At 43.6% G+C, this 435272-nt stretch overlaps 2 protein-coding genes and 1 long non-coding RNA gene across 7 annotated transcripts; 1 reads left to right on the top strand and 2 right to left on the bottom strand.

The window, feature by feature from the left end:
- Positions 1 to 29943: 29943 nt before the first annotated feature.
- ACTA1 (actin alpha 1, skeletal muscle) lies at positions 29944 to 37306 on the bottom strand. Its single transcript, XM_029594185.1, has 7 exons — positions 37148 to 37306; positions 35543 to 35683; positions 33814 to 34138; positions 33129 to 33290; positions 31395 to 31586; positions 31106 to 31287; positions 29944 to 30364 (listed from the first exon to the last, which is right to left on the bottom strand). The coding sequence occupies exons 2-7, from the start codon at positions 35669 to 35671 to the stop codon at positions 30221 to 30223; spliced, it is 1134 nt and encodes a 377-aa protein (XP_029450045.1). The 5' UTR covers positions 35672 to 35683; positions 37148 to 37306; the 3' UTR covers positions 29944 to 30220.
- Positions 37307 to 104695: 67389 nt separating this feature from the next.
- Positions 104696 to 326092, top strand: LOC115087249. Of its 5 annotated transcripts, none has more exons than XR_003855473.1 (5): positions 104696 to 105218; positions 105309 to 105380; positions 111205 to 111288; positions 263044 to 263416; positions 325057 to 326092. It is a non-coding gene; the product is annotated as an uncharacterized LOC115087249 (long non-coding RNA). The 5 variants fall into 5 exon arrangements; XR_003855472.1 differs by lacking the exon at positions 325057 to 326092 and adding an exon at positions 289333 to 289545; XR_003855475.1 differs by lacking the exons at positions 263044 to 263416; positions 325057 to 326092 and adding an exon at positions 177146 to 177239 and having other exon boundaries at positions 104702 to 105218.
- On the bottom strand, positions 106677 to 378614 carry NUP133 (nucleoporin 133). Its single transcript, XM_029594184.1, has 26 exons — positions 378320 to 378614; positions 356034 to 356140; positions 337801 to 337904; positions 319097 to 319204; positions 309700 to 309831; positions 294966 to 295136; positions 290142 to 290294; positions 289992 to 290062; positions 283292 to 283439; positions 278945 to 279092; positions 275027 to 275184; positions 273171 to 273262; positions 265609 to 265772; positions 246911 to 247005; positions 246594 to 246818; positions 240492 to 240614; positions 231741 to 231840; positions 216743 to 216994; positions 200840 to 200973; positions 183576 to 183734; positions 165372 to 165507; positions 153342 to 153460; positions 140505 to 140585; positions 139327 to 139394; positions 135772 to 135860; positions 106677 to 106945 (listed from the first exon to the last, which is right to left on the bottom strand). The coding sequence occupies exons 1-26, from the start codon at positions 378472 to 378474 to the stop codon at positions 106809 to 106811; spliced, it is 3429 nt and encodes a 1142-aa protein (XP_029450044.1). The 5' UTR covers positions 378475 to 378614; the 3' UTR covers positions 106677 to 106808.
- Between the last annotated feature and the right edge of the window lie 56658 nt (positions 378615 to 435272).

The following is a 435272-nucleotide window of genomic DNA, read 5'->3' as shown; positions in this document are numbered from 1 at the left end:
TACACACAGCACTTAATTTTAAATGGGACGGGTGGGAATAGGAGAGATGCTTTGGAGGAGGTAAGAAGAGACTGATGGACGGCGAGAGGGAAAATCTAGTAGGAGAGATAGGGACATTCTAGTATGCATAATAATTGTCACCTTAGAGGTTGTTACATGCTCGTTATTTAGGTGTGGTAAAGCCCTAACAGAAAGAGACTCGGCTATACAGACTGAACAGTGGACATCCTTATTGTTTCCCACCTTGCCCCATGACCTTTGCTAACAACTTTATTAAGGTAGCCTTATCTGAATATTATATTCATTGAAGATTTTGGTGGCAAAGTTTAAGATTTTGCAGCAAGGTTTAACAAATTCTGTGGCAAATTTGCATACTTATTAATGTACATTTTTATTTTAGTTATAAAATTAAAGACCTTTTCTGACATTTCTGTGTCCCATTACTTTATTTTCAGAGGGATAGCTTTCTGATGTATGTATTTATTATGTATTTATATTATTTTGAATACCAATATTCTGTACTCAGTCATACCGGTTCACAAATATCTAAAATAAATACAATACAAAAATTCATAATAAAACTTGTTGCGCTGGAAGTGGACCCTTGGCCTGGCGCAGGATTGGTACAGCCCTCTGAGGGATCCCAGAGGGCGCCTGCCACCAGGAGGCAGAGCACACGCAGGTTGAGCCCTTGGATTCGCGGGCAGCCTGGGCTTAGGTGGGCCTCTGGGGGTCTCCCGGAGTGATGGTGGAGAGGTGTGTCCACAAAGAGAGTAGAGATGAGCGGCTGACAGTGAACAGACGAGCTAGACTGGAACAGAGAGTACCGGAGACCACAGGTACGAGGCAGGAACTGAAGGTCCTCCGGGCAGGGTAGGCAGCGCCTTGTGGTCTAGCTCGAGGAATGCCATAGACAGCGTCAATGCAGGTGGGCCTGGTGGTCTCAGGAGAAGCAAAGAGAGTGTCCGAATGGAGCACAAGGGTCAAAGCCAGGGTATCCGTCCGAGGATGGTCAGCCAAGGGAAGGGTTAGTTCCAGGTATCAGTCCAAGCATGGTCAGGGGCAAGCAGAGGTCAGTACCAGGAATTAGTCCAAGTGTGGTCAGAGGCAAGCAGAGGTCAGTTCCAGGTATCAGTCCAAGCGTGGTCAGAGGCAAGCCGAGGTCAGTACCGGGTATCAGTCCAAGAAGGTACAACCTGGGTTGCAGAAAGTGGAACAAGACTCAGGAATGAAGGAACACAGGAACAGGCGCTGGAACACAGGAAGGACCACGGGAATACAGGAGCAAACGCAGGAACACTGGAACGAGCACAGGAACTCAGGAACAGACGCGGGAACACTGGAAGAAGCACGGGAACACTGGAACAAGCACAGGAATGCAGGAATGAGGATGGCAACTAGCTCACACAAGTGTGATGACCCGTTTGCCAAGGCAAGGAATGGAGGGCTGAGCCCTGCCTTTTATGCAGGGCTCAGGTGACATCATCGCTGGGCACCGCAGAGCGGTTTCCCGCCACAGAGCCTTTAAAGGTTGGCCCTGTGCGCGCGCGCGCCTAAGGGCCAACTGCAGGAAGGCGTGGCGCGGGCCTCTCCGCGCGGGACACGGAGCACCGGAACAAGAGGGAACCGAGTCCGGAGTTGAGGAGGCCGAGGAGCTAGGAGCCCGAGGGCGCAGATGGCTAGCTGTGACCGCGGGAGAGACCGGGGGAGCAGTTAAGGCTGGGTCTGGAAGGCGAGCAGGGCTGGTCCAGCCCTAGTGCGGCCGGGGTGCGCAACAAAACTCATATGCAATATAGGAAAAATCTAAAATTAGGATAAAACTTGCTATAAATATTAATAGTTAAACTGAAAATATGAAAACATAATAAGAATAGAAATAAAAGTGTAAAATAAAATAACATTTGATAAAACATAATGAAAATAAAAGCAGTAGTAGTCTCCCCATATATTCATAACACAGCCTGTTGCGGTCTGCACCGCTTCCCCTCGCTTCCCAGTGACCGGCGCCTACCTCCATGTCAGGAAACGCCGCACTCCGCGGTCTCCGGGTCCCAGGGACACGCATAGGCCCATGTGGCATCCGCCATTTCCTTGTCTCTCTCGCAGTGGCCTCGCGCGCGCGCGAGTACGGCCACTTTGTGCGTCCAGAACCCGGAAGTCTGGCTCCGCCCGCGCTGATGACGTCACTCTCCACCCAGATGTAACCGGCGCCCGGACCTCTCCTCATCGCCTTGCAACGAGGTTCACTACAGTCCTGTAGCTCTGAGTTGCGTGTCTACTTGCCGTGTTCCTGCCTGCCTTGACTTCGGTTCATCCTGACTACGCTCTGCCTGCTGCCTGCCTTGACTTCGGTTTGCCCTGACTACGCTCTGCCTGCTGCCTGCCTCGACTTCGGCTCATCTCTGTTCCTGCGTCAGCTTCCAGTCCTGCCTTCTGGTTCCTGTGGACCCCGCTCCAGGTTCTACTTGCATCCACCTACGCCTGCTCTATAGACTCTCTCTCTCGCTGCTACTCAAGTCCCAAGGTGCCAGAACCCTACGGGCCCCTCCTGGGGGGTTCTGGGTACCCGGGTGAAGATCTTGCACTGGACTCTATCCTCTCTGGTCTGCTTAGTTCTCTGTTGCTGGACTCTCTCGCTGGTACTCAAGTCCCAAGGTGCCAGAACCCTACGGGCTCCTCCTGGGGGGTTCTGGGTACCCGGGTGAAGACCTTGCACTGGACTCTATCCTCTCTGGTCTGCTTAGTTCTCTGTCGCTGGACTCTCTCGCTGGTACTCAAGTCCCAAGGTGCCAGAACCCTACGGGCTCCTCCTGGGGGGTCCTGTGTACCCGGGTGAAGACCTTGTACCAGACTCTATTACTATTGGACTTCTTAGCTCTCTGAGTCTTGGCTCCGCCTCCCAACCTACCCCGCCTCTCGTAGTAGGTTGGCCCAAGGGTCCACTATTCTACCGCAGAACCCGGCTGCAACACAGCCTTAGATAAAAGTCTAAAATATAAACACACTCACTTAATCTCTTCTTCAAAAGCCTTTGTAAAGATCCAGGGGTAAGGCCTTTAATTTCAACACTTACCCACGGCCTCTCACGGCACCGACCATGCGGCAGCTCCCGGAAGCAGCCTGAGTCAGACACCGGGGTCCCTCTTCAGGGCCGGGCTCCGTCCTCGTCGGCAGCCAATCGCTGCAGCAGATACTCAGCAGCCAATTGGGGGACAGCCCCGATTGGTCTTTAAATCCCTGCCGAACCTAGGCACCACGCGCCGAAGGAGCGCGACAAAGGGGCAGGCCCCTTAGTGCAGCACCATAGTGCAGCGTTAACCCCTTTCCTAAGTTGAGGCTATTTCCTTCACAAAAACATCTCTTCGTTTTTGCCACGATCAAGTTAGCTAACACGACCGACGGAGGACACTCAACACAGAACAACAGAGGTCGCCTACAGCAAGATCAGGGCTTGGAGCAAAGGACACACAATCGGCGCTTGAGCCCATCGGGGTAAGACCCTTTTAAATCTCCCTCCTACCCCCGAGAGCCCATCTACAGCTCACTACCCCACCGGGCACAGCTCCCTCACCGCAGTCTGTCCCCACCCTCAAGCCTCGACTGTTTCCTCCACCACCCACTCAACAACAGCCCCTTTCCCATCCCCCCACTCTCAATTGCATCTCCTCCACAAAGATGCATACTTTCACTATCCCTATCATTTGCAAACAACGCAGAATTCATAATAAACCTCTTTTACCCCCCAGCATACATCCACAAAGGCTAATTCCAATACTGATCTCTCCTATTACACAATTCTTGGGCCTCTCTCTGTTCTCCTTAACTCTCTTTAACGCTCAATCGCTCTCGAAAAAAACACATATTCTAAATGATTATCTTATTGAAATCAATCCAGATATCTGTGCTATCACAGAAACATGGTTGAAACCCACTGATACTGTTCTAACGAATCAACTTCCCACCCAGCTGTACGACCTTTTCTCAATCCCCAGACCCAAAAAAAGGGGTGGAGGGCTTCTACTAGCAGCAAAAAAAGGACAAGGCCTAACCTTACAACAAGCAAACACAACAGCCAACCTTGAACTCTCCTTCTTCAAATCAGATCACCTACAAATTGGTCTATTATATGCCCCACCAGGAACCCTAGAATCGGACCCCTCCCCCGTCATTGAGTTGGTTGCTAAATACATCAACCCTGATAAATCTGCCATAATCATGGGAGATTTCAACATGCATGTTGACACTTCACCACAATCCCTGAATTGCGTTACTTTACTTTCTTCACTCAGCTACATGGGATTCACTCAAATTATTAATAGCCCAACTCATAAAGCGTGCCACACGCTGGACCTTATTTTCATCAACGAATGCATCTCTAACTCCACCTCACCCATATGCTCACCGGTCCCATGGACGGATCACCAGATCATCAACACGACTCTTGAGATCAAAGAGCACCCTCCCCAGACCTTCCCGGAAACTACTATCCAATTCAGGAAACCATGTTCCACAGACCTACTCAGCAACCAGCTCTCTAAAGAACTAACGCATCTTGATCTTTCTGATGCAATCCGGGAAAATACAGACCAGTTAGCCTTACTTCAGTGCCAGGAAAAATAGTGGAAACTATCCTCAAGATCAAAATTGTAGAGCATATAGAAAGACATGATTTAATGGGACACAGTCAACATGGATTTACCCAAGGGAAGTCTTGCCTAACAAACCTGCTTCATTTTTTTGAAGGGGTTAATAAACATGTGGATAAAGGTGAACCGGTAGATGTAGTGTATTTGGATTTTCAGAAGGCGTTTGACAAAGTCCCTCATGAGAGGCTTCTACGAAAACTAAAAAGTCATGGGATAGGAGGCGATGTCCTTTCGTGGATTACAAACTGGTTAAAAGACAGGAAACAGAGAGTAGGACTAAATGGTCAATTTTCTCAGTGGAAAAGGGTAAACAGTGGAGTGCCTCAGGGATCTGTACTTGGACCGGTGCTTTTCAATATATATATCAATGATCTGGAAAGGAATACAATGAGTGACGTTATCAAATTTGCAGATGATACAAAATTATTCAGAGTAGTTAAATCACAAGCAGACTGTGATAAATTGCAGGAAGACCTTGTGAGACTGGAAAATTGGACATCCAAATGGCAGATGAAATGTAATGTGGATAAGTGCAAGGTGATGCATATAGGGAAAAATAACCCATGCTATAATTACACAATGTTGGGTTCCATATTAGGTGCTACAACCCAAGAAAAAGATCTAGGTGTCATAGTGGATAACACATTGAAATTGTCGGTGCAGTGTGCTGCGGCAGTCAAAAAAGCAAACAGAATGTTGGGAATTATTAGAAAAGGAATGATGAATAAAACGGAAAATGTCATAATGCCTCTGTATCACTCCATGGTGAGACCGCACCTTGAATACTGTGTACAATTCTGGTCGCCGCATCTCAAAAAAGATATAATTGCGATGGAGAAGGTACAGAGAAGGGCTACCAAAATGATAAGGGGAATGGAACAACTCCCCTATGAGGAAAGACTAAAGAGGTTAGGACTTTTCAGCTTGGAGAAGAGACAACTGAGGGGGATATGATAGAGGTGTTTAAAATCATGAGAGGTCTAGAACGGGTAGATGTGAATCGGTTATTTACTCTTTCGGATAGTAGAAAGACTAGGGGGCACTCCATGAAGTTAGCATGGGGCACATTTAAAACTAATCGGAGAAAGTTCTTTTTTACTCAACGCACAATTAAACTCTGGAATTTGTTGCCAGAGAATGTGGTTCGTGCAGTTAGTATACCTGTGTTTAAAAAAGGATTGGATAAGTTCTTGGAGGAGAAGTCCATTACCTGCTATTAAGTTCACTTAGAGAATAGCCACTGCCATTAGCAATGGTTACATGGAATAGACTTAGTTTTTGGGTACTTGCCAGGTTCTTATGGCCTGGATTGGCCATTGTTGGAAACAGGATGCTGGGCTTGATGGACCCTTGGTCTGACCCAGTATGGCATTTTCTTATGTTTTTATGTTCTTATGTTCTTACATGTTTATTAGCCCCTTCAAAAAACTGAAGCAGATTTGTGAGGCAAGACTTGCCTTGGGTAAAGCCATGCTAACTTTGTTCCATTAAACCATGTCTTTCTATATGTTCTGTGAGTTTGATCTTTAGAACACTTTCCACTATTTTTGCTGGCACTGAAGTAAGGCTAACTGGTCTGTATTTTCCCGGATCGCCCCTGGAGCTCTTTTTAAATATTAGGGTTACATTAGCCACCCTCCAGCCTTCAGGTACAATGGATGATTTTTATGATAGGTTACAAATTTGAACTAATAGATCTGAAATTTCATTTTTTAGTTCCTTCAGAACCCTGGGGTGTATACCATCTGGTCCAGGTGATTTACTACTCTTTAGTTTGTCAATCAGGCCCACCACATCGTCTAGGTTGACCGTGATTTGGTTCAGTCCATCTGAATCATTACCCATGAAAACTTTCTCTGGAATGGGTATCTTTCCAACATCATCTTCTGTAAACACCGAAGCAAAGAAATCACTTAATCTTTCCATGATGGCCTTATCTTCTCTAAGTGCCACTTTAACCCCTCAATCATCTGATGGTCCAACTGTCTCCCTCACAGGCTTTCTGCTTTGGATATATTTTAAAAAGTATCTTCTCTTCCCTGCAGGGTGCCTCAAGTAGAAGGGCTGGTGAAGAACACCCCTGCTGCTCTGCCTCTTAAGCTTGAAAACAAGTGCTTGAACTGCATTCCACCCATTGCCCCACAAATTTAAGCCCTGACTACATCAACAAGCAGGGAGGTATGAGATCTTACCTAATGTGTCAAGAGGCAGTCCAGATTTGGTCCTGGGCACTTTCCCATGGGATGGGACTCAATCAATCCGCTATCCCATTCTCTGTACCGGCCAGATACATTGCTTTGAGTTGCTCCTTCAGACCCCATGAATGATCTCTGGACTAGGGTGTAGTGAATCAGATCTTCTGCCTCTGGGGAAGCCTGGGGGTGGATCTGTTCATGGGAGTTACCACCCAGGAAAAAGATCTAGCATCATAGTAGATAATACAATGAAATCGTCACTCAGTGTGCTGTGGAGATCAAAAAAGCAAACAATGTTAGGGATTATTAGGAAGGGAATGGCAAATAAAATGGATGATATCATAATGCCTCTGTATCGCTCCATGGTGAGACCGCACCTTGAATACTGTGTGCAATCCTGGTCACCGCATCTCAAAATGTATATAGTTACGCTCGAGAAAGGGTGACCAAAATAAGGGGCATGGAACGGCTACACTATGAGGAAAGGCTAAAGAAGTTAGGGCTGTTCAGTTTAGAGAAGAGACAACTGAGGGGTGGGGGGGGATATGATTGAAGTCTACAAATTCATGAAACGTCCTGAAAAAGTTAATGATTTTTTACTCTCTCAATAATAGATTATTTACTCTCTCAGATAATAGAAGGACCAGGGGGCACTCCATGAAGTTAGCAAGAGCTCATTTAAAACAAATTGAAGAAAATTCTTTTTCACTCAGAGCATAGTTAAACTCTGGAATTCATTGCCAGAGGATATGGTTACAGCAGTTAGTGTAACTGGATTTAGAAAAGTTTTGGATAAATTCCTAGAGGAAAAATCCATAAACTGCTATTAATTAATAAGCAATAGTAGCTTGAGATTTATTTAATGTTTGGGTACTTGCCAGGTACTTGTAGCCTGGATTGGCCACTGTTGGAAACAGGATACTGAGCTGGATTGACCCTTGGTCTGAATCAATATGGCATATCTTATATTCTTATGCACTGTGAGTTTTTGCCTCTACTTTTCAAATTCTCTCTTAGCCTGTCTTATCGATGCCTTACATTTAATTTGCCAATGCTTATGCTTTATCCTATTTTCTTCTGTTGGATCCTTCCTCCAATTTTTGAATGAAGATCTTTTGGCTAAAATAGTCTCTTTCACCTCAACTTTTAACCATGCCGGTAATTGTTTTGCCTTCCTTCCACCTTTCTAAATGTGTGGAATACATCTGGACTGTGCTTCTAGGATGGTATTTTTTAACAATGTCCATGCCTCTTGCACATTTTTTACCTTTGTAGCTGCTCCTTTCAGTTTTTTTCTAACTATTTTCTCATTTTATCAAAGTTTCTCTTTTGAAAGTTTAGCGCTAGAGCCGTGGATTAGCTTAGTGTCCCCCTTCCAGTCATTAATTCAAATTTGATCATATTATGATTACTATTGCCAAGCAGTCCCACCACCGTTACCTCTCTCACCAAATCCTGTGCTCTACTGAGAATTAGATCTAAAATTGCTCCCTCTCTCGTCAGTTCCTGAATCAATTGCTCCATTCAATCCAGGAACTTTATCTCTCTAGCATGTCCTGATGTTACATTTACCCAGGGTAATTGAAATCTCCCATTATTACCACACTACCAATTTGGTTAGCTTCCCTAATTTCTCTTGGCATTTCAATGTCCATCTCACCATCTTGGCCAGGTGGACGGTAGTATACTCCTATCACTATACTCTTCCCCAATACACAAGGGATTTCTACCCATAAAGATTTGATTGTGCATTTAATCTCATGCAGGATCTTTATCCTGTTGGACTCTATGCCATCCTGGACATAAAGTGCCACCCCACCTCCCAGATACTCCTCTGTCTTTGCAATATAATTTGTACCCCGGTATAGCACTATAGATCTTTCCAGACTGGTGAGTCCATGATTCAACTCTGGCCACCTCCAGGGTATGGTGGTGATCCTAAAGGGTGCAGAGGCTTCCTTAGTGTGTGCAAGATGCAATTTGAGTTACAGCTGGCTCGTTTTCTCTCTGACCATTTCAAGATTATATATATAACCTCCCTGTTGGAAGGTCCTGCTCTCATTTGGGCCTCTCCCTTGTGGGAACAAGATGATTTGCTTTTCAGAAATTTGGACAATTTCTTTCAGCAATTCCGTCTGATCTTTAATCAACCTGAGTGTGGCGCGTCCACTGCCACAGAGCTCCTTCGTATTCATCACGGTAATCATTCTGTAGGCGAATATGTCGTCTTTGCCGGCGTATAGGACGCAGTGGCGTATAAGACGCACCCCCTTTTTTATACATATTTTTAAGGAAAAAAATAATTTTACTTTGGGGCACTAAATCAACAGTGTCCAGTGGGGGGGGGGGGGGTGGAGTGACGAACCGCCCGATTTGGGGAGCGATTCTGCAGGTCCTATATGCTGGTAATCAAAATTACTAATAGTGTCTGGTTGGGGGGGAGTGTCGCGCTGGCGTCGGGGAGCGAAGGCGAGCCGCCCGATTGGTTGGTGCTAGGCAAAAGAGGCTTTCCGAAGCATGACTTCCCCAATCAAAATCAACAGCGTCAGCATCGGCTGCAAGTTCATCTTTTATTCTCTCAGATAAAACCTGCCAAAAATTGGTGGTTTGGCTATCTTTGCCCCAACCAAGTTTGGAAGCAAAGGTATATACCGTATTTGCCGGCATATAGGACGCACTTTTTCTTATTTTTCACCTATTTTCAGGGGGGAAAAGTGGGTTCTCTACGCCAGCAAATACGGTATATACCTTTGCTTCCAAACTTGGTTGGGGCAAAGATACCCAAACCACCAATTTTTGGCAGGTTTTATCTGAGAGAATAAAATATGAGCTTGCAGCTCAGAACGTTCCTCCATCCCTTGAAGCACTCATTGCCTTGGCTATACATATTGACCTGAGATTCCAAGAACAGGCTCATGAAAAAAAGAACTCCCAGTGGACCTTGCTTATGGTTCCCGGACCTCTGAATCTCTTGTAACCCTTCATAGAACCACCAAAGGTGGCTGCCTTAGAAAAATCCATGCAATTGGGTAATACCTGACCAGGGCCGGGTCAAGGGTATTAGGCACCCTAGGCGAATATTCTGCCTTGAACCCGCCCCTCTCCCTCCTCCCCCAGTCCAGGCCCCGGGTCCGGCCCCAACCTCATTTACTCTGATAGGCCTCCTCTCTTACACACAGGTTTCCTTGAGTCATTCACACACGCATCCTTACACAGGCTCCCTCCCTCCCTCTCTCACTAACACCCTTGATCTCTCATACACACACAATCCCTCTCACACACACACACAAACAGAGGTGCCGCTTGTGGCCCACCAAGACTGTTTCTCTCAGCTGCGAGCAGGTTGAACACTGCTCATCCCACATGGCTGCTCTTTGCTGCCCCTAATTGCTAGTGCCCTGGACGCGCCGGGCCTGTACCTGACTCTCACTTGATGAGAAACAAAGGTAGCGATCACAAAACCTCTGTCTCTACTGTGCTGCACAAGATCATTTTGTCCAACAGTGACCCTTGAGACCATAAAATTCCGTAAAGAGAAGTCTTGTTGGAAAGGTAGCCATGCATCATCCTGCTAAGTCTTCAATGCTAATGGTTCCAGTGTGTCTTGCCTACAGAAAACTCTCAGTTCAGACTAAAGCTTTAGTAGACTCCGGAGCCAGGGGCAATTTTATCCAAGAGTCACTGCTATGTCAATGTGGTTGTTCTATCAGCTTAACCACCCCCTGTATATTTCATCCATCTATGGAGAACCCCTACCTGGTCGTGAGACTACAGCTTCCTTGCCCATCATGATTCAGATGCACAAAAGAACCTTCAGTTCTATGTACTATCTAAAGCATCCAGCCCTCTTGTACTTGGACTATCCTGGCTGAGTCTTCATCAACCGTCTATTCACTGGAATTCCTTACAGATTAACCAATGCGGTCCATCCTGTCGAGAACATTGTATTGTTTCACTTTTGTCTCCAGGCACTTCACTTTGAACCACCTTGTCTGAAGTGCCGGCTTTGCCACTTCAATGTACATACTGTTCCTATGTGAATTCTGAACTGTGTTGTCTTCCTGCAAAGAACCTTTGTCTGTCGATCAGGACCATTCTCAGTCCTTGTTTAAGCTGTCAGCCTTGTCTTTAGCCAAGTCTTCTGCTTTGAATGGTTTTTCAGTCCAGTCCCAAAACCAAAGAATCTCTGGATCCTATGTTTGGACCTCTGAGCCCCCAGTTGGTAAAGAGTTACCTTCGTTTCCTCAGAAGATGAAGAGAAGAGGCTTGAGGAGGGGGCTTAGAGGAGGAGGTACTGTTAGGATCACTGCTCTTGGGATGGCCCCGCAAGCAACTCTACTCACCACAGCACCAGCCAGACTTCTGCTCCACAGGGCCAGCGGAAGCACTAAGCAAACTAGGCCTGGGTCTAGGCTACCAACCATGTGGTGTTGCGAGCGGTGGCACCAAAGAGGGTTGGAGATTCGGAAGCCTCCACTCCTCTGTACCTGTTATGAATCGGCTCCTGTAGAGGGAGGAGTTAGCAATCTGTTATGCTCTACTCCTCAAGAAGGGAGGAGTTAGCAATCTATTATGAATCGGCTCCTTTAGAGGGAGGAGTTAGCAATCTGTTATGAATCGGCTCCTTTAGAGGGAGGAGTTAGCAATCTGTTATGAACTGGCTCCTGTGGAAGGAGGAGTTAGCAATCTGATATGCTCAGCTCCTGTAGAGGGAGTAGTTAACAATCTGTTAAGGTACAGCCTGCGGAGTTAGCAATCTGTATGAATCTGTTGCTGAAGACTCCTGATGGGGAAGGAGTAGCAATCTGTTATCAGCGGAGTGCTTGGAGAGGGCACTCAGCTGTAGAGGAATGTAGATAGGTGGATCCTTGGGCCGATGGCAGATGACTGCGCCCCCAGGAGGATATCTTGAGTGGGACCACTGGCTAGGCTTGGGCATGGAGACAGACACAGATAATTCTTTTATTAGACAGGTTGGTAGAACCACCAGAGGAGGCAGTAGTGAGGTGATATGCCCGGCAGGGCTGAAGTCCCTCAGCACTGGAACAGCGATCCCAGGGTTGCTGAGCTGTAGAGAAACTATAGATAGTGAGCAGACAGGGTATGCTGTGTTCATAGCCAGAACTGGATGACAAAAATCACATAAGGTCTTAAGGAAGCTCAGTAGCTGGAAAGGGTTAGGCCCTTGAAGAGCGAGTACCTGGTTCCAGGGAACGCTCTGAGAGAGCGATGGTAATTCACAAATGTCTGTATCTGCAATAGCTTCCAGGCAGTAGAGAATCTTCAGAGTATTCAGTAACATGGGCCCTCGAGGAGCGAGTACCGGTTCCTATCTGCAATCTGAAATAAAGAAAGAGCGAGGCCCCCGAGGAGCGGGTACCCCTGGTAAGTCCGAGGAGGCAGAGTAGCTTGGGAGTAAAGCCAAAGCAATCCCCAGCAATCCCCTTGCTAACTCGATTCGTTAGCGAATACTGAGACCTTTTATATTGGAAGTGGATGACGTCATCCCAGGGGGATGCCCCCGAGGTTCGTGCCCTTGCTGGTACATCAATCAGAGCGCATGGGCGCCCTACGTAATCAGGCAACATGGCGGATCCGCAGCATCGTGCCAGTCTGGGAACGCGGAGGGAGACGGCAAGAAGACGCTATGGCAGCTAACCGTCCATCAGACTCGGAGGGAATCGCCACAGAGGTAATGAGGGCAGAGTGAGGGTGTCCAGCAGTGACGGACGCAACAGTAACATAGAAACATAGAAATGACGGCAGAAGAAGACCAAATGGCCCATCCAGTCTGCCCAGCAAGCTTCACACATTTTTTTTTTCTCATACTTATCTGTTTCTCTTAGCTCTTTGGTTCTAGTTCCCTTCCACCCCCACCATTAATGTAGAGAGCAGTGATGGAGTTGCATCCAAGTGAAATATCAAGCTTGATTAGTTAGGGGTAGTAACCGCCGCAATAAGCAAGCTACACCCATGTTTATTTGTTTTACCCAGACTGTTATTCAGCCCTTATTGGTTGTTTTTCTTCTCCCCTGCCGTTGAAGCAGGGAGCTATGCTGGATATGCGTGAAGTATTAGTTTTTCTTCTCCCCTGCCGTTGAAGCAGAGAGCTATGCTGGATATGCATTGAAAGTGAAGTATCAGGCTTATTTGGTTTGGGGTAGTAACCGCCGTAACAGGCCAGCTACTCCCCGCTTTGTGAGTGCAAATCCTTTTTTCCACATTTCCTCTTGTTGTTGAAGCTTAGAGCGATGTTGGAGTCACAGTAACCAGATGTATGTTTATTGAATAAGGGTATTATCTCCAGGCAGTAGCCGTCATTCTGGTGAGCCACCCCCTCTTCATTGACGGCCTCTTGACTTTATGGATCCACAGTGTTTATCCACAGTGTTTATACCATCGCAGCACTACCCCTTGTGGCCGCACATGGCCCGCGCCACCTAATTGGGGTGATGATGTGACTGGGGGGGATTGGCGCCTCTGATGCTGCTCCTAGGCGCTCACATGATATGATTTCTTTTAAAGAGACCTTGGCGGGAAAAGCTGTAGTGCCCTCAGATGATGTCATTCCTGCCTGCCCTATAAAAAAGCTGTTCTGACACCCCAGCATTGCCTCAGCAAGAAGGTCTCCTGGTCCTGTTCATTCTTGGTTCCTGTCTTGCCTTTTCCGCTGCCTGTTCCAGTCTCCAGCTTGTTCCTGCCTTCCGCCTGCTCCAAGTCTTCAGATACTCTTCAGCTTCAGCCTGGTTCCCGTCTTTAGCTTAGCCTGGTTTCCGTCTTCAACTTTAGCCTGGGTCCTATCTTCAGTCTCCTTCTCCACTGAGGTTTTCACCTTCGGTCTGATTCCTGTCTTCAGTTTTTGGCACTGCTTCAGTCTTCAGCAATGCTTTAATCTTCAGCCTACTTCAGTCTTCAGCTCCATTTCATCCATCAGCCTTGCCTCATGCCATAAGCCTTGTTTCAAGCTGTCAGCCTTGTCTTTGCTTGGTCTTCAGCCTCAGCCTGGTCTTTGTGTAGACTTTTGGACTCAGTCATAGTCTGGCCTATGCCAGGACTCTCTCACCCGCCATTGGCGTGGGTCTTAGGACCCAGCTCTTGAGGTTGCGCCACAGGAAAAAGGGGCTCACACATACATGGTTTGCAACAGGGAAACAGTGTGGAGAATTGCAGCAATGCTAGTGATTTTGTTGTCACTCAGTCTAGGCACCAGTGAGATGACTGTGCAGTGCAGAGAGACTGAAGCAAAGAGTCTGTACCTAGCTGCCAGTCTTTTTGTGTGTGGAGTCTGTCAGCACTAGGTGTCATAGGGTGGAGCCGAGTGATAAGGTTATAAGTGAGAAAAGGGTGGAAGACCACAACAGGAACAGCCCAAATTTCCGAAAAGAATTTGGGTTCCCTGACTACTTAGTGTTATATATAAGTAAGTAGCTATATTATTATTATTTGCAAAAATAGAATATAACAAACCAGTCAATTACAAGAATGACTGTAGGCAGGGCCGGTGCAAGGGTATTAGGCACCCTAGGCGAAACGTCAGCTATGCTGCCCCCCCCCCCCCCCCCGCCTCCACACACAATTAACTTACATTGTGCATTAATGAAAATAACAAAGTCTGTATTTATAACAGAACACTTATTTGACATTTTTATGCCATGTAAACCATTGAGATGATTTGTCTTATCGACGGTATAGAAACTTTTATAAATAAATAAATAAAATAAACATAAACCAAAGCTATACTTGTTGCTCAAACAAAAAAAGCAGACACATCACATAATATTAAATAATTAAAATGGCAGTCAATCAAGGAAAATAAACTTAAAAAGCCATCTTTACTTACCCCCTCCAGCAGCTCTCTTACTCCTCTTCCATGCAGGCTGTAGTACACACCAGAAGCAGCAGTAGTGGCTAAGCTCTATACTCATGGTCCTCTTCCTTAGGGCCCATGTCTCTCACACACACACCATATCAGTCATGCCCCCATGACCAGTTTCTGTCTCTCACACACCAATCATCTCCCAAACAGTCTTTGACAAACACACCAGTCACCTTCCTGAACAGTTTCTCTCATGCCATACACACACACAGGCTTCCCACTCCCGTGTTCCACTTACATATACGGGCTTCTCACTCTCATAATCACTTTCTCTTTCTCACACACACTCACCAGTCTCTCACTCTCATGCTTGTTCTCTCCACATGCACAGGCTTCTCATTCCCATAATCACTTTCTTTCTCTCACACACATACACAAACACACACCAGTCACCTGATCTCTCTCATGCATACACACACACAGGCTTCCCACTCCCATGTTCTCTTTCAGATATACAGGCTTCTCACTCCCATGCTGTATCTCATACACTCCCAGCTTTCTCACTCCCATGCTCACTCTTCACATGCACAGGCTTCTCATTCCCATAATCACTTTCTCTCTGTTACACACACACATACACCAGTCTCTCTCTCATTTCCATGCTCGCTCTCCAGGTGCACAGGCTTCTCATTCCCTGAATCACATTCTCTCTCTCTCACATTCACATACACACCAGTCACACCGTCACCTTACCAGTCTCTCTCTCATACATGCACACACACACACAGGCTTCCCACTCCCATGCTCTCTCTCACATAATCAGGCTTCTCACTCCAATGCTTTCTCACATACCCAGAGTTCTCACTTCCATGCTTTTTCTCTCTTTCACACACACACACACATCAGTCACATCCCTGACTGTCTCACACTCTCACATACACATCAGTCATCTCCTTGTGCAGTCACTTTCATTGTCTCTCCCATATACTCATACATCAGCTCTCTGACCAGTTTCTCTCAATCACACACACATGCTCTCGATCAAATACATTCTCTCACTTACACACAGGCTCTCAATCACACACAGGCAGGCTGGCTGCTTCTCTCTCTTTCTCTCACTCACTTCCTCCCCCCCCCCAGCACAAATGGGAGCTGCTGCAGCCTCCTCCTCCAGCCCCCGCAGGCCAAAAAGGAAGAATCCCATCGGCCGCGGGAGGCTCGTGCTGCTGACTCCTTTCCCGATTACCGGCTGCTTCAATTGCTCGGGGGCCGATGCTGCTGTCGCCGCTATTTTTTTCATGCGGCACCGCTCTCTCTCCTTCCCGCGCATCACTTCCTGTTCCGGGTCAGGGGGGGGGGGGGCGGGAGGAAGAAAAGGGCAGCCGCGGATGCCACAGCTTTTTTTTTTTTGCACTGCTGCCGTTCCCGCTGGGCTTGAACGTGCTGATAGCCCGGCGGCAACGGCAGCGGGAGAGACCGGGAGCACGCGAACCGCTGGGGGAGGTCAGATGGGTCTTTTGGGGCGGGCTGCCGGCAGCGGCTCTTTTATTTTTATCGGGGGGGCGGCGGCTTAATGCAGCTCTTTTAATTTTACCGGGGCAGCGGCTGAGCGCGGCTCTCTTAATTTTACCGGGGCAGTGCCACCCCCGGGAAGCTGGCGCCCTAGGCGACCGCCTAGTTCGCCTAGTGCTTCCGCCGGCCCTGACTGTAGGCACACATAAATTATACAAACAATGCAGTTGAATAAAAGGGACAAAAATATATACAAGTGGCCTAGTAAAAGCTTGTCTGACCCAGAATGACAAGGCTTATTTTGTTATGGTTTGCATCTTTCATGTTTCCTTGGTGTGTTGATACCAATCTTTGTGCTGATTTGTCCCTTTATTATTGCTTTGGGATTTTTCTGCCACTTTTTCTGTGTCATTCCCCCTTCATTTTCCTGTAGGATGCTGATGCCACTCTTGGTGCCACTTTACCTCTCGTGCTGCCTTCAAGGGTTCATGCCACTGATGTTCATGCCCTTTTTTGAAACCTTGTGGTGATCTGGTCACTCTTTGCCCTTCTGATGATGCATTGGAACACTCCTGCCACTGCTGGTAACCCTTTGCCCCTTTACAGCGCCTTAGGCTTTTCATGCCACTTTTGGTGCCACTTTGTCATATGCAAGGTACCTTGGAGTTCTTGTCCCCTTCTGATGATGTCTTTTCCACAAATTTCAAGAGAATGCATGAGAAAACTTCAATTCTGGAGCCCAAAATAGGCTGCAGTTTTTCCCCCATTGACTTTAATGGCAATTGAATGAATAAATAAAATAAATATTTTTTTCCATTTTGAAACTAATGAATCAAAATGAGATGTCCACAAAAGAAATGAACAAACCAAAAGGAATTTTTTTTCCCTCTGCACAGCCTTTTCTAACATACTGAATCCTTGGAAATATTAATTAACCAGTAGCAGGTGGTGATATTATCTTCTATTATTCTGACAAAATGTTGAAATTCCTTTTATAACTGCAGAACTAAACCTGGAAGTGGAAAAATACAATAACATTTTGGGGAGGTTTGCAGTTTGTAGGAAATGCAGTATTTGAAATAATACCCAAAAGGGCAACATGTAATGACTTTTTTTTTATCTGTCAGTAATTAAGATAATAGTGCCATCATCATGTGTGAATTTACAGATGGACTGGTAACACAAGGCCTAAATATGTCATAAAAATCTTTATTCTACAGTAAACCTCTTCATTTTTCTTTCTTTTGTACTGAGATGAAGCTCATCACTTGTGTTGAAGTGCTATCTGAAGGTGAATACTTTCAGTGATTTACTATACTTTATATTGTTTAATTTTAGCTCTGTACGTTATTCCCTCTCTACTGAGCTGTGACATTAGACTGTTCTCCACTCTTTGGAATGCTTATCCACTAAGTCAGATATAGCAAGGCATGACTTTAAAAATAGAGCCATCATTTATGGACACAGCAATGGCATTCAGCAGCCAGTCTATCAGTGAGAAAGGTGTAAAACATTTGCCATAGTATTCAGAAACTAATACCAAACACTAGAAGTCATTATATATACAAAACCAATACCACATGTTAAATAAATGTTATTTATGCTACATTTTCCTCCTAAAATGAACTAAATGCTGTCAGAGTAATGCTGGAAGCATAAACTGCAGTTAGCTTATGCTTTTAGCACTTGTCTTATCAGAACAGCACTGGAAACACTGGGAGCAGGTAAGAAGTTACCTTGCTCCCCGCAGGAGATTTTAGGGTCTGGGGAGATGGGAGTATAGATTATTGAGGCTCCGGGTGGGGAGGGAGGTGATAGAGCGATTTTTTAAAAATAAAATAAAAAAGAACAAGGGAGGGATCACATGATGCACAGCTAGTGAGAGATGCTGGCAGGATAAGATTTCCTGATCTACAAAGTATATCCTGTTTAAACATTGGATTTTGGTGGGGAAAGCTTCAGTATGAACAAGGATGGTCAAAAGAAATCTCTACCAGCCTTTTGGGCTGAGAACACTGCAAAACCACAGCAGAACATTAAAAAAGCAGATGCTGAGAAAGTTGACCAGGAGGAGGATTCTGTTTCGGACGAGGAGTGGCCTACATTGCTGGATTCCTCAAAGATTCTTCAAAGAATATTTGACTCATTCTCCAAGAAGCATACCTCCAATATAAATACCAAATTGTGGGAAATAGTGGAAAAGGTTGCCTCGATGGTATCCTCAGTGCAAGAAAATGTGGCACGCATAGAAGAAATGGCAGGCCACATGGAAGATCTGGAAATATCCTTAGCAGATTCTTGAAGGAGAATTGATTTGCTAGAGCAAAAGCTGGTTTCAACAGAGGCTAAGCTGGATGATATAGAGAACCATGGCCGGCAGAAAAATCTCAGAATAATTGGTTTTCCTGAGTAGGACGAAGGTCTAAAGGCCATGGCCTTTTTTTTTTTTCAAAATGGTTGCCCAATGTGCTTGGCCTGGAGGCAAAGAGAGCGTACCAGGCACTAGCTCCACTGCCTTCTGAGGGAGGCAGGCCTTGAGCTGTAATTTAGTTATTAAGTTTCACAATTACGATGAAAAATAAAGAGTATTAGCTAAGGTGAGACTGATATGGGAAGTGCATTGTAAACACCATTGCTCGTCTTCCTGGACTTTTCTCAAGCCTTGCAAAAAAAAGCGCATGAATTTTGTGGAAATTAAAAAGACTCTGAGACAAAACGTTATAATATATGCCATCCTCTACCTGGGACATTTAAAGATTGTGGTGGATAATAAATCTCATTTCTTTGATACAGTGGAGGAGATGCAGAGGTTTTTATATGACAAAAAAGAAAAATCAAATGTCAGCCCTGTGTACCGGAGGCTGAGCTATAAGGAATGATGATTGAGGATTTGTATTCAGCAATAAAGACTCTTACATAGAAAGCTGCTTGTACTTATATTTGGATCAGGGCAGATCTGTGATCCTGCACTCACCCAGTTCCAGCACATTGAACAGTGATAGGAAGAGACTTCTTCTCTTTTTATTTTTTTACTTTCTTTTTTATTATTCTTAAAACAGTTTTTTTAGGTGGCTATTTTCAGCTTTTTGTCCATGCCCACGTAATTTATTTTGTGGCTTTCCAAAATTGCTATCAGAAAGAAAATGACTGCACTGTTTCGTCTGGCATGAAAGGCACCAAATTTTGTGGACCCAGTATATGGCTGCGAGTGATCAGATACGGGCATGCTCTGCACTTGATTTTAAGATTCTTTTTCTTTTTTAAATACTGCCAGAGCAATTTATTTTATGGCCAAAGAGAGTTTGTATGGTGACTCTAGACAGTATTGCTGGAATTAGATATCAGCATCCAACTATGATTGTCTTTCGTGGGACACAGACTTGTACCAGCCCTGCAGGTTGAGCCCTTGGGTTCCAGGGGCCAGCAGGGCTTAGGCAATAGTCCTTCAGGGCAAACATAAAAAGAGAGTCCGAGGGCAAGATGAGGTCAGGGCAGGCAGGAGTTGAGCAATCTACGGGTTTGGGGTAAGGGTCAGGGGAGATGGAGAGCAAGGCTTATTCCAGGAACATAGCAAGGGTCAGTGGTGGGTGGCAGGTGGAATACAAGAGAGTGATCCAGGTCTGAAGCAAAGATCAGTGTCAGGAAGCAGCCAAAAGAGTGGTCCAGGTCCAAAGCAAAGATCAGATCTGAGAAGGCAAACTGAGCAAGGTGGATAGCAAGGCAAGGTAGGACAGACAGCGCAGGGTGAGGCTGGAGAGGTTGGATGGGGCAATGTGGACTGGACAAGGCAGGGCAGGCTGGACAAGGCAAGATGAAGTGGATGTGGCAGGGCAGGCTGGACATGGTGAGCATGAGGTAAGGCAGGAAGCAAGAATATGAACTGCACGGCAAGGCAGGAGACCCATTGCTGAGGAGTACAGCTGGCGATTAAATACTCAGCCATGTTGACGTCATCAGGGCATTCCAGCTCATGGTTTCTCACTGTGGTGTCTTCTTGAGTTGGCATATGGTGCATGCAAACACCTCGAAGAGCGGGTATCTGAGAGCAAAGAATGGCAGCATCTGAGTGGCGTGCCAGAGTCAGGGTGGTGAGGATGCTTGTGGGACCATCCCACAAGCGACCAAACATTACATACTGCTATTGTTTGTATGGGGTTTCAATGAGGAGGTATTATTTGATATCTCTTCTATGTTGCTATTTTAACACTTCAAACTTTTGAAGTTTGAAGTGTTTGAAGCACTGACTGATAATCAGACTACACAGACATCACAAATAACGAAACTAACTAAACTACCAGACACCATCACCAGACAACTCAACCACTACCCAGACAACCAGACGCCATCACCAGACAACTCAACCACTACCCAGACAACCAGACGCCATCACCAGACAACTCAACCACTACCCAGACAACCAGACGCCATCTCCAGACAACTCAACCACTACCCAGACAACCAGACGCCATCTCCAGACAACTCAACCACTACCCAGACAACCAGACGCCATCACCAGACAACTCAACCACTACCCAGACAACCAGACGCCATCTCCAGACAACTCAACCACTACCCAGACAACCAGACGCCATCACCAGACAACTCAACTAATACCAAGACAACTAAACGTCATCAATTAAACAACTCAGCTACTGATCTGACACCCAGTCGCTTCATCACTGACAACTCAGCTAGCTCCTAACAATGCAAAAAATGTGCCACGGTCTCCCAATACCGATTCTCCATCATCGAACGCTACTCACAGGAAAACCAAACATACTCTACAATCAACGCACCTACAAATCCCTTATCCCTATCATGATTACTCCAATCCCACAACTTCTAGGATTCACTCTTTTTTCACTGATATTATTTAATGCTCAATCACTATCCAAGAAATCTCTGATTTTAAATGACCTTCTCCTAGATGCAAACCCAGACCTCTGTGCTATAACAGAAACATGGTTTAAATCTACAGATATAGCTTTAATTAATCAACTACCAACTCAGACCTACGACTTTTTCTCGATCCCACGACAGAAAAAAAGGGGTGGGGGCATTCTCCTAGCAGCTAAGAAAGAACTCAGATTCTCTAATCACCCAATCAAATCTGACTCGAAATTGGAAACAGGTCTTTTCAAATCAGACTCTCTACAAATCCTTCTAGTATATGCCCCCCCAGGACTTCTAGAAGCGGATCCATCACCCTTCCTAGAAATCTTAGCATCTTATCTAAAACCAGACTTCCCAACGATAATCCTAGGAGATTTCAACTTGCACGTTGATAACACCACACTCTCTACCAGCTGCGAAACCATTCTTACAGCCATGTCTGCAATGGGATTCAAACAAATAATCAATGAACCTACCCACAAGGCAGGTCACATACTGGACCTTATCTTTGTGAACTCAGGTATAACACATTCAGTACAACCCACTTGCAAAAAAGTTCCCTGGTCAGACCACTCTTTAATCTCCACCACCTTCTCAATGACCCAAACGAGCAATAAACCCTCGCCTCAACACTCATTTCTCTACAGAAAAGTATGCGCCTCGGATGAACTCAGCAATCATCTAATCACGGAACTCTCACACATAGACGTCACATCACCTAATGCAGCCATAAATTCCTGGTCTACTATAACAGAAACTGTGGCAAACAAACTTTGTCCGTGGACAACAAAAAAAGTCAAACAAGGCGAGTCAAAAAGACAGCCATGGTTTACTAACGAACTTAAAAACCTCAAACTTAACCTGCATCAAAAAGAAAGTAAATGGCGTAAAGCCCCTTCCCCATTTACACTTTCTACATACAAACTCGCCCTCCAATCATACAAGAGCTCCACTTTCAAAACAAAAAGGGACTTCTACGCACATAAGATTCATGACATTATATTCAACTCCAAAGCGCTATTCACATTTGTCTCCAATCTAACTCAGGCCAACCCTCCTGACATACCACCTAACCAAGCTCAAACAAAAGCTGATGAGCTGGCATTCTTCTTCAGTAAGAAAATCACAAACCTGCTAACACAATTAAAGCCTAATACAGGCACACCAGCCAGCAATTACGCACTCCATAATAAAGACATCTCCCTCCAGTCTCTTGAACTCACCACTTCCTCAGAGATCCAAACACTTCTTAAGAAAATGAAACCCTCATCTCATCCACTAGACCAGATCCCATCTAAATTACTACTGCTAATCCCGGACACCATAACCAAAACCCTAGCGGACATCATAAACTGCTCATTCACCCAGGGTTTCTATCCAGACGACCTCAAACTAGCATCCATTAAACCGCTCCTCAAGAGGCCTAACTTGGACCCCAAAGATCCTAACAACTTCCGTCCAATCTCCAATCTGCCTTTCATTGCCAAGGTGATGGAGAAACTAGTTAACACACAACTATCTGATTACATAGAACACAAAATTCTATTCCCTACTCAATTCGGTTTCAGAAAAGCTTCAAGCACAGAATCCCTTCTAATCTCACTGACTGACTACATTATATTGGGCCTCGACAAAGGACAGGCCTTCCTACTGATTTTATTGGATCTATCGGCAGCTTTCGATACTGTTAACCACGCCATATTACTAAACCAACTGGCGAACATCGGTATTGCAGGATCAGCACTAACATGGTTCAAGACATTCTTAGAAAACAGAGGTTTCAAAGTTAAAATCCACAACAAAGAATCCCCCAGATACCCATCTTCACAAGGAGTTCCTCAGGGTTCCTCTCTCTCACCAACACTTTTCAACTTATACCTTCTCCCGCTTTGCCAACTGCTAAACAAATTGAACCTAAAACACTTCATATTCGCCGACGATGTCCAGATTGTGATCCCCATCAAAGAATCCATCACTAAAGCTCTAGAACTTTGGGAAAACTGTTTTCAAGAAATTAACGATCTCTTATCCAGCTTAAATCTTATTCTAAACCAATCAAAAAGCGAATTCATGCTAATCTCTCCAGATAATTGCAAAATCACTACAAACCCGCCAGCCAACTTGCAAATCTCAAAAGTAAGAGATTTAGGAGTTTCTATAGACAACCGGCTAAATTTAAAATCGTTTATCAACCAAACAACCAAAGACTGCTTCCACAAACTGCACGTATTAAAAAGAATAAAACCACTATTTCATTTCCATGATTATAGAACAGTGCTCCAAGCAATAATATTTGCGAAAATTGATTACTGCAACTCTATCCTACTAGGCCTCCCATCATCCCACACTAAACCTCTCCAAATGATACAGAACACGGCAGCAAGAATTCTAACAAACAAAAGGAGAAGAGATCACATTACACCAGTCCTCAAAGACCTTCACTGGTTACCAATCCACTACAGAATAATTCATAAGTCCCTCACCACAATCTACAAAAATATCCATGGACTGGCTCCACTCCATCTACAAATAGCTCTCAAAAAACACTCCTCCAACAGACCCATCAGAGAAGCATATAGAGAATATCTACAGGTACCTCACAACAATACTACCCAACATATAACATTGAGAGATCGGGCCTTCTCCACAGCAGGTCCCCCACTATGGAACTCAATCCCCTTAGAATTACGACAGGAACCATGTCTTCCAACCTTCAGGAAGAGACTTAAAACATGGCTGTTCATGAAAGCATTTCCGGACCCTTAATGATTCACTTCCATCAAATGCAGCAACACTGAGCATCTTCTATTAAACTGAAACAGACAATACCAACCAATCACTACAATGTTTTACTTCTTGTTAAACTTTTTATCTCTCCTCTAACTCTAATCCCAGTTAGAATAACCCCTGTTCTATTGTAACTTTTTCTTCTATGCACTTGTTATACTTTTGTAATGTATACTCTTACGTTTTAGCTATGTACGTTATAATGTATTGCTCACCCCTTGTTTTATGTAAACCGACATGATACGAACTTCCGTGAATGCCGGTATAGAAAAACACAAATAAATAAAATAAAATAAATAAATAAATGTACAAAGTTGTATGTACCGTGCTGTAAGGGGGCATTTTCTTGGCTATGGTTATGGGGGCATGTATGGGTTTATTGTCATATTAAATAGAACTAGTTCATTACTTGGGTTAAGTTGATTACAGTCTATTCAAAGTTATATTTGTTTTGACTTCCGGTTATGCGCTGATAGAGGAAGTTGCATACACGCTGAGCTCCCACCTGCCTCGTGTATTATTTAATATATAAAGCAGCTTTTTAATGCTTTGTTTAAGAACGGCTTCCCTTAAAGAAACAAATAAAGGTTCTTTGCCATCTCTCTGGGCTGATAAGCCCTGTAAGGGGAAAAAAAACTGGTGATCAACCAATTGTTGACAAGCAGAGCCCTGAGGAGGAGACAGCCTTGGAGCATGAGGAGTCGTTCAGTGCTGTGGAATTGGGTGAGCACTTCGATCAAATACATGCAGTCATGGGAAAATTTGCTGAGTGGAAGCAGAGTGAGCGAGTCTCACGCTGCGCCTATAACTGGAGACAAGCGAGAGGAACTGATGACGGGGTGGGGGGGGGAAGGGGATGGAGGCTGAGTGAGGTGAAGGATAGGTCAACCAATGGAATAGGAGCAATTTAAAAGTTATGGAGATGAGGAATTATGGGATGGGGGAGCTGCGTGACCGTTAGGAATGCAGTGAGAGAGGAGCGGCAGAGGCAGCAAGTTGAGCTTTCCCGCCCGCCCTCCCGTTTTTTGTAATGGACAATGTTATGTTTAATTAATGGATGTGCATTTGTCTCAGTGGGCGGAAAACCCGAGCCCAGAAAATGTTATTGTTTTTGATTGTTTTGTTAAAATCTGAAAAAGGGGGGATCTCGTGCAGCGCGGGGGGGCTGTTGCACGAGATGGACATTGAGCAAGAGGGGGGCCGATGCTCAGAGGTTACGGCACCTGGAGCTCAACCACTGGAAGAGGTGGGGAGCCCGATAGGTGGCAAGATAAGGGGGGGGGGGAATGTTGTATTGTGTTAAATGGTTCAAGGGCTCGGGTCTTATAATTAAAACTGCGGCCTTTATTACTCCAAACAAAGTTGTCTGCGTATTTTTGGGGCTGGTAAAGGCAATGGTAGAGTGATGGGAGAGTGAGAATGAAGGAAGTCAGTGAGCGAGTCTTGCGTCTCTCAGTTATTGAATTTCAGCAAAATTCAATGCACACCTGAGTATTATTGTGGATAAAGTAGATCAAATTGCGCAATCTGTGACTGAGCATGCTGATTGAAGAGAGGAGCAAGATCAGAAGATTTTGGATTTGGAATTAGCTTTGACATTGCTTTCTGCTAAAGTTGAAAAACTGGAAAGGTCTGTTACTTCTGCCTGGGACAAACTCAATGATTTGGAGAACAGATCTCGTTGGTGCAACTTATGTATCTTGGGTGTCCCTGAGAAGGCTGAGGGATTGAATGTTGCAGCCTTTCTCTCAAAATGTCTGCCAGAGGTCCTGCACTTGAATAGAGCTAAGGGCTTTCTAAAACCTAGCCGGCAACCATTATGATTTTTTAATATGAGACGGTCGTCTCGCCTATTAATCTAAAGACAATACAAGGCTCAACGGCAAACATTCACATTCCTTTCATCCACTGCCATACATTTGAGCACAACCGCTACTTATATTTCTTTGCCGGCAACCATTATGCCTTTTCAAAATGAGACGGTCGCCCCACGTATCAATTAATAGACAAGACGGCACGTATACTAAGAGTATTCTTCATGAATGAGCCTCACCCATATGTTTATTGTTCCCATATACTGTCTTTGACAACCATACCCGATGGTGCTCACTACACTATGCCCATGTTTTGTACTGCATTCACATATTTTTCAGAATCATACCCGATACAACTTTGAATACCATATCGAAGGCACTGACTGCACTTTAATCACTAAGGTAATTCACCCTTATCTATCAGCCTGTCAGAAAGTGACATGAGTAGCAGCACTATGCCACCTTGCAGGGTTTATCTCCTCGAATGGATTTTGTTCATACATACTTTTTAGTTTTTACTATTATTTTAGTGTTTGCACTTTACATTTCACTGTAATTTCATTTTTTATTTGTATTATTTTTTATCCATTTTATCTCAGATCATTCTTACTGAGTTTTAATTCTTTTATTTTTTACTTTTTATGTATTACATTGTGTTTTTATAATCCCTTGTTTTATTTATTTATTTTTTATATATGACATTTTTTATATATGATCTTTTCTTGTAATTGATAGTGTGTACATTTTTCATTTAACACCATATTGTCCTTTTTTAGAATCCGCATTAATACTTTGTGATGCTCTCACATTGAAGTGTGACATATGAAAAGTAACCATTGGTACAGGTATTTTCTGTTACAACCTAAGTCTTTCTTCACTGATGTTTGTTCCTTGTTGAATCCACGCCCCCCGGTCTAAACACACATATACACAAAAAAACTGCACATTACTGCTATAAGCTTATTCGCTTTTCTATAGTGCCCATGCATGGATGTCCATATGTCTCGTACTGATTTGATAAATGTTAGGTATTTTCTACACATTGTTTTAATAAGTGCACACAACCGAGTGATTTTGACAAATTATTTTTAATTTTAATATTTGTATTATTTACCTTAAGTTTGTGACATTTTATATGTATTGATATACATCTATGTCCATTTGTTCCATGTATATGTGTGTTTTTCATTTATTATTTTTTATGTGTAATTTTAATTAATATTGTTCTTGTAGCAGCCCCTGAGGCAGCTCCTGCGTGAGCGAAAATCGGCCAGAGTCAGGCAAATTCCAATAAAGAATCCCTTGATACACCGATCACTATCTTTTGTTCTGCTTTCCAGCATTATTGATTGGCTTCTGCTTTACTTTTTGGGTCCTTTTAATATATTTATAAATGACCTGGAAGTGGGAGCAACAAGTGAGGTGATCAAATTTGCTAATAACACAAATTTATTCAAAATTGTCAAATCACAAGAGGATGGTGAGAAATTGCAAGAGGACATTGCAAAACTGGGAGGCTGGGCATGCAAATGGCAAATTAAATTTAATGTAGAAAAGTGCAAAGTGATGCACTTAGAGGTAGATTTTTAAACATGCGTGCGCACATGGACATGTGATTTTATAACATGCGCAAGCTGGCGCACGCATGTTATAAAATCCAGGCCAGCGCGTGCAGGGAGGGTAGATTTTGCCAATTTACGCGTGGCAACGAGATCGGACCTCCCCCAGTTCCCTTCCCTACCTACCCTCCCTCCCTCTTCCCCTCTCCTCCCCGACCCCTTATGAGTTCATACCTTTTTTTTTTTCTTTGTTTCCGAACCTACACCAGCTTCTGAGCACATGGCCGCTGTACCGGCCGCTTCCAGCTCTGCCCCGCCCGCCCCCTGGACTGCCTCTCCCCACCCCCGAATTGCCCCTTTGCCGAGACCCGGCTCTTGTGCATGTAACATGGGTTATGTGTGTGTCCAGGCCCCTTCTAAAATGCACGCGGCGCACTCAAGGCCCAACCAAACATATAACCCCCGTATTTTACACATGCGGGGGAATAAAAATTTGTCCTTTAGAAAAGAGTAACCCAAATTATAGCTACAAAAGGCAAGGTTCCATATTAGGAGTCACCACTCAGAAAAAGGATGTAGATGTCATTGATGAAAATACATTGAAATCTTCTGATCAGTGTGCAGCAGGGTGTGGGTTCATATATTCATGTGATGGTTTTTTAGTGTGACTCAGTTATTCTGGGTATTGGTACAATATCCATACGACTTATTATACAGAGGAATATCGCTTGGATGCCTCAGCTGTTTTTTAGGTGTATGGACAAAATATGTATGTTTACTTGGAATCCACTTAGTATTTAAGATAAGTGAGCTATAAATGTATAAATAAATAATAAATAAATGATCGTGTTGAAACATACTAAGCAGTTGGTTTTTCATCTTCTGCATACCGCCCACTTAACTATTGCAATGCACTGGAAGTCTCTCCACCATTGGTCTTTTGGAAGAGATTGTGATTATGAAACAAATTACCTTTGGGCTTCAAGGAAATTCTGCAAATATAAGATGTGAGATCTTTATTGAAATTGGAGAAATTGAATTGAGGCTGCATGGGGTAGACCGAGCTATTGGTACATATTTGATATATTTTATGTATGTTCCTTTGTTTGTTCATACTCTATTCTCTTAGTTTTGATGTGCAAGTGAATAAAAACAAATAGTTTGTAAAAACAAAAAGGGGTACTAGAGAGCCATTTACAATATTTTATATACATATATATATGTGTTGTGTGTGTGTAAAATAAAGTTAATGAGACAACATACTTTTAAAAATTGTGCTTTTACAGGATTGTTCAGGAAGGAGGGGTGGCGGTATCATGATGATTGTTGATTTTAATTATAAAAACATTAGGGTGAGGGGACTGGTTAACCTATGAACCTTAAAGTTAATTTTTGGGAGTGGAGGGGAATGCAAAGCTGAAGATGTGCCTATGATACCTTGCACAAGCCCAGGTATGAATCTATCATTTATATAATGTTCCCATCTTTCTGCTTTGATGAAGGACTACATCTACCCATGTGTAGTCCTCTAGATGCACACATTTGTCCAGTGAGTGATTGAACAGGAATGTCAGTGGGGCTGTAACCACATCTCTATGCTCCTCTCCTATTTTGTTTGGTTCCACTTTGTTTTGCCAGCTCTGTCTGCTTTCAGAGAATAAATATTTTTCATAGATAATGATTTGTTTCATATGTTATAGATGGAATCTTTGTAAACAGGAATACCTTTTAAAAGGCAATAGATTATTGTACATGAGTTTTCCAGATGACACAGCCCTTTTTCCTGTCTGAACCTAACTGCTATGCTATAGGAGTCCTGGTTTCTGTGAGATGTTTGCTTTTGTTAGTCAAATAAAATTGTTTCCCGTCTATGCCTTATTTGCATCTAAGGGAATGCTATTCTATGAATCTTCTGAGGCCAGGTAAATCAGTGAACTTGCTCAAATCTTTAGTTTTGGATGGGAAGGCAATTTCCATTTTTCTGATGTCCTTATTGAACAGGGTAAACAATGATTGTGAAGGCAGCCAACTTCAATTGTGGATGTAAACAAAATTTGCTACTGCACTTCACTGTCTTGCCTAGTCTCAGCAACCATTAAAAAAGCTTCACACAACTAATTTGGGTAATCTTGCTCTGTTAGATCAGATTAGACCACATTAGATGTGTTAAATTCTGTTGGAAATTTAAGGAAAAATAACCGTAAAAGGATGAAAAGAATGCACATATACCTATTAATCAAAATCCATTCTTTTTTCATTGGTGTTCCGGATTAAACTTTCTCATTTCGTTTAGCCATCAGCTTCCTGCTTCTGCTTTGGACTTCCAGTTCAATCAGAACAAGACCTTTTCTAGGCAATCGTACCATATTCATTCACAACTCCCTCTTTTAATAACCTTTCACCTAACCCAACCTTTCACCTAACCCAACCAATACGTATGCCCATCAAGTGATGACTGAGGCCCTTCCCACCCCAACAGAATATAAGGATGGCTTCTGCAGCACCCCAGTCCTGACTAGCAGAGGCCAAAATATTGAAAGTGAATTTGGATCTTCTGCACAGCACTGCTGTTGAGCCACCAGGCCAGCCCATAGGTTGTTCTTCTGAACTAAGATATTCTGTACCATATAACAAGATAAAGGAGATAAAGAACATAGAATGGGGGGGGAGGTTTTTCTCATTTACTCAGTGTACTTTCAATCATGACAGGACTGACAGTTGTAGGGCAGAAAAGAATGATGGGTGATTTAATGGTTTCATTTTTGAAATTGCAAGATTGTTGTGGGCAGTGTTTTAGAAATAACAAAACAGGGTTTAAATAAATTACAGTTTATGTACATGTTACATACACTTTTAGTTACATGGAGTTTGCAGCATCAGTAACAGAAATTGTTACAAAATGAACAGTTGCATGGCTGCCGCATTTGTTAAACAGCATGCAACTGAGAACATTGTCATCCTGGGAGTAGTTCTTAGTATGGTAATTATGTAAACAAGCTTAGAAGCATTTACGGTGGACAATAGATGGGCCGGCTTCATCATATTCTTGTTTTGTTATCCACATCTGCTGGAAAGTAGATAGGGAGGCCAAGATAGAACCACCAATCCAGACAGAGTATTTACGCTCAGGTGGGGCAATGATCTGAAAGAAGGAAATAATATTTTAAATAAACTATTTCTGAATTGTTCCAAGACAGAAACCTAAGATACTGTATATTTTATTAAGCTTACAAAATACAAATTATGCAATAGGGCTTATCTGAGATATATAAATGTGCCTTCAAACATTCATTGCTGCTATACTGAACAAATATGGAAATCAGAGTTAACAATAGTAGTCAAAAAAGGGGAACTCAAGTTTCCCAATAGTTTTCAGCCCAAAGTACTGCTCCTATGAGGGGCAGTTAGGATGATTGATAATCTTCTCTGTCTGATCAGCACATTGACCAAGACATATAAAAGAATTGGGTTTGAGTTCTGCAGGGTATGTACTTTTTCTACCAATATTCATCAGCATCTCTTATTCATACTTAAATGAAAGGGCCCAAAATCTCATCCATTAGCATAACGTTACTGTGCATGCTAATAGTTGTCCTAAGTTGAAGGAGAGGACATCTAACAGTAGAGCAAGGACAATTATTTGATCATGCCTGCTTCTAGGGGCGCTATCGATATTAGAACATGGAATTTAAAAAAAAAAAAGTCTGAATGATTAAAAAACAAAAGAAAAAAACCCCACCACATTAATGGCAAAACTCAACTGATTTCTTCTGTCTGTTGATGCCTGCTGAATCTGGCCACTGACTGTCCAGTGCTAACATTCTACTTTTGTATATGTATGTTAAATATTAAATTACTAGGCAGACATTCTCTCTAAACATACCTTGATCTTCATTGTGCTGGGAGCCAGAGCGGTGATCTCCTTCTGCATACGATCAGCAATACCAGGGTACATGGTGGTACCTCCAGACATGACATTATTGGCATACAAATCCTTTCTGATGTCAATATCACACTTCATGATGCTGTTGTAAGTTGTTTCATGAATACCAGCAGACTCCATACCTGATGACAAAATGCACAAGAGGAAACAGGTAAAACAAGTAGAACAGCAACAGAGGTTTCAGAAGGGCAACCTGAAAAAATTTTCTTTTCAAGGATGTCTCACTCACCAATGAAGGAAGGCTGGAAGAGGGTCTCTGGGCAACGGAAACGTTCATTGCCAATGGTGATAACCTGCCCATCTGGCAATTCATAGCTCTTCTCTAAGGAGGAAGAGGAAGCAGCAGTCGCCATTTCATTCTCAAAGTCCAGAGCCACGTAGCACAGCTTCTCCTTGATGTCACGGACGATTTCACGTTCAGCTGTAATGAGAAGATTAATGATTCTGAGAAGCTGCAAGAGGCAGTACATGGACATATACATATTTTGTTGTGACACTTAGGGCCTGATTTACTAAGTTTTTCTCCCATAACACAGAATGGGAGGAAAACCTAAGGAGATAATTTTCAAAAGTATTTACATGTTTAAAACTGGGTTTTACACATGAAGATGCACTTTATGCTCGTAAGAGAGCTTTTGAAAATTGCTACGATAGTATGTTAATTTACATGCTTAACTCCTTTGAAACTTTTAACTCCTCAGAACCTGATTTTAAAAAGCATTTACACACATGCCTAAAATTGGGTTTTACCACCTATAAAGTGTACTTTTGAAAATTGCTACAATATATATATAATTGAATTGTCCATAAGATATTCGCGTGTAAATGTACTTTATTGAAGTAATTTTCAAAAGAATTATGCGCAGAAATGTAACATACTATCATACAAATTTTCAAAAACCATTTACTCGAGTAAAGTGTACTTACCTGAGTAAATTCTATGGATAATCAATGGAAATATTTTGTAGCAATTTTCAAAAGCCCACTTACTCAAGTAAAGTGCATTTACTTGATTAAAACCCAATTTTACTTGAGTAAATGCTTTTAAAAATCAGGACCTAGGCGTGTAAATGGCTTTTGAAAATTGCTACAATAGTATGTTGCATTTACATGCGTAACTCCTTTTAAAATTACCCTTTGAATAATGTCCTTAGAATGCTACAAGCATGTAATTTTTTTTTCTGGTAATAAGAGAAAAAGGGCTTTTAATTACATTATGCACTGCTCAGAAAAATCCATCAATGCAGATATTTTTAAAAATAAATTGAAAAACATTTTCCTTTTGGTATAAAAAAAAAATAAAACATGATCTTGCATATATTTAAACAAAAATGTAAGGACATGGAAGAGAAAGGATATAGCACTTCAATGTAATACTTTTATACAATAAGCATAAAAAAATTGTATATAAAAAGTTAGTAACTGCTCTCACTATCTTTGGATGTTGAAAACAAAGTAAACTGAAAGGTTTAAAATTATGCATCTCTCACAGTTTTCCTCAATTTTCTTTGGAATTTTCTTGTTTGCTTACTTTTCTTTTTACTGCACTGCTCGTTTCATGATTTTTTTGGCTGGGGATGAGCAGGAAGGAGGGGTTAGGGATGTGCTGGAGGAAAGACTTCTCCTGTAATGGATAAGGCTCCAGTTTTGCTTTCCTCTATGAAACTAAATACACAATTAGGGATACTAAGACCCTTCAGCTCTGAAGAGACAAAATAACTCTAGCCCATGCCAAAGAAATTTCATTGGAAGTCTATGCACAAGTTGATATAAAAAGATTCTTGCAATTTTTAAAATATATTTTCTACAATTTTCTGCCAGTCCTGTTCCAGTGCATAAGCGATTTAAAACAAACCCTCTTTAAAATGCAGATCTAAAATCCAAGTTTTTATTCATCAGTTCAAACTAGTATCCAGTGATTTCTTATAGGCCCTTCAACATGTGACACAAAGTCTAAGCTCACCAGTAGTGACAAAGGAGTAGCCACGCTCAGTCAGGATCTTCATTAGGTAGTCAGTCAGGTCACGACCAGCCAGGTCCAAGCGCATAATGGCATGTGGCAGAGCATAACCTTCATAGATTGGTACATTGTGTGTGACACCATCGCCAGAGTCCAGAACAATACCTACAGGAACAAACATCAAGTTAAAATGTCTTTATAAATTCCATGAAGAAAATATACACATCATATGTAATTCCATAGGTCTTGATTGATAAATTCAGAAGCATGCAAAAAAAGAATTCAAAGCAGTAAATCTGCAAGACAGAGATGACTATCTCCCAAACCAGGCAGAATATCTCTTTTGCAGAATGAGAACAAAAAGTTCCAGAATTTAGATCATATTGAACTGTCCAAACAGGTAGTTTAAGAATTATCAATGCCAGAAATGGAAAACACTGTAAAAGTGTTAATGTTGGGAAGATTTGTTTTAATTCCAATTTAAGACAGTTATACAGATTTATTGTAAACATACACTTTCAGTTAAAAAGTAACTAAAATATGTTTAATATCATTAGGAATATCTTTAAAATTGTTTATACCTTTATAGTGGTTAAATGCTGATCTGCTTCAAGATAATATTATTGCTAAGTACTTTAATCTGAAAACTATTGGCTTTATGTACAGACAGGCTACTCTGATCACTCACCGGTGGTACGGCCAGAGGCATACAGAGAAAGCACAGCCTGAATGGCAACATACATCGCAGGGACGTTGAAGGTCTCAAACATGATCTGGGTCATCTTCTCACGGTTAGCCTTAGGATTCAAAGGAGCTTCAGTAAGCAGGGTAGGATGTTCCTCAGGGGCTACACGCAGCTCATTGTAGAAGGTGTGATGCCAGATCTTCTCCATATCATCCCAGTTAGTGATGATACCATGTTCAATAGGGTATTTCAGGGTCAGGATACCTCTCTTGCTCTGAGCTTCATCACCTACATAGGAATCTTTTTGACCCATACCAACCATGACACCCTGTAGAATGAAGAGAGAAAAAAAACAACTTAGCTTTAATATTTTAAATGAAGATAACATAAAAATAAGCAATCCTGTCTCAGCCTGGAAAGGCTGTATGTTATGAATTCTGAAGAATTTACAGCAAATAATATATTTAAATATGGACATACACCACTGATATGGACTGTATAATCAGTATAACAGAAGCTACCTGATAAGTAGCATGAACTAATAATAAAGCTAAGTTTAATGATGCTGAAAATCCTTAGCAGGTGTTCATGATTTTTACAGATAATTATGCAAGGAATATTACTAGTTTATCTAAATATCTGGTAATGATCATGAAAAATTAGATTACAAACATGTTCAGATTAAGAGCTGTTCCTTGCAATTGTCCTTAATGCTGAATGGATAGAAGAGGAATGGAGAAGGCAACAAAGATCACTGCTACTAATTACATATTATGGACATACTCTACTATTGCTCAGCATTGTGCAGTGAACAATGACAACAATAAAAGTAATTTTGTACTGAGAAAGGGATGTTTTTCACTGCTGCACTATTGGCTACAGATGTACAGTGTGGGGGGCTTTCACCTTCCTCTGAATTGCCAAGAAGAGTATGGTAAAACTGTGCACTGAAATTCATCATACTTTTAATCCACAAATTGCATCATGAGTTAAAAAAAACACAAGCAAACTTTTCTCAGCCATTTCCATAGACCGAGCATACTTTTTTTTTTTTTTTTGTTGTTTTTAACTCTTGACGGGAAAGAGGAGTCTCTCAGACAGACTCATGATGTATGTGCACAAAAGGCAAGCACTTTTGTATGCATATGATTTGTGTACACAAAAATGCCTTCAGCACAGAAAATGTTTGTGCATATAAATATTTTATGCAAAAAAAAGTGGGTTGCTCAAAGCACATTCTCCCAAATTCTGCCCATAAACTAACATTAGCCCTGGAAACTTTTGTCTAGGAGTTGGTTTCCAACTCTTAAGAAAGCACAAGTTAAGCCAGTGCACCTCCCTGCATTGGGGGACAATAGCTAATGCCATTATTATCATTGGGTGAATGGGGGATAATAGCTATGCCATTATTAGCATGGGATTTGCATGAGAGGGAGCTGTCCTGTAAGCATGCTGCTATGTGTAAAATTTCTTGTTGCATTGGTAGTAAAGGTTGCACACAACTGTGCACAACTGCAGGTTGCACTGTGCACGCTGCAAAATGTACCTTATTACATCGGTTCCAGAGATAGATGTTAGATAAGCAGAAGATGGTCAATGGACTAGCAATATAACTATAATTATGTAATTATAGCGGGGTACTTTTCATGTGCAAAGACACAACTTCTATTCTTCAGCCCAGTTATTGAGCTACGATTGATATTAATGTATTTTGGGGCATAACATTGTGTACCTGGTGGCGAGGGCGACCAACAATGGATGGAAATACTGCTCTTGGGGCATCATCACCAGCGAATCCAGCTTTCACAAGCCCGGAGCCATTGTCGCACACAAGTGCGGTAGTCTCTTCATCATCACACATGATGGTATCTTTCTTTAAAAGAAAATTAAAAAAACAGCCACACATGACATTACCAGCATACCAATATATATGTACAAATTAAGTCAAGTTGTGTTGTGCCTATGTTTTTAATACTGCTGTGGTCCTAATCAATATGCTTCTTCTCACAAAACACATATTAGGAGGGGAAAGTTCACATGAACAGGCACCCCAAGGCAATGGGGTCCTATCATTTTTCTCTATGTTATATTAATTGGATAGTTGGTACAAAAGTGATAATTACTGAAAAGGGACGTTTAGTTTTATAAATATGCTAATTAGTTTCCTATTTTTTTGTTAATGTTCACAATGGACCTTATTCTTCATTTTTATTTTATTTGATCCTAATTTTTACTGCTTTTGAATTAATGGCTATTTATCAAGAAAAATACTCCTCTCTATACCAGCCAAAAGTCTACAAATATACACCACATCCTGTGATAAATCATATGGTCAGTAACATATTTGTCTAGGAATGTAAACTAAATAATATAATTCTGATTATATCAAAGAGCAGGGAATAAATCTCAGAATCTTTTGTGTTCATAATTTTGCAATGTCACAAACTATTTAAGTCATTTAATTGTGACTAGTCAAGCCATAATAATTAGAAACTTATTTCCAAGTGTTTTAATTATAATTTTTTAGAAAGAGTTCCTGTATCAGATTATGCTCTAGTCTTTATCAATATTCCTGCATTGCCAAACAGTGTAACATTAGTTAAAAATCATGTTGTAATTACAATAATACTTAAGTGCAATATGGTGAAGAGGCACTTGACCATAGTGTACTCAAGTTGTATTGAGAGCCATCAGCCATATACAGGTAGTTATGCTCTTTATAGCCCATTTATAAAGTCTGATGAAACAGTAAACATATCCAATTTATTTTCCATGTTGAATATTTTATTTATTCATTCATACTTGATTTCTCACCTTAAAATATAATTAAAGTTTGGAACTGCCATTTAAAAACAAAATATGGTTATAACATTTTGCTTTTAGTTTATTTACATTTTAATTTTCTCCTCCACCCACTTCTAAAACGGAACTACTAATCATACCTACGCCTATGTTATATACATTTTATTTTTCAATAAATCAGGAAAGAGAAAGAAGTCACACGTTTTATCACAATCGGATTTTAAATTTCGATTTAAATTTTGGGTAGAAAAATATATTTTTATGGTTTGTTTGTTTTTTTTTAATTCAAAGTCATATCATTTGCCAAGCCCTTTAAATACTCAGATAACCCAACTTTTTTACTATTTTAAAGACTCTTTTGATTAATCCAGTGATTTAACTAATTAAGGGCCGGGGGGGGGGGGGGGGTAGGAGAAAAGCTTCGCTTTACAAAACATTTTTCTTCCCCCCTCCGGTACTGCTCTCCTTAGCTTTCCTGTCGTAATGCTATCCACGCATTGCTGTAAAGCGCTTTGCCGGTGGGCCTCGCTCTTACCTTAGACGGTCTCTCAGCTCCGGCTCAGGCAGTGCAGAGATGCTTTCGCTCGCTCTCCAGCTGAGCCTGCCTGAGGCCCCGGACGTCTTTTATCTAGCAGCGCGGCCGCCTGCCATGCCTGCCAGCCCCCTGGAATTTCTCCCCTTCTGTCTCCATATTTGGGTGTTGGGCATCGGCGCTGCCCAGTGGAGCCCCCTGACTCTTGTCAGGGTCCGCGGGCTGCCCTTACATGGCTAGCCTGGCCCCGAGCCCGGGTGAGAGAGGCCGGGCCGTATAAGGAGCGTCTGCTGGGCCCTCACATGCCCTCCCATCCCGTCCGGCCGGACTGTGCACCAGCCCGCGCCAAAATATCCCCGCCGGCGCGCGCGCGGCCCGAAAGGATAGCAAAGTACCCGCTGTGGTCCTCAGTCTGCCATTAGGTCCCCTCCACTCCATGGGCCGAGGAGATCCTCTCTCTGGACCAGCGAACACGCGTTATTGTTCCCCCACACCCAGTGCCGGTCCAGCCAGTCGTGGGCTAGAGCTCTTCCGCTATAGCGGGAGCCGCCTCCTCCTCCAAGGCTTCCCGCTCATTTCATTTTCATAGCGGCAGCAGCGCTATGGACTTGCTCCTGGGCGCTGCTATGGTGGCACCCCTTCCCTCCCCAACCATCCCAAAGGCGATGGGATATTTTCACCATCTCCTCGCCCAGTTGCTGCCTCTTCCGGCAGGAGGTAGTCAGTAAACCTCCCCACCGCGTTACAGTCTTAACTGCCGACCCCCTTCATGCTTGGGCCTCGGCAGAACAAGCAGTTAAAAAAAAAAAGTCGAGGAGGGGGGGGGGGGGGGCTTCCAGCCCTCTCTTTCTAACAGCAATGGGCACAACCTGGGAAGCAACAACAGGTGGGAGGGGGTGAAGGTGCGAGGGAACCTGCATGTGAGAGCATGAGTGAAAGAGTGCAAATCATGGAGCCTGTATGAAAGAGCATAAGAGTCAGAGAACATGTTGTTAGTAGCAATGGCCCTTGGGCTGTGGTGTGGTTGGCAAAACCAGACCAGCAAGCCCATACAGCCCGCTTTGCCAGCTGGCAGATATACCCCAAGTGGGATTATCTGGAGCTCCACCTATACCCCCCCTGCCACACACACACACAGGTTGAGCTCTTGGGTTCTGATGGCCGGCAGGTCTTAGAAAGGTCCCTGGGGTAATAGCCAGGTCCAAGCGACAGTCGACGCAGGCAGCAGGCAGCAAGATTCAGTAGTCAGGCCAGAGGTCGGGGCAGGCAGCAGACAGAGGAACGTGCAGGTGTAGGTGAGTCCAAAGCAGGGGTCAAGTCCAGGAGACAATCAGAAAGGTTAGACAACGAGCCAAGGGAAACAAGATGAGACAAGGACAGGGACAACCAGCACAGAGAGGACCAGACCCAGGCATAAGAACATAAGAAAATGCCATACTGGGTCAGACCAAGGGTCCATCAAGCCTAGCATCCTGTTTCCAACAGTGGCCAATCCAGGCCATAGGAACCTGGCAAGTACCCAAAAACTAAGTCTATTCCCTGTTACCATTGCTAATGGCAGTGGCTATTCTCTAAGTGAACTTAATAGCAGGTAATGGACTTCTCCTCCAAGAACTTATCCAATCCTTTTTTAAACACAGCTATACTAACTGCACTAAGAACATAAGAAAATGCCACACTGGGTCAGACCAAGGGTCCATCAAGCCCAGCATCCTGTTTCCAACAGTGGCCAATCCAGGCCATAAGAACCTGGCCTTGGGGAGATACCCTCAATGCGAAAGGACAATGCATCACCTGGAGAGCAGGTCCTTGCTACAGGATCCTTTCCTGCTGCACCTGGTTGGTGCTTTCCCATCATGAGACCCTCTTCCTCCAAGGCAGCACCAGGGCTGCCAGTCTGAAGTTGGGACTTGACTACTATGTCCCTGAAGGTCTCATCTATATACCTCTCTGTCTGCCTCAGCTCCTCCAGGTCTGCCACTCTAGCCTCCAGAGATCGGACTCGTTCTCTGAGAGCCAGGAGCTCTTTGCATCGCATGCACATGTACAACTTCTCACCGATGGGTAAAAAATCATACATGTGACACTCTATGCAAAAGACTGGGAAGCCCCCCTCTTGCTGCTGGACTGCTGCCTTCATCTCAATTTTGATCAGTTCCTAGTTAAGTTTTAGGTTGCTATGGGAGTAGGAATGTGTCTAACGTCCTTTAAATGTATTAGTGAATTCACTATGTGTCTGGTAGTGGCCTACCGGGGTCTGATCGAATTCTCAATAAAGTTTATGTTGGTTTTTTTTTTTTTTTTGTGAAAGTGGCACCTGCCTATAAATTAAGGGATGAGCTAGGGGTGGGTAAGGGTTGGGAAATCCAAACAGTCTAACTTCAGTTACCCAGCCAGTGACTCACTGCTCTCTTGATTAACAAATGTTGGTCCCTATTCAAACCCAATCACACTACCTCAACACCTTTCCAAGGTGAGTAACTGAGCTGAACTATTCAACTTTTTTACTTAGGTATACGCTGCTCCTAGCTTATTTCTAGCTTCTGGCTACTTTTTGTGGGGGTTTGTTTTTTTTGTGTGGGTTTTTTTTTTTCAATACAAACACTCAGTTTGTATTAAATACAAACACTCAGTTCTTTAAAAGTCTGCGGAACACTCAGTTCTGCAGACTTTTAAAAATAAACACACTACCTACTGCTTACTAGCTACCTTATTGACTGACTATTTAAAAATACAAACAGTCTAACTTGTTTATTCACTGCCTTTCTGACTATTAAAGGCACAAACACACTAAATAATATTCCCAAATAGTTAACTTTGCCCCAATACTTTAAAAAAAGACAATGTCCCAAGCAAAAACTTACTGATTCCTTTCAGCCACCAGCAAGGTGATCCTCTCCTCTCAGTGCAACAAATTCCAGAGTTTAATTGTGCGTTGAGTGAAAAAGAACTTTCTCTGATTAGTTTTAAATGTGCCACATGCTAACTTCATGGAGTGTCCCCTAGTCTTTCTGTTATCCGAAAGAGTAAATAACCAATTCACATCTACCCGTTCTAGACCTCTCATGATTTTAAACATCTCTATCATATCCCCCCTTAGCTGTCTCTTCTCCAAGCTGAAAAGTCCTAACCTCTTTAGTCTTTCCTCATAGGGGAGCTGTTCCATTCCCCTTATCATTTTGGTAGCCCTTCTCTGTACCTTCTCCATCGCAATTATATCTTTTTTGAGATGTGGCGACCAGAATTGTACACAGTATTCAAGGTGCGGTCTCACCATGGAGCGATACAGAGGCATTATGATATTTTCTGTTTCATTCACCATTCCCTTTCTAATAATTCCCAACATTCTGTTTGCATTTTTGACTGCCGCAGCACACTGAACTGACGATTTCAATGTGTTATCCACTATGATGCCTAGATCTCTTTCTTGGGCTGTAGCACCTAATATGGAGCCCAACATTATAGCATGGGTTATTTTTCCCTATATCCATCACCTTGCACTTATCCACATTACATTTCATCTGCCATTTGGATGTCCAATTTTCCAGTCTCACAAGTTCTTCCTGCAATTTATCACAATCTGCTTGTGATTTAACTACTCTGCATAATTTTGTGTCATCTGCAAATTTGATTATCTCACTCGTCGTATTTCTTTCCAGATCATTTATAAACATATTGAAAAGTAAGGGTCCCAATACAGATCCCTGAGGCACTCCACTGTCCACTCCCTTCCACTGAGAAAATTGTCCCTTTAATCCTACTCTCTGTTTCCTGTCTTTTAGCCAGTTTGCAGTCCACGAAAGGACATCGCCACCTATCCCATGACTTTTTACTTTTCCTAGAAGCCTCTCATGAGGAACTTTGTCAAACGCCTTCTGAAAATCCAAGTATACTACATCTACCGGTTCACCTTTATCCACATGTTTATTAACTCCTTCAAAAAAGTGAAGCAGATTTGTGAGGCAAGACTTGCCTTGGGTAAAGCCATGCTGACTTTGTTCCATTAAAACATGTCTTTCTATATATGTTCTGTGATTTTGATGTTTAGAACACTTTCCACTATTTTTCCTGGCACTGAAGTCAGGCTAACCGGTCTGTAGTTTCCCGGATTAGCCCTGGAGCCCTTTTTAAATATTGGGGTTACATTTGCTATCCTCCAGTCTTCAGGTACAATGTATGATTTTAATGATAAGTGACAAACTTTTACTAATAGGTCTGAAATTTCGTTTTTAGTTCCTTCAGAACTCTGGGGTGTATACCATCCAGTCCAGGTGATTTACTACTCTTCAGTTTGTCAGTCAGGTCTACCACATCTTCTAGGTTCACCGTGATTTGATTCAGTCCATCTGAATCATTACCCATGAAAACCTTCTCCATTACGGGTACCTCCCCAACATCCTCTTCAGTAAACACCAAAGCAAAGAAATCATTTAATCTTTCCGCGATGGCCTTATCTTCTCTAAGTGCCCCTTTAACCCCTTGATCATCTAGTGGCCCAACTGACTCCCTCACAGGCTTTCTGCTTTGGATATATTTTTAAAAGTTTTTACTGTGAGTTTTTGCCTCTACAGCCAACTTCTTTTCAAATTCTCTCTTAGCCTGTCTTATCAATATCTTACATTTAACTTGCCAACGTTTATGCTTTATCCTATTTTCTTCTATTGGATCCTTCTTCCAATTTTTGAATGAAGATCTTTTGGCTAAAATAGTTTCTTTCACCTCCCCTTTTAACCATGCCGGTAATCGTTTTGCCTTCTTTCCACCTTTCTTAATGTGTGGAATACATCTGGACTGTGCTTCTAGAATGGTATTTTTTAACAATGACCACACCTCTTGGACATTTTTTACTTTTGTAGCTGCTCCTTTCAGTTTTTTTCTAACAATTTTTCTCATTTTATCAAAATTTCCCTTTTGAAAGTTTAGCACGAGAGCCGTGGATTTGCACACTGTTCCTCTTCCAGTCATTAAATCAACTTTGATCATATTATGATCACTATTGCCAAGCGGCCCCACCACCATTACCTCTCTCACCAAGTCCTGTGCTCACCAATTCCTGAGAATTAGATCTAAAATTGCTCCCTCTCTCGTTGGTTCCGGAACCAATTGCTCCATAAAGCTATCATTTATTCCATCCAGGAACATTATCTCTCTAGCATGTCCCGATGATACATTTACCCAGTCAATATTGGGGTAATTGAAGTCTCCCATTATTACTGCACTACCAATTTGGTTAGCTTCCCTAATTTCTCTTAGCATTTCACTGTCCGTCTCACCATCTTGACCAGGTGGATGGTAGTATACAAGGGATTTCTACCCATAAAGATTCAATTTTGTATTTAGTCTCATGCAGGATGTTTATCCTGTTGGACTCTATGCCATCCCAGACATAAAGCGCCACACCTCCTTCCGGGCAAGGAGGGCAGACCAGAACATAGAGGGCAGACCAGAACATAGGAACACAAGCAAGCAGGAACACAGGCAGAAAAAACACAGGGAGAAGCAACATGACTGAGGAGCAGATCACTCAGGAGATCTGTTGCCGAGGCAAGGAATGGAGTGCAGAGCAAGTTTAAATGCCTAGAGGCTAGTGACGATATCCAAGAGTGACTTCTGCATTTTCCCGCCTTGGCGCATATATTATATGTGTACTTGGGCACGCGTACGCCTAAGGCATCCATTGCTAGAACACCGCTGTGTGCACATAATAGAAGCGTTCTGTCACGAAGACGGAGCGGGACACCGGTAAGTCACTCGACGAGGAAAGACATTAAACAGGGAGCCCATGTATGAGAGCATGAGAGAGAGTATGCGACTCAAGGGAGTCTGTATGTCGGTGTGAGAGAGAGCGTGCAAGTCAGAAAGCCTGTGTGTGACAGTATGAGAAGAGCGTGTGAATGAGGGAGCTGAATGTGAGAGAGTATGCGAATCAAAGAGCCTGTATGTCAGTATGAGAGAGAACATGCAAGTCAGGAAGCCTGTGTGTGAGCATGATTGAGTCAGCCTGAATGTGAGGGAGCTTGTGTGTTTGTGAGTCAGGAATTCTGTGTATCAGGGAGGATGTGTAAGTGCACATGTAAGTGAGCATATTAGAGAATGTGTGTGAGAGTAAACATGTGTTAGTATGTGTAATTGAGAGAGAGAGAGAGGAGAAAGTTTGTGAGTACCCCCACCCCTGACTAATCCTTGTCAATTTCAAATGATAAGAATAAAATGTTTCCAGGTATGGAGAGCAAAGGGTTTTTTTTATTTAATAATTGGGTGTTATTTGATGCATCTGCTGTTTTTAAATATTTTATAGGTGTTTTGAGAAATGTTTATACATTTTAATATGTGTTTTTAATTATTAAATGTTCTAGTCAGCTGTTTTGAAATTTTTTATTAGTATGATTTTACTATTTTTAATGTTTTATATTTATTGATTTTATTATTGTTTTATAAAGAATGGTGATGTTTCTGTTTTTCCAGTGTTGCACTGTATACAGAGCCTGACATGTTGAGGTTTCCAGTTCAGTTTTTGTCTGCATGGTTCTATTTATTCTTCTTCACGTTTGAGCAGGTCAAGCCCCAAGAGTGGGTTATGCACCTCTGCCAGCAGATGGAGATGGAGCAAAAGCTGTGTCATGGCAATATAATCCCGCCCCAACATCATCCCGCCTGTATTCTCCGTCTCCAGCAGATGATGAACATGCATTTCTCTTCGAGGGATTGCCTGTGAGTTAAAAAAAAAAAAAAAAGAGAAAAGAAGAAAAGGGAAGGAGATAGTAAAAAGATAAGACATCTATACAGCATCGCTTACCTCCTAAAGTGATACCATGTGGTTCCTCCCTAAGTAAAGTACTCTCAGTCCGGTAGCCTTGAGTGCGTAGACCTAAAATTTTAATTAGCGGTTGCAGGCTGAGAAAGACTCGGCGGTGAAGGCTTTAGCCCTCTCCATTCTGAGCTCAGGTAAAAGTTTTATACTTTACAAAAAAACAGCAAGAAGGAGGAACACCCCCCCCCCCCCCCCCCCCCCAGGAGAAAGGGTCTGTTACCTCATACCTCAGCAAGGAGGTAGTGCAGGCAGGGCAGATTGAGCAGCTGTTTGGCTAGGCCCCAATCCCAGGCTTCTCTCCTTTTGGGTGTGTGGTAGGCTGTGTGGTGATTTCACGCATTTTTCGATGTGGACCGTCAGTGCACACCTGCGCATCCAGTTGTGCGCCCAACTTCAACGTCTTTTTGGTGTCGGTACTGGGAGCCCAGTTTGGATGTGTGGCCTAGGTGTATATATTTGGGTGCACATTTTTTGTGCATCCATTATGGACACGGTTTTTATGCACAGATAATCTAGGAATGAGCTTTTACATTTCTACATACTTACAATCATGGCGCCCATGGAGAAGAAGCCTAAGCGCTTATCCATTTGTGCTGCATGCTACATCAGAGCCATACAGCCGGAGCTTTCTTTAAGCCTGTGTCAGCGCAGCCTGGATGGTTGGGGAGATTTACTTTCTTCTGATTTTACTGACAATGGTCCATCTTTTCAGTCTACGGGGAGTGGGACTAAGGATGGCACAACGGGGGTGTCCCCTCCCTTGGTTGATCCACGGACCAAGTCGTCAGGAGACACTCATTCTCAGGATGTCAGCTTCGGGCCTATGGGGCCTGGAATGGACCTGTCCTCTTTTTCCTAGATAGAATTCTTCCAGGGATTACAGACATTTCTACAGGGGTGGTCTTCTGTGTCGGCAGTGCTTGCTAATGTAGGTCCGTGTGCTCAAAGTGCTCCTCTGCCTGTCTTTACAGTCAAGTGCCATGGCGCAGCGTGGTCTGACAAGCTTCAAATGCAGGTGGATCGAGATGAGACCAATGAGGATGGTAGTGGCTCTCCTGGTGAGGAAGAGGGTTTCCCTCAGATTTGAAGACTTATAGAACTCTTCTCCATTTCTTTTATAGAGATGAGTTCCTGAGCTTGATCTCTCAGACCTTGAAGACCTTCAGAGTGGCTGGGTCTAATTCCTTGGGGATGCAGAAAAAGGATCCCATTTTGGTCACCCTATGCAAGGCTTCTTTTTTCTTTCCTCTCCTGGTTGCAATCCAGGAGTTGATTGATCTGGAATGAAGTACACCAGAGGTGTCCTTTAAAGGAGGACATATCTTGGCGGGTTTATACCCCTTGGATTTGCAGGCCAAAGAGCAGATGGATGCCTTGGTATGTCCTGTCACGAAACATACCACCATCCCAGTAGAGAGAGGTGCAGCATTGAAGGATGCTCAGGATAGAAGGATTGAGGCTATCCTAAAGCAAGCCTTTGAGGCAGTGACAATGAACTTTCAAATTGCTTTGTTTTGCACTTTGGTAATTTGGGCTACCTTGCATCTTTGTCAAGATTCTGCTAGCACTGTGTCCAATCTTGGACCTAAGATAAAACCAGGGGCCGCCTTCTTAGCTGCTTCGGTTATTGCGGCCAGGTGGCAGCTGTGACTGTGCAACTGGTTGGTGGATACTATTTCAAAGGCCAATCTTACCAAGCTGCCTTTTGTTTGGCAGTGAAATAGTAAAACTGGCAAGTAAATGAGGAGAGACCCAGGTCCTTCATTTGCCAGAGGACAAGAAACACGTTACATAGTCTTTTCAGGCAGATGGCTGCTCTTTACCAGTTTTTTTGGCCTTATAGGGGAAGTTCTTCCCAGAGGTTCCATCCTTTCTGCAGGTCTCAATCCTTTGGCCTCTGAGGGCCTCGAAAGGATGCAGGCTCCAGAGGTGGAGCCCCTCGTTCTTCCAAATAAAGGTTTTGTGGGCTCACCTGGTAATGCAGGAGATAGGTGGTTGTCTATCCCATTTCTATCACAGGTGGGTCTAGATTACTTCAGATCAATGGGTACTCGAAGTGATTTGGGATGGGTATGCTTTCGAATTTCTTCACATTCCTCTGTATGTTTTTATGGTCTCTCCTAGCGGAAGCAACGTTACAAAGGCTGTTGACCCTGAACGCAGTGTTTCCCGTTCCTGAATTGCAATGGAATATGGGCCATTATTCCATTTATATTTTTGTGCCCAAGAAGGAAGGGTCATTTCTGCCCATACTGGATCTCAGGGCATCAACCAACATTTACGAGTCATCCGTTTCAGGATGAAAACGGTATGCTCTCTCATAATGGCAGTAGAATGAACCCCAAAACTAACACCTTCCAAATCAAGACAATTACAAAACTATTTTTTAACCCTTGACTAGCCAAATATAATATGCCAAAAATATAAATACTTGTACCTCAAAAATATATATAGAAGAGGTGGTAGGTTTCATATCATTTTAACATCACTACCCAGTGATGATTATACTTTTTTTTTATAATCATTAACCATTCAACCTCCATCCAATAATTATTAATATATTTGAATGTGTTGAAACAATTTTTAATTTTTAAATTTATGTAAGTGCTAAAAAATGTGCACATGATTTAAAGATCTATTCTTAAAAACCCATATCAAATTCTTGAAGCTTCATATCAAAGGAGACAATATTCCATTTGGCTAGTCAAGGGTTAAAAATAGTTTTTAATTGTCTTGATTTGGAAGGAATTAGTTTTGGTGTTCATTGTTGGGATTATACACATTTATTAGTGGTATTTTTGTAATTTTTGATAATGGTGTTGTGAGTGAACTGTTTAGTGGACCCTTGGGACGACCTGTGAGAGACTGGGGAGAGGTGTACTATAGTCTCTAATGAGTGACAGGTCGGGAGGCGGATACCAGGCAGGAGGTGGACGTGAGCTTCACCCTGGAAGCCGGTACTCCCCTGGGAGGAGCCCGTAGGAGCCCAGCCGCTGGGACTTAGGAGATCACGGAAGCTGGAGCAGGCAGGTGGAGATCAGGAGTCAGGCAGGTACTGAAGCAGGCTGGAACTGGAGCAAGCAGAAGCTGCAGCGGGACTGGCTACTGGAACCAGACAGGAGCTGAAGCAGGACTGGCTACTCGAACCAGACAGGAGCTGAAGCAGGACTGGTTACTCGAACCAGACAGGAGCTGAAGCAGGACTGGCTACTGGAACCAGACAGGAGCTGAAGCAGGACTGGCTACTGGAACCAAGCTGGAACTGAAGCAGAACAGGTTATAACAAGCAAGCCAGACAGAAGCAAGACTTGGGCACAGAATGAAACAAGTCTCAAGCAGGAACGGAGTTGCTAACGCAATAGCACACTCCGGGGCACGGCGCAACAGAGAACCGCAAGGAACCCCGTTGCAAGGCAAAGTCCTGGGCTCCGCGGCGGCCTTACATAGGCCGCGGCGTCTGACGTCGCGGATAGGGCGGAGCTTCCAGTGGCGGGAAACGGCCTTCATTAGCGCGGCTTGCGCGAGCGAACGCGCCTGGGGAGAAGGCGTCCAGGCAGGGCTTCTCGGCGGCGTCCCCCCCCCGCGGGGATGCCACAAAACAGGCCGCAGACCCTCGTAGATGGGCTGGGACCAAAGAGGTAAGGGCCCAGTTGCGACTGCCGCAACTGGGACCGCAACAGTACCTCCCCTCTTATGCCCCCTCTTAGCAGGCCCGGGTTTACCTGGGTGGTCTTGATGGAAGGCCTTTAGTAAGTCCTTATCAAGGATGTTGCGAGCTGGCTCCCATGTGTTGTCCTCAGAGCCACAGCCCTCCCAGGCGATGAGGTACTCCCAGCGGCGTTGATGAAATCTGACATCTAGAACCTCCTGGACTTGGTAGGTGGTATCTCATGGCACGGAAGAATCTGCAGCTTCGGGAGCTCGGGGATGGTACCTGGAGAGGATGAGAGGCTTCAAAAGCGACACATGGAAGACATTGTGCACATGCATAGAGGAGGGTAAGCACAAGCGATAGGAAACAGCTTCTACACGCTCGGCAACGCGGAATGGTCCACAGAATCTGGGAGCAAGTCTGCGAGAGGGAATCTGAAGTTGTAAATTCCTTGTACTCAGCCAAACACGGTCCCCCGGGAGGTAGACTGGTGCTGGCTGACGGTGGCTGTCTGCCCACTTTTTGGCAGTGCGGGCGGCTCTTTGCATCTTCTTTTGGATAGACGTCCAAAGGGCAAGTAGCTGGCGGGCAGAGAGTTGCACTGCCGGCAGTGCACTGGGTTCAGGCGAGGGCAAAGGTGGCCGAAGCTGCTTCCCATAGACAGCTAGGAAGGGAGATCGTCCTGTAGCGGAGTTTGTATGATTGTTGTATGAAAATTCCGCCCATGGGAGTAGCTTGGCCCAATCGTCTTGTCTTTCGTTTACAAGGGAACGCAGGAAGGTCTTCAGGGTCCTGTTCGTACGTTCGGTCTGTCCGTTACTCTGAGGGTAGAAGGCTGATGAGAGACTCAACTGGACCTTGAAGCGTTTACATAACGCCTTCCAGTAGCGGGTGGTGAATTTTGGTCCTCGGTCTGATACGATGTCCTGGGGGAGGCCATGCAGTCGGAACACATATTGAACAAACAAGTTAGCCAAGTCGGGCGCTGAAGACAATTTTGACAAGGGAACAAAATGTGCCATTTTGGAGAACCGATCCACAACGACCCAGATGACCGTGTTCCCGTCTGATGCTGGGAGATCTACCACAAAATCAGTGGAGATATGCATCCAGGGCTCCACCGGGATAGGCAAAGGGTGTAACAATCCTCTGGGTTTCCCACCAAGCGGTTTCTGCAATGCGCTGGTGGGACAGGAGTCGACGAAGAGACAAACATCTTGTCTTACCGTGGGCCACCAATAGTACCGGTTGAGGAGGTCTAGGGTCCCGGTACGGCCCGCATGCCCTCCTGTGAGAGATTTGTGGGCCCATGCCAGCATGGCCCTTCGAGAGGGACGTGGGACTACGGTCTTTTCTTCGGAGGACAAGGAGGTGGCGGCAAGAAACACCTTCTTGGGATCTAGAATGTACTGGGGTGTCTCAGGAGTCTCCTCAACCTCAGTGGACCGTGACAGAGCGTCTGCTCGCACATTTTTTTGAGCCAGGGCGATATCGCAGGGTGAAGTCAAACCGGTCAAAGAACAAAGACCACCGGGCTTGTCTCGGGTTCAGGCGCTGGGCTTGGCATAGGAAAGAGAGATTCTTATGATCCGTGTAAATGGTGAAGGGGTGATTGGCTCCCTCCACCCACTGCCTCCATTCTTCCAGAGCGAGTTTCACGGCGAGCAGTTCCTTGTCGCCGACCCCGTAATTACTTTCAGCCGGGGAGAACCTCCTTGAGTAATAGGAACACGGGAGAAGCTGTCCCGTGTCAGAGGGCTGGCTCAGTACTGCTCCAACAGCTACACTCGAGGCATCAACCTCAACCATGAACGGCCAACTGGGATCAGGATGGCGGAGGCAAGTGTCTTGTAGGAAAGATCTTTTCAGATCTTCGAAGGCTTGGCAGGCTTGGGCAGGCCAGTCCACTGCATTGGCTCCCTTCCGGGTAAGCGCAGTCAGGGGAGCCACTATGCGGGAATAGATGGGGATGACGTGCTGGTAAAAGTTAGCAAAGCCGAGGAAACGTTGTAACACCTTGAGACCCCTCGGCCGCGGCCAGTTCCTAATTGCAGCAACTTTCTCCGGATCCATCTGGTAGCCGTCAGCCGAAACAATATACCGTAGGAACGGTAAGAACGTTTTTTCAAAGCTGCATTTCTCAAGCTTGGCATATAAGCTGTGCTCTCTGAGTATTTGGAGCACCTGGTGAACATGCTGGTGGTACGTAGGCAGGTCACGGGAATAGATCAGGTTGTCGTCGAGGTAGACGATCACACAGATGTTGAGTAAATCCCGTAACACCTCGTTCATCAGGTGCTGGAAGACCACTGGGGCGTTACAAAGGCCAAAGGGGATTACGAGGTATTCATAATGCCCATCCCGGGTATTGAACGTGGTCTTCCATTCGTTTCCGGGACGGATTCTAACTAAGTTGTAGGCCCCGCGTAGATCTTAGTGAAGACTCTTTGTGCCTTGGAACCGATCAAGTAGCTCTGGTATCAACGGGAGAGGGTTTCGGTCCTGTTTCGTAATCGCGTTGAGCCCTCGGTAGTCAATACAGGGCCTTAGGGAGCCATCTTTCTTACCGCCGAAAAAGAATCCTGCCCCGGCGGGCGATTTTGATGGGCGAATGAATCCTTTCGCTAAATTCTCAGTGATGTACTCGGACATGGCCTGTGTCTCGGGCAGGGACAAGGGGTACACCCTACCCCGAGGTGGCATAGTTCCAGGCAACAGGTCGATAGCACAATCATATGGTTGATGCTGCGGAAGGACTTCTGCTTTCGTCTTTGAAAAGACATCGGTAAAGTCCTCGTAGGGAGCTGGAGGTCCAAGGGCGGAGTGCAAAAGCAGGAGTGCTGGAGGCTTGGGAACCTTCATGCAATGAGAGAGGCAATGGGGACTCCACTTAGTGATTTGCAGAGTATCCCACTGGATCACACGCGAGTGCTTTTGGAGCCACGGCAGCCCCAGCACCACGGGGTGGACAGCCTTTTCTAGAATTAGGAAGGCTATCTCCTCCGAGTGGATCGCCCCGGTGCGGACTGTGATGGGAGCCGTGGCAGTCAATATGCGACCTGGAAGGAGCGTTCTTTGAATGGAGGTAATTCGAAGCGGAACCTTTCGTTTCTGCGTCGGTATCTGCAGTTGAGAGACCAAGTCTTGCTGGATAAAATTACCTCCGGCTCCGGAATCCAGGAAGGCGAGGGTTTCCAAAGACCCTCCGGGAAACTCCAAGGTAATGGGTATCATACTCTGAGGAGCTGTGGCACAACGTAGGAGGAGCTCCTCCCCACCTCCTAGGTTCTGGAGTTTTCCGCATGCTCCTGGCAGCGTGCCAAGAAATGGCCTTTCTGACCACAGTAAAGGCACAAGCCCATCGAGTGGCGGCGTTGTCTCTCCTCAGGGGAGAGCAGGGCACGTCCCAACTGCATGGGTTCTGAGGCAGAAACATCAGAACGAGCAGGCCTGGGTGAAGACAGCGGGCGTGAGGAACTGCGGGCAGGGCTGTGTTTTGTCGTATGTAATTCCCGTGCTCGCTGCTGTAGGCGGCGGTCGATGCGGGCAGCCATGTCAATGAGGGCGTTAAGGTCTTCCGCGAGCTCTCGGGCGGCCATCTCGTGTTTGATGCGCCCTGACAAGCCCTCCAAAAAGATGGCTTTAAGGCTATTGTCCTGCCAACCTACTTCCTGAGCGAGAGTTCTAAAGTCCATCGCATAGTCCGCCAGGGAACGGGATCCTTGGTGAAGCTGTAGCAACTCTGATGTGGCTGAGGCCTGGCGGGCCGGTTCATCAAAGGCTTGGCGAAAATTGGTGACAAACTGCTGCAAGTCATCCAGGGAGGAGTCGTTACGCTCCCAAAGGGGGGAGGCCCACACCAGGGCCTTCCCATCGAGCAGGGAGAGAATGTACGCTACTTTGACGGAATCCGTGGGAAACTACCGGGGCAATAGAAAGAAGCGCATGAAACACTGGTTTAAAAACCCATGGCAGATCTTAACATCTCCAGCGTAGCGAGCAGGCGGTGGCAGCTGGGTCACGGGTGAGGCTGCATCCTCAGGTCTCAAACCCACAGCAGGCGAAGGATGAGTATCATGGGCATCCATTCGGGCAGCCAGTTGCCCAACGGATCTGGCCAGGACATCCAGGTATTGTTGTTGCTATTGTAGCTGCAGAGCCAACCCAGGAAGATCCTGGGGTCCTGGTACCTTGGCCGAGTCCATGGCCTTGCAATCTGTTGTGAGTGAACTGTTTAGTGGACCCTTGGGCCGACCTGTGAGAGACTGGGGAGAGGTGTACTATAGTCTCTAATGAGTGACAGGTCGGGAGGCGGATACCAGGCAGGAGCTGGACGTGAGCTTCACCCTGGAAGCTGGTACTCCCCCGGGAGGAGCCCATAGGAGCCCGGCCGCTGGGACTTAGGAGATCACGGAAGCTGGAGCAGGCAGGCGGGGATCAGGAGTCAGGCAGGTACTGAAGCAGGCTGGAACTGGAGCAAGCAGAAGCTGCAGCGGGACTGGTTACTGGAACCAGACAGGAGCTGAAGCAGGACTGGCTACTGGAACCAGACAGGAGCTGAAGCAGAACAGGTTATAACAGAAGCAAGACTTGGGCACAGAGTGAAACAAGTCTCAAGCAGGAATGGAGTTGCTAACGCAATAGCACACGCCGGGGCACGGCGCAACAGAGAACCCCAAGGAACCCCATTGCAAGGCAAAGTCCTGGGCTCCACGGTGGCCTTACATAGGCCGCGACGTCTGACGTCGCGGATAGGGCGAAGCTTCCAGTGGCGGGAAACGGCCTTCATAAGCTTGGCTTGTGCGCGCGCACGCGCCTAGGGAGAAGGCGTCCAGGCAGGTCTTCTCGGTGGCGTTCCCCCCCCCCCCCCTGTGGGGATGCCGCGAAACAGGCCGCAGACCCTCGGAGATGAGCCGGGACCAAAGAGGTAAGGGCCCAGTCGTGACTGGGACCGCAACAAATGGCAGTAGAAGCAGGGGAGTACTTCATGTCTCTAGATCTGACGGAGGCATATCTGCATATGGTTCATCCGGTTTGCTATTCTGGATCGCCATTACCAGTTTCAGGCCTTGCCTTTTGGGCTAGCCATGGCACCCAGGATCTTTTCCAAGGTAGCAACAGCCCTCCTCAAGGAGGGCATTCTAGTTCACCCCTATCTGGATGACTGGTTGATTCGAGCCAAGGACGTGGAAAATAGGGGTTTCCTTACTACAGGAGCTAGGCTGGGTTGTGAATCTGACCAAGAGCAATTTGCAGCCATCTCAAACACTGGAGTATCTCCAGGTTCGGTTCGATACAAGGCATAGCAGAGTATATCTGCCGGAGTCTCGGATCCGTGTGTTGATGATGTGAGTTCTATCCCTGAGGAACTCTGTTCGTCCAACCATGTGGTCTTATCTGCCACATTGGAAGTGGCTCCCTGGGTGAAGGCTCATATGCGCCCTCTTCAGCGCACATTGCTCTCCAATAGAGTCAACAATTGCAGAACCATGCGGTGAGGCTGCTGCTTCCATTAGAGGTGAGGTCTGAGTTGGACTGGTTGTTACAGATGGATCATCTCAGGAAGGGAATTTCCCTGAAGATGCCAGATTGGTGGTGCTCATGACAATTGGAAGCCTCTGGGGCTAGGGGGCTCACTGTCAGGAGTTGGTTATTCAAGGGCGCTGGAATGCAGCAGAGCAGCAATGGAACATCAATTGACTGGAGGCACGAGCAGTTCGGTTAGCATGCCTATTGTTCGCCAAGTGGCTAGAAGCTTGGGCAGTCTGGATAATGTCCGACAATGTGACAATGGTAGCTTACATCAGTTATCACGGTAAAACCAAGGGTCAACAGGTATCATAGGAGAGAAATGCACTCATGATGTGTGCAAGAAGCATGCCCTAAGCATATCTGCCTCTCACATTGCTGGAAAGGTCTCTATCAGAGCCGATTTCCTCAGCAGGAGAAACTTGAACCCAGGAGAATGGGAGCTGGTAGATGAGGCCTTTCAGCTCCTGATGAACCACTGGGCCCTACTGGATCTAGACCTGTTGGTGAATTTCAACAACACAAAGGTGTCATGCTTCTTCAGTCTCAGGCAGGACCCAGAAGCGATGGACATAGACGCTCTCGTTCAGAAGTAGCCACATGGTGCCCTGCTGTTGGCATTTTCACCCTGGCCTTTGATAGGCAGGCTGGTACAGAAGATTGCAAATCAAACCAACAGCGTCCTTTTAGTGACTCTGGACTGGGCTCGAAGGCCGTAGTATGCCGATCTCCAGACTTCTGGTGGGCAGTCCCCTCCGGCCATTGTCTCGGATGGATTTGTTACATCAGGAGCCCATTCTGCATGAGGATCCAGGTTGATTCTGTCTTACGGTTTGGCCATTGAAAAGGCTCGATTGTTAAAAAGCGATTATTTACCTACTGTAATTTCCACGCTTCCTCGGGCCTGGAAATTTTCTACTTCTTTAGCTTATGTTAGAGTTTGGCATGTCTTTGAGGCCTGGTGTTCTAGGGAAGGTGCTCAACCATTCAGGGTGGATATTCCTTTGATTTTAGATTTTTTACAGGATAGTTTGCTTAAGGGTTTGACCCTTAACACCTTGAAGGTTCAAGTTGCAGCCCTGACTTGTTATAGGAGAAGAGTTAATGGAAGCCCTTTGTCTTCCCATCTGGACGTGTCCCATTTCTTGCAGGGAGTTAAGCATCTTCGTCCCCCGTTGCAGCTTCTGGTGCCTCTGTGGGATCTTAACTTGGTCCTTGAATTCTTGGTACGTCGGACTTTTCGACCGCTGTGTACTCTTTCCTTGTGGCTGCTTACCTTGAAGACAGTTTTTCTGACAGCAATCTGTTCAGCATGTCTGGTCTCTGAGCTGCAGGCTCTTTCCTACTGTGAGCCTTTTCTCCATATGACTCTGGGTACGGTTCAACTTCGAACTGTGCCCTCTTTTTTTGCCAAAGGTGGTTTCAGAGTTTCTTTTGAATCAGTCCATTTCTCTGCTCACTTTGGACAGGGACAGAGATGAAGCTGAGTACCGTCTTTTGTGCTGAGTTAAGGACGTCATTACTGCACCCTATGTGGCTGCTGATGTTGCCTTGCTGAAACAGGTTAGGCCATATTCCATGATGGTTTGTTTGCTGTCACCTGCTGAAACTTGCCGAGCGGTGACACCTTCTCCAAGCATTATTGCTTGGATGTTAGGGCTAGGGAGGACACCGCATTTGCGTGGGTGGTATTGATTGGACTGCTGGCAGCCTCCCGCCCTTCTTGAGATTAGCTTTAGTGTATCCCACTCGTGGGGATTGACCTATGCTCTAGTAAGGGCAGGTCAATCTCCAACCCACCCTTGGCTGCTGATGTTTTAGTTTCTGGTTAGCCTTTCTTCAGGTGAGCTATGCAGAGTATGATTCCTGCTTTTCATTGAAAACTGGTAAATGACTTCTCTAGCCCTTAGTTTACTAGCTATGTTCCTTCTTTTGGCTGAGCTCAGTGTTCCTGTTGGTTAGGAAACATGAATGGTTGATTGTTAATAGTAATGTTCAAGTATAATCAGTTTTGTCCACAGTTTGGCTTTTCCATATAGTCTCGCCCCCAACATCAGCAGGCTGATGTTGGGGGCGAGACTATATGGCCGTAATGTCAGATTTCGCTCCATCTGCTAGCAGAGGTGCATAACCCACTCATGGGGATTGATCTGCCCTTACTAGAGGAAAGGGAATTATCGGGTAAGTAGCAATTTCTCCGTTTTGATCTCTTTATTCTATATTTAATGAGGGTCAGTTAGTGTTCTGCTAGTGTGTAGTTTCTGTGTAGGGTTCTAAAGCAACTTAGCTTGTTCTGTTTTCTGAATAGGAGGAGTATCGGTGTTTTAGGGATCTGGTGTAATATTTGCAGTGTTGCCTTTTCAATGGTAAGTTTGTTACTGTTTGAGTGCTGGCAGGGTTGTTTTGTTATGGGAGATTTATTAATTGTAATAGAAATTGTTTTTATTCATGGCTTTCAGAGGGCCAAGCCCACACCCAACATGCATTAAAAAAAGGTCTAATTCCATGAGTTCCAAGTGTCATTTTTGCAGAGTGCTCTGGTTGGCACCACAGCAATGTATGTAAACATAATATACATGTTATATGTGATATTTTTACATCAGAAGTGTAACATTTGGCCAGCCGCAGAATGGTCCAGAAATCGGCCACACTTGCCCCAGGATGTCGCAACACAGGGAACACTGCCATGCCTCACTGCCCTCCCACTGATGCTGCCCATAGGTGCATGCACATGCTGTGCACCAGATTATGAAGACCCCAAGACAGGAAATCCAGGAGTGGTGCTTGATGATGACGTCGGTGTAGTGGGGTATTTAAACCCTTACTGCACTTCCAGCCGATGCCTCAACAACAGATCCCCTGCCATCCTGTGCAGTGCATATTTCTCTTTGGATCCTGCCTTGTTCCTGTTCATTATAGCCTGCCTTTGACTTACCTCATTCCAGACTGCCTATGCCTTGCCTGGTGCTCTTCTTGCCTTCTCTCTTCCATGCCTTGCCCAGTCCTTCTTTGCTCCTTCTTGACTTATTCCTATCCTGGCCTGCCCTTCCTTGGACTGATCTCGTGTGCTCTGACCTTTGCCTGGACCATGACTTTTCCTGTTCTCCACCTGCCCTGACCTGTGCCTGTATTTTTCGCTGCTGTCTGCCACTTGTCCTTGCCTTGGCTCACCTCGCCTGATTTTGCCTGCCCACTCCCTGAGACTCGCCTAAGTCTTGCCAGCCCCCAAACTCAAGGGCTCAACCAGCAGGGAACAGGGTTGGTATAGGTGAAGCTGATCCATGTCCCAGCTGTTGGCGTGGGCCTAGCAGATTCACCTGGGAAGCTGCGTTAATCATGTCACAGCCAGAAAGGCTCATATCCCAAGACAAGAGGATTACTTTTTCATGTAAAATCTATTATTATAAAGACAGAATTAATTGTCTATGGGGAGGGCAGGCGGGTGAAAGGCTGTAAGGTTTGCCTAGGGCACCAAATACTCTCGCACCAGCCCTTGTTGTACTAGTCCCATATGCGATAGCAGGTTTTTACCTGGAACTGTGCTACTTTGGCTCAGTGGCTCATGACCCAGTCTTTTGGTCCTCTCTGAAGTAGGTAGGGGAACCTCCATGTAGCTAACGTCAATGGGAGTGCACTGGACTGGCTGGGGGGGGGGGTGATGTGTTTGATGGGTGCCATTGAGAAGTGGAGACAATCTACAATCACAGAAAGGGAGGGAGTAAGGGCCTGTGCAGTGTTGGTGAAGCTTCTGTCTGAGGTGGCTGAGCTCTCTGAGAGGGACAGCTGTCTGTGGAGCCAGTGAGTCTTCTGGAGAGTGGGAGTGCCAAGAAAGGGTGTGGGTGGGAAAGGAAGGGGGTTTTGCTGCAGCTAGAGAAAGGCAGGTGGCAAGCAAGAACTTTTACCTAAGGATGCGGCAATGCTGGAGCAGGGGCACCCGCTGTGAGATTAATGGGGGAGGGGCAATTTCTGCCTTCGCACAGGCATCATTTACCTTTCAGTTGGCCCTGGAAAGTACTATTCTGCAGAATGATGGTTCTGGATACCTTTGCCCTGTTCAGGACGGGTAGTAGAAGTTAGGGAAAAATTCAGCTGGAATATTACCTATAATCCAGTTCAGTTATCTCCAGCACATTCATAAATGTTCTTCCTATTTTGTCCTTTGGCCACAAATCCTTACTGGAGTGATTAGGATTTCTTTTGGCTGTCTTGCAAAGGATGTTGGGTGTAAGGTTGCCAATTCTGGAAAAACCTTTTGACCAACTTTTCCTGAAAACCCAAGGTTTTCTTTACTGACACACCTTTTACAGAGAATACAGCTTTCCAAGAGATATACTGTAACTGAGTGGCCCAAATTAGTGATATACCAAGAAGGAGGGACAAAGGCCCTCAGGCACCAGGCTATAGGGGGTGCTTGGGGGCCTTTGTGTGCAAGCTGAAGAGAACTCAGGCTGCTGGAAGATCCCTTCCTACCTGGCGGCCCAAATGTTGGAGGCACTGTGGCCTCCGAGGGATCCCATCCCAGCCGGTGATCCAACTGGTGAAGGCACTGTGGCCACTGGGGGATCCCATCCCATCTGGAAGCCCTATTAGAAGAGGCTGGGTGATCCCTTCCTGCCTGGTAGTCTAACTGGAGAAGGCACTGCTGACCATAGAGGATCCCATCTCAACTAGCAGCCCAACTGAAGGCCCCATGGTTACCGAGAGATCGTGTCCCACCCAGCAGCCCAACTGGAGAAGAAGGAGCCAGTGTAATGTGTATGTATACTTGAGAGAGAGGGAGCCATGTGTTTGTGAGCCTAAGAGGGACAGAGCTTGTGTGTGTGTGTCCCCTGAGAGAGAGGGAGCCCATGTGTATGTTTGCCTGAAAAATAAATAGCTAGCGTGTGTGTATATGTGTGTCTGAGAGAGAGGAGGCCTGTGTGGTGTGTGTGCCTGAGAAGGAGAGAGGGAGGGAACTAGTGTGTCTTTGTGTGTGCCTGAAAGTGAGGTAGCCAGCATGTATGTGCATCTGAGAAGGAAGAAGGAAACAATGTGTCTGTGTGTGTGCATAAAAATGAGGGAGCCAATGTGTGTGTGTGTGTGCCTGAGAGGGAGGGAACTAACGTGTGTGTGTGTGCCTGAGAAAAGAGGGAGCCGGCGTCTGTATTTGAGAGAGAGGAAGCCATTGCATTTCTGTGTGTATGCCTGAAAGAGGGAGCCAGAGTGTGTATGTGTGAGTTTTGAAAGAGCATTTATGTGTGTGTGTGTGAGCATGAGGATAAACATGTATATGAGAGAAAAGAAAGTTTGTGCACCTTCCTTCCCCTTCCACTTATTCATGACAATCTCAGGGTGATCAAAAGTCAAAATTCCCAGATATGGGGAAACAGTGATTTTTTTTTTAACTTTATTGATTTTAATTAATCAGGTATTGTTTGCTATGTACCACTCCTATAAACATCCATACATACCAAGTTTTATTTATTTTTTATTTATTTAGATTTTTTAAATTCTATCCCATTCATACCTAATAAAAATGTAAAATACTCAAGAAACACCAATCACACTTTTATGAATACAAAATATTCCCACATTGGCGTCTTGTACTGTTTGATTATCCCATATTTGTGAAGTTTTTCTTGCTGGTGCAATTTTGAGTGCTGTTGACAGTCCATGATCATTATAAAACATTTTGGGTGATATTTACATATACAATTCATGGGTGGATTCGCTGTTTGTATACGTTTAACAGCATAAAATTATTGTATATCCCTGAAGAAGCCTGGTTGGGCGAAATGAGAGTCCCTTGTCAGATTTGGGCACAGTTATGAATATAGCTGTAGCTGAGGTTGCCTTCAAGACATCTGATTTTGGATATGGCTGTAGTGGATTTTTTTGTGGATACAGCAGCCAAGACGTCAAGTTTGGTGGTAACGAAAGTAAAACCTGAGTCTCTAAGTCATCGTAATAAATTTTGATTGGGAAAAGAGCGTACATATTACTTTAGTCAGTTGTGAAAATACTTATGGTTATATCAAGTGCAAATATTTTAATACTCATTTAATACAGTCAGGTAATCCACTTTACAGGCTTGTACTATATCTGTAATAGTTTGTATTGAAGTTCTTGATATTTGGCATCTATTGCACATGAAAAAACTACTTCAATGAAATTCACCATATCTTCTGCTATAGCTGAGAGCCAAAGTGTACCCATCCAATATTTTGCTAAAGAGCAGCAGATTTCAGAAGAAGAAAACTGAACAGTTCTAAGTTTGTACCAAAATGATAAAGAATTATTTTTCCTGGTAAACATCTGGAAGATCTCTGCTATAGAGTCTGAAGAAAAAAGTGACATGAGCTTGGACAGTAATTTTCTAATATAATGTCTTTTCTGCAAATATACAAAGACATGTTTCTGAGAAAGAGAATATTACATTTTTAAATGTTGAGATGAAAATAAATGTTGTCCAATAAAACTGAGAAATATTCACTAAACCTTGTATTTGAAGTCCTTTCATGATTTTGTAGATCTCTATCATATCCGCCCCTCAGCCATCTCTTTTCCAAGTTGAACAGCCCTAACCTCTTTAGCCTTTCCTCATAGGGGAGCTATTCCATCCCCTGTATCATTTTCGTCACCCTTCTCTATATTTTCTCCAATGCAACTATATTTTTTTTTAAATGCAGCGACCAGAATTGCATACAGTATTCAAGGTGCAGTTGCACCATGGAGCAAAACAGATGCATTATCATATTCACCATTTTATCTGCCATTCCCTTCCTAATAATTCCTAACATTCTGTTTGCTTTTTTGACTGCCACAGCACACTGAGCGAACAATTTCAATGTATTATCCACTATGACATCTAGATCTCTTTCCTGGGTGTTAACTCCTAATATGGAACCTAACATCGTTTAACTATAGCAAGGGTTATTTTTCTCTATATGCATCACCTTGCACTTGTCCACATTAAATTTTATCTGCCATTTGGACGCCTAATCTTTCAGCCTCACAATGTCTTCCTGCAATTTATCACAATCCGCTTGAGATTTAACTACTCTGCAGAATTTTGTGTCTTCCGCAAATTTGATCACCTCACTCATCGTTCCCCTTTCCAGTTCATTTATAAATGTATTAAAAAGCACCAGTCCAAGCACAGATTTCTGAGGCACTCCACTGTTTAACTTTATCCACTGTGAAAACAGACCATTCAGTCCTACTCTCTGTTTCCTGTCCTTTAACCAGCTTGCAATTCACAAAAGGACATTGCCTCCTATCCCATGACTTTTTAGTTTTCTTAGAAGCCTCTCATGAGGGACTTTGTTGAACGCCTTCTGAAAATCCAAATATACCACATCTATTGGTTCACCTTTGTCCACAATTTTATTCACCCCTTCAAAAAAATGTAGAAGATTTGTGAGACAAGACTTAGCATGGGTAAATCCATGCTGTCTGTGTCCTATTAAACCATGTCTGTCTAAATGTTCTGTGATGTTATTCTTTATATCAGTTTCCACAATTTTTCCTAGCACTGAAATCAAGCTCACAGGTCTATAAGTTTCCCAGATCACTCCTGGAGCCCTTTTTAAATATCGGGGTTATATTGGCCACCTTCCAGTCTTAAGTACAATGGATGATTTTAATGATATACTGCAATTAATTTGTAACCTGTCTGAAATTTCATTTTTGAGTTCTTTCAGAACCCTGGGGTGTATACCATCCAGTCCAGGTGATTTATTACTCTTCAGCCACGTCTTAAGCTTTTTCTTGAACGGCCGATGGCAGAGTTATTGGCGGAGGTCCGGAGGTAGTGCGTTCCATTGTGCAGGACCAGCGGTGGAGAGGGCGCGTTTTCTAAGAGAGGACTAGGCTGGAGGTGCATAAAGGGTACCTTTATATGTTGATCTTATTGGTCTGGAGGACGTGTGAAGTCAGAGAGGGATATTTAAGTCAAGAGAGGTATGCAAGTGGATGGTCTTATGTATCAACATTAAAACTTTATGAAGGATTCTGAATTTAATGGGGAGCCAGTGTAAATTTTTAATATAAATATGATATTTCTCATTTTGTAGAGTCTTTAGTGTACCATAGTCCCCTTTAGGCCTATTACAGGGGAAGGCCTATTATGAGGGAGACGCTGTCAACGCCGCCGAGGCCCGTGGATGACTCCTCCCCCTGCGGGGAACACGCACGCGCGAGGGCCGGGCTTTTGACGGTCCAGCTCCCGGATGTGCTGAACCACCCCCCAGCTGACGTCAGCACCGGCGGGGGATTTGTCGGCTCCAGTCCTTCCTGCTTTGCCTTGCAACGTGGTCGCCTTGTGCTTGCTAGTTGCCGCTGTGTTCCTGTTCCTGCTTGTTTGTTCCTGTCTCCTTGTTCCTGTGTTCCAGCCTGCCTTGATCCTGGTTCGTCTCATCGATTCTGTCTTCAGCCGCTTGCCTTGACCCCGGTTCGTCTCATCGATTCTGTCTTCATCCGCCTGCCTTGACCCCAATTCGTCTCATCGATTCTGTCTTCATCCGCCTGCCTTGACCCCGGTTCATCTCATCGATTCTGTCTTCAGCCGCCTGCCTTGATCCTGGTCAGTCTTCTCGACTCCGCCTCTTGCTGTCCGCTCCGACTCCGGTCCGTTCCTGGTTTCCTGCTGCCGCCGCTCACCTAAGTCCCAGCGGTCAGGGTCCCTACGGGCTCCTCCTGGGGGACCTCGGGCTTCCAGGGCAAAGTCACCTAAGTCCTAGCGACTCGGGCTCCAACAGCTCCTTTGGGGGAGTCTCGAGTTTCCAGGTGAAGTCTCATCGTCGGCTCAGCAGTCTGCCTCCCGTCCGCCTCCCAGGCGGCCGGCCCAGGGATCCACCTCCGGAGCCCAACATGCACACCGACATCACAGGGCTGACCAGAGTTAAATCGCCCAATTCTAGGAGTTGTAAGTGACTTGATTATCATGTTATTGGAGGGATTCAGCTGATTGGGGCAGAGAGCTCAGCCTTCAAGCAGCCATTCCCTCTCGTGATGTAATTTTCTCCCGCCTCATCTGCAAATTTGATCATCTCACTCTTCATTTCCCTTTCCAGATCATTTATATATATATTAAAAAGCATCAGTCCAAGTAGATTCCTGGGGCACTCCACTGTTTACCTTTTTCCACTGAGAAAATTGCCCATTTAATCCTACTCTCTGTTTCCTATCTTTTAACCAGTTTGCAATCCATGAAAGAACATTGCCTCCTATCCCATTTCTTTTTAGTTTTCTTTGAAGCCTCTCATAAGGAAATTTGTCAAAGGCCTTCTGAAAATCCAAATAGACTACATCTACAGGTTCATCTTTATCCACATTTTTAATTAACAGTTCAAAAATGAAGGTACAGGTTTGTGAGGCAAGCCTTCCCTTGGGTCACCTTTTAATAGGTAGGTTTGTAACTGTTTGAGTGCTAGCAGTTAGTGCTGTTTTGGAATAGGAATATTAGAATTGTAATTTAGATTGCTCATGGATTTCTGAGGACCAAGCCCACACCTAACATGAATTACAATAGTCCTAATACCATTTCTGTTCTAAGTGTCTTTTTTGGGTTTTATGTGCGTTTTTTTGGATGACACCACAGCGGTGCATGTAATAGTCCTGGGGGAATTCTGCACTACTGCGGAGCAGTAGGAATTATCATCGCTGCTATCAAACGGCATTGGCACGTTCTTACCCTCCATGACGTGTTCAAAGAACCCCCGTTGTTTGCCACCACACGGGGTAAAAATATCAGGGACAAAATAGTACATGCTCAACTTACTTCAACAGTTCCAGCAGATATAGTAAAGGGACATCAGACATGTGGACATTGTAGATGGTGCACACAGGCACTGACAGGATTACAACTAGTTCCCTGTAACCACTGCCACCTTCACCTCATCACCTTGCAATTAACCCTCACCGCCCTAAGCACTATGTTAATGTGTTAATATGTAAATATCTTTAACCCTTTAGTTTCAATTTTTCAGGCTCACATATAGAGCCCCCTTCTAGCTGCAGCACCTTTGTTGCAACTTGTTACTCTTGTTGCTCCCCGTTCCCCCCTCACTGTTTTTTGTATTTTCCACTTTTTTGTTCAGACGTAAACCGATATGATGTGCCCTCTAATGTCGGTATAAAAAGCTGTTAAATAAATAAATAAATAAATAAATAAATACATAAATGGAAGGATCCAGTCGCAAAGTATGGAGAAGATCTAATACAGATTGTAATTCAAGCAACGTGATTTACATTATCATGTGCCCGTGTCCAAAAATATATATAAGCCGAACGACTCGCCCAATAAGAGTTACTGGGCGAACATAAATCACGTTTTAATACAGCAAAAATGACAGCTCATATGGTTCATCATTTAAAAGATATGGGCCATACTATTGCTGAATTGAGATGGACAATTTTAGAACAAGTTCACATGCCGGTACGGGGCGGGGATATTGGAGCAAAGTTAAATTATCGCGAGGCATTCTGGATCCATACATTAAAATCATCAGCCCCGAGAGGTATGAATGACAAGCTTAATTTGAATACTTTATTGTAATCACTGTGCATTTGCACTCTGTCATTTTAGCGATTCGGCCTATGGATAGGTATATTGTTCCATTAGGTCCGATCTGCTGGTAAAGAACTATAGAGCAAGAAATACATAGTTCCCTGTCAGGTCCGATTAAAGGCCACAGGTCATGTAGAGCGTATTATGACGTAGAGGAACGTGCATTACCTGACACAGGTGAAATAATAGTCCATTAGTTGGTTTACACATCGATAGAGCCTCTGATAGGTGTATTTAAACTTAAAGTTCACTGATTGGCAAACAAGATATGCCAATAAAAAAGGGATCAGCATGGAACAGGTTATAAAGGGAACAGGTTATAAAGGGAACAGCACGGAACAGGTTATAAAGGGAACAGGTTATAAAGGGATCAGCACGGAATGGGTTCAGTTGACATCTATGGCGTCATGTTGGACGGAATGGAGAGTAGAAATCACATCCAAAATTGGCAGCTTGAACATAAAAATATAGCGAGGTAATAATCCTGTCTGTTGGAGCTTTATTTCACAGAGATACTCCCCTGAAGAAAGACATGAAGTCTGAAACACGAGCGTGTCGGGATTGGGATTCGAGTTAAAGTCAGACAGTATACAGGAGTGTGGAAGGTATCTGCTTTACATAAGAACATAAGAAATTGCCATGCTGGGCCAGACCAAGGGTCCATCAAGCCCAGCATCCTGTTTCCAACAGAGGCCAAACCAGGCCACAAGAACCTGGCAATTGAAAACTATCAAGCTACAAGTTAAATACCAACACCCAGTCAATAACAGCATGGATGTCATGAAAAGTTTGGGACTTTAAACCAATGAAATTTAAAAAAAAAATATAGCACAAAATTTCACACAGAGGTGGCAGGAGGTTAATAATTATATTGCATAAATTGTGCAGGGACACCTACACAATTGTATGAAACCTTTTACCTACTCCAAAAATGTTTTTAGATGGGATATAAAAAAAATTGAAGAAAGAATATTTTCCAGTAATTGTGTAGGCATTGAAAACAAATGTAGGAGTAGCTGGCTTGTTACAGCGCTTACTACCCCCGAATCAATTAAGCCTGATATTTCACTTGCAATGCACATCCAACATAGCTCTCTGCTTCAACGGCAGAGAGAATGAAGAAAAGATGATTTAAATCAGCATCAACCAACAAGGAATGAATTACATAGTCTGGGTAAACAAATAAGCATGGGTATAGCTTGCTTGTTATGGTAGCTACTACCCCGAATCAATTAAGCATGATACTTGACTTGGAATAAGTATCCAGCGCAGCTCACTGCTTCAGCAACAGAGGGAATTAAGTAAAGAGGATTTTTATTCAGACAACCAACAACGGCTGAATTGCACATGCAGGATAAACAAACGGGAGTAGCTTGCTTATTACGGCGGTTACTACCCCAAACCAATTAGCTAGATACTTCACTTAGATGCAGCTCCAGCACTGCTGTCTGCATCGATGGTGGGGGTGGAAGGGAATTGGAACCAAAAAGTTACCAATAAGGGCCCTGACCTCAGCGGTCAGAGTAACAGATTATGAAAACAAATAGGTGTGAAAGCTTGCTGGGCAGACTGGATGGGCCGTTTGGTCTTCTTCTGCCATCACTTCTATGTTTCTATATGTTTCTATGTATTAGTCCTTTCTATCCCATAAACTTGACACACATTGTAAGTCATTGGTCTTCATTTTAAGGTATTTCAGTTTCAGAACCATCACAGGTCATTATAAAATGGTCATTATAAAACTGAATCATTCACATTGTCCTTTAAATATCTATAGTATACTAATTGCCTCTACAAGAACTCCCCCTGCAATGACACAGATGAAAAAAGCAGGGAATTATAGGCTATTGGCGTATTCAAATATCCGGTACTCCAGAACAAGGTTCCAGCCAACCTCTCAGCCAGAACCCTTTGCTTATCCAGGTTCTGTATTAATATGTTAGAGTTCTTTTTAAGATTTTTTAATATGCAAATAAGTCTTTGTGAATGACTATCGCAAAGTCAAGTCTTTGTACAATATGTTTTACTCTCTCCAGATCGCACTCACACTAGGCTTAGTGCGCTCAGCAGGACACCTCCACTAGAGATGTCTGAGACACATCGTGTCCCACAAAGATAAGTTTTAGTTAAATAGTTTACCCTGCCTAGCTACGTGGATTGACATATCAAACTTCTCCAAATTTGTATGTCTGCTGTCAAAAAATGGCTGTTTTACAACAAATTGGCCCTTAACCTGGCTAAAACTTATTTTAATTCAGAGACCTCATGCCAAATTGCAACCTTTAGTAATTACTATCGACAATACAACTTTTCTAATCCATTCTTGGAGTTTGGATAGACTCAAGCCTGTTTTTCCATTCTCACATTAAAACTGTTTTATGCATTGGGTTTTTTAAACTAAGAGTTCTGGGTGGTCTGAAACATTTTTTAGATCAATCAGATTTTCGGTTAATTATTCAGGCATGTATTTTGCCACTATTAGTATTAGTATTCTATCATACAGACTTTATACTGCATTTGGTATAGAACAGGAAGCCAGTGGAGGCCTTTTAATGCTGGCATAACATCTCCTGAGGATTTTCAATGGACTTTGAATTAATGTAGCATTAGAAAGATCGCTAGCTCTTCTAAGTCTCTCTCTCTCTCTATGCTTCTGGGTATTTTGGTTATTCCTTTCTGCAGCCACAAGTCTGGAAATATCTGTTTGCTTTTGCTTTGCTTTTCTGCATTAAAGAACCAGTGCGAGTGCGCCTACTGAGAGGTCCTTTTTTTCCCCGACAAATTGTGCCAACCCCTTTTTGAGAGACCCATAGCTTCAGAGTTTTTTTTTGTTTTTTTTAAGATACTAGCAATTTAGGGAAAAATTTTTCAGTTAGAGCTTGGTGGAGTTAGGATTTCTTTTGGCTTTTTTGTTTTGTTTGTATGTGGTGAGCAGCCAGTCTGCACATGAGATAGAAGGGCCCAGACACTTAGTGATGGCTCTTGGAATTGCAACATGTGGGGCTCAAGCAAAAGGATTTTTGGCGGAAGTGGCCATAGGAAAAGTCAGCCTTTCCTTTCTTCACTATTTGGATTATGGCTATACTTGAGGATACGCTTAAAGAACAGCACCAACAAATATAATTTTTAACCCAACAATAACAGTCGCTTCAGGAGCGATAGTCAGAGCTTGCCAAAACATGGAAGCAAATATATCAGCAGTTGGAAAGAGCCTACACCTCATTGAAAGCTGATCTGGGAAAATACTCTCCAGCCTCCAACATGTCACTTCACAAGCGCTTTGAAGAGAACAGGAGACATTCGGGGGTTCCTGCACCAATGTAATTTACACTTCACATTTTTTTCAGATCAGATCTCTTTGTGGTTGATGCAAGGAAGCTGTGTTGGGTAGTTACACTACTGACTGGAGACACCCTGAAATGGGCTACTACATGAATGGAACGAGACCCAAACACCACATGGGGTATTTTCTTCCAAGAATTTAAAAAGATGTTTTCTGATCCCCACCAAAAACACATCAGAAAGGGGGCTAATGCGATTATGGAAGGAAATGGGCTCTCTTTAACTTCAGGCAGACGTGGGATGAGGCGAAGAGCCATTGTGGCACCAATTCTGATTAGGACTAATGAAGGAAATGAAAGATGAACTGGCCTGGATCGAGCCCCCTTCTACCTTAGAGGTGTTAATTAACACATGTATATGCATTAATACCTGTTTGGGAGAGCGGCAAGGGGAAAGGCAGGGAATATTGAGCTGGTTGTGCTTATTCCAAAGAATCCCTCTGTAGAAGTCAATGGACAAGATGCACCAGAGTCGATGAAAGTCTGTACCGCTCCCTCCTGGGATCTGATTGCAGGCGGTGAGACCCAACAGCCACAACCACAGCCCCACTCTCGCGGTCTTGACTGTGGAAACTAGGATGCCTTTCAAAAAAATAATCTGACCACCTGAGTCCTCGAGCATCCAGTGACCTACAGGACAGTACCTATCCTCAAAACAGTGGAATTGGAAATAGGATGGAATGGATCACCTTTGCAGTAGAATCACAGGTGGCACAAATCCAGGCATAAGAGCATTTTAAACAGACTGACAGATGGAGCAGAGTCAAAAGACCTGTATTCAGGAAGTAGGGGAAATAGTGAAGCCACTGATCTCCCAAATGGATAAGATGGGCACAGCAGTCCTCCCTGTCTTAGCCAATCTGAAAGAAACAGCCTTTTTATACAAAAAGATATGTGGACAGTATCCTAAGGCTTGTAAGAGGGGCTGCTATCAGAGCCCGAAGAGGTTATTACAGGAGATTTTCCAAGGGTAAAATAGAAAGTTCATCAACAAGATGCTAGCCATACTAAGAAAAAGATACCAAAATTAATTTCTAGCATAGTCAATGCAAGACCCATCCAAGCAATACGGTAGCAAGAAAGAGTTAAGACACACTGAGATGGGGGTCTGAGGAAGGATTATCAGATTCCATTCCCCTCCAGGTATCAACTGTGCTAGATGGACATCAGGACCACCCTCACACCCGTGTAGGGTGCCATCTGAAGACAAATGAGACTTTGCGATCTTGACTTTTTTTCTTCTTACCCTAAGTTAATAAATGTTGTGGTCCCCTTATCATAGGTGGGCTGGGAGAGGGGAAGGAGGGCTACCCTCTCTTTGCTACAGGTGCAAAGTGAGGGTAGCCTGTAAGAGCTGCTGGGAGGCCCCCCACACCACCACTGAAGGGAAGAATTCTTTGAGGAACAGCAGGGATTTGAACCCCTGGCATTGTACGATGTGGATCTGGAGCCCTGCCTGGGGAGCTATGCTGATTCATGAGGAACTGAGGACTTAGTAGCATCCCAGGTTCTGTGGGCAGGGCTAGGTCCAGCCAAATTTGCATTGGCTGTAATTAAACCCACCCCGGTTACACAGCTGTGCTTAAATAGTAGCTTCAAGGAAGTGTCATTGCTGGCACATCATCTACCAACAAAAGTACAACTCAGAACTCAAACTGCATTTAATCCCGTCAACTGAGAATAAAATGCTTTAATCTACCTTTGTTGCTTATACATTTTATTTTTCTTATTTTTTTGGTCCCCATCTCTTTTGTTATGCTCTCCTGTTATTGGTCTAACTTGTTTTCCAGGGTCTCCTGTTAATTTTTCACTTCCATTTTCCCTAGCGCCTCCTTTTTTGTGCGACCCCTAATTTAAATATTGCATCACGCACCCAAGAGAGGTGGCTGGGCACGCAATAGGAAAATGGGCACACAACACTGAGCGTCCATTTTCTGCACACAAATATTTCATCAGCCCCTGTTCATTACTGAGGCAACAGAGAGTAAAGTGACTTGCCCAAGGTCACAAGGAGGATTTATCTACTTACGCAATAGCAAATATCATCAGCATACACTAATTTTTGTTCTGATCTGTTAAATTTAAAACCATTTATATCTAGTGATTCCCTTATCTTTTGAGCCAGAGGTTCCAAGGCTGGATTGAAAAGCAGAGGCCATAGTGGGCATCCTTGTCTGATGCCTCTTTGTATAGGTGAGGAACGTGATTGCAACTCATTAGCAATAACTAGTGCTCTGGATTTCTATATAACACTCTTACTCAATCTAGAAATTCTTTCAGAAAGTCAAATCATTTAAGCACTAGAAACATAAAATTCCAGGAAATCCTATTGAATGGCTTGTCTGTGTTCAATGATATTAAACCTGGAATCTTAAGCTTTTTGGCTAAACGAAGTGTAGTAGATAGTCTCCATGAGCTGTTTTCTGATGTTCTCCCATTGACATTTTGTGTTTGGTCCCTGTCTGTTAGTATAGGCATAACAAATTCTAGCCTAATTTGAGTATTTCGGCTAGTACTTAAACATCAGCATTGATTAAATATATAGGCCATTTATATGTGCTATTTTCTGTGGGGTCCTTTCCTTTTTTATTTAGTAAAGTTATCAATTCGGCCAATAAATTACCAAAATCTGAGAATGAGGTTGATTTTCCTAGATGGCTGAATAGCTCACATAATAGAGGAGCAAACTCATTCTGTATAAAATTCTAGCTGATAGTCATCTGGTCCTGGACTCTTCCCTAATGACATCATTTTTATTGCCTGACAGACTTCCAGTTCTATAATTGGGGCTGTCAAGTATCTTCTGGCTTCCATTGGAATTTTAGGCAACTATGCTTACTATGACTCATTCGGTTGCATTCCTTTTGGTTGTGTTCTTTTATTTCCTTTTTGTGTTGAGCTATTTATTGATGCTTAAGGTTATCTTATGGGCAAGAAATGTTAGCTTTTATATAAGATACTGTAAGCATGAGAAGACATTTGTTATAGGACACTTTTGGAGTGTACTTCCTGCCTTGCAGAATTCCTTAGGGTAGGAAAGATACAGTCCCTTGGAGATTTTAGAAAGATGGGTTTGTGATTAATCCTTGTCTATGTTTGTTGAGTGAATGTATGTGTGTGTGTGAATGTTGGAAACTCGATGAGTCAATTCTTAAATAGGATTGTGAAGGAGCCTATAGGGACCGGGCACAGCTGTCTCTCCCAGATCTAGACTCACAAGGAATCCTGGGTGAAGGGAGGAACTCCTCACCGGAGACCCTGCTGGGCCTCTGGCACAGCTGCTCCTTCCCGGCCATGTGCTCCTTCCGTGCAGGGCCTCCGCCAGGCCTCAGACGCTGTTGGTGCGCTCCTTCCATGCAGGAACCCCAACAGGCCTCCAATGCTGCTACTCCTTCCCGGCCGCGCACTCCCTCTGTACAGGGCCTATGCCAAGCCTCCGATGCTGCTGCTCCTTCTCGACCTGGAGGCGGTGGTGCCCGGTCCGGTCCAGTCCCACAGGGGTGACCCGTGCTCCTAGGCGCGCGGCCTCTGACATCATTTAAGGGAATCGCTTTGGGAGGTGCTAGGACTCCTCCCTCTTGACCTGGGACTATTTAAGGCAAGGCCTTCCTGCAAGCCTTCTCCTTGGCTACTTGGCTCCTGCTTGTGTTCCTGATAGTCCCGTTCCTGTATTCGTGCTTCTGACCAGCTAGACCTCTGCTTGTTCCTGACCTCCGAGATACGCTGCCTGCCAAGATCTCTGCTTGTCCCTGACTTCTGAGACATGCTGCCTGCCAAGACCTCAGCTTGTAGCCGACCTCCAGCCACGTCATCTGCCTTGCCTCGTCAGCTCCTGCCTTCTACTCATTACTGCCTGCTAAGAGCTACACCTGCACCCAGACTGTCTCTTGAGGTCCCACATAAGTCCAGCTGGCCCCGGTACCCAGGGACTCAACCTGAGAGAAATGTGGGCTGGTAGTGGTGAAGCATCAACGGAGTCTCAGGCTTCCCATTAGCCTCGCCTGCCAATAGTGGAGACCGGTGGGGCTCCTCTCCATAGATGGTACCAACTTCCCCTTGGCCTAAGGATCCACGCTCCTAAACATACTATTCATCAGCTGTTTTGAAATATATATTTTTAGAATGATTTTCCTATTGTGATTGATGTTTTATAGTTCTTGATATTATTGTTTGATGTTTTATGAGAAATGATGGTGTTTTCTGTTTTTCCATTGCATAGAGTCTGACATTATGATTTCCATTTCAGTTTTTGTCTGTGCATTTCTATTTCTATTTTATGGTACCTTTATTCTGTATTTGGTGAGGATCTGTCTGTGTTCTGCATGTGTGTCCGAAGTGAAGTATTCTACTACTACTGTGTAGTTATCTATAGCAGCCTGGCTTAGGACCTGGTGTCATATTTGAAGTGCTTTCTTTTCATAGGTAGCGTTATCACAGTTTGAGTGCTGGCAGTTTGTGCTGTTTTCATATGGGGGATTTACTCATGCTGTTTTGAGGACCACACAAGCCCAACAGGCATTACAATAGGTCTAATACCATATGGGTTCCAACAGTCATTTTTGTTTTTGCAGATTTTCTGGTTGGCACCAAAGCAATGTACATAAATATAATACACATGTTGTTTTAAGAACATAAGAACATAAGAAATTGCCATGCTGGGTCAGACCAAGGGTCCATGAAGCCCAGCATCCTGTTTCCAACAGAGGCCAAACCAGGCCACAAGAACCTGGCAAGTACCCAAACACCAAGAAGATCCTAAGCTACTGATGCAATTAATAGCCGTGACTATTCCCTAACTAAACTTGATTAATAGCAGTTAATGGACTTCTCCAAGAACTTATCCAAACCATTTTTGAACCCAGCTACACTAATTGCACTAACCACATCATCTGGCAACAAATTCCAGAGCTTAATTGGGCATTGAGTGAAAAAGATTTTTCTCCGATTAGTCTTAAATGTGCTACTTGTTAACTTCATGAAGTGCCCCCTAGTCCTTCTATTATACGAAAGTGTAAATAACTGATTCACATCTATTCGTTCAAGACCTCTCATGATTTTAAAGACCTCTATCATATGTTTTTACCTCAGAAGACTATACTTTGAATTTCATGTAAAAATCTGTTATAAATGCATATTTTTAATTGTGTTTGGGGAGGGCAAGTCTTGGGGAAAGAGAGGCATGCAAGGCTGTAAGACTTGCCTTTGGTTCCTAATACTCTTGCACCGGCCCTGGCTTTGCTGGCTTCACATGGAAAGCTGGGTTCCATCTGCAGCTCTGCTGCTGTAGATCACTGACTCTCCCCAATTTCAGCCAGGGCTTAATTTTCTTTCTTTTTTTGTTTTTTTAAGTGCAGGGAACAGCATGGATCACTCCTGGCCATCCCCGCCCCTCTCCTCCTCATAGACTGTGTAGCACACAGTCTATAGGAATATGTTGGTGGCATGGGAGGCAGAGAAGAAGCTATAGGCACAGAAAGGAAGGGAGAGAGTCAGAAGGAAATGCATGTGTAGTGCTGGTGAGTCTTACTGTGAGGTGACTGGGTTGAGCTTTGAGAGGGGCAGCTGGCTGGGGAACCTGTGGGTTTCCTGGAGAGTGAGGGTGCTGAGAAGGGTTGGGAATGGGAAAGGGAGGGAGCAACGTCAGGCTGGGGAAGAGCTGGCAGCAAGCAAGAACTTTACATAGTGATGTGGCAGTGATGGGGCAGGGGGGTTCTCACTGTGTGAGCACATGAGGATCAGTACCACGACAGTTGAGTGTGTGTGTGTATGTGTCTAAGAGAGAGAGAGACTGTGTGTGTGGGTATGTGACATAAAGATGCACATTCTCTTTCTCGCTCTCAGTGTGTGGGTATGTCTTTGTGTCTCAGAGCGTGTATGTCTTTGTGTCTCAGAGCTGACAGTGTGTATGCGCCAATAAAGTTTCCTCAATCTGAAAATATGTATGAGTAAGAGTGTGTGTGTATGGGTATCTGACATTGACTGACAATGTGGTTATCTTATTACTTGGCAACTGGTTTAAGAGCTGATTGGTTGACAAGAGACTTTAACAATGTACCAGGATGGGAGGCCTTTCTCTGACATGAGTGACATGCCAGGCTGAACAGGACTGCCCCTGGAATGCCCCCCAACTTATGCAGCTAAATTCTAGTCACACAAGTCATTATGGAGCTAGAATTTAGCCACATATGGTTTTAAATACAGCTGGCTAGCCATTTAGACAGATACATTTTCAGTTATCCATCTAAATGGCTTTTGAATATCAATGTCAATATATTCAAGCAACTGAAATGCAGTGCCTGGTTCATGGTGGGGATGTGTTTCTACTTGACTAAGTATTTTGCAGATATATCTCTAAAATATTTATACTGTGGTAAAGCTTTTTAGGGGAAACAATGTTGGGATATTTGTTACTCTGTGCTTTTGTCTGCCTGAAATAGGACCTATTTAAATATATATGTATTTCATCTGCTCCCTGGCTAGTGCTACACAGAGGTACAGGGCACCTGATCTCTGGTCTTCTGTCCTGTTCAGCCTGGCATGTCACTCAGATCTTGGAAAGCTGGTAAAAGGGCTGCCAGGCAATCCCCACAAGCCTCTGTATTGGCAGTGACAAGTTTTACCATCTGGAAAGCAAATTGGTCATCAAGGAAAGGCAAAAGGATTTCCACCTCAAAGATTGACTTTCTATCATTTATTTTACTACAAGACTTGGAGTTAGCCACTTAACTTATAGCAGCTAACTCTGGTCATGCCATAGGGCTGTTCTTTGATTCTGCTCTCAGTACTAAAAATTCTGAGCTCTGGAATCTCTGTGGATAGAAGTTCCATGTGTGAACATAAAAGTATATCAGTAGGAGTATCTGTCCATCTAGCTGAGATGAGAAGGGAGAAGGTGAAATGCCATCAGAGATTAGAGAGGCTAATAAAACTGGCAACACAATAATAATGGGAATTTTCAGCTAACTCAATATTGAATGGGTAATGTCTCATCAGGAAATAAAGCTCCTAGATGCTATTGACGACTGCTTCATGTACCAGCTGGAAAAGATGAGAGAGAAAGCTTCTTTAGATCTAGTTCTCAGTAGGACACAGCACCTTGTACAAGGGGTAAAAATGGTGGAGCAGCTTGGCAATAATGAGCATAATGCAATTAAATTTGACAATCATCAGAGGGAGGACAACAAGTAAAATTGCTGCAGTAAAATTTAACTTTAAAAAGGGATAAAATGAGGAAATTAGAAAACAAAAGGAGCAGTTGCAAGGGTTAAAAGTTTGCATGAGGCAGAAAGTAACATCACTGACCCCAACTGAAGCTTTAAGGAGTAGTTCCTACACTGTGATCAGGAAGCAGACCATGAAGTACTAACAGCGATTAGAAAGGCTAATTAGATTGGCAACATAATAATAATGGGAGATTTCAATTACTCCAATACTGATTGGGTAAATAACTCATTGAGGCATGCTAGTAAGGTAGAATTTCTGGTTGCCATAAACGACTTTTTCACAGAGCAGCTGATATTGAAACTGACAAAAGGGGGAGCTATGTTAGATTTGGTGCTCAGTGCATTGCAGAACTGATGCAAGAGGTAACAGTGGTGGGGTACTTGGCAATCATATGTATAATACACTTAGTGCCATGGTGTCTGTCAGTAGCCAATGGTATGTGCATGCGAGGGCCAAGGGTCATGAAAGTATGTGGCTCTAGCAGTTGCACAAGCTGGAAAGCAGGCCTCCAGCCTGCATAGCCGGAAGATGGAGGGGAATTAGTGGTGCAGGTTCAGAGAAGGGACATGGCAGCAATGATAGTAGGGGGAAAATGGGAGAGCAGTGTGGTCAGACTGAGGAAGTAATTTCTGGAGTTGGGAAGGGATAGGGGGTCCCATTATTGCCCGCAAAGGTTTTGTGGGTGTCATCAAAATGTCATCAAATTTGACAATTACCAGAGGGAAAATATTTTAAAAATCTACTAAAGTACCATTTAACTGTAAAAAAGGAAACTATAATAAAATGAGTAATTTAGTTAGAAAAAAATAAAAGGAGCATTTACAAGTGTTAGCATTTTGCATGAGGATTGGAGATTATATTTTTTAAACAATCTTGGAAGCTTAGAAAAAATGTATTTCACAGATTAATAATGATTCTGAGGATCTGAAGTAAATCATAGTGAAACTGGAAGATATATTACAGCAAATTGACATGTTTAATAGCAGCAAATCACCAGGACCAGATGTTATTCAGCCCAAAATGCTGAAAGAATTCAAATATGAAATTTCAGACTTACTACTAGTAGTCTATTACTAAAATCTGGCACCATTCCTAATAACTGGAAGAAGACCAAATGACTGCCATCATAGTTAAATTGTGAGGTAAAGTAGGCTATTTAAAGTCAAAAGGCATATTTAAAAAAATGTAAAGCAAGTCCAAAAGAAAATAGGAAAGAGTATAAATACTAGTAAACTAGATGTAATGCATTACTACAGCAGACCAAGAGAGATTTTGAAAAGAAATGTGCCAAAGTTACAAAAAATAGTAATAAAATCTTTTTTCCCCAAATACATCAGAAATAAGAAACCTGCAAAGGAGTCAGTTGGACTATTAGATGATCAGGGAGTCAAAAGGTTGCTCATATAGGCAAGGAAATAGCAGATAAACTAAATTAATTCTTTGCTTCAGTCTTTACTGAAGAGGATTCTGAGGAACTGAATTAAGTGACAGTGAAACCTGAAGATGTATTAGAGTAAATTGACATGCTTAATAGCTGCAAATAACCAGGACCAGATGGTATTCATCCCAGAATGCTGAAAGAATTCAAATATGAAATTGCAGACAAACTACTGGTAATCTATCTTAGTGTTAATGACTGGAAGGCAACAAATGTAATACCAATTTTTTTAAAAGGGATCTGAGACAGAGGATAACAGAGAAGCCCTCAGAAAACCTTAAAGGGCCAGCCCCAGGGATCTGGTTCTGGTCCACCTTAACACAAGCCATTCTGGATGCAGGGTGGCTCCTCTGATCATAAATATAGCTTAGGCTCAGAGGAGAACAAAGGGACGCCCTGTTAAGGAGGGGAAGGCAGTTCCTAATAATATAACTAATGTACAGATATAATGTTGATAAAGTGCTGTAAGGTAAGCAGTTTGGATTTATTTTATTACTGTGGAGAATAAAAGATTGTACCAGAGAAGCTAGAGTCCAGAATGAATATGCCCTGTAGAAAAGCCACCAACTGCTCGTGCTGTGCAACAGGCTCCAAAGATGATCCAGAAAATTACAGATTAATGAGCATAAACTCAGTGCCAGTCCAAAAGATGGAAACTATTGTTAAGAAAACAATCACTGAACATACAGATACACATGCATTAATGGAGAAGAGCCAATATGGAGTGCTTACCCATTAATTTCCATTTTCTGAAGGTGTAAATAAATATGTCAGTGGTTGATATATTATACTTGGATTATCAAAATGTCCCTCGTGAGAGATTCCTGGAGAATTTAAAAAGGCTTGGGATAGGAGACAACATCTTCTTGTGAAAACTGGTTAAAGGAGAGGATACAGAGTAGGCTTAAATGATCAGTTTTCAAAATGGAGATATGTAAATAGTAGAGTGCAGGAATCTGTGCTGTGATGAGTGTTGTTTACCAAGGTGGTCATATTTGTATATGACATAAAATCATTCAAAGTGGTCAAAATGCAAGCTGACAGAGAGGAATTGCAAGAGGACATTGTCAGACTGAGGAACAGGACTTCTAAATGACAGATGAAATTTAATTTTTAGACAAGTCAAAGGGATGCATATAGCAGAAAAAAATCAAAACTATAGGTGCACAATGCTGGGTTTCATATGAGGAGTTACCTCAGCTTAGTGTGTGCAAGTGGCTAAAAAAGCCAAATAGAAGGCTAGGAATTATTTGGAAAGGAGTAGAGAACAAAAGGATTATAATACCCTGTATAATGAACCATGGTATAATTCTGATCAACACATCTTAAAGATATAACAGAACTAGAAAAGGTGCAGAGAGATGACAAAAATGATTAAGGAGTTGGAATGGACTTGACAAATTAGGGCTCCTTAGCATGGAGACAAGATAACTAAAAGGAGACATGATAGAGGTTTACAAAATCATTAATGCAGTGGAACAAGTTCTGTTTTATTAATTGTAATAAGATGCAATTAATCAAAGAAATGAATAAGCATAAACAAACATATAGAATATTTACTCTTTCCAAAGACCTGGGGGATATACCATGAAACTAATTAGTAGCAGATTTAAAATAAATTATATAAAGTATTTTTTCAGTCAATGCATAATGAAACGGTGGAATTTGTACCTAGAGAATGCGGTGAAGGCTAGCAATTTAGTTGTGTTCTGTCCTCAGCTCCTGATTGTCCTAGTTTAGGAGCCTATACAGATCTTACTTGCTTTACATTTCTAAAGTCAGAGAACTCAAATCTTAATACCAAAACATTTACTGAAAGATAAACAGTTTGACACTCACCATGAATGTTATGGTATTGAAGATAACTGTACAGATGACAAAACTGATACAGCTATGAGAGGAACTCTGAGAGCTCAGTGATAGACAGATGATTGCAGCCGTAAAGTTGTGACTGCCAGAAGAAAGCAGAAACCAGCAGTGATGAGCAAGAAAGTAAGGTGAAAAGAGTGATGTTTCTAGGAACCTGCAGAAGATCCAAGGGAACTGCAAGTTTGTCTAGTGCAGGTTCCAAACTGAACTTTCAGCAGGAGGTAAAGTCTCCAAGGGAGGCAGAACCAATTGAGTTTAAAAAAGGTTATTATTCCAATTTGATTAGTCATCATACCACGACCTTACAATAAAACCAAAAATACAATAATCAAATAAAACAAAATAGAATAAATCAACAAAATATCACACAACATAGACAAAGTAAACAAAATAGATGGAAAAACTAACCACCTGCTTTTTTTGTGGGTACATTCTGAATAGCAAACATGCATACAAGTAAATTTTAAAACGCTGGCGTGCGCCAATACCGGGAGATACATGCATGTCCGTGGGCCCATTAGGTCCTGTCTCACTGAAGCACTCACCAACAGCTGGCGGGAACGCACAACTTACTACTGCTCCGTAGAGCAGGTAAGTTGAAAAAAAGGGTAGTTTAAGTGGTTTTTGGGGTCTGGAAGGAGAGGGGAAAAGATAGGCAGGTTAACTAGGGGGGTTAGGAAGTTCCCTCCCAGTCCGCTCCATTATTGGAGCGGACTGGGAGGGAACTGGGGAAATGGCCTATCACATCACCGTGCATTTCTAAAAAAAAATTTCCCTCCCTTGCGCTCGCAAGTCAGTACTTGGGTGCGCATGTGTGCGCAGATAGCCGATTTTATAACATGCGCACTTCAACGCGTGCCTGCTATAAAATCGGCACATATGACTATGGCCACATGTAGTTTTACCATAATATTTTATAACCAGCGCATATGATATATGTGTGTTTTATAAATACGCATATATCTACCCTGCAGCATTCGTGCATATGTAGGTTTATGCACGAATACATGCAATGCATGAAACCACATATCAATGCATTGAACATGTGTACTGCTCCTACCTATTTTAAAATATAGGTGCATATATTTTTTACAAGCAAAAGTAAAGTAGGATTTATGCACGTAAGCTGGCTAATTTTAACACTTGCACACAAGTGAAATCAGTTACCAATAATCCACCAGTTCACTCAATCCTCCTCCAAGTCATCGAGACCTTCCTGGTTCTTCAGCCTGAACTCCCCCAGGTCACCCGGACCTCCCACCCAGTCAGAACAACACAACAAATGTATTTAATATCACTTACGCCAGATAATTAGGTGTAAATATATGCAAGTTGGAAAATGTACGTGAAAATAGCACCTTATGTGTGTGTTGGCCCCGCCCTGGACTGACCCTAGACTGCCCCTTTTTCACACGCCAATATGGGCATACAAAAGTGAAAATGTGTGTGTATTTTTGACTTTTATAAACTAAAACGTACATGAGTAAAGGCTACTTATGCATGTCTATGCTAATTTTTAAGTGTAATATTTTGAAAAATTCACGCCATAGAGAATAACTTTCAAAACTAATTGTGGTACAGCATTTATGTGCGTAAGTGGATGCATGGTCATTTAACCTAGTATGTTATAAACTGCAGTGGGGGCAGCACAGTTTTATAAAAGACTATTCAGTTCTGCTCTGAAAGTATGCACGTATGTCTTAGTACACTCAATTTCCAATATGAGAAAATGCATACTTTTTCTACCTATTTTATAAATATATGCATATAGGGCTGGATTTTCAAAGCTTTACGCGCGTAACATCTAAGTCAAGGGGCTTTCAAAAAGGGGCAGAGAGGAGGCAGGGCGGGGCGGGGTCAGAGGTTCTCGGCACAGTGGCCATTTGCTGCTTGGCTGGCGTGCTCAACAGGGTAGGACAATTTTTGGGGGGATTTAGCTTAGGGCTGGGGGAGTTAGGGGAAGGGAAGGTGGGGTGGGAGGGAACGGGGAAGGCAGTGCGGCTCAGCGCGGGCTCGGCACGCAAGGTGCACAATTGTGTACCCCCTTGTGTGTGCCGGCCCCTGATTTTATAACATGCGCGCACATGTTATAAAATCACGTCCATATGTACACGCCGGGTAGCATGCGCAGGTCTTAAAATCTACCCCATATTTTGCATGTGAAAAACAATAACATGTATAAAATCCTGATGTGCATGTGAAACCAAATTTATGCACATACTTTCAATGTTTATAAAACAGCATGCATGCGAATACAGGAAACGTATCTGCTTATATGCTAATTTTCCATGAGTAACCCCCTTGAGAATTTACTCAGTAGATTTGAAGATGCAATCTATACATGTTATTTACCTCCTCTGATCAAAACACACCCACAGGAACATCTCCTCTTAATGTGGCTAAAAGCATGCATGTTGTGAGAGCAGTTTTCAGTTGGACACTTTACATGGGTAAAATGCTTTTTACCTGTATAAATGCCTTTGCAAATTGCTTTTTAAGAGAGCTCAGATGTGTTCTGGTGGATTTATTGATCTGTTCAGATGATACAAATGACTCTGCAGGACTGGAGAAAGGCAATGTTATCCCCTCTTCATAAAAGTGGTAATAGAAAACAGGTTGGAAATTATAGTCTTACTGAGAAAGTAGGAGAGAGTCTACTGAAGGAAAAGACTGTAAAGTAGAATATGCTTCAGCAGGCTGTAGGACCTGAGGCAGCATGGTTTTATTTAGAACACTTCTAACCTGCAGGTTCAATGTATTTCTATATTTATATTTTTATTGTACACTGCAATGAGGTTTTTTGATTTTGTGGTCAACAAGTAATAAAAAAAAAAAACAATTTCCCCCTGCAAGGAACAAAAAAAAACATCCATACAAGGAAGATCATGTCAAACAACTCTGACCAATTATTTTATTGAGCGATCAGAGAATTAACTCAAGTGAGCGTGCTGAATGTGGTAGGGATGGAAAAATATATATAGAACTTAGGAAACAAAATTGTGTGTTTGAGAGTTTCTTTTTTGTTTTTTTTTAGGATCCAGGGAAATTCTCTCTTTTTCATTCACTATGGGACAATTTTAAAAGCGTAGCTCACGCAAAATAGCCCATATGCGTGAGTATCTGGGTCATGCGAGAGCAATGCATATTTTAGAAGCTGGAAATTATGCATGCATAAGCAAAACAAAGGGGCTGAAGATCCAGAGGGGTCAGAATGACCTCGAAATGAACTGGGCAAACTGGTGGACTAATTGGTAAAACTGGGAATGTACGTCACATGAGCATTTTTAAAATCCGCTTATCTGCATGTGTTAAAGCCGACAAAGTCCTAAGGAAGATACACAAAGAACATTTGTTCAAGAAACCTCTTAAAATTCGGAGCACACATACGTGCGATGGGTGTACATTAAATCTTGCACACACAATTGTGCACACAATTTAAAATTCCTGCGTTTGGGAACTCACACGTGCTTACACGAATAGGCATGCGCCCGTGTGCTCTTTTTAAAGTTAAAGTCTATATTTCTTGGCTATTTTACTATTCATCACCTCTATTTTCTTTCCTTGCTTTTCCCCTTTGGGTAAGTTTCTAGAGCAGTGGTTCTCAACCAGTGTGTCACCACACTTCCCAGTCCCCCACTGGCCCAGCTGCTTCCTCTGCCCCAGCATGATAAAAACTCTTCCTCTAGCCAGGCATGAAATGCTGATAAACCAGGTGGAAAGTGCGAGAGCTGAAAGATGCTCTCAGTCAGTGGCACTAGCAGCATGGTCTCTTCTTCCCACTCCCATGGCCTGAAAGAGGAAGTGGTGTGCAGCGGCCTTGCGTGCAAGAAGATGAGACCATGTTAAGTTACATGTGTGCAGCATCAACCTGAAGTGAAAAGAGGAGCAACATCAGCCTCCGTGACCAATGGGACTCCTTTCTCAAGGCTGCAAGGAGTGGAAGAGGAGGCGGCTGCTGCTACTGCTGCCAGTTGTTCTTCAGTGGCGGGCGCAAGAGTGAGAGAGCAAGCATGTGTGTTTGAGACCCTGGGTGCATGTGTGTGTGAGAGAGACCGCATGTTTGTAAATATGTGATTGAGAGCCTGTGTGTGAGAGAGCAAGTGTGTGTCATTGAGAACCTGTTTGTGTAAAAGAGAGCATATGTGTGATTGAGAGCCTGTGTGTGTGTGAGAGACACAGCATGTATGCTTGTGATTGAGAGCCTGTATGTGTAAGTGAGAGAGAGAGAGCTTGTGTATGTATGATTAAGAGCCTGTATGTATAAGTTAGAGAGCGAGAGCATGTGTTTCTATGAATTAGATCCTGTGTGGGTGAGAGAGAGCATGTGTGTGTGTGATTGAGAGCCTATGTGTAAGTGTGTGATTGAGAATCTGTGTGAAAGAGCATGTGTGTGTGTGATTCAGAGCTTTTGTGTGAGAGAAAAACACAGCAAGTATGTGTGTGATTGAGAGCCTGTATGTGTGAGAGAGAGCATTTGTATGTATGATTAAGAACCTATGGGGTAGATCTTTTGTTTGCGCAATCGCGCGTATCTTATAAAATCCGGGGCCGAGCCGCGCAGCCTGCCTCCGTTCCCTCCGAGGCCGCTCCGAAATCGGGACCGCCCTCCCGGCCCGCCCCCGAACCATCACCATGCCCCCAGACCCACCTCGGACTGACCCCAGACACGCCCCCGGACTTCCGACATGCCCCCCAGACACGCCCCCTCCCTCCCCTTTTACGAAGGCCCGGGTTTTGCGCGCGTAAATCCAGCAGGATTTATGCGTGCAGGGCTTTTAAAATCTACCCCATATGTATAAGTGTGAAAGAGAGAGCATGTGGCTGTGTGATTGAGAGCCTGTATGGGTGAGAGAACACGTGTGTATGTGTGATTGAAAGCCTGTTGTATGTAAGTGTGAGAAAGATAAACAGCATGTGTGTAATGGGTAATTAAGAGCCTATGTGAGAGGGAGAGAGCATGTGTATAAGTGTGTGACTGAGAGGAGAAAGTTGAAAGCAAACTCCACCCCCCCCCCCTACTAATTTACAACAATCTCGGGGCACCTGGAAATCAAACTTTCCCAGGTATGGAGAGCAGAACTTTTTTTTATCATTATTTTTAATTATTGAGTCTTTGTGTCTGCTGTTTTGAAATATTTTATTGGTGTCTGGAAATTTTTTATATGGGATATTCCATTCATCAGCTGTTTTGAAATAATCTGTTCTTTTTATTATTATGGTTTTACTGCTATTGATTTTATATTTCTTGATTTGTTTTATGAGTACTGGTGATGTTTCTCTTTTTCTTTTCTTCATGTGGCTGTTAAACGCTGCTGTGCCACTGACAATTTGTATCATATCAGTGTCAGGTGTCAAAAAATGCTTAGTGTCAAGGACCATCAAGGGCTGCTACCCTGAATTCATCACCACACTGGGATGACTGGGCTGGGGCAGTAGACCTCTAGCCAGGCACCATACATATATGAGTGAGTTTCCAGCTCCCTCCTGGTTGCACTATCCAGTTGGGATACATACCAGAAGAGAGGAAAAAGGGATTGCTACCTTAATTTTCCACCCACAGCAGGAGGTAAAAGGCTTCCATAAGACTCTTCCTTTGGTGGCTTGTGACCTGGATCCCCTATTGCTGTGGAGCTTCCAGAGCTTGCACTATCACAAGCTCTCTGTTCCCTTGGGGGGGCTATGCACAATCATAGCACAGTTTTCAATCAACCACTGGATCTAAGTAGCTCTTTACCAGTGTAACCGGTCCCCATATAATTAGTTATCCTCAACCAGAAAGCTACAGGTCTAGATCCAATCTCCAGATGGGGAGAAAGAATTATCTTCTGGGACTCCTGATGTCATTGATCACAATCTCTGTAACAAATTCACACTCTAGTCCACACATTTCTAACAAGTGCCAGGTGGTAAAGAATAAGAACAGGGAAGCCCAAATCAACACCACAGGCAGAAATCATGAAGCTAAACAGGGTTCATCCACCCCTTTTACTTCCAGGAAAAAGATATAAAAGTAAAATGGAAAACTGCAGGAGTCCAGAATTGGTGTTCAAATAAAATATTTTCTTTAATGTAATTTCAAGAAGAGGATCCATGCCAAGATCACAAAAGTCAAGAACAGTATACAGCAAATAATCAAAACAAAGCATCTGGTTTGCTTGTCCATTCCTGTTCTTCTTACTCCCCTTCCTGCCTTTGCACCCTTATCCATTAAAAAGATATCCTCACTAGTAAGGGTGGGATAATTAGAGTGTAACGCCAACATGAGCCAACCAAGTGTAAAAATATTCCCGAGTCCAGAAAATATAAAAAATGGGTTCCAAACTTCTCAAAACGTCAACTAGAAATCCAATTATCCAGTCTCTACTTTTCACTTCAACCTTTGCTTCTGTTAGTCGTGGGGCTAAATAGTTGATCTGACTCAGTTCTCTGGGATACTGGGGGCATGCCCTTCCCTTTAAAATGGTCAAAAGAAAAACTCTCCAAAATAGTACACATTCTAGAATCAAAAGTAAGTGTGATGAGAGGTAGCCCACCAAAATAAGTTTCTCCTCTGTTGAGACCTGGGTGAATCTCAAGCTTTCCTCTCTTCTCTTACTTCTTTCTTCCAACTTACCCACTAAAAACTGAGCATGCTCCAGGGGTTATATACCTCTAGCAACCTTTCTCCCAAAAAGATGGGGTTGTGGTAATGGGAGGACTCCAAAATCTGCAATAACCCTGCCACTACTCACTGTTGGAAAAATACCACATGGGAGAAATTCTGGTGACAGCATAGCCCTGATTACAAAAAAGAAAAATAATTAAGCCGGAATGATGGTGCAAATTATTTTTCTTACAATCATATAACCATCACATCAGTGCACTTAAACATTTAACATGTGCAACAAGATATTACAATTTTCCAGGCCCTGGGGTGCGCAACCCAAGGTAGGTACGATGGCCAGCTTGGTACATTTTGGAAAATATGATGCAAAGACATATTAATATAAGCATGAAATACAAATGACAACAGTTATTTATTAATGACCTTCTGGTGGAAGAACAATTTTACCCGAATCAAGTCACTTCACTTTACTACCTCTTGCCTACATTGGAAAAGTGGAAACCATCCCAAAAATATGGACTTCCAACCAGGGACAGCAAGAATCATCCCATATATTTAAAGAATATGACATATGTAAACCGGTATGATTTGCATTTTAATGTAAGAATGTCGGTATATAAAAATTCTAAATAAATAAATAAATAAATATGGCAGCAGTGACCACCATAATAAAAGAACACACTAGTTAATTCCTTTAACAGGAGAATGTGAGATGGCTGGGACCATACCCCTAAAGCAGAAAAATAACCAATGTTAATTTAGCATCACAGTAACTTTTAGGTGATCTCCTGGGAGAAAGATCAGTTAGAAGCAGGCCTATTAAGCTTCTTCCATTACCTTAGAGTGGGGAATAATTGCAACATCCAATACTACTGACTCACACATGGAACACCCACTAATATGGAGGGGAGTGTCCCACCAGAGATGAACCCATGTTAGACTACAGAATGGTCAATACACATAATCCACTGTTAATACTCACATGGCGAACCACTCACTAGCATGAAGGGAAGTGTCCTACTAAAGGCATACCCAAAATAAGTAAAAGATATCTAAGTACACACTTTCCAAACATTGAAGCAGGGACGTACACATTAACTGGCTTCTTTTGCTTATTCTAGGTGATTGTGTATTTGTATGCTGTTTTAGGCATCCTAATATGCAGAAGAAACTGTAGTCCCTCATAAAAGGAATCTAAAGCAAAAGAAAAAAAAAGCTCAGACTTTCTTTAAATAAAAGTTTCTCAAAATAGCTTTTTTTTTTTTTTTTTTAATTAGATTGATGTCGAACCCCTTGATCATCCTGTAACACTGGGATAAAGTAGGAATTTTTGCAGGATTTAACCAATCTTGCCAAGCTTTTCCCCACTTTATTCCCAAAGTGAAAAAAAATCTATGTTTCTGGTACAAAGTATTCATATTTCTCTGATGAATTGGCATATTAACTTGCTCCTGTACTGCAAAAAGATTGTTTCTATTAGCTACAATCATGTCCCTGGCCAACGTTATTTTTGCTTGGTCCAATAGCTTAGTCAATCTAAGGATTTCCTGGTTCATCTGCATCCTCATTTATTTATTTTATTTATTTAAAACATTTCTTTACCATCTTTCACAATGGATATTGATCAAAACGATTCACAATTTACCGAAAAACAACTTTTAAGATAATAAAAATAAAATTATTGAAATTAAAAATCAAAATAATGACATACATCAAATAGTAAAGTAAAAAAAATAATAAACAAAAAGAAATAGAGAGAATTACAATTTATAATTAAGTCCCTATTCTAGTAAGTTTCCATTTATTTCCCTATACTTCAATTACAAAAAACAAAAGATAGTCAGGAAATAAATAAAATAGCATAAAATAAAATTCATTTACGCAAAATAACAGCAAAATTGGTATATGGAAACAAAAAATTATTTTGATTTATTTTCATTTGTTCAATTGGTCAAATCCTGCATATGCCTCTTTAAACAGATGCGTTTTTAATGATTTTTTTTAACTCTTTGTGATGTGTAATTTGTCTTAAAACATTTGGAAGAGAATTCCAAAGTATGGGACCAGCTATGGAAAAAGCTCTCTCTCTTATGATATTTAATCTTGCAAGCCAAACTGTTGGAACTTCGAGCAAGTTTTTACTGGTAGATCCAAGGTTTCTAGTAGGTTTATATAATCTCAGTGCAGTGCATAACCAGATGGAATCTTGGTTATTTATAAAGGGAATGTAGTAGAGATAGTATTTTATACTTGACTCTGGACTTGATTGGAAGCCAGTGTAATTTATAAAGAATGGGTGCAATATGTTGTTTCATTGAGGAACCTGTTAGTAACCGGGCTGCAGCATTTTGAATTAATTGCAATGATTTTATTGTAGAGTCAGGTAGGCCTAAATAAAGGTCATTGCAGTAATCCAATCCTGAAAAAATAAGGGATTGAAGCACTGTTTGAAAATCGGATTTAAATAACAATGGCTTTAGTCTTTTTAAGGTATGTAATTTAAAAAATGAAATTTTTTTTACTGTATTTGAAATGTGCTGTGTTAGTAACAGATTGATGTCTAATTGGATTCCCAGATTACGAACTACTCTTTTGATTTCTATTTGCTCGTTTCCAATTGTAATTAAAGGTGGTGGTCTATTTTCTGGATTTTCAATCACGCTTAACAGTATAATCTCGGTTTTTTTAGTATTTAGTTTAAGTCTACTATGTTTAGTTTAAGTCTACTATGAGTCAAGCATTGTTCAATTGTCTTGATATAAATTTTACTTAACAAGATAGTATCTTAAATTGGATATTTAAGGTGGATAATATTTGGCATAATGGTAATAAGTAAATGTTAAATAATACTGGTAACAAGGAGGACCCTTGTGGGACTCCAGTAGATTGGGTGTAGATTTGAGAGGAGCTGCCTTTGAGATTAACTTGAAAGCAGCGGTTGGTAAGATAACTCTTGAACCAGTCTAATACTGTATTTTGTAGGCCGATGGTTTGAAGCCTGGATATGGCCTTTGCCATCTCCCAATAGAACTGTGGTGAAGCAAGATGTTTAGTATTACAATATGCAAACTCTTCCCATTTATCATATAAAAATTTCTTAAAATTTTCATCCTCCATTAAGTGGGAAAGCATGCGCCATTGATATGCACTTTCCTGCCTCCCAAAGACATATTCCATTATTACAGGAGATGGTAAAATTCCCAATAGTCACTGACTGGACTTGTGAAAATTTGGAATCTGAAATGAAAAGATAATCCAGTCTATTTTGACAGTAATGAGCTCTGGACACATGGGTGTATTCTTTATTACCAGGATGTAGGATATGCCAAGTATCCATTAACCCCAGGGTATTGCACAAAAAGGGAATTCCCTTACCAAGACTTAAATCCCCTTTCTGGGCCAGACTATTCCTGTCTATAGAAGAATTTGCATTGCAACACAGCTTAAATCACCACCTATAATCAAAGAGATATCTTCCACTCCCGTCAGCAGTGTTACTAAATCTGAAAAGAATCTATGAATAGTATGTATTTGGAGCATATCCCCAACCTTTCACCAAACACCTGCCCAACCCAAACAACATACCACCCCATCTTTGTCATCACTCTGTCTTCTACAATCGCAAGTGATTTATGGAACAGAATGGCTACTCCTGCTTTCCTTGAAATTGGGGCCAATGCAGCATTACATGCCCCTGCAATACATTTAAGTTTAGTATGCTCTTCACTAGAAAGGTGGGTTTCCTGCAGCACAGCTATCATTACTCCTTTCTGATGGAATTAAGTTTAAAAAAAGTTTCCATTTAATAGGGGATACAATACAACCCCAGCTACATTTTCCAGCTTAAGCACCCCCCCCCCCAATCCAATACAGATTCCACTGTGTACAGTCACCCTTCCCTTCACCAACCTCCTTACCTCCCTGTCACCCCTTCTCTTTCTCCTCCTCTTACTCCTTCCCCATCCCAGCCCCAAAAACTCTCTTTGTGTCCCCATCAAAGGCTTTGCTTCCATACCCCACACTATCATCACACACACCTAACCACACAACCACTTAGCAGGATGCACTTGGGTGTCACCCCCCCCCCCCCCCCTTTCACATCCTACCATATTAACCTTCACATCCATACTCTCACAATCACCCGGCCCGAAACACTCCACAATCTTTATTCAAAAACAATAGTCACCTTCCATCTAGTGCAAGGTTCACATTTCACAATATAAACTATTAATCATTAAGAGAAACAAAGTTAGTCCCAGATTCTAAACAATTTGCAACTGGTAACATTATAAATCCGGATCCTTGATCTTATCACATCCAGCGAGCACATACGAAGATGGACGCTGCCGACAGAAAATTTTTCTGATCCACATGTTGGTCTCACCCTTTCCACATTTTTCCACAGTCTCATGTGCAGCTGTCTTTTTCCCCCAAACTATGTACAAAAGCAGCTCCTCCCAATCGAAACCAATGCAAGTGAAGCCAACATCAACTTGAAGAAGTTATTGAAAAGAGAAAAGCAATGAATAGGAGCCCAAAATCAGAACTCTCAGCTCGCGGCAGGCATCTTGGCCACCACTCAGCACAGTACAATGTTACACGTCATTTTCAGGGAGCCTTCCATGCCGGATCATTAGTCTCCAGAAACGCTTTGACAGCTGTCGCCGTTTCAAATTTCCATTTTCCTTCTCATTGAAAATGCAAAATAGCTGGAAACGACAGCATGAATTTTACTTTCTTCCTGGCTAAGTGAAAACAAAAAGGCACCATATCCTGGCACTTAGCCGCCACTTTTTAAAAATAGTCCAACAACAAGAAGTGGAAAACGGTCTCGTATTGCAGGGCATCTATATTTGGACTTTGTGTTTTAATAAAAGTTTTCATTATACATGACTGGTCTCATCTTGTCACGGTTACTTTTGTAGAATTGTCATTAAGCAGCAACACTTTTCCACATTCTTAATGCAGCTCAGGCAGGGCTCGATAAGCCTTTAAAATGCGAAGTTTATCTGTAAAGTCCATATGGGACTTGTGATGGGCATTATACTGGGATGTGGCTTATCATTCAGGTCTCCTCCGGGCCCAATCCGGTGCACCCGTTCAAATCTTATGGAAGACACATTTTCAGATAAATGCAGCTCTTTCAACAGCCATATGGTGAAAATCTTTATAAGCTGGGTTTCTGGGCTGTTCTCTGCTACTCCCAGCACTCTTACCAGGCCATTCATCCAAATGTGTTAGGGCCCCAAATGCACATTAAATGGGTGTAACGCACACAATAAATATTGCAATGCAAGTTAGCATGCAAATTTTAAAATTCTCCCTTCCCATCCCCAGCAGTCACTTTTGAGAGTCAGAATGCTGGGGGAAGAAGAGGAGAGGGTGAGCCTCAGTCTCCTTTCCCTTCCCAAGTCCCCCAAATTATCTCTGAGCCAGGAATCACACCCATCCCCGAGTCCCAAACTCAGCAGACACTATGACTATTACTAACCTTCTGCAGTTCAGACTCATACACCAGGAACCCTAACAGACAGCATCTACTGTTGCTCTTGCCTGCCTGCCTCACTTCACTCGCAGGAACAGCAGCCTCGTCCCCCTCTGCTCCGCATGGGTATAGGCATCGCAACTTTCTTAAGGTCCAGCACTCCCAGGTCCTGATGCTTCTGCTGCAGCTTTTTGCACCAAGTAGAAGGCAGGACCTTCTTTCAAGCTGAAGTAAAGTCCTGCCTTCTGCCCCTTGCTGTGTTGTTTCTTCTTGCAATGCTCTGTCTGACTGCATACAATTGAATAAACCTGGGCCACCTTCTACCTCCATGACTGACCCCAGCACAATGAGGTAGTTCCCCTGCTCTGCACATTCTTATTGGCCCCATCGCTGCAATCAGAGTCCAAAGCTGCTGCAGGCTATTGGCCAATGACCACACAGGTAATTGAGAGCACACCCAATAATGATAAAAAAAATAATAATAAATTAGCTTAGGACAGGGGATTCACTGAATACCTGAAGGCCCTGACTGCATGCCACTGTTATATACTTAGGGGTTGTTTTACACAAAGAGCCTGCTCAGACTTATGCAGTTAACAAGAACATAAGAACATGCCATACTAGGTCAGACCAAGGGTCCATCAAGCCCAGCATCCTGTTTCCAACAGTGGCCAATCCAGGCCTTAAGAACCTGGCATGTACTGAAAAACTAAGTCTAATTCCATGCTACTGTTGCTAGTAATAGCAAAAGTTACATTGTAGTACCAAAGTTTTACTGCAGTCATGGGCAGAGTTTCCATTTTCTTTAGTGGGTCAAGTGGGCTTATTTCAAATGATCATATTGCCAAAATGGTTATACATGTTTCAAACAATCTCGGGTTGTTTTGGTTTTTTTTTTTTAAAGAAGGCAGATTTACATATGGGGCTGATGCAGTAACGTGTGCTCAAGCTGCGTGCACTGTTAGCCCCCATTTGGACGCCTGATTTCGACTTGCTATTTTTACCCCTTATACAGTAAGGGGTAATAGCGCATGGAAAATGCTCGTCCAACCCCCCCCGAAACTAATAGCGCCCGCAACATGCAAATGCATGTTGATGGGCCTATTAGTCCCGTGCGATACAGAAATTAACATGTGCAGCCAAGCTACACATTTTACTTTCAGAAATTAACGCCTGCCAAAGGCGTGTAAAGAGAGTGTACAGAAAAGCAGAAAAAACTGCTTTTCTGTACACTCTCTGACTTAATATCATAGCGATATTAAGTCGGATGCCGCGAAGATTAAAAAAAAAATCTGTCAACGGCCCGCGGGTTGGAAAACGGATGCTCAATTTTGCTGGCGTCCATTTTTCGAACCCGTGGCTGTCAGTGGGTTTGACAACCGATGCCGGTAAAATAAAGCGTCGGCTGTCAAATCCGCTGACAGCAGCCGCTTCTGTCAAAAAGGAGGCGCTAGGGATGCGCTAGTGTCCCTAGCACCTCCTTTTTAACACGGCCCTAATTTGCATAACTGGGCTTCCTGAATCTCGCACCCAGGAGAGTGGCCTGGGCGCGCGTCGGGAGAGCGCGTGCTCACCGGCTCTCCCGCGAAGTTTTCTGTATCGGCCCGATAGATTGGATGACTTCATCAGATGATACCTATGAAGGGGGCTAAACCCAGAATTACCCTGACTAAATTGTTTTGTAATAGGGGATGGAGGGTATAAATTTAGTGAATTGGAAATTATGTAATATAGCTTGTAATCTTCACCATATTGGGGATTGATTATTGGAAACTTCTAATTATACACCAATATAAGTCTTGGCTACGTTTTGCATGCCCCACTCTCTGTGTTACCTCTGGCAGTTATAACAGCACATTAGTTGTAACTTTAGTAAAGACTTAGAGATTTCTTTTCTCCTATAATTAAATAATTCTGTTTCACAATTTTTACCTTTGAGGGGTAATAAGAAGTTCCTGCCATGTCTACACGCTCCAATTTTTAAGACATGATCCACTAATGTATTAAAATTTATATTTTCATTTTTCATTTTCATTAAAATTTCTTGATCGCCTTTTACAAAAGGTCAAGGCTATTCACAGTAAAAACATACACAAAATAATTGTAGAACATACCACATAAAAAACATAACATGAATTTCATATAAACAAACACTGACCAATATCTGCAAACATTACTCACATTGTCCTCTTTGATGAGGATGGGCAAATGCTGATTTTTCAAGACTTATTGACTGAATATAATTTAGATCATAAGCATTTTTATGCATACTTAGAGGTTAGGCATTATATACATCCATTCATTGGAGAGAGACGACTGGCAGCAAGAAAATAGAGTTTTATCTTATATTTCTGATCCTAGTCGACACACAGTCTCCTTTCTTTATCATTCTTTGATGGACAAATTAAAGCCTTGTATTTATACTAAATTGTTGAGTGCTTGGGAAAGAGAGATAGACAACATGTTCACATAACATCATTATATGCTAAATGCATATTTTCTATAACCTGTAGTATGGACCTACAGAAACTGCAATATAATTTCTAATGCAATATTACTGATCTCAGCATTTAGCTTTATATTATGAAAATAGCTACTACAGACAACTGATCCAAATGCCACTCAGTTATAGGAACTTTAGGCCATCAGTTTTGGGACTGATTGAAAATTGGTGAATTTTGGAAGAAAGTGGTCTGGTATGTTCATGTTCTGGTAGGTGTGGCTTTTAATGACTAAGTTCTTTTGTTCAACAATGCAGAGTGTACCCTCTTTGGGACAGTTTGTTAAATTATGGGTACGGAAAGTTCTCCTACTTGCAAAGTGATGCTAGTTGACTGAAAATGATGACACATTGGAGAAACCAGATTCATCAAATGTGTTTGTTTGAAAAGTATGTGGAGAAGACTGATGTTTCTCGGAAGCAGAAAGTTTTCCTACAAGTTTGGGAGCCATATATACAATCCTTATCTCACAAAGCACAGAGCATGATTTTGAATGATTAACTAAGCCTTGGAACTGGAGTATATGATGTCTCTTATGGACTTCAGTTGGACTTGAATCGCAGAGAGGAGGATGGGAGGAGGGGGATATTTCTCTAAGGAGTTTGATGTTTTTTTCTCCCCTGAACATGGGAAAGAATCTGTCAGGGTCTCAAGCTTTCAGCTGAGTATGGAATCCTGGAACAATAAAAAATATTTGACATAAATGCCTGCAACCAAAATCTTGTTTAACCAAGGAGTGATAATTGATGGGAGTCTAATGAGAAACACCTCAGATTTGTTGTAATTAACTTTGAACCCCAATACCTCCCCATATTTCACCAGGATTTCAATGATACTGGGAGCTGACTGATGAGCTTTAGATACAAATAGCACATCAATCTGCATATAATTGATTTTATTATTTTACAATATTATTCTTTGTAAACAATTATGTTTGGTCACAGAATGGCAGTATATAAATGCAATAAATAAATAATGAGATTTTATGAGAAATACCTCCAATATGATACACAGAAACAAGAATAGATTGTCTAATAGCTTGGGCCAAGGCTTGATCACCAGATCAAACAGAGATGATGGAGGACACCTTGTCGAGTACACCATAGTATGGGAACTCAGAAGAAGGGTACACATTAACATCATTCTTGCAGCAGGTTTTAAATAAAGAGAACCAACCCAGGTTGTAAAGGCAGGAGGAAAGTGAGACTTTTTTTTTAATATAGCGAACATGTAATGCCAAGAAACCCTGTCAAAGATTTTCTCTGTATCCAGGGATAGAACTAAAGTAGGGACACCAAAAGTATCTTCTCAATTTGGGACGTTAAACAGCCGGCTAGTGTTTGCAGTACATGTTCTGCCCTTAAAGCCAGATAGATCCTGATGTACCAAGGAAGGATCTTCACTAAGATCTTAACATTTGTATTAATCAAGGAACTCACCTAAAGGCCCCAACTCAAACAATTCTTCTTGGGATTCACAATATTTGCATCAAAGGCCTTAATATAATTAAACAAATTAGAAAGCAGAAGAGATAATAAAGCAAAATTTGATTATACCACTTTGTCAGGTAACAATCCAGACCAGGCTATTTACGCAATTTCCTGACAACTGATTAGAGCCTCCAGCTTTAACTGCCAACCACCTAGAGGAATGGTCTGGAGCATACAGAGCCTTGAAAAACTTTCGAAAGCCACAGAAATCTCAGAGGGAAGATAGCATTCTTTATCTGAAGTCTACTTAATCTTACTAACAATCTTAAGCTTTCTTCTTTGTATTAACTAAGCAAGAAGTTTACCCAACTTGTTACCATGCACATAAATCTTTTACTTCAGAAAACACAAGGACTTTTCAGTACCCTCTATCTGAAGAAATGTAAGCTCTTCTCTAGCCCAATTAATTTCAGCACATATTTTCCTGGACCCCATGATTATCTTTACCCTTCAAGTCCTTTATTCTAGCTTCTAGGTCCTCTTGACTGGCAAACCCAATAATGCGCTCATGCATCACAACCTTAAAGATTTCACAAAGTAAAATAGGAGAATTATTAGACAGAAAAAGATAAGATAAAAATAATCAGCCATTGCCTTTTCCACCAAAACTATAAACTCCTGACATCCAAGAAATGAAGCACTGAGTCTCCAGGACCTCTAAAGGGTGCAATCTTCAATGGAGAAAATATCACCGAGATAAGGATGATGATCATTTAGGTTGTCCTTCTCTGTACCTTCTCCAGTGCAACTATATCTTTTTTGAGATGCGGCGACCAGAATTGTACACAGTACTCAAAATGCAGTCTCACCATGGAGACATTTTCTGTTTTATTCACCACTGCATTCCTAATAATTCCTAACATTGTTTGCTTTTTTTGGCTGCCGTAGCACACTGAGCCAATGACTTCAATGTATTATCCATTATGACACCTGGATCTTTTTCCTGGATGATAGCTCCTAATATGGAACCTAACCTAATATGGAACCTGTGTAACTACAGCATGAGTTATTTTTCCCTACATGCATCACTTTGCACTCGTCCACATTAAATTTCATCTGCCATTTGGATGCCCAATCTTCCAGTTTCACAAGGTCCTCCTGTAACTTATCACAATCCGCCTGTGATTTAAATACTCTGAATAATTTTGTATCATCTGCAAATTTGATTACCTCACTTGTATTCCTTTCCAGATCATTTATAAATATATTGAAAAGCACTGGTCCAAGATCCTTGAGGCACTCTACTGTTTACCCTTTTCCACTGAGAAAATTGACCATTTAATCCTAGCCTCTGTTCCCTGTCTTTTAACCAGTTTGTAATTCTAGAAAGGTCATTGCCTTCTATCCTATGACTTTTTTTGAAACATCTTCTGAAAATACAAATACACTACATCTACTGGTTCACCTTTATCCACTTTTATTAACCCCTTCAAAAAAATGAAGCAGACCTGTGAGGCAAGACTTCCCTTGGGTAAATCCATGCTGACTGTGTTCCATTAAAGTATGTCTTTCTATATGCTCTATGATTTTGATCTTTAGAATGGTTGCTACTACTTTTCCCAAATTGCCCCAGGATTCCTTATTAAATATTGGGGTTACATTGGCCACCCTTCAGTCTTCAGGTATAATGGATGATTTTAATTATAGTTTACAAATTTTAACAAATAGATTTGAAATTTCATTTTTCAGTTGTTTCAGAACCCTGGGGTTGTATACCATCTGGTCCCAGCAATTTGCTACTCTTTAGTTTGTCAATCTGGCCCTACATCATCTTCTAGGTTCATAATAATTTGGTTCAGTTCATCTGACTCATCACCCTTCAAAACCATCTCCGGAACCAGTATCTCCCCAACATCTTCATTAGTAAACACAGAAGTAAAGAATTCATTTAGACTTTCTGCAATGGCCTTATCTTCCCTAAGAGCCCCTTTAACCCCTTGGTCATCTAACGGTTCAACCAACTCTCTCACAGGTTTCTTGCTTTGGATATATTGTAAAACGTTTTTATTATGAGTTTTTGTCTCTATGACCAACTTCATTTCAAATTCTTTTAGCCTGCCTTATCAATGTTTTACACTTAACTTGACAATGCTTATGCTTTTTCCTATTTTCTTCAGATGGATCCTTCTTCCAATTTTTGCAGGATTTTTTTTTGGCTAAAATAGCCTCTTTCATCTCACCTTTTAACCATGCTGGTAATCGTTTTGCCTTCCTTCCACCTTTCTTAATGAATGGAATACATCTGGACTGCACTTCTAAGATTGTAGTTTTAAACAATGTCCACGCCTATTGTACAGTTTTAACCTTTCCAGCTGCACCTTTCAGTTTTTTCTATTTTCCTCATTTTATCATAGTTTTCCTTTTGAAAATTTAGTGTTAGACCTGTAGATTTACATATTGTCCCCCTTCCAGTCATTGGTTCAAATTTGATCATGTTATGATCACTATTGCCAAGTGGCTCCACTGCCATTACCTCTCTCACCAAATCCTGCATTCCACTAAGAATTAAATATAAAATAGCTTCCTCTCTCATTAATTCCTGATCCAATTGTTCCATGAAGCAGTTGTTTATACCATCCAGGAACTTTATGTCTCTAGCATGTCCTGATGTTACATTTACCCCGTCAATATTGGGGTAATTGAAATAAGCCATTATTATTGCACTGCCAAATTTGTTAGCTTCCCTAATTTCTCTTAGCATTTCATCATCTGTCTGCTCATTTTGGCCAGGTGATGGTAGTATACTCATATCATTATACTCTTACTCTCAGGAATTTTACAGAAGACAAAGTCATCAGGTTGGATATCAGGAAGAACTTGGTTAGGACAACTTTGGAATGCTGGAGCAACCTTCTGGTGAATCTTCTTGACCTGGTGTAGCTGCAAAACAAAATGAAATCAATTCTTGAGCAAAGTCCATTTCAACTAGGAAACTAGACATAGAAGGCATGGACATAGGTCAGCCCATAAGTATTTTGTGAGGCATAAAGACATGTTTCTGGTTTGGCATGTTTCTCATACTAATGAGAGCAAGTGGGAGGGCAGAGGGCCAATTCAAGGAAGACTCAAGGGTGAGATCAGCCAAATTATTCTTCAGAACTTGGTTTAAGCATTCAATAAGTCCAGATGCCTGGGATCTGTAAGTGGTGTGAAAAATCTAACTTATCTGTAACATCTTTACCAGTTCCTGTATCACCTATCCTATAAAGTGTGTACCCTATCACTTTCTAATGTCTCTGGGATCCCAAAGCGAGATTTGACTTCAGTTTCTTAACAACAATAATGGCATGCATGAGGAAGAGTGTAGAGAGAGATAAGAGAGAAGAAGTACTGAGGTGCTGCAGAGTGAAGGCATTTGTAGGTGAGAAAGGTGTATGCAAGAGCAGATAGGGAGCCAATGCAGTGACTTCAGAAGAGGGTTATGTGAGCATAGCGACTTTGGCGAAAGATAAGTAATGCAGCTGAATTCAGAATGGAATGCAGTGAAGAGAGTGTTGGCTTGCCGGGAGATCTATGAGAAGCAGATTGCAATAATCGAAGTGGGAGGTGATGACAGAGTAGATAAGCGTTCTGGGAGTATGTTCAGAAAGAAAGGATGGATTTTGGCAATGTTATAAAGAAAGAAACGGCATGTTTTAGCTGAGTTTTGGATATGTGTAGAGAAGGAGAGAGAGGAGTCTAAGAGGATTCCAAGGTTACAGGCTGATGGGACCAGGAAGATGAATGTGTTATCCACAGAAACAGAGAAAAAAAGAAAAGAGTGGAAGTAGGCTTGGGAAGAAAGATAAGGAGTGGTATGATTACAGCTCATTTGAAGGCAGCAGGAACAGTAGCAGTGGAGAGCGACAGAGGATGTGACAGATGGAAGGGATGACTGCAGTGGCAATGGAGCTGAGGAATTGGGTGGGGATGGGATCAGAGCAACAAGTAGTGAGTTTGGAGGAAAAGAGAGAAGATGAGCAGTTTCCTCCACTGGGACTTCTAGAAAGGAGGAGAGAGTGGCAGAGGCTAGGGGAAGAGTAGAGGAAAGAGGTGGGGGAGAGGCAGGTAAAAGTGACAGTTAAGAATTCCAGATTAATTTTGTGAATGCTTTTGTGGAAGTAGTCAGTCATAGTATGGGCAGAGAGTGAAGGGTAGAAGGGAGGCAAAGGAAATTTGAGGAGGGAATTGAGAGTGTCAAAGAGATGGCAAGGGTTGGATGAAAGAGAGTTTCTCAGATGGACAAAGTAGTCTCACTCTCATATGCTCTCTCTCACATACAGGTTCCCACTCTCACATGCTCTCTCTCATACACACACAGGCTCCCATTCTCCCACCACACACACAGGCTTTCACTCTTACATGCTCTCTCACACACAGTTTCACATTCCCACTCACAGGCTTTCATTCCCACAAACACATACCGAGAGCTCTTGCTCTCACTTTCACATGCAGGCTCCCATTTCTCCCACAAACACATACAGGCTCTCACTCTTACATTCTCTTTCACACACAGGTTCACACAAACACACAGGATCTCAAATGCTCTCTTCTCATATGCAGGCTCCCAATTCCTATACACACATACAGGCTCTCAATCTCACATTTATTTATTTATTTAAATCTTTTCTATACCGTCATTAAGGTGGGTACCGTCACAACGGTTTACAGTAAGGCACCAAAAATAATGTTATTAAAATGTATCAGTTTACACAGGTGCCGTTAGGTTCGGTAACATAGTTTTTAATCAATGCTAGATTTTAAATGAGTGTGATCACTATTCTGTCCAGGTCAATTCTATAGCAGTTTGAGTCCAGGACTCATTCTATAAATGTAACTTATCCTTTAGTGATGAATTCTATTAAAAACGAACACCCTTATTGATTCCTGTTTGTGTGGGTGTTTTGTCTCTTGCACTTCCCTGGTTTGAACCTTGCAAGATCCACTCTATCATTGTGATATAATTTGGACCCTGGTATAGCACTGTCCCATTGGTTATCCTCCTTCCATCAGGTCTCTGAGATGCCAGTTATGTCTATCTCATCATTCACTGCTATATACTCTAACTCTCCTATCTTACTTATTAGACTTCTGGCATTGGCATACAGACATTTCAAAGTGAGTTTTTAGTTTGTATTAACCACCTGCTTTTCTGTTGATGTGGATAATTTCTCAGAAACAGGCTGCCACGCTCATGCTCTCTCTTACACACATAAAAGCTCTCACATCCATATACTCTTTCTCTCTTTCATACACACACAGAAGTTCTCAACCCCATACATTGTCTCTCACACACATACATACATTTTCTCCCAGGCAGGCACCCATTCACACACACACAACATACACACAAAACCCAGGCAATATCACATTCATACACAAACGCACACAAACCAGGCAGGATCCCATTCACCCACAAACACAAACCCCAGGCAGTCTTCCCATCAGGAATAGACGGGAAGCCCTGTGCTTTTCAAAACTTGTGGGGCTAGCACTTCTTTGATGATCATGTGCATCACAAGATCAGCATAGACCACCTTCTAGCCGTAAAAGTTTTGAATTCTGTATGGCCAGAATGGAGAAGCAGGAGAACCAGCTCTTTTCCAGCAGGGTCATCTTTCTTTGGTCGCTGGTGGGACAGAATTTACCGGTGGCCTCCCAAGCCTTTCTTCAACCACTGGTAGAATGGTGTCCACCGGCAGCCTTGCAGGCTGCCTGCTCTTTTGGCCATCACTCCCCTGGGTGTGCACACCTGGCGGTGCCAGGCCCGTCTATGATGGCCCTATGACAGGGACTCTCTTCTTGAGTTGCTGAGTAACAGATTGGGTGAGCCATGGCCCACCCAGACCCACCCATGGCTTTGCCACTGCCTTGTCTTTTCCCTTACACTCTTCCTCTTCCCTCCATCTCTTCACTGACTCCAAATGACTAGTCTGAAGGGCTAGCAAATGCTCTGCCTGCACTGCCTTAGATGCAGACATCTGATCAAACAAAGCCTGGGCAACAGCAAACATTTTTGAAGCAGTCTCTGAAGCCCAGGTTATGCAAGTGGCTTTCATCCACTCTCGTAACTTAGACAGGAGCCCCTGCTAAAAGAAATTTGTGAGGGCGGCCTGATTATTCTCATTTGGGTTCTCTAATCCTGAATAAAGTACATACATCTCTTCTTAAAAATTAATTTGGTTCCTCAGTAACTAACATTTTGCACTGAGAAATCTGTGGCTAATCAGTTTTAGGAGGAAAGATTTATAAAGCTGCTGCAAACAGCCTTTTCTTTGTCTTCTTGGAGGAAGAATCAGGGTTTGGAGGTGGGGAATCGTGCCAGTTAGCCTTGTTGTACAAGCTGAGATGAATGTGTCTTTGTAATAAAAGTCTCAATAACTAATCAGTATCCACGAAGGAAGGGTTGCACATGCTAAACAAACCCTCCAACTTCTCAATCCACTTTTGGGGTTCCTTTCTGTAATGGGGCAATGATTGCTTAATGGCCAACAAATCATCTTGTGGCCAGGTTACATAAACCTCTTGGATCCCCCATCATCAGTGTTAGCTGGGACTGTTCACAAGATGAACAAAGTAATTTTATCCATGGCAAAGGGATTAAAATCCACGTCTGTGTATGCATTTTTCATGCCATAGCTTCTGGCACTCAAAACCCCTTGGATACCCTGGGCAGTTAATAACATTTAGTGGGTTGTAAAGAATTGGGGGGGCCGAGTCTATGAAGAACCATGAGAGGGTCTATGGATAAATGAACCCTGAGCAAACTCAGAATTCTCTACCATGTATAGGAATAGATGAACAAGAAGGGACTGGAGTGGGGGGGGGGGGGGGGGGGCGGGCACAGGAAGGGAAGAATTTACAGAGGAGTGGCTGATTACTGGGGTAGGCATCCCACTAGCACTCTCCCCAGGACTGGAGACAACTCCCCAGGGTACTGAGACTTCTCAGTAAACCCTGACAGCTTTGACTTTATTTCTGACAAAAAGCAAAAGTTATTTTGTTACATCTTCTCCTTTTCAATTAAAGCAAATGTAGCTGTCTCTCTTCCAAGGACATGGAGGAAGAGGACTTCCTCAGGGTCTGATGTACTGCTGTTTCAGAGGCGAGAGCAGGGCAGGGCAATGTCTAAGAGGACATCTGCCTATAAGTAAATCACCAGAGCTAAAGGATTCAAAATTATCCACATCAACAGAAAAGCAGGTGGTTAATACAAACTAAAAACTCACTTTGAAATGTCTGTATGCCAATGCCAGAAGTCTAATAAGTAAGATAGGAGAGTTAGAGTATATAGCAGTGAATGATGAGATAGACATAACTGGCATCTCAGAGACCTGATGGAAGGAGGATAACCAATGGGACAGTGCTATACCAGGGTCCAAATTATATCACAATGATAAGAGTGGATCAACTTGGATTGGGGGGGGGGGGGGGGTGCTTTATGTTCAAAATGGCATAGCATCCAAAGATCATAGACACTAAAGGCACAGTAGAAACTTTGAGTAGAAATCCATGGGTGTTGGGTAAGAATATAGCGATGAAATGCTAAGAGAAGTCAGGGAAGCTAATCAATTTGGCAGTGCAGTAATAATGGGAAATTTTAATTACCCCAATATTGACTAGGTTAATGTGGGGAGATACTGGTTCCAGAGACAAAGTGATGATTCAGATGAACTGAATCAAATCACAGTGAATCTGGAAGATGTAGAAGGCCAGACTGACAAACGGAAGAGTAGCGTATCACTTGGACCAGATGGTATATACCCCATGGTTCTGAAAGAAATAAAAAATGAAATTTCAGACCTATTAGTAAAAAATTTTAACCTATCATTAAAACCGTCCATTGTACCTGAAGACTGCGTGATGGCTAATATAACCCCAATATTTAAATAGGGCTCCAGGGTGATCCCTAAAACTATAGACCAGTGAGTCTGACTTCAATGCCAGGAAAAATAGTAGAAACATTTCTAAAGAACAAAATCGGAGAACATATAGATAAACATGGTTTAATGGGACAGCAAGGATTTACCCAAGGGAAATCTTGCTCACAAATCTGCTACATTTTTTCGAAGGGGTTAATAAACATGAGGATAAAAATGAACTGGTAGATGTAGTAGTATTTGGATTTTCAGAAAGAAAACTAAAAAGTCATGGGATAGGAGGCAATGTCCTTTAATGGATTGCAAACTGGTTAAAAGAAAGGAAAAAAAGTAGGATTAAATGGTCAGTTTTCTCAATGAAAAAAGGTAAACAGTGGAGTGCCTCAGGGATCTGAATTTGGATTTGTGCTTTTCAATATATTTATAAATGATCTAGAAAGGGATAAGACGAGTGATCAAATTTGCAGATGATACAAAATTATTCAGAGTAGTTAAATCACATGCGGATTGTGATAAATTGGAGGTCCTTGCAAGACTGGAAGATTGGGTGACCAAATGGCAGATGAAATTTAAGGTGCAAGTACAAAGTGATGCATATAGGGAAAAATAACCCATGCTATAATTACACAATGTTAGGTTCCATATTAGGTGCTACAACCCAAGAAAGAGATCTAGGCGTCATAGTGGATAATATATTGAAATCATTGGTTCAATGTGCTGCGGTGGTCAAAAAAGCAAACAATGTTAGGAATTATTAGAAAGGTAATAGTGAATAATGGAGAATGTCATAATGCCTCTAACGCTCCATGGTGAGACCACACTATGAATACTGTGCAATTCTAGTTGCCACGTCTCAAAAAAGGTAAAATTGCACTGGAGATAGAGAAGGGCAACCAAAATGATAAAGGGAAAGGCATGGCTCCCCTATGAGGAAAGGTTTCAGAGGTTAGGGTTGTTCAGCTTAGAGAAGATATGGCTGAGGGGGGATATGATAGAGATCTATAAAATCATGAGAGGACTAGAATGGGTAAATGTGATCAGTTATTTACTGTTTCAGATAACAGGACTAGGGAGGGTGCATTCAATGAAGTTAGCAGGTAGCTCATGTAAAACAAATCAGAGAAATTTGTTTTTCACACAACACACACTTAAGCTCTAGAATTCATTGCCAGAAGATGTGGTTAGGACAGATAGTGTAATTGGGTTTAAAAAAGGTTTGAATAAGTTCCTGGAGAAGTCCTTAAACTATTAAACAAGTTGATTTAGGGCCGGATTTTCAAAAGGTTATGTGCGTAAAAAGGCCCAGCGACGCGTGTAAGTCCTGGGGCTTGCAAAAATGGACAGGGAGGGGGCGGGGCGGTCTGGGGATGGGGTATGGCAGAGGCCACTGTGCCGGGGATTGCGTGCTGGAAAAAAAAAGAAAAAGGTAGGGGAAAATGGCAGAGGAGGTAGGGGAAGGGAAGGTGGGGTGGGGGGTAGGGAAGTTGACCTCAGAGGCCGCTCCGATTTCAGAGCGGCCTGGGAGGAAACGGGGGAAGGCAGCATGGCTCGGTACGGCAAGGTGTACAATTGTGCACCCCCTTGCGTGCACCGACCCCTGATTTTTATAACTTGCGCTCGCATGCATGTGTGTGCGCCAGGTAGCTCTCGTACTTCTGAAAATCTACCCCTATTTATTTAAAAGTTTTTACTATACCGACATTCGTTAGATACATCACATCGGTTTACATTAAAACATAAAAATAGCTAAATTTTGCTTTACAAAGAAACCCCTAAGGGAATAGCCACTATTACTGGCATTAGTAGCATAGGATCTATTTAATGTTTGGGTATTTGCCAAGTACTTGTAACCTAGATTGACCACTTTTTGAAACAGGATGCTGGGCTTGATGGATCCTCAATCTGACCTAGTATAGCAACTTCTTATATAGGACCCCCTTTGTGTAAGATGTTAGAAACCCAGTCTGTTTTCTTTGGGGTTTATGCTGATGATTTTCAGCTTGTCTTCTCTGCAAGTGATTTTTTTCCAGGTCTATTGAGTCTATGAATCGTTTATTTTTGAATATAGCTAAGGCTGAGATACTACCAGTTACCAGTGACGCAGACTTCTCATTTGTTTACTGTCTGGATTGAAGAGGTCGATGTTGGTTCAGTTCAGGTTGTTCATGATCTTGGTGTCCTCCTAGATAAGGCGTTTATCTTGCGACCACAATTACGTAAGGTTGTGCAAATAGTTTTTTCTAAAATTGTGCAAAGTACAGCATGTCAGGTTTCTATTAGATTTATTTACTGATTTTGTATACTGTCGTTGATTTTAAATCCCTGATGCATTCCTCTGTGTTACCAGTTTTAGATTACTGCAACGCCATGTACATTGGGCTTCTGAAGTGTTATTTGCAATCATTGCAATTTCTATTAAATGCTGCTGCCAATTTTATATTCAAGTTATATTGGTTACTGATAGAGCAGCGGGTAAAATTCAAAAATTTGACTCTGGTTCATCAAGCCCTATAAGGCTTTGCACCAAACTATTTACAAAATGTTTGGTCCTACATCAACCTGAGCAGTCTTTACGTTCGCTGGACCAACAATTGTTGACTATACCAGCAGTTAAGACCACTCGGTTACCATGTACATGGAAGTGTTTCTTTTCTCAGGTTACACTTGATCTTAGCCAAAAAAAAAAAAAAAAAAAAAAAGATTACAAGTGTTTTAGAAAGGCATTGACAGTTATTTTATGAAGCTTTTAATTGTTGGAAGACTAAGTCTGATGTGTTTTTAATTGTATTTTAATTATTATTCTGCTTATAATCCACCATGAACAGGTCCTGGTAAGATGGCGGACTATAAATCTTGTAATAAAATATTGAAGTTTTGTACACTGCTTAGAACATTCTTTTGTTATTTTATAGCAATAATAATAAACTAAAATAAAACCAACAATATTTTCTTAAATACATTTGTAAGTATGTGCTGTGAATTTAAAAATTACTAAGCAAATCATAAATACATGATGTGTAATGCATCAATATGAAATGAACAAACAAGGAGAAAAAAAAGCCCTTAATTTATTGCCTAAAATACTTGCAGTTGAAAATGGCCTTTTGGATTCCAGGCTGGCTGACAGCAGAAAACCATAAGTTAATTGGAAAAACAGTCTCTGCCTCCCACCATATTCAAAGAGGGGCATTTCTGTTTTGATGTAGTTCATTGAATTGAACTCTGCTGGTACTATTGTACTTGTAGCTGTAGTGCTCATGCTTTTCTGCATAGTCAGGTTTAGTTATTCCTTCATGGTTAGATTCAGACACAACAGTCTCATCTCAGCAGTGGCTGCCTGCTGTTGTTACTAGTCAGTTGAACTTGCGCTGGATTCTGGCAGTTAACTTCAGACGCAACAGACTGCATCGCTCACAACAAACTGTTTTATCTTAGTTTTTCTGATGAATAACTTCCTTGGTATTTTTTTTTTTTTTAAATCATTCTGTGTCAGCACTGCTTTCCTATTTGTCTAAGCAATTTGAGCTGTGGAGATAATGGTACAGGTGGAAGGGAAGAACCACCGTGATCGAGCTTCTCCTTCCTTCCCCCCCAAGAAGGGAATGGCCTCCCCAGCAATGGAGTCCAGTTGTCTGTGAGGCTGTGGTGCAAGATTTCCCTGATGCTATAACACCAGCAGGAAGCTCCCAGGAGTTCAGGACCTGCTGAGCTACTCAGAGCAGGTAATGGCTGAGTTACAGAATCTTCACAAACATCATAGTTCTAGAAAGACTCATCACTGCAGTCTAAAAATTGGGTTTCTCTAATTCCAGGATTATAAAAAAGTTAAATCTGAAATCTCAGGATTGAAAACCATGTCTGGAATTGGATACACTAATGTGAAGGTAAGGGACAGTTGATATATTCTAAGAAATGATTAGCTTTTGAAAAAGTTACATTTATCTTCATCTAGGTAGGTTCATTCATTCTCGATTTGAAATGGCAATAGTTTATATTCATGATGCTCAGTTTAAATCAAGACATTAGCCCAAAGGAACAAATGATAAAGTATTTCTGACAGACATTAAATACTCAATATGCATATTAAGTGGGTAATTTTAAAAGGGACTTTTGCAAGTAAAGAAGTGCTTTATCTGCAGAAGTAAGTTGCTTAGTAAATGGTGAGTTTATGAGCGTAGGGGAGAGATGGGGGAGTCTGGTAGGGGTGGTAATTATGCACCCAAGTTTGCTTTGAAAATTTGATATAATTTATTTGCTGGTTATGTGCATATTTGCTGGGTTATATATGTTATGATAAAAAATTACTCACCAAAATGGTCTTTGGAAAGTAAAGAACTAATTTCAAATTTACATTCAATGTAATCCTATTTGGCAAGAACAGATAAAGTACAAATTCTTAAAATTATTTTAAGCAATGTCAATGCTCTCATTTATAGCAACCCTCTCGCAGCTAGGCAGGACACTTTCAAGGTTGCTAGCTTCCTTCCCATAATAAGTTAGAACAGCACTAGATAAAGTCTATTCTTCCAAACATGTTCAGCCTTCCAGAAGAGAGAGCTGCATTAGCTCAGACCTAGAAAGGGGTGGGTGGATGGGGTGGGGAGGAGGGGAAGGGAGCTAATGTGTGTACTTTTTAATCTAGAAACTGGATTCTCCTCAACTAATTTAACTTCTGACCTTCTCAGCTGTTGGATCAAGTTATTTAGCAGGCATACAGCCAGGACAAAAGCATAAAGGGTATGCAGGCAACTCCTCACCCAATCTGTGCACATTAAGCTATCTACAGCAAAATAGCACTGTCACTTCGACTTAGCATGGTTAATGTTTTTTTTCAGGTGTCCTGTTACAACTTGTGTAGAATCTGGAAGCAATAAAACAGCCTTTGAAAAATTAAGTTATCATTACTGCCATAATTTGATCAATCTCAGCTACTTAATCTTGAAACTAACATAAAACAGCATCTCTCAAGAGAGAAAGAGCTACAGGTAGAAAGGTTTTGCTGGCCAACTGCTTCCTGTTCATATCTGTTTGTGCTCTAAAAACCTAAGTGATCAACAAACTGATATTTATTTTATTTTTAGGGTTTGTTTTTTATGTGGCAGGCTTGTTTTTAAAATTAAGCCCAGTTTTCAATAAAATTGCAATTTTTTTTTTACAATAAAATGAATGCTGAAACCACAAGAATGTAATATGTATTTTATTATGAAATTTCAACAAAAGTTCAAAATGCAAAATATATTCAATGATTCAGTTCTTGACAGGCAATAACAACTGTTGGAAGGTAGCAGTAATAAATAATAAAATTTCAGTAATTAATCTTGTCCCTCAATATAATGCTCATAGATTGCTTTTAGTACAAATTCAAAGTAAGAATTATGTTTCAGGATTCCAAGTTCATCAGCTTGCAACAGATCCTTCACGTTTGGCAAATATTCTTTCAGCTGAACTCCTAGAATACAAACAAAAGTTCGTTACTGGCTTTTTTACTTTTGCAAGAGATACCATAAGAGTAGACAGGCAAAAAAACATAGGTGGTCAACACTGAAAGCAGTTTATCTGGCTAATTCGAAGATTTAGCTGGATAACGTGTGGGATTTAAAATCCCACTGGTCTGACTGCCTCAGAAATCTGAGGTTAGCTGGTTAGCGTTTTACCCAGCTAAGTCCAGGGCAGGGTGGGGACATTCTGGGGTAAGTTATCTGTGTTAACGCCATAACACGCGATAGTTGTGGCAGCACGTGGCACGAATGTAAATTTTTCAAAGGGGTGGGATTGGGCTGGATTAATGAAAATGAGAGTCCATTAAGCTAGGGCGAGAGAACATTGTAGAAATCTCATCTTTGTGAGACTTTCCTCACTACAAATGACGTCAAATCTTCAATGAGGTGTACTGTGTTCCTCGTACATCTCACTCTGCATGTAAAACTGGCCCCAAAACCCTAAACCACTACCAAAGCCTCACCTCGAGTTATTAGCTGGCCCTTCTATAGTGATATAAATAGTTGACTACTATGAAGGCCTTATAAAGAGGCACTCTCTATCTCTCTCAGCCTGTCTGGGCACTTCAGAAGTAGCAAATTATTGCGGGGTGGAAAAAAACTTTAATGCGCCTCACAAAACTACCTATGCAAAACGCTAACATAGCACATGGTGCAGTAATTAAAAAATCATAGAGAAGCCCCTTTTTCTTATCATGGGCATTATCCATGCAAAGTTATAGCATGTTGATGAATCTAGGGGCTAGACAGGTAAGTTAATCTGGCTAACTTCTAGCTGGTTGGCAACTGAAAATGGACCTCATTTGTTTCTATGTTTGTACTGGGTAATTTTTTTTTTATTTTGCACAAGCTACCAGTCACATCAGGAAAGTTACAAAGCAGAGATAACAAATGAACTTTCTTTTTTAGCCAGGTCATCTTACTAGCTTTCGCTGAGCTTCCAGCTTAGCTGGAACCTACTCCAACCTCATGCTTTACAACTAGGCATTCCTTTAAAATGCCTGTGATGCCCCAAGCTTAAGCTACATTAAAAGAGATAGCTACTACTTTGAGGAACTGTAAGACATGCCTTGATAAAACTGCTTGGTAGCATTGAATGTACTGATGTGTCAAACATAAACTACTCAAATTTGATAGGACAGTGGATCATCAGGATGGCCCAATGAAAGCACATATTGGGAAAGTACTGAACTCTAGTATAAGTATTATAGATCTTTGCATATTTTAATATTTGAGTGCACAAATCTGTGGAAATTTTACTCATGTTCATCACTCTCAATAATGCAAAAAATTCTTCATGAAACAGTCTGCAGAGATATTTGTGCCTATGGTTCTCAGAAAACATTTAAAAGATTTTTCAAAGCCATTCACGTGGATAAACTGTGATTTACAAGGTAAACTGGATGTCTGATAATTGCTCTTCCTCAATTTACCTAAAAGTATGCACAGAGTTCTACAATGTGTGTTAGCTGCCTCTGTGGGAAGCATTTCTGGAAGCATATTTTAGAGAAGATCAGAAAATAACATACATAGATTATATTTTCAAATCTATTCAAAATGTTTTCCTTTAAAATTCTACCTATACAAAACACAGGTGCAAAAGTCTGTAGGTACTTGGTACTTATGGCAGCTTTCAGAGGGAAAGCACCTATGTACTTTCCCTTTAAATTCTGTGCAAGGTCCACAGGGGCTGCATTAAAGAGGACAGTTTAGAGAGGGCTGCTTTAAGACAATGCTGTATGCAAACTTTTGAATGAATGGCTTTTTTTCACAAAAAATGTTTTCACCATAATATAGAAACTATTTGCACTGATTATAATTCAAATGATTACTTATTAAAGTAGGATATTTATTTAAGTTGAAGTGCTTCATTGCTACAGGTGAAAATGCATCATGCTTCTGATAAATTCACTGAGATGAATGGAGAGGATATCAACCTAATAAATGAAGCATGACTGATGTGCCGCAAATGCCCAGTAGAAAGCAGCTCTACTGCGCATGTGCGGGCGAGCACGTCGGTCACAGCAGAGCGTCAGCTGTTTGAAAACATGGCAGCTGCAGCGAGGAGCTGTAGCGGCGGCATTGGCGAGGGGCGGCGAGCAGTAGCGGCCTCGGCGAGAAGCAGCGAACCCGGTGGTGAGGGAGGAGAGAGTGAGGGGAGGTGGGAGAGGGTGGGAGGGATGGTGAGAGTGAGGGGGGGGGGAGGGAGAGAGAGGGAGGGAGGGGGGAGAGGGTGGGAGGGAGGGTGAGAGGGAGGGGTGGGTCAGAGTAGCCCTTTGTTATGGGCTGCGAGCATCAGCTGGATATCAACATGGCGGCGACAAGGAGCGGCAGCCAGTAGCGTCAGCGAGGAGCAGCGAACTCGGTGGGGAGGGAGGAGAAAGTGAGAGGAGGGAGGAGAGAGGTGGGAGAGAGGGGAGGGAGGTAGGGGGTGGGAGAGGGGAGAGGTGGGGAGGAGTGAGGGGAGAGGGAGAATGAGGGGGAGGTGAGAGACAGAGGGATGTGAGTAAGTGGAAGGGTAAGAAGTTGTGGAGCAGAGAAAAAGGGAGTGGAGGAGGGCTGAGGGAGAGGGGATGGGGATTGAGAGAGGGTGGGGAGTGACTGAGGGAAGGGGAGGGAGGTGAGAGTGAGGGGAGGGAGGCAGTGGGAGACAGAGGGTGACTGAGTGGAGGGAAGGGGGTGAGGTGAACGAGGGGGAAGGGGGAGTGAGGGAGGAAAAAGTGTAGAAGGGTGCTGTGTTCGAAAATGGACTGAAAAAAAATTTAATGTAGCCCGTTTTAACGAGCTTAACAGCTTGTTTATGTATAACACATTCATCGCAAGTCACATTTCTGAGATCTCTATGATGCTGTATTCATTCCATCCCAATAGTTGTTCAACAGCAATGTCTCTTGGTACACTTGTACTAGCTTCTACTGGAGCAGAAATTTGTGATCCCCAGCAAAAGAAGACCTCTGCTTCAGAACCACCTTTTAAGTGCTGCAGTATACAGCACTTTTGCTTCTTTGATTGGTTGTATTAATTGTTATGTTTGGTGCAGTTTTACATTTTATTGCCAGTGTATTTTATTATACTGTTTGAATGAGTTATTTGATTTTATGATTATGCTATTAATGTTTTATGTGATGTTTGAAATGCTAACTGATTTGTTGGAAAATGCCAATAAAGTCATATAAAAAAAATAAACTAAATTAAGCTGACAGCTCTGGCCATAAAAAGTGAGAATGTTAATGTGCTATATATTTCTATAAACCTTTATTACAAAATTAGCTAATTATCTACATATCTTAATATATTAAATTCAGTAATTAAGTATGGATAAAGCAAATGGCAACATTCAGCACCACTTAAGATTTTATTCACAATCTCGTATGACAGTACTTTCAAAATCATAGAGGTACTTTCTTCATATACTGTAAATAGGAACCTTCATTTTCAGTTATTTTTATTTTACATGGGAATTTTCAGTATTTATTCCAACAAGAACAAAAATGGGACACATCAGTGGGGGGGGGGGGGGGGGGGGGAAAGACATCTTCCCAGTTAAATATTTTTGTTCTTGTTGTTATAAACACTGATAAATTCCCAGGAAAAATAAAAGCTGGAAACGAAGAACTCTACAGATGAAGAAAATATTTTTGGGCTCACACAAGCTCATGTGTCACAATGCCTTTTTGCTGGTCCTTTAAAAAGTATCACAACCTACAAAGATTCCACTCTTCTCCAGGATCAATACTAGAACTCTACATTCCAATATTATATTTAATTCATTAAGAAGTTTTTTTATTTTTATTTAGAAGGCATCGATTTATTAATGGATTGTCACATAGCTTAGACTTAAACACTGACAACTTAATACTGCAAAGTTCTTAGAGAACCAGGTTCCACATGAATCCAATGTGAATGTTGACATATTTATAATGCTTTAGTTTTTATATCGTACATATATTTATACATTTTTCCATCCATGTTCATTTATATCTTGAAATTTTATATTTTTCAAAATGTAATACAGATCAGAAAAACACAACACAAGAAAATGCTGGCTAAGATGAAAACTGTGCGGCAACATTGTTACAAACTCTGTAACTTAGCTATCTTTAAATCCACATCTGGACAACTGAAATTGGATGAATACAGACCTGTATTCTGTTTTTGCAACTCCTATAAATAATAACGTGTATTCTTTTGCTTATGATTTTATTATCAGGCACTCATATGGCACTCAAGAGAGGCTGGTGATATTAGAAGAATTTTATGATGTCTTACACACTGGCAATACAGAGCGTCAGTAGTGAGTATTTCTGTTACACATAGAACTACCTGCAGGTGTTGTGTGTCAGGCTGCAGCCAGCTGCTCTCTCAGTCTGCCTGTCTCCATACAACTTCCCTAAGCTCCCTTGTGCTGTCAAAATTATATATAGCTGCAAGGAGCAGTTTAACTCCTAAAGCGTTGCATTAACTGACCATACAAAGCATAAAGACAGAGACGCACATTTCTAGCATTTCAAAAACAACCTTTAAAGCAGGGATAGGAAACCTCCAGTCCTCAAGGATTATATATGAGTCCAGTTTTCAGGATATTCCTAATGGATATGCAAGAGAGATTTGCATACATTGGAAGCAGTCCATGCATATTCACTGGGGGTAACCTGAAAACCTGATTGGTGTGTAGCCCTCAAGGACCAGAGTTTCCTTAGTCAAGCTTTAAAGGCTGCAGAAAACAGAGAAAATGTAAATGGGTATTTGTGAATAAACACTTCTTATTGGCTCTTCAGAGAACTGTCTATACATTTCTTTGACTGATTCCTTTCTCCTTCAGTTGTTCAGTGAGATGCGCTTGCTATTGGTCATTCACTGACAGGATGAGAAACCAGAAATTCTGTGGCCACCATTCAGCTCTCCCTATTGGTTCTTACACTATGGTTGTTGAAAGAAAAAAAATGTAAATGGCTCATTCACTTACAAAAAGCAATAAAATCAAGCAACCTTTGTCTCCTAGTAATGTAGCTAAAACAAAGAGAACTCTCACCATAAATCTTTAAAAGTTGAAAATTTTTTTTGTTTTCAACTTAAATGTTGTTTATAATATCAAGAAGGCTCCCCCGCAGGCCTTAGTCTAGTAAGGTCCAGGGCTTAATTTGTAGGGCAACCTTCTGGAATGCAGTTCTACTGCTTCTTTTCCATCTTAAGAGGCAGATCAGCAAGGTATTCTACTCCAACCCCTTATCTCCAAGCAGCCTACAGTGTAGAAGTGGGGGAAGGGGAGAGCCTGGAGCAGCCAAAACAGAGAACAGCCACTCTTCTCCCAAATCCAGCCCTGTCTTCCTATACAGCAGGAAAGGGGGTGGGAGTGATCTTGAAGCAGTCACTGCAGAGCAGAGAACAGACACAAAAAGAACTGAATTAGCGCAAGTTTGAAACTTGTGAGCAGTGCCAATAATTAAGGTTGCAGCCCTAATCTTGATTAGCACTGCTGCTCATAAGTTTTTTTTTTAACTCTATTTGGAAAACACAGTGGATATAAATGATCTGGAAAGAGGTAAGACGAGTGAGGTGATCACATTTGCGGATGACACAAAAATATTGCAGAGTAATTAAACCTCAAGCGGACTGTGATGAATTGCAGGAGGACCCTGTGAGACAAAGACTGGGCTTCCAAATGGCAGATGAAATTTAATGTGGAGAAGTGCAAAGTGATGCATATAGGGAAGAATAACCCTTGCTGTAGTTGCACAATGTTAAGTTCTATTTTAGGAGTTACCACCCAGGAAAGAGATCTAGGCATCATAGTGGATAATACACTGAAATCGTGGCTCAGTGTGCTGCGCCAATCAAAAAAGCAAAGAGCATGTTAGGAATTATTAGGAAGGGAATGGCAAATAAAACGATGGATATCATAATGCCTCTGTATCGCTCCATGGTGAGACTGCACCTTGAATACTGTGTGCAATTCTGGTCACCGCATCTCAAAAAGGATATAGCTGCACTGGAGAAAGTGCAAAGAAGGGTGACCAAAATGATAAGGGGCATGGAACGGTTGCCCTATGAGGAAAGCCTAAAGAAGTTAGGGCTATTCAGTTTGGAGAAGAGACGACTGAGGGAGGATATGATAGAAGTCTACAAAATCATGAAAGGACTTGAACAAGTTATTTATTTATTTAGAAACTTTTCTATACCGTTGCTAAGTTAAATACCGTCGCAACGGTTTACATGTAGGCCACATTATTTAATGTAGGTAAAGTGTACAATAGTACATTCTAACAGGTGCCGTCAAAGGTTCGGTTACAATATATCATTAGACATATAATTATTAGTTAATATAAATTGGTTATTTACTCTCTTAGATAATAGAAGGACCAGGGGGCACTCCATGAAGTTAGCAAGTAGCTCATTTTAAAACAAATCAAAGAAAATTCTCTCTCACTTACGGACAGATTTTAAATTGGCCACGAGGGTAGAAATGGCCACTTATGAGCATGGCTGGGCCCTGCCCGCATTTTAAAAAGTGCCAGGCACTGACAAATGGGCGGGGATGGGTGGGCCAGGGTGGGCTGGGACAGCGCCATTCAGGTCGGGCCCTGAAGTAACTTGTGGAATAAAAGGTACAAAAAAAAAGGGTTTTAAGAGGGTGGGGAGGAGAGGGGAAGGGAGATTAGGGTAGGAACGTTCCCTCCCAGACCACTCCTAAATTAGAGCGGACTGGGAGGGAACTGCGGGAGCCCCGATCTCGATGGTGCGCGCGATTTGCTAATTTTACCCCCCATTGTGCGTGCCGTCCGCACATATGTACATGGATTATAAATCCGGCGCATATGTGCACGCGGCCCACATATTTTATAACATGTGTGCGCCGGTGAGCATGTTATAAAATCAGCATGTTCATATGCGCGCACACATGCACACTGAGAAATTACTTACCTGATAATTTCGTTTTCCTTAGTGTAGACAGATGGAGTCAGGACCAATGGTATAGTGTGCTCCTGATAGCAGTTGGAGAGGGAGTCAGATTTCAATCTGACGTCAGCACTACATATACCCGTGCAGGAGGCTCTGCTCTTCAGTATTCTCTTCGAAAAGCAATTGTAGATATATGTGTGTTTGAATAACTTGGTTAACTTGATAGACTTGAACTGGTTGACTTGAATTCTAGCTGGAGACTGCCAGTGCACTCAACCGAGAAATGCAGACACCCGGTAATTATGGGTGTCTTAACTAGAGGTAAAGCGTGGCTTACCCGTGCTTGTCTTGCTCTTGGGGATTGTCACGCAAGTTTTCCGTATTGTGAGGCAGCCGTGGGCGGGATACTGAGTCCATCTGTCTACACTAAGGAAAACAAAATTCAGGTAAGTAATTTCTCCATTTCCTAGCGTGTAGCAGATGGACTCAGGACCAATGGGATGTACAAAAGCTACTACCGAACTGGGTGAGAGGCTGCCCGTGGCCCACTTAGTACTGCCCTTGCAAATGCTGTGCCCTCTCGGGCCTGAACATCCAGGCGGTAGATGTGGTCGAGAAGGTGTGAATGGAGGACCATGTCGCCGTCCGACAGATCTCGGCGGGTTACAGCATCTTGGTTTCTGCCCAGGACACTGCCTGGGCTCTGGTGGAATGGGCTTTGACCTGTAGAGGTGGAGGTTTCCCTGCCTCTACATAGGCCGCCTGGATTACTTCTTTGATCCAGCGGGCTATGGTTGCCTATGAGGCCACTTCCCCTTGTTTCTTCCCGCTGTGAAGGACGAATAGGTGGTCCGTCTTTCGTATGGATTCCGACCTTTCCAGGTATCGGACTAGTAGTCTGCAGACGTTAAGATGGCGAAGAAGGCGAGAGTCTTCCGAGTCCTTATGCTCGTCTGGAGATGGCAGCGAGATGGTTTGGTTTAGATGGAAATGAGAAACCACCTTTGGAAGGAAAGAAGGGGCAGTGCATAGCTGTATGGATCCTGGTGTGAATCTGAGGAATGGTTCCCGACAGGATAGTGCTTGAAGTTCGGAGATGCGACGGGCTGAACATATTGCCACTAGAAAAACAATCTTCAAGGTTAGAAGCCGTAGAGGCAGTCCATGGGTAGGTCTGAAGGAAGCTCCCGCTAGGAAGTCTAGTACTAGATTGAGGTTCCATAGGGGTACCGGCCACTTTAGTGGTGGTCGGATTTGTTTGACCCCTCTCAGGAAGCGGGAGACGTCTGGGAGTGAAGATAGACTGATGCCGTCCGCTTTGGCTCTGAAGCAAGCCAACACAGTCACCTGAACCTTGATGGAGTTGAAGGACAACCCTTTCTGTAAGCCGTCCTGCAGAAATTCCAGGATCGTGGGGATTTTGACTGTCTGCGGAAGTATGTCGCCGTCTTCACACCAGGCTTTGAATATTCTCCATATTCGTCTGTAGGTTAGAGACGTGGAGAACTTGCATGCTCAGAGCAAGGTGTCAATCACTGGCCCTGAGTATACACTCTTCTTCAGGCGCGTCCTCTCAATGGCCAGACCATAAGAGAGAATCGAGTTGGGTCTTCGTGGAGGATCGGTCCTTGTTGGAGCAGATCCCTGTGTGGAGGTAGGGACAGGGGGCTCCCCTCCAGAAGTCTTTGCATGTCTGCGTACCACGGCCTTCTTGGCCAATCTGGGGCCACTAGGAGTACTAGCCCCCTGTGGTGTTCTATCTTTCGGATGATCCTGCCCAGTGGTGGCCATGGAGGTAATCCGCAGCGACGCTGTCTTTTCCCGCGATGTGGGAGGCTGAGATCCTTGCAGGTTTGCTTCCGCCCATGCCATTAGGGAGTCTATTTCCAGGGACAACTGTTGGCTTCTGGTTTCTCCCTGGCGGTTGATGTAGGCTCACTGTTGTGGCGTTGTCAGACGTGACTGACAGATTCTCCCTGGAGTCTGTGACTGAATCGCAGGCAAGCTAGTCTGACTGCTTGGGCTTCCAGGCGGTTGATGTTCTGTCCCGACTCTTCCTTGTCCCATTGCCCCTGGGCTGTCAGCTCCTGGCAGTGGGCTCCCCACCCTCATAGGCTTGCATCTGTGGTGAGCAAGACCCAGGATCAGTGGGGACAGCCTTACTCCCTTGCTCAGATGGTCTTCTTGTAGCCAATATAGGAGCTGGATCCATACATCCGCTGGTAACTGGAACGGTATAGTTCTGGGACATCTGGTTCCATCGTGACAGTAGGGAACGTTGTAGTGGTCGCATGTGAGCCCTTGCCCATGGGACGACTTCTAAAGTTGATGTCATGAGGCAGAGGACTTGGAGGTAGTCCCCATACCATGGGGCGAGTGCCGTTCACCAGTTTTCTCAACTGCTCCATCAATTTCCTTCTCCTTGCAGGGGGAAGGATGACCTTATCTTGCTGGGTGTCGAACCGGACTCCCAGGTATTCTAGTGATTGGGAGGGCTGCAGGCATCTCTTGGTTGTGTTGACGACCCATCCGAGATTCTGCAGTAGATTCTAGACTCTGGTGGTCGCCTGATGACTTTCTTCTGGAGATTTTGCCCTGATCAGCCAATCATCCAGTTACGGGTGTACAAGGATTCCTTCTTTCCTCAGTGTCGCTGCCACTACCACCATGATTTTGGTGAATGGCCGAGGGGCAGTAGCTAGTCTGAAGAGTAGCGCCCGGAACTGGTAGTGGTGGTCCATGATCACGAAGCGTAGAAAACACCTGTGGTCGTGATGGACCGGGATGTGCAGATAGGCTTCTGACAGGTCCAGGGAGATCAGAAATTCTCCCGGCTGTACTGCCCTTATGACCGAACGTAGGGTTTCCATGCGGAAGTGTGGTACCCTCAGGTAGCGGTTGACAGACTTGAGGTCCAGGATGGGCCGGAATGTTCCCTCTTTCTTGGGGACGATAAAATAGATGGACTAGTGCCCAGTATTTTGTAGGTGCGTGGGCACCGGTGTTATGGCCTCTAGGGAGAGCAATTTTGTGTGGTTTCCACTGCCATCCTCTTGGCCGGGGAGTGGCAAGGGGATTTCACAAATTTGTCTGGAGGAATGCTTTGGAAATCCAGATAGTATCCCTCTCGAATGATGATTAGGACCCACTTGTCCGACCTAATCTCGACCCATCTTTGGTAGAATAGGGAAAACCTGCCACCTATGGCTTCTTCCTGTGGATGGGTCTGTTGATTTTCATTGTGGGGTGCGGCTGGGGCCTGGACCTGAGCCGGCTCCCCTCTTAATGTGTTTGTTCCGAAAGGACTGGCCCCTGCCTGCGGGGCGAGGTACTTGGTATGTATTCTTGTATGGTCTAAAGCGCTGTGATCCTCTGTTCTTGGATGTTCTCGGAGAGGGGCGATGGCTTCTTTTGTTCTTGTCCTCCAGTAGCCGAGGTACTGGGGATTCGTCCCATTTGTCGGCTAACTTCTCCAGTTCGCTTCTGAACAGGAGGGCTCCTTTAAAGGGCATTCTTGTGAGTTTAGTCTTGGAGGTCACGTCGGCTGACCAGCTTCAGAGCCAGAGTTGTCTTCTGGCTGCCACAATGGATGAGATGCCCCTGGCTGAGGTGCGCACCAGGTCGGACGTCGCATCTGTAAGGAAGGATATTGCTGATTCTAATGTTTCGACAGGTGTGGTAGCGTTCCTGGCAAGTGATAAGCAGGCACATGTCACCATGGCACAGCAGGCAGGATCTGTAGTGACATAGCTGCTGCATCAAATGACTGTTTAAGGATGGATTCCTGACGTCTCCTCCTTCGACTGGAATAGTAGTGCACTTCGTGACAGCGCAGACCTTGGTGGCCACTTTGGGGGAACACCAGCAGTTCATTGGCTGAGGGTTCCAGTGTATATAGCGCTTCTAGGGCCCGTCCTCCTTTGAAACTGGCCTCCGGCGCATTCCATTCCAAGTCGATCAGTTGTTGTACAGCCTACAGCAATGGGATATGGCGTGAGGCCTGATGGAACCCGACCAGCAGAGGGTTTATCTTAGGCTCCGCTGTGGCGCTTGAGCCTGGGATGGCCAGCTTCTTCAGGCTCAGAGACACGAGGTCTGGTAACTCATCTCTGGAGAAGAAACGCATCATGGTTCGGTATGGTTCCATTCCTGGAGGGATTTCTCCTTCCTCCAGGTAGTCTGGTTCTTCCTCCGAGGTGTCCGTATCCCCTAAGAGGAGGCTTTTGTCCAGAGGGGGCACATCTCGGGGAGGCCGAGAGGGGCCTGGAAGGTTTTGGTCTTCTGGTGGAGGCTGTGGCTGTGTCACCGATTATGCCTGGACAAAGGTTTGCAGCCCTTTGAAGAATTCTACCCAGGAAAAAGTTCCTGGGTCCATATTGAAGCCAGCAGCGTTCCCTGAGGGGCCCAGCTGAGTAGGGGCCGAGCCGGGGATAGAGAGATCCGGGGTATTATCGTTGGTGGAGCCGGATTCCTCTACTGGCTGGGGAGGGGGGGCCTTGTCCTGGTTCCCCCAGAGCCTCTTCACACTGCAGGCACAGGGCAGAAGCCACTACATGTTGCGCAGCTCTCAGGTGGCAGGCTGGGCAGAGGGCTTGTCCCTTGGCTTTCTTGGCCAGTGGTGCCATGGTTTGTGCACGTAGAGTTGTTCAAAACTCGTCTGTGTGTTTATATGTGCACGCCGGGAGGCTTAGATATGTGCTCCAGGTGCGCCGCCGCTGTGCGTGCAAGCTGCGAAAGATGTGCGTGCAGGCCGCCATGTGTGCCTAGGGTGAGATGCGCGCACTGCTATGCACACCAGCTTAATTTGTATGCCCGGCACCGTTGAGCGTGCTGCTGAGCGCCCGGCACCTTTGGGTGCGTTGCTATGCGCAAAAGTAGTTTATGCACCTGGCTCGCTGCTGTGCGCATGGCTCAATTGTGTGGACAATACGGCGATCAAGGGAGGGAGATGGTGCAGGCGACCACACAGGCAAATGGTGACCCCCCCCCAGGAGGGTCTCCATGGGAGAGGACCCTCGTACCGAATTGGGGTCTAGCCCGGACAGGGCTGTTCAACCTGATGGGACAGACGCCGGAGAGCGATCTGTGCGGCTATCCGAGCCTCGGAGACCGGAGACTTTAAGAAAAGTTTTCTACCTTACCTTGTCTCGGCGCTTCCCGGTCTCCGGCTGCGGGGGGGGGGGGGGGGGGGGGGAGGAGTACCTTCACCGCTACGCTCGGTATTGCACCCGCTGCATCTCAGCCATTCCCGTTCCTGGGGGCTAAGTCCATCCCGGGAACCGGCTACCGGACCGAGGCTTACCTCTGAGGGATCTCAGAAATCACCTCAGGAATTCTTGTCTGGGGGAGGGATCCTTACATATCACCGCAGGAGAGTGGGGCTCGTCTTGTAGAGGTAAGATTTTGGAATTTTCTTTCTTCTTTGGTTTGGATTTCCTAACGCTGTGCAAGCATGTGTAGAGTCTCAAACTGCTAAGGAGACAGAGAAATACTTGAAGAGCAGAGCCTCCTACACGGGTATATGTAGTGCTGACGTCAGATTGAAATCTGACTCAGTCTCTAACTGCTATCAGGAGCACTCTATACCACTGGTCCTGAGTACATTGCTACACGCTAGGAAATTTAAAATCAACCTTTTAGCGCATAGTTAAGCTCTGGGATTCATCACCAGAGGATGTGGTTACAGCAGATTGTGTAACTGGGTTTTAAAAAGATTTGGATAAGTTCCTAGAGGAAAAATCCATAAACTATTACAGTAATAAATAAGCAATAGTAGCTTGCAATTTATCTAATGTTTGGGTACTTGCCAGGTTCTTGTGACTTGGATTGGCCACTGTTGGAAAGAGGATACTGGGCTTGATGGACCCTTGGTCTGACCCAGTATTGCATATCTTATGTAAATCAATATTACTTGCCAAGGAAGTCATGAAATACAAACACGAATACAAATGTTTACAGTTGAGCATAATTAATACAATACCCCTCAAACAAAATAAAACTGCAGCTGGAAAATAAATTCAATCATCTGTAGCATTACAATGCTACCAGTCCCAATACACTTGCCAAATTATTTCATATTTTCTCAAGCAAAAAAGGTTAGTTTTTCCATCACCCAAATATTTGCCAGTACCAATTTCCATTGATGGTCTTGATTTCCAAAAATAAGCAATAGTAATACATGCGGTGTGCAAAAAATGAACAAGGAATTTTTTTTATAAAGAGTTAATACTTCATCTCCCCAACAACCCAGCAAGCACAGTGTAGCTGAAGAAAGAATATGTTCACCAATGATTGCCTGAGCATTCCCTTGTACTTGGTTCCCAAAAACTTCACACAATCACACAGTCCCACCATATATGTACAAAAGAGGCTGAGATCCACAACCCCCTCCAACATAGTGAACTTGATGCACTGAATTTAGAATAAACTAAAGGAAACTTATAGGTGCGATGTAAAAGTTTAAACAGTTCTCTAACCTTATTACAGCATGATAATTTAAGAGTTTTCCTCCAGATCAGCCTCCAGTTATCCTCGTCATGGCCTAAGATAGGTCATTGTTCCATGTGTGAATCAACGAGGCCGGAGTTTCTGGATCATGAATTTTGTCAAATAAATGTGCATTTTAGATTGTGGCTTAGGTTTAGTTAATAGTTTTTCCAATCCAGTATGAAGATATAACCCTATATTTATTTATTTATTTAACATTTTTATATACCGAAATTCATGTAGCAAAAGTTACATATCAATTCGGTTTACATTATAACATTAAACAGGCAAGACAGAGTGCAATTACATCGAACAGGTGGATAAAACTTGGATCAAGTAACTGGGTATTAAGAACAAAAAGATACAATAAATAATGAAGTACTAGAACGGACCTGGCTAAATATGCAGTAGACATGTTACAAAGTGCACATATTTGGAAAGGTTGAGAGTAAAATTATTGGTATGGATAGAAGGCTTGTTCGAATAGCCAAGTTTTGAGTCTCTTTTTATAGGCGATAGGGCAAGGTTCTTTCCGGAGGTCTGGTGGTAGAGAGTTCCATTGCGCGGGGCCTGCTGTGGATAGAGTACGTTTATTTAATGAGGATTTGATGGTTGGGGTGAGGAGAGTATCTTTATAGGCTGTTCTCACCGGTCTGGAGGGTATATGTGGCTGAAGAGGGATATTGAGTTCCAGAGGAATGAGCTTGTGTATAGATTTATGTATGATTGTTAGTACTTTGTAGGAGATTCTGAACTTGATTGGGAGCCAGTGTAGGTTTTTCAAGATGGGGGTAATATGATTTCTTTTGTTAGATTTAGTTAGAATCCTGGCTGAAGCGTTTTGGAGCATTTGTAATGGTTTTATTGTGTTGGTTGGTAGGCCAAGTAGGAGGGAGTTACAGTAGTCAATTTTTGAAAAAATGATTGCTTGGAGAACTGCCCGGTAGTCTTGGAAATGGAGGAGCGGTCTGAGTCGTTTCAGAACTTGCAATTTATAGAAGCTGTCCTTAGTGGTATTATTAATGAATCTCTTAAGGTTTAGTTAATTGTCCATGCTGACTCCGAGGTTTCTAACTTGAGGTGAGAAGGATAGTTGACTAGTAGGGGGTAGGTTAGACGATGCATAGTTACAGTCTTGTGTGACGAGGAGTATTTCGGTTTTGTTGGAGTTAAGGATCAGGTTAAGGCTCTTGAGTAGGTTGTTGATGGCTTGGAGGCAGTTGTTCCAGAATTCTAGTGTTTTTTGTAGTGTTTTCGTAACCGGGATGAATATTTGCACGTCGTCTGCGTAGATATAGTGGGTTAATTTTAGTTTGGAGAGAAGCTGGCAAAGTGGTAATAGATAAATGTTAAAGAGGGTGGGGGATAGGGAAGAGCCTTGAGGGACTCCCAAGGTTGAGCGAACTGTGTGTGATTCTTCATTGTTGACTCTGACCTTATAAAATCTGTTATGTAGAAAAGATTTGAACCAGCTGAGAGCAGTGCCTTTGATGCCAATATCCGTTAGCCTATCCAGAAGCGTTGCTTGGTTACCAGTGTCAAATGCGGCCGATAGGTCGAGGAGAATGAGTAGGCCGGGTTGTTTTTTATCTAGATTCAGTAAAATTGTGTCCGTCAGAGAGATTAGCAGAGTTTCTGTATTTCGGGTTTTTCGGAAGCCGAACTGAGAGGGGGCTAGTATTTTGTTATCTTCTAAGTATTCCGTGAGTTGCTGGTTGACTATTTTTTCTAGGATTTTTGAAATGAAGGGGAGTTTAGCGATTGGGCGATAGTTGGAGGGGTCATCTGGAGACAGGTTGGGTTTTTTCAGGAGAGGTTTTAGGATTGCGAGTTTCAACTGGTCAGGTACTGAACCTTGCATTAGTGAGCGGTTAATAATGTCGGCAATTGGTTTGGCGACTGTTTTTGAGCTGGCAATGAGTAAGCTGGCGGGTATCGCGTCTGTGGGGTGAGAGGTGGGTTTGAGCTTCTTCAGGATTGTTTCAACCTCTAAGGATGACGTCGGCTCGAACATTTCAAGACTAGTGTTCTGTTGATAATGCGAGTATTGGGCTGGTGGCGGTAGAGGAGCGTTGTTGGCTTTTAGAGGTCTGATCAAATCGATGATTTTTTTCTTGAAATATGCGGCTAACTGAGGCTTTGCTGGCCGCTTGATCATCTGGGATAGTCGTGGGGGTAGATTTAGTGAGAGATGAAACAAGGGAGAATAAAGCTTTAGGGTCAAAGATGAAGTGGTGTATTTTCTGTGAGAAAAAATCTCTCTTTGTTTGGAGGATGGATATCCGGTAGCGGTGCATAAGAGATTTGTAAGCTTCCAGGTTTGATGGGGAAGGGTTTTTTCGCCATGTATGTTCGAGTCTTCTGATTTGTTTCAGGGTTTTTAGCTGGGAGGTGTACCAGGGTTTCCTGTTGTTCGCATTAGAGCGGAGAGCTTTAGTGGTTAAAGGACATGTTAGGTCTGCTACGTCCTTAGTTATTTTGATCCAGGAGGTTGTGGCTGAATTGGCATCCGTGAGGTCTAGTTTGTCTAATGCAGAGGATAGGTGTGGGCTGAGGGTTTCTGGGTTGCATAACTTCCTAAATTGGACTGTGGTTTTTTGTAATGGTAGGAGGATGGGTTGGGTGAACTTGAGAGTTGTAGAAATCAACTTGTGGTCTGACCAGGGAACTGGGGAACAAGTTGTAGATGAGGCAGTAGTGAGGCTTTCATTTATGAAGATTAAGTTTAGTTTATGTCCCACTTTGTGCGTCGGCTCTTTGATAATTTGTTTGAATCCCAGATACTGAAGTGAAGTGAGAAAGGTTTCACAACTGGATGATTGAGGGGTTTTATCCACGTGGAGGTTGAAATCTCCCATTATTATAGCAGGGGTATCGGTGTTGATGTGTTTGGCTAGGAGTTCAATTAAAGGAGACTGGTCCGATTCTAGGCTTCCTGGAGGGGCATAGGTAAGGCCGATTTGAAGGTGTTTAGATTTGAATAAAGCGAATTCGAGAGAGGGTAATGAGATGGTGGTCCTGTAGGGATAGCCCTAGCTCTTTTTTTGTGGCTAATAGACCGCCTCCTCTTTTTTTGACTCTGGGGATAGAGAGGATGTCGTAAGTGTGAGTAGGGAGTTGGTTGATTAGAGCCATGTCCTTCAGGTTTCAGCCATGTTTCGGTGATTGCGCAGCAGTCCGGATTTGATTCTGTTAGATAGTCGTATAGGAGATGAGTTTTTTTCGATAGTGATTGTGCATTGATCAGGGTTAAGGAGAGTAGCGTGAGGCCCAGCAGTTGGTTCAGTGGTGAAGTCATGATTGGGATAATTCTTTTTTGAATGAAGTTGGGATTGGTGTGGTTTTTTTTTTTTTTTTTTTTTTTTTTTACAGAGTTTCTCCTTTGGTTGTGGATGATCGGTATAGCGAGGGTGTGCATGGTGAGTGACGTTTGGGTGCGTATTGGGAAGTCTCTAAGAGTGCTGTGGAGGTCTGGGTGAGAGACTGGGGGCGTCTGAGGGAGTGTTGGAGGCGTCTGGACGGGAGCTGGAGAATTCTGGATGAGTGATTGTAGAGCCTAGAGTCTGGTAGAGTCTGGATGAGTAATTAATTAATATTGGCATTAAGCAATCATGAAACATCTCTCTTTATCTGTAAATACATATATCTTGTATGACTGGAAGTCCAAACTCAATCTGTAATTGGGAAAAGGGGATGCAACCTGCCTCTGCCCATATCAACTGATAAAGACACCTTGGACAATGAAGGATTTCCTTTCAAAAAGGACAGTGGTGAAACGTCACCATCATCTATCTCCAACAACCTATTTGTTGTTTTCCAAACACGCAGAGTGTGTAATAAAATGCGGTTACATTTGGTTAAGTTCATGCGTATTGGGGAAATGGAGGACATTGTGAGCAGTGCTGGCAATTCTATTTCCCCCAATAAAGAACTTTCCAGAGGACTAGAGAAATTGTCACCTTCTAATTCCCAGAGGTCTCGCTACTAAATAATAATACAAGTAAGGAATATCTAAACCTCTTTTGGTATATGGCAAGGGATATGCTGAAATAAATAATTTTGGCATTAACACCATTTTCACCAGATATGCTCTTCTAAGGAGAGATAATGGAAACTTTGTCTAAGTCAGACTGTAAAGACTTCATAACCTTGGAGTAATTCAAGTGATAGAATTCTCTCAAGTTAGCAGGGACAATAATTCCCAAGTATTTAATCCCTGTTCTTATTAAAGTAAAGTCACCCACATCTAAATCTGGCCCACATTCAGGGCCTATGGAGAATATTAAGGACTTAGTATAATTAATTTTATAGCCTGTTAATATCCCATATTTGTCAATAAGGGATACTAGAGCTGGAAGGGACACAGCTGGTTGAGCCAAGTAAAGTAATATATCATCAGCATATAATGAGAGTTTATGACTAATGAAATCAAGTTGAAAACTGATTATGTCAGGAGCATCTCTAATCCTTTTGGCCAAATGTTCCAATGCTAAATTAAAGTAGACAAAAGAGAACAACCTTGACACGTATCATGTTATATAGAAAAGGAGTTAGACAGTGCTCAAGTGACTATAATCTGAGCACTAGGAGTTTTATATAGTGCTTTAATTCAGTGTTGAACTGAAAAGGTAATCCAAAATAATGAAGAGTATGAAATAGGTATTTCCAGGAAACCTGATCAAATGCTCTGTGTCTAATGATGCAATAACTCCAGGGATTTGTTTTATTTTGCTATATGAATAATGTTAAATAATCCCCTAGTATTATCTACTGAGTGTCTCCCCCTTAACAAATCTGGTTTGATCCACAACAGTTAGTTGTGGCAAGATCAATTCCAACTGGAGTTGTAACACTTTTGCAAAAATCTTCATATCTGCGTTTATCATGGATATGTTTCTCTAAGATACACATTGCAGAGTATTTTTGCCTGGTTTCAGTATCAGTGTAATCAAAGCATCCAATAACCTACCAGGCTGAAAAGAAGGGGAATCCATAAAGATAAACAGCTCTAAAAGTAAAGGACACATTTCCTGTTGAAAATATTTACAGAAGTCTAGTGGAAAACCATCAGGTCCTGTGCATTTATGTAATGCCAATTGTTAAATGGCTTTAGCTATCTCAGCTCCCGTGAAAGGCAAAATAAGATAATTCTGATGTCCATTGGAATCTTTGGGAGTTTAGCAGGTAGTAAACATTTTTCTATCATCAGAAGCTCTCATGGGCTCACTATATAACTATTCAAAATAATTTTTGAATTCTGATGAAATCTGTGATGTTGAATGCACCAATGTATCCATGGAACCTCTTATGGTCCCCTAACACCCTAGAGCAGCGCCTCTCAACCAGTGCGTCGCGTCTTCCGGTGTGTCCCACTGCCCCTTTGTACTTTCCTTCTCCCTTTTTCCAGCCCCCGCGGGCCAATTGGAAGTCTCCTTTCTTCAAACCCCAACTGCCCAATGGGAAGACTCCTTCATTCTGCCTGCCCCCGCGCAGGCCAATTGGAAGACTCCTCCCTTCTATCTGCCAGTGGGAGTAGGAAGAAGGGAGGAAGCCTTTGATTGGCTGGTGAGGCAGGCATCGCATAGCCCAGGGGTGGGGGTGGGAGGAATGGCAGTGTCACACCCCAATGAAGCACGGCCGCCAGAGGAGCTCATCACCGTGGTGGTGAAGAGGAAAACCCGACCCAGACGAAGCAAGGCCGCCATGGGAGCCCATCCCCGTAGCAGCGAAGAGGAAACCTGACCCCGACCAAGCAAGGCCGCCACGGGAAGAGGAAATCTGACCCCGATTGAGGCCACCACGGGAGCCCATTCCCATGGCGGCGAAAAAAGAAGGCGCGCTGGAGTAAAGACGCGGCGGAACTGGAGCCCATCCCTGCAGTGAAGAAAGAAGCTTTTGGTGGGAGCTTGTGTATCTGTATGTGAATGGGTGCCTAGGTGAGAGCTTGTGTATCTGTATGTGATTGGGTGCCTAGGTGAGAGCTTGTGTGTCTGTGTGTGTGAATGGGTGCCTGTGTGAAAGCTTGTGTGTCTGTGTGTGAATGGGTGCACGGGTGACAGCTTGTTTCTGTGGGTGTGAAAGGATGCATGGGTGAGAGCTTGTGTCTGTGGGTTTGAATGAATGCATGGGTGACAGCTTGTGTCTGTGGGTGTGAATGAATGCATGGGTGACGCATATCCAGCATAGCTTTCTTCTTCAACGGCAGGGGGAATGAAGAAAAGTGGATCTATATACAGACAACAACCAACAAGGACTGAATTACATAGTCTGGGTAAATAAATAAGCATGGGTGTAGCTTGCTTATTGCGGCGGTTACTACCCCTAACTAATTAAGCTAGTTATTTCACTTAGATGCAGTTCCAACACTGCTCTCTACATTAATGGTGGGGGTGGAAGGGAAATAGAACCAAAAGGTTACTAAGAGCCAAGAGAAACAGAAATATGAGGAAAAAAAAGTGCGGGGCTTGCTGGGCAGACTGGATGGGCCGTTTGGTCTTCTTCTGCCGTCATTTCTATGTTTCTATGTGACAGCTTGTGTGTGTGGGTGTGAATTGGTGAGAGCTTGTGTGTGTGGGTGTGAATGGGTGCCAGAGTGAGAGCTGGTGTGAATGGGTGCAAGCTTGTGTGTGTGGGTGTGAATGGAAGCCTGGGTGAGAGCTGGTGTGAATAAGTGCCTGGGTGAGAGCTTGTGTGTGTGGGTGTGAATGGAAGCCTTGGTGAGAGCTTGTGGGTGTGAATCAGTGCCTGGGTGAGAGCTGGTGTGAATGGGTATGAGAGCATTTGTGTGTGATTGAGAGCTTGTATATAAGAGACCATGAGTGTGATTGAGAGAGAAACTGGACAGGGAGGTGATGTGTTTCTGTGTGAGAGAGAGAGACTGGTCAGGAAGATGACTGGTGTGAAAGACCGAAATTATTCGCCTGTTCATAATACCTTTGTTTTGTATAGCAATATGTTTTTTCTACATGTTGTATTTGTAGTTTAGACAATTCATCTCTAGTCAATTGTAAGGCTCTAAGTTTTCTACAAACAATCTTTTTTATGTTTAGTTTCAAGTTCTAGGATTTTGTTTTGTAGGTCCATCTGTGCTATTTGGAATTGTTTCTTTTAATAACTAGTCAAGGCTATAATCTCACCCCTGAGAACTGTTTTCAGTGTTTCCCAATGCAACCTAGGATCATAATCTTCAGCAAAGTGATGAGAGTGAAAATCTTGCATTGTTTTTCTAATTATTTTTATTTGTTTTTCTATACTGTGTTCGATCTGGAATATCACATCGGTTTACAGAGTAACTAGGGTTTTAAGACGACGGGTAAATTTGTATTAATCAAAATACAAGCTCCTCTACTATGAGTAGAATACTAGGCAGCAACAACTGTACCAAAACAACCTCTTGCCAGTTTATCATGTTCCTTGGATAACATATTAATTTCTTAAAGAAACTCAATATGAGCTCCCTGCTTCTTAAGAAAATGTAATAGGTGAGTTCTCTTAGTCAGATTAGATAAGCTCTGCACAATGAGAAATACTATTTTAAATCTTGATATCATCATTATTCAAAAAATTTAGACAAAGCGGTCCACCTTTGAAAATAATAGATATGACGGATGCTATTAAGTACCAACTGAAGACATCTTCCCGGCTGATAAACAAATGAACCTTCTTACCACTGATTTTTAGAACATTTTCTTTTTGTTTATGCTTCTATGACATTTCTTTTTCTATATTTCATATTTTGATAATTATTCAATGAGAAATTTGTCATGTAACTTGTCAACAAGCATTGCCACATGAAGAATGCACATATAATGATAAACCTTTTATGAATATTAGATGGGATGATTCCTTAGAGGGGTTTTTTTATTCAAACTTTATTCATTTGCCAAAAGTATATGCCTTATAGAAATTAGCAGGTTAATTGCCACCAAATTGCTATACAGGAAAATAAAAGAATATTTTAAACCTTTTTTTGATATGTTGTGTTTGACAGATTTTATCAGGTATTTTTCATTGTGTGTCATGTATCCTATAGCAGTGGTTCTCAACCTTTTTCCTGTTGTGATACACCTGATGGACAGTGCTCACGTGTATGACACACTGCTCACCATAATCCACAAACAAACTGGAAAAAAATGCCTCAGTATTACTTTCATTGTTAAGAATGACACAATGGAAAGAGTACTCTCTCTGAACAGAGATCACATTTTTTTTGCTCAAGCTGTATTCTCTGTCCCCCATGGGGCCCATCAAGCTTTTTTCTTCTGCTGTCACTTTTGGGCCCAGCAGGGGAAGACAGAATCAGTTATCACTGTCCCAGAAGAGAAAGAGAATTGCCATTTCTCGCTGGACTCTGGCAAGAGATGGAGGACAAGAGCTGTGTCCTACTGGGCCCAGTGAAGGAAGAAATGTCTTGCAGGGTTGATACAAGGGTATTAGGCACCCTAGGTGAACCGTTCAACCTTGCGCACCCCCCCCCCCCCCACACACACATACAATTAAAGATTATGCATTAATAGATTTTACATGAAAAATTACATAAAAAACAGTGCATTTAAAACATACCACTTACATGTATAATATATTTACATGCACTACTGTAGTGTGAACCAGAAAACCCTGCAATAAAGTTAAAAAAACAAAAACAAAAAAAAACACCTCACATGGTATTAGGCCTATTGTAATATGTTCAGTGTAGGCTTAGCCCTCAAAGCCATGAGTAAAAGAATTATAACAATATAGTCAACTTTCATCCCAAAATAATAGTAACTGCCATCATACAAACTAACAACCCTAGCTATTAGCAACATTGCTAATATTACACCTCCTAAGCCAGGCTGCTATAGATCCCTACATAGAAACTACACGCTGGCAGAATACCTTATCTCAGTCATATATGCAGAATACAGATGGACCCACATCAAATACAGAATAAAAAGAACATAAGTATAAACAGAAATATACAGACAAAAATTGAACTGGAAACCACAAGCTAGACTCTATATGCAGTGCTACAAGAGAAAAATAGAATCACCATTCCTCAGAAAAAAATAAATAAAATCAAGAAATATAAAATCAATAGTAATAAAATCATACAAATTAAAAAATACATATTTCATAAAAACTGAATAATATAATATCCAACCATTAAAAACTCGCAAAAATGTTCCAAAATTCAATAAAATATTTCAAAACAGACACAAGCATCCAATTAAAACTAATAAGGATAAAAAACCCCAAACCCCCAAATCCTGCTCGCCATACCTGGAAACTTTTGATTTCCAGGTGCCCTGAGATTGGATTGGATTAGCATGTAGAGAGGAAGGAAGGTTGTTGCACACAAATTTTCTCCTCTCTCTCTCTCATTTATCCATATACACTCTCCCTCACTCTCACATGCTCTGGTCTCACACACTCACACAGACTGCATCTCTCTCTCTCTCACATACTCAGTTTCTGACATACACACAGTCACACAGGCTGTCTCACTCTTACATGCTCAATATCACTCACACATACGTACAACAGGCTGTCTCTCACTCTCACATGCCCAGTATCTCAGAGAAACACAAGCTTTCACTCTCACATGCTCAGTCACACAGACACATACTACCATTTTTGCATGCTGTATCTCATTAAGACACACACACACAAGCTCTCTCTCACATGTTCAGTTTCATATAGACACACATACAGGCAATCTCATTTTTACATGCTCGGTCTCATTCAGATGCACATATGCAGGCTGTCTCATTTTCATATGCTCGGTCTCACACAGACACAATCACAGGCTGTCTCTCACTCACATGCTCAGTTTCATACAAATATACACACAAGCAAGTTGTCTCTCTCCTCCTGGAAGCACAAGTGTGCAGAAACAGCCTTAGCTTGTCCTTCTCCAGCCTGCTGCGGCCAATAGGATTCAGTTTTTCTTGGGGCCGCCAGGGCTAATACTGATCCTCTTTGAAATTCTGGCCTGCACTGCTCCTCCTCTTCAATCAGTCCCCATTCAGGCTCGGAGCCCATGTTGCTCCTTTGTCTCTGACTTAGAAACGTGATCTCTCTTTCCCATGCAGGCCCACCCCACTGCCTCTTCCGGGCTGCACTGAAAAGGAGAAGCCATTCCCTTTCCTGCCTTCTGTAGGTGAGGTAGTTGCTGCTACTGGCTCTACTGCCAGCATTCTGCCTGAGCTTGAAAATGCTGATAACTTGGGTGGAGGAGATTACTGTGATCTGCAGGAGCAGAGGAGGGGGAGAGAAGATTAGCCGCACCAGTGGGGGACCAGGGGGCGCTGTATTCTGCCAGTGGATGTTGCGACACACCGGAGTCAAGAATCGCTGTTCTACAGAAGATATATAAAAGGCTTGTGTTGGTCACACTATTGTGTCTGTAGTCACTAGGTGGTACCTGGAACATTGGAAAGTGCCATTGTGCAAAGAGAATATGCTCTGTCTGCAAAGCTGTCTCTCTCTGGCTTCCATTCATAAGCACAGGTGGGCGCGCACACACACACACAGGTCTCCCCCTCAAACACATGCATAGACATAGACACACATGCACATACGCACACAGAGTCCCTGCCCACACACACACACAGAGGCTCCCCCACATACACACACAAATATACAGGCTCCTCTGGCAAACACTAGCTAACTCACAGACACACATGTTCTCCCACATGCACATACAGACTCCCATATACACACATACAGGCTCCCCCATATACACATACATACCCACATTCAGGCTCCCCTATACACACCCAGACTTCCATTCACTCAGACATACACACATGGCCTCTTCAGCCACTTCCAGACCCCCCTTCTTCATCTGTTCTGGGATAGGGTTCACAGCAGCCCTCTCCTTCTTTGGCTGCTGTGGTATGGGGACCCGCAGTAGTTCTCTGCCTCTTTGGCTGACATGGGATGGAATCTGCAGTGGGCAGCCTGCAAGCGTCTTCAGCCACTGCAGGATGGAGTTCTGCGCTGGCCAGCAACAGGAGATGTCCAACAAACAGCACTATCAATATAGTTTATAGACAGATTCTCTATGTTGCTATATGCTTTCCTTTAATTTACTTAATAAAATAAAACAATATATATTGTTTTCAGTTTTGTTTGTATATCTGTTACTGACCGGACAACCTGAGCAACGCTAGGCATTTTTTGCCACATGGTTCAGTTAAATGGCCGATGATACTTGGGTCCCAGCAGGGGAGGAGGGAGGGTGTGCCAGAGGCGCTACAATGCTGCCCTCCTCTTCCTCTTTTTTGACTATCATCGGACACAGTGAGTGAGGGAATACGGGTAGGGCAGAGAGGGCTTGAACGTGGGATCCAGGGGATCATGGGAGTGTGAATGCACAGAATAGGCACTGCGGATGGGGGAGTGAGTGAGCTGAGAAAAGAGGGGACTTCGTGGAATGGGAGAGGGAGTAAAATGGGATAAAAGTGAGAGGTCTGTTAGGATGGAGGGGTAGTTGGGGTAAGGAAGGGTTTTGTGGGGAGGTAGTGAACTGATGGGGAGAGGAGTTTGTAAGAGGGAGGAAGTGACCTGGGATGAATAAGGGGTTTGTGAGGGAGAAGGAGTGAATTAACTGAACTAAGATTGTGAAGAGGGAGATGACATGAGATATAGACTAGACTATATATAGATAGAAATGAACTGAATAAAAAAGGAGTACAAAATTCAACATTTTTGCCACTGTGATTAGGAAATGCGAGAAGTTTACCTGCAGAGTATGCAAACATTAATTTGCCTTTAGAGGCTACAAAAAAGGATGGATTAGTGAGAAAATGCTCAGATTAGAGCAAAAAGTTAATCTTTGATCCATAGCCATTTAACTACGCTTAAAAATGTCAGTGATATTTATTAATGGCATAGTTCTGAAAAGAAAGGAACTAGGAAAAAGTGGACATTACATTTGTATATCAGAAGAACTACTGAAAATGTTTTATTCATTTTCACCAAATATATTCCACAGCCTAAGAGAAAATATCAGAAATCTTTTAGTGCATATTAATTTAGGATTTTTTATATGCCATTATTCCAGGTGACAATCACTTGATCACAACAGTGTATTAGGTTAAAATAATAATGAACAAAGGAAAAGTTAAAAAGGAAGGTAGATGAACAGGAGGACAATTAAAGGAAAAATTTTAGATTTAAGTGGAAGATTTTTAGTATTGAGTTAGTGAGAAGGTACTGTTGCAGAGCCAGAATTTCAGATCTTATTTAAATTTCTTGGTGTTGGTAGATATTCTTAGGTTTTCAGGTAGGGAGTTCCAGAGCACAGGGCCTGCAATTGATTGTTTTAGATGGTAGTTTTTTTATAGATAGGATTTCAAGTAAGCCTTTGTTATGAGATCTTAGTGATTGTGTAGGGATATGAGGATTAAATTTTATTCCTAGAAATTCATTGTTGGGATTCAAGTTATGGTGAATTATTGTGGATGATTCTGGATTGCACTGGGAGCCAATGTAGAGCTGCCAGGGTCGAGGTGATGTGATCAAAATTTTCTTTTTCCGGTTAGGAGACTGGCTGCTGCATTTTGAAGAAGTTGCAGAGGTTTAAGGTGATTGTCTGGAAGTCCAAGGAGAAGGAATTGCTATAGTCCAGGTTGGAGAATATAAGTGATTGTAGAACGGTTCTGAAATCTGATAATGTCAGAAGCGGCTTCAGACGGCTTAATATTCGTAGTTTGAAGAAACTGGATTTGATCAGTTTGTTTACGTTAGGTTTCATGGATAGGTTTTTGTTGACTGGGATGCCGAGATCTCATATTTGTGTTACAGGAGTTAGGATGTACTTTCCTAGATCAATATTGGGAGGAGTAGTTAAAGGTGGATTTTTGCTTAGCCAGATTATTTTGTTTTTTTTGGGATTTATTGAGAGTTTCAATTTTGCAAGATTTTCTTTAATGGTGATCATATATTCAGATATAAGAGAAGTTATTTTCTCAGGTGAGTTTGTAATAGGGATATAGAATTGAAGATCATCAGCATATAGAAAGACATTTAAACTAAGGTCGTTAATAGTTTGCATAAGGGCAGTATGTAGATATTAAACAGAGTTGCTGAAAGTGAAGATCCTTGCAGGATACCGGTAGTACATTGGAAAGTGTCAGAAAGATGATTATTAAATTTTACTTGGAAGGATCTGTTGGAAAGGAAGGAGGAGAACCATTTTAGGACATTGCCTTTAATTCCTATGTGTTTTAGTTGAAGGCTTAGAAGATTATGGTCTACGGTGGCAGTTAGGTCAATCCGTACTAGTCAGAATGATTCGTTGGAGTCGAAGTCACGCAGTATAGGGTCAATTATTGACTGAAGAAGGGTTTCTGTTGAGTGATTCTTCCTGAAGCTGAATTGGTTAGGGTATAGTACTTTTTTGTCATTGAGATGAGATTTGAGTTGGGAGAGAACTGCTTTATCAAGGAGTTTTGCAAGAAAGGTTAAATTAGAGATAAGACGGTAGTTATCCCAGTCATCAGTTTTTCCAGATTTGTTTTTTTAATATTGGTTTAATTACAGCCTGTTTTAGCTTAAGAGACACATAGCCTTCAGTGAGAGAGAGATTGACCATTGTTGTAACTGAAGGGGTTATTGTTTGGTTTACTTGTTTTAATGAGTATGCTAGAATCAGGTCAAGAGGGTGAGACGCAGGTTTAAGCATAACATCTTAACATTCCATTGACCTTTTATTATGGCCTATGACAGAATTATGTGTATAAAGCCAGCCAGTTAATCTACTAACTGCAAAGTTTAAAGCTACAGTATGCATGACAGTAATGTCCTCATCAAAAATTAAGGAAATATAACAAATCTGCAGTCAACTATGTTACATAAAATTCCCATCTGAGCTGATTAGAAAAATATCACAATTAAAAAGTTGCAAACATGCTTTTGACTTTAATGATGATAAAAAAGCAAGTGTTTTCAAACCGTTTTGAAAACTGGCTGAGAGTTATGAAATGTTCATATATATTTTTAATCAAATTTTCATCAGTAAATTTTTTAAATTGTTTTATATTAATAAACATGTACTGTGTACAATCTTGCTGGAACAAACTTGGCAGAAAATGTTATGTCATCTTGCTTGAAATGTTCAAGAATTAATTAGGGACTCATTTTTTACTGAGAAAATATTTCCATTCTGTAAACAATTCATGGAGAATACTTACACTAATACATTTTTCAACCAATGCAATTTCAATAACATTTCACTCAAATGATAGACATATAAAAATTCATATCTGCAAAATATTGTGGCACCTGACTATGCATTCGCTTTATCATATTGCATATTGCTCTGAAACCACAGAATATATTTGACAGAAGCAAAAAAAAATCTTTCAGTAGTTCATCCGATGTACAAGTATAACATCCATATGGTAACACATACGGTTTTCATTTTTTCCTAATTCCTTTCTTTTCAGAGCTTAACAATACATTCAACAAATCACTGGCATTTTTCCTAGTCTGATCCTTTTAAGTGCTCAGTTAAATGGCCGAGGATCAAATATATCCATCATCTTTGCTCTAACTGGAGCATTTTTCTCACTAGTTGCTGAATCAATTTAAATCACTGCAAGCATTTTTTAAACGTGTTTTTCTTCTAATCTAAACAATTACTGGAGATACCTCAGCTTCTCTGCTACTTACAAAGTGCGGGGGGGGGGGGGGGGGGGGAAGAGAGAGGTCAGACAAGAAGAGGCAAAAGAAAGAGCATAAAGAGAGGAAGAGCTGGGATACAGCAGCAAAAGTGGAGGAAAAGCTGTGGACCCACAGAAAGTCAGGAAAATGATGAGAAGACACAAGGAAGAAAGGAAACCATGGAGGGGAAGAGAATGCTAGGAAGTGGAGGTGGGGAAGTAGAAGGGAGGAAATGGGAGATGGTAGTGCGGAGGGAAAGAAGTAGGAGAACCAAACCTAAGAGAAATCAAGATATTATTGTGTGTTTCCTGGGACATATGATCTTACAAGATGCTGATGCACCTTTTATGCAGGTAGGTTACTTGTTTACCTCGTTTGTGACACCAACCTGCATAGAGTGCACTGGCTCCTGCGTAGTAATTTGTAACACCAACAGGTATACCAGAAAAAACTGAGTTAATTTCCTCCTCTCCCTATTTATCCCAGAGAAAACAAAATCTAAAATTGCTCAAGTACAGGCATCAAGACCAGCAAACACAAATTTGAGGTGCTTCATACAATGTGGTTTTAGAATTGCCAGCAGTCATATACTATAAAGGATGTCCTATTTTTTTAAATTAAAAATGATGCCATTTCATTTGCATTTAGTACATAACCTGCCCCTTACTATTTCACTCACTATACATACAACCCCATCTGAATTAGATTCAAAAAAATGACAAAACAAACAGGTACTTGCCTTCTTTCAATAACTTTTGTAATACTTTTACAAATACTGAGTCCTTTGATGCTTCAATGGGATCATCTCCACCCTCTGAAGGGGACAAGCTATAGAGGAAATATAATGCATATAACAAATCTGGTGGTAAGAGTAACAGAAATATAACTTCAGGCATAAGGTTGACAGTCAGTATCAATTTGAGGATTAGGAGATCCTATGTACAATTAAGTTATTCCTAAAACTATTTACCATACTGTTTAATAAAAATGTTCTATAATGAACATTTTTTGAATACTTGTGTGTGTGTGTATATATGTAAGCACATATATACTAGTGGAAAAGCCCGACAACAAATGGTGAATTACCTTGCATCTCACACTCAAGCACCTTGGTATCACCTCAGAATCCCCCTCCTCCCAGCCCCTCTGCAGAACTGTGATGTTTGCCAGAGCTCTTTCTATGGAGAAATAGTGGGAAGCACAACTATGCTCCAGTGCAGATTGCCTCGCACTGCAGCTACTGCTGGCATTTCTAGGTTCGCTGCCCAGTATCCTGCCTTCTTGTCCTACCGGCAGCCACTCTTTTGCGCTAGCATGTGTGCTGTGCCGGCAGAATTACAAACTTTACTGGCAACTGCAAAACTGCCTATTTATATATTCACACACACATATGTATGTCTTTGAAAGTGTTTATTTACCACTTATAAATACCTAAGTGATTTACAAAGGTTTATCCAGCGCTGGTTGCTTTCTCTGCATATTAATACTGTTTCAACAATGTGTGCTGTGGCATTACATATAGCCTGACACAATAAGACAGTTTCCAATTTACTAGGAATCATAAACCAATTAAATATGTTCCACATTTCTACATGGCTGAAGAGAAGGCCATTAAGTACCATAAAAGTCCATCCATTTTGTCACATGCAATATGAAGTAGGCACAATTTATTCATCCTCTATTTAACTGAATTTAAAAGGGCTATTCATTGCTAGTAGTGTTTTATTTAGGTCCCTTTAAAGAAAAAGTGAATGAAAAAAAAAAAGCTTATAGTTTCAGTTTCTACTTTGCTTTAACAACCTATTGATATATATTACAAGTGATATTCAATAATTATCTGTCCCACCATGCTTATCTCATACAGTAGATTCTTGGGATGCTATTGTTTATTAGGTTTAAATGTACAACATATAGAGGATAATTTTTAAAGGGAATTCTGCAGGTAAAACCATGCTTTACCTGCAGAAATGGGTCTTTTGAAAATTGCCTGCCTGATATGTGTGAAAAATTATATGCATACAACCTATTTGTTGATAATTTATGTACATAGTGAAAAAGAATGCCAGCGGGTGGGGCAGAGATTGGATTTATGTACAAACTTTTCTATTTTGAAAAATATACTTATACATTTTCATGGAAATACTCCCTGCACAAATCGGCAGGTGTAACTTGTGTGGGGAGTTTTGCCAGGATAATCTTCAAAGCAAACTTATGCATACTAAGTTTGCTTTGAAAATTGGAGTCATTTGTGCAGGCTGTTACAAAATTATCCCACACAAATGAGATAAGATAAATTATCCATACTGCATCAAAAACAGTTCCATAAATATAACACATGAACAGTAAAAGTAACACCACAGAAGACCAAAAAAAGAACAAAATCCTTCTCAAATGGGTAGGCTGTCAGATAAACCAGACAAAGAACAAAATGAGCAAGAGGGGACAAAAAGAGGGGAAAAAAAGCATGGATACTGTGTGTAACTAAAGAATAGATCTCAAATGCTGTGATAAATGTTCATAGAATTAGCTCACAGACCAGTTAATTTTTCTACTGTTAAAATATCATCCCAAGAATGCACATGTGTACAAATAGGATATGCAATGGCCTTAATGCTCCTACAGCAGATTCTATTCTCCAGTTGCTAGAATTGTAGCAACTAATTACAGACATGAGGATTACTGCAAAGGCCCTCAAATCATTCCCATTATCTGGTATCCAGTACTGAGTGTGTAATCTATGTGTTACAAGATCATGATCTCCATTTCATTTTCCTTGCGTATATAATCTATATCTAAAATAAATATATTAGCTTTTGTATAGCTTTCAACAAACACTACAATAAAAAAAATAAAGAGGCACATTTATTTCAGATTACAATATATATACACACATGCACATATATCTTTATCTATATCTAAGTAGAGCTCGATTTAAGATTATGGTGTCCACAGGCAGAGGACTGGGGAAGGGGCTTCTTCTTCCAGAAATAAAGGAGCAGCAGGGAGAGTCCCAGTTTTTGTGTGCTTTCAGAATTTGGCACTCTAGGACGTGTGCCTGCTACTGTTCCAGCCCTATATGTCTGTGTGCATATAATCTATCTAGATAAATGAAGCTTGACTGATGTGCCGCAAATGCACAGTAGAGAGCAGCTCTACTGTGCATGCGTGGGCGGGAGAGCACGTCGGTCACAGTGGAGCGTAAAGATGGCGCTGGGAGGCAGTGTCGGGGAGGAGCAGCAGTGGCGGCGGTGAGCTGGGCCAGCAACGAGCCCGGTGGTGAGGCAGGCGCGCGCGCAAGGGAGAGACCCCTGAGACCTCCTGTGGCCCTGTAGAAGAGAAAAAGAGGGAGTGGAGGAGGGCTGAGGGAGAGGGAAGGGGTTGTGGATGAGGTGAGAGGGGAAGGAAAGGGAAGATGAGGGGATGGAAGGAAAAGGGAAGAGGATATGAGTGAGTAAGTGGGAAGGGTAAGAAGTTGTGGAGAAGAGAAAAAGAGGGAGTGGAGGAGGGCAGAAGGGAAGATGAGAGGAGATGGAAGGAAAAGGGAAGAGGACGCGTGGACAAGGCGTATCGGGGGGGGGGGGGGGGGGGAGGAGGGAGTTGGGACGGGCCGGAACATCGAGAGCTCTGACCGACGTGCCGTGCCGCAGGGGAAGGAGTGAGTCACATAGCGTAGTGACTGAGAAGGGACGGGAGGGGATTGGGAGAGGGTGGGGAGTGACTGAGGAGAGAAGGGGAGGGAGTGGGAGTGAAAATAAGGAGGGGGAAGGTGAGAGTGAGGGAAGGGGATTTCAGTGAGAGGGGAGGGAGGCAGTGGGAGAAAAGGGTGAGTAAGACTGAGGGAAGGGAGTTTGAGTGGGGGCAGGGGAGGGAAGGGAGGTGAGTGGAGGAAGGGGGTGAGTGACCGAGGGATAGGAGGATGAGTGACCGAGGTGAATGAGCGAGGGGAAGGGGGAGTGAGGGAGAAGAAGTGTAGAAGAGTGCCGTTTCTGAAAATGAACCGGAAAAAAAAATTGTTAATGTAGCCCGTTGTTACGGGCTTAACGGCTTGTACATATATATTATACATTGTGGGGCAATTTTTAAAATTACACTGCATCCACAGGCCTACAAGTTAATTTTCGAAAGGAAACTTTCCGCAGAGTTGCCGTTTGAAAATTTGGCTGGTAGGGAAATGTGGATACTTTGTACTTGCCTTGAAGCAGGTACAAAGTACGTGTGGGGATTTCATATTTTCCCTCCACTGTCCCTTTTACCTTGCTGTTTTGAGTATTACCCCTGTGTGCATAAGGCCTACCTGTCTTTCTGAAAAGCCTTACACAGGATTTCAAGCTTCAGTTTATTTATATCTTCCTCTTCCTCCTCCTTCAGTTGGGAAAAAACACAGTTGTTAAATGACGATTTCTACATATTAAACAGAAAGTAATGAGGCTGCAGCACTATGTCATGTGCAATTTTGATTCTGTTCTCCTGTCCACTGGTGACAAAATTAGGCCTAGGTGTAGTACCATGGTGGTGTGTTAGGGAGAGAGGATGTCTGCTGCTACCGCAGTGTCTCTAGCTGGCTAACAAGTAGTTCTGAGGTTGTGTTTTGAATGCAATACTTGAGACATTTTAGGAATAGTTTTTTGTACCCAACATTTTCCTCCTGTTGCTTTATATTTACAGCTCAGTGAGAACCAAGGCTGGGTTTTAGTGCCATGATCATTTATTCACAGCTACTAAGGGACTTTTCCCTATTTTATATTTCCCCACTTTCCTCCACCCTCAGCAGACTTAATCTGGTCCCTGCAGTTACAATCCTTCGCTGGAGGCCATGTACCAGGGCTCTTACAGGACTCTGCCACTAGGTGTTACCCACAAGCAATGTCCAAAACTCCCTCCACAACATCCCCAGCCAACCAAGGGAGTGGATCAACCCAGAAATCTTCTGCATTGTAGTGCACAGTACTCGTCACCTAAGCTATCAGATAGATTATTATAGTATCATTTTTTAATTAATATTTTAAAGGGACATTCTGTCTCCAAAATAAAAAAAACAAAACATTGTAATATTAAAGGAGTTCCAATTTGATCATCTCTGGTAATATCTTGAGCAAAATATACATGATTTTTATTTTGTCAAAAGCAAATATATCAATTGTTTCACATCTATTTTTTTTTCTTAGACTTAGTATAAAAAATTACTTTTAAACTGTAAACATTTTGGAAGAAAAATGGAATAGCAACTCGGGATGACCAGATTAAGAAAGTTTCCTCCCCTTTGTTTCTGGATACCTTGAATGAAGATAATTTAGGACTAGCAAACTGCTTTAAATGCTAGTGTTAGGCATGCAAAACCTGCAGGCCCAAAAACATTTAGGGTTCTCATAATCAACTTCTGTTCCCCCTCCCCTTCAAACCAATTCCAAAAGAGGTGACCTGAAATGATTTCGACATCCTTTATGTCTGCAGAGAAATCACTTTGTTTCCTACCTTGTTAATGTATTCCAGCAAATCCAATGCTTTCTTGAAGTCCAGCTCATTAGCCCCTTTGTTCTCTTCACATATGTACAGCTACAGTATGAAAGAGTAAACTGCAATTATTTTTAAACTGCAAACCATGTAACTGATACAGTGAAAAGGTTTAGGAGAAGATCAATGTGCATTCAGCTGCTGATGTGACCTTTTCACTAAAATATTTTTACAGCAAACAATGTATTCTAAGTTTCAAAGCTTCGCTGGAAGTTGGCTTTTCATAAAAGGCATTTGTATTGTGTTTTGCTAATATCATCAAGCTGAAGAACTGTCATCACTTGCAGCCTGCTGAAAAAACTCTGCAATAAAAATGTTAAATTGGTTTATTTTCAATCCTGGTCCTTCTAATTACATGTTTCTCAAACTTCTGTCATGTAGTTCAGTTTCACTGAGTAAACTCTCATCACTAGCAGAAAAGTAGGTTTGGTAATATCAGCAATGGACTGATTACATTAGTATGTGAACTACATAAGAATAACACTTCTGAAGTTTCTACTGCTAGATAGCTCTGGTATAAGTTATGTTAAAAAGCCCAAGGCTAGCAGATTTTGTGACTACAACCAAGATACTTGTACACACAACTGAGCTGATATGCTCTGGGTAACACAAGAAAAAAAATGACCAATGCTACAATTATTTCACTTGTAAAATATAAGCATGTATTTTTAAAAAACGGTTAAAGTATGCATATTGGAGAAATTACTTACCTGATAATTTCATTTTTCTTAGTGTAGACAGATGGACTCAGGACCAGTGGGTTATGTGCTTTTCTGCTAACAGATGGGAGACAGAGTCAGATTTCAAAGCTGACAGCACCCTAGATATAACCCTGTAGTGACCTCAGCGATTCAGTATCCTCCTCGAAAAGCCATTGTGGACATATATATATCTTGGCTAACTACAACAAACTTGATTAAAACTTGATTCATTAAAATCATCCATTGTACCTGAAGTCTGGAGGTGGCCAATGTAACCCCAATATTTAAAAAAGGCTCCAGGGGCGATCCGGGTAACTAAAGACCTGTGAGCCTGACTTCAGTGCCGGGAAAAATAGTGGAAACTATTCTAAAAGATCAAAAATTTTCAGCACATAGAAAGACATGGTTTAATGGAACACAGTCAACATGGATTTACCCAAGGGAAGTCTTGCCTAACAAATCTGCTTCATTTTTTTTGAAGGGGTTAATAAACATATGGATAAAGGTGAACCGGTAGATGTAGTGTATTTGGATTTTCAGAAGGCGTTTGACAAAGTCCCTCATGAGAGGCTTCGAAGAAAACTCAAAAGTCATGGGATAGAAGGTGATGTCCTTTCGTGGATTACAAACTGGTTAAAAGACAGGAAACAGAGAGTAGGATTAAATGGTCAATTTTCTCAGTGGAAAAGGGTAAACAGTGGAGTGCCTCAGGGATCTGTACTTGGATCGGTGCTTTTCAATATATATATATGTAAATGATCTGGAAAGGAATACGAGTGAGGTTATCAAATTTGCAGACGATATAAAATTATTCAGAGTAGTTAAATCACAAGCGGATTGTGATACAGGAGGACCTTGCAAGACTGGAAGATCGGGCATTCAAATGGCAGATGAAATTTAATGTGGACAAGCGCAAGGTGTTGCATATAGGGAAAAATAACCCTTTCTGTAGTTACATGATGTTAGGTTCCATATTAGGAGCTATTACCCAGGAAAAAGATCTAGGCATCATAGTGGATAATACTTTAAAATCGTCGGCTCAGTGTGCTGCAGCAGTCAAAAAAGCAAACAGAATGTTAGGAATTATTAGGAAGGGAATGGTTAATAAAACAGAATATGTCATAATGCCTCTGTATCGCTCCATGGTGAGACTGCACCTTGAATACTGTGTACAATTCTGGTCACCGCATCTCAAAAAAGATATAGTTGCGATGGAGAAGATACAGAGAAGGGCAACCAAAATGATAAAGGGGATGGAACAGCTCCCCTATGAGGAAAGGCTGAAGAGGTTAGGGCTGTTCAGCTTGGAGAAGAGACGGCTGAGAGGGGATATGATAGAGGTCTTTAAGATCATGAGAGGTCTTGAACGAGTAGATGTGAATCAGTTATTTACACTTTCAGATAATAGAAGGACTAGGGGGCATTCCATTAAGTTAGCAAGTAGTACATTTAAAACTAATCGGAGAAAATTCTTTTTCACTCAACGCCCAATTAAGTTCTGGAATTTGTTGCCAGAGGATGTGATTAGTACAGTTAGTGCAGCTGGGTTCAAAAAAAGGTTTGGATAAGTTCTTGGAGGAGAAGTCCATTAACAGCTATTAATCAAGTTTACTTAGGGAATAGCCACTGCTATTAATTGCATCAGTAGCATGGGATCTTCTTGGCGTTTGGGTGATTGCCAGGTTCTTGTGGCCTGGTTTGGCCTCTGTTGGAAACAGGATGCTGGGCTTGATGGACCCTTGGTCTGACCCAGCATGACAATTTCTTATGTTCTTATGATCTTGATTCAACGTGGAGACCGCCAGTGCACTTAACCAGCGTAATGCCAACACCAGTCGAAATGCAGGTGCCCTAGTCTAGGGGTAGGCATTAGCTTACCTGCATTTGTATAGGATCTAGGTTCGCTTCTCAGGTTCTTCCTTGATGCTTCTCCTGGGCAGCAGTGGGTGTGATGCTGAGTCCATCTGTCTACACTAAGGAAAACAAAATTATCAGGTAAGTAATTTCTCCATTTCCTAGCGCGTAGCCAGATGGTCTCAGGAGCAGTGAGATGTACAAAAGCTACTCCTGGACGGGGCGGGAGGCTGCCCATGGCCCACCTAGTACTGTCCTTGCGAAGGCTGCGTCTTCTCAGGTCTATACATCCAGGCGGTAGAACCTGGAGAAGGTGTGTAGGGAGGCCCACGTCGCCTCGCAACAGATCTCGGCGGGTGACAGCAGTTCGGTTTCTGCCCAAGATACTGCCTGGGCCCTAGTAGAATGAGCCTTAACCTGCAGGAGTAAGATCTTTCCTGCCTCTATGTAGGCTGCCTTGATTACTTCCTTGATCCAGCGAGCTATGGACGCTTGCAAGGCCGCTTCGCCTTGATTCTTCCCGCTGTGGAGAACAACCAAGCGATCCATTTTGTGCGCCGGTTCCGATTGTTCCAGGTATTGTACCAGGAGTCTGCCGACGTTTAGATGGCGAAGAAGGAGGGAGTCTTCCGAGTCCTTATGTTCATCCGGAGATGGTAGGGAGATGGCTTGGTTCAAATGAAACTTGGAGACCACTTTCGGTAGGAAGGAGGGGACAGTGCGAAGCTGTATCGTTCCTGGAGTGAACCTAAGGTACAGGTCCTGACAGGATGGTGCCTGTAGCTCAGAGATGCAACGGGCTGAACATATTGCCCCCAGGAATACAGTCTTCAATATTAATAGGCATAGTGACAGACTGCGCGCACTGGTCTGAATGAAGCCCCCGCTAGAAAGTCCAATACCAGATTGAGGTTCCATAGGGGAACCGGCCACTTTAGGGGCGGTCGAAGTTGCTTAACCCCTTTTAGGAAACTGGCCAAGTCCGGATGAGCTGATAGACAAATTCTGTTCGCTTCGGCTCTGAAGCAGGAGAGAGCTACCCTTATAATGGCTACACCGAATAATGGTATATAAAATCAGTAAATAAAAATACTTGAATCTTAAGGGAGTTGAGTGACAACCCTTTCTTCATACTGCCCTGTAGAAATTCCAGAATCATGGGAATCTTGATTGTTCATGGGGATATCCCGCGGTCCTCGCACCAGGCTTTGAATATCCTCTAGATTCGTACGTATGCCAGAGATGTTGAGAACTTCCGTGCACAGAACAGGGTGTCAATCACGGCCTTTGAGTAACCGCGCTTCTTCAGGCGAGTCCTCTCAAGGGCCAGACTGTAAGAGAGAATAGAGACGGATCTTCGTGAAGAATCGGGCCCTGCTGGAGAAGGTCCCTGTGTGGAGGTAGGCACAGAGGGCTCCCTGCAAGGAGTCTTTGCAAGTCTGCGTACCATGGGTGTCTTGGCCAATCCGGGGCCATTAGTAGAACTAGTCCCCTGTGGTGTTCTATCCTGCGGATGATCTTGCCCAGTAGAGGCCATGGGGGGGAAGGCGTACAGTAAGTTCTCCTCTGGCCAGGTCTGGACGAGGGCGTCGATTCCTTGGGAGTCTGGCTCTCGTCTGCAGCTAAAGAACCTGGAGACTTGGGCATTGAGAGATGTGGCCAGTAGGTCCATGGCTGGGGTCCCAGGGACAATGGAACCAGGTCAACAGTGCCCATTCCCCCAGGTCCAGGCTTTCTCTGCTGAGCTGAGGAAGTCCGCTGAGACGTTGTCTTTCCCTGCGATGTGGGAGGCAGAGATCCCCTGCAGGTTTACCTCCGGCCATGCCATGAGGGGGTCTATCTACAGAGACACCTGCAGGCTCCTGGTTCCTCCTCGGCGATTGATGTAGGCAACCATTGTAGCATTGTCTGACATCACTCGAATCGCTTGTACTTGGAGCCTGTGGCTGAAACGCAGGCACGCTAGTCTGACTGCTCGAGCTTCCAGGCAGTTTATGTTCCATTCCACCTCTTCCAGGTTCCATTGTCCCTGGGCCGTCAATTCCTGACAGTGGGCTACCCATCCTCGGAGGCTCGCATCTGTGGTGAGCACGATCCAGTTCAGTGAGGATGGGCTTACTCTTCTGCTTAGGTGGTCTTCCTGTAGTCACTACTGAAGCTGAGAACATACCTCTGCTGGTAGATGGAGGCGAATTGAGTAGTCTTGGGACAGTGGGTTCCAGCGTGACAGTAAAGAGCATTGGAGTGGTCGCATGTGAGCCCCTGCCCATGGTACGACCTCCACGGTTGATGCCATGAGCCCGAGGACTTGAAGATAGTCCCATAAGTTGGGGCGCGTAGTGGTCATCAATCCTCATAATTGCTCCATCAGTTTTCTCCTCGGAGGAGGAGAGAGGAAGACCTTATTCTTTTTGGTGTCGAAATGGGCCCCCCGAGTACTTTAAGGACTGAGAGGGCTGCAGACTGCTCTTGACCGTGTTCATGACCCAACCCAGTTCCTGTAGTAGGTTCTTGACTCTGCTGGTCACCTGCAGGCTCTCTTCCGAAGACTTTTCCCTGATCAGCCAGTCGTCCAAGTAAGGGTGTACCAAGATCCCTTCCTTCATCAGTGTTGCCACCACGACACCATAATTTTGGAGAATTTTCTGGGGGCGGTTGCCAGGCCGAAGGTTAGCGCTCGGAAATGGTAATGGTGCCCCAGTACCGCAAAGCGTAGAAAACACTGGTGGTCTTGATGGACTGTGATGTGAAGGTAGGCTTCGGAGAGGTCCAGGGAGGTTAGGAACTCTCCTGGTTGTACTGCCAATATTACGGAGCGGAGAGTCTCCCTTCGGAAGTGTAGTATCCGCAGATGATGGTTGACATTCTTGAGGTCCAAGATAGGTCGGAATGATCCCTCTTTCTTGGGAACAATAAACTAGATGGAATAATGCCCTGTATTTTGCTGGGGTGTAGATATCTGAGTTATAGCCTTCAGACTGAGTAGTCTTGTCAGAGTGGATTTCACTGCCAGTCTCTTGGTGTGGGAGTGGCAGGCTGATAGCATAAATTTGTCCTGAGGGATGCTGCGAAACTCCAGAGAGTAACCTTCTCGAAAGATGTTTAGTACCCATTTGTCTGACATGATTTTGACCCATCGTTGGTAGAAGAGGGAAAGTCGACCCCATATTTCATCTTCCTGTAGATGGGTTGGCCCATTCTCATTGGGAACTCTGTTCGAGCCTGCCCCCGGATCTGTTCCTCTCTTGGTTTGCTGGTTCCAAAAGGACTGGGACCTCCCGTATCCTGTAGGGTTGAAAGCATTGAGAGCTTCTGCCCCTTAGTTCTTCTGGGAGAAGGGTGCTGGGATCTTTTTCCTCTGTCTTCTGGTAGCTGAGGCACTGGAAATTCACCCCACTTGCTGGCTAATTTCTCTAATTCGCTTCCAAAAAGGAGAGATCTCTTAAAGGGCATTCTTGTGAGATTCTCCTTAGAAGTTGCGACTGCAGACCCAGTTCCGCAACCATAACTGCCTTCTGGCCTCCACTAGTGAGGCTACTCCTCTCGCTGAGGTACGCACCAGGTCTGAGCTTGCATCCGTCAGGAAGGCTGCGGCAGGTTCAATCACTTCTCTGGCATACGTTCTGGAATTATCTGCCTCCCTCGAGAGAAGCAAGCAGGAGCGTGCCACCAGCGTGCAACAGGAAGCGATCTGCAGTGTCATTGCTGTTGCGTCGAAGGCTTGCTTAAGAATGGATTCTAATCGCCTATCTTGAGTATCCTTCAATGCCGCCCCTCCCTCAACGGGAATGGTTGTTCGCTTCGAGACGGCGCAGACCATGGCGTCCACTTTCAGGAAACGCAGGCATTCCTTGGTCACTGGTTCCAGAGGGCACAAGGCTTCCAAGGCCCGACCACATTTAAATTTCGCCTCCAGGGTATTCCACTCCAGGTCAGTCAGTTCCTGGATGGCATCCATCCTAGGGAAATAGCATGAGGCCTTACGAAGGGACGCCAAGATGGGGTTCTTCTTTGGTTCTGCCATAGGATCTGTGCCTGGAATCCCCAGAATCTTCAGAGTCTGGGAAACAAGGGCTGGCAATTCATCCCTGTGGAAGAAATGAAGCATGGTTCTGATGGTTCCAAGCCTGGAGGGATGTTCCCTTCCTCCAGAGAGCCACCATCGTCACCTGTGATTTCTGGGTCCCTGTCAGGGAAATTCTTGGTGAGGTAAGGCATGTCTTGAGGCACCCAAGCAGGGCCAGGAAGGTCAGATGCTCCCGGCTGGGGTTCCACCTGGGTCGCAGCCAGGGCTGACTGCTCCTGAACGAAGGCTTGCAGTCCCTGGAAAAATTCCAACCTGGAGAACACCCCTGGGTCCATATTAGCCTCAGGGGGAGTTGGAATAGGGGCCACTGAAATGCCCTCTTGTGGAGAAGACGCCATTTCGAAGTTGCTTAGGTCCGGGGTGCTGTCGTATGGAGTAGTTCCTGACCCATCCTCAGTGAAGGACCAGGCTTGGATGGTTTTCCCTGGGCTTCCTCGCAATGTTGACACAGGCAGGACTCCAGTTCAGGCTGTGTGGCTCTGATGTGGCAGGCTGTGCAAAGGGAGTGCCTTCTGAGCTTCTTTGCCACCGGTGCCATGGTCTCTGTGTGTAGTCGCACAGGTAACACGCCTCGATATGCGCAGTTATGTGCGTGCGCACTTATGCGCGAGGCTGTGCGAGTAGTTATGCGTGCAGCTGTGCATGCGGCTATGTTATAGACGCGCAAGTTGGGCGCTCAGAAGGTCCAGCCTGCCCCGCGCGTACTGACGGTCGAGGAGGGACGATGGCACCAAAGCCCCCTGCGCACAAGATGGCATATCCGAGTGACTCCACGTGTCGGGACCACTGCGCTGAAAGGGGCCTAGCCTAACCAAGGCTGCTCAACCCGATCGGTGTTCCCCTATTTACCTCGCCAGATGGAACGGAGTCGGTACAGCGCGCCGAGTCCGGAGACCTTAGATTAACGTTTCCTGCTTACCTGGTCTCAGCACTTACCGGCCGCGTGCAGGGACGGTCTCCAGCTGCGGGGGGAGAGGGCTTAACCTTCACCACTGCGCTCGGTTATGCACCTGCTGCCTTTCAGCCACTTTAGCGGCTAAGTCCATGCCAGGAGCCGGCTAACGGACCAAGGCACACCTCTGAGGGATCTTGAAATCACCTCAGGAATTCTCAACTGGGAGAGGGACCCTTAGGTATCACTGCAGGAGAGCAGAGCTCGATCCTTTTTTAATGAGTAGGTAATAATTTCTTCTTTTTGCTGCAATTCGCTAACACCGTGCTGTTGTGTGGGTAGCATCCGCATCTGCTAGAAGACTGAGAGATACTGAGGAGCTGAGGTCTCTACAGGGGTATATCTAGGGTGACGTCAGCTTTGAAATCTGACTCAGTCTCCCATCTGTTAGCAGAAGAGCACATAACCCACTGGTCCTGAGTCCATCTGGCTACATGCCAGGAAATCCTGCATTTGTGTGTGTGTACTGAAACACGCACACATAATTTCAGAGTAGAAATATGGAGTCCTTTGTAAACTGTGCGGCTCCCACCTCACAGTTTATAAAATACTAGCATCGACGTCTGCATGTCCATTTCCGTGTGCAGATTGTGCACTGCTGTTCTGAAAGTTTGGTTGTCTCTCTATTTATATCTCTCTCCTAGGGGCTGCGCCTATGCTTACTTCGCTCGCCAACCCCACCAATATATGGGATGTGAGTGGTATGGGGTGGGGGATGTGTATGTGTAGGTGGGTGGGGGCACTGTTTCCCCCTTGCACTCTCCACTTTGTCCTTCTCTCCCTCTCTTCCCTCCATTTGTGTGGGATAGTAGTCATGTAAAAGGCAGGCAGCGAGGGGTAGTAGTGGTGTAGGTATGGGGTGTGTGTGTGTGCCCACTTTCCATCTCACACTCTACACTTTCCCCCTTCCTCCCTCTGTGTGTGTGGGGGGGCACTGATGTGGGAAGGTGGTGTAGGTAGGAAGAAGTGATGAAGGGTTCTGTTGGAACATATAACCCCTGTGCTGAAGGAATTTCATATAAGCCCTGTGATGAAGAAATTGCATTGGCTCTCAATGGGCAAGTCTTGCCTCACAAATCTGCTTCACTTTTTTGAAGGAGTTAATAAACATGTGGATAAAGGTGAACCGGTAGATATAGTATACTTGGATTTTCAGAAGGCGTTTGACAAAGTTCCTCATGAGAGGCTTCTAGGAAAAGTAAAAAGTCATGGGATAGGTGGCGATGTCCTTTCGTGGATTACAAACTGGTTAAAAGACAGGAAACAGAGAGTAGGATTAAATGGGCAATTTTCTCAGTGGAAGGGAGTGGACAGTGGAGTGCCTCAGGGATCTGTATTGGGACCCTTACTGTTCAATATATTTATAAATGATCTGGAAAGAAATACGACGAGTGAGATAATCAAATTTGCAGATGACACAAAATTGTTCAGAGTAGTTAAATCACAAGCAGATTGTGATAAATTGCAGGAAGACCTTGTGAGACTGGAAAATTGGGCATCCAAATGGCAGATGAAATTTAATGTGGATAAGTGCAAGGTGATGCATATAGGGAAAAATAACCCATGCTATAATTACACAATGTTGGGTTCCATATTAGGTGCTACAACTCAAGAAAGAGATCTAGGTGTCATAGTGGATAACACATTGAAATAGTCGGTGCAGTGTGCTGCGGCAGTCAAAAAAGCAAACAGAATGTTGGGAATTATTAGAAAAGGAATGATGAATAAAACGGAAAATGTCATAATGCCTCTGTATCGCTCCATGGTGAGACCGCACCTTGAATACTGTGTACAATTCTGGTCGCCGCATCTCAAAAAAGATATAATTGCGATGGAGAAGGTACAGAGAAGGGCTACCAAAATGATAAAGGGAATGGAACAACTCCCCTATGAGGAAAGACTAAAGAGGTTAGGACTTTTCAGCTTGGAGAAGAGACGACTGAGGGGGGATATGATAGAGGTGTTTAAAATCATGAGAGGTCTAGAACGGGTAGATGTGAATCGGTTATTTACTCTTTCGGATAATAGAAAGACTAGGGGGCACTCCATGAAGTTAGCATGGGGCACGTTTAAAACTAATCGGAGAAAGTTCTTTTTTACTCAACGCACAATTAAACTCTGGAATTTGTTGCCAGAGAATGTGGTTCGTGCAGTTAGTATAGCTGTGTTTAAAAAAGGATTGGATAAGTTCTTGGAGGAGAAGTCCATTACCTGCTATTAAGTTCACTTAGAGAATAGCCACTGCCATTAGCAATGGTTACATGGAATAGACTTAGTTTTTGGGTACTTGCCAGGTTCTTATGGCCTGGATTGGCCACTGTTGGAAACAGGATGCTGGGCTTGATGGACCCTTGGTCTGACCCAGTAGTTCTGGTTCATAAACGATTGTTTGTGGATAAGCCCCTTGCTAAACGGTACCAGTCAGGGCACTGAGATAACAAGATACAGGATTGCTTGTTCTTCCTTCAATAAGGAATTATAGACTATAAGTTACGCACTCTCAGGCATTTTCCTATGCAGCCCCCATTGTATGGAATGCTATGCCAATAAATTAGGAAGGGAACCTCATGTTGAGGTTTTTAGGAAGAAATTAAAAACATTTTTTAAAGGATACTTATCTGTAACTTGTTTTATGATATATTTTATTGTTTTATGCACTATTTTATATGCCTTAATATTTTTATGGGTATTTTACTTTAACCCGTGGTGGACATGATTGGGAAGTTGTGGGCTAGAAAAACTGTTAAATAAATAAATACATACATACAAAAATAGGTGATGGTACCGGTGTAGGGGGTGTGCGTAGGTGGATGGAGGAGGACAGTGTGGGGTGTGGGTACGCTTCCCCCCAACCCCGCACCCTCCACTTTGTTCTGCTCGATCTCTCACATTCTCCACTTCCTCCCCCTCTCCTGTGTATGTATGTGTGTCTGTCTATGGGGGGAGGGGGCGTTGGTAGGTGTGCTACGAGGGTGGAGGATTTGTGAATGGAGCAGGTACGTGAATTTGTGCAGGGATGGAGGAACTGTGGGTGTGAAGGCAACGTGAGGGTGTGGGTGTTGAAAGGAGAGGTGGGGATGGAAAACCCCATCATATTCTCCACTTATCCATCTCCATATTCCCTCTCCTTCCCCTTCCCAACTCCCTCCCCTCACTTCTGTAACAACCCCCCCATCTCCTGTTTAATGCCTCTAACTCATACTTACCCTCCTTCTTCCCTCCCTTCTTTCCATCACATGCCTAGTCTTCCTGCTGCTGGTGGGGCCTGGGAAAACCCACAAACCTTTCTATATTTGTCACCCTTTCTTTTCTCTTCCTCTGCTGGGGTCGCTCTACCCCACCCCGACTGCCATTGCTATCGTGCTGAGTGAGCTGGAAGGAGAGGCAGTGTTGCAGATGGGTTTGCGGCGGTGTGCGTGTATATGGAGTTGTGAGGTGCATTGTGAGTGGTAATGGTGCTGTGAAGAGATGAATGGCTAGAGATGAGTAGGTGTGCGTGTGATGAGTAGGGTGTTGTGTTGTAACTGGGTTTGCAGGGGTGTGCAAGGGTGATGTGTGGTGGTGAGTCATCTTGAGGGGTTGAGTAGGTTAGGGGTGAAAAAGGGAGATGCGGGTGGGGAAGTACATGAGGGTATGCTTTTGTGTTGTGTGGGGAGGGTGAGTCACCAGGGTGGGGAAGTAGGTTTATGGGAGAGGGGCAACCTGTTGCAATAGGGTTTGCGGTGGTGTGGGCAGTTGAATGGGAGTGGAGGTATGGGTTGCGTTATGGGTGGTGGTATCAGTGGTGTGAGGGGACAAATGTGTGGTGATGGTGTACAGCAGGGTGAGAGCTGCAAGTGGCTTTTGGGTGATGCTTGTGGTGTGAATGACTGCAGAGAGGTTGCATGTGGGTGGGGTTTTGGGAAGAGGTGTTTTGGAATATGCATTTGTTGAGAGTGCATGATACCCGTGGTGTGAGGGGGTGAGTGGGTGTTTGAGAGGGTGAATGGTATTAGATGGGGGAAGAGGCATGTTTGTGGGTTGTATGTGGAGGTTGGCATAGAAGGATGTGGGGGTGAGTGAAGAAGTGAGGGCACCCTTTTCTCATTCTACTCCCCACTGTCATCCCTTCTACTATCTTGTCTACTTCCTGACTCTTTCTTCCTCTCTCTTGCACACTCTCTCTGCCCTCTGCCTTCCTCCTCTCTGTTCTCTTGACCATGTGAGCAATTGCTTGTGGCTCAAATTTCACAGCTTTTGTTTGTGGGTTGGTTCTCTGTTTACTGCCTCCCACCCCCTTACATAGAATAATCACCCTGATAGACTAGTAGCCCCCATCCCCCGAATCCCTTGTAGTCTAGTGGTGGCTCACTGTGCTCCCTAGGCTCAGGCTGGTTGAAGTGATGGGGTAAAGGCCAGCTGGTGACATTTTGGAAAACGGTATTTACTTTCCCAGGGCTAGGGGGCACTCCAGGCTGCTTCTAGGCAAGGGGAAGTCTGGGAATGGGGAGGGACCTGGGGAAGGGAGGCCACTAGACTACCAGGGAATAGATTGTGCTTAAGGGGGGGGGGGAGATTTGGGGAATGTGGGTGGGCTGCTACTGGGGGGTGGTGGAGCAGTGGGGTAGACTTTGCTGAAAAGGGGTGGTTTTAGGCATTACTGTGCAACAGCCTGCTATATTTTTAAACATTCTTTTCTTTAAATTTCAGCCACCTTGACAGTTAGTGTACAGGTAGGAAGAAGTCTCACTAGACTCCGGGGGTGAGGTTGGGTGTGGGGATTAACCATGGGGGGGGGGGGGGCAATTAAAAGATAGCATCCTTGGGAGAAAGGATCCACCAATGCATATTTTTCTGCCTTTCCCTCCTAATTTTTTCTTGGGGATTTTTTCTGCTAGAAAAATATCGTGGGGAAACCGTGATGATATTTTCCCAGGGAAGGGCCCAATATCATGGCGATATTTTGCTCCTGTCACAATAAAATATCATGGCATAGTAAACGATCCCCTTAGATTGTACCTACTGAATGTAAGTTGCCTTGAGCTACCAATGAAAAGGCATAACACTAAATATAAATACAATAAGTTGCTTTTTTAAATCAATAGTAACTATGATAATGTTCACATTTTTTCCTATCCATCTGTAAATACGGTATCATCTTGGAAAAATCCCTCACCATAGTGTAATGTGGACACGCATATGTTGTTAAATTCAGGAATACATACTTGGATAAGCTGGCATGCAGTCAGTACAGGCATTACATTGAGGTTCAGCTCTTTCTCCTCCAGAAGCTGCTTGGGTAGGTATTCTTGATGCATCAGAAAACGCTCCTGGCCGGATATATCTTGGATTGAAATTAAAGAAGCTCATCTTGAATATGTCTCAGTTATTTAAGCAATGTATTGTACTTCAAGTCCTGTTATCCAGACTGCAAACTGCTATACCCAACTTATACTTTGGAAGCATAACAGGGTTCTTAAACCTGTGGGTTGAGGAGGTGGGGAGGAGGATGGAGAGATATCAACAACCAGGTAGATTTGGAGTCTTTTACTGCTACTTTGAAATTCAGTTATAAAAGGTGCTCAGTATTGACTGTCTTGATTTATATGTAAGAGATGCTATGTGCGCTTAGATTTTACACTCTGAAGGCCACTTAGTTATAGAGAAAATAGAGAGGCCTCAAAAGGTTTCTGCTTTGTACCAATTGATATGTTTGATGCTTTTCAAACTAGAGTTGACCTTTTAAATTCATTAGAAATTTAAGGACTATAGGCACTTTTTAATATATTTTTGTGAACCAGTTCACGCGTGTGTTAATATTCAGATTATTATATACCGTGCCTGAATGTAATCCACTCTCAAATGCCTGAAAGGCAGAATATAAATCAAATAAAACTATTACTGACAATAATCATCTGCACATTTTGAAACATTATGGTTTATTAAATTAAAGCCATTTTTAAATCTTCATGGTTTTTAATCATATATCTTATTACATGATTTATTAAGTATAGCCATTTTTTAATTTGAACCTTGATTTTTTTTCTCATTATTTCATTCCCTTTTTCACTTTCCCTCACCGAACAACTTAAATAAGAACAGAACATATCTCCATTTTTTTCTCCCAAATCCCATCTTCCAAAATACACACCCCTCTTCTCTTTACCCCGGGTCACGCTGATGCTCTTGCCTTAGAAATCTGTTGTCAATTTTCCAGTTCAATTAATTGCTTTTGCCTGCTTAACCTTTCAACAGTGTCAACCAAGTCAGTTCCTTTACTTGACCTCAGTGTGATATGCTGAACAGCAAGCATGGTACCCCCAAAAAATAAAACCTTGAAATGAAATACATGGAGGATGCAGAAAGAATAACTTTGGACTTCTTTGGACACCATTTGCCATAGAAAATACTCTGAAAGTCAGGTTAAAATCATTTTTCAAGGAGTTTTCATCCTAGCAGGGAGAAATAAATATTTAAGGACACCTTTTTGCTCCCAGTTGAGTGCTATATACTATCTATTTTAAAATTAAACCAAATATTTCAGGATACCAAAAACTACAAATGGCAAACTCAGCTTAAATGAGAGTACAGCTACAATCTTGATAAGTTCCAGGCACACCAGCTCAGGCAAAAGCTAGTCCCCAACAAAAAGGATTTTAGAAAATTTTAATAAGTTTTCATACATTCCATTAGTCTTAACAGTAGTAGTAATAAAGCTTCCTCCTATTTCCATTAGAATATACAGGTATCATATTGGTTAGACTCTGAGTAATAGATAATATACTTATTAAATTACTATTTATTGTAGGGGCTGGGGCATATTCCAATAATCAGAAGTTTTATATATATCTATATATATCTCAAAGTTGCAAGTATTTTGCATGAACAATCAATTTTCTGCTTGTGCCAAGTTTAAAGTTTGTGGAAGAACTCCTGCAAATTCCACAACTCTAAAGAAAATATTGGGAAAAATAATCCACAAAATTATGTAAATTTGGTTACTCAATTCTGAAACAGTACAAGTTTATCCAGGGCATAAATTTGTTACTAGGCAAAATTTTATACAAAGTATTTGTGCCTACTAAAAGCATAATATTACATTTGGCTACATTAAAGGACATAGCATTTAGTTTTTATGACAAAGTGTCAAGGAAAGAAAAGTGATAGGGGAAAAACCAGAAGCAATTTCTTTTTATTATTTCCAATGTATCTATTTTAATGAAAAAAATTGGGCGTCACCATTCAGGAAAAGTATCTAGGCATCATAATGGATAATATTTTGAAATCCTTTGCTCAGCAGCCAAGAAAGCAAATAGAATGCAAGGAATAATTAGGAGAATAATTAGGAAGAATGGAGAATAAAACAGAGAATATCATAATGCCTTTGTATCGCTTCAATATTGTGTGCAGTTCTGGTCACCACATCTCAAAAAAGATATAGCAGAATTAGAAAAGGTAGACAGACGACCAAAATGATAAAGGGGATGGAACGATTCCCCTATGAAGACAGGCTAAAGAGGTTAGGACTTTTTAGTTTGGAAAAGAGATGGCTGAGGGGATATATGATAGAGGTTTATAAAATAATGAGTAGAGCAGAAAGGGTAAATGTGAATCAATTGTTTACTCTTTCAAAAAGTACAAAGACTAGGGGACATTCAATAAAGTTACTAGGTGATACATTTAAGCCAAATAGGAGAAACTATTTTTTTTTTACTCAACACATAATTAAAGTCTGGAATTCATTGCTGGAGGATGTGGTAAAGGCTGTTAGTGCAGTTGGGTTTAAAAAAGGTTTAGACAAGTTCCTGGAAGTAAAGTCCGTAAACCATTAAGGTGGACTTGGGGAAAACTATTGCTTATCCCTGGGATAAGCAGCATGAAATCTATTAAACTTCTGGGATCCTATAGGGTACTTGTGACCTGAATTGGCCACTGCTGGAAACAGAATACTGGACTTGATGGACCTTTGGTCTCACCCAATATGACAAAATGTATGTTCTTAACTAAATGAAAAGGAAATGTATTTATTTATTTATTTAAAGGCTTTTCTATGCAGACATTTGTAAGACACATCATGCCGGCTTACAATGAACTGATAAGAGGAAATACAGAGAACAAAAAACCAAATCGTAGATAAAAAACAAAGAAGTAATTCAAATGGGAAATAAATGCAGAGAACAAAAACCAAATCGTAGATAACAAAACAAAGAAGTAATTCAAGAAGGGAAATAAATACAAAGGGGCAGTATGCAACAGATATTTGAAGGGCTAGGAGAGCAAAAGGCAGAGATGTGGGGGGGGGGAAAACTTTGTATAGTCGATACACTGATATCTTAACTAGGAAGTCGTGGGTCGTGGAGTACCAAGCTGGATTCAAGGAGGGAAAGTAGCGTACCGGGGAATCAGGGAAAGGTAAGGTGGGGAGGCGCAGGGGAGGAGGTGCGGAGGCTAGCTGTGTAGGATCAGTAAAGAACTGTTATAGTAAAAGGTCTATGTTATGTTTGTGTCGGGGTAGGCTTGCTTGAAGAGCCACATTTTGACTCCTTTTTTGAATTTGGTGAGAGACGGCTCTATACGGAGGGGGGCGGGGAGGGAGTTCCAGAGGGAGGTACCAGCTATGGAGAAAGCCCTTTCTCTGGTGAAGGACAGATGCGCAGACTTGAGGGAGGGGGTGTGTAAGGTGCCAGCATGGGCACTTCTTGTGGGGAGGTTCGATGGCATTTCTTCGAGCCAGGTGTAGTTGAATTTGTGTAGTGAGCAATGAAGAATGGTCAAGGCTTTGTATTGAGATCGGAAGGCGATAGGTAGCCAGTGCAGTAGAATGAAAAGTTAGTAGAAAATAAAACCACCTGTGATTCTGGAAGTAATTATTGGATAAAACAGAGAAATAATGAAATATCACCTGTTGGAGAAAATAACTAAAGAAAGCAGAAGTGCTTAACTGTAACAAGTATTCTCCAAAGTCAGCAGGCTGTTCTAAGTGGATAATAAATGTTTTTAAATAAATAAATGTCAGTCCTCACACATGGATGACATCAGATGAAACCCAGCATGGAACTTTTACCTGAAAGTTTCTAGAAACTCTGAGCATTCCCTGCTGGGAATGTTCAATATGCTATACTGGCCATATGAGAAACCTTTCAATTTATGGTTAACTTAATTATGGAGAAGCCAACTCCAAGAGGTGGGGGTGGGGGGCAAGTTTCTTGAGGACTGACATCCTTCTGTTCTCGAACAGGTAAGCAACTCTGTTTTCTCCAAGGACAAGCAGGATGGTAGTCCTCATAGATTAGGGATACCTAGATACAGATTGCTCTGAATGAAAAAGGAAAACAAAACCTAAACAGTGCCAATGGGTAAGTTAAGCAGGGAGTAATTTTTACATTTTCAGACTTTTTGTAGGGCAGCCCGGAACAAAAATTAATATATATTAATGCCTGACTCTCAAGCAATCTCCATCGCCCGTTCCTTATTCCAATATTGTAAATATGTGTATTATAATGTTAATTAGTTTATAATTTTTAATTTTATCCGATATGAACAAATCTATAATTGCTAGATCGTATAGATTGTTGCTAATTTAATGTTCATTGTAAACTGAGGTGATGTTTCCCAACGTGCCGCAGTTTATAAAAAGCCCTTAAATAAATAAATAAACAAACAAAAATAACAGGTCTGGTGTGTGTGGGGGGCGGGGGGGGGGGGGGGGAGGAGATGGCAAAGAGATTCCACATAACAGTCTGAACCTACTCTTGCATAAGGAGTCCCGGTCCAAACAATAATGTGATGTAAATGTGTGGAAGAATTCCATGCTGCAGCCTTACAGATACCCTCCATGACCAACATTGCCATGTACCACAAGTTATCCACCTAAATGGCAAGTTTTGGATACTCCCTTTGCTTATCTGGCTGAAAGTTAGCTGGATAAGTCATTATCTGGTTAAGATTTAGCTGAATAAGAAAGGGGAGTGTTGGGAGCGTTCCAGGGAAAATGCTGACCCAGGATCTTGAATCGTAGGAATCTCTGGTGAGCGTTGCGAATCGGGATGTGTAGACAAGCCTCGGTGAGATCCAAGGAGGCAAGGAACTCTCCATTTCGAACCACTGCGATGACCGTTCAAAGTGTTTCCATTTGAAAACGGGGCACCTCCAAGCAGCGAGTCACCTTCTGCAGGTCCAGGATGGGTCGGAAAGTGACCTCCTTTTTGGGAACCACGAAATAGAGTTCCGTCCCCTCCCTCGTTCCTCGGACGGCACGGGGACAATTGCCATCAGGGACAGCAATCTTTGTAGAGTGTCTTCTACCGCGGCTTGCTTGTTGCAGGAAACACATTGTGATTTCAAAAAGGCCGGCATGAGAGGCCGAAAAAATTCTAAGGTGTAACCTTCTTTTACTACCTCCAACACCCAGCGATCGGTGGTGATCCTGGCCCACTCCTCGTTAAATTGGGACAACTTGCCCCCGATCAGAATGTTAGGAATTATTAGGAAGTGTATTTACCTCCATGGCAGAGTTTCTCTGGGGGAGCAGTGCCCTACGACTTGCTGGTTGTCACTTCTCATCACTTCTTTCAGGCCTCATCTCCCTCACAAGAGTTAGTCTTCCTCCGGTGGCCATATTAGATTCGAGCTGGCAGGGCGTCATGATCAATTATCACCCTGTGGTGCAAAAAGAAGCACCTCGGCTTCCCCAATGTTTCTCCTGGCGTTTAAGTTTCGTGAGGTGGTTCTATTTCCTCACAGTTCACCATGAGAGCTTGTTGCATGGGGAATGGCACCCGGAGCCCGAGCTCATGCAGCCTTCAGAATCCATCGCATCATGTGACCCCCCCCCCCGGTGTATATGTTCTTTAGGTCGAGGGAGTATAGCCATTCCCCTTTTTACAAAAGAGGGATCAAGGTGATCAGGGAAACCATCTTGAACTTTTCTCTTTTTAGAAACTTGTTCAAGGCCCTTAGTTCTAGGATGGGGCAGAGTCGTCCTGTTCTCTTTGGAATCAGGAAGTACCTGGAGTAAAATCTCCGCCCTCGGTGGTACGGGCTTGACCGCTCCGGCCATTAAGAGGGATGAGAGCTCCGCTTGTAGTATATCTACTGATGTGCCTCCAGCTGCCAACATGGGCATGGAGAGCAATTTGCCGGGATACACAATAGATTCAATTGGTACCCTGGGCGATGGACAGAATCCACTGGTCCGAGGTTACACTGGGCCACTGGTTTGTGAAGAACCACAGCCTGCCTCCAACCAGAGGGTCCATCATGCCGGGTATGGGCAACTGGCTTATGCTCCCAATGGCCCAGTCAAAACCCTGGCCTCAAAGTTGACTGAGGAACTTGCTGGGGTTTGGGGGCTTTCTGCTATTTGGAATGGCTGTGGAAGTCCTGGTGGTGTTGACAGGAGTGAAGAGGCAGAGAATAGTACTTCCTTGGCCCTGGCCTTCTGGATGAGGAGCATGGGTCCAGAGTATTGGACTGCGAAGATCAAGTCCTCAGGTGGGGGACTTCCTTCACTCATCTGGAGGAGAAGGGTCTGATGGGAGACCATCAGTCCTTGGAGGACTCTTTCAGATCATCCCCCCAGGGTGTCATTGGGACGCTCATCCTCACGATATGCTACAAGGGATGGGGGCCCTAGTTGCTTGGCCTTCATCCACAGGTGCAGGTACTGGTAGAATTGGATTGGGGGGGGGGGGGGGGGGGCTATAGACCTCAGCATCTCTGCTGGCCTCAGTGGAGCTTCCTCCTCAGAGGAACCGGCAACAACCACCATATCAGTTAGGGGAGGCCTCAGTGCCCTGCCGGGTACCAATGCTGTCTCGGGAACTGACACCAATTGTGTCGGTAATGCACTGGAGAAGAGATGGCTGAGAGTAGATATGATATAGGGCTATAAAATCTTGAATGGGATGAAGGTTTAAATAGGGAATGAATGGAGCAGTAGCCTTGTGGAGTGGAGGAATAGCCTTGTGGTTAGAGCATAGGGCTGTGAATCAGGGAAGCGAAGTGCTGCTCTTTGTGACCTTGGGCAAGTCATTTCACCCTCCATTGCCTCAGGTACAAACTTAGCACCTAATTTACTAAAGCGTTTTTCTCATTCTGTGTCTATGGGAAAAATGCTTAGTAAATCAGGCCCTTAAATTATAATCCCTCTGGGGATAGGAAAGTATCTGCAGTACCTGAATGCAATCCACTTTGAAGTGGCTGAAAGGTGGAATATTAATCAAATGAAAACAACAAATAAATAAAGGAATGTTTATTTATTCTTTCAAATAATACTAGGTCTAAGAGACATTCCAGGTAGCTAATACTGCATTTTGTTTAAAATGTGCTAAGTTTTTTTTCACAAATGAAATTGTGGAATTTGTTACTAGAGGATGTGTTGAAAGCAATAGCCGAGTTCAAAAAGGGTTTAGACAAGTTCCTGGAGAAAAAAATCCATAAAGTATTATTAGCCATATAGATTTCATAAATCCATTCTTTATCCCTGGTTATCAGCAAGAAAGACTGAAATCTATTCTTTGGGATCCTGATGAGTGCTTGTGACCTGGATTGGCCACTGTCAGAGACAGGATGCTGTGCTTGATGGACCTATGGTCTGACCCAGTATGTATCTTATGTGATAAAACAGAAACATGTTTTTTCCTTTACTGTTACCGTTACCTAATGAAATTTTGCAATGAATGCCATGGTGGGCTACAGGAAAGGAATACCATGGCCTGCATGATAAGTAGAAAAACAAAAACGTATAATATGATTGCAGATGAAGATCTTAAAAGCCATCTAGTCACAATCCATTTAGTCTGCCCAATTTCAATCCTGGTTAAATGGTATAGACCACAGTTGGGTTTTTTTTTTACTTTTCCTCCATATCTTTGCAACAAGGGTTCCTCTGTGTTTCTCTCCTCTCCTCTTATTTACTTAAATTCTGTCACAGTTTCTGCATCTACCACTACTCCATACATTCACCACCCTTTTTATGAAGAATTTTTTTTCCTGATGATGCACATGAGCCTAACCCCTTGGAGTCTCATGTGGTAACATCTTGGTCTAGACCAGCGATTCTCAACCGGTGTGTCGCAACACCAGTGTGTCGCCAAGCACCGGCAGATGTGTCGTGGCTCCCGGTGTCCCACTGCCCCACTTGTGCTTCCCTTCTCCCCTGGAGCAGACTGGCCAATGCAGTTGATAGGGGAGTGCCACCACTGGAGGCCGGGCTGGTGGGCCGAAGAGCGGAGATATTGGACAGGCCGGAGGCAGCTGAAGTGTGGACAGACGCTGCAAGCCGCCGTTGGAGGTCAGGCCGGCGGCAGCTGAAGTGAGGAGAGACGCTGAGCACTGCTGTCGGAGGCCAGGCCAGGGGTGGCTGAAGAGCGGAGGCCAGGCTTATTGGGCCAAGCAATGAGAAGAGGCTCCACGTGAGCATGTGTGTGTGTGAGTGGCAGCTTTGTGTGCCTGTGGTAGAATGGGTGCCTGGGTGCGTGAGTGAGAGCTTGTGTGCGTGTGGTAGAATGGGTGCGTGAGTGGCAGCTTTGTGGGTGTGTGGTAGAATGGGAGCAAGAGCATTTGTGTGTGATTAAGAGCTTGTATGTAAGTGAGAGAGCATGTGTATGATTGAGACAGACAGACTGGTCAGGGACATGACTGGTGTGTGTATGTGTGTGTGAGACAGAGACTGGTCAGGGAGGTGACTGGTCTGTGTGAGACAGAATGTGTATGAGTAACTGGTTGTGGGACCTAAGGAAGAGGAAGTTGAGGACAGAGCTTCAGCAGCCACTGCTGCTTCTGGTGTGTACTATTGGCCTGCAAAGGAAAGGAGTAGGAGAGTTGCTGGAGAGGGTAAATAAAGGTGGCTTTTTAAATTTATTTTTCTTGATTGACTGCCATTTTAATTATTGGGTATTGTATGATGTGTCTGCAGTTTTGAAATATTTTATTGATATTTGGACAATTTTTAATACTTTTTATGAGTTTTTAATTGGTGGATGGTATTCTGTTCATCAGCTGTTTTGTAACATTTATTAGTATAGTTTTACAATTGTTTCTGTGTTGGGATCTATAGCAGCTTGGCTTATTCTGTTTTCCTAATAGGAGGTGTATTAGTGGTTAGGTCCTGGATAAATATTTCTAGGGTTGCCTTTTCATAGGTTGGGTTGTTACTGTTTGAGTGTGTTCCATAATACAGGTGTAACTTTGTGTGGGTTAGTTTGTGTATATTATTGCAGATCCTGGGACTTTCAGCCCGATACAGTAAAATCGGCGGGAGAGCCGGTGCTCCAATGCGCGCCCAGGCCACACTTCTGGACGTGCAATCCAGTATTTAAATGAGGGCCTGCAGTAAAAAGAGGTGCTAGGGACACTAGCGCATCCCTAGCGCCTCCTTTTTGACAGGAGCGGTGGCTGTCAGCGGGTTTGACAGCCGACGCTCAATTTTGCCAGTGTCGGTTCTCAAACCTGCTGACAGCCACGGATTTGGAAAATGGACGCCGGCTAAATTGAGCGTCCGTCTTCCAACCCGCGGGCCGATTTTTAATTTTTTTTTTAATTTGATTTTTTTTTTAATTTTGCGGCCTCCGACTTAATATCGCTATGATATTAAGTCGGAGGGTGTACAGAAAAGCAGTGTTTTCTGCTTTTCTGTACACTTTCCCGGTGCATGCAGGCGTTAATTTCTGAAAGTAAAATGTGCGGCTTGGCTGCACATTTTACTTTCTGGATCACGCGGGAATAACTAATAGGGCCATCAACATGCATTTGCATGTTGCAGGTGCTATTCGTTTTGGGGGGGGGGGGGTTGGCCGCGCATTAACACTGTACTGTATCGGCCTGTATGTTAGTTGCAACACTGTACTGTATCGGCCTCAATGTTAGGTGCAATCAATCTGCCCTACATTATGATGATGTTAAAATCAGTTCATTGTAAAGCCTATACCTGTATTTTCTTTTTCCATGTAAACCGATGTGATGTTCCCAATGAATGTTGGTCTAGAAAAACTTTAAATAAATAAGGTGCTATATTTCTCTTTCCATTTCTGTTATGAAACCCTGCCCGCGGAGCTAATCCCCGCGAGCAGGCCCTGCTCACCATGCTGTTTTTCTTCACCCGACACGGCATGGATGCTGCCGAAGTTGGGCCTTGCCCTGCGGCTGGAGCCGCGGACTTAATTTCTTCTTGCGGCCCGGAGGCTGCCTTGGCACGCCCTCTTCATCGCAGCTGGAGCCGCGGACTTCTCTGTTGTCCATCACGGCACGAAGCCACCGTCTCCTTCCTCCTCCGGGGCTGCAGGCCGCATCCCCGTGCTTGATAGGCGGCTGGGAGCCACCCCCGGGGCTTCCTGCAGTGGCTGGAGCCGCTGCCATCTTTGGAGCTCAGCCCTGCGTCTGCGGCGTCGACGTTGGTGCAGGCCGCTGTCCGCGGTCCTGCACAAGCTCCTGCTGCCTGCCTCTAGGCGCGCAGCCGCGCCTCTCTGCTGCATTTAAAGGGCCAACCACAGGAAGTGTTGCTGGCCCCACCTTTGATTGGACTTCCTGCTCCAGCCCTATAAAAGGCTGCTCAGTCACTTCAGTCTTCGCCTTGCATCGGAGTTACTTCACTCTGGAGGCTCCTGCCTGCCAGAGCTCCGTCAGGTCTTCTTCATGGAGCTCCTCTTCGTTTCGTCTCTTCATGTCATGTCAAGTCTTCGTGCCTGAGGTCCTCTTCCAGGTGTCCTGGTGATTCGTCTCCTGGTATCCTGCGCTTCTTGGTATTTGCTTCAGCACTCCTGAGCCTTCTGGTTCTGTCAGGCCAGCTCTCTCGGATGACGTCTTTCCTGAGCGTGGAGTTGCCTACAGGTGGAATTCATTCCTGTGCTCCTGAGCCGTCATGTCCTGCCAGCCTTTGTGGTGCTTCGGGCGACATCTGGCTCCGTCGTTTGAGTCCCACCTCGACTGGACTCTCCCCTGTGCTCGTCCCGTTCTCAGCGTGCTCCGTGACCAGCCTCCTCGGGCTGTGTAGGGCGCGCAGTGGGACAGGGTGGTCCGCGAGCAGCCCATTAGGTCCGCCCGTGAAGGTGGGCTGAGTAGGGCACCCTGAGACACAGTGCCAATGTTCACCCTCTCAGTTCTCGTCTGGACTTCGTCAAGTTCCTCGTCTCATCCTGGATGCCGTTGAATCAGTCTTGGTGTCATATCTTCGCTTCAACGTCTTGTTCCTGATGCCGTCGCATCGACCATTGTTCCGGGATGTCTTTGCATCAGCCTTGGTGTCATGTCTTGTTCCAGCCCTAGTCTCTGATGCCGTTCGCATCGGCCTTGGTGTCATGTCTTCGTCTGCGATGCCGTTCGCATCGGCCTTGGTATCATGTCTTCATGTCAAGGCCCGTCTGCCCTTGTCCTCAGGCCAGGCCTGCTGCTCCATGCCGATCCAAGCGGCAGGTCCGAAAGGGCTTGGAATGGTCGGAGGACCATTCAACTTCCAACATCATTATGTTGTTGGCCTTGGGAGCTTGCAGGCCTGGCAGAGGGTAAGACAGTCAGCCATGCTGGAACACTCCGTCAACCCTCGGTTCGGTCCTGGATCCGTCTGGGGTCGGGTCGAGGCCCATGGGCACACGAAAACATCCCTTAAGTAACAGAATGCAAGGCCTTTCGAGGCCATCTACGTAACAATTTCTCCAGGTTTGCACTGCATGCAGAGTGGTTGTTTTGGTTTTCCATTCCAGTTTGTCTCCATATTTATAATTTGTGGTGAACGTCAGCTCTGGGTGTGTGACTGAGGTGAGGTATTTTACTAGCATGTAGGCATTTGTATCAATCTTATTTGTTGTGTTTTCTCAATAGGACATGCATTAGTGGTAAATTATTGTCTTTTCATTAGAAAGGGTATTGTGCCTGCAATTAAAGGGAGTTTGTTTTGCTTTTACTGAGATGTCATCAGAACCAGAATATTTTTTTTTTTAATATGGTGAGTTGAATGGATAATGCCCTAGTTCTGCTCTGCACCCATTTTTGGGGGTTGAGGGGGTTCCTGAGGATGCAGAATGTATATGTACATTTAGCCCCATGATGGTCACATGTTCAGCATGTGAGAACCATCTGTCAGGTGTGTCCCAGCCGAAAAAAGGTTGAGAACCACTGGTCTAGACAATTCTTTCCCCTGAAAAAGGTTGGATTCTTGTGCATTAATACATTTGAAGTACTTAAATATCTCTATTATGGCCAGTAAAAAAAAATTCTTATTCTTAAGCACGCTCTAATATCTTTTGACATTTTTATTTTACCATGTACTTTTTCTTGCAATACATCTTCTGGGAAATCAGATGCTAATGCTGCTAATTTACTCAGTCCAAGGAGTGTTTTCTTCTTTGCAAAGTATCGCATCTCCATACTTGCCAAAGTCTGCAGTGTCCTGTGGGCCTAAAATTACAAAAGCATTAGAAATACCACAGACTTGCAACAGCAAAATACACAATTTTACTTGCCTTTGTCAACTGTTATATTATTTCTCGACACCAATTCCCATTTCAGGATAAGATCAACATACCAAGATCTCACGTCTGTCTAGATCTGCCTTCTCCTTTCTAGCATCAAGGAGGAAGGCAGATCTTTCCTAGCCAGGTACCTTCCATACCTATAAAAAGTGAAAAACATAGAAGGTTCTTATGGCCTGGATTGGCCACTGTTGGAAACAGGATGCTGGGCTTGATGAACCCTTGGTCTGACCCAGTATGGCATGTTCTTATGTTCTTAATATGCCATATGACATGCAATCAGAGAGGGATAATTCAGACTGGTGGGAAGAACTTGCATAACAGGAACTGAAAGACTCAAGCCCATATTCCCATTATATATCATTCTCCACACCAGGCTAGACAATAAATGGGTGGAAAACAGAGCAGTGTGGATTAATTTACTTTGTTCTTTTTTTTTCCGGCAGTTTATGCCTATCTTTCCGAAAATTCACTGAAGGAAGACCTCTAATTAAACTACTTATTTTAGCGGTCTTCATTTTTCATCTTCCTTCATATACCCACCAATGATGATGTAGTAACACAGAAAGTTCTGAATCAGCTTATAGCAGGTCTGAATGGATACCACCTTCCTTTAGAGCATGAGACATTTTCTGGCAAAAAGGATATCCTTGATGAACAGAGAGGCATCCAAACATCTTGAATGACTCCCCATTAGTGCCTTTGGGAACACACAATAAAGTGGTGAGTCACGGCTGCCTGCTTTTTCTTGGAGGAGAGGGTCACTAGCGTGAGGCCCATTTCCATGCTGATTTCTTACCTCGTGGAAGCCAGTGCACCGTAAGAAAGCCGGAACACCTCGCAGCGATCGCTTCCTGCATCCGGGGCCAGCCAGGTGACGTCAGGAGGAGAAGCCGGGTAGGCATAAAAACCAGCCTACGCCGGCGTGAGACGCTGCCTGCTTCTTCTTGGAGGAGAGGGTCACTAGCGTGAGGCCCATTTCCATGCAGATTTCTTACCTCGTGGAAGCCAGTGCACCGTAAGGAAGCTGGAACACCTCGCAGCGATCGCTTCCTGCATCCGGGGCCAGCCAGGTGACGTCAGGAGGAGGAGCCGGGTAGGCATAAAAACCAGCCTACACCGGCGCGACGCCGCCAGCGCGCGGCTTGTCCCGGCGCAGAACGGCCTGAACGGGGACTATCGAGCAAACCAGCCCTAGAGATCAACAAAGCTAAGTATAGTTTGTTATTACCCTTCTGAAACTGTCCTTTCTGGGTATTTTTCTTAGCTATGCCTCATACAAAGAGGAAAGCTAAGATTAGAGACGTTTCCTCTACCTCATCTCCTATAAAAACTTTGCAACCCAGAATAGCTGAATGTTTCAGAAGAGTGCCCACATCAACCCCGGAGGGGGCCGCTAATGATTCATTTGTGGAGCGGGAAAAGGATCATTTGGCCATAGAAACATCATTAACCCCCGGGGCCCCAGAGAAACCAGAGCCCCCTCCAGCAATGGTAGCTGGAATATCGCCTGAAAAAGATCTTAACACCACTATGGGGAGGGTTTTGAATAACGTTAAACCTATAAGTTTGGACAGTTCTGGAAACATGGACCTACAAACCCCCCAATTGGTACCAGGCGAGGAGGGACCCTTCAATCCGCATAAAATGGAAGATCAAGCAGTTGGACCTGAAGACATATCTGTTATAGTACCACAAAAATTCTCCTTAGAAGAATTGGGGTTAATAATGTTAAAAATGCAAAAATCTATTAATTGTTTAATGAAATCAGTTCAAGATGCTCTGAAAAATGATGTTAGTACTAAGGAAAAAATGGCAAAGATGGAGACTAATGTGAATGAGTTTGGGAAGAAACTAGAGGGTGTACAGGAAGTACAAATTAATATAATAAAATCTATAGAGGAACATCAAGGAAAATTAGAGAATTTAGAAAATCTGAATAGGAGAACGAATTTAAGATTTTTGAATTTTCCCAAAACCCATCTGATAACATCTGGGGAGTTAGTAAATAGTTATTTAAAAAATGTATTAAGATACTCTGATGACTCTCTGCCAACCATTCTAAAGAGTTACTATCTTCAGCAACCACAAAATGGAGAGTTGGTGGAGAGTAAAGAAAATTTAGATCTGACAGAATTTATCGAGAAATCCTTCCAGTCAAAAATTAATGTAAGATCTACTTTATTAGTACAATTTCTATCTCCGGTAGAAAGAGATACAGTACTGAGATTAGATTTCTATGGATCCCCTATCAGGATCTTCCCGGATGTGGTACGCACAACTCAATTACGTAGAAGAAAATTTATTGAAATGCGAAGTGAGGCTATTGAGAAAGGTGCCCAATTTGTATTAAAGTACCCCTGTAAATGCCATATTAGATTTGGAAAAGACAAATATATCTTTAATGATCCAAATCAGCTTAGGGTGTATTTGGATACACATTCATAATGATGTGATAAGATCGAAGGGGGGGGGGGAAGTTTGAAATATGTGGACAGCAATAAGTATTTCTTTAAATTTTTCTTCATTGAATCGCTCCAATTTATTCTTAGCAGTAAATTGAATCTCTAGCTTACTTATTTTATTTCCTGGGAGAATAGAATGAAGTTATAAAAAGTAAGTTGTCAACTTTTAATTGGAATAATAATTGTTGTGTAACTTATTCTGTTTACTTGAGTGTATAAACAATTGAAATGCAATAAAAATAAAATAAAAAAAAAAAAGTGGTGAGTCGCATATTTCCTTGGGATGCAGCCTCTGAATTCCAAGTCTATTATCCTCAGTAAGTCCTGTGCGATAGAAAACTCAGAACATGTTGTCTCTTCTGCTGTGCAACCCCTTAGGCAGTGCCTGTACTGCAGAGGCCCCTTGCTTTCATGAATGCCCTTTGTGGACAAGCCACCATGGATGACTATCCATGAGATGTCTTTGCACTGGTTCAATCTTCTGGATGGGATATTTTGTCACACCATGGAGCAAGGTGGCTTTTGGTAAGTTAGTCCCAGATCTGAGAGATCCTTGGCATGGATCAGCTTGTATATTTTCTTGGTATGCATAAAACTGCTATGATATGTTGTAGTCTAAACTTCTTCACAAACAGCTCCACCTCCATGTAGTATAGCTGACCACTCCAGCTGAAGAGGTACTGTGCTCTTTCACTGGGAAGTTAGAGTGTTTTAGGCTGGAAAGAGGAAGAATCGAGACTTGAAAGTATCCTGGTGGCCTTTGGAGTTGTTCCTCAGGGTATTTCTAATGCAGTTGCTGACAGAAGCTCTGAAGCATGGTGGTGAGGTCATGGACTCTTCTTCTCCTTCAATTGCTCCTTGAAGAAACTGTTTCACACAGTCCATCTTGGAGTTCCAGATGAAGGCAATGACTGCCTTGTTGATGACTCAGTACTCTGTTACCACAAGATATGCAGGGCAAAAACCTGGTTTCTGAATTCCAGGATCTCTTCCTCAATGGATAGCTCCCTCAATCTCCACAGTCACAGTTTCTGGTTCACTTTCATGAGTCTCTTGTCTTATTTCAGGACTGCTTGGTTTCTCCCAAGTCATACCTCTATAATCTGTAGGTTGGAAGTAAGTCCCAGTTTCCAAAGTTTACTTTTGATCCCAAAGATCCTCTAAAGTCCTCACATAAGTCTGCTAGAGCTCTCATTGAGGCTCAATCTGCACAGAAGATGGCGATGTTGACTGTGTAGAGTGCACAGCACCATGATTCCTCCTAATTTTCATGTGCTCTCTAATCCACACAAACAGAAGAAGCCTTACCTGACCTGGTGGGAAAAAAGTTCTGTTTTTCAACTGTTCCACAGGGTGGAAATACATCAAGGTGATATATATTGATATTTTATCAGCACAATACTGAGAAATTACTACTTACCTGATAATTTCCCTTTTTTAGTGAAGACAGGTTAATCCACAATAGTGGGTATGCACCTCTACCAGATGGAGATGGAGCAAAGCTGACATCATGGTATATATACCCCTGCACTGACATCAGCCTGCCAGTATTCTCTGCAAAAGCCAACTGTGGACTAACAATATTTGATTATAACTAGCAACAGACAACCACTCATAACAGGGAAAACTGAGCTCTGACAAATAGTGTAACATCACTAACCTATGAACTGAAACTGACACTTACCAGTCATCCCTGGAAACACAACCACTCAAAAGGACATTAGAACCACAGACCTGCAGCCAAGGGCAGAAGGTGGATTAATTTGTCTTCACTAAAGAAAAATAAGTTATCAGGTAAGTAATAATTTCTCATTCTGATCTCTACTGCAAAGGAAAAAGTGAGGAACTTCGAACTGTGTGATATCACCAATAAGTCTAAAAACAGTAGACCGTAAAAAGCCACTATGAGCTGGCACGCCTCATCTGACATCTCCCAGTCTCTCAATCCAGATTCTGCCTGCTGAGAAAAATCGGCTCTTACATTGCCCTCTCCCGCAATGTGGGAGGCAGAGATTTCCTGAAAATATGCCTCTGCCCAGTCACTGAGCTGGGCTATGTCTTGTGACACTTGCTGGCCTTTGGCACCTCTTTGACAATTGATAGAAACCACTGTCATCATATAGTCTGACATTACTCAGACCACTTGACTCTGCCAAGTGGACAATAAACCGCAAGCAAGCCAGCCGAACGGCATGTGCTTCCAGACAAGAGATGCCCCAGAAAGTCCTCTGCACTGCAGATCCCCTGCGCTATCAACTCCTGAAAGTAGCTCCTTAATTCCGGAGACTAGCATCCATTGTGAACACCAGCCAGTCCAGGGTCTGTAGGGAACTCCCTTCCTTAGATCATCTGCTTTCAATCACTACTGGAGTTGGATGCTTATCTATATCAGTAACTGAAGCTGCATCGAGTAGTCCTGAGACTTCGTGCAAACAGGATGTGCTGAAGAGGATGCATATTCGTCTTTGCCCATGAAACCACCTCCACGGTGGCTACCATCAAAACTAGCAGTTGTAGATAAAATCATACTGTCAGGAGGAATACCTTTGTCAATAGCCACACCTGTGCCAGCAGTTTCTGGCAGGAATGTTCTTCCTTGCTTTGTATCGAAACAAACACCGATATAGTGCAACATCTGAGATAGCTGAAGACTGCTCTTGTCCAGGAAATCACCTTAAACAAGGCCTGAAGACTCTCCTCTAGGCTTTTGGTCTGAATTAACCAAGCTAGGTACGGGGAATCAGAATGCCATCCTCTCTCAACCCTGCCACTATCACCACCCTGACAAGGTTCTGAAAGCAGTGGTTAGACTGAAAAGTAGCGCTCAAAACTGATAACGCTACCCCCAAAATGGCGAACAGTAGAAAACTGCTGATGCTCCAGCCAAATGGGCATATGTAGATACATCTCTTTCAGATCCAGAAATGTCAGAAATTCCCCTGACTGTATTGCCATTATCACAGAGCTTAAGGTTTCCATTCGGAATTAAGTCACTCACCAATGACGACTGACCACCTTTTTGGTCCAGGATGAGGCGAGAGCAACCTTCCTTCTCAGGAATAATGAAATAAATAGAATAGCAGCCCATCCCTTCTTGTGACTTCGGCAATGGTATCATGGCCCGTCAGTTCAGGAGCCTTGACAACAAACTCCACTGCCTGTCTCTTCTGCGGAGATACAGAGACATGCCATGAAGGTGTCACTAGGGACGGAGAGAAAGTTCCAGAGTATCTGCTTTCAATCACTACTTCTTTTATCACTCCAGAACCCACTGGTCTGACATGAGCACCCACCTCCGATTAAAAAGACAGACGACCCTTTATCTCTTGCTCTGTGACACGGGTCACAAACCTTTGCTGAGGGGGGCAGGAGGCACCTCCACCCGAGCCTGCGGCCCGTTTGGGTTGCCTGGGCCAAAAGGACCCTCTAGCAACCGAGGAACCAGGACTTATTTATTGGCCATCTTTCTTTTTTTTTTTTTTTTTTAACTCACTCCCAAACAAGAGTGATCCTTTAAGGGGCAAGTCCATAAGATTAAACTTTGAAATTGTATTGGCTGAACAACAGCTCAGCCATAGCTGCCGCCTGGCTGCTATCCCTGAAACCATTCCTCTGGCGGAGGTACGAAACAGATCCAGTTTGCATCCGTCAAAAAGGCAGCGGCCGGTTCCATCACTCCCTGGTATTCAAACCAGAATCAACTTCCTGAGATAGGAACAGACAAGAGCGAGCCACCAGGGAGTCGCAAGAGACTCTCTCCTTCAATGCCTCTCCCCTCTTTCTACAGGAATGATCATCTGCTTGGTCAAGGAACACACCAGCACATTCTCATTTTAGAAAATGCAACTGCTCTCTCTCTCTCTCACTGCCGGATCCAGGAAGTATAGCCTTAACAAGGTTTGTCCCCTTCTAAAATCAGTTTCTGAAGCGTCCCATTCAAGACCATCAGGCCTTGAATGGCATTCATAACTGGGAAATAACTTCTTTGGCTCAGAAATGGAATCAACACTCAGCACTCCCAACATCTTCAGTATTAGAGTGAGAAGAGCCGGCAACTTATCTCTATGATATAACGCTCTGTAAAGATCGTTTTCATCATCTGAATCACCTGGGTCCCCATCAAAGTGACCCGCAGCAGGTCAAAGTGTACTCAGACACTTACCCATGGCACAAGACACATGAGATTCCGCAGCCTGCAATCCTAACATTTTTTTTTTTTTATGTTGGCTGGCTCTGGCGAACAAACCTGTAGAAGGGACTGCTGCCCTTAAAACAATTCCAAGAAGGGCAGAAGGAAACATATCAAAATCAGATGGCACCGAACTAGCACCCACTGAGTTGTCCTCCCCTGCTGAAATCCAGTTAGGGGGACCTCAACACCAAGCGAAAAATCTGACAGATCCCCTTCCAGACACATTCCCGCATCCTGCTGGGCAGGACAGGGCTCAGCAAAAACCAGCGAGACACAACTCTCCCTGAGCCTCTGAAAGGTGCTGACAAGATTAAAAGTGTAAATTGCAAGATGCTTTACTACCGGCACCATGGCTAAAAATGTCCACTAGTAGTGCACTTACAACAAGCGACTGACAATTGTGTGTCCAACTGTGCATCTGTACAAAGTGAACCAATACAGTATGCACAAATTTAGGACGTCCAAATTTTTAGGACAAGCAAGCATGAAACATTTAGATGTATAAGCACATCCTTCGGACACTCAAAACTTGTGTGCCCAACCATGCGGCCCAGAAGGACACCCAGCCTAAATGTGCAGGCGCCAACCAACAGGCACTATTTTGTGACAGACCTGCACAGAAAAAAAGCACGTGAACACCACTGCAGCCTACCATGCTGCAGGGCCTAGCCCAAAAGTCTGCTTAAACCACCAAAACTGCTGCAACTCCTCATCCCACCACAGAGGCAAAGTTGGATTGGCCTGCCGAGGCTCAGAGACCAGAATAGGAGAGTGAGAGGAATCCCTAACATTATCTCTCTCTCACTTCCTTCTTCTCTTTCTTTTCTTTTTTTAAACTCCTTACCTGACCTCAGCCTGCTGGCCGAGTACAGAGTCAGTCCCCGGCTGCAGGGGGGAGAGGGATAATGTCTTCACTGCCGCGCTCGGCTTCCTGCACCCGCTAGCCTTTCAGCTGCTTTCTCCTGGCAGCTAAGTCCATGCCTTGAAAACTGCTACCAGACCAAGGCACTTAACTGAGGGAGAGATCACCTCAGGAGAAGCGGTGTGTAATTAAATCTCCTTATTTCTCTTTTTTTTTTAAACAAGCAATTCCTTGTAGGGAAATGCAAGTTCATCATCTTCTGGAGATGGAGAATACTGACGGACTGTCAGTGCAGGGATATAGATTATAGATACTGTGACATCAGCTTTGTACCGTCTCCATCTTCTGGTAGAGGTGCATAAATGCACCTCTACCAGAAAATGTTGATTATGTAAATTTGTAAATTGTTATTATATATTATTTGTTAACACAGTTCCTATATTTTCTCTCTCCCATTACATTTGACTACCTTTGTTCTTCCTGCTACTTGTGCGCTTGCTTTCACCTGGCCCCCATCCTCTCCTTTTTCCAATCCTGCTCCCCTTCCCCCTCCCTGTTATTTGTAATTTCTCCTTCACTTCTACAAAGTTGATTGTAAACCGGCATGATATGTCCTATGAATGTCGGTATATTTAAAAGCATTTAAATAAATAAATAAATAATCCACTGATGTGGATTAACCTGCCTGAATGCTAAGAATTTAACAGTTACTACCAAATTAAGGCTAACTTGCCTGTGGTTTCCAGCCTCCTGTGTTATTAGGTTTATAAAGGACCATATTTACCCTTCTCCAGTCCCACAGAACCACTCCCATCTCCAAAGATGTCCTGAACAGCTCCTTCAGTGGACTCACCAGAAATTCTTTGAGCTCCCTTAATATCTTTGGAAGCATCCCATTCAGTCCCTTGGCTTTGTCCATTTCAGTTTTGCTAATTGTGCACAAACACATATTTCCATAAATGGTGGTGTATCTATCCCATTCCCACCTGTATCCTTGGTAACTATCAGCAGTCCCTTTTTCAGTGAAAACCCAAGAGACGTGTTTATCTAGCATTTCTACTAGACCAAAACTGTGAAGGACTTCAAAGGGGCATGGGATAAACACTGTGGATCTATAAAGTCTAGAGGATGTGGATGAACAGAGGGTGGCTTGTGGGAAAGACAGCTAATACCTGGAGATAATACCCTTATTCAATAGACATACACATGGTTAATGCAAGTACTCTATGCTTCAACGGCAAGAGGAAATGTAGATAAAAGGATTTGGATTCACAAAAAAGCAGGGAGTAGCTTGCTTGATATGGCGGTTACTACCCAAACCAAACAAGCCTGATACTTCACTTTCAATGCACATCCAGTGTAGCTCTCTGCTTCAATGGCAGGGGTGAATGAAGAAAAGATGAATTTATATTCAGACAACAACCAAGGACTGAATTCCACAGTCTGGGTAAACAAATAAGCGTGGGTGTAGCTTGCTTGTTACGGCAGTTACTACCCTGAATCAATTAAGCCTGATACTTCACTTTCAATATATATCCAGAGTAGCTCTCTGCTTCAACGGCAGGGGGAATGAAGAAAGGAGGATTTATATTCAGATAACAACCAACAAGGGCTAAATTGTACAGGCTGGGTAAACAAATAAGCGTGGGAGTAGTTTGTTTATTGCGGTGGTTACTACCCCATACCAACTAAACTATATACTTCACTTAGAAGAAGTTCCAGCATTGCTCTCTACATTAATGGCGGGGGTGGAAGGGAAGTAGAACCAAAAGGTTACTAAATGCCAAGAGTAACAGATAAGTATGAGAGAGAGAGTGAGAGAGAGAAAAAAGTGTGAAAGCTTGCTGGGCAGATTGGATGGGCCATTTGGTCTTCCTCTGCCGTCATTTCTGTTTCTATATACTCTCAATTCTTTCTTTGACATACTTGAAAAAAAAAAAGTCTTGTTGCTTTGCTTTACCTCTTTTGCTGTCGTTTTTTCCACTTGCACTTTTGGCCATCCTGACTTCTTTTCCTGCTTATTTCAGCTTTACCAGATATTCTTTCCTATGTTCTTTTATTTATTTATGTTTGATTTAATTGCCCAGATACACTGAGTGATGTACATCAACTAGATATTCATAATCAATTTAAACATAAGCATAAACAATAGTCAACAAAATGAACCTTTGTACTTTCTGAATGCTAACCTTTTTGCTCTTACTTTTTTTCAGCCACCTTTTTTGGACAACTAAACCCATTTTCTTTATCTTTTAACAACTTTTGTGATATAAAGATCTGCTGCCCTTGCTATAGCATCTTTTAGTTTAGCCGAATGTTCTTCCACTTCACCCATCTCCTTCCAACCTGCCAGTGCCTCGTTTAGGTATTTCCTCATTGTACTAAAGTTGGTATCTTAGAAATCTAGGACTTTCCGCTTTGTGTAACTCCTCTCCATCTTGACTGTTATATTAAACAATATTGTCTGATAGTTACTGGTGCTCAATGGGTGCATATCTGGACATTAGAGGCACTGTCTCCATTCATAATTACCAAGTCCAGCATCACCCCTTTCCTCACCATTGGTCTGAAGAAAGCCTTTTGAAGGGATTCCGGGATCTCTCTACTTCTAACCAAGCCCACAGATGGGTTACTTCAATTCATATCTGACAGGTTAAAATTTCCCACCACTAGCTCTCCCTTCTTTCTCACTTTTTGGATGTTGTCAGCAGATCAATTCAGTTCCTCCATCTGAGTTGGAGGTCTGCAGACCACCCTGGTGTAAATGGGATCGCCATCGCCCCTTTCCAATACGGCTCACAGTGCCTCCCCCTTTCCTCAAGCTCCCTGCTTTTCAGTCAATTTTATATATATATAAAAATTTTTATAAAGAACTACTACATCACCTTTTCTGCAAATCCCAAGCCATGTTAAGAACATAAGAAATTGCCATGCTGGGTCAGACCAAGGGTCGATCAAGCCCAGCATCCTGTTTCCAACAAATCAGGCCACAAGAACCTGACAATTACCCAAACACTAAGAAGATCCCATGCTACTGATGCAATTAATAGCAGTGGCTATTCCCTAAGTAAACTTGATAAATAGCCATTAATGGACTTCTCCTCCAAGAACTTATCCAAAACTTTTTTGAACCCAGCTACACTAACCACATCCTCTGGAAACAAATTCCAGAGCTTTATTGTGCATTGAGTGAAAAAGAATTTTCTCTGATTAGTCTTAAATGTGCTACTTGCTAACTTCGTGGAATGCCCCCTAGTCCTTCTATTATTCAAAAGTGTAAATAACTGATTCACATCTACTCGTTCAAGACCTCTCATCATATCCCCCCTCAGCCGTCTCTTCTCCAAGCTGAACAGCCCTAACCTCTTCAGCCTTTCCTCATAGGGGAGCTGTTCCATCCCCTTTATCATTTTGGTTGCCCTTCTCTGTACCTTCTCCATTGCAACTTTATCTTTTTTGAGATGCGGTGACCAGAATTGTACACAGTATTCAAGGTGCAGTCTCACCATGGAGCGATACAGAGGCATTATGACATATTCCGTTTTATTAACCATTCCCTTCCTAATAATTCCTAACATTCTGTTTGCTTTTTTGACTGCTGCAGCACACTGAGCTGACGATTTTAAAGTATTATCCACTATGATGCCTAGATCTTTTTCCTGGGTAATAGCTCCTAATATGGAACCTAACATCATGTAACTACAGAAAGGGTTATTTTTCCCTATATGCAACACCTTGCACTTGTCCACATTAAATTTCACCTGCCATTTGGATGCCCAATCTTCCAGTCTTGCAAGGTCCTCCTGTAATGTATCACAATCCACTTGTGATTTAACTACTCTGAATAATTGTGTATCATCCGCAAATTTGATAACCTCACTCGTCGTATTCCTTTCCACTAAATAAAAACATTTCTAATATCTGGAATTTGTGTACTGCAGAGATATCATCCAGTGCTTTGGCCTTATTCAGCCTTGCTCACAAGCAGTTTGTGTACAGATGCAGCCACAGTAGATAAGTAACATTGTTTCTCTCATGTTTCCAGCAATTCTGGCAGCTGTGGCAATGCTAAGCCTGGTAGAAATAGGGTCAAAAGCCCCTTAAGTACCAAATTTGTTCAAGTGTAGCAGTGAGTGCTCGAAAAGGTAAGTTATTGCAAAATCTACTGTAGGAGCATAAGAACATAAGAACATAAGAAAATGCCATACTGGGTCAGACCAAGGGTCCATCAAGCCCAGCATCCTGTTTCCAACAGTGGCCAATCCAGGCCATAAGAACCTGGCAAGTACCCAAAAACTAAGTCTACTTTCAAAAAACTAGATTCTTTAGAGAAGATTCCAGGGGTGAAAAGGAAGAAGGATATGCCATCCATTCACTAGAAAGCTGACCTGCTTAAAAAAAAAAACATGATCATGAGATAAGGTTCCTAAACTCCAGAAAGAATATGATGTTGGGCAAATTACAATCTATTATACAAAAACACAGAAAAGCAAGACTGTAAAAATTACTTCTGATTTGGGAGAAATCCTTTAAACATTTATAGCTTATTGAACTACACCAGCCCTAGGTAATATCCTACTGTCCAAGGAAATTCTCTCCTTTAATAATTATTCACGTATTCCCTTTTATTCTTTTTGGTTTAATGCCTGTTCTGAAACTGATGTCCCTGAAGCACCCACTCCCAGAAGTCAGCTGCTCTCTGGTGAGCTTTGGGCACTATCAGGAAAATATTGATTCCCAACAAATCTTACTGCAATCCTTCCTGCCAATACAAACTCTGTGGTATTTACTGCTGCGCTCCTGGGGTGGAAAGAAGGCACAGCATTGTGGGACCAGTGAAGGGCAATGACAAACATTTTCTAGCGTAACAGGCTACATATAACAGCTGTGAGCTCGGACTGTACATATAGTCTGCAGTCTCTCTCTGTAGTGCTTGCACAGCAGCTGCTTCAAATAGTCCAGTATCTAAACAGCATATTTTCCCAAAATGAGCAGAATCAGATAACTTGTAGTGCACCACTGCAATCCTGGATCCTGAAAGAAATCCTAACATGGAGAAGCTGAAACTCAAATCTCAACACTTGAGTGACCAGGGGGCAATTTTCTAATTGTTCACATTGGAGAAAAGTCTGAGCACATTTTTTGCCAGGGGACTTTCCACCATGCTTCAAAAGGAATGTACATTCGAACTCTTCAGAATTAACTGTTGGGACAAAATAAGCACGGTCAATTACACCTGCTTTTTTCGTCAGTAGAGTTTTGCTGTCAAAGTGTACGCGAAGATTTGAAAATGTCATCTATATGCATACATTTCCTAAACCGAACTAAAACACTGCCCCCCCCCCCCCACCACCACTCTGGAATATCCCCTCTCAACATAGCCAAAAGTCCACATAGCCATAATAAGGGAAGGCAATTTTCAGACAGCTGATTAACACAGGTAAAATACTTTTTACCTGCATAAATTGCTTTGAAAATCACCTTCCAATAGTATACTAGGAAGATGGAAGGGCCTTGGTGCCTGACATTGGAAAGCAGCAGGTAGATCTTGAGTGAGAAGGTCTTGGTATGTTGGTCAAAGCCCAAAAGGAGAGCCCACAACTCAGCTGTTAGATTGGCCAGAGAAAACAAGGCATGAATTTGAGGAAAAGATCTGCCATCATAGTCCTCCCTGACCAATTGTGGTGGAGGGAGCAGAGATGGATTTAAAATTTTGGCACCAATAGACAGGCAGTGCCTCTTTGATACTGTGTCTGTGAACTGCTCATTTTCTTATCTAGGACACATTTGGTGTCCTAGATAATTGCCTATGTCTAAATCTGGGTCTAGGAGGGAAAGAAGTGATCTGTTACAGCTACAAATCTTGTTAATAAGAGATTTGTTGCTGCACTGGTTCCTGATTCTAAGTAAAACCGGCTGCTTTGAAGGCTATAAAATCACCCAAGCATATTATCACTGGAGAATCCAAAAACTCAGAATTTAAATCTATACTCTTCTGTAAAATTAATTTAAAATATGTAAAGAATTGATAGATGCAATTATCACAGTATTTCAGGTTTGCATTGGACAGGTTAAGGAGTAGATTTTAAAAGAAGCGCGTGCGGCCTACATGTGTGGGCGCTACCCGGTGCTCGCACATGTATACCCGATTTTATAACATGCGCACACATGTTATAAAATCCGGGGTCGGCGCGCGCAAGGGGGTGCACAATTATGCACCTTGTGCATGCTGAGCCACGCTGCCTTCCTCCGTTGCCGTCCCCCTAACCTGACCTTCCCACCCCTTCCCCTAATCCAGAGCTTTCCAAACTTTTCATGTTGGTGACACACTTTTTAGACAAACAATTTCGGGACACAGTAATTCATCTACTAGCAAACCAGAGGTTAAAGGTTAAACGAACGAAATGTATTTCGACAATTTATGTATGTTTCCTTAAATATATACATAATAAAATGTTTCACAGCACAACCTATCTTGTGAAAACCTTTCATTTATATTAAATATATATAATATTCCAAGATAAATTTTAACAATAACATTAATGAGTAACAATAATAAAACAAAGTTATTGTGTTATTCAATTTACCTCTTTAATGAGATATATGAGCTTGATGGACACAGCTTTTGAATATTTGATGTTAATAAAAAAGTCCAAAAGGTCTTCTGCGTAATTTTAAAAAGCTGGCCAGTTTCACACTATATAATTATTTGATAGCCTCATTCAACTAATTCTATATGGCTATGAGAGTGAAGTCTGGAATTTATAGGAAGGGACAGAATGTCAATATAAATCCTGCACCTCCAGTTCTGTAACTCTGTGCATCCACTGAAATTCCCCCAAACAATGGAGCTTGGATGTTTCCCTTACAGCTCATCATACTAAAAGATATTTTCAAATTCTGGTGTCACCTCACAGTAACAGCAGCACAAACACCTTCCACTGCCAGGCACATTGTGAATGAAAATAAAACCTCGCAAAAAAAAAGACACTCAAAATCTATACTGCAATCCCATCGTAACATAACAGTAATAACACCAAGGACTCAAACAACAATAACCCTACCTGTGAAAAAGCAAGGGTAAATATTACACTGGGTCCTAGAATACCAATACACCACCTACTGAGGAAACAAAACAAACCAGATTGCTGTAGATCCCTATGCTAGCAGAATCTCTCATCATGGTCACACACACAGAGCAGAGACAGACCCTCACCAAATACAGAATACAAAATAAAGGAGCACAAATTAGACAAAAACTGAAATGGAAACCCCAAGAAGCCAGACTCTGTGTATTAACAATGGAAAAACAGAACCACCATTCCTCATAAAACATAAAATCAAGAAACATAAAGCATCAGTTATAATAGTAAAACCAAACTAATAAAAGAATATTTTAAAACTATTGATAAATAGAATTTCTATTAATTAAAATCATATACATTTTTTACAATTTCCCAAACACCAATAAAATATTTCAAAACAGCACATTTATCAAATAACACCCAATAATTAAAACTAATAAGGATTTTAAAAAGCCCCTGCTGTCCATACTTTGGAGCTCTTGATTTCCAGTCACCCTGATATTGTCAAGGATTAGGAGGTTATCCTCTCTCTCTCACACATACACTGTCACATACATACACATTCATGCTCTTATATCCACCATAACCTCTCGCTCTCACAAACACTGACACACTCTCAGGCTCTAAGACACTCTCTTCCCCTCCACACACCCCCCCCCCCCCCCCCACACACACAAACTCTTACTCCCCTGGATTTTCTCATACACACTCATGCTCTCACTCTCTCTGGCTCCCTCACATACACACACACACACACCCAGGCAAGCTCCCAGTCATTCTCACACACTGAAACTGACCCCCAGGCAGGCTCCCATTCATTTTCATACCACTCCCTCACCATCCCCCAGGGATGCACACATTCATTCTCACACAGACCCCCAAGGCAGGCATCAATTCATTCTCACACACACACATACACCACACACAGGCAGGCACCTCTTCTCACACATACAAACCCCAGGAAGACACCCATACATTCTCATACACAGACACACCCTCAGGCAGGCACACATGCATTCACACACATACACCCCCAGGCAGACTCCCATTCAAACACATGCACACTAAAGGCAGACCCCCTTTCTTTCTTTTGCCAGCAACCTCGGAGCCTCTCTCATTCCTCTGCTGCCACTGTCACTGATGCCACATTTATTTTATTTTATTTATTTAACATTTTTATATACCGGCATTCGTAGGACACATTCGTAGGACGCATTCGTAGGACACATCATGGCTACTGGGGTGGTGCTGATTGCTATTGGCACTGAAGCCCATTCTGCTGCCTCCTCTGTGCAGGCCCCGTGGGTTTCCACTTCCTCCAAGTTGATCTCGTACAGTGTGAGATCCGCATAGAGAAAGTGCTACTCTTGCACATTACCAAAGATTACATGTGCCAATCAGTAAAAAGTAATTTATTATTATTTTTTTTTTTTTACCTTTGCTGTCTGATCTTAGTTTTCTAATCGGTTGGTCCCAGGCTTTTTTGTTCCACCCCCCCCCCCTTTATTATTTTTTTGCCAATTCCTTTCATATTGTCTTTTTTTCTATTTCTTTTCTCTCCATCTATCTTCTTCCTTCAAACATACAGTCAGGTTCTCATTCTCACATGCTTTCTCTCTCTCACACACACACACACAGGCTCTCACTGTCACATGCTCTCTCTCATACAATCATTCATACACAGTCTCTCTCTTGCACATGCTGTCAGACTCACACACACAGGCTCTCTCTCACTCCCACATGCTGTCTTGCTCAAGCACAGGCTCTCACTGTCACATGCTGTCTCACACACACACAGGCTCTCACATGCTGTCTCTGCAAACATTCAGGTCCTCATTCCCACACACAATCTCTCAACTCATCTCATACACGCAAACAATCTCTCAACTCATCGCATACACGCACTCTACGGGCCCTCAGCTTCTCTCTTACCTCTGGGTCTCCTCTTCACGGGTCGCTGCAGGATGGGCTCTGCAGCAGCCGCCCTGCTCTTCTCGGGCTGATATGCGGCAGCGGCGGCCCTGCTCTTCTCGGGCCGATCCGCGGTGGGGACCCTGCTACCGGGCCTCCTCCTCCTCTTCTTAGCTGGCAGCAACAACGCTGCTCCTCTTCTGCACGTGGCCGACGCTCCTCCCCCTTCCTGCCCATGCGGCTCCTTCCGGGGCCGCATGGGCAGGAAGGAGAAGGAGCACCTGCACGCTTAGACGTCACCTTTTTCTTCTGGCCGTGGTGACGTGAGCTCCACCACGGCCTTGCCGATCTTCCTGCTGCGTGTCTCCGGCACACAGCACAGCGATTCTTCAGTACTAAGCCGCCAGTGGGATGAGGTCCACCGGCGGCCGCGTTGGCTCCCACTTGCCGGTGTGTCACGTGCACCAGGCTTGCGCGACACACCGGCAAACTGCAGGCGACACACTAAAGTGTCGCGACACACACTTTGGAAAGCTCTGCCCTAATCTAACCCCCCCAAAATGTTTATCTTGCCTTTTGCGCCTGCCTCTGGGCAGGCGCAAGTTGTGTGCACCAGCAGCCTGCCGGTACGCAAGCTGTGTTTACCTGAATTGAAAAACTGCTCCACAATCTTATTTAAAATTTTATGAATGTGAACTGTATGTTTTGATGAGCTATAAGAGAGGTGTTATCTACAGCACAGCACAGCCCTAATTGTGTTTTCCTGGTATGCTAAAAAACCATACACCTCCATTAAACAAAACAAAAAATAATCTGTAACACATTTTGCCCAATCTTCTTTAATCATAGGCACTAAATTCATAATGCTTGAAGTCAACAGCTTTAAAAACCCTTAGCAGAATAAGTTCCCTAAGATTTCAGCAGAACTGGCCTGTTTCCCTATAGGAAATAAACAAAGAAATCAGTTACTGGCCACTACTCGAAATTGGATGAACTCTCCAAAGGTTATTAGGATGGGGGGGGAGGGGTGGACAGAAGATCTTACATGGCTAGTTTCCCAGTAGGGAAACTACTGAAACAGAGTCCCTGAAGCAGGCAGTTAAGACTTTCTTCTTCATTTTACTTTCCTAGGTAACACAGACATATCCTCCCTCATTTTACATGTGTGCATTATGCAGTTATCAAAATCCTTGAGACATTTATTTATTTTAAAACATTTATATACTTCTTTACAACAAATGTTTGTCAAAACAGTTTACGTCTATTAATATACATAATTAATATACAATGTCAACACTATTCTTCAACAACATTCATAAGGAGCAGCTAGGATTAAAAAAAAGGACACTGCCCTCGCTCCCAGGGGCTTTTCACAGGAACTGTGCTGTTTCTAGGTTCTCGAGCTGAAAACCTAGGAAAATTCAAGGAAAAATGCAGATTGAAGAGGGTGATATGGACTTTAGCATTAATGTTCCTTACCTTTTCAAAATCTTGACTATTGATTTCATGTAGCCAGCTGAGGTGTTCATGAGCCTGTAGAAAGCTAGCCAGCTGTCCATGTTGAGAGATGGGTTGAGATAAAAGCTTTCCTCGCTTCCCTTTCTCCAGATACCAACGGAACAAGAAGTCTGAGAAGTTCTAATGATCACACAACACCACACATATTAGTGATTACAGCATTACCACTTTCTCAGAAAGATTTTACTTGGGTTCTAGTGTACTGTTCTAGTAGTCATATTGGTCCTGGAGAAAACTGGGAGCTTTGTAGGTTGTAATTCTTGACCTGATCCTCAAGGACTGCTTAGTACTCTGGTTGTATATCCACATGTATATACACGTACATACATGAGGTATATTTTCCTACAAATGTACCTCATGCACATTCATTGTGGATATTCTGAAAAACACTGGCTGGCTAATCATGAATGAACAGGATGTAAACCATTAAAGATTATAGTACAAAACTTTGAGACCACCTAAGCCCTTTCCTTCAAGTGTGAATATTTATTTTATTTATTTATTTAAGGTTTTTCTATACCGGCATTCATGATAAGATCATATCATGCCGGTTTACATATAACAGGGGGTGCAAAAACTGTTCTTTTAACAAGTGCAACGGAAGCAAAAGTTACAATAAAACAAGGTTGTAGAACTGGGAGAGGAAGGAAATAAGGAATATAGGGCTGTAGGGATGATACTTTTATATCTAAACAATGTTGTGGGACAGGAATTCCTATAGTAGAGGTCATTCATCACTCCTGGAAGAAACTGAATTAACATTCATTAGAGATATTTAGCAGGTGCCAGAAATCTTGTGAACAGGGTAATAAACCTCATCAGTCACGAATCCAATATCTTTGTTTGTTCCATTCTTTTTTTTTTATCTAAAGATTTAATGTATTTTAGTTCCCACTACCCTTAATAGAAGGCATGGGGATAGCCTGCATAGAGTAGCAGATACTACCCTAAAAAAAAAAAAAAAAAAAGCTTGCTGGGCAGACTGGATGAACCATCGGACCTTTTTCTGGCTTCATTTACTACATTACTATATACTTCTGTCTAGGCCCTGAAACAAGACCCATTTTTCTGTTTTATCACAAAGTCATGGAGACCAAGTAATTTCTGCATTTTTTTGTGTAGGAAATAAACACATTTTTTAGGTTAAAAGTTCTCTTTCAGTGGACGAGTTGGGGTATAACTTTTAAAGGTTGTACCTCATTTGGGCTTAAGAGCATTCAAATTGACTGAAGAGATTCACAACATACTGAAATAATTAGCAGGTACTTCATGGAAAGAGAAGAATAAATTGTGCAAATTTTGCAAAGTGTCAAGGTTTTATTTTGTATATTTTAGACAATGACTTTTGTGATGTACCTGTAGAAGAGTTTTCCTTCCGATAACCCTCCCATGCAGATCATTGTTGTGTAAGTAATGCTGTAGGGTGGACAGATAAACTTTTCAAAAGTTTGTTTGCAGCGATCTCTAGATTCTCTTTTACATATTTGACCAGCTTTTGAGCAATGCTATCAAAGATTTTTTTTACTCTTCCATTTCTTGCCTTGATTTCAACAGTTCCATGGAACTTCCATTTTTAACGTTTCTAACATTTGAAATTGCAAGCTGGAAACATTTTAATATTTTTTATAGCCTTCTGCTGCTCAGTAGGAATGAATTATCTGCATCTTCAAATGCTTACACAGCTGCTGCTTATAAGATCCCATTGTTGTTGCCAGAATAACAATCACAACATGAGTGGCTAGATGGGTTACAATATTTGTTCAATTGTGGAACTGGCTTCATGTGACTAACCGAAGACCTAATGAGTCAATCAACTGTTTGGGTCTTTATTAAAAAAAAAATGTTTAAAGTAGTAATGAATAAACCAGAAGGGTTCCATACTTTTGCAAATGCTAATTTCACTGTTTTATCATTTCCAATCTCTTAAATTCAGTAAATAGTAATTTAGCATTAAAAACTTGCAGAAAGACTTCTGATCAAGATGGTGGCGCATGCTGGACGCTAATAAGATCGGCGCTAGAATTTCCAATTTTTTCTTGCTATTCGAAATATGCCTCCTAAACATAAGGGCAAGGTGAGGGTATATCCATTGGAACCGTTACCCTCACCAATTCAATTGGAAATCACGTGCTTTATGTCCGTACCTGCTGAAGAGCCAGGAGCCGAGGAGCCTGATGCGCAGAGTGGCAGGGGAGAGCCTCTCGTGCCAGCAGAGGAGGCATCGCTGAGTCCTGATCTAAGAAGGTCACCTGCACAGAGAAGGAACGGGGAGAACTCCAACGAGGGACTGGGAAGTGATGTCATTTCCGGATCCAGACTCAAAGCAGAATTGAGCTCTGTTGGCGAGACACTGCAAAATCTGAAACCTGTGGAGGTAAGCCCAGTTGCAGGACTTACTGAAAGAGCTGAAGAGAATGGAGGAGTACCATCGAGCCTCAATCAATCTCCCGGAGTGAGTGCGGCTGAGCCCGGACTGTGGAACATGGCAGGTACGGGGGAAAGTGGCGCAAATAGCGAGACCGACGGAGTCCCGGGCCGACCACCTGTTGTGACCTTGGAAGCCCTCTGGGACTTGGTAGTAGGCTGTAGGTCGAAATTGACTATAAAATGGACCAAGCTAATGTTAAACAACATCAAGAGCTTGCTAAAATGCAACTTAAACTATGTGCGGCAACTAACAGGATCTCAGAACTGGAAAAGAAAGATGTGAAAACTCAGGAATTTAAAGCTGTTGTGGTTAAAGACCGAGAAATTCTAGCTAGAGCTTGAGAATAACGCTAAGAGTTTAAATCTTCGAATTTTGAACTTTCCGAGAATTGTAGGAGAAATGCCGTATATTACCTTAAAAAAGTTTCTACAGGATATATTGGGATTTACTGATTCAGATATGCCAGCGGTGAATACTTGTCACTTTTTGCCACCTTCTAGAAATGCAAATACAGATTCCAACAGGCAGTTCCAAAATGACCTGACAAATTTTCTTGAAAACTCTGTTACTAGTAATTGATAAAGGAATGCTATTGGTCTCTCTAGTTACAACATTTGATGTAAATAAAATAATGAAAGTATATTTTAGAAAGTACCCCTTAAAGTATTATGATATAGCTGTAAAGATTTTTCCAGACAGCGTTATAAACTCAGCTGAGATGTTAAAAGTTTTTGGTTATGAGACAAGATGTTATAGCTTTGGGATATTCTTTCTTATTACGTTTTCCTTGTAAATGCTTAGTAAAAAGGAGAGATGAATGTAATATCTTTTTCACATCAGAGCAATTAGCAAGGTTTATAGAATCTAAAAAGCTAATTACATCGTCCCCAGAGACATAAATGTAAAGCAGGTTTGCTGCAACCATCTATCTTGTATTTTTCTTTTAATTTGAAGTTTGTTATAACTCCCATATTCTAAGTCTCCTTGGAAATAGAATCATTGATTAGGCTAAAGAGAGATATTAATAACATATAATTTTGCTTGATGTACATCTATATTTTATTGCTGTTTATGAGATATGTGAATATCTATTATTTCTGTTACGAACTTATTATTGGTTTGTAAATTAAGAAAAGTTATAAAGAATTTTAAAAAACCCAAAAACTTGCAGAAAGATGTCATGTTTTAACTTTGTCCACAGAAATAAAATATGAATTTCATTGAAATCCTAAGAATGTTATTACAAACCCGTAACGTATCAAAGATTATTAGTGACTTTCATTTTAGCACATCAAGACTGCATCTACATATTAGTTGACTAATGTTCCATCTGATGCTAACAGACTAATCGTGAGATCAAGATAGTTCTAAAATTTGATAGACTGTGTGATGCAGTTTTTCACTATAATTTTTAGTATAATTTTTTTAAATACTCATAAAATCAAGTTAAAACAAAGTCCACACTTATCTTTTGTGAGAATCTTCATGGAACTGCTGAGCTACCTAGAACACAACGGGGGAGAATGGAATGGACAGTCCTCTGACGACTCAGCCGGTGGATTGATCAAGGGAGGGGAAACTCCTTGTCATATCACCCTAAGTCCACTCCCATCAGCTGAGGAGATGGACCATTGCCAGCAAAATCAAAAGGAGGTAAATCTTCCTAAGCATCCAGGCAATGCTGACACACGCTTAAAGAAAGCTCTGGATGAATGGCTTGATGTGGCATGCAGCCCAAATACCTAAGCGCTTAGGCTTCTTCACCTCAGGCACCATAGTTGTAAGTGTGCAGACTGCCAAAGCCTCACGCCTAGAGTACCCATGCGTATGACTTGACCAAAATGGCTGCATAAAAAATGTGCATCCAAGGACATGTGACTAGGCTGCTCATCCAACTGTTAAGCTGGCAATAGTCACTCTGGAAGCTCTTTGGGACTTGACAGTGTCCATGGGTCAGGCTAGTGCTGCGTGTTCCTCAAAGGTAGATTTTGTCTCCTCTTGCTTGGACTTACATTTTCTGCCTGGGATGCTTCTCAATCTCAATTACCAGCAAGATTTTCTTCTCTTGAACAAAAGGTCTCTAATATTGAGAATCTTCAACCTTTTATAAAAGAGAGGAATAGTTTACAACAAAGAATTGAATTATTGGAGAATAAGTCAGCTCTATTTGAGATTTATACATTTTTCCAAGGCTGTGAGTGAACTCCCTCGGATGACTCTACTGTGTTACTTTCTTCAACTTTGAAAATACTTGAGGAGACAATTCCTGCTTGAAACAATGTTTATTTTATTTTATCTGTGAACACTCAATCACAAGCTGTGGACTTGGATTTAACGGCTTTCCTTGAGACGTCTACCTTTTTTTCTGAAACAGACTTAAGTTTCAATATGAAGAATTACTTCAAGAATATTGCTATTTCTTTTATAGGTTTAGTTGTTAGGATTTTTCTCGTGCCATCTAGATTAGGAGGAAAGCTTTCTTAGCCTTTCGTAAAGATGTATTAGTACTTGGAGCCATGTTCATGTTAAGGTTTCCATGTAAATGTCTTGTAAAATTAGAAAAGGAGAGATATCTTCTTTGCTCCTGAACAGCTTCAGGCTTTTATAAATTCTAGAAAGACTAACTTCTAGTCCCATAGACTTTCCTTCTAAATGTCCACTTTGATTTAGTGATGCCAGTAGTAGTCATGTAATGCACTTTCCTCATATTTGTTGCCTTATTTCTTCTCCTTTGTTTCTTTGTTGGTGGATAAATAAAGTATAAATTGTTATAATGTACTATCTAATTTTCCTCAGGATCATTTTCAGTATTTCAGTTAAACTATAAAAGATTAAAAAAAAAATCCCTATGTCTTGTTTTGACAATGTGACACTTGATAAATAATTTCTTTACTAAATCATCTTGGTCACTGTGTAGAGTAGTTTCCTATGACACAAGTCTTGCTAGGTTACAGCTCATTGTGGGTCCTGATAAGATATTTTTTGGGTTTACAAAGAAGACATCAATAGTTCTAGTATGGAAAAATACAGATTTTGGTGAAGATACACTATTTGAAAAGGGTGCAGCTCATCACACAAATGGAATAATGCTGCAAAGTTGCGTCACTGAATCAACTCCAACAATGGGTCAAGCAGGACTGCTTAAAAGTGTTGGTTTACTGGAAGTACTTCTTTTGGGGGGGTTTAGAGGTGTACTACGTACACAAGAAGCAAGGTCCCCAAAGCCTGAGTCATCATGCTGCATTAGAGATGAAAGTATAAAGAATGCACCTGAACAAGCACAGAGGACTGAAATGGCATACATTTTTATGAAAGCTATCAATGAGGAATCATCTATACTTCCTGGATGGACAGATTTTTATACCCATTTTCAAAGAATCTGTACTCTTGCAGTCATTAGGGCATCACTCACAGAAATTTCTATTCTATTCTAAAGTGAAATGTTGACATAGAAGACTAGCTTGGACTTTAGCATGTCGTCTTGGTCTTGACGAAGCAACATAGGCTAAAGCACAACAAATTGTTGAAAAGATTATTGTTACACAAAATGTTTGATGCTACATTTTTGTGAATTCCATACAAGCAAGTTTTTTTTTTAGGTATCCTTGGGAAAAGGTTTGGAGACATTAGACTGTGTGATATCTTCAGATTCAGAAATTGCTGCCCAATTATCAATGAATAGTGTTTTGCAGGTACATAAGAACAAAAGATATGCCATACTGGGACAGATCAAGAGTTCATTAAGCCCAAGTCACAAGTACTTGGCAAGTACCAAATAGATCCCATACTACTAATGCCAGTAACAAGCAGTGGCTATTCTCTGTTGATTAATAGCAGTTTATGGACTTCTTCCAGGAACTTATCCAAACCTTTTTTAAACCCAGTTACATTAGCTGCCTTAACCACATGCTCTAGTAATGAATTCCAGAGCTTAATCGTACACTGAGTGAAAAAGAATTTTCTCTAATTTGCTTTAAATGTGCTACTTGCTAACTTCATGTAACATCAATATTCCACTCTATGGGAGCACACAAACTTTTAGAGGAGATTATGCAGCATCTGAAATCCCAAATTTTTCTGAAGTCATTAACACAGGCCAAAATTGATGAGTACCTTGAGGGTCATAACCAAAATCAAGCTAGCTTACGCTTATCAGTCTTGCTTTTGTATGTATTTCTGTTGATTTCATTAGTTTGGTCATGAAATATAATTTGTTCATTAACAGAAAAGACAAAAGAGAATCAAACTTTTGCTTTTGAGAGTTCTTATATTGGACATGGTTCAAACCTTTTTATGCAAGCCACATGTGAATCTAATTGAGATTTGTATCTTTCATATCCACTTTATTATGTCTTTGCTCTCTTCTTATGAGCAGATTAATTAAGCAAGGTATCTTCCATCAGATTGAATGGAAATAGCGAACTAGCCATTTACACATCCAAAATGTTACAGACTACCCTGTACTCAAGGACAATTTAGCATTAGGGTACCTATATCTAACGTGAAGATATATCTGCCGTGTTACATTCCGGGGTGTTTAGTGTGCCCTTGGGCCTCAGCCCGACCCCAGACGGATGCAGGACCGAACCGAGGATTGGCGACGTGTCCCAGGATGGCAGAAACACAGTCTTACCCTCTGTCGGGCATGCAAGCTCCCAGCACCAACAAGATGATTTTGGTAAGTGAACGTTCCTCCGACCGTTCTGAGCCCTTTTGGACCTGCCGCTTGGATCGGCATTGAGCAGCAGGCCGGCCTGAGGATGAGGGCAGACGGAGGCCGTAACACGAAGACATGACACCAGGGTTGAAGCGACGGCATCACAGGCAAGGGTTGATGTGAAGACATGACACCAAGGCTGTTGAAGACATGACAAGAAGTGCAAAGTCATGCATATGGGGAGTGGAAATCTGAATGAACTGTATTCGATGGGGGGGGAAGTGCAAGAAGTGCAAAGTCATGCATATGGGGAGTGGAAATCTGAATGAACTGTATTCGATGGGGGGGGGAAGGCTGATGTGCACGGAGCAGGAGAGGGACCTTGGGGTGATAGTGTCTAATGATATGAAGTCTGCGAAACAATGCGACAAGGCGATAGCAAAAGCCAGAAGAATGCTGGGCTGCATAGAGAGGGGAATATCGAGTAAGAAAAGGGAAGTGATTATTCCCTTGTACAGGTCCTTGGTGAGGCCTCACCTGGAGTACTGTGTTCAGTTTTGGAGACCGTATCTACAAAAAGACAAAGACAAGATGGAAGCGGTACAGAGAAGGGCGACCAGGAAGGTGGAGGATCTTCATTGGATGACGTACGAGGAGAGATTGAAGAATCTAAATATTTACACCCTGGAGGAAAGGAGGAGCAGAGGTGATATGATACAGACTTTCAGATACTTGAAAGGTTTTAATGATCCAAAGACAACAACAAACCTTTTCCGTAGGAAAAATATCAGCAGAACCAGGGGTCACGATTTGAAGCTCCAGGGAGGAAGATTCAGAACCAATGTCAGGAAGTATTTCTTCACGGAGAGGGTGGTGGATGCCTGGAATGCCCTTCCGGAGGAAGTGGTGAAGACCAGAACTGTGAAGGACTTCAAAGGGGCGTGGGATAAACACTGTGGATCCATAAAGTCAAGAGGCCGCCAATGAAGAGTGGGTGACTCGCCAGAATGATGGCTACTGCCTGGAGACAATACCCTTTTCAATAAACATACACATGCTTACTGTGACTCCAACATCGCTCTAAACTTCAACAGCAAGAGGAAATGTGGAAAAAAGGATTTGCACTCACGAAGAGGGGAGTAGCTGGCTTGTTATGGCGGTTACTACCCCAAACCAAATAAGCCTGATACTTCACTTTCAATGCATATACAGCATAGTTCTCTGCTTCAACGGCAGGGGAGAAGAAAAAAGGGTTCGCACTCACAAAGAGGGGAGTAGCTGGCTTGTTATGGCGGTTACTACCCCAAACCAAATGTGCCTGATACTTCACTTTCGATGCATATCCAGCATGGCTCTCTGCTTCAACGGCATGGGAGAAAGACTGATACATCACGCATTTCCAGCATAGCTCTCTGCTTCAACAGCAGGGGAAAAGAAAAACTGATGCTTCACGCATATCCAGCATAGCTTCAACGGCAGGGGAGAAGAAAAAAGGATTCGCACTCACAAAGCGGGGAGTAGCTGGCTTGTTATGGCGGTTACTACCCCAAACCAAATGTGCCTGATACTTCACTTTCGATGCATATCCAGCATGGCTCTCTGCTTCAACGGCATGGGAGAAAGACTGATACATCACGCATTTCCAGCATAGCTCTCTGCTTCAATGGCAGGGGAGAAGAAAAACAACCAATAAGGGCTGTATAACATAGTCTGGGTAAAACAAATAAGCATGGGTGTAGCTTGCTTATTGCGGCGGTTACTACCCCTACTACCCCTAACTAATCAAGCTAGATATTTCACTTGGATGCAGCTCCATCACTGCTCTCTACATTAATGGTGGGGGTGGAAGGGAAATAGAACCAAGAGCTAAGAGAAACAGATAAGTATGAGAAAAAATGTGTGAAGCTTGCTGGGCAGACTGGATGGGCCGTTTGGTCTTTTTCTGCCGTCATTTCTATGTTTCTATGTCACCAAGGCTGATGCAACGGCATCAGCGACAAGACGAGAAGCTGGGAAGGTGGACAAAGGCACTGTCTCTCAGGGTGCCCTACTCAGCCCACCTTCATGGGCGGATCCAATGGGCTGGTCGCAGACCACCCTGTCCCACTACACGCCCTACAAAGCCCAAGGACCATGAGGAGAGCGGTACGAGCGCAGGGAAGAATCCAGTCGAGGCAGAACTTCAACGACGGAGCCGATGTCATCCGGAGCTCCACATAGGCTGGCAAGACAGGACGGCTCTGGAGCACAGGACACCAGTCCACTGCCGGCATCTCCTAAGACGGAGCAGCGTCACCTGGAGATCCACGGCCGGCAGAATAGAAGGCTCCAGAGCACTGGAACAAGGACACCAAGGAACCAGGAACATCAGGAAGCGGGACGTCCAAAGACGAGACACCAGGACACCTGGACAGGGACCTCAGGCACGAGAATCAGACGAAAGAAGACGAGGAGCTCCACGGAGAAGACAAGGACCTGTCAGAGCACTGGCAGGCCCGGCAGAGGGTAAGACCATTTTTCTGCCATCCTGGGACACGTCGCCAACCCTCGGTTCGGTCCTGGATCCGTCTGGGGTCGGGCTGAGGCCCAAGGGCACACAACACCCCGGAATGTAACATGCCGAAGGTGACCTGGAATAGGATTATATTTTGAAATTGAGATATTAAAACTTTTTCTTTTAGGAAAAATGTACCATAGTGTAAACTAAAATGTCAAGTTATATACAATGCAAGAATATCATGGAGATTTTTCCTGGATAATTTAACTTCACTCAAAGCAATTGAACATGCTTACTTTTGTTTTCAGTAGCTTTGTCTATATAAATGTTATATAATACTGTCAAAAAAAGAAAATTATGATTATTTCTCCATGAAAGAATATCCAATTGTCCTTATTTCTAAAGAAATGATTTTGGCTATGCATTAAGGGGTAGATTTTTTAAAAGAAGCGCGCACTGCCTACATGTGTGCGCACTATCTGGTCCGCGCACATGTACGCCCAGTTTTATAACATGCGTGCGCAGGTGTTATAAAATCTGGGGTCAGCACGTGCTCCGAGCCTCACTGCCTTCCCCGTCCCCTACCTCCCCCGCCCTTTCCCCCCTACCTTTGATGATTTTTTTTTAAATTTCAAAACTTACTTCAGCCCTGCCGGCACACGATCTCTGACACAGCGGCAAATGGCCACTATATGTCAGGGGCCTCCACCCCTTTCTGCAAGCCCCGGGACTTACACACGCATCGCCAGGCCTTTTTAAAATCCGGCCCTAATTCTCCAACTATTTTGCATAGAGTGAAAATAGAATGCACAAATGACAGGAAGGTACTATGAAAGTTGCCGCTGATAGGAAGTGGGGGTGGGGAGTTGGTAATACAATGGTCTAAAAATCATAACCTAATAATGTTCTTTATGAATTTTCACAATTTCTGATGGCAGGCTAAATGGAGAAAATTTTGGTGGATAATATACAGTTGAAAAAACAAGTGTCAGGGCTTTCAGAATGATTTTGTTCATAAAAAAATATGAAAAGTTTTTTTCCATGCATATTATATACATTTTGCATCTTTGCCATGAAGCTCCTGCAAATTATTTCAATATCTTGTCTCTCTCTTCTGGTCATTTTGAACTTTCTTAAGCTCAAATGAGGCAAAACAATTCCAGTGGATGAGCTTTACTACATTATGCCTTTTTTGTGTATAGGCTTTCTGACAGCATGTTCCATCCAGCAATGAGATGTGTAACCATTTCTAGTTCTGGTTTACAGAATCTGCATTTATTTGTTTTAACTTTTTTTCTATGCTGGCTGTGAACCATCTTGTACTGTGCTGCTATTATCTAACTCATCTTTAGGTTTAAGTTCTCCTTTCCTTAGCCATTCCTATGTCAGATTTTGATCTATGTGAAATTTCTTAAGTAACTCTCTCTAAATTTGTCCTGTATTTATATTTTTGCCAATTGTTTTTCCTTATTTTGCAATCTGATTCTTTAGAAAGTTCTTCTCTTGTTTTGCAATTTCTGTTGCTTGATAACCCATTTTGCCCATTGCTACAATATTGTCTGTTTCAATCTGAAATACTTTACCTTTTATGAAAACTTCAAAAGTAAGCGTTTTGAAAATAGCTCATTTCTAAGATTTTATATGTTCTTCTTTAGTCCACATCTTCTGAGAAGACAGCCAGCCCAAGTATGCTCCCCAGGCTTGAGTGGACGTATCCATCAGCAAATTTTCTTGAACTTGTGGGTGAAAAGAGAGACCTTGCAGGAGACTGAGAGGGTGAATCCTCCAATGAAGAGAATTACAAATAGGAAAAGTAATCAATATTCTGGAAGACTGTGTTGAGAATACTACTTCCAGTGACATTTCAAGTGCCAATGCGGAAATCATATGTATATAGTCATGCGAACTGTGGCTGCCATGAGATCCAGCATTCCATGAACTTTCTTGCTGATACTACTCTTATGCTGAAAAGTGAATGTATCAGTAAGAATAATCTGGATATCTTTTGAAAAGGAAGTAAGGGTAGGATACTGTGTAAGAGCGCTCCAGAGTTACTTGTTTCCTTATTACCTTTTTCCTATATATTATGGTTAAGAGACGCGGAAGGCTTCGAGGGGATCCCCCTGCTCTTCTGCAAAGCTCTTTACCACGTGAATCGACGATCCCAGAGCTGCTCCTCGCTTCAGCACAGTTAGGGCCAGTCTTCGATGCCGCTGTCTCCGGGGGAGCAGAGCGCCAGCCTAAAGCGTTTTTTGGACATCTCATTGAGCCCCAATGATAGGACTTCTCCTGCCCTGATGTGGTGGGTCAGGAGAGCCTGTATATTGACCAGGGGGTGCCGGTGGCGATTATCCAACGCACGGTTGAGAAGAGATCTGGCGTTGGATCTTTGCAGACTCAAACAGGCTCAGGGAAATCTCAGCCTTTCGTCGGAACTCCAACTGTAGTCATGGGACTTGTTGGAGGAACTCTGGCCATACTACACCAGTGAGAAGTTGTACATGTGCATGCGATGCAAAGAGCTCCTGGCTCTCAGAGAACGAGTCCGATCTCTGGAGGCTAGAGTGGCAGACAGAGAGGTATATAGATGAGACCTTCAGGGACATAGTAGTCAAGTCCCAACTTCAGACTGGCAGCCCTGGTGCTGCCTTGGAGGAAGAAGGTCTCATAATGGGAGAGCACCAACCAGGTGTAGCAGGAAAGGATCCTGTAGCAAGGACCTGCTCTCTAGGTGATGCATTGTCCTTTCGCACTGAGGATATCTCCCCAAGGCCTACTGCCCAGGAGGGAAGGGTTAGGTCGGCCGTCATAGTTGGTGACATTCTGGCAGCAGGTCTCACAGTTCAAAGTATCATGGAAAGGCCAGAGGCACCTATCAGACAAACTTTATGAAGTTCAATCATAGCCATTTTGGGTCTACATCTCTTGCAGGCTTTTAATGCCTGCTTCCCTGACATGATTTAAAAAATTAAGACCACTCCTTTATGTATGTATTTATTTTTTCATATAGAAGAGACTAGAAAGAAGAAAGGGTACCAAAAAAGAAAAAGAAAAAAAAAATGAGAAAAAACAGCAAAATCAATTTTTGCAAAACAAAATCCCATGGGCAACGAGAGAAAACAAATGTTCTGCCAGGACAGCAGAAGGAAAGAGACTGAAGAGACTCACGGACGGCTGCTGCATGAGAACTCCCATACATGCTTAGAAGAGGCCTGAATGGTGGAAATATTTATGTTCTTGTATTTCTAGATATTTCATTGGCATTTGATACAGCTGACTAGGACACCTTATTGTACTAGCTAAATAATAAATAATAAGCATAATGGGAGTGGTTTTGGCCTGGGTCCAATCATACTTTTTCGGGCATTCCCAGCAAGTCAAGATGTGGTACAGATACTTACAATGGATTCTATGAATATAGGCCTTTTCAACATCTACCTGGCTACCTTTTGCAACATTTTGGCTGGTCTATGTGAGGGATATAAATTTTATGCTGACGATATACAGTTTTTTGTCCATGTTCAGTTCATATGACCAGCCACAGCAGAATCTTTGATTGACTATTGTTATGCTATATATCTTGGACTTCCAGCATCAACTAAGTGCATTATAGTTATTGCTGAACTCAATCACCTGTCTCATTTCAGGAAAGAGTCACACATTTCTCCAACAATTACAGACTTGCACTGGCTTCCCATTCTACAGCGTGTCCATTATAAAACTGCATGACAATGTTCAAGTTGAGTAGCTCTAATGACTCTCCTTGATCTAACAGCACGATGGATCTAGTGTCTTACATGATCTTTAAGATCTTCTCAGAGAGACATATTATACATACCTTCAGTACAGTAGGCCTGTCTTGTGGAAACCAGGTTGCACTTTTTCCACTGCAGCTCCTACTCTCTGGAATTCATTGCCTGAGGCAATGTGTCAAATTGTTCGAAAACATTCAAGACCATGTTGAAGACATTTCTCTTTAAACAGGCTTATTTTTCAGTTAAATATAGTTTGTATGCATATATAGTTAAGGCTTTCTGGCATGATTTTGATTTGATGCAGCTATGTGCTGTAATCTTGTTTTGTAGATCGTTTTATGTCTGTCATGATCTGTACATCGCTTAGTGCCTGAATAATCAATAAATTTAAATAAAGATAAAGAAAACTGAGAGAACATGTCAAGTTGGCGCCGTTGAATGACATTAACCAATTGAATGGCTGATACCTGTCCTTCCTGTCCATGGAGAAATATAGAATATAAACATTTTTGGAACAAATCTGGGATGGATCCGCATAACCACACTACTGTGAAAACATTGCAGATATGAAGAATATGACACCAGAGCCTGTAATTCACTTATTTTTTGTAGCAAAGTGATAGCTACAAGAAATAACACTTTGCAGGAGAGAAACGTCAAATCTACCAAATTGAGAGGTTTGAAAGGAAGTTTCGTGAGTTGAGCTAGGACTAAATGAAGTTCACAAAGGCACTGGTGGTTTACTGACCAGATGTCTGGAACATCACAAAACTTTCATGAACTTGGTTACCAAAAGATAGATAGATAGAGATTGGAACTCCTCCCTCCTGCTGGTGATACGATGTGATGCTACAGAGACTAATCTTGCTGAAGAGGTGGTGATGACGAGAGGAAGAATAGATACTAAAGCAAGTTCCTTGGGCTATAGGAAAAATGATCCAGATAGTTGGACCCACATCAAGCTGAAAAACCTCTTCCACATCAAACTGTATTATCTTCTGGTTGAGGGCTTTATGGCTAAAATCAGCACATTCTCCATCTCCTTTGGCAGGCATGAGTAAGGATGACACTACTGTGTGTTCAACATCCATGTTGTCAGGGCCAGGAATGAAAGGTTGAGATGGCAGAGATATATGCAACAGAATCAGAGACTGAACTGATAGACTGATAAGAGATAGAAACCACAGTTGCTATGGCTAGGCTGGTGCAATGAGGATTTTCCTTGCCTTGACCCAAAGGACCTTCTGGACAGTCCTGGTGGTAAAGGAATTGGTGATATGCATAGAGTAGACTGACACTCCAGCATAGAAGAAAAGCATTGGGAGCTAATATTTAGCTAGTACCAGAAGTCTAAGAAGTAAGATGGGAGAATTAGAATGTATAGCAGTGAATGATGACAGACTTAATTGGCATCTCAGAGACATGGAGGAAGGAGGATAACCAATCAGACAGTGCTATACTGGGGTACAAATAATATTGCAATGACAGAGAGGAGCATCCGGGAGGCGGTGTGGCACTTTAAGTCCGGGATGGCATAGAGTCCAACAGAATAAACATCCTGCATGAGACTAAATGCACAATCAAATCTTTATGGGTAGAAATCCCTTGTGTGTTGGGGAAGAGTATAGTGATAGGAGTATACTACCGTACACATGGCCAAGATGGTGAGACAGACAGTGAAATGCTAAGAGAAATTAGGGAAGCTAACCAAATTGGTAGTGTAGTAATAATGGGAGATTTCAATTACCCCAATATTGACTGGGTAAATGTATCAGCGGGACATGCTAGAGAGATAAAGTTCCTCGATGGTATAAATGACAGTTTTATGGAGCAATTGATTCAGGAACAGACGCGAGAGAGAGCAATTTTAGATCTAATTCTCAGCGGAGCACAGAATTTGGTGAGAGGTAACGGTGGTGGGGCCGCTTGGCAATAGTGATCATAATATGATCAAATTTGAATTAATTACTGGAAGGGGGACAAGGAAGCAAATCCACGGCTCTAGTGCTAAACTTTCAAAAGGGAAACTGATAAAATGAGAAAAATACAAAAAAACTGAAAGGAGCAGCTACAAAGGTAAAAAGTGTGTGAGAGGCATGGTCATTGTTAAAAAATACCATCCTAGAAGCAAAGTCCAGATGTATTCCACACATTAAGAAAGGTGGAAGGAAGGCAAAACAATTACCAGCATGGTTAAAAGGTAAGGTGAAAGAGCTATTTTAGCCAAAAGATCTTCATTCAAAAATTGGAAGAAGGATCCAACAAAGGAAAATAGGATAAAGCATAAGCGTTAGCAAATTAAATGTAAAACATTGATAAGACAGGCTAAGAGAAAATTTGAAAAGAAGCTGGCCATAATAAATGTCACATTTATTCACATAGGCTTATTTATTTACTCTGCTATACTATTACATTAATTGGATGAAATGTAAATATTGCATTGTTCAATTTCTCCCCTCTTCCAGTTCCAAGTTAATTTTCCCTGTTTTATTGTAACTTTCTCACACCCTATAATTGATTCACTGTATTTAAAGTTCACAGTTTTATTGGGAATATTGCTTATTACGTTACGCTATGCTTTACACACATTGTTATTTGTAAACCGGGTTGATGTGATGCCTGTCATGAAACTCGGTATAATAAAAATAATAAATAAATAAATAAAATAAAATAAATAAAGGCAAAAGCTCACAGTAAAAACTTTTAAAAATATATCCAAAGCAGAAAGCCTGCGAGGGAGTCAGCTGGACCTGTAGATGATCGAGGGGTTAAAGGGGCACAGAGAAGATAAGGTCATGGCGGAAAGATTACACAATTTCTTTGCTTCAGTGTTTACTGAAGAGAATGTTGGGGAGATACCCATTCCAGAGAAGGTTTTCAGATGGACTGAACCAAATCATGGTGAACCTAGAAGATGTGGTAGGCCTGATTGACAAACTGAAGAGTAGTAAATCACCTGGACCGGATGGTATACACAAACTGAAGAGTAGTAAATCACCTGGACCGGAAGGTATACACTCCAGGGTTCTGAAGGAACTAAAAAATGCAATTTCAGATCTATTAGTAAAAATCTGTAACCTATCATTAAAATCATCCATTGTACCTGAAGACTGGAGGGTGGCTAATGTAACCTCAATATTTAAAAAGGGCTCCAGGGGTGATCCCCTGACCAGACCAGTTAGCCTGACTTCAGTGCCAGGAAAAATAGTGGAAAGTGTTCTAAATATCAAAATCACAGAACATAAAGAAAGACATGGTTTAATGGAACAAAGTCAGCATGGCTTTACCCAAGGCAAATCTTGCCTCACAAATCTGCTTCACGTTTTTGAAGGAGTTAATAAACATGTAGATAAAGGTGAACCAGTTGATGTATTGTGCTTGGATTTTCAGAAGGCATTTGATAAAGTTCCTCATTAGAGGCTTCTAGGAAAAGTAAAAAGTCATGGGATAGGTGGCGATGTCCTTTTGTGGATTACAAACTGGCTAAAAGACAGGAAACATAGTAGGATTAAATGGACAATTTTCTCAGTGGAGGGCAGTGGGCTGTGGAGTGCCTCAGAGATCTGTACTGGGACCTGTGCTTTTCAATATATTTATAAATGGAGTACTTACATGGCTAAAACTGCATTTAGTCTCTGTATGGAAGTTAAACACAGTTCACCATAGTGATGCGTTATGGTTATTATAACAGAACAATGTTAAGATGAGCTTTATTCTCTTTTCATGGTCATGGTATTTGGTTCTGATTTCAGATTGTATATGCAGGAAAACAGAGAATACTGAAGATAATGAATAAGCACAGCAAGTTAATAGGAGAGGGAGAAAATGACATTTTAGATGACAAATGAATATTATGATTGGTTGACAGAATTAAAAACAAAATATTACCTGTTCAGAAAATTGTGTCATATAACGCTGTAATTTGGCTTGGTTATCTGTTTGTTCACACATCTGTACCAAGATGTCAAAATCACAGTATTTTTCAGCAAGAGCAGCAGCCCACTGGTACTGTCCAAGGGAAACTAGGGAGGCCAGAGGGGAAATCTGTTAGAATTACCAACTCCCCAAAACATTTTCCTCCATATATATATATATTTTTTTTTAACATAGTGTCAAAAAAAAGTACATAAAACATGTGGAAAATAATTAGGCAACAACCTGTGCTTTCATTTCTTATTTTTCTTACTACCTGGATGGTAAGGCAAGCTGTCTCATATTAGCAACAATAGCATCTGAGGACGAAAGAGAACTTTTACCACCTGGGAGGTGTAACACCACAGGAGCAGTCCTTGGCTTGCACAGGCAGAACAGACTGGACTCCAGCCTTGCTTCACAGAAATCTTTATTATTTACACAAAAGCAAAAAAGTAGATAACAATTGCTTAGTCAGCAGTGCTTAAATTAAGCTGTATCAGTCACACATTGACAGTCTTAGCATATTCTCTGTTTCTTCCTCCTGCTCAGGGCATCTGTTTTCTCTGGGGCCTGCTTAATCATCCCCTTGTTCAGGGAAATGCCCTAGGACCAAGATTCCCTTTGGGTGTATGCTTTAAGGTGGACCATGCTAAATGCCTGGTCCTCATCTTTTAAGGGGTCCTAATATAGACTCCTTTATAGGAGGCTTTTACCTTCAATAAATATATAAACTTAAGTACTGGTGAAAACATGCTCTTAAATCTCAAGTCTTCTCCAGCCTGGCTTACAGACAGTGGGGACCTTATCTGTTTTTCAATATTCCATTCAGATTTTCTTTGTTACATCTTAGAGCAATTCCAGGCTGTTGCCTTGTGAATAACTCCTACTCTGACTCCTGATCTGCTACATTAGTATTTTTCCACACTTTCTATGCATGGTTGAACTGAAATTGGCAGAACACAGCAATCCTTCATATTAATTATGATTGCTCTTGCTTCTATTCTTTAGTCTAAAAGTCCTAGTCTCCTTTTTCATTTTTGGCTTTTCATTTTCTTGTGCAAGTAACTTTCCTACTGATCATAGAGTTAACATCTTCATAAGTATCCAAATTATCCCTTCTCCCTCCCTATAGAAACATGGCTTTGCAGCAGTTCTTATTCTTCCTCCTTCCTTTCCTCATACTACTTGTGCCACTGGTCAGGCAGAATCAGCCTGTTTTTCCTAATATCTTAGCTTTTACTGTTCCCTCATTACCTCATGTTTTACCTTCTCCAATTTCAAATTCCATTCTATTCTATCCTCCTGTCAGTGCAAAAGAACTTGAGCCAGCCTTGAACCAGCAGACTGCTGGGGAGATTAGAATTTTTTTTCTGAGTAGAAAGGGCCTACTGGCTCCTTCAAGTCCAGACCTCTAAACCTTGCCTTTGAGGATCTGGAATGATCTTTGGGATTTCAAAAGAGGTTGCTGGAACACTACAGTGTTCCCAGCAATTTGAGGAATAAGAGCCAAGCCATGAAGTCCTGGAGGAGACCATGACTCTATTATCGAGAGGTATCTGTGCCTGTAAGGCAAAGCAGTGAATTTCTGTGTGTACTGTTTAACCTGACATAGACAAGACTAAACTGAGTGTGCCTTTTGAAACTGCTTGCTACTGAACCCAAATCTCCTTGTTGTCCCTAATGTGTAGGTAACTGTTAATTGATATATAACCCTGCAAATGTAAGCTAGGATATACTTGCTTTCTTTTAAAGTGTATTCTAAAATAAAACCTGGTTGTAAAATAAACTAGAATGGATTACTTGCAGGCAGCCCCAATAACCTGACACCATTTATTTATTTAGTTTAGCAAATGTTGCTTACCTGTAACAGGTGTTCTCACAGGACAGCAGGATGTTAGTCCTCACATATGGGTGACATCATCAGGATGGAGCCCAATCACGGAAAACTTCTGTAAAAGTTTCCAGAACTTTGACTGGCCCCTACTGGGCATGCCCAGCATGGCACTAACCCTGCAGCCAGCAGGGGTCCCCCTTCAGTCTTATTTGAAAGCTACAGGCAGTGCCGAAAAATAAAACAACAAAACGTTACGAACCCAACACCGCGGGGCGGCGGGTGGGTTTCGTGAGGACTAACATCCTGCTGTCCTGTGAGAACACCTGTTACAGGTAAGCAACATTTGCTTTCTCACAGGACAAGCAGGATGGTAGTCCTCACATATGGGTGAGTACCGAGCTGAGGATGTCCGAACATGCACCAAATGTACCCAACGGCGTGCAACAGGCACAACAACTGGGGTGGAATTTGGTAGAGGGCATCCTGAACCCCACCGGGCAGGCGGAAGGGTGTAGGTACATCACGTTGGAAATTGGCTAGTCTGTCCTGCGTAACCTAAGATGGAATCTTGTCTTCTGGCTTTGTCCAAGCAATAGTGGGCTGCAAAAGTGTGGAGAGAACTCCAGGTGGCAACCCTGCAAATGTCAGGAAGCGGCACTGATTGTAGGTGTGCTAGTGAAGTCGCCATGACCCTCACAGAGTGTGCTTTGACACGGTCTTGAAAAGGAATGCCTGCTTGCTGATAGCAAAGAGATATGCAGTCCGCCAACCAGGAGGAGAGAATCTGCTTACCCACAGGTTGCCCTAATTTATAGGGATGGAAAGAGACAAATAACTGAGTACTCTTCCTGTGGGCAACTGTACGGTCTAGGTAGAACGCTAGAGCCCATTTACAGTCAAGGGTATGCAGAGCCCGTTCCCCTGGATTGGAATGGGGCCTGGGAAAGAAGGTAGGTAGTATGATGGATTGATTAATGTGAAACTCCGAAACTACCTTAGGTAAAAATTTTGGGTGAGTGCGGAGTACTGCCCGGTCCTGCAGGAGTTTAGTGTAAGGCGGATAGGTAACTAGGGCCTGTAACTCACTAACCCTGCGAGCTGAAGTGATAGCCAAAAGGAAAATCACTTTCCATGCGAGATATTTTAGGTCACAGGAGTGAAGAGGCTCGAATGGTGGTTTCATGAGCCGACCGAGAACCAGATTAAGGTCCCAAGAAGGGGCCGGAGGACGTAAAGGTGGCTTGATATGGAGCAAGCCCTTTAAAAAGCGTGTTACGAGGGGTTGTACTGATATAGGAACATCCCCGACACCTTTATGGAAGGCGGCTACCGCACTGACATGCATTCTGATTAAAGAGGTCTTTAAACTTGACTCTGACAAATGCCAGAGATAATCCAAAAACCTTGGGATTGGACAGGAAAAGGGATCAAGGGACTGCGAAGTGCACCATGATGTGTACCTTTTCCATTTATAGGAATAAGATTTTCTTGTGGAAGGCTTTCGCGAAGCAATCAGGACACGAGAAACCGAATCTGAAAGGTTAAGTGGTTGAAGGATTAACCTTTCAACATCCATGCCGTCAGGGACAAGGCCTGAAGTTTGGGATGGCGTAGGCATCCGTCGTTTTGAGTGATCAGATGCGGGTCCATTCCCAAGGGAATGTGCCTGCGGATGGAGAGATCCTGGAGTATAGGAAACCACACTTGGTGTGGCCAGTGAGGTGCTATCAGGATCATGGTACACTTGTCCTGACGTAGCTTCACGAGAGTCTTCAAAAGAAGAGGAAGTGGCGGGAATGCATAGAGCTGACCGGTTGCCCACGAGAGGGAGAATGCATCTCTGGGCTGAGAGCGCTCGCTCTGAATGAGGGAGCAGTAGTTGTCCAATTTGTGGTTCTGAGGGGACGCAAAGAGGTCTGTCTGGGGGTATCCCCATTGGCGAAAGATTGAGGTCGCTACCGAGGGGTTGAGAGACCACTCGTGCGGTTGGAAGACACGACTCAATTTGTCTGCCAAGACATTGTTCACTCCCGGCAAGTAGGTGGCCCTGAGGTACATCGAGCGGGAGAGCGCTTCCGACCAAATCTGCACAGCTTCCTGACACAGAAGGAAGGAGCCTGTGCCTCCCTGCTTGTTGATGTACCACATGGCCACCTGGTCGTCCATCTGAATCAGGATGACGTGATTTGACAGGCGTTCCTGAAAAGCCCTGAGAGCATATCGCATCGCTCGAAGTTCTAGGAAGTTTATTTGATGTTTGGCTTCCCTTAGAGACCAAGATCATTGTGCCTGTAGATTGTCCACATGGGCTCCCCACCCGAGGTTGGAAGTGTCGGTGGCGAGAATGAGTTGAGGATCTGGCACTTGAAAGGGCAGACCCTGGAGGAGATTGTTGTGATTTGTCCACCAGGCGAGAGACAGACAGAGTGAGTCTGTGATGTGGACAATGGTCGACAGAGGCTGAACAGCTTGAATCCATTGTGACCTCAGAGTCCAATACATGCGTCTCATAGCCAGGCGGGCCATTGGTGTGGACTGAGGACGCCATGTGTCCTAAAAGGACGAGGAATTAGCGAGCTGTTGCTGTATGCTGAGACTGCAACTGGTGAGCGAGAGACACGAGGGTTAGTGCTCGTTGAGGGAGAAAGGCTTTTGCCCCTAAGGTGTCCAAGTCTGCCCCAATGAACGACAAGGTTTGAGATGGGACTAAATAGGATTTTTCGTAATTAACAAGAAATCCTAGAGAAATTAGAGTGTGTAGGGTCAAATTGAGGGACGACCGAGCGGCTTGCTGGGTTGGAGCCCCGATTAACCAGTCATACAGATAGGGGTACACGTGAACACCTTCTTTCCTGAGAAAAGCTGCGACAACCACGAGACATTTGGTAAAGACTCGTGGTGCCGAAGCTAGGCTGAACGGAAGCACGCGGTATTGATAGTGCTTTGGGCCTACTAAAAACCTGAGGTACTTGCGATGAGCTGGAGTTATCGCAATGTGGGTATATGTGTCCTGAAGGTCCAGAGAGCAGAGCCACTCTTCTCTTTGCAGAAGAGGTAGAAGCGAGCCCAAGGTTACCATCTTGAACTGCTCTCGTTGTAGGTACTTGTTGAGAGCAAGTAGGTCCAGAATTGGACGAACTCCCCCGGATTTTTTGGGGATCAAAAAGTACCGGAAATAGAACCCTAGGCCTTGCTGTGAGAGTGGGATGGGTTCTATTGCTCTTAACTGGAGAAGATGGGAAACCTCCTGCTCCAGAAGGACAGAATGGTCGGATACTCTTCATGCTTGCAGAGGTGGTGAGTCTGGTGGAAGAGCAAGAAAGTTTAGGTGGTAACCCTGAGCAATGATTGCTAGCAGCCATTGGTCAGTTGTGATTGATTGCCACTTGCCGTGAAAGTGGCACAATCGACCTCCCACTGGTATGCTTGGCAGAGGAATCAGGCTGCTGCTCTCCAAGTGAAAGTCAAAAACCTGAAGCATGCCCCGGCTGGGGAGCTGCTTGCGGCTTTTGCTTTCGGGCCTGGCGAGGCTGAAGTTTTTGAGAAGGCCTCGTAGTTCGGGACCTTGCTGGTGGAGGATAGTACTTCCTTGGACGGAAGAATGACTTCTTAGAGTCCTTCCTAAAGGGCTGTCTAGGGGAAGTCGGAAGGTATCGATGAGAGCTGTTTAAGGGTCTCATGATGGTCCTTTAATTCAGCCACTATTTGCTGGACCTGTTCAGCAAACAGATTGTCTCCTACACATGGTAGGTCAGATAGCCTGTCTTGTACTTCTGGCCGAAAGTCAGAAGATTTGAGCCAGGCCCATCGTCTTGCCGAAATGGCAGCTGCAGACACTCTAGTAGAGGTGTCGAAGATATCATTAGCTGTTCTTATCTCATGCTTTCCTGCTTCAAATTCCTTGTTGACAAGGATTTGAAGCTGTTGTTGGAATTGTTCAGGCAGGGTTTCAGAGAAGTCCTGTATCTGCTTGAAAATGACCCTATTGTATTGGATCATATACAGCTGGTAAGCAGCAATTCTGGAGATGAGCATAGCCCCTTGGAACACTCGTCAACCAATATTGTCTAGGAACTTGTGCTCCTTAACAGGAGGGGTAGATAAGTGAGGCTTCATCCTTTTTGCTTTCTTCTGAGCCGATTCCACCACAACTGAGTGGTGGTTGAGCTGAGATTTTTGAAAGCCAAGGGCTGACTGTACTAAATAGGTAGTGTCAGCTTTCCTGTGGACTGGAGCAATGGATCCTGGGTTTTCCCAATTCTTTTTGAGGAGGTCAAGAAGAACTTGATGAACGGGAATAGAAGTGATCACTTTTGAGGGATTCAGGAATTGGAGGAGCTCCATCATCTGGTGCCTATCATCCTGCTCCGTCTGAAGCTGAAAAGGGACCAACTCAGACATTTCCTTCACAAAATTAATGAAAGAAAGGTCCTCTGGAGGAGAACGCTTTCTACTTTCAGTAGGAGAGGGAGGTGAAGGTAAGTAATCGGTGTCTGTGGAAGTATCATCACCCCAGGTGTCATAAGGATCAGCAGACTGACCTGTAGGACGAGAAGAGGGTTGGATACCCGAAGGCCCCGGCTGAGGCTCCGAGAAAATCAAAGGAATCGTCGGGGGAACCGTGGACGGCCTGGAAGGCATCGGTGCTTGTATCGAAGGCATCGATGGGCATATCGCTCCCGATGAATGAATCGGTGGCGAGAGATGAAATGGCATCAATGGCTGAGGCAATACTCCCGAAGGAGAAATGCGGAACGGTGTTTCTCCTCCCGATGAAGCTGTCAACGGGGAGCGTACCGGAGCCATGGAAATCACCGGTGGAAGGGCGGTCATGAGCATCTCCATCCGGGATAGTAGCGGTGCCAGTGCTGCTGTCATCGGGTCGGTGGCTGGTTCCACTCTCGGTGCCGGAGGAACCTGGAGCCGTTGCATCGCCTAGTCGATGGCCTCCTGGACCAGCCGATCCAGTTCTTTCTGGAGACCTGGAGCGAGCAGCCCCGGCTCCGTGACGGAAGAGGGAGGCAGAGGCCCAGTCGGAGGGACCACCTTTACAGGCGGAATCGCGACTCCCAAACCTCGATCGGGTGAGGGTGGCCTCGATGCCATTTCTGGACGGGGCTTCTTCGATGGTGGCGAGGTCGATGATTTCGCTCCCTTGATGGTCCGAGACTTACGATGCCAATGTTTCTTCCTACGATCCCCTCGATCTTGAGGGGGAGTAACGGGAGTCGATGGCCGTGAAGACGTTGATGGACGGTGACCGGACGGAGGTCAATGCTGGTGCAACTTTGACGGTGCCGGTTCCGATGACGTCGATGCGATGGACGGCGTCGGGGTGTGAGCACGGAAGAGGAGTCCCATCTTCTCCATTCTGACTTTGCGACCTTTTGGTGTCATGAGGGCACATTTGGTGCAAGTCAGAACATCATGCTCACGGCCTAAACACATTACACAGACTCCATAAGGGCCTGTGATGGACATGGTACGAGTACAGTCTGGGCACCGGCAAAACCCCGACGCCATGGCCATCGAAAAAATCGAGCCGCAGTACGGTCGACGGCCAGTAGGCCGCGAGGGCCAAACTAGACGGTAATCGACAGAAAACGGGTAAAAACTTACTGGAGTACCACGGCCCGAGAAAAGTTAGAGGAGGACCCCTGTGGGGAAATTTAAGTTTAATTAACTCCGTGAGGAAAATTCCTGTCATGAATCTCTTCAGAGCTCCTAAACCGCGAGGCTACTGCTGCGCTGGAAAAAGAAGACTGAAGGGGGACCCCTGCTGGCTGCAGGGTTAGTGCCATGCTGGGCATGCCCAGTAGGGGCCAGTCAAAGTTCTGGACATCCAGTTCAGGACATCCTGCTTGTCCTGTGAGAAACTTTTATATACCGGTATTCAAGAATGGATATCATATTGGTGTACATATTAAAAGCAAAAACAGTTAAAAATATTATAAACATTAAAAAACATCTTAAAATCACTATAACACTATATAAAATAAAATACCTAACATTACCACACATTATTACCATAAATCTCTTCACTAAAACTATAACGGGGATGGAAAGGCAAGGGTAAGAGGAAAGACTTAGTTAGAAAAGGCCTGCTCAAATAGCCATGTTTTTAACTTTTTCTTAAACATGTTAAGCAGTGACTCCAATCTTAATTCAGTAGGTAAGCTGTTCCAGATATTTGGACCAGCCAATGATAACGCTTGGTCTCTAACAAAATTAGGGTGTGCAAGTTTAGGTGAAGGACTTAATAGTAAAGCTTTTCCAGATGAACTTAGATTCCGTCACTGATCTACCATTTTCCTGGTCAGTTTTCCCTTCTTTAACTATGAGGGAAATCACGCCATCGATTATCCATAGATGGTGACTCGATCTTTCTTCTCATGCACTCCAGATTGACAAACTTACCTTCTGGTACTCATACATATGGTCACCTGTGAGGTCAGTATTATCTTCAGCTGAGAACTTCCCTTTACTCTTTCTCCATTCACAGCCTATCACTATACTAAACTGTACAGTATCTTATCACACTACATTTATCTTATGTTAAAAAACTATGTACCGGAACGATATGGCACTTGTGTAAAGTAATGTTTCAGCATCATTATTTGTTTGTGCCTATTTGTAAACCGTTGTGACGGAAACTACTAAACGACGGTATAGAAAAGACTTAAATAAATAAATAAATAAAATACTGCTCCAACATAAGTATGCCAAAATGCCAATCATTTCTTTGCCACAGCATATTACTTTTCCAGAAGCCCTTCTAGTTATGTTGACATTTCGCTTCACAAACACCAGAGAGAAAACCTTTTTGGGAATAATTCCAATCTTGTACAACTCACTGCCACTTAAATCAGATTAGCCGCGAGTCTGCTCATCTTAAGAAAAGTATTGAAAGCATGGCTCTTTAAGTCCATGTTTGGACTGGAAGCTGAATTAGAGCTCATTTCTTAAGCCGCACTCCTGTCATAGAAAAAGGGTCTGCTGAGTCTGGAGCTAGTGTGCTGTGTGCAGAGCCAAGGAATGGCTCAGAGAAAGCCAACTTCAATCTAAAAATAGCATACTATATGACCCCACCTCTGAGGATACAGAGGGGACTCAAAAGGAGTGCTGGGACACCTCCCAGGTATTCCCAGCATTTAGACAGCGTGGAAGTCAAAGAAAGGTGTGGAATCCTGGAGGAGACCCATGAGTTCTTGATGCTGTGATGTGTTAATGTGAAGTTTGGAAATCTTGTCTCTAATCATGTGTGAGCTCTTATTAAAAAGAAAGTACTGTGCAAAGACCCGGACTGATACCTGGACACCTGTAAGCTCCATCTCACTTGTGATTTACCTTCATTGTGAATTATCTCTTTAAGTTTACTTGTAGTGCCATAAGTCAAGAAGCGTTCTGCTTTCGTTCCTAATAAATACCTCTATTGCAGCATTTAAATCAGTATCCCTTTCTTTTGCATGTAGCTGGCTCTATTAATTTCTGTTTAGATACTAATATTGGGCATAAAGAGCTGTAGGATCATTAATAGCTAGGGGAGGTAAAGTTCCAGAAAGTGTCCAGCTTATACCAGATTGGGTGTGGCTAACTCAGAGGCTGGGGTAACTCATTCAGAGAACCAGCAGGGTCATACAGATTCAGCCAGGAGAGACAGGCCACGAAGAGGTCTGAAGGAGGCTCCTGCTAAGAAATCTAGGACCAGATTGAGGTTCCGTAGAGGCACCGGCCACTTTAGGGGTGGTCGGATCTGCTTGACTCCTTTCAAGAAGCGGGAGGCATCTGGGTGAGAGGCTAGGCTGCCGTCCTCACTCCCACAGCGAGATGCACGTCCATCTGCTGGAGACGGAGAATACAGGCAGGCTGGGGTCACTGCAGGGATATATATACTGACACGTCAGCTTGCTCCATCTCCATCTGTTGGCAGGGAAGCATAAACCCACTAAGTCCTGAGTACATCTGTCTACATGTTAGGAAACTATTTCAGGAAGAGATTAGCTCAATTTGTTAAAGTCAAGGTTTGTTATAAAGATGAGAGATGTTACGAAGAAGTTCTACTATAGTTCTTTGACTCTTTCCAAACTAGATGGCTAATCCTATGACCTTATGTAAACAGGAGTGCGCTCACGTACCCCAATCTTTATTTTTTCTTGCAGCTATCTTTGACTGCAATCGCATATGAGCAGACCATCACTGGAATCATTATATATCCAGAGTACTACAGGCTTAGTGGAAGTGGCTCCAGTTGATAAGACAGGCTAAGAGATAATTTGAAAAGAAGTTGGCTGCAGAGGCAAAAACTCACAGTAAAAACTTTTAAAAATATATCCAAAGCAGAAAGCCTGTGAGGGAGTCAGTTGGACCGTTAGATTATTGAGGGATTAAAGGGGCACTTAGAGAAGATAAAGCCATCGAGGAAAGATTAAATGATTTCTTTGCTTCGGTGTTTACTGAAGAGGATGTTGGGGAGGTACCCGTACTGGAGAAGGTTTTCATGGGTAATGATTCAGATGGACTGAACCAAATCACGGTGAACCTAGAAGATGTTGTAGACCTGATTGACAAACTGAAGAGTAGTAAATCACCTGGACCGGATGGAATACACCCCAGAGTTCTGAAGAAACTCAAAAATGAAATTTCAGATCTATTAGTAAAAATTTGTAACCTATCATTAAAATCATCCATTGTACCTGAAGACTGGAGGATAGCTAATGTAACCCCAATATTTAAAAAGGGCTCCGGGGCGATCCGGGAAACTACAGACCGGTTAGCCTGACTTCAGTGCCAGGAAAAATAGTGGAAAGTGTTCTAAATATCAAAATCACAGAACATATAGAAAGACATGGTTTAATGGAACAAAGTCAGCATGGCTTTACCCAAGGCAAGTCTTGCCTTACAAATCTGCTTCACTTTTTTGAAGGTGAACCGGTAGATGTAGTGTACTTGGATTTTCAGAAGGCGTTTGACAAAGTTCCTCATGAGAGGCTTCTAGGAAAAATAAGTCACGTGATAGGTGGCTTTGTCCTTTCGTTGATTACAAACTGGCTAAAAGACAGGAAACAGAGAGTAGGATTAAATGGACAATTTTCTCAGTGGAAGGGAGTGGAGTGCCTCAGGGATCTGTATTGGGACCCTTAATTTTCAATATATTTATAAATGATCTGGAAAGAAATACGACGAGTGAGGTACTCAAATTTGCAGATGATACAAAATTGTGCAGAGTAGTTAAATCACAAGCAGATTGTGATAAATTGCAGGAAGCCCTTCTGAGACTGGAAAATTGGGCATCGAAATGGCAGATGAAATTTAATGCGGATAAGTGCAAGGTGATGCATATAGGGAAAAATAACCCATGCTATAGTTACACAATATTAGGTTCCATATTAGGTGCTACCACCCAAGAAAGATCTAGGCGACATAGTGGATAGCACATTGAAATCATAGGTTCAGTGTGCTGAATTATTTGAAAGGGAATGGTGAATAAAGCGGAAAATGTCATAATGTCTCTGTATCAATCCATGGTGAGACCACACCTTGAATAATGTGTACAATTCTGGTCGCCATATCTCAAAAAAGATATAGTTGCAATGGAGAAGGTACAGAGAAGGGCTACCAAAATGATAAGGGGAATGGAATAGCTCCCCTATGAGTAAAGACTAAAGAGGTTAGGACTTTTCAGCTTGGAGAAGAGATGGCTGAGGGGGGATATGATAGAGGTGTTTAAAATCATGAGAGGTCTAGAACGGGTAGATGTGAATCGGTTATTTACTTTTTCAGATAATAGAAAGATTAGGGGGCACTCCATGAAGTTAGCATGTGGCACATTTAAAACTAATCGTTTTCACTCAACGCACAATTAAACTCTGGAATTTGTTGCCAGAGGATGTGGTTAGTGCAGTTAGTACAGCTGTGCTTAAAAAAGTATTGGATAAGTTCTTGGAGGAGAAGTCCATTACCTGCTATTAATTAAGTTGACTTAGAAAATAGCCACTGCTATTACTAGTAACAGTAACATGGAATAGACTTAGTTTTTGGGTACTTGCCAGGTTCTTATGGCCTGGATTGGCCACTGTTGGAAACAGGATGCTGGGCTTGATGGACCCTTGGTCTGACCCAGTATGACATGTTCTTATGTTCAGTGTTAGTCCTGCCTTAAACTGCATTTCCTTAACAGTAGCTTCTACTTGACAAAATTTGGGAGGTGTGCAAAAACGTTACACCCAGGCCAGTTGTAAGGATAAACCACCCTAAAAAGGACTGTGCAACAGAACCAAATTGAATGCAGGCCTGAGCAATTCAAGATGAAAGTCAAGCCATGTGATAGCCCCTACAGTTTTAATGTGAATGCCAGTGAGAACTGAGAAGCTGCTATTGTTTTCCTACCTCAGTTAAATCCCCTTGTCATTCTTTTCAGTCTTTCCTCCAGTTCCAATTTTTTCCTCGCTGTTTTCTCCCTCCCTGCCCCCCCTTCCCCGGCCCGGTCTTTTGTATTTGTTTCAGTCTTTTCTTATCCTCCTACTGTTAGACATCACTGTTGCTCCCCTTTATCTTTTCCCCTCCCCACTTCCATACCCTCCCTTGTACTTTTACAAGACTACTCGCCATGTTATATTGCATTTTTGCAAGATTATCTAGTGTTTATTTGCATGTTCCTTTATCTTTCTACATTGTTTTTCTGCAAGGTACTGTTCCTATAATAGTTTGTTTGCTGTCCTCTATCAATATTTCCTCCTGCTCAAAGTATATCCTCTGTTTTTCACCCTTCTGTTCCACCCCCCCCCCGGTTTTTTGTATTTTCAGTTCAGTTATATGTAAACCGATATGATGTACTCACGAATATCAGTATAGAAAAGCTGTTAAATAAATAAATATCAAGCAATCTGTCTTCACCTTATAATTTAGCTGGTACCTTCAGACACAAACTTGCTAAGCTTATGGACTTGACAATCTGTACTCAGTTATGAGGCACAATTTCGTTCACCAGATGTATTCCAGCCCACTTTATCATCCATTTGAAAACATGCATACATGTACCGGATAAGAAGCAGCAGTATTGGAAACCTACCAAACCTATGACTGTGGATTGCGGTAATCTCCAGTTAATATTGATTTTGGATCATATGCATGAAGTCCTGAAGAACAAAAGACTTTGGACTTACAGATTTTAGACTCTTCACGCACAAGGGAATTTGTACCTGAGGCTTTTCATGAGACTTTAAATGAAGCTTCACATCAGACTTCAGTACATCCCTGCTCCATGAACTTTGGCAAATGTGATTAAGCAGATTTTCTAATCTCATTCTTGCACAAGCCTTTGCAGGCTAAGCCAATCTTCACTCCTATCCCCTGTCTGCGCAACTTAGAGAGGCTTCTGTAAACTCCAAGACTGTCGCCCTGAGACAGCAGTGTTAACTAATTAATTGTTTGCCCGCTGGAGGTCCAGATGTCTGCCTCTGAACCAAGCCACCCTTACCTGGTTCTCCAGAGCAGTGGTTCTCAACATTTTTTCTGTCGGGACACACCTGACAGTTGGTTCTCACATGTGTGACACACTGAACACATGATTGCCCCGGGGCTAAATGTAAACATATACTCTGTATCTACAGGATCCACCCTGACCCACCCAACAATGGCTACAGAACAGAACTAGGACATTCCCCATTCAATTTACCATACAAAAAAGATATTTCTAGTGTCAACTCAGTAACAGCAACATAAACACTCTCGCCTACCAGGTGCAATAGCCCTCCTTATGAAAAAAAAAGTAATTTACCATCAATGCATGTTCTATTGAGAAAACATAAATAATATTGATACAAATGCCTACGTGCTAGTAAAATACTTCACCTTGGTCACATACATAGAATCAACCTTCACCAAATACAGAAAGACTACAAATTACAAATATGGAAACAAACTGGAATGGAAACCCAAAAAGCAGCTCTGCATTCTGTGCAAAACAGAAATATAGCACCTAACCAACTTCCAGGATCTGCAATAATGTACACAAACTAATACGCACAAAGTTACACCTACATTATGGAACTCAAACAGTAAAAACCCTACCTATGAAAAGGCAGCACTGCAAAAATTACACCAGACCCTGTTAGGTCTGGTGTAATACACCTGTTAGGAAAGTAGAACAAGCCAAGCTGCTATAGATACCTACACAGAAACTATAAGGTCACAGAATACCCTTAGCTGGGTCACACATGCAGAGCACAGACCCTCACCAAATACAGAATAAAATGACCAAAAGCTAATGCTTTTGTTTTTGTGTTGTTGCACTGCATACAGAGTTTGGCTTCTTGCTGTTTCCAGTTCAGTTTTTGTCTCCACATTTCTATTTATACATTCCTCGAGAAATATAATATTTCAAAACTGATAATGGAATAACATCCAAATATTAAAAATTTTCAAAATTATTAAAAATTCTCCAAGCACCAATAAAATATTTCTAACAGCAGATACATCACATAATACCCAATAATTAAAATGGCAGTCAATCAAGAAAGATAAACTTAAAAAGCCACCTTTACTGGCTCACTCTCTCTGTCTCACTCACTCACCCCCACCCACAGCACACATAGCAGCTACAGCACAAGGTAGCCGGTATGCTGCTATTAAAAGCAGAGTCCTGACAGGCTGGAAAATGCAGCAGGAGCGACTTCCCCTGCCCCGCAGCGGCAAGAAGGCAGCACTCAGCTCTTTGCTTGTGATGCTATCACGGCACAGAGCAGTCAGACTTGAAGGTAATTCTATGCTTTTTCTTCTCCCCACCCCAGCCTTTTATTTTTATTGTTTGCAGTTTATTATATTTTCTTGCTGGGGTTATGCTGGTGAGAGAAGGAGAGGTCGGAGCCAGGGTGGGGGGGAGAGCGGCACCTACTCCTGCAGCACCTGGCAAAGTGGCCAACCAGCACCAATTTTCAACTCTGGGTCCGGGCAGTTAATGGATGGATTTCCCCAACAGCTGCGCAGCAGGAAATCCCGGCGGCCGCATTCTCAGCTGACTGCTCAGTGCCGCGATGATCGCAGCACAGGCAAACTGTTGAGTGTAGCGGGGCCGGGGAGAGCCTTGGGATGTGATTTCTGCAGCAGCAGTATGCAAGCATGGCCTTTTCTTCTTCCCGCGTGCCCAGTAAATATCACTTCCTCTTCCAGGCCACAGGGGCGGGAAGAAGAAGAGGTCATGTTCCTGTTGCCGGCTTCCACAAACACTGCTGCCGTTCCCTCAATGTTTGAATGTGCTGATAGCCCGGGCAGGAACGCCAGCAATATTTGTCTCGCTGAGGTGAAAGGGGGGAAAGAGCAGCGGGTACGCGACACACGAGTGTGGGGCGACACACCGGTTGAGAACTGCTGCTCCAGAGGGATGACCTGATTGCTGTGGAGAGAGTGAGTACCCGAGACCATTCCTTAGAGGTGTTCATGCTCTCCTGATCAGCCTAAAATAAATTGGCTAAATTGCTACTTTAAGCTGGGTAGTTGATTGGCAATTTATCAGAGATATACAAATTAACTTTGGGCCAGACACAGTTCTTTTCATACCCTTTGCAACAAGAGTGATTTATTCTTTTAAACCAAACTTAAAACTATATCTACCATACATAAAACCATTTTATGTTTTGTGCTGCTATAATGAAAATGATTATTATTCACCTCAAGAAAAGGTGTGGACATTCTGCTCTCTTTACATGAACTTGGACCTTATGTTATCCAATTTAAATATAAGAAACTATATAAGACTAATTATTCCATACACTGTGGGATAGAGTCAATTATCTCCCAAACTGACTCAAATATCTTTTTTGCAGCATGAGAAAAGCAATAAAAAATTACAGGATAAATAGGTCCAGAAATTTGTCAGTTTATATGACTCGGGAACTTTGTTGCAGTGTTTTTTTATATAGGAGAAGAAATAAAGATAGTTTATATACCCTTACTGCACTGTTGCAGGTGAGCATAATGCACCTTCCTTCTAAGAAGCTCTGTTCACTAATACATGAATTAATCAAATTCGAGAAGATTATACTTACGCAAAGGAGAGAGGAGCTCTGAGCGTTTTTGGGAGTACTCCATATCTAGACTATTATATCTTTCCTGGTCACTGGGTCCATTTACTGATTTCAACTGAGTAACATAACCATCGAGAAATGAATCCAGCAGTGTGACTAGTTGTTCTATCAGAATGTTACGGAGGCCACTGTCCGCCTGAGGATAGACTTTTCTGAGAATTATTCCATGCTGGCGTACAATTGCTGTTCTTATACCAGATGGTCCACTTGATGCTTTAAAAAACAAAAGAATACCCATAAGTAACTGAACTCATAATAATTAGATTCTACTAATATCAAAAAAACACCTTTAAAGTATTTAGAACAGGAGACAGAGGTAAAGTAACTTTGCAAGATAATTCATTTCAAACCAGTGAATTCCTGTACTCTCTTCTCTAAATTACATGGGTCATATACTCCTGAGGGAATGCTGCGCAAAAAAATGTAAAATTTTGCACACCAAAACTTAAAATTCTGCATAATTTATGTTGGTCAAAATAACACAATATACATGACAGTCTAAGTAATTAATTTAAAATGTAATACAGAACGTTGTTACTTAAAAGAGGCACATTTTTAAATATTTTGAGGAGAATTTCCCTAGAAGTTCACTCTAAGAGTGTCTCTTCCACCCTATCTCTGTACTCCCCTGGCCAGTCTCCTTTCAATTTGTCCTCTCAGGCCCCAACTCCTCCACCTATCACTGTCTCTCCCCTCCTAGGCTCAATCCCTTCCACTATCTCCACTCCCAGAGTTTGATCCCTCTCTCAGTACTGCCCCTCACACAGGCTCATACAGACACCCCCACTCTCTCTCGCACACACACAACCCCTCATACAGGCTCCCTCTCTTTCTTTGCACCCCCCCCTCCCCACAGGTTCTCTTTCTCTCTCATGCATACACCCTCACACAGGCTACCTATATTTCTCTCTTACACACCCCTGCTCACTGGCTCCCTCTCTCACTCACCCCCCTAAAAATAGGCTCCCTCTCTCTCTCACACACATCCCTTCACACAGGCTCCCTCTCTCACAAACAAGCACCCTCACATATACACAATCCCTTTTTCACACATATCAGCGCCCAACCTCTCACATATATATATATATATATATATATATATATATATATATATACACTCCTTTACAATCTTCTCATACAGGCTCCCTCTCTCTGGCACCCACACCCTCATACATGATCTCTCTCTCACCCCTCCAGGATCACAGTCTTACAGACACAGACTCACTCACTGGGGCCTGCTCCATCTTTGCCGAGAGTGGGACAGACTCTGCTCGTGGCACGCCTGGGCCTGCTTCATCTTCACCGTGAGCTGGATGGCCTCCGCTTGTGGTGAAGATGGAACAGGCCCCGGCGTGCCACGAGTGGAGGCATACTGCTCGCAGCAAAGAAGGAGCAGGCTCCAGCAAGCCGTGAGTGGAGGCTGCCCTGCTTGCGGAAAAGATTAAGCAGGCCCAGGCGTGCTGCGAGCAGGACACATTTTCTCAGTGAGCGGGACGGCCTCTGCTCCCAACATGCTGGGGTCTGTTAAATTCTGAGCAGATTCTGCGCAGCAGGGGAATTAAGCAGGAATTCTGAGCTCTGCAGTAGTGCAGAATTTCCCCAGGAAAAGACATAGGACAGCCATGTGCACGTGGTTTATTACAATGTATATATCATAACAGAAATTTCAAAGTGATTTACAAATGGAGAACAAACATACATAATCAAAAAATAATTAACAGAAACATATAAATAAAAAATGAAATCACAGTCAAATAATAGATTATAAAATGTAGCGATCTACTAAAAAAAAAAGGTCTTAAAAGAAGACTCTGCCCTGATATCAGGAAGAAAGTTCCAGAATAGTGGGCCTGCAACAGAAAAGCACTGCCCCGAGTGATGTTAAAGTGGGCCATCTTTACAGTTGAAACTTTAAGTTCTTTTGAGTGGATCTCAAAGAATGTGGTTGCCTGTAAACTTTTAGCGCAGAGCTTACCCAATTAAGATGATTCAAGAGCTTAAAGATAATAGTAGCAAGTTTTCACATTATTCTCCACTTAAATGGGACCCAATGTAAATTTGCTAATATTGGGGTGAACCATAGATTGATAGCACCAGTGATTAAAGCTTGGAGAGACTAGATTTCTATTTGATGTCCCCCCCCCTTTAATTTATAGGCAATCCTAAATTTGTATATGGATTTCTATAACTGCCTTCACTAGATGGGATGACTTGGGGTGAACAGGATCCTATTTTGAAACAGAGAAATGTGTCAACAGAAAAAGACTGGATGGCCTATCTAGTCTACCTATTTGCCCAACTAATTCAGCTTCACAATTCCCATCAGACCCTCAGAAATCCCGTATTTATCCCATGCTTTCTTGAATCCAGATATTGTATTTGTTTCCACCACCTCCGCTGAGAGGCTGTTACATGCAATAACTACCCTCCTCTGAAAGGGGTAGAACCAGGAGAAATCCCATGACTCTTCAATTCTAGAGCCTCCATTCCACTGAAAGAGGCTCGCCTCCAGAGCATGGAAACTGGAGATATTTAAATGTCTCTATCATAGCTCCTCTCTCTCACCTTTCCTTTACATAACATAAGACTTGTCATACTGGGTCAGACCAAGCATCTTGTTTCGAACAGTGGCCAAGCCAGGTCAAAAGTACCTGGCAGGATCCCAAGGAGTAGATAAATTCCAAGCTGCTTATCCCAAGAATAAGCAGTGATTTCTGCAACTCTACCTTAATAATTGTTAATGGTGAGACCACATCTTGAATACTGTGTACAATTCTGGTCGCCGCATCTCAAAAAAGATGCAAATTCTGCATTGTACCGCTTAGTTGACAGACTGGCTGCCAGGTTAAATGTCATAACACAGTCAGCTAAGAGCTCTGACAGTTCCCCCTTCTCCAGAGAAAATGGCAACATAACTCCTGTGATGTTCTGTCACAGGCTCCTACCTATATCATTCTTGAATCTGCACTGTGACTGTCTGGACTGTAACTATTGCCTGTAGCCCAGAATGCAGCTTGCCTCTCTCAGCAGCTACCTCTCGTTTCTGCCATTGGCTTGCCTACCCTGGTCGTCAGCATGTAGAATGTGGAATTCCCAAAAAACAAACAGGAAGCTGATCCAAGATTGCTGTGTAGCGACCGCACCGATCTTGTTCCGAATGTGGAATGCCCACAGCATCTGTATGGGTGTGACAGTTTTTTGCATGTGCATGCGATCCGCGAAAACCCAAAGTGGCCCGAAGGTCTCTGTTTCCAAAAATATATGCTCTGATAATTGTTGTAATGTGAAGTACCTGCATATATTTATAAGAATGTTCTAATAGTATTATACTGTTCTGTTTAATCTACTATATAAAAAATAAAATATTTGCTCTTGTATAATTCTGAGTTTTTCCAGCATGTAATTTTAAATTTTTGGGTGCATGTCTCTGCCAATGTCTCCAGCACTGGAATACACCATCACTAATATAAATTAGTGTCCCCCTACAATCTCTCTTTCCTAAAGCCCACAGCCAGCCATTCCCTACCCATTCCCCAGCTAATCAGTCTTGCACCTCTCAGTCAACCTCCAGCCAGTCATCCCTGATCCCCATCACTCCCAGTCTACACTCGCCCTCCATTTAGGACATTGTCAATATAGGGCTGAACCTTTTAGTTTCACCTTATTTTTTTCATGTAAACTAAGTTATTCAGAAGCTTCCATTTGCAGACTACGTATGTCAGATCTATAATATTCAATTTGTTCTCTTTTCGCCCTTTTTTTTGTGACTTGAAAAACATTTTTACTTTTTAAATATATGTATATCTTGGCTTGTGAGGGAATATTGCCTTCATGGAAGCTCTTGTTGGCACAACTGCTTCCTGTAACTGGGGGGTGGGGGCGGGTTAAACAGAATGCAGCATTTATATTAGCGATGGTGTATTCCAGTGCTGGAGACATTGGCAGAGATGGTGAGGGTCATTCAGGTCCAGCAGAGCAGCAGAGAAGAGTGTGGAGTTCAGTGGCCACAATTTTAAGTCAGGCGCAGAAGCAACAGTGAGGCCATGCTTCTTAAAGCAGCAAGCAGTGACAGTAGTAGTGATATGAATAGTTGCCTACTGCATCAAAGGGGGCTCTCACCTAGCTGGCTGGGGCTACCAGTCCAGGAGCAAGCAGTTCACAGGGACTGAGTCACATGGTGCCCAAACTCCTAAACAAGTTTCAGTCTCATGAGACTTGAGACTGTGAGACCAGCACAGGAATTCAGGCACTGCATGCTCAAACTCACTGAAAGCCATACAGCATGGGAAAGCCATTCCCTAAGCCTCAACAAGAAATGCAGGCCAAAGTTAATCCCAATTTTTTACTTCAGTCTCAATAAACTTCCCTATTAACCTTAGACAATCTTCCAGTGGGAGAAGGCTCTTCAGTATTTCCAAAAAGCATGGTCTTTGTTAACAGCAAACCAAGTTGATAAAGTATTCCCAATTCAACTGCACCTTGAATACTGTGTACAATTCAATTTGCCGCATCTCAAAAAAGATATAGTTGCGATGGAGAAGGTACAGAGAAGGGCAACCAAAATGATAAAGGGGATGGAACAGCTCCCCTATGAGGAAAGGCTGAAGAGGTTAGGGCTGTTCAGCTTGGAGAAGAGACGGCTGAGGGGGGATATGATAGAGGTCTTTGAGATCATGAGAGGTCTTGAACGAGTAGATGTGACTCGGTTATTTACACTTTTGAATAATAGAAGGACTAGGGGGCATTCCATGAAGTTAGCAAGTAGCACATTTAAGACTAATCGGAGAAATTCTTTTTCACTTAACACAATAAAGCTCTGGAATTTGTTGCCAGAGGATGTGGTTAGTGCAGTTAGTGTAGCTGGGTTCAAAAAAGGTTTGGATAAGTTCTTGGAGGAGAAGTCCATTAATGGCTATTAATCAAGTTTACTTAGGGAATAGCCACTGCTATTAATTGCATCAGTAGCATGGGATCTTCTTAGTGTTTGAGTAATTGCCAGGTTCTTGTGGCCTGGTTTGGCCTCTGTTGGAAACAGGATGCTGGGCTTGATGGACCCTTGGTCTGACCCAGCATGGCAATTTCTTATGTTTTTATATAACAGGTTCCAGTACAAGAAAGGAACTTGGGGATCTATTCTCAATACCTCCAGATTCCAAAAACGACCCAACTTGGAACTGAATAAATATCTAAAGAAAAAAAAATTCAGGATGAATTCTAGGTACTATCCTTCCTTAATTAGAAAAAAAAATGTGCTTTCATCCCTGAACCTCAACGATGCTTACATAAGCATCTTAATTTACAAGACTCATAGGAAATGCTTACATTTTCATCATAGCGAATGACCACTGTGTTCTCCCAAACATCTCTCATGAAAGAGCTCAGCTTAAACAGCCAAAACCACCCAGGCAGCCACATTTTGAACCACTTATAGCCTGAGTCATTGAGGAAAGGCTGCTCATAAGCTATTGCGGTAGTCCAAATGGGAAGCCACCAGTGAGTGAATTACCCTTTTATATCAAAAAAGGACTTGATTTTTTCACTACTTACAGCTTTAAAAAGGCAGTACAGATCATCTTAGCCACCTGTTTTTCTAACAAATTCAGCCTCATGAAAAACTCCCAAATTTCTAACGTTATCTATTAAAGTAACTTATTCAGCTTCTATTTAAAAAATGAGAGAATTTGCCAATGGAGTTGATATGCCAGTCTTCAAAATTTGTTTGATTGATTTAACATAAGCTGCTCTGTACCAGCCAATCAGCTATCACTGTATGTCATTTATAAACTATACAAAGGCAAATTGATTCCTCACTGTTATAATAAGTTGGATGTCATCTGCATATAGATATACTCTAAACCATGAGAATGTAGCAGTGGCCAAACGGTTACATAACAATATTAAAAAGAATTGGGGAAAGGAGTGTACCCTGAAAGACCCCATTATCTTTAATCTCAACTGAAGTCAGAAAACTTTTCACTGCTACTTACGTAGACCTATTTCTCAGAAAGGAAGATAACAACCTTAACCCAAGCCTTTTTGGTTATTACTTTAGGTTGCTGCTTCTTCTCTCTGCTGAGCTCTGGCAGGAAGCTGTTGATGGGAAGGTGGGGCCCAGTGCTATTGGAAATGATGACCTCTAGGAAAATGGTTGCTTGTACAAAAATTACTGTTGCCTGGAGGTAGTGATCACTCTGAAGCTGAAGACAGGGACTGCAGGGTAGACTGATGCTTCTTGATTGGGCCCATCATCTCCTGACCTCATTTCCAAAGAGATACTTCCTTGTGCAAGGGATATTTGCAGGTGGCTGTAAACTTCTTCCTGGAGTCATTCAAGTAAGCCTCTGAGCTCCAAGAGACACTGCCGAAGGTCTGGCTGCAGTGTGAAAAGCTTTGTAAGTGGAACAAATTAGTTGTTTACTGCATCCATTGTAGTTTGCCGGAACTCAGCTTTACAAGGACCTTTTTAGGTTGCTAGGGGTTTAAGTTTTTGAACGCATTTGTGCTGGTACTGCACCATGAAAAGCTGGTGAGCCACAATTCTCACAGTAAGCATGAAACCTTGGAAGATTTTCTTATTGAAAGAATCCAATGCCCTCTGGTCTTTTTCAGGCCTTGCTTTGAAATGCTCTTTAGAGTAATTTGCATTTCAGACTGGACTCTACCATGATTGAGTAGTGTGGCAATTGGACCACTCCAAACCTAGGCAAGATTTGCACATTTTAGATCAAGCTGGCATACCACTGGTAAGCAAGACATGAGGGTCCTTCAAAAATATCATGAACTGAGACATAGGTTCCTTAGGGGTTTGAGCTAGTGCAGCTAAAAAACATTCATTCTAGATCCTCTTCCTTTCTGAGGTTAATAGGCAACGTGGTTACCATCTTCTTTAGTAACCTTGAATAGCTAAGGTCCTCTGGAGACGAGGTATGCATTGGTAAGACTGGAGAGAGATCGAATGGCATCCCTGTGGACATTTCCTCATCTAGTCATTATGGCACACTCCTCCATGACCCAGAGGAAGGATGGTTACTGTAGAGGGGGATCTCTGGTGCTTCGATAGAGAAGACCTATAGGAACTTGGACAGGACTAATTATTCTTCTACTCCTGATCCATTCGAAGGAAGCACCCAAGTGGAAGAGGAGTAGCCCTAATGTTGAGCTGACTCATTCTAATTGCCCCGAAAGGACATTTGGACATCTCTGGGGCTCCCTGGACTCCATTTTGTGGGAACAACTTCTCCATTCTGGATAGAAGAGGTTCCATCCTTCCCCTCTGGTCTTCAGGAAGCAGTGTGGCAAAAACATTTCTTACCATCTCAGACATCTTGGCTGCTAACAACGGAGAGCCCTCTGCATTGGACTGAATGGGGAGACATCCTCTTCCAACACCCAGATAAATTCATCCTTGCTTGGAGCTGCTGTGGCTGGCTGCTCCTAAGAAATTGGGTGGGGCAGGCTGCTAGCCCTGTGACGCACTAGGCTCCAATGCACTCTATGTCAGCTGCATCAATGCACTTCCTTGGCTAGAGTCAGATTGAACCATCAATGCTGGCAGGAGCTCCTTCCACACTAGTGTTCTACCTTCCATCATTAATAGCACCTGGCTTGCCGGCAGAAATGTGCTTGGTGTTGCAGCAATACTCAGAGGGAACAGACTGCGCTTTTGACAGTACTGGCAAAATCCATGCCAATGTCCCTGACTGGGTTCTGGATGGTGCTGACACACTCAGAGATGGTACCACTGGATCTGGAGTGAACAGCCTGCCTAGTGCCATGGAGGCCATCTGCACTGGAAGAGGACAGTGCTTGCACTAATGTGACTGTGGGTGCTCTCCTTGGCGTGGAGTGGGGTCTGGAGATGTGGATGCTTGTAATGGTGCCAACTTCTTCAGTTTCAAGAGAGCTAGCCCCAAAGGAGAATTCTGACACCATTCAGGCATGCTTCTCAATACTTCCTCCAGCACCTTGGGCTTCCAGGCCCTGCTCAATGCCTGAAGCAGATCCAGGTGCCGATGCCAATAAGAGGAAGCTTTCACAAATGACTTGCGGGAAGAAGGAGATGCAGATTCCCAGTTCTATCTACATTGTTTACTATGGTTTGAGTCTGAAAAGGCCCCACTCTTGGAGGTATAATTGACCATGTTGCCCACTCTCTTACGGATGCTTAGGGACCTTACTTGACGCCAACTTTTTCAGGTCCTCCATCTCCCAGGCATGGGTCATGGGAACATCCTGTCACACTTTGAGCAATTAAGCAGCAATAGCACATGATAGATACACAATGCCCACATCCATAGGATTTGAAACTACTCACTGAAGGCTTTTTGGCTTTTGGCTTTTCCTTTTTTCACTGAAAGGAAGGTTTTTTTTAAACTGAAAAGTTCTTTGATGGGCTACCAAGGCAGCAGTGAAAACTGGAATTTGCAAACTTGCAAATTCAAGTATAACTGAAAAATGTAGAAAATGCGTTGAGAGCGACTGGGAATCTGTCTGTGCAGTAGCTTGGCTGAAGAAAGACAGAGGACTCATAAGGCAGTGACAGGTGTGAGACTTAAGACTTCTGAGCTTTGAAATCTGGGTCCATGTTGGCACCAATGGATGATGTCACCTACTAGTTATGGCTGATTTAATCTTGCTTGTCAACAGAGAATATTGGAAAAGCAGAGTTGCTTACCTGTAACAGGTATTCTCCCAGGACAGCAGGATTTTAGTCCTCACATAAGGGTAACATCATCAGATGGAGCCCTGTCACGGAACACTTTGGTCAAAGTTTCTAGAACTTTGACTGGCACACTGAGCATGCCCAGCATGCCACTAACCCTGTAGCCACCAGGGGTCTCCATTCAGTCTCATTTGTAGCAAAAACTACGGGCAAAAAATAAAATAAGAAAATGGTATCGAATCCAACTCTGCGGGGTGGCGAGCGGGTTTCATGAGGACTAACATCCTGCTGTCGTGGGAGAACACCTGTTACAGGTAAGCAACTCTGCTTTCTCCCAGGACAAGCAGGATGGTAGTCCTCACTTATGGGTGAATAGCAAGCTACAGGCTGACTCATAAGAAGTAAGCCAAGCAGCACACATGTGCAACAGGCTCAACAACTGGGGTGCTGTTGGCAATAGTGAGGCAGCCTGAAATTCACAGCGGGTCAAGGTAGGACGAGTTGGGTTTCTATACTGGAAATAAGTTTCGTAGGACAGACTAGCCAAAGACGGAGTCTTGTCTTCCAGCCTTGTCCAGGCAGTAGTGGGCTGCGAAGGTGTGGAGAGAACTCCACATCGCAGCTCTGCAGATGTCGGTGATCGGTACTGAACGAGTGTGCTACTGATGTTGCCATGGCCCTGAGTGTTTCTTCACTCGTCCCTGAAGTGGAAGGCCTGCTTGCTGGTAGCAGAATTCAATGCAGTCTGCTAACCAGTTGGAGAGAGTCTGCTTGTCCACCGCAACTCCAAGCTTGTTTTTGTCAAATGAAACAGAGTTGGGTGGACTTCCTATGGGCTGCAGTGCAATCTAAATAAAATGCAAGTGCACGTTTACAGTCCATGGTGTGCAGAGCTCGCTCACCCGGGTGAATTTGTGGCCTTGGGAAGAAAGTGGGCAAGACTATGGACTGATTTAAATGGAAATTAGTGACCACCTTAGGTAGGAATTTAGGGTGAGTGTGGAGAACCACCCGGTCATGGAGGAACCTTGTTTAGGGTGAGTAGGTCACAAGGGCCTGTAACTCACTTACCCTGCGAGCAGATGTAATGACTACTAGGAAAATAATTTTTCATGTAAGATATCTGAGTTCACAGGAGTTTAGGGGCTCAAAAGGAGGACACATGAGCCATGCAAGAACTACACTGAGGTCCCTGCCACAACCGGTGGTTGTAGAGGAGACTTAAGCTGTAGTAAGCCTCTCATGAAGTGACTCACCAGGGGTTGAGCCGTTATCGGGGCATCCCCTATACCTTGAGGGTACGCAGAGATGTCACTGAGGTGTAGTCAGATAGAGGAAGTCTGGAGTCCAGATTCCAAGAGGTGCCAGAGATAGTTTAAGTTTGGATGTGGGGCAAGAAAAGCAATCAAAGCCCTTCTGTGTGCACCACAAGGTAAACCTCTTCCATTTAGAGCAGTAAGATTTCTGCGTGGAAGGTTTCCATGAAGCTACGAGGACTTGAGAGACGCCACTAGAAAGATTGAGTGATTGTAGAATCAAGCTTTCAACATCCAGGCTGTTAGCGATAGGGTCTGGAGGTTCGGGTGGCGTAACTTGCCGTGATCCTGGACAGAGGTCGAGAAGTATGGGAAACCAGACTTGGTGTGGCCAATTCGGGGCTATGAGTATCATGGTGCCTCGCTCCTGTTGAGGCTTCACAAGAGTCTTGCTTATCAGTGGAATCGGAGGGTACGCATCTAGCAGATCTATGTTCCAGGGTGGGTGAAGGCATCCATGGTTGATGCTGTCCTGTCCCTGTGCAGAAAGCAGAAGCGTTCCACTTTGCGGTTCTGCTTGGATGCAAAGAGGTTGATGATCGGCTGACCCCACCGGTGGAAGATTCTGCATTTTCTGTACATTCTCTGTGCCTGCCAGATAAGTGGCTCACAGTAGAATGGAGTGCGACAGGGCCCAGGCCCAAATCTGCCCCACCTCTTGGCAGAGTAGATAAGAGTCCGTGCCCCCCTGTTTGTTCAGCTACCACATTGCAACTTGGTTGTCTGTTTGGATCAAGACTACCTTGTTGGAGAGGCATTCCTTGAATGCACAGAGGGAGTACCGCATCGCCTAAAGCTCCAGGAAGTTTATCTGACAGGTAGCTTCGGTTCTTGTCCAAGTCCCTTGGGTTTGAAGGCTTTTGACATGGGCTCCCCAACCTAGGTTGGATGTGTCCGTGGTTAAGGTCACCTGAGGAGCTGGTTGCTGGAAGGGTAGACCTGTTTGTAAGTTGGCCTTGTGTGTCCACCAAGCAAGAGACAAATAAAGTTGACTGGTTATGTGGACAAGGGACGTAAGCGGCTGAGTGGCTTGATGCCACTGAGACTTTAAAGTCCATTGTGGTAATATGGACTGTTTTAAAGTCCATATTACCACAGACTTTAAAGAGTGCCATTGGGGTAATATGGACTGTTGATGCCATGTGGCCGAGTAACGTGAGCAGCTGGTGAGCCGAGGCTGTTTGTCAAATGAGGATAGAGGTGGCTAGGTTGGACAGCCTGGTTGCGCGGTTGTTGGGTAAGAAGCCTTTGGCTACTGTGGTGTCTAGGTCTGCTCCTATGAAGGAGAGATAAGACTGTGTCAAGTGGGATTTCAGGTAGTTGATCAGAAATCCCAGTGAGAGCCGTATAGTGAGACAGAGGATGTTGAGGGCTCCTTGTCTGGACTGCGGTGTAAATGTACGGCCACTACTGCCAGGCACTTGGTGAACACTTGGGGCACCAAGGCCAGGCCGAATGGCAGTACTCTGCATTGATAATGCCCATGTCCCACTACAAATCGCAGGTACTTGCAATGAGGGGGCAAGATTGTAATATGGGCATATGCATCCTGAAGGTCCAGAGAGCAGAGTCAATCCCCTTGATGTAGTAGAGGAAGCATGGTGCCTAGGGACACCATCCTGAAACGTTCCTTGCAAAAAAAATGTGTTCAATGCATGGAGGTCCAGAATAGGCCGGAGGCCGCCAGTCTTTTTTGGAATTAGGAAATACCTGGAGTAGAACCCTCTCCCGTGCTGGGTCAAGGGAACCGGTTCTTTGGCCCTGGCACACAGAAGGGTTGAGAGTTCTGACTCGAGAAGTGTTATGTGATTGTCCTGGCTCCATGCTAGACTGGGCGGGGAGTCCGGGGGGTACAGTTGAAAAATTTAGACGGGAACAGTGGATTAAGATGGATAGCACCCACTGGTCTGTGGTAATTGGATGCCAATTGGTTGCAAAGTGACAAAGACGGCCTCCCACCGGTGGACTTGGGATCAAGGGGGGATGGTTGCTGCTCTCTGGAAAGGACTCAAAAACCGGTCGCAGGACTAGCTTGTGGAGCTGGCTGCACTCTAGGTGTCCTCGATTGCTCTCTGAGGGGCCCGAGCTGGTCAAGCACGGGTCGCAGGAGGAAAATATCTGCATAGTCTGTAGAATTGCTTTCTGACGTCCCTGCATAAGTTGATAGTTGACACAGGGTCTCATGATGATCTTTTAACTGGGTTACTGTGTCTTGGATTTTGTCCCCTAACAGGTTTTCTCCTGTACAGGGGAGATCTGCAAGCTTATCCTGCACCTCCGGCCACAAGTCTGAGGCCTTGAGCCATGCCCAGCGTCTAGCACTGATGCCCACTGCAGAGATTCCGGATGCTGTTTCAAAAGAGTCGTAAGCAGCTCTGACCTTGTGCTTACCTGCTTCCAATCCTTTCTGTAAGATGGAGGACAAGGTGTCTTGCTGTTGCTGTGGTAGCTTCTCTGCAAAATCCTGGTCTTGTTTCCAGTGATTTCTGTTATATTGGGTCATATATAATTGATATGCTGCTAGTTGTGCTATCAACATGGACCCTTGAAAGACCCTACGCCCCAATGCATCCAATGCCTTCTGATCCTTTCCAGGAGGGACAGAGGAGTGTGGACAGGATCTTTTAGCCTTCTTCTGGGCTGATTCCACAACCACAGAATGGTGGGGTTATTGGCTCTTCTGAAAACCTGGGGCATGTTGTACCAGGTAAGTAGCATCTGTCTTCCTGTTTAGGTCAAGCAGAACTTCGTGAACTGGTATCGCCATCACCTCTTTTGGAGCATCTACACATTGTAAGACCTCAAACATTTTGTGGCGAGCGTCCTCCTCCGTTATTAGTGGGAATGGTATGGACTCAGACATCTCTTTGACAAAGCTGGCAAAAGAGGTCCTCAGGGGGAGAACGACGCCTTTCCTCCAGGGATGAAGGCTCTGAAAGCAATTCCTTGGAATCATGTGAGGAATGGTCCAAGGATGCGTCCCTCCCATGGATTATAGGGAGTGTGTTCCTCATCCACCGGGATTCCTAAGGGAGGAAGGATGTCAAAAGCGAGAGGACGAGAAGGCACCTATGGATGTCGAGGTGGCATCGATGGATGCAGCATCGGCATCGAAGGCTGCGGAGTAGGCATCGAGGGCATTGAGGCGAATACGGTGCGCTTAGGCATCAACAGTCCCGAAGGCCCTGCAATGGGCTCCGGGGGTCTGCGGAGGCCCACAGGGGTCTGCGGAGGCTCGGTGCCCGGCACAGATTTCAGTGGGGAACGCCTTGGGGTCCCGGATCCAGAGGAGGATGGGAGCTCCTCTCCCCGGGCCCTCTTTGCAGGCGGCTCGGTGGAAATCGATGCCGCTGCGGTATCGGTGCCGGCACCGGGCGGGGATGCACGACAGTGCCTGTGGCAATGCTTCCCTTGGTACTCGGTCCGGTCCTTCTCCGACACCTAGGATGACACCGATGCTTTCGATGGTGTGGGTGACGGACGGTCACCTGCTCTCCGATGATCAAGGTGAGGCATCTCAGAGGTCGATGAGCCCTCTCCGGTTGGTGGCACTTGAAATGGAGTCGATGGAGCAGAACGTTTTGACGCAAACAACTGCTCCATCTTGTCCAGACGAGCACATCAGCCTTTGGGGGTCATTTGTGCGCAACTAGGGCATCGACTGACGTCGTGCGAGGGACCTAAGCACAAAACACAAACGGTATGCAGGTCTGTGATGGACATGGTCCTCTGACACTCGGGGCATTTTCTGAACCCAGTCGCCATCGAAAAAAGGTGGGTGCGCGGTCGATGACCGGGCACAGAGGAGAATGCCACCGGAAATCAACCGCAAACCGAGCGTCAGAGAAACAGGGCGCGATGGGGGACCCCGTGAGGGTAATTTTAGGAAGATTAAACTTCAAAGTTCTGAGAGAAAAGTTGTGAGAAATTTCTCACAGAGCTCCTAACCGCGAGGCAACTTGCTGCGTGGAAAAAAAAGAGACTGAAGGGGAACCCCTGGTGGCTATAGGGTTAGTGGCATGCTCAGTGTGCCAGTCAAAGTTCTAGAAACTTGGACAAAAGTGTTCTGTGCAGGGCTCCATCTGATGATGTCACCCATATGTGAGGACTACCATCCTGCTTGTCCTGGGAGAACTAGGTTTCTGATGGGGTTGCATTTCTGCAATGACATCAGAAACAACCTCCATTAACAGTGGCAATTAAACTAAATCTAAGAAAGATCCAATTATTAAAATCTGCTTTCTATAATTGTACCCTCCTACAGAAAGTATTCATTTATGGTTAATATTTATGACAGAAAAATGTGGGGTGAGCCCCTTTAAGTTTAGCAGCAGGAAAATATTTCCACAAAACCTAGGAAGGAGGGAACAAACAGAGAATAAGGTATAAGAAAACATTTTCCTCAATATAAAACAGCTGCACACGTTTTTTTCTGTATCCCTGCAGAATATGGATATGTTTTATTTATTTATAAAATGTATATACCACCTCTGAAGTCAACAATATAAAAATGAAGCCTCTTAGACGAAGTCACAGTACAACAGTTCATAACAGATGAAAAACAATCTGATGATATTAAAAGCAAAGCATTTTCCCCTCAGTGCCTCTTCCCTTAAACCCTTAGGCTTACCTACTCTTGGGATATTGGCAAATTAAATTTCAAGAGTAGACAGTGGCTTCTTGGCTGTCTGCCAATTAGAATGATTCTATAGCTTTGGCATGGTCGAAACTGATCAAGTTGCAGCTCTTACAAGGCTGGCTGAAGTTGCATGCTCCCTGATGTTCTTTATTGCCTTGAAGCTGTGACGTGCTCAGGGCTAAACACATTACAGCCATGGGCCTCTAAGAAGCAAAAGGGTTACCAAAGTGGGAAGCCTTCCAATAATATTAAGCATTACTGGAGGACTGAAGGGAAGGGATTAAAGGAGGGGTGTTTTTAGATGAGCCATAAATTTGCTTCCTACTACCTCAGCCTTCTCACCTGTCCAAGGAACATATTCTGGTTCCCTTTTGGCGCATTCATCTGCACTGTATAAAGCATTTTTAGTTTGGCAGTACTGGATAGCAACTTGCAGCATATCCTGGAAAAGAAGAGAAAGTTTAAATAAGCAATTTAAATATTTCCTTCTCTGATAAACTATATATGTATCCCACAGAAGCCCTGGGGTACTGAGTAATTTCCCCTTAGAATCAACATGAGGATAACACTTTAGCTCAGAAAGAGCACCACAATTGCAGACAGCTGTGTGGATGAAGAATATGTAGAGGTATATATTCAGCTGCTGTGCTAGTTCGTCAATTATACAAAACCGGCTAACTAGCAGGGTATAGTCAATGGTGCAGTTGCACTGCTGAATATACCCAGCTATCTTAAAGTTAGCCGGTTATGTATAACCGGCTAACTTTAGGAAAGCCCTATGGCCCGACCAGAGTTAGCCACATAAGGTAACCAGTTAGCCAGTTAACTTATGCGGCTAAGTACACTCCTCGCCAGAACTCTTCCTGCCCGCCCCATATTATCTGGCTAAATTCAACCGGATAAGGGTTGAATATAGCCAGGTAAGCCATTTAGACGGATAACTATTATGTTATCTGTCTAAATGGCTTTTAAATATGGATATCGTAGTATCAATTAAACCATAACAATAAACAGAATAAGTAATCTGACATCTCACCTATGAAAAATGTGTCCATATAACAGAAAATGTTTCTAATTTATTTTATTTTATTATAGATTTAAAACAATTTAAGAGGCAGATATACTGCACACAAATATATGTACATAAGAACATAAGGCATGCCATACTGGGTCAGACCAAGACCCAGATCAAGCCCAGCATCCTGTTTCCAACAGTGGTTATTTAACCAAAGTGTCCTAAGCTGCACAAGAGGTGTTTAAACATGACCTTATAGTGGTGAATTTCAAATGGGTCAAGATACACATGACTATAGTGGAAGTTCCTGAGAATGACACTTGAGTTGGAGGGTGCAGGGAATGTTTATAAGTAACTATATCTATGTGCATGAAGCTGTGTGTGTCAAACACTTTCCTTCTTGGGACTGAATCCTGGCTTGGTTACAACCCCTAACTGAACGGGCCTGAATGTTAGGTTCCATATAAGAAGCTACCACCCAAGAAAAAGATCTAGGCATCATAGTGGATAACACATTGTAATCGTCAGTTCAGTGTGCTGCGGCAGTCAAAAAAGCAAACAGAATGTTGGGAATGGTAAATAAAATGGAAAATATCATAATGCATCTGTATCGCTCCATGGTGAGACCACACCTTGAATACTGTGTACAATTCTGGTCGCCGCATCTCAAAAAAGATATAGTTGCGAAGGAGAAGGTACAGAGAAGGGCGACCAAAATGATAAAGGGGATGGAACAGCTCCCCTATGAGGAAAGACTAAATAGGTTAGGACTGTTCAGCTTGGAGAAGAGACAGCTGAGGGGGGATATGATAGAGGGGTTTAAAATCATGAAAGGTCTAGAATGGGTAAATGTGAATCTGTTATTTACTCTTTCGGATAATAGAAGGACTAGGGGTCACTCCATAAAGTTAGCATGTGGCACATTTAAAACTAATCGAAGAAAGTTCTTTTTCACTCAACGCACAATTAAACTCTAGAATTTGTTGCCAGGGGATGTGGTTAGTGCAATTAGTGTAGCTGGGTTTAGAGAAGGATTGGATACTTGGATACATTTGGATACATATTGGATCTTGGATACATCCAAGATCCATCACCTAGTCTTCGATGCTAAAGCCCTCTTTAGCTACGTTTCTAACCTCACACAAACAAGCCCTCCAGAAATAGCTCTCACCCAAGCTAAATCTAAAGCGGAAGAACTAGCAATATTTTTCAACAACAAAATCAGCAAACTTCTAACCCAGCTTCCCTCTAACACCGTTTATACATCAACCTCACCTCAGACCGCCGTCAACAATACCCGCTTAGCTGAACTGGAACTCACTTCCTCCATCGAGATCCAAGATATTCTACGGAAAATGAAACCTTCCTCTCACCCATCGGATCACATCCCCTCGAAATTGCTTCTATCAATTCCTGACGCCATCTCCAAATCCCTGTCAGACATCATAAACTGCTCAATACAACAAGGATCTTACCCAGATGACCTCAAAATGGCCTCGCTCAAACCACTACTCAAGAAACCTAACCTAGATCCTAATGACCCAAACAACTACCGACCGATCGCCAACCTCCCCTTCATAGCCAAGATCATGGAGAAATTGGTGAATACCCGACTCTCAAATTACATTGAAGAAAACAACCTCCTATTCCCATCACAATACGGATTCCGCAAAACACTTAGCACGGAGTCACTCCTCATCTCCTTAACAGATCACCTCATCTTGGGCCTTGATAAAGGTCAATCATTCTTATTGATCCTACTGGACCTCTCGTCAGCCTTTGACACCGTTAACCATTCCCTACTCATTAACCAGCTAGCCTCCTTAGGTATATCAGGCACAGCACTCTCCTGGTTCATATCATTTCTCAGCAATAGAGGATACAAGGTCAAGCTACAGAACAAAGAATCCTCACAACACCCTTCATCAGTAGGAGTCCCACAGGGCTCTTCCCTGTCTCCTACTTTATTTAACATTTACCTCACACCGTTATGCCAACTTCTCACCGACCTCAACCTCAAACATTTCCTGTACGCTGATGATATACAGGTCCTGATCCCCATTAAGGATTCCCTCGCAAAAACGCTGTCTTACTGGAACACATGCCTTCAAAAAATTCAACTCCTCCTCACCAGCCTGAACCTGGTACTAAATTCAGGCAAAACAGAACTCCTACTCATCACCTCTGAGAACAGCACCATCATCCCAACACAGCAAGACACACCAACAATTACACAAGTGAGAGACCTAGGAGTCCTAATTGACAATCGTCTGAATTTCAAAGCTACTATCAACAAAACAACCAAAGACTGTTTCTACCAACTACAGGTGCTGAAAAGAATTAGACCTCTTTTCCATGCCCAAGATTTCAGAACCATACTGCAAGCAATCATTTTTTCAAAACTGGACTATTGTAACAGCATCCTACTTGGTCTTCCCGCCTCTTACACCAAACCGCTGCAGATGGTACAAAATGCAGCTGCACGAATACTGTCAAACTCCAGGAGAAGGGATCACATAACCCCCATCTTAAAGAACCTCCATTGGTTACCCATACACTTTAGAATAATATACAAGGCCATTCTTACCACATACAAAAATATCCATCTACTGGCTCCCATTGACCTACAGATCCCTCTCCAACTACATAACTCGTCAAGACCGACAAGAGATGCATACAAAGGATCACTACAGGTACCACCGCCCAAATCCACCAGACACATCACGCTAAGAGATCGGGCATTCTCTACAGCCATTCCACCGTTATGGAACTCTATCCCCTCTAACATCAGACTGGAAACATGCATCTCAACCTTCAAAAAAAGACTAAAGACATGGATATTCATACAAGCATTCCCGGACTCAAACTGATATATCTCATCCTCGCCAATCCTTATCTCCAACTACACCATGATTAACCATCTCCATTATTGTTTACATGTTTGAATTAATAACCTGTCCTTTCTCTTCTTTCTCTGCCAAGTTCCAATCTCCCTGTTATATGTAACTGCATTTTCCGCACCACTGTTTTTAGTTTATGTTTACGATGCACCCCTGTTCTATGTGAACCAGCATGATGGGACTGCGTTCTCGAATGCCGGTATATAAAAACCCTAAATAAATAAATAAATAAATAAATAAATAAATAAATAAATAAAAATACTGTCTTGGAGAAATCAATTACCTGCTATTAATTAAGTTGACTTAGAAAATAGCCACTGCTATTACTAGCAACAGTAACATGGAATAGATTTATTTTTTGGGAACTTGCCAGGTTCTTATGGCCTGGATTGGCCACTGTTGGAGACAGGATGCTGGGCTTGATGGACCCTTGGTCTGACCCAGTATGGCATGTTCTTACATTCTTAAGAGAACAAGGACAGAGCCTAATGTGATCTACTAGGCCAGCTATGGTGTGTCAAACTAATTTCTAAGACCCAACACATGCAAACATTACAATATTGCATACAAGCAGTTTTAGAAAGAAATTTATGTTAAGAACATATGGAAAAATTATTACTTATCTGATAATTTCCTTTCCTCTAATGAAAGCAGGCCAATCCCCACAAGTGGGTTATGCACCTCTACCAGCAAATGGAGATGGAGTAAAAGTTGACATCACGGATATAGAGCCCTGCCCCGACATCAGCCCATCAGTATTCTCTGGAAAAGCCAAACTGTGGACAAACTGATTATACTTCAAAATGATTATCATCAATCAACCATTCATTCTTCCAACCAACAGAGAATTCTGAGTGCAGACAAAAGAATTAACATTCGCTAAACTGAGAGACTGGTTGAAACACTTATAAGTCCTCCAATGGTTTGTGGTTAAAAGAAAAGGTTACTCCAATTGTTCCACTTCTGGGGTAATATATGGAATCATGTGCCTGTGCCCTAAACTATATGTGGGTCGTATCTCCCAGAGCATTGGAATACGTCTGGTAGAGCATCGTTCCTGTTTAATAACCATGAAAATCACAGCACCGATGGTACAGCATTGTGGAGAACTCAATCATGTTTTTTCAGACCTTAGTTGGACAATTATAGAATCAATTGCGCAGGAAAGGAAGAGAGGCAATGTTATGGCATGGTTGAAGTTTCATGAGGCATTCTGGATTTTCACTTTGAAAACACAAGCTCTGAGTGGAATGAATGAAGAGCTGGATTTGATGAACATTTTGTAATAGTATGTCAATTATGAAACAACGTGTTAATATTATATTCAAGCAAAGATATTTTTTACAATCAGTCCTTTGGGGGATTTTGAGATTGGTTTGAAATGTTGGGTATTATTGTTTTATTTGCATTAAAAAACTTCATGAGTCCCCTTATAAGTAGACATATACCATGGACTAGCCCGAACAGTAGCCTTCTTTATGGCTAGTAAGTCCCCATAGTAACTGCTCATTTTTGAACAACAACATGTTCTCTTTCAAGTCGGCCCTTGCCAGTATTGAATACGAATGCCCATTTGGATGAAAACAGAGTAGAAGTTCCCTTTCAGATCATCATTTGACGTATTGCTGTCAGAACCTTAGGTTATAGAAACATAGAAATGACGGCAGAAGATGACCAAACGGCCCATCCAGTCTGCCCAGCAAGCTTTCGCTCTTGATTTTTTTTCATACTTATCTGTTACTCTTGGCCCTTAGTAACCTTTTGGTTCTATTTCCCTTCCACTCCCGCCATTAATGTAGAGAGCAATGTTGGTACTGCATCTAAGTGAAATATCTAGCTTAATTGGTTGGGGTAGTAACTGCCACAGTAAGCAAGCTACTCCTCGCTTTTTTTGAATGCAAATCCTTTTTTCCACATTTCCTCTTGCTGTTGAAGCATAGAGTAATGTTGGAGTCGCATTAACCGTGTGTATGTTTATTGAATAGGGGTATTATCTCCAGGTAGTAGCTGTCATTCCCACAAGCCACCCTCTCTTCATTCACATCCTCTAGACTTTATGGATCCACATTGTTTATCCCACACCCCTTTGAAGTCCTTCACAGTTCTGGTCTTCACCACTTCCTCCGGAAGGGCGTTCCAGGCATCCACCACCCTCTCCATGAAGAAATACTTCCTGACATTGGTTCTGAGGCTTCCTCCCTGGAGCTTCAAATCGTGACCCCTGGTTCTGCTGATTTTTTTCCCAACGGAAAAGGTTTGTCGTGGTCTTTGCATCATTAAAACCTTTCAAGTATCTGAAAGTCTGTATCATATCACCTCTGCTTCTCCTTTCCTCCAGGGTATACATATTTAGATTCTTCAATCTCTCCTCATAAGTTATTTGATGAAGACCATCCACCTTTTTGGTCACCCTTCTCTGGACCGCCTCCATCCTGTCTCTGTCCCTTCAGAGATACGGTCTCCAGAACTGAGCACAGTACTCAAGGTGAGGCCTCACCAAGGACCTGTACAAGGGGATAATCACTTCCTTTTTCTTACTCGATATTCCTTTCTCTATGCAGCCCAGTATTCTTCTGGCTTTAGCTATCGCCTTGTCACATTGTTTCGCCAACTTCAGATCGTTAGACACTATCACCCCAAGGTTTCTCTCCTGCTCCGTGCACATCAGCCCTTCAACCCCCCATTGAATACAGTTCTATTGGATTTCCACACCCCATATGCATGACGCTGCACTTCTTGGCATTGAATCTGATTGGTCACGCTGAACTAGTGAACTTGCATTTGATTTGCAGGTATTGAGTCAAGAAGTTAAATATAAAAAGGCAACACCCTTCCCCACAGTCAGTAGAGTTGATTACAATGGTTCAGTTACCCGTTGACTAAATTCTCTCAAAATGCTCCATGCACGTTCCGGTTTGCTTTGAAAGAAGAATCACCCCTGAGGAAAGACGAAGTCTGAAACGTGGCCTCATTGGGAGAATGAAAAGATAAGTGTTTTGCAATTAAGGATTATAACGTCTGGACTATAATTTCTGGGAATGAAGGAACATCATGTTTGGATTATGCTTAATATAAGATTCGTATAAAGAGCTCAGGTACATTGGAATAGTTAACAAATGGAAGAATACAGCGTAGCAGCAAACAAGATATGCTGTTTTTTGGGGTTTTTTTTAAAATATAAACAATCAAAATTAAGGTATTTTTTGGATTAAAGAAGGATTTCCTTGATGTCAGCTTTTCATAGGAAGGTGGTTGGCAGGTTAATGATTACAAAATACTGATTATTGGCGGGCTGCCAATTTATAATGTACAAAATATGAAACCACAACCCCTTTCAAAAAATGTTTTTTTCAGTTTATTTGCAGATTTAGAGATTGGACATCTTGCTAAGCTATAACTAAACCTTGCCATTCAGATGGATAACTAAGTTAATACAAGTAATAATGATGGAGGAACAGTTCAATTGTAACTTTCTATTTGAAATAAGTTCACTCTCACAGTATCACATTCAACTCCAGAATCTTTGTAATCTGGTAACTACCAGTATTACGGCTTATTGGCCCATTTTATCTTATAACTTCAATCGGGAAAAACCTCATATGTTGTAACGGTGATGTGACCAGACATAAGAAAGAGCAAGAAACACTTATCTCACAACTTGATATTCTTTTTTTCTGTTCCTGAATACTTGCCTATAACAACCGAAGTTTTGGTTGGACCACAACCAACGTTATATTATGACAGGGAAGCTCTATTAACTCCTCAGCAGAAGAAAACAGAGCAAGACATAATCACTCGTGTAACCAAATATTCTCCCTCCTCATGTCAAATGTATGCAAAGTCATTGGTTTTTGATTAAAATGTTTCGAGAGAGCTGGTTTTTGAAAAAACTCACGTCAAAGAAATAACTGAATTGCTCTCCTACAATTATTCTTAGCAATTACTTTTCGACAGAACATTTTAGTTAAAGAAAGGGATAAGACCGGTGATTGCAACAATTGGCTGGTAAATTTCTGAATCAGATTTTGTGCCAATACTGAGGTCTTCCCTTCACCAAAATTTAATAACTTTTTATGAAAAGGTAAAGTAAAAAATGTTCTTGATCATCAATAAAGTGTATTATTTTAGCAATTATATTTCATCACATTATCTCTGATAAATTTTTGACCAATACATTTCGTCAACTAGTCAATAATTTTGTAATCATTTGGAAACTAGTTGCTCCCCGATTCATTGATTCAAGAAGGAAAACATACAGAAACTCCACTACCGGTCTTCTAATGGCCTCATTTTGCTACCTGAAACAAACTGGTTTAAGGTATGGTATTAGAGAGGTACGGTATAATTAAGGTATGGTATTCAATGCTGTATTTGTTAATGTTGCTTAATGTAATTAGAAGAGCAGAGTTTGTTTTTTGGTTGTGTCTAATTCTCTATGAATGTTTCTATTGTCAACCAGCCTAGAATGGCAGAAAGGAAGACTATAAATTTCTTAAATAAATAAATGAATCTATGCTAAGTTTTATCAAATATGTTTCAAAGCAAGAAATACATTTAGGGGACAATTTTCAAATAGCCTGCGCATTTGCAAAGTATGCAAGTACTTTTACTGTGCTGACTGTAGCTAATTTTCTTTGAAAATTAGCTTACAAATTATGAGCACTAAAAGCACCAGCATACTTTGTACCTATTTGTGTGGGTAGCCATGGGACAGAAAAAGCTCACACACTTTTGAAAATCTTGTGTACATTGCTTTTTCCTCCAGGCTATGCCTTTTTAACTCAGTGAAAAATGTACAATTTGGAAGACCATTCATGCTTTTAGCTGAACAGAAGACAGGCCAATTTAACAGAGTAAATAGCTTTGAAAACTTCCCTCTCCATATTTAATTATTTTTCTCAGTGTTATCCTATGTGTGGGTTGATGCGGATCACAGTGCCAGCTGGTGAAAGAGATGATCACTATAGCTGTGATGTCATGGGTCAACATTCTGTGTTAATTTGCTGTATTCTAGAGGAAAACTTGGGTTCACAATACTTTCTTGAAATCTTCTCTCTGTTTAACCAATCTTCTTTGTCTTTGTCTTAGTATAAACACCTTCATACGCAGGCTTGGACTGTGGGCTACTTTTTTTTTTTTTTTTTTTTTTTTTTTTTTTTTTAAATACAAAGGAAATACCTTTAGAATATTGTTCACATTAACAACGATTTGGGCCCACTCCATAGAGTCTATTGGTGTGCTTTCAAGATCAGACTCTTCTTTGTCTATCAAACATTCAAATATGGCATCTATTTGGGATACCTGAAAAAAACCCATAAAATACACTAAGATTAGACAAAATTGTATTTTGTACTTAATATTGTCACCAGACTCCCCTAAAGAAACTGTTAGGATTTCACCTGCTACACAGCCTTATCCTACCTTCATGACACCTCCCCACCAGCAGAAGCCCTCAGTATGCCTCATCTCTAGTCTTACCAAGCTCCTCCTCTCTGCCCTTGCCACACCTAAGTCTCAGCGCTATGTAACTCTGCCCTGGCAGAAGTTCGTGACCTCACTTTTGCCTTGTCTTGCAACCTACGGGCCTTCTTCCTTGCATTGTGGCATACGTGCCATCTTCTGCCTTGCCTTGAGGCCTTCAGGCTATCCTGCCTTTTTTCCTGTCTTGAGGCCGTTTAGCCTATTCTCTCTTATATCCTGCCTTGAAGTCTTTGGACCTATTCTGCTTGTTCTACGTCTTGCTGTCTGATCTCCTGTGTTCTTTGTTCAGTGTTTTCCTTGTCTGCCTTGTGTAACTCCTACCCTAATCTGCTTGTTGGTCTTGTCCTGTCTGTTCCAGTATCTTTGTCCAGTACTGACTGTTCCAGAATCTTGTCCTTGCCTTGTCTCACCCTTTTCTAGTCTGGGTAAGTGTAAGTCCTGTGGGGATAGGGAAATACCTATAGTACCTGAATGTAATCTGCTTTGAAGTGCCAAAAAGCAGAATATAAAAATCATACTTAAATAAATAGTTCCAGGTCCTACTGGTATCCAGCCCTGCTTTGTTCTGCTTAACCTGCCAGCCTGCCTTGACCAAGCCTTGTCTCCATCCTTTGTCCTGCCTGCCTTGTCCAAGCTTAGTCTGTCCAGCTTTGCCGTGCCTAGCCGTGTTCCTGTCTGTGTGGACTCACCACTATGATGTACTGCCGCCACAGACTGGCCCCCAGAACACAAGGGCTCAACCTGGGGGGAGGGTGCTAGCTTAGGGCTGCCAACTGGCTCCAGATTTTCAGGACAGGTTGATTCAGTCCTGGTTTTACCCCATTGTATGCTGGGACTTATCCTGATTTACCTATTGCATTCCCTAAGAAAATCAAGACTCTAAGTAAAACCACCTAGACCTACCAAAATTGAATAGACGGTATAGAAAAGATTTTAAATAAATAAATACCTGTAAACGGAATTGTAAAACCAGGTCTAGATCAACCTGCCCTGAAAATCTGGAGCCAGTTGGCAACCCTAGGCTAGCTAGGCAGAAGACCGGCCCTTGTCTTGTCTCAAAAGCCTTGCCTTGCAATCCATGCCACTCCCCAGGTGGGTTTCCCTGACTCCGGGACCCACAACAGAAATAAAATGCTTAGATACTTATCTGCTATTTTATATATATTATTTGTAGACTCAACAATAAGCAAATAGAAAGTTACACCCAAGCAATTAAACCTTCAGGAAGCACTGATTAAATTCATAAAATATCATAGAGCAACTATGCACTGCAAATGGGCACAGTCATGATTCTGTTTACAATTCACTCAGGCTGGCTATGTTTTTATACCCCCTTCTTCAGCTCTCTCATCTTGAACAGCTGGCAAAATTCTACCCACTTCCCCAAGATTGTATTGTCCTAATCCGAGAAACTGGGAGCCAACTTCTCGTCAAAGATGAACCACGTTTCTGACTGGATATATATTTTTAGATAAAGTTTAAATCTAATATGGAATATTATTGCCTTTAAAAAATAGCATTTTTTAACCTGTCCATTTATTAGTAACTAGCTTCAGACAGTGATGGAAACACAATATTCTCATTTCAGCGCAGGTGAAAATCTGTGATGTGATATGAGGAAAAAGGGACATTAGGAATTAATAATTATTGGCATGAGATCACAAACAAATTTTTTTTTAACGTTAAAAGATCATTTTGTTTACATGTATTAGCTTTTATCTGAAATGTTATTCAAGAAGTTACAATAAAAGATTAGAAAGAGAAAAGGTTTAGGAGATAGAAGTGCATGGAAATGAGATGAACCTAAGAACAGATGCAGCAGCAGCTTGAAGTGGGTAAGACACAGCATTGGGCTTTACTGTAATTTCATTTCACAGAAAACAGGTTCTTGCAGTGCTAAAATCGCCATTCTTCCCAGAAGCTGAAGTTAGCTGACACATGCAGGAAATTTCAACATTAACCATTCATGACAAAGGGAATGGCACTCACAAGCACAGGATCATTTACAGCTCTGAGGAAAGCCAGGCATATAATACAAGGAAAACAAAACCTCAAGTTTCCATTTGCCCAGTTTGAGGACGGAATGAAAGCAGGGGCAAACAGCTGTTAGGGAAGGCTGGCAAAATTTAAAATGAATACAAATCTGCTACTGAAAGCTGGAGCAGAGGCTATACAGCAGGCTAATTAGCAATGAAGTATCAACAAGAAATGTATAATGAAACATTTCAGGTCAGTCTGGCTCAGAGCTAAGGAATTTACTAGCTGCCAATGTAGATCCCAGTGGAGTATGCATGTGAATGAATATGAAAAGGATGTATGAATATTAGATTTGGGGGGGGGCGAGGTGAGTACTGCTTTAGAGAGCATATTTGGGTGCTTGCCAGATAGGAATAGATTCTCAAAATTGTGTTTATAAGACATGTATCATGATGTGCTGCCGTGATTGCCTCTTTAAACATTGCAAGAAATAACTCAAACTAGACTGTTTTTCTGATTCCCTTTCAGTAAAATTGGATAGAGTGACATGAAAGAGGGTGGGGCATGGCCTTGCTCTCATGACATTTTCATGGGAGAAAAGGCAAAAAGATCAGAGAGGTGCATTCCATGGAATGCACAACATTTACAAAGATATTCTTTACATGTGCACCTATATTTTCAATTTACTCGTTATTCATTTCAAACAAAGATTATTAAGAAAAAAATATATAGTGTTTAGCAATCCACAAAAAGGGATTAATACTTTTAACAAAGCAATAAATTAATACAAATCATAACCTAGTCCACATTACTGAGGATGCCATGGAAACTAAATAGGAAAGATTCTACTCATCAGTACAAAAAAAAGGAAATATAGGAGGGAGGAGAACAAACTCACATTCATTCAAACTAAAATTAAACTGAAACTGTCGCTTTATCACTTAGGAACCTAATGAAGTGGTCTGGGTCAGAAAAGACAAATGTATTATGTTGATATACTACCAAGCATTTGCAAGGATATTTGAGAATAAAGGTTGTCTCCAACACCAAAACCCTCTGCCTAAAAGACAGAAACTGTTTCCTTCTAGCTTGGGTAGTAGCGGAAATATCAGGAAAAATTTGAATTTTCTGGCCACAGAACAAGAACTGCTTAAAAGGAAAAAAAAAATGTATAGAAAACCTGATCCTTATGTCTTTCAAGATAGGAAGACACCAATAAAGCGGCTCTCACTGCAATGTTATCCAGCCATCTTCCAGATGTCCAACAGTGAAACATTTTTAGGATCCAGAGATGCCACGGGTAGATGTTCCCCAGCAATATTTGTTCCTCTCACCTCAGGTATCAGTTCCTGGGATAAACTGAATGGTACTTGGGAACATGCAGATGTATCCTCAAAAGATCCACCAGGACCCTCAGTAATATGCTTCTTAGGAGCAGACCTTTCAAGAGGGCTTCCCTTCCTCAACTAAATCAGGTGGCAATTCACAGATGAAGAAAGGGTCCTCCCTACAAGTGCCCATAGGTGCTGGATGAGATGGACAGGATCACATGATGATCCACAGGACCCACAATAGATGGCACAAAGTTTGGAGTCTTCCCCTTCTGCTTCTTCTCATAAAAGGGATAAAAACAATAGCGGAAAAATTACTTTTAGGGGCATGCCCCTTAGGCGCACGGGTTTGGCGTGTCACTGGCAAGCCACCTTTGAGGTCTTCCGGGCCCTTCAACATGATGTCAGCGTGACGGGGGAGGGGGAAACTCTCTCTTACTGGCGTCAGTGTTGCAGGGCCTCCAGCTCTCCTCTGCCAGTAGTGATCAAGTCCTCACAGAAGGCATGCTGCTTTTGAGATTTCCCGGGCCCTTCAAGATGATATCAGCAGGCTGATGGATGGGGGAGGGGGGGGGGGGGAACTCTCTCTCACTGGCATCAGCGCTGCAGGACAACCAATTCACTTCTCTCCTCTGATAGCAGCACCCTGCACCTATATTTTCAATGCTGCTTAACTTTCCTATTAACAAAGTTACGAGTCGTTGGAAAAATAAGCACATATGCGAAACCACCTTTATGCATCTGCCAGGGGAGAAATGCATTCATTATGTCGTCTCGCTGTCATTCTCGCTCTCCCCCCTCCCCGCAAAATCTAATTACTGAGCGTGGGAGGGGATGTTGACAGACCTCATGGCAAATGCATTTTGTCACGCGTAAGTGCACTTCTTTCCCTCAACTACACCCTGGGCAATCTTCTCTCTCCTCTCCCTCTTTTTCCTCCAATTCTGCTACATTCTCTCTCTCTTCTCCCCACTACCCTGCTGCTGATTCCCAGCTGCTAACTGATGCCAAAGATCCATTCTTCTTCCCAAAGAGCGACCTTCCTCTTCTTTCTGGGCAGAGAGAGACTGGAAGGAACACAGTGAGAGAATGGAGGGGGAGAGATGGCTTGGTGGGTACAGGTTGAACTGGGGGTCCCTAAAACGTTTGGTGGTTGAAAAGGGGTCTGCAAGCACCCAAATATGCTCACTATACTCAAAAAGGCTGGGAACACCTCAAGTACGGAATATAATCTGAAACTTTCTGTTTTTCATAAAGAGAAAATCTTGCTAAGGAAACATGAATTAGTTCTTTAATAAGGTGAGAAAGAGGTTATTAGGATGGTGTGGTAGATGTTATCTATCTGGACATCAGTAAAACTTCAGACATCATTCCACTAGATGACATGGGAATATACCAGAAATATGTAAATTAGGTAAGGAACTGGTTGTGCATCAGGATGCAGAGTGTAGCGGTCAATGAGATCCTCCCTAGGGAAAGCATAGTGATCAGTGGGATTCCCTAGGATTCAGTACTAGGATCAGGTCTTTTCAATGTACAAGTTGAGGAACCTGAAAGGAAAACGCACAATTCTTGTTGTTACTACGTCGAATTTTCTTTCCCTTCATGACCCTTTGGCCTCTCCCTCCCCCTATCCCCCCCACCCCCCCTTTCTATCCTGTCTCTATTCAAGATCCGTACTATGTGCAGAGATAGACTTATCTAGTTGTTTCCTCACACAAGGTTTTTTCTACTACATTGTTTTTTGATCAGCCCTTGTTATATGTTATGTCATACCCCTTGTTATACTTATTCTCTCATCTATGTTTTATACCTAATTGATTTTGAAGATACTTGTTATTTGTAACTTTTCCTATTTGGTTCGATATAAACCAGGGTGATTAGAATCTTCGACTTGAAAGTCGGTATAGTAAAAAGATGTAAATAAATAAATAAAATAAAAAATAATTGTCTGCCAGGAGGAAGTAGAAAAAATCAAAGGGAACATGAAAAAAATTTGAAGAATGAGCAGTGGTTTGGAAAGTGAACTTCAGTGAAAAAAAAAGTATGACATCATGCAGTTGAGAAGGAAAAATCCATTAAACAAAATTAGGGAGGACAAGAACCAGAAAATGTCAAACATGAGAAAGATTTGGGACTAATCATCTCAGATAAACTTATGATAACTTTTCTAGTTGCTTATTACATTGACTGGGCAACAGTATAAACTTGAATGCATGCAAAGTTCAGTAACAGGTGTTCACTGTAGATAGCAAGACAAATCAGCCACATGAGTGGTTGACGTCATTTAATAGAACTGGTTTGCACATGTTCTCTCAGAGCAAAATACAAGTTTAAGTTAATTTTATATGTGCTAGCGACATTAATTTTGAGTTTACAGTAAACTGCTAATTTTAATTTTGCTTTAAATACCAACCACACACAAATTCTGCTATAAGTTCCCAATTAGAATTTTCCAATGCAGTGGGCTGGACAAGCTATGCTACCATACCTCTCTAAAAAATACGTCAGCAGGTGTGAGGTTCAGTGGCATCAGGCACATTCTCTTGTTTAAGGCGATCAATATGGCAGCATTCACCAGCATTGGCAGCTTGGAGTGGTGGTTCTTGAGAATGATGGCAGCAGAGAGCTTTTCTGCATGTTCACGGAGAAACAGCCGAGTTGCCATTGGCATCCCTCTAACTTTGTAAGTGTTCAGGCACTGGAATAAGCCCACCTGCTCAAATACACACACAAAAATATGAGAGCCTGAAAACACAAACCCCTCTGTAAATTCTGCCTGTGCCACAAAATTACCAGCTCTCCCACCTGATGAAGAAAGTTCATGAAGAAGGAATGAGCTTTCATTTTATCTTCCAGTTGATGCAAGAGAATTAGGGAAGTATTGCTGAAACCTGCAGTTTCTATAAATAGAAAAAGTTTCTATGTCAATACAACCTCTGCAAAAATTTCATAGTATTAGTTATATAGTGGTCTGTATACAATCATATTCATTGCAAATTGCAAAATCACAAGTCATACACACAAAGCACGTATGTTGTAAAACAAAACATAGAAAGCTGCATGTTCTAAATCAGGGGTGGCCAATTCCAGTCCTCAAGAACCACAAATATAACTAGTTTTCAAGGTATCCATAATAAATATGCATAAGATAGATTTGAATACTATGGAGGCAATGCATGCAAATCTATTTCATGCATATTTATTGTGGATATCCTGAAAACCAGATCTGGTTGTGGCTCTTGAGGACAGGAGTTGGCCACCCCTGCTCTAAGTACCGAGTAACATTTCAAAAGTACATATACCAAGTAGCAATACTCAAACTTTATGAGCTCCAAAGGTTACTGCACAGTTGGTTTTTAAATTCTTTCAGCTTCTTCCCTGCATTCAGCTGAAGCTCTAGGAGCAGACATATTTGAAGAGTCTCACAAATTACCTCACATCGAACAGAATCTGTTGTGAATTAGCATTGTAATAACGGAATAGACATTCAATCATATATAGAGTAAAAGCCCAATTAGCTGGCATTCAAGCAACAATAAAGCTTAACTACCCAGCATCTAGCAGCACAAATTGGAGAGATTACTTACCTGATAATCTCGTTTTCCTTAGTGTAGGCAGATAGACTCAGTACAAATGGGTATAGTGTGCTCGTGCTAGCAGTTGGAGACGGATCTTACGTCAGCACGTAGTACATATACCCCTGCAGGAAGTGCAGAAGCTCAGTAATCTTCCCTGCAAAGCGTTATGGATATATGTGTGACTGACCGATTAACTAAACATGATTAACCTGACAGATTGACAGTAGCTGGAGACCGCCAGTGTTCTCAACCGGAAGGCGTCGGCACCCGGCAGGGTGGATGCCTTATGTAAGAAAACATGGTTTACCTTGAATCGGTGAATCCCCATGTATATCGGCAGCCAGGCGGGATGCTGAGTCCATCTGCCTACACTAAGGAAAACAAGATTATCAGGTAAGTAATCTCTCCATTTCCTAGCGTGTAGCAGATGGACTCAGTACAAATGGGATGTACAAAAGCTACTCCCGGACTGGGTGGGAGGCTGCCCGAGGTCCGTTTAGGATTGCCCTTGCAAATGTTGTGTCCTCCCTGGCCTGGACGTCCAGACGGTAGAATCTGGAGAAGGTATGGATGGAGGACCACGTTGCTGCTCTGCATATCTCTACAGGCGACAGCATCCTAGTTTCTGCCCAGGAGGCTGCTTGTGCTCTGGTAGAGTGAGCCTTGACCCGTACAGGTGGTGGTTTTCCCGCTTCTACGTAGGCCGCCTTGATAACTTCTTTGATCCAGCGAGCAATAGTCGCCCGTGAGGCCGCTTCACCTTGCCTCTTCCCACTGTGAAGGACGAACAGGTGGTCCGTCTTTCGTACTGCTTCCGACATTTCCAGGTATCTGGACAGCAGCCTGCCGATGTCGAGATGACGCAGTATTCGACCTTCTTCCGACTTCTTCAAACCTTCCATGGTTGGCAAGGATATGATTTGGTTGAGGTGGAAGTGTGAGACTACCTTGGGTAAGAAGGAAGGACCCGTGCGAAGATGGATAGTCCCTGGGGTGATTCTGAGAAACGGATCGCGGCAGGACAGCGCTTGTAGCTCTGAGATGCGGCATGCTGAGCATACGGCCAGCAAGAACACCATCTTCAAGGTTAACAAACAGAGAGACAGGCCTCGGAGGGGTCTGAAGGTGGGTCCCGCTAGGAATTCCAAAACTAGGTTGAGGTTCCACAGGGGCACTGGCCATTTCAATGGCGGGCGAATGTGTTTAACTCCTTTCAGGAAATGTGAAACGTCTGGGTGTGTGGCAATGCTGTTGCCGTCACACCTGGGGCCGTAGCAGGATAGCGCTGCCACCTGAACCTTGATTGAATTGAGGGACAGACCCTTCTGAAGCCCATCTTGCAGGAAATCCAAAATGATGGGGATTTTAGCGACATGTGGATTGGTGCTGCAAGTTTCGCACTAGGCTTCAAATACTCTCCAGATCCTTATATAAGTTAGTGATGTGGACAACTTGCGTGCTCGGAGGAGTGTACCTATTACTGACCCCGAGTATCCCCTTTTCTTCAGTCGAGCCCTCTCAATGGCCAGACCGTAAGAGAGAATTGAGCTGGATCCTCGTGGAGGATGGGACCTTGTCGCAGCAGGTCCCTGTGAGGGGGCAGGGGTAGAGGATCCCCTGCCAGTAATCTTCTCATGTCTGCGTACCAGGGTCTTCTTGGCCAGTCCGGGGCCACCAGAAGAACTAGGCCTCTGTGCTGCTGAATCTTGTGTATAATGGCACCAAGCAGGGGCCATGGGGGGGAAAGGCATATAGCAGGATCCCCTGAGGCCATGGCTGCACCAGGGCGTCGATCCCGTGGGATAGAGGATCTCGCCTGCGACTGAAGTATCTGGGTACTTGAGCGTTGGACCTGTCTGCTAGTAGGTCCATGCCCGGAGTTCCCCACTGATCCAAAATCATCTGGAAGGCCGTGGATGACAGCTGCCATTCCCCCGGGTTTAGGCTTTCTCTGCTGAGGAAGTCTGCCGTGGTGTTGTCCTTCCCGGCGATGTGGACAGCGGAGATGTCCTGGAGATTTGCTTCCGCCCAAGCCATCAGGGGGGCTACTTCTAGGGATACCTGTCTGCTTCTTGTTCCGCCCTGTCGGTTGATGTATGCCACAGTGGTGGCGTTGTCCGATATCACTCTGACTGCTCTGTTTCGAAGTCTGTGGGCAAATCGCAGGCATGCTAACCTGACTGCCCGTGCCTCTAGTCGGTTGATGTTCCACCCTGACTCTTCTCTGTTCCACTGCCCTTGAACGGTTAGCTCTTCGCAGTGTGCTCCCCAGCCGCTCAGGCTGGCATCTGTAGTGAGCAGGGTCCAGGTTGGGGAGGACATCTTTGACCCCCGGCTCGTGTGGCCGGGCTGCAGCCACCACCATAACTGATTCCATACTCTGGCCGGCAGAGGTAGATGCACGGTGTAGTTCTGTAATCGTGGGCTCCACAGAGATAGGAGGGTGCGTTGTAACGGTCTCATATGAGCCCGTGCCCATGGTACCACTTCCAGAGTGGAGGCCATTAGGCCGAGGACCTGTAGGTAATCCCAAGCTGTGGGCCGGGTGGTACTCAGCAGATTCTGCAAACGATTCCGGAGTTTTGATTTCCTCTTGGAGGTCAGGCTGACCTTGTCTTCCTGGGTGTCGAATCGGACTCCTAGGTAATTCCAGCGACTGCGAAGGCTGTAGGGAACTCTTGTTTGTGTTGACTACCCATCCTAGGCTTTCCAAAAAAGATATAACTGTTGGTTGCCCGGTGGCTCTCCTCCGGTGACTTTGCCCTGATCAGCCAATCGTCTAGGTAGGGATGGACGAGAATTCCTTCCTTCCTGAGTGACGCCGCCACCACTACTATTACCTTGGTAAAGGTCCGCGGCGCGGTGGCTAACCCGAAGGGTAAAGCCCGGAACTGAAAGTGCTGTTTCAGGACTTTGAAGCGTAAGTAACGCTGGTGATCCCGATGGATTGGGATATGCAAGTAAGCCTCTGACAGATCCAGGGATGTGACATACTCCCCTGGCTGTATTGCACTTCGGACTGACCGCAGAGTTTCCATGCGAAATCCTGGGACCCTTAAGTGCCGATTGACTGACTTGAGGTCCAGGACGGGGTCTGAAGGTGCCCCCCTTCTTGGGTACGATGAAATAAATGGAGTAATGCCCAGAATTTATCTCCCATGCAGGCACTGGGATTATGGCTTTTAGGGACAGGAGCCTCCACAAGGTAGTGCCGCCCTCTTGAGGGGTGGACAAGGAGATTCCACAAACCTGTCCGGAGGGAGAAGAAGGAAGTCCAGGTAATACCCTTCTCGGATGATGGCGAGGACCCACTGGTCCGAAGTAATCTTGACCCATCTGCGGTAGAATAGGGTTAGCCTGCCCCCTATGGCTTCTTCCCCCAGATGGGTCGGCTGATTCTCATTGTGGGGTGCGGCCGGGACCCGAACCAGAGCCGGTTCCCCTCTTGTTGTGCCTGGTCCGAAAGGACTGGTTCCTGGTCTGAGAACGAGGTGCTTGGTAGCTAGTCCTGTAAGGGTTGAAGCGTTGAGAGCTTCTACCTCTGGATGGCCTAGGAAAAGGGCGCTGGTTCCTCCTTGACTTGTCTTCCGGTAGACGGGGTAATGGAGAGGCGCCCCATTTGTTAGCCAGTTTCTCGAGGTCGCTGCCGAACAGGAGGGATCCCTTAAAGGGCATTCTTGTAAGGTGCGTCTTGGAGGAGTCGTCGGCCGACCAATTTCGTAGCCAGAGCTGTCTCCTGGCTGCCACTGAGGATGACACTCCCTTGGCTGCCGTACGGACTAGGTCGGAGGCAGCGTCAGTGAGGAACGAGAGAGCTGATTCCATTTCTTCTCCCGGGGTGTTGTTCCTGGCTTGTGATAAACAGGAACGCGTCACCACAGTGCAGCAGGTCGCGATTCGTAGGGACATGGCTGCGACCTCAAAGGCTTGTTTCAGAATGGCGTCCAGGTGCTGGTCATGCGCATCCTTGAGGGCCGCCCCTCCCTCCACTGGAATGGTGGTGCACTTCACAATTGCGCAAACTATGGCGTCTACCTTGGGGCACGCCAGCAGCTCCTTGGTTGCCGGGTCCAGGGGGTACATGCTAGACAAGGCCCGATCCCCTTTGAATGAGGCCTCCGGCGCATTCCACTCCAGATCGATTAGCTGCTGTGCTACTTGTAGGAGGGGAAAATGGTGAGCCGTTTGACGAAAGGCCTCTAGGGGTTCCCTCTCGGGGAACCTTTCATTGAGAGACCTTTCATTGAGAGACCTTCAACCTTTCATTGAGAGACCAGGTCTGAGAGATCCTCCTTAAGAAGCGTCTCATAGTTCGATACGGCTCTATCCCCGAGGGAAGTTCTCCCTCCTCGGGGAGCTCCCCTTCTTCCTCAGAGCAATCTGAATCCCCATAAGTGGGGCTTCCGGGTGGCCGTGCCTAGGTCTTGAGGGTCCAGGGGCAGGGTCATCCAGTACATATGGGTCCGTTCGGGGATCAGACTGCATCTTGACAAAGGCGTGAATCCCCTTGAATAATTCCACCCAGGAGAGCGAAGCAGGTTCTATCCTTAGGGGCACCAGGTCTCTAGGGTTCTCCGGCTGCTCACCTCGGCCTGCTAGGTCCGGGGTGTTCCCTGAGGAACTGGCAATTAATCTGGTCTGGGACTGGCCTGGAACTCCCAGGGACTCCTCACATTGGGCACATAGGAAGAACATAAGAACATAAGAAAATGCCATACTGGGTCAGACCAAGGGTCCATCAAGCCCAGCATCCTGTTTCCAACAGTGGCCAATCCAGGCCATAAGAACCTGGCAAGTACCCAAGAACTAAGCTAATTCCATGTAACCATTACTAATGGCAGTGGCTATTCTCTAAGTGAACTTAATAGCAGGTAATGGACTTCTCCTCCAAGAACTTATCCAATCCTTTTTTAAACACAGTTATACTAACTGCACTAACCACATTCTCTGGCAACAAATTCCAGAGTTTAATTGTGCGTTGAGTAAAAAAGAACTCTCTCAGATTAGTTTTAAATGTGCCCCATGCTAACTTCATGGAGTGCCCCCTAGTCTTTCTACTATCCGAAAGAGTAAATAACCGATTCACATCTACCCGTTCTAGACCTCTCATGATTTTAAACACCTCCATCATATCCCCCCTCAGTCGTCTCTTCTCCAAGCTGAAAAGTCCTAACCTCTTTAGTCTTTCCTCATAGGGGAGTTGTTCCATTCCCCTTATCATTTTGGTAGCCCTTCTCTGTACCTTCTCCATCGCAATTATATCTTTTTTGAGATGCGGCGACCAGAATTGTACACAGTATTCAAGGTGCGGTCTCACCATGGAGCGATACAGAGGCATTATGACATTTTCCGTTTTATTCACCATTCCTTTTCTAATAATTCCCAACATTCTGTTTGCTTTTTTGACTGCCGCAGCACACTGCACCGACAATTTCAATATGTTATCCACTATGACACCTAGATCTCTTTCTTGGGTTGTAGCACCTAATATGGAACCCAATATTGTGTAATTATAGCAAGGGTTATTTTTCCCTATATGCATCACCTTGCACTTATCCACATTAAATTTCATCTGCCATTTGGATGCCCAATTTTCCAGTCTCACAAGGTCTTCCTGCAATTTATCACAATCTGCTTGTGATTTAACTACTCTGAACAATTTTGTGTCATCTGCAAATTTGATTATCTCACTCGTCATATTTCTTTCCAGATCATTTATAAATATATTGAACAGTAAGGGTCCCAATACAGATCCCTGAGGCACTCCACTGTCCACTCCCTTCCACTGAGAAAATTGCCCATTTAATCCTACTCTCTGTTTTCTGTCTTTTAGCCAGTTTGCAATCCACAAAAGGACATCGCCACCTATCCCATGACTTTTTACTTTTCCTAGAAGCCTCTCATGAGGAACTTTGTCAAATGCCTTCTGAAAATCCAAGTATACTATATCTACCGGTTCACCTTTATCCACATGTTTATTAACTCCTTCAAAAAAGTGAAGCAGATTTTTGAGGCAAGACTTGCCCTGGGTAAAGCCATGCTGACTTTGTTCCATTAAACCATGTCTTTCTATATGTTCTGTGATTTTGATGTTTAGAACACTTTCCACTATTTTTCCTGGCACTGAAGTCAGGCTAACCGGTCTGTAGTTTCCGGATCGCCCCTGGAGCCCTTTTTAAATATTGGGGTTACATTTGCTATCCTCCAGTCTTCAGGTACAATGGATGATTTTAATGATAGGTTACAAATTTTTACTAATAGGTCTGAAATTTCATTTTTTCCACACAGAGCGAGGAAGTCTGCTTCCTCGCTCTGTGTGGCTCTGAGGTGGCATGCTGAGCAGAGGCCTAGAGCTCTTATGTCTGATTCTGGAGGTGCCGGTTCTGTGGACGCATGGGCTCTCATACGCTCCATCGCGTCTGTTATCTCTATGCACCGGTGCGCTCCCAGCCGAGAGTATGCGCCTGATAATATGTATTATCATATCATTATCATATATCATCATGTATTATCATGTATTATCATATATTATCATATCATTACCTTGCACTACTGTGTCTTATTTATTTATTATCTTGGTTACTCACTACCGTTTCATTTTATTATCATATCTTTCCATGCACTACTGTGTCTTATTTATTCCCTTGATCACTTATTTTACCGTCTCTTATTTATGTACCATCACATGTATCCACATAGGCTTATTTATTTACTCTACTATATTATTTCATTAATTGGAAGAAATGTATATATTGCATTGTTCAATTTTTCCCCCTCTTCCAACTCCAAGTTAATTTCCCCTGTTTTATTGTAACTTTCTCACACACGGTATTGATACACTGTATTTAAAGTTTCACAGTTTATTGGGAATATTGTTTATTACGTTACGCTATGCTTTACACACATTGTTAATTGTAAACCGGGTTGATGTGATATCTGTCATGAAACTCGGTATAACAAAAATAATAAATAAATAAATAAATAAAATAATATGCACGAAGGTGTGCGCCCATCAACGTGCGCCTATCAATGTAATATGCGCCCAATTACTTTTGGGCGCCTAACATACGCGCCCATTGCCTGTGCGCTTAGTCTGGTCTGAACGCTAGATCGAGGCGGCGCACCAAGCAGGCAAAATGGCGACCTCCTTGGCGGGCTTCCACGTAGGCAGACCACGCTAATCCTCGCTCTTCAGAGACCAGTAAAGTAAAGATGTACGCCTTACCTGATCTTCGGCGCTTCCCGGCTGCGACCCGGGCGGTTTCCGGCTGCGGGGGGAGAGGGTGATTACCGTTACCGCCGTGCTCGAGGAAGTGCACCCGCTGCCTCTAAGCCGCGCCCGAACTCGTCTCGCTCGGGGGCCAAGTCCTCACCGCGAACGGATCGGGACAGAGGCTGCCTCTATGCCGCGCCCGAGCCCTTCTCACTCGGGGTCTAGGTCCCTGCCGCGATTCGGCCACCGGACCGAGGGTCTTACCTCCGAGGGACCACGGAAATCACCTCGGGAAACTCAACTGGGGGAGGGATCCGAGGGTATCACCGCAGGAGTGCGGGGCTCATCTTCAGGTAGGATTCTTCTATGAATTTAGTCGTTAGAATTTGGAAAAAACGCTCAGCGAGCGTGAGGTAGCTCCAAACTGCTTTGGAGACGGAAATTACTGAGCTTCTGCACTTCCTGCAGGGGTATATGTACTACGTGCTGACGTCAGATCCGTCTCCAACTGCAAGCACGAGCACACTATACCCATTTGTACTGAGTCCATCTGCTACACGCTAGGAAAGTTATTTTATTTTTTTAATCTTGCACGAGGGCAGGGACTTCAAGAGTTGGGGAGTACACATACACAGGCTCCTTTATGGCCCTGCGGCATCACACTAAACTGGATCTGCTGTTTTGTATCAATAATTAAAGCTAGTGAGAACATGAGATTTGCCATACTGGGTTAGACCAAAGGACCGTCAAGCCCAGTATCCTGTTTCCAACCATGGCCAATCCAGATCACAAGTAGACAGGCTGGAGGCGGTCCAGAGAAGGGCTACCAAAATGATTTGGGTTCAGTATCAGAAAACCTATGAGGAGAGACTGAAGGATATATGAATATGAATATATATACCGTGGAAGAGAGGAGGTGCAGGGTTGATATGATACAGATCCTCAGATACCTAAAAGGTTTTAATGATGTGCAAACGTCAAACTTTTTCCAATGGAAAGAAATAAGTAGAACTAGGGGTCACAAAATGAAACTCCAAGGAAGACGTTTTAGAACCAACATCAGAAAATATTTCTTCACAGAGAGGGTGATGGATGCCTGGAATGCCCTTCTGGAGGAGGTGGTGAAAACCAAAACAGTGAAAGAAGTGAAAAGGGCATGGGATAAATACTGTGGATCCCTAAAGGCTAAAAGATGGAAATTAATGAAAGAATGCATAAAGTAACTTGATGGTGCGGTGGTTAGTACCCTTAACCAATAAGCCTACATACTGTTGATGCAACTCCATCATTGCTCTCTGCTTCAATGGCAGACTGTGTAGTTCAGTCCTTGTTGGTTGTTATCTGAAAGCAAATCCTCTTTTCTACATTTCCTCTTGCCATTGAAGCAGAGAGCAATGTTGGAGTTGCATTAACCGTGTGAAGGCTTTTTCAGTAAGGGTAGTAATTACCAGATAGTAGCCTCCATTCCAGCAAGCCACCCCCATGGCTCTTCATTCCCAGTGGAATAGAATGAGTCAACATTAATCAGTTGCTTACTTTTTCAAAAAGTACAAACACCAAGGGACACACAATTAAGTTACTAGGCAATACATTTAAAATGAATAAGAGAAAATATTTATTTTTATTCAACGCATAATTCATTGCCAGAGGATGCGGTGAAAGCTATTAGTGTAGCTGTGTTTAAAAAAAGGTTTGGGCAAGCTCCTGAAGGAAAGGTCCATTAACCATTATTAAGGTAGAGTTGCAGAAATCCACTGCTTATTTTTGTAATAAGCAGCTTGGAATCTATCTATCCCTTGGGATTCTGCCAGGTACATGTGAACTGGCTTAGCCACTACTGGAAACAGAATACTGGGCTTGATGGATCTTTGGTCTGACTTAGTATGGCAAGTCTTATATTCTCCAAACTGAAGAGCCCTAACCTCTTTAGCTTTTTCTCTTAGGGGAATTCTTTCATTCCCTTTATCATTTTTGTCACCCTTCTCTGTATCTTTTCTAATTCTGCGATACCTTTTTTGAGATGCAGTGACCAGAACTGCACAGGCCGATACCATATCATGCGCTGAGCCTAGCGCACAGGTTAACTAGCTCTTGGATGCACATTTTGGACTCGCTAGGCTAACACCTGATGCAATAAGGAGATTAGGGCATCCAAAATGCGTGCACAAACCAGCATGTAGCTAATAGAATTCATCACATGTAAATGCATGTAGATGAGGCTATTCGCCATTACCCCCGATACAACAATTCACCATGTGTCCGATGTGTCCACCCTACCCCTCTGCCCACCCACCCCTAGGTTTGTATTTCTAATGTAGTCATCCTAACTTCATAATAGGCAACCAGATAAATTAGTAAATTGATTATTCCTTAGGTGCACCAATCAAATAACTTACCTAAATGAGTACTATTCAATGCAACTGCTGTGGAGCCTTTATATTGAGGGTAATCATATGGAAACTTAAGGCTTGCCCCTTTTGTTCAAAACTCTCTACCTTGGAAAGGAGCTGGATGACTTTAAAGCTGAATTAGCTTCAATAAAGAGAGTCTCAGCCACGGTACATTATTCAGGAAATAATTTCCACTTACCACTGAATAACCAAAACTCAAGAAAAAAGAGATTTACCGTGGGCTCAGGTAGGATAAGACCTGTAACCCACAGACACCCATTATTGAAAGCTGTGCAACCCACAACTCTATCCCACCACTCACACAGGCCATTAAGGAACTTTAAAAGTATTTCAGTGGGCTCTGGTAGAATAAGACCTGTGTTCCGTAGACACACACTGTATCAAGTGCAACAAGTACAAAATGCCTTCTCTGTATTAAATTCTGAAGAAGTCCTTGAGAAAAAGATTGAAATGTTATCGGAAAAGAGAGAAAAAACCCAATGCATACAGAAATTCCAAATCAGAAACCAAAGGAAAAAGCTCACAGTGATGGATGATTCTGTCATCAGAGGCATTAATATCTTCCCTTGCACAAATGCAAAGAGAAAAGTGGATAACAAACCTCAACTAAATAGGTCACAAAAGGAGTCCAGGAACAGCAGTAACCTGAGCAAAGAAAGCTGGAAAGCTATGAGCACAAATGCTCGTAGTTTGGGTAATAAAATCCCAGAGCTGCAAGCCCTAATGGTGGAGGCGGACTTGGACATTGTTGCTGTCACGGAAACATGGTTTACGGAATATCATGACTGGGATACGGCAATACCAGGCTATAACTTGTTAAGGAAGGACAGAGAGGATAGGAAAGGGGGAGGAGTGGCTCTATATGTCAGAAACAATATCCAAGCATCTGAGCTGCAAGGAAGATGGGGCAAAGAAGAAGCACTATGGGCAGACTTAAAAAAAGATGGGGCATCCATTTTTATTGGAGTGGTTTACAGGCCTCCAAACCAAAAGGAAGAGCTGGACAGAGATCTGATTGAAGACATCCACAGGATAGCAAAGAAAGGAGAAGTGGTGATCGTTGGAGACTTTAATATGCCAGATGTAGACTGGAGAATCCCATCTGCAGAATCTAAAAATAGTAGAGAAATAGTAGATGCCCTGCAAGTAGCTTTATTCAAACAAATGGTAATGGAACCCACGAGAGAAGGAGCTATACTCGACTTAGTGCTCACTAATGGAGATAATGTCTCAGACGTCCAGGTGGGTGCCCACCTCAGCACCAGTGATCATCAAACGGTATGGTTTAATATCACAAAAAGGACACGGAAAAGAAGCACAAGAACCCAAGTTTTGATGTTCAAAAACACAGACTTTGATGAAATGGGGAAGTACCTGGAGGAAGAACTAAAAGGCTGGGAAAACGAGAGAGATGTGGATCAACAGTGGACCAATCTAAAAGGAGCAATCACCAAGGCAACTAATCTATATGTTAGAAAAGTAAAGAAAAGCAAAAGAAAAATGAAACCTATCTGGTTCTCAAAGGAGGTGGCTGACAAAATAAAGGCTAAAAGAACAGCATTCAAGAAATATAAAAGATCCCAAAAGGAGGAACACAAAGAAGAATATCTGGTAGAACTGAGGGAGACGAAGAAATTAATCAAGATGGCAAAAAGTCAAGCGGAAGAGAGGATTGCCAAAGAGGTAAAGAGTGGTAACAAAACATTTTTCAGATATATCAGTGAAAAGAGAAAAGTTCAAAATGGTATAGTGAAATTGAAAGGTGGAAAGGATCAATGCGTGGAGAGAGACGAAGAAATGGCAGAAATATTAAATGAATACTTCAGTTCTGTGTTCACTAAAGAGGACCCTGGAGAAGGACTGACACTAGTTAACAAGAAACTGGAGGGGAATGGAGTAGATGTAACTCCATTTACAGTAGAAAATGTATGGGAAGAGCTGGTGAAACTGAAAGTGGACAAAGCCATGGGGCCTGATGAAGTTCATCCCAGAATACTGAGGGAGCTCAGAGATGTGCTGGCAGGTCCGCTGTGTGACCTATTCAATAGATCCCTAGAAACGGGAGTGGTGCCGAATGATTGGAGGAGAGCGGTGGTGGTCCCGCTTCACAAGAGTGGGAACAGAGAAGAGGCTGGTAACTACAGACCGGTTAGCCTCACTTCAGTGGTGGGAAAAGTAATGGAGTCACTGTTGAAAGAGAGAATAGTGAACTATCTACAGTCGGGAGAATTGCTGGACAAGAGGCAGCATGGATTCACCATTGGAAGATCCTGTCAGACAAATCTGATTGACTTTTTTGACTGGGTAACCAAGGAATTGGATCGAGGAAGAGCACGCGATGTCATCTACTTGGATTTCAGCAAAGCTTTTGACACTGTCCCGCACAGGAGACTGGTGAATAAAATGAGAAGCTTAGGAGTGAGTGCCGAGGTGGTGGCCTGGATTGCAAACTGGTTGACGGACAGAAGACAATGTGTGATGGTAAATGGAACTCTCTCTGAAGAGAGAGCGGTTTTAAGCGGTGTACCGCAGGGATCGGTGTTGGGACCGGTCCTTTTCAATATCTTTGTGAGCGACATTGCGGAAGGGATAGAAGGTAAGGTATGTCTTTTTGCGGATGACACTAAGATCTGCAACAGAGTGGACACGCCGGAAGGAGTGGAGAGAATGAGACGGGATTTAAGGAAGATGGAAGAGTGGTCGAAGACATGGCAGCTGACATTCAATGCCAAGAAGTGCAAAGTCATGCATATGGGGAGTGGAAATCCGAATGAACTGTATTCGATGGGGGGAGAAAGGCTGATGTGCACGGAGCAGGAGAGAGACCTTGGGGTGATGGTGTCTAATGATCTGAAGTCGGCGAAACAATGTGACAAGGCGATAGCTAAAGCCAGAAGAATGCTGGGCTGCATAGAGAGAGGAATATCGAGTAAGAAAAGGGAAGTGATTATCCCCTTGTACAGGTCCTTGGTGAGACCTCACCTGGAGTATTGTGTTCAGTTCTGGAGACCGTATCTCCGAAGAGACAGAGACAAGATGGAGGCGGTCCAGAGAAGGGTGACCAAAAAGGTGGAAGGTCTTCATCAAATGACTTATGAGGAGAGATTGAAGAATCTAAATATGTACACCCTGGAGGAAAGGAGGAGCAGAGGTGATATGATACAGACTTTCAGATACTTGAAAGGTTTTAATGATCCAATGACAACGACAAACCTTTTCCATAGGAAAAAAATCAGCAGAACCAGGGGTCACGATTTGAAGCTCCAGGGAGGAAGATTCAGAACCAATGTCAGGAAGTATTTCTTCACGGAGAGGGTGGTGGATGCCTGGAATGCCCTTCCGAAGGAAGTGGTGAAGACCAGAACTGTGAAGGACTTCAAAGGGGCGTGGGATAAACACTGTGGATCCATAAAATCAAGAGGCCGTCAATAAAGAGTGGGTGGCTCGCCAGAATGACGGCTACTGCCTGGAGATAATACCCTTATTCAATAAACATACACATGGTTACTGTGACTCCAACATCACTCTAAGCTACAACAGCAAGAGGAAATGTGGAAAAAAGGATTCGCACTCACAAAGTGGGGAGTAGCTGGCTTGTTACGGCGGTTACTACCCCAAACCAAATAAGCCTGATACTTCACTTTCAATGCATATCCAGCATAGCTCTCTGCTTCAACGGTAGGGGAGAAGAAAAACTGATACTTCACGCATAGCTCTCTGCTTCAACGGCAGGGGAGAAGAAAAACTGATACTTCACGCATATCCAGCATAGCTCTCTGCTTCAACGGCAGGGGAGAAGAAAAACTGATACTTCACGCATATCCAGCATAGCTCTCTGCTTCAACGGCAGGGGAGAAGAAAAAAGGATTCGCACTCACAAAGCGGGGAGTAGCTGGCTTGTTACGGCGGTTACTACCCCAAACCAAATAAGCCTGATACTTCACTTTCAATGCATATCCTGCTTCAACCGCAGGGGAGAAGAAAAACTGATACTTCACGCATATCCAGCATAGCTCTCTGCTTCAACGGCAGGGGAGAAGAAAAACTGATACTACACGCATATCCAGCATAGCTCCCTGCTTCAACGGCAGGGGAGAAGAAAAACAACCAATAAGGGCTGAATAACACAGTCTGGGTAAAACAAATAAACATGGGTGTAGCTTGCTTATTGCGGCGGTTACTACCCCTACTACCCCTAACTAATCAAGCTTGATATTTCACTTGGTTGCAGCTCCATCACTGCTCTCTACATTAATGGTGGGGGTGGAAGAGAAATAGAACCAAAGAGCTAAGAGAAACAGATAAGTATGAGAAAAAAATGTGAAGCTTGCTGGGCAGACTGGATGGGCCGTTTGGTCTTCTTCTGCCGTCATTTCTATGTTTCTATGTTTCTATGTTTTAAACACAGAACACTTAATGCCAGCACCAAAGCCACAAAAAAGCCCAAAATACTTTTCTGTGGTTCTTCCTACTTAGTATTGTCCCAATATTAAGAAGGAACCACCACTGGAAGCATTATGGAAAAAAAAAAAAAAATGTTGCCAGTTTAAGGAAACAGATGCCCATATATTGTTTGTTTTCCTAACCTGTGGCTGTGGGCGGGTTAGGAAAATGGACGCTCATCCTGGGTACCCGATGCCATGGATGCACTAGGGACACACAATTTATTCCTAGCGCATCAGATCATTTAAATAATGCACTGCTCACCCAGGAGAGTTGGCTGGGCATGTGTTAGGAGAGCGGGTGCTGAAAAAAAAAACCATGGAAAAATCAGAGTAAAAAGAGGAGGTTTGCTGACTGTGGCCAAATGTAAGTGCCATGTAAATGAAGCAATTACCTTTTACTGGGCAATGCAGAGAGCCTTGTTAGCAGGGAGACATTTCAGCAGGTTTTTTAGCACCTCAGTCAGGGCAGGAGTTAAAAGTTAAAGCGCATGTCTGACTGCCATTTTAGTCCATTGCTGGCATTTGTGTGGTTGTGTGTAGGTGCTTCTCTGCAGTAATCATGAATTACATACACACTTTTTTATTTTTTTAATGCTTTTGTACATTTTGCAGTTCAGCCAAGACTATTCCTTGTTAATTTTATTATTGTATTTGTTTATTTACTGTACTTTATTGCTGTATGTTTTACTGTGTATGGTTGCTGCGCTGTGAACTGCCGTGGGCCTCAGAATATGGTGGTATACAAATTTTAAATAAAATAAAGATAACAGCGGCAGAAGCTTTACAGCAAGAAAAAGAGAGGGGGAAAGAGACAGAAAGAGGACAGTTTATTGCAGAAAGAGGCCTGAGAGGAGTGGAACTTGGCTCAAGCGGTTCACATAAAGGAATGCAAGTAGCAGATACACCACCTAAGGACAACACTGCTGGAGACACATAAACTGAGCTTCAGAACAATTCTGAAGTGTGAAGTAGGTTGGGAGCTGGGTACCACAAGTTTAGCTAAAACGTTTGAATGTAAGCTCTTTAGGGTGGGTACCAAAGGCAGAACAGTACATGCTTTTTGGTACATGGTGCCAATGCACGTACGCTACACATATAAGCTCCCTGGGGTTGGTACCAAAGGCAGAATAGGACACGCTTTTTGATAAATGGTGCCAAAATGTATACTTATCTGCTAAATGTGTAAGCTCTCTGGGGTGGGTACCAAAGCCTGGAAATCTGCTGAACAATTATACATACTTAGCCTAACGATGGTACTCACTTTCCATAGTTTTTTGTTTTTTTTAAACAGGAGATGCTGGTTACGGCGGCAAAGCATGTTTGCTCACTCCCTTGTCTGCACCATGTACAACAGCAGAAATCTGTTGCAATGAGGCTCATACTAAAACCAAAATGGTCATCAATAGTACATTTGGTGTTTTGAAAAGCAGGTTCTTCTGTCTTGACTGAACCTGGAGGTGCGCTGCAGTATTCACTGGAGAAAGTAGCAGATATTGTAGTGGTATGCTGCATGCTGTACAATATTGCCCTCCAGTATGGCATTAATCATGATGAGAATCCGGAACTGCCAACAGAGCCCAAAATGTTTGCACCTGCCACAGATGGAGACAGCACAGCAGTGCAAAATTAACTCCGTCACAAGGTCACTGTGGACTACTTTGGAGGTATGTGTGTACACATGGTGGGGGTGAAGTTGATTAACCGGGTGTTGTATAGATTGGGATTCTGACTTCAACATTTTTCTCTTCTCACATTGGTACACTGCTTTTTCAATATGTTCAAATTAAAAATGTGGCTGTTTTATAATTTTTAAATAATTTCACTTTTTTTTTTATACTGGCAATTTTCTCTTTATTGAAGATTTTTAATTTTGAAACAAACACAATCACAAATTAGATTAAGCAATCTTGTGAACAACATAAAATAAACATTTAGGGAAATATTACTCAACCTTCTATGCTGCACAAAAATATAATAAAGATGGGGGACCATACTTCAAAACATATTCATTTATCAATAATAAAAATGAGGAGAGGAGTGTGCAACTATCTTTAATTTATGGCCTTAATTATTAGTTGTTATCAGACTCTCTTTTGTCTCAGCTTTATCAACTAAGAAAGCCTCCAAATGTGTGGGGTCTGAGAATATACATTTTTTGCCCTGAAAATTAATGTAACATTTCGAGGGAAACTTCAAATAAAATGAAGCCCCAATTTCTAGGGTTTTATTTTTTAGGGCAAGGAATTGTCTCCGACGGGCCTGTGTAGGCCTGGAGACATCAGGAAAATATATTCTCTGCCAACAGAAGGAGAGATCTTTGTTTCTGAAAAACTTCTCAAATACTTCATCCTTTTCTCTCTAGAGAAAAGGAAACAAATAAAGTAGTTCTCCTATTTATGAGGTCTAGGGATTCCTCCAGGAAGGATGAAATCCCTGGACTCCTCTCAGCTTCTCCAGCTTGTACAGCTCTAGACTGTACTGGGAAATAAAAGATTTTAGAAATACTATTGATCTTGTCTACTTCATATGAAAGATTTTCTATCAAAAACTTCCTAAACATTTCATATGGTGACAGTAAGCTTGTTATTGGAAAGTTAACCAAATGCAGATTTTTTATCCTCAACATGTTTTCCACATTTTCCAATTCTGTATGCATTGACAAGCTATCCACTATATGCATATTTTCTGCATTCTGAATATTCTGAATGTTACCTGTTACACTTTTTACAGTTGTTTCCAATTCTAATAACCTTTTCCCTTGATCTTAAATAGAACTCTTATTAACATAAGAGAAGTAAGGGAAGCATTAATTATGAGACTAATTATGAGTCTAATCTGACAAGCATTTTCCACAGATCTCTCAGACAGGCCGATACAGTACAGATACAGTACAGTGTGCTCCGGTGGAACCACTGTTACTCCGCGATTAGACGCGCGTTTTGAACGCGCTAGCTTTACCCCTTATTCAGTAAGGGAACCCCCCCGAACCTAATAGTGCCCGCAACATGCAAATGCATTAGGTATTCCTGCGCGATACAGAAAGTAAAATGTGCAGCCAAGCCGCACATTTTACTTTCAGAAATTAGTGCTTACCCAAAAGGTAGCTGCTTTTCTGTGCACCCTCCGACTTAATATCATGGCGATATTAAGTCGGAGGTTCCGAAAGTTAAAAAAAAAAAGTAAGAAAAAAAATTAAAAAAAAAAATTTGAAATAGGCCCGCGGCTCGCAAACTGGACGCTCAATTTTTCCGGCGTCCGGTTTCTGAACCCGTGGCTGTCAGCGGGCTCGAGAACCAACGCCAGAAAAATTGAGTGTCGGCTGTCAAACCCACTGACAGCTGCCGCTCCTGTCAAAAAAGAGGCGCTAGAGATGCGCTAGTGACCCTAGCGCCTCTTTTTACCGCCGGCCCTAATTAAAATAAATTAAAATACTGAATCGCGCGCACAGGAGAGTGGCCTGTGCGCATGCTGGGAGAGCGGGCATTCGCCCACTCTCCCGCATTTTTACTGTATCGGCCCGAGAGTAATATCTGATGATTCCTTAAAATTCATCAGACTCTTACTGGTGCCATCTAGTGGAGTCCCTTCTACAGTTCTTTCATTTTCTAATTCTACTTGAGATGTTTCATCAATTACTCTTCCAAGGAGTTCTCCTTCTCTTCTACTCACATTTACTGAACTGTCCTCGATGGAGCCTTCCACTAGTGATGCACCTGGAGGATGTGGAGGTGCTATCGGGCCGCTGCCCGGACTCAGAGACACTTCTAAGGTGTCTTGTGCACAGTCCGTCTGTGCACAAGACGATGAATGAATGCAGGCTCAAACATCAGCACTAAGCTTTTACTGTTAGTCTTACCTTCTGGTACAGATTCAGCCCACCGGGGATCAGATGCTGGATAGTCATCTACCAAGTCTATACTGATCTTAGCCACTGCTCTGTCCAGTTCCAAGTCTGGGTTTAAATCAGCATTTGGTGAAAATAGCTCATTCACCACACACTGTGCACCAAGCACATCCCTCCTAGAGTACAGTGACAAAGGTAACATAATTAGTACAGCAGAGTCATATGTAACAATGCAGCACCAATAAGTGGAGCACAGAATACAATATGCTGTTGGTTCCCCACTCTGAAATAAGTGATCCCCTAGAAGGTAAACTTAGCTGTGACAAAAGAATGTAATATGCATATTTGGTTAGGGCATGAAATTTCACATTCAGCTGAACTGGCCCAAAAAACCTAACACTCGCCAGAGTTACTAGATGTGAGATTAGTGTGTATTGGGGGGGAATGGGGTGGATTACATATTAACATGTAATATAGTAAATGGCAGCAGTTAAAGACTCAAATGGCTCATCCAGTCTACCCAGCAAGTTAACTCCTGCTATGTGCATGTTACCTCATGCAGAAATATTACACCTAAAATTACTCATAAAAAATTGGAACAGCAAATCAAAGTTAACTAGGCGAGAAGTTCCAATTAAAGAAATGCAAAGTCAGCACTACTATTGGGTGTCAGCAAGCCAATGTAAGAACTCTCTCAGAAGAGGCTGCCCAGTCCATTCAATTATTTATTTATTTCGTTTTCTATACCGGTATTCGAAAATCATCATATCGGTTTACACAGAAAGGTACAATAAAATCCATCAGTATAAAATAAAATAGAACATATACATCATACATAAAAATAATATATAAAACAATGTTCATGGAAAATTCAATAAAATAAAATACAAATAAAATACTCAATAAAATAGTAAAAACAATAAAATACTAAAAGAAAGCAAAAGAGGAAAAATCAATCTGGGAAGGCTTGCTGAAATAGCCAGGTCTTCAGTTTCTTTTTAAATGCCTGTGGGTTTACCTCTGCTCTCAATTCCATTGGTATGGAATTCCATAATTTTGGCCCTGCCAAGGAAAGTGCCCGCTCTCTGACTGTATTTAGATGCGCCAGTTTAGGGGAGGGTATTGATAGCAATCCTTTATTTGATGAGCGCAGATTTCTTTGTGGAATGTGGAAGTGTAATACAGCATTAAACCATTCAATTTTTTCATTGTATAATGTTTTATGTATTAATGTTAAAATTTTGAATTATATTCGGAAAGGAATTGGTAACCAGTGAAGTTCTTTCAGAATGGGGGTAATATGGTCAAATGTTTTTGTGTTTGTGAGAATTCTAGCAGCTGTATTTTGCAGAATCTGAAGAGGTCTGGTAGTGGAAGCTGGGAGGCCTAGAAATAGTGCATTACAGTAGTCTAATTTGGGGAAAAGCAGTGCTTGCAGAACTGTTCTAAAATCGTTATGTAAAAGTGGTCTGAGTTTTTTTTTTTTTTAAGTACATGGAGCTTAAAGAAGCCATCTTTGGTTATTGAGGAAATACAATTTTTAAAATCTAAAATTACTCCTAAGTTTTTTGCATGGTATTCTACAGCTTGATTACTTTTTAACTCATTAATTTCATGGATAAAATATTCATTTAGTTTATTACATAATAGGATTTCTGTTTTGGCTTCATTTAAGCATAGGTTCATATGAGTTAAAACTTGTTTAATGGCGGAGAGATATACGTTCCATACTTTTAATGTAGTTTTAACAGAATCTTTAATTGGGACTACAATCTGAACGTCATCTGGATAGATGTAGTACTCACAGCCCATTAGAAGTAACTGGTACACTTTTTTCAAGACAATTTTTTGTTGCACTTTAAAAATATTGCTATTAAAGTCATGTAATACACAGTAACTTTTTATGACATTAACATGCCAATCAGCTGGCATTTTGGAGAACCTGCATCAGGGGGAACTTATCTTATGTATCATTCACTCAAGCATGGATTCCCTGATTTCTCATGTGTAGAAAGGACTAAAGTTACCACAGGTTACCTTATTTCTTCATTTCCATTCTCTAGTCATGAGGGATCCTCACGGGCCGATGCAGAAAGGTGCATTCAGTTCTGCCTGCACCTTAATGCACATTTTCAGTGCGCAAAGTTTACTGCTGATACAGTTTTGCACAGAAAATGTGTGTACCTAAACAAGAGTACTGCTTAGTGCCCTTGCATGGAAATTCCATGCAAATGAGGGCATTAAGCAATACTCCCTAATGCAGAGAAACTGCATTTGGCCATGACAACTTTCTTAACGCTGGAAATTTAACTCCTGGGTCAGAGCTGGATTTGTTTCCAGTGCTACAGCGCTAGCACTTACAACCACTAAAAAAGGGGAAAAAATCCAATGCACAACATTTTAATCTCCAGATTGCTACGTCAACCTGTCTGTATTTATCCCATATTGTTTTGAATGGAGAAAATTCATTTTTTTCTAGTACATATGAGAGTGCCCCAAATTATTATTTAGGCACTAATAAGCTTTTTGTACAGGTAGGTGATACTACCAAAGTATTTATTTATTTTAAATCTTTTCTATACCGTCATTTGGCAGGGACAGTCACAACAGTTTACAATAAGGCACACAAAAGTAATGATACTAAAATTTGTCAGTTTACATAGGTGCCATAAGGTTCGGTAACATAGTTTGTTGTAACTGTTTAACTGTTACATGTGAAGAATCATGTCCAGGTCATTCTCAGCTTTGAGTACAAAACTATCTTTAAACTTGTAACTTATCCTTTAGTGATGCGTTATTTAATAAAAAAAAACTACACCCTTAGTGGATACTGCAGTGCGTGTGTGGGTGTTTGATTGTTCATGCTTTGCCCTACCCTGGCTTTTTATTCTATTCTCCCTTCTCCTTTTTAAACGCTTGTTTAAAGAGCCAGGTCTTTAAACGTTTTCTAAAGGTTTTGCTGTCTCTTTGTAATCTTAACTCCAAGGGCATGGAGTTCCATAGTATGGGTCCTTCCAATGATAGTGCCCTTTCTCTTACTTAGCAGTGCTTTGTTTGCTGATCTTAGGTTCCTGTTAGGGATGTGTACATGAAGGGCTGTGTGTTTAACCAGTCTGCGTTATCGTTATGATTTAATTTATGTATGGTGCACAGTGTTTTGTAATGTATTCTTTGTTCAATGGGCAGCCAATGTAATTCGGCCAGTGTTTCAGTGATATGTTCTCTTTTACTTTTGCCGGTTAAAACTCTTGCAGCGGTGTTTTGTAAAATTTGTAATGGTCTTAGTGAGGTGTATGGTAGACCTAGTAGAAGGGCATTACAGTAGTCGGTGCTTGCAAATATTTTATTTATTTATTAAAGGCTTTTATATACCGACTTTCTTGATACAAATCAAATCAACTCTGTTTACATCGAACTAAGCAGTAACTATAACCAACCAATCAACAAGAGACAATTTGAAGGAGTATAAAGTTACATTATAACAAGGATACCTTAACTGGGAGTAGGAAATAAGAAAGGGAGAACGAAGATAGAGTACCATATACAAGAGAGTATGGGAGGGAGGCAAGGAGCCGTCCTCATGATAACTTGTAAGCGTGATTTAGCGTTTATTCATTTACATAATTGCTGGAGCAATTCTAAGTCAGGCTGTTGGACTAGTGGCGGGGAAGGCTCGGCAGAACAGCCATGTCTTTAGTTTCTTTTTAAAAGTTAGTAGACAAGTTTCCTGCCTGAGGTCCGGAGGCATGGCGTTCCAGATGGAGGGACCTGTGATAGAGAATGTCCGGTCTCCGATGTTTGAATGGTGCACAACTTTGATAGGAGGAACATGTAACGATCCCTTGTAGGCATCCCTTAAAGGTCTGGCTGTCTAGTGCAGTTTGAGGGGGTATAGCAGATCAAGAGGGGTCTGATGGTGAATATATTTGTGGATAATTGTGAGTGATTTATGGAGAATCCTGAAGTTTACTGGGAGCCAGTGAAGATCTTTTAGAATGGGAGAGATATGCGCTCTCCGATTGGTATTTGTCAAAATTCTCGCAGTTGCATTTTGGAGCAACTGGAGGGGTTTTGTAGTAGAAGCCGGGAGACCTTGCAAAATGGAATTGCAGTAGTTTATCTTGGAAAACAGAATGGTTTGGAGGACAGATCTGAAATCATAATGGAATAGTAGCGGTTTGAGTTTTTTTTGAGTACTTGTAACTTGTAGAAGCACTCCTTTGTAGTGTGTTTTATAAATTGCTTTAGGTTCAAGTGACTATCAATGACGACTCTGAGATTTCTAGTCAACCAGGACCGCAGGTTCTGCCACCTTCATCTGCTGGAGACAGAGAAATACTGAAGAGGGTTGCAGGTGGCACACAGTACTTACAGGAGTGCCCTTCAAGTTTTTCTCTATCTCCATCTGCTGGAAGGGAGGCATAACCCAGCAGTCTGGGCTGATCTGGGTATGTACAGGGAACAATGGTTTTCTCTTAGCAAATAGGGCATCTGTTGGTTGTACAAGCCATTTCCCATGAGAGTCCAAGAAAAGCATTACTTTTTAAGAAACATTCACAAGAAAATTTCACAAACTTTGGATGGCATTTGAAAATATCCGTAAAAAATATAAGGTTGTAATGGTTGGCACACCTATTATTATACTCTTTAGGCAGCAATATGAGTTGCATTTAATGTGCAGCAATGCATTTTGCCTTTAATATGATGGTCTTGCCTTCATAAAATACAACAGTCATTTTCGTTAGAGATTGGTGTTATATTTTAGAAGGATTATTTTTCTCTTTTACATTTTTTTCTTTTTGGACTTTATATTATTTTTGAAAACATGAGACACCTATCTTCACAACTGCAAGGGAACTGCAAAAAAAAATCAAGTTGCCATCTGACAGGCTAAAAAGGACTATATCTCCGAACAACTTGAGCTCTTTATAAACCATCCAGAGAAATCCTTCGAACTAATACAAAAGCTCTCTAAATCCATCTCTCAAACAACTTCTATTATCATAGGGGAACCATACTGCATAAGACTTTGCTAAATTCTTCTGTGAAAATATCCTACCATCTTTCTTTGATGCCTCTCACTCCTCTTCATCTTAACGACCCCATCCTCTTCACTCACAGAAACACCTCAACTCTCTCCAGACAGCACCACACTGTCAAGACTTCAAAGCCATCACCTCCCAAGCTGTGGAAAGCATCCTCCAGAAAATGTCAATTCACCAGCTCACTAGACTCAATTCCTCCAGGCTCATCTGCAACCTAAAAAGATCTAGCCCCAAGGCTTCTTCCCTGACCTGCTTAAAGAAGCCCTTCAGAAGGATAGCCATGTTAGCCTGGTGTAGTAAAAATGACAAGAGGAAGGTGGCACCTTTTAGACTAATATATTGAGGCATGAGCTTTTGAGGACAGAGTCCATCTGACAAATTATTAATTCTATATTTATTGAAAAACATTTATATTCCACTTATAAAGGATCCCATTGCTAGGTGGATTACAATAATTAAAACAAATAAACAAAATACAATGTAAACAATAAAATAAAATAATTAAGCATAATAAAATTACACTACAAAAAAGCTGTCTGAAAGAGTTTTATGAAAAACCTTTATGTCATCTAGCACTTGTAGAGAATCCAGTAATAAACTCCAAAGAATAGGGCAGATAACAAAAAAGGATCTACATAGAGTATCTTTCAGACATGCTTTCTTAACCAAAGGGATATCTAAAAAAGATTCTCCCTGAGAACATAAGATGCGAGTTGGATGATAAAGTATTAAAAATGATGAAAGGTAATTTAGACCACCCTGTTTTATGAATTTAAAAGTCACTAAAAGTAATCTGAATTCAATTTGCTGCTTTACAGGGAGCCAATGCAGCTCTTTTAAGATAAGGGTAATGTAGTCCCAAGCTGATCACCTACAATAAGACATGCTGCAGAGTTTTGTAAAGTCTGAAGAGTATGAATGAGGGAAATTGATAAGTGCCACCTGCCTCTTGTCCCTTTACAGTGGTAATCAAACCTATCCAGAAGAAACCTGGCTCTGATCCCAAAATATCTGATCATTACCACTCTGTCTCTAGTCTCCCATTCTTATCTAAACTATTAAAACAGTCTATGTCCAGCTCCTCAACTTCCGGCTTCAGGAAAGGACATGGAACAGAATCCATCCTTTTGGACATCATGAATGGGATTCATTTAAATGTTAACTAAGGGGGTGACTCCATCCTAGTCTTTCTAGATCTTTCCACAGCCTTTGACACAGTGGACCACAGTCTCCTGATTCAGCACCTAGAAAACATTGGCATTGCAAGGACTGCTCCTTCAATGGTTTGAATCTTTCTTGTTCATCAGAACTCAAGCTATTATGAGGGCCAAAATTCCATCCACCCCTCACATATGGAATGCTGCAGGGGTCTGTTCTCTCCCTACTTCTCTTCATAATAGACATTCATCTAACCTATGAACGTCATTCAATCCTTCAACATCAAATGTCACATGTTTGCAGATGACATCCAACTTTGCATTAAAATAGGATACAACCAAGCTTCGCTGCCCATCACCAATCTTAACAGCTGTCTCACAGCAGTAACCCAATGACTCAATAGCTATAAACTAAAACTTAACCCCTCCAAATCAGAAGTTCTTTGGCTTAGCCACCGAGGTCACCCCCCCCCCCTGTGATCTCAACCTTCCTCATCAGGAACCCCACTCCAGTCCAAAGAAAGTGTAAGAAGTCAAGGGGTTCAGCTAGACCCAAATCTTACAAGGGACATGCATATTTCTAAGGTAATGAGAGCCTCCTTTATGTACCTCCGCAACTACCTTAATCAACATAACCTGGTTTCTATTATTCATACTCTAATCACCAGTCAATTAGATTATTGTAATTCCCAACTGAATGGTATCTCCCTGATCAGCTTGAAATGACTACAACTTGGGCAAAACATGGCAGCCTGAATCTTGGTTGGCATCAAAGCAACGGGCCACATAAGGCCAATCCAATACAGATTTAACATGCTCCAGGTTGAAACCAGGAAAAAAAAAATCAAAATCCTCTGCTTTACCTTCAAAATGCATGAACAAACAGGCCCCAGATTATCTCTTATCTCCTTGCCCCCTACAACCCTTCTAGAGAACACAGAATGCATGTTTTGCTTGGCATCACCCATTCTAATTCGCTGATGGGGAACAATGGGAATTGTGCGAAATTAGAAAAAAAAAAAGATCAATCTAAAAATCAAAGATGTAAATAAAACAGCTCTATCTGAGCTCTCCAAGAGTCCTTGTAGCTACTTTGTTTTAACAGAGCGGACTCATGACATTTTTAACTGATACAGATAAGCAAAGCTCTTTTCCAGGGTATTTTGGAAACAAAATCTAGTGAAAATAAGTATGGTGGTCAAGTTTGTACTGCCAAACATTCAGTGAGTTTGGTTAACAATTAGCCACTTATTTATTATTAACCTTACAACCTGCACATTCCAATCATTGACTATTTATTGTGGCTTACAAACTTGCATCCACAATAAAAAAAAGACAAAAAAAAAACCCAAAACACATAAGACAGACTTACCTGCAATATTGTAAAAAAGCAGCTTTCAACAACTTAGTCTTGTCCTCTTGTGCTATTGTCTCCATCCTTGCAGCAGTTTCTAATAAAGAACCCTAAAATGTATAATAATCATTATATTAAAAGAATAAACAAACATCAAATATAAGCAATACAGAAAATAATTGTGTGCATTAATTTTCTTTCTGGTAGCTCTAAAGTCAAAACGGATGGATGACTTGAAATTCAAGGCAGAGTAGCAGCCTAGTGGTTAATGCAGCAAGCTAAGAAACAAGGAAGCCAGGTTTCAAATCCCACTGACACTCCTTGTGACCTTGGGAAAGTCACTTCAACCTTCATTGCCTCAGGTACAAAACATTTAATGTGTGAAAAACAGTGTTCATAGTAGAAAAAAATTGCTTATTGCATATATGCTTATTGCTGCAATATTGTGCAATATTTTCTATATTACGCAATATTTCCCCCCAAAACTGTGCATATTTAAATGACCTACTTCGCATGCATACAATTTGCAAATACATGAAAAGCATCTCATACATACCTAATTTCATGCAAATAAAATACGGCTTGCCTCAAAGCACGTGCATTTTATTTATGTAAGCGTTTTATATGTCAATCTCATAATTTGCTGCTATACACGCTAACTCTCCCATCTTACTTCTTAAACTTCTGGCATTGGCATACAGACATTTCAAAGTGTGTTTTTTGTTTGTTTTAACAACCTGCTTTTCAGTTGTTTGGGATAACACTTACATAAAAAGCCTAACTGCAAGCCAAAGCTAATCAAAGTCCAGTTTGTCTGGACAATGTGTCTTTGAGAAGTTTGCCACAAAAGCAAAAACTAATTAAAACATTTGAATTATTTGATTTATATTCTTTTTGGCGCTTCAAAGTGGATTACAAACACATTCAGGTACTGTAGGTATTACCCTACCCCCAAAGTGCTTACAAGCTAACGGGTAGATTTTGAAAGCTGCGCGCATTTCCCAGCGCGCACACATGGACGTGCCAATTTTATAACATGCGTGCACATGTTATAAAATCGCTGGGCCGCACACACAAGGGGGGTACAGTTCTGCAAAATTTGCGTGGCCACATCCCAGCCTTCCCCAGTTGCCTCCCGGTTCGCTCCAATTAAGGAACAGACTGGGAGGGAACTTCCCTACCCCCTACCCTAACCTCCCCTACCCCTATCCTATCTACCCCTGTTTTTTGTTTTTTTTTTTTTAATCTTTTGCTCAACAGGAGCAGTAGCAAATTGCGCGTGCCAGTGCACGCTTCCCTGGCACAGTGGAAAATGGCCGCTGTACCTGCCATCTCCAGCCCTGACCCCCGGACCGCCCCTTTATCTGGGCCCAGCACTTCGGTGTGTAATGGTGATTACACGGGTGGCCGGACCCCTTTGAAGACACGCACGGTGCACACAAGGCCTGGCCATGTGCGTAATCCCTGTTTTTTACGCGCATGGGGGATTAAAAAAAGTAAGTATGTACCTGAGGCAATGGTATCTGATCATCTTTGAATCTCCAACTTTCGTTCTTGATTAATGAAAATCTTGGCAAACGCTATTCAGTCCAATTAGGACCTCAAAAGAGTCCTTTAATGTTAATTTTCATCACTACCTCTTCCCCCCCCCCCCCCCACCCCAAGAGATGGAATTGGATAATTTCAGGAAGTTTGTGAGGGAATCAGTTGGACCTCGACTTTTGCATACTGGATTTTCACAATATATTTAATAAACCCCATCTGTAAGGGGAAGCCCCCAGATCAGAAGCAAAATTCTCTCTCTTCTTTTATTTTAAAAGAAAAAATAAACAACCAAAAAATACCAAACACTAAATATTCTAAGTGCACATTACCTCATTGCCAGTTCCTGCTACAGAAGTAGTCAGGGATTCTTCCATATCCTCTGGCAGCAAAGAGTCACTCTCCCGTGCTACAATTGCCACCAGTCCACAGTTCCTTGTGAAAAACACTGGTAGCCCTGCACAGGAGCCTCCTCCTAAGATGTCATCTCCTAGGGGAGAGAAGCAAACAGCAAAAATCTGTTATCTTATGTTCCATAAAACAGTACATTTTCCAGTGATGTTATACTTAATGTAGTACAAGATGGGTGATAAGGAGAGATGATGTGTTATAAAGACTATCCATTTAGAAACAAAGATCTGTTTAAAGAAAAATATACCAGAATACATTCAAAGGCACCTACAGGCTCCTTACTAGGTGGACATATTTCCAAAGGGAGATTATATGACCAAGATAAGTATAATATAATGCAGGTGCAGGACACACAGCAAGAGGGAAGTGAGAGCTGGTGTTGGATGTGCCCTTCCCCACTAACAACACTGAATTGAGATGTCACCTGAGGGATTTCAGCCTATTTAACATTCGGGCTACGGTGCACAGCTGCCAGTGCACTGCCAAAGAAGCATGCTCCAGTTTTTTATTATCTCGCTTCATGGAGTAAAAAAGGACTACTTGTGGGCCGATCGATCATCACATTTGGGCCTGCCCTGATATCTATCTTATAGGAGTGGTTGAGGAGGCTTCTAGCTCTTCAGACGGTCTTTGATAACAGAAGGAGCAACAGATGCCCCCAGTTATTCCGGGATAGAACCTGTTGCTCCTGAGTTGAATGCAGTAATCAATGTGCACCCTCTGTTCGTTTCCAATGCTGGGCCATTTGTGTCTTCATCTTTTATTCTCCAGCCCTGTTCTGAGAAAGACTGGTTCAGTTTTAATATCTATTACTTTGAGGGTAAGTGGAGATTCTTCTTTACTGTCTTTTGGAAATAAGGTGACATTAATACCTCTGAGCTGGGTGAGTAACCACATTTCCTTGACTGATATATGGAGAATGGTTAATAAGGTGGTGGAGAAGGTTATGTCTTATGCTGTTTCTCAACTAAGTGGAACAGAGGAGGCAAAAGAAACTGCAAGTGAGATTAGACTTGTTTGATAGTTCAGCCGCCCCTATGAGGTCTCGAATATCCATATTACAAGCTACAGTAATGGCTCATAGTAAAGATAATTTGCAGTTGCATAATCAATTAGAAGCTATAGAAAATTAGAAAATCAGTTCAGGGGGGAGAATCTCTGGTTCTCGAATTTTCCAGTTTCTAGATTATCATCAGCTTATGAACTATTTAAGAAGTACATAATTGAAAAATGTTTTCCTGAAGATAAAATTCCTTGCATGTCAAAGATATTTTGTGAATCTAAATACAGGAAAATTAATGCCCCTCTGGAAGCTGGGTTGGATACACTGGTAACTGAGAACCCCCTTACTATCAAATTCCTTAGAGTCATCTATAGATAATATCCCAGCAAGAGCAACATTATTAGTTTCCTTTTGTTCCCAACAAGACAAGGATACTATATTTCAGAAGGCTTGTAAAAATAAAAACCATTTGGTTTTGTGGATATAAAGTCTCGTTTTTTCCTGATGTGTCTCATAACTGTAGGAAACAGTTTTTGCAACTTAGACAGAAGTTCTTAGATTTGGAAACCACTTTTTTTTCCTTAAATATCCTTGTGTTTGGTTAGCTACCAAAAGAATAACTGTATATTTGTGGATCCTTCCCATCTCAAAACCTTCCTTAGAGATAAAGCAATGGAGTAATGGAATCTATCAAGGTAGATATAAATTTGTATCTCTTTCTCTCCCTTGTAGGAATATTTCCTAATTGTATTCTTTTCTTTATTCTGTGTGTTGAGGATCCACCAATTAATGTGGACCAGTTCTAGTAGTTGTGTAATTTTCTTTTTAATAGAAGGTTTATGCATCATATAAAAGCACATTACAATAAACCATTACACCTCAAAAAGGCGGAACCAATAGCTTCAACTCACAATCGGTACAATGATCGGAATAATATGGTCCATTATAAACTTAACAACTGAGTAAAGTAAACCTACTATATTCATAACCCCCCCTGAAACACCCTCTCTCCCTCTCCTACCCAACTCCGTAGTCAATCTGTGTGGGAATCTGTCCATTGCTTAAATGGTAGCCACGTTTTATGGTATTTTACCACCGAGTCTCTGTGCAAGGCTGTCAGGTACTCCATATGAGAAATCCACTTCAATCTGCTTAGTACCGCCGAGAAAGAGGGTGCTCGTGTGTCTTTCCAATGCTGGGCTATTTCTCCACATACCGCATGGGCCATGGCTCTGATAAAATAACCTTGTTCTATTTTCACCCTACTGTCTAGAAAATTCAGCAGCATCTCCCTGGGGCAGAGCTGTATGTCAAGATGTAGTAAATTCTGTAGCCAGCTTTCTGCATGAGTCCACAATATTTTGACCTCTGGACACGTCCACCACATATGATAAAAATCACCCTCATGCCCACATTTCCTCCTGCATAAGGAGTCCCCACATATTCCCATTTTCTTCAATTTACAAGGGGTGATATACCAGCGAAATAACATTTTATAGCTATTTTCTATCAGCTGAGCAGCTAATGAACTGCGGCTAATTGCCAAGAAACACTCATCCCAGTCCAATGGAGCTCCAATATCGAGGCTCACCTCCGAGGGATCACGGAAATCTCCTCGGGAATCTCAACTGGGGGAGGGACCCAAGGGTATCACCGCAGGAGAGAGGGGCTCGTCTTCAGGTAGGTTTTCTTCTTTCAATTTTGGGCTTTCTTCTTTAAATTTGATCTAACGCTTGAGAGCGTGCAGATAGTCCCTAACTGCTATGGAGACGGAAAATACTGAAGAGCTGCACTTCCTGCAGGGGTATATGTACTAGGGGCTGACGTCAGATTGAAATCTGGCTCCATCTCCAACTGCTATCAGGAGTACTCTATACCCATTGGTCCTGAGTCCATCTGCTACACGCTAGGAAAACCCTTATTACATCCTCATATAGGGCTTTGAGTGGGAAAACACAGGTACAAACTGCATACATGTGCACACAAACCTGCAGCAGCTTCAGCGCACCTTATTACATCGGCCCCTTAAACACTAACATACAGGTTTAAATACTTTAATTTGGTAGCAACAGGCACCTAGTGCACTTATCAATATGGGGGAAATGTGCTTCCTCTTACCCGGGCTAGCGATTGGCCTAGAGGCAGGATTTTGCCCTATTTGTAAAACCTGAAGATATTTCCTTGGGAGCCCCTGGTAGATTACATTACAGTAATCAGATAGCAACACATCATTTGCACTTATATACCATCTTCCTTCACAAAATATGAACTGCAATTCCAATTTGCTATCACTTCCATAGATGCAAAATGTCCCTTCTTGTTTAGCCTGGCTACTCAGGGATTGCTGAATGCATTTCCTTAGAGTATAATAGTAGGAAAACGCAACCTGTACAAGCAGGTTTTAAATTCTTTAAAATTTTGAAGCCACCTGTTCCCTCTCTCCCTGCACGCAATTGGGATGCCTCTGGAGAAATGCCCTGGCACAATTCTGCGTTTTAACACTGTTCCTCCTGTCCACAAAATGACAGTCCACAACGTTTGAATAGATTCACTCACAGTGCCAGCACTGTTTGAAAATATTTACCACAGCTAAGCTCTAGACAGCACTGACTAAACAAATCCTATGAAAAAGTTCCCAATTATTTCCCTCAGACTTCTAGCACAAAGATTTCAAAGTAAACATGTGAAATCGCATAGTACTGGGGGGAAAAAAAAATAAATAAAAGTAAAAACAATTACGCAAATAAAAAGAATTTCCATAAATAAAATTCAACAGCGGAGTAAATCAACAAGATTACTTGATAGTTCATACCATTAGACTTTTCAGCACTATTACCTTGCACACTAAATGGAATTTTCTCCTGAGGTAAAGAACTTCTTCCAGTTCCGGTTGAACAGGCAAAGACCGCATCTTCAGTGCGCAGATAAGCAGCCTGGCTACAGAAATCTGGCACCACTAATTTGCATGACAGCAATTCTTCAGACTGCAGCAAATACATAAGATAATAGATTAGCAATACTGTCAATAAAGAGGTCAATTGTGCTTCAAAATCCAATAAAACACAGAGCATATTGGCTATGAAGTCACAGTGGCAGCACAAGACATGTAAAAAATAGCTTTTTAAAACTGTGTGTCCAATCTAAAGCTTGATATTTCAATTTTCGTTATGCCCCTTTATATGTACTCAAATCCTTTAAGGAGATTTAAAAAAAAAGTGTACTTCAATGATAAAGCTCCAGCTGATATAAAATTAAAAGTAAGAGAAGGAAAACATTATATTAATCAGCTATTGTGCATATTGTATTTTGCAAGTTTTCTAACCAAATGCATCTTATGGGAGATAGCTTACACTTCATAAGAAAGTCACTTTGTGGAAGTCTAACCTCCAAGGGAGGTAATGAAGCCATTCCATATTGATAAATCAACAGAATATAAAGCTTCCCTAAGCGGTTAAGTGACTGAATATCATTCCATTTTTCTCCATTTTTCTTAAAATGTATTAATCGCCTTTCACAAATGGTCAAGGCGATTTACAATAAACATACATAAAATAATTGAAAAACATAAAATATAACATGAATTTCATATAGAAAATTGTTGAGAACATTGAACAGTGTCAACAAAACATTGCCCATATTTAAACATATAAGCAATTATTGAAAACTCTGAGGCAATAATTATACCAGGATATAGGGTGAGGGATACATGTCAGTCAATTGAACAACCTGTGTATCTTATATTATGATTAAATGCCTTAGTACTTTAAAAGCTTAAGAACATGAAATATGCCATGCTGAGTCAGACCAAAGGTCCATAGAGCCCAGTACCCTGTCTCAGACAGTAGTAAATCCAGGTCACAATACCCAGCAGAATCCAGACTATTATTTATTTACTTAGATTTATTACCTGCCTTTCTGAATATGAATTTTACCCAAAGTAAATTAGAATAGAATTAGACAATACATTAGAATAGCTGCAGACTAGCAAGGTCATTTGAAGCTTTACAAGTGTTTCCCAACTTTTTGAAGGCCAAGGCAAATCAGCCTACACAGAGCAGGCACTAACAACACTGAGAGGACTCATATGTTATTTACACTTTCGAATAATAGAAGGACTAGGGGGCATTCCATGAAGTTAGCAAGTTAGCATTTAAGACTAATTGTAGAAAATTATTTTTCACTCAACGCACAATAAAGCTCTGGAATTTGTTGCCAGAGGATATGGTTAGTGCAGTTAGTGTAGCTGGGTTCAAAAAAGATTTGGATAAGTTCTTGGAGGAGAAGTCCATTAACGGCTATTAATCAAGTTTACTTAGGGAATAGCCACTGCTATTAATTGCATCAGTAGCATGGGATCTTAGTGTTTGGGTAATTTCCAGGTTCTTGTGGCCTGGTTTGGCCTCTGTTGGAAACAGGATGCTGGGCTTGATGGACCCTTGGTCTGACCCAGCATGGCAATTTCTTATGTACAAGAGAAAGCAGAGTTGTTTACCTCTAACAGGTGTTCTTCTAGGACAGTAGGATGTTAGTCCTCACATGGGTGACACAGAAACATAGAAACATAGAAATGACAGCAAAAAAGAACCAAATGGCCCATCCAATCTGCCCAGCAAGCTTATGGTAGTAACTTTATAATTATCAGTTTCCCAGACTGTCAAAGTTAGGGCCCTTGTTGGTTGCTGTGAGTCCAATTCCCTGTTACCTCTTGCCACTGAAGCAGAGAGCAATGATGGAGTTGCATCAACAGCATAAAGGCTTATTGCTTAAGGGTAGTAACCACCACAATTGGTTAAGGGTAGTAAATACCTCATATTGGGATGGAGCCCAGCACGCAAAACGTAAGTCAAAGTTTCTAGAACTAACTAGGCACACTGAGCATGCCCTATAGCATACGTCCATGTGGGATCTCTCTTCAGTCTTATAACATAGAATAAATATATACACACACACACACACACACACACAATATACATCTGAAAGTATATGAAAATATAAGGAGAAGCCCAACTCTGCGGGGCAGCAGGTGGGTCTCGTGAGGACTAACATCCTGCTGTCCTAGGAGAACACCTGTTACAGGTAAGCAACTCTGCTTTCTCCTAGGACACGCAGGATAGTAGTCCTCACAAATGGGTGAATCCCTAGCTATAGGCTGTTCCCCAATACAAAAGGGGACCAACAGGCACCAACCAGGTGCCATCAGGCACAACAACCACAGTGTTGTTGGTAACAGAGGGGGAGACAGCCTGAACCCAAACATTGGGCCCTAGGCAGGAAGAGTTGGTTTCTACACCTCGAAGAGATTCCTGAGGACAGACTGGTCGAACCCACTATCACATCGGCCCATCCTTATCCAGACAGTAATGGAGGATGTGAATCTGTGGAGAAAACTGTAAGTCACAGCCTTGAAGATGTCCTCCATGGAAACTGCTCACAAGTGGGCCACCAACATTGTAATGACTGACAGAATGAGCCTGGACATGATCCCCAAAGTCCCGCTTGGGCATAACAGAAGGAGATACAATATGCTAGCCAATTGGATGGTGACTATTAAGCAAGGGCAACTCCCAACCTATTCCTATCAAAAGAAATAAAAAGTTGGGTGGACTGTAAGGGCTTCTGTCTGCTCCAGAACTTGCCAGGTTCTTATGGCCTGGATTGGCCACTGCTGGAAACAGGATACTATTTATTTATTTTATTTAAGGGTTTTTTATATACCGAGGCACGTTTGCAAAACATCACCTCGGTTCACAATGTAACATAACCTAGCAACAAGCTTTACAATAATATCAATTTTTAACAAGGAATAGGTTACTAGACTTGATGGATCCTTGGTCTGATCCAGTATGGCATGTTCTTATGTTCTCGCAACTCAGTTCTACACAAGTCACCAGGTTGCTGGGGTCCGTTCTAGCAGAGAGGAAGATAAATCTACAGGGCCCTAGAGTCACAGGGTTTGTGAACTTCTCACAGTCTTTCATTCTTTCTTTGACTGCAGACTCCAATGTACTCACACTTGGGATATCCTTGCTTGAGGGCACCTTTACCACAAAAGAAACATTGGATTGGATGTTCAATAAAAATGTTATTGCAACCAAAAATACTCAAAGTCCAATTCACAAAATAAAAATCCTCAATCTTCATACAAAAATAAACATTCCAAACTGCCTTTTCTCAGTTTAATGGCCGACTCAATGGAAGGCAGCACTCCTAGATGGAGAAGGAGCAGGTTCCTAGGAGGGCTGGAATCTCCTATTCTTTTCTCTAATGAAAAACTCCACAGATAGACCTTTTGAAAAAGTACAAAAGATGTTCAAAAAATGTCAAAAACATTTGAACTACATTGGGCAGAAACCTGGTGGCAAAATAATTACTTCCAACACAAACAGGAACAAAACTCTGAAACAAATATTTCTCTCCTCTCTCAGTTCTCAACAGGTCACTGCTGCCCCTTCTTAACTGAACCGAAGTCGCAGCACCTTCCTGACCTTCAAAGGCAGGGAAACATCCTCCTTAGATAGGAACAGGTCTCTAAAGAATAAAAATTGCAGCAAAAAAAGACAAAAATCTTTCAAAACTCTTCTTCACTTGTCCAAAACAATTCCTTCCAGATCCACGAGGATGCTGGCAGGGGCAGAGTCCTTTCCCTGGTACCAGGCTGGATGCCCAAAAGTGGGAAATACCACAAAATTTCTTCTTCACTTGCAAAACTCCAAAAATCCACTTTCCCTGTTTCAGGCTGGGGGCCAAAAGATGGGGATAACTCCAAAAACACTCTACCCGTTCAAAATGCAATTCAAAATTGCCACACTGCTCCACATACAGAGGTGCCTCTTATAAGAAGTTGCTGACCAATCCAGAGTAATCTTTGAGAAGGATGTCTGAGGATGGTGTAAAAAAATATAACCCCTGAGCTGAAATAAAATCTAGGGACAATTTAGTCACTTAATGCACCAGCGTCACACAAAGCATCTGCATGCAACAAAATTAAAAAAAAAAAATCAGCACTTTCATATCCAATTTTACACATTTACATACTGAAAAAATAATCCTGAATGATGGAGAGATGATACATTTTGAGTACACATTTAAAAATAAAATGAGCAGGAATTCCATAGATTTTAAAACAGATTGATTTGAAAATAATTATGTGCATCATTAACTTCAACACCCACCTATTCCATACCTGAAAAGGAGGATTAAACTGGGTGACCTCTACAATAACTTCACTGGACATGTTGTAACCTTCATCCTGAACGGTTATCAGAGTGTAGTAACTCAGACATGGGCTGTCACCAGGGTGCCAGGCTGTGGCCAAGATTACCAATCCATCACTTAATGAAAATAAAATAACATGACATGTTAGTGTTAATAGTGACATAAGTCAGAATTATGAATGCTACCTTTTAGTTCAGAAGAAAATTAGACTTGCAAGTTGAGATACCCTTCTTGGATCAAATTTATTAGTACGTACTATGGTGGAGTTTTATACTAGGAATACATGCTCATCCAGAGCCCTACATTCTGGGGTAGATTTTAAAAGAAGCGCGATCAGCCTACTTTTGCTTGCGCATCAGACTCAAGCAAAAGTACGCTGGATTTTAGTAGATACGCGCGGGTATCCACTAAAATCCTGGATCGGCGCGCGCAAGGCTATCGATTTTGTATAGCCTGCGCGCGCCGAGCCGCGCTGCCTCCCCCCGTTCCCTCCAAGGCCGCTCCGAAATCGGAGCGGCCTCGGAGGGAACTTTCCTTTGCCCTCCCCTCACCTTACCCTCCCTTCCCCTACCTAACCCACCCACCCGGCCCTGTCTACACCCCCCCCTTACCTTTGTCGGGGGATTTACGCCTCCCGGAGGGAGACATAAATCCCCGCGCGCCAGCGGGCCTGCTGCGCGCCGGGCCGCGACCTGGGGGCGGGTACGGAGGGTGCGGCCACGCCCCCGGGCCGTAGCCACGCCCCCGTACCCGCCCCCAAAACGCTGCCGACACGCCCCCGGAACGCCGCGACGACCGGGCCCGCCCCCCGACACGCCCCCCTCCGAGAACCCCGGGACTTACGCGAGTCCCGGGGCTCTGCGCGCGCCGGGAGGCCTATGTAAAATAGGCTTCCCGGCGCGCAGGGCCCTGCTCGCGTAAATCCGCCCCAATGAGTGCAAAAAACGTGCACTGAACTTCAGTGCACATTTTCCTTACTCAAACAATAAAAAATAGTTAATTCCCAATTCAGAAAGCTAATGCTATGCTAATGCATCAGGAGTTTAAAAAAGCACTATAATCTGAAAATGTGCACACAAAAATATATTAGTGCGCATAAATCATTTTGCTGCACAGAATATGTGTTATGCACATAAATCAAGTTTTATGTGCATAAATACAGAGTACAAGCCCCAGCACCATGAACTCCAGATTCAGCCCATAGATTAATAATAGCCCCAGAAACCTTTTATTTATTTATTTATTTAAGTTTTTTATATACCAGGAGTTAAATTCTGACCAGGAATTAAATTTCCAGCATTAAGAAAAGCAAGGTTGCTTATCTGTAACAGGGTGTTCTCTGAGGACAGCAGGATGTCAGTCCTGATAACGGGGTGACATCAACCGATGGAACCCGGGCTGAAACTGTTGTCAAAGTTTCTAGAACTTTGACTATGCCTTACTGAGCATGCCCAGTAAGCCAACATACCACACGTCTACCTTTGCATATACTGTGCATAACTAAAGCCAACTCCAAGAGAAGGCAGGCGGGTTTCATGAGGATCGACATCCTGCTGTCCTTGGAGCATACCAGTAACAGGTTAGCAACTCTGCTTTCTCTGAAGTCAAGCAGTATGGCAGCCCTCACAAGTGGGGAATCCCTAAGCTACAGAATATTCCGAATGATAAAAGGCGAAAAGGAGAAAACAACAAGTGCCAACAGGCACAAAAACTATTTTTGTTGGCAATGAGCCTTTTTTCCCTTTTATAACTGCAGCCTAAAACAAAAAAAAACAGGCCCTGAGAGGGAGTGGAGTTGGGTTCTGCACTTCAGACAAATTTCACAGGGCACACTGGTCAACCCTAATATGTTGCCACCCATGTCCAATCAGTAGTAGAATGTTAATGTGTGGAGAGAACTCCACAATGCAGCTTTGCAGCTCCTCTGTGTGAGACACTGATGCTGTCATGGCTCGAACAGGGTGAGCCTTGACAGCTCAGCAGATTCAGACCCAGCTGGGCATAACAGAAGGAAAGATAATTTGCTAGCCAATTCGATAAAGTCTATTTGGCAATGGCAATCACCAGTTTGTTGGTGTCAAAACAAACCAAAAGTTGGGTGGACTTTGTGGGCTTCAATCCACTCCAGGTAGAAGGCCAAGGCTCTCTTGCAGTCTAAACTCTGCAGTGCTTGTTCACCTTGGTGAACATGTCATCTGGGAAAAAATGTTGGAAGGATAACTGACTGGTTAAGACAGCATTCCAACATTATCTTAGGCAATAAATTAGGATTGGAGCGCAGAACCATCCTATCATTAAGAAATTTAGTATAAGGTAGATAAGTTACTAAAGCCTGGAGCTCACTGATTCTGTGATCTTAAGTGACTGTCATCAAAAAAAGGGACCTTCCAGTTACCGGTAGGTACGTCAGGTCAGAGCGCGCAGAGGCTCAAATCATCTGGAAGAAAACCACTTCGATGTCCCAAGATACAGTTGGAGAATGGATGAAGGCTTTAAATTAAGCAAAAACTGGAAAACCAAAAGCTGTACAGAGATGGCTCCATCTTCTACATGCTGGTGATAAACACCAATTTTATTAAGGTAAACTCTTACAGAGTTGGTTCTAAGTCCTGACTTGGACAAATGTAGAAGGTAGTCAAGCAGTTTATGTATGGAGCAGCAGAAAGGATCTAGGGACTCTTGCTCACACCACAAGACAAACATCTTCCATTTAAGTTCAGAGGACTTTCTAATGGAATACTTTCTTGAAGCTAACAGAATTCAAGTCACAATTTTAGACAGATCAAGGGATTGTAAAGTCACCCTCTCAACATCCAGGCATTCATAGCCAGAGACAGACAGTGGGATGTTGCAATTTACCTTCATTCTGAGATCTGGAGAAATCCCCATCCTGACTGGCTCCCTGATTGAGCCAGTGGGAACAAGATTGTCTCAGCCATAAGAGGACTAAGAGAATCATGGTTCCTGGTATGTTTTCAGATTCAGCAATAGTGTCGGAGGATATACATACAGAAAGCCCTTGCCCCAATATAGGGCAAAGACATTAGAGGCTAATTTGCTCTGTGCCTTTTTTCTGGAGCAGAAGTGAGCAGCTTTCTTGTTCTGAAAGGTCACAAACAGATCCATTGTCGGAAAGCCTCACTGGCTGAAAATCTGGTTTGCTAGAGTCTCAGGTTCCAGGATCAGACAATCTGTCCACAAGGACATTCTCCACACCTGCCCTGAAAACCATCCTCCGAGAGATGATCCAGTCTCACAGCTGGACAGTCTCCTGACACAGGAGGTACAAGTCCATTCCGCCCTGCTTGCTAATGTAGAATATCGCAACCTGGTTATCTGTTTGAAAAAGGATTACTTTGTTGGCCAATCAATCTCTGAAAGCCTTTAGCATGTACAAAATTGCCCTTAGTGCCTGATGAAACTTTTCCTGAGTAGATCAAACACACTGAGTGCAGAGTATCTCTACAGGAGCTCTCCACTCCAAGCCTGATGCATCTGTTGTGAGAACCACTTAGATCAGAGAAATTTGGAAGGGAAGTCAATGAGCAGCTATGTGACAGATGCTGTCCAGTAGACGTGAGTAGCCTGTATCCACTAAGATCTGAGGGTCCACTGTGCTCTCTTCATGTGCAGACATGCAAAGGGAGTGACAAACTGTGGATGCCACAGGGCCCAGAATCTTCATGTCCCATGCCGATGTCTGCTGACTTTTTACTGAACCCTTTCACTGCAGATATCAAGGTGATAGCCCACTGTTGTGGAAGGAAGATTCTTGCTTGAGCTGTGTCTTGCAGAACTCCAATATACTCCAATTGAGATGACAGGCTCAAATGAGACTTGGGGTAGTTGAAAACGAACCCTAGTAACTCCAACACCCTGATAGTCATGCACATCGATTCTTGTGGCACCTACTGCGATGTGCTCTTGCCCAGTCAATCATCCAGATAAGGATACATATGCATCCCCAGCTTGCATAGATGAGTTACCATGGCATTTGGTGAAGACACATGGGGCTGACGCTAACACAGTAACGAAGTGAATGACAGCAGATAACGATCAAATGGTTCATCTAGTCTGCCTAATAAATTGAACATGTATAAATGGAGGTTTTTTAAGAATGGCAATTAAAGTTGCACACAGCAGGGCACAGTTTTCACACCATGCCGAATCTGAGGTCTTTTTCCTCCTAATTGTTGTACTTCTCACTTCATGGGGTGAGTATGAGAGACAAGTATACTTTAAGGAGTTTTTTTGTTTTGCAGTCTTCTTTAAATCTAACCAGCAGTGGAGCTGCATCAAACAGGAAAATATTAACACATTTATTTTAAAAAGGAAGCAGATAAACACACTGCATTTCAAAAAACAAACATGCAGTTCAATTCAGTTGAAAATATTTTAAATTATTTCACCTCTGATATTATGAACATCCATCTTCAGACATCTTATATCCTGTTGCAACACCACAGCCACAGAATTTATCATATAATTTGAAGTATATAGGTTGTATTTTTAAACCAGCATTCTAGCATAAACTTATTTCCCTTTTAAAAAATAAATGTAAAAAATCCTTACTGCTTTACAATCTTACATTATGTTGTTTCTTCTCTAATCTGCAATTCCTGAGTGATCTAAGTAGCATAATTAGGGACTCATTTCTGGTGAACAATATCCAAGCTACACAGACTTTCAGTCTGAAATACTCAGTTATTAAACCTTCAGGTAGCAGCAGAGAACCAAATTTAGGGCCCCATCCCATCCCTGGTAACCACTACTGAAGATGCTGATTTCTATGGACACAAATGAAAACAGAATGACAGATAAACCAATCAAAAAGGAAGCCCAATATGAAAGAAATCCAGGGACCTCTTACATATAAACCAACAAATCTAAATAAATAGCTCCCTGGTCATGTATTTCAAGAAAACCTCAATTAGATTTTATAGGACTGACATAGAAACAGCTTACTGTTCCAAAGGCTGCCCTCTTGTTTAAAGTGAGCGGTAATCATCAATTGTTCTACATTATAGCAATCTAGATAATGTAGAACAGTTTATGATTACCGCTCACTTCCTTTCAGAGCAAGAGTTGGTTTTTAATTATCAAAAAAATATAAAAAGTAGATTTATAAACTTAATAAAATAAAGTGAACTGTAAACAATAGGCAGCTTTTGGAACAATAAGCTGTTTCTGTGTCAGTCCTACAAAATCTAATTGAGGTTTTCTTGAAATAAATGACCAGGGGACTATTTATTTAGTCTGGTGACAGAGTCATTGAGGAATAAGCTTTCAAAAGAAAGAGTCCAATTTGACAGAAACCAGATCAGAGGAGATGAAAACAGCACTTCAAGGAGTCACATGAGGTGTGGTGAGATCATAAGGCATCATGCTTATGTCATCAGTCATGTTTTAAAGCTCTCCAAATCTGCTGGACAGCATTCATTTTGTGATCATATGGCTGCTCAACTCCAAGTTGCCACAAACAAACCTGGTTTTCAGGATATCCATAATGAATATGCATGCGACAGATTTGCATACACTGCCCTGCAAATCTCTTTCATGCATATTCATTGTGGATAGCCTGAAAACCTAGCCTTTCTGTGGCTCTTGAGGACTGCTGATGGCCACCCCCTGCCATATAGGCATCCTTTACACCAAGGAAACTCTCTCTCGTTTCAATTAATATTCCTTACTGTGCCCAGTTGTTCTTAAGAGATCTGCCTCTGTATGAATCCGGGGAGAGATTATATGAGCATTTGCCATAAATTCACTATTCATGGCTAGAAAGCAACTAAGGGAGATTTCTCCTCCCCTCCCAAAAATTCTCTACCCAGCTTTATGGCTCTTGTTAAAAAGAGCTGAGGAGTCATCTGGGTTTGTTTTCTATTTATTCATGCTCATCGTCTTTCTTTGGTTTCTTTCTAATGTTATTTTGGGGAGGCTGCAAAGGGGGAAGAGTGTTTGCTTGTTTTTCATTTTCCTTCTTTCTTTTTTTTTTCCTCTCTGTTATAGGGGTCCTCTGCAGAATATGAATGTCTATCATCCATAAGTTTTATATTTGTTAACTATTATGTTGTTCCTTGCTTGTTTTTCTCTTGGATGGTTTTGCCTCGTACGTATTTCAGTGCTACTTGGTTTATCTTTAATAAGTTATGGACTTTGTCTTTCTTTTTTTATTTTGACTAATTTTAACTATATTTTTGTATTACAATTAAAGGACTGCCTACTGTATTTGGTTGTACTAACGTTTTATTTCTTGTATTGTTTACTAAAAAATTTTCATATTAAAAAAAAAAAAAAAAGCTGATAAGTCATGCCCCAGACATAAGTTTTAGTTTTTAAAGTATGTAACAGGCAGGCAGTTACAAACTGTATAATTTAGACAGCAGAAATATTACCAAGTTCAAACAGTTATATATTATTCAACATTAATGATCTACTTTTAAAAGTCTTCAGAAATAAGTTGTCACTCATCAAGAGCATAGATTTCAGCCATTTAGCTTTCACTATCTTCAGTCTATGACAAGAATAGTTAGCTAGAAAATTCCAAATATTCTCCCCCTTCCTATCACCACCAGAAGCAAAATAAGATTTGCCCCTTAAGCATATCAGCCTAAGAACACTTCCACATTAGTTTTTGGTGAAACCACTTTTAAGAAAAAAATTCTTACTCATTTTGTTGCAAATCCAGGTACTGAATGTTAACTTCTTCTTTGATTTCTTCATAGTTACTCTCAGAACCCTAAAATGAAAACTCTATCAATAAACTGAACAAAGTAGAGAATGGAACTGTTTAAAGCTGTCATGCAATGTGTTTTTACCCAGATTGCATCTGAAATGTGCTCTTTGAGGATCCTGTTCATATCCCAGCTGAGAACATGATGCTCTGATGTTTCACTCATCTCCCATTTATTCAGACTGGAATTAGTCAGTGTGTACAGGCAATCTTCTTTGTTCCAAAGCATGCTGCATAGCTGTGTTAAAAGAGAACAGTGCTGAAACTTTTGACCATTTAACAGTAGTGTACAGGTTTCTGTGAAATGAATTGCAGGCCTTGGATTAAACAAAAGTTGACAGGTGCTGTGAACATCAAAACCATTACTTTAAATAATATAATGGATATACTTCCTGTCACTGATTTGATAGCTGGTATCAGCCAATCAGCATTCACTTCTGGTTTAGCCACAGGAATGTTCTTCCAAAATGCCACCAATGCCCCACCCCTCTCACAAAAGTGATTGGATATAACTCCACCCAATCCAAGCCACCTATGTTAACAAAAATAGCCTCAGTCACTTTTGATTACATCACAATTAATATACCCTGGCCATTTTTTATGAAGTCAAAACTATTTATATATTTAAAATTATTTGTATTCTGCCTATATTAGAAGATCTATACCACTGGGTGACCTGTGAAGTAGTATGGTGGCCCCCGAAGTCCAAGCTATTGCTACCTGGGCGGAAAGACCGCCAGAAGCATGGATTCTGATCCAGAATTCCAAGTTACTGCTACCAAGTTGGTATGTAATGTAGCAGGGGTGCGCACACTGAGTCTGTGCTTGTCATAAAACTATGCTAGGGGAAAATCATCCTCTCTCCTCCCCTTCTCAATTCACAAACTTTTTCTACCATAAGCTCTACTATTTAAGGAGCTGTATGTTTAATAAATCCGCCCGCCTAACTTCCACCAAAGAGCGATCATTCTCCACAGCGGGCCCAATCCTCTGGAACAAATTGCCGACTGACCTTAAGACTGGAAACCTGCCTTCTTACCTTCAGACGAAAACTTAAGACTTGGCTTTTCCTCCAAGCCTTCCCCTAATTTCTAAAGTGTTCTACCCAGACTCAATCCAACTGATGGGACGTTCGCACTAGTCCCATTACTATTCATATGTATTTTACTTCTAGTTAATTGTTGTCTTTCTACTTCCTGGCTACTCTAGCCCCCAAGTTCTATCTCCTTGTTATATGTAACTTTGCTTCGGCTCTCTTGTTTGGTTTACTAGTTACTCCCCTAAGTTCCATGTAAACCGGCCTGATATGAATCCCTTCATGAAGACCGGTATAGAAATATGTTAAATAAATAAATAAATAAATGTATGTTTCTAGAGCCCTTCAACGCTGGATTCAGCAGCAACCAAAAGGGGATGAAGCTGCAAGGTTAGAATCAACCTCAGCATATCTGGCAGATGAACTGTATAATCTAATAAGGCAGTTGTTGAGATCTATCGCCTTATCAGTAGGTGCAAAGAGAAATCTTTAGCTTAGAAATTGGGCAGCAGATATTTAGTCAAAAATTCACTCTGCAAGCTACCTTTTAAGGGACAAATACTATTTGGAGAAGAGATAGAAAAATTAATACTTGGAAGATTCAAGTTCCCAAAAATTATCAGAAAACAGAGGTAATCAAATCTTTAGATTTTATAGACCATGGCCTCAATTTCGAGACTACAGAAGATTCCGCCCTACTAAACAATACAGTCCAAAGAGAAGGAGAAAGTGAAAAGAATGAGGCCTGATACTTCACAATCATTAGCCTCCGCTAGCTGCCAGCAATGATGGTTATGGATCCACTCTTTGATTCAGCCAATGGTCATCTACGAAACTATTTCAAAGAATGGATCCAAATAACTTCAGACCTGTGGATCTTAGATATAATCCAGAATGATTATGCCTTTGAGCTACCATATCCAATGAAAAACAGTTCTGAAGTCACCATGCATAAACTCCATAAAGAAGTTGGTAGAGCAAGTACTCTGGATATAGGTAGTTCCTTAGGATGATTTGCCCAGTCACTTACAAGAGCTAACACAGGGATGCTATTTAATTTATTTCAAAATTCCAAAAAAAGATGGGGCCATACCAACCAATATTAGATCTGAAAGGAGTGAACCAGAGTTTGAACATATTTATTCATTTTAATATACTTGTGTCTTGCAAAAAACAAATTGATGAATGAATAACAGTGCAAACATTCATAAATATTAAACATTCTCATAAATAATCGCTTAACAAAAGCAATTCAAAATTCAATCATAAACATGTTTAAAAAATATAGTTTTAAGTTGTTTTCTAAAGAATTTATAGTCTTCAAAAGCTCTAGCTGTCAAACACAATTCATTTATTTATTTCATTTCCCACAATTTCTATTTCACTGATCCACCAGTCTCAGCGAATAACATTCAACATACACAGTAAAGACTAATAAACCTTACGCAACATAAAACATGCCAAAACTACAAGCAAAGAACTGGCCAAATTTGAGAGAAAGCTCGCCACCTAATCTGTTGAAGTTTACAACTTGTAAAAGGGGGTACCCTAAGTAAATTTAATCCTTCAGAATGCAGCGACCTAGTTGGAACTTTCCGAACTATACAAACTGCAGTGGGAAAATTGAGAGTGTTTTAAAACTAAGGTCAACAACTTAAATTTTACCCTTTCTGCAACTGGAAGCCAGTGCAACTCATCTAGTATAGGTAAAATATAATCATTTTATTTAGCACATGTAATGACCTTCGCTGTCCCATTTTATATTAATTGTAGTACCAAAACAGTTTCTTTAGTAACCCCATCAATAAAGCATTGTAATAGTCGATCTTTGAAAGCACCAGTGACTACACTACTGAATAGAAGTCTACAGGGGACAATAAAGACTTCAGAAGGCGAAGCATTTGCAGTTTTGTAAAAGCAGTCCTCGCTACTGACAGTATATGGTTTTAAAGAATTCTGCGAATCTAACTGTACTTCTAGATTTCTTGCTTCAGTAACCATGGTTTCTGCAATATCACCAAATGTCATCTCCTACGTCTCCCCTAAGATTTTATGACTAATATTGGAGAAATTACTTACCTGATAATTTCGTGCAGACAGATGGACTCAGGACCAATGGGTATAGTGTACTCCTGATAGCAGTTGGAGACTGAGTCAGATTTCAATCTGACGTCAGCACTACATAAACCCATGCAGGAAGCTTTGCTCTTCAGTATTCTCCTCGAAAAACAATTGTGGATATGTGTGTGTTTGAATAACTTGATTAACTTGGTTAAGAACATGAGAAATTGCCATGCTGGGTCAGACCAAGGGTCCATCAAGCCCAGCATCCTGTTTCCAACAGAGGCCAAACCAGGCCACAAGAACCTAGCAATTACCCAAACACTAAGAAGAACACATGCAACTGATGTAATTAATAGCAATGGCTATTCCCTAAGTATAATTGATTAATAGCCATTAATGGACTTCTCCTCCAAGAACTTATCCAAACCTTTTTTGAACCCAGCTACACTAACTGCACTAACCACATCCTCTGGCAATACCACCTTAGGCAGGAACTTAGGGTGAGTGCACAAGATCACTCTATTGTAAAAAACTTAGTGTAAGGTGGGTAAGTCATTAAGGGCCTGAAGCTCACTGACTGCCATCAAAAATATGCCCTTCCAGGTCAGGTACTTCAGGTCACAGGAGCACAAAGGCTTAAAGGGAGCTTTCATCAGCTGAGCTAAAACCACATTGAGGTCCCAGAACACAGTGGGAGGCCTTAGGGGAGGCTTCAATTGAAGAGGCCTCACATAAACTGTACAATTATAGGCTGCACGGGGATGGGCTAACCTTCTACACCATGGTGATATGCACTAATCGCACGCATGTGAACCCTAACAAAGTTAGTCTTCAGACCACTCTTTGAAAGGTGTAAAAGATAGGTAAACATATTTTGTGTGGAGCAGGAAAAGGGATTTAGGACCTTTTGCTCATACCACATGGAAAACCTCTTCTACTTCACTGCACAGGACTTTCTACTGGAAGGTTTTCTGGAAACTACCAGGACTCAAGACATACCTTTTGAGAGGATGGGACAAGGAATCTTGTTAAAATTGAAGGACGAATGGATGGTGCAACATACAGGGAGATATTGCAAGACAACATGCTTCAATCTGCTAAAAAACTAAAACTTAGGAGAAAGTTCACTTTTCAGCAAGACAATGATCCCAAGCACAAGGCCAAAGCAACAAAGGAGTGGATAAATAACAAAAAGGTGAATGTTCTACAAAGTCCAGATCTCAATCCAATCGAGAATCTGTGGCACTATTTGAAAATTTCAGTCCATAAGCACCAGCCAACCAATCTGAACAACCTGGATCAAATCTGCCAGGAAGAATGGAAAAATCACTCCCAAACAAAACTAGTAGAAACTTATCCCAAGTACTAGTCTGGGTAAATACTTATGCAAGCAGCATTTTTTTCAGTTTTTAATTTTACTTTACAAAAAATGCAGAGAAATAATGAATTGTGACTTTGAAAATATACTTTACCAACATACTGGTTTGCAACAAACATGACTGGAACAATCTGTTTGTCATTTGTAATCCACACAAATCTGCTGACTTTTTAGGGGATCAAATACTTTTGCTGGGCACTGTATAAATAAAGAATTACAACATGGCCTAGTTTCCTCCACAGAAGCCAGAGAAGACGGCAAGGTGTTTCCATGGTTCTGAAGTATATCAATGAATAAAAAGGATTTTCATTGGAAGTCACCACTGGTGGTGAATCTATATAAATGGGAAGGAAAAAGTATGAAAATGAAGCTATAAAGACAAAGAATGGCAATTGTATTTCAGTTTTAAAAAGATATCTGCATAAACTTACTATAGATTCACTGTTGGCAGCCAAAATTCCAAAAAGGGAAGACACTCTTCGGCCAATGCCTGACAGCATACCCTGTCCATGCTGCAGGCTGCGCTGATGCACCTTACCCGAGGCGTCAGGGATCAATCGAACAAGCTGGCTCCTCAAAGATGACAAAACAAAGCTTCCTCCCTTAAAGCAAAAATAAAATATATATAAATATATATAGATAGCTATAGATATATATCCATACACAAATACAAAACTAGAAGGAAGAAGATGATGTGTTGGTATAAATACACGTATGTGTGAGACATGCACTCTTGTTGAAGGAAAAGTAAAACAATGAATTTGGAATCATGAATAAACATTTATGAAAGATGCACAAATGATCAGCAAAGGTTGAAGCCTGGACAACTGAAGCCAAAGCTCTCAAGTTTCAAATCTGAGCTAATTCAATCCTTATTCTGCTTCTTACTTTGGAAGAAAATGCTTACAAAACTGTTGTGGAGGTCATTATTCCCACCAATCAAAATAAACTCTGAACACTAGCAGTTGGAAAGAGGAGATGCATAATATTTACTGGAGATGCAGATATCACACTTTGTTAAACAGTTTTAAAAGCAGAATATCAATGAAAAATAAACATCAGAGTGTTGGCAGCCTGGAATCATGCATGATGGGAGTGGCACCTTTGCTTCATCGGAAGATACAAGCAGTCAACTGGAGGTAGCAGGAGCAGGCACTTCCTTAACGCCTCCTGCCTAGCAGCCTTGAATTTTTTGTTGTCACTGCTGAACAGCAGCCACACTCTCAAATCTGCTTCTACCACTGAATTCTTCCCTCCCACCTCAGTCCTGAAGGTAGGTGGATAATACTGGGGGCCCGCGGCAAGCTACTGGCCTCCCTCTTGGTCTCTCCTCCCCCACTGAGCATGATAATCATCAGGCTGGATCAGTCTAGAGAAATGTTTCCTTTCTGCCTGGTCCAGCCTGAGAACTCACCTATTGGGGAGGGGGAGAGAGACAGTAGCAATATTAGACAGAAGGGGAGAACGGAGAGGAGGTGGGGAATAGGCACTGCATGCACATACTCACTTGCACATAGACGATCCATCCAATCACTCATGCACCCCCATCTCCTAAAGTTACCCACACACACTTCACTCATTCAATGAGACACCCCCTCATCCAGTCAGTGTGTAACACACTCCCACCCACTCATACCTCCACTCAAACAAACAGTTCCACATACATTTCATGCTCTCACTTGCATACATACCCCACACAATCCCTCAAACATACAGAACTCGCATACACTCATTCACACCCCATTTAGTCACATGCACACACACACACATATATATATATTATTCCTGGGGAAATGCACAAAAGAATACAAAATTCTACACACATTTAAAATTCTGCACACAATTTTTTTAAATTCTGCATTTTATTTGTCAAAGCACAATATAACTGCCTTTAAGTAATAATTTATAGTGAAATACAGAAAAAAACACACTCAAGTTGAAATGAATTTTTAAAATTTGTATGCAGAACTTCTCCATACGTACTGCAAAGTTACATAAGGCTGGACCCTCCAGTCTCTCTCTACACCCCCTCCACCCTCCCCCGCGTAACCTTCCTGCCAGGCTAAATCCCCAGCTCCTTCTCCTTCCAGGTTCAAATCCTCCTCCCAGCTCTCTTTATCTCTTCCCAGGTTCAACCCCTAGCTATCTTTACCTATCTTTCCTCCCTATCTCCAGGTTCAATCATTCCCAGCTGGCTCTCTCTAACATTCAACGCCCTCCTTCCTGTCCCACCCAGATTCAAATTACACCCCCCCCCCCCCACCACAGCTTTTTTTTCTCTGTGTACCATCCTCTCCTTCCTACTCCTTCCTAGGTTCAAAACCACTCCTTCAACTCTCTCTCTCTTTCCCCACTCCAGATTTAATCCCCTCCTTCCAGTTTGCTTTTTCCTCTTCCCTGTTTAAATCCTTCCCTCATCCTGCAGCTCTCTCCCCCCACTGCTGGCTTCAGGCTCCAGAATAGTAAAACCCCTAAAACTCAAGCTTCTGAGCAGGCGCAGGAGAGTGGGAAACTGGAGGAGCTGAAGCAGACACAGAGGTATATAAATGAGACTTTGAGAGAAAGTAGCCAAGTCCCAACAACAGACTGGCAGCACTGGTGCTAACTTGGAGGAAGGTCTCATGATCAGAGAGCATCAACCTAGTGTAGCAGGAAATGATTCTGAAGCAAGGACCTGATCTCCAGGTGGTGCTCTGTCCTCTGGCACCGAGGATGTGTCCCCAGAGCTACTGCCCGGGAAGGAAGGGTTAGGTCAGCCGTCACAGTTGGTGATTCAATTATTAGGAATGTAGACAGCTGGGTGGCTGGTGGGCGTGAGGATCGCTTGGTATCATGCCTACCTGGTGCAAAGGTGGCGGACCTCACGTGTCACCTAGATAGGATTTTAGACAGTGCTGGGGAGGAGCCAGCTGTCATGGTATATGTGGGCACCAACGACATCGAAAACGTGGGAGGGAGGTCCCGAAAGCCAAATTTAGGCTCTTAGGTAGAAAGCTGAAATCCAGAATCTCCAGGGTAATATTTTCTGAAATGCTCCCAGTTGCATGCGCTGGTCCCCAGACGCAGGCAGAGCTCTGGAGTCTCAATGTGTGGGTGAGACAATGGTGCAAAGAAGAAGAATTCAGTTTTGTAAGGAACTGGGGAACCTTTTGGGGAAGGGGGGGGGGAGTCTTTTTCAAAGGGATGGGGTCTACCTTAACCAGGGTGGAACCAGGTTGCTGGCACTCACCTTTAAAAAGAAGATAGAGCAGCTTTTAAACTAGAACAAAGTTGTCTTCTGGCCACCACCACTGAGGCTACTCCTCTGGCCGAGCTATGCACTAGGTCAGAGCTTGTAACCGCTAGGAAGGCCGTGGCAGGCTCCACTGCCTCTCTGGGATGCGCCCGAGCTATCTGCCTCTCTTGAGAAGCAGACATGAACAAGCCACCAGGGCGCAACAGGAAGCAATCTGCAGAGTCATTGCTGTCGCCTATCATGTGCATCCTTCAAGGCCGCTCCTCCCTCTACTGGGATAGTTGTTCGCTTCGAGATGGCGCAGACCAGAGTGTCCACTTTCGGAAAACACAGGCATTCTTTAGCTGCTGGGTCCAGAGTGTACAAGGTCTCCAAAGTCCAACCTCCTTTAAAACTGGCTTCCAGGGCATCCCACTCCAAGTTAATCAACTCCTGGATGGCTTCCAGCATCAGGAAATAGCAAGAGGCTTTCTGTAGCGATACCAGGATGGGATTCCTCTTTGGTTCCGAATAGGGTCCATGCCGGAAACTCCCAGAGTCTTCAGGGTCTGGGAGACCAGAGCTGGCAATTCATCTCTGTGGAAAAACCGTAGCATGGTCTGGTATGGCTCCAAGCCTGGAGATATTTCGCCATCCTCCAATGAGTCTGAATCCCCGTCGTCGTCCGTGGTGTCTGGGTCTCTATCAGGGATACCTATGGTGAGGCGAGGCAGGTCCCAAGGCATGCTGATAGGACTAGGAGAACAAGGCCTTCCCAGCTGGGGCTCAAACCGGGCAGGGGCAGCAGCTGATGGCACCTAAACAAAGGCTTGGAAATCCTGAAAAAAATTCCACCCAACAAAAGGTCGCAGGGTCCATACTTAGCCCAGGAGGAACTGGGGTAGGGGCCGCTGAACTGTCCTCTCCCGGTGAGGACGCAGCCCCAGGATTGCTCAGATCATGGCTGACCCATACTTCGACCGGGAGGGGCTGGGCTTGGAGACGTTTTGAGAGTCCAGCCCTCCCTGGGCTTCCTCACAGGGAGTGATGCTTGTGCTTCTTTGTTGCCGGAGTCATAGTTAACTGTAACATATGCGTTCAGCCGGTTAGCGCCTGAGCTACAGCACGCACAGATCCACCCCGACGAGCTTAAGTATAAGCATCCAATTGAGAGCAAATGTATGCGCGCACTTATGCACGCGTTAGGCGCATAACATGGCTGGCCCGCACCACGCTTACCGACAGTCAATGGGGGAAAATGGCACTGCACCAAATCATGCACAAGATGGCGCCACTGCGGCCTGCCACCGAGTCCAAAGTGGGGCCTAGCCCATCGGAGGGCCACTCAACTTGCTTGGAAACCCCCTTTCCTTACCTTAACGGGATCAGGAACGTCGCCAGTACAGCGCACCGAGCAAGATGTTCCCAACGTTCGTCGGTATATAAAAGATATTAAATAAATTAAATAAGAAGACCAGAGAAAAGTCTTAATGAAATCCTTCCACGTCTCTGAATCAGAGGAGTTCTTTACTTACCTGGGTTCAGCACTTACTGGCTGAATACAGAGAGTTTCCAGCTGCGGGGGGAAGAGGCGTCTAAGCCATCACCGCCATGCTCTGCTTCCTGCACTCGCTGCCTTTCAGCTGCCTCAGCAACAAAGTCCACGCCAGGAACCAGTTATTATTTATTTTATTTATTTATTTATTTAAGGTTTTTATATACCGGCAATCATGAGAACATATCTTGCTGGTTTACATGAAACGGGAGTGCATTAAATACATCAAACTAGAACTGAGGTGACCGAAGGTACAGTTACAATTAACAAGGGTAGCAAAACTTGGTGAAGAGGAAGAAATAGGAAAGAATAAAATGGTTAAACGATATACAAGTCAAATTACAAGTTATGTGCAAATGGCATGATTAATGGCTGGATGTTTTAGAGGAGTCCTTGGATTGTGTCATTAAATTGTGTCTGGGAAAGCTTGCTTGAATAACCAAGTCTTTTCCTAAAAGTTAGGAGGCAGGGTTCTAGTCTGAGATCTGTGGGTAAGGAATTCCACAGAAGGGGGCCAGCTGTGGAGGTGGCGCGATCTCTTAGGGTAATGTGTCTAGTCGATTTCGCAGGGGGAACTTGGAGTGTGCCTCTATAAACATCTCTGGTAGGTCTTGTCGAGTTGTATACTTGGAGAGGGAATTGAAGATCGAGGGAAGTGCATTGATGTATAGTTTTGAAAATGATACATATGGCTTTGTACATGATACGGAAGTATACGGGTAGCCAATGTAGCTCTTTCAGGATGGGTGATATGTGGTCTCTTTTTCTTGTGCCTGTTAGTAGTCGGGCTGCTGAATTTTGCACCATCTGTAATGGTTTGGAATAGGAAGAAGGCAGACCTAGCAATAGGGAATTGCAATAGTCTAATTTTGAAAAAATGACTGCCTGGATGATCGTTCTGAAGTCTTGAGCATGGAAGAGAGGTCTTATCCTTTTCAAAACCTGGAGTTTAAAGAAGCAGTCTTTGGTTGTTTTGTTGATGTGTGCCTTGAAGTTTAGCCGGTTGTCCAATAACACTCCTAAGTCTCTAACTTGTGTGGTATGTAGGTTGGTAGGAAGAGCAATGTTAGGTGTATTGTTCTCAGGAGAGATGAGTAGGATTTCTGTCTTGGAGGAATTTAAGATGAGGTGAAGGCTGTTGAGGAGTTGTTTGATTTTTTGGTGGCATGATTCCCAGTAGTCAAGAGTTTTAGAGTATGAGTCTTTGATGGGGATGATGATTTGAATATCATCTGCGTATAGGAAGTACTTTAGATTGAGGTCAGTGAGAAGTTGGCAGAGAGGAAGCAGGTAAATATTGAATAGAGTCGGAGATAATGAAGAACCTTGTGGGACTCCTATGGTCGAGTCAAATCTTGAGGATTCCTTGTTTTGGAGTTTAACTTTGTAACCTCTGTTATTGAGAAAGGTTTTGAACCAAGATAGGACGGTGCCGCAGATTCCTATGGACGACAACTGGTTTAGGAGGATGGCGTGGTTGACAGTGTCGAACGCTGCGGATAGGTCTAACAAGATCAATAGGAAAGAGTTTCCTTTGTCGAGGCCCAGTAAGATATGGTCTGTCAGCGAGGTGAGGAGGGATTCTGTGCCTCGATTTTTTCGGAAGCCGTGTTGTGGGGTGAAGAGAAGATTGTTGTCTTCGATGAAATCTGAGAGTTGAGAGTTCACTAGTTTTTCCATGATCTTGGCGATGAATGGGAGGTTAGCTATGGGGCGGAAATTGTTAGGGTCCTTCGGGTCTAGGTTAGGTTTCTTTAGGAGCGGTGAGATTGAGGCCATTTTCAGATCATCTGGGAAGGTTCCTTGGGCTAGAGAGCAGTTGATGATATTTTTCAATGAGGTGGCTATTGTGTCTGGAACAGATAGAAGTAGTTTGGAGGGGATGTGGTCTGCAGGATGAGACGAAGGTTTCATTCTTCTCAGGATGGTTTGTATTTCCGTGGAAGAGACGGGTTCAAAGGTGTTTAAGCTGACGTTTTTGTGGGCAGGTTGTTGATATGTCTGGAGGTCGGCTGTATTGTAAGGCAGTTGTGTTAGGAGATTGGTGATTTTATCTTGGAAAAACTGAGCGAGTTCTTCCGCTTTGGGTTGTGCCATGTTGCCGGGGATTTCTCGCGGAATGGTTTGAGTGAGGCTGGAGACATAAGCGAAGAGGGCTTTGGCGTCAAAGACCAGGTTGTGAATCTTAGAAGCATAATAGTCTTTTTTTGATTTGAAGTGAGGGATTTGTACTGGTATAGTGTGGATTTGTATGAAAAGATGGTGATGTCACAAGGGGTTTTGCGCCAAGTCGCTTCTTTTTTTCTTAAACTTTGTTTTAGTTTTCTGAGTTCATTAGTGAACCAAGGTTGTCTGTTGGATGCATTGGTGTGAGATTTTTTTGTAGTTGAAGGACAAAGCTTGTTGGCTATGTTTTCTGTTATGTTGTTCCAGGAGCGAATGGCAGTGTTCGGGTCGGTGAGGTCTAATAGGGGGAGCTGTGAGACCAATTGGTTGTTAAGGTCTTCTGGTGAGCATCGCCTCTTGTAGTGGAATGAAGGAGAGGGGATGTGGGGAGTGTTGGATTTTTTCAGCGTGAATGAAGTAGAGATGAGAGTGTGGTCTGACCATGGAACCTTTTTGTTCTTCAGATTGGATGTAGTCGTAATGCCCTTGTTGACGAAAATCAAGTCCAGAGTGTGACCCGCTTTGTGTGTGGGTTCGTTGACTAGTTGTTGGAATCCCATAGCAGACAGGGCTGTGATGAGTGTTACGCAGCTGTTAGATGGTGAGGGATTGTCTATGTGCAGATTGAAATCTCCTAAAATGATTGCTGGAGTATCCAGGTTGATGAGCATGGTGGTGATTTCAAGGATGGGGGAGACATTGGATTCTAGGAGTCCCGGGGGGGGCGTAGACAAGAAGGATTTGAAGATGTTGTGAGGTGAAGAAGCCAACTTCCAGTTTAGAGTTAGAGCTGAAAGGATGTTGGGAGAAGTTGAGGCTTTTTTTGGTAGCCAGAAGGATACCACCTCCTCTTTTTTTCAGTCTCGGGAGTGAAAAGAAATCATAGGTTTGTGTAGGTAGTTGGTTTATTAAAGCTGTATCTGAGGGCTTAGATCAAGGTACACATCTGAGGGATCTCAGAAATCGCCTCAGGAATTCTCAACTAGGGGAGGGACCATTAGGTATCACCGCAGGTGAGCGGGGCTTGATCTTTCTCCAATTTAGAGGTTAAATTTCCTCTTCTAAAGAGTACTGTATTCCCGATAGGGAAGGCAAATCCACATCTGCTAGGAGATGGAGAGATACTGAATTGCTGAGGTCACTGCAGGGGTATATCTAGGATTACATCAGCTTTGAAACCTGACTCCGTCTCCTTCTGCTGGCTGGGGACCACATTACCTATTGGTCCTGAGTCAATCTGGCTACATGCTAGGAAACAGCTTCTTGCAAAACAAATAGTCAATGAAAACTGCTATTGGTTCCAGTACTGCACCTTTCAAAGACACAAAAAGTCTAACAGGTGGTATCTCCAAACTCTTACGAATCTTCGGAAGAGAATATATAATAGGTCTGTGTGGATGCAATTTTTGCAAAGAATTCTTCTCTTTCTCCATAAGGAAACCTCTCAGTCAGATCATATGAAAATAAATAAAAATTACTGTTGCTCAATTGTTCCTATAAGGAATTTTCATATGAAGCTCGATCTTGCACTACCACTACCATGGTATTGATACTGGACTTTGTATGAAGCTACCACCTTCCACTATTATATATCTTATATTTTGTTGTGACAGCCTGTTTTTTTGTCGAGTGTGGTTAGGGGTAGAGTGAGTTTTTTTATACTTCTTTTTTCATTCTGGAGGGGATTTTTTTCTATTCAGGTAAAGAATGTTACAGAGCATGCTACATGTACACTTGGACTGGTGGAAAAATGGACATAGAGAACAGTAGATATACAATAAAGACTTATTTATTTATTTATTTAAATGCTTTTAAAATATACCGACATTCATAGGACATATCATGCCGGTTCACAATCAACATTGTAAAGGAGGAAGAGGAAATTACAAATAACAGGGAGGGGGGAGGTGGAGCAGTGAAGGAAAAAGGAGAGGATGGGGGTCAGGTAACAGTAAGCGCAGAAGTTGCGGGAAGGAGAAAGGTAGTGAAGTGCTAGGGGAGAGAGAAATTGATAGGAACTGTGTTAAAAAAACTGAGAATAAAAAATTAACAAATTTACAAAATCAGGAATTCCCTAGGATGCATCAACGGATTAGAAGGGGTAAGGGAATTGGAAGTGGCAGTGGAGGGGGTTTAGGTCTGATTGGAGTCAGGGTATGCTTGTAAGAAGAGCCAGGTTTTGATGCCTTTTTTGAAGTTGGGTAAGGAAGGTTCAAGGCGGAGATACGTGGGAAGAGAATTCCAGAGGGAGGGGCCGGCTATGGTAAAGGCTCTCTCTCTGGTAGTTGAGTGGTCTGCTATTTTGAGGGGTGGGATGTGTAAAGTGCCCGCCGTGGAGGCTCTGGATGGACGATTGGATGTACGGAAACGTGGTGTTTCCTTGAGCCATTCGTGGTCATTTTTGTGAAGCATGTTATGGAGTATTGTAAGGGTTTTGTATTTTATACGGAAAGGGATGGGGAGCCAATGCAGTTTTTTTAAAATGGGTGTGATGTGTTCTCTCTTACGAGTGTCTGTGATGATTCGTGCCATGGAGTTCTGCAAGATTTGTAGTGGTTTAATTGTGGCGTAGGGCAGGCCTAGGAGAAGTGAATTGCAGTAGTCTAATTTTGATAGGATTGTGGACTGCAATACAAGGCGAAAGTCTTGAAGGTGGAGGAGGGGTTTGAGCTTTTTGAGGATGTGGAGTTTATAGAAGCCGGTTTTTAGAAGGGATTTGATGTGTGGATGAAAATTAAGGTGTTTGTCTAATACAACACCTAGGTCTCTTACAGATGGCAGGATGGGGAGGGTTGTGGGGGTAGTTTTAGTAGAGGCCTGTGAGGTAACCTCGAGTTTGTTGGAAATGAGGATGGTTTCAGTTTTTGCTGTGTTAAGAGCGAGTTGGAGGCTGTCTAAGAGAGAGTTAATGGAGGCAAGACAGGATTCCCAGAAGTTTAGAGTTTCTTGTAGGGTTTTTTGCATGGGGATGAGGATCTGTACATCATCCGCATACATGAAGAAATTGAGACCGAGGTTAGAAAGTAGATAGCAGAGGGGAAGAAGATATATGTTAAAGAGGGTGGAGGATAAGGAGGATCCTTGGGGGACACCCTGGAGGAGGGGTATGCGTGGGGACTCAGAGTTGTCAATGTTGACCAGGTATTCTCTATGGGTGAGATATGAGGTAAACCATGATAGTACAGTGCCAGAGATGCCGATTTCTGATAGCCGGGATAGGAGTATTTGGTGGTTGACAGTGTCGAAAGCAGCAGAGATATCTAGTATAGCGAGTAAGAATGAGGTTCCTTGGTCCATGCCTATATGTATGGTGTTGGTGACTGCCAGAAGGAGGTTTTCCGTATTGCGACCTTTACGGAAGCCGAATTGTGCGGGGTGCAGAATGTTGTGGTTTTCGAGGTAGTCAGAGAGCTGGGTATTGACAACCTTTTCAAGTATTTTAGATACAAAAGGGAGGTTGGATATAGGCCGGTAGTTAGAGGGGTCTTTGGGGTCTAAGGTGGGCTTTTTTAGGAGGGGCTTGACTATTGCAAGTTTGAGTGGGTCTGGGACCTTGCCATATGTAAGAGAGCAGTTGATCAAGTCAGATAGAAGTCTGGATATGGATGTGGGAGAAGATAGGAGGGTCTTAGAGGGGATGGTGTCAGCAGAATGGGAAGCAGGTTTCATTCTTTTTAGAATGGTTTCAATTTCAAGGGTAGATGTTTGTTCGAACGTTTGCAGATTGGTTCTGGATGTTTTGGTAGGTAGGTGGAAAGTGGTGGGGGGCTTGGTGGTGAAGCGAAGGAGAATGTTGTCAATTTTATTCTTGAAGAAATTAGCAATTTCTGTGCATTTCTCTTTGGCGTTTTGTTCTGGGGAGAAGGGGCATGGGGGGGCAGTGAGATTAGCAACAAACGTGAAAAGGGCATTTGCATCGAATTGATAATTGTGGATTTTGGCTGCGTAGAAGTCTTTTTTGGCTTGGTTAGTGGCTTGACGGTAGTGGTGTAATGAATGTTTATATGCTGACGTGTGTGGGAGTGGGGTTTTTACGCCAGGTGCGTTCTTTGGCTCTAAGGTCCTGTTTGATCGTTTTGAGTTCTTTGGTGTACCATGGTTTTTTGTCTGTGTTGGCTAAGGGTATTTTTTTGTGTATCATGGGGCAGGCTTCCTCCGCTATCTTGGCACTGATGTTATTCCAAGATTGCAAAGCTGTGTTCGGGTTGGAGAGGTCCAGGGATTTGTTTGCTTTCTCAAAGGCACAGGAGATGTCTTCCGATGAGCAGTGCTTGCGGAAGGCAATAGTCTTGCTGGTGGCCTGAGTTTTATCTCGAGAGAGAGAGGATGAGGGGGGCATTGTTGTGGAGGTGGGCGTTAATGATGAAATGATCAGACCAGGGGATGGGAGTGGAGGTAGGGGTGCTGTGTGAGGTGATGTGCTTGTTGACAAAGAGGAGGTCCAGTGTGTGACCAGCCTTATGTGTGGGAGAGGTGATGAGTTGCTTGAAGCCTAATGCTTGGAGGGTGATCATTAGTGTTTCACAGGCAGGTGTGATAGGGTTGTTGTCTGCATGGAGGTTGAAATCTCCGAGAATGATTGCTGCAGAGTCAAGTTTGATGTTGTTTGTTATATATTCTATGAGGGGGGATGTGTCGTGTTCAAGTAGGCCTGGGGGGGCGTAGATGAGGCAGATCTGCATAGTCTTAGATTTAAAGAGGCCATTTTCCAGTTTGTGGGGTGGTTTAGAAGGGTGGAGTTTGAGTTTGAGGTGCTTTTTAGCGGCGAGGAGTAATCCTCCCCCTTTTTTTTTTTTGAGGCGGGGGATAGAGAAGATATCATAGGTCTGAGAGGGGAGTTGGTTGATGAAGACGTGGTCAGAATCTTTTAGCCATGTTTCAGTAATGGCACATGTCGGGGCTGGCATCAGTAAGTAGGTCATGAAGAATTGGAGCTTTTTTGCAGATAGATTGGGCGTTGACGAGGGATATGACTAGTGAGGCTAGGCCTAAGAATTGTGTGAGGGGCGTAATCATGATGGGTATTAGTGATCTTTGGGTGATAATTGGGCAATGGCTGGTGGTATTTGTTTTGGGACGGCTGGTGTGTGGGAGGATAGGGATGGTGAGACGGCACATCTCTGAGGAGGGAGACTTGCCAGTAAGAGGGGGAGAGGTATAAAGTGAGAAGGGGATGGAGGCAGGGAGTTATATCGACTGGAATGAAGGGCAGAGGTGCTTTGGCTCTTGGGTTTAAAGAGTCTGAGCTCTGGCTCTTATGTAACGTAGTTTGTGGTGCGGGGGGGGGGGGTGGGTTGAGAGTGAGAGGGTCAAGGGGGGTGGATGGTGGGGGGTAGGATGCTTTGTTTTCTCTGGGATTGGGGTGGGTACTGAGAAGAATGCTGTAGTGGGAGGTTATCAGGTGGATACAATACATGTGCAGAAAGCAGGTGGAAGCAGGCGGATATGCAATACAATAGATGCAGGTGGATGCAATACAATAGCAGGCGGATATGCAATACAATAGATGCAGGTGGATGCAATACAATAGCAGGCGGATATGCAATACAATAGATGCAGGTGGATGCAATACAATAGCAGGCGGATATGCAATACAATAGATGCAGGTGGAGGCAATACATGTGCAGAGTGCAGGTATAAAACAGAATGCAGTTGGAGTGCAGATAAAATACAGAAAATCATACAGAATATAATATAATACAGAAAGCAGGTGGATATAGTACAAGTATGAAAATCAGTGCGAGATACAGGGCTAAGCACTGATGGTACAGTACAATAGATACAAGCTAGCAGGTGGGCCTTGCTGTCCGGCTCGTGGGGGGGGGGGGGGAGGGGTAGGGCCTTACCCTGCGGTGGTATGCTGTTTGTTGTAGAATCCGACCGGGTCGGGGAGACTAGGTGAATAAGATCTGAGCTGGGAAGATAATAGTTATATTCTGTATGAAGAGTAAAGTGATCGTCATTGGTCCTGGACAGTTCAGCGGAGGACTGTGGCCAGCCTGTTTGGTGGGAGTTAGGTGGCAATGGGGTCCTTGAGGAGAGCACAAGTTAGGTGGTCTCCCGTACGTCAGGGTCCATAGAAGAGACACCCAAAGAGGCTCACAAAGGAGCGCACTAAGGAGCAAGCTCCTTAGGGCGCGCTCCTTCGGGTGCGTGACGCCCGGTGCGTGACGCCCCAGGACGCTCCGTTACTTTTAAGGGGCCAAATCCGAGCGGGGATAGGCCGGCTGGGGTGGGGGTGGGAGTGTTTCAACTCACCACGTGGTTGCAGCGTTTGTCTCTTTTTTTTCAGCTTTCTTTAATTTATTGGTTTTGGAGCCCTCTTTCACTGTTTTTCCTCTGCCTTAATTCTGCTGCTGCTGGCTCACTGCTGGGGGTGAGCGGGCTCTTGCCCCGGTTGGGCAGCGCCGACCGCGCGAGCCCCTGCAGAGCTGAGGGGAGACGGATCGCAGGGAAGAGGGAGGCACCAGGACGCTCCCTTACTTTTAAATCCGAGCGGGGATAGGCCGGCTGGGGTGGGGGTGGGAGTGTTTCAACTCACCACGTGGTTGCAGCGTTTGTCTCTCTTTTTTTTTCAGCTTTCTTTAATTTATTGGTTTTGGAGCCCTCTTTCACTGTTTTTCCTCTGCCTTAATTCTGCTGCTGCTGGCTCACTGCTGGGGGTGAGCGGGCTCTTGCCCCGGTTGGGCAGCGCCGACCGCGCGAGCCCCTGCAGAGCTGAGGGGAGACGGATCGCAGGGAAGAGGGAGGCACCAGGACGCTCCCTTACTTTTAAATCCGAGCGGGGATAGGCCGGCTGGGGTGGGGGTGGGAGTGTTTCAACTCACCACGTGGTTGCAGCGTTTGTCTCTCTTTTTTTTCAGCTTTCTTTAATTTATTGGTTTTGGAGCCCTCTTTCACTGTTTTTCCTCTGCCTCAATTCTGCTGCTGCTGGCTCACTGCTGGGGGTGAGCGGGCTCTTGCCCCGGTTGGGGCAGCGCCGACCGCGCGAGCCCCTGCAGAGCTGAGGGGAGACGGATCGCAGGGAAGAGGGGGGCACCAGGACGCTCCCTTACTTTAAATCCCGAGCGGGGAGAGGCCGGCTGGGGTGGGGGTGGGAGTGTTTCAACTCACCACGTGGTTGCAGCGTTTGTCTCTTTTTTCAGCTTTCTTTCTGTTTTTTTGTCGAGTGTGGTTAGGGGTAGAGTGAGTTTTTTTATACTTCTTTTTTCATTCTGGAGGGGATTTTTTTCTATTCAGGTAAAGAATGTTACAGAGCATGCTACATGTACACTTGGACTGGTGGAAAAATGGACATAGAGAACAGTAGATATACAATAAAGACTTAGTCTTCATCAAAAAGCTCTGGAAATTTCATTCTGTTCAGCACATGATCACATGACTCACTTGTGTGACATGGGGAACCTATTTCAGAAAATTATTAACCAGTTACAGTTAGGTGTATAGAGATAGAGAGGGATAAGTTGGCTTGACCAAGATCACACAGAGTATAGTACAAGAGGTAGGAGAACTAGTGCTTTGAGGTGAAAGATGGGGATAAAAACATCTTCACATTTTGTACCAAATTATGGAGCCGATTTAAAAGCCCAGCGCGCGCAAATACTGGGGGATACGCATATGGCCGGGCCACGTGCACACCAAGCACATTTCCAAAGCAACCCAGCCAAATGCGTATCTCTTGGTATGCATGGAAGTGCCGGGAGTCTTCAGCTCTTCAGGTGAAGTAAGTTTAAAAACAAAAAAAAATAGCTGAGTTAGGGTGGGTTTAGGGGTCGGGAAGGAGAAGGGAAAAGGGAGGAAGGATAGGTAGGGGGTTAGGCAACTGGGCACGGCCCGATCACGTCGCCACGCATGTACTGCGAAATCCCTCCCCCCTTGCGCACACCAATATAAAATCGGGCACTTATGTGCATGCAGGTATCGGATTTATAACATGCATGTGTCGATGCGCGCATGTTATAAAATTGGTGCGTCCCTTTTAAAATTTACCTTTATAAGCTTTAAATCTTGAAATGAGGTGCTGATTCTTAATTCTAACTGGATCTTGCTGACTTATTACAATTAAGAGACCAATATCTAACCAAGCTATCCATATTTAGCAGTTTATCATAGCATTGCTCATAGTATTGCTCAGACATGATTTTTTCTTAGTCTTTCTACTTGATTCATACTTGCTGAAAAAAGACAATAAAAGACAATGTATTGGAAAATAAAAACATGCTGAAATTACCTTGACAGCCTTCAGAAAAGCACACAAATTGCCTCCAAAGTCTACGTAAGTCTCAGTGTAGATGCCTTCGTGCACAAGACTGGGCCAGTAACGTACAAAACCTTCACTGGTGGCAGCCATCACAGACACAGACTTCAAATCAAAATCAGAAAAACAGTATGAAAGAAAACCAAAATACATCTTTCTTTCAGGTAATAAATCCATTTACATACAGTTATTGTGCAGTAAACAGGTACACATAAGAAACCATATCAGTTAAGGCAGGGTGTGGAACAGCAATACTTATTGACCCCAAGCAAGCACAGTAATGCTCCAGAGTCTCAATGCGTCGATTAGACGACAATGCAAGGAAGAGGGATTCAATTTTGTAAGGATCTGTGGAACCTTTTGGGGAAGGGGGGAGTCTCTTCCGAAGGGATGGGCTCCACCTTAACCAGGGTGGAACCAGACTGCTGGCGCTAACCTTTAAAAAGGAGATAGAACAGCTTTTAAACTAGAACAAAGGGGAAAGCAGACAGTCACTCAGCAGCACATGGTTCAGAGGGAGGTATTTTCAAAGGATTTCAATGATGCATTAGAATTAGGGCATCCGGACAGTGAAGTTCCAATAATAAGAAAAGTAATCCAAGTGCCTGTAACTAAAAACTCATCTGAGCTAAAAAATTCTAACTTATCCCTATCAAGTAAAAACCAGAATGAAAATACAAACAAAAGACAAACTTTGAAATGTTTGTATGCTAATGCCAGAAGTCTAAGAAGTAAGATGGGAGAGCTAGAATGTATAGCAGTGAATGATGACAGACTTAATTGGCATCTCAGAGACATGGTGGAAGGAGGACAACCAATGGGACAGTGCTATACCGGGGTACAAATTATATCACAATGACAGAGAGGAGCACCCGGGAGATGTGTAGCGCTTTATGTCCGAGAAGTCAGAGTCCAACAGGATGAACATCCTGCATGAGACTAAATGCACAATCTAATCTTTATGGGTAGAAATCCCTTGTGTGTCTGGGAAGATTATAGTGATAGGAGTATACTACCATCCACCTGGCCAAGATGGTGAGACAGACAGTGAAATGCTAAGAGAAATTAGGGAAGCTAATCAAATTGGTAGTGCGGTAATAAAGGGAGCTTTCAATTAACCCAATATGGAATGGAGAGATAAAGTTCCTGGATGAAATAAATGACAGTTTTATGGAGCATTTGGTTCAGGAACTGACGAGAGAGGGAGCAATTTTAGATCTAGTTCTCAGTGGAGCACAGGATTTGGTGAGAGAGGTAATGGTGGTAGGACCGCTTGGCAATAGTGATCATAATATGATTAAATTTGAATTAATGAGGAAGGGGGACAGTAAGCAAATCCACGGCTCTCATGCTAAACTTTCAAAAGGGAAACTTTGATATAATGAGAAAAATAGTTAGAAAAAACTGAAAGGAGCAGCAACAAATGTAAAACGTGTGCAAGAGGCATGGTCATTTAAAAAAAAAAAAAAAAAAATGCCATCCTAGAAGCACAGTCCAGATGTATTCCACACATTAAGAAAGGTGGAAGGAAGGCAAAACGATTACCGGCATGGTTAAAAGGGGAGGTGAAAGTAGTCCAATATAGCCGCTAAACAGGAAACACGCTAGCGACTCGGTCTCTCGGATCCTCTCTGATATTAGCCAAAATTTGGAGCTGTTTTCCTAATCTGTGAAATACAAAATGCTTCACACCAAAAGGAAGGCAAAAATCAGAGAGACTGCTACCTCTACGCCTGTTTCTGGATATCATCAACTGACGAATGAGTCGATACTAGCGGGGTCCATGCTTTCACTGCCGGAGGAGCTGCGAGAGAAGTCAGCGGTGAGCAGACGCAGACTCTTCAGGCAGAGGAAACATCACTCAGCCCCTGCACGCCAATAGTTCCCAGGCCCTCTTGCAGATCCCCTGAGAGTATGGAGGATACGAGGAGCGAGCAGAAGGAAAGATCTGCATTCAGAGGACCTCGTAACCCCGAGAAGTTTAGATGGAGGACCATCTGCTTCGGTAAGCTCGGTGTTTCAGAGCTACACAGGTGCGATGGTAGAGGAACTGCTCAGCAACAACCGAGGCAGAGCCAGGAAAAAAAGAGCTGGATATCAAGGTAATCTGTGACCAACTTTTCATAAAACCTACTAAAATTACCCTGGAACAAATATGGGGTGTATTAATGTCAATAGATAAATCGATAAAAGATCTAACTTTACTGGTCAAAGAAAATGAGCAAAATGCAGAGTATGGAGAATAAGCTGATTACTTTGGATAGAGACTAAGGTTGAAAATTTGCAACAGGTACAAGATAACTTGGTTAAATCTGAATCTATATATATATCTATATATCTATATATCTATCTATCTATCTATATATATATCAACCTAATAAATGAAGGTTGACCAACGTGCCGCAAATGCGCAGTAGAGAGCAGCTCTACTGCGCATGTGCGGGCGAGCACGTCGGTCTTAGGCAGAGTCAGGAAAAAAAAACATGGCGGCGGCGGTAGTAGCGGGCGGCAGCAAGGGAGGGACTGAGTGGGAGGGAGGGACTGAGTGGGAGGGAGGGACGTAGGGGGTGGGGAAGAGCGAGGGGAGAGGGAGAATGAGGGAGAGGTGAGAGACAGGGATGTGAGTAAGTGGAAGGGGGAGAGGAAGAATGAGGGAGAGGTGAGAGACAGGGATGTGAGTAAGTGGAAGGGTAAGAAGTTGTGGAGCAGAGAAAAAGGGAGTGGAGGAGGGCTGAGGGGGAGGGGATGGGATTGACAGAGGGTGGGGAGTGACTGAGGGAAGGGGAGAGAGGTGGGAGTGACTGAGGGAAGGGGAGGGAGGTGAGTGAGGGGAAGAAGGCAGTGGGAGACAGAGGGTGAGTAAGACTGAGTGGAGGAAAGGGGAGGAGTGAACGAGGGGAAGGGGGAGAGAGGGAGAAAAAGTGTAGAAGGGTGCTGTGTTAGAAAATGGACTGAAAACAAAATGTAATGTAGCCCGTTTTAACGGGCTTAACGGCTTGTATATATATATATATATATATATATATATATATATATATATATATATATATATATATATATATATATATATATATATATATATATATATATATATATATATATATATATAACAGGAAGTTGGAAAATCTGGAGAATGACCTTAGAAGATCCAACTTGAGAATATTAAATTTCCCAAAGTCTAAGATGGCGTCTCCTCGTGATTTGTTCAAAAGTTATTTAATGAATGTCCTAAAATTTCCAGAGCAAGCTATTCCTGTGATATCCAGGATATTTTATATTCCCACAAACAAAGAAGTGAGAAATGATAATAAACAGGAAGGAATTTCAATGAATCTGTCTGCAATCCTTGAAATGTCTCAAGAAATAATAATAGACTCTCGTGCCACATTATTGGTAACATTTACATTTTCCTCAGAAAGAGATTCGGTACTAAGGATGGCATTCAGAAACCAAGCCCAAGAATTCTATGGCCAGCAAATACGGGTATTTCCCCGATATAACAAAAGTTACTCAAGTAAGAAGAAAAAAATTCCTCACTATGATGAGTGAGGCGGTTTCAAGAGGAGCAAGGTTTCACTTGAGGTTCCCAGCTAAATGTATAATCATATTTCAGAATTCAAGATATGTCTTTACAGAACCAGAACAATTACATATATATCTGGACTCATTCCTGATGTCTTGATTTGTATCAAGAAAGTCGGTATATAAAAGCCTTAAATAAATAAATAAATAAATAAATAAATGTGACTCTGCTAGGATTGGCTAGAATGTATAACATGGACAATTAATGTGCAGAAATTATTGAAATATTTCTTTTCAGTCTGCTCTTATCACATTATTGGACTCCCACTGTTCTTTTTATTTAGACAGGTTATGTGCTAATGTAAACAAATTTCAATATATTTTTATATTTCTTGATACTGTAGTAACGAGCCTGAAATATTTCTGAACAATTGTTCGTTGTTTATTTGAAATTCAATAAAAAAAAAAAAAAAAAAAAAAAAAAAAAAAAAGGTGAGGTGAAAGAAGCTATTTTAGCCAAAAGATCTTCATTCAAAATTTGGAAGAAGGATCCATCAGAAGAAAATAGAATAAAGCATAAGTGTTGGCAAGAGAAATGTAAGACATTGATAAGACAGGCTAAAAGAGAATTTGAAAAGAAGTTTGCCGTAGAGGCAAAAACTCACAGTAAAAACGTTTTAAAATATATCCGAAGCAGAAAGCCTGTGAGGGACTCAGTTGGACTATTAGATAATCAAGGGGTTAAAGGGGCACTTAGAGAGGATAAGGCCATCGCAGAAAGTTTAAACAATTTCTTTGTTTCTGTATTTACTGAAGAGGATGTTGGGGAGGTACCCGTACCGGAGAAGGTTTTCGTAGGTAATGATTCAGGTGGACTGAACCAAATCACGGTGAACCTAGAAGATGTGGTAGACCAGATTAAGAAACTGAACAGTAGTAAATCACCTGGACCGGATGGTATACACCCCAGGGTACTGAAGGAACTAAAAAATGAAATTTCAGACATGTTAGTAAAAATTTGTAACCTATCATTAAAATCATCCATTGTACCTGAGGACTGGAGGGTGGCTAATGTAACTTCAATATTTAAAAAGGGCTCCAGGGGCTATCTGGGAAACTACAGACCAGTTAGCCTGGCATCAATGCCAGGAAAAATAGTAGAAATTGTTCTAAATATCAGAATCACAGAACATATAGAAAGATATGGTTTAATGGAACAAAGTCAACAATGGCTTTACCCAAGGCAAGTCTTTCCTCACAAATCTGCTTCACTTTTTTGAAGGAGTTAAACAAACATGTAGATAAAGGTGAACTGGTAGATGTAGTGTATTTGGATTTTCAGAAGGCGTTTGACAAAGTTCCTCATGAGAGTCTTCTAGGAAAAGTAAAAAGTCATGGGATAGGTGGCGATGTCCTTTCATGGATTACAAAATGGCTAAAATCAGGGAACAGAGAGTAGGATTAAAAGGACAATTTTCTCAGTGGAAGGTAGTGGGCAATGGAGTGCCTCAGGGATCTGTATTGGCACCTGTACTTTTCAATATATTTATAAATGATCTGGAAAGAAATACGACGAGTGAGGCAATCAAATTTGCAGAGGATACAAAATTATTCAGAGGAGTTAAATCACAAGCAGATTGTGATAAATTGCAGGAAGACCTTGTGAGACTGGAAAATTGGGCATCAAAATGGCAGATGAAATTTAATGTGGATAAGTGCAAGGTGATGCATATAGGGAAAAATAACCCATGCTATAGTTACACAATATTAGATTCCATATTAGGAGCTACCTTCCAAGAAAGAGATCTAGGCACCATAGTGGAAATCGTCAGTTCAGTGTGCTGCGGTAGTCAAAAAAACAAACAGAATGTTGGGAATTATTAGAAAGGGCATGGTGAATAAAACAGAAAATGTCATAATGCCTCCGTATCGCTCCATGGTGAGACCGCACCTTGAATACTATGTACAATTCTGGTCACCACATCTCAAAAAAAATATAGTTGCGATGGAGAAGGTACAGAGAAGGGCAACCAAAATGATAAAGAGGATGGAACAGCTCCCCTATGAGGAAAGGCTGAAGAGGTTAGGGCTGTTCAGCTTGGAGAAGAGACGGCTGAGGGGGGATATGATAGAGGTCTTTAAGATCATGAGAGGTCTTGAACGAGTAGATGTGAAGCGGTTATTTACACTTTCGAATAATAGAAGGACTAGGGGGCATTCCATGAAGTTAGCAAGTAGCACATTTAAGACTAATCAGAGAAAATTCTTTTTTACTCAACGCACAATTAAACTCTGGAATTTGTTGCCAGAGGATGTGGTTAGTGCAGTTAGTGTAGCTGGGTTTAGTTCATTGAGGATAAGTTCATTGAGGAGAAAGAAGTCCATTAACTGCTAATAATCAAGTTGTCTTAGAGCAGCGGTTCTAAATGCTCAATTAAGCAGGCCTTCTCACACAGGACCTAATGTACTGTAGCTTGTTTAATTTTTAATGCTATTTTAATGTTCTGTTGTGTTTTGTTTAATTAAATGTATTGTATAGTGTTTTATTGTAAACCGTTTAGTACATTTTTTATATCAGCATTATAGAAACTTTTTTAAATAAATAAATAAATGTGGTCAAGGCCCCTAAAAGTAATGAGTCTTAACCATTATTGATAACACCTAGTGGCCAAACTCTGAATGCACACTTCTCAGGGTCTATAGGGTGAAACATCCCTGGAAATAGAATCAATCATCAAGAAAATGAAGCCCTCATCGCACCCAATAAACCAAATTCCGACCAAACTCCTTACAATTCCTAACATCATCGCCAAACCTTTGGCCGACATTATAAACTGTTCACTCACAAACAGAACAGTCCCAGACACTTTGAAAACAGCCTCGCTGAAACCTTTACTAAAAAAACCCAACCTGGACCCATCTAATCCCACAAATTTTCACCCTATCGCTAACTTACCTTTCCATAGCCAAGCTAATGGAAAAACTGGTCAATACTAGACTCACAGACTACCTCGAATCCCACGATATCCTATATCCATCGCAATTCAGTTTCAGGAAATGCAAAAATACAGAAACTCTCCTACTCTCATTAACTGACAACATCCTGTTGGGTCTCGACAAAGGTCAATCATACCTTCTAGCTCTGCTAGACATCTCTGCAGCGTTCGACACAGTGAACCACACAATCCTCATCGACCGTCTCATGGAAATAGGTATCTCAGGTGCTGCACTCCTCTGGTTAAAATCCTTTCTAAGCAACAGATACTACAAAGTAAAAATAACCAACAAAGAGTCGCACCCGGTAGCTGCCAAACAAGGAGTTCCCCTAGGTTCCTCGCTCTCGCCGACCCTATTCAACATATATCTTCTCCCCCTATGCCAACTCCTCGATAACCTCAACCTCAGATACTTCATCTATGCGGACGACGTGCAGATTCTAATCCCCATCAAGGAACCCGTCTCAGACACGCTAAACTACTGGAATAGCTGCCTTCACGCCATTAACCTCCTTCTCACAAGTCTCTGCCTCGTTCTCAATACGTCCAAGACCGAACTGCTAATCATTTCCCCTAATGATAACAACATACTAGCCATCAATAATAACACACCTCTAGTAAATCAAGTGAGAGACCTTGGAGCCTTCTTAGACTCCAGAATGAACTTTAAAAAATTCATCAACACCACCACCAAAGAAGGCTTTTACAAACTACAGCTATTAAAACAACTAAGACCTCTCCTTCACTTTCATGACTACCATTCGGTCCTTCAAGCCATACTATTCTCAAAGATAGACTATTGTAATGCGCTGTTACTTGGTCTCCCGGCCTCTTCTACCAAACCTCTTCAAATGCTGCAAAACGCCGCAGCCAGGATCCTCACAAACTCCCGCCGCATGGACCACATCACCCCGATTCTAAAAATACTTCACTGGCTACCCATTCGCTACAGAATTCTCTTCAAGACACTCACTATTATCCACAAAACCTTATTTCAAGAATCCTCGCTCCAACTTACCATACCCCTCAAACCACACTCCTCTGCAAGACCTACCAGATCTGCATATAGAGATTCCCTCCAGGTTCCCCCCAAAAAATCCGTTTTTCACAACTCTATTGAAAAATGAGCACTATCAATTGCTGGTCCGCATCACTGGAACTCCCTCCTGCCAGATCTCCGCCAGGAACATTGCCATATCACGTTCAGAAAAAAATTAAAAACTTGGCTGTTCGCCCAAGCATACCCCTGAAAAGCCTCAGGGTCACCCACACAGTCTCTTACCCCACGGATGCGTCCATTTCCGCAACGCAAAGGAACTGTTGTCCGACTAATTGCACTCTCTTATAACTTGCTTAATTCATATACACTATGTAAATTTGTACATAATTCTTATCCTGTAAGCACCCTCTCCTGCTTTTGCCCTTCTCTCCAGTTAGAATTTGTTTAACCTATCTTTTCTCTAACAGCCTAGTTCCACATTCCCTGTTATAATGTAACTTTTGTTTGCTCTGTTAACTGGTTCCCCCTAGTTTATTGTAAACCGGTACGACAGGACCTGGTCTTGAGCATCGGTATATTAAAAGAATTTAAATAAATAAATACATAAAAAATAAATGGTCTGTGGCTCCTTACTTAGATGGCTGGGAAAGAGGTTATTTAAAAAAAAAGAAAAAAATAGAGGAAAAACACAGGTCACTGAGAAAAAAAAAAAGACTAATAGTGCTGTAGCCTTGGTAGAGACTGGTTCCAACTGAGTGAAGGAAAAGAAGGGGCACCTGGTCTTTCCAACTATTGCAGAGATTACACCATTATTTCTCAAATGCAGCCATTGACATATTTTTTGCAACCATAACAGCTAAAAAAGCTAATAGTGAGTGAAAGCACTGGTTTTCCATGCAATTCAACAAAAGGAGTAGTTATCAGTAGTATTCACTACCAACAGGTTGGGGTTTCAGGATATTCCTAATGAATATGCACGAGATAGATCTGCATACAAAAGAGGCAGGTGCATGCAAATCTCTCTCATGCATATACATTATGGATATCCTGAAAATCTGACTTTCTGGTGGGTTTAAAGGCTGGAAGTGAATCCACTGTTATAACTGAGGAGCTTGTTAACGTAAGCTGAGACAAAATACTTCACAACGAACAGACTGACCGCATGGGTCAAAAAGACTCACTGCTTGCATGGTCAGAAATAGAAAGTACTTTGCCACAAAGTCTCAGCTCACATGATCTAGGAGGCAGTATTGCAATAGTGAAAAGCCTACTTCTGTGCTGCTAGCTGCTGGATGAGTCGATAACAAGGTAGGGAAAGAGGAAAGAGATGGCGCAGGGGAGCAAAAAAAGGCAGAAAAAGGAAAGAGCTGCCAAAAAAAAAAGGAAAGGGAATTTAAGAGGGGGAGAGAGAAGGGAAGAAGGAAGGGAGGGGAGAAGAAGAGAAGGTGAGCAAAGGGAGTGATGGGAAACACTACCAAGAAATTTGGGGGGGGGGGGGGGGGGGGGGAAGAGAGAAAAGAAAGAAGATTTAAGGAAGACAAGTCAATGCAGTTACCAACAATTGGAGACCATAATGAGGCCAACAAAAAAAAATTGTTATGAGAACTCCCAAACTACATCTGGTAAGCTTCCATCTCATCATAGGTTAAATTGCTACTAAAATTAGTTACAGACTATTAACCTGGAAGTAAACTAGTGCAAAAAGTACACATTAATTTAGAGAAATTCTGATGCATCATAATTCTCCAATTTCTGGGGCAAACCCCTTTTCCTAGTCGCCCATGCCCCCTCTCCCACAATAAGAATACAATTTCTTCTTTATATAATACTTATTTTTAAAATAACTTCATACCTGAGCAGGAGGTGGTTCACCCGCAGCAGCACAGGAGGAGATGGCAACCAAATCAACATGCCACTGGAAGTCACTTGGTGGCAACTGCAGTTCTTTGCACACCATTAACTGTAAGACATGAGGAAACAAGATGAAGTTAGGCTTTGTCCAGACCCAGCATGATATTTTTACATTTTACCAAAAAAACCACACAGAACTGTATACACATGCAATAAAATCAGGACAAGGCTATCTATACTCATTCTAAAATAAGACCTTTTAGTTCAAATATAAGTACACACAAAAAACTACCCCAAAACTCTCAGAGGGAAACACTGACCAGCAGCAACAGGAAACCAAAAGCCCCAAAGGTCTGCAGCTCTCACATCTCCAGGAACACTTGAAAAGTACTGCACGTGATCACTAATCACATATGAGGCTGTTAATTTGAAAACAATACATTTTAAAAACCAGTCTTTTTTTTTCTTTTTGACAAGCTTCTGCAATAGTATGATAAAAGGCTTCTGATGTTTTATTTATTTTTATTTGATTTATATTCTGCCTTCAGCCATTTCAAAGCTAATTAAATTCAGGTACTGAGCTTCAGACACAATCAATAATAATGTTTTATCAGAAGCAGCAAGAGAACAAATCACTACGCTCCTTTTCCTCCCTTGAGATCCTCTCTGATTCAGAGTATTCCTTGAGTCCCTATGACTCTTCATCTTGAAGCTATGTATCAGCCTCCTGAGCTACCTTCCAATCCATCATTGGAGCCAGGGTATTAAAGGAATTTAAGAAAGTTCTGGCAGTTCCAATGTCTGACCTTTTTGATGCTTCCTTAGAGTTGGGAGTGGTTCCAAAGGACTTGAGACAGGCAAATGAGGTTCCTATTCACAAAAGTGGAAGGAAGGAGGACCTGGGAACTACAGACCTATTCATCTGAACTTGGTGATGAGTAACTGATAGGGATGTGCATTTGCTGCTTCATTTAGGCGGTGCATGCATATCTCACAAACTGAAGGTAGGCACGCAAAATGGATAGTATGTGCATATATAGGCAGCCACCCAAATACGTGCATACAATCCATTTTGCACACGTACCTTCTATTCATGAGATGTGCACATGCTGCCGAAACTAATGAAACAAATGGAGCAACGAATGCACATCTCTATAATTAACAGTATCTCTTTTAAAAACACAGGAAAGTGTAGTTAATGGAATCCAATGGATTAAAGGATCCAAGGCAGCATAATTTTACCAAAGGAAGATCTTGTCAGGCAAATCTAATTAATTTCTTTTACTGGGCAACTAGAAAGTTAGATTAGGGGAGAGCACTAGATGTAGTGTACTTGGATTTCAGCATGGCCTTTGAAATAAGTAAATAGAGTGCCCTAGGTATGGCCCTAAAGTGACTGAGTTAGAAACTGGTTCAGTCAGAAGAGACAGAGTAGTGGTAAATGGAGTTGACGCTGAGGAAAGGTGGCTTACCAGTGGTATGCCACAGGGATCAGTCCTCAGTCTGGTTTTATTCAACATGTTTGTGAGCGATATTGTGGAAGGGCTATCAAGTAAGTTTGTCTATTTGCAGATGATATCCAAACCTGCAATAAGGTAGCTACCCTAAAAAAATGTTTAAAAGCAATCTAGTGAAGCTTGAGAAATAATCTAGAAACTGGCAGTTAAGATTTAATGCTGAAAATGCAAGATCATGCATTTGAGTTGTAAAAACAGAATAGTGGGTGAAGCTCTTCTGAGCACAAAAGAAACGTAGGATCTGTGAGTGATATTTGATGATCTTAAGGTGGCCAAACAGATAGATAAGGCAATTGAAAAAGCCAGAAGGATGCTTGAGTTGACAAGGAAAGGAATAACCCTTCAGAGAAAAGGAGGTAATATTGTCTCTGTAGATCTTGTTTGGAGAACTAAGTAGAATTTTGGAGCCTACACCTTCAAAAGGATATAAACCGGATGGAGTCAGTCCAGAGGGCAGCTACTAAAATGGATAATGGTCTTCATTATAAAGCACATGGAGACATATGTAAAAGATTTATATATGAATACCCTGAAGGAAAGGAGGGAAAGGGAATTTGCCTACTATAAACAGGACTCTCTGTAGACAGAAGGATGAATTAGACATAACACATAAATTTTTACTATTCAGCATATGTGGGTGCTCCTGTCTGTGCATTGCTTTGTGAACCCCTCAATCTATTGTAGAGCTTAGCTTTATAGCTATCAGTCAATTGTACAGGGAGGCAGGCAGGCATTAAGCATGGATAACTCATCCTGCTGTCCACAGAGATCCCCGTTTCCAGAAAGAAAATTGCTTTTTCTATCGACAAGCAAGGCTGAATTAGACATAGAAGACGCCCCAAGACGTCCCATAGTGGAGCACTTAGTGAAGAAGCAACCTGGCTCTCCCATAAGAGTGGATCATCAGGTGAACAGGAAGCGCAAGAAGTGCTTGTCCCAAGTTACTATCCCTTTTTGATAGACTGTCCAAAACAGTACTGGGATATAGAGGTGTGAACTGATGACCAAGCTGCAGCTTTGCAGATGTCATCAATAGAGACAGCTCTTAGATGAGGAACTGAAGTAACCATGGCTCTTATTTGATGAACCTTGATGAAGTCTATGATCTGAAGGCCAGCCAATGCATAACAATGTGCAATACAGTCCATTAATTGTAAGCACCAAAAGCGCACACAAACTTTACTTTGTCACAGTTTCAATATTCAGTATTTTATTTTTTATACGGTGACTCCTTGCATTAACACCACAGAATTCAGCCACAAATTTTAGCAGCAATCCCCGACACAAACCAGTGTTTCACCAGTCCGGCTGCTTCAGAGGGAAATTTTAACAATATCTGTAAACAAAGGACAATCAAAACGTGACCCAAGTATAACATATAGGCTACTCAAAGACAGACAATAACGTAAAGCAATTCACCACATACCTGTGTTATAACCAGTCATACATGTTGTCAGGAGCACAAAGTGCGGTACCAGGTAGCAGAATTTAAACCCCTAACAGGATTGTTTTGGCGCGAAACTCACGCCGATCACAGACACTAACCAATCACCCATCATTCCCCTTGACGTTATACTTGAAATCAAATGAAGTGATGCCATTCGAGCTCAGCATTAAGCCCTTGGGAGCCACTGTGTCCAAAATATAAATCCATTTTTGCTCTCTTCTGGTGAGAATCATAGAGAAGTCACCTCCTCTGATTGGAGATGTTACCACATCTATGACAAAAAACTGTAATTCAGCTACTGAGTGCGGCATCTGTGTCCAATGAGCTACTAGTGGGGCTTTGTCTCTTCCCATCTTAATATTGGATTTATGCTCTATTATGCGTGTTTAATTTTTCGTGAAGTTTTCCCCTCATAAAGTTTGTTACACGGACACTTAATCACATATACTACTCCTTGTGTGTCACAATCTGAATGCCCATACAGAACAAAGGTTTTGCCCGTGATTGGATGTACAAACTCAGACAGTGCAAACGTAAGTTTACAAACTGAGCAGTGATTACACGGTTTGTGTAGTCCTCTCTTGCGAGCACCGCCTTGTTGTGCAAAGCATGAATGTACTAACTTGTCTCGTATATTAGAGCCACGACGGTATGTAAACCGAAGGGTACTTTGTAGCTGTGTCAAGTGCAAACGCTCCCCAACGCGTGTCTGAAGAGCGGGCGCTCGCCGGCTCTCCCGCACGGTTTTCTGTATCGGCCCGTAACTGCAACTAATTCCAGAGTTTAATTGTGCGTTGAGTGAAAAAGAACTTTCTCCGATCAAAACAGATAAAGAGCTGAAGAAGCTTTGCAATCAAAGAGAAGTTTTTCCAATGCGAGAAAATGCTCCTGGCTTGTTCTACAGAAAAAGACTGAATGAGGGAACTTTGCGGCTCATTGTGCCAGCTGTGCATAAGTAGAATGGTCTCATAAGCTAGTAAAACGCTCCGTTCTGTGTGACGTTGAATGGCATCACCCATATGTGTAGTTAATTCATCCTGCTTGCCCGGCATCTCTCAGTTCAATTGGTCACAAAATCTGCAGTAATGCCTGTTCTTGAAGGTCTCCACATACTTGCAGCAGGGCCCTCCCCGCGAGTACACAATATTGTATTGCTTTGGGCTTAGTGACTTAAAAAGACTGCCTTCTCAATTCGGGAATAGTTGCCAGATCAAAGAGTTAGGGGGGGGGGGGAAAAACGTCTACTCATATTCCATGACCCTTGTTAAATGCCCCCAGGAGACTGTGGTGGCCTCCTCCAGCCAAAGTTAAGGTTCTTGGAAGGCAGCTTAAGAGGTCATCTGGGGTCCCTAATGAGATTGGAAAACTGCCTCAGAGACGGGCCGATACAGTAAGGTGCGGTAGAAAGGGGTGCGTTAATGCCGGGCGCACCCGCGTTTGCCGCACGCACAGTTTGAAACACATACCGCTCGATACTGTATTTAAATGGCATGCAAATGCAAGCCGCGTCCAACGCGCGTCCAGGAAGCGCAATCCATTTTACTGTATAGGCGCTATACAGCGCCTATACAGTATCCTGGGTGCGCTGGTACCTGTCATTTCAAATGACATTTGAAATGACAGGTACCAGGAAGTGGATACAGGAGAAGGGCTGACTGACCCCCTAACTGACCCCCTAACTCCCCGCCAGCCCCCGCTCACCTGCCCTGACAGCTCCGGAGCAGCCCCAGTCCCCTCTCCCCGGGGACAGCCGGCGGCGAGAGCGGGCGCTCCCCATTCTCTAAAACGTAATGAGTGCACGCCGTGACCTCTGACGTCCAGCCAGGCGCTCAGGTCATGGCATGCGACGTCAGAGGTCACGGTGTGCACTCATTACGTTTTAGAGAATAGAGAGCCATGGGGAGCGCCCGATCAGCCCCGGGCTGCTGAAGCCGCTCTCGCCACCAGCTGTCCCCGGGAGGAAGGGAGAGAGGACTGGGGCTGCTCCGGAGCTGTCAGCATGGGAGATGGACGCGGCCAGGGCAGGTGAGCGGGGGCTGGCGGAAAGTTTGCCCGATTCACTTCGGTCTTGTCCCGGGGAGTTAGGGGGTCAGGCAGTGAAGCGGGGCTGGCTGGGGCTGCTCTGTGGCCCGTGAAATTTCGTCTCGGCTTGCCTGACACGCCACACTAACGCAGGAGTAGGGGTAGGCGGTAAATTAGCGTGGCAAAACTGCAGGTTTAAAAAGCGATAATCAGAGCGCGCATTACTGTATGGGAGGGAATAGCTAATCCGATCGTTTACATCTCATATACATGCCGCGGTCGGAAAGGGTTACCCGTAGATTTAAAGAGGCGGTAAGGATGGGTTAAAAGGGATAGTGAATCGCAGGTAGGACTAACGTGGCCAAATTGTGAGTAGAAAGCGGGTTAGAAGCAGGGTAACTGCGGCCGCACTTTTCTGTATCGCCTGAGAATGAGGTAGGAATGTAGGAAGATACCTGAAGTTTCACTACTGTTTGCAGTACTACTGTATGAAATCTGACCTGTGTTCCAGCAGAGAAACACAGAGGATGAACTTTGGCCAGAATAGCAATATTGACTGAGTTAAATGGTCTGCCAGCACAGATGTTTAACAAGGCCCCTCTGAAAGAATAATAACTTTCTCCATAAACAGACCTACCACTATTACCCTACTTAACATTTCTACAGCCCTACACAACATATGCAGCACTATAAAAACATACAAAAAAAAGACAGTCCCTACTCAGAGCTTACGATCTATTAAGACAAACATACAGGAAAAGAGAATTGGAGTAGTTCATAAAGCAAGACAATAGTTAAAAAGAAAAGGCTTTATTTGGGTTTGGTTTTGAGTTGATACTTAAAGGAATTTATTTTTGTATTTATTTCAATTTATTTTATGTGACATAAGGGATGGGTTTGGGGGATGTGCTAAACAAATGTCTTGGATAACTGTTTACTGTTTTCTTCAGCTATGGTTTCATTTCTGTGCTGCAGAGACCAGTTCTGCCTGGCAACAGGACACACCAATCCTAAAAGACTGTCTTGTCAAACAGGTCAGCTCGCAGGGAAACTATCAAACAACCAGGCCAGCTCCCTGCCCAAGATGTCACAAGATCAGATCAAGCATGGGGCAGATGACTCTCCAAGGGGAGTTCAGTAGTTCAAACTGAAGAAGAGATACTATTTCGGGCTCCTGTATTACTATGTATGAATATGCATATCCTGGCTTTTAAAAACAGCATGAGAGAAGAGCATAGGAGGGTGTCGGCAAAGATGACTAACACAACCAGAAGGCGATACCAGAGCCATCGCTCTCGGCTTATCCCTATAGTCCAGTAGACAAGCTGCAGCATACTGGAGGTCACTGCACACAGGAGTCTCCTGACTGCTGCCTAGCAGCCCAAGGTGAACCTTACTTTTTCTTCTCCAGGGATCCGGTAAATCCTCGTGGCCTAGCCGGCGATCGAGCCACCGACGTGGAGCTTCCATCAGAGAAAGCCTCCATGAACTCCACTACAGCAACAGAGTCATCTCCAGTCATGAGGCTGATGGTAATATTCTAAAGTTATGGGGATAGTTACCCAAGTTTATTAGTAATAAAAACCTACTACTTCTCTAATATTCCGTCACTTAGACAACTAGGCAGCAGAAAGTATCTTTGATGTGGGGTTTGAATTCTGTGTGTTGCTATATGTATTGTTCTTTGGATCATTTGCCCAATGCTTGTGACCCTGTTTTTACTGAAGATGTATGTGCTGTATACATGCGGTATTTTATATCTTGATTGTGAGTGTAATGACGTAATCCGCTGAGAATTTTGGATGAGTGGAATACACATTTTTAAAATAAATACCCGAAGCAAGTCAAGGTTATTCTGACATGTGGCCAAGTGCACCTATAAATGCTAAGCTTTATTCATTATAAATGTTTGCTGTGTTAAGAATTGTAGTATAAGTTTCTTACATAAGAGGCACAAATTGTGTGTATTATTCTGAGGGATGTTTGATATATCTGAGAATAAAAATGTCTGATTCTGAAATAAACTGTTCTTTCCTGGGCTTCTCAGATTGCATATAGGGTAAATAAGTTGTCATCTTCAATAGCACTGAAACTCCAAGAGAGCGAGAGAAGGGGGAGGAAAGCTGGCTACCCTTATAATTCCTTACATTACTGAAGGGTCTCACATTATCAGGACACCTGTCAGAGATGATATCAGAAATTCAAGCAGATCTACCCAAACTAGAAGTTCAAGCGTTAGCAAAAATTATTCAGGTTTATGCTAATAAGGATAGCATACAGCAGTAAATCTCTATGGTACATGAGAATTTAAAAAAAATTTACAAATGAAATCAGTAAATAACTTATGTAACTATACTGAAATTCCTAGTTAATGAATCTAAGCTTACTATTAAAATGCTAGCTGAATACACCACAATTGTGCACTTAAGGGAATTATTACAAAATAATTACACACACTTAACCGCACTGAATCAGGTAATACAGAAGGAAATCAACTAGCTGAAAGCTGAAAATCAGGGCATGGTAGAAACCTGCTCATAACAGGAGAACAAGAGGAGGCAATCAGCTGAAGAAAACAATAGCCTAATAATGAAAGAGTTTATTTTATTTATATAAAATCTTATATTCCGCTCTTCCAGCTATCACATTCAGAGCAAATTTAAAAAAAAACAAAACAATACAACCTTATAACATATAGCAACAAAATACAACATTATAAATATACTTGGCTTTTAGCATTCATATGCCTTCTCATCTAAAATTGCTTTTATCTGCTTTCTTAACACCTTCACCTCCCTTTCCTCCCGAAATTTCTCTGGTACGGCTTTCTATAGAACAGGGGAGATATATGAGAATGCCCTGACCCTTGTCTGTTGTAATTTATAATTCTTGATGGCTAGTACAGAAAGAAGAAGTTTTTACCCTTCGGATAGCAGGGGGTCATATTGGATTATACCACTAAATTCTCTCTTTTATCACACAGGGAAGTTCTGTATATAGCAGCTTATGTTATCACTAATATCTTAAAATTGGCTCTAAACTTAACTGGCAGCCAATGTAATTCTTTCAAAGCTGATTTTATATGGTCACCGTCCCATCAGGCCTTTTATTAAACGTGTCACAGCATGCTGTACTAGTTGTACAACACATACTAGTTTCTCTGGGAACCCTACACACAAACTACTAAAATAGTCCAGTTGTCCCGGACTAAAGATTGTAGTATCGACCTAACGTCCTCCGTAAGCATATTCCTTAATGGCTTGAGTATTTTCAACCTATAAAAAGCTGCTTTAACCATCTGTCAGACATGTGGTTGAAATGTCAACTGGGAATCCAGCAGTATTCCTAGACTGCATATTTCTGATTGAAATGGAATGGAAATGCAATCTCTCTCATCAGAAGATACTCCTTCCTCTGGCAAATTTTCCATCCTTGGAAGGACAGTTATCAGATTATCAAATGCAAATAGCTCTGCAAGAGAAACAGATCTCTGAATGGAGGAAGAAAGACAGTCAGAAGTACAGATACAAGACTATACAGAGAGAATTCAGGAATTTGAGGAGCAGCAGAAAGTGAATCTAGAAGTCCTAAAAGTGCAGCAAGAAAGGAGAAATTACTACTTACCTGATAATTTTGCTTTCCTTAGTGTAGACAGATGGACTCAGGACCAGTGGATTATGCACCTCTGCCAGCAGATGGAGATGGAGCAAACTGACATCACAGTACATATACTCCTGCAGTGACATCAGCCTGCCGGCATTCTCTTCAAAAGCAACTGTGGACAGACTAGCAAAAAACTTGATTAAAAACCTGACTGGATTGGGCAGGGCTGAGGACTGCACCTGAAAAAAGGATTGCAATCCTTGAAAAAAATTCTACCCAAGAAAAGGCAAAAGGATGCTTGCCAAAATCAGAAGGCACTTGTGCAGAGCTCACTGAGCTGCCATCACCTGCGGTGGAACCAGACAAGGGAGTTCCAAGGTCAGGTGCTCCTACGAACAAGTCCTTAACCAGGCCATCATCAGGCTGGGAAGAACCAGGTTTAGCAAAATCAGAGGAAGATAATTCTCCCTGAGCCTCTAAGCAGCACTGACACATTAAGAGGGCACTCCAGGCTGAGATGTCCAAATATGACAGGCAACACAGAGAGAAAAGCACTTAGGTTTCTTGGTCACCATCACCATTAGTTCGTCAGTATGCTTAACAGGCGACTGAAGATGTGCATCCAGCCAATTCGCACTTGAAAAAAAATTTAAGCATATAAAATTTATGTGCACAAAGTTAGGCATCCCAAGTCTATGCGCAAAAGAATAAGCACACTGACACCGTGCCAAACCTGGGTGCACAACCAATACATTTTAGAATGTGCACATAGGTAGTATGCCCAAAAGAAACTGGGCACACAATTTGACACACAGCCGGATGCATCGCATACACTCACAGTCCTGTAGAACAGTGGTTCTTAACCTTTTTCCCCATCGTGACACACTTGACAAACCACGCTCACGTGCGACACGCTGCTCATTACAATTCATGGCGGAAATAAAAAATAAAGGCCCAGTATTACTTTTGTTATGATGAATGACACAAGGGAAAGATAAGTACTCTGAATAGAAATTGCATAAATAGTAAACATCCCATACCAAAACAGCACCAATTTCCAGCACTCATACAGTAACCACCTTACCTAAGAAAAGGCAACACTGAAAATATTACACCAGGCCTTAAGACACCAATACACCTCCTATTAGGAAAATAGATCAAGCCAGGTTGCTATAGAGCCCTACACAGAAACTACACGCCAGCAGAATGCCTCACCTCAGTCACATGTACAAACCCACCTAACAAAGAATAGAGAGACCATAAAGCATAACTAGAAACATGCAGTCAGAAACTGAACTGGAAACCGCAACAAGCCAGAGAGACTGTATGCAGGGTGATGAAGGAAAAAGAGAAACTTCACCTGTCCTCAAAACAAATCAAGAAATATAAAATCAATAGCAGTAAAACCATACTAACAAACAGAATGGATTTCAAAATAGCTGATAAATAGAATATCCAAGAATTAAAAAACTCATTGCAAAAATTTCTAGATACCAATAAAATATTTCAAAATAGCAGACACAAAGACCCAACAATGAAAAATAAGGATAAAAAAAAAGGCTTTGCTCTGCATACCTGGGAACGTTTGATATCCAGGTGCCCTGAGATTGTTTTGAATTTCCAAGATGGTTTGCTTGTAACTTTCGCCTCTCTCTGTTACACACAAGCAATCTCTCTCACACTGGCTCTCAATCACGCACATATACACATGCTTTTTCTCTCTCTTATATAGGCTCTTAATCACACATTTACACACATGCTGTCTTTTCACACTTACACACACAGGCTTTCAAACACACTTACATACATGCTGTCTCTTTTCTTTCACACACAGACTCTCATTCACGCACTTACACACATGCTCTCTCTTACTCTCACTTATACACAGGCTCTCAATCATAAACTCGGCGTCTTCTACTCTCTTGCCCAGATCTCTCAAATTCATCCAGAGCTCCGCTATAGACGCACAGAAGTCGTCCCTTAAAGTCCAAATATCTTGTCGTATGTCGTGGAACCAATTATTAAAGTCATAAGAACATAAGAACATGCCATACTGGGTCAGACCAAGGCTCCATCAAGCCCAGCATCCTGTTTCCAACAGTGGCCAATCCAGGCCATAAGAACCTGGCAAGTACCCAAAAACTAAGTCTATTCCATGTTACCATTGCTAGTAATAGCAGTGGCTATTTTCTAAGTCAACTCAATTAATAGCAGGTAATGGACTTCTCCTCCAAGAACTTATCCAATCCTTTTTTAAACACAGCTACACTAACTGCTTTGCTAGCTTGTCCATACGCTCTGCGCAATCTGGGCTTGCAAGCTCTTTCGCTGAAGCTGCGCCATCGGCCTCCACTGCGTCAACCATGCTGATGCTGGACAAGGCCTCAAATCTCGATCCTCTCGCATCAAAAGAAAAATGAGTTAAATCAACCTTTTTCTTGCTTGTCATGTTGCCCCGCTTTCAGATAGCTAAATCTGGTGCCTCCCATCTAGATACGTCGCTCTTGGGGGGGGGAATATCAAGCTTGCCGGGGAAGGGGAGCAGAGAATGAGGCTCAAGCGTCCATTGTCTCCGGATGATGTCACATCCCCCTCACAGAAAGGTTTAAGTCACATACTTACACATACAGGCTCTCAATCACTCACTTACATGCATGCTGTCTCAAATACACACACGCTCACAAGATCTCAAACAGATGCATGCTTGCTTACTCACTCACTCTCTCTCCCCCCCTACTGAACTAGTGAAAGCAGTAGCCTGCTGCAGTTCCAGTATTAGCGGCAGCAGCAGCCTCCTCCACTTCCAGCCCTTGCGGCCTCGAGAAAGGAGTCCCATCGGCCACGGGGGCTGGCGTTGCTCTTCTTGTGCTCCAAGCCGCACTGCTCATTCTCCAGGCTGATGCTGAATGCACTAACATGGTTTCTTGTCTGCGCACGGCCACCACATACCACTTCTTCCAGAACGCAGGGGGGGTGGGAAGAAGAGACCATGCTGGTGCCACTGACTCCAGCTCTCCTGCCGCGTTGTGCCCAGGATATCAGCATTTTAAGCCCAGGCAGAGGATGAACTCCTATTTCGCTGGAGCAAGGGGAGCAGCTGGGTCAGTGGGAGACCGGGAAGTGTGGTGACACATGTGTGTGCTTGGCAACACACAACACCAGCAACTGCTGCAGTAGAGGGCAGCTGAACATGCAAAAAAGCGCAGGAAAACACTGCTGCGCCCTACCATGCGGCGCACAGGAAAAAGCTTAACAGCAGGGCCTAGTCCACCCAGGCTGCTCAACCTGCCAGGCTGCCTAGCTCCCTTAACCCCAACAGGAGTGGGAAAGAATGTTGGAATGGTGCACCAAGCACAGAGAAAGTCCTACACAACCCCTCTACTCTCTCTGCCTTTTTTTTTTTTTTTTAACTTACTCGAGCTCAGCCCTTCCCGGCTTACAAAGCGTGTCAATGGCTGTGGGAGAAGAGGGCATCTGCTGTCACCGCCATGCTCAGCTTCCTGCACCCATTGCCTTTTAAGCTGTACAATCAGCTAAGTCCACTCCAGATGTAAAACCAGCTACCGGACCAAGGCACACATCTGAGGGACCATGGAAATCACCTCAGGAATTCTCAACTGGGGGAGGATCCATTTAGTATCACCTCAGAAGAGCGGGTTTTTTCTTTTCTTTATAAAATTCTTCTAAAATCTGAAGCAATCCCCAGTAGGGAAATGCATTTCCACCATCTGCTGGAGACTGAGAATACTGGCAGGCTGTCACTGTACGAGTATATATACTGCGACGTCAGTTTGCTCCTTCTCCGTCTGCTGGCAGAGGTGCTTAACCCACTGGTCCTGAGTCCATCTGTCTACATACTAGGAAACTATAAATGCATGGGAAACCCCAGAAGGGATACTAAAAACAGTTCTCTGAAATCGCAGCTGACTCAAGCCCAATTAAAAATTGCCATTGCAGATAGAAAGGACTCTGAATTTAGAGAAATGTATAAACATTTGCAGAGATTAGAGTTTCAGGTTACTGAGCAAGGGAGCCAGTTATAAAATTAAGACTGGAAAGAGATGAGCTATTATCCTCAAGTGGATCAACCACACTAAAAGGGCCCTGAATCACACCTCACCCCAGGAGCTTACAAAGATTAACACTCTGGTTGGCAAAGGACCAAGAAGAAAGACGAAGGTCAGCTGATAGCCAGAACAAACAAGGTATGTTAATTCAGCAACAGCAGAGGTTATCCCAAAGTAACAGGCTGATTCAGAAAAACGCCCGCTCTTCCGGTGGGTGCGTGCACAGGCCACTGTCCTAGGCACGCGATTCAGGAGAGTGGCCTATGCAAATTAGGGCCCATGGTAAAAGGAGGCGCTAGGGACACTAGCGCATCCCTAGCGCCTCCTTTTTGACAGGAGCGGCGGCTGTCAGCGGGTTTGACAGCAGACGCTCAATTTTGCCGGCATCAGTTCTCAAACCCGCTGACAGCCACGGGTTCGGAAAACGGACGCCGGCATAATTGAGCATCCGTCATCCGACCCGCAGGCTGCGGGCCGATTTTTTTTTTTTTTTTTTACACACTTTTGGGGCCTCCGACTTAATATCGCCATGATATTAAGTCGGAGGATGCACAGAAAAGCAGTTTTTACTGCTTTTCTGTGCACTTCCCTGGCGCGGGCAGGCGTTAATTTCTGAAAGTAAAATGTGCGGCTTGGCTGCACATTTTACTTTCTGTATCGCGCAGGAATAACTAATAGGGCCATCAACATGCATTTGCATGTTGTGAGCGCTATTAGTTTGGGGGGGGGGGGGGGTTGGACGCGCGTTTTCGACTCGCTATTACCCCTTACTGAATAAGGGGTAAAGCTAGCGCGTCGAAAACCCACATCCAAATGCGGGTTACTGTATCAGCCTGTTAGATTGAAATTGAAGTATTGCAGAGAGCCCGACTCTTATTAGAGCTGGAAAACAGGGATTTAGAAACAAAATTAAGAGTCCCAGAACCAGCTAGATGAGTCCAAGAGCATGCAAAAATCAGTGCATCCCAGTATCAGTCAGGAGCAGTATGACTCCTTAATGGAGACCAGTGCAGCTCAAAGGTTTCCCCTCCCCGCATTCCCTGCTGAAGACAGGCTGAGGTGGGATAAGGTAAACAAAGCACAAGTTAGTGAACAGCTTTTCACTCGAGACTGGGAGGGGATAGAAAGGGAAACCAGAGAACTAAAAGAAATACCTAGTGCATGGGGTGAAGCCAAGGTGCTAGATTGCACAAATAGCTGTAGTTTCTTTCCTGTGCATAGGCACTTGGTGCAATCCTCTGCCCCCCCCCCCCCTTTCGGAGCCTCGGGTGAAGAATGAGAGTCGCCCATCCCTCCTCCTAGCCATGGGGGTGAAGCAGTCCACAAAGGAGAACTAGTAGGGAGATGGGATCTAAAACCACCACCCTGGCTGACCTACCACCAGAGGGAGGTCTGGTATAAAATTTAACTAAGCAAATTAGAGCTTCTTCATTCGCTGGTCTTCCTTTTCAAAAAACATCTAATCATCACTTTATAGCAGTGGTCCCACCAGCCAGTCAGGTTTTCAGGATATCCACAATGAATATGCATGAGAGAAAATGTGCATATTAAGGAGGCAATGCATGCAAATTTTCTCTCATGCATACTCACTGTGGATATCCTGTAAACCCAACTGGCTGATGGGCCCCCAGGACAGGGTTGGGGACCACTGCTTTATAGCATTTAGTTAGGCCAAAAGCTTCAAGTAACCTATTAGCATTCTTTCTGAATAGAGCAAGATAGCTCTCCTTCCCTGGCGTTTTAGTGAAGAAGCTTGAGCATTACCTAGGAAGGCAGAGGCTTTTTAATCACAATTGAGTCTGTCCTCAAAAAACATTTTGATGCCTATGGAAGTAAAGTGCTGGCGCGAAGGACTGCTTACAATATGACCTACAGTGAAGATGAAAGTCCCCTGGCATTTAGCCACCACTTAAGGAAAACTTTCTAGTAGGAGCCCTGCCTCTTTGAGGCCAATCTGGCCATCTTAAGGAATCTCGTTTACGAGGCCTTTCCTCCCCAATTTTCAAGCTCACTTATATACCCACAAGGAAGCACCCTTATGTTTCCTAGTAAAGGCAACTGAGAAGCTCCACATAATTTATCACAAAAACAAAAACAACCACTAGGAGGCAAAATACAGGTAAGAAGACAGAAAGGAACCAGAAGTCTACCATAACTCAGAGACCAAATAGAAAATTCTCTTCAAGGTTTACATCTTCTTATCTCAAATCTGACAGGCCTAGGTCAACTCCTTCCCAGAAACAATCAGCTATCCTAGTGGAAAACCTGGAAAGTAGGTCAGGCAACTCAATCTCCCAGAAAGTACCATATCAGAAGACAAACTCTAAACAGAGGCAATCTGTGGAGAGTCAGCTTGAGGTCATGAAGGCCATTCTCCAGAGCTTTTGCGACAAGCAAGAAAACACACCCAGTATTCCTGAGAAAGTCCATCAGAAAAGGCAGAAAATAAAAGGCTGGGGAACCTAAGAGTAGCACATGGCCTAGCAACCCCTGGGAAGGCATAAGTCTGTCAGGGACCTTCACTAGTACATCATGATCATGTTTTCTCTCCCTAGTTCTCTATCATTATTTATATATTGAGTTTTAAATACCGTCATTCGGTTTCGCCATCACAATGGTTTACAAAGTTTTGAATTTTTAACAGAGTTTCCAAAAGGTTCGTATGGTTGCTAACATAGAAAATTCACATTTATATCATAAGTGCCAGAGAGTCTTCCCTTTTTGAACCCACCAATACCAATACCTCTGCAGTACTAGCTGACATCAGGAATCATAGTATTTCTTAGGGAAACTGAAACCTCAGGGACTCTGTTACACGAGTCCCATCTGAGAACAAGATATATTCAGTTATGAGGGTCTTCTAAATTCTGGTTCAGAAGTCACCCTAGTCACTCAGTTTGTTTGACAAGCTTTCTGCTTCCTTAGAGAGTAGGTCCACTCCGAGAGTAGTCCCATGTAATGTGACCCTAGGGGCCTATGGAGGAATGCCCATGGAGATCGGAGGTAAGGTCTGGCTCACAATTCAGTTAGGGAAGATGAAAGTGAAAAATACAGTTCTAATCACCAAAAGCCCAGGAGAGGAACTCCTGATTGGGAATGAACTCCTCATGAGACGGTCTCCCATTCTTGATTATGTGAATGAAGTAATGTGGACTGAGGTCAGGCACCCCCTCCCATATGGAAAGGTAGTTCAAGGGGGGAAGGAGACCCATAGTTCCTGCTCCATAGATCAGAAATACACTACTCTCAGAATACATTTCCAGAGGTCAGCAGATCTCTTTCTACTAGTATTTCAGTACAAACAGGCAGAAGAAATGATGTTATCCTTTTGAAAAAGGAGACCATATTCAGCATTGTCCTGGATACTGATCAACTAGATATCTGCCTCTACCGATCCCCACCTCCAGCTGACCAGAGCAGGGCACACACAGAAGCTCACGAGGTAAGTCCATCTTTAACACCCTAGGAAGCTGACCAAGGTATGCTGGAGTGGAGATACCAGAACATGCAGGTACCCCTGCTCCTCAGTTGTGAAAACTCCTTCATTAATCCTTCTTTCACAAGATGAAAGATAAGATAGAACTGGATGCAATAAAGCACAACAATACCCTGGTAGAGATACTTGGACAAGAAACTAAGTTACAAATGGAAGCCTGTAAAGTTAGATGGCAAAAACTTCAAGCACAACTTCTTCATAATAAGGGGTTTAGATTCACCAATATATTTGGGTTCAGACTGTCTCATCAGACTGGGAGCCTATGTAGAGACCTGGTGAATGTTATCTGGGGCAAATGGAAAGAGATCTGGTAAGTAGCCCCGATGTTCACAAGTCCCGCCAGGCAGTCTTAAGGTATGCGAAGTGGTGAGCGCTGCAGAAGTACACATTCCTATCACCTAAAAATCAGAATAGCCAAGAATCAAATATTAGACAAATTGGCTTTATCATCTTCAAACATCAGATTTCTAGAGTCTGGGCTGTCAATGGAGGCCACACCTTGTATGGAAGCATCTAACAGTGCTGCACCTGTTAGCGATTAATAGTAATCCAGGCAGAATCACACTTAGGCTGATGCAGAACTGTGCGCTGGCTGCAGCGCACAGCTCAACGTGCGTCCATAACCCCCGACACAGAATGGAGATTAGCACGTCCAAAACACACGTCCAATTGCACGTGTAACTAATAGTGCTCATCACATGTAAATTCATGTTGATGAGCGCTATTAGCTATTCCTTCCTGATGCAAAAAAAAAAAAAGTGCGCCTGACGAGCACATTTTTACTCTCCAAAATTAACACCTGCCCCAAGCAGGTGTTAATTTTGGAGGAGCCCAGAAAGTGTGCAGAAAATACTGCTTTTCTGTACTTCTTCCAACTTAATATCATGGCAATATTAAGTCAGAGGAACAAAATGGAGTAAGGTAAATAAAAAAAAAAAAAAAAAGTTTAAAAAATGGTCTGACCACCTCCAAGATCTGGCCCGATGGGACAAGCGGTACGGGTCAGGCCTGGTAGTCCAGTACCTGAATTTGGAATCCAAAGTCTTTACAAAAACCACCCTTGCCAAACTGCAAATCTCACCCTCCCGGCCAGGAACCCCTGCTGGAGACCCTCCTCTAGCAGGGCTGTTCCCGATTGGTCCTTTTCACTGACATGTGACAGTGAACGGACCAATCGACAATAAGTGAGTAGTGAATAACATTAAGTGTCGGGCACTTAGTATTAATTTATTCATTCCACCTTTTGTCAATTGGTCCATTCACTGTCACATGCAGTGAAAGGACCAATCTCCTTTCAGAAGGCTGTCCACAGAGTATTCACAAAAAGCAAGCCTGTTTTTGTATACCAGTACAAGATATCACTAGCTTCATACTAGTCAGTGCAAAAAATCAAATTATCTAGAACTAAGAGATTGCTAGTGTAACAGTACCATTAACAGCCAGATATGTCCCATCTTGTAAAAGAACAGCACATGAAGACTCGCTATAAATTACAGGAAACTGAACAAAATTGTGCCCTTGTCCAGGTGGACCATGGTCATGGCCCCCTGGGTCAGAATTTGACCAAAATTCAGGGAACCAAGTATTTTACCAGCTTCAATATAGCCTCAGGCTTCTGTATCAGTTCTTGTATTTACTTGTTTCATGTACTGCCTGTGAGCGAAGTTGTAGTTTTTTGTAAACCGGCGTGATCTGTATCCCATATAGGAACCTCGGTATATAAACGTTAATAAATAAATAGATAAATCCAGTGACGCCACCCATTTGTGTGGCTGAATATTCTGTCATGGATAAGTAAGAACATATGAAGGCACATTTTAAAAAAAGGTAAAATATAGCTAGGAAACTGATTTAAAAACAAAGCTAAAATAAAAAAATATTGGAAGAATCATATATTGCCAAGAGCCTGCCATGATCCCCATCCTTTTTGCAGAATTCTTTCAGACTAATGTCCTGGCATTCTTGTAGTCAAGTGACCAGCAACTAGTAAGTAATGAAAGCACAATATTGCAGAATTCAGTTCAGCATTCCACAAGAATCAAAGAAATTCAAAAAATGTGCCCTGAAATAAAAAAAAGGGTTGAGAAGCACTGTGCTAGTAGAAGGTGTTTATACTGTTGAACAGTCCTACAACACATTTTGTTATGGCTACATTCCCATCTATATTTTTTAAATCTCCTTACCTGAGTCCATTCTATGGCTGTCTGTGAACTATTCATACATTGCATATTTCCGCACAGGGTTCTGATAAAGATTAGCACAGTAGCCCTTGATTTAATCACATTAATAAGGCTGAAAATGGGTAAGCAGAATGAGCTTTCATAAGCTTTGAATGCCAATATAGATTATAAGCCCTCACGGGCACAACTGTAGCTGAATTGTAACTTGCCTTGCGCTGAGATTTTGGAAAGGCAAGTAAGTAAATCTAAAATTCAAATCACTATTCCAAGCTGAAAATAAAAGGATGGAAAACAGGAAACTTTAAAGAACCAATTTCAACTACCAACTGAATTGTCTAATATTAATTTCTTCCAGTACTGCTGTTAAACTAACCTTAGTAAATGATGATTGAGCGATCTTCCATATTATCAGCCTGTCTTTGCAGACCAGCCAAGCCCATCTGCTTTCATCCACTTGGACAGTCAACGAATCATCAGCTGCAGAGACAGTGAACACCTTAGCAAATCTCTTCAGCAATCACAGTGACAAAACACAGAGCTCCAAAAATTTGACAGATTAATGGTAAATCTGTTTTTATTTTTTTAAAAAGCATAAAATAATGAACATTACAAAGTATATATCTGATTACATACAGCATATTTTTTGTAAAACTCTTATGTTCATTTTTCTCTTCCTAGTCCATTTAACTCTTATCCCTCCTCCCAAAACCACCCCTCCATTCCATTCCTCCCTCCCTCCCTGCACCAATGGGGTTTTTAAAATTATTCAGTCCTTATTGAAGTACATTAAAGATCATCTGTTAGATATCTATTCGATTAAGAAAAAGACTTTGAGTCATGTGGTAATGTTAATATAAAAGGGAGCCAAATTGCATTTATTGCTCTTCTGGTTCTGATTGGCAGAGTGGTATTGGCCAGAGTTTTCATGGTTAATAAATTTATTATAGAAGAACGCCAATATATTATAGAAGGTCCATCCGATGTTATCCAATTTGTCAATATTGCTTTACAAGCCAATAAAAAAACTTTTATAATCCAGAGAATCGAGCTCTTATTTCCTTTGAAATTTTTGGGAAAGATTCCAAAGAGTGCCACCAAAGATGAAAAAGGAATTTTAAATCCCACAACCATATTAGCAGAACGATTAATTTCAAATACTGTCAAATCTGCACACAAAAGCAAGCCCAAGTTGGAAACTGTAGAAAAACTGACTCCAAAGGGTGAAATTGTGATACTGAAAGCTGTTGGCAGACTTCATTCCCGGCTACTGTCCATCTGCACATCTTTAACATACATTCAATCTTTAAAAAAAAAAGTTTCTGAAATGGTTGAACAGCTAAAAATCACAAAACATAGCAACATTGATTCATTTGTGATTTTAGTTCCATTCCCCAAAGACTACATCTCAGCTACTTTAACACACATATGTGCTTCTCTCCCAGGCATCTTCTTCCTCACCCCTTCCCTAAGTAATCATATCCACCTATAAACTGGTTTTGATATTTAAATTTCCCAAGGCAACACATGAAGAGTTACAGTCTAAGTGCTGTTTAGGCATTTCAGATCAGAGTATGAGTAAATAAACGTGAGATATACGTTCCGTTTTAAGATTACATTGTTAATTCTATTTGCTTTATCACAGATAAAGATAATATTATGAAATTTTGCTTTCATAATAGATTAAAAACGTTTTATGGGCAGAGAATTTGGATGTTCCCTGATTTGGTAAAGAGTACTCAACTCCGTAGGAAAAAATTCTTAGCTTTAAAGGAAGGAGGTAGTAGATATTATGTTCCGTTTTTGAAGTATTTATTTATGTTCTATTTAGAGTAATGTTATGTTTCTCAACGGGTAAGTTCTTAGTCCCGGTTATCCCAGTATTCACCTGTCTCTCACTCTGTTCCATGTAACGCTCAAATGCGATGTTATGTTCATGGTAAACCGATGTGATTTGTAGTCCTTACAGGAATGTCGGTATATAAAAGTCAAAAATAAATAAATAAGGGAAGTTTTTTCCTATTAAAATATCCCTATAAATGCATTATCAAGTATGGGGAAAAAAATTATTCATTTATAGATCCAGCGCAGCTTAAAATTCTTCTCGGAGGTATAATATCTGGTTAAGTTTGAAAAAGAGATAAGGGGTACCAATTGCACTATTTCCAATACATTAATGTTTATTCCTAGAAAAATTGCGCTCATGTTTTCTTTTTTGAGGATTCTCTTAATTTACCTTTGTTTAGATCAGAAGGTACATATATAGTGTATCGTTTTCATTTTGACTTGTGGATGATTACATTTTAGTTCTGTAATTGCAAATGACGATGTTCTTGTAAAAGTATTTTGAAAATTCATAAATTAAAAAAAAAAATTTTTTTAAGATGACTGAATTATGAATGTGTATGAGAGATAAGGAAATGGACAATAGCCAGGGTTGAAGCCGTGACAACTGGTGCTACTGCTCACAAGTTTCAAACTTGTGCTAATTCAACTCCTTTTTGTGCCTATCATGTGTGTCCAATATATGCCCACAGCTTTCAAAAAGTGGCATTTTTATTTAAAAAAAAATATTTTATTTATTTATTTATATTCTTTTTTTATACCGAAGTATAGCTGAGTGCCTTCACCCCGGTTTACAGTGTAACAACTTCATACAATGAACAGGTTATAAATTATAACACAATATAAACATAGTTATAACATCTCGGCAGCAGCAGAGTATAACATGTTAGAATGAGACAATTTAAGGCTTAATTTAGAGGAAACTTATTAAAGAAGTATTAGAGTTCAAGATGAAGGTTGATATTGATATATATATTGATCATGTTTTTAGTTCTTTTTTGAATGTTTTGGAATGTTTTGGAATCTTTGATGGAACTTAGGTATCCTGGGATAGAGTTCCATTCTGTTGGTCCAGCTATAGAGAAGGCTCTATGTCTGGTAGAGGATAGTTTCGCAGATGAGAGAGGAGGAATGATTAGCTGTAATTTGTCAGAAGACCTTGAAGGGCGGGGTGATTTGTGAATTGCAATCATACCCCTACTTGTAACTATTCAGTATTCTAAATACCTCAAATGGAAAGTAATATTAAATTTAACAAAAAATTAATTTTCAAAAATTATGAGTACTAGAACCGGATAATGTGAATCAGTTATTTATTCTTTCAGATAATAGGACTAGGGAGCATTCCATGAAGTTCTAAACTAGCACATTTAAAACAAATCTGAGAAAATTCTCTTTCATTCAACACATAATTAAGTTCTGGAATTCATTGCCAGAGGATGCGGTTAGGGAAATTAGTGCAGCTGGGTTTAAAAAAAGATTTGAATAAGTTCCTGGAGAAGTCCGTAAACTATTAATCAAGTTGAATTAGGAAATAGCCAGTGCTATTACTGGAATTAGTAGCATGGGATCTATTAATGCTTGGGTACTTGACAGGTACTTGTAACCTGGACTGGCCAATGTTGGAAAGAGGATGCTGGGCTTGATGGGCCCTCTCTCTGACCCAGTATGGCAACTTCTTATTTATTTCATGGATTTATATTCTGCAATTCACAGTCCATTAATGCGGATTACAGTCAAAATACACAATAAGAACTGTATAAGAACATAAGAACATGCCATACTGGGTCAGACCAAGGGTCCATCAAGCCCAGCATCCTCTTTCCAACAGTGGCCAATCCAGGCCATAAGAACCTGGCAAGTACCCAAAAACTAAGTCTATTCCATGTTACCGTTGCTGTTACCGTGACTGTATGTTTTATGTTCTTAGTATCCATAGCCCTGGAATCCCTCCCCAGGGGTTCTGGAACCTTAGCCTTTTTGAGAGTAGATTTGACCACCACAGATTGATGCGGCAGCTGACACTTGTCAAATCCAGAAGATATTTTGACAAGATAGACTGTGTCTGCCTTCTTGATAATGGGAGCCACAGAGAGGATTCTCCCATATCTTCATCAGTACCTCCAAGAGCATCTCATGGTATGGGACTGCCACTATTTCCTTAGGAGGCTCCATGTACTGGAAAATATAAAGCATTTTATGCCTAGATTCTTCCTCTGTCTGTAAAGGTCCATTGGATGAGCCTTCCTCCTATTGGGGGGAGGAGAGAGATCAGAGGGGAGATCTGTAGACATGCAATTATCAGAAACCTCTCCAGAATCATTGCCATATCCTGAGGATTACTGAGAAACTGAGTCACTGCACGTTGCAAGGGAAGGGTCTCTTGGCGCTCTGCCCTTGACCAATGGGTCATAGACTGGTGCAGTTGGTAATTGGTGCCTGGTCCCCGAGAAACCACGGCCCCTCAGGGACGTTGTGTCTCCCACTGAGCCGTAAATCATCACTAAGCTGGCAGCCATCAACCCCGAAGCCCCTCCGGGCACCTTTGACAGAACAGGAATTGGTAGTTGAAACATAGAAACATAGAAATGACGGCAGAAGAAGACCAAACGGCCCATCCAGTCTGCCCAGCAAGCTTCACACATTTTTTTCTCTCATACTTATCATTTTCTCTTAACTCTTGGTTCTATTTCCCTTCCACCCCCACCATTAATGTAGAGAGCAGTGATGGAGCTGCATCCAAGTGAAATACCTAGCTTGATTAGTTAGGGGTAGTAGGGGTAGTAACTGCTGCAATAAGCAAGCTACACCCATGTTTATTCCCTTTACCCAGACTATGTCATACAGCCCCTATTGGTTGTTTTTCTTCTCCCCTGCAGTTGAAGCTATTCTGGATATGCGTGAAGCCTCAGCTTTTCTTATTCCCCTGCTGTTGAAGCAGAGAGCTATGCTGGAAATGCTTGATGTATCAGCCTCTCCCATGCCATGAAGCAGAGAGCCATGCTGGATATGCATCGAAAGCGAAGTATCAGGCACATTTGGTTTGGGGTAGTAACCGCCGTAATAAGCCAGCTACTCCCCGCTTTGTGAGTGCGAACCCTCTTTTCTTCTCCCCTGCCGTTGAAGCAGAGAACTATGCTGTATATGCTTGGAAAGTGAAGTATTAGGCTTATTTGGTTTGGGGTTTGTGCCAATACAGTGCCTGCAAGCAGCAGCTCGAGGACAACCAAAGCTAACCTCAGTGCCAGCACAGAGGCTCTGCAGCACCTTATCCACAGCCTGCTTTGTGTCTCACCAGTTCCTCCTTGAAGACGGCCAATGTCAACATCGACTGGGAGACACACATCCTTTTCAGAACCAAGAGGAGAATCAGTGCCTAGGGAGACCGAAAGAGAGACTGCGAAACCACACGATGAACAGCTGAAAGAAAAATCCCACAAAAAAAATGCAGAACTTCTCAGAGAGTCAAGTAGAGAGTCTCAGATCACAACCTACAGGCTCCATGGAAAGAGAGACTGAAGGGACCCCATGTGGATGCTTTGTATAATGCATGCCTCGGCATGCTCAATGAGGTTACGTCAAAGTTCTAGAAATTTTGACACACGTTTTCTGTGCCGGGCTCCAGTGGATGTCACCCAAGTGTGAGGACTGCCATCCTTGGAAAATTCTTGTTCTTACATCCAACTGTTTGATATCCTTATTGGACTAGTCTACAATTCCAAAGCTGTAAGAGAATGTGGTCACATCTGTATTTATCATGGTGTGGCAGACTTGAATCAATCAAAATGGTCCTAAGACCTAGGGCTGATAATATCTTGTCCAGGTTCCCGTCAGATTTCTATGCCATAGTTGAATTAATGTTATCCATATTCTTGTGGAAAGCCAATTCTCCTAGGATAGCCCTTCAAGTTAAAATTCTTAAAGGATTTAGCAGGGTTAATTTTCCTGATTTTGTGTGTCATGTCGCAGGGCCTTCATGTTGAGACAAAGTAGCATGTGGCCATCTAATTCTTCACCTCCTACTTTGCTTTACGTTTGAAAAAATAATTTCCCTCTGCAAATTTTACCTTTCAAATTGCTGAAAGAATCATCCATATATTAACTTTGCTTGGTGTTACCGATTTTAGTCAAAAAGCTAGTTGTCTATGAGCCAAGTCTATTAAATCTCCCATGTGATATAAATTCATCCTTGATAGGCAAAGCTTATATTAACTGACTAGCCTGGCAACAAAAATGTTTATAGACTATTGAAAACTTGTTAGAAGATGGAAAATTCATGTCTTATTGTAATGTCAAGGATAAATATGATTTACCCATTTGCATTATTTTAAATGGCTAATGCTAACCCACTGTTTACAGAATAGTGGGATTAAAATAGAAACTTAAGTACCCTTTCCTGATCTTTTCGCAGTGTGTAACTTTCTGTATTATGCATGAGGTCTGCCACCTTCACACCAGACAGGCAAGTTACCAAGCGATCTTCATGTCCACCAGCAACCCAGCTATCAACCTTCCTAACTGAATCACCAATTATAACAGTCATCCTAACCATTCCCTCCTGGATACATGCCCCTGGAGACCTATCCTCGGTGCAAGAGGATGCTACATCCTCTTGAGGGCAGGTCCTAGCTACAGGTTTACTTTCTGCTCTCCTTCCAGGTGACCTTTTTCTTCCAAGGCAGAAAAGGAGCTACTCTACTATGTCCCTGAAGGTCTCATCTATATACCTCTGTCTCCCTCAGCTCCTCCAAGTCTGCCACTCTAGCCTCCACAAATTGGACTCCTTCTTTGAAGGCTAAGAGCTCTTTGCGCCTAGTGCGTACATACAACCTCTTGCCAGCTGGGAGGTAATCATACATATGGCACTCAGTGCACAAGACTGGAAAGTCTCCCTCTAGCTGCTGGACTACTTCTGCATCATAATTTGATTTGTTATAGGTTGTAAAGCTAACCTAAAGTACTTCTAATCTGTAGATTTATTTTATATTTCTCTGACAATTACCCTCAAAACACTAGAATTAATCTACCTATATCTTTCCTTCTGTATAAAATCTGTAGCAAATTACAAATACCAAACCCAATTATATAACATCAAAACATAAAACCAAATAAAACATAACATCTAATAAACAGATAAGATATAGCAAGGTAAACGGATAGAATATGATAAGAAGGTTTGAGGTGCGAGCACTACTAAGTATGCGCTTCTGGTTCTCTTCTGATGCAGGGACTCTGGAAGTTAGAGCTGTGTAATTTGAAGCCTGGATCATTCGTTATGACTTCAGGAGCAATTTTAGATCTAATTCTCAGTGGAGCACAGGACTTGGTGAGAGAGGTAACTGTGGTAGGGCTGCTTGGCAATAGTGATCATAATATGATCAAATTTGAATTAATGACTGGAAGAGGAACAGTATGCAAATCCACAGCTCTCGTGCTAAACTTTCAAAAGGGGAAACTTTGATAAAATGAGAGAAATTGTTAGAAAAAACTGAAAGGAGCAGCTACAAAAGTAAAAAATGTGCAAGAGGCGTGGTCATTGTTAAAAAATACCATTCTAGAAGCACAGTCCAGATGTATTCCACACATTAAGAAAGGAGGAAAGAAGGCAAAACGATTACCAGCATGGTTAAAAGTGGAGGTGAAAGAAGCTATTTTAGCCAAAAGATCTTCATTCAAAAATTGGAAGAAGGATCCAACAGAAGAAAATAGGATAATGCATAAACGTTGGCAAGTTAAATGTAAGACATGAGGCTAAGAGAGAATTTGAAAAGAAGTTGGCCATAGAGGCAAAAACTCACAGTAAAATCTTTTTTAAATATATCCAAAGCAGAAAGCCTGTGAGGAGTCAGTTGGACCGTTAGATGATCGAGGGGTTAAAGGGGCACTTAGAGAAGATAAGGCCATCGCGGAAAGATTAAATGATTTCTTTGCTTTAGTATTTACTGAAGAGGATGTTGGGGAGGTACCCGTACTGGAGAAGGTTTTCATGGTCCCAAGAAACAAATCGGAAACCGATCCAAGATGGCTGGTAGCAATAAACACAAAGATATGGATCGGTGAAAAAGGACTTTATTGAATCTTGCCCGACTCTGGCCGAGTTTCGCTCAACGAGCTGCCTCAGGGGCTTAACAGCCACTTCAATTGGCTCATTCACGAACACATTACTGTAAATATGAATCTCTCATATGCATATAGTTGCACAAGAGAGAAATATTCATCGGTGGAAAACCAACTATTTCTGTGATTGTAAAACCGCCACTTTGTACTCACTCCTTTGACAGCGGCTAGGTTAAAAATTTATGTCACATAAAGCCTACTGCTCACCATGGACAGTTTGTAAAAAGGAAGGTTTTCATGGGCAATGATTCAGATGGACTGAATCAAATCACGGTGAACCTAGAAGATGTGGTAGACCTGATTGACAAACTGAAGAGTAGTAAATCAACTGGACCGGATGGTATACACCCCAGAGTTCTGAAGGAGCTAAAAAATGAAATTTCAGACCTATTAGTAAAAATTTGTAACCCATCATTAAAATCAGCCATTGTACCTGAAGACTGGAGGATAGCTAATGTAACCCCAATATTTAAGAAGGGCCCCAGGGGCGATCTGGGAAACTACAGACCAGTTAGCCTGACTTCAGTGCCAGGAAAAATAGTGGAAAGTGTTCTAAACATCAAAATCACAGAACATATAGAAAGACATGGTTTAATGGAACAAAGTCAGCATGGCTTTACCCAAGGCAAGTCTTGCCTCACAAATCTGCTTCACTTTTTTGAAGGAGTTAATAAACATGTGGATAATGGTGAACCAGTAGATGTAGTATACTTATATTTTCAAAAGGCGTTTGACAAAGTTCCTCATGAGAGGCTTCTAGGAAAAGTAAAAAGTCATGGAATTGGTGGCGATGTCCTTTCGTGAATTGCAAACTGGCTAAAAGACAGGAAACAGAGAGTAGGATTAAATGGATAATTTTCTCAGTGGAAGGGAGTGGGCAGTGGAGTGCCGCAGGGATCTGTATTGGGACCCTTACTTTTCAATATTTATAAATGATCTGGAAAGAAATACGAGTGAGAATCAAATTTGCAGATGATACAAAATTGTTCAGAGTAGTTAAATCACAAGCAGATTGTGATAAATTGCAGGAAGACCTTGTGAGACTGGAAAATTGGGCATCAAAATGGCAGATGAAATTTAATGTGGATAAGTGCAAGGTGATGCATATAGGGAAAAATAACCCATGCTATAATTACACGATGTTGGGTTCCATATTAGGTGCTACAACCCAAGAAAGATCTAGGCATCATAGTGGATAACACATTGAAATAGTTGGTTCAGTGTGCTGTGGCAGTCAAAAAAGCAAACAGAATGTTGGGAATTATTAGAAAGGGAATGGTGAATAAAACTGAAAATGTCATAATGCCTCTGTATTGCTCCATGGTGAGACCGCACCTTGAATACTGTGAACAATTCTGGTCGTTGCATCTCAAAAAAGATATAATTGCGATGGAGAAGGTAAAGAGAAGGGCTACCAAAAAGATAAGGTGAATGGAACAGCTCCCCTGTGAGGAAAGACTAAAGAGGTTAGGAGTTTTCAGCTTGGAAAAGAGACGGCTGAGGGGGGATATGATAGAGGTGTTTAAAATCATGAGAGGTCTAGAACGGGTAGATGTGAATCGGTTATTTACTCTTTCAGATAATAGAAAGACTAGAGGGCACTCCATGAAGTTAGCATGTGGCACATTAAAAACTAATCTGAGAAAGTTCTTTTTTACTCAACGCACAATTAAACTCTGGAATTTGTTGCCAGAGGATGTGGTTAGTGCAGTTAGTATAGCTGTGTTTATCCAATTTTTTTTTTTTTTAATTCTTGGAGGAGAAGTCAATTACCTGCTATTAATTAAGTTGACTTAGAAAATAGCCACTGCTATTACTAGCAACAGTAACATGGAATAGACTTAGTTTTTGGGTACTTGCCAGGTTCTTATGGCCTGGATTGGCCACTGTTGGAAACAGGATGCTGGGCTTGATGGACCCTTGGTCTGACCCAGTATGGCATGTTCTTATGTTCTCCTGGGGGCTGCCGGGAACAATATGCAGATACGTCTTCCAGTCTTCTTCTGCTGCAAGAGGTGTGGGGCCTTTTGAAGCTGAGGCTGTGGAGTTTGAAGCCTGAATCACCTCTGGAGATCTCTCCCAGGAACTGCTGGGAACAGTATGCAGATGAGCATTCCGTTCCTCTTCTGCTGCTTAAGACATGACATAGATGGAATCACCCACCCTTTAGGGCTCAGCATACAACTTAACTGACACCCACTTGCCCAGAATGGATGCTAAGTGACATGTTTTTATAGAACAGGTAGTGGAAACATACTCCCTTACCAAAGAGATAGCCTTTCCTGTTCCCTGGGAGCAGATTTCCACTAAAAGGAATCCATGCCAGCACTGTGAAACACCACATCTGGAAACAGCACCATATTTGTCACGACTGCTGGACTACATATTCACGTGGCAAAGCGGAACAAACTCCCCTCCCCAAACGGGCCCCTGCCTCCAGCAGGGAAGTGAAGGAGCACCCAGTTACACAGAAGCACACTTGCCAGGGGAAAGGAAAACAAGAGCTCCCTTTCCCTGAAAAGGCGAAGGAGGCGCCTTCTAAGGTTCCCCTTAGCAGGCCTTTAACACCACACTTACATCCAAGGAGTGGACCAAATTCAGAATTATATTCGGGTCAGCAACAGAAATGTGACCGCACTGCATTCCTCCTCCCATGAAGTAAGTATTGCTGATAGGACAGGTGATACAGACGCTAATAAATCGTTTCTCAGCAAGCAAATAGAAAGAATATCAAGTAAGATACTCTGCTGAATTCAGTGAACAAACTCATCTCCCTGAATACCAGGTTAGTAACATGACAATAATATAAAAATCTGGAAAGAAGCCTCTAATTGAGTGAGCTCTGTACAAGGGCAAGAACAGCCACTGTCAGGGGAAGAGAAGGAAAGTGTGGGAGGCTATAATCAGAAGAGCAAGCAGCTGGTGACTAACAAAGTCACCACTTACACAAAACCACTCACAAGTATTGAGAATGATACTGGAGAATGGTCAAGATGAGTCATAAGAACATGCCATACTGGGTCAGACCAAGGGTCCATCAAGCCCAGCATCCTGTTTCCAACAGTGGCCAATCCAGGCCATAGGAACCTGGCAAGTACCCAAAAACTAAGTCTATTCCATGTTACCACTGCTAACGGCAGTGGCTATTCTCTAAGTGAACTTAATAGCAGGTAACTGATATCTCCTCCAAGAACTTATCCAATCCTTTTTTAAACACAGCTACATTAACTGCATTAACCACATCCTCTAGCAACAAATTCCAGAGTTTAATTGTGCATTGAGTGAAAGAACTTTCTCCGATTAGTTTTAAATGTGCCACATATTAACTTCATGGAGTATCTCCTTGTCTTTCTATTATCCGAAAGAGTAAATAACCGATTCACGTTTACCCATTCTAGACCTCTCATGATTTTAAAACGATTTCAATGTGCTATCCACTATGATGCCTAGATCTCTTTCTTGGATGGTAGCTCCTAACATTGTGTAACTATAGCATGGGTTATTTTTCCCTATATGCATCACCTTGCACTTATCCACATTAAATTTCATCTGCCATTTGGATGCCCAATTTTCCAGTCTCAGAAGGTCTTCCTGCAATTTATCATAATCTGCTATTGATTTAACTACTCTGAATAATTTTGTATCATCTGCAAATTTGATTACCTCACTTGTCGTGTTTCTTTCCAGATCATTTATAAATATATTGAAAACTACGGGTCCCAATACAGATCCCTGAGGCACTCCACTGCCCACTCCCTTCCACTGAGAAAATTGTCCATTTAATCCTACTCTGTTTCCTGTCTTTTAGCCAGTTTGTAAGCCACAAAAGGACATCGCCACGTATCCCATGACTTTTTACTTTTCCTAGAAGCCTCTCATGAGGAACTTTGTCAAACGCTTTCTGAAAATCCAAATACACTACATCTACCGGTTCACCTTTATCTACATGTTTATTAACTCCTTCAAAAAAGTGAAGCAGATTTGTGAGGCAAGACTTGCCTTGGGTAAAGCCATGCTGACTTGGTTCCATTAAACAATGTCTTTCTATATGTTCTGTGATTTTGATGTTTAGAACACTTTCCATTATTTTTCCTGGCACTGAAGTCAGGCTAACTGGTCTGTAGGTTCCCAGATCGCCTTTTCAAATATTGGGGTTACATTAGCCACCCTCCAGTCTTCAGGTACAATGGATGATTTTAATGATAGGTTACAAATTTGTACTAATAGGTCTGAAATTTCATTTTTTAGTTCCTTCAGAACCCTGGGGTGTATACCATCCGGTCCAGGTGATTTTTTACTCTTCAGTTTGTCAATCAGGCCTACCACATCTTCTAGGTTGACAGAGATTTGGTTCAGTCCATCTGAATCATTACCCATGAAAACCTTCGATACGGCTTTCTCCCCAATATCCTCTTCAGTATACACTGAAGCAAAAAAATATCATTTAATCTTTCCGCGATGGCCTTATCTTCTCTAAGTTCCCCTTTAACCCCTCGATCATCTAACGGTCCAACTGACTCCCTCACAGTCTTTCTGCTTCGGATATATTCTAAAAAGTTTTTGCCTCTATGGCCAACTTCTTTTCAAATTCTCTCTTAGCCTGTCTTATCAATGTCTTACATTTTACTTGCCGACGCTTGTGCATTATCCTATTTTCTTCTGTTGGATCCTTCTTCCAATTTTTGAATGAAGATCTTTTGGCTAAAATAGCTACTTTCAACTCCCCTTTTAACCATGCCGGTGATCGTTGTGCCTTCTTTCCACCTTTCTTGATGTGTGGAATACATCTGAACTGTGCTTCTAGGATGGTATTTAACAATTTCCACGCCTCTTGCACATTTTTTACCTTTGTAGCTGCTCCTTTCAGTTTTTTTCTAACTATTTTTCTCATTTTATCAAAGTTTCCCTTTTGAAAGTTTAGCTCGAGAGCCGTGGATTTGCTTACTGTCCCCCTTCCAGTCATTAATTCAAATTTGACCATATTATGATCACTATTGCCAAGCGGCCCCACCAAATCCTCTCTCTCACCAAATCCTGTGCTCCACTGAGAATTAGATCTAAAATTGCTTTCTCTCGTCGGTTCCTGAACCAATTGCCCCATAAAGCTGTCATTTATTCCATCCAGGAACTTTATCTCTTTAGCATGTCCAGATGATACATTTAGCCAGTCAATATTGGGGTAATTGAAATCTCCCATTATTACCGCACTACCAATTTGGTTAGCTTCCCTAATTTCTCTTAGCATTTCACTGTCCGTCTCATCATTTTGACCAGGAACGGTTCCTGACAAGGCAGAGCCTGTAGCTCAGAGATGTGACGAGCCAAGCATATTGCCAACAAGAATATAGTCTTTACTGTTAATAGGCGTAGCAACAGACTGTGCAGTGGTCTGAAGGAAGGCGCTTCCAGAAAGTCCAGTACTAGATTGAGGTTCCATAAGGGGAGCGGCCACTTTAAGAGTGGTCGGAGTTTAACCCCTTTTAGGAAGTGGGCCAAATCCAGATGTGCAGACAGATGTGTTCCATTAACCTCGACCCTGAAGCAGGAGAGGGCTGCCACCTGGACCTTCAGGGAGTTGAGGGAAAACCCTTTGTTCAGGCCATCCTGTAAAAATTCCAGGATCATGGGATTCTTGGCTGTTCATGAGCGCACCCCGCACCAGGCCTCAAAGATTCTCCAAATCTGAACGTACACCAGGGACGTCAAAAACTCCCACGTGCGGAGTAAAGTGGTGATGATGGGCGCCGAATATCCACGCTTCGTCAGGCGAGCCGGAAAGAGAGAATCAAGCTGGATCTTCATGAAGGATCAGACCCTGCTGGAGAAAGTCCTTGTGCAGGGGGAGACAGAAGGGACTCTCCACAAGAAGCCACCGCAAGTCCACATACCACAGGCACCTAGGGCCACCAGAAGGACTAATCCTCTGTGGTGTTCAATCTTGCGAATGACCTTGCCCAGTAGAGGCCACAGAGGGAAGGCGTACAGTAAGTCCTCCTCTGGCCAGATCTGGATGAGGGCGTCTATCCCTTGGGAGAGCTGATCTCATCTACAACTGAAGAACCAGGGAACCTTCGCATTGTAGCCAGTAGGTCGAAGGATGGGAGGCCCCAGCAATCTACTAGGAGCTGGAAGGCTCTGGGTAACCGTATCCATTCCCCCGGATCCAGGCTTTCCCTGCTGAGATAGTGGGAAAAGACAACGTCAGAGCAGACTATGTGGGAGGTTGAAATCCCTTGTAGTTTTAACTCTGCCCATTCCATAAGGAGGTCTATTTCCAGAGACGCTTGGTGGCTTTTGGTTCCTCCCTGGCAGCTGATGTAGGCAACTGTAGTTGCACTGTCCGACATCACGCGGATTGCTTGCCCCTGGAGCCTGTGGCTGAAATGCAGGCATGATAATCTGACCGCCCGCGCTTCCAGGTGGTTTATGTTCCAGTTCGCCTCTTCCTCGGTCCATCGTACCTGGGCTGTCAGTGCCTGACAGTGAGCTCCCCACCCTTGGATGCTCGCGTTCGTATTGAGGACAATCCAGCTCAATTGGGACAGGCTTACACCCCCTGCTTAGGTGAACTTCCTGTAGCCACCACTGGAGCCGAAAGCATACTTACATCAGTAGGTGGAGGCAAATCGTGTAGTCTTGAGACAGTGGGTTCCAGCATGACAGTAGGGAGTGCTGGAGAGGCCACATGTGTGCCCTCGCCCACGGTACTACTTCCAGGGTTGATGCCATGAAGCCAAGGACCTGGAGATAGTCCCATACATTGGGGCGCATTGTGTTCGTCAGACGCACTTGGTCCATCAGTATCCTTCTCCTCAAGGGACGGAGGAAGACCTTGTCCTGCTTGGTGTCGAATCGGACCCCTAGGTACTCTAAGGACTAGGAAGGTTTGAGACTGCTCTTGTCCGTGTTCACAACCCAACTGAGTTACTGTAGGAGGGACCCAACCCTGCTGGTCACCTGGAGGCTCTCTTCCAACGACTTCACCTGGATCAGCCAGTCATCCAAGCAAGGGTGCACCAGGATCCCTTTCTTTCCTCAGTGCCGCCCCCACGACCACCATAATCTTGGAGAATGTTCTGGGGGCAGTTGCCAGGTTGAAGGGCAATGCCCGGAACTGGTAATGTCGGCCCAATACCGCAAAGCATATAAAACGCTGGTGGTCTTAACAAATTGGAATATAAAGGTAGGCCTCCAAGAGGTCCAGGGAGGTTAAAAACTCTCCTGGTTGCACTGTCATTATGATGGAGCGAAGAGTTTTCATGCTGAAGTGAATTATACGCAGATGTGACTTGACACTCAAGGTCCAGGATGAGGCAGAACGAGCCCTCTTTCTTGGGCACGATGAAATAGATAGAATAACATCCCATATTTACTTGGGGTGTAGGTACCAGAGTTATAGCCCTCAGATTGAGGAGCCTTATCAGTGTGGATTCCACTGCCAGTTTCTTGAGCTGGGAGTGGCAAGTTGACATCATGAACCTGTCCCTGAGGGATGCTGCGAAATTCCAGAGCGTAACCTTCTCGTATGATGTCCAGTACCCATTTGTCCAATGTGATCTTGACCCACCGGTGATAGAAGAGTGATACTTGGCCCCCTATCTCCTCATCCCGTGGATGGGTCGACCAAATATCTTTGAGAAGTTCAGGTCGAACCTGAGCTTGAACCTGTTCCTCTTTTTAGTTGTCAGTTCTGAAAGGACAGAGCTTCCCGAGGGTCGAGATTTATTTATTTATTATTTTTCTATACCGACCTTCATGGTTAAATACCATATCAAATCGGTTTACATCGAACAAGGGTAGATAACAGAAGGAACAACTTTTTATATTCAAGAAACAAAAAACAAAAGCAATAAAAGACGAAAAGTTACATTTAACAAGGACTGTAAACTTGGAAGCTTAGGCAGCTGGAAGAAAAAGCCCGAAGAGGGTATTAAATTAGATTAAGTACAAGAGAGACATAACATAATCCGGACTAGTGTAAGTCCAATTATTAAAAGATGGACTAGAGCGAATGCGGTATTTAGAGGGATAGAGAGGTTTCATTGCTCTTGAGCGGGATCATCTAATGTGTGTCTGAGGGATCCGGGAAGGCTTGGCGGAACAGCCAATTTTTGAGTTTTTTTCTTGAATGTTAGTAGGCACGGTTCCAGCCTGAGTTCTGTGGGGAGGTTGTTCCAGATGGCTGGGCCTGCTGTCGAAAAGGCTGAGATGACTGTAATGACAAGTTTCTGTAGGGCCGGAAGTGCTGGGAGCCACTGGCCCGACCCTTCATAGGTGAGGGGCATTGTGTCCTGTTTTTAATCTTCTTCTGAAGCCAGGGCACTGGAGAGTCAACCCACTTACTGGCTAGCCTCTCCAATTTGCTTCTGAATAGGAGGGATCCATTAAAGGGCATCTTTGTGAAGTTCGCCTTAGAGGTTGTATCCGCTGACCAATTTCGTAACCATAGCTGTCTTCTGGCTGCCACCACTGAGGCTACTCCTCTGGCAGAGGTACGCACTAGGTCTGAGGCTTGCATCCGCCAGGAAGTCCACTGTGGGTTTAATCACCTCTTTGGCATGCGCCCTAGAGCTATCTGCCTCAAGAGAGAGAAGCAGACAGGAGCGAGCCACCAGGGAACAACAGGAAGCAACCCGCATTGTCATTGCTGTCACGTCAAAAGCTTGCTTAAGGATGGATTCCAACCACCTATTGTGAGCATCCTTCAAGGCCACGCCTCACTCTGCAGGGATGGTTGTTTGCTTCTAGATGGCACAGACCAGGGCATCCACTTTTGGGAAATGCAGGCGTTCCTTGACTGCTGGGTCCAGAGGGTACAAGGCCTCTAAGGCCCGACCTCCTTTAAAACTTGCCTCCGGGACATCCCATTCAACTCCTGGATGGCTTCCAGCATCAGAAAATAGCAAGAGGCTTTCCGAAGAGACACCAGGATAGGGTTCTTCTTTGGCTCAGACTCCCAATGTCTTCAGGGTCTAGGAGACTAGGGTTGGTAATTCATCCCTGTGGAAATAAGGAAGTATGGTCTGGTATGGCTCCAGGCCTGGAGGGATTTCCCCATCCTCCAATGAATCCCCTTCGTCGTCCGTGGTAGCTGGGTCCATGTCAGGGATACCCTTGGCGAGGCGAGGCACATCCCGAGGCATGCTGACAGGGCGAGGGCTAACTGCGCCTGAACAAAGGCTTGAAGGCCCTGAAAAAATTCCAACCAAGAGAAGGCCCAGGAGGAACCGGGGTAGGGGCCACTGAACTGCCCTCTCCCAGGGAGGACACAGCCCTGGGATTGCTCAGGTCCAGGGTACTGCCAGATAAGATCGTAGCAGACCTGTCCTCCTACTGGAATGGGCCGGACTTGGAAAGGTTATACAAATCCAGTCCTCCCTGGGCCTCCACTGCTGATACAGGAAGAATTCCAGGTCAGACTGTGCAGCCCTAATATGGCAGGCATTGCAAAGGGAGTGTCATCTGAGCTTCTTTGCTGCCAGGGCCATAACCTCTGTAGCTTGTGAATTTAACCAGCTGAAGCCTCTCGAGAGTGCACAGACTCGCCTCGGCGAGCACAAAGGTAAGCGTCCGGTTGTGTGCAAAAGTGTGTGCGCAGTTATGAGTGCAGCTGTACGCGTACGTATGCGCACATTAGGCACACAGGCCAGCCCGCAACGCGTGTACCGACAGACGAAGGGGGGAAAATGGCACCGTACCAAACCGCGAGCAAGATGGCACCACGTGACGTGTCCACCGAGCCTGAAGTGGGGCCCGCTCAACCTGCTCAGAAACCCATTTCCCTCGCCCAAATGAGATCAGGAATGATGTCGATACAGCGCACTGAGCAAGGAGACTGGAGAAAAGACTTACCAAAACCCTTCCATGTCTCTGAATTGGAGGAGTTTTTCTCTACTTACCTGGTCTCAGCGCTTACCAGCTAAGTACAGAGACAGCCTCCGGCTGCAGGAGTAGAGGGCTTAGGCCATCACTGCCGCGCTCGGCTTCTGCACCCGCTGCCTTTCAGCTACTTCAGCAGCAAAGCCCATGCTGGGAGCCGACTACCAGACCAAAGCACACCTCTGAGGGATCTCGGAAATCACCTCAGTAATTCCCAACTGGGGGAGGGACCCCTAGATATCAACGCAGGAGAGCGGGGCTCGATCTTCCTTTCGATTTAAAGGTAAATTTCTCCTTTGAACTAGTGTTGCAAACCCACTAAACACCGCTGCTGGTGTGGGGATAGCGTCCACATCTGCTAGGAGACGGAGAGATACTGAATGGCTGAGATCACTGCAGGGGTATATCTAGGGTGACGTCAGCTTTGAAATCTGACTCCATCTCCATCTGCTAGCAGGGGAGCACATAGACTCAGGACCTGTGGGTTATCTGGCTACACACTAGGAAATCTAAAATTAAGAATAGGCAACAATGTATAATAAACAAAGATAAAGCACCTAGGGTTTCTTCTGATAGAGCAATTTCATTTTCTGTCATGCCCTTGATGTCTTTAAATAATGCCCTTATGTACAGTTGTTGAAATTCCTTTATATTCTGTTACTTGGCACCTCTTAAACGTGTTAAGATCCCGCACATCATTCACAAATCTATCACCTTGAAATAATTTTCTGAACAATAGGAGATAAAAGGCGGTGGCACAGCCATTACCTTCAGCCTTAGCTAAAGCTTCCATAACCTGCACCGGCAGAGAGGATCCAAATGCCTGCACATCATAGCTCACAGTTGAGTGTGGCACAATTCTCGTAGGGGTGGCTCTGAGGAAAAAAACAAACAAACAGATGAGTTACATGAGTTATCTACACAGTATTAACCTATGTTCACCTGACAGCTAGTATGCAAAATTTCCTAGTATTGTATCGCAAAAAAAGAAACAATCCTATTTTTGAGATGCAATATTGAATTTGCAAAGCAAACAGTGGTGATGTAAGTTTTTTGTGTCCCAAAGCAGTCTTCCTGCAAGTAGATAGCACAGAAGAGAAAATGTGTAGCACTTGTTTTATTTGAAGACATTGTAGTAATTCTTGTAGTAGTCGGAGGGAGTTAGCCACAATTATAACTGAATAATAAGTGAAAAGCAGAGATGGAATTCCAGAGTATATGCCAAGAAGTGAACAATTTTCAACAAAGCCAAAATAATACTTCTCAACTGTAAAATGTCTCCAGTCACCATATGTATATCCTAATCTAAACCTCAGATTGTGTGTTCATGTATTAGTCCTGGGGGAATTCTGCGCTGCTACGGAGCGCAGAATTCGCGCAGAATTCCCCCTCTGCGACGAAGATGGAAGGCCCCCTGTGCCGCGAACGGAGTGTGCTCCACTCACGGCGAAGATAAAGGCCCCGTGAGAAAGAATGGGTGTGGGAGGAGAGGGTAAGAGAGAGCATGGGAGGATGCTTGAGAGAGGGAGCCTATATGAGGGGATGCTTGAGTGTGGGTTTCAGAGAGGAGCCTATATGAGGAGATTGTGAAGGAGAGAGAGAGAGAGAGAGAGAGAGAAAGAAAGATATTGGGAGCTTGTGTGTATGAAAAAGGGATCGTGTGTATGTGAGGGTGCTAACCTATGTGAAGGGACTGTGTATGTGTGAGACAGAACCTGTGTGAAGGGGTGCGTGAGAGAGAGACATAGGTAACCTGTGTGAGGATGTGTGTGTGAGAGAGAAAGGGAGCTTGTGTGGGTGTGTATGCAAGAGAGAGGGCCCTATATGGAGGGGATGTGTGTGTGTGTGCGCAAGAGGGTGAGGGAGTCTGTATGAGGGTGTGTGTATGTGCATTAGAGAAAGGGAGCATATGTGTGAGAGAGGGAGGGACAGAGGAAGCCTGTGTGAGGGGCAGTATTGAGTACGGGGTCAAACTCTGGGACTGGCAATAGAGTGGAAGGGGTTGAGCCTAGAGGTAGAGGGGAGAGATACTGGCAAGTGGAGGAGTTGGGGCTGAGAGGGCAAAGTGGCCAGGAGAGCGAGTGGAAGGGACACTCTTACAGTGAATTTCTAGGGAAATTCTGCATCTTTAAGTAATAACTTTTTTCTGTATTAATTTAAAATGTAATTACTTAAAGACTCTCATGTAAATTGTGTTATTTTGACCAATATAAAGTTTGCAGAATTTTAAAGTTTTTGTGCGCAGAATTCCCCAGGAGTAATTTATGTTCAATAAACATAATCCCATGGGAATGCAGATACCAGAAACTTCATCTGCTGATGGGTAAGCAGAACTTGCTGAAAATGTGTGCTTAAATCTTGCAAAGAAATTTGGTAGAGGGCTGAGTTATTACTGTATTGTAAGTAGTTTGAGAATCTGAATTAATCCTGTGTATACTTTCAAGGTTTGAATTTAATTCTAAGTGTATAATTGGGAGCTTGTAAAGACCACTTGTTTGATCTGAGAACTGGCTTCTGGGCAAGTAGTCCCAGGTGTTTGATATAGAAGAATGGTCGCAACCTCAGTCTAGCAGTGCTGCTTTGCAGAAGGTCATTTGGATGGAAACCATCACCTTGATGTGGGAAGAAACGATCCGGCAGCTAGTACCTGTCCTCCAGGTGATGCTTTATCCTCTCGCACCAAGGATGTGTCTCCAAAAGACATGTGCCCAGGAAGGAAGATTTAAGTTTGCCATTGCAGCCGGCAATTTGATTATTAGGACAGTAGATAGCAATGGTGACAGAGGGGCATGAAGATGGCTTGATAACTTGTCTGCCTGGTGACACCTAGATAGGAGATTAGAAAATGCTGGGAAGGAGGTGGCTATTGCAGTACATGTGGGGTACTATGACATACAATTTTAGGCTTTTAGGTAAGAAACAATTTGAAGGGAGATATTTTTATTAATTGCTATTTGTATTTTTATTGTTGAAAGAGCTTTTTTTTGGGGCATTTTTTCTACTTAGCTTTAGAAAGAAGGAGTAGAAGTGAAAGAGCTCCCCCCCCTCCCCCCAATCCCAACTCCCCTCCACCCCTACCTTCAATTCTAACTTTACAGACTAACCCACTAATAGTCATTGGTTGGCAGAGTATCACAAGGAAGTAATTTAGATAAATGTATTTGTGGAATCAAAACACAAACAACATTCAGGGGGATCTTAATTAGTAATACCATAGTAGGTACGTCAGGTAATTTATTTTCAGGATAAATTACTAGTTATCAGTTGGAGAAAAGTAATGCTTGGTACCAGAAAGAGAAGGGATCGCAACTGAATTACGTCATTTGGTGTTTTCTGCAAACAGAACAAATTAAGTAAATTTTTTGTGAGCTGACTAGTACCATCATATTTAGAGCTTTTCTATACCAGCATTCATGATACAATCACATCATGCTGGTTTACAGGTAACAGGGGGTGTGATAACCTTGAACAATTAACAAGTGGAGAGAAGCAAAAAGTTACAATACAACAGGGGAAGCTGGAACTGGGGGAAGAAGAGAAGCAGGAGTAATTTAACAATAAGAAGAGGAATAATTATTGACATAGTGCTGAAAGGTATCTTAAAAGGTTGTTGCGGTCAGTCTGTGAGGACAGTTGGGTTTGGGAAAGGCTTGTCTAAACAACCATGTCATATTAGGTCTTGTGGTAATAATAATTTCTAGTTGTTCTGCTTTACTTTATACCAACAGCAACAAATGTATACAAAGGGAACAACCCAAAGCTTACATAACTCAAATTTATAAATATATTTTGTAGTCTGAAAGAATAAGATAAGACTTCATACTTCCAAGCAACAAGTAAGCAAGTGAACAGGACCATAAGCAAGGATTCTGAGTGGAGAGATGGAAGTTAGATTCCACACACTAGCTAGTTTTACTTGTAGCACAGTTGAGTAAAAGGAAGAGACTTCAGCAGGTTTCTCTCATTTCTTTCAACGGGTACAAGAAGCAACCAACAACTAAATGATTGCCAGGAAACATCATATCACCAGAACTGACACCACTGTTACCATTTCTGCTGTCCAGACAGATATCCTGATTCACAGTGAGGAACCAAGATCAGTGTGAAATATGTCTGCACATCTACCCCCTCAGGAAACAGGTGGCGAGATTGGGAAGCATCTGGGAGAATGAGAACTACACTGATGAAAACTTAGCAAGGCATGTAAAAAGGAGAACTGAAGCCTGCGTCTAGATTTATCCGTAACGATATTCCCTGCCCCCTCAAAACCGCGATCTCTCACCACATCATCCACACCCACATTCACCATTCAACCTTGCAATCACTCCTTACTCACACCCAGTACCTTTACCAAACAGTACTGGAGCTAGTTCTTCACAACCCCATTAACTTCAACCAGAAGAAAGATATGTTCTAATGCATTGTAACAATGAACCTTAAGTTTGTTTCTAGGAAGCATGTAAGCAACACAATCTGTGCTATGTTGGATGTGGAGCAGGTAAGACATCCCCAGTCCATTGAGTAGACTAGGGATTGCAAAGTGCTGCTTTGTAACAGCTGTCAACAGTTCATAATACTGCTTCCAGGTCTTCACGTAAGCTGAGGCTCTAAGAACATAAGAACATGCCATACTGGGTCAGACCAAGGGTCCATCAAGCCCAGCATCCTGTTTCCAACAGTGGCCAATCCAGACCATAAGAACCTGGCAAGTTCCCAAAAACTAAGTCTGTTCCATGTTACTGTTGCTAGAAAATAGCCACTGCTATTACTAAGTCAACTTAATTAATAACAGGTAATGGACTTCTCCTCCAAGAACTTATCCAATCCTTTTTTTAAACACAGCTACACTAACCACATCCTCTAGCAACAAATTCCAGAGCTTAATTGTGCGTTGAGTGAAAGAACTTTCTCCGATTAGTTTTAAATGTGCCACATAACTGTGTAAAACATCTTGTTTTTTTCCTTAAGTAACCAAAATAGGATTTTCCTTTGGCTCGAACATGGGATTAGTACTTGCTACTCCCAGAATCTTCAAGTCTGAGAGATTAGCTCCAGAAATTCATCTCTATGAAAGAAGTACAACATTGTTCTATAAGGCTCTAACCCCAGAGGAATTTCCCTATCCTCAATGGAGTAAGGATCTCTTCCTCATCCATGCCATCCAGGTCCCCATCAGTATGACAGGCAATAGGCTGAGATGCCTTCCGTTTACCTGCTGCACCAGCACTGGTGGATTCCACAATCTGTGATCCTGAACTTTCAGGTTTGGCCAGCTCTGCCGAATGTGCCTTTAGCAAGGACTGCAGACCCTGAAAGAATTCCACCCAAGAGAAGGCGGAAAGATCCATACTACAACCAGAGGTCATTGGTCTGGCACCCAGTGAATTGCCCTCCCCTGCTGATGAATTAGCTAGGGGAGTTTCAAAACCTGGTGAAACTTCTGACAGGTTCCCCTCCGGTTCCCTTCCTGCAACCTGCTGGGAAGGTGTGGGCTGAGCAAAATCAGTTGAAGACAAATGTGCCCTGAGCCTCCAAACAGCGCTGACAAAGATATAAGGAACCCCCCAGCTGTGAAGTTTGAATTTGACAAGCTGTACAAATAGCAAGGCGCTTAGGCTTGTTTGCTACCAGCGCCATTGAAAAAAAAGAGGACGTCCAACAGCAGCTCGCTCAACACCACACAAGTGCTCAACAATTGTGTGTCCAGCAATGCGTCAATCCCCAGTGAGCCCAGAGAAAATGCCCAAAAAACAGACGTCCAAAACTTGGATGTCCAACCACGCGGGCCAGACAGGTACTTATCCTGGATGCACAGGCACGAACCAACGTAGGCACTGCTTTGATGAGCGACTTGCACAAACTACCCCCCCACTCACACAGGGCATTAACAAACTCAAAAAATAACAAGATGACATTGGGCTCTGGTAGAATTAGACCTGTCATGCGGAGACACACGCTGTATCAAGTGACAAGCACAAAACGCCTTCTCTGTATTAAATATCGAAGAAGTTCTTGAGAAAGAGATTGAAGTGTTATCTGAAAAGAAAGAAGAAACCCAATGCATTCAGAAACTCCATAATACAACCAGTAAGCAAAAGAAAAAGCTCACTATGCTGGGTGACTGTCAGAGGCACTAATCTGGACACTCTCAGCAAGGGAAACACTACAGTTAAAAGCCTCCCAGGATCATCAGCCAGCAGAAATTCTATTCAAATAGTCAGTGACAGTAGGACTTCATACCCCAAATACAAATGCAATAAAAAAGGGCAAAGTGGATAACAAAAGTCAGCTAAATAAGTCACATAAAGAGTCCAAGAAAAGCATTAACCTGTACCAGAATAGCTGGAAAGCTATGTGCACAAATGCTCGTAGTTTGGGCAATAAAATCCCAGACCTGCAAGCCCTAATGGTAGAGACAGACTTGGACATTGTTGCTGTCACTGAGACGTGGTTCACGGATTCACATGATTGGGATACGGCCATACCGGGATATAACTTATTAAGGAAGGACTGAGATGACAGAAAAGGGGGAGGAGTGGGTCTTTATGTCAAAAACAATATCCAAGCATCTGAGCTCCAGGGAAAATAGGGCAAAGAAGCAGCTTTATGGACCATCCTGAAAAAAAGATGGAGCATCCATTTTTATTGGCGTGGTTTACAGGCCTCCAAATCAAATAGAAGTTCAAAACAGAGATCTGATTGAAGACATCCAAAAGATGAGTAAGAAGGGCGAAGTGGTGATTGTTGGAGATTTGAATCTACCGGATGTAAACTGGAGAATCCCTTCTGCGGAATCTAACAGTAGTAGAGAGATAGTGGATGCCCTGCAAGTGGCTCTGTTCAAACAAATGGTAATGGAGCCTATGAGGGAGGGAGCTATACTTTATTTAGTGCTCACTAATGGAGATAATGTCTCTAATGTCCGGGTGGATGCCCACCTCAGCACCAGTGATCAAACGGTATGGTTTCATATCACTAATGCATTACAGAGAAGTCGCACAAAGACCAGGGTTTTGTGTTTCAAAAACACAGACTTTGTTGAAATGGGGAAGTACCTGGAGGAAGAACTAGAAGGATGGGGAAAACGAGAGATGTGGAACAACAGTGGGCCAAACTAAAAGGAGCAATAACTGAAGCGACTAATATATATGTAAGAAAAGTAAGGTAAAGCAAGAAAAGAATGAAAGGTTCACAAAGGAGGTGGCTGATAAAATAAAAGATAAAAGAACAGCATTTAAGAAATATAAAAGATCCCAAAGGGAGGATCACAAGGAAGAATATCTGATAAAACTGAGGGAGACGAAGAAAGTAATCAAGAAAGCGAAAAGTCAAGCGGAAGAAAGGATTGCCAAAGAGGTAAAGCGAGGTGACAAAACTTTTTTCAGATAGATCAGTGAAAGGAAAAATGTCCAAAGTGGTATACTGAAATTGAAAGGTGAAAAGGATCAACGGGCGGAGACAGATAAAGAAATGGCAAAATATTAAACGAATACTTCAGTTCAGTGTTCATTAAAGAAGACCCCGGAGAAGGACAGTCGCTAATTAACAAGAAACTGGAGGAGAGTGGAATGGATGAAACTCCTTTTACGGAAGAGAATGTATGGGAAGAGCTAGGAAAACTGAAAGTTGACAAAGCCATGGGGCCTGATGAGGTTCATCCCAGGATATTGAGGGAGCTCAGAGATGTGCTGGCGGCTCCGCTGCGTGACCTGTTCAATAGATCCCTGGAAACAGGAGTGGTGCCGAGTGATTGGAGAAGAGCGACGGTAGTCCCTCTTCACAAGAGTGGGAGCAGAGAGGAGGCTGGTTAACTACAGGCCAGTTTTCCCACCACCGAGGTGAGGCTAAGTATTAGAGTCGCTGCTGAAGGAAAGAATACATTGCTGGACCAGAGGCAGCATGGTTTCACCAAGGGAAGGTCCTGTCAGAAAAATCTGATAGACTTTTTTTGATTGGGTGACTAAGGAATTGGATCAAGGAAGAGCACTTGATGTCATCTACTTGGATTTTAGCAAAGCTTTTGATACGGTCCCACACAGGAGGCTTGTGAATAAAACGAGAAGCTTGGGAGTGAGTGCCAAGGTGGTGGCATGGATAGCAAATTGGTTGAAGGACAGAAGACAATGTGTGATGGTAAATGGAATTTACTCAGAAGAGAAAGCGGTGATGAGTGGAGTGCCTCAAGGGTCAGTGTTGGGACCGGTCCTGTTCAATATCTTTGTGAGCGACATTGCGGACAGATAGAAGATCAGGTTTGTCTATTTGCAGATGATACTAAGATCTGCAACAGAGTGGACACGCCGGAAGGAGTGGAGAGAATGAGAAGAGATTTAAGGAAGCTGGAAGACTGTTCAAAGATATAGCAGCTGAGATTCAATGCCAAGAAATGCAGAGTCATGAATATGGGGTGTGGAAATCCGAAAGAATGTATTCGATGGAGGGTGGTGGAGTGAAGGGCTGATGTGCACGGAGCAGGAGAGCAAAACAATGTGACAAGGCGATAGCTAAAGCCAGAAGAATGCTAGGCTGCAAAGAGAGAGGAATAACGAGTAAGAAAAGAGAAGTGATTATCCCCTTGTACAGGTCCTTGGTGAGGCCTCACCTGAGTACTGAGCTACTTATCCCAGACACCATCTCCAGACCTTTGGCGAACATTATAAACTGCTCTCTAACACAAGGTATCTACCCAGACAGATTAAAAAATTCCTCTCTCAAACCCCTCCTCAAGAAACCTAATCTTGATCCTAATGAATTATCTAACTTCCGCCCCATCTCTAATCTTCCGTTTCTAGCCAAACTCACAGAGAAACTGGTCAATACTCAACTTTCAGAATACTTGAAAGAACACGAAATCCTATATCCTTCCCAATATGGCTTTCGCAAATCTCACAACACAGAAACCCTCCTCATCTCCCTAAGAGACCGATTCATCATGGGACTAGACAAAGGTCACTCTTTCCTATTAGTTCGTCTAGACATCTCGGCGGGGTTCGACACCGTCAACCACTCCATCCTTCTCAATCGACTCTCAGACATTGGTCTATCAGGATTGATTCACAAATGGTTCAACTCCTTCCTCAGTAACAGAAGCTTCAAGGTAAAAATTAACAATAAAGAATCTCCCATCATAAAATCTTCGCTAGGTGTACCTCAAGGATCATCCCCATCACCTACCCTTTTCAATATTTACCTCCTCCCCCTCTGCCAGTTGCTAACGAACCTAAACTTAATACATTACCTCTACGCAGATGACGTGCAGATTCTGATTCCTATAACAGAATCTATCACAAAAACACTCACTTTCTGGAACAACTGCCTACAATCCATCACCAGCCTCCTTACCAGTTTGAACCTGGTCCTTAATTTTATTTTATTTATTTATAACTTTTATATACCGGCATTCGTAAAAAAAAAAAACATCATGTCGGTTTACAGACAACTCACCCTTAATACCGCCAAGACTGAACTCCTCCAACCAAGACAATTCCCCTCCACAGACCCACCCCAACATTCAGGCCACAAATATAAGAGACCTCGGTATTATCCTCGATAACCGTCTAAACCTAAAGAAAGCCATCAACAACACGACCAAAGATTGTTTCTATAAACTTCAGGTTTTAGAAAGACTCAAACCCCTAATGTACCTCCACGACTTCAGGGCAGTCCTACAAACCATGCTCTTTGCCAAAATAGATTATTGCAACACTCTCTTCCTCGGACTCCCCATCTCCACCACCAAACCTCTACAGATGCTTCAGAATGCCGCAGCAAGAATCCTGACCAACACCAACCGTGGAGAACACATCTCCCCCATCCTCCGGAACCTACACTGGCTGCCAGTAAACTTCAGAATCCTACACAAATCCCTCACCATAATACACAAAACTGTCCACAATCATCTACAGCTCGACCTTGAAATACCTTTCAGACTCCACACCTCAACCAGACCAATTAGAGAAGCATACAAAGGAACTCTGCAAGCCCCCCCCTACCAAAGCCGCACGTCTCACTATCACGAAAGAACGGGCATTCTCGATAGCAGGCCCTACTATCTGGAACAACATCCCCACAGATCTTAGATTGGAACCATGCCATCTTGACTTGCATATCGTTTAACCAGTTTATTCTTTCCTATTTCTTCCTCTTCACCAAGTTTTGCTACCCTTGTTAATTGTAACTGTACCTTCGGTCACCTCAGTTCTAGTTTGATGTATTTAATGCACTCCCGTTTCATGTAAACCAGCAAGATATGTTCTCATGATTGCCGGTATATAAAAACCTTAAATAAATAAAAAAATAAATAAATAAAATCTTACATTCAGAAAAAAACTTAAGACATGGCTGTTCTGCCAAGCCTTCTAGCAACCTCCTGAAGCACACTAACGGCCCTTAGCCACAATCCACGAACTCTCGAATTAGGAACCCCTAAGCAGCCAATATATACAAACTACTAACTTGTATTCTTATTATGTTCTCGGCTATTTGCCTCCTCCTCTCTTTTCCAGCTTCCCAAGCTTCCAAGTTTATCCACCTTGTTGATTGTAACTTTGCACCTTTTGTTAAATGATTGTTTATTGTTAAAGTTCCTCCCCGTTCTATGTAAACCGATTTGATATGGTTATTACCATGAAGGTCGGTATAGAAAAATGTTAAATAAATAAATAAAATACTGTGTTCAGTTCTGGAGACCATATCTCAGAAGGGACAGAGACAGGATGGAGGCGGTCCAGAGAAGGGCGACCAAAAAGGTGGAGGGTCTTCATCGAATGACTTATGAGGAGAGATTGAAAAATCTAAATATGTATACCCTAGAGGAAAGGAGGAACAGGGGTGATATGATACAGACTTTCAGATACTTGAAAGGTTTTTATGATTCAAAGTCAATGACAAACATTTTCCGTTGGAAAAAAATCAGCAGAACCAGGGGTCATGATTTAAAACTCCAGGGAGGAAGACTCAGAACCAATGTCAGGAAGTATTTCTTCATGGAGAGGGTTAATGCCCTTCCGGAAGAAGAAGTGGTGAGGACCAAAACTGTGAAGTATTTCAAAAGGGCATGGGATAAACACTGTGGATCTATAAAGTCTTGAGGATGTGAATGAAATGAAGAGAAGAGGCATAGGGGTGGCTTACGGGAATGACGGCTACTACCCTTATTCAATAAACATATACACGGTTAATGCGACTCCAACATAGCTCTATGCTTCAACGGCAAGAGGAAATATGGGAAAAAGGATCTGCATTCACAAATAAGCGTGGGAGTAGCTTGCTTGTTACGGCAGATAGTACCCCAAACCAAATTAGCCTGATACTTCACTTTGAATACATATACAGTGCAGCTCACTGCTTCAATTGCAGGGGGAATGAAGAAAAGAGGATTTATATTCAAACAACCAACAAGGACTAAATTGCACAGGCTGGAAAAACAAATTGTTGTGACCTTCGCTGCCCGACGTCTCCACTCCGCCCTCCTTACCTCTTTGGCGACTCCCTCCTGGGTTGATGGAAGTTTGGCTGCCGCAGCATCATCTTGCCGACCTCCTCCGGCGTTCCTGGACCGGATAGACACTGCCTTCCGCCATGTTCTCCTGAGGCCTAAGGGCGCACGCTTGGCCCCGACTCAAGTACCAGCAGTGGCGCAAACCTCAGGGGCGTCCCCCTGAGATGACATCATCTTCGGATATTTAAAGGTCTTTCATTTCACTAACTAATCGAGTTAGCAAAGGGATACATACCTAGCTGCCTCCAGGTATTGCTGCGGATGGGATTCGCTCTCCACATACCTTGCTACTCTGCCTCCTCAGACTTTACCCAGGGTACCCGCTCCTCGGGAGACTCACTCTCTCTTTTACTTTTCAGGTCGCAGTCTGGAACCGGTATTCGCTTCTCGAGGGCCCACGTTCCCGGACCTGCTACTGAATATAACTTCTGCCAAGTAGTCACCGCTGCCTACAACACCAGTGAGTTACCATCTCTCTTTCAGAGCTTTCCCTGGAACCAGGTACTCGCTCCTCGAGGGACCACTTCATTCCAGCTCCTGGGCTGCTTCAAGAGACTATTGTGTGAGTGTTAACATCAAAGTTCTGTTCCTGAACTCTGCATACTCTGCCTAATCACTATCTCAGTTTCTCTACAGCTCAGCATTTCTGGGATCGCTGTTCTGTGCCTGAGGGACTACAGCCCAGCCAGGCTCTTCCAGCTCACTACTGCCACCTCTGGTGGTTCTCAAGAACTGTTTAATAAAAGAACTTGTGTGTGTTGTCTCAACTCTGAGCCTGACCGGTGGTCCCTCTCGGGATCTTCCCCCGTGGGTGTGGTCATCTGCCACCGGCCCAAGGATCCACCCACAACTATCACAAATAATAACACAAATAAGCGTGGGAGTAGCTTGCTTATTGCGGCAGTTACTACCCCTAACCAATTAGGCTTGATATTTCACATTGATGCAGCTCCAGCACTGCTCTTTACATCAATTGGTGGGGGTGGAAGGAAATTAGAACCAAAAAGTTACCAATAAAGGGCCCTGACCTAAGCGGTCAGAGTAACAGATAAGTATGAGAAAAATAAGTATGAAAGCTTGCTGGGCAGACTGCATGGGCCATTTGGTCTTCTTCTGCCATCATTTCTATGTTTCTATGAGTGAACGTCGTGGCCTGCCACGTGGCATCCCAGTGAAGCCTGAGAGGAGGGCCTAGCCCCAGGGGTTCCTTCCACAATAAAGCCATGCATAGCCCATTCACCCTGGCTTTAAATTGTGGTGTGCTTCAAATGTTCTAAACAAAAGCCCATTTTCTCCGAGCAATCTTTCCAGCAGTATTCCAGAACCATTGATCTTTATTAGATATTCACTTCCAACTTCAGCCTCTCTCCAAATTCAATGCATTCAGATTTATACAAACACTTCTGCTCTCTTAGTACATATAAAGCATGCGGTTTCAAACTCGTTGAAATTCAACTTCCAACTTCTTTATAACGTGAATAACAGTGAAACTATTATACTGGAACTTATGCAAAGTTCATGTCCCAATACTGCTTGCCTCCTCTGTTAGGTTTATGGTTTGTAGAAAATCTCTCACTGCTGACACTGATTCAAACATGAAAATCTTTCCATCATACCAGATCCTTAACTTTGCCAGATTCTACATACTGAATTGAATATTGGGGTTCACTAGCTCGGAGCATATCAGCTCTTCTTTTCTCATACACTTTACTCAAGAAATCATGAAAAATGAATATTTTATGCTCTTTATGGCAGATTACTTTCCATTTCCTGGAAGCAATAAAAATACTTTGTGAGCATAATTAATAAAGCACACCAATACTCATGGGAATGGGCCTTCATCAAGGTTTCTGGGCCCAAGATATGTGCTCTCTCAATAGTCAGCTGCCCCGCCAAGTCTTGCAGCCCAAGAGTTTGTGGCAACTACTGCTCCAATGTATGCACTAGTTCCTCCTCTGGTATACCAACAAACCGTAAATTATTTCTGCAGGCTCTATTCTATAAGTCATCTATGTTTCTCCTTCTGTGATTATTTTTTTGTAAACGGTCTAGCATGCCTGTCATTCTAAGCGAGTCATCTTCCAACACAGATATCCTCCCATTCGCTGTGTCTATATGTTTGCCTACCTCTTCAAACGTGTTTTTAAATTCAGCGCTATTGGTACTCATTACCTCAATTTTAAGCTCCAATGCTGTAACTACCATACTGTAATGGTCGCTGCATCCAACATAGCAGGGCTGAAAGACTCTCTCCCGGCAGCCATCTTGCTTTCAGTCACCTTACTTTTACCTTGGATCTTAGAGCTCATTCATTTATCATCATTCACCTTAGCTTCTGCCTTGTACTTTCAGAAGGCTTCTGTTCTGTTTGATGAAAATGGATCACCAGATCAGTGGAATAAAGGCAGGGCACAGGGGAAGCACCCAGAGCTCAGGCTTAATGCAACCACCTGAGCTCACCGCATCACGTGATTCCTCACACTGATGCTTCTCTCAGGATGGTTTCATCTCCTGTCTCATGACTTTCCCCTTGCTGTATAATTGTGTCTTTAATTGTAAAAGTCTCTCAGACAGACCACAATGTCCTTAAGGAAGTTTTCTTTCTGAGGGCCCAAGGCACGGTGCATCATATCAATTACCACCTCCATCCCCCCTGTATCATCACTCTCATTCATTTGTAAAATCGCTTTGCAAATCAGTTGCATCATAGCTTTCGCATCCTCATGTTTGTTCTCCTCTGGCAGTCCCCAGATCCAAAAATTATGATGCTCGTATCTATTCTCGAGATCCTCAAGCCTGTAGAGGCGGTATCGCTTTTTACTTTTATCAGCCATGAGCCATAATCATCAATCCGCTGCTCAACCTCCTCCACCATGCCCTCCCATTTCCATCAATTCACTCCTCAATTCGACATAAGTTCAAGGATCTCTCTAGTAACTGTTAGTTACATCTCTCCAGAGCTCACAAAACCAATCCTTTAGCTCTGCCCTGGTAAGTTCCTGGTCATCCATTCCCTCTTTCATGCTTGTGACACTTTCGGCCTCCGAATCGGATGGTCTGCAGTCTACCCATGTACTTCCCAGGCACACTGCTCATCTCAAAGAAATTAATTGCAGAAGTATTGCGGCGTGTATTCATTGCTGTCAACTTGCCCACAGTTTTTTTTTTCTGCTGCCAGCATTGTTTAAACATTTAAATCGTTCTAGAAGATGCTTTTATTTTACATCTGATAGGAACTCTCCCAATTTGCCACCATCCTGGGAGATGATTTCACTTCTTCCTTGTTCTCCCATTTTACCCTTCTTGAGACCACTCCTCTTTCTTGGGATCCTTGAAGCTTGTTGGGGGTATACTTAGTGAGCCTTGGGTGAGAGAGAAAGCCCTTAATCTCAATCAGCTCAATCTGAAGCCACGCAATCTCCAACCTCACATCAGAGGTGAATACAAACAGGGTAACACTATAATAACCACAAACAATGTGCTCCCACTTCTATGCTCCTAGTATGTCTACTACATTAATCCCTCCTCTAGAAAGAGAAATCTGATTCCATACTAATCCAACTATTAAAAAAAAAAAAAAAAGGAGAAGAAAATTGCCCTGAACCTGTATTGCCGGTATACAAAATGAGCTCCACTCCTCTCCCGCTCTGTAATCTCTTGTTCCACCCCACTCTCCAGTTCTCTGTATGGAAATTGAGCTCTGCCCCTCTCTCTGAATTGTCAAATCCACCCTCAACTACCACACAAAGGAAAATTAGTTCTTACCTGCTAATTTTCGTTCCTGTAATACCACAGATTAGTACAGACCAGTAGGTTATGCACTCCCACCAGCAGATGGAGGCAGAGAACAAAAGTTCGAGGCACTGCTATATACCAAGTGTGCCACCTGCAGCTCCTCAGTATTTATCAATATCCAAGCCAAGAAGCAACAGACAAAAAAACCATTTAACTCCCCAAAAAAGGCGAACATGAAAGAAATCACCTCAAGGGTCAGAAACAAAAAAGGCCTCGAACCTGAAAACCCCAGGTCCGAACCTCGGTTCTTATCACCAAATTGGTATAGATGAATTCTGATAGATTTCCTATGTACAGCAGCTAAAGTCCAGGTAAATTAGTCTTTTGGCAGTAGCACCCAGGTGGGTCCCTGGACTGATCTGTGGTATTACAGGAACGAAAATTAGCAGGTAAGAACCAAATTTTCCTTTCCTATACATACCCAGTTCAGTCCAGACCAGTGGGATGTACCAAAGCCACATTACACCGGGCGGGATGCTGTCTCACCCTTCTTCAGGCCCCCAAACAAAACAAAAAAAGTGGTCCAAAAGGAGTTAGTGACCTTCAAATAACGAAGGAGAACCTGGCGAACATCGAGAACATGAAGGTGTCTTCCCGAAGCAGAGTCACGAGACCATTCAGGGAAACCAGGCAACTCCACGGTCTGATTGACATGGAAGACAGACACCACTTTTGGCAAAAAAGAGAGCACCATACGCAGGGACACTCTATCCGCCGAAATGCGCAGGAAGGGATCCCTACAGGACAGGGCCTGCAACTCTGAAATGCGCCTAGCAGAGCAAATGGCCACCAAAAACACCATCTTTAGAGAGGCACGCCCCAGAGGCTCAAGGGGGGGGGGGGGGGGGATCCTAGAGCACCCGTAGCACTAGATTGAGATTCCACTCCGGGCATGTCTTACGAATCTGAGAACAAAGATGCTTTACCCCTTTCAGAAAATGGGCTATATCCGGGTGGCAGGCCAGGGATCTGCCGCCTATCCGACTTCGGAGACATCCTAGGGCCAAAACTTGAACCCACAGGGAATTATAAGCCAAACCTTTTGACAACCCCTGCTGCAGAAAGGCCAAAACCTCAGGAATGGACACAGACAACGGCACTAAACCTTGCTGATCACACCAGGCTTCAAACAACTTCCACACCCAGACGAAAGCCACAGAAGTCTAGGGCCGCCTGATCTGCAGTAGGGTGGAAATCACCTGTTCCAAATACCCCTTCATTCGTAACCTCTGTCTCTCAAAAGCCAGGCCATGAGAGAGAAGCGATACACCTGATCCGAAAAGATGGGATTTTGGCTCATCTCCCGGACCTCTTAGGCGAGACGCAATGGACCTTTGGTTGCCAGCCGGACCAGATCCGCAAACCATGGCCTCCATGGCCACCAGGATTACCGGACTGGGATGATCTATGAGCTGCAGGACTCGTCCGATTAGCGGCCAAGGCGGGAAAACATACAGGAGGATTCCGGTTGGCCACTTGCAAACTAGGGAATCTAGTCCCACTGCCCCAACTTCCTTCTTTCGGCTGAAGAACCGATCCATCTGAGTTGATGCGGGTCGCCATGAGGTCCAGCTGTGGGGCTCCCCATCTGGCACAATTGTGATTCCAAGCTTCCCGGGACAGTTCCCCTTCCCCGGGGTCCAGCTGCTGATGGCTGAGGAAGTCCGCCTGCACGTTGTCCACGCCTGCCACTGGAGAGGCTGCGATTCCTTCCAGATGAAGCTCGGCTCAAGCAAACAGGAGACGAGCCTCCCGCGTTGTCAGAGAAGACACGAACCATTCTCCCTGAATTAGGGACTGGAATGCCACCAACGCCTTGCGGACTGCTCCTATCTCTAGGCGATTGATGGACCATGACCGTTCAGGCAGAGACCAGAGACCCTGAGCTGCATGACCCAAGCACACCACTCCCCAGCTCTGGAGGCTCGCATCCGTTCACACAATCACCCACTCTGGGATGTCGAGGGGCATTCCTTTTTGCAAGTTAGCTTCCAACAGCCACCACTCCAGGCTGGACCTCGCCTGCTGTGACAATAGCAATGGTAACTGGTACTGCTCCAACACAGGGTTCCACCAGGACAGGAGTTCCCTTTGCAATGGTCTCAGGTGAGCGAAGGCCTGAGGAACCAATTCCAACATCGATGCCATGGACCCAGGACTTGCAGATAGTTCTAACACTCTGGGGATCGGGAGATGTAGTAGAAGACGCACTTTCTGCTGCAACTTGCACATCCTGTCCTTTGTAAGGAACACCCTGCCCAGGAAGGTGTCGAAGAGGGCTCCCAAATATTCCAGGGTCTGTGAAGGGGTCAGATGACTCTTCACCTTGTTGATCACCCAACCGAGGGATTGAAGGCAATGGGTCACCTGGTGCACCACCCGCATGCAGTGCTCTTCCAACTTGGCTCGAATCAGCCAATCATCGAGATACAGGTGAACCATCACCCCTGCCTGCCTGGGGGCCGCTGCCACCATGACATCACCTTGGTAAAGGTGTGCGGGGCCGTCACCAGGCCGAATGGAAGTGCTCAGAACTGGAAATGTTGACCCAGAATCTTGAAACGCAAGAACTTCCAGTGATCGCTGTGAATCGGGATATGTAGGTATGCCTCGGTGAGATCCAAAGAGGCGAGGAATTCTTCCTTCCAGACCGCAACGATAACAGTTTGGAGAGAGTCGCCATCTGAAAGCAGGGGACCTTCACGCTGCGATTCACCTTCTGCAGGTCCAGAATAGGTCGGAAAGTACCCTCTTTATTGGGAACCACGAAATAAATGGAATACCGCCCCTTTCCCTGCTCATCCGGCAGTACGGGACAATGGCCTTCGGGTCCAGCAATTTTTGTAGGGTGCCTTCTACTGTGGCCCGCTTGTTGTGGGAAACACAGCACAATTCCAGGAAAACCTCCCTGAGAGGCCAAGAAAATTCTAAGGCGTAACTGTCCTTTACCACGTCCAGCACCCAGCGATCTGAAGTGATCTTGGCCCACTCCTTGTAAAAGTGGGACAACCTGCCCCCAATTGTCCCGCACGAGGGGTGGACGGGCCTGTCTTAATTGGGCAGGTTTACCAGCTCCAGTCCCCTGCCCAAAGCCTCCTCTTGCAGGCTGGCCAGCACCGCAAAAGGACTGTGGGCGAGAAGTGGACTGCCTGGCACTAGAGGAGGGAACACTCCTCCCTGATCTGGTTTTTTGGGGGTCCCAAAACCAGGTCCTTGGAATGATGGACTTCTTAAAGGGCTGCCTATCTTCCGGCAACTTACTGCCCTTGGATTCTCCCAGAGATTTCATCAGCTGGTCCAAATCCTCTCCAAATAGTAACTTCCCCCGAAAGGGAAGATTACACAATTGCGACTTAGAGGAAGCATCCGCCGCCCAATTATAGAGCCACAGAAGCCACCGACCTGCTACTGAAGAAACCATGGTCCGGGCAGCCGCACGCACCAAGTCATATAAGGCATCCGCCACATAGGCGAAAACCTCCTCCAGCCAGGGCGCTTGAGATGTGGACAGGACACCAGAGGACGTCGCTTCTAAATCCAACATAAACACGCCTGCTGCATCATGGTCGCGCACACCGCCACCCAAACGAGGAGACCTCAAACAAGCACTTCAGATGCAATTCCAACTTGCGATCTTGCACATCCCTAAGCGCTGCAGCCCCCGCCACTGGGATGGTAGTTTTCTTAGTGACTGCGGATACCGCCATGTCCACCTTAGGAACCTTAAGGCATTCCAAATGCTCATCAAGTAGCGGATACAACTTTTGCATCGCCCGGCCAACCTTAAGGCTTGCGTCCAGGGACTCCCACTCACGACTGATGAGCTTCTGAATCTTCTTCGGGATGGGAAAAGCCCTAGGTGGACCCTGGAGGCCATCCAGGACCAGGTTCACGCAGTCACTGTCAGATTCCTCCAGAGAGTGTTTCACCCCCAGTTCCTCCAGCACATGGGGAATAAGGGGCTGCAGTTCCTCCCTCTTGAACAACTGCATCACGCAGGGATCATCTCCTTCCGAGCCAGGGTCCACCTGACCCTGGACGCCGTCACCCGCATCCAAGTCCGGGGGGACCTCCCCCTGGTTGTTAGCGGTGTCCCCCGGAAGAGGGTTCCCCCAGCAGGTCATCCGAGCCATCCAAATCTTCCCACGCCAAAGCTGCGCAGGAAGTACTATTGTCTGCTCGTAGCTGGGGACGCATCTGCGCTTCGTTAACTTCCTTGCCAGGAATGCCTCATGCATGAGGAGCACAAATTCCGGCGAAAAACTGCCTGGGCTAGCTTCATCACCGCTGAAGTCCAACTCCGTGTCCCTCAAGTCCTCTGGCCTCGGTTCCCACACCGCGGGAGACAGCAGAGATGGGTCATCCTGGGAATCTTTTCCCACGGGGGGGGGGGGGGGGGGCAGTGGGTGCCGAAGCCCTACCTTTGGACCCAGCCCCGGTGTCTGATCCACACGCGGCCTTCCTAGGCTTGGAGCCTTTAGCTGAGGACCCCTCTCCTCCCACAGCACATGTAGTGCAAAGTGAGAGGGGGTTCAAATAGGCCGACCATACCCCACAAGCCTTGCAGGGTTCCATCAGTGGCTTTCTGCCATTGCACCACTCACAAAAAGCCCCAAGGGGACTCCCCCTGGGAGGGAGGAATCGTGCTGCCTCAGCATACTGATGCTCCCCAACAAAAACGCCGGCAAAAATCAGCCCCAGCACCGTCAGGGAGCCTCGTGGAAGTCGTATAAGAAAAAACAAAATGGCCACCGCGCCAAAAATAGACCCGGGACTGCCGTGGAGTCTCTTGCCAGGAGTCCCTTCACCACCCCGGGAAGACTCCATGAAGACCGCTAGCTCTCCCCTCACAGAAAAAAAACAAAATCGGGGCCTGCCTGGCTCAGCACCACCGAGCAGACTGACTCACCCGGGGAGCCGAGCCGCGGGACTCAGGAAATCTTTTTTTTTTTTAAACTAAACTTAAATTTAATCAGAGAAGAAAATAACTTTCCCCAACGGGGATACTTTCCTGAACTAGCGGTCATGGAGAGAGAGCCAGTCCCCTGGCTATCAGGGGTCCTGGGACACCTGGGCTAGTACTGCCAGGGGTATCCAACCTCCCATTCGCCCGGCTCTACCTAAGGGATGGTCCAGAAACTGAACCTGGCACCTCGAGGAGCAAGAAATCCAAACCCAGCTCAGAGCTGCAGATATGCACCACCACCATCTGCTGGAGACAGAGAAATACTGAGGAGCTGCAGGTGGCACACTTGGTATTTAGCAGTGCCTCGAAGTTTTGTTTTCTGCCTCCAACTGCTGGTGGGAGTGCATAACCCACTGGTCTGGACTGATCTGGGTATGTACAGGAACTCACAGCTCAGTTTGCACTCCACTACCACATCTCTCAATTATGCACTTCCTATACTTTGCAATATTTTCTTGCCTTGGACGAGGTTTTTATTTATTATAAGCTCTTCCTCTCAGTTCTGATAACATGGTGATAGGGTACAATATTTTTGTTTTTGAAATCTGAACGATGCTCTAGAACTGGAATACAGCAACAAAAGAAACATAATGGCAGAAAAAAGACCAGAGGGACTATCTAGTCTGCCCAACTACACAACTTATCAGCTCTGCAATGCCTACCATTCTCTCAGAGATCTTCTATGCTTGTCCTACACTTTCTTGAATTCAGATACTCTTCTTGTTTTTACCACCTCCATTAGGCTGTTCCATGCATCCACCACCCTGTCTATAAAGAAATGCTTCCTTAGATTACTTCTCAGTCTACCCCATTTCACTTTCATCCTATGACTCCTCATGCTAGAAATCTCCTTTCCATTGAAAGAGACCCACCTCCTATACACTGATACCTCTGAGATATTTAAATATCTGTGTCATAGCTCCCTTAACATGCTTTTCCTAGGGTAAATATATAAACAGGATAGAGTATGCCTCTCTCTAGGCTGATTTTATCCTGTTTATATAAAACTTCCTCTGGAACTAAACACAGTATTCCAAAAGAACTCCCCAGGGATTTACAATGGGGCAATATCAGCTCCTTATTTCTGCCCATGCATCTTTCTGACCATATTCTTTCTGGTTTTTTGCCATCACCTTATCCACCTATTTGGGCACCATCAGATCATCAGTTATAAACATGCCCAGATCCTGCTTTTGTTTTATGCATGGAAGAATTTCACCTCCTAAATCAGAGCGTCTCAAACTGTGGGTCAGGACCCCAAATGGGGTCACAAAACCTTCAGCTGGAATCATAAGCTCAAATGGCAGTACTCTTCAGGTGCCAGAAGCAGCAACATTAGTAGTGGAAGGTAGCATGAGGCCTGTGAACCAGCATGCAATCATAGGCCCTGCAGTGGCTCTGCCCTTGCATGAGTTTCTGTGGTAACAGGAAATGCTGCATGAGGAGGGATCAAGGTTGCACTAGCCTACAGGCCCCTTGCTAACATTCCTTAGTAATGCCGCTTATGCTTGCAGATTACTTTCCAGCTTGAGATCAGCCATGAGGGAAGGGGGGAAGCAAAGTATTAATGGACTAGTGGTGGTGAGGCTGGGTAGTGAGAAGGGACTGGGGATGAAGCAAGTGTAAATGGATTTCAGAAGATTAGTAGGATGTTATAAGGGCTTGAGGCTGAGAGATGGATAAAGGGTGGAGAGGGGTGACAGGGGGATAAGCTGAGAAGTTAAGAGTGGTGAAACTGTTGGAGGGGACAACCACCCTGGTAATTAGTTTTGTTCCTGCTCTGGCAACATGTGAATTTTCAAGTGCTGAAAGAGTCACACTAGGTCAGGTCTTCCCAAACTTTTAGCCAAAATGTACTACTCCATTGGGTTTTTGCAATGGACTACATTTTTTTGGAATTTCATCTAAGCTACCAGATTCTAGACTATTCCTCAAGTTTTGCTAGATCCCTCCATGTTTTCTACACCTTCCTGGTGTCTACCCTATTGCAGATTCAGGTATCATAAAAAATAAAACAAATCTTTCCCAATAGTTCTTGGGACCGATCCCTGTGACACACACAACTAGTAATACCTCTTCTCCCAGACTTAGCTTCATTTAGAACTACCCTTTATCACCTCCCATACAACCAGTTTCTAACCCTTTATATTTCTAACATTTTAATAAACTAATGCCCTTGATGTGTGCTCTAAATACACCTATGCAGAACCCTGGCAAAGGCCTTCTGAAATTCAAGTACACTACCTCTATACTCTCCCCTGATCCAATTCTCTGGTCAACAAGTAAAAGAAATTGATCAGATTCATGTGACAAGACTTACTTCTGGTAAAAAGTATACCGACTCTGATCTTGTAACTCTGGATTCCAGAAAACATACTATCCTCTATTTTAGTAAAAGGTCAGATTAACGAGCCTGTGACTGTTGTTGGTCCCAGCCTCCTCCTCTAAACAATCAGGTCTGATCGATCTTCCAGTGTTGGTATTTGATATCACAAATCAAAAGATATATTTAACATATATTAATGTTCTAGTGTAAGATCTCAAATATATGAGAGGTTTAAGTTATTTAGAGTCCATGCTACAGCGGTGAGCAATCGTTGCCCAAAACCAGTAGCAATTAAAGCTGTCGGGGGAAAAAGGAGTAGCCATGATACATTCTTATTTTAGAACGAGTCAGAACAAATAAGCGGACAGCGAAATACACGTGTAATCGTGGCAACTAAGCAGCGGATCATCACAGTCCTGACTCCACTGGCCACTCTTTTCCCCCCTCTGTCGGCTCTCACCGCTCACCTGGCGCCGGAAACCGAAACTCTTCGGCTGGCCGGAGAAAGGACCGCTGCCGTGGTGCAGGCTCCCAGGTTCTTCCTGCTGCCAGCTGGGCGAGCCACCGAAGACCCGATGGGCCGGCGGGGCACCCCCGCCGGGGTGTGCGGCGAAGGGAACATGCTGCAAGGAGCACCAGTGCCTGGCGAGCAAACCAACAATCAAGGACTAGATGCACGCATGCACCCTGCCTTCCGCAAACTACTACCGCGCTAATTCAGAAACTCCGCCTTCTCACAAACCACAGACCAATCGCATTGCTAAGACACTTCAACTATGAGACGTCGCACTGCACACGTAGCCATTTGGCAAACAGACATCTATAAATTATTTCACCAGTGACGTTTCCAGAATGAAGTAGGGGTGCTGCCTCCTTTTTTCCGGGGTTGGGCGACTGTTTGCTTTAGGTTTGAGTGATAGATGTAGCAGCGGGTGCGTGGTTTTTGCGGGATTATGAGGTTTTGCTGATTCGGCTCAGGCTTCAAGAGCACTGTATTTTGAGATGCTGTGGCATTTGTGACATACCTGCGACTTTCAGGTTTTACATGCCTTCAATTAATACAATAAAATTAAGCATTTTTATTTTCTGTGTATGACCCTTTCTTGGCGGATGGCACATATCCTGAAGGGCCCTAAAATAATTTGTATGTGGAGCTGTCCTCACACTTCATATTCCTATATCCTGTGTCCCCAAGGTGAGGGTCCCTTCCGTGGGGGTAAAGTGTGTGTCTTATCATGGCTCTTTCGATCAGGTAATTTAGCAGGACGCACTGGATGGATGTTCAAATTAAAGTTTACTTTAATTCCTTCCAAAAGAATCAAAATATCCAGTTATTGTCAGTGCCAGATTTGCATGAGACAGGATCTGAATGCTCTCTAATTCTGTAGAAATATCGCTCCATGGCAAGGAAAGATGATTATGCCAAGGTGGCTGGGGAATCCTAATAGGGACTGGATCCCATTCTACAGTTTATGAGGTCCATGTTGAATCCCACACTTGACCTGGCAGTGTCCTATGAGCCAGGGTGGAAACTCCTACATAAGAAACGTCATGCTGGGTCAGACCAAGGGTCCATCACCAGTGGCCAATCCAGGTCACAAGTATCTGTCAAGTACCCAGACATTAAATAGATCCCCAGCTACTATTCTTTATTGATTAATAACAGTTTATGGACTTCTCCTCTAGTAACTTATCCAAAACTTTTTTAAACCCAGTTACACTAACTGCTGTAACCACATCTTCTGGCAATGAATTTCAAAGCTTGACTATGCACTGAGTAAAAAAGAATTTTCTTCTATGTGTTTTAAATGAGTTACTTGCTAACTTCATGGAGTGACCTTCTATTATTTGAGAGAATAAATAACCAATTTACATTAACTTGTGAAAGTCCTTTCATGATATTGTAGACCTCTATCATCCGCCTCAGTCGTCTTTTTCTCCAAACTGAACAACCCTAACTTCCTTAGCCTTTCCTCTTAGGGCAGCCGTTCCATGCCCTTTATCATTTTGGTCACCCTTCTCTGCACTTTCTCCAGTGCAACTATATCTTTTTTGAGATGCGGCAAACAGAATTGTCCACAGTATTCAAAATGCGGTCTCACCATGGAGCAATACAGAAGCATTATAATATCCATCATTTTATTTGCCATTCCCTAACATGCTCTTTGCTTTTTTGATTGCCACAACACGAACCGATGATTTCAAAGTATTATCTACTATGATGCTTAGATCTCTTTCCTGGGTGGTAACTCCTAACATTGTGTAACTACAGCAAGGGTTATTTTTAGCTATTTGCATCACTTTACACTTGACCATGTTAAATTTCATCTGCCATTTGGAAGCTCAATCTTCCAGTCTCGCAAGATCCTCCTGAAATGTATCACAATTCGCTTGAAATGTAACTACTCTGCATAATTTTGTGTCATTCTCAAATTTGATCACCTCATCAACATACCCCATTCCAGATCATTTATAAATATATTAAAAAGCACCGATCCAAGTACAGATCCCTGAGGCACTCCACTGTTTACCTTTTTCCACTGTGAAAACTGACCTTCCCTGTACATACCCAGATCAGTCCAGACACCTGGGTTTTGCGTCCCCTCCAACAGATGGACACAGAGACGTTTTAAAACAACCCTGCCCTATATACCAAAGTGCCACCCACAGTCCATCAGTATTTCTCTGTCTCCAGCAGATGGTGGAGGTGCAAAACCCACCGTCTTTTCTGATTACCTGCTTGTAAAAAATTAATAAGAGATTGTAGAGACAGGGTAGTAATGTTTAGGAAGTTAAGGGTGTATGTTCCTTTAATTTTCTCAAGGTTAAAAAAAAAATCTGGATGAAAGAGAAGCCTTCAGTCTCCCAGGAGGTTGTTAGGTCCTGAGGGGACCATCCCTCTGGAGTCTTGAGACAGTTGCGGGTAAGGGTTGAGGACCCTATACCTGAGTTAAGCAGCCCTGGGGTGATACCGGGGAGCCCGGTTCACTCACCCCAGCAAGAGCAGGAGCAGTGCAGAACCATAGACAGCAATCAGGCACATTCCAGTGGGAACACTGAGAGGAGAGGATCACCTTGCTGGTGGCTGAAAGGAATCCGTAAGTTTTTGCTTGGGACATTGTCTTTTTTTAAAGTATTGGGACAAAGTTAACTATTTGGGAATATTATTTAGTGTGTTTGTGCCTTTAATAGTCAGAAAGGCAGTGAATAAACAAGTTAGACTGTTTGTATTTTTAAATAGTCAGTCAATAAGGTAGCAGTAGGTAGGCAGTGAATAAACAAGTTAGACTGTTTGTATTTTTAGTCAGTCAATAAGGTAGCAGTAGGTAGTGTGTTTATTTTTAAAAGTCTGCAGAACTGAGTGTTCTCCAGACTTTTAAAGAACTGAGTGCTTGTATTTAATACTAACTGAGTGCTTGTATTAAAAAAAAAAAAAACCCAACCCATAAAGTAGCCAGAAGCTAGAAATAAGCTAGGAGCAGTGTATACCTAAGTAAAAAAATTTAAATAGTTCAGCTCAGTTACGCACCTTGGAAAGGTGTTGAGGTAGTGTGATTGGGTTTGAATAAGGACCAACATTTGTTAATCAAGAGAGCAGTGAGTCACTCAGGCTGACTAACTGAAGTTAGGCAGTTTGTATTTCCCACCCCTAGCTCATCCTTTAATTTATAGGCAGGTGCCACTTTCACAAAAAAAAAAAAACATCAACAAAAACTTTATTGAGAATTCGATCAGACCCCAGTAGGCCACTACCAGATACATAGTGAATTCACTAATACATTTAAAGGACGTTAGACACCTTCCTACTCCCATAGCAACCTAAAACTTAACTAGGAACTGATCAAAATTGAGATAAAGGCAGCAGTCCAGCAGCAAGAGGAGGGCTTCCTAGTCTTTTGCATTGAGTGTCACATGTATGATTTTTTACCCACTGGTGAGAAGTTGTACATGTGCATGCAATGCAAAGAGCTCCTGGCTCTCAGAGAACGAGTCCAATCTCTGGAGGCTAGAGTGACAGACCTGGAGGAGCTGAGGCAGACAGAGAGGTATATAGATGAGACCTTCAGGGACATAGTAGTCAAGTCCCAACTTCAGACTGGCAGCCCTGGTGCTGCCTTGGAGGAAGAAGGTCTCATGATGGAAGAGCACCAACCAGGTGCAGCAGGAAAGGTTCCTGTAGCAAGGACCTGCTCTCCAGGTGATGCATTGTCCTTTCACACTGAGGATATCTCCCCAAGGCCTACTGCCCAGGAGGGAAGGGTTAGGTCGGCCGTCATAGTTGGTGATTCGATTATTAGGAATGTAGATAGCTGGGTGGCTGGTGGGCGTGAGGATCGCCTGATAACATATCTACCTGGTGCAAAGGTGGCGGACCTCACGCGTCACCTAGATAGGATTTTAGACAGTGCTGGGGAGGAGACGGCTGTCGTGGTACACGTGGGCACCAACGACATAGGAAAATGTGGGAGGGAGGTTCTGGAAGCCAAACTTAGGCTCTTAGGTAGAAAGCTTAAATCCAGAACCTCCAGGGTAGCATTCTCTGAAATGCTCCCTGTTCCACGGGTCACCAGAGGCAGGCAGAGCTCCGGAGTCTCAATGCGTAGATGAGACAATGGTGCAAGGAAGAGGGATTCAGTTTTGTTAGGAACTGGGGAACCTTTTGGGGAAGGGGGGAGTCTCTTCTGAAGGGATGGGCTCCACCTTAACCAGGGTGGAACCAGACTGCTGGCACTAACCTTTAAAAAGGAGATAGAGCAGCTTTTAAACTAGAACAAATGGGAAAGCCGACAGTCGCTCAGCAGCGCATGGTTCGGAAAGAGGTATCTTTAAAGCATACTAATGATGCATTAGAATTAGGGCATCCCGACAGTGATGTTCCAATAATTAGAAAAGTAGTCCAAGTGCCTGTAACTAAAAACTCACCTGAGCTAAAAAAAATTCTAACTTATCCCTATCAATTAAAAAGCAGAATGAAAATACAAACAAAAAACAAACTTTGAAATGTTTGTATGCTAATGCCAGAAGTCTAAGAAGTAAGATGGGAGAATTAGAATGTATAGCAGTGAATGACGACATAGACTTAATTGGCATCTCAGAGACATTGTGGAAAGAGGACAACCAATATTATAGTGCTATACTGGGGTACAAATTATATCGCAATGACAGAGAGGAGCACTCGGGAGGAGGTGTGGCGATGAGAGAGGGAGCAATTTTAGATCTAATTCTCAGTGGAGCACAGGACTTGGTGAGAGATGTAACGGTGGTGGGGCCGCTTGGCAATAGTGATCATAATATGATCAAATTTGATTTAATGACTGGAAGAGGAACAGTATGCAAATCCAAGGCTCTCGTGCTAAACTTTCAAAAGGGAAACTTTGATAAAATGAGAAAATGTAGAGCAGCTACAAAAGTAAAAAATGTCCAAGAGGCGTGGTCATTGTTAAAAAATACCATTCTAGAAGCACAGTCCAGATGTATTCCACACATTAAGAAAGGTGGAAAGAAGGCAAAACGATTACCAGCATGGTTAAAAGGGGAGGTGAAAGAAGCTATTTTAGCCAAAAGATCTTCATTCAAAAATTGGAAGAAGGATCCAACAGAAGAAAATAAGATAAAGCATAAACATTGGCAAGTTAAATGTAAGACATTGATAAGACAGGCTAAGAAAGAATTTGAAAAGAAGTTGGCTGTAGAGGCAAAAACTCACAGTAAAAACTTTTTAAAATATATCCGAAGCAGAAAGCCTGTGAGGGAGTCAGTTGGACCGTTAAATGATCGAGGGGTTAAAGGGGCACTTAAAGAAGATAAGGCTATCGCGGAAAGATTAAATGATTTCTTTGCTTTGGTGTTTACTGAAGAGGATGTTGGGGAGGTACCCGTAATGGAGAAGGTTTTCATGGATAATGATTCAGATGGACTGAATCAAATCACGGTAAACCTAGAAGATGTGGTAGGCCTGATTGACAAAGTGAAGAGTAGTAATCACCCGGACCGGATAGTATACACCCCAGAGTTCTGAAGGAACTAAAAAATGAAATTTCAGACCTATTAGTAAAAATTTGTAACTTATCATTAAAATCATCCATTGTACCTGAAGACTGGAGGATAGCAAATATAACCCCAATATTTAAAAAGGGCTCCAGGGGCGATCCGGGAAAATACAGACCGGTTAGCCTGACTTCAGTGTCAGGAAAAATAGTGGAAACTATTCTCAAGATCAAAATCGTAGAGCATATAGAAAGACATGATTTAATGGAACACAGTCAACACAGATTTACCCAAGGGAAGTCTTGCCTAACAAATCTGCTTCACTTTTTTGAAGGGGTTAATAAACATGTGGATATAGGTGAACCGGTAGATGTAGTGTATTTGGATTTTCAGAAGACGTTTGACAAAGTCCCTCATGAGAGGCTTCTACGAAAACTAAAAAGTCATGGGATAGGAGGTGATGTCCTTTCGTGGATTACAAACTGGTTAAAAGACAGGAAAAAGAGAGTAGGACTAAATGGTCAATTTTCTCAGTGGAAAAGGGTAAACAGTGGAGTGCCTCAGGGATCTGTACTTGGACCGGTGCTTTTCAATATATATATAAATGATCTGGAAAGGAATACGATGAGTGACGTTATCAAATTTGCAGATGACACAAAATTATTCAGAGTAGTTAAATCACAAGCAGACTGTGATACATTACAGGAGGACCTTGCAAGACTGGAAGATTGGGCATCCAAATGGCAGATGAAATTTAATGTGGACAAGTTCAAGGTGTTGCATATAGGGAAAAATAACCCTTGCTGTAGTTACACGATGTTAGGTTCCATATTAGGAGCTAGCACCCAGGAAAAGGATCTAGGCATCATAGTGGATAATACTTTAAAATCATCGGCTCAGTGTGCTGCAGCAGTCAAAAAAGCAAACAGAATGTTAGGAATTATTAGGAAGGGAATGGTTAATAAAACAGAAAATGTCATAATGCCTCTATATCGCTCCATGGTGAGACCACACCTTGAATACTGTGTACAATTCTGGTCGCCGCATCTCAAAAAAGATATATTTGCAATGGAAAAGGTACAGAGAAGGGTAACCAAAATGATAAAGGGGATGGAACAGCTCCCCTATGAGGAAAGGCTGAAGAGATTAGGGCTGTTCAGCTTGGAGAAGAGATGGCTGAGGGGGGATATGATAGAGGTCTTTAAGATCATGAGAGGTCTTGAACGAGTAGATGTGACTTGGTTATTTACACTTTCGAATAATAGAAGGACTAGGGGGCATTCCCTGAAGTTAGCAAGTAGCACATTTAAGAGTAATCGGAGAAAATTCTTTTTCACTCAACGCACAATAAAGCTCTGGAATTTGTTGCCAGAGGATGTGATTAGTACAGTTAGTGTAGCTGGGTTCAAAAAAGGTTTGGATAAGTTCTTGGAGGAGAAGTCCATTAACGGCTATTAATCAAGTTTACTTAGGAATAGCCACTGCTATTAATTGCATCAGTAACATGGGATCTTCTTAGTGTTTGGATAATTGCCAGGTTCTTGTGGCCTGGTTTGGCCTCTGTTGGATACAGGATGCTGGGCTTGATGGACCCTTGATCTGACCCAGCATGGCAATTTCTTATGTTCTTAAGAGAGAGGCCCCCAAGGAGCGGGTACCCCAAATAGAGTAAGTCCAATAATGGAGAGGCAGAGTAGCTAGGTACGGAGAGCGAATCCCATCCGTAAGGAGTTCACCAGTATGAATACCTGACCCTTGCTAACTCGATTAGCTAGCAGTAGTGTAGGCTTTTTGTATCCGGGATGCATGATGTAATCACAGGGGGACGCCCATGTTTTTGCTCCCTTGTTTAATGTAACTTTATCTTCTATGTAGTTGTTTGTTTATTGGTTCTCCCCCTGTTCCATTGTAAACTGGTTCGATAAGACATGGTCTTGAGCATCGGTATATTAAAAGAAATTAAGCAAATAAATAAATAAATAAAGATTTAATTGTGCATTTAGTCTCATGCAGGATCTTTATCCTATTGGACTCTATGCCATCCCAAACATAAAGCGCCACCCTGCCACCAAAATGCTCCTCTATGTCATTGCGATATAATTTGTACCACGGTATAGCACTAATTAGTTATCCTCTTTACACCATGTCTCTAAGATGCCAATTAAATCTATATCATCATTTACTGCTGTACACTCTAATTCTCCCATCTTACTTCTTAGACTTCTGGCATTAGCATACAAACATTTCAAAGTGTATTTTTTGTTTGTATTAACATTCTGCTTTCAGTTGGCAGGAATAAATTGGAATCTTTTAGCTCAAGTGAGTTTTTAATTATAGGCACTTGGACTACTTTTGTTATTATTGGAACCTCTCTGTTGGGATGCCCTAATTCTAATGCCTTAACTCTTAATGCTTCATTAGTATCCTTTGAAGATACCTCCCTCCGAATCATGCACTGCTGAGCAACTGTTGGCTTTCCCCTTTGATTTAGTTTAAAAGCTGCTCTGTCCCCTTTTTCAAGGTTAGCGCCTACAGCCTGGGTCCATCCTGGTTAAGGTGGAGTCCATCCCTTCGGAAAAGACTCCCCCTTCCCCAAAAGATTCCCCAGTTACTTCCAAAACTGAATCCCTCTTCCTTACACCATTGTCTCATTGAGACTCCGGAGCTCTGCCTGCCTCTGGGGGCCTGTGCATGGAACAGGGAGCATTTCAGAGAATGCTACCCGGGAGGTTCTGGATATCAGCTTTCTACCTAAGAGCTTAAATTTGGCTTCCAGAATTTCCCTCCCACATTTTCCTATGCAATGGTGCCCACATGTACCACGACAGCCGCTCCTCCCCAGCACTGTCTAAAATCCTCTGTAGGTGATGTGTGAGGTCCCCCACCTTTGCACCAGGTAGGCATGTTACTGTTGCAACCGTCCCTTCCCGACAGCTGCACTCCTCCTACCTCTCTCCTTTTGCTCCTCCTCTTGTTGTTAATGGACGCCTGGCTGCTGCGGCATCTGTCTGCCGTCCTCTCCAGCGTCCCCGGACTGGCTTGGGCGCTGCCTCCCGCCATGCTCCGTCTGTACCTTAGGGTGCACGCGCCAAGTGGCCCTCGCTCTTATTTCCTACTTGGCGCGAACCTCAGGGGCGTCCCCCTGTGTTGATGTCACGCTGCCTGGATATTTAAAGCCTGCACTGTTTGCTAGCCTTTGAGTTAGCAAGGTGGGGGGGATATTCTTACGGATGGGATTCGCTCTCTGTACCCAGCTACTCTGCCTCCAATCTTCATTGGACTCTTAACGCTAACGGGGTACCTGCTCCTCGGGGGCCTCACTTGCTTTTCAGGTCGCTATCAGGAAACCGGTACGCGCTCCTCGAGGGCCCATGTTCCCTGACTCGCTGCCTGCTCCTACCTTCTCTTCTGCCTGGAAGGATTCGCTATCTTCAACACCAGTGAGTACCACCATCTCCACCTCAGTGCTTTCCCTGGTACCAGGTACTCGCTCGAGGGCCTGCCTCCGTTCCAGCCCTGGTGCCATCTCCTACGTGGAACTGCTGTGTGAGTACATTTCCTAGAAGCCTCTCAGCTCTCAGGGATCAGGTACTCACTCCTCGAGGGCCTGCTCTTCCTATCCTGGGGTTCTCCATACTGGGGCTTGTTCATATTCCACTGTTCTCATTCTCAGTTCTTTCCACTACAGCACTGCTACCGGAGGAGTCGCTGTTCCAACGCCTGAGGGCTACTAGCCCAGCCGGGCTACTTCAACTACTCATCACTGCCACCTCTGGTGGCTTCACCACATTGTTTAAATAAAGATCAATCTCTGTGTTTGTGTGTCCTCAGCTGAGCCTGACCTGTGGCCCCTTACAGGACTGCCCCCGTGGGCGTGGTTAGCTGCCACAGTGTCCAAGGGTCCACCCAAACCTCACTAATTATAACAGTTACCATGCAATCCTTACACCCACCAGCCATCCAGCTGTCTATATTCCTAATAATCAAATCACCAACTATGATGGCCGACCAAACACACAAACTTCTGATTTTTGCCTGTTTAATACAAACACACTAAATAATATACTTTAAAGTTTTGAAAATGTCCCCAGGCAGTACTTACTGTTCCCTGTACGTACCAGGATCAGTCCAGACTGTGGGTTGAGCCTCCTGTCCAGCAGATGGAGACAGACCAAAACTGAAAGGGTATCCTATATCAGCACAGAGCCGACCCTGCATCCCTTCAGTATTTGTCTGTCTCCGGCAGATGCAGGCAGCTGAACCTGCGGTTCCCCTTCTTTTCCTTAATTTCTTCTCCCTATGGAGTTTTCCTACCTTTCATTAACAGGATCAAGCAAGTATTAGTTTTGATTGATATTTAAAAAAAAAAAAAAGGAAACTTGTTGAAAGATTTGTCTGTTTTTTCCTTGGAGACAGCACTGTCTCCACGCTCTGCTGGGGGCCTAGGTGGGCTATGGCCCTTGATTTGTCAGCCTAGGCTCCCCATTTCCCGGTGACCTTCTGGGGCGATACTGGTGGTCCAGTCACTCCCCCTTGCTGGCTGTCAATCCCTGAGATGTACCATCCTCGGGCCTTTGGCAGGGAAGTTTATTCCCCTGCTCTTGCTGGAAAAAAAAAAGACACAGAAGAAAAAGTTAAGCAGGGCTTATCAGCAAAAGGTTTAAGGACAGCGGACAGCTCCGGCAGTGTGCAGAGTTCAGTCCCTGCACTCCCTTGATGGCAGGGCTTGGCTCAGCTGGTTTCTTTCTCTGCAGCAAATTTTTCTCTCTCATGCCGCATCCCAGCGTTTGTACGGCCTGCAGGGAGCCTGCCACGTGGCTCTCCCGTGGCGGGATTTGTTCCGGATGTCTGCCGGGTGGAGAGGGCCCCTCCTCGGCACCCGCGAAAACAGCGCCCTGGGGTCAGGCTGCACGCCGCGTGGCCAGGCTGTTCCCTGCTCAGCAAACCGCAGGAACGGCAGCCATTTTGGCTGCAGTTTCAGATGCTAAATCGGGACTACAGGAAGAAGGTGAGCCCGAGTTTCTGATTTCTCCTCCCGATTTGAGCCTTGCTCATTCTCTGGAGGGAGTTCCTGACCCTTCCCCCCTCCCTCCCTCTCCTCCTCCCTCTCCCAGCAAGTCTAAGTCCTGCTTCTCCACGGAATTTGTGCTTCTCATGCACAAATCCTACCTTGTTAGCCTACAGGAGGAGGAGGACCCTCCCCTAGGGCCCCCCCAGCTAAGAGTCCGTGGGTTTTTTCTCCACAGCCTCCTGTGACACCAGAGGGGCAAGGATCCATTAGGGTCAGGTGGTGCCGGGGGTGCTACCGCCTCCAGGCACCCCCCTCTCAGCCTCCACCGGTGCCTGATCTGGATCAGGACCCTGATTCTCTCCTTCCCAACCCCCCCTTGAGGGGGACGACCCTCGAGTGCTCCACCTATTTCAAAGGGAGGAACTGGAACCACTCATTCTCTTCATTCTGAAGGAGCTGGGAATTGAGGTGCCCCCTGAGGTCACTGTCACGGCCACTATGCCTGCTAACGTGGACCTGGTCCTGGCGGGACTTAGGGCTCCTCCACATACGTTCCCATTTCATCCTATGCACAAGCTGATGCCTCTTCGGGAATGGGAGTCTCCAGAGGCGGGACTCCGAGTGGGTAGGGCTATGGATAAGTTCTACCCTCTCCCTGATGACTGCCTGGACATGCTCAAGCTACCCAAGGTGGATTCCTCTGTCTCTGTTGCTACCAAGCACACTACCATCCCGGTAGTGGGAGCCACGGCATTGAAGGATGTTCAGGACCGCAAACTTGAACTTTATCTCAAGCTCATTTTTGAGGTCTTGTTCTTAGGAGTCCGGGCGACAATCTGCAGCAGTCTCATGCAGCAAGCAAGCAAGCCTCAGGTGGGTTCAACAATTACTCAGCACCCAAGACCTTCTGTCTGCAGAGGCAGAGCAGGCAGACCAGCTAGAAGGCGCGATTGCATATGGGGCTGATGCCCTTTATGATTGTCTGCGGGTGCAAGCCAGTGTTACATCCGTCGGTCGCAGACGGCTGTGACCACTCTGCCTCACCTCTTTTTTGCCTTCCTCCGTCTCCATGGGTAAGATGACTGCCTCCGGTGCCGAGTGCCGAAACCCTCAGTGTCTCCAACTCAGCATGGGCATCCCCGTCCGCCATGCTCCTTCCCGTGGCCTCCTAGGATGCACACGCTGCCTACGCTTATCTACATGTCATGGCGGGAACCTCGGGGCGTCCCCACCACATGACGTCAATACCTCCGGGTATTTAAGCCTCCGCTCTGCTCCTAACGAACGAGTTAGCAAGGACTTCGGTTTAGCTACTCTGACCACTTCTAAGCTGCATGCTTAGACTCCTCACTACCCTCCGGGGTATCTCGCTCCTGAAGAAGTTCTGGGCACCCGCTCCTCGGGGGCCTCTCGCTTCCAACTACCCTTCAGGGTTTCCACCACTAACTAGACAACCGCTCCTCAGGGGTCTTTCTTCTCTTTTCAGGATCATCTGCGCTTCCAGGTACTTGCTCCTCGAGGACCTATCCAGCTCAAGAGTATCCTGCACCATGGACCTCGGGTCCCACCTTCACCATCTACCAGGAGGATTCCTGCACTACTCTTCAGTGAGTACTTCTATGATCCAGCTCTCCATTTCCACCCACCAGATTCAGCTTATTCCGCTCTGCGGAACACTACCAACTTTATACATCTGGGTGAGTCTTAGTCATCTGAGGCTGTCTGAATGTATTGGCACCTTGCTGGACTTCAGTGTCATATCTTCCTGCACTATTGCCATCTATCTACAGCAATACAATAAAGCTTTCCATCTCCAGTGTCTGCTTTCTGAGTCTAGCCTATCCCTGTTGTTCCCCACGGGGCCCCACCCCATGGAAGGAGTCATCACCACTGCGACTAAGAGTCCACACTATGCCTCAAACCCAACAGCCAGAACCATGGTTTCTGCGGTCTCGGCCAGGCATCTCCTCTGGCTGAGGAATTGGGCAGCGGACGCCTCTTCTAAAGTGCAGTTGGGCACTCTCCCTTTCAAGATCCAGTTGCTTTTTGGTGAGGACCTAGAGCAGCTTATTAAATCTCTCGGGGAGAACAAGATTCATAAGCTGCCGGAGGACCGCCTGAAACAGTCTGTCCTTCTTTCCTTCCCACACTCGCTTCAGAGGTCAATGTCGATATAACAGCAGAGCACGAGGTTCCTTTCCGAGAGGCAATGCTTCCAGATCCCAATCCTGGTCTCATTCCTTTCGTGGATATCGGCCCTTCTGAGGTTGCAGCCAACAACACTCGGCCGCAAAGTCCTCTTTACAATGAAATACAGCCGGCCCATTCCTCCATTCCAAATTTAGGTGGACGGCTGACCGTTTCTCGAGGAATGGGCCAAGATTACGATGGATCAGTGGGTCCTAGAGGTGATAGAAAGAGGCTATGCATTAGAATTTGCTCGAGACCTGCCGGACCTTCACCTAATCTCTCCTTGTGGAAGTTGAAAGCAACCTGAGGTCGACCAGACGCTGAGCAGGCTGCTGGAATTGGGGGCCATAGCTCCAGTCCCGGTGGAGGAACAGGGGTTCGGCCAATATTCCATCTACTTCCCAGTAAGGAATCTGGGAGTAATAATGGACCCAGAAATCAACCTGAAGCAACACATATCTATAAAAGTAAGAGAAGGCTACGCAAAACTTATGGTCCTCAGAAGATTGAAACCATTACACCTGCCCACTTCAGAACAGTATTGCAAACACTTATCTTTTCTAGCACTGACTACTGCAACGCACTCTTACTAGGACTCCCAAGCACATCGATAAGACCACTCCAGATACTTCAAAATACTGCAGCCAGAATACTAACGGGAAAAAAGAGGAGGGACCATAAAACCGAAACTCTAGCAGACTTACATTGGTTACCCATCGAATACAGGATAAAATACAAAGCCTTATGCACCATACACAAACTAATATATGATAAAGAAGCAGACTGGCTAAACACAGCCTTACGAGTACACATTCCACAAAGAAACCTCCGCTCAGCAAACAAAGCACTACTAACAATCCCTTCAGTAAAGTCAGCAAAATTAACCCAAGTGAGAGAAAGGGCTTTATCATTGGCTGGGCCCATACTATGGAACACGATGCCCCCCGAACTCAGATTACAGAATAATCTCAAAACTTTTAAGAAAAATCTAAAAACATGGCTCTTTAAAAAAGCCTTCACTAAAGAGTGTGGAGGGTAGAGAATGAAAGTACAGGGTAATACAGATGAGAATGAATTTACTCAATCCTACATTTAAGAAGTAATATTTCAAAGCGATAGTAACTCAATAATATACCTGGACTTGACCAACATTACTCAAATAATGATTTTATTTATGAAATTGTAACCGAACTTTATTGGCACCTGTTAGAATGTACGATATCCTACATTTACTTACCTTAGTCTATGTGCCTATTTGTAAACCGTTGCGATGGTATATAACTTAGCGACGTTATAGAAAAGTTTTTAAATAAATAAATAAATAAATAAATAAACTTCAACATCCCCAAAAAGGAAGGCTCCTTTCATCCAATTTTGGATCTCAAGTGAGTCAACCAGGCCCTCAAGGTCCCCCATTTTCGAATGGAGACCCTGAGGGCTGTGATAGCAGCGGTTCGCTCTGGCGAATTCCTTGCATCGCTCGACTTGACTGAGGCTTACTTGCACATTCTGATTCATCCTGAACATCAGAAATATCTCCAGTTCGCGATCCTGAGCCAACATTTCCAGTTTCGGGCGCTCCTGTTAAGTCTCACCATGGTGCCGTGTACTTTTACAAAGGTCATGGTGGTAGTGGCGGCCTCTCTTCGGCGAGAAGGAGTTCTGGTCCATCCTTCCTGGACGATTGGCTCATCCGGGCCAAGTCGGAGTCTCTCTGAAAGCTGGCGGTTGACAGGGTCCTGACTTGTCTGACCTCTCTGGGGTGGATAATCAACTTTTCCAAGAGCAAGCTATAGCCATCCCAGATCCTGGAATTCCTTGGAGCATGATTCGACATGCGAGTAGGCAAAGTGTTCCTTCCAGACGCTCGGGCGCTCAAACTCAGGGAACAAGTGCACAATTTTCTCTCACTTTTTCTACCCACGGCCTGGGAGTACCTTCAGGTCCTGGGGTCCATGGCCTCCACTATCGATCTGGCTCCTTGGGCCATTGCTATCCCGCTGGAAACCGGTGTCGGAGCAGTTTCGGATGCCTCTCCTGCTCTCCAAGTCTACCAGTGCAGAGATGCATTGGTGGCTCTCACCTACCCACCTTCTGAAGGGGGTGCCCCTTCAGACGCCACAGTGGATCATTGTCACGACAGATGCCAGCATCTCCGGCTGGGGAGCGGTGTGTCAAGACCGATCTACGCAGGGATACTTGTCCCCGGTCCAATCCCACTGGCACATCAATCTACTGGAGGCTCGAGCGATCCGTCTGGTGCTCAAGGTTTTCCTTCCCTTGCTCCATCACAAGGCAGTGCGGGTTCTCTCGGACAACTCTACCACGGTGGCTTATATCAATTGGCAGGGAGGCACCAGGAGTCACCTGGTGGCTCTGGAAGCCAGCAAGCTCTTTGCCTGGACAGAACGTCACCTGGATCGCTTAGCAGCTTCGCACATAGCGGGGAAGGAGAATGTTCAAGCCTATTTCCTCAGTTGCCAGCAGCTAGACCCCGGCGAGTGGGAGTTGTCAGATGGAGTGATGAACCTGATCGTCCGAAGGTGGGGTCCCCCATACTTAGATCTGATGGCCACAATGAACAATGCGAAAGCTCCCAGGTTTTTCAACCGCAGAAGGGAGCATTGCGCGGAAGGAGTGGATGCCCTGGTCCTTCCCTGGCCTCACGACGTTCTTCTGTATGTTTTTCCCCTTGGCCTCTAGTGGGAAAGGTACTCAGACGGATAGAGCTCCATCGGAGTCCGTAATTCTAGTGGCACCCGAGTGGCCCCACAGGCCATGGTTTGCGGATCTGGTGAACCTCACCACCGTCGGTCCTCTCAGCCTTGGCCATCTCTCATACCTTCTTTGGCGGGGTCCCATATTTTTCGATCAGACGGATCGCTTTTCTCTAGCGGCCTGGCTTTTGAACGGTGGAGATTGAGAAAGAAGGGAAATAAGGAAGAAGTTATATCCACACTGTTGAGGGCTCGGAAGCCGTCTACCTCTCTCGCTTATGTCCGGGTCTGGAAAGTTTTTGAAAATGCATGTGCTGCATCGGGAGTGTCGGCTCGTAAGGCTCCGGTATCCCAGGTCCGTTCCTTCCTCCAGAACTGTCTCTCTAAGGGCTTGTCTTTCAGCTCCTTGCGGGTGTAGGTTTCCGCCCTCGGCTCCCTCTTAGGCAACATTGACGGTTACGCAGTTGCGGCTCATCCGGATGTCATTTGTTTCCTCAAGGGGGCCAAGCATTTGAAACCATCGGTCTGGGCCACTGTCCCTCGTGGAGTCTTAACTTGGTTCTTCGGGTTCCTTGCGAGGCTCCCTTCGAACCGCTATGAAGGGCTACACTTAAGGACCTGACTATCAAAACCGTCTTCCTGGTGTCCATTTGCTCAGTCAGGAGGGTGTTGGAGCTCCAAGCTTTGTCTTGCAAGGAACCTTTTCTACATTTTTCTGATTCAGGAGTTTCCCTCAAGATGGTAACCTACTTTCTGCCGAAGGTCGTGTCTTCCTTTCACGTCAATCAGTTGGTAGAACTCCCAGCCTTTTCTTCTGAGGACATAGCGAACACGTCTGGTGGTGATCTCCGGCGCATGGATGTAAAACGGGTTTTACTCCGCTATCTTCAGGTTGCAAATGAGTTCCGTGTCTCGGATCACCTATTTGTCCTATGGAGTGGTCCAAATAAGGGTAACAAGGTTTCTAAGGCCATGATTGCTCATTGGCTAAAGGAGGCTATTGTGTCGGCGTACATCTGTAAGGGCAGATTGGTCCCGGAGGGCTTAAAGGCCCACTCCTTGCGTTCCCAGGCCACTTCTTGGGTGGGGAGTCAGTCGGTTTCTCCACAGGAAATATGCAGGGCAGCTACTTGGAAATCTCTGCATACATTTGTTCGTCATTACCACATCGATGTACAGGCTCCAGTTTTTGACTCCTTCGGGTGACAGGGTCTTCGAGTGGGACTGTCTTGGTCCCACCCTGTTTAGGGAAGCTCTGGTACATCCCACAGTCTGGACGGATCCGGGTATGTACAGGGAAAGGAAAATTGGTTCTTACCTGCTAATTTTCATTCCTGAAGCACCATGGATCAGTCCAGACGCCCTCCCGTTCTAGATCTGTTTTGTCCGCTCGAAGTTTCTTCTTTTACAGGTTCCCAGATACCTGAATCTCCTATTATTGCTTTAAGGCGCCGGAAGAATCTACTAGATGAAAATGAAAATGAATATCTATGCAAGAGCATTTTTTTGATACAGAATTCTTTCAGTTGTTCAATTTATCAGTTTCTGTTTACTTGCTTGATCGTTTGGGAGTTTTATCTGCTTTGATAATGTTTATAACTGAAGGGATGCAGGGTAGGCTCTGTCCTGATATAGGATACCCCTTCAGTTTTGGTCTGTCTCTATCTGCTGGACAGGAGGCTCAACCCACGGTCTGGACTGATCCATGGTACAAAGGAACGAAAATTAGTAGGTAAGAACCAATTTTCCTATTCTTTTCAGCCACGAGTAAGGTGATCCTCTCCTTTCAGTGCTCCCACTGGATTGTGGGTTACTGAGCTCTTCCCTTGCAACTCCAGTTGGGGGTTTCTTGATGTTTCTCCCTTTATGATGATGGTCACCGCCTGAAGGGAAAATGTGGTAGGCGATGGTGGCGCATGTCCTCTGGAAGGGGTGATACATTGCGGGAGGTACATACAATAGGAGGAAGGAGCAAATTTCATGAAGTGTAGGTATAACCATGGGGGAACTTAAAATACGATCTTGGAATGTTAAAGTGTCTTGCAAGATGCCATTAAAGATAAGGTAGACATTATATTATGTCAGGAAACTCATTTGTAGAAAAATATGAGAGATTATTGGTTTCCAATCATTTTCCCACACAATACTTTTCAGCTGCTACTAAGGATAATAAATATGGTGGGGTGGGGGTACTCTTCTCCAAGTCTGTTACAGTGAACGTGCTATCTGTTCTGAGAGATACAGAAGGGAGATATATCATCGTCTAGAAACCTGTAGTCGAACGTTCAGAAAGAAGCTAAAAACTTGGCTTTTTACAAAAGCCTTCACTTAAAGGTCTCTCCCTAGGGTTTGATTCACTCATTTCATACCCCATCACGTTAGAAGTCTGACGCCGTAGCCCTTAATTCTCCTGTTTAGCTCTACTTTACGTCAATCTGCACCCATGCTTATTAAGTCGGTTGTAATTCCGACTTTGTTGATTATTTTATTTATTTGTTATTTGTAATAATTTTAAATTCTAAGTCTTCCTCAGCTCTATCTATAAGTTCTCAGTGTTATCAATAAGTTCTCATGATGTTAGACCTGTTATTTCTACCCTCTTGTTCGATATAATGTTCGATGTAATTTCCAACTTTGGTTCTATCTAAACCGACGTGATATGTACCAGTACATGAACATCGGTATATAAAAGCTCTTCAATAAATAAAATAAATAAATAAATAAAATTTATGATAGGTAAATCTTTATATTCACTTGTAAATGTATATGTACCTAACACTGGACAGGGACAGTTCTTGGCAAAATTATCTAATACTATGAAGCAGTAGGTGGAGGGTATACTCCTCATAGGAGGTGATTTTAACCTAACCAGATATCCGTTCTTGGACTCAAGTAGTGGAAACGGAGGTTACTCAGGATCCAATAGAAAGGGGTTAAAATTGCTTATGTGGGAATAGAACCTAATAGATGCTTGGAGACTGTTTTACCCTACTGAAGGTGATTATACTTTTTTTCTCTAAGGCACACCAATCGTATTCAAGGATTGATTATTTTCTAGTTGATAAAGTATTGATCAATAAAGTTCAGGAGATGGGGATAGCACCCATAACCTGGTCTGATCATGCGGCCATTTGGATTACATTGAAAGGACTGGGAGTTCAGTCGGGGGAGAGATATTGGAGGCATAATGAGAGCCTATTAAGCAATCAGGAATATTGTACTGTTTTAGAACAGGAAATGGAACAATATCTATTGGAGAATAATCCTGGGGATGTCTTGGCAACCACAGTATGGGAATGCTTTAAAGCAGTAACCAGGGGTAAATTGATCACGAGGGCATCATATCTGCAGAAAGAGGAGAATAAAAATGGATAGATTTATTACAGAGGATAGGTAAATTAGAAATCAAACATAAATGGAGTGCAGACCTCCACATAGGTCAACAATTAGACCAACTGCGAAGAGAGTTAAAGGACTTATCCATAAAAGAAGTAGTATTTCAGTTACATAAAGCCAAACAAGAGTTTTTTGAGGGGGGTAACAAGGCAGGGAAACAGCTGGCCTGGAAATTTAGAGCATGAGCGGTGCTCAACCAAATATTGAAAATAAGGAGTGATAAGGGAGAGTTGGTTACTGATAACGATAGCATTCGCCAACGATTTACCCAATTTTACCAACAGTTATATGCTGGGAGATTGGATATCTCTCAAGCAGCGATAAATGACTACCTAGCGGATATTACACTCCCGCACCTGGATGAGTCCCAAGAAATAGGCCTCAACAATAGCATTACAGAATTGGCAGTCAGCCAGGCCATTAAAGGCTTGAAATTGGGGAAGTCGCCCGGAATAGATGGATTCTCAGCTGGTTTCTATAAGAAACTGGGAGCAGTAATATCTCACCCGTTAGTGGCAGCCTTTAACAGTCTCCTGGGAGAAGGCCAAATTACAACAATTACAAATAAAGCGGGTATCACTGTTCTAGCTAAGCTGGGCAGAGACTACACTCAATGTGGGTCCTACAGACCCATATCCTTAATAAATTTAGATTAAAAAATACTGGCAAAAATTTTGGCGAAACATCTTAGCCATGTAGCTACTTACTTAATCCATCCAGATCAAACAGGGTTTGTACCCGGCCAATTAGCTGCTGATAATGTGCGACGGGTGGGTGATTTTCTATGGAGGACACAGATGGCACAGCTACCCATGATATTATTTACGTTGACACCGAAAAGGCATTCGACCTGGTACATTGGGACTACCTATTCTCGGTGCTGGAAAAAATGGGGCTGGGAGGGAATTTCTTAACCTGGATTAAAAAGCTATATAGTACTCTGAGTACATGTATTAAGGTGAATGGGGGCTATTCCAAGTCCTTTGGGATAGAGCGGGGAACTAGGAAGGGGTATCCTCTATCCCCACTGCTCTTTGCTTTATATTTGGAGCCATTGGCCATGCGCGTTCATGAGTCTATGGGGATTCGGGGAGTTCAAGTTGGAGATCAAGAGTATAAACATGCTGTTTGCGGATGACATTTTATTTACTATAGCCAATCCTGATAGTTCTTTGGCACCTCTGATTGAGGAGTTTCAAAACTTTAGTGCGGTATCTGGATACCAAATGAATATGGATAAATCTGAACTGATGAATGTCACTCTCCCTGAGAACCTATTAAGACAGATCAAAAAGAAAATTATTTCCTTACCTGCTAATTTTCGTTCCTGTAGTACCATGGATCAGTCCAGACCATGGGTTATGTCCCCCTTCCAGTATTTCTCTGACTTCATCTGCTGGAAGGGGGACATAACCCACGGTCTGGACTGATCCTGGTACGTAAAGGGAAAAGAAGTTTCCCTTTAAAATAGTTCCCACAGCCTTGAAATACCTAGGAGTAAAGATTAGCCCCAACTTAGCAGACATCTATAGGACAAATTATGAGGGACTCTGGGGGAAAATCTCTGCTGATCTCCAAACTTGGGACCGAACAGCTTTGTCCTGGATGGGCAGAAAAGCAACTGTTAAAATGAATATTCTCTCCAGATTAGGATATTTATTTCAGACCTTACCAAATGAAATTCCAGCAGCCACTCTTCGGAGCTGGAAGAGGAAGCTCTTCCAGTTTATCCCCGAGTCAGTCGCCCAGTATTATTCTTATCAAAGGAGAGAGGGGGACCGAGCGTGGCTTGTCTTCTTTGGTATTACATAGCTTCCCAGTTACGTCCCATTTTAGATTGGCATACTATTGATGCGAGCAAACGCTGGGTACAATTGGAAATGGATCTTATGCAGGGGATATCATCATCTCAAGTCTGGTTGCCTAGCAAAGATAGAACAGTGATGGTTGAAAGTATCCTCTCAGTAGCTCTTACCTTGAAAATCTGGGATCAATGGAAAGCCAAACTAGTGGGTGATAGGAAACATTTTCTCAGAACTCCAATTTTCTTTCATTTAGATTTTAAGCCTGGAGAATCTAAAAGCAGGGCAGTGAGATGGGAGGGAAATAGCTGTTTTAGACTAGAGCACATACGGAACAGGGGAAAGATACGTGAATTTCCAGAGCTGATGCAGATACATGATATACCCCCCCTCTGATTATTTCTTTTATTGTCAGTTGTGGTATTATGTATCTCAGAAGGCTATTAAAGATGATCTGAGTAGGGGGAAAACACTGTTTGAAGGATTCTGTGATCAAGCAGGGAAACTTAAAAGGGTCATTTTCACGGATCTATACATTTTTAAATGGAAATTTACAACATACTCCTTCACATATCACCCAATGGGAAAGGGACCTTCGAGTGACTCTGACCCCTACCCAGTGGACAAGGTGTTTCCTCTCTATCAGGTGTTGCTTAGTCTAGGCATCCTTAATAGAACATAGCTATAAAATGCTTTACCGATGGTATAAAACACCAGATAAGTTACATGGGTTTTATTCAGGGGTATCAGACCACTGTTGGAGAGAGTGTGGTGAAGTGGGGAATTATCTTCATATGTGGTGGGGGTGCCCCAAAATTACCCGATACTGGGATGATATAATCCAACTGATATATGGTATTGTAGGGGAACGTATTGATAGAGACCCGGCTCTTTTTCTACTGAACATATCATCGGAAACTGTAACATCTTCACATGTATATCTCATAAACCAAATAATATTGGCAGCAAGGGCTAAAATTGTATATAAATGGAAACAGGCAGAAACTCCCCTTCTAAAGCAAGTGCATCAGAGATTGATCAAAGTGTGCTATTTAAATAGATTGACTGCAGTGAGGCACAACCAAATGGCTAAATTTGTTTCTCGATGGCAACCACTGTTAACATGGCAAGCACAGCTAAGGGGAGATCCACAAGTTGTGTGAATCACCCAGGCAACACAGCAGAGGGGGGGGGGGGGGGGGGGGGTTAGAGGGAAGGGATAGGGGATCTGTGGGAAATAATGACAAAGCACTTTCAAGGTACAGAACTATGAGGTTTATTGTTAAACAATGTTGATTAATGTGGATCTACTGGAATTATTACTGCTATACTTCTTGCTCTGAAAGTTTTATATTGTAGTGAACCATAACAAGCAGGGTTACTGCATCTTTTTTGTACACTGTTACCTTAAAATTATAAATAAAAAAAAAAATTGTAGAAACAGAAAAACTGTAAAAAAAAGCTTCTTACATATCCCTCTTCCTTCCTATTACAGGAACTGGCAAGGAATGTGTATCTCTGCCATGTCAGACTGGAGAGGCCTAACCCAAGAGAGCACATAATACACATCCTTCCCATCTGAAAGTAAACTACATTTGCCCTACTCTCTCCTAAACCAACCCCCCCCCCTCCCTTAAGTGCCTAAAGGACATCTAATTCCTGGCAAACTCTGGAGGAGATGCTGTAATGAATGGTTTGTGTTGCGCAGGAGTTGGATCCTTGGGCAGAGGTGGGGTTGACGCTACCCGCAGAGCAAGCCCTGCAGGTCCCCACCTTCGGCAGGCAGAGCTGGCTGACTGACGGAGGCCAGCTGGAGCTTCGCCAATACCAGCCCTCGTTCCCCGCAAGTTGAGCCCTTGGGTACCGGGGCCAGCTGGTCTTAGGTGGGCCTCCGTCCGAGGTCTTCTCAAGGATGACGAGGAGGTCAGCCAGGGGCCAGCAGCAGTAGTAAGTGTAGGTGGTCTGATCTGGATGAGGCGGAGTCCCGGAGACCTGGGCAACAAAGAGAACAGGAGGCAGACAGAGGGCACCCGAGTAAGGACAGGCCGAAGCCTGAGAGGTCAAGTCCAGAGGGAAGACAAGAGGAGCGTCATAGAGCAGGCTGAAATCAGGGCAGGCAGCAGGCAAGGAAGAGTGCAAGACAAACGTGGGTCAAAACCGGAAGTCAGCTGGAGAATGGTCAGGCAAGCAAAGGTCAAACCAGGAGATGGGCAAGATCATAGTCAGGCAAAGCAGAGGTCAAAGCCAAGACACAATCAGTAGCATGGTCAGACGAAGCAGAGGTCAAAGCCAGGAGACAATCAATAGTAGGGATGTGAATCGTGTCCTCGATCGTCTTAACGATCGATTTCGGCTGGGAGGGGGAGGGAATCGTATTGTTGCCGTTTGGGGGGGTAAAATATCGTGAAAAATCGTTAAAAATCAAAAAATCGAAAAACCGGCACATTAAAACCCCCTAAAACCCACCCCCGACCCTTTAAATTAAATCCCCCACCCTCCCGAACCCCCCCCCCCAAATAACTTAAATAACCTGCGGGTCCAGCGGCGGTCCGGAACGGCAGCGGTCCGGAACGGGCTCCTGCTCCTGAATCTTGTCGTCTTCAGCCGGCGCCATTTTCCAAAATGGCGCCGAAAAATGGCGGCGGCCATAGACGAAAAAGATTGGACGGCAGGAGGTCCTTCCGGACCCCCGCTGGACTTTTGGCAAGTCTCGTGGGGGTCAGGAGGCCCCCCACAAGCTGGCCAAAAGTTCCTGGAGGTCCAGCGGGGGTCAGGGAGCGATTTCCCGCCGCGAATCGTTTTCGTACGGAAAATGGCGCCGGCAGGAGATCGACTGCAGGAGGTCGTTCAGCGAGGCGCCGGAACCCTCGCTGAACGACCTCCTGCAGTCGATCTCCTGCCGGCGCCATTTTCCGTACGAAAACGATTCGCGGCGGGAAATCGCTCCCTGACCCCCGCTGGACCTCCAGGAACTTTTGGCCAGCTTGTGGGGGGCCTCCTGACCCCCACGAGACTTGCCAAAAGTCCAGCGGGGGTCCGGAAGGACCTCCTGCCGTCCAATCTTTTTCGTCTATGGCCGCCGCCATTTTTCGGCGCCATTTTGGAAAATGGCGCCGGCTGAAGATGACAAGATTCAGGAGCAGGAGCCCGTTCCGGACCGCTGCCGTTCCGGACCGCCGCTGGACCCGCAGGTTATTTAAGTTATTGGGGGGGGGTTCGGGAGGGTGGGGGATTTAATTTAAAGGGTCGGGGGTGGGTTTTAGGGGGTTTTAGTGTGCCGGCTCACGATTCTAACGATTTATAACGATAAATCGTTAGAATCTGTATTGTATTGTGTTCCATAACGGTTTAAGACGATATTAAAATTATCGGACGATAATTTTAATCGTCCTAAAACGATTCACATCCCTAATCAATAGCATAATCAGATGAAGCAGAGGTCAAAGCCAGGAGACAATCAATAGCATAATCAGATGAAGCAGAGGTCAAAGCCAGGAGACAATCAATAGCATAATCAGATGAAGCAGAGGTCAAAGCCAGGAGACAATCAATAGCATAGTCAGATGAAGCAGAGGTCAAAGCCAGGAGACAAGCAGTAGCTTGGTCAGACAAAACAGTGGTCAAAGCCAGGAGACAAGCAGTAGAGTGGTCAGACGAAGCAGTGGTCAAAGCCAGGAGTCATTCAGTAGTAACAAGCAGGATAGACACGGACCAAAGGAGCAGGAACTGGTACCAGGATCAGGAACAGGAACACAGACGAATCAGGAACCCGGAGGATACGCAGGAACAAGCAACTAAGCACACGACTAGCCAAGGCACGTTATCATCCGGGGCCGCGGGTTGGATTCCCACTGCGACCCCTTTAAAAGGAGAACTGATGCACGTGTGCCTAGGGAGGGGTGCGGTGCAAGACGACAGCGTCTCCCCGCGGACCACGCGGGGAGGCCCGTCGCGGAGCTGAGACATCTGCTGTGGAGCTGGGAGTCAGAGGCGGCGGCCCACGACCGCAAGAGACGCAGAACCAGGCGCTGGAGCAGGAAAATGGGAGTAAGAGGGCCTGGCTGCGGGCCTGCTGCGGCCGGCACACGCAACAGTTTATCCCTCTGCAGCTGACTACCCAAGGGCTGGGACTAGGGACATCTAGTGCAGACCCCAGAGGGTCTGTACATGTGTGTGTCTCTCTTTTGGGTAAAACAGTTTGGCTGTCATGCTAGTCCACTTGAAAGCACAGAAATAAAAGTTAACAAAAAATATATAGGAGGTGATTCTTTTTTATTGGACCAACAATACATTGTTTTGACTAGCTTTCAAAATTTAATACTCTCTTTAGATCTGAATTGAGATGAGCAAAAGTTGAGAATTACCAGGAAATAAAGTAGAATGGCTGCCATAAGTGAACCATAAAAGGCATTCCAATAATAAGACAAAGGAGTGGACTATTAGCAGGACCAAAATATAAAAACATAAATAAATAAAGCTTATTTATATTCTGATTTTTCAGGCATTTCAAAGTGGATTACATTCAGGTAGTGTAGGTATTTCTTTGTCCCCAGAAGGCTCGCAATTTAAGTTTGTACCTGGAGCAATACAGAATGAAGTGACTTACCCAAGCTCATAACAAGTGACAGTGACAGCTGCTCTAACCACTAGATTACTCCTCCAATAAACAGAGTCAAAGAAATGTATTACAATCACATAGAAGCATAAAAGCTACACAAAGATAACTAAAATTTGAAGCTGACATGGCCAGTGGCTGACCCTGTCTCCCTTAACTATGTCCTTTGGCAATCTGGTCCCAGCTGCAATGGATCTATGTCTCTCTCAGCTGCTTCCAACCATCACTTTCACAACACAGCTTCTTTTTTTAACTGTCACTCTCTTGAGTCTGGGCAGCAAAGTAACATCATCAGCAGACTCTGTCTGAAGTTAACCCCATCAGCTCCAGCTGCTGGTGACTTTGGAACATTGCTACTTGCTGTCTAGTACAAAATTATGAGGAAAAGAAAAATGTTCTCAAGCAAAAAGAAGTTTCCTATAACAAACTAGTAGTAACATTAACAGTCAGATTCCTGTTTCACCACAGAAGGGGACAAGCCAAAGCAATTGCTACACTGGTTGCCAAGGCCATAACGGGATTTTGGAGCACAAAAACTTTCAATCTGATGGTCTTTGCAGGGTCAGTGCTAGGTTTTTTGCTGCCCTGTGCAAACAATTACTGTGCTGACCCCTCATGATTCATTTAATTTCTCTTCCAGCCCATCAGATAAAGCCCAGCTCCCTCCTGCAATCTATATGTTTAAAAAATGACACGTCCCCACCCCCTCACCTCCATCACATATGCAGAACACAGGCAGAACCTCACCAAATACAGAATAAAGAGATCAGAAAGGATAAACAGAAACATGCTGAGAAGCACTTGTTGCGCTGGGAGTGGACCCTTGGCCTGGTGCAGGATTGGTACGGCCCTCTGGTCGGACCCTGAGAGCACCTGCCACCAGGAGGCAGAGCACAGGAGGAGACAGAGGCTAGTTGGAGCTTCACCAATAGCAACCTGGGGTTTCCGCAGGTTGAGCCCTCGGGTACCCGGGCCGCCTGGACTTAGGTGGGCTTCGCAGGGTCTCCTAGAGAGGAAGCGCAGGGGAGTGCCCACCATGAACAAGGGTGCGTGGTCGATGTCCAAGCAAGAATGTCCAGAGGTCACAGGAGGCCAGAACAGAGAGTCCGGGTGGATAGCAAGGATCAAGGCCAGAGTATCAGTCCAGAATGGTCAGCCGATGTTACGGCTATGGCTGCTGTGCAACCGCCTCACCACCAGGGGTCCCTCTACTGCTGGCTCTCCTGACAGGCCCAGTCCATCTCCCTTCTCCTCTCTATGTTCTGGGCTGTCCCTTATAACCCTGCCTGACAGTTCCCTCAGTGCTTCGGCATCGAGCTCGCCTGGGCTCCCTGCTCTAGCCTTCCTTGCTTGCTGTGCGTGTGGTCCTTTGACCTTGCTTTGCCTAGCCTTGCCTTCGGGCCTTCTACCTTGTCTTGCCTTGCCTTGCGTGGCCTTCGGGCCTTCTGTCTTGCCTTGCCTTGCATGGCCTTCGGGCCTTCTACCTTGTCTTGCCTTGCGTGGCCTTCGGGCCTTCTACCTTGTCTTGCCTTGCCTTGCCTGGCGTGGCCTTCGGGCCTTCTGTCTTGCCTTGCCTTGCCTTGCGCGGCCTTCGGGCCTTCTGTCTTGCCTTGCGTGGCCTTCGGGCCTTCTACCTTGTCTTGCCTTGCCTTGCGTGGCCTTCGGGCCTTCTACCTTGTCTTGCCTTGCCTTGCCTTGCGTGGCCTTCGGGCCTTCTGTCTTGCCTTGCCTTGCGCGGCCTTTGGGCCTTCTGTCTTGCCTTGCCTTGCCTTGCGCGGCCTTCGGGCCTTCTACCTTGTCTTGTCTTGCGTGGCCTTCGGGCCTTCTGTCTTGCCTTGCCTTGCGCGGCCTTCGGGCCTTCTACCTTGTCTTGTCTTGCCTTGCGTGGCCTTCGGGCCTTCTGTCTTGCCTTGCCTTGCCTTGCGCGGCCTTCGGGCCTTCTGTCTTGCCTTGCCTTGCCTTGCCTTGCGCGGCCTTCGGGCCTTCTACCTTGTGCTGTGTATGGTCTTCGGACCTTCTGCCCTGCCCTGCCTTGCTTACTGTGCGTGCGGTCCTACGGGCCCTCTGCTCTACTGTCTGTGTGTGTTTGGCCTACAGGCTCTCTGCCCTGCTTACTGTGTGTGGCCTACGGGCCTTCTGTGTGGGTGTGGCCTACGGGCCTTCTGACCTGCCTTGCCCCGCTTACGGTGTGTGGCCTACGGGCCTTCTGTGTGTGTGTGGCCTACGGGCCCTTCTGTGTGTGTGTGGCCTACGGGCCTTCTGACCTGCCTTGCCCCGCTTACGGTGTGTGGCCTACGGGCCTTCTGACCTGCCTTGCCCTGCTTACGGTGTCTGGCCTATGGGCCTTCTGTGTGTGTGTGGCCTACGGGCCTTCTGACCTGCCTTGCTCTGCCTCCTGCCCTGACCCAGCCTGGACCCAGACCCTGCTAACTGCCGCCTGCCCTGACTCAGCCTAGACCCAGACACTGCTACTTGCTGTCTGCCCTGACCCAGCCGGGACCCAGACACGGTTTCCAGCCATCCCTGTCTCTCTCCACCTGGAGCCACCCTTTTGGGAGGTGTTCACTACCCCTGAACTCAGCCCAAGCGTAACAGCCGAAGCAGGGGTCAGTACCTTTAGTCAATCCAGGAGTAGTCAGGTCAAGCAGAGGTCAAGTTCCAGGCAGCGATCGGGGTAGTCAATGAACAGGCAGAGATTGGATCCAGGCAGCGATCAGGAGTAGTCGGTGAACAGGCAGAGGTCGGATCTGGGCAACAGTCAGACGAGGTCAAGAGCAAGCAAAGGTCAGTACCGTGAGATCAGTCCAAAGAATACTACCAGGAATGGCGAGACGAAGGAACAGGAGATGCTGGAACAGGAGACACAGGAACAGGAGCTGGGAGCCGCCCTTGGCCCTTTAAGAGGTTTGCTCAAACTTAATATCTGATGGACATGAGGCCTGAGAGGTGGCAGGCCCGGAGGACGCCACCATGGGATGCCGTGAATGAGCGGAGCTTGCAGCAGCAGCAGCAGGGACTTGCCGAAGCAGGGACAAGGTGAGCAGGCCTGGACGCGGGCCGAGCGCGGACAGGACACGAAACAGAACTGAACTGGAACCCACAAAAAACCAGCCTCTACATGCCGAGCAACAATGGAAAAACAGGAACATTACCATTCTTCATAAAACATTAAATAAAATCAAGAAATAGAAAACATCAATCATAAAAGTAAAATTGTATTAATAAAAAGAATACATATTTCAAACCAGTTAATGAATAACAATATCCAAAATTTGCCAAGCACCAATAAAATATTTCAAAACATCTGATGAATAAAAAAATCCAATAATTAAAAAGTGTTCTATTGCCCCCCAAAAATTAAATACTTCAAAAGAGCAGAAACATCAAATTAGACCCAATAATTAAAACTAATAAGGATTTAAAAATCTCCTGCTCTCCATACCTGGGATCTTTTGATTTCCAGTCACCCTGAGATCATCGTGGATTGGGGGAGGTAGGGCCGTACAAATTTTATCTTCCCTCTCACATACACGCACAATAACACATTCATTCTCTCACATATTCTCTCTCACACATACACAGGCTCTTTATCCCTCACAGATACATTATGCATGTGTGTGTGTGTGTGTGCCTGTGAGCCTATATGTGACACAAAGGCTCTCACATGCACACAAACATTCATAAACACACACACAAGCACACAGACTCTCAGACACATTCACAGGCACATATGCTCTCACACAGACACACACATAGGCTCTCACACAGACACAAATATGTAGGCTCTCACATGGACCCACTCAGATGCTCTCACACAGACACATACACAAATGCTCTCACAGACACATACACACATGCTCTCACAGACACATACACACATGCTCTCACAGACACACACAAGCTATCACAGAAGCACCCAGGCTCTCACTCACACACACATAGAAATTCACACATATAATTACTGGGCCTCCTATTGTCATTGGGCAGTGGTGGGGTGAGCTCCACCATGGCCCAACAGCCTTCCTGATTGGTTGGGGGGGGGGGGGAGAGCAGAAGTTGTGTGCGGGCGCGCACACACACAAATAAAAACATGGGCCTCTCTCCTTCAGCCGCTGGTGGGTTGAGCTCCACCGGTGGCCAGTGGCCTCTCTCCTTCTTCAGCTACTGGCGGAGATGAAGGGGAGGCCCGAGTTTTTATTTGTGTGGATGCGCACTGTATTCAGGGCTGTCAAAGCTTCGGTCTGAGTGTCCCAGCCCTGGACTGAGGCAGCAGGAAATGACAGCTGGTATGCTGCTGTAAAAGCAACCATTGATCTGGAAAAGAGAAGCAGCAGAGGCTGCTGCTAGAGAGCTACGACGTTCAAGGGCTGAGATGGAAGCAGAGAACAGCTGTTTCTGACAGCTGCAATGAGCTCAGCTTTGTGAGAAACAAGGGCATCGGAGAGAGGAGCCAGTGGCGTCTTCAGCTGCCGCTGGCCTCTACTTTAGCCGCCGGTGGGTTGAGCTCCACCGATGGCCCTGCGGCCTCTCCTGCTGCCACCAGTCTTCCTCCCCTCCCGGGTGTGCCGCCCCCATGCAAATGCACAGTATGTACACCCAGTCGCACCGGGCCTGGGTCTTTGTCATCATTTTTAGACAGTAAAGATAAACATTCAGACATGAGCATGGAGAACACCAGGCATATAGCTAAAGTCCTATCCTCTTTAATATCTATGTCAATGAATGTTTTCCTATCTCATGGCTAAATGTGATTGTCAGGACTACTAGGTTGAATCCACAGCTATGGAAGTAGCAAGCTGAGACTACCAGGAAGAATCATACTAGCTGTGGAGAGCTGGGAGAGCGGTATTATTTCTACCCATCAGATATTAAGTTTAAACAAACCAGTGAAGCCCTCTGGTCCAAAGTGAGAACCACTCTTGATAACACACCCTGTTTTAGCCCTGAACCATCAGATAGTTTACTGGCTGTGGTGAGGTTGATGCGGCCCAGCAGGTGAACCCACTAGACCCATGCCAAAAATCAGATGGACACGCTCTTATAAGGTCTGGATTTAGAGCTTCACCTATACCAGCCCCGTTCCTCGCAGGTTGAGCCCTTGAGTTCCAGGGGCCAGCAGGCGAAGGTCCTGTAAGGAGCAGTCAGATGAGGCCAAGGTCAGGGCAGGCAGCAAGCAAACGGTGACGAAGTCCAAGTGGAGATAAGGCAGTGTCAGGGTCAGGCAGAGATCAGGCAGTGATGAAATCAAGTTGGGGTAGGGCAGGCGGCAGTCCAAAGGCATAGTCAGAGTCCAAAGCCAGGGTCAAAACCAGAAGTCAGGCAGAGTCGGACTGACAGACAAGGACAGGGGACCAAGACATGGCAGACAGGGCAAGGTACAATGAGGCAGAGCAAGAGACAGCATGGCTAAGCAAGAAAGGCAAGGCAAGCAAAACATGAGACAGCAACAAACACTGCAGGAGCAGGAGGACCTGTTGCTGAGAAGATTGCTGTAGCGTGGTGAGGACTTAGGTACCCAGCCATGTGATGTCATCACTACACGCCGGCAGAACTGTTTCCAGCCACTAGGCCTTTAAGATGTCGCGTGCTATACACATGCGTGCATAAGAAGGCCCAGGGCAGGAGCAGCATAGTGGTGTTCCCACCACAACAGAGGCACTAGGGGGTAAGTGCAGCTGGTTGGGGGGTCTTCCCATGGCCTGCCAAATGTTACAATGAAAACGTACTAAGTAGTAATCCTATTCACAGGGATGCCTTGAAATGGGCCACCATTCTGATAGAATAAAGACGGGGACAAAACCTGGCCTGCATTTCTCCACAAATTAAAAAAAAATGTTCTCCGACCTGCAACATAGAAAAAGACAGTTATGGCCCATCTAGTCTGCCCATCCACCCAATTAATTTAGCATTATAATTCCCATCACTTCCTTAAAGATTTCCTGTATTTATCCCATGCTTTCTTGAATTCAGGTACTGTTTTTTGCCTTTACCACCTCCACTGGGAGGCTGTTCCATGCATCCACCTACCTCTCTGTAAAGAAATATTTCCCGAGTCTCCTCCCTTTGAACCTCATCTATGACCCCTCATGTTAGAACCTCCTTTCTGTTGAAAGAGGCTTACCTCCTGTGCATGGAAATCTTTGAGATATTTAAATATCTTTACCAAATCTCCCCTATATCGCCTTTCCTCTCGGGTGTACATGTTTAGATCTTTGTCTATCCCCATATGATTTAGAATGAAGACCACTGACCATTTTAGTAGCCACCCTCTTGAACGATTATATCATGTTTATATCCTTTGAAGGCATGGTCTCTAAAACTGTGTACAATATTTCAAATGAGGTGTCACCAGGGATCTATACAGGACAATATCACTGGCTGACCATTCTTCTCCCTATACAGCCAAGCATCTTTTTGGCTTTTGCCATTGCTTTATTCACTTGTTTGCCTTAAGATCATCAGATACAATCACTCCCAGACCCCACTCCTCCTTTGTGCTTAGAAAAATATCATCTCCAATACTGTATTTCTCCCTTGGATTTTTTTGCATCCTAAATGCATTTTAGCATTAAATCTTAGCTGCCAGAGCTTAGACTATTCCTTGAGCTTCACTAGATCCCTTTCTCATGTTTTCCACTCCTTCCTAGCTGTCCACCTGTAATGTTGCTCACAAAAATGTTGAAAAAACTGATCCATACCACTAGTAACACTCTCCTTCCTCAGAGAAATCTCCATTTACCATTACCCTTTGTCACGTCCCACTCAGCCAGTTTCTAATCCAGTCAGTCACTCTAGATCCCATACCAAAGATGTTCAATTTATTTATAAATTTCCTATGCAGAACCATGTCAAAGGCTTTACTGAAATCCAAGTACACTACATCTAGTGCTCTCCAGTGATCCAGCTCTCTGGCCACCTTATCAAAGAAATTGATCAAATTTGTCTGACAAGGTTTACCTCTGGTAAAATCATGCTGCCTGGAAACTTGCAATCTACTAGATTCCAAAAGCTGCACTATACTCTATTTTAGCAGTGATTCAATTAAATTTGCTCACCACGGATGTCAAGCTAACTGGTCTATACTTCTTAGCCTCCTCCTTACTTCCACTTTTATGAATAAAAACTACATCTACTCATCTCCAGCCCTCTGGAACTACTCCTGACTCTAAAGAAGCATTGGAAAGGTCAGCCAGCAGAGCTGCCAGGACACTTCTAAGTTCACTTAGTACCCTTGGATGTATCCCAACTAGCCCCATTGTCTTCTCTTAAATTTAATTAGCTCCTCACGAGCAAACTTCTGAAAATCGATTGAAAATCAATAACACCAAAGAGAAATATTTGTTAAGCAATTTCACTTTTTCCTAATCAACCTCAACATATTCCTCACCTTCATCTTTGAGTCTCAAAATGCAATTTTTGCACTCCTTTCTATCACTAACATATCTAAATAAAATGTTTTCTTCCCTTTTTACTGCATTTCCTATATTTTTTTTCTATGTGAATTTTTGCATTCCTGACTACTTTTACAACTTTTCTTAATTAAATGCCAGAAGTCTAAGAAGCAAGATGGGAGAATTAGAGTGTATAGCAGTAAATAATGAGATAGACATAATTGGCATCTCAGAGAGCCGGTGGAAGGAGGATAACCCATGGGACAGTGCTATATCAGGGTACAAATTATATCACAATCAGGCCGATACAGTAAAGCGCGGCCGCAGTTACCCCGTTTCTAACCCGCTGTGTACTCACAATTTCGCCGCGTAAGTCTAACCCGATCTGTTTTTACCGATCCTTACCGCTTTCTTTAACTCGACGCGTATCCCTTTCTGCCCGTGGCATGTATATGTATGTAAACGATCCGATTAGCTATTCCCTCCCATACAGTAAAGTGCGCCCTGACTATCGCCTTTTTAACCTATCTTGCCGCGTCTTTAACCTACTAATTTACCAACTACCCTGACCCTTGCGTTAGTGTGGTTCACTGGTTGATCAGCATATTCAATTTAAAGCTTTAACCTTGGTATTTAAGGCTCAGCATGATCCCATACATTCCATTGCACTGTCTGTATTCACAAGAATGTAATTATCTGATTCTACCACCAAAAGCCGCCCAGTCCCAAACCAACCCAATCCACAGAAAAAGAAATGCTTCTCGCACTTAGCCGCCCAGTCCCAAACCAACCCAATCCACAGAAAAAGAAATGCTTCTAGCATTTAGCCACCCATTCCCAAACCAAACCAACCCAATCCAATCCAAGCCCAAGCAGAGAGAGACGAAATTTCACAGTCCCAAACTTTCCCCCAGCCCCTGCTGGTACCTGTCATTTCAAATGTCATTTGAAATGACATTTGAAATGACAGGTACCAGCACACCCAGGATACTGTATAGGTGCTGTATAGCGCCTATACAGTAAAATGGATTGCGCTTCATGGACGTGCATTGGACGCAGGTTGGACGCGGCTTGCATTTGCATGCCATTTAAATACAGTATCGAGCGGTAGGTGATTCGAACTGTGCGTGCGGCAAACGCGGGTGCGCCGGGCACTAACGCACCTCTTTCTATCGCCCCTTACTGTATCGGCCCGAATGATAGGGAGGATCAACTTGGAGGGGGTGTGGCACTTTATGTCCAGGAGGGTACAGAGTCCAACAGGATAAAGATCATACAAGAGACTAAATGCTCAGTAAAATCTATATGGGTAAAAATCCCGTGTGTTGGGTAAGAGAATAGTGATAGGAGTATACTACCGTCCACCAGGACAAAATGGTCAGATAGATGATGAAATGCTAAGAGAAATCAGGGAAGCTAATCAATTTGGTAGTGCAGTAATAATGGGAGATTTCAATTACCTCAATATTGACTAGGTAAATGTAACATAAAGACATGCTAGAGTCATAAAGTTCCCGGATGGAATAAATGATTGCTTCATGGAGCAATTGGTTCAGGGACCAATGAGAGAGGGAGCTTTTTTATATTTAATTCTTAGTGGAATGCAGGATTTGGTGAGAGAGGTAACGGTGGTGGGGCCACTTTGCAATAGTATCATAATATGATCAAATTTGAACTAATAACTTTAAGGGGGACAATAATTAAATCTACAGCTCTAACACTAAATGTTTTAAAAGGGAAACTTTGATAAAATGAGGAAAATAGTTAGAAAAAAAGGTGCAGCTGCAAAGGTTAAAAGTGTTCAATAGGCATGGATATTGTTTAAAAATACAATCTTTGAAGTGCGATTCAGATGTATTCCATGCATTAAGAAAGGTGGAAGGAAGGCAAAACGATTACTGGCATGGTTAATAGGTGAGGTGAAAGAGGCTATTTTAGCCAAAAAAAAAAAATCCTTTAAAAATTGGAAGGAGGATCCATCTGAAGAAAATAGGAAAAAGCATAAACATTGTCAAGTTAAGTGTAAAACATTGATAAGACACGCTAGGAGAGAATTTGAAATTAAGTTGGCCATAGAGGCAAGAACCCATAATAAAAACTTTGTAAAATATATCCAAAGCAAGAAACCTGTGAGGGAGTCAGTTGGACCGTTAGATGACCGAGGGGGTTAAAGGGGCTCTTAGGAAAAATAAGGCCATTGCAGAAAGACTAAATGAATTTTTTCCTTCTGTGTTTACTAATGAGGATGTTCTGGAGATGGTTTTCAAGGGTGATGAGTCAGATGAACTGAACCAAATGTGAACCTGGAAGATGTAGTAGGCCAGATCGACAAACTAAAGAGTAGCAAATCACCTGGACCGGATGGTATGCATCCCAGGGTTCTGAAGGAACTAAAAAATGAAATTTCAGATTTTTTAGTTAAAATTTGTAAACTATCATTAAAATCATCCATTGTACCGGAAGACTGGAGGGTGGACAATAACACCTATATTTAAAAAGGGCTCCAGGGGCAATCTGGGAAACTATAGACCAGTGAGCCTGACTTCAGTGCTGGGAAAAATAGTGGAAACTATTCTAAAGATAAAAATCACAGAGCATATAGAAAGACATGGTTTAATGGAACACAGTCAACATGGATTTACCCAAGGGAAGTCTTGCCTCACAAATCTGCTTCATTTTTTTGAAGGGGTTAATAAACATATGGATAAAGGAGAACCGGTAGATGTAGTATATTTGGATTTTCAGAAGGCATTTGACAAAGTCCCTCATGAGAGGCTTCTAAAAAAACTAAAATGTAATGGGATAGGCGGGGATGTCCTTTCGTGGATTACAAACTGGTTAAAAGACAGGAAACAGGGAGGGGAAGTGACGTCACGCCAACAGATGGCGGCTTAGACCGATAGCTCCGGGCCCCGATCTAGACAATCCCTCCTGATAAAAAGCATCAATGTATTGCGATGATTATTTCTGCACTTCCCCAGCTGCCTACAACCCCTGCGATATCTGTACGGAAAAAAGCAGCTGATTTCAGGCAGTTTTCTTTCCACCAGATGGCAGCAAAATCGATCGGGGAGGCCGGTGCAGGGAACCTAAAAGAAAATGGCACCGTCGCGGCAAACAGTGGGCCCGGGGGAGAAGAAAACAATGGCATCACACAAAGCTCTGAATTACCCATCTCCAGAGCTGATTTCCAACAATGGTTCACTGAACTGAACTTAAAGTTGATATGGGGCTCCTGAAGCAGGAGCTACATTCCATTGTTGCCTAACTAAGAAACAAGTGCTCAGAGATGGGGCAGTGCCTGGAAACAGTGGAGCAGAGGCAAGCAAAACAGGAAACAATGGCGGAGGAGATGCAGCAGTCGTTTCAAGCGATCTGTGATGAAAATATCAAGCTACAAGACTGGATGGAGGATCTGGAGAATCGCTCTAGAAGAAACAATTTAAGATTCAGAGGCATTCCGGAAGATCAGGCTTATATGAACTGTCAGAAGGTTATAACAGACATCTGCTGCTTCATACTGCATTCTGGTGAAGGGGAGGCAGTGCCAGAGCATATTAAGCTGGCGAGAGCACATAGGGCACTGGCTAAGGCTCCCAATAAACTTCCTCGTGACATAGTAGTCTGCTTCCACGAATTTGCTATAAAAGAAAAAGTGATGGCGCAAGCAAGACAATTGAAAGATATACAGTGGCATGGTCACAAGATAGAAATTTTTCCAAGATTTATCTCCTTTGATTATTAAGAAGAGGAGAGTGTTTAAAGAGGTGGTTCAAGTGCTGAGAACAGGTGGACATCGCTACAAGAGGCTGTTTCCATTTGGTCTCCATTTTACAATAAATGGTCCGTCTGGTGAATGAGGCTTTGAAGATTCTACAAGCTGCTGATCTGCAAGCTGGATCCAGTACAAGAACATGTCAGCTACACCCACGAGAGACCTCAGCACCAGATGGCAGCAAGTTCAGAATGGTGGAAAGAGACTGTGCAGGCATTCTGGAGGATCCATCCCTATGCGAGAACCTGCTACTTGATGTAGTCAAGTTATGAAAACTGTATCTCGTTTGTTATATCTAGCAGGAGTCCAGAACTCATTGCCACTCGATGCCCGAAAGGACGTTGAACTGTTTACAGCTCATTAAAAGTAACTTTACACGTTGCAGTTTGCCTAATGTCTTCTCTAATTACTTTCTGCTCAAGGGAGGTATTATATGCTAATATTAAATAAGGGGTTGCTATGTACTCTATGTGATGTTATTTCTCAGAATGGGAGCTGGCACAAGCCAGGGAGGGAAGGGAGGGGTGGTGGGCGGGCATGGGTGCAGGTTGAAGAAGGGAGGGCAAAAAAGGGAGGCCATGAGGGAGGCTTGTCAATTAGGATGTCCTGGTAGGGAAGTGATGGGTAAACCTGGGCAGCAATTAGATTGCTTAGGGTACCAGGGAGGAGGGATGGTTGGAAGGGAAGCATTTAAGATGGTGTGGGAGATACTTCAGATGATATCATGGGGGGACATAAAATTATTCTCCTGGAATGTGAAAGGTCTTAATACGTATGTCAAGCGAAAAGGTTATTACAAGATGTGGTACGCTCGAAGGTGGATATTCTTCTGTGTCAGGAAACGCATTTAAGGAAAAAAATGAAAGATTGTTATTCACCAAATACTTCCCATATCAATTTTTTGCCTTGGCTTTCTCCTCTTCTAAATACAGTGGAGTGGGCATTCTTTTTTCACAGAATGTCGTGGTGGAGGTTTTTTCGGTATTGAAGGATTTGGAAAGGAGATACTTGATTGTTGTTGCACTGGAGGTGGACCCTTGTCCTGGTGCAGGATTGGTACAGCCCTCCGGTCAGACCAGGAGAGGGCCCGCCACCAGGAGGCGGAGCACAGGAGGAGACAGAGGCTAACTGGAGCTTCACCACTAGCAACCCAGGATTCCCTCAGGTTGAGTCCTTGGTTACCCAGGCTGCCTGGTCCTAGGTGGGCCTCGCAGGGTCTCCTTGAGATGAAGCGCAAAGGAGTGCCCACCACAAACAAGGGTGCGCGGTTGGTATCTAGATGGGAAGGGACATAACTCACAGGAGGCCAGAACAGAGAGACCGAGTGGATAGAGAGGATCAAAGCCAGAGTATCAGTCCAGAATAGTCAGCCAAAGCAGGGGTCAGTACCTGTAGTCAATCCGGGAGTAGTCAGATCAGGCAGAGGTCAGGTTCCAGGCAGCATTCAGGAATAGTCAGGTCAAGCAGAGGTCAGGTTCCAGGCAGCAATCAAGAGTAGTCAATGAATAGGCAGAGGTCAGTACCGTGAGATCAGTCTGGAGGGTACTACCAGGGATGGAGAGACGAAGGAACAGGAGAAGCAGGAGATGCTGGAACAGGAGACACAGGAGATGCTGGAAAGGGAGACACAGAAGACGCTGGAACGGGAGATGCTGGAACAGGAGACACAGGAGCAGGAGACACAGGAACGCTGGAAGGCAAACTAGACACACAGAAGTGTACGACCCAATTGCCAAGGCACTGAGTTAGTGTCTGAGCCCTGCATATATACAGGGCTCAGGGGATGTCAGGATCGGGCACCGCCCGAGGTTTTCCTGCGCTTGGCCCTGTAAGTACGCTCGGGTTCCGCACGTGCTCACTAGTGGGCGTGGCTGATGCCGAGGAGGACGCCGAGCCCTGGCACAAGGAGCGCTGTGAGGAGGAAGGCCCCGACGAGCCTGGGGATTCCCGTGAACGCCTCGGTCGAGCAGAGCTGGGATTCAGGGAGGAGCTGGTAGACGGTCGCACCAGCGCGGCCAGGAAGCGCAACAATTGTGAAATTCAAGATGGGGAAAGATGTCGATTCCATTGCCAATATATATAGTCCCAATGTGGGCCAAGGGAAGTTTCTGGAGAAATGTTCAAATATCCTATGGCAATGGGCAGAAGGTTTTATAATAGCTGGAGGAGATTTTAACATAACAAGATACCCATTTCTCGATAACAGTGGAGGTTCTAGGGGAACAACTAAAGCCAACAGACAGATTAAAGACTTTAATGGCCGAATGGGATTTGTTAGATGTCTGGAGACTTTTTCACCCCTCTGAGTGTAAATATACCTTTTTCTCTAAAGTACTTAAGGTATACTCCAGAATAGCCTTTTTTTAGTTGATAAGGCTCTGGTGAATAAGGTGGGGGCTTCAGGGATTAATTCTATTACCTGGTTGGACCACGCAGCGGTCTGGATCTCCCTCAAAGGAGTGGGAAGCGATACAGGGAAAAGAGTCTGGAGACTTAATGAGAGTCTGCTAGACGAAAAGGAATTCTGTGAAAGTTTGAGGAAGGAGATGGGGGAATACCTAACAGACAACGAAAATGGGGAGGTATCTGCTAGCAGCATTTGGGAATGTTTCAAAGCTGTAGCGAGAGGGAAATTGATCGCCAGGGAAGACTTTCTGAAGAAAACTAAAGCAGCAAAGTGATTGTTGCTATTGAATGAAATAGCTAAGTTAGAAATCAGACATAAAAGAAAAACAGATGCCCGGGTGAAGGTAAAACTAGACCTTTTAAGAGGGGAATTGAAAGCATTGGATATGGAGGAGATAACTTTTCAAATGGATAAGGTCAAGCAGGAATTCTTTGAGGGAGGAAATAAAGCTGGCAAGTTACTAGCTAGGAAACTTAAAGCTAAAACCCTACAGAATCAAAATTTCAAAATTAAAGGTAGAGATGGAGAAATAGTTTCAGAAAGCGAGGCAATCAGGGCTAAGTTCTTCCAATTCTATCAAGAATTCTATGCTACTAGGCAGGATATTCATATATCGGACATCTTAGATTTTTTGAAAGACCTTCATTTGCCTAGTTTGGAATATAACCAGTGGGAAAGATTAAATAAAGAGATTTTGGAATTTGAGGTAGCACAAGCAATAAAAGATCTGAAGGCAGGCAAAGCTCCAGGGTTGGTCAGGTTCTCTGCGGGCTTCTATAAACAACTTAGTGCAGAGATTATTTGCCCTTTCACTCGAACTTTTAATGATCTACTCTCATCTAGCCAAATCGCTAATGACACAAACACAGCAGGAATCACAATACTACTAAAGCCAGGACGAGACACAACTCTGTGCGGCTCTTACAGGCCTATTTCACTTATAAATTTAGATTTAAAAATTCTGGTAAAAATTTTAGAAAATAGGTTACGAGGAGTGATAGATTCTTTAATCCATCCAGACCAGTTTTATGCCAATGAAGCTCGCTGAGGATAACATCCACCACGTCATTAATTTAATTTGGCAGGCGCAGACTACTCATGTCCCAATGGCCCTTCTTATGACAGAAGCTGAAAAAGCATTCAGCTTGATTCATTGGGACTATCTGTTCACCCTCTTGGAAAAATTGGGGTTGGGAGGTAATTTTTTTACCTGGATACGCAGGCTATACAGTAACCCCTCTGCCTGTATAAAAGTCAATGAAGGTTATTCTGAGATTTTCCCTATAGGGCGGGGCAATCGTCAGGACTGACCACTGTTTCCACTACTCTTTGCCTTGTACCTCTAACCTCTGGCTATTAAAATTTGAGCTAATAAGGATATTCAAGGGCTGGTAGTGGGAGACCAGGAGTATAAATTATCATCGCTTGCAGACAACATCTTATTCACTGTGGCCCAACCAGAAAAGTCTCTTCCTTTTCAGATGAGTGAGATTACCAGTTTTAGTAAGATATCAGGGTATCAATTAAATGCGGAAAAGTCTGAATTTACATAGAAACAATGGCAGAAAAAGACCAATCGGCCCATCCAGTCTGCCCAGCAAGCTCCCACACTTATTTTCCCATACTTATCTGTTTCACCGACTACCAAGTTCAGGGCCCTTGTTGGTAACTGATTCAAATTTACTGCCACCCCCTGCCATTGATGTAGAGTGTAATGTTGGAGTTGCATCAAAGGTGAGCATAAGGCTTAATGGTTAAGGGTAGTAACCGCCACATTAAGCAAGTTACCCCGAAGCAAGTTACCCCAGACTGCACAGATCAATGCCTTGTTGGTTGTTGTCTGAATGCAAATCCTTTTTTCCACATTTCCCTCTGCCATTGAAGTAGACAGCAATGATGTATATGCATTCAAAGTGAAGTATCAGGCTTAATTGGTTTAGGGTAGTAACCGCTGCAATAAATAAGCTACCCCCATGCTTATTTGTTTACCCAGACAGTGTAGTTCAGTCCTTGTTGGTTGCTGTTTGAATGTAAATCCTCTTTTCCACATTTCCCCTTGCCGTTGAAGCAGAGAGCAATAGGGATGTGAATCGTTTTTTGACGATTTAAAACAATCGTCAGATATATTTTAAATCGTCAAAAATCGTTAGAGCCACGATACAATAACAATTACCCCGATTTATCGTCAAAAAATCGTAAATCGGGGGAGGGCGGGAAAACCGGCACACCAAAACAACCCTAAAACCCACCCCGACCCTTTAAAACAAATTCCCCACCCTCCTGAACCACCCCCAAAATGTTTTAAATTACCTGGGGTCCAGTGGGGGGGTCCCGGCGTGATCTCCTGCTCTCGGGCCACGGCTGCGTTAATAGAAATGGCGCCGGTGGCCCTTTGCCCTTACCATATGACAGGGCAAAGGTAGCGCCGGCGCCATTTTGGTTCCTGACACCCGACGTCACGAGTGCAGGAGATCGCTCCTGGACCCCCGCTGGACCCCCAGGGACTTTTGGCCAGCTTGGGGGGGCCTCCTGACCCCCACAAGACTTGCCAAAAGTCCAGCAGGGGTCCGGGAGCGACCTCCTGCACTCGTGCCGTATTGCCAATATTCAAAATGGCGCCGGCGCTACCTTTGCCCTCACTATAAAGGCTGGAATGCTATAAAACTTTTTTCACTTCCATATATAAAATAGACAATGCATGAAACAGTCCCATTTCTCTCACTGTTTCTTATTCTCAGCTGCAGAAGATATTGAGCATGTTACACAGAATTGATTACTTCCTGTTCTGCTTTCAAAAGTAAAGCAAGGTCCTTGCATAACTTATATAATAAGACTAAAGAATATTAAATGTAGGATGAAGTCCTTCAATTCCTGGTTCTAGTGACCACCCCTCAAAATAGTAGTTAGGGTTCAAGGGTCCCCAGAAGTAGGGCATAAATGGGAATTAATCTAGGGAGGCACTTGTTAGCTGGTAAACAAGCAAAGCCGCAATCTATGCTTCTCAGCTGCCACCACATTATTAGCTAGGTAGACTAAAGAAGGCTATTGCCTTCCCTGGTCTTTTTCTGCCTTCATTTACTGTATTACTATATAATTAGTCAAAAGAATATTCCTGCCAGGTTATAAGCATTTGTAAAAAGCAAGTTTGCTTACAGTAAACGGTATTTTCCGTAGGTAGCAGGATGAATTAGCCATGACATGTAGATAACGTCATTTGGCAGCACCAAATGGACTCGTCTTTCCTAGCTAATAAAGCTTTTAGCTCTACTGAGCATGTGTGGGAGTTCCTGCATGGGCATTGCCTCATGGGTTTCCTCAGTCAATAACAGAGCTAATTCTAACTAGGTAGTCAACTCTGGAATGAGGTAGGTGGATACTTAGCATGGCTAATTCATCATGTTATCTATGGAAAACACACTGTTACGGTAATCAAATTTGCTTTTTTTTTTAGCAAGTTGAATTAGCCATAAGATGTGGTGAAGCCCAAGCTGAGGGTTGCAGCAGAATGGTTACTGAGTAAGCAACCCGGACTCCAGCATGGAGAGTAGACTATTGCAAGAATAGATTATGCAAAACTGTTGTTATGGCTCCGGTCCAGGCAGAATGTGAGGAACTCCACCCCAGAGTGGTGCAGGGTGGCAGGGCGAGGCTGGAGCAAGGCTTGGATAGTCTGGTGAAGTTGGAGCAAGGTTTGGACAAACTGGTAATGCTGGATCAAGACCTGGAGAACCTGGTACAGCAGAAACAAGGTTTGGACAAGTCGGTAAGGCTGGTGCAAGGCTTGGACTGGAACAGAGTGTAGGTAAGGCTGGAACTGAGGCTTAGACTGGAACAGTATGCAGGTAAGACTGGAACTGAGGCTTAGACAGGAACACTGAGCAGGTAAGACTGGAACCGAGGTTTAGAATTGAACAGCATGCAGGTATGATTGGAACTGAGGCTTAACCAGTAACAGTAAGCAAGTAAGACTGGAACTGAGGTTTGGCTAGGAACAGTGTGCAGGTAAGACTGGAACTGAAACTTAGACTGGAGCAGCATGCAGGTAAGACTGGAACTGACTAAGACAAGCAGGACAGGCGAGACAAGGACAACACAGAACATGGAACAAAGCCCGAAGGCAGTGAGACAGGAAGGACCCAAGGGGCAGGATAAAGAGAGGCCTAGATAGGCCACAGAGCAAGGCTAGGGTCAGAAGACCAGAGGGCCACTTGGCAAGGAAAAGGTCAGAAGGCCCAGAGGCCATGAGGTGAGGCAAAACAAGGCAAGGCAAGGCTGAGGTCAAAAGGCCTGGTGGCCACAAGGCAAGGCAAGGCAAAGGTGGCTAAGACAGGGAGCCAAGGGAGACTTGATGCAGAAGTCTCTTGAGACTGACAAGACAGGGTTAAGTAATGTTAGAATCTGGGTGGGGTGCAGTTAGGAGGGAGGAGCTTAGCCAGCCTGGAGGGTATTCTCTTTGAGGTCCCCTGGTATATACCAGGGGAGGCTGCATAGCAGCTGAAACCGTAACAACTGTCAGTCCTTTAGAGACTTTTCAGACAGTAAACGGACATAAAGGTGTTAACTATTAAGTTGCAGCTTTGCAAATGTCTTCAAGAGGTACTTCTTACAGATGAGCAATGGAAGAGGCCATAAGTCTCACTTGATTTGCCAGAGTCTGTGATTTGTAAGCCTGCTGAAGTGGATATAGTTGGATAATGTACATTTGGCAACTGCCACGCCAAAGAAGCTTGGTGATGCAGCTGAGTCCTTTTCTTGTAGTAGGTCAAAGCTCTTTTGCAATCTAAGGTATGATGGGTCTTCCTGTGCATGTGGTCTTGGAAAGAAGGGACAATGGATTGACTGACATGGAAAGCCAAAACAACTTTCAGAAGAAAGTTTGGGTGAGTGCAGAGAACCATCCTATTATGAAAAAAGTTGCATGTATGGTGGATAGTGACAGAGAGCTTGGCGTTCACTGACTCTTCTGAGGTTACTGCTATATGAAATATCACTTTCCATGTCAAGAGAAGTAGTCTCTAATGGCTTAAAAAATGGCTTCATCAATTGAGAAAGTACAACATTCAGGTTTCCCATAGAATTGGAGATTTTTGTACCAGAGGTTTAACATGCCAAAGACCCTTTCATAAATCTTGATATGTGTGATTGTTTTATTGTGTACCGTAAACTGCACTATGGCGCTGAGATGTACACTTACAGAGGACGTAGGAAGGCCTGAGTCAGAAAAGAGAAGCAAGAACATTAACAAATGTTTGGGTTCACAAGAAAATGGATTCAAGGCATTATGTTGGCACCATGTGGAATATATTTTCTATATAAAGTTGACGGCTTTCTAGCAGAAACCATTGTCTTCAATTTCTCTGGAAAAAGACAGATCAGTGATTAATGAGCACTCAAAATTCAAGCTGTTAGGGTTGAGAGATGAAAGATTCGGATAAAACGTTTTTCTTTGTCTTAAGTTAACAAGGCAAGGTCTGTCCCCAGATGTATGGGGGGACTCTGGAAATCTATATGAGATATACATACCACATCTCTCTGAGCCACGCAGGAGCTATGAGGATTAACTGAGAACTGTCTTGCAGCTGCTTTTGTACTATCAGTGGTATTGGCAGAAAAGCGTATATGAAGCATTTATTTATTAAAACATTTATTTTCCACTTATAACAATACAGTTATGCTAAATGATTACAATGTGTCACAATCTCAGCTGCTAGGCAGCCTCCCTGCCAGCAAAGGTCCTCACATAGCCATGCTCTCTCCTGTCCTAGCTACCTCCTTGATTCTCCCAAGAGTCAGCAAGGTCAGCCCTAATTAGCCCAGCCTCTCCCTGCATCCAGGGCGTATTCTAGTCACCTTGACTTCTTGACCTTGCCATTCTGCCTTGCCTTGTGGCCCCCTCAGCCTTCTGCCTTGTTGTGTGACTTTCCAGGCCTTCCTGCCTTGCTCTGTTGCCTTCTAGCCTTGCTCAGTGGCCTTGTTGGCCTGCTATCTCTTGTGGCCTTCAGGCCTTCTAGATTCATTTAGCCCTACTTTGAGCCTGCTTAGGCCTCCTTATCTGTGTTCTTGTTCTTCTTAGATGTACCTTGCTTTGCATAGTTCCTTTTGGTCTGTGTAATGCATTCTTTGCCCTGTTCCGTGGTCCAGTCCTAGTATTCTCTTGCCCTGTCTGGCCTTGTCCAGTCCTAGTATCAAGTCCCAGGTGTCGTCCTGGTCTCCAACCCTGTCTGTAACCAGCTCCTGTTTGCCCTCAGAACCAGCCATGTCTCTAGTTCAGCCTGTGTCTTGTTTCAGCTCCCAGCCTAAGTCCTTCTGTCACCATAACCCAAGGGCTCAACCCACAAGGGAGGTGACTGGTCAGGCTGAAGATATTGGCCTACCCTGCCTAGAAGTCCTGTATTACCCCTGTGGGGGAAATCTCCATATCCAGCTGGTCCCCCAGCCATTGACACAATGTACATTAAAATAAAAAACATTCAATAAATCAAATACATAGTACAAAAAAGCAAAGATGTATATCTTGATTAATAGAAAGGTGGGTTTAAAGGTCAGCCATATGCCTCAAGGAATATAATTTCCCCAATTGAGCAAGAAAACGTCCTGAGCCAACCTGAGTTTGTATGGTAGAACTGAGCAAAATTTGTCTAGCTTTCTGTTCTATTCCAATGTGAACAGGTCAACCGATGGTGGATCTCACAAGTCAAATAGTTTGCCAGTTGCTAATTGCTGCAGAGACCACTTATGTGGATGGAACAGCTTGATTCTTGGTCGCCCACTGCCAAATATTTAAGGATTCCTGGCAGAGAATCCATGACCCTGTGGCCTCCCTGTTTGTTGATATAAAACATGGCAACTTGGTTGTCAATTTTAATCAAGATGCTCTTCCCCTGAAGATGATGCATGAAGGAAGTTAGAGCATATTTGATTGCCCTTAGTTCCAGCAGGTTGATCTGAAAAAGGCTTTCCTCAAGAGACCAAGTATCCTGGGTTTGAAAGAATCCTGTGTTAGCATCCCATCCTTTTGTGGAGGCACCCAATGCTAAGGTTACTTAATGGGGGAGAGCTTGAAGTAGACCTCCTTCTTGAAGTACTTGGGGAATTAACCACCAGTGCAACTCGCACTTCATATCTCTGGAAAATTGTACTATGGTTGACAACGGTTGTGTTAGCTGATCCCATTGACAGCGTAGATCCTATTGCAGGCAATGGATATGAAAATGAGACTACATGAACGGTCGCCATTTTATCTAAAGCAATGAGAATCGCTCTGGCAGTCAAGTGCTGAGAAGTTAGTAGTTTGTGAATGAACAATTTCATGGTGCTCACTTGTTCTGATGGAAGAAACACCTTTCTCCTGTAAGGAGTCTATCCATGCTCCGATGAAGATGTTCTGAGTCTACATTAGATTTGGCTTCTTGAAGTTCACCAGAAAACCAAAATCCTGTAGAAAACAAATCATTTTATGCAGAGAGAGCAACACTTCTTTTCGAGAGCTTGCTGTGACTAGCCAGTTGTCCAGGTAAGAAACGACTGAATCCCTTGGCAAAGCAGATATGCAGTCACCACTGCAAGGCATTTGGTAAAGACTCTCGGAGCCACCATCAAGCCAAAATGTATTGCTAGGGGAAAGAAACTACCTTGAAGCAAAAGTAGCACCAGTGGGGATGGATGGTATGTGAGCATATACCTCCTTCAAATTAGGAATGCACATCCATTCCCCCCTTCTAGATGTATGGGAGAATCATGCTGAGGGAATTCATTTTGAATTTGATTCAGAGAAGATGTTTGTTCCGGCTTCTCAAATCCAGAATGGGCCTCAGCCTTCTTGATTTCTTGAGGATGAGAAGTCCCATGTTGGGAAGTAGGGCCTGGCTCTATCGTTCATTGCTAAAGAAGTGATTGTACTTGCAGAAGAAAAGCTGAGCAGTGAAGAAGGAAGGGGAGCTGGGAGAAATGCAAACGATATCCAAACTCCAGGTTTTTGAGGACTCAGAGGTCCTTAGTAATCTAGCACCACATATTCAAGAAGGCCTAGATTTTGCCACTGTTACGACAGTCGCTGCCTGACGTCTCCACTCTGCCCATCTTACCTTGTTTGTGACTCCTCCCACGGTTGATGGACGTCTGGCTGCCGCAGCGTCTGCCTGCCATCCTCGGCGCTGCATCCCGCCATGTTGTCCAAGTACCATAGGGCGTGTGCGCCGCACGGCCCTGCTTCTTATTCTCTCTTTGGCGCGAACCTCAGTGGTGTCCCCCTGAGATGACGTCATGCATCCTGGATACAAAAGCCTACACTTTTTGCTAGCTAATCGGATGGGATTCGCTCTCCGTACCTGGCTACTCTGCCTCTCCAACTTTTGGACTTTATCCTAACGGGGTACCGGCTCCTTGGGGGCCTCTCTCATTTCTTGCAGGTCGCTATCAGGAACCGGTACTCGCTCCTCGAGGGCCTGTGTTCCCTGACTCACTGCCTGAACCTATCTCTTCTGCTTGGAAGAAACCGCTGCCTACATCAGTGAGGTACCAACTTTATTTCCTCAGAGCTGTTCCCTGGAAACAGGTACTCGCTCCTTGAGGGCCTGCCTCTATTCCAGCTTCTGTGTCACCTTCCGGGAGAAACAGCTGTGGACCCTTGAGCCAGCTGGGACAGATCTAGTGCACCATGGGAAGGCCCACAGTGGAGGTCGGTGCCGGAAGGCGGCACAGCGCAGGAGACCAGATGAATCTTCACCACTGGATGAGCCTGTGAGGACCCGAGCCGCTTGGACTTACATGCGGTCTCCTGCGGATGAGTATCAGCAGCAGAGTCCCGGGGTCTCGAAGAGAGAAGAAGCCGGAACCAGGAGGCCAACAGGAACTTCACCACTGGAAGCCCGCGGTCCGCCCGGGAGAAGCCCATGAGGACCCGAGCCATTTGAACTTAGGCGAGCCTCCTGGACGGTGCGGAGCAGGATACCTGAGGTTAAGACAGGGTCAGAGCCAGTGGATGAACCGAGGTCAGAAGCCGTAGACAGAAGTCGAAGTCAGAAGCCGAAGTCAGAACCAGGAACAGCAACTAGACAACTCTGAAACAGAAAGAACCTCGTTGCAAGGCAAGGAGATGCTTGTCAAGCCAGTTTAAGTACTGGCAGCATCTGATGTCACATCCAGAGGCAGAGCAGGGTTTTCCTGCGCTGGTCCCTTTAAACGGCAGAGCCCCTGCGCGCCTAGGGGGCGGGACCAGCCCAGAGGTCGGCGGGGTCTCCCTCACCGAGGGAACGCTGCGAAGAAGCCAGCCAGCCTGACCAGGCCTCAACGATGCCGCTGCTGCTGAGAGACGTCCCGGGGTAGGTGGGGGACCGGCCTGCGGACCTCCGTGGTATTAGTTAATAGCCTCATCTACTGTTAGATGAGGCTATTAACTAATACCCGTGCTGAAAAAAATTTCCCATGCAGCCAATGCACCTATTGCAATGCAGCAAATCTTGCACCATGCTCAAGGGCTCATTGATAAAAACAAAAAATCCTGCTATCTGTGATTCCTCCTATTAGTATCGTCGTGACACTAAGTAGGAGGAACTACAAAAAGCAGATTCCAGTGAACAAAAAAGTCTCAGGTAAAAAAATAATAATTCTGAGCGCTCAATATAAATATACAAGATACAAGGTCCAGTTTCTAGAAACTTTGGCCAGCAGACTGAGCATGCCCAGCGTGCTACTATCCGCGTGTTCACGCTCGTAAGATAGCAAAAATACGAACGAAAAAATGAAAACAGGAAACTGGAGGTGAACCCAACATCATGGGGAGGCGGGCAGGATTCCTGAAGGCTACCATCCTGCTGTCCTAGGAGAACACCTGTTACAGGTAAGCAATTGAGCTTTCTCCTAGGACAAGCAGGATGGTAGTCCTCACATGTGGGTGAGTACAGAGCTCCAGACTGCCCCTTTCAACCAGAGAGACCAACAGCGGCCAAAAAAGGTGCCAATGGGCACAATACAACTGCGACGCTGTGGGAAAACAGGGGGCGGTCTGGTCCCACAAGGAGCACTAGTAGAGAGAGTTGGGTTCAGGTCTGGAACAGGTTGTGCAGGACGGACTGACCAAAGGCACTGTTCTGGCAGCTATCCCTGTCAAGGCAGTAGTGAGCTGCAAATGTGTGGAGAGCTCCAGGTTGCAGCCCGGCAGATTTCTGTGATGAGAACTGCCCGCAAATGGGCCACTGATGCTGCCATGGCCTGCACAGGCAGGAAGAAGGCCTGCCTACGAGTAGCAGAAGGTGATGCAATCCATCAGCCAGTTTGACAGGATTTGCTTACCCACCACTGCACCCAGCCTGTTGGCGTCAAATGAGACGAAGAGCTGGGTGGACTGTCTATGGCTCACTGTGCGATCTAGGTAGAAAGCTAGTGCCCATTTACAGTCCAGGGTGTGGAGAGCACGTTCCCCAGGGAGGGAATGTAACCTCAGAAAGAAGGTGGGTAAAACAATTGACTGACTGATGTGAAAATCAGTCACCTCCTTGGGTAGGAACTTAGGATACGTACGCAGAGCCACACGGTCGTGGAAGAACTTCATGTACATAACCAGGGCCTGAAGCTCTCTGACTCTGCGAGTGGAAGTGATCACCACCAGGAACATGAATTTCTAGCTTAGGAACTTCAGCTCACAGGACTGCAGAAGCTCAAAGGGAGGCTGCATCAGTCTCGCCAGGACAATGTTGAGGTTCCAAGATGCTGCCATTGGCCGAAGAGGAGGCTTCGATTGGGGGAGACCCCGCATGAATTGGCCAAAGAGGGGCTGGACCGAAAAGGGCATACCAGTGACACCTCGGTGGTATGCGCTGACCGCGCTGATGTGCACTCTGATGGAACTGGTCTGGAGTCCAGACTCGGACAAGTGCCACTGGTAGTCCAGCAGCCGGGGCAGAGGGCATGAGAAAGGGTCCAACCAATGCCCTCCACACCAGATGGAAAAGCGTTTCCATTTTGAGCTACAGGTCGAAGGTTTCTGGGATTTGATCAGGACCCAGGAAACACCATCCGAGAGCTGTAAGGGATGAAGGATTATGCACTCAACTTCCAAGCAGTGAGGGCCAATGCCCGGAGGTTCGGGTGGCACAGACTGCCCTAGTTCTGAGATATGAGGTCGGGCAAAGTCCCCAGCTGGATGGGCGCATGCACCAACAGATCCTGGAAAAGTGGGAGCCAAACCTGCCGAGGCCAGGAGGGTGCTATAAAAATCATGGTCCCCCCCCCATCCTCCTGAAGCTTTGACAGAGTCTTTGAGATGAGCGGGAGAAGTGGGTACGCATAGAGGAGGCTCTGCCCCCAGTGAAGAGAGAAGACATCGCAGGCTGGATGACCGTTCCCAGTTACTAGGGAGCAGAATTTGCTCACCTTGTGATTGAGAGGGGAGGCAAACAGGTCCACATCCAGCATACCCCAGCAGCAGAATAGTCCGGCCTCTATCGCAGGATTGAGGGACCATTCGTTTGGCTGGAATGAATGGCTGAAGCGGTCTGCCAGCATTTTGAAGTGACCTGGCAGGTAGGTCGCCTGCAGATACATCCCATGGCAGAGGGCCCAGTTCCAGACATGTATTGCCCATGCCACCCTGCTTGTTGATGTACCACATCTCGACCTGGTTGTCCGTCCTTGGATGACAACTGATCCCAGAATGCTCACAAGCCATACTGTATCACCCGAAGCTCCAGAAAGTTGATCTGGCAACGTGCTTCAGCAGTCCAAAGGCCTTGAGTATGTAAGCTGTTCTTGTGGGCTCCCCAACCCTGAGGAGAAGGATCGGTGGTGAGGTTCACCTGGGTGGCGCGGGCTGGAAGGGAAGTCTGCATTCTAGACTGGGGATGGCTTCCCACCAGGTCAAGGATAGCTTGAGAGGGTCCGTGACTATGACCACAGTCTCTAGGTCCTGGGATGTCTGCTGCCACTGGGACCGCAAGGCCCACTGAGGGCTCCTCATACGGAGGTGGGCTAAAGGAGTCACAAGGACAGAGGCCGCCATGTGGCTCAGCAGGCGGAGTAGGAGACGGGCTGGCACCCTCCTGCTGTAGCAGATGAGGGTGGCCAGTGAGGCGAGGGCAATCGCCCGGTCCTTGGGCAAGAAAGCTTTCACTTGTGCTGTGTCCAACCTGGCGCCTATGAAATCTAACCGCAGGGACAGACCGAGATGCGACTTGGGGAAGTTGATAACAAACCCCACAGTCTGCAGGGTCTTAACCATCAGGGCCAGAGCTTGCAAGGCTCTAGAGCGGGCATTGCTCTTGACCAGCCAGTCGTCCAGGTATGGGAACACATGGACCGAGCGAAGCCTGAGGTAGGCAGCCACCGCTGCCAAGCATTTGGCAGGGGAGCTGATAGCAGCCCAAAGGGCAGCGCTTTGTATTGAAAATGTGCATTCCCCACCACAGAGCGGAGGTACTTCCTGTGGTTGGGGACAATCGCAATGTGTGCGTATGTCTCCTTCAGGTCGAGGGAACAAAGCCAGTCTCCTCTTAAGAGGAGCAGGATCAGTGTGCCCGAAGAGACAATTTTGAATTTTTCTCTTACAAGAAATCTGTTCAACACCCTGAGGTCGAGAATGGGGCGCAAGCGGCCATTCCTTTTCAGGATGAGGAAATACCTTGAGTAGAACCCTTGGCCCTGTTGATGTCGAGGGACTGGTTCCACTGCGCCCACTGCGAGGAGGGTGGAGAGTTCAGTTTGAAGAACAATCGGATGGGCGGAAAAACCTCACAATGGACACGGGGGAGAGGTCCTTGGGAGCCAGTTGAAATGAAAGTAGTATCCCTGGTGGATGATGGAGAGGACCCATTGGTCCGATGTGATCTCTTCCCAGCGCCAGGCGAAACTGAGGAGACTGCCACCGACTGGGGAATCGGGCGCCAGGGGAATTGCTAGCTGGCTTACGCTCCCTCCTGCCAGTCAAAAGCCCGTGGCTGGGGTGCCGGTTAGGGTCTGGGGGCCCACTGCTGGCAGGGTAACCCCTGGAACCAGATCGCGGTGGGCATGTTCAAGCAGCCGGAAGGTAATAGTTCCTCGGCCCGTAGAAGGGTTTACGCATACCTTGCCTGGAGGATTTCCTGGCCGAGGATGGCCCTTCTGAGGCACTAGCGGATAACTGCTGGAGGGTATCATGATGGTTCTTCAGCTGCACCATTGCATCTCGGACCTTGTCCCTGAACAGATTCTTGCCTGTACAGGGGAGGTCGGCGAGCCTATCCTGGATCTTCAGCCGGGGGTCCGAGGCCTGGAGCCAAACCATCCTTCTGGCGTTGATGCCCAAAGCAGATAGGCGGGCTTCAATTTCGAAAACAGCATAGGTAGAATGCACCTCATGTTTCCCTGCTTCCAAACCCAGTGAGGCAATGACAGCAAGAGCTTCCTGCTGTTGCTGGATAAGGCTCTCCACAAAATCCTGGGCTCGTGTCCAGAGATTGCAGTTGTACTGAGTCATGTAAAGTTGGTAGGCCAAGATGCAGGCAACCAGCATGGCGCCTTGAAACTTTTTCACCCTATGGCGTCGAGTGAGCAGAGGCATGGGTGCAGGAACGCTGGGCCTTCTTTAAGGTGGACTCCACAACCACTGACTGGTGGGGGAGCTGCCTCCTCTCAAACCCCAGGGCCTGTTGCACCAAGTATGTGGCATCTATCTTTCTGTTAACTTGGGAAACGGAGATGGGGTGTTCCCACATGCGGAGGAGGAGTTCTTTAAAAATATCATGGATCGGAACTGCCCAATCTCCTTAGGAGCGTCAAGGAACTGGAGGACTTCCAGCATCTTGCGACGTGCATCAACCGTGAGGAGTTGAAAGGGGATGGCTTCAGCCATAGCCCTAACAAACCCCATGAATGACAGGTCCTCAGGCAGTAACTGATGCCATTCCTCCAGAGGGGAAGGCTCCGAGAGGGGGATCATTGGAGTATTCGGAGGACGCGTCTGTGGAGTCATCACCCCGAGGGTCATAGGGACCCTCTTCTTCACTCGGATAGTGTCGCCAAGGGCTTCGGAGGCTGCAGAGGCACTAACGGCACTGATGGATCCCCTGGCATCGAGGGGGGTCATCGGCCGTGGTAAGCCGGAGGGGTCCGGTGACGGCTCGGGGAACCGTGGGTGAAGGCGCATAATCCCAGTTGCCTCTTTCTCCTTGGAGGACCCAAGGATCGGGATTTCTCTGATGGGGGGCACTGGTTGAGTCAGTAAGGTGCCAAGAAGGATGTCCAGACACTCTAGCGGAGGTGCTGGCACAGATGGTGGAGGCTCGGGCACTGGTACTGGGGCCGATGGTGTCGGCAGCTCAACGCTCTACAGCACCTTAAGCACCGCTGATTAGACCCTGCAGTCCAACTCCACCTGGAAGTCCTAAGTGGTCAGGACTGATGGAAGGGGATGAGGCATTGTGGGCTCATCTTCTGGTCCCCAAGGTGGTACGGCGCCTTGCATCGATATCGGGGGGAATGCCTTAGGCTACAGGGGACACCGGAGGATGGGGCCTCCGATGGCCAGTGCCGCTTTGATGGTGGCTCGATGGCCATAGATGCTGCTCCAGAACTGGAAACATGTGTGGATGGTGAGTGGTGCTGGTGCTTCCAGTGCTTGGCCCGGTCTTTTCCCAGTGCAGAGGAAGTCGTTGACCCTGAGGTCTGGGTGAGTGGAGAGACCACCAAGGATCGATCTCCTTCTCCCCGATCCTTGGGGGTACTGGCTAGTGGGATCATGAGAGGGAGTGACTCTCCACAATCCTTGGGCGTCAAAAGACTGATGTGGAGGATTTTGGGGTCCTGAAAAGTTTCTCCATGTTGTCGAGGCATTCCTTACGCCCTTTGGATATCATCTGATCGCACAGACGTCACCCACGGACATCGTGCAAGGTCCCCAGGCAGAGGATGCAAGCCTCATGCGGATCTGTCCAAGGGCACTGGAGGCACTGATGGAAACCGGTCGAAGCCATGAAAAATACCCAGCATGTGGTCGATGACTGATGGACACCGTGGGGTGGAGAGTCAGGAATAGACTGCAAATTTGAAGAAAATGGCCGAAGAAGAACCTACCGTACCGAGGGGGCACCAACCGCGAAGGGGGACCAGACCAGGATCTGGAAAACAACTTGAGAGAGGAAAAAATTTGAAAACGTTGGAGCTCCACAGGGGACCTTGCGTGAATGCATGGATAGCAGAAGGCTGGGTATGCTCAGTCTGCTGACCAAAGTTTCTAGAAATTTTGACAAAAGTTTTCCATGTCGGGATCCATCCAATGATGTCACCCGTATTTGAGGACTACCATCCTGCTTGTCCTAGGAGAAATGTTGTGTTCATGGACCCTTGGGCTGAGGTAATATTCGCTCTACCTGCAGGGAGGAACCCTGCAGGTTCTCATCATCAGCAGGCAAACCAGGAGATGCAGAGGCTGGTCAGTAGCTTCACCTATACCAGTCAACATTTCCCTTAGGTTGAGGCTTTGGATGCCGGCCCTGGCAGGTCTTAGGAAGGGTCTCTGCTGAAGACTGGAGACATGGAGTTATGGTAGTAGGTTGGCAGCGATCAGGCCTGATGAAGGTCCAGGCAAGGATCAAGGTTAGGCAGCAATCAGGCATGTCCAGTGTCCAGGCAAGTGTCAAGGCAGATGGTGGTGAGGTATATCTAAAGTCCAGGCAGGGATCAAACCAAGTATCCATCGGTGGAAGAGGAAGCGGGACGTATAGGGCAGAGGCAGTCAGGCAAGGCAGGAGCAGGTTAGGTAGATAAGGACCGGAACAGGCTGGGATGAAGACTGGAACAAGGCTGTGTCAAAGGCAGGAACAGGCTGAGACAAAGGCAGGAACAACTGGCCTCCACACGGTAGTTGGATTTGTTGCTGAGGCCAATTGCATCTGGGGAGCTGCTCTTGTATAGGGTTGCGCAGGTGATGTCATCAGTAGGGGGCAATGTTTTTTTCCCCTGCACGGTCCCTTTAAATGGGGAGACGTGCATGTGTGCACGTGCCTAAGGAGAAGCACGGAATATTGAGGCCGGCGGCGTCCTGCCACATGGTTTCTTGGCAGCAGCATGGCTGGTCCAGCTCCAAAGGTAAGGGTGGCGGTTGGCAGGGGCAGCCCATGGACTGCTGCACACAACAGTGACGATGAACTGTGTTTGGTAGACTTATGTTTCTTTGATGCACATTGCTCTGATGGTCCCAAATAATGATGCTATTTGTTCCTAGATGCAGGGCAGTTTGGCCTGGGCTGATGGGGGAGTTTTTCAAGGAACTCCCGCTCAGCTCTTTTTCTGGCAATAGATGATGATGCTGCACCACAGGAGGAGGATCTACTGCGATTCCAAAGAGATTTACGCAGCTCCTCAATCCTACATACCCTGGAATGCTGAGAATGGAGGAACATTCGTTAGCAAGCCTAACAGTTTGTCGGGTAGTGGTACGGACTGAGACAACGATAGCACAGCTTGTGCCAGTCTGAGGGAAATTACCTTGCCACAAATGCAGTTCTTGAATCCAATCATGGTAAGCTTCTTTTTGCCAGACACTTTGAAGAGGCAAAGTTTCTTGTGTTTTTTTTTTTTTTTAACACTGAAAAGTGCTGTTGTAGGTGCTGCAGAAGCAGTGAAGCAACTAACACATTTAAAAATAAAGAAAAGAATCGAAAATTATAGTGTTTTAAAGATTTTAGAGAAAAATATCTGGAGAGACTGAGTACACATATGTGCTTGTACTCAAACAAAAAATGACTGAGGAGGTTCACGAGTAGTGCCCACCAGGAATCTCACACATACTTGATAGAGCTAAAATCTCGACAGATGAGTCCGTTTGCTGCCACTAGATTAAATCACCCACCTATCATGGGTAATTCAGCCTGTTTTTTGACAAAAAATGTTAGTTTACACAGAAAAGTACAGCTGCATATTCTGAACAAATAGACTGTATGTATTACAGAACTAGAGTGTACCCTGATTGCAAAATAAAGAAGAAAATTACCACACTGAAATCTGACTTAATTCAAAAAGAGATCCATATTCAGTTGCTATCTAGCTGAGGGAGTTACCTGGATAAACATATCTGGCTAACTTGGCCAGGATATTCAGCTGCACTGTTGAAAATACGGCTATCTAAGAGTTAGCTGGATAAGTTTATTGGCTATATTTAGACCTACTAAGTCTAACATATCTGACTAACTTAGCTGTATAGGCTGAATATTGGCACTTATCTGGCTCACTGGGTGATGCATCAAGTCGCATTAGTGCTCTAATGTGCATTATATCGCGCTTAATGCGTGATATATACAATATTTTGCATTTCCCTGCCCAAGTTCCGTCCCCTATTACAATGACTTTCTTTGCATGTGATTTGCATGCATGAATAATGCAAATGCATGAAAAGAAAGTCTTGTATAGGCATTCCTATGCAAATATTTTATCATGGCAGAGAAGGTGGTCAGCCATGATAAAATAACACCACCTCTTGGAGAAGCGATAAATGTTCGGCGGGAGGTGCAGGACCCTAACGCAGGTCCTGAGGCTCCACTGCACATTTAAAGCGGCAGGAAAAAAAAAGTTTTGGCAAAAGGGAGGTTGAGTGGGAGTCAGTGCTGACTCCCACTCAACCCAGGTACACCAGTTTAGGTGGCCCTGACTCCTGCCAAAATGTAAATATTAAAAAATACACCTGTGTGGCGTCAGCCCTGGCCCCTCCAAATCCCTCCAATACACTAAAAGCTCTGGCCACGGCCCTCCTCCCCTCCTCCCACCCCCTAGTGATATAAATGACCCCCTAAGGTCCATACCCCATGTGACTGAGGTAAGGTCCAGGGATCGGACCTGGCCCCCCATGTGGCTGGGGCAAGGTTAGGTTGGTGTCATTTTGGAAAATGGTACTGATCATGCCAGGTGTGAGAGTGTACCCGTGACAACGCGGAATCAGATTTAAGGTATGGGGGTCCAGAAAGGGGTCGGGGTGGGGAGTGGGTGAGAAGGGGTGGGGCCGGGACTCTACATATTTTTTCCTTTTTGGGGGGGGGGGGGGTGAGGCCTGGAACTTTTTTTTTTTAAATTATCGTGAGGCTCACCTGTGTCACGGGGGGGGGGGGGGGGGGGGGTTGGGAGATGGGACTATGGACCTTGGGGGGGATCGTCTGTGTCACTAGGGA

Source organism: Rhinatrema bivittatum, chromosome 3 (genome assembly GCF_901001135.1).
Source record: "Rhinatrema bivittatum chromosome 3, aRhiBiv1.1, whole genome shotgun sequence".
In the NCBI taxonomy this organism is placed as follows: domain Eukaryota; kingdom Metazoa; phylum Chordata; class Amphibia; order Gymnophiona; family Rhinatrematidae; genus Rhinatrema; species Rhinatrema bivittatum.
This window is presented reverse-complemented; position numbering and strand designations above follow the sequence as displayed.

What these genes read in the sequence shown, in the direction of transcription:
- NUP133 (XM_029594184.1), bottom strand. Translation starts at nt 378,474, where the DNA reads ATGTTCCCTTCGCCGCACACCCCGGCGGGGGTGCCCCGCCGGCCCATC. An exon ending in AGTTTAATCCTCCTTTTCAG is followed by an intron (nt 279,093 to 283,291) that starts GTATGGAATAGG and finishes TATTTGCTGCAG; the next exon opens with TCTGAAGAATTGCTGTCATG. An exon ending in TGCTGGAATACATTAACAAG is followed by an intron (nt 139,395 to 140,504) that starts GTAGGAAACAAA and finishes TCCCAACTGAAG; the next exon opens with GAGGAGGAAGAGGAAGATAT.
- ACTA1 (XM_029594185.1), bottom strand. Translation starts at nt 35,671, where the DNA reads ATGTGTGATGATGAAGAGACTACCGCACTTGTGTGCGACAATGGCTCC. An exon ending in TGCCTCTGGCCGTACCACCG is followed by an intron (nt 33,291 to 33,813) that starts GTGAGTGATCAG and finishes TTGTTCCTGTAG; the next exon opens with GTATTGTTCTGGACTCTGGC. An exon ending in CTACTCCTTTGTCACTACTG is followed by an intron (nt 31,587 to 33,128) that starts GTGAGCTTAGAC and finishes TTCTCATTACAG; the next exon opens with CTGAACGTGAAATCGTCCGT.